Source organism: Peromyscus leucopus, chromosome 9 (assembly GCF_004664715.2).
Source record: "Peromyscus leucopus breed LL Stock chromosome 9, UCI_PerLeu_2.1, whole genome shotgun sequence".
Taxonomy (NCBI): Eukaryota; Metazoa; Chordata; class Mammalia; order Rodentia; family Cricetidae; genus Peromyscus; species Peromyscus leucopus.
The window spans coordinates 22,150,872-22,727,587 of NC_051070.1; the positions used below are offsets into that span (position 1 = coordinate 22,150,872).

General features: G+C 40.3%; 4 protein-coding genes across 20 annotated transcripts; 2 read left to right on the forward strand and 2 right to left on the reverse strand.

The window, feature by feature from the left end:
* Positions 1 to 225,649: 225,649 nt before the first annotated feature.
* On the forward strand, positions 225,650 to 225,889 carry LOC114690213 (60S ribosomal protein L39-like). The gene has a single exon (XM_037208806.1). It carries the CDS (start codon positions 225,734 to 225,736, stop codon positions 225,887 to 225,889), a length of 156 nt encoding a protein of 51 aa, XP_037064701.1. The 5' UTR covers positions 225,650 to 225,733.
* Positions 225,890 to 239,866: 13,977 nt separating this feature from the next.
* Lmo7 (LIM domain 7) lies at positions 239,867 to 459,497 on the reverse strand. 15 transcript variants are annotated; one of them, XM_028864783.2, is made up of 32 exons: positions 459,224 to 459,497; positions 387,312 to 387,382; positions 372,872 to 372,941; positions 338,754 to 338,860; positions 300,447 to 300,477; positions 298,880 to 298,993; positions 294,574 to 294,772; positions 291,430 to 291,682; positions 290,259 to 290,540; positions 289,525 to 289,725; positions 287,952 to 288,671; positions 286,999 to 287,028; positions 279,113 to 279,230; positions 277,004 to 277,146; positions 275,241 to 275,805; positions 272,762 to 273,067; positions 264,542 to 264,656; positions 263,254 to 263,415; positions 262,114 to 262,301; positions 261,131 to 261,191; positions 259,298 to 259,339; positions 257,380 to 257,405; positions 257,011 to 257,115; positions 256,351 to 256,443; positions 255,486 to 255,949; positions 254,598 to 254,663; positions 251,867 to 251,919; positions 249,131 to 249,344; positions 245,650 to 245,943; positions 243,240 to 243,348; positions 241,884 to 241,992; positions 239,867 to 240,627 (listed from the first exon to the last, which is right to left on the reverse strand). In XM_028864783.2, the coding sequence occupies exons 1-32, from the start codon at positions 459,290 to 459,292 to the stop codon at positions 240,605 to 240,607; spliced, it is 5,403 nt and encodes a 1,800-aa protein (XP_028720616.1). In that variant the 5' UTR covers positions 459,293 to 459,497; the 3' UTR covers positions 239,867 to 240,604. The 15 variants fall into 15 exon arrangements, with proteins under 15 accessions (XP_028720616.1, XP_037064241.1, XP_028720619.1 ...); XM_037208346.1 differs by lacking the exon at positions 259,298 to 259,339 and adding an exon at positions 259,485 to 259,541 and having other exon boundaries at positions 289,525 to 289,722; positions 459,224 to 459,496; XM_028864786.2 differs by lacking the exon at positions 259,298 to 259,339 and adding an exon at positions 259,485 to 259,541 and having other exon boundaries at positions 262,114 to 262,220; positions 459,224 to 459,496.
* Positions 459,498 to 484,560: 25,063 nt separating this feature from the next.
* Uchl3 (ubiquitin C-terminal hydrolase L3) lies at positions 484,561 to 532,977 on the reverse strand. 2 transcript variants are annotated; one of them, XM_028864775.2, is made up of 10 exons: positions 532,842 to 532,955; positions 532,726 to 532,737; positions 519,891 to 520,019; positions 515,621 to 515,777; positions 515,217 to 515,302; positions 513,661 to 513,708; positions 494,446 to 494,637; positions 489,821 to 489,896; positions 485,697 to 485,755; positions 484,561 to 484,784 (listed from the first exon to the last, which is right to left on the reverse strand). In XM_028864775.2, exons 1-10 carry the CDS (start codon positions 532,881 to 532,883, stop codon positions 484,701 to 484,703), a joined length of 885 nt encoding a protein of 294 aa, XP_028720608.1. In that variant the 5' UTR covers positions 532,884 to 532,955; the 3' UTR covers positions 484,561 to 484,700. The 2 variants fall into 2 exon arrangements, with proteins under 2 accessions (XP_028720608.1, XP_028720610.1); XM_028864777.2 differs by lacking the exon at positions 494,446 to 494,637 and having other exon boundaries at positions 532,842 to 532,977.
* Positions 532,978 to 545,234: 12,257 nt separating this feature from the next.
* On the forward strand, positions 545,235 to 552,689 carry Commd6 (COMM domain containing 6). 2 transcript variants are annotated; one of them, XM_028864773.2, is made up of 4 exons: positions 545,235 to 545,343; positions 545,427 to 545,438; positions 549,086 to 549,238; positions 551,984 to 552,689. In XM_028864773.2, exons 1-4 carry the CDS (start codon positions 545,296 to 545,298, stop codon positions 552,032 to 552,034), a joined length of 264 nt encoding a protein of 87 aa, XP_028720606.1. In that variant the 5' UTR covers positions 545,235 to 545,295; the 3' UTR covers positions 552,035 to 552,689. The 2 variants fall into 2 exon arrangements, with proteins under 2 accessions (XP_028720606.1, XP_028720607.1); XM_028864774.2 differs by lacking the exons at positions 545,235 to 545,343; positions 545,427 to 545,438 and adding an exon at positions 545,463 to 545,629.
* The last annotated feature ends 24,027 nt before the right edge of the window (positions 552,690 to 576,716 follow it).

Consider the following 576,716-nt stretch of genomic DNA (forward strand, 5'->3'; position numbering starts at 1 on the left):
TCGTGTATAAGACTGGATAATGGTTAGGAGAGCATTATGGAGGAACCATTCAGGGAGAGAGAGTAGACAATGGCCAGAAAGAATACTCTGCTGACTTGTGTATGGAAGGAGGTTTCATGGAATTTCCCAGTTTCTGGGATAGCTTTTTGAGGGGGTGCTTTTACTGTTGAGGTGATTGACAGGGTTATTATTAACACGGTAAAAGGATTAATTCTTAAGGAAGGTGATAATAGTTCTAATAACTTACTTACTTACTTACTTACTTACTTACTTATCTTAATTCTTTACCAGAAAGCCTCCTGGTAGATGCTACTCTTATAGTTTTCCTATTGTCTTCCTGGCAGTTCAGAAGAGTTGGAGGCCAGCCTCAGCTATACAGCCAGCCAGCTCAAGACTAGCCTGGGACACAGGAGACTCTGTCTCAAGAAATGAAGCCTCAACTACCTGTGTAGTGGTGTTGTTTGAGCTATTAAATGGTTTTCTTTGCTCTAACCCTCTCCTTCCCCTTGGACTTCCCCCTTATAAACAGCCTCTGCTATGCTTTGACCTAGGACTTTTCTCAATTCCTTGTTTGAGGACACATGAACCTACCCGCCCTCTGGAGGTGCCCCCAAACCAGCAGAACCATATAAACAGCTAAAGGATGAAATAAAAAATATATATATTTAACAAAAACTCTTAGCAGTAAATAAAAAACCTATGAGCATGCAGAAGAATGGTGCCCTACAAATGCCAGTTTGCTATTATGTCATTGTTTTTCAGTTTTAGTGTCTTTATGAGGATTTTTGTGCCCCCCTTTCTCTCTGCTATCTCAGCATCTTTTTCCTATCATTTCAAAAATCTTCCATCTTTTTATGAAGGTTTATTCATTCAGGATCTTCTGATAAGTATAAGCTAAGTTGAGGCAGGTGTATATTTTATCGTATTAGACTGATTTGTAAGAACGAATGCGTTAGAAGTTTTACTCAGCCATGAGAAGGAATAAAATATTGATGCATGCTATAGCATAGATGAAACTTGAATGCAATATACTAAATGAGAAAAGACAAAACAGCCGTATACTGTATGCTTCTGTTTATACAAAACTGTAAGAACAGAGAATGCAGAGAAGGTAGGTTAGTAGTTGTCAAAGGTTGGGTGACAGGAGTAGCTGAGACTGAAGTCATAATAGGCTCACAGATTTAATTTTGAATGACAAAAAATGTTTTGAAACTAGATAAAGGTGATGGTTACACAGCGTCATGAATGCCCTATGCTCCTGAATCTAAAACAATTTTATATTGGGTGATTGGCATGTGTTTCATACTCTTTCATAAATTCCATTCCCAATGTTACTAAAATGTATATGTTAGCCTAAAATCAAATCTCATGATGTTTCTTTGTTATTCATCGACATGCACAGAGTGACGAAATTTTTTTATCATATTTCTTTATTTATTTTACAATACTATTCAGTTCTACATAATAGCCACAGATTCCCTTGTTCTCTCCCTTCCTGCCCCCTCCCCTTCCCCCCAGCCCACCCCCCCAGCCCCACCTCCTCCAGATCAAGGTCTCCCCTGAGGACTGGGATCAACCTGATAGACTCAGTCCAGGCAGGAGTGACGAAATTTTTGAATTGCCTAATACACACATTCTGAGCTATGGAAAAACAAGGTGGCTCTGCCTCTTATCCAGGCTTCCACTGGAAATAAATGTCCTTGCCTTGAACTAATTTTTCACCATACCTTTTACATTTCTGTGCTTTTTATGATCTCACTCTTTTAAAAGATTCCCGAACCAGGGTTATGGCTCAGGAGGTAAAGGAACTTGCTGCCAAGCCTAGCAGCTCCCTAAATCCATGCCGTGAAAGAGAGAACCACCTCAGGAAAGTTGTTCTCTAGCTCCATGTGAGCACTATCATTCATGAACACACATATGTACACACACACACACACATTAATTAATTAATTAATCATGAAGAGAGCACCATTGTTCTAGGTAAGTTCTCTTCAGGTGTGAGTTGTACTCCTATGGGCAGTGAGTACAATGTTAAGGAGCCACTAGTAATTAGAAACTGCCACAAAAGAATCTTGGGCACCTAACTCTGTAACATTTTCCCTGTTTCTGTTATATTTCTGTAACATCAGCTGGAATAATGAATTAGTAACCATTATTTGCTAATTCATTATTCTAGCTGATGTTACAGAATATAACATCATGATTGATGAAAATCAATTGTACGTAAAGACAAATATATCAATGTCTGTAAATATTGGCACATAGTAAAAATAAAACTATTTTCATGTAAATCAAAACTCCTATAAAAGTTCCTATAAAAACAGGTGCTGTATTTTAGTAAGAAGTCACAAAATGAATTAATGTCTATGTAGAGAACCATGAAGATGCATGTAAGCTAATGCCTCACTAAAAGGTGATACTAAGTATATAAATTAATAAAGATGAAGGATTTCTGGTTTGTGAAACAAAAGCAAGTATTTCATATTTTTGATGTGCCAAACAAAAATTAATTTCAATATATACTGCCATTTCAGTAAAATATCACTATAAAATAGGAAAGGAAAGAAAAATGTAAAAATGCGTCTATCGTTAAGTGTTTATCGTACTCTTGTACTGTACAGCTCCATATTCCAGCATTTCTGATGGATCCCATTGGTTCTTTTCATTGCCTGCATCCACTGTATTAAAAGACTAAACTATCACTATTTGAACAATACAGCCCATTCCCTGCTAGCAATGGTATTATTCTGTACACCCTGTGTCTTGTTTTACAACATATCATAAGATTTTATCTCATTCACAGAGATGTGGCTTCTTCCCTGTTGTTGATGTCATATAAAACTTTTGAAGTCTTTTTATCACCAATTTTATGACTTCATCTAAATTTTTCAAAAAGCTTAGTAAAGAGGTGACTACAGTTTGATGCTGATTGTAATGGGTTCTAGAATCATATTCCCCGAGATGATCTGAGACTCGATGAACACATTCAGTCGCATAAGCCTCACACAGGTCTTGGATCAAGACTGGTAACTGTTAGCTATACTTGTTCTCTCCTGCACATATGTTAGGTTAGATTTATATAATTCTAGCATATGCTTGTGCTTTAGAGGACCACTTGTTGAAAAGTAGCAAAGGAAAGAAGCTGATTCTCATGTTGCCAGCCCTGTTTTGCTCACAGCCTTAACCTGGAAATGGCCAGGTTCTTTACTAAACCCCATGGGAAGTTTCCCATCCTTGTGACTTGTGCTGGTTGGTCTTATGACAACTTGACACAAATTAGAATTATCTGAAAGGAGGGAACTTCAACTGACAATATGCTCCCATAAGATCAGCCTGCAAGGCATTTTCTTAACTAGCGATTGATGGGGGAGAGCCTAGCCCATGGTGGGTAATGCCATCCCTGGCCTGGTCCTCATGAGTACTGTAAGAAAGCAGGCTGACAAACTAGTGGAAACACATGAATGGTGGACCAATAGCTGAGGAGCCCCCCATGGTACTGGACTAGGCCCTCTGGATAGGCGAGACAGTTGTTTAGCTTCAACTGTTTAGAAGGCCCCCAGGCAGTGGGATTGGAACCCATCCATGGTGCATGCACCGGTTTTTTGGATCCCAGTGCCTATGATGGACACTTTGTCCAGCCTTGGTGCAGGGAGGAGGGGCTTGGACCTGCCTCAACTGAATGTGCCAGGCTCTGCTGACTCCCCAGGGGAGACCTTGCCTTGGAGGAGGTGGGAATGAGGGGTGGGTTAGGGAATAAGGCTGGGTGGTAGGAGGAGGTAAGAGAGGGGAATCTGTGGTTGGTATGTAAAATGAATAGAAAAATCTCTTAATAATAATTAAAAATAAAAATAAAAAAGAAAGAAAGCTGAGCAAGCCATGGGAAGCAAGCCAGTCAGCAGCACCCATTCCATGGCCTCTGCATCAATTTCTGCTTTCAGATTCGAGAACTGTTTGAGTTCCTGTACTGACTTCCTTCAGTGATGGACTACTGTGTGGAAGTGTAAGCCAAGTAGGCCCTTTCCTCCCCAACTTGCCCTTGGGTCATATTCCATTACAGCAATAGTAGCCGTAACTAAGACTTGGTCACTTCAATAGTTCCTACAGGGTGATCACAAATGACATAAGCAACATCTTTCAGCTCTTCTTTTCACCATGTCTTTCACATTTCTCATTATTGCAGACATGTTAAACAGTTCTGTCATGCAGGCCTCTTATTGACCTTACCTGAACCTGGAGTTTAGACTGTGTTTCTGTGGTTTTCGTGCGACAACTGATGGTCTTACATTTAAATAAGAAGAATAAGGAAATGGCAGGGTATAATACCTATCACCCTTTCAACCAGCCATTCCTGACTTTCCATGGTGACCAAAAAGATACGATAAATTGGTATTGTTTTCTTTAAATGTTCTTATTGCGAAGGTAAAATGGTTCAGTTTGTAAAGTCTCTTGCTGCCCAGCCTGAAAACCAGAATTAAATCCTGGAATTCAGTTGGTAGATGGAGAGAACCAACTCCTACAAGTTGTCCTCCACCTTCCACAAGTGTACCATGGCACATGTTCACACACTAGGAAGTGACATTGATGGGAGAATTTCTCTGTATGCTATGAATGTGTTGCTCTGATTGGTTGATTTAAAAAAATGCTGATTGGTCAGTAGCCAGGCAGGAAGGATAGGCAGGATAAGCAGACAAGGAGAATTCTGGGAAGAGTGAGGCTGAAGAGAGATGCCTGTGAGCGGCACAAGGAGCAACATGTAATGAGACGCAGGTAAAACCACAGAACATGTGGTGATACATAGATGAATAGTTATGGGCTAATTTAAGATATAAGAACTAGCTAGCAAAAAGCTTGAGCCATGGCCATGCAGTTATAATTAATATAAGCTTCTGTGTGACTCCCAGCAGGCCAGGACACAGGAAATCTTCCAACTATATGACATTGCTACTATAGAGGAATATTTTTGATGCTCCCAGTTGAACTTTATATTATAAAAATAGCACAAGATATATTTTGTTGTTTCAAGAGTAATAAGTTTGTGTTAGTGTACTGTTTAAAATTAGAATGCAAGCTACTTATGAAGGTTGTGGTGGAAAAAAGTATTATAGTGGTATTTTGAACTGATATAGGCTGTGCAAGCAAGAGATAATTCCATGGCATCATGATCCAGTTTTTATTTTTTTTATCTTGTGTTCAGCCAGTGGCACTCCCAAGTGAAGTAAGAAAAAATATTCACTGTTGTTCTGTATGTTTCCTCTTTACTGTATATTATAAAAGCTTACAAGCACAGGTTCTTAAGAGAGCTTAATGAAAATTGCTGATTTTAGGCCCAAACGCTGGTATTTATTTGTAAATGCACTAAATGATTAGACAAGATAATGAGACTGAATATTGCAGCTGAGACTCAGTTTTTTAACATGTATTATTTTGCCTTGGGTACTGTTTATACAAGGTATGATCTACTAGATAATGGCATGTTAAATTAAGCTTTGGGCTTGACTCTATCAACTTACGATTGTTTCATTTCTCTTCCAAATTTCAATTTTAAACTGCCCTGTCCTTGGACAGACAATCTTTCTTAAATGAGATCTTTTATCTGTGAAATGGAGGTGATAATGCCATGAATCTAGGAGTTACTGTGAGATTAAATAAACAGTTTACTCATAGAAGTTTTTAAATCTTGCAGCTCTTAGTAAATAATAAAATGAATACTCAAGCTGGACTAGAAACTACCTCATCTAATTCCCAGAACCTGAGCTCTCCACTCAGCATAATGCTTTAGAACAGCATGCTAGGTTGATCCTTGGGGAACTATGGGTGTCTCTGTCCCTTGTGGACCAAATTGGTCCTTCATCAATGATAAGCAGAAGAAACATCTGAAAGAGCAGCAGTCATAGCTTTTGTTTGTCTCACTACAATTTTTTCTGTCAATGAATTCCCAAAGGTTCCCAATAAGCTAGAGGCAGTTCTCCTGTAGTTTGTGATTAGTGGAAGAGAGATAAGGAATAGATTGATAATGTCACCATGACAACCAATAAAATTAGATCATTCTCATCTACTTTTTTCAAAGTCTGTGGTTGTGAAAACACTGTCCTGAGAATGTTCATGAAGTGAAAATTTTGAAATATGAATTCTACATGATGTGTGTGCATATGTATGTGTGTAAATGTGGATAGAGGACAGTGGCCATGCATGCCACAGGATGAATTAAGATCAGAGGATGACTTTGTGGAATAGATTCCATCCTTCTACCTTTATGTGGGCTTCAGAGATTAACCTTAGGTTGTAAGGCTTGTGCCACAAGTATCTGTAGCCACAAGGCCATCTTGACAACTGAGTTCTACTCTATTCTTGAACCATATTTCATTTTATTATCTGTCAGTTTTATTTTTTACAATTAAAAATTGTGTCAGAATTTACAAGATTTTCATAACTCAACAAATTTTTAAACAATACAATCAAATAGGATAAAATTATTTTTAACGTAATTATGGAGCACAAAATGTTGTCTTCTTGCCCAAATCAGGGCATTGCTTTTTCACTAATCAGTGGTTCCATAAGGGTTGTTCCAGAATTTGATTTTTAGTAATGATATAAACCATCCACATTTTTTAATGTCCGTTCTATCTGTATATGTGCATATACATTCTTTAATTATTCCCCTGCTTATTTCTGTCAGAAACCTTAACAAAAGCAAGATTTCTAAGGATAAATGATATGTACAGATGTTTAAATAGTAAATTAACAGATTTTTTCCAAAATGTGAAACAATGTTCCTAGTAAAAGTATATGAATAGGGAAAAAGTTGAAGAACAAGAGAGAGGGTTAAACTGAACTGGTGATGTGTGGGTAGAGGCCTCTTGAGAGTTCCCTGGAGTCCAGGCTCACTTAGTCATTCTTCATTCTGGTGAGCCCACAATGTTCCTACTTTTCATTGAGCTAATCTAAACATAGGTTTGGCACTTGCAGCTGACATGGTTATAACCAAGAATAGCCAATGAGATATAATGAAACCAAGCCTGTGGTCCCAGGAAACTGTAAATGACCTACTATTTTTCCTCATTTTTGTTCCTGCCATTTTCTTAGTATAACCCTGAAAGTTAGGTGAAATCCAGATTTCTCGTGGTGGAAACTGCTTTGGTGTGTTGTCACTGCATATGCTGGCACTGAAATTAGAAAAGCTTCCTTCTAGTAAGAGCACACTAGCTTTCACAGTGGTTCACAAAACACCCTTTGCACTTTTCACAAGGATTATATACAACAACCACCCCTACAGTGCCCACTCATAATCCCTCCAATCCCAGGGAACCTAGACCCAACTATAGATAAGTCTTGCTGGAGGATCCATCACTGATTGGCACAGAATTCTGCCCTTCAAAACATATTACTCTCTCAGAATGCCTTTCTGTGGTGATATTTTGAACAAATAAAATTTGTTTGTAGATCAGAGAACAGATCAAGCCACTAGATTAAAATATAGAAGTTGGGCAATAGTAGAATATATCTTTAATTCCAGTATTTTGGATCATATACCTCTAATCTCAGCATTAGGAAGGTTGATACAGGAAGTAATATGGCTGGGCAGAGAAAGGAATATAAGGTGGGAGGAGACAGGAACTTGGTTTCTTTCAGGGTGAGGAATTGGTGAGGTAAGAGGTGGTAGCTGTAAGAAGGTAAGAAGCTTGCTCTGCTTCTCTGACCTTTAAGTTTTCATCCTGATATCTACCTTCAGGTTTTTATAAGACCATTTAGGACTCATGTCCCATCTGGCATCCAATTTTGGGGGCACAATAAGATAAAAGATAAATTATTGAATCTACTTTGAAAAGAAAATAAGGATGATATAGATATTATACAATAAAAAGGTAGATTATTGAATCTACTTTAAAAAAGCAACTACTAGTTTTAAATATTTTACATTGATATGAATCTTTGTATATTGATACAAAGTTGAGATTATTTTTATTAGAACATTCTGAACATACATTTCTAATCTTGCTCAAGGTATTGTACCTATATATTTCACTTAACAATGTAATGCAAATTGCTAGATCTTGAAAGTTATTATTGCAAACTAGTTAGGATATAAAGAAATGCAAGTTAGTAGCTAGTCATTACAATCAAACTTATAGTCATATTAGGTATGTTTTCAAGGTCAAGCAGAGATACATTTTAGATAGACAGGTCATCTTCAAACACTTCAGAGATGTGTAAAATATGGCACTTAAGATGTTTTGACAACATATATTCTTTTTTCTTTATGACAATGAGACATGTCTGCTCCTGGCAGCCCCAATCTACTTCAGAGAAGATGATGAACATTGAAGAAAATTCTATATTGAGCTTACTTTCTTTGTGGCAAAAATTAGCCACTGGCCAAGAAAATGCCCTTGCCTCAACTTCTGACAGTATGCTAAAAAATGGACAAGCAGGACACAAAGAAAGGACTGCTGAACTTTGCCAAGACAAAGTAGGAAGGCCCTTCAGAATATCCTACTTCACAGAAAAGTCTGTCAGATATCCTAGGCCTGTAGGCCAAAGATAGATGCCCCAATGTTACAGAGGAACCTTGGGTGACTGTTGAGGCAGCCAGCTGTTTCTGTCATTTCTCACATTATTTGGAAGTTGCTTGCATGCACTTCCAGTTTACTTAGGTAATATTATTTCCTTCTTGGGTCTCTGAGGGAGTTGAAGACTAGATAGTTATAGTTTTCCTTGGTAACAAATTCAGAAAAGAAACTCACTAAAGCGGTGTAAAGTGTATAAGTTTAAAAGACATCAAAAGATAGTTTGGGGTTGGTAATACAAGTTAAGATAGAAAAATGAATTAGATACAATACTTTGAACTCACAAAAATAGGACAAATAATAGAGTATTTTCTCTGAATTTGTCAAATGTTAATGAAATGGACATTGTTAATATAATTCTTGGCTGTATATGTTATATATAGTTATTGTACTTATTGTATATAGTTTTTCTTATATTAATTATAACTTTCTTTTATTATTTTAGACAAAAAAGGGGAAATATGGTGATATTTTAAACAAATAAAAGTTGTCTGAAGATGAGAGGACAGAACAAGCCACTAGATTAAACATAGAAGTCAGGCAGTGGTACCATACACCTTTAATTCCAGCACTTTATATCACACACTTTTAATTTGAGCACTAGGAAGGTTGAGACAGAAACCAATATGGCTGGGCAGAGAAAGGAATATAAAGAAGGAGGAAATAGGTACTTGGTCTCTTTCAGGTTGAAGAGTTGGTGAGGTAAGAGGTGGTGGCTGTGGTTTGTTCTGCTTCTCTGATCTTTCAGCTTTCACCCAGATATCTGGCTCTGAGTTTTCATTGTAAGACCATTTAGGATTCATGCAACACCCTTCTTTTCTATATCCCCCTTTTCCTGTTTTCAATGATTTTTCCATTCTCATAGCAGTCAAGGGGGATCAATGTGTGCATCACTTTGAAATTGTCATTACTATAATAAATATCACTAAATATATTTCTTCAGAGGTGACCTTCAAAAGGAATAAATCCCATAAATCCATTATGTGTCATCCTCTAAAGTGAGACAGTGACATTTACCTAACAACATAAACTTTGGAGACAGATATTCTGTCATCACGAGCACAAATATACCTTAAGTATGTGTATTGACTTCAACTGGCAATGGCATGGTCATGAGTAAGAAACATAAGGTCACAAAACAGTCACTGTGGTAAATATGTATAAAGGATACTTCTATTTTAAAAGGTGACTCTGACATTTAAGTAAGTTTAATGATTACTCACTTTGTATATTTGGCATGTTCTCAAAATAATGAGTGTACATCTCCTGCTTATGATACATGCTGCTCAAAGCTTACCTCACCATTATGTTCATTTCTCCAATTTAGTTTTATCCAACGTAAACAGAAAAATTGAAGATATTTATGAAGTTGTACAAGTCATAATTATCTACAATTCCTTCACTATAAAATATGGGTGAGACAATTGCTGACCACATTTCTTTTTTTTTTTTTTTTTTTTTTTTTTTTTTTTTGGTTTTTTCGAGACAGGGTTTCTCTGTGTAGCTTTGCGCCTTTCCTGGAGCTCAATATCAAATTTTCAGGCAAAAATAACTAAATTATTCTTAAGAAATATACAATTAACTACAGTGGTGATGAGGAATGTAGTATTTTCCTGGATACAGTCTGTGTCTATCTTTTGTCTTATATATATGTTTGGTTGAATTACCAATAATCACAAATAAAATAGAATGTCAAATATTTGGTAAGTCTCTTGATATAGTACAGTATAAGAAGGTAAATCTGAGAGGGTACAGAATAATTGCCATAGAACAGCTTTTAAATTTAACTTATTTTGGAAGAGAAATTGTGGAGGCCCACAAAGGTTTCCTAGTAAGTTCTGAGCTTGCTTTACCCAGTAGGGCTGCATTAGAGGATTGCTTCACCACATGTGTGGTTACCAGGTGATTGATTGAAAAGGGTATGCACTTGGCTATGTTGGGGGAGGTCTTTTGCTCCACCCCTTGGCATTCCTATAAATAGCCCTTTAGAAGAGATGGGGGCCAGTGGATAAGGATCTAGGCCCTCCCGAGGCTCTCCTGTGTTTCCATCTGTTTCTCTCCCCTCCATCCTTCTATGTAATATCTCTTATTCCTCTCTCCTCAAGAGTACCCTGTTGTGAAATGTGAGAACCGGTCTCCCAGCTGGGCTCCCACAAGAAATATAGACTAATATAGAGAAGCCACTGCTTACTGCAGGATGGCCAACAGAAAACGTTTAACCTTTAAAAAATTAGACATTATAAAACAAGTAGGTTTTTTTTTTTTGAAGAAGAAGAAGAAGAAATACTTAAAATAGTAACTAGAGAAAAATCAAAGTAATCTATTTCAAGAAAAATGTGGGAACATTAGTTATTCCTTGTGTCCTAAAACCCTTTGCCAAGCTCATGTAGAAAAATAAATTTTTTTAAAAATTCTAAGAAACGACTGCTAAAAAGACAAATGTTTCATCTGGGAATGATCTGTTAAATGTATCTAGAATGATGTATATGTAAAACAATTAAAAGAAGCTGACCCATTTTAACATTAAGATAGAAAATTTATCAATGATACCTGTACTCATCTCAGATATACACCTAACATTATAAATGTTCTCACACTAATGTTCATAGAGAAAAACCCAAGAATGAGAATATAAGAACAAAATTCTATCTAGGCCATACTCTTCTAGCAGAAGCAGACCAATTTACAGTAAATAAACCCTTACAGCAAGAAAATAGGGAGAGAGATAAAACATTAAAGTCACCTGCTTGAAGGAATTGGAGGCTATGATGTTGACAGTCAGCACTTAAATAACCCAGATGGAAACAGAAACTCACTGAGTGAAAACAATGTGCCATATTATTTTTCTTCTCACCTTAGGGGAAGCAGTTGAGAAAATAAATAGCTAGTGAAACTATAAGGAGTGTCACAGATGGTAGAAGAAAATATTGGCAAATAGGGTCTAATAAATTATAATAACCTAAGTAAATAATCTAGCCATGAGTTGAAACTCATGGAGGAAAGTGTCATAAAGGTCCTACAGATACCAGTCATGATCCGATCAGCTCAAGCCAGGACAGATCACAGTAATCCACTGATTCCTCATCTATCGAAGCACAAAGGAAATCATCTGCAGAAACAGAACCATCCAAATCCTATACATGCTTTATGTAATTAACTGGTGTACTGAGAGTTGAACTGCTGATTAGGGTCCCCCACTTCCTTCTGTGATGAGGTCACATCCAGGCACAACAGATGCAAATTGGTATTGCAGAGGAATTTGAGAAAGACTCTAACATAAGCCAGTATAAGAGTCCCATCAGAAACTCTCAGGGCCAGACAGAATCTAATAGCATAGCAGACTTGGAGAGCTGAATTTATACTGAAACTACTACCTAGAGGACATGCACTATGAAGGAACCAAGTAGTTTTCCTAGTAAAGCATAATACATGCACACCCAACCCTCCCCCTTTCCCTTCCTCCCTCTCTCCCTCTCTTCAACACTACTCAAAATGATACACAGATTCAATACAATACAGTGCCTATAAAAGTTTCAATGACATGTTGCATCAAAATAGAAAATAATATTGAAATGCATATGGCAATACAAAATGTAAATAACTAAAACAATCTTAAACAAACAATTCTGGAGGTATCATATTTCCTATTGCCAAATTCAAAACACCATGGTATTGACATAAAAAGAAAAAAAATTCCATAGATGAACAAAACAGAAAATAGAGCCTAGATATAAAACCATATATGCACAATTTATTCTCAACTATGATGATGCATGATGCATTATTTCCTTTATGTTAATGTGATAAAATACCACAACCAAGGTAGCTTACAGAGGAGGAGTTTCTTTTTCTCACAGCCCCAGAGGGATGAAAGTCCATCATAGTGAGGAGCACAGCAGCGGACCGCAGGTATGATGGAAGAGGCAGGGATCTCATATGAGAGATCACAGCTCAGCCACAAGTACAAAACAAGGAGACCAAGCTGGAAGTGGGGCAGGGTTTTTAATTCTCAAAGCTTGCCCCCAGTGACACATGTCTTCCCGCAAGGTGGTGCCTCCCCATAGCATCTTCAAATAGCACCACCTACTGGTGACCAAGTATTCAAATGTCTGAGCCAAAGGACCACACTTGTCCTTCAAACCACCACAGATACCAATACTATACAATAGAGAAAAAAATTAACTGTATCTTCAGTGACCGGTATTGGGAAAAACTAGACATCCACATGTAAGAGAAGGAAATCATACTTTTTATCTTACACAATGACCAAAAGCAAACTCAAAATGGGTTTAAAAGCTTTAAGAAAATAGTTGAACTACATATAAAAACAAGAACTTCCTTGTAGAATAAAAAAAAAATAATGAGCATGCTTCTTGACATTGGATTTGGAAGTAGTTTTCTCATATGACAACAAAAGAACCAGAAACAAGAGTAAAAACAAGTGAAATCTGTGACATTTAAATGTTTTTTCCATAGTAAGGTAAACAACAAGATTAAAAAGCAGCCTACAGAATGAAGGAAACAATTTCAAACCATTTGCTTGATGAGGGATTATCTTAGTTAGGCTTTCCATTGCTGTGATAAAACACCATGACCAAAACCAACTTAGGGAAGAAATGGTTTATTTCAGCTTACAGTGCCATAGCTCAATCCATCATTGAGAAAAGTCAGGGCAGGAACTTGGGAGCGGGAATGGCTGGCTCTCCATGTCTTGCTCAATTTGCTTTTTCTTTCTTTCTTTCTTTCTTTTTCTTTCTTTTTTTGGTTTTTTTGCGACAGGGCTTTTCTGTGTAGCTTTGCGCCTTTCCTGGAACTCGCTCTGTAGGCCACGCTAGCCTCGAACTCACAGAGATCCACCTGCCTCTGCCTCCCGAGTGCTGGGATTAATGGCATGCGCCACCAGCACCGGGCTCAGTTTGCTTTCTTATACAGCTCGGAAGCAACTATCGAGGAGTGACACTACCCCAGTGAGCTGAGCCCATCCACATCAATCAACAAAGAAAATGTGCTGCAGACTTGCCAATGGGAAAATCTCATGGAGACATTTTTTCAACTGAGAACTCTCTTCTCACATGACTCTAAGTTGTGTCAAGTTGAGAAAAAAAGCTAGCCAGGGCAGAGATTAATGTCTAAAATACACAAAAACTTTATACAGTGAAATATCGAAACATGAAACAACTCAAATAAGAAATGAGCAAAGGGCTCTAAAGCATCTGAAGGCAAAGGTCAGCCTTTTATATTCTGAGGAAGTGGTGGTTGGAATGAGAATGTTCCCCATAGGTTCATGTAATTCAATACTTGGTCCCCAGTTGGTGAAACTGTTTGGGGAGGATTAGTGGGTGTGGCCTTGTTGGTGAATGTTTGTGTTTTTGAGGGAAGGCTTTGAGGACTCAAAATTTCCAGTTAATCCTCTCTTTCTGGAGTCTGTAGAACACATATAAGTTCTCAGCTACTGCTCCATCCTGCATGCCTGTTGCCATGCTCTCATCCATGATGGTCATGGACTCTAATCCTCTGACATGGTAAGCTCCAAGTTAAGAGTTCTCTTTAAAAAGTTGCCTTGGCCATGTTGTTTTGTTGTGGCAATAGAAAAGTAAGAAAAAGACTTTTTTAATGTATTATAATTTTGCTATAAGACCATTATAATAGGTAACTTTAAAAACAAGTATAAATGTAAAAACAATAAACAATCATTTATTTTCTCTTTCAAGAATGGTGCCTTACTGACTACCAAATAAGCCAATGTTTTCCCTCTTTAAAGCACATACAGGTTAACTGGCAGACTTACTAAAGTGTAGGTCATTATCCAGTAGGTCTGTGGTATGGCCTGAAATTCTCCATTTCTCACAAATGCTTGGTATTGATGATTATGCTGGTCCTTGAATCATAATACAGTAATTATATACTTTATTTATTTATTTATGTTTATTTATGTATATGGGTGTTTTGTTTGTATGTGCCATGTGAGTGCCTGGTGACTATAGAAGCCAGAAGGTGGCACTAGATCACCAGGGTCTAGAGTTACAGATTGTTGTGAGCTGCCATGTGGGAGCTGGGAATCAAACTCTGATTATTTGCAAGAGTAGTAAGTGATCTTAATTGCTAAGCCATGTCTCCAGCCCTAATTATATTTTTAAAAATCTAGAATTTGAAAATGTAAGTAGGAAATATTGATAGACATGTGATTACAGGGCACTTCTCAATAACCCAAGAACTTTTTCCTTAAAGAATTTTATAAGGACTGGAGAGACGGCAAGTGGTTAAGACTACACATTGTTCTAAAGAGGATCCAAGTCAGTTTCCATCAGGTATGTCAGACAGGTCACAATCTCCTGTAACTCCAGGTCCTAGGGACCTGATGCCTCTGGTTTCAGAGGACACTTATACTCACATGCACATACCCACACACAGACACATACTTACACATAATTTGAAAATAAACATTTTAAAATTTATAACATTTTAATAATCCAACAATTATTGATAGTTATTGACTCCAACAGATGTGACTGAGGAATTATGACTGAAAATTAAATATTCAAAATCTTTTAGGGTGAGAAGTTATATGTGACTGCTATCCAAGATGATTTCTGCTTCCCTTTAATACATTTAAATCAATTGATCAGTTAAATCAATTACAATCCTAATTGTATATATAATATATATTATATATCATACATATATCAATGTACCAAACAACTTGGATAATGTTTTGTATTAAAATATAAGATTCTAAAGTAAAAATGAATTATGAATACTATAAGCACAGCTGTTACAAGTTTCTTTTCTTTAATGCTACAGTATAATTTTATGGATTTTTTTTATAGCAAATGGTGAAATTTAAAGCAAAGAGGTATCAAAATACCTTCAGTGTCTTAAAACTTAAAAGCCAGTAACAGAACTCAATGTGGATGTTTTAGATTATGCTAATATATCTCTAAATATCTCATAAGGAAAAAGTTATTAGAAAACTAGAAGAGAATCATGAATGTTTTAACAAAGTGGGAAGTGTTTACAGCTCTACCACCACAAAGATAAAAAGGGTTGCGAGTTAACCACCCATTAAAATTCAGACATCACATCGCCAAGGGCCAGTGAGTCTGAGGCTCCCCTGCCCACCATCTGCACAGTACTGTGTTCTAAAACTACAGCACAAATGAAGAGGGGGATCATCAGCAAGAAGCACAAAAGCTAAACCCCTTTGTAACTTAAAACAAAAGTTTTCTGGATGGTGTGCTGCCTGAGGTCATGCAGCCATGACTAAACTGCGACATTTAAAATAAGCTATCATAGAGAAAGGATAAATGTTAAAGTACACAAAAAGTTCTTTCAACTTCTAGAATTTTCAATAACAATTTAAAGCTGTCAAAAATATATCAAAAAGGTTTTTTGTTTCCAAATATTTTACAAAGTAATTAATTATACATTTACATGTAATGAGTTTGTATAGTAATAATATTATGGGCTACTTATAAGTATAATTCTTGGGACAGAAGAAAAGTGTACTACTAAAATTTTCACCAAATTATCCTTACTGGTGGAAAACATGTATATAAAACTTGTATTTATGATGCAACAAAATTCTAGTTGGCAAGTAATAATTATTATAATTATCTCAGTATATAGTTATCATCACATTTCTACCCATGTGTGTGGTATATTATTTAATTTATCCATATTTCTCTAAAGATTTGCTTATATGCATAATTCTGCCACTAGTTTAGTAAATACATTAAAGCCTTGGATTATGATATTTTTTCTTTACACTTTCTCTAACATCTGGGCTTTCACTGAAGTTAAATGAACATGTGATTGATCAGAGCTCTGCTTTCTTTCCTTCTTAATATTCTGATATCCATTAAAATGAATTTAAAATTTAGGATAGATGTCAGTGAAGGTGTGAGCATCAACGAACCAGCCACTGGCTTCTAAACTCAGAGTTTACAGAGATCTCTGTCCTCCTTGGCCACAAATGTAAATAAATTCTCACAATGTAAGGCCCACTGAATCTCTAGTCAGGGAAATAATGCAGTTGTCTCTTCATGTAGCCAGGAACCTCTCACCTGCTGCTAGTTTATAATGAAAAAAACACTTGGATCATTCAGCAAAAAATCATATTCAGTGTTTACACTGGGTAATATGAGTTAGCAGAGACATCCACTTGGCATTTCCCGGCTGAGAAAGGTATTAACTAAATGTCAAACATTCTATGTATAAATGTGCTAGAGAAGTATTTGGAGGTGTTGCTTGGCTTTACTGGCAGTTTTCCTCTCTTACTAATTATATATCACTTATGATTGCTCATTGTTGGTTGCATCAACAACTATGCCATGTTTAACTACAGCTGGAATCCAACCCTTATCATTATTGAAGTTCTCAAACTATACACAATAATAATCCTGCAGCTTGTAATGGTGATAACCCAAACTTGATTTGTGTGAGTATCTACAACTCATGCTGTCCTATCCATTAAAATTAAATAAAATTGAAATAAATTTGATGTTTAATGTTTATAGCTATTTGAATGGCTTGATCACCCTATTCAAGTCTCTCTTTCTGGTGAATTATTCATTTTGGTCTTACCTCCCTCCTACAATTCTTACTTATTTAGACACCTAAACCCACAGTAACCCAATTTCCTTTTTTTCCATAATAAGAAGAAAGTACTGGGGAGATGGCTTAGTGACCAAGAGCACCTGATGCTCTTGTATAGGAACAAGACTCCATTTCCCAAACCCATGTGCCAGCTTACATTCATCCCAAAACTCCTGTTACAGGGGATCCAACATTGTCTTCGGACCTCTGCAGGCATTAATCATTCATGCAGTATATCCTTGTGGAGGTAAAACACTTGCAAACACACACAAAAAAAATATTTTTAAAAAAATAAAGGCAAGCAACACTTAGAGGAACTGGCATGCAATTGGCTTTCAAGGAGATTAGAGAGAAAAGGACGTGAAGAGGAATTTGACAACTAACAATGGAGAAGGAAATTTTACATCCCTGGTTTTAGAGGTTCTCGTTCGATTCAGTCTTAGTATTGTGAAAGCAGGAGGTCAAGTTTTTGTTTGAAAAGCTGCCTTCAGTTTTGCATGGCATGTGCCTGGAAGTGTAATTTTGGGGCTACATGGTAACTCTACATTTAACCTACTGTACGACCTATCTCTGACTTGTGACTCATCTTCCTGAGATTCCAGGACAGATTTCTCCCTCCTTCAACTTCAATTGTTACCATCATCTTTTGAGATATTTTGAAGATCTCCTTCAAACAATGAACTAATCTCATTTTTATAAACCCAAGTTTCCCAAACAATGATTGGCTAAAAATAAGATGCTTGTTTCTTGAAACAAAGAAAACTTCAGAAGTATGTTTTCTGATACAGTCATTAACAATTACTTACATGGGCAGTGCATTTGTGTGTATACTTTTATGCATGTGTATGTGGGTTCACATGGGGGCTACAGACATGGTCTCAGGCTAAATCTGGCACTCCTAGATTGTTAGTGTGTGTGTGTGTGTGTGTGTGTGTGTGTGTGTGTGTGTGTGTGTGTGTGTGACATGTGGATGTGGGGGTTCATGTGCCATGGTAAACATATGGGGGTCAGAGGACAACTCTGTGGAGTCAGTCCTCTCCTTCCACCTTTACATTGGCTCTGTAGATTGGACTCAGATTATGAGCATTGTGCAGAACATACATTTATGGACTTTCCCGAACTCCTCCTTTGACAGGATCTTCACCTTATTCCCCCTCCAAGACCCACCCAAGTAGCCCTTATTATTCAATTCTGTTTCTTGCTAAACTCTACAATGCCTTCTCAAGTACCACAGAAGAACCTAGGTTCAGTTTCTCTCTAGTGAGATTTTGAGTTCTCCACCATCAGTCCCTACTAATGGCCTCTATGTTTTCTGAACTCAGTTATTCATTAAAATGACACATTTTTTCTATTATTGAAGCATTTTGTCTAATGTTTCTGTGAATTCTCAGGACTGTTTAGAAATATTAATCTATCTGGCCCTGCTTGAACCACTACCACTATTGTTTCCTATATTCTTCATTGTAAGATGTCTGTGTCTAAAAGAATCTGTTGAGAATATATGCTTTTTTTTTTTTTACTCTGTTGGGATTAGAACAGGATGTTCTTTTAGAGAATTCCACCAACACCTTCTTAGGCAAAGCAATCGAATACAGTGAGAATCACAAATGAGAGCAGATTAAAAAATACTTGCTTTGTAATTCTGCCCACACCATCTCTCCAGTGTTACAAGAAAATGTGTTGCAAGCTTACATTCCCTTAGAAAACCCAAAGGCCCCTGGGTTCTGTATGACCAGCTGGAGCCCAGCCTCTTATTCTACTGGGACCTCTCCCCTATAGCCAGGTCTTGAGGCATTTTTGTTTTGTTTCCTACTACTTTGCTTTATCACTGTTTGTTTCTCATTTCTACCTCTTGTCTCTCACTCAGTGACTAGAAGAGCATGCATGGCAGCCTCTTTAAGCAGAGACCTCTTCAGTTTTGACAGTTGTAATCTGATAGCAGATTGTCCCTTGAGCACAACAACAACATGATGTGACTTGATCACTACTTCCTCCACACCACCTGGGATGCATGACACATGCATCCAATGTCCAATAATAGCTTGTTCATTGATTTATCGGATAATTGTTCAACTGGCATCAATTCTCAAAAACCTTCCATATGTCAATTCCTCCAGTTAACTAACATGCTACTTGTATTTTAGAAAAATGAAGTCAAGTATGGCTAAATCTGTATACTTGCACAGTGGTGACTGCAGTAGTTTGAATGTAATTACTCCCCATAAGCTCATATGGAGTAGCATTATTAGGAGGTATGACTTTGTTGGAGTAGGTATGGCCTTGTTAAAGGAAGCGTGTCACTGTGGGGGTGGACTTGGAGGCCTCATATATGCCTAAGCCATGCCCAGTGCTTCAGTCCACTTCCTGTTGCCTTCTGATTAAGATGTAGCCAGCACCATGTCTGCCTGCATGCCACATGCTCCCTGCCATGATGATAATGGACTGAACCTCTGAAACTGTAGGTGAGCCACCCCAATAAAAATGTTTTCCTTATGCGTTGCTGTGGTCATGGTGCCTCTTCACAGCAATAGAAACCCTAAAATAGTGATAAACCAATATTTGCTATTTTAGTGTTCTCCTGAGAAAGTTCTATATCATGCAGCCCTTTGAATTTGCGGCTTTACAAATTCTATAACCTTTTCTTTGTATTTGAATTATTGATGATTCCATTTAGGGAAATGATCGTGTGTTCTTTGGCTTTTAAAATATAATAAACATGTCTTACATTTAGAAACTGTCAAACCAAAACTAAAAAGGATTAAAGGACTTTTTGTAGAAATCTTATTTTACTCAGGAAATAGGAAAGTCTTTAGCTTCTATGACATTTTGAAATATATTCCTTTGCTACTGACTTGTATAGACATTCAATATATCAATATTGTTGGAGATTTCTGGTGCCATCTAGAAAAGGGCATTAGAATTTTTCTATCATTAAAATGAAAAAATCAGTGACCATTCATCCAGGAATTATCCCCTGTGTACCTGAATATCTAGGATCAGGTAGCCAGACAGGGGGAACTACTGAGTAGCAATCATAGATGCTACCAAGTTCCTGAGAGATCTGCAGAACAGTAATGATGGTGAGGGAGAGAGAGAAGAGCAGAGACCACTAAGGCCAAGGATTGACAGCTGTAATCAAGGAGATGATAGAAAACTAATGAAGTAAATGCTTCAAAATCACACTAGTCTAAGATTAATTAAGGCACAAAAATAAAATGTAGAAAATACAAGACACAGAGCATCAGCCTCTTATACATATTTCATACATTATGTATACAATAATGTCTTTGAGTACAGACTACCCAATATAACAGGGTTAATATTTAGCTTTGGAAGCACATAAAACATGGTAAGGTTTTTCACCACCTCACAAGTATTTAGTGTGCATAAGGATGTTCTCACTGAGTCTCAAATCAACATACCAGCCCTGGATTCCAAGTCTAATGAATGAGTAAGTGTCATAGTTCACATTCCAAAGTAACTTATTCAAGGCTATTGCATTTCCACTGCTTTGCACCAAGAAACAATTTTGCTGTGTTAAAAGATTCAACCTCAAAAGCTTAGAAAAGATAAAGATTATTGAAATATATTACAGTAATATTTTTCTGTTTCTAACACTGAGGAAAACTCCAGCATCATTGTGAAAATTTCAACAGCCCAATATTTCTTAAGACATGCAGCTTTATTTTATACATTTATTTACTTAGTTGCAGTGTCCGTGTGGGGGGTGTACATGTATGTGAAAGACTACAAGACACAGTATACTTGTGGAAGTCAGAGGAAAAGATTAGACTGAGGTCATCAGGCATGGTGGCAAATGATTTTTCACACTGAGCCATATCACCAGGTCCAACTTTATTTCTTTCAAGCATTATATAAGAACTGGTGTAGAGTGGGGTTAAAATAAGCTAATATGTTGGTGCTTCAAGAACACATGTAAAATAATCCCTGTTGTATATAATTTTTAAAGCATAAAATCCTTTTAACATAAAGTAATTCATGGCTTGATAGAGAACCTTAGGGCATGCTGAAAGGATATTTCTTGAGCTCTGTTTTCATTCTGAATTATCCCTCCATAAAAGAGACAAGAAAAATAACTCTAAGGCTGTATTTACAATGATTATCTATCATCCCCTAAGCATCATGTACCGTGAGCAGCAGCATGGAAATGCCAAGGCTACACATGGCTGTGTTAGTGCTTCAGACGGACAAGGTTTGTCATGCTGATCCATTTAAGATGACTTTCCTTTAGCCTAGCTCTTCATTTTTAGAACTTCTATTTGTTTTTACATCTGAGTTACTCAGGACTGAGCATATATGACAGAAAGATAGCTCAAACCTGATACTACTGTTCTCAAAAGCAGTGCTACAAATGGCTAAACACTCAAGTTGTTCAATATCCTTAGCTATCAGGAAAATGCATGTTAAAACTACTTGAAGATTCCATTTCATGCTGGTCAGAATGATCATGATCTGCAACAAATGGCAGGTGCCATGGATGTGAGGAAAAGAGAATGCTTCTATACTGCTGATGTGAATAACTAGTGCAGCCACTTTGGAAATCAGTCTGGTAGTTTCTCAAAAAAAAAAAAACAAACAAACAAAAAAAAAACTGGAAGCCCATCTATGCTATGATCCATCTACACAACTCCTGGCCATATACACAAATAAATTTATATCCTACTATCAAGAATCTTATATGTTCATGTTCACTAATGATCTATTCACAAGAGGCAGGAAATGAAATTAATATAGACACCCATCAAGTGATGATAAAGAAAATGTGGTACATATCCACAATGGAGTCTTACTTCACTGCAAAGAAAAATGAGACCATTGGATTTTCAGGTAGATGTATGGAAATGGAAAATATTATACAGAGTGAGGTGATGCAAGCCCCAAAAGACAAATTTTGCTTGTTTCCTCTTATATATGGGACCTGGATCCATTTTTTTTGTTTTGTATGTTTAATTTTGGGTGCATGTATAAGCCAGAAGTCTAGGAATAGACGGTAGGGAGGCATGAACTAATGAAGGATAATAGTAGAATATTGGGTAAATGAAAATGGAGATGATGAATAGAGGGGTCAGAAAAGTTCAAACAGGCAGAGGAATGATAGTCTGGGAAAATGAAGGAGCAGGTGAATTGTTAAGCAAAGTGAACTATGCATAAAAAAGCTACATGGGAACCTATAGTCTTGCAAACCAAGTAATACATAAATCAAACTTGAACTAACAAAGAAATCATCTTCTTGTTGGCTAGCTTTCAAAGTGATGGAATGTGCTATAAAGATATTACTCAATGAGAAAAGACATTAACATCAATGATCCCGTATGCTACATTATCAGCCTAGCAAGCAAGATGTGCCCTACTGGTGTTAACAGTGGCAAAATTGTTGGTGGAGTAACCAAAACTCTCTTGATTGGATTTGAGGCCTGATTTTCACAGGAGGTAATTGATGCCTAGTGCTATAAAGATGGTCAAAACCCAAGGCTGGGGAATTTATAGGCCCAAGGAGAGAACCTATTGATGTTGTTTTGCTAAATGTTCATGTCATTAAACTGCTTCTCAGATGTATAGGTTTTATAGTCGTAGATTTGTGTTGCTCTCACCCTTGTTCTGGGAATCTTCTTATTGTAGTGGGTAATTAATACAGAGACTCATAATTGTTCAATGTTCTAAGAATAAATAATGATGAATGCTCAGCTGTAGATGGGATACTCATACCAACTCTTCCCAACCTCAACTCTCAGGGAACATGAGGAAGAGGAAGCAGGAAAAAAATCTTTAAGGGGCAGAAGATAGGAAGAAGTGTTGTGAAATGCCTTCCTCTGGATAGAATGTGGCTGTTGTATATGTGAACTCGCAATAGCTGTGGTTACCTACTCAGTATCTGCCCAAGATCAAGCCAGTTATAAACTCCAACATTGAGAGGATAGGGCCCTATCGGAGGAGCTATTGATGGGTGATGGCTGCTGGGGAACGAAAATCACTTTTCCTGTGGGGGTGGCTACTGGTAGACTTCCTGTGCTCCCTGGGATAAACCCATAGTCATGCACATATGGGTAGCACTTAGAATCAGTGAGTTATCAAAACAAAAAATAAAAGCACATGAAATTGGGAAGGAAATGTGTTGGGAGATGGGAAATGAGTTGGAGACAGGGAGTAGGGTGTTGCTTGAGATATATCGTATACAAGTGTGAAAATTTCAAAGAACTAAAATGAAAGATGAACACACAAACTGACATGACTTAGAGTCAGATCTAGAGTTAGAGGTCATATGACCAAACGGGCTGACTCAGTTTCCTCAATTACTTTTCCAGAGTTGTGTATCAGATCATTTTCTTCCATACATGGTAAGTTTATTAAAAGCCAGAATTTTGATTGAGGGACTGATATAGATATGATAGGATGAAAGGGTAGATTAGTAAATCTACTTTTAAAGAGCAACTTGTTAAAATGTTTTACATTGCTATGGATTTCAGTTCATTGATACAAGTTTAAACTTAATTTTGTTATTTTATATATATATATATATATATATATATATATATATATATATATATTCTGTTTGAGGTATTAGGTTTATGTAACTCATTCAGATTGTAATGGATAATTAAAAAATACAGATTAATAATTAGTCTTCTATGATAGTCAAACTTACAGTCATATTGTTTTCTAGGTATACATAGATATAATTCAATTAGGTAGGGAATCTTCAAACACTTCAAAGACCTACAAAATATGGTATTTAAAATGTTTTAAAAATTTAGACCTTCTGGACAGTAAGACATGTCTACTCTTGGCAGCACCAGATTTACTTCAGAGAGGAGGATGGGCATTGAAGACACTCTGTATAGAGTTTATCTCCTTCTTGGCAAAAATAACCATTTGGGCAAGAAACTGTTCTTGCCTAGACTGCTTGATTGACTGGACATGCAGGACCCATAGGAAGGTGACCACTGAACTTTGATTGGCAAAATGGTCCTTCAGGTTCCTGCTTTGCAGAGGAAACTGCCAGACATTCTACAGGATGCAGAAAAGTGACTTAGAGACTCCAAACCTGTGGGCTGAAGACAGATGCCCCAACTTTACAAAGGAACTTTGGATTACTGTCCAGGCTGCTATCTGTCTCTGTCTACTCTTGCAAGACTCCCGAAAGTTGCTTGCATCTGTCTCCCATTTCTCAGGTAATATTATATCCTTCTGAGGTCTTTGATGTAGTTGAAGACTAGATACTTATAATTTTCCTTAGTTATGATAAAAGATAAGTTAGATATAAAACCTTAGACTCACAAATATAGGATAGATTTCTTCTTTAATTTTGCCAAATACAAATAGACTAAATATTATAAATAGACTAGATATTTTAACTGTAATTCTTGCTTGATAATTGTTTTTGTTATATGTAATTTTACTATGTAAAAGTTAAAACCTCCCCTTTTGAAAAAAAAAGAAAAGGGGAAGTGCTGTGGATATCTCTCTGTATAAATAAAATGCTGATTGGCCAGTAGCCAGGCAGGAAGTATAGGCAGGACAAGCAGAGAAGAGAATTCTGGGAACAGGAAGGCTGAGTCAGGAGATGCTACTAGCTGCCACCATGAGTACCAACATGCAAGATACTGGTAAGCCATGAGCCATGTGGCAAGGTATAGATTTATAGAAATTAGTTAATTTAAGATGTAAGAACTAGATATCTATAAGCCTAAGCCATTAGGCCAAATAGTTTAAACAATATGTCTGTGTGTTTATTTTATAAGTGGGCTGCAGGAATGCCGGGGCTTGGCGGGAACCGGAGAGAAAACTCCAGCTACAAGAGACCATTCAGCTAATTTGAGTCTCTGGATAAGCTCTCTGATAGGCAGTTACCAAATTAGTCAGTACCAGATTGGTACTGGGCTACTCCCAAACAAGACTTTCAGCTTTTTGAACCACTCTTTGTCAAAGCATGGGTCTATAGTGATATTTTATTTGTACTGAAATGTGATTTGTATGTTAATAAATAAAGTTGCCCCGAGGTCAGAGCTATTAGCAAGTCATAGTGAAAGCTGGGCGGTGGTGGTTCACGCCTTTAATCTCAGCACTTGATAGGCAGAGCTAGGTAGATCTCTCTGTGTTTTCAAGGATACAGCCAGCATGGAGACACACACCTTTAATCTCAATACCAACCATAGAAGACCTGGAGGTGTGTACAGACAGGCAGTGACTAGGAGGTCATGTGGTTGGGTTTACAACCAATGAGAAGGCAGAAAAGAAACTCTATAAAAAAGACAGACACAGGAAGTAGGTCTCTTTCAGAGAGGTACAGCAACAGTTAAGGGTAAGGTTTTTAGCTCTTAGCTGTTGCTCTGACCTCTTGGCTTTCATCTCTGTATTAGCTCTGTGTTTATTATTTAATAAGACAGTTACACCTACACAGGTCTATTATCTGGATCTTCATGTCCTCACTAAATTCATACATTGAAACCCAACTCCCATAACAATAGTATTAACAGATGGAGTTTGAGGCAGGTGATTCAGTCATGAGCTGTCATGAATGGGATTCTTGCCTTTTATAAAAGAGGACTCAGAAAGATCCCTACCTCTTCTACCATGACAAATGGAAACGAGCTATCTGTGGACTTGGATGTAGACCTTGAGTAGACACAGAATGCGTAGGTGTCCTGTTCTGGGATTTCCCAACCTCTGCGACCACGAGAAGTAAATTCTGTTATTAATTAGCTTCCCAGGTTGTGGTAATTTTTAAAATGGCCTGAATAGATTGTGCCATTTGTACTGCAAAGATGGAAGCCTCTAAGAACACCAGGTACAGGTCCTTTCTTCTTGATGGTCCCTGGACTCTAGTTTCTGGCAGAGCTCAGTTTCTGACCATTGTAGTAACACCTTTGAGACAGGCAGGTACTGTGAGGAAAGTGGCGCGAAAAGTCAGTTTCATTTGACCTTTTCTCCTCAATGGAGCCCCTGATTCTCAAGCCTTCATGGCTTTCTAATCTTTTATTTGGGTGGGGCCTAGTAGGGGTTGGGTTCTTTCTTCACTGTATGTAGATTTTTCTAGGCAGTTTCCTGCAAAGAATTGGTCTATTAAAAAAAAATACTAGTCCTTTTCTGCAATTTGAATATCCTGAAATAAACCTCTTTGATCTTGTGTCACTCGGATTTTTACAGCCCTCTATTTTTATTTGTAACTTCACAAACCTTAACACCTAAAATTCAGGTCACCATGATGGCTCAGCAGGTAGGGACCCTTGATACCCACCTTAATGACTTGAACCAGCACAATAGAAGAAAGTATTGCAACTTGTCCTCTGTCCTCCACGCATGCATCAGCACCAGATCACACATGCTCAAGCAAATACAACCACACACGAAACAAATAAATGTAAATATATATGTATATATGTATGTAAATGTATAAACATATATGTATATGTGTTTGTGTGTATCACCTAAATAAGCTTTTTGTCTGCTTTTAAATATAAGTTGTTTATCTTCTCTATATTTATGATAATAAATTTGAAAGTAAGAATCAAAATCACAAGCTTCTTACCCATCTCATATGTTGCCTGAAATGTTAAATGCCAACACACTAATATTGCTGCCTCAAAATACAGAAGGAGGGAAATAGCCACTGGAAATATTCATTTTTGTTTTCAAACTAGCAAACCCTTCCACACTTTGTTCTATCTCCAGTCTTAGAAATGCACATCATGAAAATATCTGAATGAAGACACATGTGGTATCTAATCCCCTGCTGTGGCCCTACAATACTAATTTTTCTGATATTATTTGCCACAGAAGTAATGTTACTTATAGATAACATGTAAATGTGTGTACATGTATGTGTTCCAATCCTTTACAGTAAAAGCAAAAAAAAAAAAAAAATCTGTGTCAATGAACATAAATTTGGTTCCACCAGGCCTTGAGTTCTCAGCCAATGAAAACTGACTAGAATCCCAGCCAAATTATAAACGCCTCATATTAGACTGCTGTCTCCTCCATGACCTCCACATGAGGTCATCGTGCAACAGGGTTGTTTACTCAGCTGTGGCTTCTTTTTCTGCCATTTACTTTGTGTCTGGAGAACAATGCTGACACTATTGGACATCAAAAGTATTCAAGTGGTAATGTTGGATCTATTTCAAAGAGAAACAGAAAAAGCATTATGCTGGATGTTAGGAGGCAAGATTTATCATTTCCTTCTGGGAAATGAAAAGAACCTTGGAAAGTAAATACCAACAGATGATCTGGGATCTGTGGCCATCCTCTGACAAATGAGGAGCATCATAAAACTCACTGTAGCTGGGATGATTGGCCAAATATGTTACAGACAGTGCTGGAAGAAACAAGTGAGGAAGACAGGTAATGGTTTGGGAGGATGTGAGAAGAAAGGGATAACAGTTGCCAAGCACAGAAGCAGAAATACATCTCCATAGAGACGGCTTCTCCACTTCTTCAGCTGTCCAGGGCATCAATTCCATTTGTGATTCCATTTTGATTTATGTGTTCACACATCACAAATCCTCAGAAGGACCATGAAAGGTTCTATTTCAGAAAGAGAAGGCTTAAATGACAGCAGTAATCTCTAAAGATGAAAACTATCAGGTAAATGTGCACTAGCAACTATCATCAGCATATGTTTTAAGTAATACAATTTTCAGAAAAACTACAATATAATCTCATGCTTTAAAAAAAAACCTGTAATACAGTGGTAAGTGTGCATGTATGTATACTTATGACAAGAAGGCCTTCTAGAAGGATATCCTCTTATAGTGTTATGTTGTGTTATCTTCGTGTTACTCTGCCCAGTCCTAAAAAGAAAGAGGAGGCAATTGTGACCTGAGGATGAAGCCCCCATGAATGGAGTCAACCCCTTAGAGACTTCAAAGAGCTCTCTCATTCCCTGTCTTCTATGGGAGACTAGAATAAGAAAACAGTGTTCTGAATCCTGGAAGGTTCAAACATGTAAGCATCCCATTATCCCTGTGGAAGGCTCAGTACATGAGCCTTCAGAACTGCGAGAAGGAAATGGTTGTTGTTTAAGCTTCCTAATTTATGGTGCTTTGGTATAGCAGCCCAAAGTGGTGAAGACACATGTTACACATTACTAGTGACTATGTCAGAGAAGACAGCAGACAAAGAATAATCAGACTAAATTTTTAGTTTGTATGCATACTTTATTCAGTATGTTTGTATTTAAATATAGAATTGGACAGAATAAAAAGTTACACTATTTTGACTGATGTGTGTCTTATGAAGCATCAAATACTAATTCAGGTTTGACTTTACTAATAATCTGTCATCATCTTCAAGATTCAAAAGAAGTAAGTAATAATTGTTGTATCATTGTATTTGCTACCAAAAGATTGACAACATACTGAAAGGGTCTAATTTATATTGAATATCAAGGATGCATTGCTGTAACTTGGTGACATGGACTTAGCTACTTTTATTGAAATCTATTCTCCTGGTTCAGTTTTTGAAGAACAAGAGAAATTTTCACTAGAAGGAAGTGAGATAGGGAAGAAGGAAGGGAGGGAAAGAGGGAAGAAATTCCCAGGAAAATGAGGCTCTATTAAAGAAAATGCTAGATTATTTTTAAAATGTACATTTTATATTAGAAAACTACTTAGAAACATTATTAATACACTATCAAAATTTTATAGAAATATTCAATGCAATATTAGCTAATGAAGAACGTTTGTATGCTCATTTTCTTCTTATTTATTTCTTATATTAACTCTAACAAATAAAATTACTTCCCACTCCTCCAAACATGACATGTAATAATAAATATATTCTCTCTCTCTCTGTTTCTTTCTCTCTGACATAGGAAAATGCCATTTCCTGAAATAACAAAAGAAGACAGAGACTATGTGTTTTCTAAAACACAGGATAAGAACACTGGCAACACTCAATCATCCAACAGCAAGAAAATTATGTCCCAGTGGCATTATTACAAATATTATTTCAAAAGATAGTTTGGTTGTATCAAGTCATAATAAACTAATCATAACATCATTAATACAAATATATATATATATATATATATATATATATAGAGAGAGAGAGAGAGAGAGAGAGATAAATATTTTAGACTTATTTTAAATATCTCCTAATGTATTAAAAGATATTCTCCCAGACTTGATACTAGACTTTCAACTAAAATTATCCAGACTTTGGAGTTCTCTATTTCCATCATTCAATCCTTTATCCCCACTAATGTAGTTATTTAGTGGTTAAAAGGCTTAAGTTGGAGTTTAAAGTTGACAGACAAGATTCTTCAAACACTGGATTTAAAATTATATTTATTTCTTTTTATTTGCATTCATTTAACAGAAGGCTTCAGGTTTTTATCTAACTAAACTGAATTCTGCCTCTCAGTGTTGTTCTGGACAAGGTGCTTAGTCTCTGGTCCTCAGTTTCTCACATGTAAAATGGACATGTTGACAGTATCTACATCACAGGGCCATTATGTAGATTCACTCAGTTGGCATATCTGGAGTTTCAAGTGATACCTGTCATAAGAAGCACACAATGGGTGTTGTATTGTCATTATTTTCATAAAGATCTAAAGGAACCAATTTCATAAGTTTCTCCCATTTATCAATATATCCACTGTAAAATATTAGCTGGATTTGCCTGGTATCTCTCTCTTAACTAGAGAAAAAAATGTCAATCCATAGATTTCTCAATTACAGTCTGAAATAGCCAAGTTGAACAGATTCCTTAGCTACATCCATTCACCAGGTGACATGGATTTCCAAAACCAGCATAATCTGAAATGGAAAATTCACAGGATAGAAATTGCCATGCAGTTTCTACAAAACTATCTTTAATACCTTCAAACTCCATGTTCTGAAACAAGTTTTAAAGGTGTGTTTTCACAGTGTTACTTGTGTGTCCCCTTTCAAGTCACTGAGACACATTGTATGGAACAGAGAGAAGCCATCTGTGTGTCCACATGATAGGTGAGATTCTGACCTGGGCTCCCTTAGACTATCTTCCCACAGAATTTGACTTTTTCCTTTTGAGTTTCTATGCAAAACCAACTGTCACTTCTTAGCTAAGTGTTCTTCCAATCCCCATTACCGTCTGAGTTCTAAAAGAAACAGAATGTACATAGACATGAACTTCTTGTTGAAATTGCTTATTGAAAAACAAAAGCATAAAATAGATAAGTGTATGTTTTGTGATATTTTAAGATACCACTGATTCTTGTGGTGAAGTTTTTTTTTGGAAGATGTGTTTTACTGAAAGTACTATGTATAATAACCATCTAGTCACAGAATAAGATGAAACGCAGAATTATTTCCAATCCATAAAATCATCTCTATAGCAATTCTTCAGATGGCTGGTTGGAATAACTGGATACACATAAAGTGAAGGCTATTATAAATGGCATTGATAAAACATGTAACTTACTGACACAAAAAAGGTGAAGGCTGAGACGACACACCTGAGCTGCTTTGTGTGTGGAGAAAAGAAAAAGTGAACAGAAATTATTTATATTAGGAGTACCATGGATTTTTTAAAAGGTAAATATGCTTAAGGATCTTAATTTTTTTAAATTACTACAAAATAGGTTTGTAGGTAAGTACAATAAATGACAAAGGGAAAATAGAAGAGCAATTTATGCATCACAAACTGATTCAGCTTCTTTGGATAACAGAACACTCTAAAACTACATTATTAAAAAATAATGGCAAATATTAAAATCATAGGAAAGTGATTTCTGAAAAGCTTTGAGTTTTTCCATCATAGTGTTATTGTATCAAAATATTATTTTAAATCAAGCAATTTTAAGTATAAAATTATTAAGTTACTGTCATTAAAAAAGTGAGGGGCTGGAGAGATGGCTCAGTGGTTAAGAGCACCAGTTCAATTCCCAGGAACCACATCATAGCTCACAACCATCTATAATATGATATGATGCCCTCTTCTGGCATGCAAAATACTCATACATAAAATATAGATAAGTTTTTTTTAAAAAATGGGCTGCCCTAGTTGCTGGCCAGCAGGGAAGATTCCTCCAGGCAGGCTTCTCTACCAATACCTCTCATCTGACCCTGCAATCTATAAGACCCACTCCCTACCCCAAACCCACCCATCCCCCTGCAGCCTCAGCAGCTTCCTGAGACACAGAATCTGCTGGCTCTGATTGGACCAAGAGCAGCTCCCTCAAGCACAGACACCTCTTGAACCTATTGGAGGAAGAGATGGGTAGATGTCAGTGCAAAAGTACATATAACATGCCGGGCGGTGGTGGCGCACGCCTTTAATCCCAGCACTCGGGAGGCAGAGCCAGGCGGATCTCTGTGAGTTCAAGGCCAGCCTGGGCTACCAAGTGAGTTCCAGGAAAGGCACAAAGCTACACATAGAAACCCTGTCTCGAAAAACCAAAAAAAAAAAAAAAAAGTACATATAACAACATAAAGAATGATATGGCACCACCAGAACCTAGTGGTTTTACAACAGTAAGACCTGAACATCACAATGTAGAAGAAGCAGAAGAAAGTGACCTTAAAAATAACTTTGTGAAGATAATAGAAGTCTTTAAAGAGGAAACAAAAAAATCTCTTAAAGAAATTGAGGAAAAGACAAACAAAAAATTGGAAGAAATCAATAAAATTTCTTAAAGAATGCCAAGAAAACCAAGAAAAAGCAATTAAACAGGTGAAGGAAACAGTTCAAGGCCTGAAAATTAAAATAGAAACAATGAAGAAGACACAAACTGAGGAATGCTGGACAGGAAACACAGATGCAAGCATAACTGTGGTGATATTTTATTTGTGCTCTGATAAATAGGAAAAAGCCAGCCACTATAATAAACATCGATGTCAGGCAATGGTAAGCACATGACCTTAATCCTAGCATTTGGAAGGCAGAGATTCATCCAGATCTCTGTGAGTTTAAGGCCACACTGGGAACAGAGCCAGGAATGGTGGCACATGCCTTTAATTCCCAGCACTAGTTAATCATAGAGGTCTGGAGGTCTGTCCAGACAGACAGGAAGTGATAGAGCTGAGCGGAAAGAGGAAGTGATATAGCTGGGCAGAAAGAGGAAGTAAGAGGGCAGGGACAGAAAGGCATATAGGCGTGGGTATACAGGAAGTAGCTTTCTCTGGAGGCTGAGGAGTTGGTAAGGTGAGGTTGGCTGTGGTTTGTCCTATTCCTCTGATCTTTCAGTTTTCATCCCAGTATCTGGATCTGGTTTTTTTTTTTTTTTTTTTTTTTGATTAATAAGACCATTTAGCAATTCATCTTACACATAACTTACAGAATATAAGAGACAGAAGAGATAATCTCTGTCATGGATGATACAATAGAGGAAATAGATTCATCAGTCAAAGAAAACAGTAAAGACAAATGAGTCATAAAACAAAATGTCCAGGAAATCTGGGACATCATGAAAAGACCAAACCTAAAAATAATAGGAGTAGAAGAAGAAGAATATCAACTCAAAGGCACAGAAAATATACTCAACAAAATCATAGAAGAAAACTTTCCCAACCTAAAGAATGAAATACCTATGAAGATACAAGATGCTTATAGAACACCAAATAGAGTAGATCCCCCCAAAAGAGTCCCCTTGCCACATAATAATTCAACAACTAAACATACAGAAGAAAGAAAGAATATTAAGAGCAGCAAAGGAAAAAGGACAAGTGACTTATAAAGGCAGACCCATCAGAGTAACACCTGACTTCTCAATGGAAATCTGAAAGCCAGGAGGTTCTGGACAGACATTATGCAGACACTAACAGACCACGAATGCCAGCCCAGACTACTATACCCAGCAAAACGTTTAGTCACCACAGACAGAGTTCACAAGACATTCCAAGACAAAACCTGATTTAAATAATACCTATCCACAAATCCAGCCCTACAGAAAGCAATAGAAGGAAAACTCCAACCTAAGAAATTTAGATGCACCCATGAAAACACAGGCAATATATAAGCCCACAGCAGCAAATTCCAAAGAAGGGAAACACACACACACATACACACACACACACACACACACACACACACACACACACACACACTACCACCAAAAGATAACAGAAAAACATCCCTTAATATCAATGGTCTCAATTCACCTATTAAAAAAAAAAAAAACAGGCTAACAGAATGGATATGAAAACAGGATTCATCCATCTGCTGCATATAAGAAACACATCTCAACTTCAAAGACAGACATTACCTCATTCCCTAGGGCTTCTCACCCCAATGACATTGGCTGAACAGATCAAATTCCCACAATATTTAACTATGTAAAGATATGTTGCAGTTTTACCTTGCATACCTAAAGCACCTGATTGGTCTAATGAAAAACTAAATTGGCCAATAGCAAGGGGGGAAGTATAGGTAGAACTTCTGGGCAAGGAGAGTATGTATAAGGAGGAATTTAGGTTCAGGAAAGAAAGAAAAGAGACACCAGACAGACATGGAGGAAGCAGGAAAATAGGACATACAGAATGAAAGAAAGGTAAAAAGCCCTAAAGAAAAATGTATATTAATAGCAACAGGTTTAATTAAGTTAAAAGAGCTAGTGGAACAACTCTATGCTAAGGCCAAGCATTCATAATTAATAATAAGTCTCTGTATCTTTATTTGGGAAATGGTTGGCAGCCCAAAGATAATTTCAAGTACAGTTGGTGCCCAGCATGGTGCCAAAATTTCCATATAGGGCCTGAGAAAGCAAAAAACAAAAACAAAAACAAAACAGAAAAACAAAAAAAAAAAAAAACAGACATGGCTCCTTTAAGATGTGCTGTTGCTCAACAGAGTACTTGAGCAGCCTATATGCTAAGTAGAAACAGCAGCTAAGTAAAACTACCTGCCACAGTGAGGGCACCAACTTCCTAGAGCTGGAGCAGTTAAATGCAGCTCTTGGTCAGGCCCCTGTGCTTACCGACCCAAGGAGGGTGTGAAGCCAACTGCCAGAGCCACGTGGCAGAGGTACTTGCTGCCACTTAGCATCTTAAGGTTTGGCTCACACATTAAGAGAATGCCACAGGTGCATAGTAAAGCAGGTTCAGACTGAAAAAAAAACCCTCTAAACAGGTTACACTGTGTTTAAAGATGTGCAAAAGAAAATGGGTATAGACAGTCATGGGGAAAACTAAATAGTTTAAAAATAATTAAGATAGTTAAAGAAAGAGCAAAGTAATAATAAAAAAAAAGCCATGTGGCAAAGCTAGCCATTTCGCCAAGAAATTGCCCTTGCCTCAACTGCTGACAATGTGCTGTATAAACTGGACAAGCAAGACACAAAGGAAAAAGATTGTCAAACTTTGCCAAGACAAGGTGGGACAGTCCTTCAAAATTATTGCTTCACATAAAAGGCTGTCAAATATTCCAGGCCTGTAGGCCAAAGATGGATGTTCCAATGTTGCAGAGGAACTTTATGTGACTGTCTACGCAGCCAAATATATCTGTCATTTCTGGAGTATTGGAAGTTGCTTGGATGGCACTTCCTATATACTCAGGTAATATTATATCCTTTTCAGGGCTCTGATAGAGTTGAAGACAAGATAGTTGTAGTTAGAGTTTTCCTTGCTACTAAATTCAAAAAAGAAACTCCCAAAAGAGGTATAAGGTACAGAGACATAAAAGCATAAGTTGTTTATATAAAAAATTTTAAGGTTTAAAAAGATAGCTTGGAATTGGTAATAAAAGTTATAATAGAAATAAATTAGGTACAAAATTTTGGATTCACCAAGATAGGATAGATAATGGAGAGTTTTCTCTGAATTTGCCAAATGCAACTGGACATAGAGGAGGTAGGAAAGTAGCGCATACAGGATGAAAGAAAAGTTAAAAAGCCCTGAGGCAAAACGTAGATGAATAGAAACAGGTTTGATTAAGTTAAAAGAGCTAGTGGAAGCCGGGCGGTGGTGGCGCATGCCTTTAATCCCAGCACTCGGGAGGCAGAGCCAGGAGGATCTCTGTGAGTTCGAGGCCAGCCTGGGCTACCAAGTGAGTTCCAGGAAAGACGCAAAGCTACACAGAGAAACCCTGTCTCGAAAAACCCAAAAAAAAAAAAAAAACCATAAAAGAGCTAGTGGAACAAGCCTAAGCTAAGACCAAGCATTCATAATTAATAATAGGTGTCTGTGTCTATTTGGGAGCTGGTTGGAGGCCCCCAAACAATTCCAACTTCAATCATTGTATTCATTGAAAAACTTAGCCTTCATCTGTGGCCTCTGTATGAGAAAAAAAAAAGATTCCTCAGCAGACCAATGGAACCAAATATATGCTATTAAAATTGATCTCTGCATTTTAAACTCTTGCAAATCAAAAATTAGATTCTAAAATATATTATGTAACAGACATCAAGCCGGGAAGTGGTAGCTCATGCCTTTAATCCCAGCACTCGGAAGGCAGAGGCAGGCGGATCTCTGTGACTTTGAGGCCAGCCTGGGCTACAGAGTGAGTTCCAGAAAGGGTGCAAAGCTACACAGAAAAACCCTGTCTCAAAACACACACACACACACACACACACACACACACACACACACACACACACACACACACACACACACACCACATGAGCAGAGATTTGTAAGTAAAATGTTTGCCCAAGAGTATACAGACAAATTAATTCACAGAGATGGAGGGAGGGGTGTTTCCTGGGCCTTTTCTGAAAAAAATATATCAGTTGCACTAAATCTTGAAATTTCAGAGCTCTGGGTCTATAGACTTCTTCTTTTGGGGTCATTCTAAAGTAGAAAAACAATGGATAATGCAATACCAAAATTTTACTTAAGAATTTTTGGGGCTGGAGAGATGGTTCAGCAGTTTAAAGCACTGACTGCTCTTCTAGAGGGTCAACTTTCAGTTGCCAGTGCCCACCTGGCAACTGAATTGTTTGTGACTCCAGTTCTAGGGGATCCAATGCCTTTTTCTGGTTTCCACCAGAACCACATAAACATGTAATGAATAGTCATATATGCATACAAGTCATTCATACATATAAAATATAAATTAAAAATATTTTAAGAGAATTTTAAAAATCAAATATAAAGCAAACAAACTGTTTATTATTAGGGAAATGTCTAAAAATAGAACATATGTACTATGAAACATTGCTGGAGATGTCTTTCTGTATGCTGTGAATGTGTTGCTCAGATTGATTGATAAATAAAACACTGATTGGCCAGTAGCTAGGCAGAAAGTATAGTATGGGCAGGATAAGCAGAGAAGAGAATTCTGGCAAGTGGAAGGCTGAGTGAGGAGACATGGCCAGCCGCTGCCACCATGAGAAGCAAGATGTGAAGGCAGAACTGGGAAAAGGTACGGTACCAAGCCACATGGCTAAATATAAATAAGAATTATGGGTTAACTTAAGTGTAAGATCTAGCTATCAAGAAGCCTGTGCCATTAGACCAAACAGTTTTAATTAATATAAGCGTCTGTGTGTTTATTTGGGTCTCAGTGGCAGCAAGCTGGGTGGGACCAGGAAAACTTCTGGGTACAAATCATCTGATCATTACACATTAGTCTCAAATACGTTAATATGAGGAGAAATGCTAATATATATTGTGAAATAATTTCAGATAGCTTACATATGCATGTACATGATGCATGAGTATTTCACACAGAGCCTCATATCAGCAGTAAACACATGTGCATATGTGTACACACACATCTTCAACTCCCCCAATATGTAGTACCTTGTCCATGTTCACTATATGTCCTTAATAACTTAATGGGTACATCTAATATGTAGCGATTAAGGCTTTAAGGATGAAATTAAATTTACCAAAAACTTAAAAATTGTGTGATTCTGAACTTTTTTCCCATTACAAGTACTTATCCCATAAAATATTTTTTAAAAGTATCAATTACTAACAGAAAAGATGCACTTCATAGCCATTTTTAAAAATAGAGGAAATTTGAGCAAGTTCTGTTTGCTGTGATGTGCGGATAAACTTTACATGCCCAAAGGTTTACAAATTGATTTTTTTAAAGTGTTTTTGTACAGAAAGCAAAAAAGGTTGTATGTTCCATTGTGTTTGGGTAGCTTCAGTTGCAGTCCTTTATATTATAGTAAGAAAAACAGAAGAGGAAAGAAGTAATAAAGAAAAAAGAAAAGGAAAGAAAGAAATAATAATGAAGAAAATCCTGGTGGATAAAAAGGTCACAAAAGGCATCAATCTAACATATATGACAGAAGAGATAATCCTAAGATAGAACCCAAGGCTCACTCATTCCCAACCATGAACTTGTGGTTCAAGTGACTTGTGTTGGAAGAATAATTTAATCTGAGAGCAATCTCATGTTCCTTTCCCATTCCCTGTGAACTGTGGGAAAGACACAGCCTGTAACTGGGACTTAGTCCAGAGCTAAAAGAATTAAAACTTATGAAACACGGTCTAGCTACTTTATGGATTCTCCTGAGTGGGAACTACTCAGTTCCTTAACAATTTATCAGGCCCCAGAGCTGACATCTTAGCTGCATCTACTGTGTTAAAGTCTCGGTATTAAAAAGCCTCCCAATAGGTTCAAATGATAGAAGCTGATACATATTCCATGGTTGGTGTTATGTGTTGCTTTTGTATTAATATTACTTTAATGAGAACTTCTGCTTGTTACAGATTGGCTAATCCATTTTTTATTTCTTATAGTTTGGGTCAGGCCTATTAGTAATTGGCCTCAAGGCAATTTCACATAAAATGCAATTTTTTATGGAGATCTAGCTGATGCTTGTTATTAAACAGTCTGCTTGTGATGGAAATTTTCTAACCTGATATCTATGTCAGATATATACATGCTGGAGGGTTTGCCATCTGGTTCATGAATGTTTAACAGTTTCAAGATTATATTAGTGTAGTTCAAATCTACAATGGTCTTTGTTTTATTTAGTCCATGGAGATATATATATATATATATATATATATATATATATATATATATATATATATACAGTAAAACAAGAATTAGTAACTCTGTGTGATTCAAAAGGTATAAAGTCACTACAGAAATCTCTGGACAGCATATGTAGTTCAGTGGCAGAGAGCTTACTGAGGTTTCCATTTTTTTCTCCAGCTCCATAAAGAATGCTGTATTTCAAATGCAAGTTTAATTAGCAATCACTACAAATGACAAAAGTTTTACTTTTAATGCCTAAAATTCATTATATAAATATAAGAAATATAAGAAAGATTAAATACTTATTTTTTTAAGAAATAAAATAAAACATTGACAGGCTCAAAGTAATTTTTTTTGTTGTTCTTACAAAGGAACCATATGAGAGAACATTGAACTCCCCTAGCAAGTGTGCCAAACATCTTTTGCTGCTTTCATGATTAAAGAACATCCCAAAACAGCTTGGAGAATTAATGCTGCTAATGAGGTTAGTTCTCACAATGTGGCCAGAAAGGGTGGCCTTGATTGCTAAGGTAGATGCCTCATTTCTCTTCTACCTTTGATAGCTATTAGAGGGAATTCTGCTGCTCTAGATGCCTCATGGACAAGGGAAACTTGAACCCTCTGCAACTCCCAAGTTGCCAAGAGAGACAACCTAGACCTCCCCTCAAAAGGACCAAAGATTTTTTAAAATGATTTTTCCATTTCTTTTCCGAGTAGACATATCAATTTTTATGTACATTTTGAATTTATTTCTCATGCTACCTTTCCTTAACTGTGGTAATTCATAGTGATAAATTTCAGTTTGTGTCAGCTCACCGTGAAATTGGAAAAGCACCTGACAAAATATTGAAGACTCTTCTCCCTAAGGAGGAGACCCATGACAGGTTATCCCAAGCAGTCAGCCTTAAACATGTACACATAAAAGCAACTGGGCTCAGTAGGTATACATGTGATATACATACATATACATGTGTGTGCTGAGGGATGGTCTGTATGTCAAATCTGTTGCTCTGATTGGTCAATAAATAAAACACTGATTGGCCAGTGGCTAGGCAGGAAGTATAGGCAGGACTAACGGAGAGGAGAAAAGAAAGAACAGGAAGGCGGAGGGAGTCACGGCCAGTCGCCACCATGACAAGAAGCATGTGAAGACGCCGGTAAGCCAAGAGCCACATGGCAAGGTATAGGTTTATGGAAATGGATTAATTTAAACTATAAGAACAGTTAGCAAGAAGCCTGCCACAGTCATACAGTTTGTAAGCAATATAAGTCTCTGTGTTTACTTGGTTGGGTCTGAGTGGCTGTAGGACTGGCGGGTGACAAAGATTTGTCCTGACTGTGGGCAAGGCAGGAAAACTCTAGCTACATGTGTGTGTGCTTGGGTGTATGCTACATGTGTGGGAGTGCCCATGAAGACCAAAAGAGGATGTAAGATCCTGGGGAGCTGGAGTTACAAGTGGTTGTGAGCCTCCTGACATGAGCACTGAGAATCTAACAGGGCAAGTGCTCTTAGGCACTGAGCCATCTCTCCAGCTGCTTGTACAAGAATTCTGTTTATACTTTGACTGGTTCTGTAAATCCAATCCCGGCCTTGTCAGCAATATCACAGCCATCTGAAAGAGCATCTGAAATGTTAGTGAAAAATGCTGCTGATTATTAATTGCTAATGCACTGACTGCCAGGGAGTTCCAGTCCATTCCCCCAAGAATGTTCATATATATTTCTTCTTCAGTAATTTTTTTGACGTACCCATTTCTCAGGTTCTGAAAAGTTGGATTTTTCACATGTGTCTTTCCTCTCTGTGACTATCTGCAGCTCTTTCAGTACTGCTTAGATGTGGGGAGAGCAAGTATGGTGTCTGTGATGTATTAAACGTGAAGGAAGAGCAGAGAAATGCTTCATATTACCTTCTGTTCACAGCGCAAAGCATTCTGTGTGCTCACACTACAGGATTCCCATGATAAGGTTTCAAATCAGATGTGTTGGGTGCAAAGGAAGAGAAACAAAAGTGGCATCGGAAGCATCAGAAACAAAAATGAGAAAGTCACAAAACAGTATAGGGCATACTGTCCTAATTTTATCACTGGAGTGTGAGCTTTCATCTCAGTACAATTTAAGTACAGTTATTCACCTGCCTAATACATAAATTTATGTTCATTTTCAGTAGATTCAATGATGAAATATATTATATGTTACAAATGATATTTCATGCCTTTGGTAGTAGTACAGTCATTAGACCATGTAATACACAAACATTTCTTAAACTTTGAAGCAGTAGTAAACAATGAATTTCAGAAATTCATTCCTCAGCTTTTTGAAGTAAAAAATACATAAATAAAAACCCTCATTTGATACATAGGTTTATTCCTATAGACTGGCATATCCCTGAGTCTATATCATAATTCTTTATTGATTCTTTGGGAGTTTCACATCATGCACCCCAATCCTGCTCTCCTCCAAGTTCTTCCATATCTGCCCTCACCCCTGCAGTGTCCCTGCAAAAGAAATCCCCCAAAGCAATTAAATACAAAACAAAGCAAACAAAAAAATCACCTCACTCCTCAATCTTTCCAGTCTCTCCAACATCTCTTCATTCATCCTACTGGCACTGAGAGCTGTGGTATGTCACATGGTATATACTTTTGTCCTATCAGCCCCACCTGCAAACGTTCATTGCAATGAGTCATTGGTCTGGTTCAAGGCCTCTAGCTTCTGGTACACCATCATCAAGGGGCCCTCACCAAAACTCCCCTTGGATATCCTGCTTTTGTCCCAAGTCATGGGGACCCCGTGTCTATCAATCAATAGAACCAGTCCCTTCACTCACACAGCAGGTCATGGATGGGATAGATGTTAGAGTGATCCAACCCAAGACCCGGGATGTGGGTCTGGGTGGTAGATGAGCTGGTCAGTCTGGCCACAGGGACCATCCCCCTCATATGAGGTACACAGCCAGCTTTCCTGCTGCCCTGGCCAGCTGTGGGCAGGGCCAGCTATCCCAGGGCCAGTGAAGGGGAAGGACAGCTCAGCAGGGCCCTCAAATTTCATCACACATGGTTCCTAAGGCCCCCTGTGGTAACCCAGGCCATAGATGTCAGCACAGACCCCAGCTGCAACAGGACCATGGACCCAGATCTGGCCCTCAGCAGTAGCAAAGGCCTAGACATCACCATGGCCCAGGTAGCAGCACAGGTCACCCAGATCAGTATGGCCTTGGCACCAACATGGCCCTCAGACACCATCATAGTCTCAGGCAGATGACTAGACCCCAGATATCTACAAAGCCCTCAGTGGTAACATGATCCATGGAGATCAACTCAGACCCTGGCTACTGGAGGGCCACAGACCCAGACATGGCCCTAGACAGCAGCTCAGGCCTGGATGTCACCACGGTACCTTGTGGCAGTGCAGACTACTTTGATCTATATGTCCTGGGCTGCTGCATGACCCTCAGACATCTACCTGGCCTCGGGCAATGGTCCAGACTGTGGATATTTGAATGGCCTTCAGCACTAACAGGAGCCATGGATATCAACAAAAACCCTGGCTGTGGTAGGGCCGTGGAACACAACATGCTCCTATGCCACAGCCTGGCCCGAGAGTGGCAGCCCAGGCCACTTATTTCAGCATGCCCCCAGCAGCAACATGGATCTTGGAGACTAACATGGACACAAGTGGCTGACCAGACACAGGGCATCCACATGGCCTTCGGTGTTTACTGAACATAAACATCGACATAAACACATTCATTTAAACAAAAACACAGATCATGGCTGCTGTAGGGCAATAGACCCAGACAGATCAGGTTCAGAGGTCATCAAGGCCCCAGGTGGCAATAAAGGCTGCTCAGATCAGCATGGCCCCAGAGGAAGCACAGGCCTCTGACACCAACACAGCCACAGGTGATGACCCAGAACCAAGGCATCCTTGTGGCCTTTGGGGGCATCCTGGGTCATGGGTGTCAACACAGACGCCAGCTATATTAGGACCATGAATGCAAACATGACCCTCGGCAGCAGCCCAAACCCAGACATCATCCAGGCCCTGGGTGGTAAGCAGGACACCTACATACATACTGTAGAATATCATTTTAAGGTGTGTTACTTTTGTCTATGTTGCATTTGTTTAACTCTGTGAGGCTGTGTTACTGTGGCTGTCCAAAACACCTGATGGTCCAATAAGGAACTGAACAGTCAATGGCAAAGCAGGAGAAAGGATAGGCTGGGGTGGCAGGCAGAGAGAATAGATAGAAGGAGAAGTGTGGGAAGAAAGAGAAAGATCTAGTAGCCAGAGAAGAAGGACTCCAGGGGCCAGCCACCCAGCTACACAACCAGCAAGCTACAGAGTAAGAGTAAGATTTGCGAAAGTAAGAGAATGGGAAAAGCCCAGAGGCCAAAGATAGACGGGATAATCTAAGATAAGGAAAGCTGGCAAGAAAGAAGCCAAGCTAAGACCGGACATTGGTAATTAAGAATAGGCCTCCGTGTGTGATTTATCTGGGAGCTGGGTGGTGGGTTCTCAAAAGAGCAAAGAGTAAAACCCCCCCCCCAACAACACATCTACCTCTTCCTCGCCATCTTCCCTTCTTCAGTTCTGCCTCTTTCCACAGCACATGACTCATTCTCCTTCTTGTTCTCTCCCGTTACTTCTCGATATGTTTGCTTATCAGAATGGCACCTACCCACTGGGTGGCTGTGTGGTTGGCTTCAGCTAGCCCAGACTGTGAGGACTCAGGATGGCCAATGTCTGTCTTTGATCAGCTTGAGCTGAGTGGTACCAGGTGGGCCTGTGGATATTTCCCTCAAGCCCATTATTTGAGGGCCTGTGCTGGCCAGTGGGCACATTTGATGTGTTTGAGCCACATGCCATCAAGTGGGCCTGAGAATGACTTTAGCCAGCCTGTACTGTGAGGACCCAGGCTGGCCAGGGTCTTTCTTTGACCTGCTTGAGCTGAGTGTCACCAGGCAGGCACTTAGATGCATTTTGATGCCGTCTGTGAGGACCCAGGCTAGCCAGTGTCTGTATTTGACCAGCTTTAGCTGAGTAGCACCATGGGAGTCTGTGCCTTTAGCAAGCCTAGACTTAGAGAACCCATGCTGGTCTCTGAGGATATTTTAACTTGTTTGAGCTAAGTGGCAGGCCTATGGATGCTTTCAGCCAGCCCAGCCTGTGAAGACCTTGGGTGGCCATGTGGGTATTTTTCATCCTGCTGAGATGAGTGGCATCACGCAAGACTGGATTTTTTCATCCTGCTAAGGCTTTGAGGACCCAAGCCTGCACATGGGTGTATTTTACCCACCTGAGCCAAGTGGCACCAGACTGGCCTGTGGATGCTTTTAGCTAGCCCAGGCTGTGAGGACCCAGGGTGGACCATCAGTGTCTTTCACCCACTTGTGCCAAGTGGTACCAGGCAGGCCTGAAGATGCCTTCATCTCACCCAGAGTATGAGGACTTAGGCTGGACCATGGGTGTCTTTCATATATTTGAGCTGAGTGGAACCAGCTGGCCCTATGGATGCCTTCAGCCACCCCAGACTTCTGGGACCCAGGTTGGTCCATGGGTACTTTTCACCCATCTGATCTAAGACTAAGTGTCACCAGGCAGGCCTGTTGATGTCTTCAGCCAATTGGAAGAGAGAGTCCTCAGGCTGACAGTGAGTGTCTTTGGCATGTGGACGAGTTCAGCCAGCCCAGAGTGAGGATCCAGGCTGGCCAGTGTCTATCTTTGACCAGCTTAAGCTAAGTGGGACCAGGCAGGCCTATGGATGCTTTCAGGCAGCATAGACTGTGAGGAACCAGGCAGGTCCATGGGTGTCTTTCACACACTTGAGCTGAGACTTAGTGTCACCAGGTGGGCCTGGAGATGTCTTTAGCAAGTCTGGACCAATGCTTGGTAGTGGGTATGTTTCACGTGTTTGAACCATGCACCATCAGGAGGACCTAAGGATGCCTTCAGCCAGCCCAGACTGCAAGAACACAGGTTGGCCCATGAATGTCTTTCACCTACTTGCACTGAGTGGCACTAGGCAGGCCTCTGGATGCCTTTAGTTAGCCTGGACTGTAGCATCTCTGTGTCTTAATCAGGGAACTACCTTTTAGCATCTGTGGAGAGCCAGAGCAGAGGCTCTCAACTCCTAAAAAAGCTGAGAACAAGGGAATGCTGGATGCTCAGCCCTGACTGGGATATCTATATATCTCAACTCCATAGAGAGACCAAATCTCAGAAGAGGGCTTAGGATGACTGTACGAGCCAAAGGGTGAGGAGGAATGCTGTAACACTATATCATGCTGTCCTCTGGATATAACATCATCATTGCCATCAGGAACAAGGAGCAGAAAGCTGTGTGGCCACCGCACAACACACACACACACACACACACACACACACACACACACACACACACACACACACACGACACCTAAGGATAAGAAGAAACAATTTGGAAGCAAAGGAGGCCAGCAGGAGTGGAAAAGGGTTAAGAGAAGATAATGGGAATGGGAATATGACCACAATACATTGCATACAAGTAACAATTTGCTAACTTTTTTTTTTAAAAGAAAAAGAAAGGAAGAGTAAGAAGAAGCCAGACCCAGGAAGAGCCTAGAATTAGGAATGCACAGTTTTCTTTTATAGATGAAGAAATGAAGGTAGTTAGTGCTAAAACAATTACTGTTAGAGGTAACATTGATTCGTATCTGGAAAGACAGAATTTCTAGATGTTTTTGATACTGTGCCTTTAGCTCATCCCAGAGGAGTACCTGGTAGGTTTGTGGTAGGGAGCAAGGAATGCTGCAAATGTTCAAGTTGGAGACAGTATCAGGTTGATTTTTTATCCCTTCCTTCATTGGAGTGCAAGCTGTAATTAATGTGCTGGGAGATTCTAGTCAATTCTGTTCTGACCTTAAGATCGGCCCTTATTCAAGGCCAACTCACTAAACCAGAAGGCAGCATGGCAAAAACTAATTTGAACAGGACTCTGCCAAAACAAGGAATAATACAAAGTTGATTAACAAGATTTGAGTAAAGTCCCAGTGAATTTTCAATTCTAACATGCTGGCATTTAAAGAAGAGCACTTAATAGCATAAGACAAAGTTATAATTGTATCACAGAGGAATGAGCAAGTGTTTGCACTAGGAATCCACCTGGTGTTTGAACATAGTCATTTCTACTATGTATTGCAAGTCCAGTCATTTGGATGAATGTGTGCAAAGAATTCTAGGCTGAGAATGATCACTTGACTGTGTCTTTTATATGTGCAGAGGAAGAAATCAATTACCAAATATATGTAGCATCTCTACACCATCTCTATTAAAAGAGGCATGAATGAAATGGTGCTTATGGGCATAAAAAAATCTGAAGGCTGAATAGTTTCCCTACTTTGTGGTCCAATGGGCTTAATTATCTATAAGCCTTGTCCTTGACCTATTCAAGAAAACTTAAGGAAAAATAAGCCAATGAGAATTCCTTCACATGAATATGGGATTTAATGTTAAATATCTTTTAAAAGAAGTAAAATTTCTATCAAATTTCATTTTTTCCCTTAGCAGATTAATGTCAAAACTGCCTTAAAACACATGACTCACGAACCTCCACAGTTCATATTGAGCCTAGATGGCATGAGAAGTCATCACAGATATAATTACATCCCTTGATCCATTTTCCTTAGCAGAAATGTTAATGGTTGCAGTAAGAAAGTGTTCAATGAAATGAAAATATAACCCCAGAATAACAGTTATATCTCTCAAGAAAAATGAATGTAATACAAATATAACCTTGAAATAACTTTCACATTTCTCAAGCTAAAGTAATTCGTATTTATTAAAACATGTAATTTACCTACAGCTCCTATAATCACAGCAATTCTCACATTAGCATAGGGCGCATGCTCCTCACTTTGTAGTCTGACAGCTAATTAAACCAACATTTTCTTGCTGTTGCTGTTTCAATCTTGATTTTAGCATTTAAAAATCCTAAAAGAAGATGAGGAAATAAATTGAGGTTGATTCTTTTAAAAGAAAAATCTTCGTTTTCTACTCACGTATCCCTTTTGAGGTGGACTCAAAATATTAGTATTTATAGCATTTCAAGATTCATATCAGACCCATGGAAAAAAATGATTCACTATGATGCTTGTGAAAAGACTCCTGAATCCATTCACCCAGCTCTTCACTTCAAATTTTAAAGTGCACATTTTTAACCTTCTAGTAGACATCTGCTTTAATATCACCATTCTTGTTTTTAATTATAATATTAGCAACCAATTTTAACCAAGAAACTCTCCTGATTTTCATTTTCCCTTTCTCATCCATCCTGTATGCAACAAATCACCAAGTCTTTTTCATAGCATTATTATTCGCATTATTTCTTTCATTTCAGTATCCCAACTTAACTACCTTGTCAAAACTCAAATCAAGATATTGAATACAACTACAAGCCCTGAGTATACTTTATACCTACAAGAAACACACAGTGGATATATGGAACCCAAAGCCTAGTGGGTTCAATTAGCACTTCTGTTTAAAGACCTCCCATGCCAGCCGGGCGGTGGTGGCGCACGCCTTTAATCCCAGCACTCGGGAGGCAGAGCCAGGCGGATCTCTGTGAGTTCGAGGCCAGCCTGGGCTACCAAGTGAGCTCCAGGAAAGGCGCAAAGCTATACAGAGAAACCCTGTTTCGAAAAAACCAAAAAAAAAAAAAAAAAAAAAAAAAAAAAAAAAAAAAAAGACCTCCCATGCCAATATTATCTCACAAAGCGGCACACATCATATATTATAGTACCTGTGAACATGCAAAGCTTCAAGGTCAGCAGCAGAAGCAAATAGCAATGATTTCAAAGTTATTGCCCTTCTACTGGTCTCATTTATAAACATCTATGAAAAAAATTTCAATAGCAAAATATTTATTCCTGATGAAACATCTTCGGAAAATCTTTAAAGCATACATATTACAGGGATACATCCCATGGCCAACCTCAGCTCTGAACAAAGGTGTTAGAAGACAATGCCAAACTGGAGAGCTTAAAAAAGGGGTCCTCTTTCTCAGACTCACAGTTTAGAGGTGCTATTTGTAACATATTGAGTTTAGATCTTGTGAGGTGTAATGGTTCTCTGATAAAAGAAACCAATATTCCATGGAGAACCACCTGCTTCCAAGAGTGGGACATTACGAAAAATGAGACATGAACACCTAGTAATGTCAGCGAGTGAGGAGGTGCTGGAAAAAGTTGTATTGATCAAGTCATGTCAGTGAGATACAAGAGAATTTCAAACGCATTGATATCAGAGATGATATCAGATGTACAGATCCAAAAGACAAGGTCAAGAGCATACACAGATCCACGTGTACATTGTTAGGATATGAGATTTCAACTCGGAGTGATGGCAGAGGCAAACTGGGATTCTTGATTTACCTCACTGAAGCTATGTGTTGTAGGATACATTTGGTTTCCTGTTTTTGATAATCATTATAGAAAAAGATCCAACAATGTTTCAGGTAAGCTATAGAAAAAAAAAGTAAAAAGGTCCTTTCTATAACTTTAAGTTGGGGAGTTAAAGAGCAAGCTTTGCCCTACCCAGTAGCTAGAAGGCACCAGCAAATAGTGGATCAAGGACTTATTCATATTTATAAAATACACACCCTTCCATGAGATTCTTTGGTGCTAACCTCAGGGGCATATTCCTTCACATATTCTGCCTGTGACTTTGTTTTATTATTCAGAATATATTTCTCATCTACTTATAAAAGAAAAGATACTGACTAATAAAACACAAAATAGTTTTTTTTCAATATGCAAGAGATCTAAAATCACAGAGTAGCTTTGCAGTGGGAATAATATTCTCAGTTGGCCATATGTATAGAGCAAGTTCTTATTTCAAACCACTGTTACTACATCTAAATTAGCATAAGCAGGATACACCCTGTCAGGCACCAGTGGTGTTTACAATCCTAGATGCTATTATAAAATATGAATGGCTATCATGTGTGTTCATCAGAGTTTGCTCTTGTTCTCTCATTATTTATTCATTCAACAAACATTCATTGAGCACCTACTTTAAACAAGTTCCCTGATTTGGAACTTATATTCTGTAAAAAGGCATCTCTGTATAAAAGCCAAGCCCCACAAGATTTTTTTCCTGGTAGGCTCCTCTTTCAGGCAAGTAGTTGTTTTGCTTTGTAGTTCACTTATCTGAAAATGGAAATTGTCAAATGTACAAGATTGACAAACTGCAGTCATTTCTATTTTATTGACAGTGAACAATGCAAAGAAAACAATGCAAGCTTTAAAATTAGCTTAGGAGTGGAACAAGCACAAGTGACCAAAATAAAAGAAGCACAGCCAATATTTGACCTAGAAATCTAGTTTTGAGAGGGGTGATATAAAAAAAAGAAGAACGGTCACTGTATAAAGCATCAAAAGTGTGAAAAGGAGATGAAAATATTAACCCAGTCAGCTGTAAATAAGAAGGTGTCAACTCACCTTACTCAGCATCACAGAGTACTCCACAAAGTCTCCAAACACAGAGGGAGAAATGAAGTAAGTGCATGAAGACTTCTGCCTGCCAAGACATCACTATTCCTCAGACAGCTGTTAGGCAGGTCGTCACCAGTGACCTGCACAGTGAATTGACTCCCAAGTCTCCATTCTCCATTGTCTTGCTTATTCAACTTTGGAGCAGGATGGCCTCAGTTACCTGGTAGGGTAAGAAGTACACACTTCAGGATAGGCATGCTTTCTGAAATGCAGGTGCAAACCCGAAAGTATTGTTCCTCAAACAGAATATTAAAATTGAAATACTTCTAAAGAAAATATGCATTTTATTTTTAAAACACTAATGCAAATCCTATAGCTGTGAAAGCAAAAGCCATTCAGATATGCTGTGTTAGGGTTGTCAAAGACATTCTGCTTTGCCAAGAGAAAGAACTAGAAGGAGTTTTTGAAAGAGCTGGGTTAGCATGAATCTCCAAAACAATCCATGAAGAAAGGAAGGAGAAGGCAGCATCTCAGGGAAAGCTCTACAGTCAAAGAAAGATGCCACAAGTCAGTGAAAATTATGCAGCCTGATTATTTGCTCAGAAAAGGGGAAAAGCTTCAATAGATTTCTTTTTTTTTTTCCTCTTTTGGTTGTAACTCATGCTTAGCTTTTTATTCAGAGTCTACTCTTGCTCTGAAGGACCAAATACATTTAGGTTTAAATGGCTAAACTTAATATAAAATTAGTTAGTGTGAAATTCACAAAAAGACATGCTGATAATTGTAACTGAAACTACAAAGTTCCTTAGCACTCCTTCCATATTGAAAAAGAAAGTTTATTTCTTCTTAGGTTATCATTTTTTTTCAAACTGCTTTAAGACTTTTTAGAGATTTGTGAAGAATTTTCACAAGCAAAACTTGGTTTCAAATAGGTTTGTGAAGTTTGGTATTTGCCAGAGGGTGTATTTCTGGCCAGTTCTGTTTTATTTTTCTGCCTCTAAATTACTTTTGCATCCACATTATGACACCTGAGTTCTCCCAATGCAAGTGATGGGAACCACTTGTTCAGTAACTACTAAATATAGCTTGTGGTCAACATAATGTCTGGCAAATAGTCTGTGCTCGATAATAAGCCATCAAATTTACATTAAGTATGTGTCTACAGTGAGGGCACCTAATACTCCTTTTGGTATTGCACACAAAGTATGTGTAATACAAAAATCTGCCTATAAATAGCATCAAGGAACCAGTAGTGAACTTGTATATAAAAGTCTTGGTGGAGACTGGGAAGAGGGCTTAGTCATCAGAAAAGTACTTGTCTCACAAGCATAACGACATAAGATAGATTTCTAGAACCTACTTGAAGTGTCTGGCATAGTGATGGCATTGATCTGAGCAGAACTGCAAAATCAGAGACAGAGGAATTCCTGAGATTTGCTTGCCAGCTCGTCTTACCTAATTGTTGCACTCCAGGCCAATGAAAGACCAATCTCAGAAGGAATAGATGGCATTCTGAGAATGATAGCCAAGGTTGTCCTCTGATCGCCACAAACACTGACACATGCATAGGCATGTACCCCACACATACAAACATGCACATACATATACAGACACATCACTGAAATTCAGAACATGAAGAGTACTGTTTGTTGGGAGTTTCTGAGAATTATTTCTGGTTAAGAATCTCTTACCTTACATTTAGTTTTGTGGAAAAACAGGACTGACTTCATTGTGGGCTGAAGGAATGGGCAAATGTGTAAGTACAGAGCGGTGAAGCATGTGTGGTATTATTTCAGTCTCCTGCTGCAGACAGGGAATTTGCCATCAAGACCGCAAGAAAGAATAGCAAAAAAAAGCATGACAGAAATGTATCAACATGAGAGTCGATTTAATACGGTTCTTTTCTTCTACTGTGTGTTTTAAATACCCATAAGTTCTAATAACTAGTTATATAAAGACCAGTTGCTGTGGATATCACTCTATATAAATAAAACACTGATGGCCAGTGACCAGACAGGAAGTATAGGCAGGACAAGGAGAGAGGAGAATTGGGGAAACAGAAAGAAGGAGAGGGAGACACTGCAGCCACTGCCAGGACAAGCAACATGTAAAGACGCCCACCGGTAAGCCACAAGCAACGTGGCAAGATATAGATTTATAGAAAAGGGTTAATTTAAGATATAAGAACAGTTAGCAAGAAGCCTGCCACAGCCATACAGTTTATAAGTAATATAAGCGTCTGAGTGATTATTTTATACATGGATTGTGGGACTGCGGGGCATGGTGGGACCTGGAGAGAAGCCCTCCAGCAACAACCAGTTAATTAGAAAATTTTCTCTTGAGTGTCTCAAAACGTAGCAATACCATCCAGCATGTGACTCCATGTTCTCAATGTAAATGCTATGATAATGGCTGACAAAATGAAGTGGCATCTGATTATATCTAGGGTGTAATGTTAAGAAAAGCTTCATAAGAAGGCAAAGGAAACTTGGCCCTGAAAATGAACAAAATGAATGTTAGGTGGTGTGGATCAAAGAGCCTTTTAGACTTGGGCAAGGAGTTGCCTGTGCAAGCACAGATGTGAGATTTATTATCATTATATTTCCACACACTGCAACATGGGTTATTTCTATCAGCCTATTTAAAATTAGCATTTGATTTATAAAAACAATTATTCACTCAACAATGTCTATATAGCCACTGTTTGCCACTTTAGAAGCAGTGGAACCTAGAAGAATAGAGCTGATAAATGAAGCAGACTAAAGTCTCATCAATAGCTAACTCTATTCAGAGCATTAGACTGTTTATACCCTGAGCATTAGAATAATCACCTGAGTAAGGTGTACAATCACAAGGAGAAGCAGTATGTGGCAAAAGCATGGTTTTCCATAAACAAATAACAATAGCCAAATGTAATGAATTATCTGAAGTAAACTTACTCATATAGTCTATACCCAGGAGGGACATGAAAGCATAATTCAAGAACAATTCTATGTATTTTAAGAAACTGGGGTCACATGACTGTTGTCTTGGTTTCTTGGAGTTTTCTCAAAACTACTCAGAAGTCTCCTCACATGACTCCATTTTTGGACTGTGTTCTGACATGTCCCCCTTTTTTATTTTTTAAATGCAGGATATCCAGAGAGGTTTTGATTTGAAATGTTAGATAAATCGAATTGACATTTGATGCAAAAGTATCCTATAAGCAAGCAAATTATAAACATAGCAAAAAAGGTTAAATCAGTGAAAACATTGTATTTAATACTCTGCCAACAAGAACAGTGATCTGTAGCAGGAATCTTAAAAGTTCTTATTAATAAAATCAAACCTGAGCCAGGTATTGGGTTGAACTGGAAGATCAGAGAACCAGAACAAGCCACAGCTACCTCACCTCTTTGGATCCTCAGCTGGTCTTGTTTCCTCAGAATGGAGGCCCCTGAGTCCTCATCCAGAATGGGTCTCAGCTGAACTGCTACTCGAAAGCCTAAATGCTTAGCCAACCAAATGCTTCTAGTTTCTGGTCTTCACACCTTGTATATCTTTTCTTTCTACCATCACTCCCTGGTATTAAAGGCATGAGTCACCATGCTTGGCTGTATCCTTGAACAGATGGATTTCTGCCTCTGGAATGCTAGGATTAAAGGCTTGAGTGCCAACATTTTCTAGCCTAAGTATCTAGTGACTTTTCTGTTCTCTGACCCCAGATAAGTTTATTAGGATACACAGTATTTTGGGGAACACAATATCACCACAGCTAGCACTACTGGTTACATTATTATATTGATAAGATAAATCTAGAGAATAGCTTGAAAAGAAACGCATATGACTGGTAGTTCTGGTTTCTTGTAGAACATAAGCTCATATTTGCCCTTTTATAGGAACACAACTGTTATCCTATGCAAACAGAAATTATTCAAATCCCAAGGAAAAATTAAATGCAGTCCCTTCTTCAGATGAATGAATGAGTCTATTACAGTCCCAAGGCCCAATAATAAATAGAGTCATTAGTAATGATGAAAGAAGCTGGATCCATCTAATCTACAAGTTGAAGCAAAAGAGACTAAGGAAATAGGACCAATATATGTGTTCAGATATACACTGAGCTCACTGCAGATGCACAAGTCAAAGCAGCTAGCATCTCCAGAAGAAGATTCTCAGGTGACATAGGGCTCTGTGTGTTTCACAGACCAATTTCTCCTTTGGTGTACAGGGCCTTAAAACGGCCCCACATGAGTAGACTTGACTCTGGTGATGTGGACACTATCTCCTTTGGTCCTTTAGCTGGAGTTTGCTACCTTTTTGATGACTTTCAGTGTCTCCTATCCCTTTGCCATTATCCTGGATGGCCTGGGACCAGAAGGACTAAAGAGGAATCCACAATGTTTCAGTGGATTCATCTGCAATGACAGACACATACCCCTTCCACCTGACAAACATTTTGATTTTGCTGCAATTGCACTGGAAATACTAAGCACAGCTCATGAGGCCAAGGAGGAATTGGGAAATGGATCTCATTTCCCTGCTGTGTCCTAGCTTGCCTAGGATGCAAACTTAGCATTTTCATAAGCTTTTCTAAATCTTCACCAGAAAATGTAGGGAATGTATCATTAGATTGATTATCAAATTCTTCACCCCATGCTTCAGGGTCATCTTCAGGCAATGGAGGCTATGCATTAAAAGGAGGCTCCAGTAAGGAGGCTGAGGCAAAGCCCTTTTCAATATTCTTTCAGACTCTCTCCCATACTTCTTCACTTAAAGTTTCATCTTCTGGAAAACAGGGATTATAATCACAAACAACTTGTAAGCCATCTAATAGTGGTGATTCTGAAACTTGTGTTCCTCCTCTCTTTAAAACGTAATGCACAAGCCCATGAGGTGAAGTCTTCTCTTGCTTCTGCTCACTCACCCATTCTCTGAGGGTCCCACTCTCTGATTTCATAGCCAAGTTCAGGTCCCTGATTTATAGGACCACTTGTTTACTGCTCTAGAGGTGGTAGGACCTGGGAGAATGGAGACAATAAATGAGACAGACTCATGCAATAGCCAACTTTATTCAGAGCATCAGACAATTTATACTCTAAGGGTTAAGAAAAATCAAATGAGTAAGTGTGCAATCACAAGAACAAGCTGCACATGACAGAGGAGCTGCACATGATGGGCAAGCCACATTTGGCAAAAACTTGGTTTTCTATGGAGGCAAACTAAATAGATAACAGTAGCCAGTTTAATGGGTAATCTGAAGTAAACACACTCCTATCTGCTACATCTGGGAACAGCACAGAAGCATAATCCAAGAACCATTCCATATTTTTTGAAGAAACTGAGATCAGAAGACTCTTATCTTAGTTTCTTGGAGTTTTCTCATAGGAACTCAGAAATCTCCTCACATGAGTCCATTCTTGGACCATGTTCCAACAGCCACATTTGTTCACATTGAGTTTTCTGATTCTTTGTTTCTTCCTTGGATATTCTCATGTATTTTTCTCTGTCTGTAATTCAAATGGTAAGGCCATAGCTTTCAACTCCACTCACAGAACTTCATCCATCATGGCCCATCTATTGCAAAACCACCAAGGATAATACCACTGCTGCTGGTATCTAAACAAAATCTTAGCTTGTCTTATGCGCATGGAGTACATTTTTTGTACTCCTTTCTCAGGTACTACTATTTTTTGGTGTTTTTTGGTTTTTGTTTGTTTGTTTGTTTGTTTGTTTTGGTAGTGATGGGGATCAAACCCAGATCCTTGCACATAATAGTAAAATACCCTACTTACCTCTGAGATATGTTCCAGCCCAAATGCTGTTTTGTTATTATTTTTATTATATGCAAGACTAGAGCAATGTTTTATGTCACCAACATTTGCTGAAATGAGTTGACAAGATCATTCTGAGGATAAATCAAATGCATGTATGAGTCAATATTGTCTCAGTTTACATTGAGTATATGTGTTGTGTTTATATAATTACTGAAAAGACATTTTCAGTATACAAATACCAAAAAGAAAGACAATATTGTGTGGTCCTAGATGTGCTGATTAATTTTATGGTGGAAATTATATCAAAATGTATTTCTGAATCAAATAGTCACATTGTATATGCTGAGTGCATGAAATTTCTATTTGTTAAATGTACTTCAATGAAGCTCAGCAAACAATAAAAAAATAGCAAATCCAGGCACACTGATACCTACTCATATTCACAGAGGAGAAATAGGAGGAGTTCATAGCCAGCCTGGAAAATGTAATCAGATATAATCTTTTTTTTTTTTTTTTTTTGGTTTTTCAAGACAGGGTTTCTCTGTGTAGCTTTGTGCCTTTCCTGGATCTTGCTCTGTAGATTAGGCTGGCCTTGAACTCACAAAGATCTGCCTGCCTCTGCCTCCTGAGTGCTGGGATTAAAGGCGTGCGCCGCCGCCGCCGCCGCCGCCGCCGCCGCCGCCGCCGCCGCCGCCGCCGCCGCCACCACCACCACCACAACCACCGCCTGGCTCAGATATAATCTTTTAAAAAGAAAAAAAACAACAAAAAGTAAGCTGCCAAGCATGGCTGATTTAACAAAAATCATTTTTTGTCAAGCCTAATGGCCCAGTCCATCCCTGGGATTCATACAGTGGGAGGAAATAGCATGCTAACACAAATTTTCCTCTGACCACCACATATGTCAAGGTACACACAGACACCCCCCCCCCCCACACACACACACACACATACACACTCAGATACATTTCAGTAAAAATATAACAAGCTTTAATAGTACTATCAACTAATTTGACATAATGGGCACTGTAGTGGGTAGCCATTTCAGCTTGGATCTGGAAGTTCCAACCCCCATTGAGACTCTGGCAACTGTCACACCTACGAGGCGGTGCCAGGGGAGGAGCCTGGAGACCAGAGACCTGAGTGGGCGAGTGCTCTCTGTTCCGGTACCCTGAAAGGTGGAGGTGGACCGAGCAGAGCTCCAGAGAACACCGCTGGACTTCGATACACCTTTTCCAGACCCCACAACCTACCTTTCCCTTTTTTGTAAGTTACCCACTAAATAAATCTTCCTTTTAACTACGTGGAATGGCCATCATAATTTCACCAATAGGGCACATATAGATTACTCCTACAAATAGGTAGATGACACAAGTTATCAATATTAAGAATGAGAAAAGTCATCATAACAGACCTTATGGACATCAAAAGAATAACGAGAAAGCAATTGTGAAAACACTTTGTCACAAAATGCCTACTTAACTTCTTTAGAAGCCACAACTTGCCAGAGAAATGAGAAAGAGAGAGAGAAAGAGATTCAGGAATTAAGGAAACTAAAATAGTTTGAAGAAAAGGTGACTGCCCTTTATAATAATATTTTTATGTTGAAGAATAAACGGCACCAATTCTTTATAAAGATGTGTTAAAATGGAGCAATACAGGCCAACTCCTTTTATAGAGTCATTAATAACTTGATATAAAAACACAAATACTGAGGAAAAACAAGACAAAAGACCAGAATTCATCAGAAAATGACATATATACAATATTTAACAAATTATTTTTAAAATCCAGTCAATATATAAATGAAAGTATGATGCATTTTGGTCAAATGCAGGTTTTGCTGATAATGCAAGTTGAATTTCACATATGAAAATCAATTCACTCAATATAATTTATTAAAGAATAAAGTTAAGAGCAGTATGGCAACTTTAATAATGTATTTCATCAAAATTTTGCTAAACTAAGCATTTTATTAGGGGGAATTTTTTTTTCCTTTGCTATTTTTCTTTTTTTTCTTTTGTTTGTTATTTTTGAGATAGGATTTCATGTAGTCTAGACTGACTTCAAAGTCCCTATTTCACTGAAGGTGACCTTGAATTACTGATTCCCTCTGCCTTTACCTCCTACGTGCTGGGGTTACAGGCATACAATACAATGTCTTGTTCATTCACTACAGAGACTATTAGAGAAGACACAGCTCAGTAGAAACTACCTACAAAACAGACACATGATAGAAGGACTTGTGTCCAGAATATAAAAACAGACACTCAATAAAAACCAGCAAATGATTTGAACATTCAATACATGCACACACATGTGCGTGTGTGTGCACGCGCACACACACACACACACACACACACACAGACAGAGAGAGAGACAGAGAGAGAGAGATGGCTAAAATGCATATGAAGAGATATCAATATCACCGATGATTAAAGAAATGCAGTTTAAATCCACAATAAACTATCACTAAGCATCAATTAGAATGACTAACATGACAAAAACTGGCAATATCAGTTGTTAATAAAAAGTATGATAACAGAAATTCTTATTAACTGATGCTAGAAATGCAAATTGCATATTCATTTAGAAATATTTAACAGTTCCTTCAAATGTTAAACACAGATCTACCATATGCCCCGGCAATTCCACTCATAGATATCCACACAAGAAAAAAATAAAATCTTTTATACAAAGGCTTTTACACAGATGTTTACAGCAACAATATTGCTAATTAAGAAAAATGTAAACAGCCCATCTGATAAACAGATAAAGTGTAAAATACTCTTAAACAATGAAAGAAAAGTTACTACTACACATAATATTGAATGTCAACAGCACTGTACTAACCAAAAGAAAGAAAATGCAAAAATAACATGATTCTAATTATATGATGTTCAAGAAAAGGTAAAGTTAGAGTAAAAATTAAGTGACCCAGAATGTTCCACAACTTGTGAGGGGTGTCATCTTGGCCATAAGAAATATGGGACTAGTTTTGACAAGTGGTTCATGTGTTATAAAATATTAATGCAGTAGTAGTTTAATGGTTTAAATATTTACCAAAACTCAATGACTTTTTAATTCAAACAGATGTGTTTGACAGCTTTCAAGTTAAATGTCAATAAGGTTCCAAAACATACATTAGCTATAATTTAAAAAACAAAACTCAACTGTAAACCCCAAATACCTTATTACGTATACTTCTTTTGGCAAAACAATAATGAATTATATTTTAACAAGAATATCAGTTAATTTTTTACATTATGTAGGAGTTCTATCATAAAACTTTAAAAAAAATGTAATCACATTAGAAGTTGCATAATATTTGTCAATTATGTTAAATAATCCATATTCACAACACAAAATTCAAGCATCATTTAAGGGGAGATTGTGGAAAGGGTTGACAGTCTTCCCAACATCCACATGTCAGGAATTAAGTACCAAACAAAAAGATTGGGGTGGGGAGGATTATACACCAACAAAGCATTAATGATCCAGAAGATCATTGATCTAGTGGCCAAGCAAGGAGAATATTGATCATTAGAATTTAAATTACCCTCACATTGGTTTTGATTCTGGTTTCCTGCATAACGATAAAAGAACACACATCTAAAGGAATATATGGACAGGATTAATAATGGGAACAGGATTAAGAGCATTAGAACTCAAAGTATGCAAGGGAAGGAAGCACTGGGCTCTCTGCTGTGAAGGTCAGATATTTCATATGGATATTCTAATAGTAGTCTCCGGGTAAATCCTGTTTCAAATCTCATTATAAAAGAGCTCTCTAGTGCAGTCAGACTGTTGTTCAGAAACATTATTTTATTCCTCACTAGAACCTAGAAAGCAAAGTCCTGTCTAGTTCCTTTGGAGCCTGATGTGAATTTAGAAGTAGACAAAAGTTCTCCAGAATCAGCTATCCACTTTCAAAGAGCTACTAAGTACATGTCATTCTTTCTTTAGTGTGAGTCTTCATGCGTTCTCTCTCTCTCTCTCTCTCTCTCTCTCTCTCTCTCTCTCTCTCTCTCTCTCTCTCTCTCTGTCTTCCTCTCTCTCTCTCTGTCTTCTCTCTCTCTCTCTCTCTCTCTCTCTCTCTCTCTCTCTCTCTCTCTCTCTCTTCCTCTTTGTGTGTGTATGTTGGAAGATTGATAAGAGGGTAAAATAACAGCTAATAATAGCTATGGGATAACAGGGACTGTTAATTAATTGCCACACACTTAACCACTACTATATATAATTTATGATAGTTTGTGAGTTTATAACGGTGGATAAGGGCATAAAAGCACATTTGTATAGTGAAAGTGTAAAATCCAATGTAAAGCTCTACAGCTTCAGAACGGCTATTCTTACTATGTAAAAGTTCACTGAGCTCTGCAGACTTCGGGTCTGGTTAATTTAGGTTCACGATGCTTGCTTCACTTGCACATTTCATCTATAATCATGTTTAAAAACTTTAAAAGCAAAAGTCAGTTGTTGGCCAGCATTTCGGCAAGGGGATCCTGCCCTCCTATCACTGCTTATCCACACCCCTGTTCCATTCTGTGACCTCCTTCAGAAAATGTTATAACTTAGCTCTTTTCTTCATGTGAAATTTCATTAATCATATTTTATTGATTTTGGTTTAGCTGGCTTCTATCAGGTGTAAGAAAAAATCACAGATAAAGGAAATGAAGGCTCACTCTGTAGAAGAAAAAAACCTTGGACTTGAAGTCGCAGCCTTGGTTCAGATTTTTAATTGTTTATAGAAAACATAACGGAGATATTTCCCAGGCCCCTTGTTCATGGAGGTAGCATAGTTTTAAATTAATGTAATAATCGTATTTTTTATCTTTTCTTCCTGCCCCCAAAATTGAAGTTCTTTAAAGGCAGTGGCTATGTTATCACTGAATCCTCTCTACCCAGGAGAGGGTTTGGCATGGTTGCTACAATAAATGAGAGTAAACAAGCCACGGCGTTTTCCTAGCTGGAGACCTTAAAAGGTAGCAAATGCGTTTCCAGGTTATTGTAAGCTCTAAATGATATGTGCAAATACAATTAACCGCTCATCATTAGGTAGAAAGTTACACAACTCGTTATTACATGCATTCATCCAACAGGTTAAAAGATGACTTGCTCCATAGCACAAAGGTTCATGTTACAGCAAGCACTGCTAACATCATTGTCTATGTCCAGGAAGTGAACTTTAAAAGCTCTAGCTGACAATCTACTCATCATAGTAATGGGTAAATACATAAATTAGAAACAAAATAGGCTTTGGAAAATCTTTTCAAATTTGTATTAAGGGAAATTGCCAGGGAGCTAGATACAAAGTGGGAAGTTGTCATTTATTTGAAGTCCCCTGCTTTAGTCCCCTGAGGACCAAAAGGCCAGTTATATAGTAAATGGCTCAAAACAAACTGTCATGTTCTGTCCTAACATGTCAGTTATCTTACAGTGGATTGTAGGTGAAAGCAGACATCAATGTACCCAGCTCTCCTTCCGTCTGTTCCATTCTTTAACACCACCAAGCATGCATTCAATAAATAAAGCATCCTAGAATCATGTTCTGAGTTTCTACAAGGGAGCAAGATAACAGTGGGGAAAATATGACAAATAAGACGTTAGGCTATGCCTTCAAGGAGCTCACAAACATCATGGGGAAAATAATTCATAAACTTACATGCTCAAAAGCAACACTGTTTATTCCAGTGGATTGTGATATATACACTCATGTATACTGAAGTAAGGAATTTTTAATGTCTATTTCTGTGTCTTATATACAAGTAAAGAGTTCTGTTCTAACCTAATCACAAGGATTCTTATCACAAATTTCCAATATTGTTTTATAAATGGCTATATTGAGAGATATTTCCAGTGAAAAGCATATGCCTGAAAGGGTCTTTATCCATTCACTAAGCTATTAGTCAAATAAAGTTAAAATAGTAGTAAGTATATTTTGGTGTGTCAGCGGGGAATAAAATATTTCTCCTTTATTAGGGATATTAGGTGACTGGATCCATCACATTAGAGTAAATGATCACATCTTATGTGACAACAGAGTAAGCCTTAGAACTAACCAGGAATTTGGCAGTGCAGACTGAGTGGTTAATACAGAAATGTAGGTGGAGTGATAGAAATGTGATTCTCAGCAGAATGGAATAAAGACAGGAAATGGGTGAGTTTGAGGTGTTGAAGTGTTAATCCCAAAGATGGGAGGAGAAAGACCACCAACCCAAATCATCATGGCCGAATTAATTAAAGCAAACAATTAATTAAAGCAAGCTTTTTCATTCATGTACATGGGCCGCCTCCCCCTAAGACGTGGCTTTGAGAGGTCAGCATTGGATGTGAGGAAGACAAGGCTTTTATAGCTCAGGGGTAGAGAGTCTTGAAATGGGGATTTGGCTGGTAAAATATGTGGGGTTATAGAAGCAGAACATAAACATAACAAGTTAGTCCTAATGACCTCCTGAAACAAAGACATGGTTGCAAAGTGGGTACAGCAAGACAGTCATAACAAGGTGGTCATCTAACCTTTTGAAACAAAGGTATGGATACAAGATGGTTATAAATAACTTTCTGAAACAAAGACATGATGGCCATTCCTGGAACAGGCAGTACAGAACTATTTGCAGTTAAGGTTACAGGTGGGGCATAGCCAATTCTTGAGAAACAGGTTTAATCATAAACAGGAATGTTCCTAGCTTGTCTTTACTATATATATGATGGCTTTTAAGCCTACGGTGGAGGCAGGCTGTTTCTTCAGAAGCTACATAGATCTTTTGAGGATTTTTTCCATAAAGGAAAACATAAAAAATGAAGCATTGGATAAAAAGGAAGAGGAGGAGACATCGTTTTTGATGATGGGAAACAGCATTTTAAAACACATAGAATATGTCATTAGTGAGGAAGAAATTGGTGCAAGACACATGAATAAAAACTATAGTATATGAGACTCTCTATCCGGTAATTCAGTGGTCAGGCTGGCCTGGGAACCACAAAGGTGGTCTTCACTCTGCTTCCTGTCCTCCATTGCAAATCCCCAGTTTCCTCCACAGTCTTGTAGCAGACCGCCTGCAGGGGGCTGTCCATCACTCTGGTTCCATTCCCAGCAGACTCTACAAATAGGAGACCCAAATTTCCTCCTTCTTGAGGACCTCTCAGCCCCCACCCCTGCTTCTTGTCCATTCATATTCCTTTGTGTCATCCACCAATACCTAGAGGCACTGTCTACCTGGGAACCAGCTGGCCACTACAACCTGGAAATGAAACAGGTGATCTGCTCTCCTTCTTATCCTCCACTGCAAATTTCTGTCTCATTCCCATCCCCATAGCATACCACTTGCAAAGACCTATTCTCCAACTCTCCCTCCAATCCCTGGGGACTCCACCAAATCTTGCAGTGGACCTAACTTTCCTCCTTCCTGAGGACCCTGTCATAGGGTTTCTATTGCTATGGCAAACCACCATGACCAAACCCCAAGTTGGGGAGGAAAGGGTTTATTTGGCTTCCATTACAGTATTGCTGTTCATCACTGAAGGAAGTCAGGATAGGAACTCAAACAGGGCAGAATCCTGGAGACAGTGGCTAATGCAGAGGCCATGGAGAGGAGCTGCTTACTGACTTGTTTCCCCTGGTTTGGTCAGCCCACCTTCTTATAGTAGCCAGGACCAGCAGCCCAGGGAAGGCACCACCCATCATGGGTGGGGCTGTTCCCCATTGATCACTAAATGTGAAAATGCCTTACAGCTGGATCTCAAGAAGGCATTGTCTCAGCTGAGGCACCTTACTCTGATGACTCTAAGCTTGTGTCAAGTTGATACACAAAACCACCCAGTGCAGACCTCAGTCCCCACTTCCAGCCCACTCCCATTTGTGTGTGTGTGTGTGTGTGTGTGTGTGTGTGTGTGTGTGCTTGTGTGAATCTCTGATGCCTAGAAACAATCTCTAACTAGAATCCCCAGTAGCCACACTAAGCTGGACTCTGGAAGGTGATTCCTATTCTCTTTCTTGTCCTCCAGTAGTCTCTCTAGTCTCATTTGCCAGTCCTGTAGAAGACTGATTACAGGGGTCTGTCTCCCCACACTACCTCCAATCCCTGGGAATTCAACCAAACCTTAGGACAAACCCAGGGTCTTTCTTCCTAAGGACCCTCTCAGTCTTCCTACTAACACATCCCCATTCCTTCTTGTCAACCTCCAAAACCTAGAAACACTTCTATCCTGGACCCCCAGTGGCCACACCTGGCCCTCCCAGGCAACCCTTTAGCTACCACACTTTCCTAAAATACAGGGAGGGCAAAGGGAACCAGAAAATGGAACATCCACCCAACAAAGACAAGACTAGATATTAGCACCTAGAATTACAATTATCCCCAAACCAGATGCTCAGACACCTGGGCAAAAACATAATCATTAACCTACAAGATAATATTTCCCCATTAGAATTCAACAAGCCTTCCACAGTCGGTCCTGAAAATGCAATATAGATGAAATACGAGACAGGAACTTCAAAATAGCATCCAGTAAATCTAGGACATGATGAAAATATCAAATCCACAAGTAATAGGAATAGAGGAAAGAGAAGAAACTCAAGCCAATGACACAGGAAATATTTTCAACAAAATTGTAGAAGAAAATTTCCCTAACCTAAAGAGGAGGTTCCTATCAAGGTACAAGAAGCAAACATAACACCAAATAAACTAGACCAGAAAAAGAAATTCCCCTCATTAATAAAACACTAACGTCACATAACAAAGAAAGAATATTAAAAGCAGTAAAGGAAAAAGACCAAGTAACATACAAAGGCAGGACCATTAAAATAACACCTGATTTAGGAACATAGATGCAAAAATTGTCATAAAATACTTGCAAACACATCAAAAAGATTATCCACTAAGTGATCAAATAGGCTTCATCTCAGAGATGCAGGGGTGGTTCAACATATGTAAATTAGTAAACATAATCTACCACATAAACAGGTTGAAAGATAAAAGCTACATGATCATCTGATTCAATGCAGAGAAGGCCTTTGGAAAAAATAACACCACTTCATGGGGAAATTATGGATACAAGTGATGTATCTCAATATAATAAGGGCCAATTACAGCAAGCCCATAGGCAACATCAACCTAAAATGGAGGTAAACTCAAAACATGTTCAGTAAAACAGGAACAAGACAAGGTGGTCCACTATCTCCATTCCTAAATATAGTACTTGAAGTCTTAGAACAATAGAAGGAGACCAGTGGAACACAAATAGGAAGAAATGTCAATGTACCCTTATTTGCAGATGATATGATAGTATATATAAGTGACCCTAAAAATAGCACCAGGAAACTTCCATAGCTGATAAACACTTTCAGCAAAGTAGCTGGATACAAAATTAACTCACAAAAAACAGTAGCACTCCTATACACAAATGATAGACTGAGAAACAAATCACGGAAATAAAACCTTTAACAAAATATAATATATATCTTGGGAAACTCTAACCAAGTGAAAAACTTATGTAATTAAAAGACATTGAAGAAAGAAATTTAAGAAGAATATGGAAAGATTTCCCATGCTCATAGATGGGTTGGATTAACATAGTAAAAATGGCCATTCTATGAAAAGCAAACTACAAATTCAATGCAATTCTCATTAAAATTCCAACACGATTCTTCACATAACTAGAAAGGACAATTTTCAGCCTCTCGATTTCATATAGAGACTAGTCAATAGTGGTAATGTTGTGTTTTTATGGGATTTCTGTGTGTGTAGATATGTGTGTCTGTGTCTGTATGTGTTTCTTAGGGTTTTTCTTTGGCACCTCTTTTCTGTTTTTTGTTTGTTTGTTATCTTATTCTGGTTTGTCTGGTTGGGGTTTTTTTTTTTTGTCTGTTTTCTTTTTTTTCTCTTTTTATTTTATTTTATTATATTTTACATTACAATTCAGTTCTATGTATCAGCTACGGATTCCCTTGTTCTCCCCCTTCCTGCCCCTCTCCCCTTCCCCCCAGCCAACCCCCCATTTCCACCTCCTCCAGGGCAAAACCTCCCCCTAGAACTGAGATCAACCTGGTAGACTCAGTCCAGACAGGTCCTGTCCCCTCCTCCCAGGTTGAGCCAAACGACCCTGCATAAGCCCCAGGTTTCAAACAGCCAACTCATGCAATTAGCACAGGACCCGGTCCCACTGCCTGGATGCCTCCCAAACAGATCAAGCCAATCAACTGTCTCACCCATTCAGAGGGCCTGATCCAGTTGGGGGCCCCTCAGCCATTGGTTCATAGTTCATGTGCTTCGTTTGGCTATTTGTCCCTGTGCTTTATCCAACCTTGGTTTCAACAATTCTCGCTCATATAAACCCTCCTCTTTCTCTCTAATTAGACTCCCGGAGCTCCACCCAGGGCCTGGCCATGGATCTCTGCATCCAGATCCCTCAGTCGTTGGATGGGGTTTCTAGCACAACAATTAGGGCGTTTGGCCAGAGTAGGTCACTTCGGGCTGTCTCTCGACCATTGCCAGCAGTCTATTGTGGGGGTATCTTTGTGGATTTCTGTGGGCCTCTCTAGCACTTTGCTTCTTCCTATTCTCATGTGGTTTTCATTTACCATGGTCTCTTATTCCTTATTCTCCCTGTCTGTTCTTGATCCAGCTGGGATCTCCCGCTCCCCCAAGCTCTCTTTCCCTCGACCCTCGCCCTTCATTACCCCGACTCATGTCCAGGCTGTTCATGTAGATCTCATCCATTTCTCCGTCATTGGGCAATCAATCCCTGTGTCTTTCTTGGGGTCCTGTTTTCCAGGTAGCCTCCCTGGTGATGTGAGTAGCAGTCCAGTCATCTTAGTTCCACATCTAGTATCTTTCTATGAATTAGTACATACCATGTTTGTCTTTCTGAGTCTCGGTTACCTCACTCAGGATGATTTTTTTCTAGATCCATCCATTTGCCTGCAAACTTCATGATGTCATTGAATGGGTGTCATTGAATGATGTCATTGAATGATGTCATTAAATGGATAAATAAAATGTGGTACATTTTATTGTGGTATATGTACCACATTTTATTTATCCATTCTTCAGTTGAAGGGCATCTAGGTTGTTTCCAGGTTTTGGCTATTACAAACAATGCTGATATGAACATAGCTGAGCAAGTGCTCTTGTGGTATGATTGAGTATTCCTTGGGTATATGCCCAAGAGTGGTATAGCTGGGTCTTGAGGGAGATTGATTCCCAATTTTCTAAGAAAGCACCATATTGATTTCCAAAGTTGTTGTACAAGCTTGCATTCCCACCAGCAGTGGAGGAGAGTTCCCCTAGCTCCACATCCTCTCCAGCATAAGGTGTCTTCAGTGTTTTTGATCTTAGCCATTCTGACATTTGTAAGGTAGTATCTCAGAGTTGTTTTGATTTGCATTTCCTTGATGATTAGGGATGTTGATCAATTCCTTAAATGTCTTTCAGCCATTTGAGTTTCCTCTGTTGAGAATTCTCTGTTTAGTTCTAACGCCCATTTCTTAATTGGACTGTTGGGCATTTTGATGTCTAATTTCTTGTTTTTGTCTGTTTTCTGTTGAGTGAAAGAAAGGGTATGGATTTGATGGGAAGGGAAAGATCTGGGAAGAATAGCAGGGGAGCATAACTATAATCAGAATATATTATATTAAAATCTGTTTTCAATAAAAATTAAAATTATAAAAAATGTCGTATTCAAATAAGCAAAGAAACAATAAAAATTGAATGTATCTGAGGATCATGTGGTTTGAACCAGAAGCATAAAAGTCTAGCACGTGTGCTTTTGAGTCACATTCCCACTTTATATAATGGGCTATTTACCTTATTGATGCTGGGGTCAACTTTTCTTTTTGTGGTTGCCTAGCTGAATCTTATGTGCATATAAATAAGGCTTTCCACAGATTTGGAAATTACAAACCTAAAGCCAGTGCCTGGCTCACATTCTCCAAACTTACAGAGATCCTTGGGGAATCACCTGTCAAAAATAGAGTCCTTCAAATTGATCACTCCAAAAAAGCATGTATACAAAAAAAGTCACACACCGCTCATGCTTCCCTAGTCAGAGTTACCTGCAATGAATTAAAATTTGATGCGATATCTGGTATTTGGAACTAGAGCAGATATTCCAATTAGTAAAAATGGAAGTGTCATTGAGCACTTAAATCCTAGATAGGGTCAACTTGAAAAAAAAGAGTTTAATTTTTATCTTGAAAATTCTTAATTTTTCACATACAACTGCTATATAAAGTCCTATAGTAATTTGACTTGAAATGTATTTTTCATTTTTCCAATTTCTCCTATTCCTCCCTCCATTCCTTGAATGGGTTATACATATGCAAATGAAACTGCTAGAGTTTTGCATAAATAACACAGGTTATTTCTAGAATGCAAGCTTTTTTGCTTTCACTATTATGCAGAAATAGTCTAAGTCTTTTTAACAGTCTGTATAGAAGTAAACTGGAAAATTACTAAGTGCTATAATACCTAATATAAAACCATAAAGAAAAAATTAGATTTGGTAATTAATTTATACTGCATTACTTTGAATGTTTAGGCCATTTGAGATTTTATTTTAAAGTCAAAAGCTTAAGAGTTGAAAATAATGATGGATAATTTAACTACTACCAATTATTTTCCTTGGAATTGTTAAAGTTTCATTTAAAAAGCTCCAGATGCTTCTTTCTTTATATCTCATACTCTAGCCAAGTCGGGAAGTAGCAAAAGTACGGTAATTTCAAATATTCTTATCACAAATGTGCCCTGCCATTTGTACTAGTCAGCCTGGGCAACCATAGTAGATACACAGACTGAGTGGCTTGCACAAGACTTTCTTTCTTGTATTTCTGGCGGTTGAATTATAAGATTGGCATAGAAGCAAAGTTGGTTCAGGTTCAGGAGAACTCTCTTCCTGGCTTGTGGACACATTCTTATTTGATGGAGAGAGAAACCCTTGGAGTTTCCTCTTCTCATAAGGTCACTAATCTCACACATGTCAATGGTAGTTCCCACTCAAATGCACATCACATTAGGATTTGCACCTTCACATGAGAAATTTAGAGAATCAAAAAATTCTTCAGTGCTAAATACCCATTGTCTCATTGCAGAACTAAATAATTTGGCATTGATAACACGTGTGAGGTGCCAGACACTCCTTTGTCTCCTTCCTTGACACTATACCGATTTCTCTAATCTTCTGTCCAAAGGCCAAGCTAAGCACTGCATACACAGGCCCCACCCCAAGCAAAGTAGAAAGCTGCCTTGTAACAATTACTGTTCTCACTTCTAGCCCAAGCATTTAAACTAAGGCCTGATACTTCAGTACACACTTAAGGAAATGTTTCTTATGTGAGTGTTGTGATCACAACAGTGAGTATTGTGATCACAACAGTGCTTCAAAAGGCTCCTACTCCCTGGAAATGAGTTCTGTGGGTTTTTCCTTCCCCCACCCTGTTCAGATTGGAAGGAAACAAGCCAAGTGACTACACATCATTTAGCAGGTTGAAGCATATTCTCTGTCCCTCCCTCCCTCCCTCCCTCCCTCCCTCCCTCCATCTCTCTCTCTCTCTCTCTCTCTCTCTCTCTCTCTCTCTCTCTCTCTCTCTCTCTCTCTCTCTCTCTCTTCCCTGTACAGGAAAGAAAAGATGCTTCTATGTAGAAATGTAAGAAATGGTTTATCATCATAAGAAATAGATTTTCACCTATCATGGCTGGCTTTTCTTGTCAACCTTTAAAGATGCTTCCTTGCCTTGGGAATCCAAGGCACAGTTTCACTTTGCACCTCATTTTCCACAGGTCCAATGTCTCCAGATTACATGGACGTGAAGGGAAGTAGACTTTAAATATTAATCACTCTGTGCACTGTCCAAGCAGAACAAATAACTGACAGGCAATTTCCAGCCTTCGTGCATTGCTCTTGGAAAGGCTCCACGAGCAGCAGCAAAGTGGGGACCACCTCTCCGTGACATGCATTGCTATTTTCTCCAGGTATATTGAGATGAACAATTGAAAAACACCACTCATGCTTTTACTTTAGTCATAAAAAACATCATAAACGTATGCAAAAGGACCCTCATTCATCTAGGCAGATAGCAGAGCAGGTCTTTTTCTCCTTGAGGATGGAGATGAAAGATACAAAAAGGAGCAGAGAGGAAGAACAGAATGAGGGTAGGAGATTAGATTAAATTGTAACCGGTACACCAATTGGACCTAAAGTTATTTCCACATACGGTCACACCAAATCACATCTCTATTCATCTCCTTGTCACTCCCTCTGAGTTGACAAATCAGCCCTGACTGACATTATTAACCCTGGAATGTCTGAGCATTATTGAACTAGGTGCCAAGAAGGAAAGAATCTGCAGATAAGCAGAGCTGTGTGTATAGCTGAAAATTAAAAGAACTTAGCTTGTCAATGGACTTCTGCCAGGAATAGGAATGTTATGTCCAGTGAATACATACACAGGGAAAGGTAAAATCACAGATCTAAGCATTCAAACAAGTTTGTGTAGAAACTCCGAGCAGACAGGCAAACTGTCCAGAGTGGAATGGGAGAACACAAGAAAGCTCCTTATGATCCCTCTTTGAATCTTAATATTTCCTGATTTCCTTTAAATTAAAGTTTCAAGTTTCTTAAGGAGTTTTCCTTAAGACATTTCCTCTAACACTGAGGACTTTGGTCTTGAATAGTACTGAAGATAGCATGAAGAAACTTTCCTGGGAAGACCAGGTCATGAGCAGAGCTGCAAAGAAATTCAGAGAAGCCAAATGAAGATGGTCATTGAGGAAAATGTGGTGCCACCCTGAGGAAGTGACAAGTAGACTGACTACCAGAATGTTCTCAGTTGTTCAAAATACCAGTATCTTAACTGAGCCAGGCCCTCAAAGTGGGAGTTGCCATGCCTACCTGTGGAAGTTTCTGAATATCAGGGTGATTCTACAGAAAGGGAGCTGGGAAATGATCATATGAAAACTCCTTCTCTGGAGAGTTCTAAGAAGAAAGGATGCCTGACCCAGAAAGCACTTGCTTCTGCTCCATAACAGCAGAAGATTGGACCACATTATTCTCCAAGGTCTTTCTCCTATGGCCTATAAACACATGGTTTTTAATTCACGTAAAGATCTACATCTGAGTCAGATGGATGAAGAGTTCTTCTCTACTCTTCCCCATTGAATGAAGCTATTCACAACTAGAACAGATATTTAGGAACAAAACAAAACCAGAAAAAGTGGATCTGGAACGAACATAAGAGGAAAAGACAAGGATGGAGCAAGTGACAACAAGCAAAGCACAAAGACAGAAACATGTGAGAACATCACAATTAAATCTGTTATTTTATAATAATTTTAAAGAGGTATTTAAAACCCATTGGTAAGCTTGTCTAATTTTCCTTTTCTCCTTTTGTCTCAAAAGATTTCCTGAATTGGATGAATAAGGTAAAAGAACAATTGCTCCATCTTCCTCACCTTTTTCATCCTCATCCTCCTCTTCCCCTCACGCCCTCTCTCCTCATGTTGTTCTTCATTCTCTTCCTCTCCTTTTTCAAACCTTTTGTTTTTGTTTGGACAGTGTTCTTTAGAGGTAGTTTGTATCTCTTCAGAGGATATTGTATCACTTCAGGTTTTTATTCCTGGGCTTTACAGATAAGAATGCCCAAAGCCATTTTCAGTTGTTGCCCAGTTGATGGCAGGGAATGAATCCACAGGTTGAGCACTGACTCTGAGAATCAGACAAATTGCATTGCAAATGATGGCTCTGCTACCCTGAGTTTCCAGGACAAATGTTTAGTTTCCTGAGATGACTTCTTCATTAACACTGTGAGAAGACAATGTTGCAATGTGGATCTGCCTACCACACCTCTGCACTGACGGAAGTTGCTTCCCAGGAATAGTCAATGTTCCTGAGTTTTCATATAAAGTAGAATGTGACTTCTTTTAGAACTTCCTAATTTAGTCTATCAGTTATGCCAGCATTTCAGTCAAATTTCACAGACTAAAAATTTCAGGAAAATGTACAGATTAACTGTCTCCCATGTTACTCTAAGCTTAACTCTCCTGTTTCCTTTCCCATAAGAAAATAAGAGAAAAAATTCTCTGCCTGTACCTGGTATTCAGACTGACCTAGACAGTTTAGTCTTCCTCAAAACTGTTATATGAAATTAGTTAAAATCCTAAAATCTTGTTATCTTCTCTTTGATAAAAGATACTAAACTTTTCCTTCATGATGTCTAAATAGAACTATTGCCCCCAATGGCACATTGAAGATTAAGCTTAAATGATTCTTAATGTCCTTTCCTGCTCTGATGTTCTGTGATTTATAAGATTTTCAAAATAAAGAAATATTGAAGTTCCTTCATCTCCAGCAAACCTTAACTTGATTATTAAATTCTGTTTCAAGGACAGCTGAAGAACAGATGTGCACAAGGATGAGACAAGTTTTATCAATATCAGATCTTCTATTTTCTGAGAGCAAAGACCACATCTCCCATTCCTTTTCTGCCTTCCATGGCAGATACAACATAACTGTATTTTCATATAATCCCAGTAAGTTCCAACTCCCAGATGACATGGCCTGGGCATGCTGCAGGTAATACCAGGCTAGACATGTCACAGATGACCCATCCTGCACATGGGACATATGACAAGGCCTAGGCATGCTACAGATGCTGGAGCTTGAACTTGCTACTGATGACATGGTCTGAACATGCTGCAGATGACAAAACTTGGACGTGGTACAAATGACCCTGCCTGGGCATGCCACATATAAAACGGCCTGTACAGGCTATATATGACAGGAACCTGGACATACTATAGATGATGAGGCCTGGACAGGCTGCAGATAACACAGACTGGACATGGTACCTGTGACATGGTATAGACATGCTGCAGATGGCACAGCATGGACATGCTGCATGCCAGGGGGAAGAGGGTTAAAACTCATTGTATAGCTCTACGGACTTTCAGAATGGTTTACATGATACTAGACATTACATAAATGCTTACTTCTTAAGCCATATGGAAACCTAATACCTTATAAGCTTTCTAAGTACACACATACACACAGAAACACACACACACACACACACACACACCACAGAGAGAGCATAATTGATAGTCTGCAAAGACAACCACATTAATGGTGATGCCATCTGCATGCAAACTGTCTATGAACTTTACCAATCTTGCTATCCTTATTCACTGAACTGAATGCAAAGGGTTAGGAGAATAGATTATCAGAGTGCTCTTCATCTATTCATCTAAGTCATCTTGAGATGCTAAGACTATTCAGTGTGAAGATTTCTTTGTGATTGTTATTAAGGAAGTGCATTGTGGAAAGATGAAATAGAAATCACAGATGTTTTCTTTTTGAAAAGAATTCACTTGAAAAGTGGTAAAATTGAATCAATTCTTATATATTTTTCCTGACTGGATACTTCTCTCAGTATGTGTTTCAAATGATGGAACTCTATAATCATTTTTTGAGATTCCCAAAAAAAGTTGATAGGATGGACTAAAGAGTTGAAAATAACTGTGTGAGAAGAAAAATGAAAAAAAAAAAAACAATTGATTAAGGTATTTGCTTCTAACTAATGTTTTCTATTGGCTGAACAGAAGTCTTATTATTTTGTCATTCAACACTTCACCTGTCTTTCTGTAAACTTCTTTTGAGTAAGTCCAGAGAACAAAGGAACTTTCAAAAATGTATTTTTATTAAATCATGAATACACTGTATTTTGATCATTTTTCACCAATAACTCTTCCCAGACATATATATCCCCTCTCTCACCCTCTCAACATCATATCCTCTTTTTCTTTTTTTTTTCAAAATGACACACTTAGTTCAATATATATTGTTCAAAATACTCATGAATGTAGGACCACCCACTGGAGGATTGTGGTTGGCCTACAAGGGACCATACTTTTAAAGAAGTGAGATGTTCCCTATTCCTGAAACTAACTGGTCATAGCTCCTCAGTTAGGGGTAGAGGTTCACGAAACCTTCTCCACTCTATTTTAGAATGTTGACTGGATTGATCTTGTGTAACTCTTGGGCAAGCATCAAAGCTGCTGTAAATTCATGATTACAGCAGTCCTGTCATACTCAGAAGACATGGGTTTGCTCCTGCCCTTCCTAACCTCTGGCTCTTAAGATCTTTCAACCACCATTTCTACAATGGTCCTTGAGCCTTGGGGAGTGGGTGTGATGTAAAGTCCCATTTGTGGCTGAGCACACCATAGAAATAATGATCATTGCATTTTGCAAAGTTGGGAGTGTCTGCATTAATGATAGCTTGCTGCATAAAATAAACTCTCATGAGGTCTGGCAGCTGCTCTAATGTAGGGTATAGACATGAATTTTTAGGGCAGCTCGTTGCTCTGTCAGTTCGCAAAATAAAAGTAATGGAATTAATCAACCATGTGTTCTTGACCAGGTTTATAGTACCAGCCATGTGTTTCCTCTTAAAGAGTGGCCCTTAAGTCCAATCCAAAAGCAGTGGTCTAAGTAGTCACAGCATGCAGAGATAACCTTTTCAAATATTTCATGTACACAGAAAACTAGCATGATTAGAAATTTTCTATTTTTCTTTTAGACAGCTATGAAGGAAGGTTAGCTTGCTTTCTTAAGAACTTAACTTTTAGCTGGGCAGTGGTGGCATATGCCTTTAATCCCAGCACTCGGGAGGCAGAGGCAGGCAGATCTCTGTGAGTTCAAGACCCGCCTGGGTTATAAGAGTGAGTTTCAGGAAAGGCTCAAAGAGCTACACAGAGAAACTCTGTCTTGAAAAGACAAACAAATAATAAAATAAACAAACAAAAAAAGAACTTAATTTTTATAAGTTTAATCAAGTTCTAATTCAAATGGTTGGGTTTACTCCTTGTGGACACAGGCAAATGTTTATAAAACTGTTCTTTCAATAGTTGTTGAGCATTTCTCATCAGTAAACAAAAGGCAATGTTTTAGTCAGGATTCTCAGAACTTACAGTACGGGATTGATGGGAATGGCTTACAGGCTGTCATCCAGCTAGTCCAGCAATGGCAGTCTACCAGTGGAAGTTCCAGGAATCTAGTAGCTGTTCAGTCCATGAGGCAAGATGTCTCAGCTGGTCTTCAATATACACCAGAATCCCAAAGAAGTAGGCTCTAATGCCAATGAAGGAATGGACTTGCCAGGGAGAGCAAGAGCAAGCAGATGAAGAGAGAGCTATTGTAGTGATATACTGTGTATCATAATAAACTTGCCTGAGGTTCAGTGGACAGAGCCAGACACTAGATTAGACATAGACACCTGGAGGCAGAGATCCATCTGGGCAAGATTGATCCAGTCTAGGAGAGAAACAGAGCCCGGCAGTGCTGGCACACACCTTTAATCCAAGCACTTGAGATCTCATGCCTTTGCTTGGGAAGCACATGTGCCTTTAATCCCAGGAAGTAATATGGCAGGGAATATAAGGTGTGAGGAAAAAGGAACTCACTCTTGCTGTGGGATGTTCTGTATGTCCTGTGGGAGCCCTTCTTGGGTTCCTTGTGGCGTTACCCAGCAGGTCCGTATAGAGGATGATTAGGACCATGGGCCTGAGTGCAGGTGTTTGAGATGGTCTGCACTTGGCTGTGCTGGGGGATGGTCTGTATGTCAAGTTGTTCTGATTGGTTAATAAATAAAACCTGATCGGCTGTGGCTAGGCAGGAAAGACAGGCGGGACTAACAGAGAGGAGAAATAAAAGGACAGAAAGGCAGAAGGAGACGCTGCAGCCGCCGCCATGACCAGAGACACTGCAGCCGCCGCCATGACCAGCAGCATGTGAAGACGCCGATAAGCCACCAGCCACGTGGCGAGGTATAGATTTGTAGAAATGTGTTACTTTAAGATATAAGAATAGTTAACAAGAAGCCTGCCACGGCCATACAGTTTGTAAGCAATATAAGTCTCTGTGTTTACTTGGTTGGGTCTGAGCGGCTGTGGGACTGGCGGGTGACAGAGATTTGTCCTGACTGTGGGCAAGGCAGAAAAATTCAAGCTACACACTCTCTTTAGGCTGAGGATTTCATAAAGGTAAGAACTAGTGGCTGGCTGTTCTGCTTCCCTGATTTTTCAGCTTTCACCCTGATATCTGGTTGTGGATTTTTTTTATTAAAAGACTATCTAAGATTTGAACAACAAGCTATCTTCCTTCTTCCATGCCCTTCATATAGCCTGCTAGCAGAAAGTGTGGCCTAGATGAAAGGCAGATTTTCCCACCTCAAAATGTCTGGATTAGAAATGTGTCTTCCCATTTTACATTATTTAATTAAGAAAAAGTTCCCTCACAGGTGTGTCCAGACATCTGGGTTTCAGCTAATTCTAGATGCAGTCAAGTCGACAACCAATAATAGCCATCTTCTAATGTTCTTGATGTTGTACACTGTTATTTTAACCAAGGATACTCGTGCACTCTTATAGACTTTTAAACAAGTCAAGAAACTTGAAAGATAGCATAGAGAAGTCATGGATGGCGTCCATAATTGTCCCATAATTGTTATTTTTCATCAGCTTAGTGGCTGTACCTGAATCTACTGATATTTTAATATTTTAATCTTATTTAACAGTAGTTTAATATTTTAAATTTAAATTTAATATTTTAATCTACTGCGTGCAGTCTATCAGCCCACCACTCAGGCCATTAATTAAATCTTGTAGATATACAACTGAGAGTGGTTGGCAATAATTTGAGATATGCAGATATATTAAATTAAAATGTTCTACAAGAACATAAGGGAAATGTCAAAATTCAAAGCAATCTATCACCTGACAGCTCTATGCACTAGAACAAAGAAAAAGAATTTTATGACTTATATTTTAGCAAATATTTCTCCTTTCTAAGAGGAGAAGATTATCCTTTTAGGAATGGTACAACCCATTACTTATAGTTACCATTTAGGCTTTTAATATATCTTATTGTTATTGTTTTTAGAATATTTTTGTGTCCCATTGTTTATATGGATTATGGAGTAGCTAAAAGATGTTAGCTCTTCTACCTACTCAGCTCCTATGACATCCTGTAGGTTAAGTTCTACATTCATCCAAAAGATCATAAACTCACATGGGAGATGAGCATGTAAAACATGGGAGCCCAGCTCCAGAAGACATTCCACATTGTTTCACCAATGAAGAGTAAGGCTCTAATAAAAACTGGACATATACCCCAAATAGTAAAGGGATAGTAGAAATGTCTATGTCAAAAAGAATCATGATATAATGATGAGGAACTGAGAAACAAGCGACTTCACATTCAGGGCCCTACATATAGTCAACACTAACTCAGCTACATTTCCTCCAAAGTACTTCTGCACTTCTGCAATAACATCTGCATGGTTCAAGAAATTACTCAAGTTTGTTGTGTCTGCTTTTTGAAGGCTCCTATCATTATGGGCACTCTTGACCCGAACTCAGAATCAGCAAAACCACATGCTCAACTGAAGGACAATATAAGACTGCTCAGGGCATGCTGTTCTTCATTTCATTACACTTATCCTATACAACTAAAGAGAACAAATGTTTAGTGTGCACTTAGTGCTCAGGTATCCTAGTTAGAAACACAGACATATTCCAGCTCAGTAGTTTGACAATAAAATACTTGTAATCATATTGAGTTAAAAGCATAGTCAACTTATATAGCTACAAAGTGAAAAGTCATATGAAGAAAAGCCAAAGTATAGTTGGAATACATGTGTGCATGCACGTGTGTGTGTGTGTGTGTGTGTGTGTGTGTGTGTGTGTGTGTGTGTAGCTCCTCCTCAGTGTGTATTTGAGACTATAAGGAAGTTCAAGTGACTTATACTAAATGGTATAGAATTTTCAGATGCTTAAATAGCATGCACATATATATATTGTATATATACATATATATTCTCCCATGTATTCCTTATGTCACTTTTATATTACTCATAATATAGAATATAGAATGTGATCTCCGTGAATATATCTTATACTCTGTTGCTTAGGAAACAATGGCAAAAACAATTCCATACAGATATAATCTTTTCCATTCCCTGGTTAGTTGAATCCACAGCAGTGCAAGCTACAGATACAGAACAATTGTTATACAGATAAGCAAATAGCTGAATTACAGTTGATGAAAAGTCTCTAAGGAAGAGATCCACTTAACTGATAAAAGGGGGTGGTATTCCAGATAATACCATGGGAAAAGTGAGAGAGCAATGTAGCTGGAGCTAAGAATTTTGAGACCATATTGTTCAGTGTGGATGGACGTGAGCCAGAAGTAGAACAGGTCACTCCGCTGATCACATTAACTTTTTTTGATGGCCTAAGAAAGGACCAAGAAAATCAAGTAAAGGAATTGCAACATCTTAACTGCTCTACTATAGACCTTGTTCACTATGGGTGCAACATGGAGAATGAACAGTGGAGGGAACAAGAGTACAAACCAGGAAGCCAGTTAAGATGCTATGGAGCCTGGCATGGTGGCACACACTGGGAGGGAGGCAGATCCACATAGACTTTTGTGAGTTTAAAGACAATTGGATCTGCATAGTGAGTTTCAAGCCACCCAGGGCTATGTAGCGAGACCTTGTTGAAAGAGAGAGAGAGAGAGAGAGAGAGAGAGAGAGAGAGAGAGAGAGAGAGAGAGAGAAAGAAAGAAAGAAAGAAAGAAAGAAAGAAAGAAAGAAAGAAAGAAAGAAAGAAAGAAAGAAAGAAAGAAAGAGGGAGAGAAAGAAAGAGGGAGCGAAGAAAGAAAAATAAATTATGATATTAGACAGGCTCAAGGGAAAGATTTTGTGACGACCATGCAGATGACAGGAATGGTAAAGGGGAGAGACAGTCAAGCTGACACTGGATCTTGAGGTTCATATTTGCAGCACATGCAATAGAAAACATCTCACTGAATCATTGGTGCATTGTACAAATATCCATGCAACTGCCATCACTGTGACTCATAGTATCAGGACTTAAGGTTGAATATTGGTCTATGTGATCATGAGCAAGATTCTGAATTGTGAGGAACATAGACACTATGTAAGACTACTAAGATTTCTCAGATTATCTAGGATTTCTGAGATGAAAATGGAATACACATCTCTAAGAAAATCCTGCTCCCTGGATCTGATCTTACAACAATGAATATTCAAAATGAATTCAAATCTTATTTTTGAAAAATAATGATTTTTTCTATTAATAGGGTCACCAAATTACACTGATATCTGAGGGTAAAACAGTATTGCAGAAATAACATTTGGGTGAGTGTGGTAGTTTGAATATAATTGGCCTCCATAATTTCATAAGGAGTCACACTGTTAGGAGGTATAGCTTTGCTGGAGTGGGTATGGCCTTGGAGGAAATGTGTCACTGTGGTCGTAGGATTTGAAGTTTCCTATGCTCAGGATTCCTCCCAGTGTCTCAGTTGACTTCCTGTTGCCTGCAAGATGTAGTGCTCTCAGCTAGTCCTCCAGTGCCATGTCTGTCTGCATGCTGCCATGGACTGAACCTTTGAAACTGTAGATGACACCAAAATTAAATGTTTTCCTTGTAAGAGTTACTGTGATCATGGTGTCTCTTCACAGAAATAGAAACCTTAACTAAGACAGTGGAGAAAACGACATTCACAGCACCCCTCAACGACTGATCTGCAGAAGAAAGCATCATCCTGTCATGGTTTGTATACTTGTTTGTCCATGAATTAATAGGTGCATTGGCGTAGATTAAGGATAGGAATTCTAACATTCCAATGTCATCGCTGCATAGATGGCAGCCACTTAGCTACAGGGTCAGAACTGCAAAGTGTTATAGGAACACTACGGTCAGTTAGAAAGAATGCGCCTGGCTTTATCAGGCCAGTAGATACTGCCAGCCCCTATTACTCATATGTCCAGTTTTGTTTTGTTTTTCTTAATCTAGAAATCAGGACTTTTTTTGAAACTCTCATTATACTTAAATGTTGGATCCATTTTTAAAATAAAGTTCTATGTGGGTCATATACAACTCATTTGTAAGCCACGTGGACCTTCTAGCCTCCAGTGTGAAACTTCTGGTTTGCAGGAACAGAGCATGTCTTAGGGTGGGGAGGTAGACACATAACAGGAAAAGAATGAGCAGGAGGAAAATAAGATGAGAGTGGAGGAGTGTGATGTGCACCACACCTCTGTCTTCTCACCGGAAGAGTGACGCTCTAATCACATGAACTGTCATAGAACAGCAATGAAGGAAAAGGAATGGCCATGTGAAACTAAGACACTCCAAGAGTAGTTTTGCACATGTATGAAGTACAGGCTGATGTTTTGATTCAAGCATACACTGGGTAACGATCAAATCAGAGTAATTACCTCATCCATCACCCTGCATGTTCATCATCTCTTTACAGCGGATACAGTCAAATTCCTCTCTTCTATTCTATCATTAATTACATCTGCTCTCTTCTGTGTCGAGAGCACCAGAACCTATTCCTCCTGTCTAGTTATACAACGTTGTACTCATTAATCAAGCACATTTCTTTATAATTAATTACAAATTTCTAAAGAGGAAGGCTTATGCCTCTTGTGTACATGCTGAACATATCTAACACAATTTATGTGTGTCAGACTGGAAATCAATTAATTTCATTCCTTTGATATGAAGAATGGAACTCTTTGTAAAAAATGAAATTAATTTTCTCACACACTAAAAATATACTCTCAACAATGGTTCTTCTATTTAGTTTAGAGGAGGAGCATGTTCCTCTGGGTAAAAATAACTGTCAATACTATATCACCATCTAAAGGTTTTAAGGTGGAGCTAGCAACTTCTCTTTATTCAGATTACCTCACCTTTTAATAAAAATGTTCATCTTGTGTGTTTGTGGTATAAAGATGAAACCCACAGGATAATATCACCATATGCATGAGTGAGTGTAGAAAGGTTTAAAGTCTATGTTGGGATTAAGATTCAGAACATACAATGCATATGTGGCAACTAAATCATATTCTTGTTTCTAGTACTGAGAGTCTTTTAAGCCAATGAAATGAAAAAGAGACATTAGGAAGGAAGTATGAACCCATGTGACAGCGAGGATGTAAGAAGACTGAAAAATAGGGGGATATTTGGAAAGGGGTTTTAAACAACTCCTGAAGAGGACTTTCTCATATGAGGAGTCTTTGGATTGCAGAGCTGAATCAGAATGATAGTGTCCACAACACAGCTTAGACACAGCATGTCCACATACTCTGTCCTATAACAACTGTATCATGGACCCTCATGATATGACAGGCCGGCTTCAAGACCAGGAGCACACTTACCACAATGGTGGCACCCAGAGCTCTTCTGTCCTATCTCAAAACAAGAAACCAAGGGCTCAACCAGGGGGCTTTAACTTCTAATTTGGGGAACCAATTTCACTTTATATACATGGAATTTTGTTTTAAATAATACACCTAGATGTTCCTGCTTTTCATCCCAAGTCCTAAAACGATTAAACAGTTTATAGACAGTCAAAGATTCTACCTAATTTGTTTTCCCTGTTAAAGATCAAACCTAGGGCCTTGTACATGTTAAACAAGTCTTCTCCAGCTGAGCTATACACTCATATTTTCTCTTAAAAAGTTAACAGTAAATTAAAACCTACAGTCTTTTTAGCACCTGAAATAATATAGGAAACCAACATCGCTCAAATAACAAAAACAAGCAAACAAAAACTTGTCTTCTGTCATTATCTTAGGACACTTAGCAATTCTTTGGCAGAGTACCATGGAGCTAGCAATTTATTAAGCATATAAAGTTATTTCCATACAGCTCTGGAGGCCAGAAGGTCTGAAATCAAGACTCCATTATCTGATATGGCTTATTGCTTTGTCCTCACAGGATATAGGGTAAAGGGCAGGAGGGAGAATCCACACCCCTGAGCCATTTCTATAGTTTTGGTAACCTGCCTACAACAGAATCAAAAGGTTCCTCCTCTCAAAATTGCACAAAAGCAACAGTTTCTGGAAACCAAAAGCTATTAGTTACAAATAACAAAATAAGAAAATCACCAAGTAAAAATTACAAATTAAGAAATGCTACAAAAAGAAAACTATATCAACACACTTATTCATACTAGCTTGAAAATGATGGATGGGGTGGGGGTGGGGTTTGAGGATGCCTCTCTGCGCATCTGGAAAGAGATGAGGACACTTCCCTTATGGGGAGAGTGCTGCATTTCAAAATAGTCACACTAAAGTATGACGAGAAGCTGGAGGTATTTTCTCAAATTCTGACTTCCTCTGCTTTATAATTTTGCACAAGGACTTCCCAGCTTGCCTTGCACCAGAGTGACAAGCAGATGTTCCCTCCTGAGGTCCTAATTGCATAAGACTGCGCACAGGTGGAGCAGAGAGGGTGCGAAATAAGCATGGACAGCTCATTTTCAGATACAGTTTGCATTTCACCTGTAAGAGAATGCTTCAAACTGCTTCCAGAAAGTCTTGCTTCTCAAAAAAGTAAAAGGTTTTTTTTTTCCTTACAACTATTGAAAATGAAACTCAGTACATAACGACTATCTTTATTTTCATTTACATTTTATGGGTTGTTTTGCTTATTTTAATCCTCTCTGCACAAAACCAAGAAGGGCAATGATTAATTTTTAACTTTGCTTCTATTTTATGTTATTCTACATCCCTGAAAAACTCTTCAAATCTATGAAATCATATTTTCTCAACCAACAGATGTAATGGTTGCTTCTGTCCCCACATGTATTGACCTAGTCTGAGGCTGAGGACTACAGTGGTATTAGCTAGCAGAGCCTGGGGTACCTGAAAGTTGTCATTCCAATGGCATTCTTCCAATGCTTCCTTTATCCAAATTACCTTTTCTGGTCCAGGCAAGCTTTAGCAACCAGAATTTCTCATGAAATGGTCCAGTAGGTCATTACAACTGCCACAGTGTTTCCCTTATAACTTCACTTTGATGTACCCCAGAAAGGACAGAAACACAAGGAACACACCAAACTCAAGTACCACAAAGTTTTGTGAACTCCACTACCCACGCTAAGATTTGGGAAAATGCTCCACCCTGTGAGGCTTATCTTACTTCTGAGCATCTTCCAGCTTCTTCAGACAGAGGTTAAACTACACATTAAGGTGATATGTCACATGATCAGTTTGAGCTCAAGTTTTATCCAGCAAACACAAGTTAAAATACTTCTGAGTTCCTCCTACAATTCATGTGAAGGCTGAATGTGGTTTGGTTTAAGTGGAATTCACAAAACAAAATAACAGACAGTTGGTCATTGGTTATAACCCAATATTGTGGGTAGGAGTCTTGGCTTACGAGTATCCAGTTAGCATTGTTTCAGGGACATGGCTCTGTCTGCTTTAAGTCCTTTTTATAAGTAACTGGAAGGCATGTTGTTTTTCGTATGAATAAAGTGTCTGAATTTTCCAAGTGTTACTTGAAAGAAATCATCTCAGCTTTCCTAGATATCAAAATTTCATTTTCTTGAATAAAAACTGTTCTATTGTTTCATCCTTCAGTAATTAAATCAGCAATAACAGCTGTTGACAGTGGGTGTGAATGGCAGGAATCACATCAGAGCCCTACACAGGCACTAACTCTGTTATTCAGGAGCCACCAAGCCACTCAGAGATTCCTCGAGTGCTCACATAAATACATTCACATATATAACACACCTTGCTGCTGATGGTTTATCCCCAACTGATCTTACTCAAACCACTTACTTTGTAGATGAAATTAGAAATGCATATTTGAATTAATTGGTATGGTGAGTTAAGTAAGCTTGGGATCTAATCCTCCTGGGTTCATCTTTTTTCTTAGTCAACAGGTTCTTCATGCTATGATATAATAACCTTTTATCATAAAGAATAAGATTAGTCTATCAGACTCCTTAAATATTTTAAATAGTAATTTCAAATGACTTCTAGATCTTGGGAGATGGATTGGTCTGTAAAAGTTTTGCCAGGCAACAGTGAAGACCTGAATTTGTATGCTCAAAGTCCACTGAGAGCCAAATGTGGTAGCATGAACATGGAATTATGTACATGGGAATTAAGTACATGGGAATATATATATATATATTCTATCAGTCTGTTCCCTTAGAGAACCTTAAGTAGTACAAATATCTCTAAGAATCATTTTCCTCCATCTTTTTCCTAATCTTTCTCTTATAAGTATTAAAAATGAAACCCAGTACACAGGGGTTATCTTTTGTTTTTATTTTTGTAAGATTTTTGTTTGTTTGTTTGTTTGAATCCTTTCCACACAAAGCCCAGGAATAATGATTTCTTTTTAACTTTGCTTCCATTTGTTTTTCTACCAGATAGATGTTATTGGCCAGGTAACAATTGAACTCAAACTGAACATGTGATATATCACCTCAATGAATGTTTTAACCTCTATCTGAAGAAGAAGCTGGAAGATGCTTAGAAATAAGATAAGCCTCACAGGGTAGAATCTTTCCCCCAATCTTAGCATGGGTAGTGGAGTTCACAGAGCTTTCTGGCACCTGAGATTGGTGTGTTCTTTGTGTTTCTGTCCTTTGGGGGGCACATCAAACTGAAGTGATAAAGAAAGTACTGTGGAAATAAAAATACCTATCAAAGGTTTTTTGAGAACTATAGTATTATTTATCCTAACTGTGCTTTCTGTAATTTACTATCAAATTATAATTTTTAATTATAAGAAAGAAGGAAAATGCCCACATTATGCTAATATTACTTAAATTCATGCACATAATCACTATGTTCTGAGACTAAACTAAAACTTCATTAACTTAGTCAGGTTATTTACTTGCTACAAATAAGAACTGGGAATCCTTTAATCTCATGCATAAACTGTAAAATTAGTGTTAATCTGTCTCAATAACTAAAAGGTAGAGGCATGAGGAACTCGTAAAAATGATAAACCTTATACCCTGATTTTACATTAATAGTGACATAAAGTGACTTACATTCACAAACCACTTTCTAGGAAATACAAACTTTAGTTTACACTATTTTATGAAAGTTAAGTCAGTGGGAAAGCAACATGCAAGTATAAAAGTATTAAAACTAAAAATGAAAACCACACTGTTTACATGTATAAACTTCCTAAAAACTAAATAATATAATTTTGATTTCCCAATGATATTAAGCTATTAAAGAAGAATTTGAGCAACTCTATGCTTTATGGGAGTCTGGATTGCATGATCTATGCTCCCTCCATCTCTAAAATCCCTTGAATTGAAGGAAAATTGACAAATAATTAAAAGAGGTACAAAAGCTGTTGGCCAAGATTGTTTATTTAAGCACAGCATTTGATACTTGGGGAGTGAAATTGGTCAGATACAGTCTTTGCAAATATATTCTTCTGGAACTTCACAGCTTTTGTCAAGACTCAGCATGAACATTATAGAAGACAGAGTTCTAACTAACGTTAAAACAACACATCAAAAATGCAACTTTAGGTCAAGTGGTGGCAGTGGCACATGCCTTGAATCCTAGCACTCCAGAGGCAGAGGCAGAAGGATCTCTGAGTCTGAGGCCAGCCTGGTATATAGAGTGAGTTCCAGGACAGCCAGTGGTACCCAGAAACGCTATCTCAGAAAAACCAATAAATAAAAATAAATACAGTAAATGCAACTTCTTTAAAATCTTTCAGCAAACAAAGATGGTCAGCCTACCCTGTTGTTAGAATGATGTTACAGCAGTGGCTACATGCCTAAAAACCCACATGTCTCTTTAAAAGCAGAACCACCTTCAACCATTATCCCAGCTTGGGGCAGGACAACCCTGCCCTATCAGGAATCTAGGAAATCATAAGGTCCTAAGAACACACACAGGAGGACAGTGGACAGGGATTTTTCTTTTAGCAGAATATGCACCCAAGTGTCTGTATCAGAAGACATGAAACAGAAAGTCAGAAGATTGACAGAAATGGGATCAATTTTCGTCACAGTGGAAAATCTCAAAGGCTTTTGCACTGACATAGGAACCAGAAAATAATGAGATTGTGAAGACCCCAGGAGTTTAAAAACTGCTTCAAGTGTCTGTCATAATTACAAAAAACAAGTTTTGATTTCTGAGGCACCACAACTAAAACTTCATTCAACTCTCGGTCATCTCTCTCCAAGCCAAAGGTTTTTAATAAGGTCACTGAAATTGATGCTAAGAACAGATATCAAGGTTTTACCACCGTTCTTTTACTATTTTTGTCTGTTGAGCTATTTCCCCATCTAGCCCTATTTGAACTGGAAATGGTTTTCAGTCTCTCTGAGAACATTTCTATTTACTCGATTCAGTTTGAGATTCACAGTTTATATTCATAATCAGAGCTACAGCTACCGAAGACAGAGAATTTTAAGGACAGACACCTTGGCAGTTTAGGGGAAAAAAAATCTGTCTTAATACAAATAAGTTCCCTCATTTTTAATCATTAGTTGTATTTTCCCAGAAAGTATAAATAGATTTTTCTTTGCTTTTTTTTGTTTATTAAAGAAACGTTATATAACTCCAGTATAGTAAGCATTGTGATCAAGGCAAAGCCACCTGCATGGGTAAAAATAAGTAAAATATTGCTCACCTACTCAGAGACTTTCTGAGAGCAAATCTGTGTTTTCTGTCCAGCCTGATATCAAACTCCTGGGCACAGATGATGGGAGCAGTGATTTCAGGGACACGCCTCTGCAGTTAGCAAGAGTAATTCTTCAGCTGCAGACACAGACTTGAACACGTTCATTTTAAGACAACATAAGGGAGATTAGGGCTTTAGCACAGCAATAGAGGCCTTGCTTCGCGTGCACAAGGCCCAGTGTTCAATCCCTAGGACCCGGAGGGAAGAGGGAGGGTCAAGCAAATGTCAGAGAGAAGAGGGAAGGAAGAAAAGAAAGTCAAAGATAGGAAGGAGGGAGAGAGGGAGAGGGGGAAGGAGGCAGGGAGGGGACAAGAGAAGAAGGAAAGAAGTGTTAGAGCTCAAACCTGGGACAAATGGCTGAGTGAGATGCCTATTAACATATCAAAGCAGATGCTACCCACCAAGTTCTCCCAGAATCCCTCAGGCCCTACCTGTTACAGGGTCCTCCTGGCTGGCATACTCCACCTCCTACCCTGAACTCCAGCACAGAGACTGGGCTGAGTTGCCCTTCCCCCAGCTGTTTTTTCCTATATAACCCAGCCATTTTGGCTACACCCCTCCAGGCTCCCCTCTCTCACAGTTCTTACCCCTTTCCTCACACGGCCCGGTTCAATCTGGCCATGTTCTCTGGATCCTTGCAAATGTCTCTGCCTCTAGCTCTTTTCTTACTCATATCTACAATAAATGTTTTCCTCTACTCCCAGGAGCAATCTTGTCCTTTTTTTTTTACACCTTTTTTTATTCATTCATTCAGGAAGGAAGGAAGGAAGGGAAGAAGGAGGGAACAAAGAAAGGAAAGGAAACACGCAAAGTGCTCAGATATAATAAAGGAGAAAGCAATCTGCACATCCTGTTCACTGTATTCAGTGTCTGTAAGTAAATCACTGAGAAACATTTTCATACCAAATCTAAAGTGTCATTCCTCATATTGTACTCTTTGCAGAAAATAAGAGGCAGAACAATCATTTCTAATGAAATTCTATCCTGTGGATTTCACTTGCCATGAATAAAACAGTTTTGTGTTCCCAATAAATACAGAGCATTCTAGAAGAAAGAAAAAAGAGAGTACCCTGTCTCCTGCAGACAAGCTAATAAAAATTTGCACTGGAGGATGAACAAGCATTCCGTAAAAACAAAACAAAACAAAAATTAGACATCATTCTATGACATTAACATTGAAATAAAAATTTTAGATATAATGGGAGCAAAGTAATCTGAAAATACATGTTAGGATACCATATCATGAAACAAATAAGTTTATACTAGCATGTGAAAGTTTGGTTAATTACCTGAAAGTCTTTTGATAAATTTTGTGAAATTGCTAACGGGTTATCTCAACTATTGCAATGATGTATTCTAACTTTGTATGTGTGTGTGTTGTATTTGACAACTGTTTTACATGTATCACTTTGAATTTTGATGGTGATGCTATGAAGTGTTTATTATATATATTATATATAATTATGTAATATATATGTAGAGAAAGAAACTAAAACTTATAAACATTAAATAATACATAGACCGTCATATAGATGATGAATTTTAGAGTAAAAATTTAACACAGATTGAACTTCAAATCCTGTGTGCTTCCTACTAACCTATCACTCATTTGTACACATAGTTCTCATAGTAAACATGAAAGCTCTGAACAACACTAACTAACATATAAAACACATCACCAGCAATAAACAAAAAAGATAGCAGTGTAGCAGGATATTTGATCACATTGAGAACTCAGAGATTGCATTATGTACTGGAAAAACCTGTTTCTAGTTGTAGTGTGGCTCAGCCCTAGCACACACCTTTAATCCAAGAGTTTTCTGATTATTGCAAAAATGATTAAATAAAGTCAATCATTGGTTAAGTGGCAGAGCTAGGAACCAATTAACAGGAAGTGAAGAGGGAAAACAAAAAACAGAGAGTAAGAGGGAGTCAGGAAGACAGACAGAGAGATGCACAGGAAGGAGAAGGGAGGGACATTGAGATTGAAGAGACTTTTTTGAGATGGCAAGAGAGAGGAGGCTTCTGGGATGTTGGCAGAAAAGGAAGGTCTGCTAGGTGCTTTCTCTGCCTCTCTGAGCGAGCAGGCTTTCACCCAGCATCTGGCTCCTGAGTCTTTACTGGTAAAATTGAACTATTGAGATTTTGTTAAAAACAACATTTGGCACCCCAACATGTGGCACAATCACACAGACAGAGAAATTATGCCAGCTGCAGACAAACTGAGATGCCACCAGATTTGGTAAGACACCTGGGAAGTCCTCAAGGAGAGAGTTAGGTATTATTAAAGGAAAAAACTTTACTCTTTTAAGGATGATAAATACCATAATAAAGGTCATTATGACCCTATATATTTATACTTCAGATGGCTTGAAAATAGAAGAAGAAAATGAAAATGTAAACGATTTAACTGAGATTGGCATAATACCAATTATAATTATATAATGTATATAAAGTTATAATTATATAATACCAATTATAATTAGCAGTCTGATAATTCATATTTTATCCTTAATAACCATAGTGGCTTTTGTACCAAATATGAAAAATGGTTTGATAATTTTACCAAATATAAAAAATAGATTGATAAGATACAAGCCTTAGAAAGACTTATAAGTGAAAATAAGAAAAATACTAAGACATAGACAGTGGAATTTAGACAAGAACATACCACACCACAATATGATGAAAATGAGGAAGGGCAGCCCAAGGTTGTGAGAAAACCAATTTTAGTTTAACCAGTTACTATACAAGAACTACCAACAGATGATGGGCACCCCCAAGGTTGTCAAGAAGTTAAATGGAATTCCATAGAAATATTAAATTTGAGGATATTTAAAGGAAGCAGTCATTTCATATGGTATACATTAGCATTATGTGAAACAGATATTAAGTTCATGGGCAACACAGAACAGAATTATTCCCCAAGAGATAAAAGATTTGGCTACAGCAATATTGGAAGATGGTCCTTAGTTACGATAGTGAACATGGTGGAAAGAGGAAGCTAGGGCCAGAGAACAACAAAATAGGGCTAGAGGTATTAATATGTCCCAAGATCAGTTTCTAGGTGAAGGTCAATGTGCTGAGTTACAACTGGAATTTCATGATCACACCTTGGCACCATGTCATTTAGAAGCTTCAAATACTTGGAACAAAGTTGAAGAATCAGGAAAGAGGTCTGAGTCATTTGCTAAAATTATTCAAGCCCCAAAAGAAACATTCACTGACTTTTTTGCAAAGATTGCCTTTAGCTGTAAATAGAATAGTATCAGATGCAGAAGTCAGACAATTATTAATCAACTCTTTGTCTTTTGAAAATGCTAATTCAGAATGCAGAATCAGGCCTTTAAAGGCAAGATCAGAACCAATAGATGAATGGATTAGAAATACAGCTGATATTGGATTTCACAGTCATGTGCTACTCTGATAGGAGAAGTAATTTCTAAAAGTTTTAAGAAAAAATCAAAATGTCAGATGTTTTAATTGTGGTAAGAAACGTCATTTTAAAAGGGACTGTAGGCAATGCATTGCTAGAAACAATACAATGTTTTTTTCTAGAGATAATCCAAATAGGTCTCAGTCTTCTAGAGAATTCAGAAGGTGTAGCAAAGGCCAGTATTGGACTAATGGACGCAGATCAAAATGGGACAGGCAAGGCAACCCTTTGCCACTGAGAAATACCCTAAGGTGCCTCCTTTAGGCCAAGAAATCCAATTTGATTTGATCATTCTCTGTCAGCATTGGAGAAACTTGTCCACAGAGCAATTAAAAGACTTAATACCTGTTATTAAAAACTATACTGCTCTAGATATGATCAAGAAAAGACTCAAAATATAAAACAAAAAATTTAGGGGAGACCAGAAAACAAATATTTTGGCAAATGATGAGAGACCAAAGCTATAAATACAAATAAATGGCCCTTAAATTGATGGTTTAATAGACAAAGAAGCAGATGAAATAATAATTTTACCAAAATCGTGACAATCTGAAGATTGGTCTCTTCAGGAGGTAAATATTCAGCTATTAGGGATTGGAACTATATCTCAGGTAAAACAAAGTGCAAGATGGATTGAGGGCCAGAAGGACAAATAAGAAAAATAAAGTCATGTGAGGCTAATGTAGCCTTGAAATTTGGGGGATGTGATTTATTGCAGCTACGGAAAACACAGATTTATGTTGTGGGATGTTTTGTATGTCAGATGTGTTGTTTTGATTGGTTAATAAATAAAACACTGATTGGCCAGTAGCCAGACAGGAGGAAGTATAGGCAGGACAACAAGGAGAAAAATTGTAAAAATAAAAGGCTGGGTCAGAGAGACACTGCCAGCCGCCAACATGACAAACAACATGTAAAGATGCCGGTAAGCCATGAGCCATGTGACAAGATATAGATTAATAAAAATGGGTTAGTTTAAGATATAAGAACAGTTAACAAAAAGCCTTCCACGGCCATACAGTTTATAAACAATATGAGTCTCTGTGTTTAATTGGTTGGGCCTGAGCAGCTGTGGGACTGGTGGGTAAAAGAGATTTGTTCTGACTGTAAGCCAGACAAGACTAAAAAACTCTAGCTACAAATGGCGCCCAATGGGTTGCAAGATAAAAGGGTAGATTAATAAACCTACTTTTAAAGAATAACTTGTTTAAAAATGTTTTACATTGTTATGGATTTTAGTTTATTAATACAAATTTAAAGTTAATTTTGTTATACTGTGTGTATATTTCTACTCTTATTTAAGGAATTATGTTTGTACAGCTCATTTAAAATTGTAATAGATAATTAAAAAATAGATTAATAATTAGTCATCTAAGATAATCATACTTGTAGCCACGTTAATTAAATCTTCTAGGTATGCATAGATACATTTCAAAGAGATAGATAATCTTCAAATACTTCAAAGACCTACAAAATATGACATTTAAAATGTTTTAAAAATTTAGACTTTCTAGACAGTGAGACATGTCTGCTCCTGGCAGCACCAGATTTACTTCAGAGAGGAAGATAGGCATCAAAGACACTCTATGGCAAAAATATCTATCTTCTTCTTGGCAAAAATAGCCATTTGGGCAAGAAACTGTTCTTACATGAACTGCTTGATCAACTAGACATGTGACCCATAAGAAGGTGACCACTGAACTTTGCTTGACAAAATGGCCAGGTTCCTGCTTCACAGAAAAAACTGCCAGAAATTCTACAGGACACAGAGAGAAATGACTGAGAGATTCTAGGCCTGTGGGCTAACGACAGATGCCCCAACTTTACAAAGGAACATTAGGTGACTCTCCAGTCTTCCAGCTGTCTCTGTCTACCCTGCAAGACTCCCAAAAGTTGATTGCATCCTTCTCCCATTTCTCAGGTAATAGTATATCCTTCTGGAGTCTTTGATGTGGTTAAAGACTATATAGTTATAATTTTCCTTAGTTGCCATGGACTGGCCCATCAAGGGCACCACAACCATAGGAGAACCAGGGCTTGGGTAGTTAGGAAGGCAAGGATTTGGTGAATGACAGATAACACACTCAGAAGTGGTTTGAAGCTGTTGCAATTTTACTTCTGCAAATCAGTAGTTTATATACAGAAAAGAAAACTATCAAGTCATACAAGGAACAACAGAGCTTGGCAATAATTTAATTACATCATCTTTTAAAAAACAGCAAGCACGCAATTATTAATCAGTGCTAGACATATCCCTTCGCCCACAAGAACTTTATGACCCAAAGAGCAGTCTGTGGTTTTTAAACTTAGTACTGTCCCTAGACTTGTGTAGATTTTTGCGGTTGTAGCTGTGTCCCTTATCTTATCTCAGCAGTTTTTTAGTTTATTACACATTTTTACTTTTTTGGTTCTCATGGCCTACTTAGCCAATTTGGATGTTGCAGACCCTCTCTAAGTCTTTTTTATTTTAGTATTTATCATATATCTCTTTTAATATAAAACCTTTTTACCTTTTGGAATATGGACTCTTGTACTCTTATGCCTGTAAGGAGAAGGGGTTCTGCTATAGTCCTTAAGTTTTTCATGCTGAACTTCTTCAATGGAGGGGTTCACCATCTGTCTCCTATGAGATAACATCTTCTGTCATACATCACAGTTGGGATTCCCAAAGGATTTATAGTGGGTGTTTATTCCCTAGAAATGCCTGAACCTTTATACTTTCTTTATCTAGTGGCTTGGGATCTTTAAGAAATAGCTCATTCTGCTATATCTGATTAAGATCCATGTCCAGCTTCCCCTTTCCTCCATAGTTCACAACCCAAGCATTTATTAAATTTGGCTGTGCTTCATAGATTAATTAGAACATTATCAGAAAAGCAGTTATACAGTACCCATAGCCCAGGGAGCTCATGATCTGTGAAGTACATCTTCTTTGAGAAGGAAGATAACACGGGCACTCAGCCAGGGCCTCCAGGGAGCTTAGTCCCATGGTACACATATCTCCCATCCATTATTATTGACATAATTGTTCATGTCACACAGATGACACTGGAGTTGGTGTGGCATTTCCTGATTTTTTTGTTTTTAAGATGCAGCTCCAGCAGATCATGCCTCACTGTGTGTAGAAAACATAAAATAATTTTTAAAAGATAAGGAAATAATAGCACAACCAAGATAAAAATAAGAATTAATATTCCAATAAATGTAAAGTATTATGTCCAATCTAGAGGATTAAGAGAGTGGACATCTGACTCAAGATCACGACCTAAGACATCTAAAGAGCCACTCTCTCCAAATGAGTTTTGTTCATAGCCGCAATAGTTTTTTGTAAAGCTTTCATGTTATGAGTAGTACTTGAATTTTTTTAGACTCCTTGTAGATAATTCTTTACCTTTTTCCAACTTGGACTAGCGTTATAAGGCAAAGGAGTGACATAAATCCATTTAAATTATAAATAACAGGAAACAATTAATCTAACCTTAGTATTTTAAATTTGATTACCCATACTTAGTTATGATAAAAGATAAATTAGATATAAAACCTTAGACTAACAAATATAAGATAGATAAGATATCTTGTAATTCTTGCTTGATAATTGTTTTGTTATATGTAATTTTACCATGTTAAGGTTAAAACCTTCCTTTTAAAAAAAAAAAAGAAAAGGGGAAGTGCTGTGGGATGTTCTGTATGTCAGATGAGTTGCTCTGATTGGTTAATAAATAAAACACTGATTGGCCAGTAGCCAGACAGGAGGAAGTATAGGCAGGACAAGGAAGAGAAAAATTATAAAAAATAAAAGGCTGAGTCAGAGAGACACTGCCAGCCGCCGATATGACAAACAACATGTAAAGATGCCGATAAGCCATGAGCCTTGTAACAAGATATAGATTAAGAAAAATGGGTTAATTTAAGATATAAGAACAGTTAACAAAAAGCCTGCCATGGCCATACAGTTTATAAACAATATGAGTCTCTATATTTACTTGATTGGGTCGGAGCGGCTGTGGGACTGGCAGGTAACAGAGATTTGTTCTGACTGTGGGCCAAACAAAACTAAAAAACTCTAGCTACAAATTTACATTACTCCAATCTCAGAAACAAATTATAAAATAAATAATGCTTCTGAGAAAAATATTAAATGGTATTATCAAGAACAGTCACCAACAATTCAGGTTGTACATAAGCAGGATAAAACAGTTGTTGATCTTTCAAAGATACCAACTATTCTAACTTCAAAATGGTTACCCAATGGGTCTGTGTGGGTGGGAAAATGGCCTTTGACATTAGAATCATTTCAGGTACTAGAACAGCCGGTACAGAAGCAGCTAAATATTCATCATACTGAAGAATTTACCAGTCCTTGGAATTCTCATGTATTTGTTATTTTAAAAAAATTCTAGAAAATAGAGAGTGTTAACAGATTGAAAAGTCATAAATAAGGTGATTCAGCTCATGGGCTCTTTATAGCCTGGGCTTCCCTTGCCTTCTTTATTTTCTAAAGGATGATGTATTATAGTGATTGATTGAAATGGCTGTTTTTCACTATATCTTTAAAAGAACCAAAAAGAGAAAAATTTGCCTTGACGGTGCCTACTTATAATAATTCTCAACCTGGTAAAAGGTATCAGTGGAAAGTTCTTCCACAAAGAATGTTAAATAACACCACCTGGAGTCCATATTTTGTACAACAGCCACTATAAATAATTCATAAACAGTTTCATCAGTCTAAAATTTATCATCATATGGGTGATATCTTACTGGATGATTCAGATGCAGATAATTTAGAAAAAAAAGTGCTTGATGAAATAAAGCAAATTTTGCCTTGCTGGGAATTATAAATTGCTCCTGAAAAGATACAAAGAGGAGAATCTATCAATTACCTAGGAAAAAAGATAGGTTTACAGAAAATTCAACCACAGAAACCACAAATATGGAAAGATCAATTACAAACTCTTAAAGATTTTCAAAAATTGCTGGGTTATATTAACTGGCTATGGCCCACAATTGGGTTAACTACTTGAGAGCTAAGTAATTTATTTCAAACCTTACAAAGTGATAAAGACTTAAATTATCTAAGATAATTATCAGCTGAGGCTGAGAGATAATTGATGCTGGTAGAAAAGAAATTACAGGATGCACATGTGGATCACTTGGATCCAGAGCTTTATTGTATTTTAGTTATATTCCCTTCTACTCATTTTCCCACAGGAATTCTTGTGCAGAGAGGAGATAATGTCTTAGAATGGATATTTTTAGCACACTAACAAAGTAAAAATTAAAGACCTATTTAGAAAAAGTTTCTGAATTGATTCTGAAAGAAAAATAAAACTTTATCCATTAGCTGGAATAGATCTAGCAGAAAGTGATTTACCTTTTACTAATGCTGAAATTACCTCATTATGGGCAGAAAATGAACATTGGCAAAGAGCTTGCAATAATTTTTGGGGGGCCAAATTAACAACAAATATCCCCAAAGCAAGAGATTTCAGCTTATAAAAAAAAAAAAAAAAAAAAAAAACTAATTGAATTCTCCCTCATATAGTAAAAGGGACACCAATTTCTGGAGTCCCTACAGTATATGCTGGTGCAAATAAATCAGGAAAGGCAGGCTATAAGTCAGGAAAAATAAGCAAAGTGGCACAAAGTCCTTATGATTTAGTTTAAAAAATCAGAAGTATATGCCATTCTTATGGTATTAGTAGATTTCCCTGCATACAGTTAATGATGCTCAATATGCAGAAAGAATTGTTTTACATATTGAAACCACTAAACTTATTCCCAATGATTTAGAATTAACTTTGCTATTTATTCAACTACAACAAGTAATCAGAAATAAAAATTATCCATTGTATATAACATAGATCAGATCCCGCAGGGGTCTACCAGGCTCTCTAGCACAAGGTAATAATGAAATTGATCAGTTATTAATAGGAAATATGCTGGAAGCCTCAGAATTTCACAAGAAATACCAAGTTAATAGCAAAGGTTTGGAGAAAGATGTTTTTCTATCACTTGGCAACAAGTCAAAGGAATGTCCTACATGTTCTTTGAATAACCAAACTTCATTACCTTCAGGAAGTATCCAAAAAATGAAATTTGGTATGGATGCCACAGTGACCCAGTTTCCCACAGGGACTCAGTTTGTATCTGAAGTCCATTCTGACCCAAAAGAGTTCAAAGCTTGCTTGCCCTAATCTCTTCAGAAGCTGTGAGAAAGTTCTGATCAGGCTCCTGGGAAAAGTGCAGGGGGCTGTGAGAAAGTCCTGATTAGCTTGTGGGAAAGAACTAATTATTTAGCAAATGCCCAATTCTAGGTAGGCTGCTGATGTCAGCAGATGGCACATTTTTGAGATAACAAAACTGCCTGTTCCTTGAATCAAAGACAGGCTAGACTGCTTTGCTGTGCTTTGTTCTACTTTAGCCTTTCAATTTGTATATAAGATGACTGTGAAATAAACTCAGGGCTTACTTGGTATTGCCCAGAAGCCCTTCCAACACTGATTTCCTGTCTCCATCTATTCTTCTGCCTCTGTTTTATCCTCAGCCTCACTCCCTATACAGCTGCTCTGGTCAACTCATCAGCTGGCTCCAACAATTGGCAAATGGGTGTGTTTCATTTTGCAGAATTTAGAAAATTAAAATATGTGCTCCATACCATAGATACATATTCAGGATTTCAATGGGGGAACTGCTTTGAGTTCTGAAAAGGCTGATTATGTAATTACACATTTATTAGGAGGTATGGCTATTAAGGGGATACCTGTACAAATTAAAACTGACAATGTTCCAGCATATATCTCTAATAAAATGAAACTTTTTACATATTACCACATAAAGCATATTACAGGTATACCACACAATCCTACAGGACACACAGATATAGAAAGATTTAATCACACTTTTAAAAAGATGTTTAATAAACACAAGGTGGTAATATATAGCCCCAGAGATAGATTTCACAGTAATTTCTTAACTTTTAATTTTTTAAATGCTAATGAGAAAGGAATAAGACCTGTGGAGAGACATTGGGTAGTTTAAAAAAAAAAAAAAAAACTACTGAATTAAATCAGTCTGTATATTTTAAAGATGTGTTGACCTCCGAATGGAGACTTGGATATGTATTATGTTCAGGAAGAGGTTCTGCCTTTGTTTCCACAAGAGAAGAAAAGTTGTGAATACCATCAAGATTGATAAAGATTAGATTCGATGAGGTGGTATTGTGTTCCCTGAAATATTGTGCACCCTAATAAACTTCTCTGGGGTCAGAGACAGAACAGCCACAATATTAAACATAGAGGATAGGCAGTGGTAGCACACGTCTTTAATCCTAGCATTCCAGAGGCAGAAATCCATCTGTTCAAAAATTCAGCCAAGCATGGTGACTCACGCCTTTAATCCCAGAAAGCGAGTCTTTAATCCCAGGGATTGATGGTAGAAAGGAACGATATATAAGGCGTGAAGACCAGAAACTAGAAGCATTTGGCTGATTAAGCATTTGGCTGGTTAAGCTTTTAGGTTTTGAGCAGCACAGTTCAGCTGAGAGCCATTCAGATATGAGGACACAGAGGCTTCCAGTCTGAGGAAACAAGATCAACTGAGAAGTTGACCAAGTGAGGTTAGCTGTGGCTTGTTCTGTCTCTCTAATCTTCTGGTGTTCACTCCAATAACTGGCCTCGGGTTTGATTTTATTAATAAGAACTTTTAAGATTCATGCTACAATTCAAATAAAAGAGATCCCCTGAAACAGGAGAGGTAATAGTTCATCAGATATAAGATAGCTTGTTCATTCAGTCCAAACTTGCTTGTAAAGACTAACAAATGTCTTTCATTTAATTAGGCATAAAAAAATAAAAAAAAATATTTTTGAATGATAGTTTATCAAAGGCACACTTACTTTAGGCATGAAATAAAAAATGGGTTTTCTTAAACCATGTGTCTTAATTCCATGTTAGAAAATTAGACTGTAAATTGCCATGTGGCCCATGCCATTTGGACATCAGCTTTTGAGATTTCTTCTTAAATAAAATAGATATTTTTGTTGTTTGATATTAAAAACACAGTTAAGAGATTTAAAATATTTTAAATTAATTCAAAGGTTTACTATTAGTTCAAACTTATTTTCCAAATCTCTAAGGGCTTCAGTGATTTGGAGCTAAGATAAAATATTTAAGCAGGGTGGTGGTAGCCCATGCCTTTAAACCCAGTAGAGTCAGGCAGATCTCTGTAAGTTAGTTGTTTCCTAAATTGTAGAGTTACAGTGAGCAAGGCAGTGGTGCATGCCTTTAATCCCACCACCAAGGGACAAAATGCAGATACAGCTCCTAATCAGTGTGCTTGCACACTAGGGAAATCACATATTTACATATTATTATGAAAACCCTCTACAGGGTTACTAGAAAGGCAGCTAATTTCCAATGGGGACAGGAACAAAGAGCAGCTTTTGCAACCACCAAAGCTCTTCTCTCTGTATGCAGCTCTGCCCAGGATTGAACCAGACAATATCTTAATTATGGAAATCATATTTCTTGGTAAATTGGCAGCTGGGCACTCTTCATAAAGCAAAAAGTCTACTAACATCTGCCTGGTGGCTTCTATTGCAAATGATTTCCATATAAGTAGAATAAATATTCTCTCTTTGAGAAAAATATTTGGCCATTTTACAAGGCACAAAGAACCTTACTCAGTCTTTGACAACCACTTTCTGGTGATAAGGGTGCCCTTTACAGTGATGGAATTGATTCATTCAAAGCAAAGTCCTTCACAGGCCTAGCCATGGAAGGAAAGGTATTACAGTGGAACCGGTACTTATCTGAATTCTTTTGTGACCGGGATGTGGTAGCAAAGGTTTTGTGCCTTCCTGCACTGAGGAAATAGCTCAGTTGACTATAATCCTCTATCTCAAAACTGCTCACCCCTCCCCCAAAGAGGCACCTATTGGGCCGTGGAGACCAATGGAATTGTCACAACATTTGCTCTGATTGGTCAATAAATAAAACACTGATTGGCCAGTGGCTAGGCAGGAAGTATAGGTGGGACTAACAGAGAGGAGAAAAGAAAGAACAGGAAGGCAGGAGAGGTCACTGCCAGCCGCCACCATGACAAACAGCGTGTGAAGACACAGGTAAGCCACAAGCCATGTGGCAAGGTATAGATTTATGGGAATGGATTAATTTAAGCTATAAGAGCAGTTAGCAAGAAGCCTGCCACGGCCATATAGTTTGTAAGCAATATAAGTCTCTGTGTTTACTTGGTTGTGTCTGAGCGGCTGTGGGACTGGCGGGTGACAAAGATTTGTCCTGACTGTGGGCAAGGCAAGAAAACTCAAGCTATAGCACATGGTTTACTGATGGCTCATCGATCAATGATGGAACCAAAACTAAATGAAAAGTCACAGCCTATAGACCAGGAGATGATGGAATGTCTAATACTGAAGAAAGAACCACAAAATCAGTGCAGCACTATTGGCTATAAGACAAACAGCTGGGAAAGCACAAGGAAAATCTCTATCTTCTCCAATTCATGATGCGTGTGCAATGGCATCTCTATATGGTCATAAAAATGGAAAACCACTAACTGGCAGGTAAATGGCAAAGATATCTGGTCATGGGAGGCATGAATGGAAATGGAATAACCCTGCAAAACTTAGCAAAGACATCAAATTTTATGTAGCTCATAGAGCCAAGACAGACAAAACATCTGAAAATAATGAAATAATGGACAAATTGGCACCATGTTTAATTAAGACTATAATATTAAAGTTTGCTAGGGAACAAATTCAGAAAAAATTAGTAAGAATGATAGATTACACATTCAAAAAAATTGAAAGTTTACCCCAACACTAAAAAATAAGCAGAAATGGAGAACCAAATTAAACCAGTGCAGTAGAATAGTTTAAGATGTGTTACTTTGGTTCACGTTGCATTTGTTTAACTCTGTGAAACTGTGTTACTGTGTCTATGTAAAACACCTGGTGATCTAATAAAGAACTGGCCAATAGCAAGGCAGGAGAAAGGGTAGGCAGGATTGGCAGGCCGAGAGTGTAAATAGAAGGAGAAATCTGGGAAGAGAGATTGGAGATTGAGAAGGAACCAGAGAAGGAGAAGAGACCAGGCGCCAGCTACCCAGCTACATAACCAGCAAGCCACAGAGTAAGAGTAAGATTTATGGGAGTAAAAGAACAAGGAATGTCCAGAGGCAAAAGGTAGATGGGATAAATTAAGGGAAGCTGGCTAGAAACTAAGCCAAACAAAGACCAGGCATTCATACTTGAGAATAAGTATGTGTGTGATTTATTTGGGAGCTGGGTGGCAGGCCCCCAAAAGGCCAAAGACCAACCAACAACAATAAACCAGGACAACTCTATGAGAATAACTATTATAAGGAATCCATAGCCAAGCAGTGGGTCACACCTTTAATCCCAGCACTTGGGAGGCACATGCCTTTAATCCCAACATTTAGGAGGCAGAGACAGACACATAAATTACAATGATTTAAATTTAAAAGTCACTTTCTAAAGGCAGGCTGAGATTCAAAGTGAGTGTCCTTTGTGATCTAAAAATAAAAACACTTAAACCTTGAATTTATATATAAAGAGAAAGGGCAAAATAGATATATGTATCTAGGCATACTAAGGTAGATTTAGTTTCAAAATTTCAAAAGAATTATTTTAATTGAAAGATAATACTTTTTCTGTTGCCAAAAAACATTTTCCCCTAGGAAAGATATAACCTGACATAAAAGGAACCCCCCCCCCCAGAGTTAGGGTTGGGACAGGGTTTTGCTTTGATAGTTCCAGGAGAATAAAAACAATCAACTAAGGAATCCAGAGACCACTGGACAAGGGAAACATTTGAGAAAAGGGATGAATCATGAAGAGAAAATGTCCCCAAGAGTAAATTGGCCAAGTGGTATTGCCCACCTCCAGCTCACTGGCCTGAAATCCCAGCTCAGAGCCCCAGACTAGTGCCAACACACATGCCAGCATCCTGCCCTAGTGGCTACCCCTTCCCACAAGACAACCACCTAATTGGGGGGGGGGGCAGCCAAAGTAGCTGTTCCCTTCTTTCTTCATGCCCTGCAGCTGGCCCGCCCATGAGGCCTCCCAAATGCTTGTCTCTGCTGCCCTCTTCAGACAAAAGTAGCAACAAGCCTTTATCTGGTGCCATTTCAATTAAAAATTAAAGCTGGCTTTGAGGTTGGAGCGTCACTATCTCCTTCTCTAAATCTACACATGCTTGTTAAAGGAAAATCCAAAATCTCTGTCTCAAATCTGAAGAATCACCTGGTATGGAATAGAGGGGGTGGAAAAAGGACTATTGCCACTAATCTCATAATCTTTTAGTTTTTGACTCTCTAAAATCTTTCCTTTGTATTTAGACAAAAAGGGGGAGATGTTGCAGGATATTTGATCACACTATGAACCCTGAGACTGCATTATTTACTTGAAAAACCTGTTTGTAGATGTGTAGATCAGCCCTAGCTCATATATTTAGTCTAAGAGCTTTCTGCTCATTGTAAATAGAATTAAATAGAGTCAATTTCAGGTCAAAAGGCAGAGCAAGCAACCAGTTGGCAGGAAGTGAACAAGAAAAAACAAACCATAGAGAGTAAGAGAGAGTCAGGAGGATGGACAGAGAGACACACAGGAAGGAGAAGGGAAGGACTTTGAGACTGAAGAGACTTGTTTGAGACAGTAGGAGAGAGGAGGCTTCTGGGACATCAGTGGAGGAAAAGAATCATCTGGGTGCTGTCTCTGCCTCTCTGAGCTACCAGGCTTTCACCCCAGTATCTGGATCCTGAGTCTTTATTGGTAAAATCAAAGGACTGAGATTTTGTTAAAAACAACAGAGCAACTTCACACAAATGCCACGTATCTTAGGAGTTCCACTTCTTGCTTTACTGTTTTGTTTTATTATATTTTCAAAGTCTGATCATTTATTTGTTCCTCTTAAAGACTTATTTTTTTAATTGTACTCAGACTCAGAAGTAGAAGCACTTATTAAAGGCAGCCTACATCTGTCAGCAATCTGCTCCTTCCATTTTTTTTTTTTTTTTTTTTTTTTGGCTTCCTTCATTCGCTTAGCCAAAAGTTTGTCATATTCTAAAGCCTCATCCTTTTCTCTAGTTCTTTGCTTATTCAGAGGAATATATCAGCATTTGTGTTGCAGGACCTGTGGCATAATAAGATGCTGAATCAGATGCTTTGGTCCTGGGCATCATACCTTCTTTGTTGAAGGGCTTTCTGACAACATATTGGTGCATACTGGCTTCTTTAGAGAGACTGAAGAGCTTGTGAATTCTACCAGCTCTATTAGGCCCAGCTACCAAGCACCATAGTATCTGTCAATCAAGGAATCTTCTCCTCTCCTTTTTAAAAAATTAACCAAGTTGAGAACACTCAGATTGGCATCCACAGTGCATCTCAATAAACTTGTATTTCCTCTCTCCGCTTCCCCTTAGTCTGGAACTAGGATGCCCCTTACTAAACAGCAGGTGCATTCTGCCTTGGGTCAAGACATTTTCCTTCATGGAAAACATGGTTTTTCACTCATTCTACTTATCTGGACCACAAGACCTTTCCACTCTTCACCCTTAGCATCTGCAACAACTTCCATGGCCATGCACTTCTCATAGAGAGCATGAAGCTCGTATAATTATCTACTTCAATGACTTTCTGGTGACCAGTGGCTGAGAGGAAGATATTCAGCTTCGTGTTGATGCAACCCACTGCTGTGGAAGTCCCAGAAAATGACCTTTGCTTTTACTTTTTGTCAAATGTAAATTCGATTTAAAACTTACTGGCTTCGATGAAATTCACCTAGATGTTTATTTACCATGTTGTCAATTTATTTCCTTTTCTATTCTCCATAGGACTCAATTTGCATCTAGTGTCATTTCAATCAACATCTGTCCTAGCTTCCTTTCTGTTGCTGTGACAAATGCTCTGACCAAATGCAACTCAAGCAGAGAAAGGGTTTACTTGCCTTAAACTTACAGGTCACAGTCTATCACTGAGGAAAGTCAAAGCAGAAACTCAAAAGGAAGTAAAGCAGAAATCATAGAGGAATTCTTACTGGCTCAATCTGGCTTGTGCTTAGCTTGCTTTCCTACCCAGCCCAGGACCACTTGCCTATGGATGAAGCCATCCATAGTGGGGTGGGCCTTCCTACATCAGTTAGCAATTGAGAAAACGTCCACCTACATGCCTCCAGGCCACTGTAAAGAAGCAATACTGCCATTGAGGTTCGTTCTTCCTGGCTGAATCTAGGTTGTGTCAAGTTGACAATAAAACTAATCACAACATCTAAGAATCCATGGAATAAAGTTTAAGTTTCAGGCACCAGATAGCACTTCCCATGAATTTCCTTTAGGAAAAAAATATATTCAAATCGGAGAAACAAAAGCAGAAGAGCCTACCATTGTCTCTCTCCACGTGGGTAAACTCATCTCTCAGTAACACCTACTCAGCAGCATAGCAAATGACAATGTGTACAGACTATATTCAGAGGTTTCCGTGGTAAGTTTTAGCCAAAATCACAGCTTGCTTCTTTTCATTTAATGTACCATTCTACAAGCCTGATTGGGCACACCAAAAATCGAGAGGTAGAAATGAATTGCCTTTAACCAGCAGAAAGCAGCACTGTGTGATTTAAAGGAAATATCAGAGGTTAACTAGGGTCAATGATTTTGTTGCATCTCACAAGAGTCAGCTACACAAAGAGCTGTCAACATCACAAGGAGCTAAAATTCTTCCCAATTGATAGGACTATCAAAAGGTCAAGTATAATCAAGAGTGAAATGTAATCCTTTCACACACACTGTAGATTTTGACTATATAATGAATATCCCTTGTTATAGTCTAAATATAATAGGGCTATTCAGGCTCAAAAGATTATGTGTATTTATTTTTAATGACATTAAAAAGAAAATATCTGTGCAGTCACTGTTTTTAAGGGAAAATAAATTCTTTTCCAGTACAAGTATGTTAAACATCACATTTAAAAATACTTTTTAACAAAGTTGAGTTATTCAAAGGTTTTAATAGTTTTCTTTTATTCAATAAATAAAAACAAATTTGGCTGTCTAGGCCATTAATAGTAATTATGGGTCTTGTTAGCACCTAGCAATGTATAGCTATCCTGAGAATAAATTTAGCTAAGCTCAGCCTGTCAAATTAGAGCAATGAATCTGATATGTAGCTCTCCTATTCTCACAGCTCAACAACTTCTCTGCTGTTCTTTGTTTTGCAATGCAGTGATTACAGAAATTGTAAATTATTTGGAGAGCTATTCTATTTTTGTAAAAGTGTTCATGGGTTCAAATGGGCATCCACTTCCACGCCTAGAAAAATGATAAGATCTTACATAAAACAATTTTGCATTTTAAAGGAACTTCAGAAAACTATAGAAAATGAGTATTTATGTGCAACATCATTTTATCACTGCTCAGTGTCTCAGAGAGTAATTACAACAACCATAAATACCTCTTACAGTGCAGTAGCATCACCATCTTCATAGTCAAATTTTTCTTTGCATACCAAACACTACTTGACTGTCTTAGATGAATTCCTGCACGAAAACCAGATCCTTAGACAAGGATGGAGTGTGGGGAATTTACTATATAGTTGTTGTAGATGCAACAAATAAGGCAAAGTACATGTGGTTTTAATGTGTCAACTCACATGGACCAAAGGATATCCAGATATTGGTATTAAGGTATTCTTTATATTTTTGTGAGGTTATTATAGAGGAGATTAATGTTTAAATTGGAAGATTAAATAGGAGAGGATGCCCTCCCCATTATAGGTAGGTCTCACCTGGTTAGGTAAACCTTCCCTCAAGTAAGGGAGAATCTCTCCTGCCTGGCTGTTCTCAAATTAGAATACTGCCTTTTTCCTGTCATTGAGTGATAACTAAAGCATCAATTCTTCTAGGGTTCTTGCTCTCTAGTCTTCAGGATGTCATTGGTTTTCTTGGATCTCCAGCTGGGTTGACTCAATCTGTAGATCATGAGATTTGTTATTTATTTGCCAGTGTAGGTAACTCAGTTCTGAGTTATCTACTGTGTCTGGTGAGTTCACAGATCCTCCCATTCCATTGGTCTATAGAAATACTCTGTGGAAAGGAAAAAAAAGACCATCAAAGGACAGCATTAAGATGAAGGTGACCTAGCTTACATAGAGCTATTTGTTGGAACCAAAGGTAAGGTTGAAAGCATGTGGTCAATGAGAAAGAAAAAATCCAACACAAAATAGGCTTTGAGTCATTTAGACCAATTCAATTCTTTCATTTAGTCCATTGATCACTAAGACCTCAAAAACACAGCCAGTTATAGTATATTCAAAAATGTAATGCAGAAAGGTTAGAAAACAGAATGGATATCAGTCTTCTGAACATCACAGTAATTAAGTATAAAATGAAATTTAAAACTGGATATTCACTGTTGTAAAATCTATAACCAATCTAGGAATTTTAACAAAAATCCATTAAGCAAGAATGATGGCTCATAACTATCCCAGCCTACAGGAGGCTGAGTCAGGAGGACTGCCAAGAATACAAGGACAATCTGAGACACAAACCAAGTTCTGGGCCAGCGCAGAATACAGAGTAAAAAGAAAAAGAAAAACCTGTGCAAAAGGAACCTATCTAATATCTGTTGTAATCTGAATGCTTGCATCATACTGTCTTAATTTCTCTCCCTATCACAGTGATAACCCACACACACACACACCAAATAAACTTAAGAAGGAAAGGTTTACTTTTAGCCACAGTTTGAGGCTATATTCCATCTTTGTGAAGAAGCCACAACAGCAGTGGGAGCTTGATGAAGTTGGTCATATTGTGTCTAGAGTCAAAAAGCAGAAAGCAACAACCATAAACAAATTGTAAGTGGAATTTTTAAAAAGCCTATGAAATGCACTTCACATTTTATTCAGAAAAGTAATTGAATGACTATTTATTTTAAGACAATACAGTTTTGGTGCAGAAACACATGAATAAACTACTGGAATAAAATGTAAACTAGGCATAAAGAGAGCATATGGAAGAGGAACGACATGTAGTAGAAGAAGAGACTATTTGATGGGTAGGAAAACTGGCCCTTGTTTGAAAAGAAAAAAACTGCACAAAACCATATATAATATATGAAAGTCAACTCCAGCTCAAATAAAGTCATTTCGACACACCTTTGTAAAAATGTACTAGTTGTATTTTATCCATTTTAGAGGAGACTGAAGAAGAGTGCCATATTTAAATTTCAACGACATAACCAGAAATAGAAAATACAATTATTGATTTTTTTTTTATATTTAGCTTAAATATGTTTGGCTGAAGCTTGGAAAGGTGTACGACAAACCAGTTACAGAAGTGGAAACGACCTACAAATCCACTCCTGTGAAGTACACATGAACAGGGACACAAAGTACAAGTGTGGCTGCCAGGGGCTTGGGTGGCCAGTGATACCAAGCCTGCTGGTCCCCAGCTTTGCTTGGCAGCTCCTCTTGAAGCAGGTGGGAAGTGGTGATTCTGCATGACTGCATCTCTCAGAGGAAGTGGACACAACATACATGCCACAAGAAGTCCACCCGTCAACTTGGTTGACAATATCACTACAGTTTTGTGTAAGAATGAGGCATGGGGCATGCAAAAGTTTACCATGTGGATGGCACATTCACTTCTAGTAGTTAAAAAGTAATAAAATATACTGAAAGCTTTTGAAATACATTCAAACATTGAGTAAAATTAGATTGCTTCTAAAAATAATTTTTTTTTAATCCTAGTAAATGGCTCAGAGATTTAAATACTAAAGAAATCATACATATAGCACAACTTTCTTTTGAGTATGTATACATTAAATTTAAATATGTAGCAACCTAAGTTTCTTTTAACCAATCTAGCTGTGTAAGGATGACAGGAGAAGCCAGCAGAATGATTGAGATGTGATCGTTGCCGTTCCAATACTGCTAGAAAGTGTGGACAGAAATGGGAAAGTTTACAAAGGGAGGGGAGCATTTTCTCCTTTCTTCCAAGCCTCAAATCTCTTTCTGTCCAGAAGGCACAGGGGGACCACTGATGGTTTATGTGTAACAAGAATATGGAATAGACTTTTCCTTACCAGGAGGGTGGGGAGAACTATGTCCCTAGGTAGCTCCTTACTTTTTTCTTAAAAATGAAGTACTAAAACTTATGTGGCAAAACCTCCACTATCTTATAAAGTAAACCTTAGCTGCACTTTCTGTATTTCTCTTTATGCTTCTTAGCATTACTTCCCTAGTGTCACTTTCCCAACATTACTCCTTAAAAGGAAAATAAATTTAAAGATCAGTGTTGGATTGTCAAGATGGCTCAACGTGTAAAGGTACTTGCAGTGAAAGTCTGGTGGACCCAGTTCAGTCTCTGGATTTCTCCCAAATCCCATCCTAACTCTTTGATGTTATCTTCTCACCTCCACTTGTGCCCATACTCACATATACATACACAGACACACAGACACACACACAAAGACAGAGAGACATGCACACACCTATTTGTACACACACACACACACATACACATTCATACAAAATAAAACATTTTGAAAGGTCAATGTCCCTCATGAAGACAAAATTTTTTACCAAAATTTACTGGTTCCAAATAGTGATATCCAGAATTGCAAAACATCAAAACCCAGTATGATTTCATTTACTATTTTAAATTAATAAGTATGATTTAACACATTAATAAAACACAAAAAAGGCCTAAAATTAAATTCTAGTTATTAATAAATAATACTTCACAAAATAAAATGATTATTGATAATAAAATGCTATGCAAACGTCATGTGTGATGGAAGGCATCCTCCAGGAGATTCAAAATGAATCGAATAAATATACCATCACCACTTCTATTCAGCATTGTAATAGAAGTCCTCACCAATATAGTAAGGCAAAAATGGAATAGAAAATTTTTAAAAATTTAGTAAGAGAAAATGAAAACTATCACTTTTACAAATGATGTAAATAAAAAATTCAACAGATCTAAATTTTTTCCAAAAAAATTGGATTTAGTAAGTTCAGTAGATCTGATGACTTATGGGTTTCAATATGCTATCAACAAAATAGAAAATGCAGATATGTAGTTTGAGACAGAGTTTGCAACCAAATATTCCTGAGATTCTAGCAAGCATGTGTCGGGGCAACAATGCATGTTATGGTTCCTGCAGTCTATGCCAGTTATCTTCTGTGGATTGAATAGTATTCAACTCAGTGATCATATTTAACCTACTGAGAACATTTAAGCAATATGTGCAGATAGTTGGAAATATTCAGCATTGTTGAATTACTAGACATTCCAGACAAAAAGGATATGCATAAACATGATTAAGAATGAATCATTTAAATCAACCTAGCAACCAAGAATGTATATTTGAGTTTTTACAGGATGCCTGAATTTTCACTTATTGATTGGTAATGCCCACCATCATTAGATATATACTTACAAGAAATAGAAAATAATCTTCCACCTCTAGATGTATCATAGAACAAAAAGTATGAGCATTAAGTTTGATGCTAAAATGGGAGCAAAATTTTACCTTGGCTCTGCTACTTGGTGTGAGCACATTCTTGGGTGAGCATGAGTCAAGTTCCTTATTTACAACAGGTTAATGACCATAGTTGTTATCTCCTAAGACTGTTGCAGGGTGGTTGAGATATGGCAGGCACAACTTTACATCATGTTTTCATTACATGTGCATTATAATATATGCATACATAATCAATTAATTTAGTAATGATACTGGCAGTATTTCAACCCAGTAACCTATGCCAGAGTACATACAACTAACTACCGAATAAAAAATGAATATTTATTCATTTTTTAAATTTAACTAATACTTAACTACTGCCAAGCATGGGGCACTGTTTTAGATACTGGAATACTTGAAAGAACTAAAGAAATATTCCTACTCTCTTTTAGTAATATATTTATAATTTAAGGAATATAACTTCTATCCAATAGAAAGAGACAATAGATAATATCTGTAAGTGATGAACATATAATGAAATAGCATTTTAAAAGAAAAAATGTTAAAAGTAGATTTAGTTTAACATCATGCTTTAGTGAATGCTTAAAATTACAATAACATCGAAAATCATTAGGAATTAATAAAACAAAATTTTTCTTTTCTTTTTTTTGTTTTTTTGTTTTCTTGAGGCAATGTCTCCCTAAATAGCCCTGGTTGTCCTAGAACTCATGTGTAGACTGGGCTGGCCTATAACTCACAGAGATCTGCCTGCCTCTGCCTCCTGAACGCTGTGATTAAAGGCATATGTCACCACATCTGGCCAAAATTTTTATCAAGAAAATTGTAAGACATGTATGGAGGCTCACACCTGTAATTTCAGTACTCAGGATGCCAAGACAGGAGAATTGTCTTGAGGTTGAGGCTGATCTGTGCTGTATAGTGAGATCAAGATCAGCCTGGGCTACAGAGTGAGACCTTGTTCCAAAAACAAAAGGCTAGGGATATGGCTCAGTGATAAAGCAGTTGAAACACATGCAAGAGGTCCTGAGTTCTGATTCCCAGAGCCCATTGGAAACCAGATGTGGTAGCTAGTGAGTCAGTACCTATGGCAAAATGTGAGGCAGAGACAGGAAAATCCCTGAAGCTCATAGGCCAGCGACACTTTCTCAAATGAGGTGGAAGTCAAGGAGCAACATTGATGGAGGTTGTCCCCTGACCTTCACTAGCATACCATGGTGTGTATATGTTCTCATCCACACAAATGCACACACATATACACATCATATAGACACACAAATAAATGAAAATTATAGCTAACAATCAAATACACACTAGAAAAATTAAAAAATATGCATTGCTCTAAAGACCTAATTTCATAATGAGGTCAATTTTTCCAAATTGTTCTACTGATACTATTCAATACCAATAAATTTTTAAAACTGTTGGTGGAAATTGGTACACAAGTTCTAAAATTTCTGTAGAAATGCAATGAGCCAGTAAGAGCCAAGACTGTTGTACAGAAGGGAGAATAAGAAGGACAGAAAGGAAAAATGAGAAGAGAAAATATAAGGGAAGAAAGGAGAATTGGAAGCAAATTCAACTGACATTACAAACTAATGAGGCTTGTAAAAAAAAAAAGTAGCAATAATTAAAATAGTATGCTACCTATGCAAAGAGAGACAGGTAACTGCAAAAATCTGCATTTATACCATCATCTGACAGTGTGCAAGGAAAGGAGGATCTTAAAACACAAAGAAAGAAGCAAAAAGAAAAACAAATGACAAGCTCAGCTATACCTCTAACACAAGACTAGGGTCTAGGATGAAGAAGGAACTAAAAATCCAAGCACCAATTAAACCAATTACTCTATTTGAAAGGAGACTCTGGAACTGGAGAAAAAGTCCTCAGAAAAATAAATAAATAATGGCTAAGATGTGTTTTTTAAAGTGTTCACTACCCTTAGCTCTCATTGAAATGCAAATTAAAACTATTTTGAGATTTCTTCCTACCTTAGTAAGAACCACTAAGGTGAAAAATAAAAAAAAAAAATAAAAAGTGCTGGTAGAATGCTCAAGCACTGTTGGTGGGAGTGCAAACTGGCACAGCCACTGTAGAAATCAGTGCAAGGGTTCCACAGAAAACTAGAGATAGATTTACCATATGACTCAGCCATACCACCTTAGGGCATATATCCAAAGAAATATATTTCCTACGACAGAGACACATACTCATCCATGTTCACAGCTGCTCTAGTTACAATAGCAGATCATGGGAACAGATGAGATGCCCATCAAGTGATGAATGGATAATTAAAGTGTGGTGCCTGTATACAATGAAATTCCATCCAGCTGTAAAGAAAAATGAAATTTGCAAGTAAACGGATGGACCTAGAAAACATTATACTGAGTGAGGTAACCCAGACCCAGAGAGGCAAATATCACATGTTCTCACTCATAGGTAGATCTTAGCAATGAATCTTTAGATTTGTGTTTAATTTGGAATACTCATAGAATCCAAGACACTAGATAGGGACCATTGGTGGGGAGGGGAGAGAAAGCTCTTTGGGGAGGAGAAGGGATTGTAGAACACAGGTGATGTGATGGTGTAAGGGAATGGTTAGGAGGGAAGTTTAAGTGGCGAGAGTGATGGGAGGGTAGGAACTGTTGCAGTGGGGGATAACTAACACAAACGATGTTTGAAAATCCATATGGAAACCTAATAGTTTATAAACTTTCTGCGTGTGTGTGTGTGTGTGTGTGTGTGTGTGTGTGTGTGTGTGTGTGTTGGTCCTAATGGACAGTCTTCTTAACATTCAATTAAATATACATGTATTTTCCCATGAAAGAGTTTAACTGGAATTACCTTAGACAAGGGATTGTGTACATCCCAGATGAGCACAATATACTTTTAATATTTGCATATTACAGTAAGCACATTAATTATCAATTTTTAAAAATATCTGCCCAGTGGTGGTGATGCACACCTTTAATCACAGCACTTGGGAGGCAGAGGCAGGCCAATCTCTGAGTTTGAGGCCCACATTGTCTGCAGAGTGAGTTCTGGGACAACCAAAGCTATACAAAGAAACCCTGTCTCAAAACACCTCCCTCCCCCAAATTCATACTTCTATATTAAAATTCAAGCATGCAAACTCCATGAATATTTTTGATAAAAGTATGAAGAATTAAGACTCAGAGCAAGCATGACTTTCTCTGTAGCTAGAGTCAAAATCAGAAATTTTATTTTTAAGATTGGAAGCCAATTTGACACCCTAAGCAACCACATTATAAACCCTCCCCTCCCTGGCTGTTTTTGAGTCAGTGTTTTGTCACAGTATCCGAAAGAAACTAGGACAGTGGTGGTGTTCAACTGGCTCAGTAATAAATTGGCCCATGGCTGTGGATATAGCAAAGTGGTAGGTAAGGTGCCTGCTTCACAAGCAGGAGGACCTGTTTGACTCCCAGAACCCATGCAGAAATGGTGAGCATGGGGCCATGGACTTGTAATCGCAGTGCTGGGCAACAGAGATGGGAAAAGCCCTTATTCTCACTCATCAATCAATTTAGCCCAAATGGCGAGCTCTAGACAAATAAGAGGTATTGTCTCAGAGGAGGTGGGCAGCATTTTTGAGGCAGACACCTGAAGTTGCCCTCTGGTTTCCACATGCACATGTGCACATACACACACATGCATCCTCACATACAGATATGCATGCATGCATACATACACAAGCATTAAAAGAGAATAAATAAATAAATAAATAAATAGATAAATAAATAAATAAACAAATTGGCCCTACTATCCTATAATCACAAACTAGTAATTCACACATACACGCATACACACACACACATACACACACACACACACCCCTCCATAGGCAGTAATATTGATAGATACAGCCAAGGCTTCCTAAGAATGATTGCTTCTAGAAGTAGGGCTAGGAGTAGGAGGAAGTTCCAAATCACCCTGGAACACTGGACATGTGTCCATCTCTCACCTTTCTTTATTAAGTCCAATCTTCCTGCCTTGCCTCCTTTTTCTGTTGCCAACACACTTAGGTCTAGATAACTTCCTTTGAGCCCTGTGTCTTTCCCAGTCCCAATGCCAGAAGTGATGCTACAGGAAACCTGATGGAGATTTTCACTCTCATTACACTTCTGGTCCGAACTGTCTGTTACTTACTCACACTTCCCCTCTGCAGTATTCCTTGATTGTGTGTGTATCTTGGAGTTTCATGAGCTCTACGTCTGGATTCACTTCCTTTCACTGCAAAGAACTTTGTAAGAACATAGAGTTTCTTACTTCACCTCATTTGAAAGCAGTTGATTTATTCTGAATGAACTATCAGTAAAAAGATAAGGAGGAAACCACCACTCCAGGCACTGGCTGTACTGCTTCCCATTCCTCCCCCTCAGAAGCAACATTCTCAGCTCCTAGCTATTCCTGCTGGTGGTACCGCCATATTTATTAATGATATACTCACTGTTGCCACTTGAGTTATTACATTTATATGATAGCCAATATGTTGTACTGTGGTAGGTGAGGAATTGGGTTTTTTTTTTAATCTGCCTTCTCCACTTCTCCCCTCCCATGATACATAAGTACTGTGTAGGGGTTAGGGGTTATGAGTGTGGTCAAAGTAGCAGTTGGTGTTTCTGTCATGTCCCATGCTCACTCCTGTGTCTCTCTATGCTCTCAGCAGTAATTACTTCATATCATCTCCTTCCTTTGGTTTCTGATCCACTTTATACCTAATAAAGAAATATCAATTAATTAGGTTTTTAATTTTAAAATGTTATAAGTAAAGTTAATTTGACATTAGTGGTTTTAAAAAAAGCCAAAATTTCCAACAGTCATATATATTTAAATGCCACTTCATAGAATACATTCATAAAGTACGTATATTGCCTAATGTGTTAATGTGAATACAATAATTTTATTTGCAAAATTAAGGTTATAGCATTTCAAGTATCTTCCTAGAATTCTAATTAACACTAGCTAACAAATTGAGCACAAGAGTCAAGGACACCATTAGAGAAAGCTAATGAAAGGCCAACAGAATGTAATTATCCTTCAAAACAAGAACAATCAAGAGGACCAATGCAACTTTGAAGCATATGACTCTGTGGCACAGGACACAGAGATGACTACTTCATCCATTTGAAATGGTAGTACTAAATGAAAGCTTTCTGAGAGCAGAGGTACTTACCATGTGTCCCTATGTGTTCCCCCATGTGCTTTGAACAGCAGCTGGCATTAGTATATGCTCAATGTATAAGTTTCTTAATTTGTGAATAAAAAGCTAATATTATCATATTTTATTAATAGAGAATTCATACAAATAACTAGAGTATTTCTATTCTAGAAAACCACCAAAACTGATGACAGCCTTATTTGTCTAGACCGGGATACAGCTCTAAAGTGTTTACTCATGGAGAGCAAACTGTCCTTCCCATTATATGTCATCGGTGCATGCCGAGTACAGTTTTTCAATGCTTTTATCAGCAGCTAAACAATGTTTTGGTTACCGTTCTATTGTTGTGAAGAGACACTGTGACCATGGCAACTCTTATAAAGGAAAACATTTAATTGGGGTAGTTCACTTACGGTTCAGAGTTTCAGTCCATCAACATCATGTGGGACATAGCGGTTTGCAGGCAGACATGGTGTTGGAGAAGCAATTGAGAGTCCAACATCTTGCAGGCAACAGGAAATGACACCAGGCAGTATCTTGAGAATAGGAAACTTCAAAGCTCACCCTCACAGTGACACACTTCCTCCAAGTCCATACCTACTCCAACAAAGACACACCTTTTAATAGTGCCACTCCCTGTGAGCTTAGGGGAACCAGTTACATTGAAACCATCAGATCTGGCTTACAGGTTTCAAAGATTTAGTCTAATGTTATCATGCCTGGAAGCACATGGGCAGACATGGTGCTGGAGAAGTAGTGAAGAGTTCCACATCCAGATCTACAGGCCCCAGAAAGAGAAAGACATTGGTCAAGACATGGGCATTTGAAACTTCAAATCCTGCTCCCCCAGTGACACACTTCTTCCAACAAAGCTACATCTCTTAAACCTTTCAAATAGTACTGCTCCCTGGTGACTAAGCATTCAAATTTTGAGCACATGGGGCCTTTTCTTATTCAAACCACCACACCTAGGCAGATCAAGATAATGAATCTTGACAATTTTTTCTCAAACATTTAATTTTGCAATTGTTTGAAACAGGTCACAATTTTGTGTCCCTTAAGCTATACACAATTACATATATTTTGTTATGTCTTTAAAGTACCAATATTTGCACTCAGTAAAACTCAAAGCAATTGTCAAAATTTATAAACCAAGCCAATTTTATTTGGACATAGAAATTTAGAACTATGAATTCTGTTGGAAAAGAGTAAAATATACCACACTCCCATATTTCCAAGGCACTGACTATAAAGAGAGCACACGCTCTATGTTTGCTGTGCTTCCCAACACACTCTTTTCTCCTCCCAAGCTGATGGTATTTAGAATACTGCTGGAGCATTTGTTCTTCAGAGTCAAATTAAGAAGAGAATGAAATCCTTCACCGTGTGCCCTTCACTTTTTAATGTTACCCATTCCAGTTTTAAGTCTTGGTCTGAGAGGTAAACTACTTCACCTTCAACATGGCATTTCATCATCTGAACCAAATGAACATTTTCTTTCTTATTTCCCCCAAGAATCTCCAAGCAATTTATTTTACACTAAGCTCACTCCCCTGTGGGGCCATCAGCATCCATTCCATCCAGGCTTTGCAATGTCTCCTTCCTCTGGTTAAAACATGCTTGACCCTTCCCCTGCCACTGAAATGCTGCTAATTTTTCAAATGCTGTGTTCTCTTCTCTGTGAAGTAACAAATGTACAATTCCCATGTGGCAAGCACCTCACTAGATTCTCTAGGACACAAGTAAGTAGGGGATGCACACTGTCACGACTTCTATTCTAAGAAATATAGCAGAAAAGAATAATTGCAGGTCTAGGGAACAGCTCAGTAGTAGACATCATGCCTAGTATGTACAAGGACTTGTGTTTGATTCTTGTCACTGGAAAAATATATGTTTCAAAGAATAATTATAATATATTGTGCCAATTACATAGAAATGAATGTGTGAGTTCTGTACAGGAGAATCTATACCATACCATGGAAGCACAAGACAGAAAGAGGTGACAGCCTCAGGAGTCAGGTAGACTTCCCCCAAAAGGTAACAACACAGTGAAAGAGGAGAACATGTTATAAGATGGAACTCAGTATGCTTTTCTCCCTGAGGCAAAACAACGAATCTGACCTCTGTCCATTTCTCTGAGCTCTGGTAACAAATGCTTTGGTGGCTTGAGAGAAAATGATCACTAAAGGGAGTGGCACTGTTAGGAGGTATAGCCTTGTTGGAGGAAGTGTGTCATTATAGGGGTGGGCTTTAAGGTCTCTTTTGCTCAAGCTTCCTTCAGTGTGGCTATCAGTTGACTTCCTATTGTCTGTAGGATGTAGCACTCTCAGCTCCAGCACCATGTCTCTCTGCATGCTCCCCATCATGATGTTAATGGAATTAACCTCTGAAACTGTAAGCTGCCATGCCAACTAAATGCTTTCTTTATACAAATTGCTGTGGTCATGGTGTGTTTTCACAGCAATAAAAACCTTAACTAAGAAAGTGCCCACAGACTTGCTGGTTTACAAATCGTAGAAATGCAGCATGGTTCTGAGTGTGAGAACTGTTAAATCAAGTTTTCAGCAGAGTAGACTCCTTCTGTAAACCCTGAAGGAGTGTCCTTCATACCTCTCTCCAAGCTCCCTATGGGTGCCCGCTACCCAGGCCCTCCTTCTCTTATAAATGCTTCTATTTGATCCAGTCTGCCTACATCTTCATAGCATGCCCTCCTTTCTGTGGCTTCTCCACCCTCTTCTTGAGAAGAGTTGTCCTTGAGTTTATGGACCATATGAGGATGGTTTCATATTGATATTGATAACTACTTTTGTCAAAACATTTTTTTACATAGAAGTCATATTTGCAGGTTGTCAGTGAACTTATATTTTGGGGGGTTGGCAGTACACATTCTGGAACTACAGGAAAGAAATATATCTAAAGTACATCTGGGCATGGAACAGGAGTCTCATGAAGAGGAATACAGGCTCAGATCACAGAAGGTCTCATCCAATTTGAAGCAGTTCTCAATATTTAATCAAAAATGGCTAAAACTTTAATACATAAATTACATTAATTATTTTTGAAAAATAACTCTGCTTCATATATATTAAAAGGACTATATTCTAAACCCAATGCATTCCACCATGATTAAATGAAGGATGAGAGGTGTCTGCACCAAGAGGAAGTGAACTGATAAGAAGAATTGTAATTCTATGTTCCCCATTCCAAAATAAATCCAAATGCTACAGTGTTTTGTGTCCTAAGTATTCTGGTGAGATGGAGTGTTGATGTAACCAACCATCTTATTAAAATAAGAAACACAGAACCAATGTAAAAGAGAAAGCCAAGAGGTCAGAGCTCAGAGCTAAAATCTTACCTCCTGCGGTGCTCCTACCTCTCTGAAAGAGAGCTACTTCCTGTGTGTATGTCTTTAAATAGTCTTTCTGTTCTGCCTTCTCATTGGTTGTAAACCCAAACACATGAGTGCCTCATCACTGCCTGGAAGTACAGCCCCCCAGGTCTTAAAGGCATATGTCTCCAATGCTGGCTGTATCCCTGAACACACAGAGATCTATGGGATTAAAGGTGTGTGACACCACCACCACACTCTTTCTATGGCTCTAATAGCTCTGACCCCTGGGCAACTTATTTATTTATTATTAATAAATAAACTTGTTTATTTATTAACATACAATTAAAATCACATTTCAGTACAAATAGAATACCACCATAATGGAGAGAGGCAGATAAGAAAGTAATATTTTGTATCTCACAGTGATTATTGTGCTGCTAACCAAGCTCTGTGGGGTTTGGTACAAATAGAAGAAATTAACCACATAATCCAAGACTAAAGTTCTGAAGTTCAGAGAATGGCATATGTAACATCACCCTGCTTGATGCAGTCTCAAATCCCTTTGGATCCACCAGGGAAGGGAACACCTCAGTGCCTCCCCCATCCCCACTTTCCCTCACTCAGCAATTCTGTTTTCTTGAACTTACCAAGACCTGTACTCAAGCTGCTTGAAATATCACCCATCAGACTAAATCATTCAATGCCACTATCACACATGGCATGTCTATCACTGAAGTACAGAGCCCTCTCCAGACAACCCTATCCAAGTGGAATTTCTCATTGCCTTTCATCATTTTGACCTGCTTGCCTCTTTTAATCAGTAAGTATGTACTTGTCGGTTCATTCTAAATGTTTCGTTGTTTATGTCAGAAAACAAAAGACACTGTCTAAGTTTTACTTGATACGTTTATCAAATCAAGAATGAGCATTACAATATTATCTAGTTAATAACTGTCATTCTAATTTACCAGTCTCGGTACTAAAATCAGCAAGTGAGAGTTTGATGTCAAATAGGATATTTACATAGACTCAGTGTATTCTCTACAAAATACACAAAGAAAAATAGCAATTTTGCGATAGAACAATCTAGCAAGTAACACTTTATCAAGAAAATGAACAACATCATCTGTAGTGAAACCAATTAACATCATGCACCTGCTAAATTGCTTAGCAAGACTGCTAAGCTGCTGTACTGTCCCTTCCCAACCCCCAGAAAAAAATGTATAACTGAAATCTAATCCCAAAGACATATTGGACAGACCTGATTTGAGGTGCATCCTGCAAAATAATTTATCTGTAATGGCTTAAAATTTCAAGATCGTTTTTAGAAAAGATTAAGGAACTGTTGTAAATGATGGAGACTGAAGGAACAAGATTACAAAAGGCAGTAACTGATCTTGAATTGGACCCTGGACCAGAACTTTTCTCAGATTACTCACTTGCCCTCTTTTTCCTTGCCTTGCCACTAATGAGTGGTCTGCTAAGGGTGATGAGCACACAAAACAACTAAAGAGTTTTCTATTAAAGTGCCATATGGTGAGTGTTTGGAAAGATCCCTCACAGACACTTTTCTGGGAAAATATGCATTGAAAACATGGAAGGAAATTGAAATTTAGATGAGAGGGTGAATGGCAGGTGAATAAAATAATCTTGAAATAGCAGCCTAAAGACTGACAGAAGATTAAAAACTGTCACTGTAGCCACCTGTCAATGACTCATCTCTAGATTAGAATGTGAAAGTATTAGGCAAAAAAAAATAGAGGTATAGAGGTTATGTTTTTGCTGAATCCACTAAGATTTCAGCCAACAGGTTTATATGGATCCTTCATTCTTCCTCCCTTCCTTCCTTCCTTCCTTCCTCCCTTCCTTCCTTCTTCCCACCCTCCCTCTCTTTTTTCTTTCTTTCCTTATTTCATTTTTTTGAGAAAACAGACATTGCTATTTATAAAAATTTGGGTAATTGGAAAATGAAGAAGACAGATGTCAAAAGTCTAACCTAGTCTTAGACAGCTGTGAAATCTGGACCTGTACCCAGACACATAACCCTTACTCCAATTCAGCAACCTCCTCCACTCTTCATTCTGCTGACAAGGCTGGAATCTTCATTTCTCATTCCAAGTTGTCAAAAAACAGAGAAGAGTAGGATGCATGATTCAGATATTCTGGTGATGCCTTCAAATGGTGCCTTATTCCTCTTGGGAGTCTCCCAATCCTAATGTTTTCAACCTGTCATTTTCAACCTGTCAAAAAGTTGAAGGTGGAGAATTTAAAATTCATGGATAAACAAGAGAAGGTAAGCTGAGAGGTATTTCCTGGATATCCCCAGGATGCCCTTTCTCACATTTCCTCCAGATGAAGACATTTAGAATCCCATAAATTGTGTCGCTTTGCTTCTAAAGGGACAACAGAGTATGTGCTAAGGAGAACTGAATTACGTGTATTGAATGTGGTTTTAAATGAAGACCCAAGTAACAGCATTGGCTTCATAAGGAGTTGTCAGTAGCCGCACTGGTACTCACAGGACAGCAACACAGAAACAGTTAACAGCAAGAAGAGGCACAGAAGGAAGCCCAGGGCTGGGAAGAGCAGAGACTTTGAACAATGCTGACTCTGGTCTGGAGTGCTCTGCTTAGGTACCTACAATACAGATGCATACATGCCATCAAATATAAGCAAATTCATGTATTAACAGATTTCTTAGCATCATGTAGTAACATTAATTTATTAATACAAGAAAATCATACGTTGATATATTAATACATGCATGTGTTTATAGTTGAAAATGTTTACATGTATATATAATTTTAAGAGAAAAACATCTAAAAAGAATCCTTACAACACTGTTTTTTTAAAATGTATTTTTCATGGGAAATAACTTTTTTTCATACAATAGATTCCATTCACAGTTTCCCCTCCCTTAACTCCTCCCATATCCTCCCCATGCACCCTACTCCATGCCCTTTCTTATTTTCTCTCTTTATAGAACAAGCAGGCAAGAAAACCAAAAGAAAAAAAGAATAAAAAGATTTGGGAAAAAAGAAGAATAAAGTGTAAAACATACATGACCCATAAAAATACAAATAAAGAAAATTCCCTAAAACTAAACATGTCTAAAGAAAAACAGCTCTTTGCTTGCTTAAATTAAGCATATACATGGGGACAACTGACTTACAATCCTTCTTGCTATTTTAGTCAGCTTTTGCACTGTGGTTACAAAAGACAAAAGGAAATGGTCAGAAACCTGAGGCAGAACACATCTCACTCTAGACTAGTTGGGATTGATCAAGACCAATGCAGCCAAATTGAACTGAGCCTAATTGATCTGAGCTAGCACCTCCAGTGGTTAAGTAATGTGTCAACCGTTGCACACAGGAGAAAGCATGAAAAAGGAGATGAAATGAGACAGGGCTACAGGGCTACAGAAAGAGAATATCCATTACATCAGACTTTACAGGGATGTGAGCTCACTGCTCTGTGGGGCAAATTTTACAAAAGTACAATGGTTAGAGATGGGACAAGTGACCAGAAAAGGGCAAAAGCTTTTGTAATTTTAGAACATATTTTAGAAAATGACTTTTAAAGTGAAAGTCTCCATCATAGAATCTCTACTAATATGTGTTCCTTTCTCCTAAATAAGTCTTAGAAAAATAAACATGTATAATAATTGCCAGTTCATCTATGGAGCTTTCTGGCTAAATGAGAAATTAGACATTCTTACGTAGCTGGAGTTTTCCTGTGTCCCACCCAGTCTGCAGCTGCTCAGGCCCAAGTAAACACACAGAGGCTTATATATCCCACCTATTCTTCCTGCCTGGCTACTGGCCAATCAACATTTTATTAAACCAGTGTACAAAAGCATTATTCCAGAGCATTCTTATACCTTAATACTTCAGCTATTTTGAGACTATTTAGATAAACTGATGCATTTTTATAAGAAAGTAGAGTCAGAATCTCTACTTATTCAGCTCTGCTGTCAGAAAATGAATATTCCATTTTCTTAATAAATGGTACTTGGACTTCAAGATGAACTGGAAGCTACTTAACAATGCCTAGAGAAGCTAATGGCAACATAACAGACCTTACTATCAAAAATCAACTATGAATTCAAATTCCATCCAATGCATGTGAGTAATTTGTCTCTACAAGCCCATTTTACAAATGAAATTTTGTAGTCTTGGTATTAAAAATAGTTTTATTCTATTAATATTTTATCAAGGTATTTGATTGTTGCTTATTTAAAAAAAACCTTTTTCTGTTTTCATTTTAATTGGATAATGTAAGCTCATAAGTTACATTAAAATACAGAAAAGTATTTTTATGAGCACTGAATTTCATTTATGAGTTTACACACACACACACACACACACACACATGAGTTAGAGAAACAGAGATAGAAGGAGAGAGGATATAAAAACTTGGACAATGGTTATTCTAAAATGGACATTTGAGCTAATATGTAGAACTACATTGATAGGATGGAATGATGGTGTCTGTTAATAGAATCTTAACAACACCTGAAAAATTCCATATGAAGTGTAGGAAGTATCACTGTCTAAATCCTTCCCTATTGTTCCTTTAATATCATCTTGAACTTTATCCTCAGCCTGTAGCTCTAACATTAACTAAATAGATGCCTCCAAATGCTTGCTTAATATGAAAATGTTGCCACTCGAGGGCTGAAATGAATAGTCAAGATCTATCTCGGCATTTAGTCAAACTATTGATCCAAAAGACTGATGCAGACTATTTTGAGGCTCACCGGGAGACAGTAGGTAATAATGTTTCACTTCTGCATAAAAAGACCAAACTACCCAAGAAGTCAACAGAAATCATTAAATCAAATTAAATTTATTATGCATTACATTTGAACTATAACTGGGGCCGAAGATCCAAGTAGAACATGATACTATGGTATTTAGTCATTTCAGAAGCAATGAATGAAATGTAAAGTTAATTTTATCCAGATATGACAGTAATCCTAATTTGAGAGGCCCCATATGAAGAGTTAGATCTTTGCCTTGGCTTCTGCCGCAGCACACTGCACATGGTATGCCCTTACATAAATTTGTTGGGTTAAATTTAACCTACTCAGAACAGGGTTATGAGGGGAGATTCTACAAAACATTTCTCAGGACTGTTAATTACACTAGTTTTTCCCCAATTCATTTAGATTTTAATCTAGTTAGCATCTAAATTAAAAATAAACATAAAAGCATTCTCCATTTGCAAACTTCATCTCTCTCACAAACATGTACAAACAAATACACTTACACATAAATGTACTACTCTTGGAGTTTTATTATTGATCAAAATGAAACATGTCAAATTTCAAGTGGACTAAATGGATCTGAAATGTGAGTATAAATGACAGAAAAGAGTTGGGCCCCTCCTATATGACTAGCATGCACACCTAGGGACCTACTACAACATTCTCTATGGGGTTGTGATGAAATTCTCTGTGGAGGACCAAATGAGAAGTTAGTGTGCATCTATTCTTTTGTAACCATCATGGGTTTCAGAGCATCCAAGAACAATGTAAAATCTACTTTTATTAGCAATTACTGGTAAGAACAAAACTCTCAATGTTTTCCTGAACCTGGACACACAGATGGCCCCCTATGAACTCAGGGGATCATAAAACCGAACCAACAGACATGAATGTAAGGGAGATTGGCAGGAATGGACAGGATGGTGGGGATATGGGAGAGAGTGAGAAGTGAGAGTGGTCAGTATGCATTGTGTACATTCATTAAAATGCCTAAGAAACGATTTATTTAATATTAAAAGAGTAAAGAAAAGTGTCCTCAGAGCCTGAATCAGCCATCTTCTGTAAGGCAAGGCCTCAAGTGGAGGGACTGAGACACCATACCAGCCACAAGACCTTCTTCCTGTGTCTTATCCTGCCTGTAGAGTTCTCTGGGACCAGAGCCTAGCAGAATTGTCATCAGAGAGACCAGAGAGACTTTATCTAGCAACTGATGGGAGCAGATGCAGAGTCTCACAGTCAAACATTAGGCAGAACTCAAGGAGTCCTGCGAAGGAGGGGAAGGAAGGACCAGAGGAACCAGACAGGACAGCGACACCACAAGAGCAGGGCCCACAGGATCAATTGACTGGGACCCATGGGGGGCTTGCAGAGATCAGGGAGCCTGTGGGAGTCTGACCTAGGTCCTCTGCATACATGTTATGGCTGAGTGGGTTGGTGTTTTTATGGGATCCCTAAGGGTGAGAGTGAGGGCTGTCTCTGACTCTTTTGCCTACCTGTATGACCTTTCTCTTCTTACTGCGTTGCCTTATCCAGCCTTGGTGTGATGGTATATGCCTGGTCCTATTGTAGCATGTTATGCAGTGTTTGGTGGATGTCTCTGGGAGACCTTCTCTTTTCTGAGGGGAGGCAGAGGTAGGTGGATCTGGGAGAGAGGGGAGGTGGGAGGTGGAACTAGGGGGAGAGGAAGAAGGAAAAATGTGGTCAGGATGTAAAATATGTGAGAAGAATTTTTTTTTAAAAAAAGAAAAGAAAAACATTGTCCAAACTATTAGTATAAAAACTCAAGCAAGAGAATTTCTATGCTTAAAAAAACAGATGAAGTAAATCATGATTTTTATTTTCAGTGTTGGTAGCATTTGCAGAATTTTCAATCTGATCATATAAATTAAAAATATTAATATGCAATCTTCAGTATTCTCTTTTCTCCCTCCTATTCCCCAAGGGATAAGAAGTGGGGTGGGGCAGTGGGGCAGGAGGAGTCATATCATGTTTCCCCTCAGTCTCCTTGTCTTCCTCATGTGTTCAAGCCCCTCTCCAGGCTTACTTGGTTGCACAGTCCAGCCTAGGTAGCTGTGCGTCAAAACGATACACTGACTTAGTCAAGTGTCGAACTGAGAAAACAGCAACAAAATGGCAGATCATGAAGCTAAACTAACTTGCTGTTCTTCCTGGGTTTTGTTGTTGTTGTTTCTTACTCTGCTTTTTTATTTATTTTAATTTGACTTTTTCCAAAAACCAAAGTAGCACGTAGAAAGAGTAAATATTTCTGAAAGAAATGTGTTACAATGCTGATGCAAGAAACAGAATGGCGCTAAGTTCCAAGAACGCCCCTCCTTGCCTAGCATAATATGAAGTTCAAAGCCACCCAGTGTCTGCAAGCCATGCCCAGCCCACGAGCTGCAAGACAACCACAGTGTGAAGTGTTAGGCCATAACTGGGGAAATTAAAAAGGGAAAAGGCTGAGCCATTATTTCCGTGGTAATTGACATACAAACTGCCCAATTTCAGTACTAATTTAGTTGATTATTTTGAGGTTTTTAGTCAAACTTGGATATTCTCCAAAACAAAACTGATCCTAAAATAATTTTTTGCTTAGGTTGGCACAAACCCTAGATAACCCTCCAAACTGATTCACAGTATTGTCTGCAATTCCTAGCTCTTATAAGGATTCAAATATATGAAATCTAAGAGTGTTTCTTCTGTATTCTCTGTTAGAAATGAGACGAAATGCATGGTGCTTATGGATGCACCCAAGAAAGCCTCCATATTTTCCCAAAAAAAAACACTGCTTCTCTTAACTACACATGGGTGTCATCTTGTCTGACTTACACTAAGCATTTAATGTTGACCTTGGTAAGTCCTACAGAGATTTTTTCTTTCTTTGTTCAGAATTGTTTGGTTATTACAGATACAAACATTCTAGGTATTCTTATTTTATATTGCAAATAATCCTTTGAAAGGCTTAAACAGTAATAGAATATTACACACACACACACACACACACACACACACACACACACACCATGAAGAAACAAACATAGTGTGTTTATTTAAATAGGAGTCTAATCCCTTAACATGGAACTCTTTTAATAATGAAGATTAGTAGGTGCTAGAGCTGTAATTCAGTTCCTAAAGTGTTTGTCTCACATGCCCAGTACCCTGGGTTTCATCCTCAAGACCACATAAAACTAGACATGGTAGCGCATAATATCACCTTGGTTTGTAGAGCAGGAATATCAGAAATTGAAAATAATCCTTAGCCACATAGTAAGAATGGGGCCAAAGTAGGCTACTTGAGACCCTGGCATTAACATATAACAAAAATAATTCACCTATGTGTGGATTGATCATTAAGCAGTACAGTCTAACTGGAAATAAAATGAAATTACTAAATAAACATGAGCAAACTTTACTTAGTGTTGTAGTTTTCTCCCTCTGCAAGACATATTGGAATTTTACTGCTATTGTGGTGTTGGTAAGAGGTGTGGAATTTATATGAATCTTCACATGAATAGTATTCTCAGTCATTTTAAAGAACTACTTAGAAGAGTAACCAACCAGATTTCTATGACTGATATTTTACATGAGCCACTTTGAGTAGCATGTGTCCAAGAAAATACTTGGCATGAATAAATAAATATAAATAAATAAAGCTGCTGCTACAAAGAGACTTCAGCATTTTCACTTATATGTTTAAAAAAACACCTGTGGACTAAGAAATGGATAAATATTGATGCACTGCTATTGCTATGGTAAACTTATATAGTGTTTAAATGATACATGTAAGACTGCATGCAAAATGTTGGAGAATCCAGAGAGATGTCAATCAAAACAGAAATTACTGGATGCTGATTATATTTGTGCAAAAACTCAGATCTCTACAGTGAAAGGAATCAGAAGACATATAATTGCAGGTTTATATTTTATTTATTCAGTAAAATACTTATGTATACAATAAAAATAAAAGATTAAAAACAAAAGAAATAGCTAGTGCATTAATTAACACTTTTCTTGGAGTTCTTGATTTCACGTAACTGGCTTAGCTATCTTGAGAGTGAGTTATGGGAACTGGAAACCTTGCTCAGTTAGCATAGCCATATTGGGCAGCTCACTATTGCAACTCAAGCTGCACAAAATCTAGCACTCTCTTCTTGACTCTTTGGGAACCTGTACTCACACAGCATATATTTACACAGACATCTACACAGACATATAAGTAAAAAACAAAAATTAATTTTTTATTAAGAAACTTTTTATTCATTTTACATACCAATTACAGATCCTTTTCTTCCTCCTCCCCAACCTTTAGCCTCCCCTCCCCAACCCATCCCCCATTCCCTCCTACAGGAAGGTAAGGCCTCCCATGGGAAGTCAGCAGAGCCTAGTTCATTCAGTAGAGAGCAGGTCCAAGCCCACCCACCACCTCCGCACCTCAAGGCTGTGTGAGGTGTCCCACCATAGGTAATGGACTCCAAAAAACCTGCACATGCACCAGGGATGGATCCTTATCCTACTGCCTGGGGGCCCCTTAAGCAGATCAAGCTACACAACTGTCTCATTTATGTAGAGGGCCTAGTCCAGTCTCATGGAGACTCCACAGGTGTTGGTCTAAATTTCATAAGTTCTCATTAGTTTGGTTTGGTTGTCTCTGTAGGTTTCCCCATCATGACCTTGATGCCCCTTGCTCATAGAATCTCTCTTCTCTCTCTTTGACTGAACTAGAACCTGGAAACAACCTAGATGCCCCTCGACTGAAGAATGGATTAAGAAAATGTGGTATATATACACAATGGAGTACTACTCAACAGTAAAAAACAATGACATCATGAATTTTGCAGGCAAGTGCATGGAAGTAGAAAATAGCATCCTGAGTGAGGTAACCCAGACTCAGAAGGACAGACATGGTATGTACTCACTCATAAGCAGATATTAGATGTAAAGCAAAGGATCAGTGATTTCAATACCCCAGTCTTACTAATAAACAGATCATACAGACAAACGCTAAACAGAGACATTCTGGAGTTAAAAGCACTTTACAAATCAAATAGACCTAACATACATCTAAATCCATGCAAAACACTGAAGAATATGCTTCCTTCTCAGCAGCTCATGGAACTTTCTCCAAATTGACCAATAACTGTAATTGATTGGTTGCCAGTGTAAAACAGCCCTGAAAATAAGTAACATTACGCAGACATAACAGCTTATACTTAGAAATATATATGTATATAAGACATACATGCAATAATATAGTGAAAAAAGAAAATATGAACTCATTTGAGAGTGGGCAAGAGTATATAGAAGGGCTTGGAGGGAAGAAAGGGAAGAGAGAAATACTGTAATTGTATTATAATCTGAAATAAAGTTTTTTTAAGTGTGCAGTGCCTGAGGAATGGTTTCCAAAGTTATCTGTAGAGGTCTTGATTGTTAGCTCTGGAGCCTTACAAATAAAGATTAAAATTCCATCACCGTTATTAATTGTTCTGTGACCTACATGACCTTGAACAAGACATTTACTCTGTATAATGCCCTATCCCAGATATCTATTGAAACACATTTTCCTATAACCATGGTATAACAACAACATAGCCAACAGCAGAATGTGAGTGAGTTTCAATATATGCAACAGAAATCAGCCCCAAGCAAACAGTTAGCACACCACTATGAACTTCCAAGGCAGACACCCACACCTTCTCTGACTCTGCAGAGCGTGAAGCTGTGCCTATTCTTCTCCACATGACAAGTTAAATCAGAGTCTTGTGGTGTGCAAAGAAACACAGCCACTAATCAAGCAGGCAAACTGGAGACCACCAGTTCCTCTGTGTCAGAGGACATCACTGTGTTTGTCAGATGGAAACAGGCTCCTGTGAAAGAGAGGCACATTTGCCTGAAATGGCCACTTCATCATCCTCAAGTACCAATGACTCTTCGCAGCAGCTTGTGCTCCTGGGGAATCTGGCATAGAACCAATTGAATGGTTACAGTGGCCAATGACATTACCTAGTTCTAAGAAATTGCTCCTTTGACTTGAAAAGACACACAGGTCACAGGATAAGACATTTGATATAAGTCCTTAATTTAAGAATTAATGAGAATAAATCTTCAAAATACCAAAGTGCATTGGAGAGGCACTGGTCATCCCATCATCTGTCTGCTTTTCCTAGGGTACTAATAAAGCATCTTTGGTTATTGTTAACAGAAAGCACACCAGTTCTGGTCATATGATGCATGAGTGAGTCCTCTGGAAGAGTGATTTCGCTTCTCAAGATGTTTCAGAAAGAACTGCACAAAAGAGGATTCAAGAAAGAAAATAATTAAAGAGTCTCTGAGAATCTCAGGGCAGGATTTCAGAGGCATGTTTATGGCTCACTAACATGACCCAGCTCTGAAGAATTATAGTTACTAGTCTCATCATTTTCATATTTAAATTTTCTTTGAAGCAGTACTGGAGATTGAACCTAAGATGTTACACATGTGAGATGAGTACTCTTGAGCTACACCCTCAATATTACATTTCAGTCTTTTAAGAGATTATATGGCCCAGTTTGTACCAAGGTGACTAAGTGTGGCCAAAAGTCAGGTCACATGAAACCATGCCCACATAAAGGAGAAGGAGCTGTGAACTACAGAATATTTCCTGTAACTAAGATTTACAACATTCACACCGATTACAGTTTTTAACATCTTATAGGAGTTTTTAACATCTTATCTTAACATCCATAGCCCTATGGAAAAGAAAAACTACATCACTTGAGTTACAATTAACACAAATCAATAAACAAAAGAGAAAGGGGAACTATCTTTCTTGGTACTAATAAAGTGTGAAAGCACTAAAACACAGAAATGATTTGAAAATAAACATTTTTTAACACAGAGCATTTTATATCCAACAGGAAAAAAAAAGTCTCAATGTGGTTGATTCATTAGTCTTCATTTCTATACAACGGTGTATAGATGGATAGCTATCAAAAAATTCCCTGCCCTTCTACTTTGTGGAGTTGTTTGTAAGAAAGTACCTGTGAAACCAAAGACTATATTTCCCAGAAGCACTTTCAATCCTTAGCTCACAGTTCCAGGCTACATTCCATCATCATGGAAAAGTCAACGCAAAGGGGATTTGAAGTAATCACAGCTATAGTCAAAAACAAGAGAATGAATGCAAGTTTGCCTTTCTCAACTTGAATCCCCCACTTTTAAACAGTTCAGGATCCCCTGCCTAGAGAATGGTGTCACCCACAGTGGATGGGTTGTCCAGCTCATAGAAATGCATGTTATTGTTTTCACAGACTTTTGATAAGCTAATGAACTATTTTCATGAGCTCCTCCCTTCTTCTGGACAACTGTAGGGATGAGCACCATCAATAGAAAGAATCATAATCCAGAAACTCCTCAGGGATAAAAAAAAAATTATCACCCAGCAATAATTACAAAAACAAACTTCAACTTGCATTAAACTGGTAATGGTGGAGGCTCACTTATTACAGTAAATAGCATTAACAAACTTAGAAGATTTAAGGGGAGCTTGCAATGCTTAGATTCTCCACTGAAAAATAATTGTTGAGTTTGTTAAAATATTACAAGAGAGGATAACTTAAAACAAGAATTGACTAGTCTAAGAGGCAGAAGAATATATATATATTCGCCTCCAGTTCTAAACAGGCAAAAAATAAACTCTGAAAAGTCTTTGGGCAACAAAAGCCTATTAAGTCATTTCAACTAAACAGAATTTAGCCCTATGGAAAAGAAATATTCAAGAATGTTGCCTTCTCAGTCAAAACTATTATTTCAGACAGCTTCAGGGTAGCCACAGCTACAGTAAGAAAAACTGTAAGGTCTAAAAATCAAAGAAACAATTCAGACTGAAGAACTACAGTGAAGTATCTGGGAGGTAGGAAAGGAGAATTGATGACAATGGAATACATTGGAAATAAAACAAAGGATTCATCCAAGAAGCCACAAACAAGTAGAGTCTCCTAAAAAAGCCTTTGACATGGAGCCCTCAGGTATTTCAAGAGGACTTCTTTTGGGCAAAATGAAAGTGGCCAGGAAAGCTGGACAAAGCAAAGTATGGTCGTTCAACAATACCCACTTCAGGTATGCCCATGAAAGATGGTGGACAAGAAACTGGTTCTGACAGTCAAACAGAAAAATGAACAAGAAAGCCCCTCCACAAGTTAAGATGTAGTGCCTAAATAAGTTCTTCTTTTATATGAGTCTCACTCACCAAGATTCCATCATTGTTCCAGATAAGTAATTACTGTATTTATCAATTTACTCTTTTCCAAATTACTCAACCATTGTATTTTGTCTATGTGAGTGCACAGAGGGGTGTTGAGAGACAAGGTACCTTGTTTTCTGGTACCCATATCTAGACCTAGCCTACATCTAGATCTGTTAATAGTGAATGACACTACCCAGCAATACTGTATTTAGAAGTGGACATAAGGATAAAGTCATAAGTGTAAGTTACTCCCCAAAAGTGGAAAGTGAGTCCCCTCTATACAGAGAAATAAGGTGTGATAGATAGCTTTAATTATTAGCTTGACACAATGTGGAATTACCTGGGAAGAGAGTTTCACTGAGACACTGTCATCTATATCAAGTTAGCCTTTGAGCAAGTCTGTGGAGAATTGTCTTTTTTTTTTTGGTTTTTCGAGACAGGGTTTCTCTTGTGTAGCTTTGCGCCTTTCCTGGAACTCACTTGGTAGCCCAGGCTGGCCTCGAACTCACAGAGATTCGCCTGGCTCTGCCTCCTGAGTGCTGGGATTAAAGGCATGCGCCACCACCGCCCGGCGAGAATTGTCTTGATTACATCAATTGGTGGGAGGACTCATCCACTGTGGGTGGCACCATTCCCTAGAAAGGGGATCCTGGCCTGTATAAAAGTGGAAAATGAAAGTTGGGAATAGACAGGTATGCATTCGTTTTTTTGCTTTTGACTATAGATGGAACTAATTGCTCCAAGTTCCTGCTGCCTTGAATTCCCTACAATGATGGAGTGTAACCTGGAATTATGAGCTGAACTAAACCTGTCTCACCTAAGTTACTTTTGTCAGGGTATTTTATCACAGCAACTAGGACTAAAACTAAGAAGGATACAAATGGATGTTTGAGAGCTAGGAGAATCCTGACAGAGACAGTTATCTGGAAAGCAAAATACTGTGTCCTGCCATCTGCCACCAGCTCCCTTCAGTCCTTATGAATGGGATGGAAAAAAAAATAGTATTTCCTACTTCTGACAAGATCCTGAATGATCAGAAACCCATTCTTAATATATTGCTTTGCTTCAGCCAGCTTTAAGCAAAAGACACAGATTCTTCAAGTGTATATGACACCACTGTGTCTCTGGATTATCACATAAATCAAAGATATACAATAACCATAAAACCCCACTTGGGTAAATACATTGAAGAAAAATCAGCTTCCATTGTGCTTGTTATCTGAAGGAAGAAGAAGTTGTTCTATCATCTATAATTTAGTAATTATAATCTATGCTTTACCATGAAAGCAAAGACATAAATTTACTCTGCTGCCTAGGGAAAAAAATCACTGCTAAAATTATATAAAGGAGGAAAATAAACATAAATACCAAAGATCATCAAACACGATGGAAACAAAGTAGTAATATTTGGAAAATTATAAAATATCTGACTTAGGAAAGTCTGTGAATTAGCAAAAATGTCATGCTATAAAAACATTAGGGGGCTGAGGTCATGGTTAGGTTAGTAAAGTAGTGGTCATGTAATCATGAGAATGTGAGTTTGGTTTCCAATGTTGGAGGTGGAATCAGACAAATCGTCAGGGCTTACTAGACTGCAAGCCTATCCTAATAAGAAAGCCCTTGGTACGAGTGAAATGCCCTGTCCCAAATAGGGTGGATGGCTTCTGAGTAACAATCCCTGAGGTTGACCTCTGACATTGGAACACACAAGTACACATGTGTGCATGTACGCTCAAACACAAACATGCATAGACATATGTATACAGAAGCAGCATTACATGTATTTACGAATAAGGGACTCTTCGGTGTCTGAAGATACACGTGGAAGAGATCAGAAACAGGGAACCTTTGTGAAATGTATAGAAAGAACAATTGAATCACTAGCAGTAACACAATTGAGCCAGTTGTCTCATTTCAGCAGAGACAAGGGTCAACTCTAGGCACAACAGAGACTGAGAGCTGAAACTCATTCTTAAAAATAAAATTGAACAGTAAGACCCTCTCCTGCCACTCCAGCCTCCTTCCTGTGGTTGAAGGTACAGGACAGCCAAGCTTGCCTACATGTTCTCTGGTCCCCAAACTAATCAACAATTAGAGAGATGCTTCCCTAAGGAGCCAGTAGCTAGCAAAGGAATTGTGTCCATATACACTAAATAGTTACACAGCTCTGAGTAAATGCCAAGGTTGCAAGCAGACACAAACCAACCTTGATAAATTCTACTAGTATACAAAAAATTGAAATCTGTCTTTAGAGACTGTATCTTAAACATGAGTAAATTCTCTGGCTAATTGTGATTGGTATCCAAGATGAATAAAAAAGATTATGGCAGACACATGGCTACAAGAAACTGAAAAGAAAAGAGAACACCAAAGGAAAAAGAAAATCAAATAAACAAAGAAATCAAGATCTATTAGTTACTTCTCATGTAGGTGTGACAAGATATCTGAGAGAAACCACTCAATGGAGACATTTGTTTTGGCTCATGGTTTCAGAGCGTTGTTCAATGCCAAAGTGCTAGGGGAAGACTTGGTGAAGTTCTTCCAATGAGAACGTATACTGGAGACTCCTCACATAGTTGAGGCAAGTGGATATAACCTTCAAATACCCAAAGTAGTCACCCACTTCTACCAATAGGTCCCCACCTCCTAAAAGCCCCACAACCTCCCAAGAAGTCACAAACCAAGGACCAGTGTTCAAAACATTAACCTATAGAGAACATTCCTGATTCAAACTGTGACAGAAGATTTTTTTAAAATACATAGTGTTCAGGGGAACCAAATATGGGGTCATCTGGAAGAGGTTTTTTTCAAGAAACTAAATTGAGCTCTTGGGTGTGAAGAACATAATGACAGAAATCAAGAATACAATGGCAAAATTAGAAAGTAAAGTTGAGAGAGAGAGAGAGAGAGAGAGAGAGAGAGAGAGAGAGAGAGAGAGAGAGAGAGAGAGAGAAAGAAAGAGAGACTAGAGAACAGAGGTTTGAAACAGGAGACAAAGACAGAAAATTCACAGAATCGTTCCAGTAGGGCAGGCCCTGACTGGAACCTATTCCAGGAAAAAAGAATAAAGAGAAAAATGGGGATAAAGCTATGAGCGCCATAATGAAGGCTTCTATGGGCTAAAAAGAACAGGTACAAAATAACTAAACAAATAAACTTCAAAAATACGTTCTTTACTGTATCTCCAACTCTCTTTAAGATAAAGAGATCTTAAAACTTCAGAGAGGAAAAATCTTACACAGAGATGAAAGAATTAGTACAATAACTCAGGAACCATAAGACCAAAGAGAAGTACTTAAAAATTCACAGGACAAATGAATGCATTCTAACCTACATATGAATTAATCGGTCACTTAGGAATGATGGCATAGTATGTGCAGTAGGTTAATCTCTGTCTCCATGTGGTTGGTTGGCTTGCTTTTTTATTAGATGGACAGCTCAGAGATTATATCCTAGCAAAACCAGAAACCAGAAACAAGAAAAAGAAGGAAAATAATGACATAAACATAAGAGAAAGTAGAAGCTCCTGTATCAAAAGATAAGATAATGAATGAATGGTGCTGGAAAACAGCCAACCTGTAAAAGATTATTACACTGGTCTCTCTAAATCTGGTGCATAAATGTTGGAAATCAGAGCTGGAAAGGACTCTAGAAAACTTGGATTTTTTATATTGCAGGAATGACAGAGCTGAGATTCACTTTCTTCCTTGACTGATCAACTAGGTTTGCTTCTCCTCAGAAGCCACTGTGGAAAGGGCTGGGTCAGCATAACAAGGAAGCAGTGGGTCTGCAGTCTGCAGGCAGGGAGTGGGGAGTGACTGACAGGAAAGGAGCCTGGGATAGGGACAAGACACACAACACCAGAGGACCGAGTTCTTACAGCACCTCTTCCCCGCCTTTCTCCGTTGCTTCAGTTTGGCTCTGGGCCCAAACCCGTTCCCATTGTCACAGCATTTCTGTCTCTGATCTGACATGGGATGGTCTGTTTTTAGCTGGTCTACTGTATCATCACATTGCTTTTATTGTGAAGATTTGCAGCCAGAGCTGTAAACTTAGTGCAAATTTCCGTTGTCCTTTCAAAAATAATAATTGGCTTCTCTCAGTTTACAATGCATTCTATTTTCGTCCTGGTGAATATTATCCCCATAACATGCAGGCAGATTTAGAGAGAATGGAAAGATTTGTTGCAGACCAATAGATCCTTTCATTCTCCTTTTGTTTGGGATTCTTAAATATGTACTGCTGAAATATGCTTCTTCAGGAGAGCCATAATTTAAGTATTTTAATTTTAAATCCGATGTTTTCTTCATTCTCGAGTTCTATGTGACTACAGCCTTTGTAAATCTTCCCCTTCAAGAAAGTACTGATGTTTAAGACTCTGCCAGCCCTTTTCTGTACACAGGATACCATCTATATACTTCCAGCTGAGTATATTATCTTTTGTTAATAACCTAATCCTGTATTCTGCTCCCCACCAAAAGACCTATTCAAAAAGCATGCAATGTAGTTCTAAACAGCCTGCTGCTTCATTTTTTTAAGATTAAAACTTCTGTTTAACTTTTACTGTTTGTCTTTTTCCAACATGAGCATGCTAAGAATGCATATAAGAAGATTATACAGTGAATTAGTCTCTTATTTTTAATCTCTTACTAATCTTTATAAGATAAACATATGATTTATTAGCATCCCATAACTTTTTTCCAACTGGGAAAAAGACATGTTCGAATTATTACTTGTTTTCTTTTTTAACAATAACTTGTGGCATTCAAAAAGAAGAATCAGATGATGCTAAAAACATAGGATGCAATCTTCAGGGAGAAGCAGAAATATTATGAACCTAAGTTACCGTGAGCCCCCATGTTTCTGTCATTATTTCTAGATGGTTCCAGTATGTCACAATCACTGCTCTTCACAGCTACCCTATTGCATGGGTAGAAGAGACATGGGACTGCCAAGGCAAAACTGAACCTTGAGTTACTGAGATCAGCTGCAGTCACAAAAATGGGCTTCCCTACCAAATTGCCTGGTCATTCTTCAGTCGGATACTAGGTCTCTGAGTGTGCTTCTCAGTATTTTCCTGGCTGTGACAAATTTTATGGAAACAGCCTGGGGGAAGATTCATTTTAGCATGTGGTTTTCAGAGGATTCTGTCTGTGTTCAGCCGGCTTTGCTGTGTCTAGTAGTAGTGATACAGATGTCACGGCAAACTGTGGAGAAGCAAACTGTTCGTGTCACATAGCTAGGGGAGAGAGAGGAGAAGGAGCCAGCACCCTGTGCCCTTAGAAGGCAAACTTCCAGCGTGTTGCTTCCTCCAACTAGGTGCCACCTCCGAAAATCTCTTCTATCCTTCAGTGATGCCATGAGCGGGGACCAAGTCTCCCAAACATGAGCTTTCACTGTACATTCCAGACTCAAACAAATAATAGTGGGATAAAACAAATTTCTTGATACAGCAATCCATAGGACTTCACTTATTTAAAAACAAAAGCATAATAAAATCTTTGTAAATCTAGATAAGAAATTGTTAACTGTGTTACTGTTGGACATAAGCAGATGCCTTGGAAGAAGAGCTACATAAAGGGATACATCTGTTTTCTAGAACAGAGATGACACCTAATTAGATTTCTAACATAGTTTCCTCTTATGAATATGAAAATATGTCAAAACATTGTATAACATTTTAATTTAAAAAGTTAAGTACCTCTCTTCATTCTGGCTTAGCACAATGGGTCTTATTTTTGCAAATTTTAGTTTTGACTTGCCCACTTCCATAAATAGTTTAGATTTTTTTTATTTTAGTGAATGTATTCTTGCATGTTTTACTTAATATTATATTAAGCACAGTTTCCATGATACTATTCTGAAAAACATTATAATTACCATGCTTATATACAGCCTTTTCCTTTTATTTAAAAAAAAAGGACAAAGATGGCAAAAAAAAAATATTTAAACTTATGATACAATTTTGCTTCTCAGGAAAGGTTATAATATTTACAAGCTCAGTAATAACATGAGATCTCACTTCTACCAGCAGATGCTCATGATTTTAACTCCTCAGGCCACCAATTCTAGCGTTCTTGACCCCTCTCTTTGTCTCATCAGCAGATTCTATTGTGTCTCTCTTTAAGATGTATCCTGAATTGAACTCCTACTCGATACTCATCGGGTACCCCTACTTAAATTCTTGCAGCTCTCAAATATATCATCTTGCCTGTTATCCATGATGAGATACATCAATGAGTGTGAGTTCTGTGTTCATGTTGAAGTCATTTGCCTTCTGTGAATCATTCTCTCTGTCATCTACAAAGCCCATCTCCCCATCTCACTAAACTTTTCAAGAACTTAGTGAAGCGATGCCTCCAGCCCAAAGTGCTTGTTTTGTACATGCTAACTGGGGGTTTCTCTGAGACTTGAATACAGTGTTTTATACTATAAGAATATATGATGTTCACCTTTAAATCATTATGCCAGATGAAATAATACAGACACTAAAGTACAATTCTGGCATGACTCTACTGTGCATGGGACCCAGCATGATCAAATGTGTGAGAATGTAAGTAGAATGCAAGTCAGTGGGGTGGAAAGCAAGAGGGTAGCAGAATGAGACTCATTTGATGAGTATCAAGTTTGTGTTTGGGGAATGAGTGCTGATGATTGAAAAGTGCTCTCAATGCATTTAATATACTGAAATCTACAGTTGGACATGATTGAAATGGAAATTAACAAATAATTAAAAACTGAAAAAAATTACAAGTACGTTTTTGAGAATTACCAATAACCGATTTTTTTTTCTTGACTGTAGCAATGACAAGATGAGTGATGATGGTGGCCACAGCTTAAGGTGATAATGAGGAATTAGATTTCTGGTCAAAAGTACAGAAGTAAGGTGGGAATAAAAAGGCTGTGCTAAAGATAGGGATTTTGGAGTTGGTAACATAGAGAGAGTACGTAAATTATGAGATTAGATGAAGTCTGAGCAAGTGAGTATCAATAAAGAAGAGACTTGTGATGTAAACTTCAGGAACCCCTATTATTAGCCAAGGGGAAGAGTGTGGAAATTGGCAAATAATCCTGAGAGGGAGCTACCATGAAGAAAAGAAATCCAGTGAGTGTGGTAACCTGGAAACCAGGCAAAGAAGGAAATGATACACATGTTGTTGCCATGAAGCTGAGATGTGAACAGTGGATTTAATAATATGACCTTAAGACCTTGACAAGAGCGATTTTAAGTGCCGTAGCCAACAGAAATAGCCCTAACTAAAATCATTGCAAGAGAGATTGTAAAGCAGAATGTGTAACCAATGAATAGAGAAAATATTTTTACATAATCATATTACAAAGTAGTGTAAAGAAATGGATTGGAAAGGGAAGACATTGGTATTTTTTGTTGTGTGTTGTGTGTGTGAGAGAGAGAGAGACTTTGGATTTTTAATTATTTCTTTCATTTTAGGGATTATAATACAATTATCATTTCCTGCTTCTCTTTCCCTCCAAGTCCTTCCATGTACCCTCCTGGCTCTCTTTAAATAAAGCTCATGGTCCTTTTTTTTTATCATTAATTGTTGTTACATACAAGAAAGAGAGAAAGAAAGCATATGGAGTTAGATGGGTAGCTTCTTAGTTATGGTTACAATTGCTGTGAGGAAACACCATGACCAAAAGCAACTTAGGGAGGAAAGGGTTTATTTCCCTCAAATTTCCATATAACCCTTCATCCTCCAAAGCAGTGAGGGCAGGAACTTAATTAAGCAGGCAGGAACGTGGAGATCTGATGCAGAAGGGTGCTGATGACTGGCTTGCTCATTATGGTTTATTCAGCCTGCTTTCTTATTTAACTCAGGTATGTCACCATTCACAATGGGCTGGGCCCTCCCCCATCAATCATTAATTAAGAAAATCCCTACAACCAGGTCTGATGGAGGCATTTTCTCAGTTGATATTCCATCCTTTCAGATAACTCTAGCTTGTGTCAAGTTGACATAAAATTAACCAACACAGGTGGGGATGTGGGGAGGATCTGTGAGTAGAAATGGTGATGAGAATATATTGTGTAAAATATTTTCAATTAAGTATCTAGAAGATAGATAGATAGATAGATAGATAGATAGATAGATAGATAGATAGATAGAGATAAAGAAAGAATGGATCCAGCATACAGTTTGGAGAGATGGGCTTTAACTGGAACATTAAAATTTATCTCTGGCTACAGGCAAGAAAGCTCAGAATGCTTTGTTAAATACTAATTTATATCTGTAAAAGTCTGTGGAGGGTCACTTCTAATTCTCTAATTATTTTAATTAGAATAAAAACAAGGCTCTAACAGAAAGAAGAAAATATGCTGCAGGTATAAACAAAAAATGTAATAAATCATACAGAATAGGAAGGTAAATAATTACTTTTAGGCATATCATGGTCTGGTGATATTAAAAGTACATTTAAGTTTTGTTTTTATTACAGAAAACAATTGCATGAGCGTGTACATTTTCCTCCATGAACATTAGTTGCATGTCAGCAGATGTGGAATATGGAAGTCAGACTGAATGAAAGTTACTAACAGCTACAAAGAAAAAAGAATGACAAGAGACTTTTAGTCAAGAGAGAGACTATAGCTGGCAGTGGTGGCCATGACCTTTAATGCTAGTACTCCAGAGGCAGAGGGGGGCAAGTCTCTTGAGTTTGAGGCCAGCCTGGTCTGCCTAGTGAATTCCAGGACATCCAGAGCTGCACAATGAGACCCTGTCTGAACTCCCCACTCCCACCCCACCTATCCACACAAAAAACAGTGACCATAATGTTCATTAAGATTTCACTGCCTAGACTAGGCTGAGACTCAGATCAGAGCATCAATCCACCCTACTCAGAGAAACTTCTTCTTACAGCAGATGGAAACTAATACAGAGACCTACAGCTGGACAATGTAAACAGAGTAAGCAACTCTGGAGCGCTCAATTCTAAAAGGGATGTGAAGTGTGACCCTAATTAGTCTTTACAATAAAAACCCAGAGTCAGATACTAGAGTGAAAGCTGAAAGAAAGGTCAGAAAGCAGAACAGCAGCCGCTGTCACTTCTTACCTGTACAGATCCTCTGACCTAATCTGTGGGGTTCCTGTCTCTACAAATCCTCAGACTGAATGGGCCCGAGATCCTGTCTCCACTCAGCTTATAGTCCTGTCTCCACTCTCCTAATGCTGGAATTAAAGGTGTGAGCCACGACCACCATCTGGCTCTCTTTTAGACTGGTTCAGTCTTGTGTTGCCCAGGGTGGCCTTGAACTCTTGGTCTTCCTGCTTCCTCCTCTCAAGAGCTGGATTTAAAGGTGTATGCCACCACTGCCTGGCTTCTATGGTTAACTAGTGCCTAGTTCTTCCCTCTGATCTCCAGGCAAGCTTTGTCAGAACACAAAATATCACACAACAGGGAGGTCTACTTCAAATTGCTCCCCGTAAGGCTCAAGAGTCTATGCAGAAGAGGAGGCAGAAAGATTGTAAGGGTCAGAGGTGGTGGATGTCTTCAAGACACAACAGGGCTGATACACATATGAACTCACAGACTGTGGCAGACCTGTACAGATCCAAGCCAGCTGTGGACCTAGCAAGGAGAAGGAGATGGATACACAAAACCCCATTCCTAACCAAGGAGCTATTTTCAACTGAGAGCTACTGGCAAAGGGAAACCAGTTTTTCTCAATGGACTGTCAGTCACAGTCCAGTGCAGGATGCATGCCCAGGAGTCATTGGTCAACACGAAATGGACTCCATGCTGTTTGTTGTTGTTTTTTGTTTATTTGCTTTGGTTTGGTAGTTTTATATCACTGGGGTATTTGGGGTTTATTTGTTTTTCCTTTTTGTTTGTTTAGAGGGTGTCGGTTTTTATTTTTTGTAAGAGAGAGAGAGAAGTCGAGTGGGTAGTGAGGTAGTGAGGATTTGGGAGAAGTTTGGGGAGGAGAAAGAATATGATCAAACTATATAGCATAAAAAATTTAATAAAGAGAAAAGTATTCACTGCCTTCCAAAGAATGCAAAGGACTAATAAGAGGAAAGAAGCAAGATCAATGACTAGCAAATCCTGGGTAGAGCACAGAATCATTGAAGTTGAGGTTCTTGATGAAATAAACTGCAGACATAATATGCATGAAGTAGAGAGTGGGGCACATGAAGCTGTGTCTGTGAAAGAGCTGTAGTTGTTTGTCAATAATGGGATGTGGAGGCTTGCAAGATGGCCCAACAGTTAGGAGTGCTTGCTCTTCTTCCAGAGGCCCTGAGTTTGGTTTCCAGAACCCAGGTAGATGACTCACCACTGCCTGTAACTCCAGCTCCAGGGATTCTATCCCCCTCTTCAGACCTCCACAGACACTCAGATATATGTGGCACAAACACAGGCACAGGCATACGAATAAATAAAAATAAAACTGTTTACTTTTAAAGAGGCCTAGATCACATCTAGCAATTGGTCAAGTGGTTTGCCTTTGCAAAGCAATCCAAAGTTGGAGCTTTCAGGACCTGTGCTCACCATGACTCTGTTTGCTCTGCATCTTATCTTACTACCTTTTCAACCTCATCCCATTCCAGATGCTCCGATCCTGTGAAGACCTACCTTAGGTCTAGATGCTATTTGTTCACCCAGATTCTTCATGCTTCCTTCCCTCACCAGCTTCAAAATTTTTGCTCAGCTGGCACAGTTTCAATAATATCTTACTGACAATCCCAGTTAAATGTATGATACACTGAGGTCCCCAACTTCCCTTTTTCTTTTTCTTCCATATCACGTACTGTCTTCTAATCATACAATATACTCATTTCACTTACTCATCCTCTTTCTCCCATTGTAATATAAATTCCACAAAGTGAGAATTGTCTGCTTCAATGACAGCTGTTTCCTCAGAACCTATCTCATAGTGCTAACATAATCAGTATATACTGTGAATGAATCCCCTTTATTCACGTTTTCTATTTAAGCCCTGGCCTCTTAACAGGTAGAGATGCTATTATCTTACTTTAATTTGTGACACATTTTTTAATAACTTTCTGCATTTTCATTGGCTTTGCAAAAACTGCCATTTTGAAAAAAAAACAGGTGCAATAGTATGTACTTTTAGTCTCAACAGGAGGCCCATCATGGAGTTAAGACCATCTTGTATAAGACCCCAGTGGGAGAAAGAATTGGTCTCAGTTGTTATAAGTTATACAAACAAATTTTAGGAAGATACCACAAAATACAGATATAGAGATATAATAAAGATTTCCATAGATATAGATTATTATCCACTATTTTGAAACCCTACAAAGAGATGAATTCTATCCAAAGGGGTTATTGAAGAAAAATTAAAGTCATCTTGATTTATAAATTCTATAATCAGAAACTAAAATGTCTGTGGATGGGATGAGCTTCCTGTTCACATTTAGTATGGTGCTCTAAAACTTCACAGAAATATTTGTTTTTGAGGTGGTACTGGGGAGCAGGGAGGATCAAGAAGTAATACCAAAATGGATGCTTTCAATTATAAAGTAAGTAAACTTTAGTGAACTTTTTCCTCTCAGAATACAAGTATCTTTATTATCTGCAGACAGTTTGCACATTGCTGCATACCAGTGATAACCTATACCTCCAAAAATCCATTCAAGTGAAAATGACCTCACTCCAGCTGATTCAGAGGAAGGGCATCTTGAAAACTAAATTTGAGGAGAAATAAATATATTATCAAAACAAACCTATATCCAAAGACAAAACACAAAAAAAAAAGATAAAGAAAACCTGTGCACAGTTTCTCCAACCTAGTTAGTAACTGTGTTTCTCACAGAGGCGAGGGTTAGCATTACTAAATCACCTTCTATATAAACTAGCATTGATCAAATAAATTAACACAGTGCCAAGCAGGGATCCACACTCTTTACTGTCAGGGAAGGAAATTCCAAAGATGTTCAAGGACTGAGTTGGAGTAAGAGGTATCAAAATAAAGTTATGGATTTCAAGACTTAAACATATATATAAAAATTGATACAGATGCATGTCATATAAACACATACTTGTTCCTGATAATACATAAACATTTTCTAGTTTCGTTTACTGAAAGGGCTTAGAAACAATGGTGCCCTAGCAGCCACGATCATTTTGGTTTCTAAACACCGTTTTCCACTTAAGATACCTTAAATAAGTGATTAATTCCTAGGCTGGGACAGGGATGCCATAATATGAGCCTAAACACAGGAAGCAACCACAATGACCTCTTAATGGCCAGAACAAGAAAACCAGAAAAACAAAATAAACAATAACATTGAACTAAAACCTGTAATAAAGCCCTCCAGTACCATCTCTTCTGTCACTGTCTACTCTTCCTCCTTGAGAGTGCTCCACTTGACTCTGTAATAAACTCGATCTGGCTTCTATACCAAATATAACAATAACAAAATTTAAAAACCATAGAATAAAATAAATACTCATCAGTCTGTGCTAATATAAAACACAGTAAAAACATAAATGCAGGGAAGGACTCTTCCCCAGTTCACATCCAGTCTCCTACTTTCTTGAGACAGCATTCAACAGCTTAAACTGCTCTCTGCACCACTAGTACCACACCTCACACCTAGCATCTCCTAGCATTCTTTCACAGAATGCTAGAGAGCAAACAGAAAAACCCAGTGTGGCTCAGTCTCTGTCCTTGGTACTGGGTCTTCCCTCCTTGAGTCTGTGTACTCTGCTTCCCTGGTTGTGTCGGACCTCCAGAGACAAAGAAGGGGCTTTCATTCTTTCTTGCCCAGCAGCAGGAGGGGCATACAGGAAACCATTTGTGCTGCCCCTAGGATGGGACTCATCAAAGAAAAAGAAAAGAAGTACACAAACCCATTGCTAACTGTTCTCACACCACCACTCTGTTTGTGCTATTGTTTACCTTCCAAGACCAGAAAATTGCTTCAACCTCCATTTGATTTTCTCGTAAGTGTCATCAGAACAACGCGTGCCTCAGACTGCACAGCGGCCATGGCACACAATTTACCAGAACAGACACAGAAAACAACAACTGCATGATGTCCAGTGAGTGAGTTAATGGTACAAAGACAGATGGCTGCAAACTGACTAATGAGCCGGAGGAAGCTCAGAGAATGTGAGCTATGGGCCCCAAACTGCAGCAGGAGTCAAGGGCGGGAAAGGGGTCCTTTTAGCTTGGGCTGCAAAGAGTGCCAAGACCATCACTGGAAACAGAAAACCACCACTCCATAAAAATAGCTATTTCAGTGAGCATCTGAATGGCTGCCATTAACTAACCCGGGAGCAGCAGCCAGCAAAAACAGATTGTCTCGATGGGCAGCCAAGACTCCCAGCCAAAGTCAAGAATCAGAGAGGTTCATTTCTCATAACTTTTCTAATTGAACAGCATATTAAAATAATTCTACAAGCTCATCTTAGAAGAATATAATCATTGATATTAATTCCAACACACTCAGGGCTCCATCAAGCATTGCAGAACTCTTCTGCCCTGGGAGGAAACACTTCAGTACATTTTCCAGTTCCCTATGCAAGTTAAATGCATTGCGCACAGTTACTGAACACACCATACACAAAAGTAGAAGTAATTTAGTTCCCTCTTGAGTTTCTAATTCATTGCATTGTTTAAACTAAGTTCACTATTTCCTAAGAAAAGAAAAAACAAGCTTATTCCAAATATATATCATTTTTAAAGAGCTAGCCTTAGCTAGAGTAAGATACCAGATATATTTTGCATGTCCCAAAGAATCATGTTTTCCTTAGTTCCTTCATGAAAATCACTAAATTTAAAAAAAAAAAAAAAAAAAAAAAGCTCCATGCTGGATTTTCGTGGTGAAATGCTCAATTGCAATAGTGTTTTAGATTCCTGACAGCTAGGTCTATTGCCTATTGCCTAATATCAACCTCCTGGCCAGGAACTGGGGAGCGTTTCACCCCACCTATCAGTCATGTCGTAAGGCATCTGGTCTTAGGGGTATAAAGGGATTTGGGTCTTCATTTTATGCTTCTGCAACCGTGTTGTACAGTGGTAGGCAGATGGCCTTTTACAGCAAAATGACCACATATCTATATGGTATCTTCTGTTATCAGGCATTCTATCCCATGTTTCAGGATGAGAGTCATAAAAAGTGTCCCAGATGGGTGCTCTCATGCTTCTAATATATGGTCAGATCAGGATTGAATTGGTTTTGGACCAACTTCCAAATCAAAGAACAGATAACCTACAAATTTCAAAATGGTATGTAGTTAAATTGTGTTTCCAAGCATGAAGATGGCATTCCCAGGCTGATGGTGGTTTTGGTTTCATCAGAAAAATCCAGCCCCACAGCAGTGCATTGAAGTTGGCTGCAAAATGACTTACATTCCACATGCTGCTTCAGTGGAGATGTGGTGTCCTGTTCTGTGATGTGAGGCCTCATTCATTTGTACAAATACTTGTTTGTGAACATGTTTTTTGATAAGCTTTTTGAAAATAAAAAAAAAAAAAACTACTGTACTTAAAAGTATAGTTACCTCAAGGGTGGATAATGTAAAATGCCTTCAACATTACACCTTATCTGCTGGAGGGAAATGTTATTCTCCCATCATGCATTTTGAGACCAGTTCCCTTCACTGGGGGTCATTTCTGACCTCTGCCAACTTTTGAGAAATTCTCCCACTCTAGGTGCCTCTTGGTCAGGGTCTTCAGGTTCTTTGTCTTCGTTGCTATGATCTTGCTCCCTAGACACTAGTTACCTGCAAGAAGTAAATGTATGCAGATTCTTTCTTGGTTTTAAAAATCCACCAAAATGTTCTGATATTCTATCCCTGATAGATAGCTAATAAACTTCACACTTTTTTATCATCCAAATATATCTTCATAACACTTCTTGCTCCTTGTTCCCTGTAGACATTCTTCTTTATTGCTTAGAAGATAAATTTTAAGGAAGTCTCAATGTTCATTATAGTAATTATCTGCTATTGTTGTATTATTATTATTATATTGATTAATATGTACTGTAGAATAAGCCATGCACATTGGATATATTACTTAATAGTTAAGTAAACATGCTAATCTCATTTGAATTTTTCAAATCAGAGAACTATGGACCTAAGGCTTACAGAATTGAAATGATTCACAAAAGAATACAGCCAGTACCAAGTATGCAGCGTTTCCCAGCTCTAAGACACGCAACTCCAGAGTCCTATGGGATACCCACTATCCTTATTTCTATTACTTCCTCAGCTTGTTGCTCCCAGAACCCTGGGTATCATATCCCAGGGAGCTAGTCATTATTACTTCTAGTTTCTATCCTCAGCTCAGCCTCCTAAGTCTTATTATACCATTGCCTGAATTTTTATCTCTATACTGAGATACTGTAAGTTTCAGGTACATATTTTTACTATTCTGATTTATCAGCATTAATGCACAGCTTGATGTGTAAGAAATTTCCAGTTTTATCTATGAGTTGACTGTGTTTATATAATAGTATTGATGAGTATTTCTTTACTTCACTGATTACACAAATAGGATTTGAGGTCAAATATGGGACACAGAAAACCAACTGTTTATTTCCACATACCACATACCAAAGAGAATATTTTCTAGATGATTGTCAATCCCCAGACACTGCAGATGAGCCATTGTAGTGGCTTCTGATCATTCGTAATTTCATACCTACCAAGGGAAAGAGAATGAATATATAAGCATGTGTACTATTTCTCATCCAAAGGACTCCACAAACTCATAAAGTTTGTTTTCCAAATATATGCTCTACTAAGAACAAATAGCATCTGAATCCTGGAAAAAATATTTATCCTTGAAAAGACAATGGCATCATTTCCTCTACTAAACAGTAGTTCATAGAAAATGAAGAAGTTATTATTGAAAGGCATATCAAATTCATAGTGAATTGTCATATTCAATGTACTTGCTGGAAGTAAAAAAAATATAATGGCTGAAGTATATTTTCAAGACAAGGCCCTATGTTTCAATATTCCCCTATGCTACAGAGAGTTCAGGTTTCTCAGGTCAGGATTTGCCAGTGTTATGAATCACCACTTATTTGGCTTACCAAGACACACAGGTTTTGCCACAGATTATACACCTCCATCATCAAATGTTCTCATGAATGCTTATGTATATAACATGGATGATCTCTAAATTCAGTCTGATCAAAGCTCTCCACGAAGATCCTAAATAAATAACTTTGAAATCTAATCTAGGAAACTTCATCCTTCAAGTAACCAGGATTTATTATAAGCCACAGTCATCCTAGGCTCCCCCATGATATTTATATAGCCTCCATGGTTCTGTGGGTTGTAGTCTGATTGTTCTTTATTTTATATCAAGAATCCACTTATGAGTGAGTACATACCATGTTTGTCCTTCTGGGTTTGGGTTACCTCACTCGGGATGATTTTTTCTAGTTCCATCCATTTGCCTGCAGATTTCATGCTTTCATTGTTTTTCTCTGCTGAGTAGTACCCCATTGTGTATATGTACCACATTTTCTTAATCCATTCTTCAGTTGACAGGCATCTAGGTTGTTTCCAGGTTCTGGCTATTACAAATAGTGCTGCTATGAACATAGCTGAGCATGTATCTTTGTGGTATGAATCAGCATTCCTTGGGTATATGCCCAAGAGTGGTATGGCTGAGTCTTGGGGTAGTTCGATTCCTAATTTTCTGAGAAACCGCCATACTGATTTCCACAGTGGTTGTATAAGCTTGCATTCCCACAAACAATGGAGGAGTGTTCCCTTTGCTCCACATCCTCTCCAACATTGATTGTCATTAGTGTTTTTGATCATAGCCATTCTGACAGGTATAAGGTGGTATCTCAGAGTCGTTTTGATTTGCAATTCTCTGATGATTAAGGATGTTGAGCATTTCTTTAAATGTCTTTCAGCCATATGTTATTCTTGTTTTGTGAATTCTCTGTTTAGCTCTTTAGCCCATTTTTTAATTGGATTATTTAGTATTTTGATGTCTGGTTTCTGGAGTTCTTTATATACTGTGGAGATCAATCCTCTGTCAGATGTGGGGTTAGTGAAGATCTTTTCCCATTCTGTTGGCTGTCTTTTTGTCTTACTGACCGTGTCTTTTGCCCTGCAAAAGCTTCTCAGTTTCAAGAGGTCCCATTTATTAATTGTGCTCAGGGTCTGTGCTGTTGGTGTTATATTTAGGAAGTGGTCTCCGGTGCCAATCCATTCAAGAGTACTTCCTACTTTCTCTTCTATTAAGTTTAGTGTAACTGGATTTGTGTTGAGGTCTTTGATCCACTTGGACTTGAGTTTTGTGCATGGTGACAGATATGGATCTATTTGTAATCTTTTACATATTGACATCCAGTTATGCCAGCACCATTTGTTGAAGATACTTTCTTTTTTCCCTTGTATTGTTTGGGCTTCTTTGCCAAAAATCAGGTGTTCATATGTGCATGGATTAATGTCAGGGTCTTAAATTTGATTCCATTGGTCTGTATGTCAGTTTTTATACCAGTACCAAGCTGTTTTTATTACTATAGCTCTATAGTAGAGCTTGAGGTCAGGGATGGTGATGCCTCCAAGGGTTGCTTTATCATATAGGATTCTTTTAGCTATCCTGGGTCTTTTGTTTTTCCATATGAAGTTGAGTATTATTTTTCCAAGTCTGTGAAGAATTGTGTTGGGATTTTGATGGGGATTGCATTGAATCTGTAGATTGCTTTTGGTAAGATTGCCATTTTTACTATGTTAATCCTACCTATCTATGAGCATGGGAGATCCTTCCATTTTATGATATCTTCTTCAATTTCTTTCTTTAGAGATTTAAAGTTCTTATCAAAAAGGTCCTTCACTTGTTTAGTTAGTGTTATCCCAAGGTATTTTATATTATTTGTGGCTATTGTAAAGGGTGATGTTTCTCTGACTTCTTTCTCAGCCCTTTTATCATTTGTGTATAGGAGGGCTACTGATTTTTTTGAGTTGATCTTGTATCCTGCCACTTTATTGAAGGAGCTTATCAGCTGTAGGAGTTCCCTGGTAGAACTTTGGGGGTCACTTATGTATACTATCATAACATCTGCAAATAGTGAAAGTTTGACTTCTTCCTTTCCAATTTGTATCCCCTTTGATCCCCTTTTGTTGTCTTATTGCTCTAGCTAGAACTTCTAGTACTATATTGAATAAATATGGGGAGAGTGGACAGCCTTGTCTTGTTCCTGATTTTAGTGGTAACACTTTGAGTTTCTCTCCATTTAATTTGATGTTGGCTGTTGGCTTGCTGTAAATTGCCTTTATTATGTTTAGGAATGTTCCCTGTATTCCTGATCTCTCTAAGACCTTTATCATGAAGGGGTGTTGAATAAGTTTTGGGTTTACTTAATTACTGAGCAAGCCTCAATGAAATATTTCACTATTAAGATAAGAATACATGCTGTATCAAGCTGATAATAGAATAATTAGTTAATTAATTAATTAATTTTAAAAAATAAATAAAAAATAAAAGAAAAATTTGAACTATTAAAAACAAACAAACAAACATATTTTACTAAAGTAAAAAAAGGGGGAACTAGGGACCCATCATTCCTCTCCACATTCTATTCTTTCCCTTGTTTTATATATTTTAAATTTTTTATCGGTGGATTCTGCTGGAGTATCCACTGCAGATAAGCACTGGAGGGCTCCTGCTGCAAATCATCCTCTGGAGCGATGGAAGGCTCTTTCTACTGGGCACTTGGAGGAAACCCAATCTGGTGTTGGTGTGGGCCCAGGGTTCTGTTTATGTCTTTCTTCAGGACAATGAAGTTCCTCTTTGGATTCCTGAGTGCTGTGTGCACCCTGTGGCTGCTGCTGAAGCCCAACATGACAGAGACCTATTGGGACTTCATGAAAAATTCTCCCCTTCTGATGCCAATGGAGATTGAGAGCCAATATGGCCCGCTTTGGCAAGCATTAACGTAAGCCTAGGAAATGTAGCCATTCAGTTGGATTCTCTAGAAGGTAATGTATGGTAACTTCTTTTTCAAGTATGTTTGAGAACATGTCACCCAGACACCTTTGAGATTAAGGCTAACCCTGAAGGTCACTGACCTCCATTTGTTAACAGTAACATGCCATGCCAGCTTAGCCTTTTCATTTTCACAATCCTCTTCAAGCTGGTATAGTACCTACTTTTCAGGAGTGGCTCTGTGCAACATTTATTGACCTCCTGAAATTCATTTAGCCCCCCTTTGAAGATACCTTAAAATTTATGAGCCTGAATGTAGCCATTATAAGACCATTAGTTCTGTTCCTTGTGAGCTGCCTGTTTTTTCTTTATGGTTCTTAGTTGTTCTTTTGCAGAGCTGCCAGCTTAAGTCGTGCTGGGATCAAGAAAAATGGGCCTTGGCAGTTCATGTTCCTGGAGTTGTATCCATGCCAGTGGATGTCCACACACTCCAGAAGAGAATTTAACATTGCTGCTGCTGTTGTTGCTGTTATAGCAGTGGCGGCCACTGCTGCTACTGTTTCTGGGATTACCATTTCATAATTGCTTACTACAGCTAGCACAGTGGAGACCCTCTCAGCAAAAGTAGCTACCACAGTTAGTTAATCTTTCATTCTATTGGGCACGATAAATTTAATTCAATAGTTATATACATTTCAATTAGCTTTGAAAATTATAAATTTATAAACTCAAGTTCCATTTGCTTTTGGGATACCATCTTACAAGGTCCAATTTTCAGTAAGGCTCGTTAAGAAAGGGAATGGCTCAGTTGCCTTTAATCTACTGGCTATGGGTGGGATAGGACCTCTGTTGGTCTTTTCTGTGTCAAACACACAGATTGCAAGCCCAGTGCCACTTTGAGATCTTTGGCAGCAGTTAACTCTGCAGCTTACACACGACTGAGCCTGTATGATAATGAGTATTCAGAGATGGGTAATGCCTGGGGGGGGGGTGCTCACCAACCTAAGACAGAGCGCCTGTGTGGCCTGGGCAGGCATCTCCATCATGGGTAAGGTCACTGCTGACGTCCATGCAACCTAAGTCAGAAGCTCATTTTTTTAGTAAAAGGGGGACCTGTAGGGCCCTGGCCCCTGTTTTGAGTAACTGTTGCCTTGCTTGCTGACCTTGACCTTGATATCCTCCATATGCTAATTTCCTGCCAGGTTCTACCCTCCTGAATGCTCAAAGGAAGTTCCTTGTCTGTGTATCCTGCAAAATGGGCATTAACAGCTTAGATGCAAGATTGTAAAACATCGGTAGCGAACTTCTGCGGGGTTCTCCCATTGTGCTGTAAGCCTGTATTTAAGACCTCTTCCCTAAATAAATAAATAAATAAATAAATAAATAAAATAAAACAGAACATAATAAAGCAAAGAAAGAAACAAAGAAACAAAGAAACAAAGAAAGAAAAGAAATATCCCTTATACACTAACATGGCAGTTATTTCATGGCCATGACAAAAAAAAAAAAATCTGTTTCTACTTATCTTTCCTTAGATATTTTCCAAAAACACAACCAGTATTATTCATAATTCTTTAAAATCAATAAAATATTGGCCCAGTACTTCATCACTAAGATTGCATGCAAAAAAAACCCCAAAAAACAAAAAAAAGTAATCAGGATTTTCATGACCTCCTTCTGAGAGTCCTTAGAAGGTTAAAAAGTGGTACCTCACATAGAATGTAAGACAATGACATCAACCCTATGATTCCTCTTTGCTGGCTGAGACTCACGCTGTATTTTCTGCTCCATTGTCCAGCCATCATTCTTCTTATCTCAGCCACTGTGCAATGTCCAACAACTAAAACAGTAAGCCTGAGTCACAAACTTTATCAATACAAAGAAAAGCCCATTTGGAAACAGTTGTGAAACTATAGTTAGTCAAAGAGGAAAAATTTTTTTCTTTTCTTTTCTTTTGGTTTTTCGAGACAGGGTTTCTCTATAGCTTTGGAATCTGTCCTGGAATTTGTTCTGTAGACCAGGCTGGCCTGGAATGCCTGTCTCTGCCTCTCAAATGCTGGGATTAGAGGTGTGCATCACCATTTCCTGGCAAAGAATTCCAATTCCTTCTATATACACCTCTTTCTCCCTCTCAAAATTCTAGCCTATGAATTTGAAGAGCAAGGAGGGTTTAGAGAGAGAGAGAGAGCAGGAAAGGAAAGGAGGAAATGATATAATTATATTTTAATCCTACAAAAATAAAAGAAAAAATCATGGCCTCTTTGTTATTGTTTTTGTTCAATTGTCATTGTTATACAGACACATACACACACATACAGAGAGAGAGAGAGAGAGAAAGAGAGAGAGAGAAAGAGAGAGAGAGAGAGAGAGAGAGAGAGAGAGAGAGAGAAGGAGAGAGAGCTGGGTATATAAATACAACTTTCTCAATCTGCTTAGTGTTTCTTATATACATATGATTTCATGGTTGACCACTTGATATTAGATGACCAATTAGGGTGTCTCACCCCTAAGGAAAACTGTTTATGCCATTCTCAGTACTTCTTAGGTGACCATAGTTCCTTGTCTATGAGTGTGGCCCTGTGAGATTTCCCAACTTTGGTGTTAGCATGTCTGTTGGTCTTCTTTAGTCAGTCATGTTGTTGAGGTATAATGCGTGAAGCTTCCCTGTTATTTCTAAAAGCAAAATTTCAGATGTCCTAGTCCTCCGGCTTTTCTTTTGTCCTCCTTGTCTTAGTTAGGTTTTTATCGCTGTGAGGAGACACCATGACCATGGCAACTCTTATAAAGAAAACACTTAATTGAGGTGGTGGCCCACTTACAGTTTCAGAGGTGCAGTTCATTATCATCATGGTGGGAAACATGGCAGCATGCAGGCAGACGTGATGCTGGCTACATCTTGATCCGAAGGCGGCAGGAAGTTGACTGACTGTCACACTGAGTGAAGCTTGAGAAAAAGACCTCAAAGCCCACACCCAGAGTGACACACTTCCTCCCACAAGGCCACACCTCCTAATATTGACACTCCATTTGGGGGCCATGTTCTTTCAAACCACCTCAGCCCTCTTCTAAGCTATTCCCTGAGCCTTAGGTGCAGGAGCAGTCTTGAGGCTGGATCCCCCAGGGTCACTTATGCTCTGCACTTCTGCCAGTTGTGGTTTTCTGTAATGGTCTTGTCTGTTGCAAAAAGAACTTTCTTTGATGAAGGGTGGTAGCTACACTTATTTATGGATGTAAGGACAAATTTAGAGTGCAGTTAGGAATTACGCTGGTTTAGTAATGTGGCAGTTCTCCCAAAGAGAAAATTGTAAGAGCAGTCACAAGAAGAAAAAGTTGACATAGTTCATTAAAAGGAGCAACAGTTCAGACCTGAGAGTTGACTTCCAAGCAAAACAACAAAATAGCTCTAAAAGAAAAGACACAAAGTAATGGAAACTGAATTATAAAAAATTTCTTCAGACAAATAAAGCCTAAGAGGATTTATCAGTAGCGGGTGATTCTGCGGAATATTATTAATGAAATACGTTTTTCAGAAAGCATATTGCAGGGGTGTGGGACTGCAGCTAGAAATACACCAATTAGGAGAAAATTGCAAGATTCTCAGTACAACATGGGAAAAACCCTCAGCAAGGGGGTCTAATTTGTTTCGAGTTCTTTTTAAAATATAATATAAAAGCATACAACTCTGCCTTGTGATACATAAGCACTAGGAGATGACAGCAGGACTCCAGAACAAAGCGTTAACCAGGAGGAGTTGAAGTTCCCTCAACATCCACCACCAGGCTTTCAGTCCTGCCTTCAGTAAAAACTTCCACTAGATCAATACAATCCTCCAATTTAATACATAATACTGCTCTGCAGAGACATTCAGAACTTGAAGTTCATAGAAATGCTAATAATTAGCCTGGCTCAAATGATACTTTCTGTATGCATATTTCTATACTTTATGCATATTTTCACAATTCCATAGAAACAAGAGCTTCTATTTCAAGCTCACTGATGAGCCCCAGTCCAACTTGTCAAACCCTACAGAAGCTGCTGGCCACTCACAATAAACAGAATGTGATCCAGAGACAAGATGCAGAGCCAAAAAGAACTATTTGGGAAGTCATCCAAAATTAGTGCCACCATCTGCCTCTCCTTCTAATAATGCCATACTACCCTCCTGCTTTTTTAAAAATTGGAAAAATATCATAAGACTGTTGAAAGACATCCTATGTTGTTATATTTATATGCTTCTTGTCCAGATGATGCCATTATTGACTGTTCCTTGATTTCTGACAATACATACTAGAAAGCCATGAACTCGAACTCCATAACAGAAAGTCATTTACTTAGTCTAGAAATAAAAGGCAGTTTCCTAAGACACAACACCTACTTTCAACAGGACTTAAACTTTGAGTCACCTGGAACTTCAGTTTCTTTCTCTTTCTCCTCCCGTTTTAACAGCTTTTGCCTGTCTTGATCACTGTGCCTTATTTTCCTGACTTCCTGCTGACCCCTCCCCTTACATTATTACATTATTAGTAAAATAATGTTCAATATAGCAGAGGCCCAAGAGAACAAATCCTAGTCCTATTTAGTTTGGCAATTGTGAATAAGAAAGCTACTATTTTTTGTGGGTCTCTATGAGGAACTCTATCTTTAAAATATAAAAACAAAACAAATAAAAAACAACCGCTTGTCTTTTTAGAAATAAAACACAGTAATCTGCAAAATAAGACTGGTGTGACTTTGTTTTTGCCCAGAGAAGATAGAAAACTAAAATATGGCTATTGGCTGAGAGTATCCAGTTTCATGGAGTTAGCTGATGGCATTTGTCTGAAAGAGTAGAGGAGAAAAGTGAATTGATGTTTTAAGTAGAAGATGACTTCAGTTTCTAAAAGTGACACACATGAGAACTTTTGAATGACTATGAGAAAAGCATCAAAGCAGAGCACTTGGATCAACGATGACATCTACTCCAGTTGCTGGGTCACTGCTATAGGGAAGCATGGATGACTACAGTAGAGGATAATAGTTAGCTTCATAACAGAAAAGGAAAAATTGTTGTCATGAATAAGACAATCCAATAATGTTACAGACTTTAACTAGATCACATAAACTGTTAGGACAAATGTCTTAAGGGTTTTTTTAGAAGGAACCTTTTTTAGAGAAAAGACAAAATGTGAGATTTGGCATAAGCATGTGGCTGATGAATTTCACCTTTGAATAAGTCTACTGAAATTGACTCCATAACTTCATTAATTTGCATAAAGAAAAACTAGAACAAAGGTCAAGGTAAGTCTGCAGGTGTGATAGGTCTTAAAGAAGACAGGAGGAGATGAACATAAGCTCCACTGTCCAGAAGATGGCATAAAAGATTATGCCAGGAAGCCTGGGGGAAAGCACCATATCAATAATGCCTACACCAGGGACACTTTAAGTCAATGATTTAACATGGCTATAAATGGGGGCACCTTGAGTTTAAGTGTAAATATAAATATGCCAAACATTAAATTTCTACATAAATATAAAAGTGACCAAGCTAAAGTATATCATCTCCAAAGGCATTTCCCATGAGATCTCTTTGTTAGGTGAAGCTAAACAAGATAATAATACAAGGAAGCGATCCTTTACAAGTACTCACTGCTGGACATCATGCATAGGGCTTTCTCAGATACGTTCTTTTACGGATGCTTGAAACTTAGGAGGTCACCAATTATCAATGAGTGAACAAGGCACTGATGGGTTACATGAGACATAGAGCAGAGAATAGAGAATAAGGCAAATGCTACCCAAAGCCTGTGCGGCTAAGCATTCTACCATCTCACCTCCAGTGTGTAGACGCTCAGTGTCCTGTGACATCAAGAGCAATGGTGAAAAAGGCAAGACTAGTGCAAAGGCACAAGGAAGAGCGTTAGTTGTGTTCACATTTGACTCACATAGTAGAGAACACAAGCTGATGATTTTTTAAAAATTAATGCAAGTTGGTTTTATCTCATGAGAAAGAAATGCAGTTCTTGGCAGTTCTGGCTCGAGCATCAGTCTCATGTTGGTTGGCAAGCACTCTCCTGTCTTTCTGGTCCACCAGCTTTACTGTGTGTCCTGTGTTTGGGCTCTAGCCAGGAACTAGTAGTAGAAGAGACCAAAAAAAAAGCAAATGGTAAGTGGCACCCGGAATGATTTCTAGGAAGCTTCCCAGTTGTTGGTGGGAAAAAAAGACAAAAACATCTAGCTGTGCGGTAATGCAGAGAAATGTCATTATCTGCACGACCATGAATCTTAGGAAACAGAAGAAAATGGATTTGGAGGTGGTAAATGCAGACTCGTGGCTCTGTTTTGAGGATTTAAAATGTGACAGGAGAACTGAAGAGGCTTTTAATATTCGGATTCTTGTTGATTGATAGGAGGGTGTTTAATATCATTAGCAGTAATGGGAGAGAAGGCAAGAGGAGAAGCACACTAAGGGAAGAGCATAGAGGGAAACGAATGCGGCTATGGAATCTTTGTACAGCAGTTGGACTGTGAGTATAAATTAAACAAACCATTACAATAATGGTATTTTAAAGTCATTGTTACTGAAGAAATATGAGAATAATTCTGAACTCCTTTAAATCATGCAAAAATTAGACATGAAATATTCAAATGAATTTAAGTATTTCTCCACAGGAGTATACTCTGAAAATATAAGTTACTCAAAGCAACAATAAACACTCCAACCATTATTCTTTGGGCTTTAATGGTGACTGCACTTAAAATAATATTTTAATTCTTTCCAGATATTGAGAAAAACAAGTTGGGAAAAGAAATAGAATGACCATGAGTATCTAGAGCAGCCGGGCCCTAGAATAAGTAACATTCTTATTACTGAGCCACAGGAGTAAGTAAAACAGCCTGAAAGTCAGTTGTAGAGTCAAGGTAAAGATCTTTTCCAAAGAGCAGGAGGGGTCAGATGGGCACAGAGTGAATCATCTGCCTGAGTGATTTGTTCCTGGAGAGTCCATGTGTTTCCTCCCAGTCACACCAGGATGGAGAACCAGCCGAGGAGAGTCTGACCTTTGCCAGATGTACAAATCTCATCATCTGTTGCAAGAAATAGAAAGATGCTGAGTTGGATCTTTTGACACCTTAGTCAAGATTTTCAGAGGAGGGCCTGTACTCTCAGGTCCCTTTCCTGGCTGTGTGCCTTATCAGCTGTCACAGCGCGGTTCCTCTCTCTCCAGAATGTTCTGCTCCTGTCACAAGTGTACACCTACTTAAGAAACCAAAGAGCATTGCATCAGCGTTTGTATTTCCTGACTGAAACGGAAAAGGATGGAGCTTTCCCCCCACCCATACTGCCCATTCAGACACACCCACCATCTCCACACTGAAGCCCTGCAGCCTCCGTCCATCTTTTCATCTTCTAATGCCTGAGGTTTCAGGCAACTTTAGGTCTTGTAAGGCATTCTCTGATTTGGTAATTCCAACACTTGATGGCACACAGCTTGTGCAGGATGTTGTGAAAAGACATGAGGTTTTTGAGGTAGACATTGTTCATAAATTGTTAGGTATATTTGTAAAACATAATACTTTCAGGTATAAGTAGTGCCCTTTATTAACCCAATGTATGCACGTGATTCCCCATACAAAAATATACAGGTACCGTGTACTTATTACTGCTGTATTTTGCCACATACACATATGTAAGTATATATACATAGATTTCACTGTGTATCTGTTATATAACTGAAATAATTCCCTCAATAAACATTTATATTGTTTCCACTTGAATGACTCATAAGTAAGCCTGAAATTAACCAGTTACATACAGACATATCTTTGTGTGGACTGCAATGCTGGGCAACAAATAAGCCACATTTTAAATATTTATAATTTTGTCCAATTTCATGCCAATACCTAATGCACATCTCTGTTCCATTCACTAGTATGTTCTGCACACTTCTCCACGTTCTTAAACTCGGAGGTAGAAAATGGTATTTCAATGTTATTTTCATCCACATGTCTTTAATTAGCACAATTGAGCAATAGCTCAGATATTGAGTGTCCTGATCTGTTTGGTCTTCCAGAACAATTTACCATAGGGTGAGTAGCTCAAGAACAGTAAAAACTGATTCCTCAGACTTGCAGTTGTCAGAAGCTCAGAGATCCAGCAGGATCACTCTGGGGGGGAGGGGCTCATTCTCTGCTTCATAGATGTCATGAAAGGAAATTTTGAGTTACTGAAGTAAAATTAACACTGCTGAGATATTCTGTTTATCAGTGGACGTCTGTGCTTTAATGAGGGACTGCTGATTTACCAAATTTTAAGTCTCCTAGGGGTCTTTTTTTTCAGTTTCACAGAATTTCTAAAACCTCCTTAGCTGCTGACTTGTGATTTTCCATGATCTTGCATGCTACCCAGTTCATACACTCTGGGTCTCCAACATCCAAGGTACTGAGTGTTTGAAGTTAGCACTGTCAGCATGAATTTTTTTATTATGGATTAACATTTTTATTACACTTTCTAACAAGTAGTTTCTGGATAAGAGAAATCTTAAAATTGGTTCTTAGGTGAACACAAAATTCTCTTTTTTAAAAAAAAAGATTATTGAGTTAACAATGGTTCCAGAATTGATATGAGCATGTCCTAATGATGTACTGGGTAGAGAAACAGAAAGAAATTCATGACCATGTTTTGTTATTTTATTTCATTTATTGGAAATAAGGTTGCTTTCATACAACATATTGTGATTACTGTTGTTCTTGCCTCATTTCCTCCCAGATCCTCCTTACCTCCCTACCCTTTCAACTCCACACATTCTTGTTCTTTCTCTTAAGAAAACAAATAGAAAAACAAAAGGCAAACAAGGATAAAATAAAATGAACAAACAAAAAATAAGAAAGAGCATGAGAGATGCATACACACAGAGACACAAAACACATAAAAACTCAGAATTGGAAACCATAATATACAAATAAAAGACCAATAAAATATAAAAGGAAAGAAGGAAGGAAGGAAAGAAGGAAGAAGGAATGGAAGCACCCAAGCAAAGTAATATGAGAAAAATGTATATACCCAAAAATAGATTTGAGTTTATTTTGTGTTGGCCATCTACTGCTGGTCATGGAGCCTGCACTTAAGTATGGTTTGCATAACCAGTGATAGTGCCTCAGGGGAACTAATTTTCCCTTTAAGAGTGTTCATTAATTGACAATAGCTTTTTGGTTGGGGACAGGAACTCATATCTACTTCCCCGTCTCAATGCAGGGACCCCATTTGGTTTGGATCAGCGTAGTCTCTATGCATGCTACCACAGGCTCTGTAAGTTCATATGTGAGTCGGCCCTGTTGTGTATGGAAGACACTGTTTTCCTGATATCCTCCAGCCCCTCTGGCTCTCACAATCTTCTGCCTCCTCTTCTCTGTAGTTCCCTGAGTTCTAAAAGGAGGGATTTGAGGGAGATATCACATTGAAGGCTGAGTGTCCCAATACCTCTCACTCTCTGACATTGTCCAGTTGTTGGACTCTGTATTCTTTCCCATCAACTGCAGGAGGAAGCTTCTCTCGTCATGGCTGAGCAAGACACTGATCTATGGGTAAAGCAAAATGTCCTTAGGAGTCATTTTACTGCAATATTTCTTTAGCAAAACAATAGCATTTGATTTTCCCCCAGGTCCATGGCCTATCTAGTCTCAGGTTCTTGGCCCTCCAAGCAGTTTAAGGCATGGGTTCCATCTCATGGAGTGGGCCTTAAGTCCAATCAGACAGTGGTTGGTGAGTCTATAACATTTGTGCCTCTACTACACCAGTACATCATGAAGGCAGGTCACCGTTGTAGATTTGCAGGGTTTGTAAGTGGGTTGATGTTTACCTTTCTCCTCTGATAGTCTGCAGAGTACCTTCCAGTACCATGAACGTTAATCAGTGTGAAGGCTTTAGGAGGGCACCAGCTCAACTTCCCTATGCTCAATTAGATATTTACGTGTTTTCTTGGCCATGCTTTGAACAGAGAAATATTTAATGATAAAGAGGTAAACTCTAGGGAATGTTACTCATCAATGCAGGTACAATGCAGCCCCACAAAAATGTTTCTATAGTGATGTCCTAGTTTTTCTTTCTTTGTTTGTTTTTTTTTTTAATTCATTTATTTATTTTATATCCTGGCCACAGCCTCCCCCGCCATTCTCTCCTCCCAGTCCTTTCTCCATCCCACCCCCTTTCATCCCCCCATTCCTACCGGCCAAGCTCCTACTTTTTTGTCTCTGTCCAGGAAAGGGCAGATTTCCCATGAGTATTAATAAAACATGACATATCAAGTTGCAGTAAGACTAAGCACTTCTCCATGTATTAGTACTGGGCAAGTTGACCCAGTATGAGGAGCAGGGGCCCAAAAGCCTATAAACGAGTCAGAGATAGCCCCTGTTTGCACTGTTAGGAGTCCTGTGGGGTGTCTCTGAACCTAAGTCTCTATAAAGGGCACCATCTGTGGGAGGCCAGCTCCCACCTTTTAAAGGTTTCCTATGAGGAGTAGAGAAGGATAAGAAAATATTAGATTGAAAGATAGCGAAGAGGAGAAAGACAGAAACACGGGAAAGCTTCGGGAGGACCTGGCTCAATACCCAATGGCCCTTTCTGTTTATTCAAAAGGGCTTTTTATAACAATACCAAGGGACAGGGCAAAAGACCTCCCTCTTGCCAGATCAAAGCACACCACACAGACAAGTGTAGCCCTTCCAAATACCTGGTAACCAAGCCCATGGTCAAATTACCCCCTTATGCAGCCCTGCTGGGTAAAGCAAACTCAGATTCTCTGGCCCTGAGTAATTTGAGCCTCCACAGAGTCCCACAAAGGACCAAGCTATGCAACTGTAACATATATACAGAGTGCCTAGATCAGTCTCATGCAGGCTTCCTGGTTACCCATTCAGTCTCTCGGAGCCCCTGTGACCCCAGGTTAATTGATCCTGTGAGCCTTCCTGTGGTGTCCTTTACCCCTCTGCCTCCTACAACTACTTTCTTCTTCTCCTCCACAGGATTCCCAAACTAGCCTAATCTGGTTTCCTTTCAATTGCATGATAAACACCAAGACCAAAAGAAACTTGGAGAAAGAATTTATTTGGTAAATGTGTCCTGTTGACCACTGAGTGAAAACAAGGTAGGAATTCCATAGTAACAGAGAAAAGAGCTGTGTAGGAAAGATACTTACTGGCTTGCTTCTCATGAATTTCTAAGCTAGCTTTCTTTTAGAGCCCAGGGTTACCTGCCCAAGGGTGGTACCACACACAGTGGGCACTCCCACATAAATCATTAATCCAATGCTACACCAAATACATGCTCTCAGAACAATGTAGTGAAGGCAATTCTTCAATTAAGGTTCTCTTTTTCAAAGTAACTCTTGTTTGTGCCAAGTTGACAGAAAATAACCATCACAAGTGTTTTCAGTTCCTCTCCCTTAATTTTTGTACCTACCATAATGCTAACACCATCCATCAGGTTATCAACTTCTAAGTTTCCTAGAGTTGGTTTCAGTACGGACTCACTAAGAACATAGCATAAATGTTTATGTAGTTCAATAGCTTCCCTAGTATTTTATTTGAGAACTGTCATACTTCATTGAGATTTAAAACTTGAAAGATTCTTGAAAAAAAAAAATCTCAGAATGGATCCATTAATTGTCAATTTACATCATTTTCCTTCATATTATAACTATCATTGTTGAGTCTCATGGAATATTATTCTTGGTATCTTAGTATTTGATACTAACTTGTCTTATCCATTTTAGTATTTATTAATACACTATGTATGTGTTTCATATATAATGAGATTACAATCTCACTAAGCCTTTTCTTCTCTAGACTTAAATCTGTGGTGGCTTGGACTTAAAAAGTCCTCAAATGTGTGTTGAAGGTTTGGTCCCTAAATGCTGGCACTATTGGGAGATGATTAAAACATGACTCTATCTCATCAACGAATAGTTGAACGAGCTGTTGGTAGGTGTATTAATCAGTTACTTGGCAGGTGTAATTAATTAATGTAATACGTTGGTTAATTAGATGTATTTATTAATTATTCCTGTGATAAAACACGCTGACAAAAGCAACTTTATGAAGAAAGGGTTTATTTTGGCTTATAAATATTATATATATTTATTTTGGTTCCAGAAGGATTATATTAGTCTTCATAATAAAAACCCAGAGTCAGATATCATGGTAAAAGCTGAGAGATGAGAGAAGCAGAGCAGCCAGCCATTAGAAGGACTTCTTATTGGTGAAATTATTAAGGCCACTCCACGTAGTTAAAAGGGAGATTTATTTAGTGGCATAACTTATAAATGAAGGTAGGTCGCAGGGTCTGGGAAAGACGCAGCGTAGTCTGGCGGTGTTCTCTGGAGGACTCTGCTCAGTCCACCTCCAGTGTCCAGAGTCCAGGAAACAAGAGAAGGCGGTGCATCGGGATCTTGGGTCTTCAGGGTCCTCTCTTGGCCCTGCCTTGTAGGCGTGATAGTTACCAAAGCCTCAATGGGGGTTGGAACTTCCAGATCAAAGCTGGAATGACTACCCACTACAATTTCTTACTTCTAGGAATCCTCAGAACAAAAGGGCTGAGATCCTTTCTCCACCCTACCTTATCACTTCCTCTCTCCGCCCAGCAATATCCCTTCCTGTCTGTTGGCTATACAGACCTCCAGACCTCTATGGTTAGCTAATGGATAGCTCCACCCTCTGATCATCAGGCAAGCTTTATTTATTAGAGAACAAACAAACTATCACTACATTTGTGGCTTGCTCCTTTGTCTCTCCGATCTTTCAGCATTTACCCCTTTATGTGACTCCGGGTTTTTATTATGAAGACCAATTAGGATTCCTGCTACATGTGGAGCCCAAACATTCGGCAAGAATTTCCACATAAAACCTGAGAGAGCTTAAAAAAATGATTCTAAGCACACACAAAAACGGAATCAAATGCAGCTTGTTGGTAACCGTCTTTTCTGCAGATAGGCTCTTTTGGCTGGCAGTGAGCAGAGGTCTGGCTGCTTTAAGAGATGGCTTCCTGGCTCAGCATTAGCAGCAAAAACCACATGGCTCTTTTAAGAGGCCCTGCTACCAAACACTTAAAAGGAGTTCATGAGAAGCGGGTGGCAAACTATTCAGTGGCAGCGTGAACCCCGAAAACTTCTCAGAGTTGGAGCAGAGACATAGCTTTCAGAGTTGGCAGTAAACATGCCTCTGCCTTAAGTCTAGCTTCCCAAGGAATCAAGAAGGGGGCGGAGCCAGCCTCAGCTTTAGTCCTAGCCACATTCACTTAGCAGCTTAAATGTTCATGAGGCCAGAAAAAGACAGAGATATTTGGTAAAAAAAAAAAAAAAAAAAAAAAAAAAAAAAGCTCTAATCAGGTTTCAGTGTGTTTAAAAATACACATAAGCTTGGGAGAGTAAAGAGAAGGTACAGATAGTCATAAAAAAGAAACATAGTTTTAAAATAATAAAGTCCTTAAAAAGGCAGTAAAGTAATATTTTTTAAAAAGCCACGTAAAGAAAGAAAATACATTGAGTCTATATGTATGTTATTTGTTATTGTGTTGTCTTTGAATTGTCTGACAGCTGAGGAAGAGCAACAGCTGCTAGGAGACATTTCATTATAAATGCTGATGGATTAATCCAACCTATATATTTTGAAAATGCCTGGACTTCAAAATTTAAGTCAAATGCTTTTACTTTGGAACAGAGGTTACACTTTTATTTCCACAGAAAATGAGAGGCTATGGATTAATTCTGTGTTAAGAAAAATCAGATTTGATTTGGGAAGACCCGCTGAAAAATCTCCAATGTGAACAGATGGCCGAGATGATCCAACATTTCAGAGTGCCTCTGTTGCAGTTTTCTCTGAGTTCTGCATCCAGAAAGGCTTCAAGGCCGCTGGCTGAGATGATCCAGCCTCACTGACTACTCCATTCAGGACTTAACCCTAATCTTAAATTTTCTCAGGGTCCCCATAAGATTAATAGCAACCCCAATCAACAGGAAGTAACCTAGAAAACTGCCTACATTCCCAAAATATGAGTTAAGGATATTTGTCATTGTTAGGGTGGTTAGTTACAAGTTGTTATTGCTAATGGTCAGGGAAAAAAGCTAAACAAAGGAGATTAGATTCAGAGTTCTTGTTTTGAAAAGAAAAGGGGGGAATATAGAAATGATAGGATTAAAGGGGTAGATTATTGACTCTACTCTTAAAATAAAAAAAGGAGAATATAGATAGGATGGGATAAAAGGGTAGATTATTGAATCTACCCTTTAAGAAGCAACTACTTGTTTAAAATATTTTACATTAATATGGATCTTTGTATATTGATATAAAGTTGAGATTCTTTTTGTTAGAACATACCGTACATACCTCTTTAATCTTGTTCAAGTTATTGTACCTATACATCTCATTTAACAATGTAATACAAATCTCTAGTCCTTGAAAAAGCATGATCACAGTCAACAAAAAGCTACCTAACACATGCTTGCTCCTAGGTCTTTTCTGAGGTGATAGCACTATGCCACAGGGAAGAGCCAGCACTGAGGTACTCAGACAGTTAAAGGACAACCCATCAGAAAGGGGGAAAAGTGTAACAGGAAGAAAGGGTGGGACTGAAAGGATTAGGGAAAACAATTTTTAAATGAAAGAAAAATATTTTCCTGCTAGTTTCTTAGTCATGTGGATGCTTTTTATTTCTCCCTAGGGAAAAAAAAAGTGCTGTTCTCATGTGTGCAGTCCCCTAATTACCCTCCTTCAATATTGATGGCAAACGAGTGAAATTACTCACACATTGCTCAGAAGCCCTGAAGGCTTAACTTCTCTGGGGGAAGGTTCCTTTCCAACATGCCTTGCACCAACTTTTCTGAATGTGGTCCTGTTCTTGACATCCCTTGCCAGCACACAAAAGGGCATTTTTGGCTATTTGACTAATGTATATTTGGACGCTGAGTACTCCTGCCAGAAGTGCATTTGATAAAGTAACCCTCTCAGTTCATTACAGCCTGTCACTGGAAATGGATTGCCTCGCTGCTGTGAAATTCATGTCCAAGGCATCAGCCCCGGAGTAACATCAGCAGTGCTATAGAACCATCAGAGAAGTATGAGAAAACATGACAGGGGATGGCTGGCTGAGGAATGACCTGCAAGCAAGACACCTGTCACAAGGCACATGATTCTGGAAAGCCTGATAAGAGATGGTTTCAGGGCCTTCTGAAACAGTCTGACACTCTACTCATTCTCATTTCAAATCACGTGCATAACCACCACCTATTGTGCCTCACGTCCTGACATCCAACATGAAGAGAGCCAGTTACTTACCATCCTTAACAGCAATTGTCTTTCTCCTTCTGAATACCAAGGTGCTGATTCTTTAACATCCTAAAATGTGGTAGTCTCTTAAAAACTATTTGTGTAGGGTTGAGGTCTTGTGGGCTTTTTCTTACCCATGTTAGCAAGTCTATTGGTGCCATCCCTGTTCATCTCATGTTTGGGTAGTCATATTGGTGAGACTTTGTGGGTGTAGCTTCTGACATGCCTGAGAAACCCAATCTCACAGCAAACGTCTTGATCCTCTGACTGTTGTCTTTTACTCCTGTTCCACCCTGTTTCCTGAGCCTTGGGTGTGGGAATGTTCTGTAGGCCTATATACTAGGACTAGGCTCTACACCTCTACATTATGATTGGTTATGGTTTTCTGTAATGGTACCCAACTGTTGCAAAAAGAGTGTGGTGTGTGGTCAGGATGTAAAAACAAAATAATAAATAAACACACACACACACACACACACACACACACAAAAGAGTTGCATGGCCATGGTGCCTCTTCACAGCAACAGAAACCCTAACTAAGGCAGAGAGAATTCCTCACTGAAGGTATAGGCCACTAAAGAATGCTGAGAACAGGAGAAATGGTCTTCTCCAGGGAGGAGCACAGCAATTGGTTCTCCAATACCAAATAGTCAGCTTTGAAAACATACATATAATAACATTATACAGACTGAGCTGTTGTTGTGTTTAAGAGTATTATGCAAATACATACATGTGTGTAACAGCAATTAATGTAAAAAGAGGCCATGAATTTTAAAAAGAGATAAGAGAGGTATATGTAAGGGAGGAAAAAGAAGGAAAGGAAGGAAATTTTGTAATTATATTATAATCTCAAAAAGAAAAAAAAAGAAAAAGAAAAAATTCTCTTCTCCCAAGCTTTAGCTTTTTTGGGATTCAACTTGCTTATAATAATATCTAGTTACAATAAAATAAGTAAGTTCTTGAATGATTGAAATATTTATGTTATTTTAATGAATGATGCTGGATATATACATATATAAATGCACATATCCAATTTTTAATTAATTTATTCAAAGAAAAAAGAGATTAAGCTAGGTACATTGAGGCACACCTATAAAGCCAATACTCAGGAAGCTGAGGGAGAAGAATTATGAATTGGAAGCTACAATGGACTACTATATAACAAAACTATGTCATTTATATGCATATATATGTAAATATTATGCAAATAAATTTAGGCTGCTATACAGATGTGGGTAAAGTGAAAATAATTTGTCAATGACTCAAATTTTAGAAGTGTCTCTATCTCAGAAATTCTACTAGGAAGATCTCAGAAATGTTATGTAGCTTCCATGCCCTTCGGTGCCCTTGCCATTTAAAGGAGAAATTGATCTTTACAGTCTTCCAGTCCTTAACAATAGCCACCATTATATGAACACTTGTCTGGGCCAACTTTGTGTTGAATGTGTGACATAAGAGCTCCCCTAGGTTAATGGTGACAGAGAAAGCAGTATCACTCTCATTTTACGGATCAGGAAAAACAGATGTGAAGAAATGAAGTAACATCCCCAAGACTGCCCAATTTGTTGGTCAAACACTTTTCCGACTTTAAGCTATTTTCCCAGTGTCCTGAGTAACTCATATCACAGACCCTTTTGCAGTATTAAAAATAACTGTTATCCTGTAAAAACCTGTGTTACTCAATGGACAGATCAGAGAGGCTTCATTATCAAGAAGCAAAATCACAAAAGGCCACATGTTTTTTAGTTTTTGTTTTTGTTTGTTTGTTTTTTGTTTTTGTTTTGTGTGTGTGTGTGTGTGTGTGTGTGTGTGTGTGTGGTCTACACATATGTGCATGTGTGTGCAGGTAAACTTGTATGTGCAGACATGGGAGAAAGCCACAAGTTGACATCAGAATGCCTTCAATCATTCCTTGGCTCTATATTTTTTTAGGCATAGCATCTCACTAAACCAGGACCTCAAAGTTGAAAAACTAAGCTAGCTGACCAGAAAGCTGACAGAATCCACCTATCCCCATTCAATCAACTTTAGCTGGAGGTACAGATGGGTACCACCATGCCCAGGTTTTTATGTGGGTGAAAGATCTAAAGTCACATACCCATGCTTGTGCAGCTGCACTGAACTCCCTGGGCCATTTATCCAACCCACTGTACAACGTATTTTTAAAAGAATATTTTTAGTATTGAAGATATAACAAATATTTATTGTGAAAAGTATAAAAATGTAAGCACATAACAAAATCACTATTAGATAGATGATAGATAGATAGATAGATAGATAGATAGACAGACAGACAGATACATGTTTGATAGACAGACAGACAGACAGAGATTCAAACACCTAACAGTCCATGAAGCAGCAGGTCCTCAATTTAATTTTATAACAACAGTCTATTCTCCCTTTCTGCCACTTTAGAGATAACTAGTATTTTTATTATTATAATTATCCCCATCTTATAAATGAGAAGGCTGAATCTTGAAAGGCTACCTGCCCGAGTGCACATACCTAGCACACAAGCTCAGATCAGCACCATAATTAAGGTGAATCTGGAGTCACTGATCAACACTGTTGACCTAAGGCTGGAGATCTGGCTCCATGGTTGAAAACATGAACTATTTTTGCCCAGGACAGAGTTCTGTTTCCAGTATCCATGTCAATTTCTGGTAACTCCTCCTCCAGGGAATCGGATGCCTCTGACATCTGAGGATCCCCTCAGTTACATGACCAGACACACACACATACCAGGCACCAATTCAGATTGTTGTAAGCACTCATAAAACTTAAGACAAAGCCCTGTACTGCAAATACTCTGAAATTCTACAAATTCAGTGCCTTGACTAAAGTAGCAACTTATTTTTATCCTAATCCTTGCTAGAGAATTCTAAGATCCTCATATAAACTGTATCCAAAATAATGCTGGAAAACCAGAGACTTTCATATTAGATATAGAAGCCAAATGCAAAATGTGATCTAAAATTGTTTTACAGAAGAAAAACTGAAATAAATTTATGAAGATGAAAAAACAACTAGAAAAAAATATGCTTCAGAAGAAGCCTCAAGGAAATATCAGGATATGGCTTCTGTCCTGATATCATGAACTAATGGCAGCATTTTAAATAATTTTTACTTTTTTCAACTGTAGATTATCACGGGGGGGGGGGGGGGTGCCTGTTCATGTAAATTGACCCTCCATCTTCAAGTAGCCCAAGTCAAAACACAGACATGAATAAGCCCTTCTGTGCAGTGACAGCTGATAAATTCCTTAGTGCTAAGAGCTGCTGTAGCACAGCATCTGATTATACTGAAGTCACTCCCAGGAACAATGGATTAGATAAGTATTCAATCAATCCAGCTTATGTAGGAATCAGGTTGCTAAGACAACTCATATAAAACATCAAATATCCTAAAAGCATGCATTTTATTATGAAGGTTTAAAAAATTGCATGTATCTCCTCAACATTAGTCTTCATAACTACATTGTTTTATGTAGTACAAATTAGCCTAATCGCTTATTCAATATTGAATTTATAGAGGTCTTAATATATGTTGAAACTGGCAAGAAAAAAAAGGATTTTGGTAATATCCTAGGCAGTAGTTTAGGACTTATTTGTTCCTATAATTGAATAAATTATTCAAAGTTGTTCTGAATATTTCATTCTATGATACAAGTGAAGGTAAACACAATTCAGACACATTAAAGCTTGAGCACAAATAATTCTCAGTGAGTGGCTGTCTTTTCTTGATCCAAACAAAGCCCCTCAATACATTAGAGGATTTAAGTAGATTTTGTAGCCATTCAGTAAATGATTTTCAGCAAGTCTTCCAACATCTTCCCATCTCAAAATGATACAGAAATGTCAAGTAATCAAAGGTGTGTGTTACAATTAGTGTTACCTGTCAATTTGAAAGAACCTGGAATCACCTGGGAAGAGGGCGATATGCCCTGACTACTTCAACCAAGGTGAAAAGACCTGTAGACAAATTTCTAAATGGTCTTAATAAATAAAAAAAAAAAAAAAAAAAAAAAAAAAAAAACATGAAGCCAGAAATTTGGGTTAAAGCCTAAGAGAAAGATCAGAGGAATAGGACAAACCACAAGCTAACCTCACCTCACCAACTCTACAGCTTCCAAAGAGAGACCTTCTTCCTGTATACTCATGTTTATAGGCCTTTTCTGTTCTGTTCTCTCATTGCCTCTCTTAGCCCAGCTATATCACTTCCTCTCCTTGCACAGCTCTGTCACTTTCTGTCTGTACAGACCTCCAGACCTCTATGGTTAACTAGTGTTGGAATTAAGGTGTGTGCCACCACACCTGGCTCTGTTTCCATTGTGGCCTTGAACACACAGAGATCCTGCCTGTTAAGTGATAGGATTAAGGGCACGTGCTACCGCTGCCTGACTTCTTTGTTTAGGCTGGTCTTTTCCTTCTGATCTCCAGGCAAGCTTTATTTATTAAAGCACAAATAAAATATCACCACATGGACCTATGGTGATATTTTATTTGTACTGAAATGTGATTTTATTTGTATGTTAGTAAATAAAGTTGTTTGGGGGTCAGAGCTAATATCAAGCCATAGCAGAGCTGGGTGTTCATGGCGCACGCCTTTAATCCCAGCACTTGGTAGAAGATCTAGGTAGATCTCTGTGTGTTCAAGGATACAGCCAGCATTGGAGACACACACCTTTAATCTCAATACCATAGAAGACGTGGAGGGCTGTACAAACAGGCAGTGATGAGGCAGTCATGTGTTTGGGTTTACAACCAATGAGAAGGCAGAACAGAAAGACTATATAATGACAAACACACAGGAAGTAGGTCTCTTTTTTTCGGAGAGGTCTCTTGGCTAGCTGCAGCAGGTGGGTAAGGCTCTTAGCTCTGATCTCTTGGCTTTCTTCTTTGCATTGATTCTGTGTTTCTTATTTAATAAGGTGGTTGGTTACATCTACATGGACCCATCTTAATGACAGCTGGACGATTCCGTGGGCAGGGGATCCTGACTATATAAAATACAGAACCCTCACGTTGAGTACCAGAAACCACACATTTATCCCCCTCTGTTTCATGACTGTGGGTTCAAGGTGACCAGCTGCTTCAAGTTCCTGCTTCTTTTCTTTCATGATGTACCTTAAACTGAACAAAATTCAACCCATTCTCCCTTAATTTGCTTTTGCCAGTGTTTTATCACAGCAACAAGGAAAGAGGCTAAGGCAGTGTGAAAAGATTTTCTGGTACAAGAATATCTTTTAAATTATAGGTGTCTAATAGTTTTTTATAAAGATGATCCCCAAAGAACTTAATATAAAAAAAAACCTTCAGATAATGGCCCTAACCCAGTCTCACCCCCCTAAAAAGGAAAAACATTCCTCTATAAAAGCTAATTGTGAAAAACTATGGCCCATACATATAACAATAAAGAATGAAAACTAGCCATCTGGTTTTCTTTCAAACTTCTTCATTACATCTCATTGTGACTTGAAGATGGTTTTTAATGTCCCAAGGGTCTGATTCCTGCTGTTCCAGTGGGATTGTCTGTCACGCAGCACAGAGACATCATCACTCAAGGACTTTAATCTTCAAGTCCCATCAGGTTTCAAAAGCAAATGTCAAGATAGGAAGGCAGCTTAAGAGCTCACGTTCTAAGAAGTCAAGTAAATTCTGTGAATGCTTAATCAGACCACAGATGATTTAAATGCTTTAGTCTAGGAACTAAAAGAATATCGAAGTGTTAGTGTGAAAAAAGTAAAGGTCAGCCAGAGAGATAGCTCAGCCAGTTTAGTGCTTGCTGTATAACACAGATCCTGGTTTTGATCCCCAGAACCTATGTGTTTTGTTTTGTTTTGTTTTGTTTTGTTTTGTTTTGTTTTTTTAACCCTGAGTATAGTAGCACACACTTTTAATCCCGGTACTGAAGAAGCAAAAAAAAAAAGAAAGAAAGAAAGAAGAAGGCATGTGTGAGTCACTTGCCAGCTAGCCAGGCTTGACTAATCAGCTAATTCCAGGTCAAGTGGGAGACTCTCACAACAAATAAACAACAAAATCAAAACCAAGAGACAGCTGGCCAGAGACAACAGGGCTGGCCTGCCACCAGGAGCCACGACAATGAGCAAGTGTGTGGTGGAGAGATGGGAGAGAAGTGGAATGGTTTGTGCACTGTGAAGAGAATGCAACTGGAGACTCGACGACAGTGAGGAACAGGTTGATGTGAGCGGCCTGCGCTGTGTTCATGCCCTGTCACCACCAAAAGCCAAGCAAACGCCTGTGGTTTGGGCTGCCACCTGAGACTATGCTGATGTCAGAGGGCCATGATACCTCTCGGGCCACCTAAGGCCCTGGTGACATCTGGGCTGTGTTGTAGCCAAGAGGCATGTCTGTGTCTAAAGCCCTACTGCAGCCAATGTGGCCTATGTTACCACCAAAGGCCATGTGGATGCCTGTGGTCTGGACTGGCACCTGAGGCCATGTTGATGTCTGAGAGCTATGCTGAGCTAGCCCTGTCCCTCTTTGGCCCTGGGAGAGCTGGCCCCACCCCTCGCTGCTGCCAAAGTGGGAGAGCTGGACCCAGTGGTATGGGTGGGTATGGGAGAGCTGGCACTACCGCTCATACTGGGGAGTCCCAGTGGAGACCTGGGCTTACCAACTCAGCTACCATCCAAGCCTATACCCAGGGCTTTGAGTTGTCCCGCCTCAATTCTACCCCATCTATGACCTGCTAGAGTATGTGAAGGGACCAGTCCTGTGGATCCATAGCCACCAGATCTCTATGACTCAGGACAATAGCAGGATAGTTGGGAAAAGTTTTGGTGAGGACACAGTATTGATGGTGTAGTGTTGTAGAATATTAGTTAAAAGTGTGTTACATTTGTGTATGCTGTAGAATATTTGTTGAGTGATACAAAGATGTGTTGCCTTCTTTTATGTTGTATTTATTTAACTCTGTGAGGCTGTGTTACTTTGCCTTTCTAAAACACTTGATGGTCTAATAAAGAGTTGAATGGCCAAGAGCAAGGCAGGAGAAAGGATAGGCCTGCTGACAGGCAGAGAGAATTAAAAAAAAAAGAAGAAATCTGGAAAGAAAGAGGAAGAGAACAGAAGGAGGAGAACATCAGGGGCCAGCCACCCAGCCACCCCACTACAAGCCACAGAGTGAGAGTGAAAGCAAGAATACAGAAGAAAAAGAAAATGCCAAGAGGCAAAAGGTAGATGGGATAATTTAAATAAAAAAAAAAGCTGGCAAGAAACAAGCCAAGCTAAGGCCAGGCATTTGTAATTAAGAATAAATCTTCGTGTGTGATTTAGTTGGGAGCTTGGTGGCAGACCACCCCCCCAAGAGCAAAAACAACCAACAACACCAAGCTAGCAGGCAGAGAAAATAAATAGGAGGATAAATCTGGGAGGAAATTAAGGAGCAAGAAAAGAAGGGGCCAGCCACATAGCCAGACAAAGAATAACACAGAAAGAAAAGATATACAGAAATAGAGAAAGGAAAAAGCTCAGAGGCAAAAAGTAGATGGGGTAATTTAAGTTAAGAAAAGTTGGCAAGAAACAAGCCAAGCTAAGGCTGAGCATTCATAAGTAATAATAAGTATCCATGTGTATTTATTTGGGAGCTGGGTGACAGGCCCCCCAAAGAGTAAAGAGTAAAAAAAAACCAACTGCGGTGTAGCAAAAGCCAGAGACCTTGAACCAGACTAAGGACTCATTGCAATGAACATTTACAAGTAAAGCCATTTGGGCACAAGGGTATGTCATGTGACACACCGCAGCTCCCAATGTCACTACAACAAATAAATAAATGATGGAGAGGTGGGAAAGATGGAGAAGTGTAGCATGAATCTTAAAAGGTCTTATTAATGAAAACAAACCCAGAGCCAGGTATTGGAGTGAATGCTGAAAGATCAGAGAAACAGAACAAGCCACATCCAACCTCACCTTGCCAATTCCTCAGCTGATCTTGTTTCCTTAAACTGGAAGCCTCTGTGTCCTCATCCGAATGGATCTCAGCTAAACTGCTGCTAAAAGATAAAAGCTTAAAAAGACTTAGTTCCTGGCCCTCAAGCCTTATGTGCCTTTCTGCTTCCTGCCATTACTTCCTGGGATTAAAGGCGTGTGTCACCATGCCTGGCTGTTTCCAGTGTGGCTTTGAACTCACAGAGATCCTGATGGATCTCTGCCTGCTGAATACTATGATTAAAGTTGTGTGCTACCATTGCCTAAACCTATGTTCCGTTCTCTGACCCCCAGATAAGTTTATTGGGGTACACAATATATCAACCACAGAGAAGTGAGGTTATTTTTTTTTTTCATTTTCTTTTGGTAGGGAGACTACAGGGTGGAAGGCAGACATGGAAGAACTGGGGAATGAGTGGGATTGGGTGTCATGATGGCAATTTCCAAAAAAAAATTTTTTAAATAAAAACCATAAAAAGAGGTGTATGGCACTGAGAAATAAAACCTAAAATTTACCACTGATCAGAGTTAACAGGATCTCAGGAGAGGAGAGATCCTGCTTCAAAGTACAAGTTGAAGAGTGGTTAAAAAAAAAAAAAAACACTTGCTGGCCCCCTATGGCCTTCACACACATGGACATGGACACACACACACATACACACACACACACACACACACACACACACACACACACACACACGGGAGGTTTCTAAACCATATGTTCCCATGATGAGAATACTTACAAGGACTCCCCAAAGGATACTTATCCCATATACCTATGAACAAATGTCAGCAAATACTTTTACAAAGGTAACACAAGATGAACATGAACAAAGTGGCCTTGACCACACTTTTTGTGCTTGTGATTCCCCATAGCACACACACCCTAGGTTGTTTTGTTGTTGTTGTTATTGTTGTTGTTTGGAGTTTTTGTTTTGTTTTGTTTTGTTTTGTTTTGTTTTGTTTTGTTTTGTTTTGTTTTTGGTCAAAGTTCTATTGCTGTGAAGAAACACCATTACCACAGTAGCTCTTATAAAGGAACACATTTAATTGAGGCTATAGTTTCAGAGGTTTGCTACACTGAGAAGGAGCTGAGAGTTTTACATCAGGATCCACAGACAGCAGGAAGAGAAAGACCCTGAGATTGGCTTGAACATGAAACACCAAAGTCTATCACCAGTAACAAACCTCCTCCAACAAGGCCACACCTACTCCTACACTTCCCAACAGTGACACTCCCTGAGCATCTGGGTGCCATTTTCATCCAAACCACCATAGTTGTGATCCTCTGCCACAAACTGTTATTCAGAGACTCTTTCTGTTATTTAGAATGAAAACACTTATAAAGGAATCACAAAGATACCATACTTTTCCTATAAAGGAAAAAAATTAAACTAAACTTTCTTCATATCTTAATGTAAAGACCTATACTATAGTACAGGACAGTACAAGTTTTTAATTTAATTCTTAATTTTCCACTACTAATGTTTTGGAATCTTATGCATTTTCTGCTCACAAGCAAAAAGTTTCTTGTGTAAAAATAGATGATAAACTATTGTTTTTAACAAAATCCTAATCATTCAATTTTACCAATAAAGACTCAGGAGCCAGATGCTAGGGTGAAAGCCTAGTAGATCAGTGAGGCAGAGAAAGCACCCAGCCGACCTTCCTCTTCCACCAACCCAGAAAATTAGCCTTCTTCTATGCCATCTCAAACAAAACTTCTCAAACTGAATGTCGCTCCCTTCTACTTCCTGTGCATCTCTCTATCGGTCCTGATTCCCTCTTACTCTCTTTGGTTTTATCTGTCAGCTGGCTGCTTGCTCCACCTCTTAACCTATGATTGACTTTATTTAATCCTTTTTACAATTTTGAAGCAGAAAGTTTCTCTATTAAAGACGTGTACTAGGGCTGAGCCACACCACAGACAGCAATGGGTTTTTCCAGTAAATAATGCAATCTCAGAATTCAGAGAATGGTCAAATATCCTGCAACATGTCCCCCTTTTTGTCTAAATAAAAAGGAAAGGTTTTAATTCTAAGACAGTAAAACTATTTACAGTAATGAAACTATTTCTGCCAAGCTTTCCACAATGTCCAGGTTGGTTGTATTTGGCAGTCTTAAGATTAAGTAGTTGTGAATTTAAAGTTCTATAAAATGTTTGTGTCAGTCTCATATAAACTCAGGAATTTGAATGTTCTCAGCAGTTTGTAGTCCAAAGCTGACTGCAGGCTGTCAGCAACAGGTGGGGGATATTACTTAGCCAACTTACTCTTTTCCTTGGGACATTTCCTTCTCGTAGTCTGTCCTTTTTCCTCAGATGTTTCATTTGTCCAGTGGTCTCTGAATTCCTTAGTTAGATGCTTTTATTCTCCTGGAAAAATAAAAGTTAAAATCCTGCACCAACCCTAATGCTGGGGTTTCCATTTTGGGCAGGTTATATCTTTCCTTAGGGAAGCTAGTTTGGGCAACAGAAAAAGTATTATCTTTCAATTAAAATAATTCTTTTGGAACTAAATATACCTTAGTATGTGTGGACAAATATGCATAGATCATTACCCTTTCTCTTTATATATAAATTCAAGTTTAAGTGTATTTATTTTTAGATTACAAAGGATGTATATATAATTTCAAGGTTTAAGAGTATTTATTTTTGGATCAAAAAGGACGCTCACTTTGAATTTTAGCCTGCCTTTTGTAAGTGGCTTATAAATCTAAATCACTGTAATTCTTATGTGCCTGCCTCTACCTTCCAAGTGTTGGGATTAAAGGCAGGTGACTCCCAAGTGCTGGGACTGAAGGTGTGAACCACCACCTGGCTATGGATTCCTTATAATAGTCATTCTCATAGAATTTTCCTGGTTTAATTTGATTCTCCATTTCCCCTTATTTTTTAGTATTGGGGTAAACTTTCAAGTTTTTTTTTTTTTTTTTTTTGAATGTGTAATCTAGCTTTCTTGCTGACTATTCTAAATTTCTTTCCTGGCAAATTTTAATATTTCAATCTTAATTAAACATGATGTCAATTTGTCCACTATTTCATTATTTTCAGAAGTTTTGTCTGTCTTGCTCATAAGAGCTACATAAAATTTGATGTCTTTGCTAAGTTCTGCCATTTCCGTTCATGCCTCCCATGACCAGATATCTTTGACATTTATCTGCCAGTTAGTGGTTTTCTATTTTGATGATCATATAGCTGTACCATTGTACATGCACCATGAATTGGAGAAGATAGAGATTTTCCTTTTGCTTTCCTATGCTGATTTAATGGTTCCTTCCTCAGTCTATAGGCTGCCACTTTCCATTAGTTTTGGTTCCATCAGTGGTGGATGAACCATCAGTAAACCTTGTGTTAGCCAAATGTTGTGACCAATTCTGTTGGTCCCCACAGTTCAATAGGTGCCTCTTTTGGGGGAGGAGTGAGTGGTTTAGGGATGGGGGGTTATGGGCAACTGAGCTACTTCCTCAGTGTGGGAAGGCATTGACCCTTTGCTACCACATCCTGGTCATGAAGGAATTCAGATAGGTACCGGTTCCACTGTAATACCTTTCCTTCCATGGCTGAGCCTGAGAAGGACTCTGCCCTCGAAAGAATCCATTCCATCATTGTAAAGGGCACCCTTATGACCACAGAATGGTTGGCAATGAGTGAGTATAAGGTTCTCCATGCCTTATAAAATACCCAGATTTGTTTCTCAAAGAGAGACTATTTGCTCTTATATATGGAAAGTCTTTGCAATAGAAACCACCAGGCAAATGTTGGTGCACTCCTTATTGCTTTATGAAGAGTCCCCAGCTGCAAATTCACCAATAAAAATGATATCCATAATTAGAGTATCATTTGATTCAGTATTGGTCAGGGTTGAATGCCAGAGAAGAGCTTACTGGAAGCAGCAAAAGCTACTCTTTGTTCCTGTCCCCATTGGAAATTAGCTGCATTTCTAGTAATTCTGTAGAGGATTTTTTTAATGATAATATGTAAACATGGTATGTGATTTCTCTAGTGTGCAAGTATCAAATAGGAGCTGTACCTGGTGTCGTCCCTGGGTGGCAGGAATAAAGGCGTGTGCCACCACCTTGTTCACTACACCTCTAGAAATTAGAAAATAACTAACTTACAGACGTCCACCTGTCTCTTCTGATATTAAAGGTGTGGGCTACCACCACTCTGCTCAAGGATTTTATCTTAGTTCCAAATTTCTCCAATCTTAAAGATTAAGAAAAAAAAATGAACTGTAGTAACCCTTTGAATTTACTTTAAACATCTTCAATCTCTTAACTGTGTTTTTAATACCAAACAACAAAAATATCCTTTTTATTTAAGAAGAAAACTCAAAAGCTGATGTCCGAGTGGTATGGGCACTGTGGCAACCTATAGTCTAACATTCTATCATGGAATAAAGACATGTGATTTAAGAAAACCCATTTTTCACTTCATGCCACTAAGGCAAGTGTACCTTTGGTAAGTTATTGTGGGAGTCCGTTTTCAGGTTCCTCATGGCTTTACCTAGCAGGTGCATATAGAGAGGATGATTAGGACCATGGGCCTGAGTGCAGGTGTCTGAGATGGTCTACACTTGGCTGTGCTGGGGGGGTGAGGTCTTTTGCTCCACCCCTTGGTGTCTCTATAAATACCCTGGGGCAGAGACAGTCAGGGCTCATTGGAATAGGTTCCAGGCCCTCTCGAGGCTATCCTTTATTTTCTATCTGTTTATCTCCACAATCTAAATCCTTATATCTAATATTTCCTGCTGCTCGCACTCAAGAAAACTCTGGCGAGCTGTGGGGTTGGTGGATAAACACCCCGCAAGTTATCATTTGAAAATATTATTTTTTACTTTCATTATTTCATGCCTGATCAAATGAAAGGCATTTGTTAGTTTTTATAAGTAAGTTTGGATTGAATGAGCAAGCTATCCAGTGAACTGGTACCTCTCCTATTTCAGGAGGTATCTCTTGTTCAAATATAATCTTTCTCAAACTTGATGGTATGCACATGTCCTTGCTCATGTGTGGATCTCAGCTTCTAGTGAATTTTTGCATGGAGGTTGGGGGTGGAAATATGATTAAAGGCTTGGAAACTAGAAAAGGGGTCTATCATCTTTGACAAATGAGGAGACTTGAACAGAGGAGTGTGGAGGATAACAAAACCAAGTGGAAGGGAGGGCACTGGGATGTAACAATGGAAATGGAGAGGACAGGATAATGTGGGAAGATCGGGGAGAATTAACAAAGATGAAATATGTGGGAAATCCTAAAATGAAACTTGTTTTATGTAAGGTATTTTTATTAAAGTTTCTACATATTTCTAGTTTTTTTCTCAATGATCACAGTAAATGACTATTTTTAAAGTTCTGCTTTTGGAAGGGTAGAATTTGTCCTTATGTGCTTGGGTTACTTCATACAATATCTTCAGTTCTATCCATTTTCCTGAAATTTTTAATTTTTCCTTACTGCTGAATAAAATCCCATTGTACACCACATTTTCATACATCATTTGTTTAACATTCATGTAGTAGGGTGCCATCACTGTATGAAACAGTGTCATTTAGCTGAGGACATTTAAATATGTATGTGTTTTTGTAAATATGTGTGTATATATACTTATTTTTTCTGATTTTTATGATCTTTGACAGAAAAAACATTGGAGAAGGGAAGTAATTTTCTCAAATTGCTACTATGAACATCCTTCTTTGTCCCACTTCAGAACTCAGCAGACTTCCATAATGCTGTAGATAACAGGGTTAACTGTGTCATCCTATGGCTAGTCTCATCCAAACTGATCAGTTATTTTGTACAACCAAATTTATGTTATTGTTTCTTAAGGGTTTGAAAAAAATGTGAACTCAATGTATTCATGCTATTTGAAAGAGGTCTTAAAATGAATTTTACTTAGGAAATGTTAAGCATTCATCTTTGTTTGGAAAACTAAAGTATGTGCACGATACCATAGATGCATATTCTGGACTTCAATGGGCAGCAGCTGCTTAAAGTTCTGAAAAGGTTGATTCTGTAATTACACACTTATTAGAATTTATGCCTATTATTGTGGTACCTGTACAAATTAAAACTAGCAGCTAGCAGCTTTAGGGGAGGAAGCTACAGTAGCCTCCAAGAATGGGGAACTGGGCTTTTGGTACCTTACATTTGTTGGAAGACTCTCTCAGTGGGTGTGGGGTTTTGAGAGAGAAACAGGAGTGAGGCTTTCTGGATAGTGCAGTGGCGAGGCTGGAGATCCAGCTGAACTGTGTAGGAAGGGGTTTATTACTCTCTGCTCCTAACTGAGCCACGTAAGTTTTTAATGAAGTAAAAGCAAAGTAAGAGTCAAAAAGAAAGAAAAAAGGAATCATTAGTACTTGAAGTTCAGCATTTGTCACCCTGAAAATCTCTCTCATACCATATTAACTGCTGGGCTTTTTGAAGGATTTAAGTGGGATGTCTCCTTTGTATTTCTGAATGATTTGATGTATCCTGCAGCATAGGATTTTATAACTGCCAGAATCTGATGCATTTTAATTCTCAGTCTTTTACATTCAGCCTCTTTTACTGCCAAGGAAGAATTATTATTTTATCCCCATCATTGGTGCTGAGAATCCCAGTTGAGCTCCTTGGCAGATCTTCCTTTTAAGTGATTATTATAAATACCTGTGTGGGCCCTTTTGGGCCTTCCTGGAGCTCAGAATTGGCCTTCTGCTATGACCATTCCCTTTACTTCCTCTACTCCCTTTTCCTGGGTCTCTCGGCTTAGCACGTTACACTTCTTAAATTCATTCTCATGGGTGTTTTATCTTTCTTTTTTTTCTTGATGTTCTGCTGTCTGTTAGGTTGGTTTGACCTACATTCTAACCCCTCTGGATTTTCTATTTTAATTTTCAAATTTCCTTACTTTGAAGTGAGTTGTTCATTGTCTTATTTATAACAATTGTAGTCTCCTGTCTTCGGGAGTTGGTGTTGCTTGTCATTGCTCCTGTTTTCTTTTGATTCTCCTGGATCTCTGGTTCATGCTTGTTTTTCTCCATTTACTTAGCTCTACGTTGTACTCTGAGTATTTTCCACATATATCAGGATCATAGGTTGTCTGTGGATTGAAACTCTGTGCAGTTGAGCAGGGCTTCATTTTAGGAGAATAAGATAGGGCGGAGTGCTGGCTATTTTCATAATGCATCTCTCCTCATGGGATTCTACAAAGATTTTTTTTCTCTTGAAAGCTTTGCATTTATGGAGAGGAACTCTCTAGTCTTCTACGTGTATGACGTGGTGTAGGAGGAAGTGGTATCAGGTGCTGATAATGATTTCCAGTCTAAAAAGTACATGTTTGTGATTTAGAAAAAGGCCTATCTCCCTCAGAGATACTTACTTTACATCCATCTGTTGGAAAATTATCATAATGACCTGATTTGGTAAAATAAGGCATTTTACAACAATTTACTGAAAGTTGTGGCAAGTATGCGGCACTGTGCTTCTTGTACCCAACAGTGTACACTGGATCAACACATATGGCTGCCTTGCTGTTCTCACACCCAGTGATTCCTCTGAAAAATCTCCACGTCCTGCACATTGGCAATCCAGATTTCCTAGGACAGTAATTTTGCTCTCCTAATTAGAGAGGAGAAACCTGAGCTGCTCTTCTAATTGCTCAGGGAAGGAGGGGGAGTAAAGGCAGATCAGGGCTTTACTTTCTGGTTTTCAGCAAGGTCCTGTTTTCATCCATGCTCTTCACAGCTTCTAAGCCCCAAGATTATTTATTTATTTATTTATTTATTTATTTATTTATTTATTTTACAATACTATTCAGTTCTACTTAATAGCCACAGATTCCCTTGTTCTCTCCCTTCCTGCCTCCCTCCCCTTCCCCCCCAGCACACCCCCCATTCCCACCTCCACCAGATCAAGGTCTCCCCCGAGGACTGGGATCGACCTGATAGACTCAGTCCAGGCAGGTCCAGTCCCCTCCTCCCAGACTGAGTCAAGCATCCCTGCATAAGTCCCAGGTTTCAAACAGCTAACTCATGCAACGAGCCCAGGACCTGGTACCAACTGCCTAGATGTCTCCCAAACAGATCAAGCCAATCAACTGTCTCACCTATTCAGAGGGCCTGATCCAGTTGGGGGCCCCTCAACCTTTGGTTCATAGTTCATGTGTTTCCATTCATTTAGTTATTTGTCCCTGTGCTTTATCCAACCTTGGTTTCAACAAGGTTCATATAAACCCTCCTCTTTCTCACTAATTAGACTCACAGCGCTCCACCAGGGGCCTAGCCGTGGACATCTGCATCCAGATTCCTCAGTCCTTGGATGGGGTTTATGGCACAACTATTAGGGTGTTTGGCCATCCCATCACCAGAGTAGGTCAGTCCCGGCTGTCTCTCGACCATTGCCAGCAGTCTTTTGTGGGAATATCTTTGTGGATTTCTGTGGGCCTCTTTAGCTCTTTGTTTCTTCCTTTTCTCATGCGGTCTTCATTTGCCATTGTCTCCTATTCCTTGTTCTCCCTCTCTTTTCTTGATCCAGCTAGGATCTCCCGCTCTTTCCCTCGACCCTCGCCCTTCATTGCTCCCACTCATGTCCAGGCTGTTCATGTAGATCTCATCCATTTCTCCGTGTCTTTCTTGGGGTCCTGTTTTCCAGGTAGCCTCACTGGTGATGTGAGTAGCAGTCCAGTCATCCTTGTTCCACATCTAGCATCTTCCTATGAGTGAGTACATACCATATTTGTCTTTCTGAGTCTGGGTTACCTCACTCAGGATGATTTTTTCTAGATCCATCCATTTGCCTGCAAACCTCATGATGTCATTGTTTTTCTCTGCTGAGTAGTATTCCATTGTGTATATGTGCCATAATTTATTTATCCATTCTTCAGTTGAAGAGCATCTAGGTTGTTTCCAGGTTTTGGCTATTACAAACAATGCTGATATGAACATAGCTGAGCAAGTGCTCTTATGGTATGATTGAGTATTCCTTGGGTATATGCCCAGGAGTGGTATAGCTGGATCTTGGGGGAGATTGATTCCCAATTTTCTAAGAAAGCGCCATATTGATTTCCAAAGTGGTTGTACAAGCTTGCATTCCCACCAGCAGTGGAGGAGAGTTCCCCTAGTTCCACATCCTCTCCAGCATAAAGTGTCTTCAGTGTTTTTGATCTTAGCCATTCTGACAGGCGTAAGGTGGTATCTCAGAGTTGTTTTGATTTGCATTTCCCTGATGATTAGGGATGTTGAGCAATTCCTTAAATGTCTTTCAGCCATTTGAGTTTCCTCTGCTGAGAATTCTCTGTTTAGTTCTAAAGTCCATTTCTCAACTGGACTGTTTGTCGTTTTGATGTCCAATTTCTTGAGTTCCTTATATATTCTGGATATCAGTCCTCTGTCACATGTGGGGTTGGTGAAGATCTTTTCCCATTCTGTAGGCTGTCGTCTAAGCCCCAAGATTCTTACTCGTAAAATGAGCAAAACAATTTGATGTCCTTAAATAGAGTTTGAAGCCACCTTGGTACGCATAGTGAATTCTGGGCCAGTAGGCCTACATAGTGAGAACCTGTCTCAGTAAACAAACAAGAGATAAATAAATCAACAAATAAATATGTCTGCATAATGCCTTTTCTCCTGTTCTATTTCTTTTTATTCTTTTGAGTTTGTATTTTTTCTCTTCCTATCATATAAGTGAAAGAGGAAAAAAGAGATACACATGATCAATCTACCTTCTTAAGCCACAATTATCCATAACTTTTATAAGATCAACTAATACCCAGCATGGTGGCACATGCCTTTAATCTGCACTTAGGAGTCAGAGACACTGTGAGTTTGAAGTCAGCCTCATATACATAGAGTGTTGCAGGTCAGCCAAGGCAACACAGAGAGACCCTGTCTCAAAAAAAAAATGAAAAGAGAGAGAGATAAAAACAATAACAAGCATTTATTTGAGGTTTATATTTTTAGATAGTAAGGCCATGATCATCCTGGCGGGGACCATGGCAATAAGCAGACAAGCAGGCATGAAACTGAAGAAGTAGATGAACACTCATATCTTGATCCACAAGCAAAAGGCAAACAGAGCTAACTGGGACTGGTATGAGATATTGGGACCTCAAAGCTTACACACACACACACACACATACACACACACACACACACACACACACACACACACACACACTGTGACATACCTCCTCTATAAGGTCACTTCTAATCCTTCCCAAATGATTCTATCAACTGGGAAACAAGTATTCAAATATAAGAACCTATTAGAGCTGTTCTCATTCAAACCACCACACATACTAGTAAGTAGGGCTGCTCAAACAAGGACATGAGTTCAGTCTCCAGAATTCCCATAAAATAACTAGGAATGTCGGTTCCCACTGGGCCTCACTGGCCAGCAAGGATAGTCTAATCAATGGGCACTAGGATAGCAAAGACAACTTAAAGCATCTGAGGAAGAATTACCCCCGAAACTGTCTCTGGTCTCCATATACATGCACAAACATATGAGCTTGCACAAACACAAACATACAAACACAAACATAACCTACATATATACATACACAAAAATAAAAAACCCTAATAACATAAAATAAAATATCTCCTCAAAATCCAGATCACCTTCTTTTCTAAGTGAGTAAAATCAGGCTGAGTAATTTTCAAACAAAAAGTTAAAACACATGTTTTCAGTTTAAAGATTATGCTTGAGCAAACTCAGTTATCAAGAACACTTAACTAACTGAATGAAGACATACAGGATTAGCTGAAATTTTGTAGTTTGCAATTTTTTAAAAATATGATTGAACATTGAAGGAAAATTATTATAACTGACACAAAGTAAGAACAAGCAATTTGAGTTTTATTAATCATTTCATAAGGCTTCTTTAAAATGTTCACTCAATTCTAACACCAACGTGAAAAGTATCAAAATTTTCAATGTAATGATTCCTACTGTGACTAGCAGTATCATCAAATGATATAACAACCTGACTCTTTGCTGATCATTCTCAGTTTGTTTGTGAATACAGTAGTCTATTGTATCTTCTCATTTTTGAGAAGTTCATAAAGCAAAAAGCCTTATGAAAACCACACTAACATCTGGCCAGAACAATTCCCAAAACACAGCAGGTTCTCAATACATGTTTTGATGAATAATGGATTTCAGAACATCTAGTGCTTAGAGAATTAACCAATGTTTTTCAAAACTCCATAAATACCTAGATCTTCAACTCAATTCTTGTTTAATCTTAACAGATTTAGTGGAAATAACAAGACTCTAAACCAAGGAGAATAATAAAAGAGAAGACTTGAGAGAAATGCAATGCATGTTAGCACTTGTCCAAATGAGAAACTTTATCCTCTACCCAGAGGCAATTACATACACCTCCCACTACAAAAAGCAGAACTGCTTTCTTGCATGCTCACAAAGACAAGTCTAAGAGCAAAGGGAATCTAGGGGTCTAGTGCAGTTGTGGAGTGCTTGTTGATCTGATTCAACAGATCAACTCAATTCCTAGTACAAAAATGACAAACAAGTAAGCAAATACACAAAAGAAACCGTGACTACCAACCTTGGACCAAGTATTAGTTTTACACAGAATGCTTTTGCAGATGGCCTTCTTAGAAGTATACAGATAATGACACTAGAGCCTGATAGAGAAATCTGTCGCCTTACTTTCCCTACACATAAGGACACTGCAACGTAAAAGGTCATAACCCTGGCTCACAGAGCTAGTATGTGGTCTTGAATTCTGTTGCAGGAAGTCTCATTCCCACTACTCTAAAACTATCAGCTCTAGTGGCTAAAGTTCAAGTTATCCCAGAGCACAGTGAGAGATACATAAGAAACATATTTGGAATAAAATGAAAGTGGCTTTGACTTCAGTTTGTGACTAACTTCCCACAAGAGTGCTAGCTAGCTAATAGTGAAGTTTGAAACATATGGTAAACTGTATGACATACTGAGTCAATAGTTCAGTGCATCATTAAAAAGATGAATAAGACTATGCTTGATCAGTTGGGTCAAGCACAGTTTGTTTCCCTGAACTTTTGGAACCCTTGGCTTTTGACTATTTCCTACTAGGCCCCCATAAGCAGGTGACTGTGGTGTGAGACCTGAAAAAGCAAGCCTTTTATATGCTTAAAATGCATGCAGTGAAAAGATAGCACTGCTATCATTCTAACAAGAAAAATGTCAGCTAACACACTGTCATGAGTCCATTAGAGAATTAAGTGTTCTCTTAAGTGTTCTTCTGCTTGCACCAAGCAGAAGCAAGAAGCAGGACTGTTTCGCCTTTGGTAGTGCAGTGGTTAGTCTGCATTGTCAGGGTGACTGGGTTGAGGGTTGCCTAGTGAAATAGTAAAGCACATCTCTGGGAGTATCTGTGAGGAAAATACCTGAAAGGATTGATATGTCAGAGAGCAGCTGAGGGGTTAGCACCTGCCCTAAAAGTGGGTACCGCCTCCCCATAAGAGTTGGAGTCTGAATGGAATAAATGCACAAGAGAAAGCCACTCTCTGTAAGTTCCTTTCTTCCTGAGCAAGTATTGCTGCTGCCATCGCCAGCGGACACCAGCAGCTTTCGAGAGAATTCCTGAATCTTCGGCCCCAGACAGCACTGCACCATGAGCTCTTTCTACAAAGATCTCCAGCCTCTTGGACTTAGGGTTACCAAGTTCTCTGCCCCTCCAGCATGCAAATGGACACTGTTGAACTACTCAGCACCCAACTGTGTAAACTAATGCAATTAGTTTCTTTTTATAGCACACACACACTATACATATATATATATATTTACATACACACACACACACACACACACGGTAGAGAACCCTAAAACAAGCAGATCATGGGAGGAAGAGTCAGCAACCAAAAAAGCAGGTGAGCAAATCAACCCAAAAGGTAACAAGGTCTGAACGACTTTCCAGGAGTGAGCAGGAACCAGTTTAGAATCCCTAGCTACCTCACAATCAGGAAAATTAGCATCCATTCACAAAGTTCTTCTCTATAGGTCTCGCATAGCACTAAAACAAAGTTCAGGGCCTAGTAGAGGACCCGAAATAGTCATCTCTTCTTAAGAAACCTCTGCTTTCACTGACCTCACTCATTCAAGCTCAAGCTGGGAGGACATTGGACATTCTCACCCTCACTTCTTAGGCAAAATCGACTGTTTCTTAGAGGGAGAAATCTGAGAGATGCATGTGATTGTCTGAAGGAGGAAATGTGAAGGATCTATGGAGAGAAATGGTGTCAAGGCTTTAGTATGTTACTCAATGAAACCCATGGTGTTCTTCAAAGCTAAAGCATCAAAGCTAAGGAACCACCATCAGTCTTTTAAGAACTCCAAATGTCTGTACCCCATTATTTGGTATTTTGAGTTTCTTGAGTTCTTTATATATTTTGGAGATCAGCCATCTATCAGATGTGGGCTTGGTGAATATCTTTTCCCATTCTGTAGGCTGCCATTTTGTCTTATTTACCATGTCCTTTGCCTTACAGCAGCTTCTCAGTTTCAAGGGGTCCCATTTATTAATTGTTGCTCTCAGTGTCTGTGCTACTGGTGTTATATTTAGGAAGTGGTTTCCTGTGCCAATGTGTTCGAGGCTACTTCCCACTTTCTGTTCTATCAGGTTCAGTGTAACTGGACTTACGTTGAGATCTTTGATCTGTTTGGACTTAAGTTTTTTGCATGGCAATAGATATGGATCTATTTGCATTCTTCTACATGTTAACATCCAGTTATGCCAGCACCATTTGCTGGAGATGCTATCTTTTTTCCATTGTACAGTTTTGGCTTCTTTGTCAAATATCAGGTGTTTATAGATGTGTAGATTAATGTCAAGGTCGTCAATTCGATTCCATTGATTGACATGTCTGGTTTTATGCCAGTACTAACCTGTTTTTATCATTGTTGCTCTATAATAAAACTTGAAGTCAGAGATGGTGATGCTTCCTGAAGTTCCTTTTTTGTACAGGATTATTTTGGCTATCCTGGTTTTTTTGTTTTTTACCTATGAAGTTGAGTATTGTTTTTTCCAGGTCTGTGAAGAAATGTGTTGGAATTTTCGTGGGGATTGCATTGAATCTGTAGATTGCTCTTGATAGAATTACCATTTTTACTATGTTGAGATTACCTATCCAAGAGCATGGGAGATCTTTCCATTTTCTGATATCTTCTTCAATTTCTTTCTTCATACAGGTCTTTCACTTATTTGGTTAGAGTTACCCCAAGATATTTTATGTTATTTGTGGCTATTGTAAAGGGTGATGTTTATCTGATTTCTTTCTCAGCCCATTTATCATTTGTATATAGGAGGGCTACTGATGTTTTTTTTAGTTAATCTTGTATCCTGTCATATTACTGAAGGAGTTTATCAGTTGTATGAGTTCCCTGGTAGAATTTTTGGGGTTGCTTATGTATACTATCATATCATATGCAAATAGTGAAAATTTTGACTTCTTTCTTTCCAATTTGTATCCCCTTGATCTCCTTTTGTTGTCTTATTGCTCTAGCTAAAATTTCCAGTACTATATTGAGTAGATATGGAGAGGGTGGACAGCCTTGTCTTTTCCTGATTTTAGTAGGATTACTTTGAATCTCTCTCCACTATGGTGGGATACCTTGCTCAGCATTGATGCAGGAAGAAAGAGAGGGAGGTGGAAGGGGTGGTATGTAAATGAAACTAAATAAATAATTTTTAAAGAAGAACTCCAAATGTCTATGCCTTCTCTTGGACCTCACTTACTTGTGATTATTTGTCAAAGGACAGTAGGCAGAAATACAAATGGAAAGCATGCACTTCTTGACATGTAGACATAAACATGCTAAATAAATTTCAGTCTTCTGTGTATGATTTCTTTTCTTGTTAAAGAAGAGCTAAGCTATCAACCTTAAAAAATAGCCACAAAGAAATGGCATTCACTCACAGCAAGATAGTATTTAATCCAGCCCCCTTACTATGTGGTGCACCAAAGGTGGAACCTTGACCCTGCTTTTACTGACTTTAAGCCCAGCAAGTCTCATTGTGAAGGGGGAGCAACCATGATTTGCTTTGTCTTTGAAAATTCTAGGAACTTGAAGTTTCTCTTATAGGCATGTCTCCCAAAATATGGTTGTAGCCAAGAATAGTAACCCACACCTATAATTCCAGCCCCCAGGAGGCAGAGAAAAGAAGATCTTTAATTTCATGCCAGCTTTATCTGCATAGAAAGACACTTTTTCAAAACAAACAAAAATGATTGTAAGTATCAGGCTGATAAATTAGTATTTCATAAAAGTATACATTGTTATTCATAATGGGGACTCATATACAGAACAGCTCACAATGAATGCCAAAACATAAAAAAAAATTGATTAAATATAATTACATCATTTCTCCTTGCTCCCTTTAAAATGTATGACCTCCTTTTGTATTGTTACACATACATAAATATACACACATAGACATATAAATACAACTTTCCCAGTCTATTTAGTGTTACTTTTATTTATATGACTTCAGAGCTAACCACGTGGTATTAGATAAATAATGAGAGGGTTTTATCCCTAGAAAAGGCTACTTTTCCTGCTCTCAGTGATCCTTAGCTGTCTATAATTCACTATCTATGAGTGAGGACCAGTACAATTTCCCCTTCCCATGCTAGTATGTCTATTCAGTCCTTGTTTAGGCAACCATACTGTTGAGGTATCATTGGTCAAGTGCAGGAGGCCATGGGAGTGTACAACAGTGAGAACTAGTGTTTAACACATCAACCCACCAATTCATGATTCCCTGTTGGGGGCCCCATTTGGCAAAGCCGGGGAGTTATTGACTGTGAATGACTGGTTTTTTTCTGTCTGTAACTTTCTCAGGTGCCACTGCTATGCCTCACTAATAGGAACAGCTGCAAGGTTCTTTCCACAGCCCTTTGGTGGAATGTTTTTTTTTTCTTTTCATTTTTTTATTAAGAAATTTTCTACTCTTGTTGGGCACACATATTGCTGTGGATGTTAACGAAGATGATTTCTGACTATACTTTACATTACTCAGACTGACGGGATTCTCAGCCACAAAGACACCCTCTTATACAGACAGCTAACTTTAAACTTCAGAGCAGATTCAAAATGGGCTAGTTGTCCCCGGAGACAAACATCTGGTTGCCCCTAGAGACAAATACATGAGGTCAATTTCCCAGGTGTTGTTTGTTGCTGATTCAAGGTCAGGATAGAAGCAACTTTATTAGACATAACTTTCTCAGTAATTGACTTTTTGTACATAGTCTCAGTCTCAGGCTCAAGGGTCAGCCAATTGTTTACTGTCTGGGATTCCTCACCAACTTAGATCTACGTGCATGGGTCAACGTAACATTACTAGCCTAAGAGAAACTATGTGACTTATCTTGTGTTATGAGAATGGGTAGGGCCCTGAAAATGTAACTTATAATTGTCCAGAGTTTGGCTGTGAGAGCTCAGTGGTGATGTGGAGAGTGACAGCTGTGTAGAGTTTGTGAGAGCTGCTATAGAATGTGAGTGTAGTGTGTGTGTGTGTGTGTGTGTGTGTGTGTGTGTGTGTGTGTGTGTGTGCTGAGTGAGAGATGAAGAAGAAGCATAAGAGAAGTGTGAGGGAGTGAGTGGGTGTAAGAATGAGTGAGTAAAGAGTGAGTGAATAATGTAGAAGAATGTGTGTGAGAGAGCTGTGTGAAAGAGCTGCTGCTACCTAGAAGAGCTGTCTAGGCACTGTGTAAAGTGGTGTATGGTGAGAGAGCTTTGTAAATGAGATGTTCAGCTGTGGCTGGGTGGAGATTTGTAACTGTGTGGAGGCAAGGAAGATGAAGCTGTATAGAAAAGAGATGCAGAAGAGTAATGTATGTAAAAGAAAGCTGTATAGCCATGTGAAAATAGATGTAACTGTGTAGAGAGATGTATGGCTGTATTATGTAAAGAAATATATGTAGCTGTATGTATAGAATGTAGCAGTGTGAAGATATGTAGCGATGTGGAGACAGAAAGAGTCAGAGACCATTTTTAAGATGAAGTAAAAAGGAAAATTACCATTAGAAAGCATGTGTGTTTCCTTATTTTACCAGATAGATACTTATTTCTAAATACATTCAGATAAAATGTTTCCTGAGCCCTCAATATTCTGAGGCATTCTTTTTTTATTTATTTTGCCCTGGAGCAGATCTGGTAGCTGGCTTCCTACAGTCCACATTAGTCAAGCTTCCCTATAGTTTCTTCCCTGCCATCTCACAGGTTTCCTGGTCCTCCAGTTCTCATTGTCTTTCCTCCCCTCCTTCTGAGAAGATCCCTGAGTCTTGGGTGCAGGGATTGTGTTGCAGATTCATCAACTGTGCCCAGAATCCTGTGATCAGTTTTTCTCTTCATTTTGACCAACTGTGGTTCTCTGTGATGATCTCTGGCTATTGCAAGGGGAAGCAGAAACTAAGAAATTCTGAGAAATATAAAATGAGTCATGCTTGCTCCCAGTCTTCAGAATTAGGCAGTGCTCTCACTGTAAGTCAACACCTAATTCATTGAATGACCTGCAGCTAGCACCTGGTTAAGGACCCTTAATCACCAGGAAGCACTTAGAAAATATGAAGAGTTGTATGAATGTTAAGGGTGTTGTCGTCAAAAGCCTCTACAGTGCTTTTGTACGGTCAGGGCAAACAGCTCTCTGTTCCCATCTGCTTTGTATTTATTTTCTCCCACCATGAACAATTCATTCCCCCTTGTAATCTTATTTTATTTATTTTGCAACTCAGAACTAATCCTTTCTAGGGCCAGAGGAGGGGATGCTGTCTCTGCACTCTGCACTATAGGGAAGTATGCTGACAGCCTGCCAAGCCCTGAATTGTGCTTAGAAAAGGAATGCATAAAACAGACAATTCATTAGAGAGGGAGAGATTACCCATAAGTGGCATTTTCTGCCAAGCTGTAGTCAAGACTACCTTTGTCTCCTAGAGAAAACTATCAGAGAGGTCACATAAACAAGAAAAGAAAAAATGATCAGCCAGGCAAAACTAAGTTACAAAGTTTGAATACAAAATTCAGTATTTTAAATTACCCACCCCCCAAACACACCACCACCACCACCAAATTACATTGCTGTCTAAGGTAGCTTTCTGTCCTGTCTATCAATCTAAAGAAGGTGTTAGTAGCCCTCTCCCGTATCCTTCTTTGTTACTTCTGCTTTACCCAACAAGCACCCAAATGCAAAAAGCTATCGTTTCTGATTTTCTCAGAAGTATCCACCTTGTTGCCCTCAAAAAGAATTTGAGAGCTGTGACTTTCACCAGTGATTGTTCTACGGGGAAGACCAAGGGTAGAACCTGGAGACAGAGTCGGCAGAGCATAGGCAGCAACAAATTTAGAAACACATCGAGCTCATCTCTGCTCCCCAAATCCTCTCCATCTATATTGCTGCCCATCATCTCCATCCATCTTGAAAACCAAAATGTCCCTTCTTGCCATATATTTGCTGCTAAGAGACTCTTTCTACCTGAAAAATATCCACTGGGTCTCAGGCTCCATCCCAAGCTACTTACTCATTCCCTACCCCCCACCAAGAGATATAGAAATAAACCATTCCTGGCTTTTGGCTTTCTTTTACAAGTTGGCATAGGTTCCTAGGTTGTATCTAGGCTAAAGAGAAACTGAAAGACTGCACTGTAGTTTCTGCAACAGCTTCTGTTTCTGCTCTCCGTTCTCTCTCATTCTACTTCCCAATCAATGATATTTCCTAGTAGGATAGGGAAAGCAGCCACTGTGGAATAAAACCCAGAAGGCTTAGCTAAAGAGCAAGAGAAGCTAGGAGCTACTCCAAACTTCTGCCCTTGACTTTTCAAGAGTCTTATTTTAAGGACATGCTTTCCAGTTGTGATCTTACAAGAAGACTGCTGTAATGTTGGTTCCATAGAATCATTTTTGGAAGAACTACTCTCTAAAATAAGAGCTGGTATTATTATCAAATTGTCATTCAAGCATTCTGCTAGGCAGCATGAATTACTTTTATTTTGTAGTTATCAAAGTAGTTGATAAATTATCCATAAGTCCTTTATTTCCCCTTACACATTGCATCATTTCATTTAGCCTCTACAATGCATCCTCAATTAGCCCAAGGAACACACACACACACACACACACACACACGCACACGCACACGCACACGCACACGCATGCGCATGCGCACACACACACACACATACTCATTCATGCATATGTATGTTCAGAGAGACAGAGAAAACAAGACAGACAGGGAGAAACTAGTGTATGATATGTATCTATTACAAGCCCACAGCCAATTGGGTCTGCAGAATTTACCTTGCCTTCCTTCATTGCTCTGATGGTGTTCCTGTGCCCTTCCAAACCATAGGTCCAGCCATGAGCAAGTTTTTAAATTCTAGCCCCCACCAATTTTCTCACTCATGAAATATACATAGTGCTACTACATCCATAGAGTTGTATTAAAAAGTAGAGAATATATGTAAAAATAATGTATGAAACCTTCCTCTAAAAGGTGGTTACCTGGTAAATTTGTAATATTGCTGTGGTAGTTTGAATGAAAATGGCAACCATAGGCTCATCAGAAGTGGCATTATTTGAAAGAATTAGGATGTGTGATCTTGTTGGAGCAGGTGTGGCCTTATTGGAGGAAGTTTGTCACTGGGGATGGGCTTTTAGGTTTCAGAAGCACAAGCCAGGACCAATGGCTCACTCTCTTCCTTGCTGCCTGTGGATCCAGATGTAGAACTCTCGGCCACCTTGCCAGCACCATGTCTGCCTGTGTGCTGCCATGCTTCCTGCTGTGATGATAATGGATTAAATCTCTGAATTTTAAGCCAGCCCCAATTAAATGTTTTCCTTTATAAAAGTTGCCCTGGTCATGGTGTCTCTTCACAGCAATAAAACCCTAACTAAAGTAATTGTTAGTGCTATGGTTTATGAAAAATGATTCATCCCAGACCAAATTATAGCCTGAATGAGGCCATGGAAGAATCTGTTCCACAAACCTTCCCAAATCCACAGTACCATAAGAAAATCAGAGCCACCCTCCAAACCCTAGCTCCTACCCCACTGTCAATGGTAAAGACTGTAGACAAAGAACCAGTGAGAAAAATTGTGCTGTGTTAACACCTACCATCCAGTTTGAAACTAAATGGATAACACAAGATCCAGAAAGAGATACTATTTCCAGATAAATTTCTGTAAAATGCCCAGCTTGCCTAATTTAGACCACTCACTACACCGTGGGAGTCCATGAGACCTAGGTAACCATAGGTGACAAAACTAAGATAATTTGTGTTAACTCAAGCATTCTAAATGTTGGATCGACAATTCCTGAGTCCATATCTCTGATATGCACATTTTTCTGTTCATACTTATAAAGAACAAACTGCACAGAACATGAAGAAAATTTAGATCTTAGCTAATTATTTCTCCTTTCTATGAAACTGAAGATAACTCTCAGAAGACAATTGTTTAGCCTAATGCTGGCTGAATTCTCCCAAGCTTTTGTTGCTGAATCAGAATTGTTGTATAAGATAAACACTAAGTTTCCTTTTGATTTTTACATGTGGATATAACTAATTGTGACAGCAAGGTAAGTAGAGATATTGACTCAGCTCTGTTTACTAGCTCAAACCAATAAATGTTCAAATGTGGGGAGGTGAAGAAGCCCTGTGTGAATGAAGTCCTGAATGTATATATGCTATTGACCTGGGTATAGCCATGTCAATGACCCTAGGTTTAACCACATATAAGAATGGCAAAGCCTTTTTCCCACTCCTACCCCTAACCCCCAGTGAAGTTCAGAGAGATGGCAAAGCCTTCCTTTGGCCAATATCTAGATGCCAATAGTGTGTACAAAAAAATGTCCACCATAGCTTTCTCCTCCTGAATGTTTACAGACTGAAAAAGTGATCCCCTGGAGAGACTACTCCTACAGAGATTAGCTATACCTGTTTTCTTGATCCAACCTCATACTATAAAACCTGCCTCCTTGTTTATCTCTGCATAATAATTCTGTCTTCCTGTTCAACTCTGTGTAGTAAACACACTGAGCTTGTGAGGTGCTAAGGCTTCTCCATCTAAGAGCCCAGACCATCTAACACCAGATTATCTAGCCATTCGTCTGTGTATCTATTATTTCTCCTTTCCTTCATTGCCTGCGTCGTTTGTCTCTCCATACATGCCAGGATATGACACTCAAACTTCTCTTTATCAGGGAAAATGGCATTTACTGGGGTTCTTGTATCCCTGAGAATAGATTAACAATTCTGAGAAGTCTAGAAATTGCTCCATTTTTAAATAAGGAACAGGAAACCAAAAGTCTATGACTATTTCCTCTTCCTGACACAAAAGTAGTTTTGGTCCCTGGGGATTAATGAATCTTCATGGACAAGTGGATCTTTACATGCAGATAATCCCCTAACAATAAAGAGCAATCCACCAATCTATTCTTCAATAATGACTCATCCATGCCTCTTAGAAAAGCCATGGATCCCCTTAGATCCCTTTGTTGAGTGGGAAGCATTATTCCTATCCTCCTAGGAACAGGAATGGTAGCAAATCCAACCTACCCATAGAGCTGACCTCTGGTCTGTTCACCAAGAAGTAACTGAATGAACATTCCTAGGGAGAAGTCATGCTTGATCTCTTATATTCTCTCTGAATATTCCAGCACTTTTCTGAGTTGTTGTCGTTGGCTAATTTTAATTCATTTCTTCTTTTATTTGTAATTTTTAAAAAGTCACTGGCAAAATTCAGGACACATCTGTGTCACTGATCTTACGGCACAGTCACTGCATTCGCCAAAGAAATACTGTCAAATACAAAGAAACGTTGAAGGCTTCTAACCCCTGTGGGTGCCTATTAACTCCTCTTCTCAAGACTTTCTATTTCAACTGTTGCTTGGGGCTTATTCTGTCTCCAAGTTCAGGAATAACAGTGAAAGAGCAACCACATCTGCTTGGGGGATTGGCTGAAGTATGGAGGAGGCCAGTCTATCTACAGTCCCATGACCCACTCAGAATGTAATTTCATGCCTATGTGGCTTTAAATGCAGGATCTAATTTTATTCAAGCAGCCAACTGGCCCTGCTACATGGAATAGTGGTGTGAAGGGTATCTACAGTGAATTAGCAGTTCAGCCTGGGACTCTGGAAGCAACTACTCCAGTCACCTCTTCAGGGACATCCATGGGCCTGGGGAGAATGAGCAGTAGCTAGTGAAGGCAGTCAGCTCTGGAGCCACAGAGAGGCAGAGAGGCTGTCCTCCAAAAAAAAAAAAAAAAATCATAGTGAATTATCCAGTTCAGCTCATCACTATAGCATGACTGGAGATAACCATGTCTGGCCAAAGATATAACAACTGTGTTTACCAGGCAGGGACTCCATGGTGCTTCAGCAACATTAATAAGTGGCTTGGGGGACAAAATTCTAGAATCCTAACTGTAAAGAGCCTGGTAGTTTGACAGGAGATGTTGGCAGCAAATGAGGTGCTCTGAACAGCGCATCTCTTATAGTACAAGGAAAGAGCTTTATTTCCTGAGGAGCTTTGAAGACTTGGAACACAGAAAGGCCGAGGGCTTTGCTCTCTGCCCAGAGCCAGGTGGGATGTGTGCCAGCAGGCACCTGGGCCCCGACTGAGGCCAGGGAAGGAATTAAAGGCCTTCAGCTCTAAATCCAAAAATAACCTTTTGCATGTAAGGTACAAGGCATTGAACAACTGCCTTTTTTTCTGAACATTTGCTTTCCAGTTCATGTCAGTGCCTGTGATCTCAGCAGAATGCTTTGAAAGGTAAAATTTACACATGGAGTAAAGGGAACTCCAAGGAGGGGTATTGATGAGCAGAATCCAAGTCAATAAACTGCTGGGGGTTGAGACCTACAGTGGAAAGATGTGTGTGTGTGTGTGTGTGTATGTGTGTGTGTGTGTGTGTGTGTGTGTGCGTGCGCGCGCGTGTGTGAATGCGAGTTTATAGGCTTATTCCTTTTATTAAAGCAATGAACTGATAAAAATTTTTGCATGCAACATGGAAACAATTAACTCCCTTGATCGTAGATGAAACTATTTTTTAAGTCCTTTGGGTTTCCGAATAAGAAGTCCTAGAACCTGTCAGTATGTTCACTGCCCCTCAGTCTGCCTCAATGCCATCCTCAGCATCTTCTAATGACTTCTCTAAAAACTCCTCTTTTGAACTATTTCTCTGTTTGAAATAATTCTGCTGATGCTGGGGACATCTGCTCCAAACTCTTCACTTGTTATTACTAATCCCAAAACATGAACTTAGAATGTTCATGACCCATGCATCTCTTCACCTCCTTCTCATAGTGACTTGAAAGTCAATAGTTTACATCTCTACTGCTAGGTTTTGAAAGGCAAGACCAGTTCTTATCAGGAACAGTTTTATTCTCCCACAAGTAGTACTTGATAGTATTAATTGATAGCATACGTGATATCAAATCCCCAAACTCAGACAGACAAAATATTACAGAGATTAAGAAAGTAGGTTCAACATTCTTAATCATCAGGGAAATGAAAATCAAAACTACTTTGAGATTTCATGTGAAACTACACCTGTCAGAGTGACTAAGATCAATAATACAAGTGACAGCTCATGATGATGAGGATGTAGAGTAAGGGGAACACTTATCCATTGCTGGTGGGAATGCACACTTGTATAACCACTGTGAAAATCAGTGTTGCAGATGTTAGCAAACTGCAAATAGATCTACCCTAAGATCTATGTATATCTCTCCTGGACATATACCCAAAGGATTCTATATCCTTCTGCAGAGACACTTGCTCAACCATGCTCATTGCTGCTCTATTCCTAAGAGCCGGAAACTGAAAACAGCCTAGATGTCCATCAAATGGTAAATAGATAGTGAAAGTCAGGTGGAATATTAGTCAGCTGCTTAACAAAAAACAAAATCATGAAATTTGCAGGTAAATGGATGGAACAAGTAAAAAAATCATCCTGGGTGGATATTAGCTTTTAAGCCTTCAATAGCCATGCTACAATCCATGTAACTACAGAAGATAGAGTAAGGAACTAAGTAGAAGGGAATAACTCCTACAGTATAGGAAACAGAATCCATAGTTATTCAAAGACAGGGAGAGACTGGAACAAGAGGTGGGGGAATGATAGGGGTAAGGGAGGAAATGCAGAGGGATGGACAGCTAACACTGAGGGCTATGGTGATATTTTAATTGTACTGAAATGTGATTTTATTTGTATGTTAATAAATAAAGTTGCCTGGGAGTCAGAGCTAATAGCAAGCCATCACAGAACCTGGGTGGTGGTGGTGCACGCCTTTAATCCCAGCTCTTGGGAGGCAGAGCTAGGTGGATCTCTGTGTGTCCAAGGATACAGCCAGCATGGAGACACATGCCTTTAATCTCAATACCAACCACAGAAGACCTGGAGGTCTATACAGACAGGCAGTGATGAAGCAGTCATGTGGTTGGGTTTACAACCAATGAGAAGGCAGAACAGAAAGTCTTTACAAAGACAAACATACAGGAAGTAGTTCTCTTGTCGGAAGAGGATAGCTACAGAGTGAAGGGTAAGGCTCTTCGCTCTGACCTCGGCTTTCATCTCTGTATTGGCTCTGTGTTTCTTATTGCTTACATCTACAGAGGGTCATATGAAAACCTACTATAGTATGAGCTTCTTAAAATATATACATGTAGGAAAGGAATCTAAATGGAATCAACAAATAATGGGGTAGACAAAGCCCCAACTACACCTTTCTTGCCACCAGTTGAAACTGCCAATGCCAGGAATAGATTATATCTAATTGAGTTGTTGGCTAAACAAACCCCATCGACATCCCCAAACAACCCAGGCTATTTCCAAGGCTATTGGTGGCTCACTAAAAACTGATATTAAGGCCCTATGGCTGAATATAACACCTAAATATTTCATTGAATATGGAGAAGCTGAGGTGGAGCCTACCTAGAGCCTTCACTCCTACTGACTAGAGTGTTCGTGGTACTGGAAGGTACTTTCCATGTTACCAGACAACGGTAAACACCAGCCCACCTCCAAACCCTGATATCTACAATGATGACCCACTTACAATAAAGAGATGTGCTAGTGCAACCGTGGCACAAAAGTTATGAGAGTAATACACCACTACCTAATTGAATTTTTGGTCCATTTTGTGAGATAGAACTAACATTTCTTGGGTGGCCAAAAACCTGAAACTAGATAAGCCATGGACCAAGGAAAAAACCAAACCAGATACTATTGTTCTGCTAAAAGTAATGTAGCAATAAAATGACTCCTGAGGGTGGACATTCTGCTATACTCATAGATTAGTCTTGCTCATCCACCATCATAGAAGCTTCTTCCTGCTGTGAATGGGATGAAGAAATACAGAGACCTACAAACAAACTTTATCAAAGAGTGAGAGATCTTTGAACACTCAGTCCTAAGTGGGATTTCTTCATCAAATTGCTCCCCTTGGGACTGAGGGAACTATGTGGAAGAGGAGGTGGAAAGGTCATCAGATCCAGTGAGGATGGAAAACACTAAGGAAACAGTGTCTTCCAGACACAGGGACTGGTGGATATATGACTCCCAGAGACTGTGGCAGCATGCACAGGGCCAGCAAAGATTCAAGCCAGATGGGTTCCCAGCTCTGAGATGGGAATTGGACACAAGCTCCCATCTCTAACCCAAAACCTATCTCCAATGGACAACTTCTTGAAAAGGAAAAATTAGTTTTAGCCAATAGAGTCTCACTGGGTATACAAACTATACTTAAGGGAGACCCTACACCTAGCAGTAGATGGTCAACCCAAAACAAATTCAATGGTACTTGGGGAGAAGTTTTGTCTCACAATGCTTTGTTTGGGCATGTTTTACCTTATAGGTCTTTTGCTTATACACTATGGTTTCCAGTTTTGTTTTTATGGCGTGTGTGTGTGTGTGTGTGTGTGTGTGTTTCTCATAGCTTTTCTTGCTTTGTTTTTCCCTCTGTTTATCTGTTTGCTTTAATTCTGGGTTTTTGTTTATTTGTTTTATTGGCCTGTTTGTTTCTAAAGAGAAAGAAGGTATGGAGTTCAATGGGTGGGGAGGTGGCGAGGATCCTACAGGAGATGAGGAAGGAGAAACTAGTCAGAATATAGCATATGAAAAATTATTTTCAGTAAATGAACAAATATTTTCAAGCTAAATGTTAAAAGAAAGAAAAGGAAAAAAAGAAAAGAAGGAAGGAAGGAAGGGAAGAAGGAAGGAAGGAAGGAAAGAAGGAAGGAAGGAAGGAAGGAAGGAAGGAAGGAAGGAAGGAAGGAAGGAAGGAAGGAAGGAAGGAAGGAAGGAAGGCAGGCTAAGTAAATAGGTCCTAGGAGTTCATGATCCTAATTTTCCCTTTCTCTACTTGTATGGCTTAGAATACCTTATTTACAAACTGGCAATAATACAAGTACATGGACATTAGTGGGGTGGATTCTCGAGACACTTGTGGAAATTTGATGAGTTAATACGACAGAATGTACAATCATATAGCCAGGTACATAGAAGTGCTCGATATTGCTACCCTTCATTGTTGATAATGCCGGCTTTGAAACATGTGCATTGTTCCAGTCTTTAAAATGAAGAAGCAGAGCCTGGATATGAAGGCACATGAAAAGTAAATGACAAAGCTACACTTTAAACTCTGAAATGTCATTCTCCATAGCCTACATTCTTGCTATGACACATGCTGACTCACAGTTCAGCGACACAAGCATGCATTTGTTTTGAGCCTTGATCAACTCATGGGCATAATTCAAGCTGAGCGCACTGCAGGACCTTACATCTCTCCAAAAGAGAAATGAGTGTTTTGCTTCTGTGTGTAAGACATGGGAGGAAGGGGGAGAATATGAAGAAACACAAGCCAAGAAAAGACGAGATTGATACTTTACGGAAGTGGAAACTGCTGGTTTCCCCCAAAAGAAGTATCATGTGTGTTAGTTTTTATTTGTCTGTTTGTTATCACCACAATTTTTTTCTCTGTTTTGTTTTCTGTCTAAAATTTTCTGAAAATTTAGAGTGTTTTTCTGGTACTGACATGCATATCTGTAACTTTACATAATACTCTGATCCTTTTTTCCCAAGAAACATCTTTTTTTTTAATTAACCCAGACTATAAATCATTCCTTTATGGTTTGTGCTGAAGGCCTTTATTGTGTAATAAATCTTTGCCATATTCAAAGTTACACTGGAATATATAACACGAAATCTAATAGATTTTATAATAAAAACCTGGTGCCAGATATTGAGGTAAACACTGAAAGATCAGAGAGACAAAGGGACAAGCCACTCCCACGTCTTACCTCTAGGACTCATCAGCCTAAAAAGGCTCTACTTCCTGTCTCTTCATGCCTTTTATACCTTTTTCTGCCCAGCCATCACTTTCTTCTTAGTGTGGGGATTAAGGGCATGTGTGCTTCCCAAATACTGGGATTAAAGATGTGAAATCTCAAGTGCTGGGATTAAAGTGTGCCACCACTGCCTGGCTGTTTCTCTCTTCGACTGAGTCAATCTCATGTAGTCCAGGGTGGCTTTGAACTCACAGAGATCCAAACAGATCTCTGCCTCCCAATTGCTAGGATTAAAGGTGTGTGCCACCACTCCTTGGCACCTATGTTTAATCTAGTGGCTTGTCCTGTTCTCTGATCTTCAGGCAAATTTTGTTAGGGTACACAATATATCACTACAGGAATATTTTTAACTTATTCTTTTGTTTTAAGTATTTTGTGTTTTGTTTAAGTTCTTTTGTATTTTGTTTCCAGAGGCAAGGTCTCTCTAGGAGATTTAAGCTCACCCTGGAACTCTCAACATAGCCAGGTTAACTTCAAATTGCCTCAAATTTTTCACCCTAATGCCTCCATTTGCCCAGTGCTAGGATTACAGGTGGGTGCCACTATGCCCAACTTAAAATAACTTTTTTTTTTTTTTTTTTTGGTTTTTCGAGACAGGGTTTCTCTGTGGAGCTTTGCGCCTTTTCCTGGAACTCACTTGGTAGCCCAGGCTGGCCTTGAACTCAGAGAAATCCACCTGCCTCTGCCTTCTGAGTGCTGGGATTAAAGGCATGCGCCACCACCGCCCGGCAAAATAACTTTTTTAAAAGTGTCATTGAACTCTGTACAATGACCAAAGGGAAAATTAATGCATTGTCAATTTCTTCTTTGCTCCTTCACTCTGCTAGCCCATCTGTCTCATGAGCTTATCTCTAATGTTTGCTCTTGTCTCAGATGCTGTACCCTTTCTCACAGTATCATCACTGTGAAGCTGTGGGAAATGCCTCTGCCCCACACCAACGATAAGAAGGGCATTGCCACTTCACGGCAGTAAAGGCCACTTTCAGTCAGTCTGGCCATGAGCATGTGCCTGGGAATCAGCAGTGATATACTTCCTCAGAAGGGACGGTCACACCCACTGTCTCCTGTCATAGCATTCATGTTCATTCCATTTCTGAACATACCAATGCACAAAGTAAGGATTGAGGCACTGATGAATCATTTCCCTCTTCCTCTTCCCTCTTCCACGTGCTTCTCCAAGCTTATTCCACCAGCTTTGTATTCAACAGCCATCTTCATTTCATTTGCTTTTGGATAAATATGTCAAGTCTATCAGAAATAATTTTTCTATATTTTAACTCTGGTTTCCTGATTTGCTAGTTGAGTCTTTTCTAAGGTTTTCTTTTTAAAATATTTATTACATATATTTAATTAGCTCCATTAGATCTTTAGACTCGTCCAACCTACATATCTGATATTTCCATTTTGACCTTTCTTTATAAGTATTTTAAGACTAGATTGTATCAAAATTCCCTACTTTCTAACAGGTACAAAAATGTTGGCTTTTAAATAAGGAAACAACATTTTGTCTACATATGAAATTTTTAACTGCCAGCCTCCTGTTTCCTATAGAAAAGTCTGAGCTTAGACAATATTCTTTACTAGAATCTTTCTTGAAATGTGTTTGTATCATTCTTGTTCAAACTTACCTAGGAAAAGGCCCTTCAAGCCTATGCATTCCATTATACTCTTATGCACAAAGCATTCTAAATATCCCTCTGAGTCATTATCTCCGTATTCTTCTTTAGGCTATGCACTACATACCTCACCTTTCCTGCCTATTATTTAGTTCTCTGACTTTTTAAATATTTTGCTTTGAGTTTCTATTACCCCAATTTGTATTGTTTCTAGGCTTCCTATTAATGTCAAGTTTCTGTTTGCATAGACAAAGAGTTTATCCTTCAATTCTGTAGGTTTTTTTTATTATTTATTTCTCCTTTTCTGACCTCTGCCAAGTCACAATTTACCTCTTTTTCTTTAATACCTCTGCATATGCTCTTAGGGGTCCACTGTGTGATCTTAGCATATTAAAGTGATTCATTTTTTTAAAGAAGAAAGAAATAGCTCTTTACCATTTTTACCTGCAACATATAACTGGTACTTATTTTTTTCTATATATCCTTTTACTTTTATTATTTCTAGAAATGACTTGTGTGTGTGTGTGTGTTTGTCCTTGTTTTAAATTTCATCTGAAATTTTCATCCATAAATGAAGTCAATTTCATTGAATAAGTTGTGAGAGCCATGCACCAGTGAAGCCTGACCAGAAACCTGAATGTTGGGAATTTTCTGGGTGCTCCTAACTGTACCTCTGAGCTTCCTGAGGATTTCCTTTCCCCGGGCATGTTAGTCGATTTTAGGGATGTATTTATTAACAGAGAATCCTGAAGTTCCACTGCCACCTCAACATAGACAGTGGTTTGTGCAAACTGCATTGCCAATAAAGCCTTCCTCCAAATCATGAGAGTAAAAACCAGAGAAAAGGTCCATGACAAGCCAGTTTGCAAGCAAGGGCCTGGGTTTTGCTCCTCTAGGCAGTACCCCCCTAATTTAATTTTTGAGGCTTTCTTATATGCATGTTGTATTCATGTCATTACTGTGCCCTTCTCCTACTCCATCTCAAATTAGTGCCTACTGAGCCCATTTAGTGTTACTCTTAGGTATATGTGAGTGACATATTAGGACTGGATAGCCTATCATGGGGCTTATCCAATACAACTCTGGGACTTGAGGCTCTGGGAACATCACAGAGGAGGGGATGGAAAGACTCTGAAAGCTGGAGAATAGGATGCCTGCTGTAACGTAGTATCTTCTATGATAGAGAAACTACATTCATGAAATCTCAAAACCATGGTCACCTTAATGAGACCTCCATAATGACATCAGTTGACATGCAAATGTAGATGGGGTAGATCTCACAAGGCCCCACCCTTGAAGTATTCCTTAAGAGAAGAAAAACATCCCACTGTTTTCTGGAATGTGTATCTACATGAACGTATTTTTTCTAATTTGTCACTCTAGGTTTGACCGTCACCATAGTTATAGTGTTTTACCTGTGTTATTGCTCATACTTCACAATATCTCAACCCTTTGAAGACAAACATTACACTGTCATTCCTTATTTTTGTTGTTGTTGTTGCTGAGGAGTGAGTCAAAAGGAACAGTAGAATATGTCACATCTATTTACCATCTTCAAGATGGAACAGGATCCTCTACAGAAAAAATAATTTTGCAACTAAAATTGCATTTGGAGAGAAATTAAAAAGGAGGGGGCAAAAAAGAAAGAAATTCAGTTTCCCAACACTAAATCTGTTCTTACAAAGAAACTCAGTCCTCTATACTTTCTGGGATCTGCTTTGATTTTCACAATCACTGCCATTTCCATCAAGAAATTCAAGCCTACTCTCTTAGTTGACACAACTTGGTGTGAAGTACCTCTACTCCAATTCAGAATTCATTTCAATCCCATAAAATTATTTTTTGCAACAAGTGCTATAAATCAATAGCAATGAGCATAATTTTAAGTGGCCTTGTAATAACAGTGAGACAATGACTTGCTCTGCCCTATCATTTTTTTTAAATGAAGTTATAATGTGAGAATGCAGAACTGTTCAATAAAGGAAAAGAACAAACTTGCGTGAAAGTTGGCCATTTTTTTTTGTTTATAGGCAGCAGAAAGACTAGTAAGAAAAGAGAATCTTCACTGTTGAAAACATCACAAAATCTGCTGTCACATTTGACATTAAAGCTAATTGTGGACAAACTGAAGCTCCTGACAGATTCTCTGCAGTCAATAATTTAGTAAAAGTGCTCTGCTTTGAAAAATCAAGAATGTCAGCTAAAGGTCTTCTGCTAGGGCCTTAAAATGCCCCCTTTGTGTAACAGGATGTAAAAATCGGAAGATACTGAAAAATCAAATGATGGAACTAAGTGCATTCTGCAGTATGAAGGACAAGACATCTTCTGCAGAACTTACAAAGCAAGTGATAAGAATTCAGCCTTCCCAGTGTCTGTTTATTAGCCATTCTGAGGGTGTAGAAGGGTTAGAGTTAGAGGTCTGGAAGAGTAGCATGGCTGCAGAGCTATAGAGTGCTTTAATATTCCTCTCCCTGTGGTGGTTTGAATGAGAATGGCCACCACAGGCTCATATTTGAGGGTTTGGTCACTGGGTGCTGAGGATCCCAACTTTTTACCTGAGTGCTAGGTGGAACTGTTTATGAAGGATTAGGAGATACAACCTTGTTAGAGAAGATATGTCCCTGGGGAAGCACTTTGAAATTTCAAAAGCCCATACAATTTCTCTCTCTCTCTCTCTCTCTCTCTCTCTCTCTCTCTCTCTCTTTCTCTCTCTCTCTCTCTCTCTCTCTCTCTGCCTCCTACTTGGTAGTAAGAATATAAGCTCTCAGCTAATGTTGCAGTGCCAAGTCTGCTTGCCATGCCTGCCTGCCTGCTGTTGAGCTCCCCACAAGATGTTCATGAACTCACCCTCTGAAACTGTAGGCCCCAATAGGCTCTTTTTTTTCTATCAATTGCCTTGGTCATGGTGTCTCATTACAGCACGGGAAGAGTAACTAAGATACACCCCAACAGAGAAGGGAAGAGTAAACAAAGAAGCTTTGAGTAAACTGCTAAGAAAGCTTAACCTTGTCCACAGAACATATGTAGATCCAAGAAGGGCATCAGAACTGTATCTAGAATAGTGTTAGGCAAGAAGCTGAAGCTCGTTGCAAAACCAAACAACAACAAACCTCCATTTTAAAAATCTTTATTAACAGTGCACTCATCTTCACAGGACAAGGATCCATCATTGTCTCTGCTCATGAAAGTCTTCCATAGAGAAGAAAGTCAGCTGGGATCTGTGTTGGTAAGAGTGGTTTGCATAAGAGATCCTCCTGAGTGCTTCATAGAAACTTGAAGGTGAGAATCAGGGGTATGGGGAAGATGGATAAGTCAATAAAATGTTTGCTGTGTGAACATGAAGACCAAAGTTTGCATCCCCAGCACCCAGGTAAAAACTGGGCCTGGTGGCAAGCTCTTGTGATCCCAGCATGGGGGAAGTGGTGCTTGCTAAGCCATCTAGCCAAGTTGGTGAGCTCCAGGTTCAGTGAGAGACTCTGTCTCAAAAAGTCAGGTAGAGAACAACTGAGGAAGACATCCCACATTAACCTCTGGCCTCCACAAGGATGTGCACCCTAACCATACATATGCACACATAGAGAGAGAAAGAGGGAGGGGAGGGGAGGGAGGGAGGGAGGAAGGGAGGGAGGGCGGGAGGGAGGGAGATGGAGATAGAGAGGGAGAGAGAGCAGGATGTGATTAACATGAGATGTTTTGCCTGACATCCAGAGGCTGAGGATCAAGACAAGAGAACTATAATAAGACTCCAGACTTTGTAACAATCATCTAGAAAGGTTTGCACTGTGGATATTTGTCTTGCTTTGCAATTGCTTTTGCTGGCAGAATTAGCCAAGCATCCCTGTGGTGATTGTGAGGCCAGTGGATATTTCTTTACCTAAGAGTATGTGAGACACACCATGTCAGAAGCTAGCTGAGACTTCAGGCACAGAACTCTACTATCCACCATTGCTTCCTACTTGCATAGTTATATTTAATCTATTCAACAGGCCAGATATATCACTATTTTAGAAAAAATTGTCACAGTTGTAGCTCAAGAAAGAATGTTTGTGAGACCCTTTAGAAAGAGTGCAAATGTTAACTGGCAAAAACCCAGATTGTAAAGGAATGAAGTTATAATGAGTTGGTATGGGGAAGCCTTGGTGTACTAGCTACTTTTCTGTAGCTATGATAAAATACCATGGCGAGAAGCACCTGAATTCAGAAGATAATGCTTATCTAAGCTAACAATTCCAGAGGGATGAGGGTCCATGATATCAAGCATAGAGGCAGGGGCAGAAAGCTGAGAGATCACATCTTTGGCTGCAAGCATGTGGCAGAGACAGCAAACTGGAAATAGGGAAATGTTATAAAATCTCAAATCTACCTCCACTGACATACCTCCTTCACCAAGGCCACACCTCCTAAACCTCCCCAAACAGTGCCACCAACTGGGGACCAGCTATTCAAATACCTGAGCCCACGGGAACATATCTTACTCAAACCATCACTCTTGGGTTTGGATTCAGGATGACTCTGTTCCTTATCCGCATTATTGTACAAGTCATTTAATCTTTCAGTACCCGTGTCCACTACCAATACAGCTAGATTTTAACCTGAGTGCAAATCCTTTCCTCTCATGAACAGCAAATATAAAAGGGTTTGTAAACTCTATAAATGTCAGTTTTGTTCACATGAAATTGGCTTGGGAACCACATGATACAGAACAAAGGATGAATTGTGAGTATCAATATAGATTCCATTCCCAACCCTTCTTTAGTTCCTGTAATAAAAGTGGCAACCTCTATTCACTCATTGTCTGCTATATACTCAGAATTATGTGGGAGCATTCGCCTTATTCCAAAAAAAATATCTGAATTCCTAGGCATAAACTACCTGACCAAGCTCATACTCTTTGGTCTGTAAAATCTGCCTTTTTTGCATCACACCAACCATGGTCATCATGGGCAAGCACAATTTTTAGCAGCTTCAGAGTTTTTCTTTATAAATTAAAATTTCAAATCACATACTAATTATTATTAGTCCTTCTTACCCAAACATGAACAATTACAACATGTTCTCCTAATCTTAGTAAATTTTAAGCAAAGAGCAGCCTAATATAATTTTAAATCCAAGTAACTTGGAAATGTAATGTTCTACTAGTGTGTTTGGTCTGTTTTTCATTCCTATCAGTAAAACCTTCAACCTAGACTGTGGTTTTATTTTCCTCCTATTGGTCACATGGGCCTTGCTACTCATTTTCTCTTCCACACTCATCATCTACTCAGTGTGTTACTTTATCATCTGCATGGCTTGTTGGAGGCTTAGGAAGTGGGGTCTGTATTGTATGAGTCACCTGCTGATACTGAAGTGTCCCCTGTTCATGGAGATCATCTAAATAGCCTTATTGTGAATCTGGTTTTGCACAGAGCAGCTCAAATTGCAGGCATCTAAGCATTACTTTTCTTTGTTATAATCCAAGTCAATAATATCATCAGTTTGCTATTGTAGCTGTGATTGAAAAAAATGGGGAGGGGGTGAAAGAATACCTTTTATCTCCATGTCTTCACTGATGAAACTGGACGTGAAGACATGTGGAAAGAAGGAAACACAGTTGTGCCACACACACAGCCCTGTGCAGTAACAGAGAGGCCAGCCTTTGAAATACTAGCAGGTTACTCCACAAGCCTTGGTGGACAGAGGACATGATGGAATAAGCACATCAAAGGCATCATCTAAGGAACATTTCCTGACCATTATGGTCCCCAGTGGCAGATGGACCACAGCAAACTGCACTGCGTCTGTGAAAAGCACAGATGAGAAGAAATACAGAGTACCAAGGCCAGTGAGGTTAGTATTGGACAGGCTCTGGGAGAGCAGGGAGATGCTCTCACATATCCATGCTATCTTTAGAGACATGCAGAGGCACTAACTGGTTCCTTATAGCAGATGTTCCTCTCATACAATCTAGGGAGTCAATGGTACACCGAACTCCCAGGGTTTCCTGGCCCAAAGAGTTTTTGGCTAACTTGGTGGTAAGCACATCATTATTTCTCTCTTTGCATATCAGCCACAGGGCCCTAACACACCTAACAAGTTGGTATATCACTACTGGTCAGTTTCTCACCACCCCAGGAGACCTTAGGTGAGAAAAATCAAGGGCATTTTAAACCAGAAAATTATATGGCTAGAATGCAAGTTTTTAAGGCTGTCTGCCTCCTAGAGAAATTCAGCCAATCTCTATCTCAAAGCTGACCCCATTTTCAATCTTCTGAATTTAAAATTAATGCAGCATCACTCTTCACTGCATGATTGAAGATTGCAAACTCTGAAATGTAATCGTATGCAAAATGTTATAGGGCAAAAGATCAAGGGCGTGTGTAAGACAATTTGACACATTCTGAGGCCAAGTCAGAAAGGCCAAAGCAGAAAATAAATTGCAACCAGCAAGGGCAAGGAAGAGCAGCAGGGCCAGGCTTTATAAATGCATTAGCAAAGAGAGAACAGTGTAGACTACATCATTGTTGTAGTAAAAAGGGAAAGATAATAGGAAGGAACAGCAGAAGAATGAAGATATTAAATGTCTCTACCATTATGACATATAAATCAAGTGCTTGGAGAGGTTGGGTTAATTTCTAAGCAAATAAAAAGCAAAACAATGAATCAACGATCCAAAGCTGAATTCTGACTGTACTTGAAAGAGAAATGAAAGTCAATCTTATTAGAAAGAACTTTACCAACAGCCTACTGGGCATTGCTGGAGGTCTCAACGTTACAGCAAACTCAGTCCATGCAAAATTCATCATGTTTCTATCAAAAATAATCCTTCTCCCCCACCAAAAAAATAGGCTGTCATTGCCCATGACACTGACATTCATTTTCTCAGTTCTTCAAGCCTAGAAGCTGTGGAGTTGTCCTCACCTCATCTTCTTCTCATCCTTACTGTTTATTGTCACCGACTTGGGTTCTCTCTCTACCAGTCATTGAAATCCTATTCCTTTCTCTGCATCTATTGCCTCTTTCAATCTCTCATCTTACAGTTTAACTCCAGTGCCCTCAAAAGTTACTGCTCAAGACCAGTTCATATTTCCAGCCATATTTTTATTGTTGCAGTCCTTTTCCAAACTCAAAGTTCACAGTTTTCTGTCAACTCTTTGCCCACCATGATAGCAAACTATGTGATATCTGCCTTTAGTAACCCATCTTTTTGCTAATGGATGCCAGGCTCCCAAAATTCTCCATTCCCTCCTCTTTTAAAAACATAACTCTATCATCCAATACCCAGTCTTACATAAACACTGAATATGAGATGCTTGGATCCAGGCCCAGCACTTCTGACTCAGCTGTCAGTGCAGGTGTCTGAGTTCTGATTTGCATCTGCGTTTGAACACCTTGAATTCTGAGACCAAAATTAAAAGGAGAGAAACAGCATAGTACTGAACAGTATAGAACAGAACTGAGATTGGACCATTATTTTTCTTACAGGTTAAGTATCTTTTACTTATAGAACACAAACCTAGATTCTCATAATCTTAACAAAGATTTATTTCTCTCTCATGACATAGCCCTACATGAATCCTGGTGTGAAGGAAAGAGTAGGGAGTAGTAAGCATGTATGCTGTAACACCGAGGTCCTGAAACCCCTTGGATCTTGAAGTGCTACCTTTTGTCTTGTTTTGTTTATTTTTGAGATTGTAATCTAATTACAAAATTTCTCCCTTCCTTTTCCTCCCTTCAACCCTCCCCTGATATACCACTCCCCATTCTCCTTGAAATTCAGGACCTCTTTTTTCATTAATTGTTATTACATGCATATATGTATTTGTATATATTCCTAAATATAACATGCTGAGAACATACAATGTTACTTGTATCTTTGTTTTTCAGAGCTGACCATTTAAAAGGCACTAGATGGCCAAATGGTCTTCTCTTCCCTGGGGAGGACCATCTCTCCTGTTCCCAGATTTACTCAATTACCCTGTAGTTCTTTGGGTAGAGTTTGTGTAGGGGGTCCCTGCAGGTGTCACAGCAGGCAGGGAAACTAACAACGAAGAGGTGAGTCTGCAAGCTCAGTTCAGATTGACTTTGTCAACCTTGGTCAAATTTTGGGAGTCTGATGCCAGGCAGTTTATTGCCAGCATGTTTAAACACAGCACAATTTGGAGGAAATTCAACTCAAAGTGCATATCAATTCTTTCAAGAAGATGAGTTCTAGAGATAAGCTATTTGTATTAGCTTAAGGGCCTAAGGAAGGATCTGGCCTGGTCTTAGTAATACAGATAGGGTAGAGGTCATTTGGTCCATTAGCGACCTCCATTCCAAGTTGTGAGAGCATGATATGGCCTGGCCCAAAAATAACACAGATCATTAAGCTGTTAATCACCTCCAATTTCTAGCTTTCTGGATGGAAAAACAGGTTATACATCCTTCCCTTCAAAAGGACAATCCTGTGTGGCCAACATTCCTGGTTTCTCTGGTGATGTATGAGTACAAGAACCTCCCTGCTTTCAACAAGTTGAGGCCTTGTGGACTTTTCCTCATCCAGTCTGTCATGCTGATTAGTGTCCTTGTTCATCTCAGGTTTGGATGGTCATGTTGCTGTGACTTTACAAGTATAGTTTCTGATGTTACTAGGAGCCAAATCCAATGACCAGCATGGTACAATAACCCTACCATTGACAGGAACCAGCGGCTCTCTAATTGGGTTTAAGTCATGCTCCACAAGAGGGAAACCATGCCTGGTACTACAAACGTAGCCAACTGCTCAGTGCTAGTGAAACCATGGCTATTGGAGGAGGGTCTACTCATTTACTAAACCAGCATAATCCCTAACAACAATCTAAACATTTGTCCTTGGACCAACAGATGAGTACAGTCTTCACCCCTCATTAAACAAACAAACAAAAAACTCCTCTTTTCAACAGATGATGACCTCTACAGAAAACCACAACCAACCAAAATGTGGAGTTGTGACACCTTTTTTTAAAGTCAGTGCCGAGATGGAATCCAGGATCGCCCACATGCTGATCATGTGCTGTATCACTTGAACTACATCTGCAGCCTGAAAACATCAAACGCCCCTACTTCTACATAGACTTCAGAGTCTGCTGAAAACAGAGAGAAGAAATGAGAGTCAAGCACAGGAATTCCAAACTGGGTCAGGCTGAATGTGGGTTATATAATTTATATTCATAGTCAATGCACAGAACTCGGTCAATGGCCCCAACTAAACCCAACAGATCTAGGGAATGTAATTCGGCTATGTGCCTTGGAAAGAGAGGAAGAGCAAGGATATTTTTGAGGACATACATTCCTGCCCATTATCTAAATATTTATTCCTCCAGTTCTCTAGAACATATTCGGAGATCATCCTCATTTTATAGGTATTAATTCTTAATTTGAAATCACTAATTACTGTCAGGGAGCCAATCTCTTAAATTATTTGTTCTAATTCATCATGTTACAATATTCTGTCTTGTGGATTTTTTTCTCTGTTTGGTTTTAACTGGCTTAGTTTATTGGCATTTCTCAGCACTGTTGGCCAGTGGGTTCCACGCCTTCTCTCCCAACCACACACAATAGAGAAGAGGAGAGGAGGGGAGGGGAGGGGAGGAGAGGAGAGGAGAGGAGAGGAGAGGAGAGGAGAGGAGAGGAGAGGAGAGGAGAGGAGAGGAGAGGAGAGGAGAGGAGAGGAGAGGCTGATTTCTACATTTCAAAAGACTACTGCTTATTTTCACTAGTCTAATATCCACACTATACTGTATCTACACACCCATATACAGACTTTACCAGAATGATCTCTGGAATCTGATTTCACATCCTATAAGACCCCACTATGAGCTGTGTGCCTTTAACTTAGTGTCAACCTCCCGCAACTTCATCCTTTGGTCTCTAAGTAGTGATAACAGTATCTACTTTCAGAGTTGATGTAAGAAGTAAAACCTTTGCTAATCATAAAAATAATAGTCAGTTGAATGAGGAGGTCATTTGAGCACTATTAAACTAGGAACACAAAAGAAGGAAGGAATGGTATTATAACATTATTTTAGGATGATGGAGAAGATGTGTGTAGAAATTAGATAATAATCCAAGATGACACTGCTATGTCTTGCATACCTTGGCAGTATTTAACATCTTCCCCTTTATAACAGGGCATTAAAATGAGATTTTCTAGCTTTGTTTTAAATGAACCCAAAAAGAATGATAAAGTGGCAATTATTACCACACATCCTGATGCAGAGAGTTAGACTATTGTGAAGAGAATTTAGAACCACTTATATACCAGCCCCAAGTTACCAGTGACTAGAAAGAAAAAAAAAGGAGGAGGAAGAAGAATTATTCACTGAGGGTAGAGAAAAGAAATCAGAAAGACAGTTTGAGGGAAAGTCATTTTTAGAGGGTTATGTGTTTCCAAGCTTTTGATCCTGAGAGAAGAGGAATTGCTTGCCCCAACTGGAAGATATAAAACATTCCTTCTGTGTTGTTGGGTTTTTTTCCTTACTCTTTACTCTTTTGGCTCTTTGGAGGTCAGCCACCCATCTCCCAAATAAACACACAGAGGCTTATTCTTTCTTATGAATGCCTGGCCTTAACTTGGCTTGTTTCTTACCAGCTTTTCTTAAATTATCCCATCTAACTTTTGCCTCTGGGCTGTTATCTTTATCCTATATACCTTTCTTTACTTCCTACTTCATGTCTTGCTATATAGCTGGGTAGCTGGATCCTGGAGTCATCTTCCTTCTCTCTCTCTCCTAGATCTCTCTGATTTCCCAACCCCTCATTTTCTCCTTCAATTAATTCTCTCTGCCTGCCAGCCCCTCCTAATCTTTCTCCTGCCTTGCTATTGGCTATTCAGTTCTTTATTAGAGCAATCAGGTGTTTTAGACATAGTAACACAGCTTCACAGAGTTAAATAAATGCTGTGGTGATATTTTATTTTTGCTGAAATGTGTTGATATTTTATTTGTGCTTTAATAAATAAAGCTTGCCTGGAGATCAATGGAAAAGGCCAGCCATTTTAAGTAAACAATGAAGTCAGGTAGCACATGCCCTTAATCCCTTAGCAGGCAGGAACTTTGTGTGTTCAAGAACACAATAGCAAAAAGAGTCAAGCGTGGTGACACACCCCTTTAATCCCAGTACCAACCATAGAGACCTGGATGTCTGTACATGCAGACAGACAGTGACAGAGCTGTGGAAAAAGAGGAAGTGAGGTAGCTGGGCTAAGAGCCAATGAGAGGGCAGAAAAGCAAGGCATATAAGCCTGGGTAGACAGGAAATCACTCTCCTTGGAAGCTGCGGAGTTGGTGAGGTGAGGTTAGCTGGTGCCTTTCTGTATTTCCCTGATCTCTTTAAGGCTTTAACACAAATTTCTGACTCCATGTTTTTTATTTAATAAGACCATTTAGAAATTCATCTATAGAATATTTCAATCTATGCACCCAGAGGTAACAGATGGTGCTTTATGCCTAAACATCACTGAAGACTTTCCCATGGTCATTTTCTGTTGTGAGATGTCTTTCTGTATGCTGTGAATATGTGTTGCTCTGATTGGTTCATAAATAAAGCTGTTTGGCCAATGATGAAGCAGAATAAGGTTAGGTGGTACATTTCAACTGGAGAGAGAGGAAGAGGAAAAGAGAGGTAGAGGAAAAGCTGGGAGCCACCGCCAGGAGAAGCAAGATGTAAAAGTACTGGTAAGTCACAAAGTCGCATGGCAATGCATATATTAATAGAAATGGGTTAATTTAAGTTATAAGAGCTAGCTAGCAAAGATCCTGCCACAGGCCATGCAATTGGTCATTAATATTAAGCCTCTGAATGATTATTTTATAAGCATCTGTAGGACTTTGGGGACAGGTGAGACTGGAGAAACCTTCCAGCTACAAATTTCTTATGTGGTCCAATCTGAAGGGACAGAGCCAGGCTCTAGGGTATAGTGGCTAGAACACGAAGGGTAGAGGAGAGAAGGATTGACATGTTTCCTCTCCAACTACAGGCTTCCTAACCAGAAACAGGACTGACTTGTAAAGATGGTTTCACCCTGATTAAAGGCCCAATTTTAATGTGAGCAGTGCTGGGGATGTCTTTCTGCATGCTGTGAATGTGTTGCTCTGACTGACTGATTGATAAATAAAATGCTGATTGGCCAGTAGCCAGGCAGGAAGTATAGTATAGGCAGGATAAGCAGAGAGGAGAATGCTGGGAAGTGGAAGGCTGAGTCAGGAGATGCTGCCAGTCACTGCCACCATGAGAAGTAAGATGTAAAGTACCAGTAAGCCACAAGCCACGTGGAAACTTATAGATTAATAGAAATGGGTTAATTTAAGATATGAGAACTAGATAGCAAGAAGCCTGTCACGGCCATACAGTTTATAAGTAATATAAGTCTCTGTATGTTTACTTGGGTCTGAGTGGCTGCAGGCCCCAGAGGGACTGGAGAAATCTCCAGCTACAGTTAGCATCGCTGAAGAAAGCCTGGTGTTATGACAAATACATGTAAGAAATGTTATAGAACCTTCAATACAAGATAGAAAAGCCTAAGCCCAGAGAATGCACTTATAGAGCACTGGAAGAAAGATGATCCAGCATTACACTGGGTCTAGCCTGCTCTCTTCATCTGGCCATTTCTCCTATGCTCAGATCAATCAATACAGTAGCCAGGTATTCACCTATAAATTCAAACACTTGTAATTACAACACACATTCAGCAAATATCTATAGAGTGCTATATTAGTTAGTTGTCTTTTGCTGTGATCAAAAAAATACTCTGCAAAACAAGTGCTCTGTAAATGAGGGGGTCTTCTAACATCTTGGGATGGAGCCTGGCATCCTAAGACCACAGCTGTTGTTGCTTCTGTATGCTTTAGTGGCTAAATATGCTAAATCACTTTCCTAGGCAGGTGTTTTGGATCAAAGATCCTCTTCTACAAGAGTCTCAGTTCAGACTTTACTCTCCTGACAGATGCTGTATAGTATCAGCCTTTGTGGGGTAGAGGAATGCTAGAATACAAACAGATGGTAGATTGATGATGATGATATATGTTAGATAGATGATAGATAGATAGATAGATAGATAGATAGATAGATAGATAGATAGATAGATAGACAGATGAGAGATGATGATAGATGATAGCTATTTAGATAGATAGATAGATGATAGATAGATAGATAGATAGATAGATAGATAGATAGATAGATAGATAGACAGATATATGATGTAACTTCTGCTTAAACCTAAGCAATATAAGAATCATGAAAAGTGTCAGCAGGGGTCAAATTAAGTCCCTTAGAGTAGTCTGGTAAGCCTCTCAATGAGAGACAGTGTTTGGACAGATAGTTGAATGAAGCAGAAAGGCAAGCATGAGAAGATCTGAAGGGAAATTACTCTGACAAAGCAACTCCAAAGGCCAGGGTAGGGAACAAAAGCAAGCACTAGAGACAGAAAAGCAGATATGAACAGGCTGGGGAAGGAAACATTCGGATCAATGGGAAGAAAATTGACTGGCAAGAGGAGAAAGGGAAACAGGAAGCCTTGGTGTGCACTCTGGGCATGTAGTAGAGTTAAGAACTGCCCATAGTAAACGTATGTTTTCAAGTGAAGCTGACAGAATTTCAGATGGAATGGATGCGGATGTAAAGAAAAAGCACAAAAGAATCAGATTATGGGCATCTCCATCTTTAGGGGAATAAACCATTGGTTACAGCTTTAGGATACAACTTGGAACAGGCTCTAACACCCAGAAGAGTAAGGTTCTGCTTTAGACCGCCAGGCTGCCCATACACATGCGTTCACGCTCTTCCATGCTCCCTTAGCTCATTTGAGCAGCCTTGGCATCTTTGCTCAAGCCTGAGCAAGGCACCAGGAGGGCTCAATCCCATTCAGCTTTCTTCGCTCCAGTCCTCTTGTAAGAGTGACTGCTGGGGAGCATTTTATCCCTGCTGCTTTATCTCAGGAAACAAAAAATCAAGAATTGGACATATGCAAACAGACCTAGGCTTCCCTAATTCCTTTCAATTTCACCACAAAGTAGCATGAAAGTTGTTTCCCTTTTTTAGAAAGTGTGTGGATTTGCTTACATGTGCAGGGTTTTTGTTTTTGAAAATTTCAAAGATTCAATACTATCCCAGGAATTAAAGACAACAAATAGGAAATCCTTCCATTCCTGCCATCTACTTGACAAAATAATTAGAATTTCTTTCATATGAAGCACATGCATATATTAAACAGATTTTAAACAACTAAACTTTAACAGAGCCAACCAAAGCCAATTCTGTATCTTACATGTGTTGGATATTAATTAATAAAGTTAATTAAAGCAATTTAAAATCTCCCTTTCCTGATTTCATTAGCACTGGCTTTCCAGCTAATAAAGAACCCTTCTTTGGAATTATGAATTGATATGGAAATCACAAATTGCAGAGGCATTTATGGAGGAGAATAATTTATTCATTAATTACTAAAATTCACTGACCATAAATTTGTCACAGAAATAAAACTCTGGCACTTATGCCCAGATGCACTCATAAATAACTAAATAATTAAACTCACAGCCGAAGAACAAAAGCTGCTCAATGGGCACAATGGAATCCAAATAAGAGTACCACAGGACAAAAATAGAACATGTAATAGAAATTATGTTAATCCGTGTGTGACCCTATCAAAGCTTTTATGCTAGCAGTTTCTAGAAACTCTACTTTGTTCCTCAAAACTTAGTTCCTGATCAGTGTCCTTCAATAGTGACAAAATATTAGAAGCTTCCAAGGCAGAGCCTGTCCCTGTCAACATTATTGGTGGTGACTGTGGTCTTGTACTCCTCCAATTCAGGTTCCTCCAGCTTCCTGTGTCCTCAGCATGGGCCCCAGCTGTTCACAAGTCTAAAGATAGAAGGCTACAGAGAACCAGTTGACAATCAACACTTCAGTAATGGCCACACTCAAAACCTGCTTGAAATATATTCACTTACGTTTTAAGTTTTCTTTAGCTTCAAGAGATACAATTGATAGTCAAGGTTTTGACTACATTGCTCAAAGTCACCCAAGACCAGAAGTACATTTACTCATTCCTGACTCTGAAATTTATACTTTTGCCATGTGAGTTTGGCCTATGGATAGAAGCTTAAGTCTCTGCCTGGCTCCTATCCTCTGCAACATCCCACATAGAAATGATTTCAAACCAATCTGGTGGCTTCTGCCTGATTAGCTAGCCAGCCTCAAGGCAATGAGTAACACACTCTTCTACATCAACTATAGCTCAAAAACCTCTGTCTTTAGAAAAATCAATGTATTAAAGTCAATCTGGAAACCTCTGCTGTGTCAGATACCTGTTGACTCTGAGGGTTGACATTTACAGTACTCTTTAATTTTGCATGAACCCAGGAGGAAAATGAGTGGAGAACCCCATGGATGGTGAACTGGGTAGATGTTAGGAGAGTGAGAACTACCACAATCATGTACATTTCTGCTTCTCCTTGCTTCACCAATTTTTAAAATAAAAAATAATTAAAACTAAGGTTTTAGAACTTGAACTTCATGTATTTACCCTCCAATGTACTAGCAAAATCACCTCGGTCATGATTCCCACCCTACAGATCTCTTCATTTGTACAAGTGACAATAAGTTAATTTACGTAACTGAAGTCACTTGGTTGGAAGCTCAGACAAGGAAGTGTGTACCTGGAGAGAAGCCAACATGGAAAATATAGCCCTTCCCCTTATCAGCTGAGCAGATTTTTAAGATGGGAATTCAGCTTCAGAAGATAATGCATGTACCAGTCAGCAACAGTCCCACAAATCCTCCTGCCTTTTGACAAGCAGTTCCACCCGGTGGCACTGTGTGCCTGAACCCAGAGGCATTAAGCTTTTATCATTCATGTTTGAATGTAAGGATCATATAGATATTCTAAATAGTGTGCATTTCTTTAATGAAAAGAATCCTATCTTAACACCCTTAGATCCTGGTAGTATATGGCAGCATGTCATGCAGGTATTGAACTCTCATAGAAGTTGCTAGATGTGAAACCAAACTAATGGTGTGGCACTTTCCATAGAGTACCTCTCAGTTTGAGTAAACTGCAAAACACGGATCCCCAGGGCTCGAAACAGTAGATGCTCACCCCTTCACTTTCCGGAGAACACTCAGACTCTCTTAAGGAAGCCTCTTCGTGCCTGACCTGAATTGAGAATCCGCATTTGTATTCCACAGCAACGGCTCAGGTCACAGACGTTTTACAAGGAAATCAAATAAGTAAATCAATAGTACAGAACTGTTTGCCCTAGGGCCCATCTGCTACCCTGTGCTTCATTATGATACTTAATATTGCCATGATTCGAGTTCCTCTCTTGTGATTTCAAGGAATAAACAGTATTTTGAATGTATGAAAAGTCATTATATATTCATCTAAGAACCTTCCAAAGAATTCTTTACACGCCACTGAATATTGGATATTGCATGGCCCTGGGGTGCTCCGCCAGAATCCAAATCATGAGTTACAGGTCAGGCTAGCCATGGGAGAGAGAAAACAAGAGCTATTTCCCTCTCACTGTTCTACACATTCCCTCACAGGCTGGGTGCCCTTACTTCTATCCACTAGCAAAATAATCAAGTATATGTAAGAAAATTTCCTGGTTTAGATTTATTGTTAATTTATATAAATGAGAGAAACACAAGTCAGCATCAGTTATACTTGCTTGTCACAACTGGACAGTTTTCTCAAGAGGTTAAAATAATACCTTTCAGCCATGGCATTCAGATTCTCCCTTCATACTAGCCTCATGCTCTCTCTTCCTGTAAGCTAAATTAAAAAAAAGAAAGAAAGAAAAAAGCATGTGTTGTTTTTATGCCACAAACAAATGGAAACAAAGTAACTATCTCTAAATCCCAATCCCTGGTTGTGAAAACTGCTGGTTCCCTTGTGCGCTTCCCATAGTCTACATCGTTCTGTTGAGCTAAACAAGACCATGAACCCAGGTTAATAAGATGGGCTCTGTCATATGTAGCTGGTGTTTGGTACAGACATAAGAGAATATTGATGGCACATCATTAGGAGAGGTTAATAAATCATCCACTATTCTTGTTTGCATTCTATAAAGTGGTGATAGTCAATGTGAAGGCCATGAGCCCACTGGACATTAGGAGAGAATATTATAAAGAGGGACAGAAGAATCCATGTTTTAAATCATACCACCTCAAACACTATCAACAGTATAATGTCACACACACATAGCTATTCCTTCTTTTAATTTTATATAACTTACATAACTGCTCTGATTTATGAAATACCAATATGAAGTGCTATTAAACCCATTATGATTTTGTAATTATACACTATGCTATAATTATGTGATAAAAGATTAAATATCATTATGTAGGAGTTACTGGAAAATAACTAAAGTTTTGTGCATTTAAAAAGTCAAGAAATTAGGGCAAGTGAGTTGAATCTGTGGATAAAGGAACTTGCCTCCAAATCTGATTCATAGAACCCCCAGAATCATAGGATCCCCCCAGGTTATCTTCTGACCGCTGCACTCACACCATGACACATATATATGCCTGTAGACATGCATGCATACAAGAAATTAATCAAGTAGTTGATTAATTAATTAAAAATAGTAAGTCCAGAACAACTATCATAAAAAATACAATCAAGTCCATGTTGCAAAGCACAGTTGGCTTCATGGAACCCAGCTTCTTTCTGAATTATAAATATCTTTCTAGGAAATTTTGCAACCCTCTGATTCACTTACTGTGTCATTATTTCCCTTCATACTTTCATGTGTCCATTTTTTGAGAGTTTTTTTTTTTTCATTTTCAAAGCAACACAAATTAAGTACATTCTTATCTGGCCTTTAAAATAGGTAAAGTATGCCTCCTATTAGTATCTTTAACTCTGAGACTCAGGCTGGGGAGAAGGCTCTGTGAGTAAAATGCTGGCTACGCAAGTTGGAGGACCTGAGTTTGGATTATCAGAATCTATAAAAAACTAATAGCAGGGGGTCTAATCTGAATGTACCAGGCTCTACTGACTCCCCATGGGAGACCTTGCCTTGGAGGAGGTGGGAATGGGGGGTAGGTTGTGGGGGAAGGCTGGGGGTGGGAGGAGGGAGGACAGGGGAATCTGTGGTTGATATGTAAAATGAATAGAAAATCTCTTAATAAAAATAAATATATAAAAATAAATAAATAAATACGAAATTAAAAAAACTAATAGCAGTATGATGTGTCTGTAATTCCAGTTTCAACTCTACTCTCCACCCCTCCTATAACATACAACAATAAAATAAGGCAGGACTCCACCGAAATTCACTCTAGGGAACAAATGAGTTCTTTGGCCTTACTTACATGGGAGAAGTGTTACTAGCAGGAACATGGGTGACTAAAAAGTCTTTACCCAGGGTAGCTGATGGCTTCCCCACAGCTAGATAGATGGAGTCCTTTCCAACCCTTCAGTCAACCTTCCCTGGCCAATATACTCTAACACCTCCCCAGACACAAGACTCCTGGAGATCATGTATATAAAAGGCTGGCATATGCAGTGGTGAACACCAGACCTTGTCTCAAGGTGGAAAGCAAGGACTAACACCTGAGGCTGCCCTCTGACTTCTGCAGAAGTGCCATGGCACACACAGGTACCTGCACTCATGAACAAGAACAGGCATGCACATGTGTGTGCACATCAACATGCACACACACACAATTATTTAGATAAATGGCCTTTTTAACCAAGGAAACAATACTAGATTCCAAACAGAAAATGGAAGAGAGACATTCCACAAGAGGAACAATTATAAAATGTTCCCACAAGTGGTTGAAGCCTCTAAATAATTATCCAGACCACATGCACAGTTATGTAACGCAACTTCGCATCCCCCTGGGCCTAAAGATTCCTTTGGTCTTCAGCAGCCTAGGAAGTGTACATTTTAATTCAAAGACAGTGTGCTGGGCTCTGCTGACTCCCCATGGGATACCTTAACTTGGGGGATGTGGGGATGTGGGGTAGCTAGGAAGGGAGGGCTGGAGGGTGGGAAGAGGGAGGAGGGGGATCTGTGGGTGGTATGTAGAGTGAGTAGAAAATTTCTTAATGAAAAAATTCTTGTATCCTGCCACTTCAGTAAAGGTGTTTATCAGCTGTAGGAGTTCACTGGTAGAATGTTTGAGGTCACTTATGTATACTATCATCTCATCTGCAAATAGTGATACTTGGACTTCTTCCTTTCAAATTTGTATCTCCTTGGTCTCCTTTAGTTGTCTTACTGCTACAGCTAGAAATTCAAGTACTATATTAAATAGACATGGAGAGGGTGGACAACCATGTCTTGTTCCTGATTTTAGTGTAATTGCTGTGAGTTTCTCTCCATTTAATTTGATGTTGGCTATCAGCTTGCTGTATATTGCTTTTATTATGTTTAACATCTTCAACAAATGATACTGGTATAACTGAATGTTTCCATGTAGAAGAATGCAAATGGATCCATACATATCATCCTACACAAAACTCAGGTCCAAGTGGATCAAAGGCCTCAACAAAAATCCAGATACACTGAATCTGATATAAGAGAAAATGGGAAATAGCCTTGAATGTGTTGGCACTGGAGACAACTTCCTGAATAGACAACCAATTGCTCAGACACTAAGATTAACAACTAATAAATGGGACCTCATGAAACTGAAAGGCTTCTGTAAGGAAAAGAACACCATCAAAAGGACAAATCGGCAGCCTGCAGAATGGGAAAAGATCTTCCCTAACCCCACATCTGACAAAGGGCTAATTTACACACACACACACACACACACACACACACACACACACACATACACACACACACACATATATATATATGACATCATATATATATATATATATATATGACATCAAAAAACTGAATAACCCATTTTAAAATGGGGTACAGATCTAAACAGAAAATTCTCAACAGAAGACTCACAGATGGCTGAGAAACACTGAAAGAAATGTTCAACATCCTTAGCCATCAGGGAAAGGCAAATCAAAATGACTCTAAGATTCCATCTTACACCTTTCAGAATAGCTAAGATCAAAACCACAAGTGACAGCTGCTGGTAGAGAGGATGTGGAGCAAAGGGAGCACTCCTCCATTGCTGGTGGGAGTGCAAACTTGTACAGCCACTTTGGAAATCAATATGGCAGTTCTCAGAAAATTGGGAATCGATCTACCTCAAGAACCAGCTACACCACTCTTGGGTATATATCCAAAGGATGCTCAATCTTATCACAAAGATACTTGCTTAATTATGCTCATAGCAGCTTTATTTATAATAACCAGAACCTGAAAACAACCTAGATGTTCCTCAACCGAAGAACGGATAAAGAAAATGTGGTACATTTACACAATGGAATCAACTGTTAAAAACAATGACATCATAAATTTTGCAGGCAAATCGATGGAACTAGAAATAATCATCCTGAGTAAAGTAACCCAGACCCAGAAAGGCAAACATGGTATACACTCACTTATATGTGGATATTAGCTGTAAGGTAAAGGATAACTATGCCACAATCCACAGACCCAGAGAGGCTAGGAGGCTAGAAGCTAGGAGAGCTCAAGAGGGGATGCTGTGACCATTTTGGCAAGGGGAAATAGAAGAGATTTCATGAGTGGACTGAGGGTGGGTGGTGATAGGAACATGAGGGCTTCGACTGGGGAGAGGGAGGGAAGAGGACTGAAAAGGATGACTGGAAAGAGGTGGGGCAGCTCAGGGTCAGGTAGAAACCTGGTGCAAGGAAATCTACAAGGATGACCCCAGCTGAGAATCCAAGCAGCAGTGAATACATAACCTGAAGTGGCCATCTCCTGTGACCTGGCAAGACTTTCAGTGGAGGGACTGGAACACCAACCCAGCCACATAACCTTCGACCTACAGTCTGTCCTGCCTATGGGATGGGCTGGAGTAAGGGTGGCAAAAAGATTGAGGGAGTGACCAACCAATGACTGCTCCCAGCCTGAGACCCATCCCTTGAGAATAAGCCCACTGCTGACACTGCCTGGAGTGCCAGGACCCAGAGTCTGGATGGTCCAGAGACCTAGGATAGAAACAAACACAACTGGAGAAAAAAAATGTTAATGTAATACCTAACTATATTCTGCTATCCTCATAGACTGGTGCCTAGCCCAGGTGTCATCAGAGAGGCTTTATCCAGCACCTGATGCAAACAGATGCAGACCCACAGCCAAACATTAGGCTGAGCTCAGGGAATCCTGCTGAAGAGAGGGAGGAAGGATTGTAGGAGTCAGAGGAGTCAAGGACATCACAAGAAAACCTACAGAATCAACTAACCTGGGCTCATGGGAGCTCAAAGAGTCTGAACCAACAACCAGGGAGTCTGCATAAGACTGACCTATACATTCTGCATATGTGTTACAGTTGTGTAGCTTTGTCCCCTTACGGGACTCCTAACAGTGAAAACAGGGGCTGTGACTCTTTTACTGCCTTTGGGATCCTATTTCTCATACGGGATTGCATAGTCCAGCCTTAATAATACAAGGGGAGGTGCTTAGTCTTACTGCAAAAACAAAACCAATGTCCACCTGCTTCCTGATTCCCCCTGCCTGTCATGTTCCTTTTTCCACACCTGCCCTCTGAATTCTCAAGGTCAAACAGGACCTAAGGCTGGAAATATGGTGATGGGTAAAGGCAAGAACTCTGGGGTTGCCCTCCCTAGACTCAAATCCATGTCATTAGGTTCTTAATTTGCTACTTGGGAATAACAACAATATGTTCTCCCCTCTCCAGCAGGTTTTAGAAGAACAATACAAAACTACACAGGAAAATAGCAAAGCACAGAATTTGAAGCATTAGAGCTGACACAGATGTCACCCAAGGATCACTTCATGTTTGACTCTATCAAGATATAAAATGATGCATCAGATCTTCCTGTTTTTAAGGCTCTAAACTGGAATCTAGCCCCATGGGTATATGAACACGCAACAACCAAGAAAAAATCAAATTCCAACGACTTTAGGGGTTGTATATAATAGTCTATTTAGTAATCAACCCATCATGATCATGTAAAACAAAGAATCTGGGGTGCAATGTATGAGGTAATTGAACCAATAAAATAGAAAATATAAATTAAGTAAAGTCATGTCTAGGTTGGCTCATTGTTTTCAAGAAAAGATTGGAAAGACATTTTGAATTTGAAGTTAGAAAAGTGAGAAGTCAGGACTGGAGAGATGGCTCAGCAGTTAAAAGTACATACTGATCCAAAAAGCCATTTCATGCACCCGAGATAAGTCCTGGTCCCACTGCCAGGGGTCCCCCAAACAGATCTATCCACATAATTGTCACATTCAGAGAGCCTAGTTTGGTCCCATGCATGGTTTCCCAGCTGACAGCCCAGAGTCCATGAGCTCCCACAAGCTTGGGTCAGCTGTCTCTGTGGTTTTCTCCATCATGATCTTGACCTCACTTGCTCCTGTGATCCCTCTTCCATCTCTTCAACTGAAATCTAGGAGCTTAGCCCAGTGCTTAGTTATGGATCACTGCATCTGCTTCCATCAGTTACTGGATATAGATTCTATGATGACAATTAGGGTAGTCACTAATCTGATTATAGGGGAAGTTAAGTTCAGGCACCCTCTCCATTATTGCTAGGAGTCTTAGTTGGTGTCATCCTTGTGGATTCCTGGGGATTTCTCTAGCACCAGGTTTCTCCTTAGCCCCCTGATGGTTCCCTCTACCAAGATATCTGTTTTATTGCTCTCCCTCTCTGTCCCTCCCCCTTTTTGGAACACATTCCCTAGTGTGGGATACCTTGCTTAGCCTTGACCCAGGCGAGAGTCCTGACTCAACTTAGTATGCCAGACTTTGTTGACTCCCCAAGGGAGGCCTTACCCTCTCTGAGGAGTGGATGGAGGATGGGGTGGGGGAACATTGGTGGGGTGGGAGAAGGGGAGGGAGGGAGAACTGTGACTGGTATGTAAAATGAAAAAAAAACTATTTAAAAATAAATAAATAAACATCAGTTTTTCAAAAGAAAAAAAAAGAGTACATACTGAAATTGCAAAGGACCCAAGCTCAGTTCCTAATACCCATAGAGGAAGGCTCATAACCTCCTATTACTCTAGTTCCAGGGGATATGATGCTATCTTCTGGACTTCACAAATACTTGCATATATGTGCACAGACACACACATACAGAGAACTGAAATTTTATTTTTCAATCTTAAAAAATAATAAGAAATAATTAAACAGGCACTCATGAAACCAACAGGTTTCTGTACAACAAAAGACTCCATCATTCAAGTAAAGAAGCAGCCTACAAGATGAAAAAATATCTTTACCAGCTAGACAGGGGATTGGTGTCTAGAATACACAAGGAACTCAAACCACTAAACACAAACAAAAACACCCCAATTAAACATTTGGGCATGGAATTAAACAGAGTTCTCAAAAGAAAGAATAAAAATCTCTGAGAAAAAAAAATGTTAATGGTCAGCATCCTTAAGCCATCAAGGACACATAAACTAAAACTACTGATATGTTATCTTACCCTAGTCAGAATGGCTAAGACCAAAGAAGCCAATGACAACAAATGCTGGTGTGGATATGGAGAAAGGGAAATACTTACTCACTGTTGATGGGATTACAAACTTGTGCAGCCACTGTGTAAATTAGTGAAGTGGTTTCTCTAAAAGCTAGAATAGACCTACCATATGATCTTGCCATACTGCTCCTGTGCACATTCTCAAAGGATTTGGTATCTTGTCACAAAGATAATAATTTATCATGTTCATTGCTGCTCTCTTCACAATAGCAGGGAAATAGGAACAGCTTAGATATCCATCACTGATGAATAGATAATGAAAATGTGGTACCTATACACAACAGACTACTGTCTACCTGTAATGAAAAATTATATTACTAAACTCACAGTTAAATGGGTGGAGTGGGTGGAGCTGGAAATAATCATTTCTGAGTGCGATTAACTCAGATCCAGGAAGAAAAATGCCACATGTTCTCTAACATATTTGAATGCTGGATTTGAATCTTCAGAGGTGCATGGTTAAATTGGCATACCTATAGATGGTAGAAAACTATTAATGGTCATGGGGGATGATCTCAATGGACAAGGGACTAAAGAAACAGAAAGAGTTAAATGGGGTGGAGTGGGAGGTAAGCAGAGAGAAGTGAGTATGAGGGGTAACACTGAAGACCTCTGAAAATTCCCTATGAATTCCTATGAATTATATATACATGTACATATATATGGGGTTTAACATAGAATTATTCCATAACAGAGGGATAATGCCTCCCCAGACACCACAGGCTATCAAATAAAAAGCTCAGTGCTAAGTATGGATTACTTTTTTTTGAGTTGTTGACCAATGATATTCCCAAAGATGTTCAAACATTATAGACTATTGCCAATGCTCTTGATTACCCTCCATGACTCGAAAATAAGACCCTATTCCTGAAGGTACCACAAACTCGAGTCATAGGACATGGAGAAAACACATTGGTATCAAGCTGGAAACTTGATCCCTGCCAGGCAGCTTACATAAGGCTGGAAGTTGCTGCGCACACTACCAATAAAGAAAAATGACCAACTGTCTTATCAAACTGTGGACCCCATTAACTGACTTGGCAAGATATGCCCACTGGTACAACAGTGGTATAGATGTTATGGGAATAACCCACCATTTCCTGACTTAGTTTGTAACCTGCCTGCTCCACAAGACAGAGTTCATGTCTGGTACTGTTAACTGGGCAAAAAAAAAATTGTGACTGACTAGTTCACTGGTCTTAAGGGAGAACCCAATACCATTATTCTGCTAAATGGACATAGTAATGAACTGCATCTCTCAAAGTTCATCAAAGATACTTTTTATAGCCAAAGGCAGCTAATATAGACTCACACAACTGTCCAATGTGCAGAGAATAAGAGATGATAAAGTACTCAGATCAGAATGGGACAGCTGTATCACATCCCTGCTTCCAAGGCACAGGGACCATGGAAGAGAGCATGGAAAGATGTTAAGAACCAGGGGTAGTTGATAAAGACAATGAAGCTGTTTTCCAGACACCAGGCAGATGTATACTGAGTTCATAATGATTGTGACTGTACCACTAAGACATGCACAGGACCAAGCCAGCAAAAACCCCATCATGAATGGGAAAGGAGTCCGGGAAGTTCCTTCCCTATCTGGGGAGCTATTGGTTGTTGGTGTCTACTGGAGGAGGGATAATCAGTTTTCTAATGGCTATAGCCTCTGAGATGCTGTCCATTCTCCAATGTATGGTCCTAGAACTATGCACATAGAAACAACACTAAGTTAACTCAATGGCTTTAAAAGTAATGAGCACATGAAATAGGGAGGGGAAGGTGGTGATATGAATTAGGAGGAAATGAAAAGGAGAAAAAGGTGGATTTGATCAAAATGCTTTCGATGCATGTGTGAAATTATCAAAAATTGAAAACAGTAGTAGCTGTTAAATGGTAAGAAAGAAAGGTCTTTCAAATAAAGGATGACTTTAGGAAATATGTTGATACAACTGCTTTAAGGGAGATTCATGCCAAGCCCTCGCTATGATGAGATTGGGAAAGGACATATGATAGGAGATGGAAGGCAAGTGGGAGGGCCCATGTGAGTTTCACAGCATCTGCAGCAACACAGGGAACAGGCAAGGGCAGGAGGTACTCAGAAGGGCAGTGCATGACTACGGGATAAAGTACATGTGCATCTTAGCTGGGGTGGTAGGCTATGGTTAGAACAAGTGAATCCAATGTTATGCCCCAAATAATTTCATGGTTTAATTTTAATATTTAATATAATCAAGATTTCCAACATTTTATGAAATTGGAATCACTCGTGCACAGAGTGAAACATTTCCATGACATTGCCTTCCTTCCGTGACTACAGTGATGGAAAGACCATGTGTGCAGTCCCAGCGGTGAGAGGGTTCCACGGTGGCTATGGAAACTAGCAAGGAAGGACTGCAGGGCCCTGAGTAAAGGCAATCAGATCTATGCTCCAGTCCCAGCTCTGTCGATTGCTAGCTAGGTAACCTTGACTTAACCTCAGCCTCAGGATCTCTCTAGGTAAGCTCGGACAATACCCAGTGTGCAGAGTTCAATGTAGGTATCAAAGGTAATGTGTAGCACCATGCCTTTGTACACAGTAAGCACTCCATAAATGCTAAGCATTTTAGTAGTATGTAATATAATCAATGAAACACAATCACAGATTCTATCAGAAACATTAATACAACTTTTAGATTTTGTAATATAATTTTTCATTGTTTCTGGTGTATGAAGCATAAATACTTCAGGGATTGTATTTGCCTGCCCCCTAGTGGTGGGATGTGCCCTATTCAGCATAGGGTGGGCGAATTTAAATGGCTCATTTAATGATTAGAAATGGAAAGCCTGGCTTCTCACCATGTCTTCTCACAAGACTTTCAGAATCAAGCGATTCCTGACCAAGAAACAAAAGAAAAACCGTCCTATCCCTCAGTGGATTCATATGAAAACCGGTAACAAAATAAGGTACAACTCCAAGAGAAGACACTGGAAGAGAACAAAGCCGGGTCTGTAAGGATTTAGACAATAGCAAGACAGAGTTTATACTGAATTGTGGGTCATCAAGCAATCCTACCACATGGAGTTCAACATTTTAACCTGAAGGCTTGGTCGTGTTTTAAGTTGGGGGAGTAGTTTGTCCAGTAATAAAATATAGAACCCCCTCCCCTCCGCAAAAAAAAAAAAAAAGAAAGAAATGGAAAGCCTGGGGAGCTAAAGTGAAGGCCATAGCATCTAAAGGGCAGGGCTGGAGCCCCAGTCTCAGAATTCTTCCCTTCTTCATGTTTTCCCCCAACCAGCACAAGGATATATGGAGAAGAAAATTGAAACATAACCTTTACTGGATAGAAAATCGTGCTTCTTGCATTTCACCTCTTTTCAGCAGTGAAGCCATTATCTCTTTGCCATGGAGAGCTGTAAACGATCTGAGCTTCCCAGCACTTGGCAGAGCCAGGACAATACTGATGCTGAGATGCAAAGGTAAGCCTGTGATCAGAGGGTGCTGAACTCTACCAGCAGAAAGCCAAGTTGACACTTACTGATGGGGCCTCGAGACGAGGCTCAGTGGTTAAGGACACTTCCTGCTCTTCCATAAGACCCGAGTCTGAATCCCAGCACCCACATCAGGTGGCTCGCAACTGCCTGGAATATAGCTCAATCTCCAGCCTTCAGGGGCACACATGTACTATACAGTCAACACAGATACACAAACATGCATAGAAATAAATAAATATTTTTAGAGAGAACAGAAGGAGGGAAAGAAGGAAGGAAGGAAGGAAAGAAGGAAGGAAGGAAGGAAGGAAGGAAGGAAGGAAGGAAGGAAGGAAGGAAGGACAGACAGAAGGAAGTCCTGATTCAAGTGTCAAATGCACACACACAGGAGAGCTTTGTATACTGCTACTATACTTTGCGTGTTGAATGTTAGCAACAAAGGCTCATGTGTTGAAGACCTGGTACCCAGGGTAGTGCTGTTGGGAGTACGAAACCAAGAGGCAGAGCCTAGTGGGAGGGTTTACATCACTGGGACATGTCTTTGAAGGAGACAGCAGGCCATGGGCAGAAGCAGCAAGGGGAGGGGAGTAAAGAAGGAAGAGAAATGCTGGTCAAAGCCGTCATGACTCACCACAGTGTGGTGATTACAGTAAATACTACTCATTTGTTTAGAAAAATTTTAATGTTTTAATCAGAAAACAGTAGGTCTTGGAGATGAATTTATTAATGAACCTGATTTAACCATGCTGCATTGGACATGGGCAGAAAAACATTGCATTGCACTATGTGTATACATACAAGTGTAATCTAAAAAAAATTAAAAATAATAATAATAAACATATAATGGTTAAAAATAGTTTGGAAAAACTAAAGCAGCGAGCACACATTCAATATCATTTGCCATGGGCTGTTGATCCAAAACTTCAGTCACTGTTTAAAACCACTGCCTGAGCTGTATTCTAATGACTTTTTTAAAGGGAGAGAAATGCTTTGTTAGGCTGCTTCTCATGATATAAACAGATCACGTAAATAACTCCAGGTAAAGGAAACCAATCAGCTCTAATGCTGCTGGGGGTAGCACACTGATAGCAAATGGGTCAAAAGCTGTTATAGGATGGACCCTTCCATGTGTTAGCTAAACTTCTGACTGAGGGAGCTGTTGGTGCATTAGGCTACTTTAGGGAAATCACCACTGCCTTTTCTTCCTAGGTGAATTACTGTGATTTCCATGAAGCTTTAGGTTCATGGCCCTTTCTAAAGCAGCAATGATGATGTGACCATAAGATTTTGTAACTTCCTCCAGGCTAGAGAGATGGCTCCGCAGTTAAGAGCACTTGCTACTCTTGCAGAGGACCAAGGTTTGATTCCCAGCATAGACTCACAACCATCTGTAACTCCAGTTTCAGGGACTCTCATGCCCTCTTCTGGCCTCCTCAGGCATTGCATGGGCATGACGCACAAACACATATATGCAAGCAAAACACCCAGACATATAACATTTTTTAAAAGATTCTGTGATTGTTTAAAATGTCTTAACAATAGTCAGACATTTATTTCTATCCATTTTCCATCTATTTTTTATCTAAAGATAACAGAGTGATTATGGGCACTTGGGGGACCTGGCTAATGAAGATTTGCTCTTTTTGAAATGTCAGGCAGCTTTGTAGTGAATTCAGCATACTGTTAGCTTTCTTTGTACAGAAATGACTTCCAGGAAATGCCTCTCCTCCAAGCTGCTCTACCCACAATATTATCTGGTAAAAAGATGAAGGCAGACGCAAATGAAAAAGGAATGTGGTACCCAGCTTTAAAAGAGTTTAACTATAGGAGAAAACAAAGACTCAACATGAGCAGAACCATAAGCAAGACAGTGGGGGAATTCTCACAGCCTCCCAGGGAAGCAAAAGCAAGTGCAGAGATACTTTCCCGATATTGCAACACTTAGACATTTGCAGGGCATAACCCAAGTGTGTGAAACTGAAAGAAACGTATCAAGCATCAACATTTTGTTCAGCCATGCTAAAAGGAAAAGCTAAATTACCTGTTGTCTCTTATAATGTACTGCATCACCAGAGCTGTAGAAAGGAATGATCAGAGGGTTTGAAGCCAAAGTATGGGGACAACTGCCCTACAGATGTGTCAGAATGTTCGCGCTGGCTTTAACGCTGGCACAGTTCCACAGCAGTTTTTAAATGTGTAATTTCTTGAGGTTTGAGACCTTTCCCTCTATGAGGAGGGGATGGAGGTGGGATGAGGGGCGAAAGAGAAGATGAGGGATAGGGGACAGGGTTTGGTATGTAAAATGAAAGAATTTTTTAAATAAAAAATTATAAAATAAAAAAAAAGAAATACTATCTTCCTAAGTTTACATTCTCTTTTTAAGAAGCCAGCGAATCTCTGCAAGCATCAGGCTCTGTCAGTCTGCCTCTGCCTGTCTGTTTTCTTACTGGACCTCCTTACTGGAGGTCTTCAAAGCAAGTAGATGCTTCCCTCCACTTTGTACACTCTTCCCTGCTCTCCCTCGGCACGACATTCCCACCGAAATGTACAGTCCTCACTAAATCTCATGAAGGTATCTGCTTAGACATCACTGCAACTCAGGAATCCTTCCAAGAAAATTGCTGTATAGACTAGAATCTCATACTCCACAGCACTAAGATGACATTTGTGTGGGTCTCCCTCACCATAGTCTATGCTCCATTAGGACACTTCTGTTTGTCTGCATCATTGAGAGCAAGGCCTGGCACATAGTGGGTCTTCAATACTCATAGGTTAAATGAGAAAGAAATTCCCCTGTAATGGACGTTTCGCTTTGTCTGGTTTCACTACCCATGGTCAACAATGATCCTATAGCATTAAATGGAAATTTCAAGAAATGAACAATGCCCGGGTTGTAAATTGTTCCCAGGGGCATGATGAAATCTCCCAAGGCCCTGAATCATCCCTTTGATATACAGAACACATATGCGCTCATCCATACTATATGGAGTAAGCCATCTTAGTAATGCAGCCATCTGTCTGAGTAGCATAGTGCCCAGCCCATAGACAGGGCTAAGGGCTCTTTATCATTTCAGTCTTCCACTTAGATATCCAGAGAAAGACTATCATGTGCCCTACACATACGTAAATACACACTTATATGAAGGTGTTTATATATCTAGCTTGTTTGTGCCCAAATGCACTGTAGGGTTAATGATCTGCCTAAGAGGGATTGTCCAGATTTGAGGGGAGGGGAATTCTAATAAGGTGTTTGTTTTAAACTTGGGCAATGTTTTAGAGCCAAGAGCCACGGTCCTTACAAATGTTGCCTCTCCCACAAAGAAAATCAGAAAAAGAAAAAGAAAAAAAAATGACTGCAGCCACATCCCACCCGCAAAGTACTGTGCTCATTAGCTTGGAGGGCGTTGTGATTCCTGAGACAGCAGCCTCCATCCAAGCAGGCAAGCTCTCCTGACCATAGACAGCCCTGCTTTCTAAAGCAGAACCCCTGAAGCTCAGGGCTCGCAGCTAGAGGAAGCTGTTGCTGCGTCCCAGATACTGATCATTTAAGTATCACCGTTAATCCTTTGGCCAGTGTCCTGTAGGAATCAGCATGGGGTGCCTGGGCTTCTAACATGGATGAATTGACCGCAAAACCTGACTTAAAAGTTACAGGCCCTTGAAAGAGACAGCGAAGGAGGGAGAGAGCCCTGGATCTCCTTCCTGTGTTCACACTGCCACCTAGTGTTCAAAATGCAGAAAGGAAAAATGGAAGCATTCCCCAAGAAAGGACCTAAATTCTATCAGTCCTCTCTCAACAGCTGAATGTTTTACAAACTGGATTTCTTCTTTCAAAACTGCGATCACCATCCATAGACTTTCAACAATGAATTCACCACCCTCCAGCAACAAGCGGTTCAGGTGGAGAGGTGCTACTACTCATTTAATTTAGTTTTACAAGTAAGAGAAGTGAGGCACATAGAGGGAAACTAAGTCAGAGAGAGCCTCTAAGTCTCACACAGGGCAACTCAAGACCCCAGACTTAGTTCCCAGCTTGACGTCATTCTGCATGTGATTTTCCTTGCAAAGGTGCATGGGACACTCAAGGATTTGTGGGACAGAGAGTGTCCCTCGTGGGGGAAAATAATAAAATTGTGGCAAGTCTACTTTGTCTAGTTGCCAGGAGCTTTTCACAGGGAGGCTAGTGTGTCTGCGCTCAAGACTCAGCACCAGGGCTTAGCATAAATAACTAAGCACCGAGTCCACACCATCTAACAGTCCAGTTCACCAACACATGTGAACGCGCCACAGTGCAGTTCCCTAAGTGGAGTCATCAAAGTGCCTCACATTAAAAAGACGCCAGGCATTTAGCCCGTGCCTATAACTCCACCACTATTGTGGCTTAGGCAAGAGAAGCTGAATTCCAGGCAACCTGAATGACAATGGGGATCCTCTCTTCAAGGGGTGGGGGAGAAAACTGTAAGAGGGCAAGTCCACAAAATGGGATGAAGAGATGTAAGGCACCTGAGATGACTTCGCCAGTTCACTTTACTGTCTGTGTTTTGCTAGAAGCGCTTCTAAGTTCCCGTTTTTAATAACGCGTTTCGGTTGTTTAGGGAGGGAAAAAAGCATATAGCTTCCAATATGCACATTTAATGTATTCATTGCAATGAACATTTTCTAAATCTGTGTATGTGTGAGAGTGTGGTAGAGAAACGTGCGTGACACTGTGCACTCGGGGAGCTCACACGCGTGTGGGTCGTCACCGTGCACTTAGTTTGAAACAGGGTCACTTTTGCCGTTGGCAAGCATACACCGAGTTACATGGCTCACAAGCTTCCTGGGATTCTCCGGTCCCCGCCTGTCTTCCCGCCATAGAAGGGCTAAGAACAGGCAGAGAGGCACCACCACATGCCGCTCTTACATGGGCTCTGGGATCCAAACTCAGGCCTGCACAACCAGTAAAAATCGGTGTTTTCAGCCCTGCTAGAGCTATAGACGTTGAAAATATTTTTCGTTTGTTTTTTGTTGTTGTTGTTTTGTTTTGTTTTGTTTTTCGAGACAGGGTTTCTCTCTGTAGCTTTGGAGCCTGTCCTGGAACTCGCTCTGTAGACCAGGCTGGCCTCGAACTCACAGAGATTCTTCTGTCTCTGCCTCGGGAGTGCTGGGATTAAAAGCATGCGCCACCAACCGCCCGGCGAAAAATATTTTCAAAGGTATTAGTTGCAGATGAGAATTGTTACCTGTGAAACATTTAGTTTCCTCTCAAAAAAAAAATCTTAACATTGGAAACTTTTTAACCACAAAGTTTAAAAGGACCTACCCTTTTTCTCAAAGAGGAATTATTTTCCACTCATTTTTAAGTTGGTCTATACCTTACAAAGAAATAAGTTGTTAGGCGGTGGGGTGGCACACGCCTTTAATCCCAGCACTTGGGAGACAGAGGTAGGAGGATCTCTGTGAGTTTGAGGCCAGCCTGGTCTACAAAGTGAGTTCCAGGAAAGGCACCAAAACTACACAGAGAAACCCTGTCTCGAAAAACCAAAAAAAAAAAAAAAGAAAAGAAAAGAAAGAAAGAAAGAAAAGAAATGTTTACTTACCTTTCAGTTTATGCTAAAAAACATAGACCAGCCGGCTCATCTGGGAGCTGGATCGATAGATTTAAAATGCTGTTTGTAACAGAGAAGACTGCGCAGCATGAAAACGGCCATCAAACACGTTAAGATGAAGCACGGCCATTTCACATCTCCCTACAAGGTGTTATTCTACTCGAGGAGGATCAGGCTTTCCTAAAACCAACCAGCTTTGGGGATTTCTGGCTTAACTTCATTGATGATAAAACCTGCTGTAAGTGAAATAAAGTTAGTCCAAGGTAACTTTATTGTGGGAAAATCTTATCCCAAAATAATGATTCCATCAGAAGATAAGCATACATGGTTTTATTGTAAATTGTTTTTAATAGGGGAATAATCCACTGCTGTTTATCTGGCCTTCTCAAATGTTTTCCTTTTGATTGGCTCATAAGAAAGTCATTTTTCTGTCCATCACTGGAACATAATTTGGCAAATTCTACAAACTCCGAAGTGGATGGAGACACCCACACTGTGGAGCAAACCTCCCACACTGAATGATTAGTTTTCACGTTTGTTTCCTGGGCAAGATTTTCTGTGCCTCTTCCAGTCATTTTTGCTGACAAAGGACTGGCCATGTTCTTTTCAGCATATGACTGCAGCTATTTACATCTCCATAGATATATCAAAGACCCTTGCCTATCATTTGCTACTACATAATGAAACCTTAGGAGAGACTACCACAAAACTGCCCTTCTACGTACTATATTATAGCCCCTCCTGAGAGGATTACGTTGTAGACTTTGAATGCACCGTAAAAACAGAAATTTGTCTTGGTTTTCTTCGTGTGCTTCAGTGTTTTCCCAGCAAGGTGATGCTACGAGCAGAATGCAGGACATAGCAATGTACTCGAAGCTAAAGACCAAATGAAGACACCACTAGCCCTGCACACTGGGTCATTCCCACTCAGGCATTGACATGCCTCATGGTGTCTCTGCACAGGTGAAAAGTGAGACTAAAAAAGGGTATTGTGTTAGTCAGCCCTCTGTAAGCTATTGGGGAAATCTTTTCTTATTTTCATTTTTTTTTTCCAAGACAGGGATTTTCTATGTAGCTCTGGCTGTCCCGGATCTCGCTCTGTATACCAGGCTGGCCTCGATCTCATAAAGATCCTGCCTGCCTCTGCCTCCTGAGTGCTGGAAGTAAAAGCATGCAACACCACTGCCAGGCAGGAAAATCTTTCACTTTCATTTCAAACATTAAAATACATGTAAATCAGTGTTTTAATATTCAAACAAGTGTTCTATCTTCCTGAAAACAGAACATCTCACACCTCATTTTGTATTCCAATAGCAGAGCAGGTGAGTTATGTTCCAGCAAAACAGGCATCAGGGGTCAGGGAAAGAACCACTGTCAACTGAAAATTAAGTCTGCTGAGATTACAAGTGCTGTTTTATTATCTTTTGGAGATGAGCAAATATTTATAAATATGACTCCATAAACACTAGTATTTATAGTTGGATTCACACTAATCTATTCCCCTTAAAGAAACAGCCATGAGGGAAATATATTAATTCATTATTTTAGCTGGCAAACACCAAAGTAGTTACAGTATGCTGAATAATATCCCCCAAAGATGTCATCCTCCTAAGCTGTGGAGTCGATAAATATGCTACTCCATATAGTCAAGGGATTCTGCAGGTACGACTAAGGAGCTAGGCAGAGAGACGTGTTCCAGCTTACAGAGTAGGGCTATTGACACAAGAGTTATAGGATAGGACCAAGGGGTGGAAGCTGAAGCGGACAGTGGCTAGACTATATCCACACCCCTGCCATCCATGCTTCTAATGGGACATGCAGCCCCTATGGAGGGCATCGTGAAGAGTGCATCAGGTAAAGAGACCAGTAGGACACTTGGAGCTGCTGGGACCCCATCCCAGAAGTCACTGCAGGACCATGTGAACATATCCAGTGCCCAGGGGCTCCCCATAGTTAAGAAGAGCTGAGATCCTTTTGTGCGTGATTTTAATCTGAAGAACTTGCAAACAATAGACAAAATTATATTTGAAAACCTCTCCTTCAGAGAAAATGGCGAGTCCAATGGATACCAAGTTCAACCACAGAGGGAAGTTAAATGTTCACAGCTGTACTTAATAATGTAAAAAATGCCATGCAGAGTTATATTTTGAACAGCCGTGGCATTTATAGAGTCCTCAACACTCCCTGATGTGAGCCTACTTTCCTCTACATTCCTGAGACAAGGACTCGGGCATTGTGGGCATTCTAAACACTACTGCTAATCTGAATTTCAGACGGCTGCAGCTAAGACATCCAAAGTTGGGTTGGAAGTAAGAAGAGCTTTACATGACTCAGGGGCTTGAAGTGGAAATCCCTCAGACCAACTCTGATGGATTTTTCCCAGCTGCTGTGCAGCAAGTTGAAGAAGCAAATGAGCTTTTAAAAAATGTAAGGGTAACTCTGTTTGAAATGGAGACAGGCAGATTAATCAGTGTCCCACGGGCAAACTGCTAACACAGAAATCTTTTAGAGCTAATAAAGAACTTCACCTTTAAAAAAAAAAAAAAAAAAGATCGCACAAAAATATATCATTGTGTGATCTCAATAGGCCTCTACTGTGGAATTTTTAGTAAATTCTATTTCTAGTCTAATCTAATAGAAAGGAGTTGGGATAATCCTCTGCAGAAGTAAGTTGTGAGAAATGAACAACTATCCACAAAGTACTCTAAGGATCTTCTTAAAGTATCGCAGAGCTCCATCGAGTTGCAGAACAGAATAAGACTCACCAGATCACCAAGCCTTATGAGTTTAGAATTGAATTTTAAAAGATGAGTATTCAATCCATATTCTGCGGTCCTGAAATTTGTGTAAAAAACCTAAAGAGGAAATGGTCTTTCACGTGTTTTAGACCAAGTATTTGCAAAGTACCCAGCATACTAGTTTTCATCTCACCATCACCACAGGCCAGCCTTTCTAACTGCTAGAATAGATCATTTTTGACTAACAGCACCTCCACACATGATCTTTGTCCAGTCTCCTTTTCTCTCTAGATTGGTTCTTAAGAAGGCCCTGAAACCAAGATAAGGTATCTTGAGAATTCATGAGTGCTGACTATAATAACCAGTGTGGTTGACTCCCCAACATTCATTCCCTCAAAACCTCCTGATTAATAGTATGGTTGCAGACTGTTCTGACAGGCTGCGAGGGAAGGAATCCTGATGGACGTGAATATAAGATCACGCTTGGCTCAAAATAAGCCAATGACTCAAGCTCTAACCATAACTAGGGTATTTTGATGAAGACTTCTGGGAAGTCCTCCTACACAATGGAGAGAATTTTAAAAAATCAGTCTCTTTTTCAATAGGCAAGAAAGTCCAAAGCTTATCAGCATCCACAGTATCAATTAGTCAGGATCAGCCAACATTGTGGATAGCCAAAGAGCCTGAAATGAATGAGAAGTTCCCCTAACATTATTGAACTGTTAGATAAATCAAACTTCTTGATTACCTGTTGGGTCAGGAAATTAATTTCTTTATATTCATGTAGACTTGAAAATATAAATATAACACATATAATGAATATCACTTCTGCCTGTTGCTTAAGCCCAATCATTTATTCCAGCTAACTCTAACTATGTCTACATATTTGTCTTGCTATAGTACATTCTGTCCCAAACAGAACTCGTCTCCCCTCTCAATAAGAACTGCTCTCTAAACTACCTTATCTCTGGGTCTGTGGGTCCCAGGTGGGCTGTGTTCTCTCGTCATCTCCCTACCTGTTCCAACACCATTTTTCTTGTATTCCTTGTTTATTGTCTACCTACTATGGTAGTATTCTTTCTTTTGTTTTGTGTTTTGTTTTTTGACACAGGATTTCTCTTTGTAGCTCTGGCCGTCCACTCCATAGACCAGGCTAGTCTTGAACTCACAGATCCACCTGCCTCTGCCTCCCAAGTATTGGAATTAAAGGTGTACACCACCCTGTCACCTGTACCATTATTCTAAACACTAGTGGTACAATCAAAACCAGACAATCCCATGGCCCCATAAAACTTGCATTGTTCTAAAGTCCAAAAAGAATTAGTAAATGAGACCAAAAATACAGAGTAATTACAGGCTGAAAAGTACCCTAAAGTCTTAAAGCTGCCTCAGAGAATGACCACTGCTGGTCACCAAAAATCCTCTGAGATGCCATTTGACCAAAAAAAAAAAAAAAAACCTAAAGTGAGGATAAGGCAGTTGAGCTGTTCCCTTCCCTGGAAAGTGCTTCTGGAAATCATGCTGTCCCATGACATCTTTAATCTGTAGAACCATAAGACAATATTTCTCAAAGTATTTTTAGTGAACATATGGCAATTATACAGATTTATTGGATACAGTTATAACTAAACACACACACACACACACACACACACACACACCCAATGCATAGTGAACTGTGATAATTTTTATCTCCTTGAAACATCACTTCTTTGGGTTAGGACTCTTCAGACTCCTCTTTTTTTGTTCTCTATGAAAGATGAACTAAAATTGTTTTATACTACAGTATCCTACTGTCCTGGAGAATACTGGAAATTGCTCCTTCTCTCTCTTTTGGCACCATGTCAAATAGTCAACACTTCCTGATACATTATCACACAGAGCAGAGCTACTGACAATCCCTCTGCAGCACAGGCCAAGCTATGCATGTAAGCTTTCGGTGAAGATACAAAAGAGAGAGATCCACGGGAGGCGGACTCAGAAATGCATTCATTGTTTTTCAAACACCTGATCTGTTAAAATCGTATGTTCTCTGAACAATGTCAAATAACACCTCTGCCACAAGGACGTCTCTACTCCTTTAGTGACCACAGCTCTCAACATCTCACACATTATACTCCTCTTGCAGCCCAGGTCTCCTTTACCATGGACTGAAATGAGTAGATATGTGCTTCAAAACTCAGTTTTGTTTTTTTTTAAATAATCTGAAAGTTGCTTTCTTGTCTCCACACATACATCTGTGCACAAATTAGTTTTTAATTTTGTACTCACTGGCAGGAACTTGGGCTTGTGTGAGCATGTCTTTTAATCCCTCTTCCAGATTGCAAGGAAGGATATAAAAGTGCTATTAACAAAGTAAAATAAAATCCCAACAATAATACACCCTATTAGACATGTCTCTCAACTGTAACTAACCATCAAGAGGTAGTTATTATGCTGTCACCCACTGAAATTCAGACAGTTCCACCTTTGGCGTTGGGAATTCACTCTGATACTGAGGAATATTTCAAGGAAAATACTAAGATTAAATTCTTAAACAGAAAAAAAAAAAACTCGTTTTCATGCTACTTTCCTTCCTTAATTTAGTACCAAAGAAGGCTCATGCTTTAACATGTATATCAAGTAAAAGCTTCTTTTACAACTCACTATGTTCATGCAGACTCTCAAATGAAAACACCTTCTTAGTAATGTGGGACCAAGAAATCAACTATTCTTGCCCGCTTCTGCTCTTAGATGGAGGCATAGAAAGTGCTAGTTTCTTTAGAACAGACTGGATGTTAGGAAATGCCCCTCACACATGCTCTGTATGATTCTTGACGATTCTGCAACCTAATCTTTGGGAGTCTCTTGTCCACAGTCTACATGCAGTCTTCTCAGGAAGATGTTATTGAGAATGTGGGTGAAAGGGAGTCACCATGCACTTCTGTACTGTAAGTAGGAATGTAAATTAGTCGGTCACTATGACAACCGGCATAGAGGTTCCTCAGATAACTGAAAATTGAACTACCATAGGACTCAACTACACAACTCTTGAGTTTACACCCAAAGGACCCTCTAAGAAGATACTTGCACTTCAGTTCTTATTGTAACTGTGTTCAAATGGCCAAGTTACAGAATCGGCCTCGGTGTCCACCAACCAATGAATGCACTCAAATGTGGCAAACATATACAATGCGGTTTTATTTGGCCATAAAGAAAAATAAACTAACATCATTTTCAGAAAATGAAAACTTAAATAGCAAAAATGCTTGCTACCAAACCTGATGATCTGAGTTTGATTCTGAGAGCCTACATGGCGGAAGGGGAGAACCAGCTCCTGCAAGTTGTCCTCTGACCACACTGTGGCTGGCTGGCTGGCTGGCTGGCTGGCTGGCTCTCTCTCTCTCTCTCTCTCTCTCTCTCTCTCTCTCTCTCTCTCTCTCTCCACACACACACACACAATGTAAAAAAAAAGAAAGATAGCTATAAATGGAAGCCAAAGTAAAGTAACTCAAGACAAACACATTTTATCTCATTTGTAGACACTACATTTTATATACAAACAAAATCATTTTTATATATGACATGAAAGTAGAGGTTCTCCTGTCTGGGGAAAGGAGAAGATGATATTGGAGGGTTATTACAATCAAAGTATGTAATGCACCCAGATAAAAGTATTGTCATGAAACCCATGGCTATATGGGTTTCAAACACCATATAAACACCAATAAAAAAAGAAAAGAAAATGAAACAGAGCCCGAGGGGGTGTGGTTTATGGTATGAAGAAAAGGAGAGGAGAGAAGAAATGACTTTAAGAACATGGGAAACACGTAGTATTAGCTAAGAATGCAGGGTAAATGTCTGCTTGCAGAATGAGTTCGAGGACTGTAGCTAGAGTTTTTTTCTCTGGGTCCTGACAAGGATCAGCAGTCTGACAGCCAATTATAAAATAAACACACAGACACTTATACTATTTAAACTGTTTGGCCTAATGGCTTAGGCTTCTTGTTAATTGTTCTTATATCTTAAATTAACCCATTTCTATTAATCTATACTTTGCCACATGGCTCATGGCTTACTGGTACCTTGCATCTTCGTTGTCATGGCAGTGGCTGGCTGTGTCTCTCTGCCTCAGCCTTCCACTTCCCAGAATTCTTCTCCTCCTTGTCCCATCTATATTTCCTCTTGCCTGGCTACTGGCCAACCAGTGTTTTATTTATTAACCATTCAGAGCAACACATTTGACATACAGAACATCCCACAGCAAAGGACTGCTGCTTTTCATTGGGGTTTGGGCCAGCAAGCTACATTCTAAATGGTCTGGGGCATTTGGCAAATTTTCCTGAATAAGTACATATTACTTTAATAACTGGAAATAAAAATAGTTGCTCAGCAACAAAAAACTCTGGAACTAATTTTTATTTTTCTCACATATTAACACTTAACTACATATTTTAAGCCTCTCACTCACTCTATTTACATTTTTATAAAGAATTCAAATGTCCTTATATTTTTATTCAAAGTACACTAAAGTTTTATATCACTTATTTTTGATCCAGATTTCTTTTAAAAACTACTACTTTTGCTCTATTTTCCAGACTCCCTAGAGGACAAAATAACAGATTTTAAAAACTAATCCAACAGTTCACAACATACATCATCATAAAAAGTATTCAAAATCATAACATTATGTGAATTAAAATTTATTATTAAAATAAGTTTTTTCTGCAGAACCATTATGATTGTGGCAGTAGTTGAACATAAATTCACATACCAAAATTTGTCAAGCTATACACACTAAATATAAATACTGCAGTTTACGATATATCTACTATACCTTAGTAAAGACACATAAAATATAGTCTCAAGAAGGTACACATACTGAAATACTAGAGAGTCAGTACAGGAGGTAAGAGCACTTGTTTCTCTTTAAGGACCTGAATTCAGGACCCAGGACCCATGCTAGATATCTCACACCCTCCTCTGCACACCCTCCTCTGGCCTCCACAGACACCCAAACGCCTGTGATAAACACACATACACATACATACATACACACACACACACACACACACACACACACACACACACACACCACATACTTTTTACTTTTAAAAAAAGGACTGCAAGAGACACAAACTCATTAAATGAGTAAATTAATAACAACAAATAATTTTTTAAAAAAAGAACCACTCCTTAAATGCATCACCAATTTTATTTACAAAGGCAACTGAACAGAAAATCTCACTAGTTTCTGGAGAAAATTCCTGGTGTACAAACCATGGTTATTTTTTATTATTGAAAATAAGCAGCTTTCTACTGATATTTGCTTAGCAACAACAGTCCTTGTAAAGAAAATAGAATGCCCTCCTCAAGCAAATAAAATATTACATAAGCAAAATTATTTTTCAGTTGGATTATTTCTGTGTAAAGAAAACCACAAAAAAGCAAATTTATGGGTGGATTTAAATGAAATTTTTCATATGGTTCCACATTAACTTAGAATACATTACAGTAAACAGTAAACACAATTACATATTTATATTAACTATTTCAAATAAATGTTTAAGAACTTAAAAAAAATAAAATAAAATACCCTCTTCAAAACACCACTAAAGGGTCAAACTAGATCATCATCAGTCTCCAAAGTATTTTTTTAAGTTCTTGGGGTTTTTCTGCTTGTGCTTTTAGGATGCCGAATTCAAAAGGCAAGTACGGCACTTCCCCACACACATAATTACCTTATAAATAAACAACAAAAATACAGGTCCTACCAGCACTACAGTGTTCCTATGTCATCTAATGAGGCAAAGGTTGTTCTTTTTTTTTAAAAAAAAAGGGGGGGGACATACAAGACATATTTATAGTTCTGCATCAGCAGCCACCGCCTCCTCCTCTTCTATCTGCAACAGTGCTTTCGAATGGAGGCTTACATCACATGGCGGTTGGCCGTCCAGCTGATCAGGCAAGGAGAGAAGAGAGAAAAGTGCTCAGATTCAAAAGCATGTGGACATCATCACGTGGAGATATATAGCAGTCATCACTCAGAGTGGCCCAGTGAGGTAGAAAGAGTTGCCTGTCACACAGTCTTAGGATAAAGGCAGGCAAATCGAAGCCTCTGGGGTCTAGAATTCTTTATTTGTAAAACAGAGTAAAACTTAACTGCTGAATCAAAAAAAAAAAATATCTTCAACTCTCTATTATTTGTACTGAGGGAGAGAAAAGGCATGGGCAATGATTCCAAAAATCAATTATATTTGGCTTTGGATTTAAAAGAGAAAAGTGCACACACATACACACTCCCCCCAACCGGACCCCATGCCCAGCCTTGACATTCTCCCAACTTCAGGGTCAATATCCAAGGGAGGCCTGGATAACCCAGAGAGAAGGCTCAGAAGCCATTGACAGATAAAAGAGAGTTGACCAGTTCAAATCATTTCCAAACACGCTTCATATAAGGGGCCACATAAATACCTCTGAGTTCAAAAGCAATAGGTTTGTAGATACCACTTGTAACACCCTTTCACAACAAGGAAGAAACATGTTACCAGCGTCAAGGTTCAAAATGATATACAGCAATTAACTGTTGTCTTGCTGAGGCTATAAACAACACACAACGGAGTAATGCTACCCTATCCTTCACAAAACTCAAACACATGCTTAGTAAAAGGAAGCACTTAATTTTTTTTTTTTTAATTCAATGACACTGAAACACCATATAAACAAAATCAAGGCTCTCTTTTTCAAAAATACATGTATGGACACATGGCTACGTATTAACATAAAGCAGAAAGTGACACTCTCAGGGTCAGTCATTGCAGAGTTGATTACATTCTAAGTCACATAATAAGAACTCATCATTAGATAATAGAAATGAGCTGATGAGAGATGGAGCCTTAATCAGAAAGCAGACTTGTCTTAACCTCTATTCTGTGCCCAGGAGTCATTAGAAGTTTCTCCTGGATCTTTACAAACCAGTCAATGTCCTGATTTCTGGGTATAGCCCCCCTTCAGTTCCTCCACCCCATAACCCCCTCTAGGTGGCTAGGATTCGGTAGACAGCCTCTTTGAAGGAGACAGACTGTGACCCCCAAAACCCAGGATCCTATGGTAGTGAACCTGAGGAGGAGGTGGCTACAGGCTCAGGGAAAGGCATAGGAACCCGTGGTCTCCTCAAAAGACAAGAAATTTTCTCTCTGATTTGCTCTCTTACATTTGAATCGGAGATAGCAGTCATTGCAGTACAGTTGGTGGTTTCGGATTCTGACTTCGGCTCCTGAGGAGGAGGAGGGGCCTCCGAGGTCACATTCACAGGAGACACACTGACAGACCAAAGAGAGCAAACAGTTAGACGATTCCAGAGAGTCCGGAGCACTCTCAGGAGGCAGACGCAGGGGGTGAAGGGATTTGCAGGCGTGGGCTGGAAGGATTTTAGAGTGCAGCTCCTAAACTCTTGGGTACATTACAGCAGAGCAAAGGGTAGAGAAGACCAAAAGACAATTAGTGGATTGAAACCAAGCCTGCCAGATTCGACACTAAGAATTCATAAAGCAAAATTTAAAAACCAAAACAAGAGGACCATTCTAAATATACTTGGGCTGGAGAAATACAAAAAACAATTTGCTAATTGGCTTAAAGAAATTTAGTCTTCATTGCTCCAAGGAAATAACAGCTGACATCACATGTAAGAACAGGAGGAAAACAGAATTTGGGTTTCTGGCATTCTAGACTAGAGTGGGCCTCTCCCAGTGTCCCCAGAGAATTAGATGAGCCAGTGTTCATGGGGTGCCTTATGTCAAGGCTGGGGACTTTGGCATTCTCTGTCTCTGTCTCTTCCTCGTGTGTGTGTGTGTGTGTGTGTGTGTGTGTGTGTGTGTGTGTGTGTGTGTCTGTGTGTGTGTGTGTGTGTGTGTGTGTGTTCAAACACTGTTTTGACTCATTCTGCTCTACATGGATTTATACATACAAATTTATATGATTATATGATTAGCAAGCTGCTAACTTTGGAACTCCGGAATCAAAAACGGGGAGACTTTCTACTGGAACAGTGAAATTTCAAGAATTAAACTGATGTGTTCATAGACAGATACTGGAAAGCAAAGAGTTACAGCCTGGACCCTTCCCTGTATACAAAAACACTATCAGGGATAAGCAGGCTGTGCAACTGTAAAGATATTTACAGTGGTTTTCCTTCCAGACACTATTAAAAACTATCCATTAGACACTGATAACTGCATGTCTCTGTGCTGCTAATAATGCTGGTGAATTAAATTTTAAGTCTACCCGTGGCAGCATGCTAGAGAACACACTATGCACCATAAATTTTATTTATAGGATCCTAGCAGATTAGAGCTACAAAAAGCATAGAGCTTCCAGACTGATTTTCAGAAGGCGACTCCAGATTTGAGAACCAAGTAGCAGCAAGCAATTTGTGACTCCAGCACAGCACAGACTGACAAATAACAGCGCCAAGCTTGTTAGTGGCACATCCACAACCCAGCGGCTCACAGAAGCCATGCGCTCTCCAAGCAAAGCATAGCGGCCGGCAAGCTCTTTGTCTCAGGCTCACCTTAAAACAATGTAAATGATAACAAAGACCCAGGGACTCGATGATCATAGCAGCTCCTTTGCCCAGAATGTTATTACAGTAGGAGCACACACGCTTCCCACTCACTGACCTAGATGTGGAACAAGAAGGGAATGGAGGCTTTCACCTATGCTGTGCAAGGTTGGCATTCAAAGTCACACTGTCATTGGCAGAAATGATCATAACTGAAGAAAGGCTCTTTGTATCTGTGGGAGAAAAACTCTCAGCAGCCAACTAAATCAGATCATTAAAGCCTCGACAGAGGCTCTAGGGAACCTTGATGCCTGTTCACCTAAAAGAACGATTTCAATGTGATTGGTCCATTTGGGACTTTGATTCCATTCCCCTGAGATCACATATGGACTCATCAGTATCCCTGATCTGTTACATCTTCTTGCTAGTTCAGTTGACTTATCTACAAAACTCCACTCACAGCATCCCATTCTCAGGTCCACCGGATTCTCTGTGATTTGCCTTCTCACCTTTACTTGTTACCCCTTCTTTTTCAATTTTCTGGTTAGAAATAGGAATGCTTTCGTGACTGCACTTCTGTTGGGAATGATGTCATCACAGCCCAAGAGCTGCCAATGAGTCAGGGATGGGGATTCCCACTTTACTTTCAGATCTCGGGCTGGTCTCTCCTAGTGCTAAAGAGACATCACCTACCTCGTTACTTTCTCATCCCTGCAGAAGGAACACAGCACCACTGGGGGTGCAGGGAGTGCGTGGCTATTGAGAGTCAGGTGTGAAGAGAGCAGTCTGCCAGACAAAGACCTTCCCTGGGCTCTCTCACCGCCCTCCTCTCACATATGGGGCCACAGTGGGAGGAGAAGTGAATGGTGGTTCCTCTCCTCTGCAAATTCCATCTACCCCTAAATCCTGACCATAAGGCCTCCTGACCCCTTTTCCTTTAATTCAACTCTAACGTATTTTGTAGATCTTGCTAATTGTAACATTATTTTGAATATATCTTCATATGCATATATATTCTTATCTAAGTCTATTAATTAATAGCTTAAAATATCCAAATATCAATGGATTTCTACCTTTAATAATCACATTTGTGATGGAAACTAGAATTCCTTTGGGATGAAAACAGAAGGCTGACTCCTGGGGAAGCTGTGGAGACCTGAAAATACAGCCCACATTGACATCAGGGCATCACTCCATGGCCCGGGGCAAGGGGCCATTCCAGACTCTACCTAACTTTTTTTTTTCTTTTGAATTTTTGAGACAGGGTTTCTCGAAAACTTTTCTATGTAGCTTTGGTGCCTGTCCTGAATTGTGCTCTGTTGTTAATAAATAAAGTTGCCCGGGGATCAGAGCTATTAGAGCCATAGCAAGAGTGTGGCGGTGGTGGCACACGCCTTTGATCCCATAGATATCTGTGTGTTCAGGGATACAGCCAGCATTGGAGACATATGCCTTTAAGACCTAGGGGGCTGTACATTCAGACAGTGACGAGGCAGTCACGTGTTTGGGTTTACAACCAATGAGAAGGCAGAACAAAATACTTTAAATAGACGAACAGACAGGAATAGAGCCCTCTTTCGGGAAGCTGGGACACCGCAGGCGGAAGGGTGAGATTTTAGCTCTGAGCTCTGACCTCTCGGCTTTCTCTTTTGCATTGTTTCTGTGTTTCTTATTTAATAAGACGGTTGGTTACATCAATACTCTGTAGACCAGGCTGGCCTCGAACTCACAGAGATCTGCCTGGCTCTGCCTCCCAAGTGCTGGGATTGAAGGTGTGGGCCACCACTGCCTGGCTGACTCTACCTAATTTTTACACCCTCCCCGGAACATATGGACTGCAGAAGTCAGGTGATAAAGACTGAGCAAACTGGTGGCAGACTGGGTAACAGATGAAGCAACCCAAGACTCCGAAAGCAAGATCAAACCGACAAGATGATTTTCTTTTTTAATCCAGCTTGTTAAAACTGCCCAGGCTCTGAAGCATATTTATCATGCTTTTCTCCACACTCCATTCCAATGAGTTTCTAGTAGAGTGCCATTAAAAGTCAGACACTTGTAACACTGCTCTTACTTATCAATATGAATGCATTTGTGAGCCACTCTGTCCTTGGTTGATGCCACATGGTGATCTACTCAGAGAAAACTTCCAGCTGAGACACTGACCAAAAGCACAGGCAACAGAGAGCCTGGCAACATGCAGACGTGTTGAGTCTCGAGTGCCTTTCCCATACATCTGTAGACACTAGGCAGGCAGCAGACAAAGGCAGAAGAAAGCCTTCTCAATTGCTCTGATACAAGAACACCAAATTTCATGCACTCAAAAGGACTTGTTTTTCTTCTTTACTGGGTAACTTGGGCATCGTTTTAATGAAGAAACACACCTGAAATTAAGACAAGGGGACGACAAAAGGGGCCTCACCTGTTACGGAGCTGGGAGCCTGACTGTGACATTGAAGGGGAATGGCTGCGTGGAGTGGGAGACCCTGGGGGGGCAGGGCCTGGGATGACGGCCTTCACTGGGCCCGCTGGAGGCGGTACAGCAGAGGATGGGTTCCGCATGTAGGCACGGTTTGATGTGGACAACAGCTGTGGAGGCGGGCGGCTGAAGTCTTGGACAGAGGAGGAGGCATAGACCCCTGCAGGCTGGTTGTGCCATGGGGACTGCCTCCAAGAACTGGGCCGCTGGGAGTCCAGATTGTCCAGAGACTCCCCTCTGAAACACGGGAAGAAGTCACAGGAGTAAGATGAGCCACTCAACTGGAGATGATCCTTTGGATGCAATGTATCATTGGGGCCAATATAAGACCCATTTTATGTATATCCTAGGCTGTAATAAATCTGAATCCAGTTACACAATTACTTTTAATAATGAAATTGTTCTGTACCAGAGATATTGTGACATGTCATACTTCAATAACCTTCTTTAGCGTGGTGCTTAGACCAAAGACTAACTGTCAAAGTGGGAAGAAAACTTTTTTTTTTTTTTTGAGATAGGGTTTCTCTGTGTAGCTTTGCACCTTTCCTGGAACTCACTCTGTAGCCCAGGCTGGCCTCAAACTCACAGAGATCCACCTGGCTCTGCCTCCCAAGTGCTGGGATTAAAGGCGTGCGCCTGAAAACTATTTTTTAAATAAAAGCAAATACTAGAAAGGCAGTCACCCATCCCTTAAATCTTAAACAGTTTAGACGTACAAGCCTCAGTCCTTCCAAATTCAACCAGAAAATAAATTTTAAGCACATAATAGCATTGAGCTAGACGTTTCCAGACATACGTAACTTACTCTTTATAGCACTCTGCAAGGTTGTCTCTAATCTCATAGACGTGTCTTTAACCAAACCAGGAGTGCGGGAGTAAGGCTCTGACTTCAAACCAAAGTCCCCCTTGACTCCACTGCAACCCAAGCCTGCCTCCCAGACGTTCTCACCACCCCAAGTCCTGTGCATCAACAATTGTTCAATGTCCACACGACTGGAAACAGTCAATAGCCTCAGACTGAAGACATGCTGAAAACAGGATTTACCTATTCTACTCGCTCTGAATTGCGAGCAACATTCTAGGTGATTTTGTTAGTGCTTTTAAAACTTTCTTCCTATCAGAAGCTTAAACAATACAGCTATTTTTAGCTTAACATCACATGTTATCACAATATATTACAGAGAATGAGTCAAGCAACATGAAAGGGGCTTCTAAGGGTGGGCAAGGGGTTCCTCATTCCCTCACTTTCTATACCTTCCCTAATCCCCAAAAGTAACCACCTTTGTGAGTTCTTACAGATTTTTCTCAGAGATACAAGGAAATATTTACACATACAAATTTGTATATGTAAGTTAATACATGCATATATAGAGATGCACTCAGTATATAGCATTCTTCAGCAAATGGGAACAATGTGGTTTTTATTCTTTTACAACAGTTTAAAATAACTTGTTTGCCATATAATATATATGATCCTGAATCAGGTTAATGCTTCTTCATATGATAGACTATACATCAATGGTTCCCCGAGAAACATGCCTTTTGTATCTGCTCTCCTTTCTAGCCCCTTTCACTGACTCTGGGTTTGGCCATGTGGCTACTTTCAAGGGTGGGACATCAGCAAACATGATACTCATGGAGAGTGATAAGCATTTCCATGTCAGGAACTGTCATTGTGAGAAAGGACCCTCTGAATGTGAGTACCATACCACGAGGCAGCTCCAGCAGCTCCATGGGAAGAAGATTACAAAACAAGACCCCTGACTGAGCCCCATGAGGGATCTCAAGAAAGTTCAGCAAAGTGCAATCCATTGCCAAGACATGCAGAGCTCATGGGCATTTGACATGCTCAGGGTCATTAAAGAAAATGAATACATGACTGAGACCTATGGGGGCTGCCAAACCATTACTACTATCTCCTTCATTTAAAAGAAAAAAAAATCTTGCTAACTCCAGAGCTATAGCTGCTCAAGTGCCAAAGTCAATGCCAGGCAAAGAACAAACCAGGCAACCCTCACACCTGGAAGAATTATTATTTTAAATTAAGTATGTTTAAATAAAGAAAGAACACACAAAATTTACTCCATGCCTAAATCCCAAGAGTACTAGAGCCCTTAACTTTCTAACTTCTAAGGTGGTGATTGCACACAGTACATCTTGCACTTCATAATGCTTGCACAGTATTCTTACTGGTCTAGCAATATTAACTTAACTAGGCACCCTGTTGAGAGTAATAATTGTGCCGGATGGTGGTGGAGAAAGGAAGGAAGGAAGGAAGGAAGGAAGGAAGGAAGGAAGGAAGGAAGGAAGGAAGGAAGGAAGGAAGGAAGGAAGGAAGGAGAGCAATTTGGTGGGAGTGGATAGGTTTGTTTTTTTTAAGATATCTAATATTATGTATCCTTATCTTTATCTTTGTGTGTTTATTCAACAATACCCAGAAGATAGAACCCTAGTGAGGAAATGTACACCTTTTCTTGATTTACTGTGAAAAAATTATTGAATCCATTGGAAAAAAAGAATTCTTATTTTCTTATGCATTGCCAGTACCAGTTTAATCAATCTCATAATGCTCTGAAAATGTCATAAGCAAAGGATCTATCATTGTCCCTTGAGGAGTGGTATTGATTTTTATATATTTACTGATTGTTTCCTATGAAATACCTACTCATGCCACTTGTCTAGTTTAGATGATACAGACAGACATAAATACACATGCAGATAAAGTTCTTAGGATTTACTTTTGGGTTTTAAAACAGCTATTTGTATATTGAAATAATCAGTTCTTTATCTGAAACATGTTACAAATAAATTTCCCTAGCTCAGCTGTCGACAGAACACTGACAGAGTAGCTGCAGTATTATTTGCCAAGATAGATCTCTTAAAATGTCCACCCACTCACTGCTACTTGTATGTACATATTTACCATCTTACAAGTTGCAAAATTAGGTTTTTCAGTTTTTGTGATCCCAATTATCATGATTCCAACCTAGCCATTTATCTGATTATGAACATAAGTAGGTTTCCTTCACTTTAAGCTTAACACAGAAGAAAGGGTGAAATTCATATTTAATTATCTGAATCCCATTTCAGAAGTTCATATCCAGATTTAGAAGCTATTCCTGATGTGATCTTGTCCAGCTGGCTTCCCTGCCTCAACTCGTTTCTTCATACAAAAAAACAGAGTAACTGAGCCTACTTCAAAACACTGTCCCCCGGGTTAAATGAGATGGTTCAGACACAACTGATGGCCTCGGACACTCAGTAACTTTCCTTCCTTCCCCATCTCATTAAATCCTGAGTACGCAGAAGTTATGATGATAGCTCACTGAGACAAACAAAAAAAAAAAAAAAAAAAAAAAAAAAAAGCCTAGACTGAGACATGTGCCTCTCAGCAAAGAGGAAGTGACCATGAACTGTCTCGTACCTTCTCATGATCCCAGGCAGGCAGATGGGCTCTTTGTTTACACTGGCACTGCGCTGTCGGATCCAGCTGTTGTCATTATGCAGAGATGTTCTCTTCCTCATTTCCTGAAGGATTTGCTGTCTCTCCAACTCTGCTTCTGAGGGGGCCTGATCCTTCTTGGAGCTCCTTTGTGAAAAGCTAGTAGTCCCAATTCGGTCCGAATACTTGCTGCTTCCTAAATTTAAAACAAACCAAAAGCTTCAATGTAAGTACACAAGAAATGTTAGTGGATGGGCCTCCAAGACAGCGCAACTTCCAACCCAACACTACACATCTGTGCTGACACCATCCATCTCCAGCAGGGAGACCTCTGTGGGAGAACAGACAGCAGCTAGCTGCCTCCTCTTCCTGGAAATTCCAGTTCCACGCGCAGAAGCACCCATGGGGTGTGCGTGCAAACATTCAATCTCAATCTATCTCCCCTCTCTCTCCCCCCTCTCTCCCTTCTCTCTTCTCCCCTCTCTCTTCTCTGCTCTGCTCTTCTTCTCCTCTCTCTCTCTCTCTCTCTCTCTCTCTCTCTCTCTCTCTCTCTCTCTCTCTCTCTCTCTCTCTCTCTCTTTCTCTCTCTGGATCCCAGAAATGTTCAGTTACAAAATGTTCATCTAATTTCTCCTTCTTTCCATCAAGTGCACTCATTGAAGGCTTGCTACAAAGACTCTGTGGGGAATCAGGGAATTTTCCTTTACATATATTCTCTGTCCCACCCCAGGGTGGGAAAAGACCACACAAATGCACACATCTCTAATGGACAGGGGCTAAGTGTCCATAGTATAAGTCACAGACTAAGTCATGACCATACTGTAGGACTGTTCAGTCACTGACATAGCCCTGGTGAACAAGAGAAGATGATTGTCCATAATATTATCAAATCTGCTTGTGCTCTAAGAAATTTATAAACTGTAATATAATTATTAGGTTTATTAGTGGCAATTGAGTCAGCTTGCATCCCCAGGGTTTGCTGACTAATTTCCTATTTATGTAAAACACATACAACCTAGAGACATCATCCTTGCTTTTGTTTGGATTACAAAATTTTAACTAAGGATTTTTTTCTTCCCTAAATTCATTGTTATCACCCACTTTCAGAATATTTAGCTTGTCTAGGTACCCCTTCAAGGAAGCAATGAGCCAGGCCCCAGAAGTTTGTCATTATTTTTTAGTACACAGCTACACTTAGTATATTAATAACAACATCAATGTGCTAGCTTTAAATAAAACATTCTTCATTTTAAAACTCGGTTGATGGCATGGCCAAGTCATCCCATCAAATATGTAATAATTTCCTAGTGTATGCTAATTCAAGGACATGCGGCTGGCCCAGGGGAGAAGGCACACAGGACCAACTCTCCAAGTGAGACATAAAACAGACAAACGAGCAGCTGTTTCAGATGGCAGAGGCGCGCCCTGACAGCCAGGTTTCACTTGGGGCAGAGTACAAACACCACAGGCTAAAAGCATGTCACGCAAGGCAAGTGCACTTAATCTATGACGTTAACAACAGCCAGGGGCAAGTTCAAGGGAGAAGGGCTGCAAAGTCCAAATAGGAATGATCCAGAGATTAAAGGGACCACATTAGAAGTATCTGCTTAGCCGGGCGGTGGTGGCGCACGCCTTTAATCCCAGCACTCTGGAGAGAGAGCCAGGCGGATCTCTGTGAGTGCGAGGCCAGCCTGGGCTACCAAGTGAGTTCCGGGAAAGGCGCAAAGCTACACAGAGAAACCCTGTCTCAAAAAACCAAAAAAAAAAAAAAAAAAAAAAAAGAAGTATCTGCTGAGTGAAGACATAAGAGAGGATGATTGTTTAGAGCTGTGTTTCCTAAAGGGAAAGGTGGATCCAAAATGCTAGGATGTCAAATAGGGCAGAGATAAGCGAAGATCCTATTTACCTGATGACGCTGCCACCTATCCTAATGAAAACTTAATTCTATGAGCTTTGACCAGCATATCAGCTGCCACCAGACCCCAGGCCAATGGGGAAAAAAATGATTTTCTTATAATGAGTTTTAAATGTTTAAAAATTTCTTCTCAGTAGTTTAAAAACAGAAATAGCTGGCATCACAGATATGAATTCCCTTAGAGGTCACTGACGGAGCCAAGGTTTGTCTGTCTGCTCAATCCCCACCTGAACCTTTCTACATGGGCATAACAGACCAATAATTTGCTTATGCAAACCTGTACATATGATGCTTATTGCTTAGGGCTTTTTCTTTATTTATATAATTTCAGTTATGTGGGGTTAACCAGAACTATATTTTATATCAAGCTCCAAGTTCCAAATGATTTTCATGAAGTGAAAAATCCCTATCACTAAATTTTCAGACCTTTTGCCATTTACATGAATGACTTCAAATTTGTACATATTTTTAAGTCCTCTGCATTATTTCCTGTCCTCATTCCTTAGCTGCAAGATAAAATCTACTATGCAAAACCGGGTCAACATTATCTTTGCAAATTTTCCACATATTTCTTGGTTATTCAAATACCCCAGTGCAGTACACTTTCCATTATAAAAAAAAAGCTAAACACAAGACAGTTGTTTTGTTAAAGATACTCAAAATAGCATGTTAACCATCTAATATTTAAGAATCTAAAGTTTCCTGCACTTAAAAATATATACTAATCATAGTATATAATCACTCAAATATGTAACTGTGCTTTTTAAAAAAAAAAAAACTTTGAATACAAAAATCACACATACCATTCTTCTCTGTAGGGGCATTGTTCAGTTCCGTAGTGGATCTTGATTTACTCCTAAAATAGAATAAATTAAATATGCCGTATTAACATTTTTATTTTGTTCCAGAAAAGATGGTTTGGTTTGGTTTTTTGTTTGCTTGTTTTTTCAAGACAGGGTTTTTCTGTGTAGCCCTTGCTGTCCTGGAACTCACTCTGTAGACCAGACTAGCCTCAAACACAGAATCCACCTGCCTCTGCCACCTAAGTGCTGGGATTAAAGGCTTGCGCCACTATACTTGGCAAAGATTTTTTTTTTAAGTAGATATTGATTTTCTATGTCTTTTGGGAGCTGTGTTTATTTTTAAACCCAGGAATTTTTCATATTATGTATACTAGCAGAAAACAGAAGAAATGCTGGAAATACACAAAATGTGGGACCCTCTTTCCTTCCTAAGATGATCGGAGACTGTTCTTCCCATGCTGGCTCTTGCACCAGCTACCAGCTCGTTCAGAGTCAGTCTGTGCTGCCTCCTCCACACTGCCTGGTATCAAGGTATGGGCACCTAAGGCATCGGAAGGCCACATGTCATTCATCCATTTGCCAAATGCTACCCTGGCATTCCAAACAGGTAGTGTGGCATGTCAACTGTGCAAGTTACTATGAAGATGCTATTTTCAGGTCTATGGAAGGGAAAACTCATTTCCTCATTCTACTAAATTAGCTGAACTTCAGAAGTAGTAACAATACCATACACAGATGTGCATATATAGTGTATATCTGCGTCCTGTGTAATAACCTATAATGCATGATAATGTGCTAGAACTGGCAGACAGCTACATCTGTCAGATCATCCCTGTGTTTACAAAGAAAACACTTGTCACCAGATGTTAGGCTGTACTCCCCACTGCCTATAAAGTATATTATATATATATATATATATATATATATATATATATATATATATATCACTATTTATAGTATTCTATATTATATAGTATAGTATAATATATAGTATATAGTGTATGTTCCCTGATTATATAAATCCCGTCATAGGTCTAAAAGATAGATGTGGAGTAAGCTGATCTTGAACTCACAGAGATACCTTGCCTCTGCCTCCCAAGTGCTGGAATCAAAATTCTGACCTTCTGTTTAGTTTCTTTCTTAGTTATTTTTTTTTTACTATCTGCATTCTAGGCAGATGAGCAATGCATGAAGGTTTAAACTCTGAAAGTTGATAAGCTGGTGATTCCTAGCTTTTCTCATCTCAGGGCTCTTGGCCAACCGTCAACCTATGTAAGTTTCTGTTTCATTATATATTTAAAAAAATAGGAATAAATATACCTTCTCGTGGAGTTGTGCTGAGAAATAATGTAATGTGAATAAAATGATGAGTGAGGGGAGGGGACATTTTAATGATCTCTAGTTTCTTGGAGGGTTCACCATAATCAGGTCATTTATCAGGAGACTTTTCTCTAGCTACTTTATGTCATTCCTACCTAGTTATTCCTGCTCTGCCTCCTTTCTCCTCAGCCCTGGTTGCCAGTAAATGTGCCTCTTTCCCTATATCTAATGAAGAAGGTGAGTATCCTACAGGATGCATGCCAGCTCTGCAAGCAAAGGCTAATGAGCCTACTTATAGACGGGATACTTATAGATGGGCTATTCAAAGTCCTTAGTGTTTTCAAAACAGCAAAGTGGTTTTTTTAATTACTTGAAAATATTAAAGCTTAATGCTTTCGGAAACTTTAAACACATGTACCTTGTATCTTTTCTGATAGCTGAAATCCTATTTTCCTTTCTAAACCTGATGAGTGGTTCCAATCATAATGTCTAAGAGAAAGGTCACGATTCTCATCAGATTCCCTGGAAACGATCACTTTTAGGCAATCTTGAGCTACTCTTCTTGCCTTTTGAAAGCAAACGATCTCCTGGATAAGGTGACACACATCTGTAGTCCCAACAGGTGGGAAGGATGCTAGCCAGGGCTACATAGTGAGCACCAGGCAACCTGGAGTGCCTATTGAGACCCTGTCCCAAAATTTAATGTAAACATTGTTCTGCGTGACCAAAAAGGTCTACTTGTCTTCTAAAGTGACTCCTCCCACAGGCAGGAGAGCTGCACAGCTTTTGTTTCTCTGATTTGTTTGTTGTTGTCATTGTTTGTTTGTTTTTTGAGACAAGGTTTTGCTTTGTAGCCTAGGCTGGCCTTGAGCTCATTATGTTGTTTAGGCTAGCTTTGAACTCACATCAATCCTTCTGTCTCAGCCACCTGAGTGCTTAGATCACAAACATCACCTAAAGATAACTCTAGTTTAAACAATAACTTAGATCTCAGTTGTCTTGGAGACTATCTTTCATCATTTCTATTTCTTCTTTGCCCATCCACCATGCATATATGATTCCACTGGCTTATAGTCATTCTCATTTCCCCAAACACTTCCACCAACTCCCCAAAGCAGAGCTTTCTGGATAACTAACAGCAGATATGTGACTAAGCCCAAACAACCAAAATTTCCAAATGAACTCGGCACAAAACGCTGGGCCATAAAATCATAAGCTAAGTTTAAAGGTAATTGTTACACAGCAAAAACTAACTAATACAAAGAACAATCTTTAAGTTGTTTTTTGTTTGTTTGTTTGTATTCCACAAGACAAAAGGCTACAGTAGCTCTACAGATCACCTAGGTGAACTGAGGAACATTCGTCTGAAGCCAACTAGTATCAACCAAGTAAAAGGCAATAGTCCACACACCTGTCACTAGGAAGCAGCCCTGAAGAGTCCTCTTCTCTCTTGGGTATATCATAGGAATCAATAGGCCTATAAGTAAGAAAAAATTTTTTATTACAATACCAAATTTTAAGACATTTCCTGACTTTAGGGATATCAATATAGTATGCAAATTGTCTATAGCTTAAGAGCTAGGCACACATTTCAATCAGTTGCTACAGAAAACAGACTTACAGGCATTTGCTAATTACATGTCCAGTCACCCATTTACTGTATAAGTATACCCTGGGGTGGGTGGGAGCTCCATGTTCTGGCAATGATTTAGGGCTACAGAAATTATTTTTTCAAGTTGTTGCTTTATAACAAATCTTCTTAGGGTAGGCAGGCCAAGAAGAAAATAATGCAAGCTAGTGCGGTATAGAAAGAAATGGTGGGAAGGCAGAACTGGGTATTCTGGAAAGGCTAAGGTGGTAATGTCAGGGTAGACATTTAAATCAAATGAGTGGGCCATACATATGTGAGGGAAGTCACTTTCAGAGGTAACAGAAAACCCTGAAGTCCAAGGCAGCGCCTGCTGGCATTTTCACAGAAGGAAGGGAGACAGTAACCAGGGAAGAGCCTAAATGCTAAGGGCTAAAAGCTCTTAGCCACGCTCTTAGGCCAAGACAAAGCTCACATGAGCTTTGTAGCTTTGGCAAGGAGTTTTGATGGCGTTGTAACATGTCAGGAACCCATGCAAGAGCTGTGGGAATTAAAGGGGCACACTGCTGTTTGTGGTTTAAAGGCTCCTGGGAACTGGTTGCTTCCCTTGTGTGAAGCAAGAATGGCAGAGGGGGGAAGACAAAACAGGGTGCACCAAACAAGGCCACTGCTATTGAAACTCCTCTGTGCCCTTCAGCTATGGGGACGGACCTCCGGTACTGGTAGATCTTCACCGAAGTTTCTCTCTCCCTCTCTGCCTGGTGCTTCTGTGTTTCAGCTCGTCTTTCTGCCTGAGCCTCGGCCTGGGCCTGGGCCACTGCGCGGGCCTTAGCTTCTGCCTCAGCCTGGGCCTGGGCCTCTGCGCGGGCCTTAGCTTCTGCCTCGGCCTGGGCCTGGGCCTGAGCCTCAGCCTCCCGCTGCTTCCGAAGTTCTTCTTCCTGAGCTTCTTGTTCCTTCCGTTTCTTCTCCTGCTCAAGCGTGAGCTGTTCCTGCAGCTTCCGACGTTGGTCCTCATAAACAGCATCCTCTTCCAGCTGTCCCCTCTCCTCCTCTCCTGCTCGGGTTCCTTCCCTGTCCGAAGACTTGGACCCTTCACTCCAAGTGGGTTCCCAGGTGGAAGCCACAGGCTCCCGTGTGCTCAGAGAAATGCTGTTGGAGTTTAGAACCATCAGCTCCTAGGTAGCCAGTAAAAAAAAAAAGAAAAAAGAAAGAAAGACGTCACCATCTGTGTCTCTGTCATTTCACACAGATTCAGCTCTGGATGAGAACAATGGCAAGCATCTCAGAATTCCAAGAAGATAGTTACAGCTCAAAAAAAAAAGGCTATGTGAATAACTGAAGTCTAAGAGCAGAAAGACCACTCAAGTTCTAGGTAATGACTACTTGATGATACATTAGAAAAACTACTAGAGAAGTTAAAATGCCAAAGCAAGTTTCTAACACACGAGACTTCAATATATATTCCAAATTGCTGCAGAGGGGCGAGTGTGTCCAGGGAACTGGGGTGTGGTGCTCCTTGCCTAGGTCCTGCAGCAGGGGACAGAGAAGGAAGGAAACAAGGCATGCTTCATGCTACCTCATCCAAGTACTTGGAATTCTCTCTCTCCGCCTCCTGCTGGGCCCTCCGCCACTCTTCCCTCAGCTTCTCTTGCTCACGCTGGTATTTTTCCTATGGGGAAATATGGCATAATAATTAATCACGGTTGCCTTCTCATGGGAGGCAGAATAGTTTCCATTAACAATTTTGCTATCTCCAAACCTCCAATAAAACTGTCATGTGACCAATCAGAGTTCAGTCCCTGAAGGGAAAAAAAGAGGTCTTGCATTAAGCTAAAATGCAGCTGTCCAGATGTCGGGGGGAAAAGTAGGCACATGGAAAGAGACCTCTGCCCAAGCTTTACTGCTGATGTAACTCATCAAGACCGGCAAGCTAGGATAAGGGAGACTGATGGCAAAACAGACCTCCTCCGCTGACAGGGACAAGTCCTCACAGGCTGAGCCTCTCACAGACCGAGCCCCTCATGTCTCCAAAGTGTCCACAGGGGTTCATGATAGTTTATACAATCATCAAAATGGGAAAGTAAGGGTGTAATGCAAAATACGCACACAATATGCAAAAGGGTTTGCCAGTGCTGAGGATGCTGGCTTGCGTCTGCTTTTTCCCAGCTGGCTCCTCAACCCTGGTGGGCACTGACCAGAGAGCTAAGGTCCCCATGCCCCCAGGTGGGTGTGGTACCTGAAGTAGGCGGTCCTGTTCTTTCTGCCACCTCTCCTGCCGTTTCCTCTCCTCCTCTTGATCCCATGCCCAGCGACTCGGGGCACTGAGGGTTGGAACCGGAAGCTAGTCCGTTTGCGGCACAAGAGATGTAAACACAGAGCGACATCTGTGAGTCATCGACTGAAACTCTTCCACGCTCATCAATTATTCATCTGTGCTGGCTTAAACCATACCAGAGAAGACATGGTCTCGCATTTCCACGTCAGTCTTTTTAGCGTAGAATAGTACAACCCGATCGACATTTATGTATCTTAAAACAATGCATATATAATCCCATCCCGCCAAATGTCCCTCCCATATTCCCAACTACAAAAGTCTAATACTCACATCAGGAGCCACAGAATCGGCGCTCCCTGCATCGCAGCACGTGGGCAAGGAAAGAAGAAAAGCACAATGTGAGTTGCCATTTCTACAAGCTAATTCTTTCCAGGGCGTTCGATCACTCGCTGTCTCTGCCGGTATGCCAAGTGACATCAGTTTTCTTTGTAACTCAGTCACCCATGCAGCCTTTCCATTCAGCTCCACCTGTACTCCTCTCCCAAACTCAAATTCAGTAAGAGCGGAAACCGCTGGGGCCCCAAACTCTAGGGAACTCTGGGGCCCCAAACTCTAGGGAACAGCACTAACTTGGTGAGCCTTTCCTAAGAGGCTTTGCTGATACTAAAATGTCTCATAGTTTGGGGGAAAGAACACAAACATTACTACATCTCCCAAGCCCAATTATTGCAAAAATTCATCAAAAATATGACAGCAGCCATTCTCATTTTCTAGGTCTCCTTGCTAATGAGATGCTTTCTAATTGATATGATGGCAAAATACAAGTTCAAGACACCTTTCATCTTCTACTATTTGAAATACAGGTATTCAAGGACGATGTGTAAACTATCAGGCATTATTAATTATTAATTAATTAATTATTAATAATTATTAATTATTATTATTATCATCATTATATCATGCTGCTGTTTTCTGAGACCAGGTCTGACCTCAAGCCAACACTGACTCTGAACTTTTAGCCTTCCTGCCTCCATCATCCATGTGCTCGGATTACAGGTGTGGACCACCCTGCCTGGCTAATTTTTTTTATTACTATTTTGAGACATTCCTTAGTTCAGGCTGGCCTTGAACATTTAATCTTCCTGCCTACTCTTTGTATTAGAGCTGTGTATGACTACACTGGGCTAACATCATCAAGGAGCTTATAGTAATGTGTGTCAACACATTATACAATTATAGAAAAGTGAATTTTCAGAAAATATGCTATTATGCAGTATTTAGAAAGTTTCCTGAATTCTCAGCTGTCACATAAACTGTTCACTTACATAACTATTTAAAGAAAATTGCTTTAAGAGTTCTTCTCTAAAATAACTCATTGAAGAAAAGAGAAAACTAAAAGAAATTATTTTGTTTTAGCCAGTTTTAGCCACTTGAATCACAAGTGTGTTATCACTTCAATTGACTAGCCAGAGAAAATAGTGAATATAGTGAAAACCTATGAATCAAAAGCACCAAAGACAGCTGATAAACTCTATTTATGGTCTGAGAGGAAACGTAATCTTCCTTAGGAAGAATATTAGTCAATAAACACAACAGACACAAATCCAGTAGGTATCATAAAGTGAATTTTGAAATGTTTCATTAATCTTTAAAGGAACAGTAACATTTTTAGATAGCAACAGTAAATCTTCTGTGATGCTGCATCTAAAATGTTAGCTATTACTTTTAAGTTCTTCATAGCAAAACAGAGTTGGAACCACACTCAGGAGACAGAGCGTTAGACAAATGTGAGGATGAAGAAAAGCCACATGCACCACACCTCACAAGGCAGCCATGCACAGCTACACCAACATAGACGGTCTCACAACGCTCCTGTGCTCAGATGCAACCGAATTTTCTTTATGTTGAATTTCCTTTGACATCAACAGAGCCATCGTTATCAGCCCTCCACCGTCATATTCCAACAGCAACAGGTAACTCTGTCCTTCATCAACAGTATCCCCCCACGACCAAAAACAGGGTTTTGTTTTTCGGTAAGTTGACCAAACATATGTTGGTGTAATTTAACACTGTGCGAATGATAGGAAGCAGTAAGACATAAATGAAATTCCTCATTTCTTACGGTGACCCAGTGGAAAAACACGTGTGTTTAATAGCATCTAACTGCTTTGAATATTTTGTTTTTTCACGAGGTTAAAAGAGAGAAACACCTGGAGAGCTAGACAAAGGACACGCAAAGACCCATTACCACAGAGGTAGACCCATGAGCTGTAAGAAAAGCCTGGTGACCCTGGGGAAAGAACGGAAATGGGTTACATTGCTTGGTCACAACAGCAGCAAGATGGAAGGAGCTCGGTGCCCAGAGCCACAGACTACGAGGAGGGGTGGAGAGACGAGATCACGAGAGCCCACCAAGAGGTCGCTTTACAGTTTACCTTGTTCAAAAAACTGTGATCGCCTTTTTAAATTTCTCAAAGAAATGGATTCTGATGCTAGTTGAAAAACAAGAAAATAAATACCATCATTCACTTTAATGTCTTACCACTGGTAAATTCGATGACACTTGATATTGATATACCTTTCCAACCTGTAGCAATGTTATTTTTTTAAAATAACAAAATTGGTAGCCACTGAAGATAGAGATTATTTCAGGGCAGACACACATATTTTAGTAGACTGCACTACATTAAAATTAGTAAAAGGAACAAATACTTTTATTAATTGTGTTTAGTAAATAGCATTGGACTTCCACAGCGAGGAGAGCCATACTATCATGTTAGAGCACAGGGCATCTGAGAAATGAAAACACGTTTTGCTTAGGTCAATCAACCTAAAATGATCTCTACCAAAGCATTTTTACAACATGATGAAGAGAAATTTAAAAGTATCTGGAGAAGAAGACATCAAAAGCAATACAACCTAAAGAATGAGCAAATGAAAACAAATGCTAAAACTAATATACCTTTGATTAGAATATCTTGGGGTAGTATTTAAGAATGTACAGATGCTAGCTTACTGGAGGTTAGTCAGAAAGAAAAAGAAAACACAATCTGACTTCTCCTACAGACAAGTCCCCAAACCATGGTGCAAACTGTAGATATCACCTGATAGTGGTCGATGCTTACTATCTAAACAATCCTGAAGTAGCTAGCTAGCCCTGCATAGAGTCACACGGTCACCATGTAGGTAAGGTGTCTTATCAACTGGCCATTAGAAGAACAGAACTGGGATTCCTTAGATTTTAGTATCATGAAGAAAAATAAGCAACATTTATTTTAAAAGTCTGTTGATAGCTTCTAGTTATTAGAAATGAACATCAAAGATAATAATCATAGAGAAGAGGAAAATTCATAAAGTTTAGTCAGCTTTGTTCAGCATATTTACAAACTACCCAACTGTGTCTAAAGTCACCAAAGCAAGCACAGCCCCACTACAGGAGGCCTGGCCTCATGGTGTAAAACCTGCAGCCTCTTCTGACCTCTTTTCTGCCTATATGGACCTGAAAGATCTGATATCTCTACGGAATAACACACAGCATTCAGTAGCTAAATTATTTCTGAATGGTCAAGGCAGAGAGGAGAGTGAGAACTCTAACCACGCCCTGGATACTTCCACTGCTTTCTTTTTCAAGACAAACAAAGGTGACCCTCTCTACTGTCACTGTCCTGTCGTTGGTGATTCTCTGCCAGGATCAGCTCCCTGCACATTTGTCCTTTTCAGAATAACGAAGAGAGAAAGGAAACCTCATCATTTTGTGTCTAATGAAGATCCTTCTGCCAACACTCCAGAGCCAGGAAGCTGCTGGCTCTAGGAAAACCTGTTCTTCTTATTTGGCTTAGGCTCACAGGGACCCAGAGCTCCAGAGCCTGCTGCCAAATTTGCATTTGTAGCTCCTGAACTGTTCCACGCTGGAACTGACTCCCTCCCACCTGGTGGCAACCGGATCTATGTGCTAATCTTGGTTTCAGCTTGCTCTGCATCCAGCTTTCTTTCACTCACATATATTAATTTTTATAGCAGAACTGGAGAGCTAGAACTCACCCTGTGGAACAGACGGAAGTAATTTAGGGATAATCTTTACCTTTTGAATCAAAGGTGTTGCTTTCCTCATGAATTCCATTGATTTCTTTGGATTCAGTATACTGGAAAGGGTAAAAATGTTAATTAACATTCTCTCCAATTGGACTTTGGCCTTAAATAATACATCTCTCATTAGGGAAAAATATCTTTAAACAAGATGGGGTTTTCAGGATATTGATTCATTACTCACAGCTTCTTGTGTGTACTAAAAGCAATTTTTTTCATTACTTTCCAATACTTGTGAAAGGATTAATGACTAGCTATAGGCAAGAATGACCATAAGTTTAATCAGTCATTAATATTCTAAGAGGCATGATAGATAAAATATTCATACATTTGGCTTATATTTATGAATTTATGAGTATTTGGCTTATATTTATGTGTAATAAAACAGCCATTTATGATTCTTTAACATTTAAATCCATCCTTTAAAAATGTAATATTTCCTTTTAGATAAGCTTATTCAGTTCAAAGTTTAAATTATCAATTAAAATGAATTCTGATTAGAAATAGAAACCAGTTTTTTAAAACTATATGAAAAAATATTGCTTTAAAATTTTGAAATTTCCTGCATTTTACTTTATAAATCAATTCATGAAACTGATTATGTCTTAATCACACATATAATCCAATTAAAATGCTTCATGAGGTTTCATGGTGTACAGAGTGACTATATTTTACCAATAGACTACAGAACACAATTTACAGCATATAATTTTTCACAATTGCTAGTTCTCATTCACACTGATCAGAGGGGATGGTTGTAATGACAAAAGACTGATGAGAAATACCTGCAGAGCAACACTATGGAATGACATTACCATTACATAACTCAATAGTAAAAGGCCGCTAATAAAAATGTCCAGTATTTTCAAGACTATACTTTAGTCTATTTATTAAGTATAACCTAACTATATTTTATATAATTTCAAAACTGGTTGCTTTCCCCACATACAGCTTCTGCTGTTACTTTGTTCTACTTACAGGACTCTGAAGGCTTTCAGAGAAATCAGTTGTTACCGACAGACTTGAAGACTTGTCCGTGTTGTAAATCCCTGAAGTCGTATCAGTCCACTTGGTTTCAGGTGAACCTATAATTTTGGTAGCCACACTGGTAAGATTGAGGGTTTTATGCCGTATAGATGGCAGGGGAGGTTGGTCTCTGCCCCAGTCTGATTGGCACATGAAGATCAAGTAATGAATGCACATCGATGTTGAAGTGGAAAGAATAAAGTTACTGAATGCACAGATACAAAATGTACAGACGACAGACAGACGTACAGTCAGACAGATGAATCAGGTAGTGTGTCAATGACATGGAGGCTTGGGGCTTTTACCAGCAGACCACCTTCCCAAAACCCAAAGGTTAAAAGTCATGGTAGTCACAAGAGAACTAGCAAATGTGCTGATTCTTTCCCTAGACTGGAACTCATGTTATGTGCCAACATCAAAAATTTGTGGGTCTGAAGCCTTAATGCCCCTTCCCATCTAGCTATCACTTATGACACAGAAACACAAAGATGTAAAAAGCAGATTAAAATGCTATGAGAGGAATATGTCCTACTGTGCGCCTGGTGACAGCAGTACAGTTAAATACGACAAAGTCACATCGCAGGGCCATTCTGTTTTCCTTTTTCTTTTGGGAAGGGGGGTGGTGTTTGGTTTTTGAGACAGGGTTTCTCTGTGTAGCCCCAGAAATCCTGGAACTCACTCTGTAGACCAGGCTGGGCTCAGAACTGAGATCCACCTGCCTTCGCATCCCAAGTGCTGGGATTAAAGGTATGTGTCACCACTGCCTACCTCAAAGTGCCATTCTTAATGCTCAGCTTTGTGACTCCTGGGAACAGATATATTTGCTTTTAATTGGCACTTGCTTTCAGCCAGTTCAGTTACGTGTCTGGTCAAACGGTGTCGAATTCAGTAGATTTGCTAGTGAAGCATTTTCAGGAGGAATATTCAGAGGTAGTGTTCATGATTTGTCCCAATACAATGACAAAACAATTGCAAGCACAAAGCTAAGTAAAATGGGGTAAGGAGGAGGATTAATAAAGCCAACTGTTACAACCACCCGCCAAAGTCAGGTTTCCTATTGAGCAAGCCAGACACAGAGGGAACCTAACTCACCAGACTTTCCATAGCGCCTGACATCCATCACCAAGTTTCCAGTTTCTTGGGCATTTGCCATGGTTTCCTCCCACTTTTTCGTGTCCTTATATGAAAACTTGGTGTTGTTGATGGCAAGAATTTCATCATCTACCTGCAGCTGAGAAAATTCTGCTGGGCTACCTAAGCAATGTAAAGACAAGTTAAAAATCAAATGAAAAGGAACCCGCACGATCTGCTCCCTGTTGTTTCTTTACGTTAAGGAAAATGACTCTTTCATCTCAACTAGCTCTTTTTGTTTCCAGTAGAGAAGCAGCACTGGTCTTTTTACGTTATCTAATAGCCGAGTCCCTACACCACAAGAAGTACCAGGGGCATTATTCATTTCAGTGTCTGCATCTTCATTTACAAGGAGAAATGGTAAGTTCAGCCAATGGGAAAAAAAAAATTAACTCTTCTAAGGACAAAGAAAAATATAATTTTTTTAAACTAAAAATGTGAAATATATTATACTTTAATTAATCATCAATTAGCACTCTGGGGTGGGGGATATAGAAGGAAAGAGTCCCTTCAAACTGCATAAAATTACCACTGGTTATACCAATCTTGAAGTTTAAAAGAAAGAGCCAATGTCAACACACAATTCCGTATGATAAAAATATGTAAACAGGGACCTCCTCTCAATTAGGATAGATCTCATAGTAGTTTTCAACCTTGAGCGCAAACTGAGCAGTTGCTGGGTTTGCCTTGGTATAACCCTGGCTCTGGGAGGAGTAAACATCCCATAGACATCCCAAAGCACCCTGAACATATAATAAATAACAGATAAGACACTAACAATGCTTAGAAAACATCATTCCTGTTAAGGAGTGACCAGGGACAGAGGACCCAGCATGTATGACAGACACACTTGGGTTTAAGTTACTACAAACAACAATACCCCCCCCCCCGTGTTAATCTATTATAGGCCTGTATATATCTGCCACAAAACACAATTATCCTTGGAAATTTTACACTAAGTGTTCAGATAAGTACTACTTGTTAACATTTCTAGAAACTGGGTTTAAAAAAAAATTTCTCTAAGGTCACAAAATAGAGACTCTTCAAAATGAAAATGAATTAGGAAGGGAGAATAAACAATATGTAATGTGTAATTCCAACTACTAGTCTTGTAGGCAAGACTATACCACTTTTCTCAACTGAAATGTATCTTTTCCATGTGCCCCCCACCATACACATACCAAATTGCTTCTAATTCCCACACACACCGCAGCCAAGGTAGTTCAATATAGTTAGGCATGTGATTTACCTTTTTCAACTGATGCTACGAAGATCCCAGAAAAATCCCATTTTATTGTAAAGCCAAAGTCAGGTTTGTTCCCAGGCGTCTGGTTTATGCTGATTCTCATGTCGCTGAACTGATCCTGAAAGTAAACATGAAACGCTGGTATCAGGTGTCCCTGGCACCCACATGGAGGAAAACCTATCCATGAAAGACGGGAAGCCACACCAAGATACACCTGAGTCAGTTCAAGACAAAACAGCAGCTTCCCATTTTCTTCCTTGGTTTTAATATAACTTTCCTTTATATGTATATGAGTACAACTTTCTGCTAAAATAAGGTAAGGACAAGTCTATTGTCAACCAATGTTTTCCTTCATTTCAATATAATCCTACAAACAAGCTGGTCATTAATGAAGTCAAGGTTTTTCCATTGCTTTTCCTATAGCCATGGTCTGTTCATTTCTCTCCATCTTCTTCCTCACCATATGTAAGGGAGCAGAATTAAATGCTTAGATTATTTAAATAAGTAAATAACTGAATAAAGTCTAGGCTTTTGTTCACCATACAAGCAAGTCTAATTTACAAACCACTTATTCACTGCCTAAGAACAAAAACAGAATAATTTAAATTATCTGTTTTCAATGACAGATTTTACAGCAGCAGATTAAAGCAATCTACCTCCAACATTAAGCATTTGTAGCTGAATTGGGCAAATGGCCTGCAGATGTATAATCAGCTATCTGTAGGAGTAATTCATCTGAAATTGACCAGTTCTGTCTCCCTGTATGTATCTGTTGGTTCAACTGGTTCATGGGAATGCAGAGACAAATGCCTTGCTGATGCTCATGCTATAAAATACAGAATTCTGTTCTCTCATCTGAGAGAAACTGTAAACAAAGCCATCCAGAGGGACAAACTATGGCTCCTTTGAAGATACAAGCAGGTGCTAAGTTTTATGAACACATGGAAGAACAATATATGCTTCAGTTATTCACTGAGCAACATCCACTTACTGTGCTTGGACTCAGTAAAGCATGGCACTTAGCACTTTATAAAAGAAAGATGAAGGAGGCTTGATCCTTGTTCCTAAGAATAATTGTATTCCAGGGTAGTTCTGAGGGCCTTCTAAAGCAAGAAGAGAGTATAGCTAATAACACGAAGTTTCCACCGGGAAGCCTTTTGAAAGAGCATGTAAATAGAGGCATCCAGATGTCCTCATGATGTGTGTTATTAATGAGACTGCTGAATGTCAATCCAAAAGTAATAAAACTTGGCTGAGAATAGACTAGAGAAAGTTACCAGTTGGTTCTACTCCTTAGCCAAAACCACTACACACTTAAATTAGAGGGACTCGGGACTCGGTGAAAAAAGTGGTCATCTTTACCAGGCTTGCACACACAAAGACCTGAGTTAAAGACCATGCAAGGATAGAATCTATTGTTATATGAAGACAGAAAGACAAATGAGAAGTTAGGTAATCCAACCACTAATTGGGGTTTAATAGTTGGAGAATAAAAGATGAGATGGCATTTTAATAAACAGTCTCAAACTACATTTTAAAAATGTTCTGTGAGAGACTGCAAGTGAGCATTATCCTTTTCTTCCTAATAAAAGATGAAGGAGAATGGGCTTCAACATAGAGAGAAGAGCTTCACAACTACAGTAAATCAGTGGAACTGTCCCCAAAAGGCTATTCTGAGCTTGAAAATTAAGAAATCTCTGAACACACTAAATAAAAGAGCAGGTACCCACCTCTCTGAACCTGCTAACAGGGAAGAGGGCTTTGCTATGGCTACATGCTGGCTGGCCGTCCTGTCCATCCTTGGGACAACACACAGGCAGAAAAGAGGAACATATGGATAATTAAGGTGAATCACTGTCAATATCCAAGTTACCTCATGCATGGCATTGAATGGAATAGACCTTTCTCTCTCTGACACTGACTTTCAAGCTTTTCATGAAGAACCTTATTTTCACATGACAATTTTATGTACACAGCATCCTACCCAAAACAGATAGATTCATATGTGTACATGATACACAAACATGCACTCATGAATGCATGCATACAATATTAAAGTGTGTGATGGTGTGTTGAGGATGAGGGTTGTTGGTCACAGACTCCCAGGTGTATTATCTCTGCCTTGTGGAATACTTTAGGGCAATCCTGTGAAGCGTTGGATTCATGGATTACTAGATTATAGTCAAGACTTCTTACATGCAAACATAGCTATGACTGTATTCATCCATGAACTATTCAATGATGATTTCAGACAGGATGTCTAAGTTTTAACTGTCTCTATGAAATTTCAGCCAAAAGAGTGTTGTACAAAGGATCTGAGCTACAGAAGAAAATTGGGGAGTTACCTTTTTGAACTAGATGGAACAAAAATATAAATTATCAAGGGAAACCTAGAATTTCGGTGACTAAGAAATTAACTATCCAAGTAGTTTCAGTTGTCCATGCCAGAAAAGAGAAAATTATAGTCATCCATCAACAGTTCAGCATTTAAGCTAAAAGCAATTTCCCTCAGACTGGCTACAATTTGAACAGAGGCACCCACTGAAAGTAGACTGCCCTGCTCACTGCCAAACTGATGAGCCACAAGGCGATTCTGTCTAAAGACAAGGGTGACCTGGTATCACAAGAGTACGAATTATTTCTCCTAGAGTTGATGAATTAAGATTTCCATGTCACTGCAGATGGGAATTAATGAAAACCAGAGTCAATCCTATGCACTAACAAAAGTGTTTCCTCCCAATGTTTCCAACTAGACAAATGTGTTGACTTAAGGAAAGCCTCCTCATTTGATTTAAAAAAATGACACTAAAAGCAGGTTTGGGTGACACAAGCCAGAATAATGGAGAAAATAATCTTTAAATTTTTGTCCATATAGTTTCTTAGTGCATTCCAGGGTCTCCTTGGGATGAGAACCAGGAGGAAGTGGCCTTTAAACCAAGGCCCTGCTCTGGTACTGGAGCCATCTTCACTCCCCAAAGATCTACCTAAGTCTTTCTCCACCCTCGTAGATTTACCACTACAGAGAATCAGGTGGCCTTCCTACCCACCTCTACCAGCTTACACAAGCCTCCCAAGCTTCTCTTCTATCTACAAAATCCAACTAAAGTGTGTGTATCCTACCAGGCACATCCAGTGATTCCCCCAAATTGGGGAACATTCTTCTAAGTCACCTATTTTCCCACTCTACCTTCCTGGCTGCCCTCAGTCTCTGTAGTCACATCTTAATCTTGTCAATGTGTCCTTTTTTTTTTCACCTTGTAGTTCCTCAGTCATTCCTAACCTTTCTGGCCATGTGTTTTCCTAAGTCACATGTACTCATCAACGAGTCTTCAACTACTAGGTCCAACTGTTCCACAATTAAAACATCTTCTCCCAGACGTGCTCTGCTTCCTCCTGCTTTTCACATCTAGGTTGCATGCCTCACTACCCTGCTGGCTGTGAGACCTAGAAACGCCTCCCTCCACTTTCCCCCTCTTGCCCTACTCACACTTTTGATAATGTGCTCTCACGTTCACAGATGATGACAATGAATGACCTCATCTCTCCATCCTTCTACAAGTCCCCATCATGGTTCAGAGGCACATTTGCCTCTCTCCCCTTACCACCTCTTTGTCTCTTGTCTCTCCAGCCTTCCTTTCCCACAGCTGCCAGAACTCTACTTATAGAACATGCTGATTACACCACAACCCACTTTTACATTGCCAATAGCTCCCTAGTACCTGTTTGGTAGAATTCAAATTCTACATTTCTGAAATAAGTTCAGTTCAGGTGACTTTCTATAAATATATGCCACCTTTCCTCAAAATGATTTTAAGGATAATTTCATTGTCAAGTATGGGGGTGAGGTAAGAGAGCTGAGTTTGAGGCCAGTTTGTGATAACTTTCTCTCTGCAGGTCAGAAGATACTTTGATCTCTATTGGTTATAAAATTCTAAAACCATTGCAATGATAAAAATAAGTCAGCAGCGGCTGAGATTGTTTGATGGGAAAGAGTGCTTGCTATTCTTCTGGAGGACTCAAGTTCGGTTCCCAACACTCATATCAGGTATCTTACAATCACCTATAACTCAGCTCTGGTAGATTCAACACCCTCTCCTCTTCTGGCTTCTGTGGACACCTGCACACACGTGACATGTGTACACACACAGACAGATACACACATACAAATAATTTAAAAAAAAAGTCAATACCAATGTCTTAATTATATAAGGCAATCCTCAACTTTGAGCATGCCATAATGGAGGAGGAGGGATTGATCATGATTAATGGTTAGCGTATGAGAACCTGGAGTGAGGACTATGTATTTCACCAGCCTGGGGCAAGTCACATGACTGAGCTTTCAAGTATATCACCAGTAACTCTAGAGACAATAGCACCTGCTTTCAAGGTACTAAGAAGATTAAAGGAAATATTTAAAAGGTGCCAATACCTGAGGCTGATGCTCCAGACTTTTCTTTGTTTTCCATAGAAATAACATTAAACATAATATACATGCTAATTAAGCAGCTTCCAGATGAATTAAATAAAATCCTATTTAACTCGTATAAACTTAGTTTGCAAGCCCAGAGGACACAGTCACATTCAGGTCCTGTGGTAACGGGAGAAAGACAGTGTTGCTTCCCACCTTCACAGTAAGCTAGCTCTAGTCAGAGGTATAGCATAAAAGGCATGGTATTAAACTAGAATAAGGAACACCCCTGCTGTTTAACGGGGTTCTTTGTCAGCACTGGAGGGATTGAACTTAAATCCTCACAGTGGACAAATGCTCTATGACTGAGCCATATCCAGTATATAAATGGAAAGAAAATCATGTAAGAAGCCTCCTCCTTTAAAATGTACTATTATTCACCTCCCGTGAATTGCTTTAAAAGGCTGGGACAGAGATTTGTGTGGCATTTTCAAGCAGGCAGCTCTAAACAGGCAGAAAACAGAAACTTGTAAGCAAAACAAGCATGGAGAGGGAATCTTGAAAGCCATATCTGCAAGATAAGGCTTGGGAGGGGTGAGGAAGGACCCACAGTGAAATCTCTTTCCCTTCCCTTAGGTCTCCTGGCAACCCGGATTGAGCAGGGAGGCAGGGAAAATGGCAACATCCCCAAGAGAAGAGGGAGGGGAAGACAGGTGGTGGGAGACCACCAGCTCAGTAACAGAAGGAACAGGAAATTGCGTGGGCAGAGATGGATGCAGTCATGTCAAGGTCTTTCCTTCACCGTGCCTTCCCAGCTTTATAACAGAAACCACCCTGTCAGCGCAGTTCTGTGATCGGCTCCTGCCTATCCTCGGCCTTGCATACTTGCTTCCTTAAAATACTGCTCTGTAACATCACAGAGCTTGCATTTCAAAAACACCCCTCAACTCTAAAGTTCCCACACTCAAGAACCAAACAGAATTTGAAATTGCCTCCTAGATCAAGTTCATCTTTTAGTCTGGTAACCAAGGCCTTGAATGTAGCTTGAGTCAACATTGATGTAGGTCCAGTCAGCATTATCTGACAACTGTATGTGGACTAAAAGGTACAATTAATCTATGAAGGAGGAAGACATGGATATTTGCAACAGGGAAGAAGTTGGTGAGTGAAACTTGCAAGAATCAATTCAGCTCCATGAAAGAAGTAGTTTTACCTGGCTTTGAATGACTTGAAAGACATTAAACAGAGAGATAAGTAAACAACTCCAAATGGAAGAATAATAACAAACATATGTTATGTGTGCAAACTAGCTTTCTTAAAAAGCTCAGGCACCTTTCTTTCCCTTGGTGTAGTAAGAGGTAGGCAGTATTGAGTAAAACTTCCTGAGTTTAGATCCTAACTCCATCACTTAGTGCCCTGGGTGGTCTTGGAAAAGCAGTGTGACCATCTATGCATTCAGTTATCTGTGTATAAGAATGATGATGATGGTGAGGATCTCACAGGGCTGCGCTAAGTGTTTACTCACACAATAACCCTGTGAAGTTTGTCTAGCTCACGGTATGCACTCCCTGAACAGCAGTTTGTACTGAAGTACGATAAAGGGAGTCTGAACTCATTCATGAAGAATATCAGCACTCCACAGAGTGTCCTGAACTTCAATCAAAGGACAAAATGCTTTAGGAGACTCTAGAAAACACAGAAATGAATGAGTCTCATGTAGAACAAACACCTACGGCCACTCCGAGCCATTTACATTGACAGAAAAATGACCTGGATTACAATACTGGCAACAGAGATTAAAAAGGGTAACGGTGTGGGAGATCCTGAAGGCAGAAATGCAAGGCCATTAGCAGCAAAAGCCCAGGGCAGTAACAAGAAAGACCAGAAGACAATCATTTTACAAAGCTACCAAAGCACTAGATGTTCAGCCACTCACTGTTTGTGTTCTATGACTACCTAGAGTTACAGAGCTTGAGCAAGAATGTGAAGACATACAAGGACCCTGTATGTCTCACGCATCAACTGTTACGTATTCACAGCCTCTCTGCTCCATAAACTACTCATCTGGTAGCATGGACATGGATAGTCCAAATAGAAACAGACAAGTCATCATGTGAAATACAACAGTGCCCAAGAATTCCACTAGCTTCAATGGTTAAATGAAGCCAAATCTTCCCTGGTAGAATAAGGCTTCAAACTCGAAGAAAACAGCATAAATCTACTATGATGAAACCTGAAACAAGGCCAGGTTAATTTGGGCTTCTCGAAATTGCCAGAGTGTAGGACACACCCACACTCCACACATGGCCTCTTTTTCTTAATCCTGTTTGGCAGCTGCCACCCTGAAGGAGGGCCCCATCATCTAGCAGGCAGCACATTCATCAAGCTGTTTTGTGAAGTCTGCTCTCTGGAAGGGTGTAGGCAACATAAAAATCCATAGAACAGAAGACAACTTGCCTCTGCTGTTGTTATTCACCGATGGAAACCTTACATTCCCCAAGTATAGTACAGAAGTACTGTCTCATCCACTGAGACCTGTAATGCTGACCATATAGACCTAATTCTTAAAAAAAAAAAAGTATCAATAATTTATAACTGATGATTTTTGCAAGCTGAAAAAGTTGTCTTAGAGATTCATTTGTAAATATGTGTAGGAAAAAAAACTTTTCTAAAACAGAAAAACAACAAGAACTAGGAACACCACCATCAAATAAAAATAAAACTTAAAGTTAACTAGGTGCTAACAATGGTTATTTCTAAATTATATATTTATATTTCTCAAGGATCTTTTTCTTATATTTCTCAGGTACAAAGTAAGTGTCTTACAGCCTGGAAGGGAGGGTTGAAATTTTTTTTAATTTTCTTATACAATTAAAAATAAAAGTAAATAAATATGCAATGCCAAACTATTTCACATAAATCTATTTTATTCATATAATTCAAGAGAATATCATATATCCATATATTTTATCTTTTGCCTTGGAAAACAACTATGCGCCAAGAAGACAACATGGAATTACGGACCGAGCCAAAGGACAAAATGCCTTCATGCGAAGGGGCTTATACACTAGCAAGCTGCCTAACCACACTGTTGTTGGCTTGTGTTTTTTTGTTTTTTTTTTTAAAGAAGCTTTGTTAGCTTGACAAAGATTTTTAGTGGGTTTAACATGTAGACTGAAAGAAAGTATATCACCTAATAATTCTCTTGAAAGCCATCTGTTAGGGTTTTAAACGGGAAAAATGACAAACACTCTCATTTTTAATCTGCTGGCGGATTTTATTTGGAGTCCAACTGTTCAGAAGCACAGTTGTCAAACTGTAACTAAGCCTCATCATCCACACTAAGAGACAAGGAATAATGGCAAATGTGACCATTCTAAAGTCAAATTAGTATGGAAAGCCACAGGAAGATTAAGAGATAACAAAATGATGTGTCCCTAGAGACAAGCGTCCACTAAATGGGACCGTTTCTTTCTGCAGCTGGTTAATTTCCACAGAGACAGGCTTTTGGGCTTTTGCTTACTCGCACATACATTAGATCTGCAGCAGAAACTGGAGAACTGTGGAGTAATAAAAACTACAGGCAAACTTTCCAGGAGAACCAAGTCTCCAGAGACAGCTCATGAAAGATGTCTGAGATCTACAAACTAAGAGTTGGAAAGATCTGCTTCCTCCACAATCTGTTAAAAATAGACCAATGTGTTTTTGCATAGTATAAATAGCAGCCTGTACTGTAAAGCTAGAGGCTAGAGCAGTTTCCAGATTCAGATCTTTAAGTGTCTAAGCCAGATGACTAAGAACCCTCCTAAACTTACCTGGGTCCTTGAAACCTCCCTCAGTGGTGAGCTTCTCCCTTCTCCAGAGTCAGACACTGAATCCAGGCCAGACGTTGAAGAGAGTGTGGCTTTTGAAGTAGCTACCTGGTCTTGGGATGGAGATGAAGAAGTGGGTATGGGGGAGGACATGCTTGCCACATCTTCTCCTGTGGCTGCCTCCCTTTCACTGGATGAGCCCCAAACAAACTGGATGGAGTCAAGCTTCGGGGCACTGGCTTTGACCGAATTCTGTTGAGGTCCCTTGACAACTTCAGCATCTCCATTGTACTTCCAGCCAGCATCCATCTAGATAGGAAACATCATGTTAAACCCGATACCGTGCTAGCCTTGGGTTCACTTTTTTTTTCCTTTATTAAGAAAATTTTTTTATTCATTTTACATACCAACCACAGACTCCCCCTCTCTTCCCTCTTCCCGCCCACCCAAGTCTCCCCCACCCACCCACCCACCCACACCCAGCCCCCATTCCCTCCTCTGAGAAGGCAAGGCCTCCCATGGGGAGTCAGCAGAGCCTGGCACAGTCAGTTGAGGCAGGTCCACGCCCCTCCCCCTGCATTAAGGCTATGGAGGTGTCCCACCATAGGTAATTTGCCTCCAAAGAGTCAGCTCATGCACCAAGGATGAGTCCTGATCCTACTGTCAGCCGGCCCTTTAAGCAGATCAAGCTACACAACTGTCTTGATTATGCAGAGGGCCTAGTCCCGTCTGGCGGAGGCTCCACAGCTGTTGGTCTAAAGTGCATGAGGCCCCACTAGCTTGGTTCAGTTGTCTCTGTAGGTTCTCCATCATGATCTTTTCAAAGCATCACTATTGGTATTTGAAAGCCACTAAAGTAAGATACACCCGCCACAGAAAAGTAGCTATTGCCAAAGCCTGGAGTGCATTCCTTCACACTAACAAACATGCACCAGCATAGAAACTTGTTCTAATAAAAGCATTATTATATATAGTTTTCTAAAACCTGTTTTGTTTGTATCACTCCAGGTCAATGGATACAACTCCAGACTAGGTCTTTCAATGGCTGGAAACCTCACAGTGTGGCTATCAATCATTTATTCATTTGATAGATAATTAAATTGTTATAAGCTATCCATCATTCCCCAAAAACACTACAGTCAATTCCAGCATCCCTTTATAAATGGAGCTTTTATTTTAGAGCCCAGATGTTGCGGAAACTCACTGGCTCAAATATATGAAGTATCTGTCATTTCTACAGAGAAAACAGCAGCCCTGTACTCGTGGGTAGAAGGACGCCTGTAACAGCCTCCTCAAGGCTTAAATTTCAGCATTTAAAATATTTGTCAGTCAGAGGGGTGGAAAGTTGTTTACTTAATTCTCAGGCTAACGAGGCTAAACATTGCCTCTCTGTTTTTTCATTGCATTCCTCCACACTAAATTGGCCGGCTCATGTGTTAAGCCCATTTCTAGTGTTTATCATTCTCTTATCAAATTATAAAAGTACTTCAGCCAGGCGGTGGTAGGGCACGCCCTTAATCCCAGCACTCGGGAGGCAGAGGCAGGCGGATCTCTGAGTTCAAGGCCAGCCTAGGCTACAGAGTGAGTTCCAGGAAAGGCGCCAAAGCTACACAGAAAAACCCTGTCTCGAAAAAAACTAAATAAATAATTAATAAAAGTACTTTACATCTTAGAATTGTCAACCCTTTGTCTGCAGTGCAGTTTAATAATAACTGTGACTCAAATCACCCCATGTCAATAGTGCCTGCCATGCAAGTTTAACTTTTTTGTTATCAAATAGGTCTACATTTTCCTTAACAGGGTGGTCAGGGATTTCCTGGCTGATTTAGGTAGGCTTCTTTTACCTCAAATACAATTTCTTAAGCCATAATTCTCATTTTTGTCAAGATTTTAAGCTCTTAAGGTTTATCTAGGTGGGCAGAACTAACAGGAACATGAATATTAAATATTCAGACCACATTGCTTCATTTACATAAGTCAGTCTAATATGTCCCACAGGTGCTGAATCCCATTAGAGATACAAATAGACATATTTCAACAAAAGTATACTCAAGCATCAAGTTCTGAGGTAGGAAGGAAGGATAGGACAAAACCTTACGTATACAACCCTGAAAACATTTAAGGTGAGCCTTAAAAAACTGCTATATCGTAGGTTTAACAAAAAGAGCTGACTGCTGGCAATTTCATACTGTTCAACCTAAAATTTTAGAAGAGCTACAGGCAAAGATATACAAGAAAAAAAATAAATGTTCTGTCTTAAAATGTATCTTATTTGTTCTTTAAAGTTTAATCAACCCTGTTTTTATTAGATCTAAATTGTCATGGAAGTTGTACACACACACACACACACACACACACACACACACACACACACAACATTTTACACATACACATCCTGTATCTATGTCCAACTCAGCTTCTGCTCAAGCTCCCCGACTCATTGCTCTTGGGAACAGACTAAATGAACCTGAGGCCTTTTTACCGTGTAGGATCTGGGCAGTGATGAGATTCCCCTTGACTGCGTGCCAAAAGGTCTCGCTGTGACCACAGATGTTAACCTGGCTGTATCGGCTTTCTGGTAACTTCTAGGGAGAGAAGCTGAAATCCGAGTCGACTCTGCTCTTGTACTCGGCGACTGCTGTAAAGAGAGCGAGACTGGACGCTGTGCTACTGAAGATAAGGAGACCTGGTGTGGTTCTGCAGAAGGCAAGGATGCCTGGTGCAGTTCTGCAGAAGGCAAGGATGCCTGGTGTGGTTCTGCAGAAGACAAGGGGGTCTGGTGTGGTTCTGCCGCAGATAAAGTGGCCGGCAGCTGCTCTTCAGGAATATGAGAAGGAAGTTGAATCTCAGCGGCTACACTGTCCTGTCTATTTGCAAAAGTTGTGGAATCTTCTTTGGGCGTCTCGGCAGGATAAATTGTTGCCTTGACTTCCAGTCTCTCGGTCTGGTAGCTGGTTTCTGAGAGAGTCGCTGTAGGAGTGAGCACTTCATCCAGGGCGTCATCAGAGGAATACATCCTCCTTGTAGAATTCTGATTTCGAGATTCCCTTAAGCAAAGAAAAATGCGTCATTACGACAGAGTTATGCATTTGATCCCAGAAGGGATAAGACAATAATATGTAAGTGGTTATTCACTGAACACAATAATCAGTACAACACTTACAGGTGATTATGCATCATTTTTAAGTATCAGCTAAGAGACTGACCTGACCATTTGTTAAAGAGGTTCTCAAATGGAAAATTTTAATTATAAAAGACTTTAATAACAAAATAACAAAAACATGAGATTGTTCTCAGGTTTTTAGCCACAAACTTATGTTTTCCAAGATCAAAATGCTTTAAATGGCTGGCCACCAATCTGAATCTGCCAAGTTCGTTATATAAAATGTATAATATATTGGTAAAAATAATAGTACAAAAGACTCGGGCTTTTATAGAGAGCCAGTCAGTTCATGGAGCTTGACAGAATCCCCATGGGCAATTATAATAGATTCAAGGTTATTATCCACCCTTACAGAGCTGAGGAACCAGTTCGTGGGGAGTCCCTACCGCCCTAGCTAACTGCTGTATTGAAGTGAATGAAACTCTTCAGCATTGGCATTTCGGACACAAAGGAGCTTTGTTTAACTTCACCTGCCAGCATATTTCCTTTGCGACATTATTTTTAAAGCAATATTTGCTTTCTCTCTGATCTCTCCATCTCCTCCAGGTCCACAGTTCAGTACTCACATGAAAGTTTAAATTTCACTTTTATCCTGCTATTTCAACTCAAAGAATAAACCCACAGATCCATGCTTACATAGACTTCCTTTAAGTATAATTTATTCTCTACCACTAAAATTTAACAAAGATCTGTTATAGTTCATAAAATTCATTTAAAGGTAAAAGTTGATTTTATTTCACTACTCTATGCTCTACTCTACTAAACTCTCTTTAAAAGGAGAAAAAACAGTGGGTTTTTGTTTGTTTTGGTATCACATACAGTGAATAACCCCTCCTCCTACAGAAGAGCATACAGTGTGAGACAAAGAAAGAATACCAATAATAAGTAATAGTTTCTTTGTTAATCCAGATATCCAGATCTCTAGCTCAGCAATATTTTTTTAATGCTTCAGAACAAAACCCTGGCTGTAGCGGTACATACGTGTTTACAGTTTAAAAGTGGTGACCACATATCCCACCGCATGCAGAGCCTCCATTTCTGACATGGGGATCTCCAAACGCGAGGAGGGTCCAGTCCCTTACCTGTCCTGCAGCATTTCCCTAAATGTCTTGGAGCTTCGGTCAGACCTCTCGAGTGCCTGCTTTTCAATCTCTTCCCTCTCCTCCTTTTTCTTCTGCAGATCTGAAGTGTAACTCTTCCGACGACTTTTCCATTTTGCAAGGTCCTGACAAGAAATCACACCAGCCCGGTCATACCTGAATTTCTACACACCCTTTCCTCACGGCGGCGAGAGCATGCTGGAGTATCCTGTTACACCACTGCAAACCCTCACTCCCACTTGTGCCAAGATGCCCTAATTTTGCTTTTTATAGCAGTGTTTCTGCACCAAGCTTTTATCTCATGTGCCTGCCAGAAAACCCTGACCTAATAAGAGATCCCACTTTTGTTATCCACGAAAGTGTCACATCAATGTCCATTTCCCAAAGAATGCTAAATGATTGCAATTAAGTACTAGATCAGATTGATCGGGAAGTATCTCAAACTCAGTTTCATAGCACTCTAAACCCGATTCACATGCTTGCTATGATGAGAGGGACAGAAATGTCCCTGTAACAGTCCAGTTCAAGTAAATGGTCTATCTTATTAATGTGTAGTTTAATCCCCAGAAACACACAAAGGCCTAAGATGTGCTTCCCCTCAACAAGGTAGACTATGCATAGAGGTCAATGCCTAGTGGATAGGTCTACCGAGAAGAATGAGGGTCCTAAAGGAAAGTCAGTTCTACCTACAGAAGAGAAGATCACAAATCACATTGGACTGCCCATGATTTCAGAGAATATAGTCTACCTGGGAGAGAACAGGGAACACCCTATAGGCACAAGCCCATACTTGTTTCCCACATCTCCAGAAACGTGTTCTAAATCAGCCTGGACAATCTATCTAATGCAGGTATTACCTAGTTACATAAGCCAGTTGTGACATTGGAGGTTTGAAGCATCTTGAATACTACAAATATTTCTCCATTTCCAAATCAGAGAAATATTTGGATTCCAAGGATCCAAGAGAAATCTCAGTCCAAAAAGAAGTATACCAAAGGTCTCAGAACAAACCATACCTCATACCCAGGGCTTAGAAAGCAAGTTTGCCTACTAAACTTTGGGGACAGATAGGGCCAACCCTGCTTTTCAAACTACCTGAAACCAATGGGAACTATTTTCCCCCAAAAGAAATAGTGCCCAAAATACTCATTTGCTGTCACCTAATGGGTAGCCCACCTTGATAATCATTTTCTTATCAAAAAACTCATTGTGTGTTTCGGCAAAGTAATACTTAATTCTTTACTGGTTTTTGCAGGGATTGGGGTTGAAGTTAGAGCATCACACACGTGTTCTGACACCGAGCCACATGCTGAGCCCTACCTGTTGTTTCTTGATCATTCAATCAAGTTTCATACAAGAGGGCACTGAAGTTTAGCAATGTAATAGCTTTGGTCATTAAGATTGGCTTTCTCCGGTGCTTTTGTTCACGCTGTCACTCAGCTCTCTCACCATGAAGCTGTGCTCCAACTTCTATGGACTTAGGACTGTGGTTTGTCTATTACAGTTCCTTACACTCCTACAGCTTATAATAATCGCTATAGTCAACTAAAAGGCTTATACTTCCTTCTTTAAGATTCGGGATAAAGGTTAAGTCTATAAACACTTGGGTAAGCCAGCTCTCCTGAAACAGTTAATTTTGAATCACATTAGATACTGACTTCAGCCAAAATATTACTCTGAGTTGTATTTCATCCCAATCTCCAGATAGCAAGCTTGAGAACTGTTTACCTCTCCCCACTCATGCCAAGATCTGAGTGATCCTGTTCCCTTAAGATCTCAATCTTGATCAATGTTGTTTTTCTAGCAGAGGCATAATTAGTAGTCAGACCCCACTCTCCCACATAATCAAGTGTACTATCCTGCTAGACAGGAACTTCCCACTCTTTGAGAACTCATGGTCTCTTAGGAGATAAGCATGCTTCTATATTTTTACAATGCTCTGTAAAACATATAACAGTACTTTGGGTACATTTTCTATTGTACTGAATGCTAAAAACACCAAGGAAAATTGTCTCTTAAGTACGTCGACTTCCTTAAGAGAAGCAAGAAGGGCACCATGCTCCCTCTCTCTCTCAGCTCTAGAATACTCACATCCTGCCACTTCTGATCTTGTTCTTTCAGTTGGGATTTTATTTTCTGCATCTCCTCGTACTGCAGCTGACGCAGGTTCTGAGCATCCTCCGCGCTGACATCGCTCATGGACTTGCTCCTGTCAGAAAAACGCCTACAATCACAAGGGTTCTCGTGGCTGGCCTGAGGGTTCACATGAAGACTGGGCTTGTATTTAGAAATTCCACCTAAATATCTACTGCCCTACCCAGATGCTTTAGTGATAGTGTCCCTGAAATAGCACGACACAGATAAATGGTGTTTTTCCAAAGCACAGAAACGAGAGCCCGGCATTCAACTCAGGTGTGAGATGCTTTTTTTTTTTTTCCTATAAAATGGTCAAAGTAACCTTGAACGGTTCTAAAAATAATAATGCAGTGCTTGTATTTAGAGGAGTCAACTCTAAGATTATCTTGGAGGAGGGGACCATCAGTCACTAACACCACCTATCTGAATTTGTCTATGTTCCCTCAAAGATAACCTAGTAAAGTTTGGCTGTTTTTGCTCAGCATTTGCTAAATAATTTAGTGACTACCTGATATTTTCTCCTCAGGTTCAACACCATGAAAAGATGTGCTGTGTCTTCTCAACGATTCTCTAAGATCTACTGTACCACTGTGCGGCTGGATCGACTCTCAGGCAACCACAGGTAGTTTCCCACAGCCTGTCAGAACCACTTCAGGTACCTTCACCTTCCTTAAGGCAGTGCTCATAGCCTAATTTGCACCCCTGTACATGAACATGTGCAATCAGGAAATAAAGCCAGAGTGGGGTTTCAAAACCCTTTTTTCCCCATTACTGTTACATATTTTAAAGGCCATTGTAAAAACTATTATCTTCTAATAGGCTTCAAACTCTCAAAGAGTTTAAAGTTGCTTCTCAGCAGGAAAGAGATTCATTCACTTGGGCTAGTGACTGAGTTGGGATATGGCTACTACCTCTATGCAGTGATGAAAAAGACCTCCCAGAAAGGCAGGGGTCGGGTCAGCACTGAAAGCAGTAAGACAGTGAGAGAGACAGAGTTTTAGAGGTGGGCTAGATGAAATGCTCTTTCCTGTTGTACTTCTGAGTTCACTGCATTGTAATTAACCATATTTTACATTATATTAATATATCCCTGGGCACCTAAGTTTTGCATTCTCTCCAGTCCTGCTATCACATTTCTCTTTCTCTCTCTCTCTCTCTCTCTCTCTCTCTCTCTCTCTCTCTCTCTCTCTCTCTTTTCTCTCTCTCTCTCTCGGTTGGTTCAGGAATGCAATTGTAAGTACCATACAAATGACTCTGGAGGCTACAGCCTAGGACATGCCCCTCTTTGACTCATTTCCAATTCCCTGTGAATAGGCATTTATTCTTGAATATACCCCTAGGTACCTCAACTGAAAGGGGACCTGCTGAAATGCTATCTGAAAAGGGAGTTTTTTAAACTGCACCTCACTAAACATGATGTTATTGTTGGGGTAGCCAATCTCAAGCCTGCTTTTCCTCTGTGGGGGTTAATGGTGGTACCTGCCCTCAATCATCCGCATCTGAAACCTAAGAACCACTTTTCGCTTTTGTTTCTGCTCCTCACTTCACTTTCAATTAGATGTCTTCTCATTTAATGCTGCTTTCTTTCCATCCCAATTGCCATCAGTCTAGATCAAGGCATAGGCAACCCTCCTCTGGATTTCCAAAAGAGCTGCTCAAATTATCATCAAAGAAGGCTTTCCTCAAATGCTCCCTCCAACTCAAGAGTCCTTTGCCGGTGCCTCCCTGCCTTTTAAAATACCACTCAAAATCATGGCTAGGCTCACTCCACAGTTACCTGCTCACCATCTGTCTTCTTCAATTCAGGGAAGGTCAATGCCATCCTTCCACAGTTGGGATCCAAAAGCTTGGAGTAACCTCGGTTCCCCTTTCTCTTGAAACACTTATTCCATCCATAATTCCTCTGCTATTTCTAGGATCCAACCATTTCTCACCTCTTCCTCATCATTGTACTGATCTATACCATCACATCATCCACTTGGAGATTCCCAAAGATCTCCCTGCTTCTACATGCTCCCCGCTCAACATGCTCAATGGAGCAGCTGGAGAGACAGTGTCAGCTTGGTCACAACACACCCAACCCCACACTTGAGCTTCTTCCCATCAAAATTCTAAGTAGACTCTTCAAAGACCTACATGGTCTGGCACCATCTAGTCCCTTCTTGCCTCTCCTCACTCATTTGTAGCACCGTGTCCTGGTCTCACTCTCCTTCTGCCAAGTGGCTGCCTTGCGCATGCTCACACCTCTTCCTTCTGCCCTTGCTCTTCAAGCTGCCATAATACTTCTCATCCAGCTAGACAGCCATGTGACTTCACTTCCAAGTATCTACTTAAATGTTATTCAGTGTCTCCTTCTCTTTGCATCCTACAAGAGCCTGCAAATCTCTCTCCAGGCTGATCCCACCCTAACCCTCTCTCCTTGAACAATTATTGGCATCTAAGACATTCTTACGTCCCTATTGCCTGCTGAGTTCTGTAAGATGACCAGGAATTACCTATGCTTGCTGATATATGGCTAGGCTTAAAACAAAAACCAGTGCATAGTGAGTACCCCATAAATACATCTAATCAATGATCTACATAGTGTTCTACCACTTGCATACAGTCTTTGTGGCTCTTCCATGTGAAAAGTAAACTTCCCCTTCTCTCACCTGCTCTCTTACATTGGCTACAATATTCTTCATGATGCTAATCCTTGGCTCCATCTTACATAGTGTGCACAAGCATACCTAGATCATCTCTCTCACAAACCATATGCTATTTGGAAAGAAAACATTAGCACAGTACTGTGCCTACAGATACACTCACTTAGTATCTGTGCTAAGAATGAGGTTAGCTGGAGCATCGTAATCAAACATGAAAACTCTGAGTTGACTCTGAGGGAAAGCATAACTGCTCTCCAAAGTTTTATAGCATAGGTTTAGTATGGAATTAGTTACATATAAAATTATAACTATAGAAAAATATATGAACCTACACATGTATCATATACCTCTCACTATGTATAACTACATACAAAATTAGATCATATGGACTTGAGAATATAAACTGACTGATGTCATGCCTACCAGGAAAGAGGCTTTTTGAGTTCAAAAACATATTCGGTAAGAAATGGGAAGGAAATGTACACATCCAAGGAATGAGGGGAGATTGGACATCCAACCCACGAAGCTACACAAACTGTAAAGCAAAAATAAAATACTAATTCATACTCCACTAATCATTTTGTGGGAAGAAAGCTGAATCACTTGTACTAATCCAGAACCTTCTGTGGCTTCTGGTCTTAAACTCTTCCTCCTGGACTGGGAAGCATCACTGTGTGCTTTCCCACATAAGGTTCCAGTCAAAGGTAAGATAGCCTCTCTCACTCTAGTGCCTGAGTGCTGAGCTAAGCCTAGGAGCTCAGAGGCACACAGCATGAACAAAGTGAGCTGAACATGGGCTAGAGTAGAAAAGTCATTTTATAATCAAGGATGTGAGTACAGTTTGCCCCTGGGGTGTGTAAAGTTACCCCCGTTAAAGCAGGGAGTACATGCCATAGTAGTCTGCAAGAGACAAGAAGTGAGGGCGCCAGACCTAGCTGCAACATAGGCTTTCACCCACTGGACACATACCAGTTTCCGTCTCACACCCTTGGCTCCTCAGTCACGAAGTTATGTTAACTAAGCAAGGCTGTTCTGGTACACTTCTTAAATCTGGTGCCATCGACTCCTTCTTATTAAGGCAGATGGAACCGAGTGGAACCTCGTCAATACTAACTCTATCAACTGCTTTCAAGTTAGAAAGGTTGCCCCAGACCACACAGATAAAATCTAGAACTTCTAGAGTACAAAGATGAAGTCTGTCTTTCTTCATCAGCATTAACCACACGACATTCAAGTCCCAGGAGTTCCTTGAGCAGCACAGCACTGGCAGCAGTCTCCGAGAGTTGCCTCATGAGGCACAGCCCCGGTCTGGTTCTGCTACTTGAAAGCCTCCATCCTTGGGAAAGCTACAATCTCTGTCTACGGAATGCAGATAACACCCACCTGTCTGCCTCACAGAACTGAGATAAGCCCCGAAGAAAGCATCCAGGAAATTGTGAAGGACATGCCCAGCATGGACAATGCACAGGTAAGTCACGTCATTCTCTTAGAACTGCCTGCTACAATTGGTTATATTTCCTTATTCTGAAGGCTCTAAATCACAACTTCATTTGTATTTGCATCCCGAAAATGCAGGTAGAACAAGCATATTGTCTTTTCAATTAATTTAATAGTATTGGGGAAGTATGACAGGAAGAAGTTTAAGAAGGAATCGCTTATAAATCACTAAACAAAATTTCCTTGTACTCTTCCTTTCCTTGTCCATACGATGCATCTGATGCTTTCAGCTGGAAATAAGGTTTATCCTAAAATCCAGCTTCAGTAAACTCACAGATGAGTGTCTACAGCAGTGGTTCTCAACCTTCCTAGTGCTGCAGCCCTTTCATACAGGTCCTCATGCTGTGGTGACTCCCAACCATAAAATTATCTTTGATGCTACTTCATAACTGCAATTTTGCTACTGTTATGAACTGTAATGTTAATATCTATGTTTGCTGAAAGTCCTAGGTGAGCCCTGTGAAAATGTCATTCAACCCCCAAAGGAGTCACAACCCACAGTTGAGAACCACTGGTCTATAGCAGAAAGAGTCCAGAGCCAATATAAGATACATTTCCTAAACATAAATGGAAATTCAAAAACAGTAAGGTAAGGATCTCTGCCTTTGAAAGCAATATAAATATGCTAATTTATCTAATTGTATATATTTTTTCATTAGACATTTTAGGATTTTGTGAACAATAACAGTGTTAAAACCTGTGTTGAGACACTTTGAAATTCCCATCAAGTAAAATAACAGAACATAGGAAACAATTTTCATTTATAGATTTACCTACTTATTTGGGTTTCTCAACACCAAGACTATTAGCATTTCTGCCAGAAAATCATTTGCTATAGAGAGCTATTCTGGGTGTTATAGGACACACACAAAGCACTAAATGTAAATAGCACACACACTTGGCTGTAATAATGAGAAGTATTTTAGATATAACTAGATGCCACCTGGAGTGAAAAAGAAAATCTGCAAAAATTAGCCCAGGTCAACTTGTCTCCTATCCTTCTTGCCTGCCTTGATATGGCCTGATAACCCTGCACAATCACTTGGTCGAGCCCTATGAGAAAAATATAGCTGCCTTCAGTTGTCTTTGACTGCCAATTCACATGTAACTGGCATTTATTTCCTTGTGATACGATAGAGGTTTCGCTGGTTATCACATTGCAAGATTGTTTATATTCTTGCAAACTTTGTCAGTTCCAAGCTTATATCAGACATGACCAATTCCCAGACTTCATAGCACCACACAAATGGAAGTTCATGCAACACAAAGGTACACACATGAGAACTGGCAGCCGCACAGAAAGCTTCTTAATTGACACTATGTGTTACATGCCAACTAAAGCCTAGTAAAACACTTCCATAGCATGCGCAAGCACCAAAACCCACATAAAATGCAAGCCAGAATTTCATAGGCAAAGAACTGCAACAAAATGCTACACATTTCTCTTCAAAAAGAAACAGTCACATGATGGGCAGTTAGTTTCTAATTACAAGATATCAAACAGTACTGCTTTTCCACTGTATTATTTTTGGAGAAAGCTCACCCAGCATAAATGTGAAATTAGTCGTACATTAAACTCCTATAAGTAATTCAATTTTAATTTGTATTTTAATCTGTAGGAAGTCAATGTAAGGAATCACAGGTAATTATAAAACATAGAATAAAAGGGGGAAAATAAATAAATCTACAACTGCTCATAAACAGAGCGGCATTTTCTAAGACACATTAAGTCCCATTATCTGACAAGTCATGTATTATTCATTAGTCTCAACTAACAGATTATCTTGCTTTATTCCTGTAGTTACCTTAGCACTACATTGCATGAAGATTTTTTTTTTTAAATAGCCTTTTAAAGCAAACACTGTGTTATCCAGATAACCAAACAACTACTTGGAATTGTCCAGTGGAAGACTTTGCTGCTGACTGTTGTGGATTAGGAAAATTCCTCAGCATTTTGAGGTTGAATATTTAAGTTTTCTTTTTTTTAATTGGTGTTTGTGGTTAGGGTGGTCCAGAGTATTGGGGAATGAGCCTACAGCCACAGGCAAGCTAGGCCCGAATTCAATCATTGAGCCCATTCTTGCCAGGGGTAATTCAAGTCACATAACAATCCCACACTAAGGAAAAACAGGAAGGGTCACATCAGAGAGGGAGGTAGTTATATGTTTACATGCCCCAAGTACTTAAGACTCTTGGTACCTGTACCCCTTTTAGGAAAACTGTTCCAGAAATGTGTTTATGCTACAAAGTATGTCAAATGTGATTCCAAATGAAAAGTCCTCATGAAAGTTGTTCAGAATGCTTGAAGCCTCAAAGAGATTTTAAATCAGGTTAAAACAGCTTTCCTATGACAAGTTGATGAACAGACATTGAAGTGTTATACCAAAGACTGACTTCTTCACCCTCACAGATGAGACCCTTGTGAGCACACGAGGCTGTGGTGTGAGGAAGAGACAATGTGCCGTCACATGCCACACTGGAAGGAGTAATTATAATGGCTGCCCATCACTCAATCACATCTTTGGTATCTAGAGTTGTTATAGTGAATTTCGGCATAATCTTGATAGCTTCTAAAATTTCTAAACTACTGAAATTATTAAAAAAAAAACTCTTAGCCGGGCGTGGTGGCGCACGCCTTTAATCCCAGCACTCGGGAGGCAGAGGCAGGCGGATCTTTGTGAGTTCGAGGCCAGCCTGGGCTACCAAGTGAGCTCCAGGAAAGGCGCAAAGCTACACAGAGAAACCCTGTCTCGAAAAAAACCAAAAAAAAAAAAAAAAAAAAAAAAACTCTTAAAATTAGAGATTCTGAGAGATGAGATAAACCATGGTAAAGGGAAGATACTCAACTCCTGAGGCTGATTAAAATATTGGGTATTTTCAACTTTTCTCAAAAACTATTACCAATAAATTTCACAGTTACTAAAAGCCTAGTGATGCTGCATTGAAAATGAATGACTTAGTTTAAAATAGTCTAGAACTGACTGGAAAAAATTTGAGAAAGTCAGTTTTATATTACATAGTCATGTTTACCTAAGGAATATTAAATACTCATAGACAAAAACTGAGAAATAATTTAAATATAGTTCTTGTAACAACATCGGAAACTACTAAGATTATTTTTTATAACTGGAAGCCTGGTTTGCTCTTTATAGGCCGTCATGTTACCATTAACTTTCCACCCTAGTCAAGAACCTTGAAAATATTTCCCAAAATTATTAACCATCCCCACTCACAAAGCTCCTCCTAAGCTAATACGTGAATTATGCAAGCTACATGAATTCTTACATTAAGCAAGCAGTGATGTCCTTTCCTATCACAGACTTTCTAAGATGCAGTTTGTGGGGGAAAGACCTTCAACAGCTAAAAAACAGAAGCTTAGTGTATTTTAGGAATCAAATACCAAAATGAACATCCTCTTAGGCTCTTGTTACTTTCAATCATTAAATGAAAAGGAAAAAAAGGGGGGGTGGAGTTAAATTTTAATACAGCAAAAACTATTGCTTTATGGAACAGTTCATGCATTGGTCATTTAGATACAGAAATATTGCCATGAGGTTGCAATGTTAATAAAAAGTAAATAAAAATCCCATGCACTGCACACAGCACCCGTTTAGTGACATGCCAGGACACAGTGCAGTAAGTTACGGAAGAGACAAACAAATACGTGCATTCATTTTTAATGTGAACCATAAGACTTACCCATTCTCACCATAAATCTTTTGAAAGAGTCTAAGAAACCAAAAAACCAAAGATTAAAAAGGGTCACTCTCTCCAGCTGTGGTAGTTTCTAAACATTCCACATCTCTAACTTGAGTCTAACTGGAAATGGGCGAATCTGAACAAGTTGGTCCTTACCCACTTTCTAATATTTCAAATTTTAGTCTCCTAAACTCGGGTAAATAATATCGACATTTTCTTGATTTATTCTGAGCCAACAAATTCATAAAGCAAGGTCTCCCCTTGCCAGGAATTGAGTTAGATTTGGGGCCACTCACTGTATTCAGCCTAGTCAAATTCGCCCATTCCCAACTTAGAGTGAACGGAACAGCTGTCGGAACGCAGCATGGCTCATGTTACCGAAATGGTCACAACTACAAACAGTCTGACAGACTCATGCATTTTGATGGTGCTTGCACTGAACATTATAAATAAAAATGCTACAAATTGATAGATCGGGAAGCCTAGATTGACAACAAAAATAAAGTTAAATGAAATCTGCAATGATATATTTTAGGAAAATATTTAGGTCAATAAAAGACACTGCAAACCATGATAAGCACAGAAAGCCAAACCACAAGTAAGACTACTACAAAAATACTCAACACGAGGATCAAAACCTGCAAACAAAATTAGAAAATATTTGTATCCAGTTTTACATTTAAATATAACGAAGGACACTTCCAAGCCAGAGGCAAGCTTTGCATATACCTTCTCAAATCACCCTAAGATGAGTAAATATGGAATTGCACTTCTTCCATGAAATGACTAAAAGTTTCTCAAAGCCAAGTAATATTTTTTACAGGATGCTTCAGAATGGCACACAACATGCAGAGCTGAGTAAAAACCAATGCGGCTTTTTTTTTTTTTTTCATAAGGATATTTACACAAGACCATCCATCACAAGCCAAATCCTTGCAGAAACACACTCTGACCTCTCAACCATCAGCCGCTTCCTGTGCCTAAGTCTGCTGGCCTCCCGGATGGCCTCCCACTTCTGCAGGTCGGCCTCGCTGCAGGGGCCAGGCTTGAAGCTGATGGGAGGCACAGCGGTCCCCAGCTTCCAAGACTGGATCTTGCGAGCCAACATGTCATCTCTCTTCTGTCGATAGGAAGGAGCTAAGACTCTACAGCCGCTGCTTTTTTCTTTGGGTGGGCGTGTCCTTTCGAGCACACACAGAAATTTCGCTTGGATTTCTGGAGGTAGGGTCCAGGGTTCAGGGAAAGGGACTGGCTGATATCTATCAGGGGCCCCAGACAGGGGCACTTCTTTCTTCTGTGCTGGGATCCGGCGAACAATCATATCATCTTTTTCTAAATCTGGAAGTACAAGTTCGCCTTCCCGACACTGCAAAATTATATCTCGCTCAACAGCATCGTCTGGCTCAGAGAACCTTCGAAGGTCTTGGAAGGCTCGGAGAACACATGGATTTGCATGGAAAGCCCCAGTTTTTCTGACAAAGAAATCATCATTTTCTAAGTCAGGATCCAGAGCTGGCAGCTCAAGGTCATCCGCTCGATAGCCTGGTGTGTGAGAGGGATTTTTTCTGCGAGTTATGAGCCTTGGGCCAGAGGTGGGATCGATTTTGACGCTTGTTTCTGAAGACAAGATGTCATCAGAGTATGTTTGAAGAGCCTGAAGCAATAAAAACTGACTGAAGCACAGAAAGAAAAAAGGAAGGGAGAATCGGATTAAGTAAGAGGAGAGTGGTAATTAGGCAGCAGTTTACAAAGCGGGACTCATCAGGGGTGAATGATTAGGCGCCATGGGAAGGGGTATAACAAACGAGACAAATACTCCATGCCATTCTCTGGGACTTTCCCGGGTGTCATCTAAAGAAACAACAGGTTATGCTTCCAAGGGAATGTGAAGACTGCCAGGGACAAGGGATGTATCTATAACTCTGGTCAAGTGTACCTCCCTGGCATGGTCACAGGTACCACTCCTTGTACCAACTTCCTAACTCTGTTCTCCATGGTGCCCTCATCCTCCCTCCAGAGAAGGACGCATGATCTTAGAAAGCGCTGAGTCGGCCATCATATCCTGTACACCATAGTGTACGTCATGGTAAGTAGAAGTAACAAAGTGGTCTAGAGTTGTAAAAAAGACCCTGAGGTGTTTTTTGTTTGTTTGTTTGTTTTGTTTTTTGGTTTGGATTCTCTAGACTTGCCCTTTCCAGTGTCCATCTAGAAGGATTTCCTTTCTCCACTCACAACAGTAAATTTAGATATTTTTAAAAACCTTTTTTGGAGTGGATTTTCAAAAGAATTCGTGCATGCAGATATGAACCACCTTGCACATTATTGTGTTAATAGCATGTTGATTCCTATAGAGTTGGTGACAACACTCTCATGCAGAAGGCAGTGCGTTACACACTGTGCCTTTATCCCGTGTCGTGAAGCTTCCATGAGTCAGTAGCCAGGGCCTAGGTTAATGTAGCAGCAGAAGCAGTCAGACAAGGTGTCTGAGGTCAGCCACAAGCAGGTAACTCATACAGAGAGGTGCACCTGGACTCCTCCAAAGGACCACTGGTCCGCCTGGCTGCAGGGGTGTCCCGTGACCTCATGGCATGTTTGGTAGCTAGCTCCAGCAAGAGTGAAGGTCTTTGGTAGCTGCTGGCTAACCTATGCTCTGCCTTTTCTAGCCTACTAAAAATCGTGGCGCTTCTGAGAGAGCCTGAGTCCTCGTCCTCAGAGTCAGAATTCCTTCTGCCAGGAAGTGACATGGAAAAAAAAGGGGGGAGAGAGAAGCAGACAAAGAAATGGGGAAGAGCGTAAGTTCTGAAATCTATGCCAAGCTTGATATGAAAGGGGGGTTCTTAGAGTCTAGAGGCTGAAGGTTTTCTCATGCTGTTGTCAATGTTGTGTTTTACTAATAAAAACACAAGCCACAGGCAGTTTATTAAGTAAACATAAAAAGTGACCCCAGGGGTGGCAGTCAAAATGTCTTTTTTTTTTTTTTTTTTTTTTTGCTTTCAGAGATAGGGTCCTATTTTGAAGCCTAGGCTTTTTTCAAACTTTTAATCCTCCTGCCTCAGCATCCAGAGTGCTAGGGTTTGAGGCATGTACCCCGTGTCCACCCTCGGGATTAAATTTAATCGTTTTGTTTTACTTTGAAAGTTCTACAGATGTTAGAGGGAAAATAAACCTTTCTCTGTCCCTAATTGAGAAAACAGGACATAGGATGTACCAGACTGGGGCAGAGAACAAACACCGGACCAGGAGCATGCACAAAGACAAACCTGAATCCCTGGAATTCCTTATACCATGGCTTATAAGTCTCTCTCTTTATTTTTTTCCAGTTCATATCTTCTGGGGTCCAGCATTTGGGAAGAAACTGATCAAAAGAGCCCCCTGGGCTTGGCATGACAGGGCTGAGCTTTCGCACATAGAGATCATCCTTCACAAGGTTGGGGATGCGCGTTATCTTTTCTTCCTCCTCTTCCAGATAACAAGAGGAGGTTGAAGTTTCTTGGATTGTGTGCCAGCGCTCCATCTTGGGACCCCAAGTCCTCCTCTGGTTACTGTTCAAAATATCCAACCACGTTAAGGTACTATGTGAGCAGTTTGTGGCACAGAACCCAAAGGGCATGCATTTCACCTTACAATATCTGTACCCCTGTGAATAAAGCAAATTAACTTCCGGTCTCGACACCACAGCTCCTAGGACCAAATTAAGAAGTTACAGCAGCACCTCACTTTTAGTTAGAGAAAAGCTAGATATGCAAGGCTATGTTAAGAGAAAGACAAATTCCAAAAGGATTGGGCGTTGCTTTCTCAATCCAATCAGCAGCATGATTGGTACCAGACCTGGGACAAATATATTTCTGACCTCATCAGGGTGTGCAGCCCAGAGGTTAACATACCAGGAGAAAATGCTTGAAGACAAGAGCTGAAAGCAGTGGTTTGAGAGATGAAACCCCCAGGTCTCCTTTTCACATGGAATCTACAGTCGGCTAAGTCAGCCAAAAATCACAGCAGGCAAACCTTCCCTCATCAACAGGGTCAGAACTGCTTACAGAACCACACAGCATACAGAAAGATGGATTTGAAAAACCATCCTTTGCTCTGCTAATTTGATGGGAAATTAAGGGTTTCTTTTCATGTCCACTACTCTCAAGAAAAGAGAAAACTAATGGAAGGAAACACAGCAGGGCTCACGATGGACCACATCAGCCATCCAGTAAGCTGAAGGCATGCGTCTAAAAGGTGGCCTAGTCATCAGATGCTGGTGTCCTGAAACAGAACAACTGTCTTCAGCATACACATGACTGAAAAGAGAGGCAGGAAAAGGAAGCCCCATTAGTGACATGTGTTGACTACATGTTAGGAGCCATTCTCTTAACCATGTTAAAATAGTCGCACAAATTCAGAAAGCATTCTGAACTCCAAAACCATATCACACGACATTACCTTGAAAATGTTCCATCTGTTTCTGTGTAGACCGGGCTGGCCCAGCTTCTTCTGTTATCCTCATTTTTGTCTGGTCTTTTCTTCCTCAGAGGTGCTGGCACATAGGATGGCTGTTTACTTTTGTTAGGCAAGAAGCGGTTGAATGGTAGAGCAGACTTTGGTTCAATAGCTGAAATCCTTCGATAGGACATATCATCTTTGTTATAATCCTGCATTTTGAATGTAAATTCCCAATCTGTGTCACTTTCAAAACCTATAAAGGCACAAGAAAGTTGCTTTACTCTCTGGTGAATTCCTGCTGGGCTCCCCTCCCCCAGCATGTCCTCTTCTCCCTTGGAAACCTAGTGCTGCTGCTAAAAGGCAGGAATATTTTTAGAACTTTGTCCAGAAGTTGTGATAAGGCCCATGAGGAGGCACTTGCTTTCCATACTGGAGGCACACACAGTTCATTCTTCCGCTGTCATACATGATAAACAGATAAGTCCCCAGTCCCCGGCTCAGTCCCTTCCCAACCCTCTTTGCCTCCAGGATGCCTCATAAATTCACTGAAATATAACACATGAGATAAAATCCAGCAATTGAGTGAGATAGCATGATTCTATGGAAGCTCAGCAATGTAAGAAAAGGCAGGAGGCCCTCGGATTTACAGGAAGTGGCAGGCAATCATAGAAAGCAAAGGAAGACTGCACAGGATTCAACAGTGACACATGTCCCCTGTAAGGTCACTCATTCGGACAAGGACCTCACACCACAGAAGACAGACTAGATGACATCTGAAGTCCTAACAAATTAAAGTGTATGCCCACACGAGAGCACAGTACTAAAAATGTTCCTTCTGACAAGTGAAGGATATAGAATGGGAATCAGGAATTGTGATTACAAATGTACTTACAAGCAAACTTAACCACCACAAAAGAGCCTTTTTTGATAAATCCCAATGTCAGACAGATATTCAAATAACAATATATTCTCTAGCTGAAAAACTAACAAGCCCAGATGTTTTAAAACACAGTCATGGAGAGAGTAACCGTCTAAATCCAAATGGAGATGTCTCTCCTGCCCTGCCTCAAGTGCATTTATGAAACACAGGTAGCCGGCCAGTGTCGCTTGCTTCCTCCCAGCTGCAGAAGGCAACTCCACTCACAGCTTCCGGCTTTCCGCACACCTTCCAGGTTAACCTGACCTAAAGGCAGCTTGCCTCCGTCACCTGCCAGGCAGGAATGTACAGTAAACAATGCCAATATGGTTCAAAGGAAGTGATCTGGCACAGCTGGGTCACAAGAATGGGTAGAAAGACAGTCTGGGCAGAAAGGGAGAACAGGTTGGTAGCCATGGTCAGGAAGAACAGAAGTCGATAAGCTACTTCTGCTTTCTTTTGCTTTTTGTTTTTAACACTTCCTAAAAAAGAGGGAGAAAGAAAAAGAGAGAGAGATCCTTTCCTTACCAAAACCTACTTATGAAATTTGAAAATCACAGACTAGTTGGCTTTTGAAATTTTAAACTTAAAATTCTTATTTTTTTTTAGCTAATACAATTTTTATTTGTACAAATATCACTCCTGATATGTTTTCATACAAAACTCATGAGATGCACCATCTTCTAATCCTAAAAATATTATCATAATTGTGGTTACCACCCACTATAGTTGTGTGGGCAGCAGAAGTTTAATAATCACAGAAGCGCATCATTCTTCTGGAACACATCTCCCTCCTACTACCCTATTTACAATTGCCCAGACCTCTACAGTCCTTAAACAAGGTCCCCCTGCAACGTGACCCTGGGTCCCTCTGCTTTGCATCACACACACCAGGCATGGGCCCATATGTCAAAGGAGACTCAGATCTTGCACCGCTGCATCTCTGTGTTTTGGTGATAGATCCACGCATGACACAAACCCACAACCATCCCACTGTTAGTCTTTGACAGGCAGATAGAAGTTCAAACATAGCATGCCATAGGTTCCTCAGTCAGGAAAAAGGAACCTAGTGTGTTGAGATTTTTAGTCTCAGTTTACAGCTTTAATTACTCGGATGAGTTCCAAACTTAGATTTATTTCCTTACAGCAGATATGATCGTTTTCCTCTGTGCTCTGAAAAACTCATACCATGGTATGAAACAGCCAACAAAAACAGTGGCAGTTACAAAGGTTAATAGTAAAGCCATTCACATATTTCTACAATGACTGCTCTAAAAGTTAAAGAATTTAGTTGTGTTAGCATGCTTCACTGACTTTTAGGACACAAACTTATTATTTGTGATGTTTGAGATTTTGCATAATAAAAGTCTTGGGTAAAATATTTATGTCCTCAATAAAGAAACTGAAAATCCTCAAAGGTGGAGCACAAGTTCACAGTCAGAGCTTGCATTTCTTTCCTGATGATGATGTTTAAAGTGCAGAAATACTTTAAAAGAAAAAAAACTGGTCTTGGAAGTGCTGGGGTTTAAACTTGAGAGTCTTATGGATTTGGGCCACATGCTCTATCACTGACCTATAGCCTCAGTATTTGAAATGTTCTCTGTGGTTTCTACTTAGACAAAATTCAGACTACCTGTTTAGTCAGAAACTATTAATACCATCTAGGAGCCATAGGAATAAGACATGCATTTCTTTTTTTTTAATTTACTTATTATTACTGGTTTTGTGAGAATGTGTGTATGCTCAGTCTTGCCATGACAGGCCGTTAAAAAACTTTTCCTCTTTTATACTTAAGTCTTTCTGATAAAATTAAGACAAGAAAGAAAAATACTTGGGAAGTAGAATAGACGTTTTACAGATTCTAATGTGCTTTGTCTTTAGATATATGAGTTAACAGGCCTTATTAAATACCTACTGCTAAGCCTCTACCTGAAGAGTTTCTCACTGACAAAAATCCAGTCTCAGTGAACCAGTGAGCCATCTCCTCACAAGTGCTGTCCAAATACAGAAGTTAAAAAAAAAAAAAGGAAACCGGCATTCCTATGAGGTATGAGGAAGGGAAAAGTTGAAAACAAAACAAAAATTAAAAACCACCTAATCCCATGGATTTAATAAAATCTACATCTTAATGAAATCTTTGAACAGTTTTCATCCTCTACTTTCTCCCCTGCATTTCCTCTTCACATACAAACAAATAACATAAACCTACATCCCAAGACATGGCTCACCTTCCTTCCCACCTCTAAGTGTGAGATCTGAAGAGCAGCTGGTCAGTGACCTAGACCCCAAGGAGTCCAAGCTTTCAAAGGAATCCTCCCTCCTATGGCGACCTGGAGGGGCAAGAAATTCTCCTCTGTCAGGACACCAGATATCACCGTAGCCACTGTCTCGGCCACTTCTTTTCAGACAGCTGGAATCTTCAAGTGCCTGAAGGAAATATTGTACAAAGATCAGTGAGTGAACATGAACTTTCAGAACTGCGAAAGCTCTGATTCATTAGAGAGGCAAGTTGACAGGATTTCCCTGTTCAACAAAAGGGGGGGGGAGTTAAAAGCATGTTTTTCCCCACAATCTATATGATAGGGGGTATTCCACATACTAGGAAGGTACCTGAAATTATTTAATCAAGTTATATAATCAATATATAAGATGAAAACACTAATAAAAACAGCCTTGAAATGCTGGTCAATGGTTTATATTTTTTGTCTAGTAGAAAAAAATGAAAGAAATCAAAGAGAAAAAAATCCTAATGTAGACACTCAAAAGGGAGGCACATCTTTAAGATGTCTCATTCTCTCTCCAGAAAATATCTGAAGTGGTCTATGCTAAACATAAGACCAGAGTGACTTTCTGTAACACTATCTGACTTCATAAAAAAAAAAATCTATTATTTTAAAAAGCAGTGAGTATGTACATCTCGGAATTTGTTTACTTTCACTGATTATGCAACCGAGATGGAGATGCTGACAGCAGGCTGCCTTTCTTAGTGAGTCAAGGGCAGCATGCATGCTTGCTGGCATATAAAACTTACCTTCCTTAGAGGGAAATAAAATAGGTCTTTGGCTCTTATATGAGTAAGAGATACATAGAAATAGTGCAAAAGATATTACATCTAGGTTTATAACTTACATAGAACTTTCCCAAAACAAGCCATTTTCATTAATACACCTCTGAAATTTAATGGCAAAACCTAACTGACCTTTTAAAAATTAAGACATAAATGAAAACCAACAAAGTTAATCTCAGGTGACAAGTTAAAGAACATAAGAATTAAAAACAAAATATAACATACAAACTTTGATTAAATCATGATTTAACTTTTAAAAACTATGAAAAATACTCCAAAGCTACAGAGAAAACCTTTCTCGAAAAACCCAAAGGGGGGAAAAAAATAACTATGAAAAATAGTTGGGAGACCACAGGAAATAGATTCAATAATAAATGATGATGAAAGTTGATGAGATTTCTTAAGTGTATATTATAGGTACACAGAAAAAGATTCTTACTCTTAAGAGATGGATTCTGAGAATACAGAAGTGAGGTACGGTATCTGAATTCAAATGGTTAAGTAAAATATTGACAGATGGGCAGACACTATTAAATAAAGCCAAAATGGAAACACTACATCCTGTAATAATGATGTGACATTTGCAAGGGTTATTGTCTTACCATTTTATCATGAATACTTTAAACATATGAAGAAAGGCTGGCAAGTGCTCGTGACAAGTATTTAGCAGCTGTTTCAAGCAGACTTCTACTAAGTCAGATCCATCAACTCGTGAGTCAATTGTCTGACAAGTGTTTGAAATGCCAAGAACGGCTAGTACAGAGATTTCATACTAGCATTAAACTTGACATTCTGGCATGAAAACACCAGGGTCTACCTTTCACATGCCACTTCCAAGCAGATGGGGAAGCCAAGCTTAATGCCAACAGGCTATGTCTCAAAATACAAGATTAACATCTTAAAGTAAATCTTTTGCTCTGCCAGGTTTCTTGAACACATACTTTTTGAAACCTCAGAGTTCACACAATATGACTTCTGATATTATCAATGCTAACATGACTGACAATGAGCCATGTGACCTGTTATAAATAACCCAAGTCTGGCCCTGCAGTCTGGTTTTTGAAGACTTCACCCTGACAAGTCCCCCAAAGTGAGTCACCCCCGACTTATAATCTGACTCAAATACAGCAGCTTCCACTGAGTATTGGTCCACTGCTACTTCCGATTGGCATTATCATTGCAAGTGAACTGGGAAAGTACACTTGATACAAAGCCTTTCCTTTTAAAAGAACTGATACAAAAAGAAATAGTATGTTCACAAGCCCCTTATGTCCCCACCAGGTAATGGAAGAACAGGACCACAACCACAGTCTTATCTACACAAAGAAGTCTTTTGACCATGCTGACGGTGACATCGATGACTGTGAACAGCCTTTAAAGAGGCATGCCTAGCACAAACTCTGCACTGAGATGAGTCATCCTGAGTCATTGCCATAAAAAGCAGGAAAGGCTATAAAGAGCACTATTCTACAAGCCCGGGTCCCCTGTAGCTTCTCACTGCAGGGCTCCTTAGTTCAAACAGCTGCAAGCCGGGGTTTCCCTTGTACCTACAACTCGCTGCAATTCTCCCACCAGAGGCAGGGACGGCTCTGCTTTACATTCTCAGGCAACCGTGCTTGCTGGTGGATGCATCAGTCATTCTCTACCCTCTAGCACACGATGGATGTGTGGCACTATCTCAACTACAGTCTCAATTAATTCATCCACGAAGTGTGCATACAGAACTACCAACTCTTTTCTGAGCCTTCATGTACACATACACTGCACATGCACGCATGCATATATATGTGTGTTCATGCACATGCAGGCACGTGTGTAGAGGTCAAAGGTCCATCTCCAGGGTTGTTTTTCAAGAGACATCCACCTTGTGTTGCTTCTGTTGTTTTGTTTCTTGAAGCTGAGACAGGGTATCTTATTCGCTTAAAGTTTGCCCAGCAGACTACACTGCCTTGCCAGGGAGCCCCAGGAATCCTGTCCTTGCCTCCTCAGTGCTGGGATTCTGTGTGTGTCACCATACTCCGCTTTACTGTGTGGACTCGGGGTCAGAGCTGTGTTCTCGTGCTTGCCCATCGAGCTTTTACCGACTGAGCTATCTCCCCACCCCTAAAGAGCTATCGGTTCCTTCCAATTAAAGAAAAAATGTGTAATCCCATCCATGGCTAGATGCAGGCCAAGTATTTTTAAAGACATGGATAGATATAGGCAAAGGCAATTATTTTTATCATGTCCAAATATTCCTCTGTTCTAATCATAACTAACATTCATTTCATCCCACAATGTGTCAGAAACATTAAATATTTTTCTCATTTAATTGGAAAAATCTCACAAAGCAAGTACTACTATACTATGGTATAGTAGATGGTGTTTTACCATTTTGATCGTCTATTTTCTTCCAATCCTTATAAATGCCCTAGATGAAGAGTTACACAGAGAAATTGGTTTTCCATTAGGGCCCTGTCAATGAATTTTTTTGTTTGTTTGTTTGTTTTGGCAAAACAAAATCACTATGGTTTGGACTCAGCACTTGGTCCTTCTCAAATATGTTGTAATGATCCCAGGATACGAAAAAGCAAAACATAGGTAAAAACAGGGGCTCTGGGCTTGGCAGTGAAGAGCACTTGCTGCCCTAGTTCAGTTCTCAGCACCCACACCAGGCAGCTCACAACTGCTGTAACTCTACCCCCAGGGCACCTGATGCTGTCTTCTGGCCACGAGGGTCGCCAGAACTCTCATATATATTCCCGTGTGTGTGTGTGTGTGTGTGTGTGTGTGTGTGTGTGTAATTACAAATAAAAAACTAAAAGTGAAAAAGAACAATAATGATTCTAACTTCAAAATCTCCTCAGCAGTCAATCATAACTCATGCCTTCCATCCCAGCAGTTGAGAAGTAGAGGAAGATCAGGAGTTCAAAGTCACCCTGACTACATAGCAAGTCTGGGATAGCCTAGGTTAGTTGAAACTGTCTTAAAATGAGCACAACTTTATCAAGTTTCACTTAATATTTATTACTCTTCAATGAACACTAGCAGCATGGTAATATTGGAATATGGTCACTAGATAATTACTCTTGACAAGAACAGATTAATATAAAGAAACTGAATAACTCCTATAAATGTTAATAGCCCTAAAAATGTCTTTTTACTGCTGATTGAGTTCATATAATGAGTATAGAAACAGCTAAGTTATATAGTGTATAGAAAGCAAATGTGTGTGTCATCAAATTACCTAAAATTAAGGGCATAAAATTCTACACCTTGGAACCTACTCTGCATTAGATAACTCACTCCGTGAAAGAAGCACATGAAGCCAGAAAACAAGTAAGCAACCTGCCTACTTCTCCATGTCTAGAAAGGAGCACAGGCAACCTCCAGGTCTGCTGCGGAGGAGCATGGGAAGCAGAAGGGAAGAGCACGCTCAAGTGGGAGCACTTGTCACAGGAGTCATTTCGCACAGGTGGAGTCCTTACCTTAGTCAACGCTTGTCCTAACAGAGTCTCAAAAGCTTTCAGATTGAGATGGGGACCATTATAGTAGGGGCTGTTTTGTGCTTTTCTTCCCAGCCAGTACAAAGTTATCAAAACCTAAATGAAAAGAGCAAGATCAGTGGATTGGTAACCAAGAGCCCAGTTCAAATGCAGGTAGAGGAATCGTAATACTGTACAGTTGAAAAGCAGACTCTTCAATGTATGGTAAGGAATGCAGTCATTAAAAGTCATAATTATTCTTGATATATTTTATTGTTTCAAAACAGGTTCTCAGATCAAAAGATACAGAACTTAATAGATAGTCATGCACTCTACCCTTGAGAAGCAGAAAAAAAAGAGAGAAAAACATGAGGGTTGGTGACATAGAGCAGTCGGTAGATTGCTTTCTTGGCATGCAAGAAGTCCTGGATGAAACTGAGCCCGTACCCCTGTCACATGGAAGATAAAGGCAAAAGGATCAGAAGTTCAAAGGTCATGTGTGTACAAGGAAACTATGAGAACAGACTGGACTACATGAGAAGTTGTCTCAAAAAACAGGGAAGTATAAATAAAGTACAGGAGAAACTCTCTCTGTCTCTCTCTGTGTGTGTGTGTGTGTGTGTGTGTGTGTGTGTGTGTGTGTGTGTGTGTGTGTTGTAGGGGGAGAGGCGGAAAGGAGGGAGGGGAAACAGAGAGAGAGAGAGAGAGAGAGAGAGAGAGAGAGAGAGAGAGAGAGAGAGAGAGAGAGAGAGAGAAACAGAATTCATGCAGGTTCACAAGTATAGATGCCTCCCAGAAGTTGAGTCTCACTTTCTACATTTGTTTTGAGGCACAGCCTTCTCTAGTTCCTTGATGTTCCACTATGTATGCATGGCCACGAGTTTCTGGGTAATTCTCCCATCTCTGACCCCCATCTCACCCTAAGAGTGCTGCAAATACATGCGCACTACTGTATCCAGGTTGTTACAAAAATTCCAGGGATGTAAACTTAGAACCCCAGGCTTACACATCGAGCTCTTCTACCCACTGAGGCACCCTGCTGGTCCACAAGTGACACTTTTTACGTCAGGATTTTTCCAGTAAAACTACATAATAAACCCCTAAAGACAGCAATTCTCAGCTTGCTTGACAAAAAATTTTTAAATAAAGCTGTTACTTTCAGATATTCTTCTGTAATTGTCCAATATTAAGGACATGTTATTAGCCTAAACTGAATAATTACCTAGAGTTCTTAAGCAATCATATCTTCCCTTAATGTCTAATTTGATAGTCTCCTGCTTGCTCCCCTAACACTTTTAAATTGAGTTTGATGTTTACAAACTAGAAACAGAACAACCAGTCCCTGAAACCTAATCTCTCTTATGCCCAAGTCAGGTCTACACAAAGCAAAGTCTAATGATGGATTGTTATATGTACACTTGTCCTGTAACAACACTTAAGACTCTAACCAGTTGGTTTCTAGGTAAATTTTAATTAGAAAAGATGACACAGAGCATATTCTTAGATCCATTATGATTTTACAGAACATAAAGGAAAAACTATTTATAACACACCATTAAATACAGCTTACATTTTTCAGTCTCCTGTCAGTCTCTTCTTGCCTGTAAAGAAAAAGAACGTATTGATTAAATAATATCCATGGGCCTTAAATTATTAACTGTAACTAAAATTCATTTTCATTATAAAGTTCCATCAGTGTTAAAAATACCTTGGACATTCAGAAATCTTAGAGCACATAGCGCACGAATTTTCCCATAGCCATTGATTTAAATATTACAGTGAGTTGTCGAAAATAATAATAATAAATCATTTGCTCTGTTTCTTATTTTATCCATGATAGTTTGATGAGTTCTTCAATTTTCTATAAGTAGTGCTTAAATCCAATCTGAAGGTTTTTAAGCAAAAATCATAGTGTGCACATGACAGGAAAATTGGAAAATACACACAAGACAAATAAGAAAAGGAAACAAACAACTTTCCACTGAGTTTTCCCCACCACTGTCCACAGGTTTCTCACCCAAGAAAATCCTCTGCAAACTGCTTAGAAAACCTGACCCTGCAGAAGTTGAAAATTACAGTTTTATAAATGGGTCATGAAGCATGGGTGGGATATGATGGCTTCAACCCCATTACTGGGGAGGCAGAGGTAGGCAGATCTCTGGGAGTTCAAAGCCACTAGATCTAGTGAATCCCACCAGGGCTAGCTAATGATACCCTATCTCAAAAAAAAAAAAAAAAAAAGGCAGCTGTGAACTTTGACCTGAAATGTCTGAATTCTATTACAGGCATGTCAGACATTTTTGTTGGCCTGTAAAAAAAAAGCATGACGCTTATGAGAAAGTCAAAAGGAAACAGATACCACCTCAGTTTTGAAGAGACTTATTAGTGTGTAACAGACAGATGGGCCTCCCTCAAGTACTGATGTATTTTCCATCATTATCAACATAGGGCATCATTAAGAATCACACTGCAGAAGCCTGAGCTAGATGGCATCCATGATAGCTTTTCAGCATAACTGTAAGTAGTAAAAGAAAAAATGTGCACATGCATACACTGTCAGCATATATATGGAATATATTCCATACATCAAGCCGGTAACATGTCTAGCACCTATTCACTCATACAGAGAAAAAGAATAATGAGGTGAGAGTGAATACAGACACAGGCTGAATTCAGCTTTCCCAATATCTACAACAATTCCCTTTCACAGAACAAACATGAAACAAAATGAACTTATGCATCTCCAACCCCTAAAAAAAAATCAACAGGAATGCTCATAAGCCCTCATATTGCTGGTAGAAACGTTTGGTGCATTAATACTCTGATCCTACTTGGTAGCATCTATCTAAACAAAATATGCCTATAGCCCAAAACCCAGTAACTCAATTTCCAGGTTAACACTCAAGAACAGTGTGTTCATTTGTTTAGCCAAAGTCATACACAGGAGACTTTCTGTGGCCTTATATTATGGAGTGTGTACACAGTGAAGCACTAGATGGCAATGGGATTGAGCAGCTGCAACTTCATTCTACCGTATGGTTCAGTATCACAAGCAATGGGAGAAGAAGAGCACAGATAGCATGGGTAGATGAATATAAAAGTACGAAAACAAGCAAAAGAAAAATCTGGACTAGACTCAAGACAGTGATTGGTACCCTTGGGATAGAGAAGGGGAGAGGCGGTGGCAGAGAGTAAGGCTTCTGAGATGCTGGGAATTTAAATTTTGGTCTGGACACTGGTTACTTGTGTTTTTGGTTTTTTTTTTTCCCAAGGAATCTTTGACCTGTAAATTTATTGTTTATGAATTTTGGGGTTTGTTGTTGTCGTTGTTGTTTTCTTTTAACATGCATTTTGGATTCGAATACAAGTCTTCCTGTGTGTAGGGCAAGCAGTTTAACAACTGGGCTATCTCGTGAGCCCTTGGGAGTTATACAATACATGTATTTTTCGGTATGTGTACTATACTTAAAAAAAAAAAAGTAATCTGGAGAAATTCCATAGCTGAAGTGCTCAAATTATAATTTATGTCTTCAATTAAGAGAAAATTATCTTGTAAAGGCCTTCTGTTTTGGAAATCAAAGTGGGAATATCACTAGAAGCTATGTGAATTCATAACCCTTTGTTCTAATGATGACCAGCATATCACTTCAAATAGTAAATTATCCAACGTACAAAAGTACCATGTACTCTTAAAGATGTGTGGGTCTCAAAGTGATCCCACTTTTATCATAAGCACACTTGAGCATCAGGTACCACAGAGCCCTCCTTGAAGATCTACCTCCTTTCAATAGTTTACAATAAATGTTTCCAGTCCATCTGACTGTGACTTTTTATAATGATAAGCAATCTGTGGAAATGCAAGGCAAGGCTATTCTGTGTCGGATCCAATTGCAGTGACCTTGCATTTCTGCCCTTCACTTTACATTCCTTTCTAAGTATGCGCGTTTACAACGTGCCCCGGAACACAAAGACCCACAGGCCAGCCAAATTAGCTTCCTATCTCTGGAACACGTAATGCCAGGAATTCACATGGCCCTAGATTGCTAGAGTAGAGTTCACACTGACACACACACCCTAGTGGGTGGCCACCAGGCACACCCCTAAGACCTTTTAAATTAACGAGTAGAGAGAGGAAGCTCAAGGTAACAAGCCAAGGAACTACACAAGCCAGAACTGAAAGTAAAGTCTGCCTTAGATGAGTGACTCCACCAGAGCAAGGGTGTCCACAGTGGGCATGGCACGACACCATGTTGGAGGAGGGAGCATTTTAGTGAAAGATGTGGGTCCCATGGGCTGGCTCTATTTAAATTTGGACCATTTACTTTCAAAGTCTCTATTTCCAATTGATAAACTGGAGATAATACCCCCTGATTCAACAGATAGGGGGAAATATACAAAGTACGAACATTAGCCTCCTCAAGACTAGTCCTTACACTGTGGCCTTCTTCTCTCTACTCTTTCCACAAAAGCCTCCTAGTGGAGTCCTGTGCTGGCCTCTGACATTTAACTTGCAATTGGCCTAACACAATACCCACAGACGTCATCTTACCCCTTCCTTGTCTTATATTTACAACCATCTTCAGCCTGCATGTGTGTGTGTATGTTTGTTATTGTGGTGCTGAGAATCGAACCTGGGGTTTCATGCTAGGTAAGCACTCTACCATTGAGTATACTTGTTAGTCCTGCATTTTTAAAAATCTTTTTGCCCAATATGAGAGAATGAAGACTTTTGTGTGGTTTTGCTCACTGCTACCTCTAGTACAGGAATAAAGGGTCTACCTGCTTGGGAATTGCATAAAAATATTTCATATGATCAGCATAATGCAAGATACACAAATGTTCCCATTCATTGAATGCTTTTTTCTGACTTTGGAAAGGCAAGTTGACAAGCACCACCCAGGACAGTGGTTCTCAACCTTCCTAGTGCTTCAACCCTTTAATAATAGTTTCTCATGTTGTGGTGACCCTTCAACCATAAAATTATTTTTGTTGCTACTTCATAACTGTAATTTTGCTACTGTTATGAACTGCAATGTAAATATTTGTGTTCTCCAATGGTCTTAGGTGACCCCTGTGAAAGGGTCAGTCAGCCACCAAAGGGGTTGTGACCTACAAGTTGAGAACCACTAAACTAGGAGATTTTTAACATTCATATGATGCTGAAAACAAAATTAAACTGCATTAGCTTACTTTTAACATCCATCCAATTTGACTCAGATTCCACTGCTACTCACAATTAGGGTGGGGGAGGGGGGGCATACACCCATATACACCCATTTGAAGGCCAGAGGACACTGGGCATCTTCTGCTATAACTCTCCACCTCATTGTCTTAAGACAGGGTCTCTCACTGAACCAAAATCTCACTATTTAGGTGAGTAGCTTGCCAGTAAACTCTTGAGACCCATACCTCCCGACTCCAATGCCAGGGTTACAGGTACAAGCAGCCATGCTCAGGTTTCCAGCTGGGTGCTGGGAATTCAAACTCAGGTCCCCATGCTCGCAGAGCTACACTGAACCACCTCCCCAGCCTCCAGGTTTCCCCTGACACTGCAGTAAAATGCAACTCTGCAAAACCAAGTATCAATAACCAAACCAGAGACACACAAAAACATAAAAGCAGGCCAAATCTTGCATGGCAATATCTGAAAATAAAAAAGAGTCAAAGACTTTTAAAAAGGATAAAATGGTAGTGTTCAGATAACATTCAAAACTGGCTATCTTGAATATACTGGCTATCTTGCCCTTATTTAATCCTCAGACCATGCCCTAACTTTAAATACAACATCTCGTATTCACAAAATAGCAAGCACGGCTAACTATTCCATGGTGTTAATTGAACAATACTGGAAATTCCTTTGCTACCTGACCAAGGAGTGGCAAACCTACCTGTGTCCATCATGGACCACCAAACTGTGCCAGCTGTGAGCTCACATAGCTGTCATCACCTGGCCCTAAGAGCTACAGAGTATCTGTAGAACTTGGAAGCCGTAGCATTGGTCCTTTCTTTACTACTCAAAGATTTTTAAACATTGGTGTGAATCAATAAAGAAGTAAATTTTAATCAGAGAACCAGGAAAATAAAAGTCCACGCAGACCTCTGACTCTGCTGAAGAGCTGTGATGTGAGGTCCTCCTATGAGGAGCCAACTTGGCTCAGAAGGTACTTCTTGGGGTCCCCTCTGTATCCTTGCTCCCCTTTAATTGCCTGGGAGAAATTGGTCTTGTGACCTCACTGCTCCAAATCCCTCCAAATGCTTGCCTGTAAAACGGGAGCCTAGACTCAATGGCAATCAATGAGATTCAAACTTCTTAACCCAGGCCAAGCAAAGAAATGAGCCATTTCAAGACTGTCCCTAACTGTCATTATCTACTACAACTGGCCTGTTGGACTAGGGGCAGTAGCTGGAGCCAGTCACCATTTCCCTTACACAGAAACTTGTTCCCCCAAAGAGACACATTTGATGAGACATAATTTTCAATACTCTGTCATTGTATACTTTCTCTGACCTCTTAATATGGATAGCTTTAAATGAGAATCAGAAAATACTTATAGAAGAATGTGAAAACAAAAGGTGAGGCACCCTGGTACAATCATCATCCACGTGTCGTCACTGGCACCAAGCCACCCTCTCCACCCATCCTTGGGTTACCAGAGCCTGCTGTGACTAAATGTTCTTTAAGTTTTCCAAAACCTCATCACTGGAGGGGAGAAATATCTATACAGCTGAAAAATCCACTTCCATCATATCTGATAGCAGTCGGAGAACAAAATGTTAATGGAAGGATCATAATTTGCCAGTGTGCGCGAGCCAACGATGTTCTACTGCTCTACCCAAAGTAGCTCTGAAAGACGTTCAAAGAGCTAACTCTGGGCCCACACACTGCACCCACCACAGCCTTGCCTGCTCGCTTCAGGGACCGGAAAACTGGAGCCATCCCAACACGTGGCTTATCAGAGAACTACTCATGGGGCTGGCAAAGACAGCATCTGAGTGTTTGTGTCTCCTCCACTCACAGAGCCAGCCTGGCTGATCAAGGGCCAAGAGACAGGAGGAAATTACCTCACAAGAAGTCAGTCTTCACAGCATTTGACACAGAATCCCACTTTTTTTCTGATTTCCTCCATGACTCAGAACTCCTTTTTCCCTCAGGATACTACCCATTCTCACACGCTCCAGAAAGGCCCAATCCCCCACTTTGACCCAACATCATAATTCCCTAAGAGATGATTCCTCCTCCAGAACCATTTCTTTTCCCCAATTCTCAACCTTCTTTTTCAAGGTCAATCTCAGTTATAATGTAATCTCAAATGTAGCTCTGACTATACCATTCCACAGGGAAACATGCAACCAAAGACTCATGCTGGAATTCCTCAGGTAAAGTAGGAAAAAATTCATCTCAGGTACCCTGAAGCAGAAACTTAACACAGTGAGAAGTCTGGCTTAGGACCAGGGAGAGAGCTCAGCAGGTAACAGCTCTCACTGCCCAGACTGATGAACTGAATTCCATCCCTGGAACGCACATGGTGGAAGAGAACCAATTCCCACTAGTTTTCCTCCAACCTCCCTAAACTCAACATGGTACATAAAGGCCTTTCCCCACCTACATAAATAAAGAAATAAATATTTTTTTTTTAATTCTGGTCCCACCTACCACCACTCAAAGCCTCCAATCCAGGCCTCTTCTGTCAAAACAAAAAGTAAATCTGAATTCTTGACGTTCTCCCAGGAACTCTACGCAGTCACGCACCGGGTTCAGTCTCCTCCCCGCGACCAGGATAAGTTCCCTTGGCTCCCTCTGCTAGAAGAATCACTGCAGCAGATCAAATGATTATATCCCCAGGGTACTTCCCAGAGCAAAGCCAGGAAGCTTCCTGGAGACCCAGCCCAGCCTGGCCCTGCCCTGCCCTGGGTGGCACCAGCTGACCTGGGTGTTGCCTTTTGGGAAACTATGTTGACATCAGAGAAGCTGACCTCCCTAGATACTTGGTCCCTCTCCAAACCACCGAGTAATCTCTACTTTCCAACTGTTGCTTCCAACACTGGACACCTGTTCACAACTTTTAAAAGAGAAATTAATAAAAAGGAAAAAAAGAAAGGAGGACCTGAATGCCGATTTCCACGGGCATCGAAAAGAAGAAAGAGAGTGCAGACAGTGTCTGGCTTACATACACTAGATACGTGCGGGGTAAGGTGGAGGCAGGTGTGTGGTGGGGGGCGGGGGCAGCAGGGACAACTCAGAGCACATGGGATAGTTATGCCTCCGCCTGTTTGGTGTTGCTAGGACAGAACGCAGACTGGCTCAATTGTAAGTATATTTCTTACTGTCTTGGAGGTCTGGAATTCTAAGGTAAAGAGAGCCAGATCTAGTGAGATGGAAAGTGAGAAGGAATGGTGGAGAAAAAGAAGAGAAGGGGACCAAACAAATCCTTTCATCAGGAACTAACCCACCCCCAGTAGCTGCATTAACCCACCCACTTAGGAGAGCAGAGCCATGTCACCTGAGAATCCTACCACCAACACAAGTGCACTCAAGTTCCCAACACTTTGGGAGACACATTCAAGCCACAGTAAGTAACATCACTTTTGCTTGTATGTCTGTGCGTGTATATGTGTGCATATACATATGTGTGTATGTCTGTGCTGTGGGTGGGTGGGTGGGTGTGGTATGTGTGTTGGTGTGGGTATTTACATGTGGATTTGTATGATATGCATATGCATGTGTATATGTGTGCATGCATGTAAGTATATGTGTACATGTATATTTGTGTATATGTATTATGCATATATTGTGTTTGTTTATATACGTATGCTATATGTATGTGTTATATGTGTTTGAATGTGTATATGTGTTGTATGTTATCTATATGGGTTATATGTACTACATGTATGCTATATATGTGTATTAAAATGTGTATGTACATGTGTATGTTATATGTATACTGTGTGTATGATATGTGTAAGTGGTATATGCTTATAAATTCAGGAGCATATGGGGCCTAGAGCAAGACCCCAGGTGTCTTCAATAGCTCTGCCTCGTTGCCTTGGGATAAGAGCTCTGTTTTAGTTTTGGTTTCTATTGCTGTGAAGAGACACCATGACCAAGGCAACATTTAATGAGGTGGTTTATTGTTTCAGAGGTTTAGTCCATTATCCTCATGGTGGGACAAGACAGCATGCAGGCAGACATGGTGCTGAGAAGCTGAGAATCCTACATCTTGATCCATGGGCAACAGGTAGTGAACTGAGATACTGGGCATGGTGGCTTGAACCTCAAAGCCCAGCCCCACAGTGACACACTTCCTCCAACAAAGCCACACCTCCTAATAGGACCATTCCCAATGAGCTGCTGGGGGCCAATTACATTCAAACTACCAGTCTCTCACTGAGCCCAAAGCTCCCCTTTTCATTTAGGCTGGCCGGCCAGAGGGCTCTCAGAACCCGCTTGCCCCTGCCCATCAATCAGTACTGGGGCTAAAGGCATGTGCAACCATGCCCGGATTTGTACCTGGGCGCTAAGGCTTCTAACTCAAGTCCTGATGCTTAGAGCACCAATGCTCTCACCAACTGAGTTATCTCCCCAGCCAAAACATTAACGTTGCACACACCACAAGTCAGTCTGTCTTCAAAGGGAGGAAAATCTGGGGGCTCTGATCAACTCTGGGACACTAAAGAACTCTTTAAGAGACACAAGCAAGAAAATTCCCAACACTACTACCTCAAAAGAAAGGATCATTCCCATTCAAAATGCCAGAATCCAATTAGGGACCTAGGAATCTCTCAGGTTGCAGCTCCTTTTCTATTAATGGAAGCTCTATTAATGGAAGCCTATCCATCCCATCATTGAAAATAGAACAAACACTAGCACCTTCCACTGCGTCAAATGGAAGTGAGAACAAAAGAAGTTGGAGATGAATTCTTAGAACATTTCACTCGTCCTTTCCTTCTCTCAAAAAAGCAAACCGCACTGAAGGAAAGCAGCTCAAATTCTCCTTCCTTCCCTCCCACCTTCAAACTATAAATGGAGCTGCCTTCCCCTTGACAACTTCCCAGTGAAGTTGGAGATCTGTGACTCACGGGTTTAGACCTGCCATCTCTACAGAGCACAGCTCTATCTGCCTAGTGGGAATCACAAGATCAACACCAGGAAAATACCACCACCCCTGGAGATAGTGAGCACAAACACATATAAGTCTAATATCAATACTTACCTATGTGGGGAAAAAACTGGAAATTCAATAGTTTTGCCCTAGCAACATAATACTTATTCCAATCGTGTATGACTAAGTACCTTCTTTTAAAAATAACTTATTAAAGTTCACATCCCTCCCACATAGCATAAAACAGTTTTATTTAAAGGGGAAGGGGGGAAAAAGCAAGCAATCAAAGACCCTAGCACACACTGTCTTTTAACATAAATGAAGAGTGCCATTGCCGGAACTATGAAGTGGGTTTTAGTTCCAATTTCTCTGAACCAAACATGAAGTACCTCTTCTCTTCTACTTTATGTTATCAGCTTGTTATGACATAAAGCCAGCTTTACAATTGAGACTAAATACCATCAAATGACAAATAGAAAAAGGACACAATATAACTATTGAACACAGACTGAGCGCGATTGTGTATGATCTGGTTATTAAACAGAGTTAGGACACTCAACTGTATAAACTGTACAGAGAGAACAGAAAACCTCCTAGCCACATCTTTTCTCCTGTACCCAACAACACATGGTAGCTACATCAAGAGAGATGATGGGTTTGAGGTCAAATTATTTATCAGGTAAAGCCAAAACACTGTAGGTCACAGGTAACACAGTTAAGTAAGATGCTCAAGGCAGAAATCTACAGCAGGGGCTTCATTTGGAGAGGAGCCAGCATCCAGAGGGAAATGTAAGTTCTATGACTAGATGGCACCACCTGAAAAGTAAGTATTCACAGAGGAGAGGATCTAGGGCTGAGCCCTAAAAAAACAGCACGGAAGGGTTTAGAAGCAAGAGAAACAGGCCAAGGGACCTAGGGAGGACCACCCAGAGTGACAGTAGTGCCCCCTGCAGCAAGGGCAAACGGGGAGGGGCAGAGCCTGTCCTTAATGGTCCTGCGAGAGTTAGATGAGGAACTCTGAGGACTCCCTGATCCATTATTATCCTTCATCTCTTACCCACGCATTCCAAACACAGTTACTAAATCGCTAATAGCATCTCTCAGCAAAGGGAAATGTGCAGGGCCAAATACTGACACCAATGGAAACCACATCAGAGACACTCATGGTTGTAAGATGCAGCTAATTAAAACATTCAACCAAAGCTCGCTCTGTGCCTCTCTAGACTTGAGCCCAAGCTCCAAGTCAAACTGATAACACAGTTGGAATTCAACCATAAGACTATAAATTCAAGACTTCTACTTAGAAGGCTTATGGTGGTTTAACAGCAATCGGTTGCCAACTGACACACTTTCACTCAATAGTTATGTGTCATGGAACAAGCATCACCATAACAGGACTTCAGAGGGAAAAGAAAGAAATTAGAAAAGTACTATGTGCCTGGCTGTCTTCATATATGTGTACAAAATTAAAATTTTGAGAAACTCTCAAAATTTCTATTTCCCTCATACTTTGAATTTTTCACAACTTTTTGGCATCTTTAAGGCTATTACTTTTAATGAATCATTTTCCAGCTGTGCTCTCTTGAAATACCACCTTATACTCAACTGCTCAACGCATGGAATCAGAACGATGCCTCTATTAACCACTTTCAAATTGTTCTGTGTTGCTATCTCATTTAATCCACTATTAAATGAGCTAATGATTTAGAAATTAGGAAATATACTCCAAAAAAAATTCCAAGTTTGAACAACTATTAAGTTGTGATGTGATGAGAATGGGGGTGGGCTGGGGGGAAGGTGGGGGGGGGGTAGGAGGGGGGAGAACAAGGGAATCCGTGGCTGATATGTAAAATTATATTATATTATAAAATAAAAAAAAAGTTGTGATGTTATTCTAAAGTGGTCTCAAGACCCTGCCTCGTAGTCACAAATGCTTTCTACTATCGCTTTTAAAAAATTATTTTAAAAAAACCTCTTACTTCTTAATCCTGAAAGGACTCTCCCAAAATATGGCTGTCTATACTTTCTCAAAACATTGGGTTCAAAATCTGCCACAAAAGACAGAGGCTCCCTAAGAGATGTGTTCCTCCACTCTGGATATGGAGCTCATCCAAGGTTTCCACTGATGGAAAGTTCCCGAAGGTCTTCTCAAAAGACTCAGAGTAAATGAAATAGCATGGTAATAATTATCCAAGAGAAAATGCATCAGCAAACCATTTCCTGCCCCCTACTGCTGCCAGGCCCTAAGTGTAGACTCTGAGTAAGAGAGAGTGGACAACTGTTAAAAAAGAAAGAGAAGTCGGGCCGTAGCTCTATGCTGTGGTGCTTGGTGAACATGTATGAAGCAATTCATCCTCAGTATCTCAAAGAAGCAAACTAAGATTATAAAAGGATACAAGGGTATGGCAGCACCACTTAGCTTCTAAAGATAACTTTTTTTTTTCAGACTGGAGAGCTGGTTCAGTGGCTTAGAGCATGGGTTGCTCTTCCAGGGGGCCTGAGTTCAAGTCTATGAACCCTTGTGGCAGCTAACAACCATTTGGAACTCCAGTTCCAAGGGATTCCAGTTTCTGAGGACAATTCATACAGATGGTACACAGACATAGAGTAGATGAAACACCCAGACACAAATGTGTATGTGTGTTTATGTATGTATATATATTTAACAACAAAAAAAAAGATACTTCTTTTTTTAGTCTTAAATGGTGAGAGACTGAGGGTGTGGCTCTGTAGGGGAAAAGTTGCCTATCATATGGAAGTTCTTAGGTGGAAAAAGAAAAAAATGAAGAAGGGAGGGAGACAGAGGAGGGAAGGAAGGGAAGGAGAGGAGCTAATTCCTTTAGGTTGAGAATATTAAAAAATTACTTGAAGTGCTTGCCACGTAAATGAGTATTTCCTTGCTAATGTACACAGAAGCTCTCAATAAAGCAGTGGTTCTCAACCTTCCTAATGCTGTGACCCTTTAATGCAGTTCCTCACATTGTGGTGACCCCCAACCATAAAATTATTCTGTTGCTACTCCATAACTGTAACTTTGCTACTGTTATGAATCATGATGTAAATATCTAATATGCAAGGTATCTGATATGCAACCCCCAAAGGGCTCACAACCCACAGGCTGAGAACCACTGCTACAAAGCATAAGATGATGTAAATTGTTTTCCGTAAACTATTATAACATTGCACTAATTCCTTAGCTGTAATTTAAGTGTGTTAAATATGTTCTATGCAACACAAACCTCATATAATCAAAATAACACATACCAAACCACTCCTGTAATATATTCTGAACTCTCTGTATTACCAATAAATTATTCTTCCTTGCCTACAAGCAAGACTTGCTTGAAAATTTGGCATCTAGGCCAAGGAGATGGCTCAGCGGATAAATGTGCTTGCCATGCAAGACTGATGACCTGAGTCTCAGCCCCAGACTCCACATAAAGAGCAAGATACAGTGGCACACATCAATAATCTCTTCGCTCCTACTGTGCAACAGAAGGCTTGCACAGCAGCTTACCAGCATCCAGCCTAGAGTGCACAGCAGAGCTGCAGGATAGAGACCCAGCCATAACACAATTGAGGGCGAGAACTGATCTCTGACCCCTACAAATAGATAAATGAAAATCTCCAGTCTCCCCTAAAAGATTCTCTAGTCTTCAAGTTTTATGTATTAAGTCTTTCTGTCCTGTGTGCCTATTCTTTGCAAGCTTCTCTTTAATGTTTACAGGAATAAGCCCTGGACAGAAAGCAAAATAAGCAAAAACTATACTTTCCATAATTTTATTTGTGCCAAGGGTTAATCAGCATAACAATTTTAGACTAACACTGGTTTCTTGGCCTCAGCAATGCTAACATTATGAATCTCTTCATAATAGTTGTCTGTAACACAGAAAATATTCTGTCCACTGTAGGATATGAAGCATCATTCCCGCCTCCATACCTTGGGTAAGAGTTCCTCACTTCTGGGTCATCAGAAACATGTCCAGATAGTAGTACCAAATGTTCCCTGGGGCCAAAGTTATCCATGGACTTTTGGTTTACATAATTGAATTCAACTTATTCCTGTAGTCAAAAGCAACATACTGGGGGTAGAGACAGGGCTTTCTAAGGACTGAAATTAACTGAAGGGTCATTTAATGACTGAAACTTGGAAATTACATTAAATGCATGAACAAGGCAAATAGTCAAGTAGGAATACACAACGGAAAACTCAATGAAAACATGTTGTGAGATGGAAGGACAAGACCCAGGGCCTGGAAGGATTGGTCAGTAGTTAAGAGTGGTTACTATTCTTGCAGAGGGACCAGAGTTCAGTTCCCAGGACCCACACTGGGCAGCTCACTACCATCTGTAACTGCAGTTATGGGTGTCCAATGATTTCTGGCCTCTGCAGGCACCTGCATGCATGTGCACACATAAATTCACCTAGGCTCACATACACACATATAAATGAAAATAAAATTTTAGGAGGGAGGGAGGGAGATATAAGATCCCATTGAGTGCCTAGATCTCAACAGATACCTCCTAAATACATTACACAGTAAAGCTGAATTACAAGTCCACAGAGCTAGACACTCAGCACTAAAAAAAAAAAACAGAGAAAAATCTCATTAACGCTTACCTGTCTCACATTGAAAGTGGTAGGAAATGATGTGTCTGATCTTCCATTTCTCAACTATACTGATATTGTGATACATTCCTAGAAAGTCTAACTAATCTACATACAAAACCAATTAAGCCTAGTGCCTGGTGCACACATTCTAGGTCCTATTTAGCGTGTGCTACCCAATGGTAGTATACTTACTGTCAAATACACCTATACAGAAAGTATATACTACATCTGAATAATCCATACTACCACCACAAACACTTCCTTCTTAGAAAAGAGACTCCATTATAACTATTTGTTCCTCATTCACAATTTAAAACCTTGATAACTGATAGAGTAACGTGTTTGAGTAAGTAATGGAACCTCTCCCATTTTATTACCCAGTGCTCCCAATGGATTCCAAGCTCTTAGACTCCTGGGATAGGGCTCTTCCAGATTGATCTGTTTTCCATTTGCCCCACCCCTCACCCTGCCCTCTGACTCTAAGAAGCAGTACCTATCTCTGTCTCAACACACTCCGGTCGCACCCCCCACTCCCACACACACAATTTCCTTTCCTAATCAGAGGATAACTACATTCCCTTTCCTCTTATAATTCTTCCTCAACACAAGTTCCCACGGAGAATCCAGCTCATCTTCATCTCCTTTTCATTACACAAAGCAGGGACATCGTGTATGCTTCTATAGCAAGGAGGCATACCATTTCGAGCAGAGCGAAAGACAGCCATGTCAGGAGGCCCTGTGCAGAAACTCCGCCCTTGGACAGCTCGGCTTCAGCTCTTGGTCTTGCCATCAAAACATGAACCATGTCATTGCTCTTCCCAAACCCCTTGGTTTTGCTGCATCCTTCCAAGTGTCATAGGAACCTTTCCCAGTGGGGACATAAACAAACCTCTACCCATTCCAACAACAAACTGAAATACGATCCCTCATACAACTTAAAGAACCGATGAGTTTATGAGACTTACAGAGCACAGGTGGGGTTTCTTTCAGGGGTGTGGGTAGCCCCAAATGCTGCACCATTAAGACATCTCTCCCAAACGCTGATGGAGACTTCCCAACAGTTAACAGTCTGTGTACTCAAGCAGCTCCTGAGACCATGAGGCTATGTGCAATTAAGACAGAATTGTAGGCCGGGTGGTAGTGGTGCACGCCTTTTATCCCAGCACTAGGGAGGCAGAGCCAGGCGGATCTCTGTGAGTTCGAGGCCAGCCTGGGCTACCAAGTGAGTTCCAGGAAAGGCGCCAAAGCTACACAGAGAAACCCTGTCTCGAAAAACCAAAAAAAAAAAAAAGACAGAATTGTATGCAGATGTCTGGGAAGGAGAGGGCAGGAGAGGTGAAGGTCCAATGTCCTCCCCAAGCCTCCTTCTGCGGGAACATCAAAAATCAACATGCTGGATCTCACGGCGATCCTAGTCAAGCCGACAGCTGTTGTGCTCAGGGGATAGAGTTCTACAGCACTGTCTTACATAGTCAAAGTGTAAACCCAAATGTATCTGACCTAAACACTTATTCACAGTGTATGAACACCAAACAGTAGAAAACCAAGACACCTAGTCCTAGTCTCCATTTTTCCCTCATCCACAGCCAACCTCTACCAGCAGCAGCGGCTATATTTATTTCAGTGAAACTCAACTCAAAACTGTATAGTTACATTTTCATAAAAAACTATTCCACCTAGATTAGGAAAAAAACATTTTTAATTGAAGACAATATTTCCCATAGCAAATTACACACACACACACACACACACACACACAGAGCGTGTGCATGCACTGAAGACAGAATAAGAAATGTGTCTTTCATAAAGATGTTTTTAAGTTTTCCAAATTTAAACTATCTCAAAAATAGAAAGAAGTGAAGTAATTGACTACCTGTCAAAGAAAAAAAATGATTTAATATTTTATTTTAACTTAATACTTTGTTTCTGGTAATTCCTGTAAAGCAGTTTTCTTTAAATGTCTACAATATCTATGTTAAATATGTGTCATCTTTAATTTTGTGTGTACATGTACAAATGTGAACCTCCATTCCCTACCTGAGCTTCCCTCTGACACTAGGAATCTCAGGACAGGCTGAGAGCATTATCAAGTCTCCCATATACACCACTGAAATGAGTAAATATGCCATACTTTAATACTATAACTGGCTTTCACATGCACGTTAATATAGCCCTGCAAGTCCATCAACTTTCAAATTCAATATACATTGAGCTGGATGCCTTTTAAATTGACTTATATTTGCTGCAATCAATTTTAATTTTCTCATTTTGTTTATTTATTTCTGTGGTTTGGTTTCAGGAGTAGTTGTTTTGTTTTTGAGCCAGACCTTATGTGCTAACAACTCTGGGTGCTGGGATTACAAGGATGAGCCACCAATTCTCATTTTCAAAACCTCCCCAGGTTCATGAATGAAATGATTTCCCCAGCCCTCTCGTTCCCATTCACTATATCCGATCCTGACCCATTTCCACTGATGCTTCCCAGGAAACTTTTCTTAGTCTTATACTTTATAGTCTTACCGTCATTATCCCTGCCCATAATTGACAACTTAGGTTCTTAAGTGGCTGGACCATCTAATCCCCAAGAACCTTCATCTTTTCACTTGTGCAGCCCTGGTGAGGGGCCCCAAGATGACTTCGTTTCTTTTCATTCCAATTTTCCCATTCCTGAAGCTCGTGAATTCTTTCACCTAAATATCGCATGACCACCTGTGTTCTTTCACAGACGCAATATGATGTCTGTCTACACTGCCTCCTCTTCCCACAAGGGCCTTTGCAAGGCAATCCTCTCTGGGATTAGAGGTCTAGTAAAATAACTTGATGAATCATCTGGATGATTCATATGCAAGCTAAAAAGGTCAGAAGATTGAAAGCTGGGCTGGTGAGATGGCCCAGTGGCTAAAGGTGCTTGCTACAAAAGCCTGATGCTCTCCTGAGTTTGAGTCTCAGAACCCATGTAAAAATAGAAGGAGAGAATTGCCTCCACAAAACTGTCCATCTTCTGACCTCCTGACACGTGCCATAGTGGACCCACACACATACATCATACACACACATGGTAATGAGAATTGTACAATACTAAAAGCCAGTGCCCTGGAAACACAGCAAATTAAAGTTGCACCTGAATTCAAATGACAGTTTCACCAAGTTTGGCTACTTTTCTGAAAAAGGAAATTAAACTGAAACATAATTCACCTAGCCTTCCCCAACCTGAGTTTAAAAATAAACAATAAAAAGCACAAGGAACCTCAACGCTAGTGCAAAGCCTGGAGCCACGGCCAAGGATTTTCAAGTGTTGACTAAGAAATAAAAGAACACTCAATACCGTTCACTGTGCTTAGGCATGCTTCAGAAAGCACCACACAAAGCTAGCTCTCACGGTGCTCTGGACAGGGAGCTGAAGGTCAGCGAAGGTCACTGAGTTGATTACTTAACACTCCATAAGCACCTACACCCTACGGTTTCCAGGGGAGAACACCTCAGCCCAAAAAGGAAAAGAAAAGAAAAGTGTATCTTGAACCACAAAATATTTCAAGTACAAAATGTTTCAAGCAGGGCTGAGGAAATTTCCGTCATATAATTTCTGAAAGGCCAGTCCCCGCCAGCCTTTACAATGCTGCTCATAGGCATCAGGCACTGCCTGTCATATGTCCTAACTTCCTAATACCTCGCATTCCTATATTACGTGCCTGAAGACCAGTGAGAAGCATCCAGACATAGCCTTTATATTATCTAAACCCTAATTCACTTTATTCATTTATGAGACTCTGAACTAAAAAATATCAGAATAATACATATAATGTAATGAAAAATAAAATAAGCACAAAGACATGGACACTTTACTGGAAATTCGACACAATTACAATATCTGTGTGGTTTGAATAAACAGAATTACTTATAAATGGAGTCATAAGGCATCAGACATAAAGGAAAAGAAACCACCTTTTTAAAAATAAATACAAAGCATGGATGAAGAAACACGGACACTGGCTGCACAAAGAATTAAATTGCCATCGTGGAAGGGCAGATATGTGGCCTTTATATTAAAAACACATATCTTCCCTTCAATGTAAGCAAGACGTACGAGGTTCAAGGCTCTGGGTTCAAATTCCAACACACCTCCAAAGAAGAGAGAGACACAAGGGAGTCAACTTTAACAAGCCATAAATTAACAATTGTTTAGGGACTAGAGAGATGGCTCAGAGGTTAGGAGCACATACAGCTTTTCCTAAAGGACCCAATTTTAGTTCCTAGGACTCATACCAGGTGGCTAACAACCACCTAAACGTACAACTCCAGGGGATCTGATACCCATTCTGGAGTCCACTGAAAACACACGCAGAAACCTACACAAGAAAACACAAATGTACACGTAATTGAAAATAAAATTATATTTAAATTGTTTACTAATTATAATCCATGCTATGGTCATTGACAGCAGAAAAATAATTATTATTAAAGTCATTCCGTAACAGTAATTCTAATATGTAATTTTTTCCTAAAGTAAGCTTTCAGGGTAGCTAGAATGGTGGCTCAAAGGTTAAGAGTACTTGCTGCTCTTCCAAAGGACCAGAGTTCAGTTCCAGGCACCCACATGATGGCCCACAATTAATTTCAGTTCTAGAGGATCCAATACCCTCTTCTTGCCTCCACAGTCACCAGGCAGGCACACACAATGGTAAGAACATCCATGCAGATAAAAGCAATCATACACATAAAAATAAGTAATTTAAGAAACTCTTAATTAATGTAACCCCAAATTTCTCCTTAATGTTCCAGCAGATCTTAAGAAAGGTATCAAACTTCAGACTAAGAGATTTACTTCAGAGTGGTTAGGAAGTATCACAAATAATACACCAGTATGGCAAGATATTCCTAAAGGTACAATAGTAGCACTTACCATTTGATGGTAATCAACAGCTGTCTAAATATCCCTTGGCAGAAGGAAAATCATGCCTAATACTGTTGTGCTGATTTGAATAAAAATGGTCCCCAGAGGCTCATATATTTGAATACTCAATCACCATGGAGTGGAACTGTCTGAAAGGATTAAAAGGATTAGGAGGTATGGCCTTATTAGAGGAGGTGTGGCCTTGTTGGAGGAAATGTGTCACTGGGGGTGAGCTTTGAGATTTCAAAAGCCCACACCAAACCAAGCCCATGTGCTCTTGCGCTCGCTCGCGCTTGCTCTCTCTCTCTCTCTCTCTCTCTCTCTCTCTCTCTCTCTCTCTCTCTCTCTCTCCCTCCCTCCCTCCCTCCCTCTCTCTCAACCTCTCTCTCTCTCCCTCCCTCCCTCCAGATCAGGATGTAGCTCTCAGCTACTGCTCCAGCACCTGCCTGCATGCCACCATGCTCCCCACCATGACAATAATGAAGTAAGCCTCTGAAACTGGAAGCAAGCCTCGATTAAATGCTTTCTTTTAAAAAAAAATTGCCACAGTCATGGTACCTCTTCACTGCAATAGAACAGTGACAAAGACAAGGGTTAACCTAGGCAACTACCCAGGGCTAGTAAGGTCATGGGCCTTAGAGGAAAACCTAACACTCATACTTGTCTAAACCAGAATAGTTCCTAAATATGCGTCTTTTTCTTTTTTCTTTTTTTGACAAAATCTCTCTACATGGCCCTGACTATCCTGGAATTCACTCTATAGATCAAGTTGGCCTCAAACTTACAGCAATCCACCTGCCTCTGCCTCTCAAGTGCTGGGATTAAAGGCATGTGTCACCATGCCCAGTGCCTAAATATGTATCCTTATACCTACAAATAAATATAGCTCTTACTCAAAGAAGCTTCTTTTTCCAGCAGACAGAAACCATTACAGAAAGCCACAACTACTGAAAATGCAGAGAACAAGAAACCATGAGGTTGACGAGCTCCAATGCATACATCTACAACACATCCCTATGCCTAATTCCCAAAGAACATCACAGAAGAGGGGGTAGAAAGATTCTAGGAGCCAGAGGACCAGGAAGTTTAACATAAGGTTTTGTCTTATATAAATATTAAGAAAAAAAAGATACACCGATGAAATCTCAACATATGGCTTCATAAACAGGACCTGAAAAATGACAATACCACGCCAACATGGATAGGGGAAATTTCGTGGGGCCTCACCCCTAGATGAAGAACTATAGGTGCTTAAAGACCGCCAAGACAGGGCAAACTACTCTTCCCTAGGAATGAGTCCCATATTTGGCTAGTCAATATCAAGTAGTCAGCCCTGAAAACATATACATATGAGCAACACTAAACGGACTCAGAAGATTGTATTTATATATTTATATCTCTGTTTGTGGGGGTGGAAGGAGGAAGGGAGAAAGAGAGAAATTACTAATTAAAGAAAAAAGATTATAAATGTAGGGGGACATGGGAAGGTTTGGAGGGAGGGAAGGGAGAGAGAAATAATGTCATTACAGTGTGTGTGTGTGTGTGTGTGTGTGTGTATGTGTGTGTGTATGTATATGTGTGTGTGTGTGTATGTGTGTGTGTGTGTGTGTGTGTGTGAAATTTTTAAAAATAAATTTAATCAAAAAATATAACTTACAAGTTTGCCAGGGCAAGAGCTATAGCTCGATGTAAGAGCTCTTATCTAGCATCCCCAAAACCCCGAACACATCCCCCTCCCCTACACCAAAGGAAAGACCAGTGAGGACTCTTCTATAAGAAAGGCCTTCCTGCTTCCATCAGTTTCACCCTCATCTGAAGTAATTTCTAAAGGAATTAGCCTTTAGAGATAATTACTCACTTCTAACTTCTTAATGATACCCTTTCTATGTTTATTATCTAAAATTAGAGGATACAACACCCATATGTAAACTAGTCTTTGAGGAAATAGTAAAAGCAATAGTCCCAAAATAATGAGCTAAATGAGAATCATTGTGTTCTAGTCTATAATTTTATGTCTTTTTTTAAATTTTATTTCGTGGTGCTAGGGATTGAACCCAGGACCTCAAGCATTCTAGACAAGTGTTCTACCACTTTATGATATTCAAGTCCTAATTTTAATTTTGTTTAGATTTAACATAAGGAAATAAAATTATTTCACTTTGATATTTCATCCTAAGAACACTGTTAAATACTGTTATTCATAAAATAAATCCAAATGTTTATGGTTTCTCATAATATCAAAATGGCCAAAGATTAAACGGAAAACGTGAGTTTTCTCTAAATTTGTGGTTTCCATGCCTTGTAATTTACATATATTGACACAAAACTCTAGTTTACTCTCAGTAGCAAATAAGGGTAAGGAAAACTCTCCTAAGAGTATTTAGAGGTCCCTGTGGCCTTCTCTGTGTTGACAAGTGAAGTCCACAGGCTGGTCATCTGGTTTTGTCACCTTCCCTGACAAAGAGAGTAGCTGGTTTGAGTCCAGTGGCTACCTGCTTCCTTCCTCCACACCTCCCTCCCCCCTGAAACATTTATCCTTCATTTTCCTCTACCTATTTCTTTCTAGGAATAAAATCATATCACCATCTAAAGTGATGTGCACTCTTACAATCCTCTTAAGACCACTACACTTCCAACCACAAAGCCATGAGTTCCTCTTCATAGAAAACTGAGAAAACTGTCATGTACACTGTACATTGTACTGGAGTTCTGGAAATAGAAGAGAATAAATTTTTATAAGACATATTAGTAAAACTCAAGGCATTTTTCTGAATATTTGTGTCTTGTCCAACATTGAGGCTCTTTGCCTATAGAAACTCATTTAATACTCAGTGGTCCTTCTGCAGTAGGGTCCAGTGTTGCATCTTTTATGTTTTATAACAATGAGGATAGAGAAGTAGTATATTGGGGTTCTCCAGAGTAACAGAACTTATAGAATGAATCTCTCTTTATATATATGGATATATACTATATATTATATATATTACTATATAGGATACCATATACTACTATATAGGATATATAGACTATATACTACTGTATAGGATATAGTCTATATATCCTATATGCTATATACTATATATATATATATATATATATATATATATATATATATATTAGTAGAACTTGTAGAAGGAATCTTTCTTTTTCCATATATAAGAATTTATTAGAATGACTACAGGCTATGGTCCAGCTAATCTGACAATGGCTGGCTATGAACAGAAAGTCCAATAATCCAGTAGTTTTCCAGTCCATGAGGCTAGTCTTCAATATATACTAGAATCCAGAAGTAGGCCCTAATGCTAGCAAAGGAATGTATTTGTTAGCAAGGCAAGAGCAAAAGTTCCTTCTTCCATATATAGGCTTTCTTATATAGGCTTGTCCCAGAAGGCATAGCCTGGGTTAGAGGTGGGTTTTCCTGGTCTAAAGATCTGGATTAAAGGTGTGTCTTCCTACCTCAAAGATCTGGATTAGAAGTGGATCTTCCTACTTCAAATTAAGCAAAAGTCCCTCACAGCTGTGTCCTCCATTTTTGGTTTTTAGTTAATTTCAGATGGAGTCAAGTTGACAATCAAGAACCAATCATCATAGATGGAAAGAAGTTGTAAGTCCAATGATGGTGACTGAGCTATGACTATTAATTAGTCTATGGCTTCCTTTCCTAGATAGCTTTGTGAATGAGACCAGATGGAGCCTAATCCCCAAAATAGTTGTCTACCCCACCCATTTGCTTTGTAGATTTTCCTGTGGCGTGAGGAAAAGTTGGATGCCACACAAACAGTTGTAGTTACAATGTAAACTTCCCAAGGCTACAGCATATAATGGTGTTTGTACTCTCTTACCTGAGTTTTGGTATCCAACTAGATTTAGAAGAAAGCCCACTCTCTTACAGATGTAGCATTGTCCTTGAAAGAGTAATGTTCCCACTGCCAATCACTCCAGACTAAAATAGTTCCTAAGATATGATATCAGAACACATCCAGAAAACATACTGAGGAGTGAATCTTTGTCTATGTTTTGAAGGGAGGAGGGGGAGGCCAACTTACACTCACATTTCAACAGTACACCAAAGAATGGCAAAATAAGTACACTTTTTTCTGTGTATAGTGGCACACTTTTAATACTAGGACATAGGAGGCAGAGACAGGCAGATCTCTAAGTTCAATGTCAGCCTGGTCTACATAGTGAATTCTAGGCCAACCAGGGATACATAGTGAGATCCTATCTTTAAAATGTGAGAGATTCTCCCTCATCAGCTACAGAACTCAGGAAAGTGGACCCTACATCTCACCTGGGCAGCACAGTGACAATAAACCTGTTGGCAGAAGCACAGGTGAGCTGGTCCTGAGGGTGTGAGAGTGGAATACCTGACTACACCACCCTTGTGTGCCATGTCATGGTGAGGGCTGTTGTAGAACAAGATGTGTTGCTCTCATTGGTTTGCTAAAGAGCTAACTGGCCAATAGTTAGGCAGGAAAAGGTTAGGTAGGACTTGTGGACAGGGAGCGAGAACTCTGGGAAGAAGGGTGGAGTCATCAGCAAGACAGGGAGCAAGACATTCAAGAGAACAGATAAATGTCACAAAGTCATATGGCAACATGTAGATTGATAAAAATGGGTAATTTAAGTTGTAAGAGCTAGTTAGTAACAAGCCTAAGCTATCGGCTGATCTTTTCTAATTAATAATAAGTCTCTGTGTGGTTATTTGGGAGTTGGCTGGCTGGACAGAGAAGTCTACCTACAGAGGGTGAGGGAAAGATGCCCTCCCTCCACTTGCTCTGTCACCTGTGGTGGGTGAGTGAGCTGACCCTGCCCCTCACCAGCTGTAGCACTCAGGAAAGAGGGCCCTGCACCTCACCTGGGCAGCACAGCAGAGCTGACCCTGTTGATGGGGGTACAAGTGAACTGCCCCAAGAACGTCAGCATGGGAGATCTGGCCCTGCCCCTCATCTGCCTTATGGTGGTGTGGGCGGGGAGAGATGCCTTTTCCCCTCCCTGCCCCTTGTTGCCTGGGGTGGGAGAGATGGCCCTGAGGTCTTAAGAGCAGGAGAGCTGCCCCTACCTGTAGCAGGGATCTTAGAAGGTCTTATTAATAAAATCAAGCCTGAGGCCAGTTATTGGGGTGCATGCTGGAAGATCAGAGAGACAGAACAGGACACAGCTACCTCACCTCGCTGGATCCTCAGCTGGTCCTGTTTCCTCAGACTGGAAGCCTCTGAGTCCTCATCCAGAATGAATCTCAGATGAACTGCTGCTAGAAGCCTAAAAGCTTAACCAGCCAAATGCTGCTAATTTCTGGTCTTCATGCCTTATATACTTTTCTGCTATCTGCCATCACTCCCTGGAATTAAAGGCTCACTTTCTGGTGTGAGTCACCAAGCTTGGCTGTATCCTTGAACACATGGATTTCTGCCTCTGGAATGCTAGGATTAAAGGTGTGTGCTACCACTGCCTATTCTCTATATTTAATATTGTGGCTGTTCTGTCTCTGACCCCAGATAAGTTTATTAGCATGCACAATATTTCAGGGAACACAATACCACCTTCACCACGTGAAGCACTCAGGAGAGTGGACCCTGCACCTCACCTGGGCAGCACAGTAGAGCTGGGCCTGATGGTCCAGGTGTGGGAGAGCCGACACTGAGGGCATAAGAACTGGCCTCACCCCTTGCTCATTGCTGCAAGGGGTAAACTAGCAGGGGGCAATGCTGGAGAGCTCAGCCTAGTGGTGAGGACAAGGGAGAGCTGGTGGGCTGATCTACCCTGCAACGACCCAGGCCCAGAACCAGAGTTATGAGTTGGCCCACCCCAACATCCATCCTATCCCTGATCTTCTGGAGCACATGAAGGGGCTGATCCAGCAGACCCAAAGCTGCAGGATTTCCACAAGACAGGGCAACAACAAAATATCTAAAAGGAGTCCCAGTGAGGGCCCAGCATCCATAGTGTAGCAGAAACCAGAGAATTTGCACCAGATCAATGACTCTTTGCAATGAACACTTGGAAGTAAACATATAGAGACAAAAGGATTTACTGTGTGACTCACTGTGTCATGCTATAGCTTCCATGACAAGATTTTTCCCCTTTCCTTTTTTTTTTCTTTTCTCTTAAATTCTGTTCTATTGGGGGGGGGTAGCAAGAGCAGAGGGAGCATACAAAAGGACAGGGAAATGAACAGGATCGAGATGCGTGATGTGAAAGACACAAAGAATAAATAAAAAATAGGTTAACAAAAATTGGGAGGTAGTTATTCATGGCCTATGTACTAATGAGAGTAAGGTATTGAAGTCATCCACTGTAGTCAAAAGCATGTAATCATGCATCTAGGGAGGGAATCTGACCACCAAGAGGCATGTGGTATGGGGGCCCACAGAGGCTCCCTAGTAAGGTCTTACTCAGGGTCAGAGAATCTGAGCTTGCTTTACCTAGCAGGGCTGCATAATGGAATAATTGGGCCAGAGGCAATGTCACCAGATGTTTTGAAGAGTCTACACTTGATTGTACGTTGTGCTTTGATCTTGAAAGGGGGAGATCTTTTGCTTCTCCCCTTGGTAGTGTATAAAAATTCCATTAGAATAAAACTCTGGACAGCTAGGTATTGACCCCGGACCCTCCCAAAGCTATCCTGTGTCTCTATCTTTTTTCTCTGCCTACATTTCTATCTAATACTTCATTCCTCTCTCCTCCTGACGAAAACCCTTTGATAAGTCAGAGCTGGATACTGACAATGGGGTAATTTTTTAGGGTCTTCCATCTGGACCATGGTAATTATAACACAATTGTATTCAATTACCAAAATTAAATTGTTTACACAAATGGGATGAATTTGATTATAAGTAAATCATACCACAATAAGGCTGTGAAATTCAGACATATGATGATGAAGAGCCTTCTAGAGAAGAAAACAGCACAGAGCTTCAGCTTGGATTTGAAGTTAATGTCACCATTTGAACAAGCAGGAAAGTACAGGTGTGAAAAAGAGACTACTATGAGGAAGTCTTTGTTTAACAAAAGGAGTGAAGGAATATTTCCTTCCCAACACCTTCCTTAAACCTCACTTTAGTGTGTGATACACCCTTCCTACTGAAAGTGTGGTTTGCCAAGCCCTGCTAAAAGTACAGAGTTTCAGCCCCCACCCCTCCCCGCCAAGGGCAGCTCCATAACAAATTCCCATGTAATATATGCACATTGAAGCCTGAGAAATGCTTGCGCAAAGCACTCACTCTAGGTAAAGTTGGACCCATAATTTCTTACCTGTAGCTATCAAAACATACAAATGCCTCCTTTATCTCCAGAACATCTATTCTGCCCAACCGAATTCTGGGAGCTCATGCCTGACAGATACACATTAACAGACTAGAAAATCCCTTCATTTAATCCTCCTATCTCTCACCTGAACACCGATAGAACCAGAATTTGATAATGCAAAGTGCACCTGAGTTTGGAGTCATCATGAAGGCTTCCAGTTGTACCATTTACTAAGAATATGACTTTCAGCACCTGTCATTGGCCCTCAGCACAATCTCATATCTATCAACTAGAGAAACTAACCTATCAGGCTCTGAGATTCCACACAGCATAAAGCAAAATGTCACTGTTTCAATTCTATGCACCTACAGTATTTTTCCCCTTCCTTTGTACATGTATTAGTAAAAACTATAAAGTTCAGACAATTTTATTATCACATCTCAACCATCCAACAGCTATTTGAAGAAATCTTTATATTTTTATTTTTCTGCTATATTCTCACCTTGGGCGACTATTAGCTTTGTGACTTTGTGACTTTGTTAATATGATACTACATTGACAAAGGGAAAGTTCCTTAAAGATTTCTCTCCTGCTAGTGAGGGTCATTCACACAGAACTTAGAAATAGTTTCTAAGGGCTTGGCGAGCAAAGAGGAGCTCCCTGTAAGGAATTCAGAGCTTGACTCATTCCCTGGACTTTGCTCTTCTGAGTCACTGTCTGACCCCGCCCCCACCCTCCTTACCTCCCCCCTCCCCCCAACCACAGAAGAGTTTCATCTTACTGGAATTACACAGTGCTATTTATTGTTACACTTGATGCGCTGTGCAGACCACCTGTTTCAAATTTCAGTGGCTACAGGAATAACAGGACTTAGGGGCAGCATATTATAGTCATTATTTTCTTCTTTAATCCCGTAAAATAGATAATATAACTAACTTATCTTTTCCTCAGAATTTGAGTTTTAGAATAGTTTTAATTTAGTAATCATTAAAGCTTTGTAGAAATTTTCATAGACATATGTGGTGATAAAAATAATATCTTGTGTTATATTTCCTTACTTAACTTGAAGCTAAGGATGAAAGCGATTGCAACTTGTTGTTTTTCAAAGACTAAGCAAAACAGAGCGTGAGGAACTGGTAAACAAGGAACTATCTAAATAAAAGGCATTTATTAATATCTATTTTTAGAAGTTCCATGCCAGTCTACAAAGGTCAAAGTGTGGTAGCGTGATCCCTAGCAATTTAGATTAGCCGAGTTTTTATAATCCTCCCCTTTTAACAGGTCTGCTCCATTATCACGACAAATATGACTGATCAATGATCTTGGATTGATGGCATATTTCAATATACCAACTCAAGAAAGTTAAAAATAAAGATGGAAGCGACTCTAAAGATCAGAACACACAGGAATGTGCTAGGCATGCAATGTAGCAGTGTCAATTGTGAAGGCAAATTCACTTTAGGGTAACACTGGCCTAGTATAAATAGACTTTTGACAATGTCAGGCACACAGCACAAGAAAAAGAGAGAGAAGTTCGTTTTCCAATGCTATTATGTCTGTTTAGGCAACATGGCAAAAGGAGACATCCCTTGGCTGAAAACCTAAACTTTGATTATTTGCCCAAGGTCACCCAGCCAAGGAAGTTTGCCTTCTCTCTGCTTCATTTCACTCCAGGCATCTGAAGCAAAGGGAAAATGCCTGGCTGGGCTGTTTCTAATTTAGAAGTGAGTTCAGTAAGACACTTGACTGAGTCTGATAACCTTTAGCCAATATGTCTAAACCTGAGTAAGCGATAGGAATATTTCCGAGGTGCTCTGGGTCCTCTAACACAGTGATTTCCTAATCTCCTTGCTACACCTCACTCCAACTGGTGTTGCCTTAGAGTCGACAACTATGAATCATTATAATGCTCCTGAACACCCAAAACCAAAAATTAATTAGGCTTTTCCTCTTCTTTGCCCGAGGTGGAAGGTGGGCGAGTCTCGGTTCCTTTATCTATTCACAGGTTTGGCGTCTATATGTGACGAATATTAACGATTCATTGGACACTGCTTCAAAGGTGCCGGACAAAAGGTCCACAAGTGAGGAAATCTCAGTCAGTACCCCTACCTGGGTCTCACCACAAACCTACCCTGGCCCAGCAGCCCATTAAAACTGCTACTTTTATCTACCCTGGAAATAGTTATGTCCAAACCTGACTGGCCTACAGCTTAAGCCAATGGTGTCAATCTTTTAAAGTAAGTAACCCTCTCCACCATTTCTGATTAGTCACACAAAACCAAAGAGGGGCATCGAATTTTATTTCTCAATAATCTAGGCTACCATCCCGCATACTGTCACTACCTACAGAAAATAATGTCACTCATACTGTCTGTGACACTTTGAATGAGATTGGCACCCATTAACATTCAAATGGCCGCCATTTGAATGCTTGACAGGTCACCAGGAAATGGCACTATTTGAAAGGAGGTGTGGCCTTATTGGAGGGAAGTGAATCACTGGAGGTAGGCTTTAAGGTTATCGAAAGCCCAGACCAAGCCCAGTGGCTCTCTTCATGCTACCTGGGGATCTGGATGTAGAACTCTCAGCTTCTTCTCCAATACCATGTCTGCCATGCTTCCCTCCATGTTGATAATGGACTAAATCTCTGAACTTTTAAGCAAGTCGCAACTAAATACTCTCTTTTATAAGAGTGGCCATATTCATGGTTTCTCCTCACAGCAATAGAACACTAAGAAAGACTGTCCCTCCCCGACACAGACCACGCCCCTTTGGAAAAGGAAATTTACCTACAATTATTATCTGTAGCTCCACTCTTCAAAGACACAGAAATCTGTGGTGTGAGCTATTTGGTGGCATGTTACAGGTAAAGACACTTTTTAGCAATTTTTCCCTCCAAGAATGAAGCAAAAGAGGCCTAGTAACGAACAGGTCAGCCAAATGGCTTAACCCCACACACGGAACACTGAAGGAATCCTTGGAAGGCACTTTCCCCGTCTCAGCAAACTGAAGAGAAAAAACACGAAGCAGAAGCAATCGGGGCTGGCAGCTGGCGATATCGTTGCGATGAAATGAAACAGCAGGAACTCTGACACTTGATATTTTGTTTGGGGACCGTCTCCCCCACACTGTTCTGAGTCCACAGAGCAAACTCTTGGTAAACCAACCATTTAAACTGTGTTAATGCAAACAGCACTTAATTCAAAGCAGGCGCTTCTCTCAGGCTCACTAAACCCTCCCTTCTTTCCTGTAAAGCTTGAGAAGCGTGGGCTATCTGAACTGTGCTGGTTCAAAGTATGGCTTTAGTCTGCTCTTTAGATGATAGCATTATAAAAATCATACGGATCACATTTAAGAATATTAGTGTGCACTTGGATTTATAAGGATAGGTTGACGTTCTCCGTCCGCGTCTCTCCAGTGGCACTGGCGCTGTTTGCCTGGGTTACTATGCCTGTTTGCTCGCTGGTTTCTGAGGCAACAACACTAAGCTTGTTAGAAGACCGAGTGATGACTTTAAATCTTCCACCAGGTTTAGGAGAGGCTTGAAAAAGGCAGATGTGCCTGAGAAATGAAGGCTGAAGTCTTCAATCACTATTCTCACTCAGAACTGGGGCTCAGAATGCCAGAAATTATACCAGGCAATTTCCCATGAACTTTGACTGTTTCATTAGCCTAAACTTTCCAGAAGCAAACAAACAATAACCAATAAACAATTTCTATGTTTGTTCTTTTAAATACTTGATAGCCAGGTTCTACTTTTAAAAAAGAAAAAAAAAAAAGCAAGAAAAAAACTCTCATCGATAGAAAACTACATTTCCTACGTTTGTTCAGTTTTGCTTTTTTTTATTTTCTCATCGTATGCAGGTAAAATTGGAAAGAGTAGGCATCATACTTCAGTTAATATAATCGAGCTTTTTCTACTTTGATGAGACAAAGTGGCGTGGCCCAGAGGAGAATTCAGCCGGTTCTCAGTGGACAACATGGCTTGCAATTCACACTTGAGCTCAGTCAAGATCACGAACTCATTCCATGAGGAAAGAGAACATAAGTCCTCCCAAATCCTTTCCCATACCAGCTTCTGACCTCATCTGCCATCTCTCTGTGACTGAAATGACACTTCACAAAACTGGGAGGGAAGGGGGCAATGCTAAAAATAAGCCACTAAGTAATGCAAAGGCTTGGGTTTGAATGTGCTGCTAATGGCGTCATCTGAATTTGTGAAATATTTCTTCCTTAAAATGGGGGAAGTTAAGCTGTTTAGAGAAATCAATTAAAATTAAAATCTTGACATTTTCAGGAAATACAGTGAAAAAATGAATTTCTTCAAAGTTGACTTAAAAAAAAAAACTCCCATGTAACATGGTGGAAGCAAACAGCAATCCTCTCATTCTAGCTTTGGTATTTTAACAAAATTAAGTCTATCAAGCCAATTGAACATAAATTATTTGTTGATTATTTATTTAAGGGGGTGGGAGAGAATATGCGCTGTTCTTATAAAGCATCAAAATCCAGTTCTTAGCACCCACACATGGCTCATGACCACCTGAAGTGCAGCTCTAAGAAGACTGACTCCACACCTTGGCTTCTGTGGGCATCCACACTAACATGCACATACCTACACCTGTACACAGAATTAAAAATAAAAATATTTTTAAAAACATGCATCTAGTCAAGATCTATTCCCAGTAAAAAGAAGGGCCAAGTCCCAAATGCCCTACATTCGGAAAAATAAAGACTTGCAGCTGATAAGCACAATCTAAGTAGCCAGAAGTGACTTTCTCCCTCAAAGTCACATGCAGGACAAAAAAAGGTGGCTAAATCATTTGAATGCTCACAATCACATATTAGCGTTTATTGAGCATGTACTAAATGCCAGTCCCTGCACGCTTACCTGCTGATTTCCTCTAACCGGCCAACACTCTCAGGAGGGAGGGTGCCTCCCCTGCTGTAGCACTTTCTAGATTTCAGGCGAACAACAGTTACCTGGGTCATCGTGGTCCAGTTCCAGAGTTTAGCACACAACATGATGCAGAGCAAGCCAAGAATTACCATTTGCCATGGCATTAAAAGCTTATAGGGACTCCAATCCATCAGAAGGAAGAAACGCGACCTGGATGAGGTCATTTGCCACCAAAATACAGAGAGCAGGAATTAGCCCAATTCAGAAGACACCAAAATCATCCAAGATGCTTGGTCCACAGCAAGCCACATTCCTCGCTCGAAATTTTTTTGCTGGCTCCCAGAGAAAAGAGACCTAAACTCAACCAGAGGTTTGGTGGAAACAGTTCAAATAAACATCTAGGGAATGGTCAGTTCTCTTAGTGTTCACAGTCTCCAAAATTCTGTCACAGTCAGCACAATGGGGAGAGGGGACACCTGGTCTTCAATGTGGCAGATTGGCAGATGGACCCAGAGAGGTAGCTTCCTTACCAATATGCTAGCAGCTTTGAAATGAGGCTTCCTGTAATTGTTGGTAAAGTGTTTTCTTAAAGTAACCCTAGTGACTTATCATAAGAAATTACCGTCACCACGAGTGTCTGCTTTTCAAACTCTATCTCCTTGCCTTTAAGTTTTACAGGGAAGTTCACATCCCACAGTCTGGGATGTGACCCCAATCTTCCACCCCAAAACTCTTTAGTGTATATTTTAGATTTCGCAAGATAGAGAACGGTGCATAATGATAATATAAACACATAGAAATGTTTCTAATGTTTCATGTAAATACACAAATGCAAATATGTAATTGTATACAAATATGTAATTGTATATGTAGTTGTAAATATGTATTATTTATACAACTATCGAAGAATTTACTGAAACTTCCACCAACTACTTTGAAAGACTCATGGTCCAAAGTTCCCACTTTGCTTTGTTTCCTCTTTGTGAGTGAGTGATAAACGCACCCCTTTTTGATGCTGTACAGGTTTCAAAAAGTGTTGAATAGAGCATATCCTTATCCTGCGGTGATAGGTCACAGGCAATTGAGACCAGAAGTTCAATGACTGCTTTGCCAGATCAGCCTTGAGTGTGTGGTGAGAACAAAGAGAGGAAGACAGGACAATGGAGAAACGAGCTTCTCCCCACCTTCAGAGCATGACTTTGAAGTACCCAGGAAGTGACTGTAATTAAAATCCAATTTCCAAATCAATGTTTACACTAGGTTCCAGAAGATAAAAGGAATAATATATGCTCCTTGTTTTAAATAGTTTTGTGATTTGGCCAAAGTTTATATGTAGATGAATAAGAACTTCGAAAACCCAAATGGAAAAATCTGTGTCCCCTCCAGTTAGAAGAGTTCTTTGATTAAAAAGCTCAAGTGATTGTGCGTTCTTATCTTTTCTCTCTTTGCCAGGTGTCAGGAGGGCAGGGTCTCAGCTCAGGCTAGCCTTGTTCTCACTGTGTAGCTGAAGATGATCTTAAATTTCTGATCCTTCTACCTCTACCTTCCACATACTGGGATTTCAGATACACCCAGTACATCCTCTGTCTTTACCTGCCTGAAATTATAGGCATACACGATCACACTCAGTTTATGGAGATTCGAACTTAGAATTTTGTGATTGTTCAACAAGCACTCTACGCACTGACTTACATCCCAGCCTCCCATGGGTTTATCTTGACACATTGTATTCCAACTATAAATTCATGGGACTATCTGTCAAATTGTCAAGCCAATCCCACCGAATTTGTGGATTGTAGGTACCTGTCAGTAAATCCTGTATCAATCTTTTGCTATAATAAACAAGTAAATTACTCTTCTAAAACAAAACATACTTTTGCCCTCACACAGATGATTGGTTAAAACAGGCCAGAACATAACAAGCAACTCAGAGGAAAACAAGACTTAATGCTGGTAGCTCACACTGTCAAAATCAGCAGAGGGACTGGAGCGTCGGCTCAACACTTGTTGCTCTTGCAGACAACCTGGATTTGGTTGCTAACACTCACAAGGTAAGTTCACAGCCATCTATAATTCCAATTTCAGGGGTTCCAGGACCTCCTTCTGAACTCCATGGGCACCAGGCACATGTGGTTCAGAGACATACATGCAAGCAAAACATTCATTCACACAAAGTAAATCTAAAAGAAATGGATATCTAAACAAACAGCTGGGAGACTACAGATGTGCTTGGGCATGTAATTTTTAAAGAGGGACTCATTGAGAAGAGGTGGCCATACAGATAATGATTTGAGATGCAGATGAATGTTTTTCAGAGAGATACCCGTCTCCTTGGGCCTTGTTTTGAAACGCCCGCTATCTGATGGGGGAAGCAATGAACTGTGGGACTCCCAGGGGCTGACTCATGTCAGCCACTAATCAGCTCAGCCACAGAGGGAAACGCTTTGAAGCATGAACACAGGTGAGGCTGCTTGTGAAGATAAAGACCCTGGCCAGACTGGAGTGTGAAATCGCAGCCAGCAGGCCAAAGCAGAATCAGGCAGAATCATTTTTAGATCTGAAGTAGAGAAAGCTAAGGAAGAGCTGACACCCAGAAGCCTTTGATTCTGGGAAGTAGATTAAGAACTAGAAATGGTGAAAAACAGAGATAAATAAAAGCTGCATTCTGCTCGGACTTAACCTCAGACCTGCCTCATGTTCCCCAACCATTGGCAGAGGCAAGGACTCTTAGATGCTCAGACTTTGCAAGGGAAGACCATGCACCAGCTTCACCTGCTGGACTCCATCGGGGCCTCAGAACCCCCAGAGGAACTAATGTCCCCCTCCCAGGAAGTTCCTGTCCCCAAAGAATGGTGCAAGGAGACGCAGATGAACACAGCACAAGTAACTTCCTTTCTGCCCTCTCTTCAGAGAATCAATAGGAAGAGGACATTTAAAATAGTAACACAGTGACAGGTGGAAGTCACCACGCTCAAGTGACAGATCCAAGTTTGGGGAGTGCTAAGCTTACTTTAAATAAATAAATAAATAAAGATGAAGATGGTGAGATGCTCATTTAAAAGACAAACTCGCAATAAAAGATCTGAAACCAGGCTTACATTAAAAAAAAATAATAATAGTAAGGGCTGGATAAATGGCTCAATGATTAAAATCACTCACTGCTCCCCCAGAGGACTCAAGCTCGGTTCCCAGCACTCATGTGAGAAGGCTCACAACCAGCTGCCTCTAACTCCAGCTCTAGGGTATGTGTCCAACACCCTCATCTGGGTTCTGAGAGCACCCACACACTTGGCATATACTCAGAGACATAAACACTTAAAAAAAAAAACAAGCATAATAATAATCTTAATATAGAAAGTACTCAAAATAAATTCTTTTTACCTACATGAAAAAAACTACAGATAAACACATACACAACTCAGATAAGCACAAACACACTCAGGCTCCATTTGACAGACGACTTCCAAACACAGTCCCAGCCGGGAACCTGAATGACTTCACAGTGCCGTGACAAAAATCAAGCTGGCTTCTGAAGCCAGAGACCCGCGCACCTGAAATGTCATTTTGAGCTTTCCATTATTTTCACAATGGAACAATATTAACACTAATTTTACTTCTAATCATTCTTCCTTTGGCAGCTAGCAAATGCTTAAAAGTGTGTGTGTGGGGGGAAACCTTGATTTCTGTACCCTTAAAGTAATACATAAGAAAAACCCAGAGAACAGCATTATTTAAAGTTATATTTTATACTTTACTGTTACTAGTGTTACTAACCTAAGAAATGCTGCACTAAGCCCATAGTAGAAAATAATTTCTTTTCGTGACAGAAATATTGTGTTCAAAAGCACTGTCCTTCTGTAATTATGTTATGAACAGAATGCATCTGAAGAAGTGTTAAAATCTCGATTGGAATGCGGAGGGGGTGGAGGGAACAAACATGTTTACAGTCTGTTCAAATCTGCAGCTTCAAATGTTTGAGAGAAATTGTTTGGAATGGGCTGGGGAGACGGCTCAGTAGGCAAATCGTGAGGACCTGAGCTAGGATCCCGAGCATGCCCTCAGGAGCCAGGCGCAGGGCCCGAGTTACAATCCCGAGCATGCCCTCAGGAGCCAGGCGAGGGCCTGAGTTACAATCCCGAGCATGCCCTCAGGAGCCAGGCGAGGGCCTGAGTTACAATCCCGAGCATGCCCTCAGAAGCCCGGTGTAGGACCCGAGTTAGGATCCCGAGCATGCCCTCAGAAGCCCGGTGTAGGACCTGAGTTAGGATCCCGAGCATGCCCTTAGAAGCCCGGTGTAGGACCCGAGTTAGGATCCCGAGCATGCCCTCAGAAGCCCGGTGGAGGACCCGAGTTAGGATCCCGAGCATGCCCTCAGGAGCCCGGCACAGGGCCACATGCCTGTAACTGAAGCACTCGGTGTGGAGATGGGCAGAGGCTGGGGCCTTGATGGCCACCCAGACTAACCTACTTGGCAAGTTTCAGGGCAGTAGAAGACCCTGTCTCAAAAACGCAAGTGAGAACCGATAGAATACACCAATATCAACCTCTGGGCTCCACATGTGCACACATGGGTGAGTGTACCTGCGTACACACAGGCATACACTACACTACTCACACACACACACACACACACACACACACACACAGCACACATAGACACATGCACTCACACAAAGAAAAAGTTGTTTTAAGCAATGTTTTAAATATGCTTTAGCTTATAAATCAGAAATTGTTAAACATATACTGTTAAAACTTTTAAATGTTCAGCCCGACCTTGCCACCAACTCCAAGTCCTGTAAGAAAAATCTAGGACTCTTCTCTGATGAGTTCATTTCTAATAGACTCAGTCACTCTGTGCCTCTTTTTCTGACCAGATATCATCACAAAGACCTTGGCCCTTGCTGTGGGGAGTTCCCAGTGTGCTGTAGTATGCCTCTGTGGTCACTGGGTAGGGGTGCCCCATCACTCATTCCCCATGGATTATGTATGTTCAGTTCAGTGTGGATACTCAGTAAACTGGTTAAAATGTTAAAATGATATGAGTTAAGTTTCATGGTCACATATTGGGTTAGTTCTCCACCTGTCATTCATGGAGACTGAATCCTAAGTTTATTTATTAACCCTTTCGAAGAAAAACTATAAATGGATCCTGCTGATTTATAAATAAGACCCAATACCAAAATGAATAGAATCATCCAAATGTACTTGAAAAACTTCAAACTTGTTCTCCCTTCCCTGCAAAGCAAAATACCCGAAGAAACTAGATCATATGTGACAGTGTACAATTACGGAGGCAGAAAGAGTACTCTAGTTCTGTTTCATTGGTGGACATTTATGGCAAATTGAATTTGAAGTCACAAATTAGTAGAAACAGTGGACCAGGATGTGGATTCCTGCAGTCAGTCACTGCCACCAGCTCTTTAACTGCTTCTGTTCTCTCTGCTCACTTTCAAACACTCAATTCTCCCACACTCAATGTGCCCAGTGTACGTGTCTCCTCCACCCACCAACAAAAATGCCTCCTGCTCCACAACACAGAGTATATTAACTGCTCCTCTTTTCTCTTGGTATACCATGGCTACCTTGCATGAGAAAGCCAACGTAGGTCTGTAAGCAATTAGATGTGGCCTGACTGGTTCAATAATGGCAGCACACTTTAAATAATCAAATGGCTTTACTACAGTTTTGCTAAATTGAATGTCTACAGATGAGCACAACAATCTCAAGAGTACTACGCACATTCACACTCTCAGACAAATCACAATGAGCCTTGCCATTGAAATAAACATACTATCACAGAAATGCAGTTATTCAATGACAGTAAACATGAAGTGACATCATAGTAGTGTCACAAGTCTGTCCGGTCAGAGTCTTTCATTTCCCTGTGGCTATTTTGCTGGCAAAGAGGGACTTCTAGGTCTACATCGGAATTTTTGAACCCCAGCAGTATTCCTGCTGGAATAGAACCCCCCCCCCACTGAGTCTGTCCTATGGGCTACAGGGCACTGAGTATCACCGTGGCCTACTCAATAGATGCCTGTAGCACCCCACACCAACTATGACAATCAAAAATGTCTCCACACATTGCCAAATGTCCCCAGGGGGGGATAATTGCCTCCACAAGAGAACCACTGATCTAATCAATGCCAAGTCCTTTAATCTACAATAATGATAGGACAAGAGTTGACCTACAGGAATCTGCACGTTACATAACAACCAAAACTAACAACCACACTTCTCTTTATTTGCCTTTCTTTAAACCTGCTTCCTTTAAAGAAAAGTTCCTTCTCAAAGCACAAGGGAAGTCATTTGCCAGTGATCTTCAATCTTTTCCGGGAGGGCCTGAGCCTCCCACTACAGTAGACCCAGAGCTCACCCTTGATGGCCCAGCAAGACACAAGCACGGAAAGTTCTCCAGCAGATTCAGAGCTGCGGCTAGAGCTCTCGCCCTGACCGAGGCACACCTTGCGATGACAGGCTTGTGGTTTCCACTCCAACAGGTTTTCTGCCAGCCTCGCACAAGCCCAGTTTCACTTTGTCAGTAAGTAAATTTCACTGAAGGCTGAGCCCAGAAACTAATTTCTTGTCAACCTTTTAGACCCAACCACTCCTGAAAGCGGCTCTGGGCAAGCCCTACATGCAACACCCTCGAAATTAGGGGCCAACCAACATGTTTCGCCTAGTTCTCACGCATAGGCTGCCGAGGTTCAAAGCCATATGATTGTAGAGGGGAATTCGCTTGGCCTTAATACGCATCACCAGCTTAAGGGAAAGAACAGTTTGAAGGCTAAAGTTTCTTTGCCCAGATAGGTCTTAGGAAAGGAAATTAAACAAATGCACTTTTGAATGGAAGTTAAAAGGACCTTGTATATGGCAGAAATAAGCATTTTCAGTAGCAAAACTTGGGATTTGAGCTTTGTTTCAATTCAACAGAAATGGACAGACTCCCCTTCCAGGTACATATCACTGCTGTGGAGTTGGGAAAACATGCTAGAGAGAGGTGAGTCGGTGTGGGACAGTTTGTTCCTCTGAAATATTTGCTGTCCGATTTTAAAGCATCCCCTGCTGCTTGGGATTTTAGGTTAGACTGCTAGGAGACAATGCGGACTATTGGAAATACCTGTGGCATTGTTTTTCTTCATGAAACAATGGCCCTGTTTAAGATTCGATAGTTGATTTTACTAATGACTAAAGCTTCAATACTGAGCATTAAGTGCATAATCTTTATCTAAAGCATAGCCGCAGTTTTCCATTTTCACTATTTCTACAGATAGAACAAAAGCATTTCCTCACTTGGAAAAATGTTTTAAGTTCAAGAGCCGGATAAGGAGGTAAGCATTATTTCAAAATTATATAACTTCCATGTCACATTCTCCGGGTGTCACAATTGTATTAGTGATTTCCTTGATGCAGATTAGACGTGTAGGAAAAAAATATATCTTGTCACAGCTTAAAACCACGTTCCTGAAACCATTCACTCACACATGAGCACTACTGCCCACATAAACTCCAACAGAGTAGCCGCAGATGTGTGTTCACATCCACTTTTACCTTCTCATCCAAAGTATTAAAACAGTGGGAAAAGGTTCATTATTTTAAAAGCAACCACAATCAGTGAGGTCTTTGGTCCTAGGCAGGTAGTCCTTCCAAATATTGACAAGTGGCTTTTACCGGTTGTTTCTTGACATTTTTCTGTTAACAATCACGTCCTGTTTCCAACTACCTAAAAACTACTTCAAACTGATTATTTTTTTTACCTTAAATTATAGTAATAGCTTCTAAATTCACCTCATAATTATAATGAATATCCTCACCATTAGTGACCAAACACGATCATGCTGGAAAATATTACAATACAAACCGCCACTCTGGTCAGTACAGAGATTTATAACAAGATCACGACACAGTATCAGTTACAGCTGGCTTCACACTCTCAGTCCCCAAGCCATTTTTTAAAGAGTCTATTTTGGAATGAGACAGAGAGAGGAAAGATCGTTCTGTAATCGCAAAAATCTCTCAGCAATTATTTTCAATTAAGCTGCAAGCCTTCAGTTTTAAAATATATACCTATTTATCACATTTATCTGTGGCATATTATACACGTAAAACACACTAGTGAAACTTACTTGACAGTGACTCGATTTGATAAATCCTGTAGATCCCCGGGATGAAAAAGCTGGGCTTCTTTCAATCCAATCTGTTCACAAGCTTTCAAAAAAACATTTATATTATCCTGTGAAAAGAATTGGAAAGTGATTGTTTAGCTGAGCTTGCTCGCAGACAAAGGTTACCAATTTTTATGATACAACTTCCCAGCTTCAAAGTCCAATTATAGTCAGCCAAAGAGGCGGTGGCAAGAACAGCACATAAGTGTATTTGAGAGGAAAAAAAAAAGTCCGTGGACACGTATAGCCTTTCAGTCTTCCAGAGCATAAAAAGTGGTGTGTCTCATGGCCGAGCATACACTGTTTCTGTGATCTTTGTGACTGGCACGTTAAACATTACCTGTTATAGGACAAGCGCCTAGCCAGTGAGCAGTAATCTACACTTTGATGTCAGCTCGGCTCTGCAAACAAACGCCCTCTTCCCAGCTTCGCACGGCAAGCTTCACCTCTTTAAAAATAACTCCAGCTACTGACATTCACCCACCCAGAAACTGTTGGCAGGGAAGAACTAAGAGGAGGAACGTTCTGTTTCTATGATTACAAATTACAGAACGGCTGTGGAATACCACACCTGGAATCTGGGTTTGGTTGCTGAGCCAGCTCGTGACAGGCACAGAGACCATGCTATAGGGCCCAGGAGAAGCCTGGTGCTTATTGGCTGAACCGTACCATTGGGGAGTGGCATATTACTCATTCCCTGCACCTGTCTGAAGAGCTGCCTCAAAAAAAACTGAAAACCTATCCCCCACCTCCAAGCCTGCTCTCCTCTCTAATTTCAAAACCCCAATCCCTGGTTCACAAACCAATGCTTGCCATTATGCTAAGCTGCTGCGAGACCACGATATATTCTATTTTCAGAGCTCCGCATCGCAACCACACATACTGGTTACTAGGATTAGCTTTGGCATCACCCTTTACTGCTCTTGAAAGAGAAAAGTACTTTGTGTGGCTGAGTTCCTGGTGACTCCATGTGGACTCTTTACTTTTGCTTTGCTGGGGTTGTGGGCAGGGGAATGTCTCGCTTGCATGCTAGCACACGCTTGTCCACTTAGGTTGACTGGTAACACCACCTCTGTGGTGTGGGCCTCCCTGCAGCCACACCCACCTCCCTCCCTCCACAGACCAGAAGACAATCTGCCGCTTGGAGAAGGCAGGACTTCCTAGGCACAGGCAGCAAAGCCGGGATAATTGAGAAGATCAGGGGGAAAAAAAAAGAGGAGAGCAGGCCACTTCAGCCACTTAGGTTCCTCGGACAGTAAGGGGACTTCAGAAAAGTGCAAGAGAAAGTGTGACCAGAGAAAGGCAGCGCTGCCTGCCAAGGAGGGGAGGGACACCAACAATCAACAACAACAACAAACCGTTTGTGGATGTGGGAGGTTGTTCCAGGATGTCTCAGCAAAAGGCAGTGTGACTAGGATGACTAGGAACTGAAATGTTTGTATCATTTGAAATAAGTTGGCCCTAAAGATTTCAGAAATTTCTAAGTAAAAAAAAAAAAAAAAAAAATGAGCCACCTAACCAGATCACTTAATTTTAAATTCACTTTATGTAGGAAAGGGGGTAATAGAATGGAGTGAAACTGAGGAAGACACCCAAAATTGACCCCTGACCTCCATATACATGTGTTCACATATATACACATACATGCATACATGAACGTGTACAACCATGTACACACACCAAAATTCTAGTAGGAACACAATGATAATTTCACTGTTAAGCTTACAGTTTCTAACTGCTATACTATCTGTAATTATTTGAAAACACAAGCTGACCATTTTAATAATGCCTGCTCTCAGAAGAGCAGACAACAAAAATGAATCATTAGGCCAACATCCCACACCCGACAGGAAGCAAATCTCACATAAAAGGGGGAAAACAAACTATTAAGCATCTTGATTTCTGCCTAACTTGGCTCTGAATGCTTAAAGCCACGTGAACTATCAGCTGAGAATATAGGGCAGTAGAAGAAACGCTTGCCTAGCAGACACAAGGCCCCAGCAGGGTGCCTGGAACCACAGATAGATAAATTAATAAAGTACTGAAACGAAATCAAACATAGAATAATCTTAAGGAACTGAGGATAAAAACATCCAGCATATTTTACAAAAACATAATAGTACTCACCTGGTGAACAAAATGCACAAGCAGGTAAGGGAGAGGCCACAGATTCCTCAAAACCCATCTAAGTATTTAGAGAGAAACCACTTCAAAACGAAAGTGGCCATACTCCATCAGGAACAAAGTTCAAGGAAAAACCCAAGTGTTGCGATTACATCCTACTCTTGAGTAAAAGCCTTTTTACCAGCCACAAAGCAGAATGCCGTTTTAAAAAGCTTAGTGGTGCTCGGTTTTAAAGCAGGAAAACCTTCTATATAAATTCACACGTGGCCTATGTACTGGGAATGGGTCCTACTCCAATCAGAATTGTAACCTACATCATCGCATCTTGGACCGGAGCCCACTGGTAATTTATTTCCTGCAGTTTCAAAGGATCCAGGCAGAGCATTGCCTCAGGGGATATACAAAATTATAAAATAAAATTTTCATGTCTGTTCCAACATCAAGCAGCCACACCCAGCTCAGCATAATAAAAAGAAAGCATTTAGCCTTCACTGGATGGAATTATTTTCACTTGAAACTACCAAAAAAGGAGGGGGGGGGGCGGAATAAAACAATAATAACAACAAAGCACAAATGGAAATCAACATCATCTAATTGGCCTGGGAGCCAGGACTGGCTTTAGAAAGATTAGTTATGCTTTCTGGCCCCATGTTTCTTATCCATGCAGTGAGTGGCATACAGATCTGCAACCCATTACAAAGGGCAGGCAATTCTCTCCACAGGAAGAGCGGTGCCCAAACCCCCAATCTCTCAAATATTCCATAGTCCAATCGTTAGAAAAGACTTCCTGTCAAAATGAGCCTGCTTTAAACATACACCAATGATGATCCATACATCTTCAGTGCCAGCGGTAACTTCTCAAAACAAACCAAAATAATAATAATAATAATAATAATAATAATAATAATAATAATAATAAATAATGATAAGCTCTAATATATCTAAGTAGCTCCTTCTCATTTACAGTGTTTGTATGAGGACGAAGGAAGGAAAACACTACAAAAAAAGTCATCTTGAGATTTTCATACTCTCTCCAGCCCCCTCTCCACCTCTGATTAATCATTAGGAAAAGTGGTACTAAGACGCTAGGATAAAAATGCCAGAAAGAGCTACAAAAGTTCTCCAGTTTGTATCAGTTGATTGCAGGACTTCTAATAGTTATACAATGCTGTGAAATAAAAGATCCTAAGACAGTGGCTTCTGGTAATTTTGTAGAGCCTGGAATGTGGGATAGCCTGGACTAGGTGGTTCTGACATGGAGGACCCCTCCTCCAGCTATAACTGAGAAGTCAGCCCAGTCTGCAGTCATCTAAAAACGCTTTCCTGGTTTTTGGCTGTTCACAAGATGACTCATTCATGTGGTGGGCAAATAGATGATTCCATAGGACTGCCCGATAGAGCAGTGATGTGAGAGGAGCAAGCGGAAGCTGCACTTCCTGGCTTTAAAGTCTTGTCCTATCATTTCTGTAAGATTCAACAGTTACAGACACCAGCCCTGTTCAGTCAAGACTACACAAGGACATCAATAACATATGAGGATCATCAGGCCACGCTAGAACATTGGTTCTAATACTTCATTGTCTGGACATTAGTGAGTTACACTACACTCATGTGAAAAAATTCACACTCTCTCCCAAGGCCTCAGAAATTCTGTTTATTAACGTATTTGTTTAGTATATGTATTTGTGTGTGTGTGTGTGCGTGCATGCGTGCGTGTGTGCGTGCGTGCGTGCGTGTGTGTGATGTTTATATGCTAGTATGGATGCACGCATGCCACAGCACACATGTAGAGGCCAGAGAACAACTTTCAGGGGGCGAAATTCTCATTCTACCATGGGTTCTAAGAACCGAACTCAGGTTGCCAGCTTTGTGTGGCAGATGCCTTTACCCACTGTCTTAAGTTAGAGTTGCTATTGCTGTGATGAAACTCTATGACCACAGAAAGTCGGGGAGGGAGGAATTTGTTTGGCTTACATTCCCATGTTGTAGTCCATCGCTGAAGGAAGTCAGGACAGGAAGTCAAACAAGGTGGGAACCTGGAGGCAGCGACTGAAGCAGAGGCCTTGGGGGGGGGGGGGGCGGGCTCTGCTTATTGGCTTGCTCCTCATGGCTTGCTCAGCCTGCTTTCTTATTAGACCCAGGGTTGACACCACCCACAGTGGGTTACCCCACCACTATCAACACCATCAATCACTAAGAAAATTTCCACAGGCTTTCTTTCCTATAACCCAATTTTATGGAGGCACCTTCTTAATCGAGGTTCCCTCCTCTCAGATGACTTTAGCTTGTGTCTAGTTAACTTAAAACTATCCAGCACACACACTGAGCCATCTCACTGGACCGTAACCCCCAAATTCTTATCGCTTATCAAAGTGAGATCAAAACGTGGAATATCATCCAAGTCAGCTCCAGGTATGCATGAGGTTGGGCAAGTTCCATCCTGAAGTGGAGCCGTTGAACACGGCTCCTCTCACCCCAACTGCCTCTGAATGAAAAGGAAGTTACCGCTCTTCTTGTCCTGAAAGCCTGCTTTAAATACATGTAATACCTACACTTTCAGGGCCAAAGGTGACATCTCAAAAACAAACAAGAAAAAAAAATGATAACCCCTAATGGTATCTAGATAGCTCCTTTTTGTTTACAGTGTTGCTATGGGGATAAATAAAGGCAAACACAACAGAAGAGTAGGAGGCTTGAGTTGATGGGGAAACACAGGAACCACAAGCACTCTCCAGGTCAAAGTGTGGAGAAAGTAAAGGCACAGAAGAGCCACCTGTCCCCAGAAATGCGGGATGTTTCTCTATTAGGACCCAAAGTCAGGAACCGTCCTCACAGTTTCTGGCTCCTGCCCTCTGGAGTCTTCCCATCACCTTAAACATTGTCTTCCTTTTTCCTTGCAAAGCAGCCTATTGGGAGCAGCTGTGTAGGTCCCTCAGTCTGTTTCCCATATTGCCTGTAGACATTTGGGGGTAATTAAAGAGCTTTTCGTGAAGGCTGGCCATGCTTCCATAAACACCCTTCTCTCACAGGTAAGGCAGTGCTGCTTCGAAGCTGACTAGGCTTCGCTGCCTTTGCAGACAGCCACTCCCATGGACGTCAAGAGAAGCCTTCTCTACTTCAGTCTCCTCAGAGGACCGAGGGATGATACCCTGCAGCACCTTAGACACCCAGCTGCTGGCCTGGACAGTTCTAGGCACTGTCTTACACCTTTCTAGGAACTCAAAGGATTTTATAGCCACACCCTCAACTTCATCATTAGCCCTGTTTTCCTGCCAATGATCTGAATTTAAACTAGGCCTGCAAACTATTTCTCAATTGTAGCAACATTGACTGACTCAAGATTCTGGACTGTTGTCAACACCAGTGATGCCTGTGTGCATGGTGTTTCTAACTCCATTCTTCCCCTTCTCTCTCCTGAGGTTTTGCTCTAATCAGAAAGCAGATTCTAGACTGGACTTCAGCACTCCGGAATCCTCACTACAAAAGTGAAAACTCTGTACTTGACCACTTAGCTGACTGTATAATTCCTCAGTACACTGGAGTGACTTATCGGAAGGGGAGAATCACCCTGGAAGCTGGCTATCATGATAGTTTCACAATAAGGGACATAGAATATCACTAATTTGGAACACAAAGATATATAGAGATACTGAACTTCAGATGACCTAGTCAGGATATCTAGCTAGTAATAAATCAATTTCAGAGCCCATGAGAAATAGTTGATCTCAAAGAATAATTTAAGGAGAGCTGGAGAGATGGCACAGAAGTTAAGAGCCCTAGCTGCTCTTTCAGAAGACCTGAGTATGGTTCTCAGAACCAACATGGCAGCTCACAACCATCTGTGACTCTAGTTTCAGTGGTCTGATGCCTACCTCTGACTTTCTGAGGGCATTGCACATAGAGCATGCATAAACACACATGCTAGCAAAATGCCTTTACACATAAAAAACAAATAAATATGAGAAATAAGAGCTGCTCAAAAAATATGGTTTAAGAAGTCAGGCACGTACTGGCAATAGTTCAACTCAATGTTGTAGATGAGCCTTCTTGGTAAAGGAAGACCACAAGCTGGAGATTAACCTGGGCTACACAGTGATATCCCGTCTCCAAGGGGAAAATGGAAAATGAAAGAACACTAGGGTGTATCTCAGTAGTAGAGCATTTGGACCGCACATGACCCTGCACTGGAGTTCCAGAACAGGAAATAAAAAAGGGAGGGAGGGAAGGAGGGAGGGAGGGGGAGAGGGAGGAAGGCAGGGAGGGAGGGAGGCAGGCAGGGAGAGAGGGAGGGGAAAGAAAATATAGATTCCCAATCAACTACAGTATCTTTAAAGGGCAGTTAAAGAAAGTCAAGAAAGAAAATCTAGCACCCAGAGAAACAAGATGAAAAGAAAGTATTATGAAACATGAGGAAAGAGAAGAAGTTTCCAGAAGGGAGAACAGGGAGCTACAGTGAGCAACAATCAGGAATGCAGGGTACTCCAAGAATTTGACAATGAAATACCTTTAGTGACCATAAAGTCTGGGGACCAAGAAGTAAATGAAGGACAAAGAGACTGTGCCTGACAAAGATTCCCCAAATCCGGAAGATCTTTCCCTCACCTGACGGCCTTCTGGTCAAGTCACCTGCCCCTCCTCCTAAAGCTACCGCTGTACCCCACCCCTTAGGATGCTCACTCTCTGGAAGTGGGGGGAGGGTGGGCAGGAAACAGCTCTTACATCCAGTTATATCCAAATACAAATTGTGTCCCACCGCATCCCATTAACGTCCAGTTTTAAACAAGCACATGTCTTAATCATCTGGGCTCTGACATCATTATAAATTCTGAACACAGAGTATGAGAGCAGCATAAAGCTGACAAACATTCAAACCCCAGGCCAGAGGTGAGGCAAGTCTTTGCTAAGGTCTCCCCTTTTGAGCCTGTCAAACCAGTTGCCTTCTAGAAACATTTAACGAGTAACATTCTTATATGACTTTAGCACATTTTCTTGTCCTTTTACCAGAGACAGACATCAATTGGGATGAATGTCAGGGCCCTAAATTAGCCACACCAGTTTTAGTAAGCTCTCATTCATCTACACAAGGACTCTCTCCTTGTGACTTCACTGTTTTCTTCCTCTGCCCAATGCCACACCCACCTCCATGCCTTCCCCTCTGGAGTATATCCCTGAGAACCAAGGAGATGCTCAGCCAAGTCTACAAGCATACACACTAATAGCCAAACTCTGAACAACACACAGATACAGACACAGTTCACATGTCCACTAACTGACCAGTGGGTGCAGAAGATGCAATGTCAGCATTCAAGATGGTTGCTCACCCATAAAAAAAAAAGCCACAGAATACAAATGTGCTCTACAGGTTAGGTGAACTTCCAAACCATAAAGCTAAGTGAGATAGGCCAGTACTCAAAGGTCATACACACGTGCCATTTAAATGAAGCATCCAAAATGGCTATACCCCTAGAGACAGAATGCAGGCTGGTAGTTGTCAGGGACTGAAGAAGGAGACAAGGAGAGACTACTTAATGACCAAGAGGTTTTACTTTGAAGTCCTGAAATGCTCGGTGATGACGAGTTACTATAAATACTACTAAATGATTAACTTGGAAATTTATGTTACATGAATCTCTTCTCAACAAATTATTTCTAAGATGTGCCCTCTCCAATGTGTTTAAAACTGTAATGTTCTTTCTAAAATGTTGTGTGTCTGGGGAAAAGCAACGTTGATAAAGTGCTCGCCATGTAAGTAGGAAGACCAAAGTCTGATCCCAAGGACCCACTTAACCATGCTAGACTTGGTGGTGCACACTGGTAGTTCAGCCACTGGAAAGCCTGGACCTTGATGACTGAGCAGTCCATCTGCTCAGGGAACAGAAGCCAATGAGAAAGCCTGTCTCAATAATCAAGGTAGACAGAGCCTGTGAGATGGTTCCCTGGCTACGGGCACTCGCCATGCAAGACTAGTGACCTGAGTTTGATTCTTCAAACCCACTAAAAGAGGTAGGAGAGAACTGACTTCACAAAGCTGTCCTCTGATATCCTCATGCATGCCACGGCATGTGCATACCCACACACATACATCATACAGGCACACATACAACTAATAATAAATTTTAAAGGTGAGTGGCTCCCAGGGGAACACTCAAGGTTGACCTCTGACCTGTACATGCACATGTATACATATAAATATTTATACAATTTAAAATGTTGCATATAGTCTAACTTACATGAATGATACTATGTTCCAGATTTATTTTCCATTACACATCAAATCATTCGTTATCAAAAGTCTATATCCTCATTAAAACTACACCACCTAGGCTTGTATTGGCTCCTAAATTATTTTCATTATTACTTGAAGGATCAAAAATAACAAATCTTCAGTGATAAATATTAACTGTGTTGACTTCCAAAGGGCAGAGAGAATACACACATCACAGAATTCTCCACATCCCAGTTCCTCCTGAGTATAAAACTAGACATGCAAACAAATGTCTGGTCATTGCAGTCCGCCACTTGGACCCCTTTCTGTCAATATTTCCTGAGTAGATAAGGTCAAGACATGTCTGTCTGAAATAAGAGTTTTTATAGAGACAGGGCTAATAAAGGGATTCATCACAGATGACTAAGCTCAAAGTCCCAAGCAATTCCGAAAGTGACTGAAGCTATGCTTAGGGATCTGCCTTAAGAGCAGCTCCTAGCAGCTCCAAAGCTCCTAGAAGATACGACCCAGAAGTCCCACTTCCCAATCAATCAAGACTCTTCTTGTGGCTTTAGAAGTAGCAGAAGGGGGCAAGCCTAACTGCAAACAAAACTTTTAAAATGCAGGAGAGTACATGACATGTATTACTTAGAGTATATCTCACTTAGGCCCAGTGATTTAGAAATCCCAATTTCTTTCTTATTTTGATGCAGCCTTGAAGTCTCAAAATGTTCACAGTGATGTAGAGGTAGGCATCCTTTGAAGCAGAGGCATCCAACTGAATTCATCTGTTGACCAGACACCAGTTGACTATTTGCAGATACCACTCACCAGCCGGTCCCATGCAAACACAGAGGAGCCATGCAGATGAAGTTGATACACAGTGAAGCAGAGAAACGGCAGCCTAGCTGCTTGCCATAAAGCAAGGTCACAAAACAGTGTCGCTGCCTATGCCCAGGAGCCTGGTAGACACACGGAAACTTGGGTTTCATTCCAGACTTTCTCAAGCACAGCCCATGTTAGAGGAATATTCCCCAGAAGTCTTCAGTCTTGGCAGGCAAAGAGAGAAAAGCAATATCAAATAGAACTCAGTGTTCTTCACTGTGCACTGAAATCCCAAGAGAGAGATGCTAGAGTCCATATTATACTATTCCCAAAAGTGTTGGAATTCTACTTTGATGGCATATAAACAGTGATCGAATTTCTTTTTAAGCAACCACTAAGTAGGGGGTGACTAAAATGTATTCAAATTTGTACTTTAACTATACAGATCCCATTAAGAAAGAAGTTGGGTAACAATGTGATCATCTGGTCCTAGCTGCTTTTGAGGAAATTTTGAAAGAGGATCTCACTTACCTCAAATTCACTAGACAGCCCAGGCTGGTCTTGAACTCACGTCAGTTCTCCTGCCTCAGCTTTGTAAGTGCATCATGTTCAGCTAATCTTAGCTTTTTAATTTATTATGAGGTAAAAGCATCCTCAACCTTATAGCTTATTTTGCTTAGATAATAACAAATATAGTAAATGCAGTTATCAACAAATACATTCACATTATAGGAACATCATGTATATGTAGATATTCATCAGTCCAGCTTTACATTTTACTTATGAGGAAAGAAAGCAGTTTGTCTTAACCCTTTTCTGTTAATCTGTTTGAGATAGGATCTCATTATATCGCCCAGCTAGGACTCAAATTTAAGATCCTCCTGCCTCAACTTCCTGAGGCCTGGGGTTACCGGTGTACATCACTATACCCTGCTTCGTTTTGTCTTTTAAGTTCCCTTGGTTCTCAAAGAAAAGAGCTTGGTCATTGCTCAGAGCCAAGGAGCTGAGGGCAAGGGCAGCAGTTAAGTTTTGTGCCACAAGAGAACAGGAACAGAGACCAACCAGAGGGAAGAGGAACTGCCAAGAGACACGGAGGGACCAGGAGATTATCCACGGCTGCAGTGCCAGCAGTGTGGCAACCGAGTTTATGCCAGCACTGCTTGGCAGAGCAGGAGCAAAAAACCACCACAGTAAGAGCGGCGGAGCTAAGAGCTGGCAATTCAGGGCAGCAGAAAGCCAGGGGGAAAGGACTGAGTGCTCTGGTGAAGGCTGTTTGCCCACCTGTTTAATTAACCTGGGAGACACTGGGCTACCCAAAAGCAGTAACAAGCTTTGTCCAATCACAGAACGAGAAAGGGGAGAGTTTTGCACACTATTCAAATCACACTTTACATCAAAAGTGATGTCATTCTAAAACTCACCTGCTTTTTAAAAAAAAAAGCTGAAATGCTAAAGGATTCTGTGCTCCACAGTACAGCATGTAGCTGCTTTCAAAAGTGCATCATAACAATGGGGGAAAAAAAAGAGCATTTTATGAAGCTAATTAAAGGAAGGGAAATTGCCTAGCAACACTTGAGAACCAGCTGGGCGGGAGCACTTCCTTGGGCTGGGACACTGCCCACCTCCACCCCATACACTCACAGAGCCCAGATCATCAGCCCTGACTCAAACTTTTCCAGTTCTGGGACTTACTGCTTCTCCAGGATCACTCCCTTTAGTCATTCCAAAGTCTCAGTGCTCCTAATGGTAAAACACTGCTCCAAAATCCACCTACTTAGTGCACGGTGAACCTTCTTTCTCCATTCCTAACGTACGTCTTAGCTAACTGAACGGCAGTCCATCCTCCAAGACCCCATAAGCTCTCCCCAAGATCACATTATCGCTTTAAATGTCCCTTGTCCCCTGAGTGGCATTTTCAGTTTTTATATTATCTTAACTGGCCCTTCAACTGGCAGCTTTCTTCCTCGTACTGAGTTTTTACTTTTTGTCAGGTAGCATACTAAAGCATTTTAAAAATATTATCCTACTCAAATACTCATAAAAAAAAAAAACTACAAAGTCTCATTGTCTGTATGTATACAGAGGGAAAGTAGGCATCCAAGGTCACCAGTCCCATCCAAGGTCCTAAATTACCCTGTGTGGCTGGTCAAGTATGGCAGTGTAATTCAGAGAGATACACTTCACCCCTGTAATAGCTTCCTAATGCTGCAATAAGATTCCTGCCACACAGCTCTATTACCTCAGGTCCACAAGCCATCCATCCAGGTCAGTGGTTCTCAACCTTCCTAATGCTGGAACCCTTTAATACAATTCCTCATTGTGTGGTGACCCCCAACCATAAAATTATTTTCCCAGCTTCTTCTTAACTGTAATTTTGCTACTGTTATGAATTATAATGTACATATTGGATAGGCAAGATATCTGATATGTGACCCCTGTGAAAGGTTCATTCAGCCCCTAGCGGGTCACAACTCACAGGTTGAGAATCACTGATCTAAGTTCTCACTGGGCTGAAATCCAGGTGTCCACCAGTTAAGTTTCTGCATTAAGAGAAACTTTACATTCCCTTCTTCTAATGGCTGCCGACATCTTGGCTCACTCTCCTGTCCTTCCATTTTCAAAATAAGTTGCCTCGCCAGGCAGTGGTGGCACACGCCTTTAATCCCAGCACTTGGGAGGCAGAGCCAGGTGGATCTTTGTGAGTTCAAGGCCAGCCTGGTCTACAGAGCAAGATCCAGAAAAGGCACAAAGCTACACAGAGAAAGCCTGTCTCAAAAAAAAAAAAAAAAAAAAAAAAAAAAAAAAAAACACAAGTTGCTTCAGATGAGTTATCAGTGTCTCCTCAGCCCTCTTCCTCTACACACAGGCTTGTGAATGCATTGGGCCCACCTCGACCCCCTATCTTAAAAACAGTAGATTAGCAACCTCAGTCCCATTCAAATGCTTCTTGGCCAGTTTCCATGGTTTATAATGCAAACCATTATTGAGTCTACAAACTACAGCAATGTCTAAGCCTCCTTTAAGGCAAGTCCTATGTGCTAGGTCCTCCCTTACTAGGATAAAAGCCTCCATAACACAAGGCTGGACTTCACAGTACTCAAGATTTGACAAAGACTAGTTAATAATGCTTACTCATAAAAGAAGGTCGGTGGGCTACTACTTAGAGCATAAGGAGAAAGGGGTTATAATGTGATTATATAATGTGCAGCACCTCAGCATATAATAAGTGGGCAGTGAAGGAAGTCACCTGAACCTCACCTGTTACAGGCTTAGCATTTTTCTTCTGTTGGCATTGGAAATACTGTTAACTGGCATCATATACTTTAGCAATACCCGGGGACCTTCATTCACATTTCATAAGAAAATGCATAAAATATGGCTGGTCAAATTTAGAAGGAAAATAAAGTAGATATAGGAAAATCTAAATTATAAATCTGACAGTGTCATAAAGTCTTAAAATATAAACTAAGCTCATAAACCAAATAAAATCATTCTTGGTTCCCATGACCTTTTTTTCCAACTAAAATATAGTTAACATTTATTCCTGTTTAACATCCTTTTGGAGCTGGGCCCATCTAGATCATTTTTATAAATGCGCATTTAATTAATTTGCATATAAGCTGTACTTTAAATAAACTGAATTATCATGATTCAGCCAAATACAAAACATTTTCTTACAAATACTGATGAACACTTAATGATCATAGTGCTGGACAGGGTGAGGGGGGTGGGAATCATCACTGACAAAGCACATTACAACAGAACCTTTCACACAACAGTTGACTTTTAGTAAGTAGAGTCTCCAAATTGCAAAAGCAAAAATGAACTTCATCATATATCTTTGCACTGTTTTACTTCCAATTCTTAAAGCTAGATAAATTCTATAGCCTAAAGGTATCCAAACACTTATGTCTAGATAGCCAGAGACATCCTGTCTGTAGAAAAGGAGGTTGCTGAAACCCATTGAGAATCAGGAAATTAGGCAAAGAAATATCACTACACAAAACAGTAAAACAGGATAGAACGAAGAGAGAGAGGGAAGAAGAAAGGAAGTCAGCTGAAGCTCACACTGAAATCCTAATGGGCCCCCTGACCACATCTTCACGCTTCATGGTTGTGGATTTGAGGGGCATGTGCTAGCTAGTTTCATGTCCACTTGACACAAGCTGTAGTCATCTGAGAGGAGGAAACCTCAATTGAGAAAAATGCCTTCATAAAAATCGGGCTGTAGGCAAGTGTGTAGGGCATTTTCTTAGTGACTGATGTGGGAGGGCCAAACCCATTGTGGGTGGTGCCATCCTTGGGTTGGTAGTCGTGGGTTCTATAAGAAAGCAGGCTGTGAGGAAGCCATGAGGAACAAGCCAATAAGAAGCATCCCTCTAAGGCCTCAGCATCAGCTCCAGCCTCTAGGTTCCTGCCCTGTTTGAGTTCCTGTCCTGACTTCCTTCAATGATGAACAGTGATATGGAAGTGTAAGGCAAAACCTTTCTTCCCCAAGTTGCTTTTGTCATGGTGTTTCATCACAGCAATAGTAACTCTAACTAAAATAGAGCACTAAAATACTAATAATCTTCCCAAGTACTTCCTAACCAAGATGGCCTCTGTCTTAGAGCTACTGCCATATTGAGAGAACTGTAGGTGTTTGCATATGCTAGGGTCTGAGTTCTTTCTGTCTGTCCAGTGGATATATGTCTGCTTCCTGCCATGACAATTGTAAAATAACCCTCTGAAACTGTAAACAATTCCCCCAATTAAATGCTTTCTTTTATAATTGTCTTGATCATGGTGTCTCTTCACAGCCAGAGAACAGTGGCTAAGACAGTCTGTGAAACCTATCACAACTGGGTCAGAGAAAACGTGGTTTGGGTCTTCTGTTTCATGCCCTGGAGCTTATTATCATCCTTCTCTGTTGTACTCTTGGCCATGGAAGTGCATTACTAAGATGAGGATTCTTCAGCAAGCAGATCCCTGGAGGAGGAGAGGCAGTCTGTGGGTGAGACACTTCAGCACATGGCATTTGTAGGACAGATAGATTTCCTCAGACCCATAAATCACAGGGTTTGTGAGGAGTGCCTAGCAGTGGTTCCCTAGCAAGGCAAACTTCTGTAACAAGCTAGAGCCACACTTCTTATTCAGGAGGAAGAGGGGAGAAAATCAAAGAGTAAAAAAGGAAAGAATTTGAAGTATAAAGATAGCAAGAAGCTAGAATATATTGCACTTCTTCCTAGCCACAGTAAGCAACAAGGACAATCCAGCCTACACCAACTTTTTAAATTGCATTAATTTTTTTATTCTCTCTCTCTCTCTCTCTCTCTCTCTCTCTCTCTCTCTCTGTCTCTGTCTCTCTCTCTGTCTCTCTCTGTCTCTCTCTCTGTCTCTCTCTGTGTGTGTGTGTGTGTGTACACTGCAGTATGCATGTCAGAGAATAACTTTCTGGGCCCCAGAAATCAAACTCAGGTCACCAGCCTTAGGGACAAGTGTCTTTACCCACTGAGCCGTCTTGTCAGCCCAAGCCCAGACCAGACCATTAATTCCTGATCCTGATGTCCAGCACACTTGCTACACCTTAGAGTCCTGACATCTATAAATTTGGTTTCCTATGTTTTTATCTCTTCTTTCTTTTTAAAATATGAGCAGGAAAAGTATAAAACTCTAAAGTAAATTACCAGTAATTTTGCTTAAAATTTCCATATATCCAAACATTCTCACTTCTTTACCAGCACCTTACCATTTAAGATTCAACTATAGACACTACCACAGAGCCTGTTTTTGTCCAATGTGGCTATTCTGAGGCCTTAGGACTATGTACCTTGCAAGAATTAAATCAAGGCAGATGAACCAAAGGGAAAGATTAGGAGTACAAATACATAAAATATTTATAAATAATGCCAGGCAGTGGTGGCATATGCCTTTAATCCCAGCACTAGGGAGGCAGAGCCAGGCAGATCGCTGTGATTTCGAGGCCAGCCTGGTCTATGAGATCTGGGACAGGCACCAAAACTACACAGAGAAACCCTGTCTTTAAAAAAAAAAAAAAAAAAAAAAAAAAAAACAACTCATAAATAAAACAGCACATTGCCTGAACAATGGCAAGCGATCACAGAAGCCAGAGACCCCATCCTGCCTGCAGGGCTCCACGTAAGGGTTGCCAATGGGGAAGTGGGCCCAATGTTGCTGTCTCTCAAAAGATGTCAGACTCAAAAGATCTCTAGTGGTCTGCCGCTCTCCCTAGGGGACCATGTGGTGGCAATTCCTTCATTTTTTTAAAGAAAAAAATATTATTTATTTAATCATTTCTTTCTGCAATGGTACCAGGGAACAATGGTTAGAGTTGATATTGCTTACTTTTTCATTTTTATTCATTTTTCTTTACTTACTGATATTAGCGAGTCCATGATCTTTGTGTCTGCCTTCCACCAACACTTCTATGGCCCATGTTTATTGTCTGCTTGTTTGAGACAGGATCTCATGAAGTCCAGGCTGGCCTCAAACTTGCCACACAACTAAAGATGTTCTTGTCCTCCTGCCTCTACCTCTTGAGTTCTGATATTACAGGGGTGTGCCACCAACCCCTGTTTCTGCTTCATATTTACCATCCCAATAAACAACAAAGACAAAAAGTCTGCAATATTCATATAATACAAGGAGCCCCTAAGCCCTCTCCTCCCAAAACCTATGGAAAGGTTCCCACTTCTCGTTTGCCCTGAAGGACATCATCTCTTCTTACCTGAAAGACTGCATCAGCCAGACTCTCCAGAGAAAGAGAATCAACAGGCTGGATATAAAAAGGACCTTCTTAGGTCAGCCACATGGCCCAGCAAGTAAAGGTGCTTGCTGCCAATCCTGACAGTTTAAGGGCAATCCCCACAACCCACCTGGAAAAGAAGAATCATCTCCTGAAAGTTGTCCAATAGTCTTCACAAATATACCTTGGTGCACACGCACATGCGCACACACACACACACACACACACACACACAGAGAGAGAGAGAGAGAGAGAGAGAGAGAGAGAGAGAGAGAGAGAGAGAGAGAGAGAGTAAAATGAAAGAAAAGAAAAGAAAAGTTGAATGTAAAGCAGGGGCTTATCATAAGAAACTATGGAGCCTGAAATGCCCCAAGCTGGAGATGCAGGAGAGTTGATGGCATAATGCCATTCCAAAGCCTGAAGACCTGAAGAACAGGAAAGTTGATAGAAGGATGTGAACAGTAGTCTTTGAGCCAGCAGTCAAGAACAACTGGTCCTTCAGTTCAAGCGGGGAGGGGGGGGACAGGATACCATATGACTGCTCTGGCAGGCTGAAGAGCTCCCTCTCACTAGGAAGCTCAGCCTACTTCCACAGGGCGGGCCTTCCACTGACTGATGGGTAAGGCCCACTCTGTCTGCTTTCCTTCATCTACTGATTCAAATGCTAATGTCATCTGAGCACACACATTCACAAACAATGCCCAGCGGCATCACAGTTGATCAAATATCTGGGCATCCCATATTACAACCAAGCTGATATAGAAAATAAACACTATTACTGAAATAGTCTGCTCTTCTAGAAGCAACACCGAACATGCTTTAGCAGTTTATTCAGATGTAACACACACCATACAATCCACCCATTTAAAAACACACACCACACTGCTTCTTACGTACTCACAGATAATGTCTACCCACAACCACAGCGACCTCTAACCTTAGAACAACAAATTACATTCTCTCTGAATATCCCCTAAGACTCCTAACTATGCTTCACACACCAGAACCCATGAGGCTTCCTCAAATCTGGCTTACCCACCACTCCTCACCTGAGTCAGACCCTACTCTCTTCCTTAGGTCTGGAAAACTCCCACGGGCTCCAGCCTTCCGAAGCTCACTCCTTACAGCCACTTCATTCAGGTCCCTCATTAGAATCCTTGCTGGTCCACTTCTATTACGTTCTCCCATACAATTGTTGGCAACGGAGGCAGGATTAGATTTTCTCCACTGGAGTTATTGGCACCTATCAAAACATCACTTACTTACAGGACCCCAGTCATGCTCTCACTTGACTGCAGGGAATGTCAGCTTGCAGAGAGAGGAACTTTCTCTACCTTCTTTTTAGCCTTGTCCCAAGTGTGAGAAAGTGGCATGACCTCATGGTAGACATTCAATAAATGTTTCCAGGAAGGGAGGGCCTTCCTGAGACTTATCAAGGGACTAGTGGCTCACACCAGTTCCAAACCTTCCATTCTAGTTCTTATCAACCTCATTTGCTCCTCAATTGGCAATTTCTACGTAACAAAAATGACCTTAAAAGGGGCTCTTCTGAGTTTATTGGAATGAAACTGTGAGATAATCCTACTCAAATACTGAATCAATTTTCCAGATTAATTATTTTTAACTCTGCAAGTTATAGTGTTGCCTTCAGCAATTTTAAATCGTTAATGTTATAAAAGAAAAAAGAAGTTGCCCTCAAGGCAGAAACTTGGCACATAAATGTTGATCTCAGACTGAAAAACAAGCAGGTTGGGGAGCTACAGGAAAGCACTCCTGAACTTGTGCCAGCACCATGATTAAGAGATTGGGGCTCGAAATAAAACAGGAGTTTCCTGCTTTACTGCACTACATCAACACCTGGGCACATCAGCAACAACCCGAGGGACCAGTGAGATCACTCAGGGGGTAAAGGTGCTGGTCCTGTAAGCCTGGTGACCTGAGTTCAAGCCCCAGAACCCAGGGGAAGGTAGGAGGAGACTGTCGACTCCACAGTTGTCTTCCGACCTCCACGCACGTGCCATCGCATGCGTCCTCCTCCAGCACACACACAAAATGAAACAACTCAAAGTTGATGAGGAGTTCTAAATTCCCAGTCTTTATGACACTTATTTTTTATTGAAAGGAGAGACGTGAGGAGATAAGAAGGCTTGAAGTCTCTTGAGAGTGCTTTGTAAACAGCAAAGCCACTGCTGCCTTCTTCATCTGCCTCCTCTATGGAAGTGCTCAGGCACTTAGCCTTTATAGCTAAGGTTTTCTTACCAACAAAATGGCCAACAAACATAACCTTGTCCAGTCAACAGATCTGATGCTGGATAATCCTGGGGCCATTTCAAAACACAGATGGTGAGCCACAGAAACCCCAAGGAAACATAAATTAATAAGTAAATAAATTATCATAAAACCATGGAAAGCGTTTTTGATTCTTAATGGGATCTTATTTTCAGTAGATGCTTAACTTTTACTTGGTAATTTCTTACATAAGTAAGCAATACAATAATATTAATGCTACGATATTGTTTATTCTTTACATAGAAGAAATAGTACTCAGTGCTTCTCTTAGTGGTACTTGGTTTAATGAAGAAAAAATGAGTCTCAGTACATAAGAGACTAATATTAGAAGACTGGATATTTGAGGCTAGCCTGAGCTACATCATGAGACTGTTTCAAAAGAAAATAATATTTTTTGAATGAGACTGACCATAGAGCCAGTTTAGCATTTGAGTCAAAGTTATACAACTTATAAATGTGGTTTGTAGTTTGCCAGGCAGTGGTGATGCAAGCCTTTAAGCCCAGTGCTCACTCGGAGGCAGAGGGATGTAGATCTCTAAGTTTGAGGTCAGTCTGGTCTACAGAGTGAGTTCCAGGACAGCCAGAGCCACATAGAGAAATGGTGTCTCAAAAAGCCAAAATAATAATAATAATAGTAATTTTAACTATTTAAATCAAGTTTATTAATATCTTCTAATATTCACTGTCTGTATTTGAAAATGGGGAGAGAAAGATTCATCTTCTAACTCAATGAAACATGAAGCTGAGATGGTAGCTATAAAATTGATCTGAGGAGGTGATTTGAGAGAAATAAAATTTAAGAGCATGAAAATTCATGGAAGCATAGGACTATCACTAATTATCAAATGTGGTGAAATGAAAATCCCAACAATGAAAGGAGAGTTAAACATGAGTAGACAGCCCATCGTAGGAAGGGCTTGCTGTCTCTATACCTTCCCATGCTTACTGATTTCCACCCCTCTGAAAATGGGGAACACAGCTATCAGAATCAGCTAGGCTTATTGGATGAGCAACCAAACAGACAAGTGTTGTGGGATGTCTTCCTGTATGCTGTGAATATGTGTTGCTCTGATTGGTTGATAAATAAAGCTGCATTGGTCTATGGCAGGGCAGGATGGAACCAGGTGGGAAAATCCAAGAGAGATAATGGGAGGAGAAAGGAGAGTGAAGCAGACGCTGCCAGGAGAAGCAAGATGAAAAGTACCGGCAAGCCACAAGCCACATGACAAGGTGTAGATTTACAGAAGTGGGCTAATTTAAGATGTAAGAGCTAGCTAGCAAGAAGCCTGCCATGGCCATAGTTTGAAAATAATATAAGCCTCTGTGTGTTTATTTGGGTCTGAGTAGCTACAGGACCAGGCAGGACACAGGAAAATTTCCAACAGACAAGGATGAATAACTCAAAGAGAACTCACTAGGTGGAAGCCTTCCCAGGTGTTCTGAGGTAGAAGAACACCTCAGAGTCACCTACAAAATCAGCAAAAATTCTCCAGAAGAGAGGACAGGTCCCTCTAACCTACATAGCTAATTATTTTCTTTTTTTTTTTTTTTTTTTTTTTCACATCTCAGTTAAAGTTCCCCCTCCCTCCTCTCCTCCCAGTTCCTTCCCCTACCTCCCCCACTCATCCACTCTTCTGTTTCTCTTCAAATATGGGCAGATGGGTCTCCTATGGATATCAGCCAGCCATGGTGTATCAAGTTGCTGTGAGACTAGGCACCTCCTCTTCTATTAAGGCTGAATGAGGCAATCCAGCAGGAGGAACAAGCCCCCAAAGCAGGCAACAGAGTCAGAGACAGCCCCTGCTCTGTTAAGAGTCTCATTTTCCTACTCATTTTCAGTATTCTGAAATTGGTTGGCTGGTTTTGTCTGTTTTTTTGGTTTTTTCAGGAACATATGGAACTAAGGGCCTTAGATATCCTTGGGAAACAGTAAGTTACACCTCCAGTTCCAATGTTTTCTATTCTTAAACACCCAAATATGTCCATAAATACATCTGCTAATTATTATTAAAGAGATAATTCCTCAGAGGCCCACGCAGGTCAGTGGTTAGCCAGAGAATGAGTTCCTTAAGAAGATAGTTGTTTGGATAAGTGGGCTGTGGTCAGGAGCATTAGTTTCCTTTGGCTCATTATATTTGTATGTCTTAAATTATTCCATTCTAGAAGAGAGAAAAGAAGAAACAAAATCGAGTGATTTTTTTTTTTTCCCTAAAGAATATTCTCTTGAGGTCTGTCTCCCACTTTGGATTTACTTGTAGAAAAAGAACAAAACACCATTGCCTACAAATTTTCACTTTCCTGAAAGGGGAAAAAACAGGGTGGGGTAGCAGTACATAGAGTCAGTCCACAAATGGTTTAAAGCACATCACAATAGCAAAGTAGTGTTATGTCAACCTGACAGCAGGTTCCCAGGTCAAGTTTCCACAGCTTCTGGGAAGGAGCACGCTGATGCAGAACAAGACTCCACCGGTCACATCCTCCTGCTGACCCCCGGTGCACAGAAGAGTGGAGGTTAGAGAGTGGACAATGTCACACAAGCACACATTAACTACTCCCCACCTGGAAAGCAGCGGTCAGAAATGACTGGGGTCTGACTCATTTCTGGAATAGCCATCACAAAGGTGAGAGACATTAACATACCCAGCAGTGTAAGCTAGCTGGGATGTTGGGATGTTCGCCCCACTCCCTGACTTTCCTGCATTCCAACGAAAAATCTGATAGACAGTTGAGGCTAGCCTGCACTCCAATGAGGAATCAGCTTCTATGTCCCACCGTGCACCTTCTACCCCTAAGAGTTAACTTCATTTTTTCTTGAGACACTATTGGGCTAGATAGCTAAGGCTAGCTTCCCACTCACTGTGCAGCCTAAGCAGGCCCTGACTGAACTCATGATCCTCCAGACTCAACCTCATGAGTGCTGGGATTACAGGTATGAACCCCATGCCAGGCAAGAGAATGAAAGTAATTCTTTACATCAAACATGTTCAATTCAGCCCCTATTTCCATACAAATTTGAACACACCAAGAATTTTTCCATGGAGCTCACTGATATTCAAGTCAATGAGTCCAACCACATTTTCTAAGCCACCACTGCTTTTCACAGGGAAATCACAATTGAAATGAAAATGTGAGAAGATGAAGCCTACCGGCTTCGGGCCAAATGATCCCTGTAGAAAGGCCTGGTGCATACTGCCTTGATTCTTCAGCTCACGGGTTCTCAATCGGGGATGGTTTTATTTCACAGGGGACACTGGCAATGCCAGAAGACATGTTTAATGGTCACAAATGACGGAAAAAAGAGGCGCTTTTGTCCTTTAGTGAGTCTCAGAGGCTGATGATTCCACTATAGTCTACAATGCTCAGGGCAGACCTCTCAAAGAAGTATCTGCCTCTGATGTCAACAGTGCTGAGGGTGTGAACAACAGTACTGAGGGTAAGAAGCCTTGCTTTACTTAAATACAAGGACACTGTCAGGCGTCCAAGATGGCCAAAGGGTTTATGGTTACTAACCTCCTTGCTGTTTTTACTCATATTGTATTTCACGAAGGCTATCGTATCCAATGATAAACATTATTCTGCTTCAACGGCTCTGTTCACCAGCAGGATAGCTTGCCTGTTCCTTGAGGTTTTACTTTGTTGTTGGACATTTTTTTATTCCCACATTGTTAGTTTTGAGTTTCAGTATGTTGAACATACCCATGTTTAGCACCAGATAATTTTGGAAGATATAAACTATCTCCTGGGTTAGTGTTTTGTTTTTTAATTTTTAAATGCAGTTTTATGATGAATAGAAAGCAAAGAAATGGGAAGAATGTAATTATTTATGAAATAAGATGATCAAGTAAGGGCCACTGAAATGGCCTGGCAAGTAATGGCATTTGTCCTCAAGCCTGGTAACCTGAGTTTGACCCCTGAGACCTACATGGTAGGAGAGAGCCAACTGGTACAATTTGTCCTCTGGAGTTCACACTCAAACCATGGAATACACACACACACACACACACACACACACACACACACACACACGCACACACACACGGAGGGAGAGGGGGGAGGGAGAGAGAAAGCTTATCACTAAAAATTACAAGACTTTCTAGAGAAAACAATTACAGAATGTTTCAAGAAAATCATGTAATATAAATCTCTCTTGCCACTTACCACACCTCAGAACATACTCCATGATTTTCACAATACATTGCTTTTGGTTTTAAAACATGTAATACGCAGCTCCCATCAGCTGAAAAACTATAGCTAAAAAATATTTAGGAAGGAGTCATGGAAGAAAGCACATGAAATACCCTAACTACTCAACTCACAGTTCCTCACAGAAGTTCTTTCAGTATTTGACACATTTAGTGCATCTACCCCCACACAAGCACCCTCCACAGAACCCACTTCAACCTTCAAACCTCTGCTGAATGATCCAAAGGAAACCAATGCTCATGGCAAGCCCATTTACCTAACAACTACCTTCTCCAAGAAGCTCATTCCCAGGCTTGCTGATAAGCAGAAAGAGAAAAAAGGCCTGGTGCATTCCAAATCCTCTTTTGAACCTCAGATAAGAGATGCCAAAGAAAGATTGCTGTTGGGAACGGCACAGGAATGAAGGAGCGAGCTGAGCTGGCATGTTTATGATTGTACACTGGCTTACCACAAGAGGCATCTGATATAGCATCAAAATAAACGATCTTCACCTGACTTGGCTTGAAAGCATCTCTAGGTTTCACTACTCAGCAAGGCATTGTGTGGATAGCTGGTGAAATGCAAGTAAATACTGAGGGAGACACCTGATGATGATCTCTCTCTCTCTCTCTCTCTCTCTCTCTCTCTCTGTGTGTGTGTGTGTGTGTGTGTGTGTGTGTGTGTGTGTGTGTGTCTTTGTCCCTGTCTCTCTCAGTCTCCCTCTCTCAGTCTCCCCCTCCCTCCCTCCCTCCCTCCCTCCCTCCCTCCCTCTCTCTCTCTCTCTCTCTCTCTCTCTCTCTCTCTCTCTCTCTCTCTCTCTCTCTCACACACACACACACACACACTTTGATTAAGAAGGCTTTTGAACTGTATCAACATCAGTTTCCTGGTCCAGACATTGTATGTGAGGAGGCTCACTGAGGGGAGTTAGGATGATACAGAGGGCCTCTTTGTATCTTCTGTATTTCTTTCAAAGTATAATGGTGGTCAGAAGCAGTTATTAACTAAAAACATTTACCTATGTGCATGAGTTCCCCAGGGCTACCACAACAAAATGAGAACACCTCATAGCTTAAACTAATAGAGATGTATTTATTTATTATCTCACAGTTCTGAGGCAGGAGTCCAAGATCAGTGTGTTGGTAAAGGTGTGCTTCCTGTGATATCTATGGGAATTTTCCTGGACTCTTGTTAGACTTGGGACGTTCATTAACAATCTTTGTTCTGTGGATTGTGGCTACATCACCTCAGCCTCATCCCCATATGATGTTCTACCTCTAAGCCTGTCTTCTCACAGTCATCATTTTTTAGGGACTCTACTCATACTAGATTAGGGATCCACTCTACCCCAGGATGATCTCATCTGAACCAACTACATCTGTAAAAATCATACACCTAAATAAGGTTACATTCTGAGGTACTGGGGCTTAGAACTTCCTTATGTCTTTGGGGAATAGGGATTGTCCATTCAAACTATAGGTCTAGTCTACCAAGAACTAAATTCTAGAACCTATTGCATTCTACATTGGAAACATGGCTCATTCCTTGCTTAACAAACTCTTATCTCCTGTATGCATCAGTCACTGTGTTGGGTGGTGTGAACATAAATGTTAGGACTACGGAAAAGTCTGGCCTAGATTATTCAGTATTCTTGCACAAACGTCAAAAACCCAGGTTTCTTTCCTACTCTTGAGGAAACTATTAGAACTCAATCTTTTGGGATGTCAGTCTAATGTACTCTTTAACACATTCCCTTTGTGGTACCTTCTTGCCCATTTGCTAATTGATTTGTGTGGTTCTCCCTCCCTGGTGTTGAAGTCAAAGTTCACACTCCTTTTGTCCTTTCTTACAACACTCCATATGCTAGAAAACTCCTCAACCCAACAGACCCTCAATGATTTGTCTAAAGAAAGAACACGCACACATTGAAGACTTGCACATCAAACTCTTCATTATCCCTTAATCCCCATGTCAACCCCTTTCCAGATGCATGCTGGAGCTCGAAGTCACACATTTTGTTATAGCCACTGTGACAAGTATCAGCAGTCAGATGAGGCCTGATGCTCACTTCAAACCAATTGAGCTTAGCCCATTCTGCAGCTAGAGTCACTCTTATACACCCATACCCTACAAAAATGCTCACTGCACTGCGCTTAGAGAAGCATTCTATTTAATGTACCGGAAATGCATTTCATTTTAGCTTCTAAAGATAAAAATCCAAACTGGAGAGAATTTCTGATGCTTGAAATAGAAATACTTGGAGAGGGTTTGGGGCTTAAAAATAAAATACATTTGTGCTTGCATCTAATCATACAATCATAAAGTTGAATAAACCCAACAGTAGCCAACAGCAACAAACACCACAATTCAAGCATTCCAGATTCTTGGGGTATATTTGAGATCAAAGGCTAATTTCATTTAAAATGCAGGTAATTGATCCAAGAAATGAAAGTTCAAAATCAAAAAATTAAACTATCTAAGAATAACTCAGGCCACTGGAAAAAGATAGTGTAACTTAATACAATTCAAACATTTATTTTTGTAGAGGTTGTTTTATAAGTCATTTTCATATAAAGCTTATTTATTTTATTAAACTGAATGTTTCCTCCTAGAAAGACTTCAGGGACACATTCATTTAATGTTATTCTTTGAATTACTAGAAGAATATGAAATAGAGAGAGTGAGAGTGAGTGTGTGTGTATGTGTGTATGCGCGCGCGCGCGCGCGCGCGCAATAGGCTTTTTACCTACTCAAATTTATGACCAATACAAATTACAGGTCAGCTACCTATTCATGACAGGTCTAGAATGGAGGCAACTTGATTGAAAGGAGTCAGTACTGGAACCAGTGGCTCTGAGAACTTTGTATGCATTCTAAATTTCAAAGAAACCTCAACACTTCATTCCTTCTCTCCCAGACAGATATTTTCCAATAATAAATCCTTGGCCAAACTCATCCCTGTCAGGTTTTGATGAGCTTTTGATGCCTCCTACAAACCCAGGAGCTGCAGCATGGCTATCTATGGCTACCCAGGCCATTTGCCACAGCTGTAAACTCATGAAAGGCCAGAAAGAAGTCTTTTAAATACATTATTATAAGAACATTGAATAACCCATAGATAATCAGTTTGACTTTACATTCCTATTATTAGTTATGCAGTGCTTTCCAAGATCTTTTAAACTGATTTCTGTCACCAGTATAGTTTTTTTATTTAAAGATTTATTTTTATAACTTGTAATTTAATTATGTGGTGGGCATATGTGTACATGAGTACAGGCACCCTCTGAGTCCAGATGAGGGTGTCAGATCCCTTGGAGTTACAGGTGAGTGTGAGCCACCTGATAAGGACATTGGAAGCTGAACTGAGGTCCCTTAACTCTTAAGAGACCCTGTGCCCTTAACTGCTGGACCATCTCTCCATCCCACCAGAATTGATTGATAAGGCTTATTAGGTCTTCTGGAAAATTCTTCATCAAATTTATTTAATTATAAATTATTTCCAGGTAGACGGGCCCAGCAGCAGCCCTCTGAGGTAAACGGGCCCGGCGGCAGCGGCCAACAGGGATATTCAGGCCCGGCGGCAGCCGGCAGAGACATTCAGGCCCAGCGGCGGCCCACAGAGGTAGACAGGCCCGGCGGCAGAGACAAGCAGACGCAGGTAGGCCTGCGGCGGGGGCCCGTGGAGGTAGACAGGCCCAGCGGTGGCAGCCGACAGGGATACTCAGACCCGGCGGCAGCCGGCAGAGACATTCAGGCCCAGCGGCAGCCCACAGAGGTAGACGGGCCCGGCGGCAGAGACAAGCAGACGCAGGTAGGCCTGCGGCGGCCCGTGGAGGTAGACGGGCCCAGCAGCAGCCCGCTGAGGTAAACGGGCCCGGCGGCAGCGGCCGACAGAGACATTCAGGCCCAGCGGCAGCCCACAGAGGTAGACAGGCCCGGCGGCAGAGACAAGCAGACGCAGGTAGGCCTGCGGCGGCCCGTGGAGGTAGACGGGCCCAGCAGCAGCCCTCTGAGGTAAACGGGCCCGGCGGCAGCGGCCGACAGGGATATTCAGGCCCGGCGGCAGCCGGCAGAGACATTCAGGCCCAGCGGCGGGCCACAGAGGTAGACAGGCCCGGCGGCAGAGACAAGCAGACGCAGGTAGGCCTGCGGCGGGGGCCCGTGGAGGTAGACGGGCCCAGCGGTGGCAGCCGACAGGGATACTCAGACCCGGCGGCAGCCGGCAGAGACATTCAGGCCCAGCGGCAGCCCACAGAGGTAGACGGGCCCAGCGGCGGCCTGCTGAGGTAAACGGACCCGGCGGCAGCGGCCGACAGGGACATTCAGGCCCGGCGGCAGCCAGCAGAGACATTCAGGCCCAGCGGTGGCCCACAGGGGTAGACAGGCCCGGTGGCAGAGACAAGCAGACGCAGGTAGGCCTGTGGTGGCGGCCTGTGGAGGTAGACGGGCCCAGCAGCGGCCCGCTGAGGTAAACGGGCCCAGCGGCAGCGGCCGACAGGGACATTCAGTCCCGGCTGCAGCCTGCAGAGACATTCAGGCCCGGTGGCGGCCTCCAGAGGCAGACAGGCCCAGCGGCAGCTGACAGGGACATACAGGCCCGGTGGCGGACTTCAGAGGTAAACAGGCCCAGGGACGGAGACAAGCAGACGCAGCTTGGAACAGGGACGCCCCTAACCCCAACATCTGGGGAAGAAGCTATCTCGGTGGGTCAGAACCAGAACGAATCTGAACACTCCGTCTGAGAACAACCCAGGGCCCAGCTGCTGATCCTGTGAAACCCAACAATTTGGAGGTGTTGGTGAGACTACCCTGCTCAGCTGAAACCCATCTGGGAGAGGATTCAGATGCCTACAGTTTAAAGTCTGAGGAATCAAGATCAGCTGAGGAGTTGACAAATGAACAAAACGTGACCTGGGAACACAGAAGAAGGCGCTACCCAGACACCAAACCAGATCACCAGAATCATAAGTGTATAATTCACCGATCGAAATCAGCTGCCCCTGAAGAAATAGCCCAATAGCACCAATTTAACCAAGAACCACTACTAAACCAAGACTAAAAATTAGAACAAGAGAGGCACTCTCAGACACAGACACCACCTGCACCTCACAGAGGAAGAGATGAGTAGACGCCAGTGCAAAAATACAGGCAACAACATAAAGACCTATATGGCAACATCAGAACCTAGTGATTCTACACCTGCAAGACCTAAACATACCATGACAGAAGAAACAGAAGAAATCAACCCTAAAAATGACATTAAGAAGATGATAGAGGCCCTTAAAGAAGAAATAAAACATTCCCTCAATGAGGAAATAAAAACTTTCCTTAAAGAGGAATTGAAAAACTACCTTAAAGAAGAAATAAAAACTTTCCTTAAAGAGGAAATAAAAAACTCCCTTAAAGAGGAAATAAAAACTTCCCTTAAAGAGGAAATGAAAAACTCCATTAAAGAGGAAATAAAAAACTCCCTTAAAGAAATGGAAGAAAAAACGAACAAAAAATGGGAAGAAATCAAATCAAGCCAAGAAAAAGCAATTAAACAGATGAAAGAAACATTCCAAGATCTGAAAAATGAATTTGAGACAATAAAGAAAACACATGCTGAGGGAATGCTGGAAATAGAAACCCTGACAAAACGAACAGGAACTACAGAAACAAGCATAACCAACCGATTGCAAGAAATGGAACAGAGAATCTCTGACGCTGAAGACATGATAGAGAAAATAGATTCGTCAGTCAAAGAAAACAATAAAGACAAAAAAGTCCTAACACAAAACGTCCAGGAAATTTGGGACACCATGAAAAGACCAAACCTAAGAATAATAGGGATAGAAGAAGGAGAAGAATACCAACTCAAAGGCACAGAAAATATATTCAACAAAATCATAGAAGAAAACTTTCCTAACCTAAAGAAAGAAATACCTATGAAGATACAAGAAGCTTACAGAACACCGAATAGACTGGATCCAAAAAAAAAAGTCCCCTCGCCACATAATAATCAAAACACTAAGCACACAGAATAAAGAAAAAATATTAAGAGCTGCAAAGGAAAAGGACCAAGTAACATATAAAGGCAAACCCATCAGAATAACACCAGACTACTCAATAGAGACTATGAAAGCTAGAAGATCATGGACAAACCTCATGCAGACACTAAGAGACCACGGATGCCAACCCAGACTATTATACCCAGCAAAACTCTCAATCACCATAGGCGGAGTAAACAAAATATTCCAGGATAAAACCAGATTTAATCAATACCTGTCCACAAACCCAGCCCTACAGAAAGCACTAGAAGGGAAAATTCAACCCAAAGAAGCTAAACACATCCATGAAAAATCAAGCAATAGATAATCCTACACCAACATACACCACAGAAGGACAACACAACACAACCAAAAAAATAACAGGAATTAACAATCACTGGTCATTAATATCCATCAATATCAATGGTCTCAACTCACCTATAAAAAGACACAGGCTAACAGAATGGATAAGAAAACAGGACCCATCCATATGCTGCATACAAGAAACACACCTTAACTCCAAAGACAGACACTACCTCCGAGTAAAGGGCTGGGAAAAGGTTTTCCAAGCAAATGGACCTAAGAAACAAGCTGGTGTAGCTATCCTAATATCTAATAAAATAGACTTCAAACTAAAATCAATCAAAAGAGACCAGGATGGACATTACATATTCATCACGGGAAAAATCCACCAAGATGAAGTCTCGATTCTAAACATTTATGCTCCAAATACAAAAGCACCCACATTCATAAAAGAAACACTACTAAAGTTTAAAACGCACATCAAACCCCACACATTAGTAGTGGGAGATTTTAACACACCACTCTCACCAAAAGATAGATCTACCAGACTGAAACTTAACAAAGAAATAAAGGACCTAACAGATGTTATGACTCAAATGGACCTAATAGATATCTACAGAATATTCCATCCTAACACAAAAGAATATACCTTCTTCTCAGCACCCCATGGAACCTTCTCAAAAATTGACCACATGCTTGGACACAAAACAAATCTCAACAGATACAAAAAAATTGGAATAACCTCCTGTATCTTATCAGACCACCATGCCTTAAAATTAGAACTCAATAACAACAAAAATTATAGAAAACCCACAAACTCATGGAAACTGAATAATGCCCACCTGAAACATCAATGGGTCAAGGAAGAAATAAAGACAGAAATTAAAGAGTTCCTAGAATTCAATGAAAATGAAAGTACAACATACCCAAACTTATGGGACACTATGAAAGCAGTGCTAAGAGGAAAATTCATAGCTCTAAATGCACACATAAAGAAGATGGAGCAATCCCATACCAAGGAATTAACAGCACAACTGAAAGCTCTAGAACAAAAAGAAACAAACTCACCCAGGAGAAATAGACGCCAGGAAATAATCAAATTGAGGGCTGAAATCAACGAAATAGAAAACAAGAGAACAATACAAAAAATCAATGAAACAAAGAGTTGGTTCTTTGAAAAAATCAACAAGATAGACAAACCACTAGCCAAATTAACCAAAAGGCAAAGAGAGAGCACCCAAATTCACAAAATCAGAAATGAAAAGGGAGACATAACAACAGACAATGAGGAAATCCAGAGAATCATCAGATCATACTTCAAAAACCTGTACTCCACAAAAATGGAAAACCAGGAAGAAATGGACAATTTTCTGGATAAATACCAAATACCAAAATTAAATCAAGACCAGATAAACCATTTAAATAGACCAATAACCCCTAAAGAAATAGAAACAGTCATCAAAAGTCTCCCAACTAAAAAAAGCCCAGGACCAGATGGTTTCAGTGCAGAATTCTACCAGACTTTCAAAGTAGAACTAATACCAATCCTCTTCAAAGTGTTCCACACAATAGAAACAGAAGGAACACTACCAAACTCTTTTTATGAGGCTACAATTACCCTGATACCCAAACCACACAAAGATGCAACAAAGAAAGAGAACTACAGACCAATCTCCCTCATGAACATTGATGCAAAAATACTCAACAAAATATTGGCAAACCGAATCCAAGAATACATCAAAACAATCATCCATCACGACCAAGTAGGATTCATCCCAGGGATGCAAGGATGGTTCAACATACGGAAATCAGTCAATGTAATACACCATATAAACAAACTGAAAGAAAAAAACCACATGATCATCTCCCTAGATGCTGAAAAAGCCTTTGACAAAATCCAACACCCCTTCATGATAAAGGTCTTAGAAAGAATAGGAATACAAGGAACATTTCTAAACATAATAAAAGCAATTTATAGCAAGCCAACAGCAAACATCAAATTAAATGGAGAGAAACTCAAAGCGATACCACTAAATTCAGGAACAAGACAAGGCTGTCCACTCTCCCCATATTTATTCAATATAGTACTAGAAGTTCTAGCTAGAGCAATAAGACAAGAAAAGGAGATCAAAGGGATACAAATTGGCAAGGAAGAAGTCAAACTTTCACTATTTGCAGATGATATGATAGTATACATAAGTGACCCCAAAAACTCTACCAGGGAACTTCTACAGCTGATAAACTCCTTCAGTAAAGTGGCAGGATACAAGATCAACTCAAAAAAATCAGTAGCCCTCCTATACACAAATGATAAAAGGGCTGAGAAAGAAGTCAGAGAAACATCACCCTTTACAATAGCCACAAATAATATAAAATACCTTGGGATAACACTAACTAAACAAGTGAAAGACCTTTTTGATAAGAACTTTAAATCTCTAAAGAAAGAAATTGAAGAAGATATTAGAAAATGGAAGGATCTCCCATGCTCATGGGTAGGTAGGATTAACATAGTAAAAATGGCAATCTTACCAAAAGCAATCTACAGATTCAATGCAATCCCCATCAAAATCCCAACACAATTCTTCACAGACTTGGAAAGAAAAATACTCAACTTTATATGGAAAAACAAAAGACCCAGGATAGCTAAAAGAATCCTATATGATAAAGCAACCCTTGGAGGCATCACCATCCCGGACCTCAAACTCTACTATAGAGCCATAGTAATAAAAACAGCTTGGTACTGGTATAAAAACAGACATACGGACCAATGGAATCGAATTGAAGACCCTGACATTAATCCATGCACATATGAACACCTGGTTTTTGACAAAGGAGCCAAAACTATACAATGGAACAAAGAAAGTATCTTCAACAAATGGTGCTGGCATAACTGGATGTCAATATGTAAAAGATTACAAATAGATCCATATCTGTCACCATGCACAAAACTCAAGTCCAAGTGGATCAAAGACCTAAACATAAATCCAGTTACACTAAACTTAATAGAAAAGAAAATAGGAAGCACTCTTGAACGCATTGGCACTGGAGACCATTTCCTAAATAAAACACCGACAGCACAGACCCTGAGCACAACCATTAATAAATGGGACCTCTCAAAACTGAGAAGCTTTTGCAGGGCAAAAGACACAGTCAATAAGACAAAAAGACAGCCAACAGATTGGGAAAAGATCTTCACCAATCCCACATCTGACAGAGGATTGATCTCCACAATATATAAAGAACTCAAGAAACTAGACATCAAAGCACTGAACAGTCCAATTAAAAAATGGGCTAAAGAGCTAAACAGAGAATTCACAAAACAAGAACTACAAATGGCTGAAAGACATTTAAAGAAATGCTCAACATCCTTATTCATCAGAGAAATGCAAATCAAAACGACTCTGAGATACCACCTTACACCTGTTAGAATGGCTAAGATCAAAAACACCAATGACAACCAATGTTGGAGAGGATGTGGAGCAAAGGGAACACTCCTCCACTGTTGGTGGGAATGTAAACTTGTACAACCACTGTGGAAATCAGTATGGCGGTTTCTCAGAAAATTAGGAATCGAACTACCTCAAGACCCAGCCATACCACTCTTGGGCATATACCCAAAGAATGCTGATACATACCATAAAGATACATGCTCATCTATGTTCATAGCAGCACTATTTGTAATAGCCAGAACCTGGAAACAGCCTAGATGCCCATCAACGGAAGAATGGATGAAAAAAATGTGGTACATATACACAATGGAGTACTACTCAGCAGAGAAAAACAATGAAAGCATGAAATTTGCAGGCAAATGGATGGAACTAGAAAAAATCATCCTGAGTGAGGTAACCCAAACCCAGAAAGACAGTTATGGTATGTACTCACTCATTGGTGGATTCTAGATATAAAATGAACAATCAGACCACAACCCATAGAACCATAAAGGCTATATATATATATAGCATGGAGGTCCCTAGGACGACTGTGGCTTATAATAAATTTCAGTTTTACTCAATTATTGAAAAAAAATAGCCAAATGAATAGAAACACATGAACTATGAACCAAAGACTGAGGGGCTCCCAGCTGGATCAGGCCCTCTGAATAGGTGAGACAGTTGATTGGCTTGATCAGTTTGGGAGGCATCTAGGCAGTGGGACCAAGTCCTGTGCTCAATGCATGAATTGGCTGTTTGAAACCAGGAACTTATGCAGGGACACTTGGCTTAGTCTGGGAGGAAGGGACTGGACCTCCCTGGACTGAGTCTACCAAGTTGATCACAGTCCTCGGGGGAGGACTTGTCCTGGAGGAGGTGGGAATGGAGGGTGGGCTGGGGTAAGGGGAGGGCGTGGGAGGGGGGAGAATAGGGGAACCCATGGCTGATATGTAGAATTGAATGGTATTGTAAAATAAAAAATATATATCACAAAAAAAAAACAAAAAAACAAAAAAAATAAATAAATAAATAAATTATTTCCAAAGGCATTGATTCATGTTATCATTAGTGTCCACAGTATCTTAAAAATCTAAATAACAACATGATGGATGAGACTGTGTAGTATTTCTTAATACTTAATCTTCAATTTGAAGACAGGAGGGCTGTGAATGTAGCTCAGTGATACAGTGTTTGGATAGAAGACATAAGGCCCTTGGTTCTATTTCCAGCACCACAAAAATATAATAGTAGCAGTAGTAACAAAGGTAGGAGGCATCTGAGAATCACTGGCCGTATCCTTACAAACCATGTGACCCTGACACAGTAAAAGACACAGTCGGTCAACAGGAAATGTAACGCACCGTTAGAGGGCTAGCTGGCCTTGATTATTCTGCAGATATACGTATGATCTGTGTGGTAAGTGAGCATAATATATAGTCTGAAGCAGCAGAAACGCACCAACCAGAAAACACCTGATACCTGAGTGCTGTGGCCGCCGAGAAAACAGCGCATGCGCGGCAGAGCTGCAGGAGGAACGAAAACAACTCACATGCTACTTGTAAAAGAAAGTCCAGAAAAGGGAGACCCAGACTTTGAAGCACCATAATAAAAACAAAATCAAACAAGTTAAAACAAAGGCCTCCAGACAGAAAGGAAGTAGTGAAAAGCTCTTCGAAAGGCGGCTGTCACTGTTTCTAAAGTGACAGTAATTGCAGATGAGGGAACCTGCCATGACCACTTCCTTATATTTCAAAGACAGAGACATAGTTCTCAAGTGAGAACATTCAAAGTCCTCTCTCCTAAGTGTTTTGAAATGTGTAACACATTATACCATATGACAATACCAGAGTGACATAACGGCACACAAAAATATGCACAATCGTTATATGTTGGTTAAAAAAAATGAAACAGAAGAAAACTAGTTTTGAAGGTAATTTATTACTTACCAAACCTGCTATTGGTGTAGACAGTCTATTAATCTTCTTTATGATGCCAGGTTTGAGCTTATTAATCAAACTGAAAGTAAATAAACAAATAACACATACAGTTACAAAAATGTCAATGTGATTCTAGTGCTCTTTGAAATGGTCTCAAAAATTTGCAGTAGCATAATTCGGGTTCCAGATTTGTTGTTCTGAGTCAGCAGCCCATAAGACAAACAATTAAATGTATTTTTTAAACACAAAACAAAGAACCTCCCTGTACAAAAGGGTGGAAAGGATCCCCGAGTCAGACTTCTATATCCTAAGCCCATGTCTTTAAAAATGGTTTCACACGCATTAAAGAAAGACAATCTGTTTCTGTTTCGACACACAGTAAGAGACTATCATCATAATTCCCTTCACTTGGCCCTAAGAATGCTTCTCCCTATAATGATCCTCAAAGGGATTTTATTTTTGCTTTGTTTTCTCATCTGGGTCCTTGTTTTTAAAGATCGCCTTCTACCCACATTGTTTCACATGTAAAGGGTGCAGAGGAACTCATCCAAATAATTGACTATTTCTTACTGCTAACTCATTCACACCCATGACTGATTGCTTTGTTACCAGAGCAGAATGACTGGGTGAAAATCAAATGTACCAGAACTCCTGCAAATTACCCTGGAATCTGAAAGTGAGTGCATTTCAGTTAATATGACACATATTGCAAAGATATCTGTGTCTCCATACACTAAAGCACGAGGAAAGAAGTGCATCTTTGACACCCGCACTAACGTACAGTTCTGCTTCTAAATCTTGATCAGTATGGATTCATTCTTTTTCTTCACTAATACAATGTCAGATCATGTAGTAACTTAATACTACAATGTTTTCCCATTAATGTGAACTTGGGGAAATAATCATTAATCACTGTCACAAAACAGTATCTTAAAATCGTGAATTTTTTTTCTGTTCAACAATTCATCCCCCAAACAAGCAATTCTTCATTCTGTAATAAGGTCCAACAGGAAAGCACAAAAAAAAAGGAGGAGAAGGAGGAAGAGGAGGAGGAGGAGGAGGAGGAAATAAAATCCTCTGATTCACTGGTCTCTCCTTCGCAATGGGCATTTGTGGGGTGTGTGGGAGGGTGTCCTATGGAATGGCACTCCTTCCTCATTCCAGAGATTTCTATATACATTTGAGTATGCTAGGAATAAAAAAAAAAAGACAAAAAAGTCTTCATTTAATAGCCTTCAGAATGTTGCTCAGCAGGATTCAAAATTACAAAACACTGGCTTATGAAGCTTTAGCCTGGCGAACAAAAGTTGCTTTTCTGTTTTTGTAGTTTGTTCACACAAAGATCTTTGGACAGCTTAATCACAGATAAACAGATAATACAACCATCCCCTTGGCTTTGAGGATGCACGGCTGAGAATGAACCCAGGGCCTCATGTGTGTGAAGCAAGTCCTTTGCTCTCAAGCTGGACTCCAGCCCCAGCCCTCGGTGGTGGCTCCCATGAGTCCTAAGTTCTGAACTGTACATTGCAAGTTGTTTAAAAAGCCTTTTCCCTTCTCTGTCCACATTGCTTCCCCTCAATCACCAGCTGAGGACCTAGAAAATAATTAAGTAGATTCATAAGAAATGGTAGCTTCACATTAACCTCTCTAGTTTTTCCCTCTGGACTGATGCTTCCAAAATTCTGGTATTTCTGCATATTTATTATGGCTGGCTCTTTGGCAATGCATAGAAGAACTAATAAGTGGGGCACTGTTTAACAACAACATAATCCTGACACAGTCTATCAGTCATTTCCAGTTATTCACCACCATCTTGCCAGTAGTATTTTCATAGAATACAACCTTCAGTGATATAAATTAGAGGCTAATATGAGCAGGAGTAACACATAATTATCTCAGGATGCCTGAGCACAGTTGTCCTTCCAGAGGAAAGGGTCATAAACTCCTGGCTCACCCACTGAGTCACTGGTGACTCTGACAAGGTCACTCTGTTTACCAGGTGACGTGACTTATCACTTTTGTAATATAGTGTCAGTAATGTCAAGTGCATTTTCTATTCCGTTTCCGGAATGAATAATAAAACAGATTACTCTCAGTGAAGTAAGGGCTGAGTAAGGAAACAACATAGACAGATACCTTCAGGTGGGTTAACCAATCCTCCCACATTGGCAAATTTGGCCAGAGACATTACTTAGAAGCAACTTCTACACAATGGATCAGCTTTCCTTTTCACATTTCAAACTTCCTGTACATCCACAAACACGGAAATAACTACAAGGAAAAAATAGCTCTCTGGAGAGTGCACACTCACCCTCGAAAAATCTGACTCACTAGAGGGAAATACTGTTTTATTTCATCCATCACAACACTCAGAGTTCTAAACAGTAGACTAAGGAGGAAATGTACACACAGTTTTGACAAATACTGAGCATGCAAATAACTTGATGAATTATAAATTATGACTCTTAAGGAAGAACTTTTAGGGTATTTCTTACAAGGATAAAAAATGTTTCATAGGATCTAAAAATAATTAGATGAAATTTAAACACACTTAATGGAATACAGGCAGGGTCTCAAGTTAAAGGAAATTCCAGTACTGTGTATGGAAACACTCTCTTTTACAAATAGAAATGCTTTGCATAGTAAGTCTTCTTGAATTTCACATGTAGACTTTCTGAGGGGACACTGACTTCAGGTCACTGGCTCTGAAGCAAGACTCAGATTACAGGATAAACTTCCAGATGCTCCCATGCCCTGTGTTCTTGGCCTGCAACCCTGTGTTCCATCCCTCCAGCCCTGAGTAGAATTATATCTTTATCCTTCTCTCAAGCTTTCCCTGTGTGAGGGAACAAACCTGAGAACAGCTTGCTTAGCCCAGCAGAGGTCTGTTCTTTTGGTAAGATTAAAAGTAGAACACAAGATAACTTAGGGTACTGTCACAGTGACCTCAATGACCTTCTCCTGGCTTCTTCTGAATGTTTGAGAACCTCCTAAAACTGCCATGATCAAATGTTAACCTCCCAAGTTATGGTATTAGAGGGCATGGCCCTTTGGGAGGTGGCAGCCTCATGACTGTGCACCTCCTGAACGGGATTAGTGCCCCGAGTCAACAGGCCTTCCACTATGGGAAGTTGTGGTGAGAAAGTTACACTGAGAAGATGTGTACGTATAAAAAAAATGGGCCCTTACCAGACATCCAATCTGTATCCACCTTCATCTTGAACTTCCCAGGCCCAGCATGGTGAGAAATAACTTCCTGCTATATACAGGCTACCCACATTTTCTTGTAGCTGTTATTGTAGCCAAAAGGGACTATGCTCTATTCTTAAGGTGTCCACTTTTCCTTCTTCCTCTCTCACCAGCAAGTTCATCGTCTATTCTCTACAAAAGGGCTGCATGGACCTGGGCTAGAACATTGGCTCCATTCACAGACCTTTCTATCAGTGGGTATGGCCTGACTTCCCAACTCAGGTGTGACACTCAGAAAGCCAGCTCAACGTGGCTCAGACGTGAACGTTTTTAAAGAGAACTTAAGTTTGACACTCTCCTGTGGGAGAATAATAAAAAAGCTATAAGTGACAATTCACATTCCCCTGTTATGAGAAAGTTTGTCAGCAAAAGTACAAAATTCAGGGCTACCTTTTTGCTGTCTCCAAAGATTTTCAAAATAAATGGAAAGACGTACACAGAAGACTATATTGATAGGCTCAAAGCACTTCATAACCTGTGGATGATCTTATTAGTCATCCACTCAGGCACATATCTGTTACCTGTTACTACATTTTACAAATGTGTGCCTTTCACATTATCAAATGTTTATGATTAACTTTAATTCTTTAATTGTTGTATTTATTTTGAGACAAGGTCCCATGTAACTCAGACTGGCCTCAGACTTGCTTATGCGCACCCAAAGGTGACCTTGCAGTTCCGATCCCCTGATCTGTCAGCCCACCTGGATTCTGCAGTGCAAGGGACTGGAGCTCAGAAGCTCATGCACACAAGACAGCACCAGGTCCATTGAACCACACCTCCATTCCACAGTGTTTCAAAAGGACACAGGAAGGCTGTCCCATCTTCCTAACAAATTGAAGCTAGCAATATCTTTTTATTGATTATGATTATTATTTTATTGATTACTATCTACAGGATATCAATTTATTTGTTGACTTTTATTCTAAATAGGAATTCTGCTCTTTGGACATTTGCTTGCTTACTAAAGAAAGCTCTGGGCAAGGCTCACCCACAGATAAGTACAACTGCTTGGAGCAAAGCCCTGAAATCCACCTTGATTTTTTTGGTTTGTGTAAAAATTTTCAAAATTTCTATCTTCTTTAAAGAAATAAATTTAGGGGAAAAATGCTTTGCTGCAATGAAATGCCATGATTTTTTTTAACCAACAATACCACTTCTCTATATTTTCTGTTCCAGGTGCATGAAATTTGATTGTTCTCTCCTAATTGCTAAAGTTGATTCAGAGAGTGAACTGTCAGATGAAGTCATCTGGACTGGTTATCTTCAGGAGATGTCAAGATTATAAGTCAATGGCTTCTAAGTTCATATTTTAAAATAGAAAGCAAATTTAATAGACAGTGACCATATTTTCATGAGTAAGATAACCAGTATTAGTCATTTAAAATGTATAAGTGTAAAAGCTTTTGGTACAAAAATTTATTACTGCATTAGTATGTTCAAGTATAAGTCATAAAAAAACTAATATGCTTTATGTAGATAAAACTTTAACGTAAATAAAAAACTTGACAATAAATGCTGAGATGGTAACCATGTGGAAGAATAATTAAGTCCAAACCAGGGCAACCGCTGTCATTTTCCTACAATGGCACTTGACTGAGCCCCATCAGTAGGCTTAAAACACATTAAAGTGCAGAACACAGTTATATAATGTGACTTGTATGTACATGTTTTCAGAGTTCACCATTTCGTACTAGATAACCAATGGGGGGAGGTCTTCCCAGGGAAACTATTTTTCATGCTCTCAGCATCCCTTAATTGCTTGTCATCCCTTGTCTACGGTTGAGGCCCTATGAGATTTCCCTCTGCATGTTAGCATGTCTGTTAGTGGCATCCCCATTTACAGCTTGTTTAGGCAGGCACATTGTTGAGATGTTATGGGTGTAGCCTTCCCAGCTTTTCTAGGAGATGTAATCTCACGGCACACTTCCTGTTCCTGTTAGGTTATATTTATCTGTTTAGGAATAGTTAAGAAACAGTATGACAACAATTAAAGAAGAAGAGGACGTGAATTTGAGAGAGATCAGGAAGTTCCTGGGAGTGGGTGGAGGGAGGAAAGGAGCAGGAAGAAATGACGTAATAATTTCAAGGTTTTTGACATGCGCGAAGCAAAGCCTGGGGGGGCTGACAGCAGAGTCTTCTGATTTGGAGCAATCCCAGTAATTACAGACTAATGGATTGAAAACCAGGAAATTTCCTTTACTGTATCAGAATGAACAGCATTTAGACACAGAGCTCACAGAGAAAACTCATAGATCACAGACCTTTTACTCCTAAGAGTCAACATAAAAGTGATGACATTTTTGATATGGCATCCAAGGCACAATCCATGTAAGAGACAATTGATGTGCTAGACTTCATTAAAATTCAAAATGTTTGTTATCCAAGAGATGCTGACAAGAGAGAGTGAAAAGACAAGCTATAGAATGAGAGAAAAAAATGTTCATGGGGCATACCTGACGGACTGCTATCCAATATAAAGAATTCTCAAAACTCATCAGACTTCAAAACAAAACCCTGATTTAAAAAGGAAACAAAGACTTTAACAGTTACCCCACCAACTAAGATATGCAGATGAGAAAATAAGCTACAAGAAAAAAACTCCATATGACAATGTCATCAGGGAAATGCAAAATGGAACAAAGCATTACCACCACACACCTATTAACCTCTAAGAAAGGCCACATCAGTAACTCTGACAACACCAAATGTTGGCAGGGACATGGAGCAACAGGAATGCCCGTTCACCGCTGGTGGGAGCAGGAAGCACGGCAATGCTTTGGAAGACAGTGTGCCAGATTCTTAGGGAACTAAATATATTCTTACCATAGGAGCCAGCGGTAATACTCCTCAGGGTTTACCACATAAGTTGAAAATGTATGGCCACATAAGCACTTGCACATGGATGTTTATAGAAGTCTTATTCATAATTGCAACAACTTAGAAACATTACTATGTCCTCACACATTAAGTAAATTGGGATAAATAACTTGGCTCACCCATAAAAATGAGGTATCATTTGGCCCAAAAATGAAATGAGCTATCAAGCCATGGAAAGATATGGAGCCAATTTAAATTAATATTATTAACTGAAAGAAGTCTAAAAAGGGTCCATATTGTATTATTATGATCCTACATAATAATGTTATATATTATAGAAATATTGTTATAGTATTAATATTATAGACATATAACACATAATATAACATTCAGGAGAAGGTAAAACTATAAAAAAAAAATCTATGGTTGTCAGATATGGGAGAGAAGGCTGATGAGGCAGAGCACAGGACTTTTGAGGTGGTGAAAGTACCCTAGAGATACTATAATACTGTCCTCTTACACATGTGATTAGGTGCTCCCCAATTTTTGCCACCATAAAAGTGGCAGTATAAATATTTGTTTAGCCTCCTTTTACCTTCTTCTATTTCTGAAAATGAAAGCATTGGTGTTAAACACCAATATATGTCAGGAAAGGAATTCAGTGATATCAATCAGTTCACATCCTCACTTCACCCCTGTACCTTGGTTCCCTCACACTTTCAACACCAGACACGTCCTGCCTCTGCCTGTCACTATCTGTTCTATAATCTTCCAGGGTGCCTCAAGCTCCTAGGAGATTAAAAATACTCATCAGACTGGGGGGTGTGGCTCCCTGATAACGTGCTTACCCGGCATGCATGACGCCCGGGTTCCTTCCTAAGCACTGGATTATCCAGGCATGGCGGTGCATGGCTATAAGCTTAGCACCCTGGAGGTGTAGGCAGGAGAATCAGAAATTAAAACTCATTCTCAGCTACATAGCAAGTTCAAAACTGGCCTGGTTTGAGAAGAAAAATAAGAACAATTTTTCAGCAATGTTTTCAGGTATTTGTTCTTAATATTTTCCATGATGAGAAGGCTTTAAAATGTTTCTCTTCCTCTACATGTAGTCAGACTCCCAAGAGAAGGATTGCTGGGAAATATTATCTAAGTCATAAATATATGTATTATGATCATAAAATAACCCATAGCTACTTGATAGGTATTGAAAAATTGTGTTTCTGAGACGTATATCAGTTTATATTCAAGTGTTCATTTTCAGATTATAGCTCATGATGCCATAATACAGAATCTTCTTGCCCTTTGGGGAGCTAGGGCTTGTTAACTCAAGTTCAAGAGCATGCTTCACCCCTGACCACTGCCTCCAAGATCCATCATTTTAAAAAGATTTCCCATTAGTTACTACTTTCCACAACGAAATATCACATGGCAGTCTAATTAATTCTTACTAATGAAGGTAAAGGCTTTACTGTTTATCAATACCATTTTCTTGTTTGTCAAGAATTTGGTCAGATTCTTGGCTCATCTGTTTACTGAAAATTTTAAACTGTGTTGTTTATCCTAGAGTAATAGCCGCAGATAATCTTTGACATGCTTTTTGTACTTTTCTATCTTCTCAAAGCTTAAAATTTTAAAGTACCTCAAAAGATTTCAAATGCTTTTTAGCCTTTTTTAAAATCAGTTCGCCATAGGGTATGTCCTAATAGATAAATAAGCTTTTTAAACTGACTTCCACAAACTGACTTCCCCATTTTCTCCCAGCTCTTTTAACATAAATTCTTATGCATGAGACTATATTGCTGAATGTTTTTTGTTTTTTGGGTTTTTTGGTTTGGTTTGGTTTGGTTTGATTTTGGTTTTGGTTTTGGTTTGGTTTGGTTTTTTTGAGACAGGATTTCTCTGTGTAGCTTTGCGCCTTTCCTGGAATTCACTTTGTAGACCAGGCTGGCCTCAAACTCACAGAGATCCACCTGGCTCTGCCTCCCTCCCAAGTGCTGGGATTAAAGGCGTGTGCCACCACCGCCCGGCTTGCTGGACGTTTTTTATTTTATTCATTTGCTATGCATCTTTTTAAAAGCCAGCCATACTTTTTGTCAGTTTTGTCACGTGTTCTAACATTAGGACAGGCAGTTTCAATAAATTTCATTGATAGAATTTTTCCCATTCTTGCCTGTGGATATTATTCCATGTGAGTGTTGAAAAGCTACAAGTATTGGAAAAGTCTGGTTAGATTTTGTAAAAGTGTTATAATTTGAATGGGAAATTATTTTCCTACAGGTTTATACTTTGGGCTTGCTGGCCTGCTAATGGGCTACAATAGGCAGTCACTGCAATCCTGAGGGCTTTCCTCTGGTCAGTGGATTAATCCCCCAGTGGATTCATAATCCGATGGCATTATCAGCAAGTGAAGCAGAGTAGGAGGCGTGGCCTAAGTGCAGGAAGAGATGCCCTATGTGTCTCCTGCTCCTTCTACCCTGTAGCACTCGGCCACCACCATGAACTGAACAGCTCTTTCCTCTTACTGCTCTGACACTATAGTCACTGGCCAACAATCTACTAACTGTGGATGGAAACCCCGAAGCATTGAGCCATGATAGGTAATTGTTTCTTTTCTGTTGCTTTTCTCAGGGACTTGTCACAACAATGAAAAGGCTAAACTATAAATGAATTGAACTTTATCAGCCTCTACAGAAAGTTGCTCATCATAGCATTATTTTAAGTTTTAGACCTCACAATTTCACCCATGAAATCTCACCTAATCCACACACTCACACTAGAATTCCTACACTTTTACAATTTAAGCCAACATGGTTTTCTATTCATTTGAGATTGCCCATTATATTAAAACCTACTTCCACAACTTCTTGCTGACCAACTTTAATATAAAGTGTGTAGACACAGACATTTAACACATACATTACACCCCTGTTCCTTTAATATACAAACATTGTCATCTACTTTAGTCCTATTCTTAGTGATTTCCATTTAGAGTAAGAAAACACTAGCAGTCTTACACTCAAAAGAGTGAAGCAAATAGTACTATGCCTTCTACCCTCAAACCTGAGGCCAAAATATTAAAAGAAAAAATGCAAAAGCTTGGAATGAGTCTATAGAGAATGGTTGCTATAGGAAATGTAAGCTGTAACATGTGCCAAGTAGATCTTCAGTCTGACATATTTTTTAAATGCCATTTCCCTGTACACAGATATCAGATTGATAAAATGGACGGGGATGTTTAGAAAGAGGACATACAGAGGCCAAGCAAAAAAACACACCCAAAAGGAGAAAGCAGTTGAAAACTTTTTAATTTTTGTTATGAACTTTAACCCTGGTACTTCTATTTACATATTGCTGGCTGGGCTGTGTGGTAATGTTGAAGACTATAAAGCTGATGTTCTTCACTATTTGAATTTCTAAAAGCTATAAACAATGGCTCCATGTCAGTAGGTAGTGTTGGCTTGTGGGGTCATTTGTGAGCCATTTTTCCTGCTTCAGAAAGTCAAGACCAGAAATAACTGCAAGAAAACTGCCTTTTCCTTCCACCAAAGCCTGTGGCCCTTCTGTGGCACACTGCATAGATGTCTCAGGGGATTCCCCAGTCCCCGGACTTTATGTACAAGTCCTCAACTCTAACAAAGTAAGGGTCTTCTCAAAACACCAATGACAAGTGGCATAGTCCTCTATGTTGTCCACTCTATTAAAAATTACCTGACTCTCTCACTGGGAAAATATAGTATTTATATAACTATCTGTTTTCTTATTCTATTGAATAAATATCTCAAGACTGAGCATTTTAAGCAATATGAAAATCACAGAGGAAATATAAACACAAATAGGCGCTCTCAGAGCACCAGGTGAACATCTTGCTCCAGGTCTTTGCAAGCAGCAAACAGGGGTGGGGGAATGACCTGGCGACACCACGAGAAGCTTCTGAGTGAATCGAAACATGTTCACCGAGGCGTAAAGTCAGTTTACGTGCATGGTCAATGGGAACAGAGCAGAAACTTGGGACCATTCCAAAGAGGGGAAATACAGACTGACTAAGCAGGGACACACCCAGTGAGACTATCTTTGAGCAAACCTTCACAGAGGAAGAAAGAATGTTTTCATCGAAAGACTTCCAAGGGTGCAACCACAGGATGAGTAACTGGGAGACTGCTAACTGATATCAGTAGCCAAATGATGTGGTCAGAGCATAGCAGGGCTATGGATATTCATGCAGTGACAACTATTTTACATTTTTAATATATATCATAACAGTCCATATGAATACTAACCAACACTAAAGAAATGAGACAGATCATGGATATGATTCATAAAACTCAAAGAGCTTAAATCACCTAAGAACTGGTCAATATATTCATTAATTTAGAAAAAAAATTTAAAGGGTAGGGTACTTCCCATCTCACTACTAATAAAGCCAAGAAGAGAATGTGTGTCAAAAATAAAAGTGTACGAACAGACAAGGAGGTGATTCAGCTGATAAATGCCTACCTACATGCAAGCATGAGGATCCGAGAGCAGATCCTTACCCCCAAATAAAAGCTGGGCATAGGAGCCTCGTAATCCCAGCATTTGGGAGGCAGAGGTAAGGGGATCCATGGATCTCATTGTGCAACCAGTCACCAAGTTAATCAACTCCAGATTCAGTGACACATCCCATTTCAACCAAATAAGGTGGAGAGTGATCCTGGAGGGCACCCAATGTTGATATCTTCTACATGTGTATAGACAAATGTACACAAACACACACACATGCATGCATACACACAGAGAGAAATATATACAAACCCATACACACAAATGTACACAACACACACATACATAAGCACACACAAATGTATATAACACACAAATATACACAACACACATACAAATGCACACAACACATAAATGCACATAACACACATACAAATGTACATAACACACACATACAGAGCAGTAATCTTCAGCTTTCAGCTCACTAGATACCAAAGTCAAACGTGCTAGAACAAAGATTATTACCACGAACACGCTCATTCCAATCATCCATCAACCTGACACAGAAATGCTCAGGGAAGTGCTTGTTACTCAGATGTGCACCCTGTCTGAAACGTCAGCACAGAGGTTGTCTGCAGTTTGGAGTCTGACATGCCAGTCTACTGTCAGCTGAGTGACAGCTGGAAGACGGTCCTCCAACTCCTGATGTGGATAGTTCAGAATGCCAGTTTAAAAAAAGAAAAGTGATATTGAAGGATAAAAGCTGCTGAAATTTGTAGATAAGACAGTAAGAATCTCATGAACGGTAAAAATTAATGAGGATGCTAAAAATGGAAATTTTATATATAGACTTGTATAGATATGTGCTTTATTAACAGCATAACCTATCACATATATGCATGTAGTTAAGTGCTTGTTGTCACTATTAGAGTAGAAGTTACATTTATTTTAATTTGCATTAGTTTGGAGCAATTCAGAATTTATTCCTATTCTAATTTGTCCTAGTTTGGGTCAACACAATATTTTCAATCAACTCTGGATATTCTTACTTGTAATGTATGGTGATATTTTATTTGTACTAAAATGTGATTTTATTCGTATGTTAATAAATAAAGTTGCCTGGGGGTCAGAGCTAATAGCAAGCCATAGCAAAAGTCTGGCAGTGGTAGCACACACCCTTAATCCCAATCACATGACAGGCAGATCTCTGTGTATTCAAGGATACCACCAGCATGGAGACATATGTCTTTAATCTCAATACCAACCATAGAAGACCTGGAATTCTGTACAGTGATGATCATGTGGTCATGTGGTTGGGTTTACAACCAATGAGAAGGCAAAACAGAAAGTCAATAAAAAGCACAAACACACAGGAAGTAGGTCTCTTTCGGAGAGGTAGGACAGCAGCAACAGTGAAGGGTAAGGTTTTAGCTCTTAGCTATTTCTCTGACCTCTTGGCTTTTAACTCTGCATTTGGCTCTGTGTTTCTTATTTAACAAGACAGTTACATCTACAGTAATAATATGCTCATCAATTGACCTGGGTATAGTTTTTAGGAATCATTTCAAATCACTCAGAGCCAGAGCTGTGCGTAAGCTACAGTTAAATCCAGAAGGGGTGTCACAATAAACAGAGATCTGCATCCAGTTCAGAGACTAAGAGACTTCGAAGTCTTGGCCCTAGATGAAACATCTATGTCATACCTCTTCCTCCCAGGGCTCTGGGGGCATCAAAGGGCCAGAAAGGTTGGACAAAGCACAAGTGGAAATGCAACAGAGCAGCTTCTCACATGGACTCACAACCGATGTGACAGCATGCACAGGACCTGTGCAGGAGGAAGCCAGACAAAATCCCAGCATGCAGTAGGGAAATGACCAGGAAGTCCCACCCCTCCTGAGGAACTAGTAGCAATTGGTGCTACTGGGAAAGGGAGAGTCAGTTTTCTTCAGGGATGCTGCACCTGAGAGGTTACCCATGCTCCACTAATCCTTTCACATCACATGCTGGCAGCACTAAGTGAATAAACTGTATTCAGTAATACATATATATATGAAACTGGGAGGGTATAATGGGGGTGAGGGAAGAGGACTTGGAGATGAGGAAATGGGGGGTAGACTTTCTCAAAACATAAATGCATCTATGGAACTCAAACACAAAAAAAGGAAGAGGTGCCACCATCAGACATGTTTAGCCACATACTCGGAGCAATAGCTAATTGTTAGAAATATGTAACCCACAAAGAGACCTCTTTAAATAGATCATCTACTTAGGCTACATACTCTCATACACTAAACAAAACTTTACATTTCATAGACAAATTTTTGTAAAATGTCATCTAATTCCTCAAGTTTGTGGAGCTTAGCATCATGGATAGCTACTTTTCTTCAAACTCTTATGTAGTCAGACTCAGAGCTAAGGTAGTTTTCAGCTCAGATGCTTCTCAAATAAAGGCATTTTCTCTCCTCTGTCTTCTGAATACATGAGTAAACACTTAAATCATACAGTTTTCAAATCGAGATAATTTCCCCTCTACCATCCTTGAATGGAACATGCAGCCCAATTACGTGAGTTTAAATGTTACTCAACAAGGACTATGAGCACACAGCTGAGGAGTCAAAATATCCTTTCAACTTCATGTATGGCCCTGGAGATGCTTTCCCTGGTATACATTAGGTAAAACTACATAACGTTGACATTTCTGTAAATCACAACTGGTTTAATGCCAGTACCCCTTGTATGGAGTGAATTAATGAATTATGATATTCTCAAACAACGGAGTTTGGATAGCTGCTAACAAGGCTGGTTTCCATGGCCATCTTTCTAACAATTTGTAGAATACCAAGTGCCATAGTTTATGCCAACCTAACCTGGTGTTGAGCACAGCAGCTCCATGAATCAGGCAGATTAAATGCCCTGATCTCTGCTGTGCAGGCGAGGAAAATAAGGCTCAAGCATTAAACCACTTGTAAATGTAAATAAAAATGTAAAAAAAAAGTCACTTGTGTGAACATCCCAAAGTAATGGGCAAAGGAATCCAACTCTTTCACTTGGAATCTTTATTGCAAATAGCATCCTTCAAAGAGAGAATCAAAAGCCTCTAAGGGCAGCTTGTAGACCAGCATGATGGTAGACACTGGGCTACCTTCACCAAAAAGAAAGAAAACATGTAGGTTCTAGTAGTCCACTCCCAGAGTTCACATGTGGGCAGATTCCATAAATATCTACGTGATAAGAGTCTAGATTGGAATTATCGAGTGCTTTCAAAAAATGTGGGTGGGTACTCAAGTACATTCTTTCAATTTATTTACCTACTTCTGCAACCCATACTTTCCTCCAGAATTTTACCCTTTCCCTCACAAGCCTTCTGTTATCCACAAAGGTCCCACATCTGGTTAACTGTACTATGCAGCCACTAGAGAGTCAAACACTTTACAAAGCCACCCAGGTAGACCCTACACCATCAATCAGGGCATTGAAGTTACCCTGGTAACTTCTGGTTACCACAGCCTGGAATGTAGCTAAATAAACAGTCAATGACTCAAATCGATTTAGGTAGTGAAATCACTCCACTTAAACCTAAAGAAAAACTTGCCACATGTCTTACTAATGAAAAGGACCTTTTATATTCATTTTAAAATAAGCCAATTATATATAGTGTGGGCTATAATCAGATATAATCACCTTCCTCCTCAACTATCTGCCCATAAAGCAATAACAGACCCTTGCTTATTTACTAATTAAAAATAATATATATTTTACCAACACTATCTTTAGATACCAAGACCGATAACCCCCTCTCTACTGTCTCATACTGTGGAGGTGTCAGCTTGCAGGGATCAAATCTCACTTTGGACCAAGGACACAAACCTGTGACTGTGGAGAGCATGCCTTAAATACTTACTCACACAACAGAACACCATTTTCTAGAGAGGCTCGAAAATCCTTTGTTTCAAAAGTCTTCTCAGTTACAGCCTGAAAGACAGATTTGGGTATTAAGTAAATAGGGACAAGGAACAAGGTAAATTCACAATTGTATTGACTAATAAGCATTTAATGTTTTATCTGAATGATTTGCATGTATCGCCAAAAGTCATTCCTTATAGGAAAGTGTGTACTATTCTGTGTTACAACCATGTTAGTGTGACTAAACACACAGAAACAACTAAATAAGCGTTTCCTGTAGTGTAATTGTTTTATTGGATGACAAAAGTTACAGAGGCCATGAATTTGAAAAAGAGCAAGTGTAAATGGGATGGCTTAAAAGAAGGAAAGGGAAGGAGGAGTGATGTAATTATACTATAATCTCAAAGGAAAAAAATATTTTTTAAAAACTAAATTTCCAATAAGTTTCCAAAGAGAAACTATGGATGATTCAGTAAGAGTAAATATACACAATTTAAGATATAAACTTGAAATAGCATTTACATCTGTACACCATTTATTTCGATTCCATCCTTAAATTCCTCATTTCATTCCGTAGCTAAATAGCAGAGGGATGATTCTCAAACTTATTCATGAAGACACCCAATTTGTTGTTGTAAGCACTAGTTATTTTCATTGTGTATGTGTGTGAGAGTGTGCATGTTGTGTGATGTGAGCATGGTGCATGTACACGATTGGGGGGTGGGGGGTGCCTGTACATGCACCTGCAGGCCAGGAGTTTCCTACTTCACCATGCTCTGCCTTCTTCCTTTGAGACAAGGTCTCTCACTGGGAGTGGAGCTGGGCTCATAGCCAGCAAGCCCCACGATCCTCTTGTTGCCTCCTGCCTCTGCCACCACAGTGCTAAGGTCACTTCCCACATGCAGCCACATCTAGCTTTTCACTTGGGTGCTAGGATCTGACCTCCCATCTTCCTGCTGAGAAGCAAGCACGGTTACCTGCTGAGCCATTTCCTCAGTCCCAGGAGCTGTCTACTGAAGCTCCCTAAGGAGATTTCTACACCCTTCACAGAAAGACAAGCTGAGGCAAAATGGCAAACGCTTGGAATGGACAATTCCCAGCAATGGTCTTAGGGAAGCATCTAGGAAAAAATAACAACTAGACTCAGTCTCTAGAGGAAGGACATGTCGGAGTGGGTGGGGAGCTCCACGGGGGAGATGTGAAAGGCAGAAAAGGGGGAGATAACAATGGAGGGAAGCAATCTCAAACGCAGCTCCTGTGCTCACATTCTCAGCCCCAGGCTTGTGACAGCAGCTACCGCCTCCCCAGATAAGGGTTTAGCACCTGGCAGCAGGAAACCTTGTCCTACCTGCCACTCTGGAGATAAATACATTGCTGGAATCAGGAATTTGAAAGCCGTGAATCTTGCACCCCAGGTTGGCTAAAGGGATCAGGCACATGATGCAATAATATTCATCATATTCCACCTAACCCACTGCCACTGCTGCTGTCTTTGCAATTCTCCTAGAACTCTTAATTCTAGAATGTTCCATAATGCCCAAGATGGTTACAGCCAGATAATAGGCCTGATAAGTTAGGTGATAAATTCACAGACACTTTTCTAATCGAAGTTAGAGCATGGTGATATGTGTCTATATTCCATAACACACACACACACACACACACACACACACACACACACACACACACACACACACGGGGTGGGTAGAAAAGAGAGAGATTGACTTAGTTTCTCAGAAGTTGGTTTTATAAGAGTCTGGCCAAGCTGTGATATCCTCAAACCCAGGAAGAAATAGAGGGTCCTTCTCCATCTACAGCAATCACCTGTGTAAACCACACAGCTGCATAAGTTGAACATCAGCCTGCTGCCTCTGTTCCTGCTGGAAACACAGAGCTGAAGATTAATAATAAAGAAGCAAGTAGCTCTTCTGTCTAGGAGCTCAGTCACAGAAGTAAAGACAGTATTTAAAAGCATAGTTTAAAAAAAAACTGTCTAGACAGAATGATGTACTCCTTGGAGAATTATCTTGAGTCGCCCACCCAAGGATAAGCTCAAATAACCTGTGCAACCAACTCCAGAATTTCCCCATGAACAAACTCAAAGTGAGGGTGGACCCAAGTATGGAAAACACAGAGACAGCTAATTCTTCAGGAATCTCCTATCCATAGTCAAAGAGCGAGACCCAGAAATACCCAACACAGTCAGAGTCACTATCTCTAATCTAAGCAAAGCCCTGGGGAGCACTCATAAAAGATAGCCATGACATTCTCAAGCCATCTAGATGAAAAAATGGTGATCTAGAAGAAAGGCTGTGATCTGAAGACACAAGAAGAGCAACGAAAAATGGCAGTCACCACAGTGCATGGCCAATCCAGAGAGCAGAGTGTAGCAAGTGACGGGAGGGGAGGGGCTTGAGTCACACAAAGCTAAACTCAAGCCCACTTTCACCACCTAAGAGCTATGAGATCTTAAACACATTAAATCACTTCAACCAAGTCTAGCAATCTAAAGCAGGGAAAAGAATCACATGATCATTCATATGGAAAGGCTACCAAAGAGTATCCACCTAATCCATGACATGAGTCAATCCTGAAGTTATCACTTGTACATACTCCGAAAGTTTAACACATAGCAAGGCTGAAATATGCCTAAAATCCTATTTATTAAAGTCCAGATGCTGAAACAGAGCTTTTCAGAAACCCCAACTACCCAGAAGACTTCATTTTAAAAGATTACAAGAAGGGGGCTGAAGAATGAGCTCAGTGGTTAAGAGCTGCTCTTCTAGAGGGAGGACCCAGATTCAATTCCTGCCACCCACGTGGTGGCTCACGACCATCTGTAACTCCAGTCCCAGGGGGGTCTAGCGCCCTCTTCTGGCCTCCTCAGGCACACACATGATGTATGTACGTGAACACTTAATTTTTTTAATGAAAATAAAAATTACAGAAAGATAAAATCCTAATATGATTCTAGACATTTTTCCTATGTCAAAATACTAACATACTCAATCTTCCATAAATTTAAATACTGGTAAGACCAGACTTTATACTGTACTTAGAAAAAAAATAGATTGAGTATACAAACTTGACTAAGATATTTTTATTTATATGTAAATGTTCATGTTTATGTGCATGCATATGTATGTGCAGGTGTCCACTCAGGCCAGAAGAGGATGTCAGATTCCTCTACAGTTAGAATTTCAGGTAGTGATGAGCTGACTGGTGTGGGTGTTGGGAATAGTATCAAGTGCTCTCAACTGTTGAGCCATCTCCCCATCCCCTAGACAAAGATTCTTAATAACAATCTGTGTGTATCGAGGACATGAAAATCTGTCAGGCTTGGTAACTATAGTAACTAAAGAAAGCCAGCATCTCAAAACCAATTTGTGCTGTGTATCAGAACTCTTAAGTCTGGGGCAAAACATTTATCTCAGTGAGTAAAGGTGATTGTGGCCAAGCATGATGGCTATTGTGTGATGCCACTATGGTAGAAAGAGGGAACCTACTCCTGCAAGGTGTCCTCTGTCCTTTCCATGCAGGCTGTGGTATAGTATGTATGCAACACACACACACACACACACACACACACACACACACACACAAAGTCTTAAGTCTGTATAGGCTAGGCTAGAATGACCAGGTCTAGGAATTTACACTAACACAAGACAACTACACAAGGACATACACAATTAGCTGCACAACATCACAGAATAGTTAACAGTTACAAACATCTTAAATTGCCCAGCAATAGGAAACTGCTTAGAATATATATGATACACCCAGAAAAGTAGACAAAATTTCAACTCATATCATGAAAGTAGATTTATCTGTTGTAAACAATCCTTAAAATATTAACTAAAAAGCAACTTACAAAACATAAAATTTTGGTCCCAATTTCTATAATTCTATAAGAAAGTGTCATACAAATACAGGCATAAGCAGACTAATAAAAATTATCCATAAGTGGTGGAATAAGAGCTATTTTAGGTTATATTCTTTATATTCTTTAACAATCACAGGTGTTGGTGCAATATATAGATTGATTTTGAAAGAGCAATAGTCAAAAGAACTCAGACTCCATCGGGCATAGGCAAATTCCTGTATTTCCTACATAAAAGAGAGAGAGAGAGAGAGAGAGAGAGAGAGAGAGAGAGAGAGAGAGAGAGAGAGAGAGAGAGAAAGGCACCAGGATTTTTTGTTTTGTTTTTCAAGACAGGGTTTCTTTGTGTAGTCCTGGCTGTCCTGAAACTCACTTTGTAGACCAGGCTGGCCTCAAACTCAGAGATCTGCCTGCCTCTGCCTCCAGAGTGCTGGGATTAAAGGCGTGCACCACCACCGCCTGGCAGGCACCAGTTTTTACAGTAGATAATTTCTCATTATCTATCCAACTCACACAGCAGTGAATTCAGTCCTTATTATTATTCTCATTTACCAGTAAGAAATATAAAGGTCAGAAGCTTAACTTTCCAGAAAACCATCCCACACAAGAGACTCTAAAACCTGCCAGCATTTCACGGCGCCCGGTGAGAGTGTGGCAACTGCATCAGATGACGGGGTAGGAAATAGACAAGTAAGTGAGTAATTCACTGTGTTCAAGCTACTTAGATTTGAGACATCCAAGTTAATGTACTTCACATCACATCTTCAAAATGAATTCTCAAGTCTGAGAGTTTAAATGGCAACTCAGATTTTTAAAGGTTCATTGTTTTTAATAGTCGGACTTAAAAGAAGTGCATTGTCTTAACGCATACGTGTGTGCGTACACATATGTGTTCATGTGTGTATGTAGGAGAATGAAAATAAAACTTTGATACTCTAAAATTTCATACAATGAAAATTCTTTTTGAATACTTTAAGCTTCTCTAGACAGTTTATGACTATTAGAAAAACATGTATACTGTGAATGGTGGTGGTGGTACATGCCTCTAATCCCAGCACTCAGGGGACAGAGGCAGGCAGATCTCTGAGTTCTAGGCCCTCCTGGTCTACAGAGTGAGTTCCAGGACAGCTAGAGGTACACAGGGAAACCCTGTCTCAAAAAAAAAAAAAAAAAAAAAAAAAAAAAAAAAAAAAAACTAGGAAGGGAGAGAGGAAGGGAAGCAGGGAGGGAGGGAGGAAGGGAGGGAGGGAGGAAGGGAAGACATGTGTACTATATATACTGGCTATCCCATCTCAGTAACTCAAAACTGATTAATTTTTGAGCAGCAATTTCTACATCCATATAAAAGTAAAGCCAGCTATAACCCTGCCTGAAGAACTAAAGGGAAATGATACAAAACTCTAAGATGTCTCAAGAAAGGACAGCATAAACTGCAGTAAGAATTGCTTTCAATCCAAGAGCCCACCTGAGCTGTGTTCCTGTAGGTCAGTCCCCAGCATCTCCAGTTGCCCAGGTAAGGCCAGGTCAGGATTCTGGTGCCTGTGGGCCTGCGTTTAACTCCTGCTCTGCCACTACCCACCAGTAACTGTGCACGCTGCTTCACCTGTTTGCATGCTCATCCGTGAAATGGAGACCAAAGCTATCTGTCTTGTGGAGTTAGGCTCAGAATTGAATGAGATGATACACATGAGCTCCTCGGTGCTTGCCTGGTTCAGAAGCAGTCACAAACTCTAGCTATTCCAGCAGTTACTATCCAGCCAGAGATCAACTGTTACCATCATTCTGCAGGAGAGAAAAATCCGTGTCCTCGAAAATGGGTGTCTAATTTACAAGGTATTAACATAATATTCTTTACTTAAAGTGACTCCAGATTATAAAAAGCTACTAAATCAATCCTGTATCTAAAAACATTGTAAAAATTATAACAATCTGTAAAACACCTCTTAACATGGTGAGGGCAGTTTGTTTTTAAAAATTAAATTATACTTTCGAATGAGATCCAATCATTACATTAGGGAGAATGAATATTTGAGAGAAATCAGTGATCTAAAAGAAGTTCCAGTTTTGAAGGAATGTATTTGGCAGTTTTAGTCGTTTGGGTCCTCAGTGATTGTGAGCCTTACTCATTAGTAAGCTATTTAAGGTGTGATACATTTTACGTAATGAGGCTGTGATTCATAGGATTAAGTAAATAGAGACCACAGGCTTTCCACTTAAGTTATCAAACAAACAGGTGTGATCACCTTATAGTCAGCCACACCTACCCTTCTGCACCATCCCCCCTCCCCGTCCTCCCTCCCTTTCCTCCTCCCTCCTCCTCCTTCCCCTCCTTCTTCCTCTCCCCTTTCCACATGGTCTGGTTAAATAAAAATCATCCTCGCTTTCAATAATTTAAGAACACACTCATATAAGGACAGGGTTTAAACAGATCTGTTTCACATCACACCTTGTGGTCCTGCTTAAGTCACAGCTGAGACCCCTCATGTCAAAAGGAGAGAACTATTTGCCCTCTCTCCTTCACAGTGCACAAAAGATACTTGAAAGCCCTTAGCCTGCTCTAGAACAAAAGGATACCCTGTGGCCCAGGCTCCTTCTCACAGGCATGTGTCCCCAGGTGCTGAGTGGTCAGCCTGCTGAAAGGAAGCCATGGAGTGACAGGACCAAGCTGGGGCTCCTGGCGGAGATGCCTGCTGGAAGTCATAATTAAGCTAATGGAGTAGAGGAGGGACCGAGCTGGCGCCAGGACACATTCTATGGAGCTCTGTCGCCAAACCTGTCTAGCCGCCTGCCTCCAAACATTAATAGGGAGTTTCTAAAGGGCAGAGCCTGTGGAAGACCTTAACAGCTAAGGACACCGGCAACAACTGTCAAGTTCACAAGTATTCAAAAACACCACTTATTTTGCTATGAAATAAATAAATGGAAATTACCTTTGGAACCCTTTGTCTGGTGGATGTTTTACTCTAATCCTTTCACTGGATAAGAATTCCACAAATACGAGCAACAACTCCCCCAAAACTCTGTAGCTAAGTTCTAACTCTGGCCATATGATCAGCATAACTTAAATCCAAACATTCTAGAAACTTCTCAAAGACCATTTCATGTCTGTCTGGTTATTAGCAAAACACCTACTAAATGGCAATCAGTAAGCTCTCAGCTTAAGATCTTTCACGTGGTCTAATGCAGCCACTGAAAGGTGTCTACAATCCTGAAGACTGAATCTGTCACATATTTGTGCAAGTCAAGATTACAGAAATACAGGGCCTTTGTGCATTTGTTTTAGAAGGAACAGGGCGGCGGGGGGCGGGGGGGTGTCATTTGCTGACCAACTCTAGGCTATGAGCTTCAGTTGCACCAACAGCTGATTCCAAACTGTCACCTCACAACTGACTTAGCAGCTACTAGATAATGGTACTTAAAATACATAAGCTTGAAGCTAGAGAGGTGGCTCAGCAGCTAAGAGCATTGGCTGTTCTTCCAGAGGACTCCAGCTCAATTCCCAGCACCCACATGGCAGTTCACACCTGACAGTAACTCCAGTTCAAGGGCTTCTGACACCCTCATACAGGTGATACATGGCAGGTAAAACATTTAACATGAAATAAAAATAAATTTTTAAAACAATATATTTGTTCATCCTGTCAATCACTTCAAATTCCAAGGAGCATTTAACATTAGAAGGCATAAGAACCACATTTCGAAAAGATTCACACAGCAGACAGATCTGCCTTCATTTCCCAGTTGGGTGATAACTAGATGTTCACATAACGAATGACTTCCTAATGAGATGAGTCCCTCCCTCAAGTAGAAGTTGCAGGCTTCCCGGCACAAAGGGAGCTGACAAGCTTTTCCGTCTCTAAAACTGGCAATGAGTTCAAACCTCTCTCTGGTTCATTTTGGAATCAACCACTGCATGAGTCCCATGACTCCACAAAGCAACACACTCTCCAGTGACAATCCACGAATCCTATCATTTTCTATAATGTGGTGATTTTTGACAGCTCTCTTTAGCTGCACACACCCAAAACTCACAAACACAAGGATTATGACTCACAGCATACATTAGACAAAGACATAACTCAAAAAGAACAAGTGTCTACCCCATACCTCTTTTCCTTTTTCAAAGCAAAATTACTGAAAAGGTTATTTTCGGTGCTAGCTAATTTTTCCCCAAAAGAGGGGTCTTACCTTGTAAATTATGCTCACACAGAGCACTCCTCCCTTCCAAAGAAGGATTAGGAGTCAGAAACTTAGATGGGAATCTAAAACTCCTTAAACAATGAAAATAAACCTCCTGATTTCTCCTGGTCTTGGTTCCCTCAGCTAAAAACCAAGCCAAATATGATGCCTGTCTATTCTCTCTGTGTGCTTTGGGACCCGTCACCCTTCCTGATTTTATGATTTGAATGTGAAATGTGTCCCATAGGCTCCTATGTTTGAACATGTGCTCCCTAGATGACGGTGTTGTTTGGGGAGGTCCTTAAAATTGGTAATATTTAGGAAGTGCAGCCTTGCCAGGAAAAGTGGGCTGATGGGTATCAGCTTTGTAGTTTATAGCTTGCCCTGCTTCGTATCAAGACTCTGCTTCCAGGTCCACGTAGGAACCAATCAGCAGCTCCTGCTTCCACAGCCTGGAGCAGCTCCCACCGACCTTTCCTGCTATGATGGATAAGACCCCCCTCAAACCATGAGTCAGAATAAATCCTTGTCCTATAAGTTCTTCCTTGTCAGGTATTGGGCTGTAATAAGCAGAAAAGTAACTAACACGCCCCAGTTTATATATAAAGAAATGTGAGCGACTTTTCTTTATCTATAAGAAAAGCTGAGACTCTCAGGTCAGCGAGTATTGAATATCAAATAAGAATGTCTGTGTAAGCACTTGGTGAACTCTCAAGTCCAGTGAGGAGCCTACCTCCTATGGCTCAGGCATCCCAGTCTGTACCACATGCTCTGTGTCACTCAACTCTTCTCACTGGCTAAAATGTAGCTGACCCCTGCATGCTCATTGCTCATGTGAAACCCAATGACTCCTCCTAGGAATAAGTATAAGAAGATAAAACTTCTGGTTCCATGACAAGTGGGTCTCCAGGGGCAAGAAAGCAGCCTTGATTCCTCAAGTCAACTTATTGACATGGCCATCTACTACACAGGTGTGAACAAAGCCTAGCTCCGCCAGCTGCTCGAGAATAAAAACAAAAGTCAGTAAAATCATGTTACTCTGGTATCCTGGCTAGTTGTATGTCAACTTGACATAAGCTAAAGTCATCTGAGAAAGTGGACCTCAACTGAGAAAATACCTCCAGAAGATCAGGCTACAGGTAGGCAAGCCTAGGAACAAAATTTTTTAATTAGTGATTGATGAGGGAGGGCCCAGCCCATTGTGGGTGAGAACATCCCTGGGCTAGTGGTCCTGTCCTGGGTTCTTTAAGAAAGCAAGCTGAGCAAGCCATGGAAGCAAGCCAGTATGCAGAACTCCTCCATGGCATCTGTATCAGCGCTGGCCTCCAGATCCTCCCCTGCTTCAGTACCTCCCCTGACTGTGATGGACTTTCCTTGAGGTGTAAGCAAAATAGACCCACTCCCCCATAACTTCCTTTTGGTCATGGTGTGTCATCAGAGCAATAGTAACCCTAAGGAATACACTCTAGTAATACACCCCTGTACATGGGAACAAGCCTTTAAACAAGAGCATATCACCGTGGTAGACCTGCTATTGGAAAGTGTTCCTGGGTTCAGACTAGAATTTAACTTTCCAGTTAAACTGTCTTCTAAATAAACAACTTATTTTGTCTATTTACTGAAAAGTTAAAAAAAATAATTATCTGTCTTTATTTCCCCTTTAAGAGTTTAACCTTGTTTGGAAATATGTGGTCAAAATGGCATTTTAAGGCTAGGCATCTCCATGAACTGTGGTTAACTCTGAATTGCAGTGTGTTCTTGGTGAATTGATATTGTATATTCAACAAATAACATGGCTTTGAGGGGCATAATTCTCCAGTCGCTAGCCTCTAGTAAGCTTTGGCATCGTACTACGTAACATTCTGGAATACACCAGAACTATTTTTGCCAATACTAATATCATTTGATAGCAAGACCAAAGCCAACTCACACATCTTCCAAGTTTGTGGTCATCAGAATTGCACAGATCACCAAATTCTAAACAGAATCCAAAGTTTCATGGTGGTCAAAAGTCTGAAATTTTTTCCTAGGCCACTGCCCTCCTTAAGACCTTCGTCTAAGAGTGGGTGGGATAATTACAGCTCCTGGTGCAGCCTCTTCAGGCCCACAGGTCTTCACACAGCCAAGTGGGAAGAGGGGGAAGGAAACAGCAAAATGGGAAAAGAGCCCACACACTTGAGGTTCTCTTTCAGTCATTACAAAGCCAAATGTCAACTACGCTCGCATTCTGTGGACAAAGGAAAAATGGACAATCGTTTCTAACACAGGACAAGTTACAGGCAAGAGCTACAACCAACTTTAATCTTAGAGTCGGAGGTTATCTCCCCAAGTGACCACAGTGACGGAGCCAAAAGAGGGACTGGAATGGGAAGAACGAAGTAAAATTAAGAAAGGAGATTTGCTCCAGTGCTGACGATGGAGGCACAGACTTGCGTGTGTCATGAAATCCAAGATCACACCAGCCCTGTTAGCCACCAGTCAAGGTCAAACCCCAAATATGCTCTTTTCACAGTTCCAACTTGCTAGCACCTACTACTTCTAAAGAATAAATTTTGTCTCTAAATACAGACCCACACTCCAATTTAAATTGTTACAAGTAGTGCAGAAAATATTCAAAGAAAAGGTCTCCACAAAGCCATGACAAGTGTATGAATTACTTTTTCCAGATCAAAGAGTTTTTAAATCGCTGGTATACAAATTGTAAGTGGACGTGAACATCCATTATCAAGATATTTTAAGTATAGTTAGAGTGCTTAATATAATCACGGGTTTTCAGGAGTGAAAAGATGGTGTTGTTTTGTGCAGAAATGTCTCATACACATGAGCAAGTCTCAACAATGACTAGATTACCTCCCCGTGAATTACCGTGAGAGTCATCACTGTGGGAAACATTCATTTTGAGAGGTCACGTGTCTACGTTACAGTGACAGGTGAGACTCACTGCTTATGTTCACATGAACTTCAAATTGAAAGCTCCATCCTTTGGTGTCTCTGACATAGTTCACTGTCTAGTGTAAGCATAGCACTGAGAGAGAATTTACATGCCTGTTACATAGAAATCCCACCCATACCCCCTGATGATTCTTCATGGATTTCTACTCTTAAGTTTTTCTGTAGCACTAGTCAACAATGATTTAGTTCTTCAGGAATCCATTTGTCAACCTTCCATCAATCAACTCAACAAGGAATTCCTAGGAAGCAAAGAGGTAGTTACAGTTCCATTCTTACCTATGTACACCAAGAAAACCATTTCTCCCCATGAAACATCAGACACAAATGTCTGTAACATTACATTAACCAAAAGAAGTCGGTATAACCCAAAAGTTTATCAACTGGCGTATGAATAAATTGACAATTAAAACCACATAGTGAAATGTCATTTAGTGTTTTTTAGTGGAGTACTAATTAATGGATAAATTGCCTACAATTAAAACCAGATAGTGAAATAATATTCAGTGATTTTTTTTTAAATGAAGTACTTATACATGATACAACATGGACAAACCTTGGAAACAGGCAGAGGGAAAGAAGCCAGACAAAAAAGGTCACTGTGTGTCTCCTTTGCATTAAGTATAACAATTCTACAGAATTAAGATCTCTTCGGTCCATTTATTGTTTTTTTCCCTCATAATTTACTTCATATGTTTTCCAAGTGAAAACAAATCCAAGTAGAACAAATGAGGCCACAGCACATGGGTATGCAAACTCCCATTAGGTATTATGAGTTAGCCACACTTCCGATAACTATAAAGAAATCCATCTTTCTCAAGCAACTTATGTGATAAGCAGTTCTCTTTAGTTGCTTTCTGTAGCCTTAACATATCTTACTGTCTCCCCCTAACCACAAAAGTTTAACTTACCAGTTTAAAATATCTGTGACCAAGGACTAATTTCATTTGTCCAAAAGTTAAAGAATAATTTTTTAAACACTATTTTGGAGCTTAAGGCACATTGTGTACCATAGGCACAAACCCAGAGACACCACCCACAGAAATGAATGAATTGGGTTTTCAAAAAAAAAAAAATACTGATGACCTTGAGAGTCCTCCTTTAGAAGTGCTCAAATCCCTCTGTTCTCTTACACCGTCTCAAGTCTGCCCATGACTTATTCTCTCACCAGGTGGAAGACATGTCCTCCCCAACTGACGTAAGCCCCTGAGGGAGATAGCACAGCCCACGCAGCAGACTCCAACCTATAGACATATTTTGTTTGGTAGTATATTGAGAAATAGAACTTCTCTTAAGAAAGAGAAAGAAAGAAAGAAAGAAAGAAAGAAAGAAAGAAAGAAAGAAAGAAAGAAAGGAAGGAAGGAAGGAAGGAAGGAAGGAAGGAAGGAAGGAAGGAAGGAAGGAAGGGAAGGAAGGAAGGAAGGAAGGAAGGAAAGGAAGGAAAGGAAGGAAAGGAAGGAAAGGAAGGAAAGGAAGGAAGGAAAGGAAGGAAAGGAAGGAAAGGAAGGAAAGGAAGGAAAGGAAGGAAAGGAAGGAAAGGAAGGAAAGGAAGGAAAGGAAGGAAAGGAAGGAAAGGAAGGAAAGGAAAGGAAGGAAAGGAAGGAAAGGAAGGAAAGGAAGGAAAGGAAGGAAGGAAGGAAGGAAGGAAGGAAGGAAGGAAGGAAGGAAGGAAGGAAGGAAGGAAGGAGAAGGGAAGGGAAGGGAAGGGAAGGGAAGGGAAGGGAAGGGAAGAGAAGGGAAGGGAAGGAAGAAAGGAAACAGTAGCTGGACAGCATTGCCTCACAGCCAAGAATGACTGACCCCAAGAAATGAGCAGCTGCATGTAGGGACGATCTCACTGGAGAAGCTGTCCCTCTGTCCCTTTGCCTGATGCTCACTTGCCTGGCTTGGGAACACCACCTCATAGCCTCATGATGCCGATTCCATAGAGAGGACTCACTGGTCCTCTCTATGGAATAGAGTATAGAGAATAGCCACCTGTGGAGCTAGTAAACTATAACCCTGGAAGATCCTAATTCAAAAGACTTGGGCTGATCTAGAAGTCCTCGACTGAAGTGTCTCACTGAGATCTGCCACTGGTTAGTACAGCTTGGATGGGAAGAACTTATGATATGCCATGATGGCTGGATTCTGCCAGTGTGCTTTTGATTTTTGAACAGGTACCTGGGGCTTCTTTATGAGAAAACAAATTTGCACCAAACTGTCACCTCATCCTACAACTCTAAATGCTTTGTTTGGTTCTTCCTTGGAGGTCCAAAGAGACAATGTCTGAAATCAGTTTCTGTTCTCTGCTGCCACCTTCTGACATATTCTCAGTACTTCAGGAGTCTAAAATGTTAAAGACTAGATCCAGGCACATTAAAGTCTTTCAACAAAACAGCTCATTTTGAGGTTTAAAACACAACAAAAAGTTCTATTTAAGTGAAGGGAGGGGAAAATCTCTTTAAAATCTGCCGACTTTATTAAATCTACAAGAGTTTCTAATGTGTTCCCACCAAATCATTGTTAGATTGCTCAGATTTCGACACTTTCTGTACAAGGGTTCGCATGTTAAAGTATATGATCGGTTTAATTGTAGATTTGGAATCCTCCAGGGAATAACTTTCTATGGTTGAAACAACTTCAAGCCTGAGCTGGGCACATAGCTCAGTGGTACAGCACTAGCCCAGCATGGATAAAGACCAGGGTTCAACTCTCAACACTACAAATGTATATACATTTTTACAGGGGGAAAAAAACCCTGACATAGTGTTCACATGCCAAACATGTCCTCCATCTTAAGACCTTTGAGAGTCTTCTCAGTCCTCGTAATGATTTCTCTCTTCTAGCAGGAGGCTTTCCTGAGCACGGGATCTGCTTCCTCGTGCCTGGAGCTGCCCTGGAGAGGGGAGTACAGAACCTCAATTGACAAAATATGCAAATTGGAGAGGGCCTGTAGCGGGCAGCGGCTGGGTGGGCAGCAGCTGGGTGGGCAGCAGGAGGGCATGGGTTAATCCTGCAGGTTCCAACAGGACATTTGCTTCACCTGGGCTGCAAATGACTCCCTCCTTCAAACTCGGGAGCTTGTCCGCTGGGGCCCTTCCTCTGACCTTACAAACTTTGCTCACAGGGGAAAATTGTAAGCGGGCCGTGTCAGACTCTTAGCTCAGGTGCTTCCTTGGACGCCATCCCTCTGCCTCAGCTTTACTCTCCCAGCTGAGTATGTCATCTGGAGCAATCCTGCCTCACCCCTCACCTCCGACCCGGCAGGGTAAACAGCCTCTAGAAGCCAACCACATCTCACTTTCCTGGTGAAATCCTGGGACTGACGTTTTCTGCACTGCCCAAACTCAAGCCTCAGAGGAAGCCTTCCTTGTTCCTCTAGATCCACATAATCATCCCCACTTGGGTTCTAGGCTGTACCTCGGGCAGATATGAACTCAGTCTCTATCCACAAATGGATGGTTCTGCTTTCATCTCCTTTGTCTCTGGGATACATTTTAATATCTCCCTTATGTTCCTTAAATATCGCCATCTTGCTTTAGAGCCTTCCAAACGTCTCCAGCCCATGACTTTGACCTTCCTTCAAGCTCTTCACCCTTCAGCTCCCATACACGGTACCTGACTCCAGCCAAACAGAACTAAATGTCCTCCATTTCCACAATTACAGCGGCATCTCTCCAATGCCTTCCCCAAACACTGGCATTCCAGAGTCAGTCCTCCTTCCCCAACGCTTTCTGTGACAGAGTTTCCCAGCCACCAAGGCAGGAATTATACCATTTAGCTTTAAGTCACCATTACTTAAGGCCCTTCTTTTCTGTCCTGGACCAAAAGTTTACTGAGGTCAAGAGTCACCATACAGGTGTCACGTGATCTTCAAGTACAGTAGAACGTGTGCAACAAGTGGTTGTGATTCACTTTTAAACCTTAAGTTATTAAAATTGGGGACAGGCAAACACACACACACACAGAGAGAGAGAGAGAGAGAGAGAGAGAGAGAGAACATGAGAGCTTGAAAAAGCGAGAGAAATCAGTCAGTACTCAAGGGATCCAGGCTTCAATTCAAGAAAAAAATGATTTTTTTTTTTTTTGCCTTAAGCAGGTGCTTGGGGGATAGGGATGAGTGGGAATGGGGTGGGAGTGTTTCAATGCACCAGAGGCAGAGGATGAAGCTGCCTGCCTGCCATGGAAAGAAGCCACAAAAGGAAAAGCAGGCTGAGAGGGAGAACCACCCATCTGCCTGGCCATACTTCTGAAACAATGGTCCCAGTTTGGACAGACAGAAACACCCTGAGAGCTCCTGGTAGGAAGGCCAAAACCTGGCAAAGGCCTGAGAAGAAACAAAGGTCTCCAGCAACGTTCACTAAGGGTTTCTTCCACCTCAGAAAATATTGACAATTATCCTACATCCCGGAACAGAGAACAGAGGCAAAACAAAATGAAAAGGCTGGAGAGACTGCAGAGCAGATTCAGTGAAGACAGGAGGACTGTGAGAGCCACATGAAATAATCATCACTCCAGCCCCAGGCAGAGCAGATGGCAGCCACAGACAATGGAGCCCCGTACAGGCAATATGAAATTTTGATGAATTCCCTAATAGCTGCATGATGAAAGCCTACAGTCCAGAAATAGCCTAAAAATAGAACAAATGTCAGGGCTGCACAAAGGCTTAAGAGTGCCCTTCATTATTTACTCATCTGTATTTGTCCAATATAGCCAATACAGCCGGTCTGAAGTTCTGTTGAGGAAGAGTTTGTAGGACATGAGAATCATAATGGTTCATATAATAAGTATGAATATGATATTGTTGGACCTTAAGGTGATGTCCTGGGACATTGTATTCCATTACAAAAAATAAAATCAGATGGTAAAGCCATCCATGCACCTGATCCATAACTCCAGTGTAGTAGGAATCTTAAAAGTTCTTATTAATAAAATCAAACTCGAGGCCAGTTATTTGGGTCCATGCTGGTAGATCAGAGAGACAGAATAAGCCACAGCTATCTCACCTTGCCGGATCCTCAGCTGGTCTTGCCTCCTCAGACTGGAGGCTTCTGTGTCCTCATCCCAATGGCTCTCAGCTGAACTGCTGCTCAAAAGCCTGAATGCTTAACCAGCCAAAATCTTAACCAGCCAAATGCTGCTAGTTTCTCACCCTCACGCCTTATATATCTTCCTGCTTTCTACCACCACTCCCTGGGATTAAAGGCTGGCTTTCTGGGATTAAAGGCGTGTCACCATGCTTGGCTATTTCCAATGTGGCCTTGAACTCACAGAGATCCAGAGGGATTTCTATCTCTGGGATGCTAGGATTAAAGGTGTGAGTGCCACCATTTTCTAGCCTTTGTATCTAGTGGCTGTCTGTTCTCTGACCCCAGATATTTTTATTAGAGTACACAATATTTTGGTGAACACAATACCACCACATCTCCTCTCTTTTTGTCTAAAATTAAAAAAAGCTTATAACTAATACAAGAAAAAACTATCCAATAAGTATATACAATATATACAGCCAAAAATTACATTAATGATGTCTAGTCCATTAACATTTGACAGATTCAGATAAAAACTCCATTATATATATTAACAATGTCCAGTCCAGTAATGTCTGATAAACTCAGACCAAAAAAATTTCATTACTTATCTTATTTAAAACAAGTAGTTCCTTTTTAAAAGTAGATTCCATAATCTCCCTTTTTATCTTATCATATCCATATTCTCTCTTTTTTCTTTTCATAACACATTCAGTAGTCTACCTTTTGTCATTTTTATATCTTCCCCTTTTTCTTCAGTGTAGATTCAATGATCCATCTATTTATCCTATTATTTCTTTATCTTTTTCTCAGAGTAGATTCGATGATCTATCTCATATCTATTTTCTCTTTTTCTTTTTGCTTTCTAGGGGTGAAGATATCTTTAGGGAATCTTGAAAAGAAAATTTTGGGGTTAATCATCAAGTCCTGTATCGTTTGTCCAGTCTCTGCATAATAGGAAAGTTCAGGGCTTGTTTCAAGTCCTTGTTTGAGTAGTCTGTCAGGCTAGATCTTCTCAACTAGTCCTCTCGAAATTGTTCTGATCAGTTTGTAGTCCAAAGTTGATTTTTCCATGGTGTTAATCAGCTTAATGGCTTTATCATAGTCCATGTGGAATCATCGTTGTAGAATCCTGTCATCTTTTTGAAGATTTCAAAGTCAAAGTCACTGTTAGGCATGGTCATGGTTTCCTGCAGACTTTTTTTTTTTTTTTTTTTTTTTTTTTTTTTTTTTTTTTTTTGCCTCCTCTGTGGTTTAGAGTAATCACAGTCTGATAAATGTCTGTCTCTCGGAACCATAAACATTCTTCCCTAGAACAGAAAATCTTCACAGCAATTTTTCCCCACCATTTGTCTTGCCAAACTTTTCCAAACTGACCTTTGCCAATGCTTTCTTGTAACACGATGGTCCTGGCAATTCTTCTCTGAACAAGCGGCAGTAAACCCTTCATCCCAGGTAGCAGCATCATCGCAATCACCAACACGATGAGAAGGAGCTGGCAATGTGGAGCAGTAGCCACTGCTTCCATGGTCCCACCACTGTTTGTGGCTCAGTCCGGGCCAAAGCTTCTCCCAAGCCTCCTAGGCCGGCCTCAAACTTGGGATCTTCCTGCCTCTGTCTCCTTCAGCAAATCTTACCGGTGTGTGCCACCACAACTGGCTGAGTGTAGCTCAGGCCTGAGCTGGGGCTCACAAGGCTACAGGCAAACAGCTTTTTCATGAATTCGTAACACAAACGTTGGGCGCCAGATGTAGTAGGAATCTTTAAAGTTCTTATTAATAAAATCAAACCCGAGGCCAGTTATTGGGGTCAATGCTGGTAGATCAGAGAGACAGACCAAGCCACAGCTTTCTCACCTCGCCAGATCCTCAGCTGGTCTTGTTTCCTCAGACTGGAAGCTTCTGTGTCCTCATCCCAATAGCTCTCAGCTGAACTGTGTTGCTCCAAAGCCTGAAAGCTTAACCAGCCGAATGCTTAACCAGCCAAATGCCTCTAGTTTTTGGTTCTCATGCCTTATATATCTTTCTACTTTCTACCACCACTCCCTGGGATTAAAGGCTGGCTTTCTGGGATTAAAGGCGTGTCACCATGCTTGGCTGTTTCCAATGTGGCCTTGAACTCACAGAGATCCAGAGGGATTTCTATCTCTGGAATGCTAGGATTAAAGGTGTGAGTGCCACCATTTTCTAGCCTTTGTATCTAGTGGCTGTCTGTTCTCTGACCCCAGATAAATTTATTAGAATACACAATATTTTGGGGGACACAATACCCCCACACTCCAGTCATCAAATGACACCTATACACGCTACTGCTTGGCATCTCGATGAGAAGAATTAGGCCAAGCTGCTATCACAGTGTACTAGCAATCTTCAAAATGAGCAGACTGATTTACACAAGAATATACACAGGGATGTATGTGGAGTGTAGCTTGCAAAAGCCAAACAAGACTGTGTTCATCATTGTCCCATCACTATAATGAAACACTCAAGATCAATTAATTTACAATGAGGAAGGGTTCATTTTGTCTTTCATTTGTGAAGGGTATAGCCCAATGGGCCCCAATTCTTTGGTGTATGGCAAGGCAACACATCGCATCATGGCAGGAGCCTGTAATGCAGTAACATTACCCCGCTCAGGGACATGAAGCAAAGGACATAAAGAAAGAGATTAGAGTCCTAAAATTGCCCTACAAAATGTGTCTCCAATAACCTCTGAATAGTTTCCAAATCCAAACACTAGAACTCTGATGACCACACCTTTAACACACAGGCCTTGGAGGTCATTCAAGAGCCAGTCTAAGCCAGCACAGTTATCCAAGCACCTGTAATCCAAGCACGTGGGAGGCTGAGGTAGGAAGGACTATGAGTTCAAAGCTAGCCTGGGCTAATTAGCAAGATCCTGTTTCCAAAACCCAAAGTGAAGATATGTATTAGAGTCTAAGGCTGGAGAAGAGTGCTACAGCATGGCACAGACATTTCTGGACATGACATGGCCATTGCACTCACAAAGTCATTGCAGCTGTGGTTATCTGCATAAGACCTGTACAAAACTGGGCCATCACCATTTCAGCATGCCTGAAGGAGAAGTTCATGAGGCCTGAGCCCTCACTGAGGGTTCAGGGGTTTAAAAAAAACACATCAGTATGTGCATGCAATAAATGGTCAAAAATAATCAAATGAATGCAAAATTGTTTGAATTGATTTTTTCAAATGATATCAGAAATACTTGGAGCTTTCCCAAGATGATTTAAGAGGACAATAAATCCATTAGAGGATACTCTCATGAAATAATCTTAATCCTAGCTTGTGCAGACCACAACATGGAAGGGAAAGAAGTAGACAAAATGCTGATGGAGAAAGAAACTAAAGACGTGTTAAGTGCAGGTAAAGATGAGGTTGTGGGTTAAGATGGCAGAACTACACAAATATTTAATGATACAAAAGCCTCTCCAGGATAGAACCACAGACAACAGGAAAACAGAAGGAAGTAGCTAGAGTAGAAGCAAGGTCATGGAAGTGGAAGCTCCCTGAACGTGACCGGCCCTCCAGATCTACACTGTCTTTACCTGGAGGAGAGCAGTCGGGTGCCCAAGACTTCCCCAAAGAGTAAGGAGAGGTCATCATGAAAGAGGAGTGGTGTGGTGGAGTTTAACCATGGGGTCATGTCCAGCTATTTCTGTGTGAATGTCAGACTAACTGAAATACCCCTTCCTGAGTACTGAGACTCCAGAGTGTGGGCAACAGCAAAGTCAGCTGGGAAGACTACGAGAGAAACAAAGGGCAGGGATTCTCTTAAGAGTATTTTAGCTGGGCGTGGTGGTGCATGCCTTAGACCCCGGCACTTGGGAGGCAGAGGATGGTGGAGCTCTATGAGTTTGAGGCCAGCCTGGGCTACAGAGTGAGCTACAGGACAGCCAGAGCTGCATAGTGAGACCCTGTCTTTAAAAAAGAAAGGAAAGGAAAAAATAAAGAATGAGATAAATGGAAGGCTTGCTGGAACAATTATTCTAGAATCCAGGGTGGCCAGGGCTGTGGGGGAAGCAAGGGAAGTGGTTGGTTCAGAAGCTTAAGTATCAAACATGTCAAACAATCCAACTAAAACTCTCCTGGGTAGTCACTAAGGCTCATACAAGCTAGCTTGCTGCAAGGACAGCACCACACAAGATTAAATACATGTAACAGTAAATAAGTTGGGACACTAAGTCAAGCCAAGACCACACAAATTCTGTGTATATAACAGTACATTGTTAAGCTAAACTGAACATTTTTTCCACACAATACACTGAAAGGGTTAGTGGGAGAACAATACTTCAAACATACAGCCCATGTGTATTGAATTATTTCAGCTATAGCCACATTATCTAAACCCAAACCAATTGCTCTTCTTGCTCTTCTGGGGTTTGAACTAAGAACCTCTACAATGTTATGTGCATATTCTACCACTAAGCTATCTCCTCTGTCCAAAATGGATATTTTAAAGCTTTGTTAAAATCCTTCTTCTCAGTAACTGACTTTTTAAACATCTTCTAGTTTTGGAAACAACCTAGTAGCCTCTCAACCAAAGAATGGATAAAGAAAATGTGGTACATTTACACAGTGGAGTATTACTCAGCAGTTAAAAACAATGACATCATGAAAATTGCAGGCAAATAGATGGAAGTAGAAAAAAAATCACCCTGAGTGAGGTAACCCAGACCCAGAAAGATAAACACCATATGTACACACTCGTAAGAGGATATTTTTTTTTTTTTTTTTTTTTTTTTTTTTTTGGTTTTTCGAGACAGGGTTTCTCTGTGTAGCTTTGCGCCTTTCCTGGAACTCACTTGGTAGCCCAGGTTGGCCTTGAACTCACAGAGATCCGCCTGCCTCTGCCTCCCAAGTGCTGGGATTAAAGGCGTGCGCCACCACCGCCCGGCTTCGTAAGAGGATATTAAACATAAAGCAAAAGATAACCAGACTACACCCCACAGCTCCAGAGAAGCTAGGTAACAAGGAGGGTCCTAAGAGGGATGCATAGATCACTCTGGAAAGGGGAAATAGATGAGATCTCTCAGGCAAACTGGGAGGTGTGGAAGGGGAGGCAAGAGAGGATAGGAACATGAGGAATCAGGATGGCCAAGTTGGGGGAGGGATGGAGAAGGAGAACAATAAAAGAGATGTCTTGACAGAAGAGGCCATTATGGGGTTAGAGAAAAACCTGGTGCCAAGGAAACTCCCAGGTATCCACAAGGATGACCCCAGCTAAGACTCCTAGCAATAGTGGTGAGGGTGCCTGAACTGGCCTTCACTGGTAATCAGATTGGTGACTCCCTAACTGTCATCATAGAACCTTCATCCAGTAGCTGATGGAAGCAGAGGCAGAGATCCACAGCCAAGCCCTGGGCTGAGCTCCAGGAGTCCAATTGAAGAGGAGGAGGAGGAGGGATTCAAGAGCATGATGGGAGAAGCCCACAGTGACAACTGACCAGAGTTCCTAGGAGCTAATGGACTCCAGCTACAGAGCCTGCAGGGGACCAACCTAGGCCCTCTGCATGTGAGTGACAGTTGTGTAGCTTGGTCTGTTTGTGGGGCCCCTAGCAATGGGACCAGGATCTGTCCCTGGCCCATGAGCTGGTTTTTTGGAACTTATTCCCTATGGTGGGATGCCTAGCTTAGTCAGGATGCAGGGGGAGGAGCTTTGCTTTGTTGCTTTGTTGACTCCCTGGAAGGCCTTACCCTTTCTGAATGGAGGAGGAGTAAATGGGGGGTGGGCAGGTAGAAGGGAAGTGGGGGGAGGAGGGAAGGGAAACTGGTTGGTATTTAAAATAAAAAATTTAATTAAAAAAAACTTCCAGTTTTGCTTGGAGTCCATTCAAAATAGAATTATTGAAACTTATGATACATGAAATCTAAGACGAAACCTCGGGCTTTACTTGCAGTTTAAAATAACTTAGAAATACATAAATAGTTTCTTACTGTTCTAGTTCGCTTTCCTGCTGCTGTGATAAACACCATGACCAAAGGCAACATGAGGAGGAAAGGGTTTATTTCAGCTCCTAGACTCCATCACTGAGGCAACATTGAGGAACTGGGGTCCCCTCAAGGTAAGAACGCTGCCTGACAGCTTGTTGGCTGGCTCAACTTCAACTGGCTTTCTTAGACAGCCCAGGACCCCTGCCAGAGGATGCTACAGCCCGTGACTCCTGGAAATGTCAGTAAGTTAGGATCCTACCCAGGCCTGAGTGCTTAGCCCTGTGCCCTGAGGTCATCTTCACACGGTACAGCTATAGTGCAGCTCTGGAGTTACAGGTGCTAATGAGTCACCCAACAAGGAATGGAACCCTGACCTGCAGGTCTCGCTGTCCCGCCCAGCAGATGAAGGCTATTATCTCCACTCTGGTTTCTCTCTGCCTTCCCACTAGCACAAAAGGGATGAAGCCAGAAAAGCAGAGTGGAACCTCCAAAACTGTGAGTCAAGTTTTCTTCCCTTGGGTTGTTTAACCCAGGCATTTTGCCACAACAATGAAAAGTGACTAACCCAAGGACCCTTTGGGAATTTCCTTAAGTATGGAGTACATCTCAAAAATTAAAAACAAAAAAAAAAAAAAAAAAAAAATGAAGAAGAAGCAAAAACGACTTCAAAATAAAATCCCAACCTCAAGCTTGGGGGGAAAGGATGAAATGGCTAGGAAAGATAAACTGCAGAATCAAGTGGTAGATCCTATAAGCAAAGACCAAAACAAGGAGCTTTATCCAAAGTCTTGAAGCCAGTGACAGGCTGAGGAAAACAGAGACAAGAACGGTATGTAAGACACTGAAGTAAAGACTACAGGCCGGGCTATGGGGAGGGGAAAACAAGAGGTTGAGCTGGAACAGCCCCATGCCATTCTTCCCTGCACAGAGAGAATTCCCAAAATGCAATGGGTCTTCAGCACACAAAGCAACTTCTGCAGGGGCTGAGGCAAAGGACTGATGAAATGCAAGAACAATACAACACGTCCATCTTGGCCAGTGTTCCTCAACACCACTTGTGGGTTCCAAAAGCTTGGTTTATTGAAAGAAAAAATCTGCTTGTGTTAAATACATCAAGAAGTAGAAAAATAAGCATAGAACTTGGGGCCTCATCAGTCTTTTCAGTCTTACGCTTATCCTAGTGAAGAGAATAAGACGGCACTTTTGCTGTTCATGTAAGACGGTATTTTTAAGGGATAGAGTCCTAAGTATAAAATTCATGTTTTCACCATTGGCAGCATATTTCGTGTTTTCACTTAGCTGAATGGTATTTATCTGGTCTCTTAGGAGTCCTGTTTGTTTGCGATGAGACACTGTCTTTACAAACAACTGCAACAAATGTTATAAAATCAATTATTAAATCTTTACTGGGAAGCAGTGGCGTTTATATTTTGCCAACACAGTGTAAAAACCACTGATTACTTCTTATACACCTTCAAATAAAATGTTTTGATCAAAAAATAAAATATATCAAGTGTTGTAAGGAAATATGTACTCAATCCTGCAACTCTGCTTGGCATAAGGAAAAAAAATAGCAAACCACCACCACATGCATACACATACCACACACAACACATACACCACATACATATACATTCCACATACTACATACACACAACACACACACGTTTCACAAATATACATATACACCACATTTTGCTGAAGTTAACCAAGTGAAGAAAAGGGAAGCAGGAAGATTATAAATCCCTTGCCACAACCTCTGGACTCTGGAGGTGGCCCTTCTTTCCCACAGATCTCAGTGGTATTCTCCACAAGAATACAATGAATAGAGGCTGGATGAATACTGCCCTCTGGTGGTAGGGAAGCTCTGCCCCGACTAGGGTCTTCTCCAAATCACCCAAAGTCTTTGTCTATGTTCCATAACTTTTCTAAATTCTTTTCCTTCAAAAGACTCTGTGTGTGTGTGTGTGTGTGTGTGTGTGTGTGTGTGTGTGTGTGTGTGTGTGTGGTTTTTCTCTCAATTTTTTTCTTCTGGGTCAGGAGATAGGGTGGTGTCAAAGAGGAAAGAGAGAAATCAATTAAAATAAATTTTATTTTAAACTATCATAACAAAACCAAATACTGTGGATGACACTGGGTGATAATTTTAACTATTTTTAATTCAAAACAAAACAAAACCCACTCATCCACTCTAGTCTCTCCTGTCCTCTTTCTGCCATGTCAGGACAGAGCCAAAAGGTACCATGTATGAATCAGGTGTCTGACTCTTTTCAAACAATAAATCTTCCAGTGTCTTAATCTTGGGCTTCCCAGCCTTCAGAACTACAAGAAATAGTTAAAAACATCCAAACCTCTGGCACTCTGTTACAACAGCCCAAATGGACTCAAACAAGAACTTCATGGTTACATGCCTTTGCCCCAGATTCTTCCAGGCCTTTCGCTGCAAGGACTGGCTTTCTGACATTTCTCCAAACACTGTCTAGACCCCTCTGTACATGTCCTTAGTCCATCATGTGCAGTCTATCAAATACATTCCCCGATGGCAATTTCAATGTATCTTGTGCCTCTTCGGGAATATAAAAGAGAGAATGAGAAACTTTAAACTGGCCAATCTTTATTTCCAGTTGAGCTGGTGTAGGAGTAATAATTTTTCTCCCTGTGTTTTGTTCTTCCCTTGTTTTATATACATAATTATAACTGATGGTGGGTGTCGATGCTGGAGCTCAGAAAGGACATGCCAAGATAGACTGAGGATCTCAAACTAAAAACAAGGTCTCAGAAGCGCTTCTATCTCCTGCCCTCTAGTTTCTCCTCCATCTTTCTCCCGTAAAAAGAAGAGAGGTGGGGGCCGATATCTGTGGTTAAAGCACTTGTTGCTCTTGCAAAGTGCCTGAATTCAGTTCTCAGCACCCATATTGGCTCACAGCCATTTGGAACTCCAGTCTCATCTTCTGACCTCTGGGGACACCCGGCATGGACATGGGGCACATACATACATGTAGGCAAGCACTCACACACATAAAAATAATAAAAAAGAAATGAAGAGATGGGGTTTTCTTTGAAATTCTCTTACTTACCCAAAGACAAATCCTCCAAATAGAAATTCAACTGTCATGGGTTTTGCCATAGTTTGGAACTGGAATATCTCAAGTCCAGTGTGCTCAAGTCCTGATCTTCAGCTGACCATTATTGGAAGTATGGCCCCCTTAAACTAACAAACTTGGGTCCTCCACAAGAGCAGCAAGCAACCTTAAGCAGAGATTGTTTCTTTAGTGTGATGGGGGTTGAATTTAGGACTTTGCACAGACTAGGCAACACTCTAATCACTACAACTCCAGCCCAATACTCGACACGTGAAAAGCTATTTCCTCCTTCTCTTGCTCTTCCATTTTCTTTCTGTCAGCCATATTGTATCAGAGGAGTAGGCATCAAGATTAACACATGAGCAGCTAAAGAGATGGCTCTCCACTTAAAGTCGCTTGCTGCTCTTGTGGAGAACCCAAGTTTGTTTCTTAGCACTCATCTGGAGCAGCTCACAATGCCAGCAACTCAAGCTCCAAGGAATCAGTGCCCTTTTCTGACACACACTCACACACACACACACACACACACACACACACACACACACACACACTTAAATACAAATAAATTAATTTTTAATAAACTCAAAGATCAACACATGAGAGAAGACAATTGTCATTAAGAAACCCCACCCACCCAGGACTGCTTACCACACAGCATGCCCAAGATCTCCACATGACCAAGAAGATGGGTGCTCTGTAAGTAACCTACAGTCACACTGTAGGTTAAAAAAAAAAAAAAAAAAAAAAAAGCCCACTTTCAATTCTCAGTACTGCCTTTCTATTTCTTCATAAATTGCCTCTATTTTTATCATTATCCTTATGTTCTTGCTCCAATTCCTTCTTCCAGGACACAAGTATGTGGAAGTCTCAGTAGGTGTCCCTCTCTACTGAGACCCACACCTATAGCTGACTTCTACAAGATGAGCATTCAAGATTAATTCTGAAAACAAAGTTTCATGTCAGTATGTTCTTCAGGAGTAATTTTGATACAAACAAGGAACAGCAGAGTATGGAGAAGGCGTCTATGAGGAAATCGGTGTAAATATGCCACGGGCTCCACTGCCCTTCTTGTTGACAATGTCTGGAGGCTACTACAACAGGCAGATGAGAAGATCAAAATGCCTCTTCCAGACTTTCATCTTCGAATTAGTCTCGTTCTACTGTATTCCTTTAGATGAAAATAGTGGAGGACAAGGCTTCACTTTCCTTTCACTATACACAAACATGAGTCAACTCTAGCTGGGGGAAATGCTCAATCATGTGGCATAGCAGCCTCCTTCCCAGAGGCCAGCAGGGTTCACAGAAACTGCAACCCGGGTTACTGCAAGTTCACGTCTGTCCTAGACAGGATGTTTACTGAATCACGGCAATACAAAATTAAATAAAGGAAAATTCCACAAAAATATAAATCAGAGGATGCTAGGGAGTTACTGTTACCTAACAAATTCTGGGGAAATTCCTGGCATGCTAGATGACTAGTAAGTTAAGGAAAACATTTTAAATTTCCAATATCACTACTTCTACATAATAATTTACAAATAACTGAAAGTAGGTGGAACTTACTGTGGTGACCCAACAATTCTCAATGTCAACCCAGAGCAAACCTTGAAGGGACCTCTGTAATTATCTAGTAGCTGATATTCAAAGCTCCTTGCAAAGGATAAATCACTGTACAAGGAAGACCACGAAGTCCCGTCATTTAAAGAGGCAGAAGACCATGGACAGCATTGGATGGTCTAAGATAACAAGCTCAAGACTTCCTCCTGATTTCTAGAGCTCTAGCCCAGCCTCTTGCCAGCTAGGGAGAGAACTGCTAAGCAGCTCACTATTTTATCCTTCCCACAAGAAGGCTGAACAAATCCCGCTTCTCTATAGTAAGACTTTGTGCCTTGCATAGTTAAAATTGTGTAAAGTGGAAAGAAAAGAGGAGAAAAAAGAGAAGGGGGAAAAGAGGAGGAGGAGATGAGCTTTTATTAAATTAAGAATAGTAATACAGAGTATAGTGACCCATGCCTGTAAATCCTAGCACTTGGAGATTAAGGCTAGTCTTTGCTATGTAGTAAGTACCAAGCCAGCCAGGGTTGTATAGCTGTAGCACAAATTGTTAGAAGGTTTTATCAATAAAAACAAACCCGGAGCCAGGTATTGGAGTGAATGCTGGAAGATCAGAGAAGCAGAACAAGTCACAGCTTCACAATTCCTCAGCTGATCCTGTTTCCTCAGACTGGAAGCCTCTGAGTCCTCATCCAAATGGATCTCAGCTGAACTGGTGTTCTAAAGCCTAAAAGCTTAACCAGCTCTAGTTCCTGGTTTTCACGACTTACATACCTTTCTGCTTTCTGCCATCACTTCCTGGGATCAAAGGTGTGAGTCACCATGCCTGGCTGTTTCCAGTGTGGCTTTGATGGATCTCTGCCTCCCAAGTGATAGGATTAAAGGCATGTGTGCCACCATTTCCTGGCCTCTATGTCTATCTAGTGGCTGTTCTGTCCTCTGATCCCAGATAAGTTTATTAGGATGCATAATATATTGGGGAACACAATATATCACCACATACAGCAGGACCATGTCTCAAAAAATAAATAACAAAGAGTAGCAATAATTGGTACTAGGATACAAGAGGGCATCTATATTCAAAACAGACAAACATAAACATCAACCCCTACTTTTCATCTTACAGGAATACAAGGTCAAAGGAATCTTTGACTTCATTGTAAAATCTGAATCTATGAAATTTCCAAAGAGGAACATTAGGGAAGTCCAGCATGCTGGTATACATTTTCATCCTAGGATTTGGAAGGCAGGAGCAGAAAGATGAATAGTTCAAGGTCATCCTCAACTACAAAGCAAACCTGAGGTGAGCCTGGGGTACATGTGACACTGTTTCAAATAACCAAAAGATTTTTTTCAGTATTAAAGATCTTTGTGGTTTTAGCTATAGAAAAAATATATTAGATATGAACTAAAGCCACAATGTAGAAAAGAGAAAAATACATATTTCTTCCAGATGAAAGATACTCTACTCTTTGAAAGCTATCAAGGAAAAAAATGAAAATTGAACCACTGGGAGAAATATTTGCAGAACATACCTGGTGAAGAACTAATCCAGAACATGGAACTCTCAAAAGTAATCCAATTTAAAAGATAGGCACATAAGACCAGCCAGGTGGCTCAGGAGGTAAAAGTGACTGTCACCAAGCCTTTTGGGTGGAGGAAGGGTATGAGCACAAGGCCTGTGTGGAGGTCAAAGGACAACTTGCAGGAGTTGGTTCTCTCCTTCCACCACGTGAGGCCCAGGGACCAAATTCAGGTGGTCGGAATCACCTGTGATAATAAACCCTGAACAATCCTATGTGCCTCACATCCTTTCTCCAGACAAACTCTGAACCCTCCAGATGAATTCTTTGCTAGTTGCCATGTAGTAAACATTATTTCATAGCCATTGGTATCTATCAGCTGTTTGTCCAGACTTCCAAACATTACTACAGCAGAGGGCTATTATCTAGAGTCCAGCAGAGAATGCAAGATGCTCAAAACAAATAATCATTAAGAAAATGCAGGTTAATGCCTCCCACTGTTACTACCACATGCTTTGAAGAATTGATGAGAACAGGAGATGGTGGCCAGGACCTCCTAAAGAAGGAAGACCTCCTGCCCTTGACAGCCAGTGCTGCCTTAGCTAGAAGCTGTTAATGATCTTGGTTTAATGGGCAGCTGTCTGGGCCAAAGGAAAGAAATACCAAAAATGTTTAGGTGCACTGGTTCATGTCTGGCTTCTTGTTATCTCGCTCTGCTTTGCCATAGCAGCAACCCTCTTGAGCACAGGAATCTGTGTGCAACTAGATACTTCCTTGGCACTTGAAGGAGTGTGCAAGAACCCCAGTCCAATAACCAGGCACATGAATACCTCGTGGTTAAGCCAAATGGCCAGACCAGCCCATCCAGCATGCCTCAACTTAGAAAAGTCTTACAAATTCTAGATAAAGGCTCGAGGTGGGAAGAATTTCTTGGGGGTCACTTCTGCCATACGGGAGTCCTGCTTGCTTGCTTGCTTTTAGGCACTCTTTTATAATAAAACTCCTTCCTAAAACTCACTCTTGCATTGTACCAGGCTTTTTCTTTTGGGCCACCAACCAGCTCCCAAATCATGACACGGAGACTTCTTATTAGTTAGGAATGTTTGGCCTTAGCTTATGCTTATTTCTGGCTAGCTTTTTTTCTTTAACTTAAATCAACCTGTTTCTCTTTATCTACATTTTGCCCCGGGACTTTTTACCTTTTATTTATGTATGTCCTACTCCATCTAGCTGGCTGGCAGCTACCTGGCTGGCTCCAGGCAATTCTCTCATCTCTTCTCTGGAGCCTAGAGTTCCCCTCCTATTTATTCTCTCTGCCTGCCAGCCACGCCTATTCTTTCTCTGTCTAGCTATTGACCACTCAGTTCTTTTCAGACCAATGAGGCAAGGTGAAACAGAAACACATCTTTTCATAATTAAACAAGTGCAGCATACACAAATGTAACACATCCTTACATCATTAAACAAATGCAGCATAAACAAACATAACACACCTTTACACACTTAAAGCAATATTCCGCAGCATAAACAAATGTAACACATCTTTACATAGTTAAAGTAATTTCCACACATTGCATTGTCTGTAAAATTCATTCTTCAAGAAAAGGGGGTTGGAATCCTCTAGCTGGGGTTCTCTGAGTGGCTGACTATTGACTGTCCAAGGCCCGAGCCTCAAAGTCATGCTCACCTAAGCTGAAAATGCCTCAGTCATACTCAGAGGCCCAAGTTCTTTCCCATTTTCAGAAGCTCGGCACAGTTTTAGCTCTAGCATCACTGAGCACCAGCAAGCACCAAAGTGTCTGTCCTTGGGGCTTCTGCTGCTGGTGGCAGTCTTTGAGGTTTGGGTGCTTCGGACTGAACTCAGAGCCTCCCAATATACTACTGAGCTACATCCCAACCCCTGAGCCATCTTTAAACACTTAAGATTTCCCATCTCTGCCTCTTTCTGTGGATCCAGGTTGTCGGGAATCTGTTCTCTCTGCTGACTATACTTTGGAGTCATTAGGAGCTCCCCTATGGCATAAGCTGACGAAAACAGCCTTTCACCGTGTGCCCACCTGTTTCAGTCCTTCCCGATGTCTAGAGCAGCTCCAGCCATATGGGTTGAAGCATGTGTATCTTTCGGAACTCCAGTTCCCACCCTGCTGTCTCTGGATGAGTGAGACACATGAAACAGGTCCGCTTGGGGATCATCATGTTAGCAAAGCACCTACAACGCACTAGTCAGGGAACTTGCAGATGAACGTATTTGTAACGTTGGACAACACAGATCCACCTGCTTTGTCGCTATAGCACAAGATACTTGATGGATCACAGACGGCCCCCTCCGTCTCTTTGTCATAACAATGCTTCATATAAAAGAAGTTAAGTGTATATTTTCTGAATGCAATTGCATGTGTGGTTTGTTACCAAAAGGACAGAGGAGGAAAAAATCAAACGCAATAGATAATGATCTCTAAAAGACAGAACATAGCATGCTTCTGAGACAGACAGCCCTGGGCCTGAGGGCAATGGGCTCTCTCAGTTAAGGGGTTGCTCACAAGAAATATGATAAAACGTCAGGTGGTGTCTAAGGTCCTTCCATACTGCCAATTCTAAAAGGTATAGATTTCAGATAATCATGTTTCATGCTGTGCACAATTTTACCAGGATAGGAAGACAAGAAATAAATTAATAATTGGACACAAATCAGCCTGAAAACAAATGGTAAACTATGGAACACTGAAACAATTTAAAACAGATTTCCAACAGAAAAAATTATAATTTCCAAGGTTCTAACAATCATAGTGATCAGCATTCCATTTGGAACCTACTTTAAAGGGCTTAACTTTGTATTGTATTTTTTTTTTTTTCAGAAGAGAGAGTGTGTTCTTACAAGTGCAAATGCTCCAATGTGGAAGTCAGTTCTTTCCTTTCATCACGTGGGTCCCAAGAGTTGAACTCAGGTCATCAGGCTGGGTGGGAAAAGCCTTTACCAGCTGAAGCACTGCACCAGGCCCCTATAGCACATTTAATTTTAAAGAAAGACTATAGCAAGCCAGGCATTGCAGCACATACCTTTAATCTCGACAGTAGGAAGCAGAGGCGTGCAGATCTGAGTTCCAGGCCAGCCGGTGCGATGGCTAACGTTATGTCTTCAGTGTAAATGCCTGTGCTTAAGAAACCTATACAACAAAAATGCCTCTACCCTCTAAGCCCCACGTGCCCAAGGACAGACAGCCTGCTGGAATGCTGGGGGCTGTTCTTGTAAGATAACAAGCCCAGTGTTTCACTTCTGGAAACGGGTGCCGTCAACTACACAAGATGTGTGCTTGATCATACCTAGGTCAAAAGTAAGCAGCCTCGTGCGTTTCCTCTTTATAAGCCACTGACTAATGTACTTCATGGCCACACTGTGGGAATCCCAGGTATGGCCCTGGCCAATGTCCATGGCCTGGCCAGTATTTAATATTTAATAAAGCCTCTCCTTATTAAAATGTATTCATCATCAGACTCATAACATCAGTACCTCATTGTAAGACCATGTCTCAAAAAAAGAGAGAGAGAGACAGATAGAGAAAGAAAGAAAAAAGATCAGGCAAATTCACATGTGCAAAATGAAAGCAGAGGTGACTGAGCTGCAGATGAGGGGGGTGGAGACAAGCAGGCAGGAGGTTCTTAGCATCATGGGAAAGCCCAGCCCCACCCTGTCTCCCCAAACTCCCCAAGGGAGAGCTCTGATCTGTACAACTCCATTTGAAAACATGACAGGGCTGGGGCAATGGCTCAGCAGGGAAGCGCATGCTCTGCACCCGCAGGAGGCAGCTCACAACCACCTACGGCTCCAGCTCAGGGGCATCTGATACGCCTAGCTGCTGTGGGCACCTGCACTTATGTGCACATAGACACATGAGCTAAAAATAATGAAAATAATTATTTTAAAATTGAGGGGGGGAAATAGTAACAGCACAAGGATAGACGTGCATGCTGGGGGATATTTTTCTGTACGGTGTGAATATATGCTGTTCCCATTGGTTAATAAATAAGCTGCTTTGGCCTATGGCAAGGCAGCTTAGAGGCAGGCAGGAAATCCAAGGGGAGAGACAGGAAAGAGGAGCAACATGCCAGCAGACCACAGGTAAGCCACTGAACATGTGACAAAACACAGATTAATAGAAATGGGTCAATTTAAGATATAAGAGCTAGCTAGCAAGGGGCCTGCCATAGACCATACAGCCTGTAAATAATATTAAGCCTCTGAGTGTGATTATTTTATAAGCGGCTGCGGGGACCGCAGGGCCGGGTGGGACTGGAGAAACCTTTCGATCACACATGCAGCTTTCAAGACTAGATGTCGCTCAATTCTACTACAGATTTTCAGCTCCTGAGTAAATTTGGATAGATTATTGATGATGACACAGTATAGAAACTGATCAAATAGAGCAGGAACCCAAAGCAGCAATTCCAAAAATGTGCTTGCTGGAGGCCAGAAACGACAGAGGAAGTTCCTGTCCACCTTTGTTATCACCTAAATGTTCATCTCAGCCTAGAGGAGACGTGACTACAGGAGTGAACTGAGAGGTATCTGAACCTCTTGGTTGGGCCAATTGAACTGAACAGTTCATCTCCTCCCCATACCTCACCCTGGTTTCTACCATAAATCCTTTAATAAGTCTCCAGACTTCATAGATTCATAGTAACCTTTTTCCTAAAATCTATATCTTCTATATAGGAGTTTTGGCGCTCTCTCTCTCTCTCTCTCTCTCTCTCTCTCTCTCTCTCTCTCTCTCTCCCTCCCTCCCTCCCTCTCTCTCTCCCCCCTTCTCTCTCTCTGCCACCTATGAATCATCTATAATAAACTTTCCTCTAAAACTCACCCTCTATAGTCCATTAATTTCATCCTTCTAACTTTTTAGACAAACCCCAAAAGCAAGTCAAGAAAGCTTAAGCAGTTAAGAAGAGTGCTGTTACTCTAACAAACAACCCAGGTTTTAGTTCCCAGTATCCACATCAGACAGCTCACAAATGCCTGTGAGTCCAGCTCCCTCATCTGGCCTCTGTAGGCATCAGCATATACATATACCCAGGCACACACATAGACACATAAAATAAATACATTTTCATTATTATTGTTATTATTGTTGTTGTTGTATTAAGCCCAAAAGTCATTAGTGTGGGATGGCTTTGGTGGCTATCAAGTTTCCAGGACCCCAGTTCTCCATGAAATTCTCAGTTGTTTTCAAAGACACTCCAGTATTCTCTTATCATTTCAAAATAATCTTAACAGTTGTAACTGGAAATTTCTCTGATCCTACCTTGCCTAGCAGTCAAATCTCTCCCACCAGTGATCCCATGGCTACTTATAAAATAATTACTCAGAGGCTTATATTAATTACAAGCCGTATGGCCTATGGCTTCAGCTTCTTGCTAGCTAGCTCTTTCATCTTAAATTAACCCATTCCTATTAATCTATACATTGCCATGTGGCTGTGTCATTACTGGTCTGCTGGCATCTTATTGTTCCTTCAGTGGTGGGCTGTGTCTCCTCGACCCCGCCCTTCTTCTCTATATTGCTCTTAGATTTTCCCACCTGGCTCCATCCTGCCCTGCCATAGGCCAATGCAGCTTTATTATTATCCAATGGGAGTCACACATATCCACAGCATACAGAAAGACATCCCACAGCAAACAGTCATTCTGCATGTCTGTATGATTTTTTTCACTCATATATCCAAATACACTGAAAAATAATGTATACTCAAGTATTTATTGAATGAGTGAATATTCTCAATATAATGCAGCTTATGATCATTTATTAAATTGTGACTTAAGATACTGGTCAAAATTGAATGGCAAAGGCCAACTTTGCCAGAAAATAATTACAATTTTAAAAGAATATTTAGTAAATGAAAATAGCTCATCAAGAGTGTTAAATTTTCATAGTAGACTTTCCACAGTCCACGTCTCCAGCCCACAACTATTACATCACTCCATATCTGCGGGTCTTTATTAGTGCTTCATGTCTGTACAGTGAGCTATGTCTTTTCTAAATTAAACAAGATTGTAGGGAATGAATGATGAGTTGGGCTCATGTCGTAGTGTCTGTAAGGTCCCAAAGCCTTTTCTAAAAAGAGAAAGGTAAGTTGTTATCTCAGGCACTGCACCACCACTATGTGATCCCAAAGTAAAGCTTCACAACTCTCACATTAAAAGTTTCAATTACAGGTGTAAAGTAGTAATCCTGAGCTAGGATTCCAAGCATTTGATAGGTTAAAAGCCCCATAAGAAAGCTCACAATCATCAGAGAATCACCCTCTTATTATAAAAGGTTTTCTTTTCCTTTTTTTTTTAAGGCAGGGGGTGGTTTAAAAAGGAATGTGGAGGCTATTCTCAACTTATTTACCTAGCACCCCTCTTAGTGGCTAAAAGCTCTTTTAATAATGCAATGCATTCTCATCTTTGTTAGCTACTGAAAGGAGGCTTGGATTTCACACTCACATTCAGGGGTAGCTGCTGTGGAATGCATTAAATAAGGAATGTTTTATCCAAAGCTGAACAACCCTAATCTTCAGGTGTGGACTGACACAAAGAGAGAGACATTCACAGAATTCAAGGGAACCAACATGTAAGAAACCTTTGCTCCTGCTGCCGTGTTACATTACCCGCCACTCCGTTTAAAGAGGTGCCTTTCCCCTGCACTCAAAGACAGACAGTATTCATACTCATGCAAAGAAGCCAACAGAGAGAATTTACTCAGTGTCTATTGTGGTCCAGGTAAGATGCTGAGGGCATCTTCAGGAGAAATATGGTGTGTCACTTACATATACACACTTGCATATGTATAGGTAATACATGTACACATACAGTTCTATTTGTGACTTGGTCTTATAGAAAGTCTTTTTCAATTGTGTGTGGTTTGTGGAAACATTTGCAAATTTTCCTCATGCATCGTAATTATTGTTTGGCTTCTTCTACATTCATATGGGGTAGGTAAGCTTATAAGTAGTATGTTAATTTTATGAGCTATTCTCCATGTCTACTAATATTATGTCTCATTGACTGACTTCTTCAAGTAACTTAGTAAGTAACCATCATTCTTTAAAATTTAGTTGACATTTAAATAGAGGACTCTCAGATGGTCCATCCACCACCTCAGAGCTTGTCTATAGCGACAAAGATGACTGAGGGTTTCCCTTCTTGGTTCAGCACTTTTACCAGTACTTTTGCCAGTTTCAGAGAGAAAATACCTCCCCCAACAGTGTGTCTGATTTCCTCTTGAAAGTAAAAACACATCGCAAAGATGAAGAAGGGGCCTTTCTATTGAGAAAAAGATCAATTTCCCAAGCAAGTTTATTTGGACATTATTCATGAAAACACTTGTTTTATAATAGTAATTTGCATGACAATATATTTTATAGCTGCAAGGAAATAGAGGATACAACTGTTTGAATATGTTTCTATAATAATTTAACATGAAGATAAAAATATAAACCAGGACAGGGAGTTGAGTGAATTCTGGAACAAGATGTTTCTTGCAAACTATTTGCTTTGGCTGGAAGATTTAATCCAATCACTTCAATAAGTGTACTTTCTATACAACAAAATCTCATTATTGAAAGATAGGATGCTACTATTCCATAACTTTCATCAGGATATTGTTCAAATGAGTATTTTCTAATTCCCTAGAGGTTTGCTCTCCCCTTCAAAAACCAGGCTAATATCAAATGAGAAGACCAAAACATTCGGCTTAAGGTGCCATCACATTTCAAGATCATTTTGTGGCTACCCCGACCCATGAGGAAATTTAGAAAAACTGGAAAAAACACACTAAAAGCAAAAACTAAGAATTCAGCCTTTCCCTTCAGTTACATCCTTGTAGTGTACCTTACCTTCTGCGTGGACTTTGCCAGCCAACATATATACAGAAGTACTCTGACCTCTGCTGCCAGGAATTGGAACTTTTCTCATGTTTTGACTTCAATTACACTTTTCAGTAAAATGCACAATACCCAGTAGTAACTATGACCCTGTAATCCATAGTTTCCTCCTGAACTCACAATCACAGATTTGATATCAATGCCATATGTTGGTTTGATGATAATCTTTCTAAAGTTTTTGCAAATTATCAAAGTAAACCAAGTCTTTAATGCTGTTGATGGGTAGGTATTTTACAGAATGAGCAGTTCTTAAACTGAGGTTTGTCATTATGCTCTTGGAGTCAGAAATACACACACACACACACACACACACACACACACACACACACACACCCTGCCCCTGGGCATTCTTAATTCTTAATGCAGATTCAAGTGTTTAAGAATTAAACAATGTGAGGTTTGTTATGGCCACTTCCCTCAATTGTTGCTTATTAAAGTTTTCAAAATAATATTTCAATGAAGCAGAAACACAAGGAAGCCATGCACTCAGATCTCAGATTTAGGAAGCTAATTTGATATTGAATGGCCCATTTTATAGGGAACTTTTTATCTCTGAAAAAAAATTCAAGTTAAAAGTTTAAAATCAATTAAGAATCAAAGAGGAAACCACCAATTCACAAGCTCCTTTTGACTTACCGATGAATTTAAGAAATAGGTTAACTAGAATGTCGTATAGTCAAGTATTAAATGACACATATGGGTTGTCAAGATGACTCCATGGGTAAAGGAGCCTGCTGCCTGACAATGCACACCGGATGACTTCATCTTGAGCCCCAGAACTTCTAAGCTCCACTTATGTATCCTGGTATGTGCACCTACACAGACACTTACATCATTCACACATACACACACATAATAATAATAATAATAATAATAATAATAATAATAATAATAAATAACAAACAACTTTTAAACTAAGACATATACAAGTATGGCTGTAGCTCAGTTGATAGAATGCTTGCCCAGCATGTAGGAAGCTCTGAGTTCAATCCCAGCACTACTCAGACTAAAGCTTGTCCTAGCACTTGGGAGCTAGAGGCAGAAGGATCAGATATTAAAGGTCACTCTCAGATACTCTGAGGCCAGCTTGGAACACATGAAACTCTGTCTCAAATTTTAAAAATAAACATATAATACAACATGGGTTATAAGTCACAAAAGTATGAGGAACTATGACTTTCTGTTTCCGTGTTCAGCACTTTCTGTGTTTTGTTCTATGGACATGTGTTCCCTTTATAATTATAAAATATTAGCTCTTAAATTCCAGCTCACACCAGAACTTATGTATATAACATCATACTAAAATATATAACATCATATATACATATATGTGTGTGTGGAGACAGAGAGAGAGAGACAAGAAAAAGAAAAATAGTTAGATGGAGCTTAAAAGACTGTGATCTATTTTGTTCCAAGGAGCTGGAAATCACAGCCATAAGCAACCCCAGATGCCCTGAGGACCTCAGATATTCTCTGTTCTTAGCATGCCAGCCTTTGAGAGTGTGAGCATCAGACTATGTACCTCAGAATCACAAGGTGGCCTCTGGCCATCTGCCTCCTTATGCTCTCATTCAAGTATGAAAAAAGGGAGACCAAAGGGGATGCCGATACTCTATCCCTCTTTCTAGCAAAGCAGTGGCTCTGCTAGAGGTCAGATCCATTAGTCTTTGTGACACGTAGCACCAAGGGTGTCTGTGACAATGATTTTAAAATCTGGATTGACTAGCAGTCTCATAAATATCAGGATCCAGACAGTTCAGAAGAGAGAATGGGCTTTGGGAGAATAGTGAATGATGTTTGCCATAGGTAAATCATGTGAAAAGGTAGGGTAGGTAGCCATGAGAGGGAAATAAAGTTAGAACATGCCTTCTACTTCAGTTAACATCAAGCATATCTCTGACTGACTCCAAAGCCAGGCACATGCCTTTATGGCAGGCTGCAAGGGAACTTACTACTTAAAGGAACTTACTACTTAACTCAAAATTCTTAGCAAAAAGTTTGAGAAGGGAAAACATCCAAAGTATCTTTATCACCAATTCTGCTAACTGTACATTCAGGATTTTATTTATTTGCTTGCTTTGGTTTGGGCTTGGTATTTTTACATGCTATCACTCTAAGCTGAAAAGCATGAGGAGAAGAACTGGGAAGACAATCCAGTTGGTAGAATAATCACAGCCCTGGGGAAGCAGAGCTGACTAGCCCATCCTAGCCAAATCCGTGAGCATCCCTAGATATGGCCTCTCCGCTTTGGGCCTTCCAGCCCCTAGAACTGTAAAATGACTTAACCTTCATTTTTTTTATTAGTTTCTCAGTCAACGGTATTCAGTTACAGCAACAGAAAATGGACTGGCAAATGATCTAATAAGACCACTTTCCTAGCAAGAAAACAGTCCCAAAAGGGAAGAAGGAAAGAGATTCTGTTGCTGCAAGAACTTCATACTACTTACTCTTGAACAAAGGCTTTAAGGCCAAGAATGGGGAAGCCTCAAGAAGCCAAACCATCAGTGCGCACAAACTGTGATCCCCCAGCACTACCCTCGAGGACGTTCAACTGTTCAGGCTGAGCTGCAGGAGAAACCTGGAGCCCAGAGATGTGTTCTCATCCTTGGCAGCAAGACCACTGTTTCCACCAGATCCTGTCCTATCCTGTGTCCTGCAGCCTGGGGCAGGGAGCCACAGTGAGCCTTTACAACATGAAAAGTGCCATAAAGAGAGAAGACCAACTATGCAGTCAGAAGTAAGCCCCATTCTTAGGGGGCTCATACCCTCTTTGCAATCAAAACCCCTGGATGAAGGTATGCCAGCCCACACAGGAAGCCTCTAGGGAATTCTCCTCCAACAGAGCAGCTTTCATGGGCCGCAAAGCTAAGGACAGAAGCACAAAGGGGATAGGATGGCAGTGGCTGCGACAGATGAGGCCGGGCGGGGCTTTGCCTCGCTCCTCTTAATCTTACTCCTCTCCTCGCTATCAAGCAATCTCCCTTCTCCTTATCAGCCAGACTTCCAGAAAGAGAACTCTATACTGCAGATCCTCACCTCCGCATCTCCGATTTACTTCTCAGCGAATTCCAATCCATCTTGCACCTCCACCCAAGAGCACTGACTAGCTACTGCTGAAATCCTAATCTGCAGATTCAGGATTTTTTTGTTCAGTTCCCTTTCTACCTCCTTTTGATACTATTTCTATGTTTAACCATTTGCAGACCACAAATCATTTTAGATATCTGATGAATGTTATGAGCCCTTCTTCGGAAAAGCCCCCACCCCAACCCCTTCTCTCTGCGCAGGGGCCAGAAACCTCACAAAACTTCATCTTGGACCAATCTAGTCAGCAGATCCCAGGCTAAAGGACAGCTGCCCACTCACCTGATCATAGTAACAACTTCCTTTTAAGAGAATATGTAGAATCGGTAGAAGGTTGGAGGAGGTCAAAATATTTATAATCTCCATCTTTCTAAAATATTCGAAGATTTATAGTTTTTTTAGACAGACTGAAAAACGTATTAAAAAATAAAACAGTCCTATAGTGAGTAAATAGCCTAAATAACATAATTTGGCTATGATTTAAGTGTACTCCCAAAGGTGTATGTGTTGGGAAATTTGATTCCCCCTACAGCTGTGGCATGGGGGTAGCATGGATCTTTAGGAAGTATGGCATCATAGAAAATGACTGGATCATTGGGCTGCTGTTCTTAAAGGGAAGAAAGATAGTTCTCAGGATCCTGGTTAGCTCTCCACAGAGGTTTTCTTATGAACAAGAAAGATTGGTCCCTCTCTGCTCCCTGACTTCCTGTATCACCACATAATCTCTCCTCACCACATATCATACTTATGTCATGATGCCTTTTGTCTTAGTTTGGGTTTCTATTGCTGCAACAAAGCATCATGACTAAAGCAACTTGGGGAGAAGGGCTTATCTGGCTTTCATTTTCATAGCACTGTTCATCCTCAAAGAAAGTCAGGATGGGAACTCAAACAGGGTAGGAACCTGAAGGCAGGAGCTGATGTAGAGGCCATGGATGAGTGCTGCTTCCTCCTCATGATTTCTTACAGAATCCAGGACCACCAGCCCAGGAATGGCCCCACCCACAATGTGCTGGGCCCCTCCACATCAATCATCAATTAAGAAAATACCCCACAGGCCTGCCTACAGCTGATCTTAGAAAGGCATTTTCTCAGTTGACGCTCCCTCCTCTCTGGTGACTTTAGCCAGGACAGCATTACTATAGTAAAATGCAGATATGGGGATCCCTGCCTGAGCCAGGACCATACATAGACCTTTTGGACTCCCATGGTGTGACATAAATAAATCTCATTTTTTTAATACTACAGAGCCTCAAGCACTTTGTGATAGCAGTGCAAAATAATTAGTAACTTTAGAAAGAGCCACATAACAAGCTTCTCTAAGCCAATTTGAATAAGAAAATTAAAATGATGGCATCTTTTTAGATTTAAAAAGCTACCTGAGAATTTCTTAACCAACTTCTTAATTTGGCTTTATCCTAAAATTCCATTTACAGATTTAAAACTTTTTTAAAGAAAAATTTGAAATACCACTGAAAAGCACAAAGAAAACATCACAAAAAAACACCATTGAAATAACAATCTTGGATCCACCTATATTCCCAGGAATAATAAGACAGAGGGAGGAGGATGGTGAGTCCAAGGCCCACCAGGGCTACACAGCAAGTTCTAAGCCAACCTGGGTCATATTGTAAATCCCTGTCTCATAAAACCAAGGAAGAAAAGAAAAAAGAATATTGACAAAGGGAAGAAATACAAACAAGAGAATTCCTAGAAAAGCTAGCCATAAGTAATGTCAAGAGTACACAAGAGATATGTTATCTTCAAAGTAGAAACAGATGGATTTCTGCTCAGTGGTATCTAATTGGAGAATTAAATTACCTTCAGATTTGCAAACTAATCTAATGACAACCATATAACTAAAGACAAAGATATAAATTCTTTTTCTATTTGAAGATAATATTTTTGTCACTGTCAGCCTCAATTAGAAAGCATAAACTTTTCAGATGGACTATAAGCAGAAATATGAATGTGAGTATACATGCTGTGGGATGTTCCGTATGTCTTGTGGGAGCCTGTTCTCGGGTTCCTCATGGCTTTACCCAGCAGGTCCGCATAGAGGATGATTAGGACCACGGGCCTGAGTGCAGGTGTCTGAGATGGTCTGCACTTGGCTGTGCTGTGGGATGGTCTGTATGTCAAGGTGCTCTGATTGGTCAATAAATAAAACACTAATTGGCCAGCGGCCAGGCAGAAAGTATAGGCGGGACTAACAGAGAGGAGAAATAAAAAAACAGGAAGGCAGAAGGAGTCACTGCCAGCCGCCACCCTGACAAGCAGCATGAAAATATGCCAGTAAGCCACGAGCCGCGTGGCAGGGTATAGATTTGTGGAAGTGGATTAATTTAAGCTATAAGAACAGTTAGTAAGAAGCCTGCCATGGCCATACAGTTTGTAAGCAATATAAGTCTCTGTGTTTACTTGGTTGGGTCTGAGCAGCTGTGGGACTGGCAGGTGAGAGAGATTTGTCCTGACTGTGGGCCAGGCAGGAAAACTCTAGCTACATATACACATGACTATTATTGCCTTTTAAGAGTGAGTAGAAATATCCCTTCAGTACAGATCTGAACAGAGAATTCTCAACAGAAGAATCTCAAATGGCTGAGACATATATGACATATACAACATCCTTAGCCATCAGGGAAATGCAAGTCAAAACAACTCTGAGAGTCCATTTTACATCTATCAGAATGGCTAAGATCAAAAACACTGATGACAGCCTGTGTTGGAGAGAATGCAGAGCAAGGGGAACACTCCTCCACTGTTGGTGGGAGTGCAAACTTGTACAGTCACTTTGGAAATCAATATGGTGTTTTCTCAGAAAACTGGGAATCAATCTACCTCAAGATCCTTCTATATCACTCTTGAGCATATACCAAAAGGAAGCACAATCATACTGCAAGGACACTTGCTCAACTATGTTCATAGCAGCTTTATTCATAATAGCCAGAACATGGAAACAACCTATATGTTCCTCAACTGAGGAATGGATAAAGAAAATGCGGTGCATTTACAAAATCGAGTATTACATAGATGTGAAAAAACAATGACATCAGGAAATTTGAAGGCAAAAGGATGGAACTAGAAAAAAAAACATACTGAGTGAGGTAACCCAGATCCAGAAAGACAAATATGATATGGTCTCACTCATAAGTGGATATTAACTGTAAAGGATAACCATGCTATAATCCACAACCCTAGAGGGACTAGGTAACAAGGAGGGCCCAAAAGGGGATGCATGGATCTCCCTGGGAAGAGAAAATAGACTAGATCTCCGGGGTAAACTGGGGGGAGGATGGAGATGGGAAGATGAGGAATCAGGTTAAGGGGTGGATGAATGGGGAGGGAGAGTAATGAAAGAGATGATTTGATGGGGGCATATTTTGGAGTTAGGTAGAAACCTGATGTAAGGGAAACTCTCACAAAACTACAAGGATGACCCCAGATAAGACTCCTAGCAATAGTGGATAGGTAGTCTGAACTGGCTATCTCCTGTAATCAGATTGGTAACTACCCCAATTGTCATTGGAGAGCCTTCGTCCAGTTACTGATGGAAACAGGTGCAGAGATCCACAGCCAAGCCCTGGGCCGAGCCTGGAAAATCCTGTTGAAGAGAGGGAGGAAGGATGGCTGTATGAATCAAGGGGCTCAGGGTCATCACAAGGGAACCCACAGAAGCAACTGGCCTGCTCATGGGAGCTCACGGACTATAGACCGATAGCTAGGGAGCCTGCATGGGACTGGCCTAAGCTGTCTGCATACGGTGATGGTTGTGTGGCTTGGTCTATTTGTGGGACTCCTGGCAGTGGGAGTGGGACCTGTCCCTAAGGCTTTGGCTGGCTTTTGGGAACCTGATCCTAGTGCTGGATTGCCTTGACTGACCTTAATACAAGGAGAGAAGCTTAGTCCTACATCAACTTTATAAGCCATGCTTTGTTGGCACCCATGGAAGGCCTGCACCTTTCTGAACAGAGGTGGAGGTAGGGTAGATTGAAGAGGGGGAGCAGAGGGGAGGGGAGGAAGGAATGGGAGGGGGAGGGAAAACTGTAGTCAGGATATAAAATAAATGAGAAAATTAATTAATTAAAAAAAAGAAATATCCCTTCAAGAATCAGAAACTGTCTATGTTATAAATACCTTGTTCTCGGCTTCAAACACATTGTGGAGAGTTAGAAGGATTTTTTTTTTCATGTGACAAATGTTTATTTTATAAACTATTTTTATTTGTGTGTATGTGTGTGTATCTGTGTGTGAGTACATGCAGGGACATGTGGGTGCAAAGAGAGGACAAAACAGGGTGTCATATTGCCTGGAACTGGAGTTTCAAGAAGTTGTGAATTGCTAGATGTGGTTGTTGGGAACCATGCTCCAGTCCTCTGGAAGAGCAGCCATCTCTCCAGCCCAGTTAACATTAATTTCTAAAGTGAAACATGTAGCTATTATTGTTAAATAAAATTTGTGTATCTATAAAACAAAATTTATAGAGGCTATTGGTTTCAACTGAATTCCTACTCTTAAGCCCAAAAGACCAAACAAAAATGAAGTTGCTGAGGCTAAAGTTATACATCACCTGCTCAAAATTAAGTTGTTCATCTGACATGAGTAATCTGCAGAGAGATAACAGCCAAGTGCTCAAACAAGCTAGTTTTTGTCAGCATGAGAATCCTCAGTTTTAGCCTTTACAAGAGAAATAATGGAAACAATCTACTTTGTGGTCTACCACACAGCTCTTTTCTGTCTTTAAAGCTATGTTCCAACATGGAGCTCAACCTAAACCCTTAACCTGTTTGTGGAAGGAGGAATAAGGAAATAATAAGAATGATGATGATAACAATAATGGAATAATGATGATGATGATGATGATGATGATGATGATAATGATAATGGAATACCCTTATTCTAGAATTGAAAATACTAAAGCCAATTAAGATCTTAAAAATAAATTGTGGTGGGTAGCTATTCCAGCATTGACCTTGAAGTACTGCCCCTAGTGAGGCAGCAGGTAACTGCCATGCCTGCCTATGACCTGCCCCTGGGGCATGGCTGAGACAGGACCCCTTAAGACCCAAGACGTGTATGTGTGAGCTCTCTTGGCACCTCATGATCCTGGATGCTGGATTGCAGACCAAGTTAGTTCTCCAGAGAACCACACTGGACTGCACCTCATCTCTCCCAGATTCTGTAACCAACCCCTTTACTGGTTGTAAGTTACCCCGAAATAAACCTCTTTTAACTATCAGATAAACTATGTGGTTTTGCCTCGTTAATTGCCATTTTACTAAATTAGTCATAATTCTGTCTTTTGATATCAGGCTACTTGAAAATTCTCTAGTATTTTTACATATGTGAATGTGGTATATGTGCATAGATGTATGCATGTTAGAATGTCCATGGGTACACCTGTGTGCACATGTATGTGGAGGCTAAAGGGAATCTTCCTAAAGTGTTTACTTGTGTTATCAGTGCATTCATGTGTGATGGGGTGGAGATGTGGAGGTCAGAAGGCAAATTTTTGGAGTTGGTTCTCTCTTTCCATCTTTACATAGGTTTCTGGGAATTGAACTCAAGTCACTAGGTTTGGCAGCAAGCTCCTGTGCCTGCTGAGCCATTTCTTTGGCCCCCATCTTATTCTTTTGAGGCCAGGTCTCTCAATCAAACCCAGAGCTGGAGATATGGCTAGTCTGGCTAGCTAGCTTGCTCCATGGATCCCCTGTCTCTGCCTTCTGAAGCTGGACTTACAAGCAGGCAGCTGTGTCCACCTGGTGTTCCCTGAGGTTATGGGGATCCTAACTATCTCTGGTCCTCATGCCTCAAGGCAAGTGCCTTCACCACGAGGCCATCTCCCTAGTCTCAAGCATTATTTTTCTTTAATTTTATTACAGTGTGTGTGTGTGTGTGTGTGTGTGTGTGTGTGTGTGTGCGCGCGCGCGCGCGCCACAGAGCACATATGGGGGTCAAAGGACAACTTTCAGAAGTCAGTTTTCTCACTGTCAGTTCTGGGGATTGAACTCAGATCTTAAGACTTGGTGGCAAGTGTGTTTACCAACTGATCCTGACCCTAATTTTAATAACCTCAATGGAAGCAGAAGTGGTAGTCTCCAATACGAACACTATTTAAAATTCACATTTTTTTATTATTATTTTATGTGTTTGGATGTTTTTCCTGACATACACATCTGTGTACTGCTTGTGTGCCCACAGAGGCCAGAAGAGGACATTGGACCCCCTGGAACTGGAGGTACAGACGGTGATGAGCTGCCATGTGGTTGTTGGGGATCAAACCCTGATCCTTTGGAAGAGCAGCAAGTGCTCTTAACTGCAGAGCCCCTAAATTCAACATTTTTTATAACATAATTCTTTATTGATTCTATGGGAATTTCCCATCATGCACCCTAATCCCACTCACCTCCAAGGTCCTCCATATCCACCCTTCACCCTGCTGCATCCTCCCAAAAAAAAAAAAACCCTCCAAATATTAATTTAAATAAAAAAATCACCTTGCTCCTCCATCTTTCCCACCTCTCCAACACCTCTTTATTTGCCCTAGTGACTAAAATCAACATTTAAGTTGATAATTTAAAATACACTGAAAATCTAAAATTTCAACGTCAAACCAAATTCTATTTGAACAATAAAATGGGTACTATAACAGAAATAAGAATCATGCCTGTTTTTTTAATATAGTAAGCAAATATTTCACAAATCTATTTTTAACTTAACATAAAGCTCAAAGAAAACTTTTGATACCTGCCCCACACCTAAAAGCCTGCACAGACATGATACACTCGCCATGATCAAGTAACCTGATAGATGTGTGCATCATAGAGCACAATTGAAGCTCACTTTGTTATCCCCCTCAGTATTTCAGTCATCTGGGTTGCCATCTGCATCAAACACAAACGAAAACTGTGGTATGTCAGCCACTTTCAAGATGTGATGTCGCCGAGCATGCGACAGCTCTCCTTTAAACTCTCAACATCAGTCAAACTCAGAAAACCTCCATGTGGAAAAGAACAGCCGTGGACTAATTAAAGGGAACTGTTAAAGGGTTCTCTTCCTTTGTAAACAGGTCACGGCTTGGCTTTAGTCCCCAAAGCCACTTGGTTTCTTCTTCATTGGGGTGCATTTTCCCCCTTTCTCCTAGACACATAACGGAAAATGATCAACAAATATGCAAAGTGGATTTTTAAAATGTATTATTTCATCTTAACTAAAATTTAGTAATTTTAATTAACAAATAGAATAACCTATGAGAAAATATGCTCGATCATTAAACAATCATTGTGCTAGCTGTTAAACATCTAGGAGTCCCCTATTAGATAAAATTGACAAACCCCACATGTATCCTTTGAAATGGTTGCTAAGATAAACATAACTCTATGGAGCTTGGGAGACAGCTCAGCAGTCAGGAGCCCACACTGCTCTAGTGAGGGAGCATGGTCCCTAACACCTACACTGGGCAGCTCACAACTGTGTGTAACTCCAGTCCCAAGGGAATCCGATGCCTCTGGCCCTTGTGGGCGTTTACACACATACATACCCACACACAGAAACATAATTAAAAATAAAAATCTTAAAAACATACCTCTGAATAACAATCCCGTGGTATTTAAACACACATACACACACTAAACTGCACTTAGCAAAACAGTAAAAATAGGCAATAAACTATGATCTTATATATACAATATCAGCTATTTTTATTTTTTGTTTGTTTGGATTTTTTGGTTGTTTTGGTTTTTGTTTGTTTGCTTTTTAGACAAAGCCTCGCTGTGTAGTCCTGGTTGTCTGGAATTTGCTATGTGAAGTAGGTTGGCCTGGAACTCACAGAGCTCCACCTGCCTCTACCTCTGGCATGCTTCAATTTTAAACTCCCACACCACTACACCTGACAGGACTATGGATTTGGGGCTATGTGTTTGTGTTGCTATACCCCCAAGATCCAAATAGTAATATGGCAAGCATTTAATAACCACTTTAAAATTAATTTACAGTCATTTAAAAGGAACATTCTAAACTAACATTTGAGAATCTAACTAAAATAGATGTTTCCAGAATCCTAATAAATGCACACAAATAAGCAAAAAGACACAAATGTAAGGCTTTATGCATATGATAGGACAAGAAGGAACAATATAACTCATCTTATGAGATTTGAGACATCTTAACTCTAAATCAACAATAGCACTCTCCCCAAAAGTACAGGGAAAATTTAGGAAATATGAATGACAAAAACATTAGAAAAATACCAATAAAGGCTAAGAGCATATGTCTAAAATTCATAATGACAAAGGGTATCCATAATGCCAAAGGTCAGTTTAACATAAAGGCCCCTGTCTGTATATGTTACTATGTTAACTGGTTAGAGAAAAATAATTCAAGCAATTTAATAAGCCAAATATTAGTGTGGTATATAGTTCAATATCTGATTGTGGTAAATAGTCTCAAAACCAAGAATATAAGAAAGTGCCCACACATTCATTTTTAAATACTATATAGCAAAACTATAACACAGCGTAGCAGGGTTAGAAAGAGAAACATTTGATTCGTCTGCATTGAGACAGAACCAAGTAAGAGACATTGCATAGTCTGGAGATCCCGGCAAGTGTATTAAGACAAGAAAAAATGATAAGCTAAGAGAAAAGCAACAAAATAATTATCTGGAGCAATATTGGTTATACAGAGAAAAAAGCAATTATTCTTAACTAGACTGATTAACTAATTAGAGGCTTGAGTTCCTGAATGGAAGATACATTGTCAATGGCATTTTTCTACACTGAAATGAAAGATATGCCACTCGGAGGAAAGCAAATGCTATGAAGTCTCTAGATTTTACCTGGTGAATTACAACTTTTGCCATTTTTTTAATGTTTAAAGAAGTGTTTTTAAAGACTTGAAAAATAAGGAAACATACCTTGTTCACAGATGTGATAAAACATTGTACGAATGGATGTCAATTCTCCCTAAATTGGTCTAGAAAGTCAAGTAATTTCAAACAGATACCAACAAGATTATCTGAAAAGCTTTACAAATGAATCATAAATCAGATGATGAAAAATCACAAATTTAAAGCCAGGCACACACCTATAATTTCAGGACATAGAGGCAGGAAGATCAGGAGTTTGAGGTCCATATGATCTACATAGTAATGCCTTGTCTTAAAAGAAGAGGGGTAACTAAAACAAAACAAAACAAAAAAAAGATGAATTAGAGCCAAGTTACATTACAGCACATATGTATGGAAATGCCACAGTGAAATCCAATACTTTGTATGCCAACCTAAAAGAGTAAGACTTCATTTAAAAATTCCTACTAGATGAGGCTAGAGATGGCTCAGTAGTTAAGAGCACTTGATGCTCTTTCAGAGGACCAGGATTCAGTTCCCAGCACCTACACGGAAGCTCACAACTGATCATACCACGGGTTCCAGGGGATCTGACCACCTCTTTATCTGTGTACACCACACACATATGTGGTGTGCATACATGCAGCCAAGATGTTCATACACATAAAATAAATAGATGTATTTAATCTATGTTACAGAATGAAGTATGGTAGGAAATAAAAAGCATATAGGTTGAAAAAGAAGTGATTAAAAAATACAAAATAGTGAAATCAATTTTGGAAAGCTGAAGATATTCATAGCATCTGATATTTGACATGCCTCCAAGTGAGCAACAGAGAGACAGAAACAGGACTGTGTTCATATGGACCAGGATATACTCCTTGGAGCAGCAAAGAAAGAAAGGATAGATTTGGTGCACAGTGCCAGGAAAACTGGAGAAACCAACAAACAACCTGACTTTCATATCACACGCAAACATAAAATGGAGTTTCCTCGCCTTAATATGAATATGAAATGTAAAGGTATCAAAAGGAAAATGTCTTTCTAGTTTAAAGAACCATGACATTGGTAACCATAAAAGATCAAAGGAATATGACATCAGAGTAAGGAATCACTGATCAAAAAAGAAACCAAATAGAATAATACAAATGAAGACCTTCAGAAGATATTTAAAACATCTAAGTATAGCAGATGATTATATTAAAAAGTACGGTACATGACAGCTGGGGGGGCCTGCATGGGACTGGACTAGGCTCTGCATATGGGAGACAGTTGTGTAGCTGGGTCTGTTTGAGGACAGCTGGGTCTGTTTGAGGACCGCTGGCAGTGAGATCAGGATCTATCCCTGGTGCATGAGCTGGCTTTCTGGATCCCATTACCTATGGTCGGACACCTTGCTCAGCTTTAATGCAGCGGGGAGGGGCTTGGTCCTGCCTCAACTGAACATACCAGGCTTTGCTGGCCACCCATGGGAGACCTTACCCGTTTAGAGGAGGGGGGGGGCTGCGGGGAGTGGGAGGAGGGATGAGAGGGGGATCTGTGGTTGGTATGTAAAATGAATTTTTAAAAAAATTCTTAAATTAAAAAAAAAAACAGGCATGATACAAAAGGGACTGCAGAGATGGGTCAGCCGCTGAGAGGACTGGATCCTCCAACAGGGTTCCCAGGGTTGGTTTCCAGCATCTATATGGTATCCACACCATCTGTAACTCCAGCTTCGGTGACTCTGACCCCATCTTTTGGTTTCCTCTGGCAACAGGCTCATATATGTTGCACATACACACATCCAAGCAAAATACTCATATACATTTAAATCTTTTTAAAAAGCATATGCTCCATAAGAAATCTAGTAGCCTGTGGGAAAAGGCAATGAGAAAGGGAAACAGCAAAGAGATACATGAAGAGATACTCAGCTATCTTTAGTTAGAGAAACGCACATTGGAACAGCATAAGAAGACCTGGAGAGGTACTGTGTCACTCCTGGGAGAGATCGGACTCACTGTGCGGGATGGTATTCTTCTCTTCTCTGCCTGGCAGGGATATGGACCATAAAATCTGAGTGAGTGAGTGTGTGTGTGTGTGTGTGTGTGTGTGTGTGTGTGTGTGTGTGTGTGTGTGTGTTTCAAACCCTGTAGGAATTTCAGAGCAACCAACGTCTTATGTTCCTTTGCCAGATCGCTAAATCAAGTGCTGATGTCACCCAAACACACAAGAATACACATTGGACACACATGCAGGAACTATTCCAGATCCACAGGATTAGCAAGAAAAAGTATCGTATCAGAAAATATGGCTGACCGTGAGTACACTGGTGGTCTAGGGCTGTTATAGCAGAACAAGTGAGTGACTTGGAGCTTTTTGCACTGAAATTTTTTTCACAGTTCTCAAGCCTAGAAGTCTAGATTCTATATGCCTGCAGGGCCATGTTCTCCTCTCTCTCTCTCTCTCTCTCTCTCTCTCTCTCTCTGCCTTTCTCCACCTTTCACCAGTTTACCAGCACTCTTGGCAATTATTGCTAGTAGATGCCTTGACCCACTTCCTTACCTCTACATGCCCAACTTCACTCTGCGGGGCCATCTTCACATCCAAAGTTAGTCTCTGCATTAGGAAATCAAGTGTCCACACTAGCAGCCTCACGTTCACTTGATTACTGCTAAAAAAAAGACTGTTTCCAAACCAGTCGCATTCTGAAGCACTGGAGATAAAAAGTTCCACACACCGTTTCAGAGGACACAGCGCTGTGACAGTGTTAGAGAGTGACCGTGGTTCATCAGTGGCTCGTGGACCCCCTCTGAGAGGGAGAGGAAAAGGAGGATCCTGAAGTCTGGCACTGGCACCGGGTCAGGCCCGCAAAGAGGCTGCTGCTGTGCCTGTCCTGAAACGAACCTTTTCACACCCAACAGGATTGACGTAACCTTTTCAAGAGACATATATTTTATAGGAAAATGGAACCTGGCTGCGATTTCTCCCCACTGGCTCTAACTATAAACCTTCTATAGTCTACTGACCACAGGCTAAACACGTCATCTCAGAAACCACAGCCATGACAACTCTTTAGCAACACAAGACAGGCATGCATTCATTCCAAAGCCATCATTCAAGAGAAAATGGTACAGTCCAACATTGTGAAATTTAAAAAAAAAAAATCTCTGTATATATTGAAAAATGCTAATTTTAAAAAAGATTTCAAGGTGAATAGCCAATCTAAATAGTTGGATAAAAAGTGGTCAAAAATAAGAGAATATATTCCTTCAATTTTACTATATTTCATTTACTTATTTGTGTGTGTATGCATATGTACACATGCACGCACATGTGCACATATACCATGATGCATGTGTGAAGGTCAGAGGGAAGCTCGTGGGAGGGCATCATGAGGGTCCTGGAGATTGAACTCAGGTCATCAAGCTTGGCAGCAAGTGTCTTTACCTGCTGACCCATCTCTCTGGTCCTCAGTCAATACAGCCCACCCACAAAAGTCCTGTGTGGGATCTCTAGCACAAAATAACAAACAAACAAGTGAGAAATAAATAAAAATTTGCAGAGGAAGGAAAGAAAGAATGGAGGCGGTGGCGGCCGGGGGGGGGGGATCTTTAAAGAAGGACAGCTCTAATATGTGCATAGGGAGGAGCAGGGGACCAACAAGGGACCGAAGGGGGCCATGGGAAGGCATTTGCTTGAATGGCTGAGTCTGGGAAAGGGGTGCTGTTACTGAAACTAGAAAAACAGATCTTGGCTCTGTTAGGTTGGGGTGTCTACAGCATTTTTCAGCACAATGAGATGTAGTGTGTTCAAACTTCCAGGCTGGGATGTATCTCAGTGGTAAAGCATTTGCTCAGCCATTCAAGCAAATGCCTTCCCATCGCCCCCTTCGGTCCCTTGTTGGTCCCCTGCTCCTCCCTATGCACATATTAGAGCTGTCCTTCTTTAAAGATCCCCCCCCCCCGGCCGCCACCGCCTCCATTCTTTCTTTCCTTCCTCTGCAAATTTTTATTTATTTCTCACTTGTTTGTTTGTTATTTTGTGCTAGAGATCCCACACAGGACTTCAGGCACACTAGGCAATCTCTCTACCACTGCGCTACACACACAGCCTCTAAAGTCATGCCATGTGACCTCAGGAATTGTGATAGTTCTCTCTAGACTCCTGGTATATTTCCTGTAGACATATTTTTTTAGGGGGCTGACAGCTCACAAAAAAAAAAAACAAAAAAAAAAAAAAAAAAAAAAAAAACATGGAGACTTATTATTAATTATGAAAGCCCAGCCTATAGCTTAAGCTTGTCCCACTAGCTCTTATAACTAAAATTAATCCATTTATATTAATATATGTTTAGTTCATGGCTTTTTACCTCTCGCCCATCTTGTACCTCCCAATCCCTCTCCATGTCCTCTGGCATCTCTCCCTTTTTCTCCGTTCTCTCCTCTCTTCTTCTCTCTTTCTTAGATTTCTCCTACTTATTCTCTCTGCCTACCAGCCCCATGGATCCCGCCCCTGCCTAGCTATTGGCTATTCAGCTTTTTGTGAGCCCAGTCAGGTGCCTTAGGCAGGGAAGGTGAAACAAATGCAACACGTCTTTACATCATTAAACAAATGCAGCATAAACAAATGTCACACCTTTACACAGTTAAAATAACATTCTGCAGCACAAACAAATGTAACACATCTTTACATAGTTAAAACAATGTTCCACAACAATTTCCCAAATTTCTTACTTGGTGAAGGAGTAGAGACAGTCTTATAATGATTAGAGTGAAAAATACATTTTTAATATGAAAAATTAAACCATTTTGTTGCTGCTTTATAATTCAACTTTGTTCTCTATCCAAGAACTAATAAAACAGTAATTTATTTTCTGCTTTTCTTTTATTTCTTTCTCTCTTTTTTTTGTTTTTTGTTTGTTTGGTTTTTTTGTTTTGTTTTGTTTTTTGTTTTTTGAGACATGGTTTCTCTGTGTGATATTGGCTCCTTGGCTGTCTTGGAATTTTCTCTGTAGACAAGGCTGGCTTAGAATTCAGAGATCCACCTGCCTCTGCCTCCCAAGTCAGGGACTAAAGGTGTGTGCACCATGCCTGGTGTGATTTCTTTTCTAACTCTAAGATAACTTATGCATTAAGAGATTAGGAATCTTAACTAAATTGATATTGACTGATGCAAGCAATTCTAATCTTCATAATGGCGAGTGAATTCCTGATCCATGGACTGTGGTACCAGAATTGAAGTCTAACTAGAATATCAGAAAACTAATTCTTGGACTGTTATCATGGACTCGGAGTTTATTCTGCTTAGCTAGAAAATGTGAAATCCATTACAGACTGCATCGCTTGTACAGATGGTTTTCCTTCACTTAGCATCTTTTCCTTCCAGAAGCAACATCTTTAAGTCTTTGAGTCTCCAGTCTCACTCAGTGAAAACTTAAGCATAAAGCCATTACAAAGCCGTGAGCTCCTCCAGTATCTGCTTTCCTGTTGGGAATGAGTCTCAAAGGCTCTGTGCTTGGCGCTAACTGATTTGGTACCTCCTTTTATGAAGCTTGAGGCAAAGAGGAATAATCGGTCGGTCATAGTAAGTGAAGGACCACACTGTTCTTGTTTAGGGAGAGTTACCATCTTTACCAACAAAAGCAGTTCAGATGCCGCAGGAAGTGTACCAGGCCTGAACCCAGCTCTGACACCAACCAAGGCTTGCTCTTCCTGAGACAGGTTGGGTCTGGCTCGAGGCTCCTCTGACTCTGCCCTCCTTCTTCCCAGCATTCTCTCTGCCCTGAAAATCCAGCCTAGCTATCAGCCAATCAGCTTTTTATTAACAATGAGAGCAACACATCTTCACAGTGTTTAGAAGGATTATCCCACAGCACTTTGGCTATACGATTGCCAGTTTTCTTAGCTACAGAATACAGTTGTTTGAAGCAGCCTGACTTAACGTTCAATATATGTAATGAATGTTAATTGCCTTCTTTTTCTTGAAGGAGCACTTTTTTCCCCAATGGTTTTACAAACCAGTGCCTTGGCTAAGGGTATGGCTCATCAGGACAGCATGTGCTGAGTTCAATCATCAACACATGCGTTCAAGTGCACGCACACACGCAGACACACATGCACAAACACATGCACAGTCACCTCCTTCCTCACAGATTATCTGTTAGGTTCTAGGCATGGGTCCCTTCTCTTTCTGCACTCTGCCCTCCAGGTGACTGAACTAGTACAGGTTAAAAATGGGCTGCTAAAGGTATAGATGGGGGAGATTCAGTCTCTGAAGTGACCAATACAAAGACTACACTATGGCCCATTAAAAGCAGTAGGGCATCTAGCGGGGGCTTTAACATTTATTTCTCTTAGCTTGACTTCCTGCTTGTCTTATTTTCACTATCCCGTCCACTTCACCTCATTATAGGGACTTGGATTCATAGTTGCTTTTTCAATGTAAGATTTCTAACATCGTTAATAGAGTGACATTTCAACCTTGCCTCAGCAACAACTGGAACCCTTATTCAGTCCATGTTTTTCTACTCTACTTTTTATAATATACTTCAAAGTGTACACACACACACACACACACACACACACACACACACACCTTCTTCTTTCAAACTATTTCTATCAACTACAATCACATTTGTCTTCATTGGTCCTCAAATCATACAAAATAAGACACAGGAATCTAAGACATTGACACACAAAGACAAAGAGACTCAGAAGAGAGAAAAACGTACCAAAGCTTCTAAAGCAGAGAAAGTGGTTGGGGCAAAAGGCCTAGAGCAACAGAATGGCGTTTGCACTGCAGGGCATGCATGAGGATCCTGCAGAGGCCGGGGATGCAGTTTCTCCCAGGAAAGACTAAAATACAGAGACAGAGTGGGGTGTTCTAGAGTGGGGTTATATGAAGAACATGGCTGGCCGCATGGGGACTAGACGGAAAGACAGCTGACAGAATCACCAGAAGCTTCAAAGAAGCTTGCAACTTAAAGAAGACCAAAGTTGAAAGGAAAAAAAAAAAAAAACTAAGTGAAACAGATAATACTGGAATGGCGGGGCTGGGGGGGGCGGTTATAAAAATCTCTGGAAACTAATACAGGAATGGCAATCATAAAAAAGGAAAAGGCTATAAAAAATGAAACACTGGAAAAGAAGCATGGTAGACACTCATTGTCTACCTCATATCGCCAACCTCCTAACAATGGAAGCTCCTTATGGAAAGCAGTAACACATCCAACCAGAAGCATTCCTGATTCCCTCATGAATCAAATGGGCTTCTGGGAAAGTTCTTTATGGTGCTGGCAAGATTTCCTCATGGTTCTTCATCTTGATGACTTTTCAAGCCTGGACATAGCCCAAGAGAGAGATCCTTGATGGCCTTTAGTTAGTTACAAGCCATGCCAAATGCTGAGACATCTTGTCTGTGCCCCGAACAGCCCACCTAAGTTGCAGTTTCCCCCAAAGTGCTTAGTTTTACAAAGTCTTTAACATCACACTGGACATCCCAAGCAGCAAGGGTTGCCTTGCCGTTAGTAAACTGGATATGGAAACCTGAATTTTAAGTGACTTGGCAATCATCAAGGAGGCAGAAAGTCATCTGGAAATTATTAAGCCAAGAGGAGTCATTTCCTTACATAAAAAGGATTACTGTAAATTGCAGTGTGGCTGTCAACCACATTCTTCTACCAGACCTAAGTCCAAATTTCAAAAGCATCAGCTACTTGGCAAGTCATACCTATCAGGTCTGACAAGCATTTTCCAAGTCTAAAAATGTTTGCAAATTGGCTTAAAAAACAGGCAGTTGTATAAACTTTATCCTTTGAATAAAGTACCTAAAAATGCTCTTCCCTTTTTTCATGAACTATAAAAGTATCTCTTTTCTAAAACAGCTCATTTTTAGAAGGGCATCGTAAAGTGTCCTTTTTGGAAAAGAACTGGCAATTGTCCTTTCCAGACTGAATACAGCAATACAGCAGAGGTAAATTAACCAGATGACTGCCTCAAACACACACACACACACACACACACACACACACACACACACACACACAGTAATTTAAAGGAAGAAAAATGCTTATTTAAAAAAAAAGAATAGCTTAGACAGACATGTAAATGCCTGTACAAAGACACTAAAAATAATTTATTTGGAAAAAAACCACATGACTCTATATTCCCAGTTCATCATAGTTGATGCCAGTTAAAAGGAAAGGAACACTAAGTAAGAAAATATAAAAGCATTTCCAGAGAGATAAGTGTAGAGTTGATTTCCTTCAGTGTAAATGTCTCCCATAAGTCAACTAGCCTTATGTTACTCGTTAATGGATGGATGTTATGGATCATATTTTTTGGGTTTTTTTTTTAAGACAGGGTTTCTCTGTGTAGCTTTGCGCCTTTCCTGGAACTCACTTGGTAGCCCAGGCTGGCCTCGAACTCACAGAGATCTGCCTGCCTCTGCCTCCCGAGTGCTGGGATTAAAGGCGTGCACCACCACCGCCCGGCATGGATCATATTTTTTAAAAAATTCAGATTTATTTATTTTTATTTTATGTTCATGGATGTTTGGCTACATGTATGTCTGTGCACCATGTGCCTATAGTGCCAAAGGAGGCTAGAAAAGGGCAAGAGATCTCTTAGGACTAGAGTTACCTTTGGTTATGAGCCACCATTTTGAGTGGGGAATCAAGCCCTAGTCTTCTGGGAGAGCAACCAGTGCTCTTAACTGCTGCACCATCCATCTCTCCAACGCTGCTATGGACCATCTTAATTCTCAACTTGACTAGATGTCAATCACCTTGAAAACACGTGTCTAGGTGTGTCCAGAAAGGTTTAAATAAAGAAGGAAGACCCACCCCTGAATGTAGGCAGTCCTATTCCATGGGGTCCCAAACTCTATAGAAGGAGAAAGTGAGCTGAGCACCAGCGTTCATCTTTCTCCGCTTCCTTGTTGAAGAAATGCAACCAGCCACCTCACATTCATAAGGCCCTGTTTTCCCACCGTGACAGACTCTACCCGGAAATGAGCAATTCCTTTAGTGGCTTTTGTCAGGTGTATGGTAACAGTAGCAAGAAGAGTAACTAACGCAAGAATGGACTAGTACCATACCAAGGCAAAATGAAGGCAGGGTAGGCAGGAAGAGGAAGATGTCAAAAGCAACATCCATAAGCAAGATGACTGCTCCTGAGGAGTTTGTCCTTTCTGACTTCAAGCCCTTAAGGGTAAATGGATATTTTATTGCAGCTGCAGGACAGTCAGGCAGTGATGGCATGCCTTTAATCCCAGTACTCAAGAGGGAGAGGCGGGCAGATCTCTGTGAGTTTGAGGTTAGCCTGGGCTACAGAGGAAGTTCTAGGAAAGCCAGAGCTACACAGAACAACCCTGTCTTGAAAGAAAGAAAGAAAGAAAGAAAGAAAGAAAGAAAGAAAGAAAGGAAGGAAGGAAGGAAGGAAGGAAGGAAGGAAGGAAGGAAGGAAGGAAGGAAGGAAGGAAAAGAGAGAGAGGGAGGGAGGAAGGAAGGAAGGAAGGAAGGAAGAAAGAAAGAAAGGAAGGAAGGAAGGAAGGAAGGAAGGAAGGAAGGAAGGAAGGAAGGAAGGAAGGAAGAAAGAAAGTTGGGCTGAGGAGATGTCAGTATATAAAATCTTTGCTATGAGAACTGGAATTTATATCCCCAGAACCCACATCAAAGTCAGGCAGGCATGGCAGCAAATTGTAATTCCAGCATTTGGAAGGCAGATCACAGGGCAAGCTGGCTAGTTGACCCGCCTGAATGGGTGGGCTCTGGGTTCAGCCTCATAAAGTAGAATGAGATAGAGGAAAACACTCAACATCAACTTAGCACCTCTGCACATATTTATGAACATGTGCATATATGCACATGCAAACAGACATATACACACACACATAAGAATGTATATGGTTCTTAATCATAACTCATATTTGTATAGACAGGTGTGGTATGTATGACATGCCTTTAATCCTCTGGAGGCAGAGGCAAGCAGATCTTTGCAAGTTAGAGGCTACCCTGGTTACATAGCAAGTTCCAGGCTGACCAGAATTACACATCAAGACTCCATCTCAAAGAAAGAAAAACAAAAACAACAATTAACAAGAATAAAACCCTCATCTTTATAACTCAAAGATCAAAATAAATATAAAGATATCTAAATGCACCATGGAACAAACACATAGAGATCCATCCATACACACTAGATAAATAGCCAGCCTAGGAAAGGAAATAATATCATTTAGTTATCTCATCTTCCTTATATAAGGAGTCAAGTAGAATGGCAATGATGATCCAAGTCATCGGTATGTGTTGAATATCTGTGCTATTCCATATTCATTTTTTTTCTCTTAACCTTGTCCCATTTGCAATTCTCATTTAGTATGTGTGAGAACTTATGCTCAGGAACATTTCATATCTCGCTCCTTACACCTTTTATCTGCAGTCTGTCATGTCTGAGCCACACCTGTGTAGTACTGCCCAGAACCTGCTCTTCTCACCCCTCCATGATGCTAGAAAAAAAAAAAAAAAAGTAGAAAACAACACACCTTCAGTCCCAAGCCAACTCTGTGGAAATATGTAGGTTAGAAAAGTTCGATCTAGTCATGAACTAAACTAGATTAATATGGTTTTAAGCTTTTAGAATCACTAAACCAAAACCACTCACATACAATGATTCTAAAATTTGAGTGAAAGTCTCTGAACACTTCTGCAAGTCCTTTTCCTACAACTCTTTCATGAAGCTAGAGCTCCCCTTGGCAGCTCTCTGGGTTTGTGGCCTATGGGTCCCCTGCCTTCTCTTGTTGTCTTAAGAGAGAGGACTCCTCAGAGCTCAGAACTCAGTCCTTATGCACTATGGGCAGTTACAATCTGAATTAAGAAATGTCATCCCTGTGGGCCCAGCGGTGGTGATACATGCCTTTCATTAATTCCAGCACTCAGGAGGCAGAGGCAGGCAGATTTCTGAGTTCGAGGCCAGCCTGGTCTACAGAGAGAGTTCCAGAACAGCCAGAAACCCTGTCTGGAGAAGGAGGAAGAAGAGGAGGAGAAGAAGAAGGACGAGGAGGGGGAGGGGGAGGAGAAATGTCCCTTTGGTTCATTGTTGAAGGCTCAGAGCCCAGCTGGTAGCACTATTTGGGGAGGTCTGGAAACTTTAGGGTCTTGACTGGAGGAGATGCATGGGGGGGCAGTCCCTTGAGGTGTATATCTTACAGGCTCCCCCATCCTGTCTACCACATGAGCTGTTTTGTTCTGCTACATGCTTCATGCCATGAAATTCCAATTCACCACAGACCCAAAAGTAACAGACCCAAAGACAACCTTGAACTTCTGATTCCCCTGCTTCCACCTCCCAACTGCTGAAATTCCAGGTACAGCAGCCCTCACTAAGCCCAGCTTATGTAGCTCCAGAGAACCAACCTAAAGGTCTCTTGAGCTAGGCAAGCATTTTACCAACTGAGCTCCATCTTCCTTCCCACCACCGAAGCATTTTTCCAATTTTAAATTTAGTTGCAGTTGTGAAATAAGAAGAGTAGGCAAGATAGTTTCACATAAAGGAACAGCTAATAACTTGCCAGGGGGTGTGCATGTCAACACAGCAGCTACAACTACCAGAGAAGCCACACAGCAGGTGGACTAGAAGAGAGGAAAAACAAAAGACAACCAATGACAGCCTTGAATTTTTCTAGGAGGCAAAGCTCAGGTCAACTACTGGTTCTACCAGCTGAGACCCCAGTTCTGCCAGTGCGAGCTGTGTGGTTTTGAAAAAAAAAAAAAAACTCAACATCTCCGAGTCTCTCTCTCTCCTCATTATTTTGAAAAGAAGTTATAATGATAGCAAGCATCCTTTAATTTATGGGACAGTTGGGAAGAATACTAAAGGGTAAGATGAGAGAAAGTCAGCGTGTACCGGGACAGACTTGGACGAGGATCTTTATTCAGACTTCCCTGTCCCCTCATTCTTGAACAAAGCTCCTTTGAAAGCTTCCATGCTTAACTGCATGTAGTCTTTCAGAACAATTCCTCTAAAAGTGCATGGAAAGTGTAGCACTACAAAAATACAGGGCGGGGCAGGGGACTAGTGTCTGTGTTGGAGAAGGAAGGAGAAAGTTTCCTGTTCTCAAATGTTCCATTGTTTTATTCCTTCCTTCTTTAAGCAGTGTCTTGAGATATGGCACAGGAGAGCATGGAACTTGCAATCTTTCTGTCTCTACTTCCCAGTTACTGGGATGGCAGGTATGCATCAGCAAATCAGGCTATTGTTTTCTTTTATCTCTGGACAGAGCAAAGGTATTTTCTGCTCCTCTACACAGTGGTTTGAAGTAGAATGGTCACCATAGGCCAATATATTTGAATACTTGGTCCACAGTGAGGGGAACTGTTTGGTAAGGATTAAAAGGTGTGGCCTTGGAGGAGGTGTGTCACTGGGGATGAGCTTTGACATTTCAAAAGTCCATGCCATTCCCAGTTAGCTTTCTCTGCTCTGCCTCCTACTGGTGGATAAGGATGTGAGCTCTCAGCTACTGCTCCAGCACCATGCTTGCCTGACTGCAGACATGCTTCTCACCATGGACTCACCCTCTAAACTATAAGCCCCGATAAACTCTTCGTGTTGGGCATGGTGTCTCACCACAGCAACAGAAAAGTAATGAAGAGAGACTGCAGTCACACAATCTGCAATCAGTGAGAGCTTTTGTGTAACTAGACTCCCACAGTCTCATGATGACGCCCTATCCACTGCAGAGCTCATCAGCTAAGAAGGCTCACCCCCACCCTTCAAGTTTCCTTGCATGGTTTCCTTACTGTACTTGTTTCTTTGGGGGCATGTTTAGAATTGATTGAGCAGAGTCCATTTCTCATGGTTGGAACTTGCTTTTTAACAACGGTGCCTACAACTTGCTCAATCTTGAGCTGAAAAGAAAAAAAACTAAATCCGAACATGACAAAATTAACTTCTCGTGTTGAGTGAAGCTGAGCCAGGAAAAGTCAGTTAGTTACATCATAGGCTAAAAAGATTGCAAGCATTAAACATTAAAAGACATGCACTCTTTAATCTATTTGCTTGCCCAGAAAAAATACTTATTGAGTACATCTTAAATAATCAGCACGAGTCAGAGCTTGAAAATGAAATGAGTCCTTACTCCACATACTAAGGTTCTAGTGAGATTAACAGACAAACAAACACAAATAAAGTACAAAAACAAGTGATGGTGAGTGTCACGAACTTAGAACGAAGGAGAGATGAGGACATCACATTCAACAAGAGAGGGGGTATTCTCCAGAAGAAACAGACCCTAAAATAAAGACCTTCTTTGCGCATGTAAATAAGAGTAGGAAGTGACTATGGAGGAGGTTGTAAGAAATGAGACAGGAAGAGGAGAATAGATCATGTGGGCCCTCTAGCCTGTGGTTTCAAATCTGGGATTCAGAGGTAGACTGTAGCAAGCACGGTAGGTAGGATGCTTGCCCAGCATGAATGAAGCCTGATGCTTTTCATAGATTGACAAGTTTCTCCCCAAATTGACCAAATACTAGTCAAAAGGTAAAGACAGCAGACTTAACTCTCTTGTTTTTATGAGATAAAAGTTTAAGCTCTCATGAGAAAGAATTACAAAGCCAAAGTTTATTATGAGGTTGGTAACAACTGTATAATTTGAAGCATGATCAACTACTGACATAGGATACATAAATGTAGGCTACATATCAACACTTTCCTGAGATGTCTTATCAAAATTATGACTTATATTATACCTTAGCTCAAAGGAGAACTCAATGTGACCATAGAAAAGTATTCCCAGGACTAAAGAGATAACTTAGCCATTAAGACTATTTCCTGCTCTCCAGAGGACCCAAGTTCAGTTTCCAGCACCCACATTACGAAGGTCAAAAACACCTGTAACTACAGTCTAAAAGATCTGCCAACCTCTTCTGACCTCCTCGGGTACCACACATGCAGATGCACAAACCCACACACAGACACACATGCATACATCATGTTTAAATGTTCCTTATAAAGGCTTGTGAGACCCCATGAAGGACTATTGGCAGTTAGTGGTTGATAGGAAAGGAAACGTTGCTTTCTTCAGTGGTGTGGCCACTGCTAAATTGCCTGTGTGCCAGTAAATAATCTCCCATTGTGCTTGTTCAAGAACCCATAATTAAATTCAGTGGATCTCTCTGTCTTTCTGTCTCTGTCTCTGTCTCTGTCCACTCTCTCTCTCTCTTTCTCTCTCTCTCTCTCACACACACATACACACTCTCTCTCTCTCTCTCTCTCTCTCTCTCTCTCTCTCTCTCTCTCTCTCTCTCTCTCTCTCACACACACACACACACACACACACACACACACACACACACAAATGCATACACATAAAGACAAAAAAGATTCTCAACAGGTAGAGCTGCCTGCCACTAAGCCTGACAACCTGAGCTCAGTCCCTAGAACTCACCCTGTCAAAGAAGAGAACTGACTCCTGAAAGCTGTTGTCTGGCCTCCACATGAAGACCATGGCCCCTGCACACACACATATACACAATCAATCAATCAATGTTTGTTTGTTTTTATAGAAGACATTAAAATAGATGGGTACTTGCTGGGAAGGAGCACTTCAGCGGCAGGAAAAGGATGAAAGGGTAAGGAGGGGTACAAATGACCAAAAGTCATTACACCCATGTATGAAACTGTCGAGAATAATAAATAAATGATTTGTTCAATGCTCCTCTTTTGGGCTGGAGAGATGGTTCTGAGGTTAAAAGTGAGTACCACTCTTCCAAAGGACCCAGTTCATCCATATGGTCTGCTCACAGCTCCCTGAGACTCCAGACCTTGTACCCTCTTCTGGCCTCCACTATCATCCACATTCATGTGCACAGCTCACACACACACATTATTAAAAGTATGGTTTATTGATCATTAAATAGTTCACTTAAATATATTTGAATATGTCAAAGTAAAGGCAGAAATTACTTGAGTGTCTATGGGCAATTCTGTAAGATGTGATATTTGATGGTCACATGTTTTCTAGGCACTAACATCACCAGACAGAACACATGCTGGGAACGGGGTTTGCAATAAACAATAAATGAGCTAGCAGTGTCCACTGCCATGACGAGTTAGAGCCCACTCCTTCCACTCTTCACCGTCATAACTGGCCAGTGCCACTCTCCGGAGCCAAAGAGGACAAGTCAAGAAAGTCCAACTGCCTTCGCTCCAGTTCCAGCCACCACATATTAGTTCCAGGGCTTTCTTAAATGAGTATTTTACCTCTCACTCCTTTCCTTCCTTGTCTGAGAAAAACACGCTTGGGCAATAACAGTCCCTCAGTATAAGGAGAGGTGGGGCAGTGCACTTACCAGGTGTCTTACATGACACAGAAACTCAAAATTACTAGCTGGTTTAATATCGTTATTCATGCTTCTTGGCAAAACCATCACTAACCATTTAGGTCAGCTCATTCTGGTGTAATTCACACTCACGACCCCTTCCCATCCTAGAGGTTTTTATGCTCCTCTGTGTATATACACACATAAAATAGGTATAAAAGTCAAACACTTACTGATAATAAAGCATACATAAATTGATGCTAAAATACTTCTTTGATATACATAGAATCTATCATTTATTACAGAAAACTAATTTATACACTAAAGAAGTAGGTATACTTTTTTATATAAAGAATTAAATGTGAGCCGACTAGTTGATATTCCAGGATAGTTGATATTTTGATTTTAGGATTGTTAATGCATTGAATACTGTTTCACATAACTATGGAGCTCAAAAAAGCAGAAGCATGTATTGGGCTGACCCAGGAATTCTTAGAAATTATGTTCTAATCACAAGCCAAAGTTCATTTAATGATTTTTGTTATTGTTGTTTTATGAAACTCAAGTCAGTGATCCAAACTGCAATTATTGAAACCAAACATCCCATTACAATAAAATTCAAAGCTATATTAATTTGATACTTATCATGCTAAGAAATGATGGTAGGAAGCTATTAAAAATCTTTTCTTTTCTGTAACTGTTATGTTTCTGTCAGTTATAACTTCCTCTGTATAGTAAGAACACTTCAGTTCATAATACATACTAGTCTCTAATGTAAGTGGAGGGATTCTTGCCAGTATCCATTAGCACTGCATGTTATGATGGCCCTCACTGTGACCAACAAACTCATAAATTCTTACCATTAATCCTAGACAGAGCTTTTCTAAACTCTCTTCTGCATGCCCTTCTTCCCTATGAAGCTTGAAGATGGAGACAATGTCCTGGCACTATGTACCATCATCAAGAGACACCTAAGCCCTGGGCTGAACACACTGTGCTCCAGGGATGAGAAGCAGTCTTCTAGAGTGCTGTCTATGGTGTTGTATAATCTTTGAAAAGGCTGTTGGTCTGGGCTGCTGTGATTCATATCTAGGCTTCCTATTAGCCTCATCTCTTTAGCAAAGGAGCTGATTGGCTAAGTAATTCCGGTCCAGTGTTGTGCAGATATGACAGCTATTATCCTTATTAAGCTTTCAGGACATCAAACATGTTTTTAAAGAAACACACCCAATAATTACCTTTGGAAACTGAAGAGTAAGCACAGCTATGTATAATTTATCATTTCTTTGGGCTCTGACACACTCTTGATAGGTAACAGGCTTAAGATCTAAAAACAACAATTAAATAAGCCAGCCTTCTGACTGGACACACACATTCATTCATCAAACATTTGAGATCTGTCTGTCCAGAACTTGTAGGGCAAGACAACAACACTGACATCTCAAGTCTAAACATGCACTTGGTATCTATCCAGGGAAGAGGGAACACAAGGAGTATCAAAGCTCACAGAGTCAATCCACACCCTCCCTGTCACACACACACTGGAAAGAACAATGCCTGACTTGGCTTAGGAGCAGACTCAAGGACATCTGTGCTTGCCAGTTACTGAAGAAACACCACCAGCTGTGACTCAGGTTAGTCTTCGGTGACTTCACTGAAATAAGGCAACCCTCTTTATCTTAAATTCACCGTTCTCACTGGTGAAAACCCAAGGAGTCATCTATGACATAAACGGTCAAGACAATCAATGCTCTGAGAAAAAGTACAAGAGCCATCACTCATCACTCATTGGAGGGGAGGAGGCCAACACTGATTTCTAACCTTAGCCAAAATATCAGAATCCTTGCTCTGCGTAGCAAATTCACTTCAAGCTGTCACTCATCACCTTTGACCTAGAGGGTCCACTCTCCAGCTGACCCAAGGATATTGTTGCATTGAAGGTGTAAGTAGTCCTTTCCATTACTTTATGAACACATCCATTTCTAGATTTTAGTCACCAGTAGGAGAATCCATGACAAATGTACTGGATCCTCCCAGTTCCTCAGGAAACTCTCTAAGTCAGCTGTTTAGGCTTCCTGGAACCAGGCTATTCTGGTAGCACCAGTGCCCTGGTTCCTATTTGTGAGAATCTGTTCCTTCCCAAAGGATTTTAGGAAATCCCTGGCTTCTCACCACCCCTCCCTTTCCTAGGAGCCTTTTTTATTTGCCAAACAGGCACTCTTTGTTGAAGAAAGAGTGAAACATCATATAACAAAGGAGGGGGAGGGGAAATACAATTAGGGCATTTCTTGGCTATCCAAACACGTGAGAGATCTATGCAGCTAAAAGTCAGAATAACAACTTATTTACAGAAGAGGTGGAACCCCCCGGGCACTTCTGGATGGGAACTTTCTTGAGTGAGAAACAGTCTATCCCTTGACTGATATACTGCAGATTGAATACACAGAACTCCAACAGGTGTGCCCTCAAAAATCTCTGTGTTTCTCTGCATATAAGGCATTCTCTCAGTAAGACCTCACTGCTATTGGCCACTCCTTGAAGTAATGTTGTAGGCAAAGCTCATGTGCTTGAAAGCTGCCACGTCCCAGCCCAATAGACAAGTATGTTAGTGTCTCAAAAGCTGCCCTGTCTGACTCCATAGGCAAGCCTACTTGGGCTGTCCCTCGGTGCCATCACATACTACACGAGTCGCCTTTACAGCAGTGATCTGGAGGTGCTGCCAGTTCACCAAATGGTGATGCTGGAGTCCTCGCCGAATGATGGCAACAGATTCTGTACAACTCTCAGCTGGAAGAAGAAATGTGTTCTGATCCTCAGGGTGCTACATTTTAAGTCTGTTAGAGTAGTAGCCTTAAGATGACGCCTGTGCTGAGCAAACACTGTCAGATACTGTGCCGAATACTCAAGGGAGGAACGCGACTCCTTGTCTCTGATGGAGAGATAAGTTTGTACTGGACAGTAAGGAAATAGGTGATCTTTATGAAAGAAAGGAAGACATGGCAGAAGTGGAGGTCTAAGAGTCCAGGGTAGACTTCACATAAGGGTGATTTAGCCTAAGTATGAAAAAGCAAAGAATTCCGGATTAACGGGGTGGTCCATACCTGCCAACATGGAGGGAAGAAAACTGCACTGTATGCACAGAGAGAAACAAGCAATTCTTAGGGAGCAAAACACTCTTCAGTCAACATTTCCTGAAACTGCACAAATACTGTGGGCTTGATAGGAGAAAACTACACAGGCAGTTATGAAGAAAGAGACCAAAAACATAAGATAAATAAATAGGACAGTACCAGATTACAAAGGGCAATGAATGACATGTTAGGGATTATGGACTTCAAAGTTTTTCATTAAAGACATTTACAAAAACGAAAATAAATAATTTTCATATGACTTCTCAAAACATAAGGAACCGACAAGATCAGTTTATACTTGGAGAAAGTTTCTATACAATAGTTGGTATAAGAACCGCCTATATGACTTTCTATTCTTTTTAACGTGTGTGTGTGTGTGTGTGTGTATGCATGTGTGAATGTGTGTGTGCATGTGTAAGAGAGAAAGAGAGAGAGAGAGAGAGATGCCCGTTGTCACACAGATACCCACAGAGGCCAGAAGAGGGTGTCGGATCCCCTAGAGCTAGCTAGAGCTACAGGTGGTTGTAATCTGGGACCTAAACTCACGTTCTCTGCAAGGGCAATGACAAATGAAGAGCTGTGGCTAAGTGGTTTTTATAGTAGCCATATAGACCAAAAGAAGTGGAGACTGCTCCACCCCACCACGGGCAGAAAAGGAAATACCATAAGAAATGGAAGTGAGGTACAGTTAGAGCCCATTGGTTACACCTGTTACTGGTCTTATTTGAGCATGACTTGAACAGTAGGTTGCTTGTGACAGACTGGCACACTGCTATTTGTTACAAGTATAGGTTATACTGTTTGTATATCACATCAATTTCACTATACCAAGAAACTTTACAATTCACCTCAGCAATTGAAATTACATATATTGCCATGGGAGGTGGCAATATACACCTTTAATCCCAGCACTCAGGAGGCAGGAGCAGGCAGATCTCTAAGTTCAAGGCCAGTCTGGTCTACAGAGTGAGTTCCAGAACACAGAGAAACCTTGTCTCAAAATGAAAAAAGAAAAGGAAAAGAAGGAAGGAAGGAAAGAAGGAAGGAAGGAAGGAAGGAAGGAAGGAAGGAAGGAAGGAAGGAAGGAAGGAAGGAAGGAAAGAAATTATATGTATTACCAAATATGCTTCTCCAAATCTAGAAAGAGTTTCAAAGGAATAATTGTCACACTATCTGCATTTGAAAAGCAATAGTACACATTCGTGAGACTTTCACTTGGCCTATAGACAGCACTGGTGTGTGGTGAGCATGCAGTTTCTTACAGACCTGAGGTGGACAATGGTTAGAAAGGACACAGTTTAGAGAGAAAGAGAGGTAGAATTTTGCTTATACCAATGGTGGACCCAGAAAGTACAATTTTTTTAAGCCAAGGAAGTCTTTAAGCTCTTAAAATTCTTTAGCAAGAGACAAACAGAACAACGGGAGTAGAGTGACAGGATGTCTTTGAGGGGTAAACCGTGGGACAGGTGGCGGAGCAGACCAGTGGGAAGTGAACCACGATCCAGGACTCTTGTTCTGGTGCCAGACTTGGCAAAGGGTGCTCAAGCTGGCACCCTTTGGTCGTTTTACAGGATGACAGTGATACTGAGGGACTCCAACCCAGAGATAAGAAGAAGGGCAGGCGAGCAGGAGGGGAGTGACTCAGGTGAAGCTGTCCTGTGCCAGCCACAGACACAGCAGTGTTTCCTCCTTACACCTCGATAGATAGCGACGAGAACTCTCAGACTGGAAACCAGTGATCAAGCAAGGCAGTGAACAGCACTCCTGGGTTTTAACCTCATCAGGGTTCTAGCTGCTTAAGTTAAGGGTTTGTCCCTAAGCAGACAGAGGCAACTATTAGGTATAGGAAATTAAAAGGTACAGCAGAAGCAAACTAAAATTAGCGAGTCTGGGCTGTGTTTTCCACCACTTCATCACCCACTCTATGACCTTGCTAGGAGAGCACTGACTGCAAACCATTGCCTAACTCAGTTTTTAACCAATGTTTAATCATAAACTAGCCCTGCTACATTATTAATATTCCAAACAACATTTCCACTTAGATAATCCATCTGATATCATTCTGTCGAATTATCTTAAAGGGCACCAGTCCTACATTTGTTTTTGCTGCAAAATTAATCCCCGAGTGGACAGACCTGTTTGTTTAAGTATACTCACTTTTTTTTTAAGAATCTAAATATAATTTAAAATGAAGCAAAAGAGAAATCAATAACATCACAATAGCCCTCACATCTCACTTGCTCCATAACTGGTCCCAAAATGAATTTTAATCATTTCAATCTTGGTTGTAAGAATAACACAGTATGTATTTGTACTCCCAGATAGAAAATGGAAACAGAAAGTCCATGCTGACATGGAGTCCAGTCGTCATTTAAAGTTTCACAAGGTGATTGGACTCTCTTGGCCCTGAGACAGTCAAAACTGCAGCTGACAGGGTGGGTAGCTCAGTGGAAAGGTGAGGCAGCTAGGCTCACTCCCCAGCACCAGCATGGCAGAAAGTACAGGTACATATAAAACTTTAGGGGAAGATAAAGACGGCAGGCTAGACTCTATACAATATTACACGTTATAGCACATGCACATACATGCATACATGACATGTATGAATCAGAAGTTTATGCAGAGAAAACCAACAGAAAGAACAAAACAGAGCAAGAATATTAACAAATGGGAACTTTATGCCAGTATCCCACTCATGTTCCAAAATGATTTAGAAATACTTTATCTTCAGACTAAGGTTTCTTGAAAGCAACAGGTTATAGCAATGAGAGTCAGACCTTGTGTGTCTTTGGGCAAAAGACTATTTTAAACACGTGCTTTAATTGTAAAGAAAACACTAACAAGAGAACCAACCAGCATCACTTCAAATTCCCAGCACACTCCTAAAAAATAGACATTTTAAGTAGTGTTGGGGTGGTGATGGTGCACACCTTTGATCCTAGCACTTGGGAGGCAGAGGAAGGGATCTCTGTGAGTTTGAGGCCAGCCTAGTCTACAAAGCAAATTCCAAGACAACCAGGGCTACACAGAGAAACCCTGTCTCAGAAAACAAACAAGAAAAAGAAAAATTTTAACGTAGGAATATGAGGACAAGCATAATGGTGCATGCCTTTAGTCCCAGCACTTTGGAGCCAGAATAGATGACCTACATGAGTTCAAAGCCAGCCCCTGGTCTACATAGAGAGTTCCAGGCCATCTACGGCTACATCATGAAACCTGGTCTCATATACATATATAAAATATTTAAATATTCTCAACAAACATTTAACAGTAGCTCAACTGGTGTGCAAGGAAAAAGCATTCAATTTTAATTTCTCTAAAAAAGGATCTGACAGTAGCTTTAGGAACATTGCACTCTTCAAGAATAAGGAATGTACCAAGCTGCCAAATTCCTGCTGCTAAGCCTTTCCATAGACTGGGATGGAGGGGAAGATGAGTGAGCACACACAATGATTACCTATTGTACAATAACACTTGCCAGGAGTTCACGGTATGCAAATTTTCCACAGAACTCTTACACAATTGTAAGCATGCCAGGACAACCAAGTAATACTGACTTTCCTAAGATCTAGAAACTAACCATCAGTGTGAAATGATCCACAGTTCTAGAAACAAGTATAAGGCATGCAAAGACAGACACCACCTGGGAGTTGTGAATGACCCAAAAGTGCCGATGTGCCACCCAGGAGCCATGTATGAGTTAGAACACCCCAGCATCCCTCCCATCCCCCTCCCTCCATCCTCTACACTCAAATGAAAAAAGAGAATGGTGAGTTTACCCTGCTTTCTGAAATTATGCAGAGCAAACACCACTAATGGAAAGTTACAGGTGAAGCCTTGACTTCTCCAGGTTTGTGAATGAGCAAAGTTATTTCTCTTAACTACATTGCTGGGATTTTTCCACTCTCATTTCAATTCTGAATGGTGTTTATAACTTCTCTCAGCCTCCCATGCCCCCCTTCACATCTTTCCAAGTCACCTTGAGACAGCTCAAAGTTTCAGCCCATAAAGGCACCAAAAGCTAATTTCTGAGACATCCTTGCCATCTAGAAAGCAATGTTACTCACATCTCATGTCCTTTTGCTGAAAAGTAGAAATGTAACATTTAACATTTATTATTTTTACTTTTTCCTGATAAATACATGCTGTTTTTATTGCCTCTCTCTCTCTCTCTCTCTCTCTCTCTCTCTCTCTCTCTCTGTGTGTGTGTGTGTGTGTGCGCGCGCGCGCGCGCATACACACACACAACTGAAAGTCAATATCAGGGGTTTTTTTTTCCCTCGATCTCTTCTTGGCCTTTTTTTTTTTTTTAATATACAGTATCTCCCACTGAAGCTAGAGCTCACCACTTTGACTAGGCTGGCTGGCCACTTGGCCAGCAAGTTGCATGGATCTTTCTGTCCACAGTCTTGTCTGTCCTGGGGTTGCAGTGGCTTTTTCCATGGGAGAAACTCGGATTCTCAAGCTAGTGAGACCTAGTGAGCCATATCCCCAGCCCTACATGGGTTTCTTTAAAGAAAATAAAATTACATATATGTACTATTTCTCTGACATTCTTGGTAGTACTGCTTTTCTCAGAAAATCTTTAAGCAGAATTTGAATTCTTAAATATATTGAGGGGCTGGGGTGTGATTAAGGAGTAGAGCTCTTGTCAAGGATTAATTAAATTAAATTCTGAATTAAATTCCTAGCTATTGGATACACCAGCATGTGACACCAATAACTCCAAAATTATTTCAATGCTGTTGTAGGAAACAATTTCATAACAAGTTATTGTGGTGCCCACGTTTGGAAGGACTCTTTTGACCTATCCTAGAAGACATCTCAGAGTGGAGGGTTGTAACTCAGCGCTAGAGTACAGATAAGGAGTTCAATCACTAACACAGGAATGCACACCACCACCAACCCCCAACTTGTCAAGCCCAGAATAGCCTTGTCCGAAGGCAACATGTAGGGACTATCTCTCCACAGGAATAAAAGGAACAGAAGACCTTGTCTGTGAGGCACGGCTGGAATTACAAGCCATCTGTAAATGAGCCTAGAGTATTTTAATTTTCCCACTCCAGAGAGGATGAAGGGTAGAGGAAAGGGTGGCATCTCCCACCTCCCTAAACTCACACAGACTACACTGGCTATCCAGGTGTCTGTCAGGCATCAGCATCCCAAAGAAATGCACTCCAGGACCCCAGCCTAGCTCTGTGTCCAGCTTTCTGGGAAGTGCCCTCACAGAGACATCTGAGGAAGCTGGACCTGGACTGATCCTCTGGGATGCGCGGTACCAAACCCTAGTGGGCAGGCGCTAGGAGATCTGCAAGAAAGTCCAAGAAAGGCTGGGCATCAGGGGATTGGAAAGGGAAAATTTGCACGGTCCCCCAAACTGCCTCCTCTTTACTAGGCTAGGTCACCGGACATAAACTCAGATGGCCTGGGAGCCCGGTCTACTAAAACCCCAGCCCAGCCGGGAGAGCGCTAATTCGTCTGCAAAGAGCTGTAAAAGACACTCACCTCCACCCATCTCTGAGCCTCTGCGAATGCAACGGAGCAATCGGCCTCGGCGTCCTCCATCCCTTCCATGACTAGGGCAAGAGAGGGAGAAACTGCGACGTGCAGTTTTAAGTTCAGGAACCTAGCAGAACTTGCAGGAGTTGCTTACTCGAAACTCCTGAAATGGGCTCAGATCCAGCGGGACTGGAGCAGAGGAGGGAGGTGAAGAAGCCGACTGGAATCGGTGCGCAGCGGGAGCCGGGACTCCTGGGAACTTCAAAAGTCGCAAGCTCTGTCGCCGCCCTCAGCCATGGCCCCGCCCCAGCCCACCCCCTACGGGCCGGTACCAGCTTCCGTCCGTGCTCCTCGCCGGGGTCCTTGCTGCCAGCTCTCTGGTCAGACTATCTGGGCGGGGAGATGCCACAGTCGGTGGGGCGGGAAGAGATGCGCCCCAGCCCGCATCCTTCCCGCCTCCGCCAGCCTTCCCTGTCCCAGGCCCTCGGGAGGCGGTGCCCCTACAGCCTGCGGCCTGACATACCAGGAATAGCTGCACACAATTGCACCTTTCCGGGCCAAGAAACTTCCCCCGCGGGGACGTGGGGACGCCTGGCCTCGCTGCCACTGTCCTCTGGCTCCACGGAGCCCGCTGACCGGTCCCAGATGCTTCGCAGTGCCCGCGACCTCCCGGGCTTCCGGCCGCAGGTGAGGGTAACGGCTTGGGCACTTGCGGCCGGTCCCCTAGCCTGGGTGGAGCGGATGACAGGTGGGTCCGGAGGAAGAGACCTGCCGCTTCATTTTCCCCTCCCGCCACAAGAGGTTCAGTGAACCGAAAGAACTTGGCTTTTCACCCGCCCCGACACCACCCCTGCCCCGCTTGGCTCAGTTCTGGACCTTGGACCGCCTTTACCCGGAGTTTAGTCCAAACTCTGACCCTCCCTGGAGTGTCACGGTGACAGCTTATTCAGTTTGAGCAGAGGGCCTGAGTAGGTGCGCTAGGCCGGACCCGCGAGATGCACAGGTGGTCCAAAGCCTGTGGGCCCTGGGGCTTCCCTTCCGGCTCCAGGAGCCCCAACCAGGCCACCTAGGACTTCACCCTGGGGGAAAGATGAGATTGGCCCTTCTTTTCTTGAAGAGAAGCAACCTTTCATTCTTATTTTCCCAAGGGGCTGTTGATTTTAGGGCAATTTAAAAAAGCTAAACATATGGCAGAGAAACTAGTCTAAGGAAACAGCCTAGCTTCTGTGCCTAATGATGGTTAGCACCTGGCCTTATCTCGCTTCATTTTCTCTGCTACAGAGAGTCTTAAAATCAGATACATTTCACCCCTAAATATTCCACTATACATCTCGAATTTAAAGAACATTCCCCTGCATTGTCAAAATATCACTTCACATATAACTAAATAAAGCCAATAAAACTGCTGTTTCATAACCAGCCCAGGCTCAGGTTTCCCTATCTAATCCCAAAACATCTTCTGCAGCTGACTTACCTAGACCAAGAGGCAATCAGGGAAACTGCATTCCATTTGATTGCAGAATTTTTACCCTAGAAGGGCCTCCTTCTTCCCCCTTCTTCCTTTTTTGGAATGGCATTGTATGTTGAAAAAACCAGGCTGCCTTCTGGATTTGTCTTATGGCTTTTTTGTGGTGTCCTCAACATATTTCTTTCTCAGTATTTCCTGCCTCCTGGAAGTTAGATCTAAAGGCTGGATGGGAACCCATTTGCTCTTATGAATGAAGACCATCTGGATTGGGGTGACTGACGGTTTCTGTTTATTCCGCAGGTTTATTTTGGTTCAATCCTTTTTTTTTTTTTTTTTTTTTTTTTTTTTATTGGCACCCGCTGTAATCAGTGGGTCTGTTCAGAAGAGCTGGCTGACAAGCTTCAGGGATACAATTGTTCCTGCTGTGGTGGGAGACCACTGACTAGACCATCTCTGTGTGCCGCCTACACTCTTATTAGGCCAAACCCAAGAAGAGGATGGAATGATTCAAGAAAACAGGAAGATATTTCTCTGCTTCTCTCTATCCCAGAAGTGCTCTGTATTTAGTAAACATGAAGCAAATACTTCGTGTGATGCTTAATGGGATGCTATCTGGGATTGTTGTTTTGAGACAAGCCCTCACTAGGTAGCCTAGAACGGTCTCAAATTCATGGCAATCCTCCTGCCTTGGCCACTTCAGTGCTGAAATTACAGGTGTGTGCTACCACACTGAGAAAAACACTAACTCTAATACTTAAACACTTAGCGACACCAGAGCATCTATATTAGCAGTGCAGTGGACAGAGGGCTCTTACAGTTACTATATAAGCACATCCTATCAGAAGCCTCTGCCATGGTGTTGGTTTGAATGAGCAATGCACGCCATAGAGTCAGGTATTTGAACACTCGGTCCCCAGCTGTCTGGGGCAATTGCAGAACCTTTAGGAGGCACAGCCTTGCTGGAGAAGTGTCCCTAGGAGCTGGCTCTGAGTGTTTACAGCTTCACCTCACTCCCACTCACTCACAAGCTGTTCTGGGTGTGGTTGGAGATGTGCTCTCTCAGCTACCTGCTCCAGATACCCACTGCCATTCCTCCCCAGCCATTATGGACTCCAATGCCCTGGAACTGTAAGGCAAAATAAACTTCCATCATTGTTTTAGTCATGGTGTTTTCTCACGGCAAAAAGAAGAAAAATTGGCTAACACATGCTGTGTAGCCTGACACTGTTCCTCAGAGACAGCTGCCGAGGATGTGACATGACAAGCCTGGGAACCTGAGCAACATATGTTACCAGTTACCAAAGCTTTGGTTTCCCCATCCAAAAAGTGCAGGACAGTAACGTCTCGAAAGAACTGTTTTATAATAATTAAATATGATGGTGAATGTAAAAGCTCAAGAGTATACTTACCATGGAGAAGACACTCTGTGAATTATGGTTGCTTCCCTTTGGGTGCTCTCCCTCCGTGTGTGTGTGTGTGTGTGTGTGTGTGTGTGTGTGTGTGTGTGTGTGTGTCTTTCACATATAGAATTATCCTACTGAAAGGAGATGGCCACTTATTTCTTCAAATGTGCATATGGCAGGGCTGTAAAATGTTGGAAACTCCGATTAAAGTCAACTCAGCCACCAGCCATGGCTCAGCCTCCAGCCATGGCTCAGCCTCCAGCCATGGCTCAGCCTCCAGCCATGGCTCAGCCACCAGCCATGACTCAGCCACCAGCCATGGCTCAGCCTCCAGCCATGGCTCAGCCTCCTTAAGGTTGCAGGTTCACAACTCAGAACACATAAGCATAATTCTTTGCTTCATTTTTTCAGATATTAAGCTATATTGTCTTTATGGAAGATGCATACAGATTTATAGAGAAAGATACTAACCTTAGGAGTTTAAGATGAAATTCACAACAATTAAATATCTGCAGCCAGTGTGGTGGCTCAGCAGATAAAGATGCTTGTCTCCAAGCCTGACTGCCTGAGTTCGATCCTGGAGGCCACATGGTACAAGGAGAAAACAGATTCCCATAAGTGGTCCTCTGACCTTCACACCTGTGCTGTCCAACAAGTACACTCGTATACACACATACACAAATAGACGTAATAAAAAATTTAAGCATGCTGCATGCATATAGCACACATACATAAACTTAGGCACACACACATATACACACAAAATAAATGTTTCAATATTTTTTTTAACATTAGGCATCAAAAACATTTATTGTCTAAGAGAAGTTAGGATACTTTTCAATATTTAGAAAACATAGACAAGGTCATGTATCCCATGCCTGTAGTCCTGGCACTCAGGAGGCTGTTGTAGGGGGCTAGGCAGGTCACAGCCAACCTGGGCTACAGAGTAAGTTCCTGTCTTGGGAAAAGAAAAATTAAATAAGAAAACAAGCAATAAAGGTATCATGTTTTCTATGCATTGGCAATGAAACAGTGTTCATTTCATTGGTGGGGAAGGGGCCATTGTTGTGGGATATTTGTACACTGTGTGAAGACATATTGTTGTGATTGGTTTAAAAAAAGAGTTGAATGGCCAGTAGCTGGGCAGGAGGTATAGGCAGGACTTCCGGGCAGAGAGAGAGGAGGTAAGAGATGAATTTAGACTCTTGAAGGATGCCATGGAGATGCAGAAGAGTTGTACACACAGAATGAGAGAGAGGTAAGAGCTATGTGGTAGAACATAGATTAATATATATGTATGTATATACATATATATATGTATATACATATATATATATAGGTTAATTAAAGTTATAAGAGCTAGTGGGACAAGCCTAAGCTAAGGCCAAGCTTTCATAATTAATGTCTTCATATTGTTATTCGGGGGCTGGTGGCCAAAAGAAAAATCCAACTACAGGCCACAATCTTTCTGGAAACTCATTTGACGATAAATATCAAATGTTGCTAAAATGCTCGTGGTCTATTCCAGCAATTCTATTCCTGGGAATTTCTCCTAAAGATAGGAGCAAAGATAGAAATAGAGACTGAACGAACATCTGCAGCGGATGCAGACACCCCACCCAAGCCTTCCTTTTTAGGAACACGGTCAGCCAAGCACTAGAGTGAGGTCAGCAGACACTCACAGCTGTCACACCTCCCAGGTTGGCCTCCGCGGCAGAAGGCAGCCTCATCTAAGGCCAAACCCTCTTACAGAATCTGCCTTCAATCATGACTTGAGATGGAAAGCCTCAGCTGTTCAAGTTTCTATCTCGTGAGAGGCGAGGCTAGCTGGCGTTCTCTGGCGGATGCTGGTGTTGGTTGACACGTCTATTTAGCTTCCCCTCTCCGCCCGTTCCACACACCCTCACTCTTCCCTTCACAGGTCTGATCCCTATTCCTGTCTTGCACCATAAAAACCACCAGTTGCTCTGCCCTCTGGATGACTCAAGCTTCTGAGAGCCTCAGTGTGATTGGTGACAAAATCAGAATCCCAAAGAAACCAAAGGCTCTCACAACAGAGAAGATAGAATGAGTAGAAGTTCCTCCCTGGAGTGAGATACCCAGCCATCATTAAAAAATGTAAAAGAATAGTCAACGATGCAGAAAGGGACTTAAAATAGACTGCAAAAAAGTCAGATATGGTGGCATGCCCCGGAGATTCACCTACTTGACGGAGTAGAGCAGGAGGATTACCGAAGCCCCGAAATTCCAGGCCAGTCTGGACAAAGTAGTAAGACCCTATTACAAATACATAAATTGATTAAATATATTTCCAAGTGGAAAAAAGTATTGTATACAGCACCTTAAATCAGAGATACATTTTTTTGAGACAGGATCTCATATACCCCAGGCTAATCTTAAACTTGCTGTGTAGCCAAGGCTGGACTTGAACTCCTGATTTTGTCTTGGTTTCTCAAGTTGCGGGGTTACAATCATCATGTACCATAATGCCCAGCTAACTCAGCTAATATTTTTAAAATTTATGAATTTGCCCTATAGTACAAATTGAGAAATTTTAACAATGGCTATTACTAAATGGGAAAAAAATGTTAACATCCTTTTTTGGTTTGGGTTTTGGTTTGGGTTTGTTTTTGAGACAGTGTTTCTCTGTGTAGCCCTGGCTATCCTAGAACTCACTTTGTACCTGCTTTTGCTGGCTGAGCTCTGGGATTAAAGCTACCATGTGCCACCATGCCTAGAATTTAAACATCTTTCTTTTCAAAATGTTTCATTTTGTTTTGTTGCAAAAGATGTATATTTCTTTTTAAAGTTAATTTTATTTATCTATTTTTTTTTAGCGTGTGGAGGGGTTCTAGATGGGGTTTCTCTGTGTAGCCCTAGCTGTCCTGGAACTTACTTTGTAGACCAGGATGGCCTCAAACTCAGAGATCTGACTGCTTCTGCCTCTGCCTCCCAAGTTCTAGGATTAAAGGCATGTACCACCATACCAAGCTTTTTTTCCCCCCCCCCCCCCCGTATTTCTTTTATAAATGAAAAACTTGCATGACACAAAGGTATGTCCAGACTTGACTTGCATCTCATGCCACAAGCTTTACTTTCCTCCTTCCTTCCCTATGATGGTAAATGGTATCGTGCTTACAATTTGGGGATCACGCTGAACTTCATCTCTTACCTCCAAGTCTATCCCATTCCAAGCTCCATTCATTCTCTTTTCCTTACTTTTCCAATGGACCTCGTTCTTTTCACCATTGCTACTTCTTCAGTGCAGGTCCTCCACATTCTGCTAGATTTCAGAAATAGCATAACTTTGCTACAATGTAGGTTTTATACGGTTCCAATCTTGCCTACCATCACCATTGATTAAATCTTCAAAAAAAATTTTTTTCTCTTTAAACTGTACTTTCTGTGTTTCTTTTTGCCCCACTTTCTCTTGTTCATTGTAGACCTGTGTAAGAGTGATTACTAATAATCACACAACAGTCAATATTAGGCTGTCTTGAAATCACCTTGGCCAAAGAAATTAGTCCATTACATTTTAATTTAGCCTTGGACACATTCTTAGGATGAGGGCAAAAAGCAGACACATTTTTTGCAAATATCACATGGTTAGCCACTAGCCTAGTTGGGCTGTTAAAACCTTTGCTTCCCACTAAAACCTCTTGAGCTGGACCTCCACAGTCTACATAGCTCTCAGCACTGTCCTCTAGGCTCTTACTAGGATGGTCCATCAAGCCCTGTTTCTAGCATTCAACTGCTTTTCTAGTCTAACATTCCAAGTCTTCCACTTAAAAACAAAAAACCCACTCCTGGTCAACGTCTGTCACAGAAATACCCACTCCTGATTCCAACTTCTATATTAGTTACTTTTCTATTGGTGCAATAAAGCACCATGACCAGTACAGTACAACTTATACAAGAAAGCATTTAATTGGGCTTACAGTTTCAGAGGGCTAAGTCCACGAAGGCAGAACAAAGGTATGGCAGGAGGAACAGCTGAGAGCTCACATGTCAAATGGTAAGCAGAAGGCAGAGAGCGTAATAGGAATAGCTCCAGTCCTTTGAAATCTCAAACTGGTCCTGAGTGACACACCTATTTCAACAAGGCCACACCTCCTAACCCTTCCCATTCAGTTCCACCAACTGGAGACCAAGTATTCAAACATATGAGCCCATGGGGAACGTTGTCATTCAAACCAGCACACTATGCTTCTCCCTTTTCTTGAAATGTGCCTCCTTACCTGCCCACTTTTTCCGGCATGTTCTTTCTTTATTCCCTTGCAGAAACCTTCAAAACATCTTGACAAATCCTGGCTAAGTTGGATCTATCTTCATTATACTAGCACAACTCCTTTCCAAAAACTTCATGTTGTTGATTTCCTCATTAAACCAGGCATCTGGATCAGTTCCCTACTTATAACTCAATATATAGAATAAAGTGTTGCTAGTGTAAGAATAAAAAACATCACTGATTATCCAGGTGCATACCTGTGATCCTAGCATTTAGGAGGTAGAGGCAAGAAGGTCAGAATTTCAAACTTATCCTTGGGTATGTAGTAAATTCAAGATGAGCCTGGGCTACCATAGACCCTGCTTTAAAAAAAAAAAGGAAGGAAAGAAATAAAACTACTGATTATTATTATTGCAACCAATACAAGAACTACTTTACTGCAGAAGTTCTCAGTAGAAGTACTAACAATTTGAACTGGATAATTCTTTCTTAGGTGTGACAGTCTCATGTGCTGTAGGTTATTTAGTAGTCTCCCTTTCCTATACCTAATTGATCCCAGTACTCTCCCTGTAGATGCACCAATCGAAAGTCTTCAGACATTTGTTGCTTAATTTCCTTCAGGGAAAATCACCCATATTAAAGGACTGTTATTTTGGGTCCTCAGAGGCAGATTGGCTTTGTTAGGAAATGCTCTGATACATCAAAAGTGAATCTTAGATCCATGTTTCTTGCAGCAAATGAATTGAGTATGGTTGAAAGGACTTCAAGTGAATTGGATAGAAAAACTTGTGAAGGAAACTGAATGGTGTGTGGGGCAAAGGAAAGAGGGATCTGGTACTGGGCAGAGTTGAAAGAGGCAGATACAGTGGGAATTATTCTAATAAAATCATTCAAAATTTCACCGAACTTGCTCATTGCTCATGAAAGTCTCTGTCTTTGTGGATTCACAGGTAACTAACATCTGGATTACATGAACTCTTCTTGTGCTTTCTAGCAGCATAATTAACAAGAAGAATCATTTCTAGAAGGTAGATAAAGATTATAATATACATAACAATAATTATAATTATCCCATCTCTAATTATTCCATGTCAACCCATAAAAATGCATCCTTCAGGGTTAGTGATGAGGGGATTGTGATGTTGACAGTACTCACATAATGGGATTCAGACAGGAAGGCTCAATTCTGTATTTGCACATGAAAACTAGAGATGGTGGAGAAAGAAGCCAGAATGTTATAGATGATGATTACAAAATGAACATAATGGCGGAAGTGCTGGTGTGCCAGGAGACACGTGAAGAACTTCACAAGAGACATTCCATGCATCATCACTCACCAACAGACAAAGAGGAGTTCTCCGGACAGCCGGAGGAGGAGTGCTTTGCCCAGAGGACTAGGGCGGGGTTCTGCAATTTATCTTCTGATTCTGTTGAATGGTTAACCAGACGAGAAGGGAGAGACAAGATGAGAAGCTCTTGTTTCTTATCGAGCTCCCTCCTGGATGTGCAGACATGTCATTAAGAGATCAACTGAGATGGTAACTTTCAAAACAGGGGGCCAAACCAGTAATTTAGAAAGCACTCGGTTCTTTTCTGCCAACAGTAAAGATCTTAAGATGTTTCTGAGTCTCTCTCTCTTTTTTTTTCTTTTTTAATATAAAGAACAGTTTTCCACCATCAAACTCAAATTATTAACATAAATTTAAGGCCTTTTTTTTTTCTCTATCAGGGTCTCTTGTTACAGCCAGAATTAGACATCCGTATTATAATTCTTTACGTGAGAGCGGTGAGATCAAAAGGACTTACCCTAGAATTAGCTTTAAAATAAACTATTGGGACTCCTGGGAAAGAAGGAATGAGCATGTGTTTACCAAACTCTTCCTGAAGCTCAGTGAAATGAACAAAATAAAGTCTGCATTTCCCTAGAAAGATATTTTTAGTAAGGATAATCAAAGCTGAAAATACCCAGTCTCACTTTCCCTACAACATATTTTTTTCTTTGTGTCTTTCTGTTTGAGCAGAGAATTTCTACGTATTCTCCCCCAACTGCATTCAATGGGAGAAATAACCTCCCATTGCCTCAGTTTGTTTTTCCAAAAAGATTAGGAAAAGATTAAGCATTATATAGCTGACAAACATTTGGGTAGACACCTGTAATTTCAATTGTTCAGGAGACTGAGGCAGGAGGATTACAGGCTTGAGGACAGCCTGGGCTATGTGGTAAAACCCTGGCTCAAAAGATCAAAACTAACAAAAAAATGAAAGAGATATAATGAAAACATTAAATTACAGAACTGACTGGTCCTCAAAACAAGGGGCTCAGATTGTACCCCTGTGTTTACCACCCGATCACAGTGATATCAAGTAAGCCATCACCTCTGCACAGTGAGAAGGACCTTTGCACACATCTTGAGCGGGACTTCCTGGCTCTTGGTTTGGTGTTCCATTGTGGCCTGGAGACTTGTCTCTAGGGAAACAGATCTGGTCCTCCCTCTCCAAAGGTAGAACAAGCTTGCCTTATAGCTCAACTATGGACCTCCTTGGTTCCTATTGACAAAAAATACCAGTCAGACCAAACTAGTCAGTCCATTGTAACTGAAGTTTAAAAGAAAAAATCCCTGAAACTTGGGCTTTCTGTGAATAAAGAAGACATCTATCTACTGCTTTATTTCTGTTAGTGAAACAATTAACTGGGGAGGAATCCCTGTCTAAGACTTTGATATGGATCACAGTCTCAAGTGCGTGTGTGAACACACACACACACACACACACACACACACACACACGTATACATGATCTTATGCTAGAGCTTTACAACATGAGTTGTTCTGAGCATGTTCTATACAATCAGAAGAATGCAAGAGGCAAAGCTTGAAACTATGTCGCTTTTATCACGAACAGGAAAAATTCTTTGCTAGATATGTTTGTTTTAGAGAAATGTTTCCTCTAACATGGAATGACAATCCTTAGCAATAATCATGGGAGATCTTGTGTGGTGTGTTTTATTGAAAAAGGATACTCAAAAAAAAAAAAGACAAAAGAAGTCAGGAAGGATAGAAAAGGTCCTATTTACTTCCCACTGGTCCAGAAACTTCAACATAGATTGCACTTGGAATGTCAACAACCATTTCATTCTACAGCTGTGGATACTCACCACCATCTCCACCACTTCCACCAAGCTCAAACTCTGAAGTCTGTACCCCTATATGGAGTCTTCTAAGTGCATCTAATGAGTCCCAGAGCAAAAACAACTCCTGTAGGTAGTAAGTAGAATATTTTCCAATTAAAGAACTAGGTCCTCTGAAACATTTATACAATTTTTCATGTGAAAAAACAAAGTAAAATCCAACAAGGTAAATCTCAGGGTAGAAGGTGGGACTGGGAAGCCACATAACTGCACCATCTAGCTTTTTGGCTTTATATTTTGACAATGGTTATGTTCAACATATCGGACTGATATAGGAGAAGGCACTGATATATTCTAATTCCTTCTCGGTTGTGGAAACTTTTTGTAAGGAATCTATATTAGCTCTTTGGTAGTGGTACATTGAGGAGTGACTAATGCCCAGCATGAGACCAAGTCCCACTAGGAAGAATCACTGCCTCTCACAGACGGGGAGACGTAAGCCCAAACTGTGAAGAATGGAGACACATGCTCTTGAGAATGCTTAGAGATGCTGTGGGAAGACCGGGGTGGTCAATTAGAAAAGGGCATGTGGTAGTACAGTTTATATCCCAGCACAGCACTTGGGAGGTCAGGGAAGGGCTGAATTTGAGTCAAACCTAAACTACATGTAAGATATCTAAGGGGAAATGAGAGAGATGGGGAAGGAAGGAAGGAGATGGAGGAAGAATAACTAACCTGTTGTAAACATCATAGTGAAAGACTAATTTCATAGTAGAAGTTTTGTTTTTTCTTTTGGGTTTTGTATGTATGTTAGCACTGGGATGTGCCTGTGTTCCTGTGTGCAGGTATTTGTGGAGGGTCAAAGGTCAACATCAGGCATCCTCCTCTATCATTCTCTACCTAATTGTTGAGACAGGGTCTCTCACTGAACCACTGAACCTGGAGCCAAATGATTTAGTTAACCTGACTGACCAGCAAAACCTAGGGAACCTTCTGTCTCCACCTCTCCAACACTGGGGGTACAGGCATGCACCACCATGCCCAGATTTTTATATGGGGATGGGGGGGGGGGTCAAATCAAGATCTCATGCATACACGGGAGGTCAATTCCCAATCCCTCATATTACAGTTTTTATTTTTTAAGTGATATAAATTTCTTCATCATTGTGCCTTTCTGTTTTTCTTTGATCAGGTTTGTGCATCCGGGCTGGCTAGGAACTCATTATTTGGTCATTCTATGCCAGCCTTTTAAGTAAAGGGGCCTCCGAGCATGAGCTGGCACATCCAGCTTTCAGAAAAATAATTTATAGTAATAACTCGTGCCACCAAAATTATATGCCAAAGAAATAGTTTAACCATAAAGCACTAGTACCCAGAAGGACGCTTGGGAGGTGCTATGTTTTAAAAGCATATTCAGGGAATAGGATGGAAGGAAAAGACTCTTCTAATGCATAGACAAATCACTCAGTCAGATATCGGGATTCTAGTTACTGCTGTATCTATTAAAAAGACTTAATACCAGGTTAGGACAGTGGTTGTAAATCAGTGTGATCCTGCCCTAAGTGTCATTTCTTGTTTGATCCCTTGAAAGGAGCTTGAGGCTTATACTTCTTAGGGGCTCTTAAAAAAGCATGATTAGAGTTAGGAGCATTTTAATTTGAAAGTGTGTTTACAGATAATTATAAGATTTAGAGAAAGAGGGCTGGAGAGATGGCTCAGAGGTTAAGAGCACTGGCTGTTCTTCCAGAGGTCATGAGTTCAATTCCCAGCAACCACATGGTGGCTCACAACCATCTGTAATGAGATCTGGTGCCCTCTTCTGACCTGCAAGTGTATATGCAGACAGAACACTGTATACATAATAAATAAATAAATCTTTAAAAAAAAAAAAAAAAAGATTTAGAGAAAGAATGAGAGAAAAAGTTTTCAAAGGAAAATCCAGCAGGATCCGCACACTAAATGGTACACAAACCTAGGCTCCCATGGCTTCTAGTGGCTTGGTCACCCAAGGGCATTTGTGCAAGTCCTTCTACCAGGAGCTGGAAAGCACCCGAGGAACTGCAGCTTGCCTTGTGTCATCATCTACCAGTGCCAGGGACAAAGAGTGATTACAAACTGGTAACAGAAGACTCAAACTTTGCAGTCTTGTGGTTACTTACTGACAATCAAAATTCAGGTTGAGGATGTCTGCAAAGTTGGCTTGATTTTATTTGGGTTGCCAAATTTAGTTCCTGCTTTCCTGGTAACTTCTTTTCTATCTACATGAGCTCCTAAAGAAAAGCCAAATAGAGTTACACTTCTTTCATTCTTTCAAAACAACAGTGTATGCAAAGAACTAGTCTTAGTTTCTCTGTTATGGAGATATAGGCAATCTACAGAGACACAGACCTTGGTCAGTGGCTTCCAACTTCCCAGGGCTCACAGTATAAGAAGTCCAACTGAAAAAAAGCAGGACTATCACATATTGTATTTGTCTTCAAAGCACTCATAATAAAAGTTAAAATAGGTTTACCCCACGCCCATATATTAACTAACTTGACCTTGTCCTGCTCCTCTAACACTGTATGAAATCCACCCAAATTTAAATATCCATAAAGGAAGCATAAATAGTAACAATAACTTGAAATGTTAAAATAATGGCTCAGCTGCCCCTGTCCCCCACCAGCTGCAACCCTCAGGAGAGCAGGCCCTGCACCTCACCTGGGCAGCACAATAGAGCCAATCTTGTTGGTGGAGGTGTGGTTGAGTCAGCCCCAAAGTTGTGAACATGGGAGAGCAGTCTGTATTACTCATCTGCCATGTGGCAGCATGGGCAGGGGAGAGATGCCCACCCCCAACACCCCGTGCCCATCAATGCCTGTGGCAGGTGAGAGAGCTGGTCCTGAGGTCATAAAAGTGGGAGAGCTATCCCTGCCCCTCATCAGCTGCAGCACTCAGGAGAGTGGACCCTACACCATGCCTGGGCAACACAGTAGAGCTGACCTTGAAGGTGTAGGTGTGGGAGAACAGACCCTGAGGATTGAGAAAGTAGGAGAACTGGCCCCGCCCCTTGCTCATTGCTGCAAGGGGTAAACTAGCCAGGGCAATGCAGGAGAGCACACCCTGGTGGTGAGGACACAGGAGAGCTGGTGGTCTGACCAACCCTGCAACTTCCCAGGCCCAGAACCAGGGTTATGAGTTGGCCCACCCCAATATCCACTCCATCTGTGATCTGCCAGATCACATGAAGGGACCAGTCCTGTAGATCCAAAGCTGCAGGATCTCCACAACACAGGGCAACAACAGGATATCCAAGAGGAGTCCCAGTGAGGGGACAGGATTGATGATAGTGTAGCAGAAACCAGAGGCATGGAACCAGACCAATGACTCCTTTCAATGAACACTTGCAAGTAAAGATACATGAATAAAAGGGTTTACTGTGTGGCTCACTAAATTACACTACAGTTTTCATGGAGAGGTTGATTTTTTTTTCCTTTTCATTTTTTTTCTTCTCTTAAATTTTATTTTATTTTATTTTGGGGGCATTGCAAGGGCAGAGGGCAGATACAAGGGGGTAGGGAAATTAATGGAATGAAGATGCCTGATGTGAAAGACATAAAGAATAAATAAAAAGAAGTTTAAAAAACTGGCTCAGGGTGATTCCAATACTATAAATGTAGCTACCAAAAAGAAATTCTTGGCCTATAAAAGTAAAAGATTGAGATAAAAATTCTTTCCTAATGAGCAGTATGCTTAGGTATAGTATTATTACAGGAAAGATCAAAATTCCAATCATCCTTGCTAAATTGCATGTCTGCTGCCTTCAGCTGTTTGGGCTTTTTTTTCTTTCTTTCTCTCTTGTGTTTTTTTTTTTTTTTTTTTTTTTTTTTTTGAGTTAAACCATTTCTAAAAACCAAAAGAAATGTGCAGGGCTCCTTTGTGCATGGGAATGAAAGGTGATCTATTCATTCCATCTCCTTATTAAATTCTCTTTTAAAAGGTAAATCTGATGATTCAGGAGATAAACTTTGAAACTCCTTTCAATGTAGTCTATTGTAGCATGTGTGAGAGGAATAATAATAAATGCCAGATAAATGCCAGCCTTTATGTACTTCATTTATATTTCTCTTACATAACCTGCATGAAAGTACTTTTGCTTAAGATATTGAATTATACCTAGAGTGCTCAGTTAGTGCCAAAAATGAGACAAGGTCTTTCACCGAAAATCTGAGCTCTGGGCTGGCGAGATGGTTCAGTGGGTAAAAGTCCCCAAGCCTTTAGTCCCTGTGGCCCACATGTGTGGTGATGTATTGTGTACCCCAATAAAGCTTGCCTGGGGATCAGAGGACAAAGCCCGTCACTATATTAAATGTAGAGGTCAGGCAGTGGTAGCACACGCCTTTAATCCTAGCATTCGGGAGGCAGAGACCCATCCAGATCTCAGTGAGTTCAAGGCCACACCAGGAACAGAGCCAGGCATGGTGGCACACGCCTTTAATCCCAGCACTAGGAAGGAAGGAAGATGGCAGGGCACAGAAAGGTACATAAGGCATGAGTAAACAGGAAGTATCTCTCTTGAGGCTGAGGATTTCACACAGGTAAGAATGTGGCTGGCTTGTTCTGTTTCTCTGATCTTTCAGCTTTCACCCCAATATCTGGCTCTAGGTTTTGTTTTGTTATTAATAAGATCATTTAGCAATTCGTGTTACACACATGGTTAAAAGAGACAACAGATTTCCGCACATTGTCTTCCGACCTTTGGTACACGTGTGCCCCTCACTGCACCCGGGGGAGAGAAAGGAAAAGGAAAGAAAGCTTGAGTTCTGTTTATGATAGGGAGGTTTTAGATCATTGTTGAAGATGCTAAAACTCTTTTCATAGACTCACACTTTGCACTATAACTTCAGTTTAGCACTGAGAACACTAAAATTCTGTTGACGAAGGGCAGAATTTTAGAGTGAAGAAGCTCCCAAAATGCTTAGGGGGCACTGTGGTTTGGATAGCGTTTCAGTGCTTCGGCCTGCCCCCGAAGCTTCATGTGTTGAAATTTAACTCCATTGTGAAATGTAAATCTGAATATCCTGTCCAGATGTGCAGCCTTTAGGAGGTGACTAGAATTAAAATCCTTAGTGTGCTGTCCCCATGACTGGACCCTGGTATCTGTATAAGCAAGAAAGAGAAGAGGAGACACTAGACACTCTCACTCAGTGTTGCTTGCCATGTGTGATGGCTATTCTTGGTTGTCAACTTGACTACATCTGGAATGAACTATAATCCAGAAACAGAGGGCACACCTGTAAGGGATTATTTTTGCTTAGGTGAATCCACTTCTAGTTCTGACCTTTGAAGTAGAAAGACACACACCTTTGATCTGGATCTTGAAGCTAGAAAACACACCTTTAATCTGGGCCACATCTGCTGCAGTAACACGGAAGGACATGGAAGAAGGAAACTTTTACTCTTTTCTTGCTTGATCTTAGCATTCTAGCAAGTCCATTCCTTCACTGGCATTAGAGCCTACTTTTTTGGAATTCCAGCACCCACTGAAGACATCCAGCCTTGTGGACTGGTCTAACTTCAGGATTCTTGAGCTTTCTGTTCATAGCCCACCACTGTTGGGTTACATGGACTATCACCTGTAAGTGATTCTCTCTATATGAGATTTTTTAGAATACTATATATATATATATGTATTATATAGAGTAGAATATATTATATCCTATAGAAATAGAATATATACAGTATTTTACATATATATATACATATATATATGTATATATATATATATATATATATAGAGAGAGAGAGAGAGAGAGAGAGATTGAGAGAGAGAGAGATTCATTCTATAAGGTCTACCACTCTAGAGAACCCTGACACCATGTCATTCTCTACACTGCCTAAAGACTCTACCAGCAAGAAGGCCATCACCAATTACTTAACCTTGCACTCCAGAGCCATGAACTGAAAAAAAAAAAAATCTCTTTCCTCAAAGTTTAAGCAGACCATGGTAATATGTTATTGACAATATAAGGCAGATTATTACAGTGAGAAATAGTCCTTATTGAGTATTAGGAAAACTTGTTTTCTCTCTTTAAAAGTCCATCATCTAGGATCTCCAAAGTCTATGGAAGAAAAAGCCCTTCTTGCTGGTTAAGGTTCAAGTCTTCAACTGGGCTCCAGAAAAACCACTACTCCAAGTGTGGTCCTGAGACCTACAGCCTTGTAATCATCAGAGTTCTGACTAAAATAGCATAGTCTCCAGCCCCTATCAGCTGAGTTAGAATTTGCATTTTTAACAAGATCTAGGATTTCATATGCTCACTGATGCTTAAAATGCTCAGCTGGATAATGTCCCTGCATACCCTGGGCCTCAGTTATCTCTCTTTCCCAAAGCACCGTCCAGTCCTTCTGGTGATCACCCCAGCTATGACTTCATTTTCTTCCTTCCTCAACTGTTATGCTTGAAAAGTCTCCGTACTCCCTGAAGCTAGTCTTCTTCTGTTCACCTCTCCACCTCTTGCAGAGAGGAGAATCTGGCTGTGACCACAGGTTAAGCACAACACCAAACTCTGAAGATGAAGTTGTGTGGTTCCTGTCCTCAGATGACCACTGAAACTGGTCTCTCTGAGATTGATGATGATATTCTAAATTCCCAAGTCCAATATATTTCATTATCAAATAGATGAATATAGTTGCCATCTTTAAGTGAGATAATAAAGATGTTGCATAAATAGAAAATAATGTCACTCTTGCAAAAGAAAAGCATTTTTATATAAAAAGGAGTGGGAGGTTGAATAAGAATGGGCTCCATGGGCTCATAGATTTGAATGCTTAGTTACCAGGAAATGGCACTGTTTTAGAAGGATTGGGAAGTATGGCCTTGTTGAAGTATTGAATGGTATTGATAAAGCCATGTGTGGTGGCAGATACCTTTAATCCCAGCACTTGGGAGGCAGAGACAGATGGATCTCTGGGAGTCTGAGGTCATCCTGGGCTACACTGGGAGTTTCTAGGCCAGCTAGGACTACAAACTGAGACTGTATCTTACAGTTTTCAAGGTCTTTATTTAATTGTCCCAGATGGAGAGAACTGTTGCCTAGAAGCCAGCTCCCTCACGCCTGTGCCATGGAGAAGATCACACCCATTTCAGCAGAGCAGGAGGGCTGGGAGCTGAGGAAGGGAAGCACGGCTGCCTGGGTGTCCTGCCGAGGCTGCCGACAAGCTCTTCCTCATGAAAGTTGATTGTCCCCACAAGTGCAGAAACATGGTCCTTCATAAGAACAACATAGACGGTCACTAAGACTTTAACAACTGTCTCACTCAGGTGGGAGACTGGCAGATGAGGACATCACACATTCTCCATTTAAGGCTCTGGCTGTGGGACTTTCTGAACACCCAGAGGTGAACTCCCACTGGATTCTCCTTACTAGAAACGGGCTCAGGAGGCACGGCACGAGGATGCCATCTGTTGGAAGCTTATTTCTTGTCTTGTGTGACTATCTTACAAAGCTCATTTATATAGGTCAGAGAATGGGTAATGGTGGCCTTTAAAGAGGACACCAGGACAGAAAGCTCCTGCACCATACAGGTGACACTCCAGGGAATACTTAAAACATGACCTTAGATTGGGGGGGGGGGCACATGCAGACTGACAAGAAAAGGGAAACAAGTTTCTTGATCCTACTCAACTCCCGTGTCTCAAATCCTTTCCTAGTTGTGGGTCCAGAAGGAAGCCGCTCTGCTTCAGACAGCAGTTCAATGAGGAAGTGGATGTTCTGCACACTCATGCCTCCTCGCTCGCTGGACTCAGAGTCCACAGGGTGCCACCACCAGTGTGTGAAGAACCCTGAGTCTTGCTCCCAAAGAATGAAGCTCCAGGGTACAAAGGTCCTGAGCAAGCTCCTTATGGCAATGGCAGTACAACTCACGTTTTTCCAAAACCCCATGAAATGAAATTTGGCGTTTAATTAAAAACATAATAGACACATTTAACAGAGAAGTAACACTCTTCTGATTATCAACTTGGAGATTCCAAGAATCCCCAAACACTGGAGACCCAGCTTACTCCTGAGACAGGGACCGTCACAGAGGGTTGCACTCTGAGATACTCACAATACATTGCAGAAAACAGAAACCAAGTGGTTTCCTCTATGGACTTCACAGAGACTGTTTTCCTCTTCGGGCTTCTACTCTGGAGTCTTCAATTAAGGTGCCAGGGCTGGTGACTCCAGGGATATTGGGCAGATGGCAAAGTGGGGTCTGTGCCATGGGAGAATTGCTATGGCCCGACAGAAACTTTTGATCATAAATAGTTCCTGTCCCTCCCGGGCAGGCATGTGCAGTAAGCCCGAGGTAGCTGTGCTGAGTTGCTGATGGCCACCATGCTTGGGATGGCGGGGCTCTGCCTGCTCTGGTGGCTGCTGCCAGCTGACCTGGCCCTGACTGGGACAGCCTAGTGGCTGTGTGCAGCCCGGGCCCGGGGGTCCTGCTCCTTGCCCTGTCAGAAGCAGCACTCGCCCCCCTCTAGCAGTGTAGTCCTGCCTAGCTGCTTACTGTGCCCAATCCTCCAGCCTCTGCCCACAGCCTCGCCGGCAGCAGTGTCTTACAGTGATAACCTTTGAAAAATTTTTAATAAGTTAATATTTTTAAAATCTTTTTCAACTCTGATATATACAGATCAACAGCTATTTGGCCCCCCCTTGATAATTTTTAACAGCGTCAGGGACTACTGAAACAACCCACACCCACACCACACGTATTTGCTGTGGTGGTATTGTGTTCCCCAAAATATTGTGCACCCTAATAAACTTATCTGGGTTCAGAGAACAGAACAGCCACTAGATACTTAGGATAGGCAGTGGTAGCACACGCCTTTAATCCTAGCATTCCAGAGGCAGAAATCCATCTGGGATCTCTGTGAGTTCAAGGCCACACTGGAAACAGCCAGGCATGGTGACTCACGCCTTTAATCTCAGGGAGTGAGCCTTTAATCTCAGGGAGTGATGGCAGAAGGCAAAAAGGTATATAAGGCGTGAGGACCAGGAACTAGAAGCACTTGGCTGGTTAAGCTTCAGGCTTTTGAGCAGCAGTTCAGCTGAGACCCATTCAGATGAGGACTCAGAGGCCTCCAGTCTGAGGAAACGGGACCAGCTGAGGAACTGGCGAGGTGAGGTAGCTGTGGCTTGCTCTGGTTCTCTGACCTTCCAGCGTTCACCCCAATAACTGGCTCAGGTTTGATTTTATTAATAAGACTCTCTAAGATTCCTGCTACAATTTGCATTCTATTTAAAGTCATGTTAATCCACATCTGAGACCCAGTAACACACAAGGCTGGGGCACGAGGACCAGGTCAGCTATACAACTTCAGTCAGTGTGGGTACAGTGACATCTTGTCAGGAAAAGATGGGGAGGGAGGGGAGGAGAGAGGAGGGAGGGAGCTGGGAGGGGAGGAGAGAGAGTGAGAGCACTGTGTATAGGGTTACTATTGCTGTGATAGAATAACGTGACCAAAGCAACTTGGGGGCAACAGGATTTGTTTGTATTAAACTTCCACATCACTGTTCATCATTAAAGGAAGTCAGGACAGGAACTCAAGCAGGGCTGGAACCTGGAGGCAGATGACGGACAGGCCACGGAGGGGTGCTGGTTCCTGGCTTGCTCCCCTTGGCTTACTCAGCTGCTTTCATACAAAATCCAGGGGTGGCCCACACCCCACCTCCCCACCAATCACTAATTAAGAAAATGTTCAACAAGCTTTCCTGCAGACTCTTCCGGAGGCATTTTCTCAGTTGAGGCCCTCCCTCTGCTTTAGCTTTTGTTAAGTGAGGTGAAACTAGCCTGGACAGAGAGGGGGAGGAAGGGAGGGAGGGAGAGGGGAGAGGGGAGAGGGAGAGGGAGAGGGAGAGGGAGAGGGAGAGGGAGAGGGAGAGGGAGAGGGAGAGAGAGAAGAAGAAGAAGAAGAAGAAGAAGAAGAAGAAGAAGAAGAAGAAGAAGAAGAAGAAGAAGAAGAAGAAGAAGAAGAAGAAGGAAGGAAGGAAGGGAGGAAGGGGGAGAGGGAGAGAGGAGGGAGAAAGAGTGAGAGAGAGAGAAGGTAGAGAGGGAGGGAGAGAAGGGAGGGAGAGAGAGAGAGAGAGAGAGAGAGAGAGAGAGAGAGAGAGAGAGAGAAGGGAGAGAGGGAGGGAGAGAGAGAGAAAGGGAGAGGAGAGGCAGATGGGAGAAAGGTGAGGGGGAGAGAGGAGAAAGTGATAGAAGGAGAGAAGGTGGAGAGAGGCAAGGAGAGTAGAAAAAGGGAAAGAGGGAGAGAATAGAGGGAGAAAGAGTAGAGCAGGAGAGAGGGAGAAAAGGAGGGAGAGGGGCAGGAAACAGAGGGGGAGGAGAGAGGGCTGGAGAGGGAGAAGAAAAGCAAACAGATATCATAGTTGTCCCAAGCACTGTGTCTCCTGTTTCTTTAGCTCTAGTCGCATTTCCCAGGCATTCCAGGCTAAGATCACGGGGCGGCCATTAGTCCGGTGAAAGAGAAAGCCTTCCCTGGGATCCCTGTGGTATCCGGAACACGCGCTCCATTCTGAAAGCAGCGTTGGGGAACAGGTCACACTCAGTGAGGTGAATAGCTGACCAGGCATTTCACATTCGTTTTGCTCACAAGCCATATCTTCAAAAGTTCTTAAAACTAAATCAACACTTACCTTGAAACCTTCAGACTGTGCTCCGTTATCAAGCCATACTGACAACAGCTGGCAGGAAACATTCTCTTCCTACTCAATGAAGGCGAATTGAGGGTGGTTTGCTTCTTAGTTGGGAAGATAAGCCAACTTCTCAAAAGGCGTCTTTTAAATTATACCCAAATCACAAAATACCATGTTTGCTCTTGATGGTTAAAAAACAAACAAAAAACCACACTAAAGCAAAACTGGAGAGCACAGCATCCATGTTCACTGTGCACACTATGACCAGAGTGTACAAGAGCGCAGTGTTGGGAGACCAGGTAGAAGCTTCCTCCCTAAACACTCAAGTGTTCAAGGACACTGAGAAGGATCCCTCCTAGAAAGCTACTTCCTACAGCTTTGTCCTAAAGCAAAATTGACATGCCATTGTTTGTCACCACACAAATCCTCAGTAAGCAAAATTTCATCAGTCTTACTACATTAAAAACAAAACAGAAATAAAACCACCAAAAAAAGCTGATTTTACAACATTCCTGTGTACTTCAAGTCCTTCATATTCAAGATACAAGTATCTTGAAAAAATTTCTTTTCACCTCTTAGGTGAATTGTAACACTGGGGACTTGTTTTTTGACAACTTAAAATAATTTATACTCACCCCTACTGGAGGACTTTTCTCATACTGTCACCTGACTAGAAGCCACTATAATCAGTGAAGGGCTTAATTTGGCTTACAGTTAGTTGAAAGGGATAGAGCTCACTATGGTTGGGAAGGCATGGTCACTGGTGTCTTAAGGCAGCTGGTATCCCTAGTGAGGAAGCCACTAATGATAGGAAGGACAGGATGTGGGTCTAGGTTATCAAACCTCAAGGCCCAGCCCCATTGACTCATCCCAGCAAGCCTCCAATTCTAAAGGTTCCACAACCTTCCAAAATGATGGCATCACCTGGGGACTTAAGTTCATGAGGGAAATTTCACATTCAAACCACATGTATTTTGTGTATCTAAAAATCTTTATTATAATTTTCTAGGTAATTTTAATTCATTTTATAAGTTTCCAATATAGGTTGTATGCAGTGAGGGGTTCCCAACTACAGTATCGGAACAATGGACAATGGCCTGCCTTCACTCTCTTGGTGGGCTCCTTTAGAGTATGTAGTTGTGGACTGTGGAAATGTCACACTGAGGACCTTCATCTAACATAAATAACAGGTTTAGAATTACCAAAAGACACAGATTTAAAGTAACTTTTATTTAAAAGAAAAAGCAAGTAAGAAAATATAAGAAATGAAGTCAAAATAGTTATGACCCACTGGCACAGCCTTCCCCCATGCCTTAACAGTATTCAATTATTGATATCACAGTATTTAATTGAAGGTTAAATTTTTGTATCAAAATAAAGGAAACGGTGATCCGTTTTCTGCTATTTGAACACAGCATATTCCATACTTGGGTTCTGGTAATAATTTTATGGAAGTACCAGGAACACAATCTTACCAGAAAATCTTAAAAGATAAAAACATCAAACTTTATGTGTAGAAAAGGCCCTCTAAACTGTCTTAGGGTTTCTACTGCTGTGAAGAGATACCATGACAACAACAACTCTTATAAAAGATAACATTTAATGGAGTGGCTTACAGTTTCAGAGGTTTAGTCCATTATCATTATCATGGTGCCACATGGTGCTGGAGAAGGAGCTGAGAATTCAGTATCTTGATCCAAAGGCAACAGGAAGTGAACTGAGACACTGGACCTGACTTGAGCCTATTATGAGACCTCAAAGACCACCCCCACAGTGAAACACTTCCTCCAAGGCCATACCTATTCCAACAAAACCAGACCTCTTAAAAATGCCACTCCCTATGAGCTTATGGGGGCCAATTACATTCAAACTACCACACTAGCTCTCAAAACATCTTACAATGATTAAAGACTTTTCAAGTGCTTTTCCTTAGCATCAGTCAAGGATTTATTTAATACAGAGAATCTAGACGTAAGTTACTGGACTTTTCCAAGTGTGAACATGTATGAAGGTGAGGGCATGCAAGCATCCTTCTCTGTGGACTGTCCTGGCCTCCATTCCAACACCACCTGACACCAAACTCCACGACATCCACAACCAAAAGTAACACAGCAGGTTCATATCATCTATATACACTCTTCAAGAAATCTCCAGATCACCAGGAAGACCTAGCAGTGTTAGGAGTTCAAAGCAAACAAATACTACTGATAAGATTATTAGTCAACTCTGAAAGCCCTTAATGAAAATACATTTATTCCCTATGTTAGGAACATGCCCTCTAGATTTATCATGGTAATTCACATTATACAGAAAAGGGCCACATGTTTCTTGGCCTTTGTCTCTACTTATTTCTACAGAAAACTATTCATCTGTCCTATAGGTGCCAAGTCTTAAGAACGTGACTGAGCACAGTACTGAAAGGCACAGAGCACAAGATGTGGCCAGTACTTAGAAAAAGGAAGCAAGGGAAAAATTTCAAGTTGGCTCATAAGGGATTGTTGAACATAGGAGGCCTTTTAGACTGAGCTCCTCCTGCCCTGAGCCCGAAAAGACCATGCCAAAAATGAAGTCACTTACACCAAATGTCACATAATCAAACAGAGCAAATAGATCCTCAGACAGATGAGTTTCCCCTGAAAACTAAAGGTTCCAGTGAAACACAGTAAGCAAATACCCTCTATTTTTGGCCCTTACACATTAAAAAGGAGAGAAACATGCCAACCAATTAGTTTTTTCCCTAGTGTTCTTCATAGTAAACTTGGAGGAAGAGTAATTCTGAAGAGTAATACTGTGCCATTACTTTAGAACTCAGTTACGCATAGTGGGGGAAATGCAGTGAGGCATGACATGTGTGTGAACACACACATGATGTTACAAGAACAGAGCACTCGGCTCCTTACTGGTACAGCAAAGGCATCATGCACGCAGGGAGCCACAGTGTAAGATGGATTTCAGATTAGTCCATCCCAATTGTCATGCACTTATCTAGACCCTCTTTGCAATGATGGAAACCTAGGAAAACTTAAATCCTGCAAGGTGGCCTTCCCAATTAGACCGTATTGTTTCCTAATCCAGAGATTCCCCAAATATTCATGAGTCACTTGGGGACCTAGTTTAAAATGCAAGTTGTGGGGCAGATTCTGAAACTCATCATTTTTAAGTTCCCAGGTACTGATGCAACTAAGACATTAAACTACAAAGATCCAATTCATTCTGCAAGCCACCACCACACTACATTTGCTAAAAGACACTTCTGCCACATAACTGCCTCAGGAATCCATACTAATTCAGTGAATCCTCTACAAATTTGGTCACTGATTAAGAATTTCAGGACAGGCTGGCCCTTCTCCAATTATATTCCAGTCCAAATCTGTTTTTGCTGTCTTGTATCTGAGATGAAATATACATACTGTGAAATATAGATTTGAAGTGTGGAATTCAATGAGCTTTGGTAAATGCAAACATCCAAGTAGCCCCTCCCCTGCAAACATCTAAACTATTTCATCTCAGTAACCCGAGGCCTTAATCCAACTCTGTAAACACTCTTCCACCTTTTCAGAGCCTTATACTTGTCTTTGAAAACTTCCTGGAGCCATTCCTTCCTCAAGCACACCCCAAATACACTCGTACACCTCTCACTGAACTACCACTGTGAGCTTCTTACAAGTCCTTTTGTCTCTATTTTGAAGCCGCTCTGTCCTAAATATTCATCTATAGTTATCAGAATGATCTTCCAAAGTTATAAATCAAATCAGCTCACCCTCTTCCACTCAAAACCCCCCATGACTTGACATCACAATGGCGATAAATCCAAATGCCCTTTCCTGCAGCACCAAGTCCTGCCTTCTCTGACCCCATTGTTTGCTACTTTCCTCACTTCCTATGTGCAGGTCATCAAACCCTTCTAGCAGGTCCTATCACAATTTTAAGATGCTGTGATGATTACTTCCTGTTCCTGCCCACCCACACTTTATAATTTTCTGTCACTCAGGTCTCAGCTTTGGTCAACTTTTCATAGAGGCCCCTCATCAAGAGGACCTAAAGAGCATTCAGTTACTCTCCAGCACAAACCCTACTCTAACTGTGGGGCCTCTATCACTGCTTGGCCTGTCCTTTATGTGCTTGCTACCACCTCTGACCACAAGAACAAGATCTTCGTGACATGGCATCAGTCAACAGCATACACAGCTGCTAAGTCCTGTGCCTAAAACAGTTACCATCTTGTTACAAGTAAATGCTCAACAATGGTTTTTCTACACAAATAAGGATACATATAAAACATAATGTACGTTCACACTAGAAGTGGGAAGTGTGCCTGCTGCCTAATACACGATCTTCTTGAAATATCAAAGGAGTAAGAAGGCTATTGCCAGTACTGCAACAAGATAAATCTATTACAGGGGAAAAGGAAACAAAGAATTGACCTTTAATTTGCAGCAAAAACAACAAGAAACACGGGTAATGTCAAAGTTTATTCACATAAAGTTTAATCCGTCAAGTTAATGAAAATATCAAAAATTTTGAGTTAGTTATGGCAGCAGAAATGTAACTTTTGTTGCAGATAATACAGTATTTGGTATTTCTGTCGGGAAGCTATGCTGCCGAGAGAGCAATGGCGTTAAATCTTAACTCATCAGGGTCACGCTCCATGAACTTCTTGCAAACTTCTATGGCATCCTATGGGAGGGAAAGTATACGTTTTCAGTTTATAAAGTCTGTGTCCTTCTAACTCATACTAATTTTATACTGAAGACTTCTTTTTCAACATGAGATGAAAACGAAAAATGTCAAAGAATAAACAGGTGGCAAACTAATTTGCTTAGCATAAAGTACAGCAAAGACTGCCACCCTTCGCCTGCCTGCTTCGAGGACCGGGGATCAAACCCGTGCCTGTGCCTGCTCCATCTTCAGAGTCTCACAAGTTGTTCAGGCTGATCTTAAACTCACTCTGTAGTCAGGCAGGTCAACTCCCATTCTCTTTTCTAATTTTTCCAAGTAGCTGTGGTTATTAATCTCTGCTATGAAACCCAGCTGATGAATACTCTTCCTTGAGGGGGTTTTCAAAACCTTTTAACCCATGAGGTGTGGCAATACAGCCTTTAATTTCAACCCTCAGTAGGTAGAATTCTTCAAATTCGAGGCCAGCCTAGTCCACACAGCCAGTTTCCAGGCCAGCTAGTGCTGTTTACATAACAAGACTTTGTATGAGAACTAACAAAATTTATAAAACAACTTTTAACCTGAAAATTACATAATCCCTTGATAATAAACCACACTTGTTCCCATTAAAAGATCTCTAAAATTAGGATCAAGTCACAACTAATGGTATCTTGGACTGAATGGAATATGACCTGAAAATGAGCAACTCATTTTTATCTTTTTCAAACTTAAGCTTGTTCACACAGAGTTCTGTAAGCCTCTTGCTTGCATAGTATTAAGACTAATTCAAAATTTTGGTTGGGGATTTTCTAAAAAGATCAAGGACCCAGAAGCATCCACAAAAGAAAAAACACTCAGTCATCTTTCAAGAAGTTTAAAGAGAATAAGAAGGTCAAGAAGGTTAAAATGGGCCAATTCTTTTACTGTTACCTCTAACAACGTCTCATCACTAGTTTTCCCATGGTTAATTGGAAATGGTTTCCGTCCATCTGTGGAAAACAGACAAATAGGTAAATTGTTCCTTGTTTTTACCAGAAAATGTATCTTACCTTCCATTTCCTCTCTTACAGTGAGTCAAGGAGAGTTAAGTAGTTTAAGCAATATATCTTAAAACAAGGACTTTCAAATATGTAACCTATGGTTTTAGTTTCCCCCAAATATCACAATTAGTATACTTACACTATTTACACTTAAAAGTATGAGTTTGGATTAACACCAACCCCAAGCAGAAGCTTCTGTTTCTGATTTCTTCATTTCAAATTCATTACACTGCTGCACTTTCTTTCCTTAATGCACTGGGGGAGGGGGGAGGCTTCTCTGGATTACTGCTGGATGGTCCCCGTATTTACAGTGCACATTTTAACTAGGCACGTCTATCTTCAAATAACAATTCCGGCTTTATGTATTGGTCCCTACAGAAGAGAATGCCCAATTGGCCCATAATTTAAAAAAAAAAAAAATTTTTTTTTTTTTTTGATTTTTTCAAGACAGAGTTTTTCTATGTAGCCTTGGCCATCCTTAAACTCAGTGATGTGTCTGCCTCTGCCTCCTGAGTGCTGGGATTAAAGGCATGTGCCTCCACTGCCCAGCAATCATTTTTACTCCTAAAAATACAAGCACTTTTTTAACTTTAAAAAGCTAAATCAGAAGATTTTATGTAAGAATGGCATAATTTTATTAATGAAAAAGACATACAACTGGGGCTTAATTGAATACTATCAATGAAAATAACACAAAGCAACAATTCCATCAACCTAGGACTATTTATGCAAATTCACAATCATCTTCAATAAGCTAGTACTTTTCAACATTATAAAAAAGTCCACAATGACAAAAGCCAATTCTAATTAAGTGAACTGATCTATATCCAAATCTATAACTTCCAGCATGGAGAGATCCTGTTTCAAAAACAAATAAACACAATAATGAAATAGTCTTATGACAGCTGCTCATTCCTCAATAGCCCCTCTGTCCCACTGCTGGAAGAACAGATTATATGCATTATAGTCTACCCCACACAACTGTATTGTTCACCTTTTAATTTTTATGTAAAAGCAAAACAATGCAGGTTTCCCCTCCATAACAGTAATAAATAATGTGTATATTTCCCAGGGTTCTATCATTTATATTCTGATATCTTATTAGGCTCTAGTGAAGCAATAAACTTTCCTGAATAATTTTCATTTACAGGCAGAAGCTTAAAATAATGTAGAATTTCAATCAACCTATTAAGAGTAAATATTAAATAATTGATCTTGAGATGTCAAAGAAAATGAGCACAACAAAACAATATACTATTTCATTCTAACATCAGTTTAGAGCAAAGATAACACAGGGGATGGACAGCCAACCTTCAGTTGAATTTTGCTACTGATGTTGTGAGGTAGGGGACTGACCCAAGTGCACCAAATATGTTAGAAAACACTCACTGAGCTCTATCCTTGATCCTTGTTAATGCGAGGTAGAAACTCACTACATTGAGCAGACTGGCCTTGAGCTCACTCTGCAACCCAGGTAAGACTTGAACTTACGATCGTCCTGCCTCAGCCTCCCTAGCACTAGGATCTCAGGCATGCACCGCCAGGCCTGGACTATTTTTATATATTTGTTAAGAATGGTAACCACTGGCCAGGCACAGTGACACACACCTTTAAACTCAAAACTTGGGAGGTAGAGGCAGGCATATCTCTGTGATTTTAAAGATAGCCAGGGCTATATAGTTACACCCTATCTAAAAAGAAGAGAAGGATAACAAAACATAGAATAATTACTAATTAGCATTGTAGTAGAAAAACCAGCCAGATATTAACTAAACCAAGTGACAAAAGTTAACATCATCAAAAATGACAGAAACGGGCAAATGGCCTTCTGACCCAACGCACTAGGCAGAGTGCAGCGTCACTCTTGTTATACTTGTGCCCCAAAACGCATAAATCATGAGGGCAGAGCAGACAACCCAGACTGAAGGAAAACCTAAAAGGACCTGTCCTATCGTCTTAAATAAATGTCAGTGACACGAAAGACAATAAAAGGTTGAAGAACTTTTGGGATTCAGGGAGACAAAGACACAGAACAGGGCCATAGTCCTGGGTTGACTTCAGAACCTCTAAATGGCATTACTATGATTAACACATAACCAGATCTTTAGGCACGAATGCATCAATGTTGATTTCATATGGCAGTCATACAGAAAAGTATCCACCTCTTTAAGGAAATACATAAAGAGCTATTAAAGGATACTACAGCATCATGTCTATAACACATTTTCCAATGTTTCAGAAACACTAACAGGATCTGACAAACCTAGGAGAAAAGTAAATGGAAGCTCTATATACTATACTTCTAATTTCCATAAATATCCAAAATTATTCCAAAATACAATTTTTCAAGCTTACTTTTAAAAGGCAGTAATACATCAGTTAGAATATTTTAAGTCTGCTTATTCTGTCTACTTGGAATTCACCACTGAACTCCAATCTGCTAATTTATCCAGAAGGAGTGATTCGTTTTTAAATATGCTAGGAACTTACTGAGGCCTCAAGGAAAAAAAAAATGATTATTAAAAACCAGAAAGAACTTGGTCCTTTTCATCAGTTAACCTCACAACTTAGTGAAGAGTAAGTAAGTAACATTGCCAAGCAACTGTCCTGTAGGAATCACCTGCATCAGATGGTCTTAAAAACAAGATTACACAGGATGGAGAGCACAGTGGCAGACTGCTTGCCTCGCATATATGAGGTCCTAGGTACAATCCCAAGAACCAATAGTGATTTTAAATAACTGTTTTCTTAAAACTTGTATTCTTATTCACAAATTCAGTATGAATTATTCAGCTTGCTCAACATTCTTTTTGAACTTATCGGGACCATTAATGTCATTCATATTGGGGTAATGTCAATTTCTGCTGAAGGAATCAGCAACTGTGCATATTTATTTGTTTTGCACCCACCTCAATTCTCTACAATGCTTCTAAGACTATGGCTTTCTTTACATTTCTTGATTTCTTTAAACTCACTTGAAAAACTCTAATCTCAATAGTCTCAAATACATATAGTTCTATATATTTTTAAAATGTTAATGTGTGTGTGTGTGTGTGTATGTGTGTGTGTGTGTGTGTGTGTGTGTGTGTGTATGCGTATGCACCTGTGCATGAACACGAGCATATAGAGACTGATGGAGGGTACAATATCCCTTGGAGCTGGAGTCATAGGAGGTTGTGAGTTGCCTGATATAGGTGCCGGGGACCTGAACTTAGGTTTTAAGCCAGAACAGTATGTCCTCTTAACCTCTGATCCACCTCCAGCCTAAGCTTACCTTTGATGTATATCTTTCCTTCTACCTTCCCCATTAGCCTTTAGGCTCAGAGAATAATCTGACCAACCAAATTGAGGGGTTTTGTTTTTGTTTTTTAATTTTGGTTTTTCGAAACAGGGTTTCTCTGTGTAGCTTTGGAGCCTGTCCTGGAACTCACTCTGTAGCCCAGGCTGGCCTTGAACTCACAGAGATCTGCCCACCTGCCTCTGCCTCCTGAGTGCTGGGATTAAAGGCGTGCACCACCACTGCTCAGTGAGGGATTTTGTTTTGATTATTACTTTGTTTTATATGTGAGTCTTTTGCCTACATATATGTCTGTGCACCATATGCATGCCTGGTGCCTGCAGAAGCCAGAAGAGGGTGTCGTGTCTGATCCCTTGGAATTGGAGTTACAGACCCTTTTGAGCCACCATGTAGTGATGGAAATTGGACCTGGGAGCTCTAGAAAGCAGCCAGCGCTCTTGACTGCTGAAGCTTCTCTCCAGCACTCCCCATCCCCATTGAGTTTTTACTACAACTCTTTCTTTCTCACTGTTGTTTTCAAACATCTTAGATGTTACTTACTGTCTTCTCTATCAATTCTCTCACTTTCAATGACAACATCACTTTTAAAATCGCTGATTATACAGTACATTTACTGTTTCTCTATCAATTTCAGTAAACAAAGTGGGAACAGTCCCATCTACAACAAATAAAGCCTGGTCATTTCTCTCCCCAGGATAAATTAAAATAGTTCTTACCTAATTCATAGAGATGCCCATCTACATGAACTAACGCAATAAAATGAAGATCTACTTTTTCATCTATACTTGGTGCCTAGAATAGGAGGAAAAAATATATTATGTACATTAGTAGCTAAACAAATCAATCAAGTACAAATAAGTGTACATAAATAATATCAACTGACAGAAGACAACATTTATCCAATATTGTTCAAAGCCAATTACTGATATGATTGATGCACAGTGACCATGTGTATGTTTGTGACACCATGTTCACCATCAACAAGGAAAACACATCTTTCAGTCTCACCTAATCTGGAAACTGAACATTTTGTTTAACTTGGAAACCTCACTGTCCAGCATAAGATGCTGTACATGTGCACAGCATATGCACAATGTACACCGTTTAGTGAAATGAATGACTGAACTGATTTAAAACTTCAAAATATGAATGTTAAGACATTTTAATTCTTGACATTAGGAACTCTTTTGAAGTTAAATTTAGGACACCAGAGTGGGCTATTGCTTGAACTTAAAAATCTCATGTTTTGAACAATGCAGTATAAACAATCATTCTAGATTCAAACAGCTTATAAATGAATAGATACAAGGAAATAGTCCTAATGATTATTAACTAGAGAAAAGAAAAAAATAAATACAATAAGCTGTAACCTATATTTCTTTCTTTTCTTTCACTTTTAATGAACAATTTACTATTTAAACTATACCTCCATTTTCCTAAGCTTATCAAACTCAATTTACACAAGCAATATTCACATTTCTTAGACATCTGAATCACTTAGGTAAAGTTAATACAGAAATTGGCATTTTATGATATATATTAAATGTGTTAGCTATTTACCAATTCTAAATAAACTGAAATGAAGCGCAATCACAGCTAAATACATACGGAAATTCAATTGTATGAAGCAAAAATTTCCAAGTAGCTGAAATCAAATTATGCTTTTTATTACCTAATATATTTTAAGTAACACAGTTATCTTAGAACTCAAAAGGTTTCACCTTCAAATAATTATATATTTTTCAATAGTTAAATGTGAATGTTTTGATGCAGAAATTAAAGTTACAGAATAACCATTACTTTTTATTCATTACTACTGTATTTTGTAAGGCATACAGAATGTCTCTAAATGTTTACTGACATAATGATTTATTTAATCTTATTCTTCTGAAATTATTTCCGTTGAGTTATGAGTGAAAGAAAGTCTTCACAAACTGATACGCAAACTAACTCTCATACATTTTAGCCTAGAACTAAAGAATTCCACAGTTGGTACGAATCAAAGTTACATAGTTTTCATCACTCTGTTACTGTACCCCTCTTTACTACAGGCCCCTCTAATGACAAGGAACTTCCAGGAAGCTTTGAGACAATCTATTCCACTAATTTGACAGTTTTGTAGAGTCATGTCTCTTATTGAGGCTAAAATATGCCTCATGTTTTCCATTATGCTGAACAAAAGCCTAGTCCTTCTTAAATCTAATAGTTCTTCGCATATTTAAAGGCAATGATAATGGATTTCTTTACTTCCCTGTCAAAAAAATACTTGTGATTTTTCAATCGTGTATCATTTTATCAGTGACTAGAAGAGAATCTGGTCTTATCAAGGCTGAGCCAAGGCAAATCATTATAAATTCATTACAAAACAGAAATGCTGCAAGGAATTCCTTAACTGAGAATCTTATTATACTGACAGTAAGACAGTTTTTAAAGAATATCAAGTATCTGAAGCCTTTGAGTTATTGTTTTCATAAATGATTTACCTGAACAATTTCCCTTAAGAACTAAACATCATATAGCTTCCATTTTTCATATTTGCCAGTAAAGTGCAAGGTCACTAGAGGTTAAAAAAACTTCAACTGGAGTTGGGGACTTGAATGTGGAACCCAATCCCTGGGAGCTTTGAGTTTCCTATCTGTTTTGAGGTTTAAATGAATATTAAGCTTATAACTGTAGTCAACTGCATCAGGAGTTTTATTTATCTATTTTCATTTGTTAACTTTATTTTTCTTTCACATGTCTGCATGTTTCTCCTGCATGCATGTCTGTGTACCACGTGCACACAGTGCCTGCAGAGGCCAGAAGGGAGTGTCTGATCCCCCAGCTGGATTTACAGAAGGTTGTAAACCACCATGCGGGTACTGGGAATTGAACCCTGGTCCTTTGAAAGAACAACCTGTGTTTTTAACCAGTGAGCCATTTCTCCAGCCCCACCCCCTTGAAGTTTAAATGAGATTGTGAAAATATCTGTCAACTGTTAAGCACTACATAAACCTTATATATTGTTATAATATTAATACATCATCACAAACAAAAGCAAGTATCAAATCTAATGTATCAATGTCCCTTTTAAGTAAAAGTGAACATTAAAATACAAATCTCAAGCCAGGTGTATTTGACTGTAATCGCAGCACTTGACAAGCTAAGGCTGGATGATAAAGACTTTGAGGCTAGCCTGAGCTGTACAGCGAGATCCTGTCTTAAAACAAAAAGCAGTATGAAAAGCCTTCTGACTTGTCATAAAAGGTAAATGTTTCAACTTTCCTCAAAACCTCATTATTTCTGGTCAGCTTTATCCTTTGACCAACTAACTCCATTAGTCTGAGAGTCTAACGTCTGCAATCATTCAACTGCCCAACAAGTATTCCAGGAAATCCAAGAGTAAGCAAGCAACAAGTTCCAGCATGTCTTCCTGTCCAAAAAGAGTCAGCAAACGACTACCACACACATGAAAAACAGAAGCTAGAGACCGGTAAGTTCTGCCTACAGTTTTCTACCTTTTGAATCCTCAATTTAGAAGGCTTCTCATTAATCCCAAAGAACTAAAAAGTGATATAAATAAATTACCAATGCACTCAATAATTACTACATATAAATTTCACATTAGAAAAAGGTTTAAGGTATAATTATAAGGCACTTAATCTATAGCAGGCATGAATGGAATGCTGTATTTGTATTGGCCAGTTGATCACATAAACCCAGTCAGGTAGCTTTATATGCTCATTTGCATCTTACACTTAAGAATACAGAGTAGGAAGGTGCCAAGTAACACATGTGATGACTAACAAGTGATGGCCCCTGGACTACAACTCATGCAGTGCAGCTCCAGTCCATGTTCTTAAGCACTAGGCTATGGAAATGTTTACAAAGTGATAAGGCAATGGAACTAATATGCAGCAACAAACAACAATACACAAAAACATAAAACTGGAAATGCCAAATAACATGCTCATTTATGTTTAGAATTTTAAAATACAGAAGAAATTATTCATGCTTAGAATTAAATGAATTGTCCCCTGATCAGAATGTATTAGATTGCACTCTGTTCTTCTAATTCACCTTTATTTCTCACTGTGTCAAATAGTACATAGCACAGCAGAGAAGCACAAATATCAAATGGATGGATGAATAAAAATGACAAATAAATGCTGCAATCTGGTGAGAGGAGAGAGAGAAGGAGAGAAAGGAGAGAGAGAGACTAATAAGCAGTCTGTTGATATTCAGCACAAATGGAAACTGTGTGATAACCATACTGATACTTGGTGGAAGCAAACGCTTAAAGGCAACTGTGGACTTGATAGTTTGAAGACAGCTTTAAAAGGGTAAATGAGGGGGAAGAGAGGATATTTGACATTTAACTGCTTTTAAATGTTAAAATGTACACATATTTAGACTTCTTGATTCAAGCTCTGTAATGATTTATAGAAATAACAGGTTCCTATGGATGTATGGCACACACCAAAGCTTTCAGTTACTGCTTTTCTAGATGGGCTCTGTCAAACCACAGTCATTGCCTTCAGTGGCTTAGAACATCACAAAGACAAGAGCATGGTTGCTTAATTCTGCAGTTTATTTTAATGTATGAGAACTATTGGAATTCTATCAACTTGGCTATTTCAGGCCATATGTATATGCATATTATAATAGTTGGCTGATACTTTTAGCTTACAAGAGAAATAAAATTTGTAGGACGCCTATATTAATATACAAGGAGCAACTCTCCGCCTCCTACTTGGAAAAGATCGTTAGAAACTGAATTGGCAGTAAAGATTGGATCAAGATTAAACCAAGTCCCTGAGCCACATCAAGGAATAAAATAGCTTAGATGCAACACACTACACCATGAAGGATTTAGATTGAGGACAGAGTAAGTAAAATGACCCAGAGCATGGCAAGAGACTAGTCATGCTCAGAAATATGAAAAAAATAATAATAAAGGAATAGATGGCAAAGAACTCAGGGTACATAGCATTTGTTGACCTAAGTTATCTAAGTGAAATCAGAAAGCTGAAGGGTAAGGAAACACACACTCACTTTAACAATTCATAGGAAGTAAGTGTTATCACAAATGCCAATCAGTATTCATCAACAGGCACATCTCCTTACATTCACAGGATATGGAGTGGAAAGACGGATGTTCACCAAGGCACGGGCAAAAGTCAAGCTAGACTGCAGAGCATGGAGGTATGCTTGCAATCTTATTGGGGTAGAAAAAGCTAATGGTTGAGTGAACCAAGAGAAAAGCACTTTAAAGACTGGAGGCATTTAAGGAAAACAAACACACAAACAAAAAGACTGCCCTTGTCACTGGGAGAAGAGATGGAAGGTTGACTACACTTACAACAGAATGGAGACCCAAAGATGGCAGGCGTAAGAAGGGTCGCCAGCGACGAAGACGGAGAGATGGACTGGTAGCCTTTGCAGGGCCTACATGGTTACGTTTGACCCAGGGCAGGGATGCATGGTGACACAATGATGAGGCCTTCGTTCTGCAGTGGCTAGAATGAGGCTGTGATGAGGATGGCGAGGAGGACTACATAATTAAAAGAGAGAATATTTTACTTAGACCACGTTACTGGGTGATCATTTATCCTTAAAGCAACGTATGGTCATACTTGCATTCATATGGTCAAGTACTTTTAATAATTGTATTCTAGTAAAAGATCACATATGAATGTTGCTTAAAATGGGTAAAGTGGGAATTTATAATCAAGCACAAGGTTATGTTACATAACTTTTTAAGTGCACATCTCAAAATTTACATATCCTCATTTCCATTGCACAGACTCATGAAACTAAAGATTTAAAAGCCACTAAAATATCACTATATATATATATATATATATCTGGCTTTAAAAATGTAACACACAAAATCCACATAACACAGACAAGTCACATAAAGAACAAAAGTGGAAAGAAAACCGAATCATAATAGGCATTGGTAAAAACAATTAGATAGTATAAACTCTGAAAGGGAGTATACCCTTAAAATTACAAATAAGCGCAAAACTAACCCCTCTGAAGGTGATGACCTGAATCAACTAATGATCCTTGTTATTGGCTGACAAGTTACAAGGAAAACATTATAGCCTCTTGTCCATCTTTTGAGTAAATAGCAACATTATACAAAATGTGTACCACTTACATCAGGTACTCTCTGAAGTGCTACGTATCTATCAGTTCATTAATCTCCCAGTAACTGGTGGGATCATTACAACTATATTCACATTTTACAAATCAGAGGAAGCAGAGCACAAATGGGTGAAGTGACAGAACCTAGGTCATGTTGGCAGCACATCGGAGAACTGCAGATAAACCCAAGAGATGAGGTTCTGGAGCTAAATGGTCCTAGTCACCAGCACAGAGCCTGTGTGGCCAAGGTTCTGGTGACAGCTTTTATTACACTAGGTTATACTTGTCTTCTATTATAAGACAGAGAGAGCCAAGTGTAATTGTCTTAAGGATAGATACTGGGGGATGACTTCCCAAATGCTGTGGTTCCACAAAATATACAGGATGTAAAACTAACTTATCAGTGGTAATCCAGTCATCTTATGACTGTCACTTTCAACAGACAGCAACAGTATAGAGGTTTATTTCTAGCCCAACAAAGCCACTACCAGTATAACTACAGTGAGAAGAAATAAAAAGACTAGTCATCAGTTCTTTGGTGATAGTACATTCCACTAGCTATAATATTAGGAAAGTGACTTTAGCTTGAAATGATCTCCAAAATTCTTCAGACCTTTAAAAGTCTATGATCCTTATTGGCACTCTTGATCTGTGTAAGTTAAACACTAGCCTAAAACAGAACTGTCATTTTCCCCCTTGGAGGTTTAAGTTCAGTGTGTTAGCCAGCATTCATAATATTAATCATCCATCAGAAACATATAAAGAAATCCTACCCTTGACTCCATTTGGGAATAAAGGTGAATATAACAGTGTTTGCTCTCACAGACTGGTGCATTCAGTCAGAGTTCACTCAAATGAGAGGCAAAGGGAAGAAGAGAAAAGATGAATGAATGAAAGAGGGAAAATGGAGTAGCGTGAGATAGGGGTAGAGACTAAAGAGTAGTGGAGAAACACGTGTTATTTTCCATGGGTGCTGGCAAAGCCGTGAGATTAGGTTAGATATAATTTTACTGTTCATAGCACAAGGAGGGTTGACAGTCTATGTGCAGGCACACAAGGATGTTGCTGCACATGCAGGAGACTGCGTGTCAGGAGAGGCTGTTAAGTTGGAGGAGGTCAGTGGTTTACAGCAGGCAGTAGGCAAACAGGCACTGTCCTGGAGGCCGACACGCTCATTCCTTTAAGTTGCTTACTAAATGCACACATTTAAGTATTTATGGTCTCATTCTTGGGTTTTGTAAAATAATTTTTAAAACTTTTGTTTTAGTAACTTCAAATTTACGAAGTTACAGAAACCACAAATGGTACAGGAAATATCCAGATATGTCCTTGATGCCCCATATGTTTGATCATTTGTACTTACACTGTCTTCCCTCATAACTTTTCTTCCTGAGACTATCTGAGGGTAAACAAAACCCACTTATTGGTAAGGTATCCAATATTTTCACCCAAAAGCACAAATGTCCCTTTATATTCATGAGAGAAAGCTCCAGAAATGCAGGTATACTCAAATCTCTTATATAAAATCTTGTAATAGTATTTCCATATAATCTGCATGCATCTTCCCATATACTCAGTCACCTCAATTAATTCTTACAACATCCAATACAGTATCAACCCATGAAAAGTTAATGTACTATATCATTTAGAAAATAATGACAAAAATGTCTGTAGATTTTTAGTACAGGCAATTTTTTTTCTTTTTTCTTTTTTCTTTTTTTGGTTTTTCAAGACAGGGTTTCACTGTATAGCCTTGGCTGTCCTGGAGCTCACTCTGTAGACCAGGCTGGTCTTAAACTCAGAGATCCACCTGCCTCTGCCTCCCAAGTGCTGGGATTAAAGGCATGTACCACCATCACCTGGCAACAGGCACACTTTATATATATATATGTATGTTTTTTAATTGTGTGTGTGACTGTGTGTGTGCACAAGCTCATGCACAAGAGTGCAGGTACCTTTGGAGGCCAGAAGGAGGCATCAGATCTCCTGGAACTGGAGTTAGACTTGGTTGTGAGATACCTGAAGTGGGTTCTGGAGACCAAACCTGGGTCCTCTGGAGGAGCAGTACACGCTCTTAACCCCTGAACCATCTCTTCAGCCCTGAGACACATTTTTAAAGAATATTTTTGACCCACGGTTGGTTGACTCTACAGATGCAAATATGATGAATACAGAAGGTCAACTAAGTATAAATCAAGGAAATCTCTCATAGTAACAGTAGTGCAATTATCATCTATGTTTTTATACTAGCACAATATCTAGATTGTCTAATCTCCAACCTATATGTTAATTTAGTCGGTTCATCCAGTCATCGTCTATGCACAATTGTCTTCCAAGGTCTGTAGGAGGCTGCACACAGTGGCACACACCTGTAGTTACAGTAAAGGAGGCTGATGCAGGAGGATCACTTGAGTTCAGAAGCTCTGGGAGTTAGTCTGCTACGCTGATAGGATATTCACACTAAATTTGGGATCAATATGGTGACTTCCCTACAGTAGAGTGCCGCCAGCTTCTCTAAGGAGGGTAAGGAAAGGAACATATCAGGGACTAACATAGACTTCATCATTTAGCCTGGTTCTTTAAAAATCATTTAATCTGGAATATTTCCAGGAGTCTTTGTCTTTACGACATGTTAACATTGTCTAAAAATATGTTGTAATTTTAAATTATGTGTGTCTGTATGTGAGTGTACATGGCATGTGTGAAATTTCCCAGAGCTGCCAGATGTTGAATACCTGGGAGTCAGAGGTGGGTACTAAGAATCAGACTTGAGTATTTTAAAAGAACAATAAGTGCTTGACCACGGGGCCATCATTTCTCCAGCCCCCCTTTCCTATATTTTAATTGTCATCTTTCTGTGAATTTTATTTAAAATGCTCTCTTGTAGATATCATAGTTGAGGCATGTTTTACAACTAAGTTGATAATTTTTCTTCCAACTTACATACCTACATTTAAATGTCTTACATTGTATTAATTGCATGTCATTTTTTTCCTATGGTTGGATTATAATCTATACTGTTAATTTTGTTTTCTCCATTCTTTGTTCCATTGTGTCTTTAAAAAGGTATTTTTGTGATTCTACTTATCTTTACTATAGGTATGTTTATACTTTTAAAAAAATCTATTTTAACAACTGTCTTAGGATTTATAGTTAAGTTTCTTTAATCCTGGTATTCTTTTTGCTGTTATTGTTGTTGTTTGGTTTTTCAAGATAGGGTTTCTCTGTGTAGTCCTGGCTGTCCTAAAACTTGCTCTGTAGACCAGGCTGGCCTCTAACTCAAGAGATTTACCTGCCTCTGCCTCCTGAGTACTAGGATTAAAGGCGTGTGCCACCACCACCCAGCTGCTGTGTTCTTCAAATAATAGCACACAACTTGATACATGGTATTAGAACCTCACAGCAGGATTATCAAAGTATTTCCTCCCATTCTTCATACTATCATCAAATATTTTTACATATGGTATAAACTTCCAATATGTGGTTACTGTTTACTTAGACAATTCAGGTTCCATTTTTGGTTTTGGAGATAAGGTCTATGAAGCCCAAGTTGGCTTCCCACTTGACATCCTCCTGTCTCACTCAGCCTCCATAGTACTGGGATACAGATGAGTGCCACTGTGCCCAGCTACACAATTATCTTTTAGTGCAATTAAAAGTAAGAAAAAATGTGGCTGGTATTCCCAGCACCCACATCAGACAGCTCACAACCACCGGCAATTCTAGCTCTAGTGGGACCCGATGCCCTGGCTTCTGTAGGTACTCACATGTGCACACACATACCCAGAGTTGAAAATACAAATAAATCTTTTAAAATGTGTTTTTAATTACCTTTACTTGTCCCATCTCCAGGACCCCAATTTCTGCATGGGTCCAAATTTCTTCCTGTTATCACAATGTTTCTGCATAGAGAAATTCTTTTATATTTCTTATAGTGGGAACAAAGTGGGAATGAGTTTTCTTCATTTTTGTGATACAGGTTCTAGCTCTCCATTTCAAAAAACTTTTTCTACTGAATTCTTTCAGTACTTTAAAAATAGTATCTTATTGTGCTCTACTTTGCATAATTTCTGATCAGAAATCTTGCCATAATTCTTTATTATCAGTACCTAATATACCTGTTTTTTCTGGGTCTTCTGAGTAGCTTGAACATTTTTTACTTATCTTTTGTTTTTCTAAGTACTTGATTATCTGGGAGGGTGTCTGATGACAGGAATATTTATTCTACAGTGTTTCTGAGGTTCTTGAAGATGTGGCCAGTTATTTTTGAAAAAACAGTTAACCATTGATTCTTCTGATGTTTTATATCCAAAGGCCCCCATCTCCCTATTCCCCCTCTTACCCTCTCTGCCTCTCTTTTTCCAGGATTCCACTTCTGTATACTAACTATTTGAGACTTTGAGACTGCCCACAGCGCCTAGATATTCCTCTGTCGTTTCTTGTCCAATAGACTTTTTATTTCTTTTTAATTACCTTTACTTGCTTTGTTGTAAAATTCACTAAACCTTTTTTAAATGTGCGTGAATTCACACGCATGCGCACATGGAGGACGGAAGACAACCTTGGTCACTGGTCCACATCTCTCACCTTGCTTGAGGCAGTCTCTTTTATTATTTTTCTGTTCCATACACCAGGCTAGGGGCTCATGAGCTTCCGGAGGTTCTCCTGTGTCTGCCTCCCATCTCACCATAGGAGTCCGGGGTTTATAGACACTCATGATGCAGAGCTCAGGCTTGCAGAGCAAACACTGAACTATCTCCCCAGCCCAAATACAATGAGGTGTTTTTTTTTCCCTCAGTTTTTCTGACTCTACTGGAAAGCTATTAAAGGCATTCTTCACCTCTGGTCCTGATTTTTGAGCCTAGTGTATCCATTTAATTCTGTCTTAGAATTTTCAACTCTGCTAGCTATCTCCCCCTGTTGATACATGTTGCCCATCTTGTCCACTTGAACCTTTAGTGCCATTATTACACATTCTTTGATAGTTCGTTCCAACATCGACATTGTATCTAAGCTTCATTCTGTTGACTGCTTTGTCTCCTGACAGAGTGCTGATGTACTTCTTCTTGCTATTTTTGATTAAAAGTCAGACACCTTATATAATACGACAGAGACAGAGATAAACAGTATCTACATTTAGGAATGGGCATGCCCCATAAAGATGTCAGTGCAGAGGAATGACTCTTCTAATCCATCCAGAGGTCGAGCTGTCTTGTTTTCTTTTTGCTAGAGTTACCTTCAGTACAACAGTGGGTGAAAATTCAGCATTCCCACCGGGCTGAGACTGAGTACTGGGTGACTGAAGTCTTTCGTTTTCAGTTCTTGCTCCTTGACAAGCTTTAGGCCTTTGCCCAGAGCCTGTGCCTGAGGTCTTTCTTCATGCTACACACTCACCCTCACCTCAGTACATAGGGTGCTTTCTTGACTAACAGTGGTGACGTAAATAAAGTATTTCTTTGTTCTTGTTCAATATCTGTCACTGGTAGTTCCTTAGTTACTGTACACCAAGCACAGGGCTTTTCCAAGGATTCTCTGAGTAGTAGAGGATCTCTCATAGAGATCCCAGAAGATTTTTTTTGTGTTTGGGGGTTTTTAAACTTTGTCCTCCAGAAAAGAAGAGCCCAGGTAAGTGCCTTCCACATTGGCCATTGTTCCCCTCCTCCACACCTTCACCTGAGGCTCTTTCCTGCCTTGTTGGCCTACAGTCAAACTCCTTTGTACTCAGTGAGATCTGTGGAAAGTGGGTGTGAATCCTCCCTTTGGGGCTGCTCCCAGGGACTCTACAGTCTCTTGACAGCCTGCAAAAGTTTGCCTGTCACAATTTGCTAAAATGTTTAGCTCTTTTGTTTTTACAAAAGGTAGATAAAGCTCTGTGTTTCCTTTTTCATCGGTCATATTTTAGATGCCTACTTATCTACCTCAGTATCTCCACAACATTCTCCAATGCAAAATATTAATCTTTAAAGAGCTTATCACAGAGATGATGCACCTTGAAGACATTGCACTTTTAGAATGTCCTTAGTTTTCTACAACTATAAACAATGTCCTAATGAACATACTCACACAAATCTCCCTATACACTGATCAGGTAACAGCAGCCACAGCTAACAATACCACATACCAGGTGTCCTAAGATACTAAGGCTATGGAGTCCCACAACAATCTCTCAAGATAGAAATTACAATCATTTCTAAACATGAAGATAGAGGCTTTTGCCCAAACATTGTCATAATATTTATGTGTGATTTTAGCTCTATTTCTGCACATCATATTTTTCAGTGTAAGCATATGTGGCAGAGGAAAGATTGGCGGCGGGGTCATAATGCCAGCTCAGTATGTTTCAAACATCAAGAATTCTGTTTGTATGTGTGACCAATGTTCTACAGTATTAAAATTTGTATAATATATTATTATACTGCCTTGTTTCCCATAATGTAACAACAGGTTAAATGGCCCTTATCCAAAAGTGTTTCCAATTTCAGAGCTTTTGGAATTGAAACTGTACCTGGTTAGCACCCCATTTCAGATTCTGAACTTGGATTAGGGATATTCAATGTGTATTTAAATGACTCCTACACAGTGAAGCTATTATTCCGGGAATTATTGCTTCTATGCCAGCCTTAAGGGTTTAATAAGTAAATTTTCTGTTTTCTTTTCTTTTATTTTTTGAGACAGAGTTTCTCTGTGTAGTCTCAACTGTCCTGGAACTTGCTATGTAGACCAGGCAGGCCTTGAACTCAGGAACCCTATCTCTGCCTCCAAAGTGCTGGGATTAAAAGTATGCATTATCATGCTTGGCTAATAAGTAAATATTTGAAATTTTAATACTGAAGCAGTAACTCTTAAATTTTCACCCCATTTATGAGCTTATAGCTCATAATGATAATCACTCTCTCATAATGGAATCCAAAGCGTTAACAATTATCAAATTAAAAGTACTAACAGTACCAATGTTTGCCAAGACATTAACAGAACTCTATGTCCCACTGGCAGACTACATTGGTATCTCGATGGTGTAATGAGACTTTACCTACACCACTCTACATAGAATATGCAAGGATAGTATGTAATTCAAGATTATAGTTTGATTCCAGATTACTGTAATAAAATGAAAATAGAAAGTCACACAATTTTTTATTGTTCACTACATGTAAAGTCATGTTTTTACTAGCTACAGTCTATTAAGTATACAAAAGCATTATGTCTAAAAGTATCATATACAGATCCTAATTAAAACATTTTATGGTGAAAATGCTAACAATAATCTGAACTGTTGAGAAATGATGCTGGAACCTTCAATTAGTTAAAAAAAAAAAAAAACAAACAGTAATGGGAGAGAAACAAAACAAGGTATAATCTGTAAACCTGTATCTTAATTCTAGTTCTTCACACAGATACTTTCTAGGAATCCAAAGACATTATAAAAATAAAATGTTCTACTTTTCCAACAGAATGGCATTAAAGACGTGGATTTAAAAATGTTTTAAATAAAAAACTAAACATTCTGATTCTTATTTAAACTCAAAATTATAGGGGGAAAAAAGAAGAAGAGGAGGAGAGTAATAGTGACTCTAATTACTCTAATTCTGGGTAATATAAAATCAATGATTTATCTGGAAGCAGAAACCATATAACTACGGCTCTTTAATCCCAAAATGGGATTTGTTAACACCTGGCTTCAATATCAATATTTTCCATAATATGGAGAGCTACCTCACTCCATCAATGTCAATAATTTAACTGACCCATAGATGCACCTATTATCATTTCTACCTGCATTTCCCAAATGTAATTCTAATTTCCTTTCTGGCTGTCAAATTTATAACTATTTGCAGGAAGGAGGTAAATAAAAGCATAAATCCCAGGTCCTTAAAGGGAAAATTTCCTTTCACAGATCATATGCACATACTCTATACATTTTTAAAAAATGTATTCTTCCAATAGTTTAACACCAAGCAATTAGAATTGCTATAAAAGCCAAAATGAAATTACCCAGAACTTTAAAAAGGGCGGCAGAGGACCTTCCTAAAAGTACTTCCCTGTTAAAAACCAAATGTCTGGTAGGGGACATCTATGCTACAAAAATAAGTATATTTTGGTTTATAGCCAAAGCATTTTCATTTAAATTTGTCATTATGTCTATAATTACATTATAACATGTAATTTCCTGAACATGAAAGATACTTAAACACTATTTTCCAAAACATATATAACATGACTACCAGAGGACTATGGTTAAGATTTCATGGGAAATTGGGGGGAAGGTGGAGCAAAGTTTGAGATCGGGTCTCACTACATTCCTAGGCTGGCCTCAAACTCTTCCTGTCTCAGTCTCCTGTGTGCTGAGGATTTGCTCCTGCAAAGGACTTGGGTGTGATTCCCAATACTCACATGGCAGCATGTAACCACCCATAACTCCAGTTCCAGGGGATCCAATGGCCTTTTCTGACCTCTACAGGTACCAAGTACACATGTGCTGAAATCTAGCCTAAAATTTGCAGGAATTCATTTAGAATTAAGTTATAATTTTGATTTTAAGGTTTAGAGGAAATTTAAAGTTGAATTTAAAATAGAAAAGTAAAAAAGTCAGATCCATGCAAAAGATAAAAACTTATCCCTGTTCAACTGGCAAAGCTGTCAAAATCAAGCACAAACTAGAATCAAAATACATAAACTAGCACGACAGACTCCACAGGCAATGTGCACCAGAGCACCTTTCTTCACCGTATGCAGCAGATGCCACAGCCTCCAGATACTCTTTCCTGACACACACCCCACTGCAAGTCTAACAACTGTGCTTGCACTTCAGTCGGTAATGTAGCATGAATCTTTAAAGTTCTTATTAATAAAAATAAACCCAGAGCCCAGATATAACACAAATTGTTAGAAGGTCTTATTGATAAAATCAAACCTGAGCCAGGTATTAGGGTGAACGTTGAATGACCAGAGAAGCAGAACAGGCCACAGCTACCTCATCTTGCCAATTCCTCGGCTGATCCTGTTTCCTCAGACTGGAAGCATCTGAGTCCTCATCCAAATGGATCTCAGCTGAACTGCTTCTTGAAAGCCTGAAAGCTTAACCGGGCCATAATTCCTCGTCCTCACACCTTAAATACCTTTCTGCCTCCTGCCATTACTTCCTGGGATTAAAGGTGTGAGTCACCATGCTTGGCTGTCTCCAGTATGGCCTTGAACTCACAGAAATCCAGGCAGATCTCTGCCTCTGGAATGCTAGGATTAAAGGCGTGTGCTACCACTGCCTAACCTCTATGTTTAATATTGTGGCTGTTCTGTTCTCTGACCCCAGATAAGTTTATTAGAGTGCACAATATTTTGGGGAACACAATACCACCACACTGTAAGTTTTAATGTTCAATGAAATTTGAACTTACTGTTGTCAAGCTACCTAAGCTAAGGTTCAGGAATTTCTTTCATATAATTTGAGAGTAGCCCCAAATACACTTCTCATTAAGTGCAAATTCTTCCATCCTAACAGTGCCCTGTGCACTGTAAAGTCAGAATACGAGGAGAAAAACCTTCTCATCTCCATGCATGCCAGTCTGTTTTTATACCTACGGCAGTTTCAGATGGAAGCAGCACATCTAGTTAGATCTGAAAGGAGGAACTGCTGAGGTCCGTCTAGATGTTTCCCTCAAAGAACAACTTAGTGCTCCCATTTCTCAGACGAGAACAGGAGAGAGAAGGAGGAGGTAGGAGGAGCGTAAGGCCTGCACTCAGTACCGCAGCGGAGAAGCAGCAGTGGAGAAGAGAGAGCAGGAGGATAGCATGAGGACACAGGAGGACACAGGAGGATAGCATGAGGACACAGGAGGACACAGGAGGACTCAGGCTGGGAGGCTGGGCTTCCCAGTGTGGAGAATCAATGAAATGGAACTGCTTCCCAAAACCTGACTCCAAGTCATGTCAAAATAAGGAAAACAGGTTGTGGAAAGTAAAGAAAAAACTAAAAATGAGCAGGAAATTAGTGTCAAACTTTAAAAAGAACTTATTTTGTTTTTAGCATGTGTACGTCCGTGTGGGGATGTGTGCATGTGAGTACGGGTACCGAAGAAGGCCAGCAGAGGGTTTTAGGTATGCTGCAGCTGGAGTTGCCCAGGGGTCATGAGCCACCTGACATGGGTGCTAGGAACCAAGCTCAGATGCTGAACCATGTCCCTAGTCTTTATAACCTCAATCTTATTGATAAAATTGGACTTACATACTTTAGCTACATTTTGCTGTTTCCATTTGTCTCTTCCAAGAGAATCAGGAATTTAAACTCTATATAGGAACTAAGCTCTTCCTAACAGCCTTTTCCTTCATAGCGAAGGAAAAAGACAAAAGCATCCTCAAATGAGAGTGAGCACTTAACCTTAGGCATGCAGGCGTGGTTGTGGCTGAATGGAAGGACTTCTGCTATGCTTCAGGGCAGGTGAGATGGCTCCAGAGGCAAAGGCTCCTGCCACCAAGCCTAGTGACCCAAGTCTGACTCCTGGGACCTCCAGGGTGGAAGGAAAATCGACTGCAGAAAGCTGGCCTCTGACCTCCATACACATGACATGGTATTTACTCACATGCATGCAGGAGTACACAAAATAAAGGTAATGAGATATTTTAAAACCATAAACATCTTCACTTCAGTTTGCAATGAAGCCATATACTATATCTACACAATAAAGATACAACTTTAAACTTGTCTCCTACATTGACAATATGCACTGGCTAAGTCAAAAGTCACCTAGATTCTAATTGGTTGGATCTGTCTGTCTCTCTCTCTCTCTCTCTCTCTCTCTCTCTCTCTCTCTCTCTCTCTCACACACACACACACACACACACAGCTATATTGCTATAAACTCGCCACCTGTTTTTTTTTTATTTTTTTTGTTTTTCGAGACAGGGTTTCTCTGTGTAGCTTTGTGCCTTTCCTGGAACTCACTCTGTAGCCCAGGCTGGCCTCGAACTCACAGAGATCCGTCTGCCTCTGCTTCCCAAGTTCTGGGATTAAAGGCGTGCGCCACCACCGCCTGGCTGCCATCTGTTGATTTAACCAATCAACAATTGAAAATTCTATTATATATTCTTTTCTTAGTAGTCCCTAACATCTAATATCTATTAATAAGTAACCTACAGATGATTTTAAGAACACAAGAGGATATGCATAGATTATATGCAAATACTAAACCATTCCACTCAAAGGACATATAAAATGAATAATGAATAAAAGTTAAATAAACATTTTACACAAGGAATCTGTTATCTATGAGTGTTCCTGGAGCCAATCTGTCCACTAGAAATACTGAGAGACACAACTGTGTGTGGTATATCCTTTATTATATATACACCTATCTGTCACTACATACTTGGAATCAAAACCTTACCCAATGATTAAACAGACCTGCTTTTAAAAGTCAGCAACACTAACCTGGCCCAACTACATTGTAATTTCATTAAGTATTAAATTTGATTTTGTGACTTAAATTGATTTCACAAATTTACTAAAGATCTTTGAAGGGTCATTAGAAATGAAACCTTATTTCCCTCTGTCAAAGCAAAAAAGACTTCTGAAGACAAAAACTATTTCTTATTCATATTCATCATGCACAGCCTCTGACACAGAGTCACCGGCTTAGTTTGCCAAGTGAAGGAAAGACAATTTACGCTATCTACTGAAAACCTTAAGAATGTCTATCCCTTTAGTCACACCTAGAAGAAACCTCTTTGGAAGAATCTGCAATGAACACTTGGGTAAAGAATGATATTTAATAAAGTCTATTTTTAAGTTGAAAAACTAAAAATATAAGTATCATATTAAGGAAATGGAAAGTAAATTCTGATTTACTTACCTGAAAGTATGCAAAGAACTAGTTTTGAGAAAGTTTTGAATGATAAAATATTCATATTAAAATATTAAGAAAATCTCCTTTTCCTCAGCTGTTTAGATTATGCTAACGACGTGAAAGTAGAGTTTGAAGGCGAAGTATACCAGAGTTTTTCTTTCTTGCCTTCATGGATGATTTGCAGACTTTTTCCATTATTGCACTGTGGACTGTTCATTAACAATTAAAAATACTCATGCTACCCAAATGTCTAAACAGAACCTTTTAATCTTTGTGGTAGATACCCAGACCATATCAACTTGGAACCACCTGCAGGTTCTAAACATTCTGAAAGGACTTAGATTGGATATTTAGAGTCCTCTTTAAATTAAGTAAACATGCTTATGCCTAATTATAGTCATTTCAAATCAGTAACTATTAAAATATTTAACTGCATTTAGCATTGGGCCACATATTACTGTAGTATACATGTAGAATAACATTTTTGTCAGTGGAAACTTAGCTTAATACAATCTCACTAATTTTTTTTTAACATGGCACTTTAAAGAAAAAAATCACAAAATCACTGGAGAAATGAAATTCAAGTACAACTAAAGACAATCAACTTATTGTTTCTCACTCAGTCCATTCCACCCAAGGTAGAATGATTATCACGTTAATCAAATCATAAAGTGGCTGCACAATCCGCCTACTGACGTTTTATTGTGCTGTGTGGCCTGGCAGGGGGGCACACACCTGCAATCCCAGCACTTGGCTGGCAGGACTAGAAGAGGACCACGAAGCGAGACTGCCCGAGTTCGAGTTCTGGCTAAGCCTTGGGGACAGTAGCTGAACCTCACTGTGCCGCAGCTGCTTCATCTGTAAGGGAGATAATACCTGTAATCCTAAAGCTCCTCTGAAGGAAACAGCACACACTCTGAACCGCTTCCATTGCATTGTTAAGGGGAAACCAACCTAACAACACTTTTATTCTTACTATCTAGAATCCAATACAAAATGGTGAAGTAGCAAATTAAAAGAAATCACAGGATAGAGCGACTCCTCCACTGAAAACTACTCATAGTCACTCTCCTGTTTATTTTTTAAGTTTAATTAAAAACAACAAAACAAAACAAAAACTATCTTTCACTAAGTAAACAAAACTAAGTGAAGTGGACCCACTGGCCAAACTTCTGGATTAGCCAATATCTGACAGACAGTAATGGTGAGGTAGTGAAAAACATCCAAGTAACAACTCCACTGTGGCCACAGCCAATCTTCTGAAAAGACCACTGAACACTAGTGACTCAACTTAAGACTTCTCATTTAGTTTGTAAATCTCAGCATGCAATAATCTTCCTGCCCCTCCATTCCTATCAAAATGTTCTGAGTGCAGAAATGATGCCATCACCATCTGTGATCAACTGCAGGGTATACTATTAACTACTGGCTCCTTTTCCTCTGCCCACTCCTTTGAATACCTAAGTAACCCTGGAATTTCTTTTTGCCCCATGGTTATTCTCCCCCGAGAGCTCACAAGCTTCTGCCCAAACAAAAAAGACTAAAGATATCTTCCATGACCTTTAGACTTCTATACATAAGCTCAATGCCTTTCACAGGTCAAAAACACTACATTACACTATGAAGTAAATAAATTTCATGATATGAACCCAATTCATAAACACAATTTGATAAACACTACACATAGCATCTATGGTAGCTCTAAAATGCCCAAGAAGTCCAAGTTTCCTTTTACCTGGCTTCATTCTCGTGACCATTCAAATTAGTTTTTCTCAATGCCTAATAAAATAGCATCACCATTTATATTTACTGACTGCCCATTAAATGCAAGGCACTATTTTAAAACAGCTTTTGAGATCAACTCACTAATCTTCATAGCAATCTCATAAGGTGGGCAATATTATCAGTAGTTTACACAAGGAAAATATCTTGCCCACACAAATAAGCAGAGGAGTCAGTGTAAAAACCTACATCCTATGTTTTAACCTTGATACTACATTATTTTTTACTGAATTCTATTTCAGCCAGCATCCATGGCAAACAAGGTGTGTTGTCATGGGACCCACATTTTAGTAAATGAGCAGAATGAAGAGATAAATGAAAGGGAGAAGCAACTCATTATAGACTATTTTAAAAGACCAGGAAGAAAATAGCATATTATAATAGAAAGACAGGTAGACGGTGAAAGAAGGCCTCCCTGAAAAAAAATGACTGAGATCTGAAAGATGAGAAAGGGGCCACACCATCTCTGTAGCAAGAAGAGGTAGCCCAGACGACTCTTGTGTTTACTAGGTTATGAAAAGTCCAAATGGCATTAGGCTGATCATCATACTAAAACCAAAGTTCTATTAAATCTCTATTATTTGATAGTGCCCTGATTAGGTTTTGGTTGGTTTATTTTTTCTGGGGTTGTTTGTTTGTTTTGTTTTGTTTTTGTCAAGTTTCCACAGCTAGAATTACGAATTGGGAAGAGGAACTTCAATTGAGAAAATGCCTCTATCTGCTGGGTTTGTAGTTAATCAAGTCTGTACATCATGTTCTTCACTAATGATTAATGTGTGAGGGCCCAGTCCACTGTGGGTGGTGCAATCACTGGGAAGGTGGTCCTGGGTTGTATAAGAAAGCAGACTGAGCAAGCCATGGGAAGCAAACTAGTAAACAGTATTACAATCTCTGTGTTAGTCCCCACCTCCGGATTCCCATTTCCTACTCTGACTTATCTTCATGATCAACTGTAAGCTGTAAGGGTAAAATAAACCCTTTCCTCCCAAGTTGCTTTTGTTCAGTGTCTTTATCATAGCAATGGAAAGTAAACTAAAACAAACAGGTCACAGGATGGTCCAACTAGAATCCTTAGAAGAAAAGAGACACCAAATACATTCATCTTCATTCTCAATCTTTCTTGCTCTCTCCTCCCCACATCCTTCAAATCTCCCACTCCCAAAATGCACACAGAAGTTTTCAGGAAGCCAGGAAGAGATGCCTGACAGCACCTTTATCTTAGACTTCTAGCATCCAAAACTGTGAGGGAAAACGTTTCTGTTGTTTAAGCCAATTATATTTTGAGGACAACCCAGGCAAACTGACTTGGGTGGGAAAGACCTAGGTCTTGTGTAGGAACTGACAGAACAGTTGGAATAGAGAGAATGTTTTAAGACTCTGAAGCCCACAGGCAGCAGGTGGCAAATAATTCTGAAATAAGATGAAGAAAGCAAACTGCTCCTGGTAGAGGTCGAAACTTGTTGTGAAATGGATTTGAGAATGTACAGTGTTAGATTTTTTTTCTTCAATGGCAAGAGGTCATTAACATATAATTACTAGGTGCTACTAGTAAGATCATCTTGTAATATACAAATCAACCTCACAAAACAAGGAACTGAATTCATATAAAATGTTAACTGTACTCTAGTGAAAATATTTACTGTAGAACTCCAAAAAACTAAGATTTTTGTCTTTTGGGTTTTGCTTCATTGTGTATCCCTAGTTAATCTAGAGCTTGCTATACAGATCTGGCTGTGTTAGAACTCTCAGAGATTCTCCAGCTTCTGCCTCCCCTACGTGCTGAGATTAAAGGTGTGTGTCTGACTGTATGTACGGCACCATAATGCATGTAGGTACCAACAGAGGGCAGAAGAGGGCATCAGATAACCTGTAACTATAGTAACAAGCAGCAGGAAGAACTGTTGTGGAAGAACAGTAAGTGCTCTTAACTACTGAGCCATACCCTAGCCCATGAGACTTTTTTTTTTAAAGTTTTTATACCACTAAAGACATTTCTAATCTAATACTGGAAATAGTAAATATGCAGTGAGCAAATGTGCAAAGAACAGTTCTGAATAATTTAAAATGTACAAATAAACCAAACACCAGTCCTAGACCTAAGAACCACACCAAAAGATAAAATTCCCTACCTTATAAGCTAAGGTATCTATTTATAGGAGGCATTTTATATACCACTAAGGGAGAAATAATGGCAAGTAAATTATGACAACAGTTCAAACAGGTCTTAATTCTAGAATTATTAAAATGTAGGGAAATGTATACCACTGTTTGTTTGTTTAGACAGGGTCTCACCATGCAGCCTAGGTGAGCCTGGAACTCAATGTGCACAACAGGTTATCTCAAATTGCTGATTCTCCTGCCTCAGCCGTCTCAGTGCTAAAATGTAAGCTTATATCACCACATTTTGCTTGAAAAAAAAATACATTTTAAATAGCTAAGAAAGAATATGAAAATAAATAAATGCAGAACATTGAAGTCACATGAAAGAGTGCATAGAATAGATCAAATATACACAGGTTATAAGAAGTACTTTATAGAGTGCCACATTGAAGCTAATTTGAAAGCTAAGTAGAAATCAGAAATGCAGATGCCGAGAGAAGGAATATTTTCATAAAGAGAAATTATAAGAAAAAATAGCAATAAAGTAAGATATTGGTAGAGAGAAATATTTTCAGAAAAATAGCCAGAGTAGTCAGGATTAAGAGAAGCTGTAAAGAGGCTGAAATTGACACAGAAACTTGAGGAATGGCCCCCAAACTATTTTTTTCAACCCAATGTGTCTTAAGAGTCATAATGGACATAAATGATATGGCTCTAACATGATTCTCAACTGTGAGATCATGGTAAAAGAGATTAACTCTACTGGGAGTAAGACCTGAAAAAGCCCTCTAAAAAATGGTACATTCCTTCCACTCCACCTTTGAGAATCACTGCAGTGGGAAAACAAAAGTCTGAGTCACCGACTGAATTACAATTCAAGAAACGTAATGGAGTTAAAACTATAGGAAGATGAAGGGCAGAAGAGAAGGCACAGATAACAACCTCAAGCAAGGACAGTGCATTCTAAAATGTCAGTAGGTCATTCCCATAACAGCCAACTGGCATCCACAATCACAAAGGATGACGAAGTTTCAGTCTGAACAAAAAGAGATGTGGCTATCATTCAGGTAGTAAAGCCATAACGTGGATGGAGATCCAGAATGGACATGAAAGAAAGTACCACAAAGGCAATTTTCTGGAGTTGAAATAAACTTATATTGATCTGCCTCATGACTAGTTTTTTTTTTTTTAAAGACTTATTTAATATGAATACAGAGTTCTGCCTGCATGTATGCCTGCAGGCCAGAAGGGGGCACCAGATCTCATTACAGATGGTTGTGAGGCACCATGTGGTTGCTGGGAATTGAACTCAAGACCTCTGGAAGAGCAGCCAATGCTCTTAACCTCTGAGCCATCTCTCCAGCCCTCATCACCAGTTTTAGTGAAATCACAACACTGCAACCCAAAGTTCCTTAGACCACAACAAGCATGCATACAGCAGGAGCACTGAATGAATTTCACAGCTGCCTACTGTGTGCATCTACTGTAAACGGAGTAAAAATCAAGTCTACAACTTGGAAAGAGAATGAGCAGCTTAGAAGAGACAATTACAAGGACACTTAGTGTTTCAATTAGTCAAACACCGACAGTCATACGGTTTGAAAGAAGAATAATTACGCTATATCATAGTATCAAAGTATTTTCACTTTAAAAAGGGTTTAATAATAATTTAAAATCAATTTCTTTTTTTTTTTTTTTTTTTTTTTGGTTTTTAGAGACAGGGTTTCTCTGTGTAACTTTGGAACTCACTCTGTAGCCCAGGCTAGCCTCGAACTCACAGAGATCCACCTGGCCCTGCCTCCCGAGTGCTGGGATTAAAGGCGTGCGCCACCACCGCCCGGCTAAAATCAATTTCTTAATTATATCATTTTTCCAAGTATTTTTAAAGCCAATAAGCAATATCATCCTATATGTGAGTGTGACTTTCCCCCGTTTTTATTAATATACATTTACTGTACAGAACATGAGTTTCGTTATGACACTTTCCTAACAGCACTTCATATAGCATACTCTATCACATTCTCCCTCATTGCCCTCTTTTGCCCCACACCTTCCCCTTCCACCGGTTCCCTTCTTCTCCCAAAATAATCAGCCCTCTGACAGTTGTGATTTTAAGTCACACAGGAAGAAATGCCCAGTTCTGACTGATATTTTCTGACAAAGTTCCTTCGAGAGTAAGGGCTTGAGAAGAGTAGAGAGAAGGGATGGATGAGAGAAATGAATAAAGTAAACAGAGAGGCAAGAGAAGGATCAGAAGTGACCCAGCAGAACTCACTGCAGCATAAACTTGGAGATCATCATAGTGGCCCAGAACAGTCCCTGAGCAACACGTTTTTTGTTTGTTTTTTTTTTCCCCTGGAAGCTAGGCACGATACTGGTGCCCAAAGACCATACAGGCTAAAAACTGGATGTATGTGGAAGTCACAGGAATCTGAGAGGGAAGAAACAGACCACCTGTTAAACAAAGCAAAGAATACACAATCTGCAACCTGTGAAAGGATCCGGCAAAGTAAATCAGTCATTCATGTAGCGTGTTAGCAGCCTGGACAAACATTTCTTCTGCTATCACTCTGACTGCTGCTGCTTCATAAGCAAATTCCAAGGAAAAAGAAAAAGAAAACCAAAGTAGTCAAATACTTTTCCAAAGCCACAGTATAAGGTCAAATTTACACACAGCAACATTTTTTAAAAGAAATGTGAAATACCTCAGTCTGACCTTCATGTGCACTGGTCTCATGAGTAACTCGAATAGCCTGTAATAAGAATATAAACTATTTACAAAAAAATAAAACAGCTATATCTACCTTTTAAATGAAAGTAGTAACAAAGCTCAATTTTTACCACCTAAAATCCTGTAATAAGGCGGGAAACTGGAAGAACTTTAGGAGCAGTTTAGCACTAAACCTTTCAGAATTATATCTGGATAGGCAAATGAGCCACTGTCCTTTCTACCCACAAATCTCTTAAGCGTTAGGAAACCGACTAGCTCACAGTTTCTAATTTGCAAAGTGCAAGGAAAGGGTCAAATAGCTTCCTTAACTGTTAGAGGCCACACTTAACACTTTATTCCCTTGAGATCTGGAATAAAGTGAGCAGCTCACAGACAGAAACTGAAGAAGCTTATCTCATCTGTCTCTCCAAGGTGCATGCTCCTGCAGCTCTGGCTGAATTTATGCTTACTCATGCATTTCAGTCGGCAATTTAAAAATGTGGTGCAAAAGGCATGCGTTTATGAGAAGCTAGGGAATTCAGTTATCTGAACTTAATGCTCTAATCATACCCACTATTATTAAAGATGCAGAGAAATGGACACACTAGGAAACCTGGGGTGAAAGTATAAATGTTATATATAGCAATTTGGTGGTAAGTATTAAAGCCATAAAGACATGCAAACTGATCAGCAATTTCTCTTCTAGGATAACTATGTTGATACATTTAATGTATGTGATTATATGAAATTAAGGATGGTTCTAAAACCTCAGACACAGTAATATACATTTTCAATAATTTTAAGTAGTGAAAAAGAGAGAGAAAACTCTTAGATTCCAAACACCCTTTTACTGGTTAAATATACTATACAATGGAAAGCTACTCAGCAATTAGAATAATAATGTTAAATATATACTTACTGGTGTTAATACGTTTGTGATAAGTGAAAAAAGCAAGTTATAAAACAGTATTACAGTGTGATCAAATTTTAAAAAAAATATTGTGTATATATATATATACATGTTCCCTATAAAAATATCAATGATAGCTACCTTTCACTGGTGGAATTATTGGCAACTGTCATGTTATTTTACTTTTATGCAAAATAAAGATTTCTTATGAAATTTCCAGGTTTTTAAAACTTAAAGCAACTAAAGTATTTTGGAACACTAAACACTATAATAAATGTATATCATATTGCTTTTCTAATTTCAAAGAACATCATCTATTGATAGTACTAAAAGACAAAAATCCTTCGGAAAAAAATAATTTCAAAACTAATAAATGCTTAGAACAATCATTTCAAACTGGATTAGAGAGTACAGTTATTAATTTGCAAACTATATATATTTGCTCATTCTGCCCTGGACACAGAACTGTCAACTGAACAACATTATAGATATTTCATGTATAGTTACCTGAAAAAAAACAAAAGCCCCTGTAATGGATATGATTTTTCCCCCAACTATAGTTTCAAGACAAACCACTAAGAGAACCTACAATCCTGTAATGCTGCCCAGGGATGAGGTCAAGACAGAAAGAAGGTACTGACATCATAGTTCTCCAGGTATTTGGCTCTTTCTTCAGGACTCATTGACACAGACTCCTCTAGGAATTTTTTCAATGTTGATCCAGATTCTGAGAATGTCAAAATGATTAAAATTTTAAGTTTAATTATAGAAAAAAACTAACAACAAGAAGTAGTACAGTATTTTCTTGGGTAAAAAATCTAAGACTCTTGGAATAAATAACAAAGTCAAATGTTCTTTTGATGAGCCTGTTCATCAACAATATGAGAAAATGGGAAGGATTAATATCCTTTTCTCCTGGCTTCATGTATATTCCCATAACAAAAGAAGAGATGCATTGCTTTATAGTTTGAGAGAGTTAGAGCACCCCCTACTGTTCAATCAAGTTAACACATCTGAAGGGAAAAGTGGACAGAGAATGACTTACCAAAGTGCATCTTGTCTTTGTTGTTTGCAATGGCGTGGATTAGTCCAATCGTCCCACAGGCATTGCTGATGGTTTGCTTCATGAAATACACTGATGACGTAACATCTTGTCCTCGAGATTTTATTTTTTCTTCCTCTTCTGTCCTGAACACTTCATACTATTGGGGGAAAAATCAATAGTCCACATGCAAAAACCACACACTAAAAAGAACACTCAAGTTTGTAAAGGATATGAAATGATGAGATTTGGATTAAATAAGAAAAGCTTTAAGGTAAGATCATAGCATTATCACCTACCAGGCTGACAAAAGACAATGGAAACTGTGTCAATAAAGACATGAGAAAAAGGACAGTCTTGAATTATTTACTTTGCTCATTGCTTGCTTTTAGACAAGGGTTTCCCTGTGTTGTCCAGGTTGGTCTGGAACTTCTGAGCTCAAATGATTCTTCTGCCTCAGCCTTTCAAGCATGGGCTGCAGGCATATTCGATGGCACTCAGCATCATATGCCATTGTTAAAAGCAGTCATTGGTACAACCATAGTAGAAGGCACATAGGAATCTGCATTAACACTTTCAATGTGCACACCATCTAACAAACAATTACCTTTGCAATAGCTTGGTTTAAAATATAATCTTCAAATGTACAACCAGCAATGGGAGTGTAAGTCCACGGTAGTGCTGGCCTAGCATGCATGAAGCCACAGGTTCAATCCCCAGCAACACGGACAAAGACACACAGACACACACACTGAATAAAACAAACAAGTATATCTACATATTTTATTTTAAAAACTGAGTGAGAAGGAGAAAGGAAAGCAGAAAGATGACTGCTTCTGTTAACTGAGCATCTACAATTTTGAGAGGCCAAGAGAACAGAGGTAAGCAGAGTGCAGAGCACACAGCTAAACCTGCCCACTCCTGTTTTCCTGAAGTAAAATTTTATTAATGTACTGATATGGCTATCTGTCTATAGTTGAGAAGTTAGAGACTTCGATGCCTACAGTAAAGCCAAAATTGTTATCATTCAGTCTTTTACAGAAGTCTTTCACAGGGTCTTTTTCTGATCTGCATAATAAAGGATACAAATGATATCTATAGAAAACCCAGAGTTTAAAAGTGATGCTGGGGCCATCTGGAGAGATGGCTCTGAAGTTAAGAGAACTTCCTGTTCTTCCAGAGTTCTGGGTTTAATTCAGAGAGCCCATAAGGGGGCTCCTAAGTGGCTCTAACTCCAGTTCCAGAAGTTCGAATGCCCTCTTCTGGCTTCCTTGGGCACTGCACATGCATGCATACAGGCAAAATACTTAACACACATAAAATAAAAATAATCTAAAAAATAGTAAGTACTTCTGAGAACAAATGTATCTATGCTTAAAAATAATTTATGAATGTATTTCTAAATCAAAGTTTTAAGCAATATCTTCGGGTGCCAACATTAATTCACTCATTTAAACTGATTCTTTAAAAAAGCTGAGTATATCAGGGTCTCAATGTTGAAGTGTTTATGTAGTTCTACCATTTAGTTTGCTATTTAATGCTAATGCTGACAAAGCAAAATAAGGCCTCATAACTTCTAAAGATTTAATATTAAGGGGGAAAGCCTAAAATGACACAAGGTAGAAGAGCAACAAAAACCACCAAGGAAAGGGGAAAAACACTAACAACCAAGTACAAAGACACAAATATCATATATATTAAACATATAACCTCTTTACCTATAATCCCCTGGCTGGTGAGTAAGAATAAGAACACACTTGAAACACCATTCCTGACTTTATAGAAATGTACTAAAGTACCCAGGACAGTTCCATTGGTGTTTGAGTAAGTATTTTCAACTCCATATTAAATTTCCAAATTCAGAGTCACAGACTGAAATACTTTGTATTTCCCAAACGTGACTCTGTACTAGACAACCTCTCAGTGTTTGTAATTTGTCACTTTTGATAAGAAACGTGATCTACCAAATTAGGAGAGATACCAAAAAGTGGTAAATGTCTCTTATATAAGTACACATCCATATTGATATAAATTACCTACTTTTATAAGTACAAACACTTTAAAACTGTGTGTGGAAGGGGTTTTTGTTTTGTTTTGTTTTTTGTTTTTGTTTTTCGAGACAGGGTTTCTCTGTGTAGCTTTGCGCCTTTCCTGGAACTCACTTGGTAGCCCAGGCTGGCCTCGAACTCACAAAGATCCACCTGCCTCTGCCTCCCGAGTGCTGGGATTAAAGGCGTGCGCCACCACCGCCCAGCCGGAAGGGGTTTTTGTTTGCTGCCTGTTTTTTCTTTCTTTTCCCGTTTTCATTTTGGTGGTGCTGGCAATGAAAACTGTGTTCTTGCTAGTAATAAGTCACTGGTGTTGATTAGGACTGCACGCTTTTTAAATGCAGATGACTCACTAAAGGAAGAAGACAGGAGCTAACTCTTTTTTGCCAAAAAAGTAGATCATAAAAATCACTAGTTTCAGAAATTCCGATTCAAACAACAGCTCATTCTGCCCCCACACGAGGTCAGTGCATTCTGACCTCACATAGCATCGCCTAAGAAAGCCCAACTATGTCAAGCATGCTGACACACGCCTATAATGTCAGCCTTTTGTGTCATGCACCACAGCACTGTATCAGGGCATGAAAAGACCCCAGAGAGAATTCTAGCATCAAGAAGCCAAGGCAGGATTACAAAATAGAGGCTAACCCGGGACTACATACTGGGATCCCGTTTGAAAATAACAACAACAAAAACCCTAAAATATAAGAAGCCACAGCTATAAACAAGTGACTTTTTTTTTTTTAATGGCTCATTACTCCTGGAGTCTGAGGATCGATCTCTACTGCTTCTTTAGTAATCAAAAAAGATGACAACACTGGGCTAATGCAGTGAGGTTTTGTCTTAACTCTCCCACCAGTTTCAGATTAAGCAAAACCCATCACTAAATTTGTTTGATTTAAAACTAGTAATTTAAGAAACTCCTACAGAGACCATGTATGCAGTACACACTTTAATCCCACCACTCTGGAGGCAGAAGCAGGGAATCTGTGAGCTCAAGGTCAGTCTGTTCTAAGTGAATTCTAAGTCAGTTAGGACTAAATAGTGAGACTGTTTCAAAAAGCAAAAGAAAAAAGAAAAAGAAAGAAAAATCCTGACTAAATTTCTATGACTGTTACAAGTATGGAGAAAACAGTTTATTGAGTAATTTGTTTTGTAGAGCCCTCACAGAGGAGGCAGAAGACTTTCAGTGTTATTTATCCTCAGGGCAACTATGGATTTGTGTCACCAAGCAGCAACTCACTGCATTTCGGTGACCTAGGCAGATCTCTCCTCAGAGCAGCATGACTTGAGCGTGCACCTGTCAATTCATCCACATCTCAGCTCTCCCACACTGCCACAAGCACGTCTCCATTTTCACAAGGCCCAAGTTCATCTTAGTGTTCCAAGGTTAAAGTCAGACTACAAGAATGTTCTAAACTGCACTTAACGTTCCAACTCCACTCCATGCACACTGAAATGCAGAGACTAGTATTTCAAAACAGACCTAAGGCAGTTATTTTTCATGCTCAGTATATTCTGTCAATTAAACTGTATCTAAGCTTAGCAATATTCCTCAAATTAAGTCTGTATTGAAAATAACAGGATCCACATCATCAGTTCCCCCTACTTCCTTAAAATAAACAAAGGAGGTCTGTTTTTTATAAACATAATCAAAATAGCTTATATGCTTTATAAGTTGAAAACCTGAATATTCTTTATTCATATGTTTTATAATAAATATCAACTTAAAATTTCAAAGAATAGGCCAGGCAGTGGTGGGGCATGCCTTTAACCCCAGCACTCGGGGGGGGGGGGGGGGGCAGAGGTGGGAGGATCTTTGTGAGTTCCAGGCCAGCCTGGTTGACAAAGTGAGTTTCAGGACAGCTAGAACTGTTACACAGAGAAACCCTGTCTTAAAAAAGCAACAAAACAAAACAAAAACAAAAACAAAAAAAAAACAAAGAATCTTCATGAGAATGTTATTAAATGCTACATTAAACCAAAGCCAAGGCAAAAAAAGCTGAAGGTAAAAGACCAACACAGAGCTTTATTGTCAATCTTTAATTTAAATCTTTTATTTTATTTAAATCTTCATTTATCTAAATCTTTCTATTTTAATAAGACCTTAAGATTTCCTTACTTCTTAGTTTGCTGATTATATACAAAAAAAAAGGCATTATTTGTTTTTAAAGACTATTTTTAACTCAGTATCAACAGAAACCATGTATCTGCTTTACAATTACCTTTTCTGTGATAGGGAAGAGGAGTAACACCGCACACACTGGTCTTGGTACCATGCTGAGGAGTTCAGGCTCCATCCCGTACACATCAACAAACTGCCAGTTAGGATGCAGGCCTAACTGTTTGAGGAACTAGGAAAAGGAAGGCAGCAGAAGTTAAGTGGTAAAGGAAACCCTGCAGAATGTTAACAGGAAATGATGACAAGTACGTGCAGCATCTACAGAAAGCATATGGAAAGGACTGTGATCAAATATTACTGATGTTCAATAAGAATGAAGATGGCACTGTCAAAACACAGCATGCACACCATAAATACACATAATCCTTATTGTCAGGTACACCACAGTCTGAGAGGTGAAAAAACACAGGAAAGCAAGTCTACAATGAATAGGGTAGGACAAGAGCAATTTATATCACATAATAGTTAAAACTCATAACGTATTAAACAAATCTGTTCTCAAAATCTATTACTTTGGTATTGAGTATGTTAGCCAGGACTTCACAAAGTACATACAAGTCACCTTAAGAACTTATTTCCAGCCTTTATTTTGCATCAATTAAATAATGAATTATTTTAGTGCATCAACAGTTTACCCTGATATCCAAAAATAACTCCTGGAGTTTAATGACAAAGAGCTAAGTATTTTATCAACAAGCAAAAAGTAACACAGACACACGTGCAGGCAAAATAAATAAATAAATAGATAGATAAATATATAAATAAATAAATAGAAATACAGATAAGAATCTCTCTAGGGAAAAAGTACATGGCAATTATTACATCACCTCTCCATCAAGCTGCAAGGTCTAGAACTACAGAGAAAGCAAGGGTCTCTCTACTATGTCCATTCTTCACCACATTACTAGTAATTTCAGGGTTAGTAACGTTCACAGGCATATTTGAAAATATTTCCCTTTCCCTTCTTCATTTCCTCTAAATGTACTGTTCTAGGCCATTCTTAATATTCAACTCTACCTAGAAACAAACAAACAAACAAACAAAAGATTAAAACAAAAGCCTAAGTGTTAAGGCAAGAAATTCTTATTTTTTCTCATTGCTAAGGACGTATACCTGGCCAAACCAGGTATTGCTTGAACTGAAATGAATACACTTTAATAGATAACTTTGCCATCTGTATGATTGCATGCTACTTAAGCTTGTTCATGCTGAACTGTGGTGATATTGTATTTGTATGTTAATAAATAAACTTTGCCTGGAGATCAGAGGATACAGCCAGCCATAAACAAAAGTCAGGTAGTGGTAGCACATGCCCTTAATCCGATCACATGGCAAGCAGAGTCTCTGTGTGTTCAAGGACACACTAGGGAACAACCAAGCATGGTGACACATGCCTTTAATCCCAGTACCAACTATAGAGACCTGGAGGCCTGTACAGACAGGCAGTGACAAGGAAGTGAGGTAGCTGGGCTAAGAGCCAATGAGAGGGCAGAACAGCAAGTCAATAAAAGCCTGGGTAGACAGGAAGCAGCTCTCTTGGGAAGCTACAGAGGTATAGTGAGTTAAGGTTGGCTGGTGTCTCTCACTATTTCCCTGATCTCTACGGCTTTCACTCCTATATTTGGCTCTGTGTTTCTTATTTAATAAGACCGTTTAGAAACTCATCTACACAGAACATTCAATGTATACTCCTTTTTCTGCCAGTTAAAGAAGACTGGGATATTTAGCTCCTTATCTACAATGTGATGTTCATTAAATCAACTCTGCATATTACCCTGACAGGACTCACATCTGTGAATCAGGCAGGCATGAGGAGTTCAGCAAACCTGGGACTCTACGTGGTGTGGGCTATCCATCCACCTCTCTTCTGATAAGAAACTTGACAGCCATTTGTGTACTATACAAATACCCCTTTCGGGCTGGAGAGATGGCTCAGCGGTTAAGAGAACTGGCTGCTCTTCTAGAGGACCTGGGTTCAATTCCCAGCACCCACATGGCAGCTCACAACTGCCTATAACTACAATTCCAGGGGATCTGACACCCTCACACAGCCATACATGCAGGCAAAACACCAATGCACATAAAAATAAATAAATTAAAAAAAAAAACCAAATACCCCTTTCTCTGAACAATGTACCTAGCAGCCTGTTAGCATGCACAGCTCACTCCAAAGAAAGGAAAGGACAATCCAGTCTGAACTACTTTTGGGTACATGTGCAGTAAAGCAAACTGTGTACTTAAAGTGAACTTTTAGGGAGATTCCTCTATTTACTCTTTTATGTCCATGCGTAACTGGGCATGCATATTATTAAAATCAGATGCATTATGGGAAAGGATGTATATAGTGCAGAAATTATCATAACTTAAAATCTGTCAATCAAAATAGAGAACCACCAAACTACACCCCTAGTAATTAAACTTCGCCTTCTCCTGAGCTTATAAAAGGAATTCACAAACAATTGGGACTCTGGAAGGACTTACTCACATGGCCTGCTGTTACCTCAACAGTGTCCCTCACCTATCCCATCGTTTTATTTTAAATAAAAGTATTCCTGCTGTCTTTGTAAATCCTTGTGCACTTATTTCAGTGCTTTGAAGAAGATGCCAAGAATCTGGAAAAACCAGGCTGTCCCCCAACTTGTAACATCTAATTGTAAGACCTAAAGAGGCTTAAATTTGTTAATTTTGATGCTCATAAAACCATACTAATATAAAGTTACACAACATGACACACATGACCCAGTAATTCCATGTGTGTAGTACAAAATAAAAAAACATTGTAACAAGAAAGCAACCTGGACAAAACTGCTCAGTTACTGTAAAGAGACTTCAATATAATCTTTATGTCAGCCAAAGCCAACAAAAACAAGCGCCAAGCAAGACTCAACATCCAAAGGCAGCAACTGTAGTAATCAGACTGATCAGGAACAAGCTACGAACACAACGAAGATTAAACAGCACACTAGCCTAAATCATAAAAATTATTAAATCTTAACAAGAGTGACAATTTACCTTCTCTTTACTCCTGTCACTAAATACTATAACATAAAGAAACTCACTTCAATTACTATCTATTAAGTAGATTAGTTATATATATATATCCTCTGGCTCCAGGATGCCAGGAGTCACTCACTGGAAACCATCACACAACACAAGGAATAAACAGTTTAAAAGTACTACAGCTGGGCATGGTGGCAGACAGCTGTCATGCCAGCGCTTGGGAGGCAGAGGCAGGCAGATCTCTGAGTTCAAGGCCAAGCTGTTCTACACAGTGAGTTTCAGGAAGCCATGGATACACAATGTGACCCTGTCTTAAAAAACAGCAACAAAGCAATTATGAAAATGTCCTGTTTCTATACAAAACAAACACCAAAGTTGTATTTAAAATAACATGAAAATTTCAAAAAGATAAATTTTGTAAAAGGTCAAGTACAATTAGTTGAACAGTGTACACAGACTTTTGCTTTTATTGTCTCTTTTTTTTTAATGTGTTAATTTACAATAGTCAAATGTAATCAGTAAGTTACAAAATCTATAGGACTAGAACATATTTTAACTTAAATCTCCAAAACTAAGAGGAAACTCAAAATAATAGTCTTAAGAAAGAAACTCAGGACTAGGGAGAGCTCAGGAGGAAAAGTGGTTGCTTCCCTGTCGTTTGAGGACTTGAGTTCCAGCCTTCAGAATCCACGTAAAAGCTGGGCATGGTGAACACTCTTGAATGCCTCCACACCAACAACAGGACAGGCTAAGACAGGTGAATGCCTAGGCCTTGCTGGCCAGTGTAACCAAATTAGTGAGCTCCAGGTTAAAAAAAAAAAAAGGAAAAGGAGTAAGACAAAAATTAACTGTGCCCATGAAACGTTTTCACAAAGTAACGACATAAGAAATTGCCTGTACGTGCATTTGTAGAACTATTACTGTTTGAATCGAGCAGGAATCAGATGTTTATAACTTCTAATACCAAACAGTCTTCTGTCTTTTCTAGTTTAAATACTGGACAATAAAGTAACAACAACAACAAAATTCTAACTGATTAGCTCACTGAAATTTCACAACTCTAAAATTTCGATCAAATTAAGAAATATAATTTATAAATTACAATATGCTGGAATAAAACAATTTTTAGTTTTAAGAGACTACCTGCTGGTAAAGGGAGATGCTATATAAGAAATCTAGGCAGTGTTGATACTATTTAAGTACATTATTATTGTTATGATATGATAATAAATTAGTAGACCTAAAAATAACTTTTAGTTAATATTCTTTATGCTCTATCACAAATTTGTCACCAGATAAGGAATAGTTAAATCCAGACACTGAGCACACAACTATAGTCCCAGCACTCAGGAGGCTGAGACAGGAGATCAACAATGCAGGGCCAGCTGACCTATACAGACTGACGCAGTCTCAAATAAATAAATAAAAACAAAGTAAAAATCCACGGAGAAGAATCGGTTTCCTTTCACCTTTGTCCTAAAACTGCTTTCTCAAGTCCCACCCCCGCGAGTCCTCGCCCACCCCACAACCCCCGCCCCTGACCTAGGGACAGTGGAGCTGCAGACAGCACAGGGAGGGCCTCAGCTTTTGAAGTGTGCAGCGACAAGCACGCTGTCTCTGCTGCAGAGAGAGATCTACTCGGGACAGCCTTTGCCCCTGCTTGTTACTAGTTGATTAATGAGTGGAATTATGACATAATTACACTTGTCTAGCAACTGCTTCATATCACCACCAGTAACCGAAGACTAGCAGTGATTGCTATGCATGGAGCTAGGGAAATAAGTTAAATAAGAAATCGCAGCTCAGGAACTCCCAAAATGAATTTTAACAGACTGACTAAAAATAAAACAAGATCAAATTTCCTCAACCCAAGAATAGGGAATCACTGAAAATATTTTATGTGAAAGTTAAAAGAAAAAAGAGATTTTTTTTCACTGCAGGCTCAATATGGCCTAAGTGAAAATTATCAAAGGGAGACACAATGCTGGTTTCCTCAGAAGCAGCATCATTCAGGACAATAAAGCAACAGCCCTCTGTACCAAGCCAAGATGATGCAGCATGGATTATGGAAGAGCCCTGAAGAGCATTCTCTTTCATAAAGGCTAATGATAAGAGAAGGACCCCAAATTCTACGACCAGAGACCCGAGGATTTGGAGAAACGTGCAAGTGGAAAATACGGTGTGATGGTTTCACTGAAAATGTCCCCACGGGCTCACGCATCTGAACACCTGGCCACAGTTGGTGGTGGTGGTTGGAAAGATGTAGGAGGTGCGGTCTTGCTCTAGGAAATAAACAACTGGAAGCGGGCTTTGACTGTTTACAGTCTTACCCTACTGTCTGCTCTGCTTTGTGCTGGAGGTTCAAGATGTGAGCTCTCAGATTGCTGTTCCGCCCTCATGCCTGGCATCTGCAGCTAACGCTCCCCACAGCCATGGACTCTTCTCCCTCTGGGACTGTAACTCTTCTTTAAGTTGTCTTGGTCAAGCCGTTTTATCACAGCAACAGAAAAGTAGTATATATGAGCATGTTCAGCTAGGACTTAAATTACTGAACCTTGGCCTCAGTTTTAGTGACATCAAGAAAGAACAATTACATTTGCTCTAGATGTTCTGAATGAAAGGACTGATGAACTATTAAAAGGTATAAGAAAGCAAATTTGCTCTAGTAAAAATAAGTATCACTTTACTAATAAAATGTTATTCTCACTGCTATAATAAAAAATACAATAAAACACCTTAGAAGAGAGAATTCTGCTCACTGAAATATCAGGAAAGGATCCATCAGCACACTAAATTCCAAGAACAGTTTTCCTTAGCAGGAAAGCAGCTTTCTAAGGGCTACCCACTCTCTGATAACTATGTGCTGACAGCTCCTTGAGGCCATGAGACACTCACAACATTTCAGCCATCTCTCTCCTCTCAAGGAACTTACATTTTAGTGGCAAAGAAAATAAACACATAGCTGGACATGGTGGCACACGCCTTTAATCCCAGCACTCAGGGGGCATTAGGAAGAAGATCTCCGAGTTCGAGGCCAGCCTGGTCTACAAAACGAGCTCCAGGACAGCTAGAATTACACAGAGAGACTCTGTCTCAAAAACAACAAAACAAAACAAAACAAAAAACAAAGAGGAAAGAAAATAAACAAGTAAGATAATTTCACATAGTAAAAAATTTTAAAGAAATTAATTGGGTATGGCGGTTCATGCTTACAATCTTAGCTGAAGCAAGAAGACTGAGAGTTCAAAGCCAGCCTCAGCTACATCACAAAACCCTATATAAAAAGAAAAACAGAAATGAGAAAAGAAGGGGTGGAGAAGAAGGAGGAAAGGAAAACAAGTATGTCACCAAAGAAAAACTGGTTCATCTTGAAATTGAGCCATAAATGACAAAAAAAAAAAAAAAAAAAAAAAGCTGCCATAAAATATCTCAAGTCAAACAACTCAAGAATAGGATAAACAAGGGAAGACTCCGAGTGGGAGGAGCCTCGGCATTTAAACACTGAAGTGAAGCCTGGGCAGAGATGGGGAGCACCTCCTTATGTGGCCTCAGGGAGGCGCTTGCATGGTATTCTAACAACAAGCAGTGAGGGCCGCTAGCGTCTGAAGCAGATCACAAGGGGGAGTGTGCATTCTTCTAAGACCAACCCAAAGTGGAGATGATAGCACGCGAAGAACAGGTCTTAGGGAAGAAAAATAAGCCCAAGTACTTAGACAGCCACAGCAGCCGACAAAGTCAAGGATGGCGGCTTGCACTGTGAAGACCATCTTCAAGATTAGAAGACTACAAAAGGCTTAGACAGCCATGGTCTCACACACATGTAGAAGAGATGTTAACTAAAGAATCAAAGCCACACAGTATGGCATCTTCCAAACAACATGGTCAGGCAGAAGAGTCACTAACATTGGCCTGAGCAAAGGATAGCTGGTGATGCCTTTGGAAGACAGAGGAGGAAACTAGTTTAGAGTAGTATGAGGATGGAAATTCACATTTTTCAGTTCTATTAAGTTTGAGGTATAAGCATCAGATGGGAATATCAAAGAAGTAATTAAATACACAAGAGCTGAGAGGGACACTGGGCCATCTATATGGTGACAAGGAGTATAAAAACAACATAACAGGAAGCATCACTAGAGGAAGACTGCGCATGGCCAAGACTGCTCATCTAGAGGGAACCGTATTAGTTCCTTCTCTTGACGCTGTGACCACACACCTGACAACGACTTACAGAAGGACAGGCGGGCTGGCTGGCTCACAGTTAGAGGTTATGGTCCATCGTGGTGGGGACGCATGGCAGCAGGGAGGGGACGCATGGCAGCAGGGACATGAAGCATCTGTCACTGTGACTCCTCAGGGAGCAGAGGGAAGACTGCTGCCATCAGCTCCTCCTCTTGTACTTGAAAACACGCCACAGCACCTCTGGAGGATAACTTCCCAGAGTTGGTGCTCCCTTTCTATCATGTGGGTCGCACAGATCGGTCGGTCTCAGGTCATCAGGCTTGGGAGCGAGCGCCTCTACCTGCCCAGCCACCTCACCCACCACTTTTCCTTCTCATTCAGTCCTAGACTCCAGACCATGAAATGATACCCACATTTTGGGTGGGTCTTCCCACCTCTCAAGTAAACCTAAAAAGTCCTCATCACAGATATACACACCAAGTTGACAATCAAGGTTAACCTCACAGAGCAATTCCTGAGGAACTCCATAGAAGGTAGAAGGGAGATGACCAAGACATAACTAGAGAATTAGAAAAGCCACAATTATCAGAAAAGTCAAAATGGAAGCATGATGTTTCAAGAAGAATAGGACAGGTTATTCTTCCAATGCCACTAAAAGGCCATGAGACACAATAACAGAGAAGCAGCCCATGGGTACGTCAGAAGTGTGATCACTAGTAAACTGATAAAAGAAGTTACTATGTGTGGTGGTTTGAAAGAAAATGGCCCCAAAGGGAGTGGCACTATTAGGAGGTGTGGCCTTGTTGGAAGAACCGTGTCACTGTGGAGACAGGTTCTGAGGTCTCATATATGCTCATATCATGCCTGTTGAGACAGTTTACTTCCTGTTGCCTTTGGATCCAGACGTAAGGCCTCTCAGCTCCAGCTCCATGTCTGCCTGCACGCTTCCTTGCTTTCCACCATGACGAAAATGGACTGAACCTCCGAACTGAGAGTGAGCCACCTCAATTAAATGTTTTCCTTCTAAGAGTTGCTGTGGTCATGATGTCTCTTTGGAGCACAGAAACCCTAATTGAGGTACTAGGAAATGGGGATGGAAGCGAGTTAGACAAGAGTGAAGACAGGACAGAGGTGAGGTGGTGGCTCCAGCAGGGACAGGTGACGCCTTGGGGAAGTGACAAAGCAGGAAACAGAAGGGAGGCAGGAGCTGTGGGAGACAGGGTCTCAAAGCCTGTTACCCAAAAGTGGGATCTACTTACAAGAGAACTACTCTATTACTGCTTGGTAATCATCCAGGAGATGACCTCCAACTCTGTTTCTACCTTTGAGCATTTACATTAAATAGCAAAACTATGTCAAAGTATTGCTTAAGTTTCCTTTAGATATGAAACCAGAAAATGTTACTTCCTCAATAACATCACAACTAAGAATAATTCTAGGGAGGTTCCCTATTTTTTAAAAAAAATGTAATTTTTCTAAATTACAACTTAGATGGATAGACAGACAGACAGCTAGGCAGACATGGATGGATGGATAGATACATAGATGATAGACAGACAGACCATACTCAAATCACACACACACAAAAAAATTACATGTCAAGTCTAGTATAATGGTTACCCAGGATATCAAACTATACTTCTTGTTGCCTTTGGATCTTTATTTTATTCTTTAAAAAGTTGTAATTCTTAATGCTCAGTTATCTGCAACTTTCCACCAGCTACTTTTACCTATTTAAATATATATATGTAAATAAGGTAGAGCTTAAATTCTTTTTTTAAATGATTTTATTTTAAGTCCAATCTGTAGCATGGCAAAATATCTTTAAAGGAATTGACAGGATACTAAAAAAAAAAGAAAGAAAGAATCACTGTCTGCCAGATCTGCTACGACAGAGGGATACTAGATGACACCTAGCAGTTAACATTAACCTTCATGCTGTAGACATACAATGAGTATCCTAATGTAGCACCAGGCATCACCACAGAATAAAACAGTACTTGCTCAAACTAAGAGTTAATAAGACCTATAACTGCCAGATGGTTAACACAGCGAAATCAAGATTAGGCTCCTCTTTGATCCCATTAGGCTAAAGAAATAAGAAAACCCAGGGAGGGCTGGGCAAGGTGTGGTGCTTGTAACCTACACGAGACGGGCAAAAGCAGGACCATGAATTCAAGGCCTGCTGGGATAAATCTCCAAATCACTAGTCAGTTAATCAAATTTCTACTCATTTTCCATCCTCAGTCCTGTGCAAAACATGGACACTAATGAAACAAAAAAATTCTGGTTAAAGCTAACTACTAAGATATTTGCCCATTTTCTAAATAAAAACACATTATCCAATAATGAAAAAAAAAATTGACACTGTCTCATCTTGTAAACCTGCCTCAGTCTCCCTGGTGTTAGCATTATACCTGCAAGCCACCATATGTGGCTTAAAAAAAAATTTAAACCAAAGCACAGCAAATACGGCATACAGTTATATCTCTGGTTAAGTCAGTTCAAAAGGGCCTCCTGTCTCTAGCCAACCTAAGTTCCAACCCCAACACCTTGTTAATTTTTTTTTCCTTTTTAGGTTTTTTGAGACGGGTTTCTCTGTGTAGTTTTGGTGCCTGTCCTGGAACTAGCTCTGTGGACTAGGCTGGCCTCGAACTCACAGAGATCCGCCTGCCTCTGCCTTCCAAGTGCTAGGATTAAAGGCTATTAATTTTTTTCATTGCACTTATAACAACTGCTAAAGATTTATTTTGTTTTACTTTCTGTCTTGCCATTGGATAGAAAAACAAGAATATTTTAATCACCAAAGCATAACTAGCACCTGTTCAGACAACCGGTCATGAGAAAGGTAACCTCAAAATATTGTTTAATTAATATGAGTAAATGCATTTTATAATTTATCCAAGTCATCTAGGAAGGCGGTTCTATACCAGGTGAATCATAGGCTTTAAATGTCCAGTTATATAAACTTATTTATTGGTTGCTTAAAACAACAAATAGTATCATTTTAAAGGTTTTTTAATCAATTGATAAGGCTAATCACACTGATTGATTTTGAATGGTAAATCAAATGGTAAATCACTCTTCAATATAAGAAAAAGCTGCTCTTGGTTATATACTTATGCTTTTCTATAGCTATTGTTGAAGGCTTTTAGAGCCATATTCACAAGACATATAAGTCCACAGTTTCTATTCTTATGGTTTGGGCACCAGAGTAATACTGGCCATATCGCTGCCCCTTTATCTTTTTATATAAAACTAGTCTTACTTCTTTCCATGATCAGCTGATGAAATGCAAAATCACTTGGGGAAATCAAACATTAATTCATAATAAAAAGCTTTCCAAATCAGGAAAGAGTGGGAACTTCTTTGGCCTGAGGAAGAGCCGCTACAAAATACCTAGAGCTGCCACGATTAGAGCGAAAGAGTAAATGCTTCCCCAGCTAAGATGAGAAACAAGCTGCCTCAGATTCATGTGTAAGGCATTTCCAAGTGCAATAAGACAAGAAAAGGAATAAAGCTGTTTAGAATGGGAATAAGCAGCTGACTGCAGAGAACACAACTATCTGGAAATCCTCAAAGAACCTGCAAAAAAGAGAGAGACACACTGCAACTAATACGTGGATTTAGCAAGGTAGAGGATATGGGCACATTTTTAAATTAGATTTCTATACATAGCAAAGAACTCAAAAATAAAACTTTAAGGTAATACTATTTACAAGAACACCCCAAGACCATCAAATCTGTAGGCATCTAACAAAATTTCTCCATGTGTTCAAACAATCAAACACTGACATAAGAAATCAAAAGCCTAAGTAATGAGATAGACACACTTCCTTCAGAGACTACAAGATCCAAGGCAATAAAGATACATTCCTTGAAACGTATCCATCCACTTGACACACTCACCATCAACTTCTGTAGAAACTGACAAGGCTTCTAAAATTTATCTGAGAGGTAAAGTAAATAGAAAAGCCTAAACAATTCTGAAAAGGGACAACGATGGATTCACACTGTTTGAGGACTTAGAAAGCTACAATAATTAGGATGGCAGTGGTAAAAAGACGGGCCAATGGAACAAAGATATTTACCTATCAGTAAAGTGTAAAAATGAGTCTGGATTACAACTGGAATAAACATCTCTTTCTAGGCACAGAAGTTGCAAATTCTGATTTCTTCAGACTTAAGATTTTTCTCTTGACAAAGAAAATAAAACGTGTTGGGAAAAGAGATGAGCAAATCTCAAAAGGGTGAGAAGCAAAGAATGTTGACATTCTCAGGAAAAGGTACTTTGAGCAGTAATACGAATGATAAGTGCTGCGTTTCAGTCACCTTACTAAGGAGGTAAGAACTAGACAGTAACAAGAACATACAATAAACTCAAATAAGATAAAGGGAGTTGGGCAATGAGTAAAGGCCCTTGCCAGCATCGAACATGAGGACCTGTGTTTCATCCCAAGGCCCCACCTGAGGGAAGGGGTGAACTATTGGCCTCTGAACCTCCACATGCACATCACCCATCCACACACAAAATAAATAAATGTAATAAAAATGTTTTGAAAAAAGACAAAGGATGCCACCTCTAACATAAAGCCTGCATGCTTTATATAAGGAATGTGCTTAAAAGCTTTGAAAACCAAAATCCATTTAAAAATACAACCAAACCAACAACTGGAGGCGAGGAGCAGGCTGGAGACCCAGTCTCAGTCCGGGCTGGAACTCAAAATTCTCCTACCTCGGCCTCCCACATGTTGATACTACAGGCATGGGCCACGATGTTTGGCCTCAAAAAAATTTTTTTTAAGTAGATGATAAATCTTTATCCTTTGGTGATGAGAAAGATGGGGGGGAAAAGAAGGAAAATTACATAACAAACTAAGAGCACGGTCAAAGGTGAACTAAATGTTGAAAGCAGAGAAAAACAGTATATTATACCTAAGACAATACATACCTGTGCAAATAAAAAAATTAAACTAATAGCTTTTTTTTTCTAATTTGGGAGCTGATAGGCCTCCCCACTTGCCATTCCCTGCCCCAATCTTCAGTACCCAAAACCAAGTTTCTTTTAAGAGTAGCAGGTGGCCAAGAACTGCATGACAACGATTAAACCGAGCTCTGTTATGGTACAAAAGGCAACGACATGGTTTTTAAAGACTGGAAGAGAAAGGGGGCGTGGCGGGGAAGAGAAGCAACTTGATGGTGCAAGAGATTACTGGAAGGTGATTTCATTGTACAGGTTGTTAGATGGAATTAGCCAGAAAACTGGGTGGGCAAGTTTACGAGGCCGGGAGTCGGGAAGTGTTGGCAAATTAGTCACCTAGAATGGACAGGGGCAGGGAACATGCAGGAACGCGACATCAAGGAGACAAACGAAGAGGGAAGAGGAACCGGGGGATACCATGGGAGAGTTCACCAAACCTCAGACCCCAAGGCCCCAGGCGGCGTTGGTGACCTGGGGTCCCGCGCGGTGGGGGACAGAGGTTCACGGCCATCTCCAGGAGCCAGGTGGTGGCCTGAAAGGGGCGGAGCCGCCCACGGCCGCAGGCCGGGGGGAGGGAGGGATGGAGGGAGGGGACCCTCCCGGGATGAGATCCCCGAATCCTCCGGGATGCAGAGGTGAAGGCCAGCAGCGAGGAGGCTGGCGGGGAAGGCAGAAAAGGACTCCGGGGTCCGTCCGGGGTGACAGACACCGCACTCACCTGGTTGGTGACCTGAAACGAGACAGAAGAGGGTTTTAGAGACGCGCGCACGCGACCCGGCGCCGGCCTCCCGACTCGCTCGGCCCCGGGCTGCGGCTCCCCCAGGCCGCGCTCACCTCGGGGTTGGCCTCCAGTGGCAGCCAGCGCTGACCCTCCATGGCTGCTCCGCCGCCGGCCGCTCTCCAGCTCTGACAGCCGCTGCTGCCGCCGCCGCCGCCGCCGCCGCCGCTTCCGCCCCCGCGCGCTCCGGCCGGCACCATCCACGCGCCGCCCCTCGGGGGGGGCGCAACGAAAAGAGTTCCACGACCCCCGCGCTCTTAGCCTCGTCCAACGGAGGCGCAATTCGGTGACTACTGTTTCAATGAAGAGATCGATTAAACGGGAGCAATAAGGTCTGTTTCCTATTTCACGAGAGAAACAAAGCCGGAATCAACAGGGAGAGCTCCCCTCACACTTGGACTCTCCCTACCTGAGCGAGCCCCCGAGTTTTACGCATGCGCCCCATGCCGGCCTGGGCCGCGTGCTTGCAGGCGCTCGCCTTCGTGCAATGCTAACCAGAAACTCTAGGGGGCGCGTCACGGATTCCCACTGTGAGAGTGGGACGGGTTTGCTAGCCTGAAGAAGGCAGCCAAGCCAGAGGTTGACTCCTTGGAATCATGGTCCTCTTGCTTCTTTGTGAGGATACTGAGATGATCTGTTGGCCTTATCTGCTATCGCAATGACAGAGATACAGGTAATAGGCAGGTGATCGATATAGGTGATAGGTAGATAGATACTCAGTTCTGCTTGAGAAACAATACAGAGCCAGTATGAAAGATGAGTCAGACAATGTACTAAGTGTTGGTACAGACGGAAGGACTTTAAGCAGGATTTTGAATGTCCCTTCTCCATTACACTAAATGTCAGGATGCAAGATGTAATAAAAATTTCACTTTCTTCACATTTTTAGGGTTTAACTCAATGGCCAGTGCATAGTAGATTCGCAAAGACTATTTGAGGAATGATGTTGGAGAGGTAGCTGAATGGTAGAGCACTTCTCTGTCGTGCACGAAGCCCTGGGTTCCATCTCAGGGTCACAAAAGGTAGGGGAATAGCATGATCGTGTATGCGGAAATATTATTTATCACTTATGTGGGAAATGCAGAAGAGAAAAGTTTACACAATTAAGGTAGCATTCATGGCGACAGAGAAGCAGATGCAGATTACAAAGATATTATTACAAGGAGCAATCCTTTTTGATATGTAGGAGTCGAAAATCATGACTCCAGAATTTTGACCTGACATACTGCTATTTTGTATTCAAGAGAGGGAATTCAGGGAGAGATTAGTTAAGAAGTGGGGGCAATGTTATTACACTAAGATTGCCTTTCTTGGGGAATTTCCAACTCTCCCACACATGTTCCGGCTATTATTTTTATACCTCGACGGCTTTTCCAATCCCTTGACTCCTTCCTCTCTTTCCAATGACTTGCTGCAGTATCTGCCCAACATCGTGACTTGGTAAATCTGGCAATGTCTGGCTCATGATCGGCAGTTACAGTTGTATGATCTCTTGTGGTGCTTGCTACATTCTCAGTCTCTGCTGGGGCTGGTTGGCATGCCAGGGCAATTTCCCGACAACTTGCCTTGCCCCAGACTCCTGAAATTCTACACTGTGTCGCTCCTTTTACTACTTGGCTAATGCTCCACGAAACATCCTTATCCACCTGCCGTGAGAATTTCTTCCTGGGTAGACATGAACCATGTTTGCCTCCTGATGAGATCCCAACAGCAAACCAAACACAATCCCACCAAAGTTTACCTTGGAAACCAAAGAGATGGCTGGGCTTAGCCACAGAGCAGAGAGGAGGAATTATAGGCAGGAGCATAGTGACCCCAAAGCACCCACACTGGAAAGTCTTCACCAAGTATGGATGGTGGCAACAATATGTCTTTCACCTTAGAGAAGTTGTCCTGGCACCCCATAGAACTGCACACCCCAAAAAGTCTTCCAAACATATCGGGCTTCTAATTTCTTAACGTCGAGTTCATCAGGCTAACTTCCAGCATTGGCATGGATGTACCTCCAGGTTTGAAGAGCCTTAGTCCTCAGACTTGACCAAACATATGGATATCTGAATTTGAAGCACAGATTTTGATTCACTAAGTATAAAAATGAGCCCCAAGATTTAGTACCATTGCCCCCAATATTTGAACTTCTCGTTATTTACATCCTTTGCCGTATGGCTTTGGAATATTTTTCTCCTAGAGGACAAAGTTCTGTTCACATGTCGTATTTATTGATTCCAGGTTTTGATTTTTTTTTTCTTCTCCCTAAGACTTATTTGCAAATACAACATTGACATTTGCAGGATTTTTGCAGTCGCTCATAGACATGCACAGACCTCCCCCACCCCCCGAAACAAGTTCCCACATGTGCATGGTGGTGCATGCCGGCAACCTTAGCACTTGAGAAGTCAAAATAGGAGAACCGTGGTAAAGGCTGTGAACTTGGGCACCTTCGTGAGTTCCAAGTTAGTCTTGGCTGTGTATGAGACACAGTCAAAGAGAGAGAGAGAGAAGTGAGAAACAGGGAAAAAGAGAAAGGTAGAAGAGAGAGAGAGAGGTGAGAAGGGAAGAAAAGACAGGGAGTAAGGAGAGAGGTTCATTTTCCTAGTAATCTATGTTACCCCAAAACCCACTCTACATACTTTTTTCCACCACCAACAATTCTGTGTTTTGCAAAGTAACAATATAATCTTTTATAAGACACTATAAGTGGCAATTAAATATAATACCTACAGAGTCTGTGATTCTCATAACTCAAATAATGTTGAAGAGCTATAAGCAAGTTCATGCTTGCTTCTGCAAAAACAACTGAGTCACGGTGCCACGTAGGTAACTGTCAGCAGAATTTATGGTGAGCAGGAACAATGTTTTTGAGATTTTAAATGTGGAACTAAAAACTTTTAATAATTGATTTAATATATCTGGGCACAGTGGCATGCTCCTATAACCCAGCTGAACAACATGCAAGATTCATTCTGCCTTGGAAGACAAAAAAAGAATGAATGAAAGTCAGCACTTTTTCAATACCTCATGTAAGTTCAGCATAACAGTTGTAATCAGCCCAGATTCAAGTCTTGCTCAATTGTCCCAAGGGGATCAGCATCTCCATTTAACTACATTGAACTACAGCCCATTCATGGCATACCACTTTGATTATTTATTATCTTATATTATTTTTCTTAATAAGAAAGTCTCAGTTGTCATTCTGATGCACGTGTAGTAGTATCCTGTCATCTGACTTAATCCTGGGCTGCACTGCCAAACTGTCAATTTAAACACAACCTTGCAAGTAAAAGCATGCCAGTGTTACACAATCTGACAACACCTGTGCTCAATGTGAAGTAATAATTCTCAGCACTCATCAGAGATCATGACCACAATAATATAGCTGTGTTTCCATAAGCCAGGCAATTCACCTCTGTATATCACACTTTTCAAAGAAACTGTAGCTAGGAAACTAGGAAAATAGCTAAGTGGGTACAGTGCTGCTGTGCAAGCCTGAGGACCAGAGTTCAAATGCCCAGCACTCAAGTTTATTTTAAAAAAAAAAATGGTGTGGGTCTGATGTGGTGGGTCACACCTTTAATTCTAGCACCTAAGATGAACAGGCCAGCCTGGTCTGCATATCCAGTTCCAGGTTAGCCTGGGCTATATAGTGAGACCTTGTCTCAAAACAAAAGAAAACAAAAAACAAAAGAGGTTGTGGTGGTGTGCTGGGGAGGCAGACATCGGACAGTCCTTGGAGCTTGCTGGCCAGCTAGTCTCACCAAAACATTTTCCTCTCTTTACAGACAGGAAAGCTAACACTCAGGAAATCTGACAAGTCACCCAGCAGAATGATGGAAAAGGGACCTGAGTTTGGGTTTAAGCAGCTGTGAAGACCCAGCATGTCAATAATGCATCACACTGTACTGATTTTCTACTGTTTGTAACCAATGTTTGTAGCTTTATGTTCATGTTCAGTGAGAGACCCTATCTCAAAAAAATTCCAGTGGAGAGCAATCGAGAAAGATACTCAACAATGACCTCTAGCCTACACACACACACACACACACACACACACACACACACACACACACACACACACAAATACTCATACCGAGCACATAACAAACACAAAACAAAGAAACGAACTGTAAGTTCCCTTACCCAAAGGTTAACAATTGTGATGATTAGTTTTAATTGTCAACTTGACAAAAATTTAGCCTCATCTGGGAGACAGACCTCTCGCTAAGTCTGGGGGAGATTATCTTAATTACCTTAATTAAGGCAGGAAGACCCAGCCACTGTGGGGGCCGTCTTTTGCTAGGCAGGGGTTTCTGGACTAGCATGCATGCATGATTCACTCTCTGCTGCTTGGCTGTGAGTGCAATGTGAGCAGCTGTTTTGGTCTCTGGACACTACCCTACTCCAGTGCGACTTGGAACTGTGAGCTAAAGTAAACCCTGTAACCTACGGTGCTTTTGTGTGAGTATTTACCACAGCAGCAGAGGTGAAATGATGCCAATTGGATGTTACCATCTTCAGGTGAATAGTTGAACTTGCCAGGTGAAATTTCTGTGTTTATAATATAGTTCATTTTGTGTTCTTCGCTGCTGTTTTAATATGTGGGTTGGTCAGATTTGGCTCAAAAGCTAAGAATTGTAAGCCTTTCTTTAAGCTACAGAAACCCTTATGATGCTGGGAATACTAATTGGGTTCGGCCAAAGGTGTCCATGTTTGTTTATGTTACCCACTGATTACACAATATGTACTTATAGTCCTGCATAGCCTGAAGCCTAACATTCAATCCACAGGAAGCACTGGAGGATTCTACAAGGCTCTCTGGGAGTTTGGAATCTCTCTGGAGGCCTCTGAGATTAGAGTGTCAACTGTAAATTAAGCCACACTACTGGAAGTTTTACTTGGGAGCTAACTGTTTAACACACCCAGACTTAAGTTTCCTTGTGTTTTAAAATGAAGAGGATGTATGTTTTAGACATCTGACTGACTTTGGAAGTTTGAGTACCTTGGTGGTAAGAACCTCTAGTGTTTATTTAGTACTGAGGCATGGAGGAACTTTGCTATGTGCTTACATACAGGATCTCATTTACACACTTGAATAAAAACATTGGGAGGAACATTTTTCTCTCTTTACAGACAGGAAAGCTAACACTCAGAAAATCTGACAAGTCACCCAGCAGAATGATGGAAAAGGGACCTGAGTTTGAGTTTAAGCAGCTGTGAAGACCCAGCATGTCAATAAGGCATCACACTGTACTGATTTTCTACTGTTTGTAACTAACGTTTGTAGCTTTAGAGTGGCTTTTTAAAAATATTTGTGTTTGTGTACAACCTTGTCTGTGCATGTGTTATAAAGGTCAGAGGTCAACTGGAGGTGATCATCAGATATCTGCCTCAGTTCTTTCTCTATTTTTTGAGACAGCATCTCTCACTGAGCCCAGCCCTCAGAGATTTGAGTAGACTGGCTCAGAGGGCAGTATGCTCCTCAAACCTCTGATCTCTGCCTCCCAGTGCTGGAATTACAGCTGTATCCTATGGTGTAGTAGGACAGGCCCATAGGACCCAGGAAATTGGCTCAAACCAGTTGCCAAGGCATGCACATATGGACTTCCTTATGAGCCAACCTGGAGTCTGCCTGAGGGCATAGCAACAGTCACTGTCAGAGTTCCTGATTGCTGTCAGAGGTTCTGATCATGCCCAGCCAATGAGGGATGACCACACAATGCCACCAGATTGGGACACAGCCTGGGTGCTGGGAGGAGGGTGTATAAGGCCTTCCCCATTATTGAATAAAGGAGTTTGCTGTTTGCCTTCAAGGGACTCTCGGGGTCTGTGCTGTTGACACTGCACCTTCTCATCCCTCCCAACCCTCATCCCCTCCCCCGAGGGAGCTCATAGGATCCAGCAACACTATGGTGCCTGCGTATCTTACATAGGTAGTGGGGATCCAAACTCGGATCAACTTTACCAATTGAGCCATCATTTCAGCCCATTGTTGGTTACGCTGTGGTGCTGCTCCTCGTGGCTGGAGGAGTGTGCTGATTAAAAGAATCATAGCTATGGTTACCTTTTTAGAGCTTTATTGGTGGGGGGGAGAGATGGAGAGACAGAGCGGGGAGGGAAAGACGGGGGGTAAGAGGGAGGGGGGCGACAGCCGACGGGAGGAAGGGGTGGAAAGAAGAGAGAACAGAGAGCGCACAGAGGGCCCACCCGCTTTTTAGGCTGGGACGCTGTGGAAGGTTGATCCTTACACCCATAACTTCAGTGGTTTAAACAGCAAGAATTTATTATTCTTCAGTCTGAAGGCCAAAATTCTGAAATAGATTTTACTGGACTGCAAGGTGTCCAGAGGACTGATTTCATGGACTCTATGTGGGAGAATCCATTTTCTTCCCTATTCTGGCTTCTGGAAGTTACCGGCATTCTTTGCCTCTTAGCCCCTTTTCTGTGTACAAAGCCAGCATATGAGGTGAGTCTCACATTGTTTTACTCTGACAAGCGGCCTGTGACTATAGCTCATCACCTCCATGTTCCCCAACAAAAGACACTCATCACCACATTGCTCTGACCTGAGTAACATCTGGTTAGCAGCAGCTGATGTGCAGTTTGAATTCCCAGGTGTGATGTCAGGTAACTTGTTCACAGACTGTGGATTAGGAAATAGACATCTTGGAGGATTTTGACTGCATACACTGATAGTGCAGAATAGTACAGTATGATACAATAAATATGTTTAGTGGACCTCTAGTTTTCTTGTTTGTTTGTTTCCCTAGCATCTTCCAATCTGAGTTGGGTTGGATTGTCCTTATCTCTCCTGCTGGTGATATCTTTCTTCTCTGGTACACTAGTGACTTTACCGATCACATAACTATACCCTTCATAGACACAACGGGCCCGCAGAGCAGACAAAAAGTAATGCATCTTCACCTAGTATGTGTCCAAGGAGTGGGTATGTGACCCAGTAGGTTCATCAGTCTTTCTTTCATAATTGGGATTCAAGACCAGCCTCTTCTTTCCCCTTGGAATATTAACCATATGGCTGTGACTCTGAAGGCAGTGTCATCCATATCTACATGTGCATCCTCCTCCCCCAGGAACAAGTGGGAAAGACAAAGGAAATGGAGCCAAAGAATGAGGAGGTCAAACCAGGGTCCAGTGTGAATATTCTGATCCCACCCCTTGGCGCCACCCTATACCCTGACATAGAAGCCTATTTTTAAGGGAAAACTCCACCCCTGCCCCTGTTTTCCCCTTCAGCTTTCCTCCCATGAGGTGAGCACCTCTTGAACCCCTCACCCCCCACCCCTCTCTACCCCCACCCCTCTCTCTCTGTCTCCCTCTTTCTGTCTCTCTGGCTCTTCATCTCTCTATTATAATAAACCATTTCCACTCAGATGCAGTGTCTGGGTTGGGTATCTCCACCTGCCGCCCCGCCACCATGCCCACATGGACTGGGCGCCCTCCAACCCGCCCCTGCATCTGAGGATCCCGCCGCATTCAATTCCTAACATGGAGAACCAAGAGACTGGGCTCTTTTGCTATGCAAGTCTCACAGTTCTCTTGGCACGTCAGTGTTTTCCACCCTGTGCTTCAGAGGCCACAGCTGGGAGATAATAGTTGCTGCTATTTTGCTCAGGCTAATTTAATTCAGATTTGTATTGCTGGGCATTTTAAAAAACTAAAAATAAATGCTTAAATAGAAAGAAATATCTTTTTTCTCCATTCCAATGTAACCTTCATGACACCAAAAGTTCATGATATATAGCACTGTAGACTTCCTTTTATTTGAGACTGAGGAGGGTTGTTGAAAGTGCTCCCAAAGTAGTTTCTGATTTATATATCCTCCTCAGATGTTGCTGGGTTAAAATACGCTTTTAAAAGTTATAACAAAGTGTATATAATTTTGACAATTCTCATAACTTCATAAAAATCTTGTATTTGTACATTTTAAATTTATGATTGTGTGTGTGTGTTTGTGTGTACGTGAACTAGTGCCATGAGGGTGTGTGTGTGTGTGGAGGTCAGAGGACAACTTGTAACAGTCGGTTCTCTTCTTCCTCTACGTGGGTGCCGAAGATCCAAGTCAAGTTGACAGGCTCAGTGGCAAGCTCTTTTACCAACTGAGTCGTGTCACGGGCCCAAATCTGTGTTTTATAAGTGGGAGTCTTATGTAAATTCTATTCTCTTCAACAGGTAGGCCTGGAAAATAGCAATTTGCCATGCGTTTATTATAACTTACAAAAGAAAGTGGATTTGTAGAAAGGAGACCTTCAGAAGGACTGTGTCAGGAGAGTTACAGGTTCATCATAGCCAGCCGCGATGAGGTCCTGAAGTAGGAAAGCATTCACATGCATGTCATCACGCCATAGGCATCATGGGGGCTTGAAGGAAGAGCCTTCATTTCCAGTAGGACAAAGAGCATGTCTTACAGGTTTTCAGGAACAGGGTGTGGGAGGGAAGGGGCAGAGGGAGTATAAACTGCAAACCATGTGACCAAGCCTGGCCCAGCCTTTGTACCAGGAGTCACAAGGCAGAAGGGCAACAGATAAAGTAAACTTGTAATTCAAGGTTGTCTTAAGCTTGCACACAGCTGCAAGGGGAGGAAGAGAACTTCAAGGCCAAACAGGATAGTTTTTTTTTAATCAGGTCTATGTGCCAGCAGAGAGCCTTTAGGGACATGTGGCCTGATTTCCCAAAAACAGTGAGAGAGCAAGGTAGAGGAGGGTCTGTGATGTAACAATATTTCTGGATTGACAGAGTATTTCTTAATGTCGACACAAAAAACCACAGCTCTCATTTTAAAGAGAATAAGAGATAGTTTATTCTGGAGCCATTTTGAGTCACCATATTCAGGAACACAGACTTAGCTTAACCCAAATTCCATGTTCCAACATGAAAGCAGTTTCATGAAGTTTTTATAGTGTTACAAAACAAAGACATAAATCAAAGCGAGTTTAAAATACATTGATGGACCGGGCAATGGTGGTTCATTCCATTATTCTCAGCACTTGAGAGGCAGAGGCAGAAGATCTCCGTGAGTTCAAGGCCAGCCTGGTCTCCAAAGCGAGTTCCAGGACAGCCAGGGAGAAACCCTGTCCTGAAAAACCAAAATAAGTAAATAAATAAATAAAAATAAAAAAGTAAATACATTCACGGGCACATCAGAGAGGCAGGTACATAGAGATGGGAGAAGCTTTTCTGAAGGCCTAAGATACTATCTGAGAACATTCTTAGCTTTTGGATTAGTGGAATCTAGTAGCCTGCTAAGTTAATAGATTCCAAAAGGTTTCTATCTATTAAGTCACAAGTTTTTAGTTCTGACTCAGAAGTGGGCAAGAAACGGCTGTTTGGTGAGGCTAGAACTGGTCCACGATACGGTAATTAGCCTCTGGACCTGCAGCATCCAATTTCTCCACAGTACTGAAATTCTAATCAGCCAACCACTTTCTAAAGACACGACTGCTTTTCAAAAGGTTCATTTGGGCTGGAGAGATGGCTCAGTGGTTAGGAGCACTGGCTGCTCCTCCAGAGGTCCTGAGTTCAATTCCCAGCAACCCCATGGTGGCTTACAACCATCCTTAATGAGGTCTGGTGCCCTCTTCTGGCCTGTGGGCATACATGCAGGCAAAACACTGTATACATAATAAATAAATAAATTTAAAAAAAAAAAAAAAGAGTTTCATTCACAGAATAACTGTTATTTAGCTGCGTTGTGTTCTTACCCTGCAAGGAAGTGTCACCAAACACGACAGAATCCGCTTATAAAAGTTTATTAGAGATAAAGGGATAGAGAGTGCTCAGGCCTGTGGGAGAGACACGTACGTGGAGAAGAGGGAGAGAGAGAGAGAGAGAACCAGGAATATGGCGCTCTGCTTTAAAAACCGGCTGGGGGCCAGGTCACGTCACTACTCCACATGTGTCCGTAGATCACATGGTCACGTTGCGCGCTTACGTAGCCATGTAACGTCACAGATCCTGGTTACGCGAGATGCCTCGACCCGGAAATGGCTATCTTGACCTGGAACTGGCTAGGCGGAGGTGTCCAGGTCCACCGGGTATCCTGGTTACGAGAGACGCCCTGACCCGGAAATGCCTATCCTGACTGGAATTGGCTAGGCGGAAGTGTCTGCCTGGTATGTGCGACTGTGGGGGCGTTTTGTGAACCCTTCAATAACAATCATCAAAAATTCATAGGCATGTGTGGTGGTGTATGAGGCAACCTGGTCTACAAAGTGAGTTATAGGACAGTCAGGCTTACAAAGTGAAACCCTGCCTCAAAAAATTAAGATCAAATTAAAAGAATTCATGCAAAATATAGCAAACTAACAAAAGTTAACTTTAATATGTTTGTCTTTTCTCCTTTTGGGAATATTTTTGTAAAATTCAGGTTGGGGTATATGTGTATCTATTTTCTCTCCATTTCCAGCAGTCAGGAGCTGAAGAGAAAAAGAAAATTAGCAGTGTGTGTACACACCTTCAGCTCCAGCACCCAAGAGGCAGAGGCAGAGGCAGAGGCAGGCAGATCTCTGTGAGTTAAAGACCAGCTTGGTCTACATAGTCCCAGGAAAGCCAGGGTTATGTAGCGAGATAATTAGAACAAATGTGTTGGTCAACTGGATGTACAATAGTGTTCTATCTTTTTCTCCTACTTCCTTGTGGGGTGGGCAGTGCTTTCGTTCACCCAGGGACTCTCTTCCCAAGCCAATTAGAACATTTAAGTACACCCAATAATAACTGGCCAGAGACTTTTTTGTACTTAGATTTCGATGACAGCATGCAGGGCACAGCTCTACATGTTTGTTGTATTTACATTACCTAGCACCTTTCAACAATCCTGTGAGAGCTGTTTCGTGATAGGTAGAACTCTAAAGATGTTCATCATGCAAAGATTCTCATCTCTATTCAGCAAAGCTGTAATCCAGGTACTACTCAGAAGATGTAATTTTAGCCATATACCTTAAAGCCTAGGGGAGTTAGTCTAGATTATTTGATTATGTCTCATTTAACCATTTGAGCTCTTAAAAATAGAAAATGTAGGTAAAAGAAAGCAGAGGAGAAACTGGTTAGTTAGATTACTAAACATTAGGGAGGTATGTTCTACTATTTGGAGGTAAGGACACAAAACAATGGGTGTGACTAGTCTTTAAAAGCAGAGAATCCCTAGAAAGCAGCAGAATGCAGAAACTGCATGAAACTGAGTTCTACCAACAACTTGAATGAGTTTAGAAGCAGATTCTGCCCCAGGCCCCTGAGGGAGCCTTACCTGTGGAGCTTTAGATTAGGGACTAAAGAGAATTGGAGCACTTGGTTGTATTCTGGTTGTGGGTGGGGTAGGTAATCAATGTTAGAATATTGTTGGAGCAAGATGGGTATGGTATCTGTCACCCCAGAATTCTGGTGGAGGCAGGACTGCTGAGCGATAGAATCCAGCATGGGCTGCATAATGAATGGATTACAGAAGGAGTCCATATTTCAAAAACAGCTAGGAAAGAATACATTGGTCTACTTTTCAACAAACAGACATTGTTTCCATTCAGTATTGTTTCCTGACTTGTGGTTAGACTTCTTAGGAGGTAAGTGCTCAAGTATTTAAAGAAGAAATACATCCATTATGTATGTAGTCAGCGTTAAAGCAAATGTGTAAAGTGAAGTAATGACCGTTGGTAAATGTGGATGACACCGTACGAATTGTATTATTTACAACTTGCCTGAAAATAGTTTCAAGTTTTTCTAAATAAAACGTTGGCAGAGGAATAAAAAAATCAGCGTAGGCATTCTATGCAGAATGCATCTGGAGTAAACAGGAGAGAAGAAGGGATGAGAAGGAGCTGCTGAAGTCGGGTTGAAATTTGGAGTAATAAAGACAGCAGAGAAGCCGGGCGGTGGTGGCTCACGCCTTTAATCCCAGCACTCGGGAGGCAGAGCCAGGTGGATCTCTGTGAGTTCGAGGCCAGCCTGGGCTACCAAGTGAGTTCCAGGAAAGGAGCAAAGCTACGCTGAGAAACCCTGTCTCGAAAAATCAAAAAAAAAAAAAAAAAGACAGCAGAGATTTTTTTTTTAAAGGCATTCCGCTCCACCCTCCTAAGGTCAGGTTGGGCCAGCGAACTCAGTCCTAGGGATGAGAAATCGCCGGACAATTGCAGTTAAGGTTACACACACAACACAATCCAGGCCGGGAGGTGTGGCCGCACCTCTGCAGGCCGAGTCGGTTGAGCTCGCTCCCGCCGGGAGCCCAGGCACTTTGCGCTTGCGCGGAGACGATCCCACTCCTTCCCCTGCAATGGGGGAGGCGACGTCCTGAAGGTCATTAGTCCTCCACTAGGCTTCCTCCGCGTCCTTGGCCTTTCTCTCCGACGAGCTTCCCCTCACCCCAGTGTATCATACAACTGATGTTTAATTGAGACAAATCCAGAATTGTATGAACATTGATCTTCCTCCCTCCACCCCACCCCGTGAGTGGGCTGGGCCGTGGGCCGGAAGCGGAAGTGCTGGCCAGTGTCTGCGGGTTCCGCTCTGGCTATGGAGGAGTCTCCGATCAGGGAACCGGTGCTGGACGCCAAATCAGAGGTAAATGCGGCCTGGGAGGGTCGGGGGCGGACGGTGGCGCCGGGAAGGCTTTTCTCTGACTTGTGTTTCTGCTTCTGTTCCAGGTCACCTGCCAGGTGAGTGACCGCCCCTCGCTGTCGCAGCTGCCGGCATGCCGTCCCCGCCCCCCTACGTGGGTCCTTCCCCAGGGTTGCATGTTCCCCTTGGACCTGAGGGGATAGCCGCTGCCGGTGTGATTTAGGCTGCTCTGCCCACAGAATGCAGACCAAGCCTTGTTCCGTCTTAATTAGTCAGCCTTTATGCCAAGGTAGGAATATGGTGTTTTAAAACGTGAGGGTTACGTGAGCAACTACTAATGTTTGCAGAGATAGCTCCTTTCCTCTTCTCTTCTTCTTTTAACTTTTTGATTATTTTGCTTTTGGTTGAGACAGGGTCTCGCTGAGTAGCCGTGGCTAGCCAGAAACTTTGCTAGGAACACCAGATTGGCCTTGGCCTCTCAGAGATCCACCTGCCTCTGCCTCAGAAGTGCTGGGATTAAAGGCGTGTGCCAAGCCCAGACATTTCTTTTTTTCTTTTTTCTTTTAATATTGGTGTTTTGTCTGCATGTGTGTCTGTGTGAGGATATCAGGTCCTCTGAAACTGGAGTTACAGACGGTTGTGAGCTGCCATGTGGTTGCTGGGAATTGAACCCCGGTCCTCTCGAAGAGCAGCCAGTGCTGTTAACCACTGAGTCATCTCTCCAGTCTATTTTTTTTTTTAAATAAATTTATTTTTATTTTATGTGCATTGGTGTTTTGTGTGCATGTATCTCCATGTGAGGGTGTCAGATCTTGGAGTTACAGACAGTTGTGAGCTGCCATGTGGATTCTGGGAATTGAACCTGGGTCCTCTGGAAGAGTATTCAGTGCTCTTAACCGCTAAGCTATCTTTCCACCCCCACCCAGCCATTTCTTTAAGGGAGTTGTTTTGAAGTTGAATGATAATTTTTCTAACCTTTTATATTTTACACTAGGAAGAAAAAGTTGGCTTTCTAAGTTAATAACATTTCTCCAAGAAAGTCAGAAAGCTGGAGTTTTAGACCAGGAGTTTCTGAAGCTCACATAAAATGTGAGAAAGTGGTGAAGTGAAAACATTGTAAGAATGAAGGGGCCAAGAAAAGTGTCTATTGACTGTTACTTGTCTCCAAATGATTTTTTTTTTTTCTTTTTAAGTTGAGTTAGGCTCTCCCTAAACTGTTGAGGCTGACTTTAAACTCAGCTTGTGGTCCACACTGGCTTCAAACTTGTGATTGTCTAACTCCAGCATCCCCCAAATAGCTGGATTTACATGCCTGGCACTTGATGGCTTATCTTGCTATTGCTTTTGAAGACTCTTGGGAGAGGACTAAACTCTGTGATACCAAGAAACCTACTTATCTTTGCATAACATTATAGGAGTTATTGGCGCTTAGTCGTTTTGTTTTTGTTTAGGTTTATTTTTATTTTATATGTCTATACAACACATGGGTCCCCGGAGGCCAGAAGAGGCCTTGGAGTCTCTGGAATTGGAATTATAGATGGTTGTGAGCTGCTGTGTAGGTGCTGGAAACAGAGCCTGGGTTCTATGCAAGAGCAGCAAGTGTTTTTAACCACCAAGACATCTCTTCAACCAGAGTTAATTCAGTTGGTATTATTATTATTCAGTCTCGTGAATTATTTTTTTCATTCTCTTTACATTATGTGTTCTGTTAAAGATGCCCTGAGACTGAACTCTACTGGGCTATAGTTTTTTACTTATTTATTTTATGGAAATTTTCTACCGTAAAGCAACACAAGTCTAGCCCTTCCACTTCTGGAGGTCAGAAGAATAAACCCAGTCTTCCCAAGGTGAAGGAGGGTTTGGGTATGGCTGAAGGGGAGGGTCTCCTGTTTGTCTTTTCCTATCCTTAGCTGCCTCCTTTCTTGGTTTGGGGCCTGTGCATGATCCCAACCCCTGCTTCTTCTGACTCAGACCCTCTTGCCTTCCTTCTACAAAGAATGATTACATGGGGATCACATCCAGGACAATGCAGCCCAAGATCTTAATTTTGCTACACCTTTAATGTCTGCTTTCTCACATGGAGAAAGCCCCTGTGATTAGGACATGGTCGTATCTGAGTGACCAGTGTAATCCCTTCCACACAGTGATTCATCAGTGATTGGTCATATGATTATGTATATTAAAAAAGCCAAAATAATTTACAAGACTATTAAATGAACTTGGGAATATGATTCAGTTTTGGGTGTTTGTGGGTTTTTTTTTTTTTTTTTTTTTTTTTGGCATGTTCAGACACAGAGCTGAAAAATATAGCTTTAAACAAGTTTCAAAACTTGAAAAAAGAATTATATAGTATGTTGCAAATAAACCTACCAAGCTAGGTTTGTATGCCTGTTTCAGCACCTGGGTGACCGAAGCAGGAAGGTCACCACAATTGTGAAGCCAGTCTGGGCTTTGCAGAAAAATTTGTCTCTTACCCCCCCCCCCAAAAAAAAAGAAAACAAATAACAACAGGAAAAACAAACAAACTCAAAACACTTCTAATGAGCTGTTTCACACCTTTATGAAGAAAATTACAGGACCATCTAGGTGGATCCCTGGGTGAAGGTGCTTACTGCCAAGCTTAATGACCTGAGTAAAAGCCCTGGAACACGTGGTGAAGCAGAAGACAAACTTATTTCAAGTTGTCCTTTGACCTCCACGTGCCCAAGTAAATACAAGTAAAAAAATTTTTTTAATTGTGAAAAACAAGGGGTGTAGCATGTAGGGACCTAAGAAGTTATTACTTGGTCCTAAGTAATTAGGAACTGAAAAGTCAGCAGCTCTTCTTGTGTCTGTCAGAGAAGTATATCACTAGGCATACATTAGTTTCACTGCAAAAGAAAATCAGTCAGCAAGTATATTTTGATTGCCAGCCACCCTCTCATGTTTGGAAGGAAGGTAGACAAATTCTTAGTGCCAATATCAAGAGCTGCGTTTATCCAGTTCTGTTTGATGCCCTGCAACCCCGAAGAAGCAGCAGCAGGAACCATTAAAAACACAGTAGTCGTTAAGCTTTTCCTCTTTACAGTCAGACAGGCATCGGTTTCTGTTCTGGGTTCTGAAATGTGTGACCTTGAGTCCATTACCTAAGCTCTCTGAAACTGGCTTTTGTCTTCTGCAAAATGGAAATAATAACTTATAAAACTGTGGTGATTCAGTGAGGCACTGAACAGGTACGTACCCGGCCTGGCATGTCACCTGTCATGTGTCCGTCACGAGGACTGATGAAATCCAAATGCTCATCATCACCACTCATTCTAATAGTAGGCTTGAGCTGGACAGTAACAACTGGGATGGGTTCCACATGCCTCAGGCAACGGTGAGGACCATGTCACCCATCTTCTGTTTTAGGACTTGGGTATGGAGCAAGAAAGGTTAAAAATGCTCCAAAGCATTTAGGGTGCCTGGAAGTGGAGAAGAAATTAAGCCTGTTACAAAAAGCCACTTTCCACATCTTCCGTTGTACATCTGGTGGACGTTTAGGTTCCTTTGTTTGACATTTTGCTTTACTCCGCTTGTTTTCTGATTCTGCTTATCCCCTTTGTTTTCTTCACTGCCATTTGGCCAGTTTTTGCCTACCAACAGAAATGAAGCCTTTTCCTTGTACTGTGACCGATACTGAAACAAATAGAAGACTGAAGACAGAAATTGACTATTTGTTCAAGGCAGTGGTTTCTCACGGGATATTTGTGCTGTTGTGTTAAAGCTTATAGATTTTCAGTGGAAACTGGGCATGGCTGTGAGCTCTGACAGCTGCAGATCCCTCAAGTATCCGTATGTGGCAGTGATGCTGAAAGTAGCCGATCATTCTGGCCAAGTGAAGAGCAAGGCCATCGAAATGACAATCCCACAGTTTCAGGTTGGTAGTTGAACTCACTGAAGTTAGTATCACTACTGTTTCAAAAGCTGTCTGTATTACACTCTTTCTCAAGGGAAAATGTGTATTTACTTGCAAATTGATTGTCTTTCCATCATACTAAAAAAAATCTATAAAGTTATTTTCTCTGGGAGTTTGTTAAATTTTTTTTCAGTAAGATTTATGTAGAGTGCCCTTTAATTACTATAACAGTTTTCGATGAATATATTTAGGAATATTTCATCATCTCTATGGGATATTTACTCTGTAATTAACCTCTTATTATTTTTCTTTAAGTTTAATAATAATTTTAAGCAAAAGTTATCTTTTGGGGGGATAACATTGACATAGGGTTTTTAGACTGTTTACAGGGTGCAGTTCTGAGCTAATAGGTATTGATGGGTCTTACTAGCTAGAGATTTAAGTAACTCAGTAGTTTATGCTTAAATTTAGGCATTCATATTATTATTTTACTTACCTTCTGTTCAAGGAAGAAAACAGAAGTGTCTTATTTAGGCTTTTCATCACTGAGAAGACACCATGACCATGGCAACTCTTAAAAAGAAAACATTTAATTGGGGTGACTTGCTTACAGTTTGAGATTCAGTCAGTTGTCATTGTGACGGGGAGCATGGTGGCATGCAGGCAGACGTGGTGGCTACATCTTGGCTTACAGACAACAGGAAGTTACTGTCACATTGAGAGAAGCTTAAGCAAAAAGAGACCTAAAAGCCTGCCCTACAGTGACACACACTTCCTCCAATAAGGCCACACCTCCTAATAGTGCCACCCCCTTTGAGCACCATTTTCTTTCAAACCACCACAGGGAATGAACGCTAAGTCCAGTTTCCTTTCGAATGGATATTATGGGAGATGCCTATCATTAGCTGATTTAACTAGCATGTACTGTTTTGGTTTGGTTTTCTATGACCCCTTCAGTAGCAGAAGCATATCTCAAAGTTGAGCACTCTAGAAAGCAATCATAGTGGATGAAATGGAAAGAAAAGTTAATCTTTTGAAAAAGATTAAAAATGCATTGGTTCTGGGCTTCCTTTATTGTTATTTGTTTCATTTGGGGTACATGGGTGTTTTGTCTGCTTGTGTATCTGTGTGCCTACCACATGCATGCAATATGCACTGAGGCCAGAAGAGGGCATCAGATCCCATGGGACTGGAGTGCCAGACTGTTGTAAATGGCCAGGTGATGCTGGCAGTCTAACCCAGGCTCTCTGGAAGAGCAGAGTGGAGCCATCTCTTCAGCCCTGGCTTCCTTTTTCATTTGTGTATGATGTGGGTGGGGATCACACCTACGCCTTGCTCATGCGAGGTAGGTGCTCTACCTCTAAGCCAAGGCTGTCCCTTCCCATCCTGGGCTTCTGGGAAGTCTTTCATACACCACTGTATGACCTTTGAGTTCCTCTTTATAAAGTGTATTTTAAGAGGCTCTTGATAGACAAGACTACACACATTTCTTCTTATTAATGTTGATGAGGGTTTGAAGGAATGAGGTGTGGGGAAAGGAAGTGTAGTGTGTAGTCATTGACTGAATGTGGAAAACCAGATTTGCCTCAGGCATTTCAGTCATGCCCATGTGCAGGCCCTTCCTTCTTCTGTGCGGTATACTTCTATAGGTTTTTTCTTTTGGGAATAAATAAATAAATTAGTAAACAGATCACCTTTCCCCTGAAGCATTGTTGAGGTGTAAGTGATAGATGAAAATTACATGTTTTCAGTGTGCACAGTGTGATTTGGTAAAAATATATGTTGTGCAGTGACTGTCCGTGAAGGTAATTATCATGTGCATTACCATACAGTGTATATAAATGTATGTGCACTGAGAACATTTAAAATCTACTCTCATATTCTCACAATACGCTATTATTACCCATACTCTGCATTCTATACATTAGATCCTCAGAACTTGTGTAGCTAAGTTAGTACACTTTAGCCAACATCGTTACTTTTTCCCCACCTCCAGCACCTGACACCACCTTTGAGTTCCTATATCTGTGAGTCCAACATTCTTAATATAAGTGAGGTCATATGGGGCTGGAGAGATGGCTCAGCAGTTAAGAGCACTGGCTGTTCTTCCCAAGGTCCTGAGTTCAATTCCCAGCAACCACATGGCGGCTCCCAATCATCCATAATGAGAGATGTTGCCCTCTTCTGGCCTGCAGGCAGAACACTGTATACATAATAAAACAAATCTTTTTTTTTTTTTTAAAGTGAGATCATACAGTGTCTCTCTTGCTGTGTCTTGTTTGTCTTTACCGTGGTCACTGGGTTGGAAATGGCAGGACTTTTTCTTTTATAGCTGACTGATTCCATTGTATGTACATGCCTGTGCATACAGTGTGATAAATAGTAACCACATATATGTAGATGCTACATGCAACTACCATGTATGCATGTAAGGAATTTGAACATCTGCAGATTTTGCTATCCATGGTCTGCCTTCTGAGCAGTACTCTGAGGATACTGAGACATGTACACAAGTTATGTACATGTGTAATGTTTTCTTCAGGAGACAGTACTTCCTGTTTGGTTTTTAGATATGGTCTTCCTGGGGTTTGCCTCAGATTTGCTGTGTATTCTCTGCCCTCTTATCTAGGAATGTTTGTTTCTCAGTAATCTTCACTGAGGATGTAACATTAAAATGCAGACTATATGTTTGGTGGTTATATATAATTAAAGGAACTATGTAATAGACTCTAAAAGCAAAATTAATATTTTCCCATTTTTCTCCAGAATTTCTACAGACAGTTCAAGGAAATTGCTGCTGTAATGGAAACTGTGTGAGAACTGACTTATGATTCTAAAGTAATGGACTCTATTTTCCAAAAAAAAACTGCATCTGGATCAAAGGATATTTATACACAAAAACTGCACTTCTGGGGCTGGAGAGATGGCTCAGAGGTTAAGAGAAATGGTTGCTTTGCCAGAGGATCCAGGTTTAATTCCCGGTACCCACGTGGCAACTCACAACTGTCTGTAACTCCAGTACCAGGGGACCCTACACCCTCCCACAGACATCTGTGCAGGTATAATTTTATACCAATGGTATAAAATAAAAAAATTAAAGAATTTCACTTCCTAATTTTTTCCCAATTGTTAAAAAAATCTGTTAAATTCAAATTATTTTAGTGGTGACCAAAGCTTTGCCTTTTTAATGAGCTAAAAGTGTCTGTGTTGAATACTAAAGTGTGTGTATGTAATTATATCTTTTTTTTGTAATTATATCTTAACAAATGAGTAAATAATATTCTTAAATGCAGCACAGCTTTGTATATCAGGAGAAAAATTTCAAATCTTATTGATACAGATCTAACTTTATGAATAAAATCTTGTCTGGAACTTACATGAAGTTAGGAAAGTTGTCATTGTTTTAAGCTGCTTTAAAAATTCAGTTTTATAATATTTTCTTTGAAATAATTAAAGGAATTACTTGAAAGAACTAGTGAGAAGAGTGAGATTTCATTCACACATTTGTAATCAGGTTAAGGTAAACCAGTCCTTGTATTAGCTTAGCATTCCACTGTTTCTGCTGCTGCTATTTGTAGACAATTCATCACCAGTAATCTGCTATGTGCAGCACAAACCAGAGCATCCCCCAGTAGGGTCTAGACCCATTTCTGCCTTCTTCCATGCCTACTGTGTTGTGGTGGTCTGAATGAGAATGGTCCCCAGAGGCTCATATATTTGAATACTTGGTCTCCAGTTAGTGGAACTGTTTGGGAAGAATTAGGAGGTGTGTCACTGAGGGTGGACTTTGAGAATTTCAAAAGCCCATGCCAGGTCCAGTGACTGCCTACACATCCACAGATCAAGATATAAGCTCCAGCCCCTGATACCCGTTTGCAAAGCTATTACCCTCATACTATATAGAAATTCCAACCCAGGAATATGCCTTCAGAAATAAGAGAAGGTACTTCACAAATTGCTTTAGTAGACCCATTGGGAGATCGTATTTCCCAGCCTCTTTTGCAGTTGGACTCCAGAGCCATATGACTGGGTGGAAGCCAGCAGGATCTGGCTAGAAACATCCTAAATATATTGAGACTTGGTTATAAATCACTCCTTAGCATTTTCCCAGCTCTCCCGTCTTTAGTGCTGAAATGAGTAACTCAGAAAGAACCAAAGGATGGACCCTACATCACTAGAGGCACTTCCTCCAAGTAGTAATAGCCTGACTTGCCTAAATAAAAGTCTCATAGTGTGAGAAAAAAACAAACATTGGGGGGCTGGAGAGATGGCTCAGGGGTTAAGAGCACTGGCTACTCTTCCAGAGGTCCTGAGTTCAATTCCCAGCACCCACACGGTGGCTCACAACCATCTGTAATGAGATCTAGTTCCCCCTTCCAGCGTGCAGGCACAACACTGTATGCATAATAAATAAATCTTTAAAAAGCCAAGCAGTGATGGTGCACACCTTTAATCCCAGCACTCAGGAGGCAGAGGCAGGCAGATCTCTGTGAGTTCAAGGCCAGCCTGGTCTACAGAGCGAGATCCAGGACAGCTAGGGCTGTTACACATAGAAACCCTGTCTCGAAAAACTAACCAAAACAAAAAAAAAAAAAAAAAAAGAAAGAAACTAAACAAACAAACATTGGAGGACAAGTAATTTTCCTTTGTTACAGTGAAGGTGCATGTAGAGGATAGTGAGTACAAGAGACTGGTGGATTGCTAAAGACATCCTAGAGTTTCTAGTCAACTGAATGGGGAAAATGAGAAACTATATAGTAAATATTCTTCAAATTACCAATGATAGCCATTTACAATATGCACCTCGAATATTTAAAATTCATTTTTAAAAATCCAAGGTACTTTGCAATGATCAACTTCATTTTCCTCTTTGGTTACTCTAAAATTACATAATAGTTGTACGACACATAGTAACATGGAACGCACATCTGAAAGATGGTTAATGAACATAAAATCAGAAAACTTGAAATTCTGCAAACCCACCTACATCAAAAAGATGTGTTTGTCAAAGGCTGCTGACCTAGGGCCTTGCTTTGTTACTTGCTCACCATCCTTGAAAATATTTCATGATATAAGTGATGCACCTTCCAAGTGTCATGCAAGCTTAGGAAAACGTACGAAAGAAATAAATGCCCCCCAAAGGGGATGGTAAATCAGTCTGCCCAAGGTGAAAAGTCCAGGCCCCCAGCTGTGAAATTCTTGGGAGTGGTATGCATGTGTACAGCGATGACCTGTGTTAGCCAACAGGCATGCCATAATGGAACCAGCGTTTCAAGCTGATCCAATAAATTCAACCAAGAGCCAAGTGAGAGAAGGTACTAGAAGGAGTGCTTTCCACCTCTTAGATGCTTGGTAGTCTGACTTCAGAAATGCAGTTCAGAAATGGAAGGCATTTGTGCATCTTGGCAGCCAAAGAAATACAAATTCAGTCAGATGGGCAGCCCCCACAGAAGGCAGAAGGTTCTGTGAGCCTCTGGGGACATTATTGCATCACTTGCATCCCTGAATTTGAAGTCCTTGACTTGAGAGAATCAACTGTCTTTTAAGTCTTAAAGCCCATGGCCCAATAACTGCAAATAGCACTTACAAAATATATTTTACTTATCCCAGTAGAGTTGCTGACAACTCAGGCAGTGACCAGGCCAAAAATGTCTATAATTAGTAAGAATTATAATTGTTTCCCAGATTAAATTTGCAATCACCCTTAAGTGAGATAGTAACCATCTTTTTTTTTCTGTCTCAGAAGATTTTAAAAGTGAGCACAAATATTTAGAAGAATCACTACTAGACTCCTGATAATTTTGTATTTAAATTATACATGTGTATAGTTTTACCTGTAATTTAATAATTTGTCAAAGGTTTAGCCTTCTAATCTATGCCACATAATTGAGTAATTGATCCAGATTTGAGTATCTAAGGTGAGACTTTGCTCAACTTCAATATAGTTATAAAAGAATTAATCTTTGAGTGGGGAAAAAAATTAGAACCAGTCACCAGGACTGTGACTCAGGACAGCAGCAATCAGGTAAAATTAAATCTCTACATGTAAAAAACTGGGGCAGTAATTAGAGCAAAGAGTTCTAGAGATTGAATGTTGGCTGTTGGGCATGCACTGTTGGTAACAAGCTCCTTTGCCGGCCGAGCCGTCTCTCTGATCCGTCACCCTATTTTTTAAATCTCTTATGTGTAGAGGAGTTGTTTAAGTACATGAAAGATTTTTGTTGATTAATTCAGATTAAATAAATGTACCACAAAACAAAGATAGAAAATTTAATTGTATCAAATATTAAGTGTTTGAAGGTTTCTAAATTTGGAAACAGGACTGAACATTATAATTCTGTCTTATGATATGAGTCATATAAATATAACACTTCTCCATCACATACTTATTTTTCTTAGTGGCATTGGGAGCTGTGGTGGGTCACACAACATACTATTGGCGAAAATTATAAAGGCCACTCCACGTAGTTAAAAGGAAGATTTATTTAGTGGATGACTTACAAATGAAGGAATGGATAGGTCGCGGGGGTCTGGGGAAAGTGTATCGCAATCCAGCGGTGTTCTCTGGAGCTCTGCACAATCAATCTCCACTATCCAGGGTCCAGGCGCAGAGAGCGAGCCCAGAGCGAGCGCTTGCCCATCCAGCTCTCAGGTTTCCAGCACCTCCCCTCGCCCCGCCTCGTAGGCGTGACAGTTGCCAGAGTCTCAATGGGGGTTGGAGCTTCCAGATCCAAGCTGGAATGGCTACCCACTACAACATACCCTTTTGCTCACACAGTTTTATTTGCAAATGTTCACTGCAATGCATCATTGGTCTGGTTTAGGGCCTCTGGCTTCTGCTTCCCCATCAATACTGGACCCTCACCCAGACTTCTGTCAGACATCCTGCTGTGGCCCAGAATCATTGAGATCCTGTGGCTGTGGCTCGGCAGGGCTGTCCCCTTCACATGCTCCAGCCGCTCATAGATGGAGTAGACGTTGGGGTGTGCCAATTCAAAGCCCTGGATCTGGGCCTGGGTGGTAGCTAGGTTGGTCAGCCAGGGTCTCTGTTGGGCTTCTGCTCCCCCCAGCAAAGGGCGGGGCCAAGTCTCCTGTGCCCACCTGGGACCTCCACTGTCACCACCACGCAAGAGCTCAGAGCTAGGAGCGGAGTGTTCCAAGTGTGATGGAACTGGAGCTTCAACAGCTGTGACTGGTGTGAGAGAAATGTGATCGATAGAGGAGCAGGTCGTGTCCAGAGGGGTCGGTGAGATTTCTTTTTTTTTTTTCTTTTCTTTTCTTTTTTTTATTTTCCAGGAGTAGTTACAAGGGTGGAAGGTGGACATGGAAGGACTGGGAAATGAGTGGGATTGGGGTGCATGATGTGAAATTCCCAAGGAATAAAAAAATATATATATGTTTTAAACAAAAAAGAAAAAATGTGATATAACTTGTAAGTTGATTTTAAAAGCTGAAGGTAGAAGTACAGATTTTGAATATGTTATATCTATCTATCTATATATCTATCTATATATCTATCTATATATGTATATATATATATATATTTAAATAACCTTTTTGTAAGTTTGTTTGAGGTATGTGTGGGGGGGAGGTAACTATGTAGCCCAGGCTAGCTTCAGTTTGTTATGTAGCCCAAGTTAGGACCTAATGCACAATCCTGCCTCCGCTAGCTGAGCTCTGTGATTGTAGGCATGTGCAACACATCTGGTCCTGAGAATGGAAATTGTCCTTAAGAGGAGGAATAACCCAATGTCAGAAGACACCAGGCTCATAAACAATTATCAGAAGAAAAAGCCAACCTATGAAAGAGAAAAGATAGTTAACGAATATACATTTTGATAGGAGTTAATACCAAAACAATAACAACAAAAAAAATCCATCAACTCCAAAGCAAAAGAACAAATAACCCAACTAACAGTGGGCAGTTGATTTGAGACATTTCTCTAAATAAAACACAACAACCAACAAGCATATAGAAATATGTTTGATGTGGTTAATCCCTAGGGGAATGCAGGTCAGAACCTCGGAGACATGGCTCAGCGTGTAAGAACACTGGCCATCTGGCCATTCTACCAGAGGACATGGGTTCAATTCCCAGCACCGAGATAGCAGCTCACAACAGTCTGAAACTCCATTTCCAGAGAATCTGAAAACCTGGCATTAAGAGCACCAGGCACACACATGGTACGAAGACACACATGTAGGCAAAACAGTCATGCATGTAAAGACATACATTTTAAAAAAAATTATAATAAAGTTATTTTTGTTCATCTTAACCTTAGTGATGATTACAAGTTTCCATTTTGCTTGGCTTTATTACTCTGTTCTGACTTAACCATCCCGTTGCTTCCCCTCACTGTAGCAATCAGTGGTGTTCTCTGTGATTCAGAATCCTGGGTCACTGGAATTCCTTCCTCCCTGCACTCAAAACAAACAAACAAAAAAAAAAATAAAAAAATAAATAAAACCATATGGGAAGGAATTAATAGAGAATTAAAAGAGACTGTTCACTGGTGGGAATGCATAGATCTTATTTAAATTCTAATTCAAACAGACTTAAAAGAAGTTATGCGACAAGATTTGTAACGACAAATTGCTATTTTGGTCTATGACGATTGTATTATGGCTTTAGGAAAATACTTATGATCGGCCAGGCATAGTGGTATACACCTTTATTCTCAGAACTTGGGAGGCAGAGGCAGGTGAATCTCTGAGTTTGAGGCTAGCCTGGTCTACATAGGCCAGCTCAGGCTATATAGTGAGGCCCTCTCTCAAAAATATATAAATGTCATTTCAGCTGCAATAGTTTGGTGAATGGCCATTGTTCAAAAGCCACTGGGGTGCAATAAAGGAGTTTGGAGGCCCAGGTGGTAAATCATCCCCTTTAACAACTGTCAACAGTTGGATAAGTTCACTGGGCTTACTATTGAGTTTTTGTTTATATGAAAATTTCCATAATAAAATGTGCTTACATTTTGGGACATTACCATGTCTTGTGAAAAATCTAAAGCATTTTTAGCTCTTATTTGTTCATATTTTAAGATGGTTTGTAGTTTTTACTCTTTAACTCTTTTGCTCTTTTGGGGGGCCCACCACCCAACTCCCAAATGAATACACACGGAGTCTTTTCCTTATGAATGCCTGGCCTTAGCTTAGCTTGTTTCTTGCCAGCTTTTCTTAACTTAAATTATCTCCATGTACCTCTTGCCTCTGGGCTTTTACCTTTCTCCATTTCTGTATACCTTTCATTACTTCCTACTCTGTGGCTTGCTGTGTAGCTGGGTGGCTGGCCCCCCGAAGTCCTCCTCCTTATCCTGCTCTTTAGTCTCTTCTCCCAGATTTCTCCTCCTATTTATCCTCTTTGCCTGCCAACCCCACTTTTCCTTTCTCCTGCCTTGCTATTGGCCGTTCAGCTCTATTAGACCAATCAGGTGTTTTAGACAGGCAAAGTAACACAGCTTGACAGACTTAAACAAATGCAACATAAAAGAATGCAACACATCTTTACATCATTAAACAAATGTTCCACAGCATAAACAAATGTAGCACATCATAAAATAATATTCTACAGCCCCCTGCAGCTCAATATGTGGCCAAGGAATACCACAAAAAATAACACCATGCAACAGACTTCACACAAGAGATTTATTGGGAAAGGGGGGACACAAACTGGCTGCCTCTGAGCCGGGGAGGAGGGAGGAGGGGTGGGAGGTGTGGAAACAGACAGTGGCAGACCAGGTCATGATGTGGGTGGTTTTTATAGGGGGTCTGGAGCATGCGCACAGAGAAATACTGTGAAGGTGGTGACAGTGAAGATGTGTTGCACTGGCCTTTTCTTTGGCACTGAGTCCTTGAAGGTGGGGTAGGGGAGCAGCCAGTTCAAGAGTGTGGGCGGTTCTTAGTTGACTATGAATCCCTTTTGTTATTATAAGAGGTAAGGAAAGAGGAAGGGGTAACTGGGGAGGTAGGAGAGACTGTAACAGGAATCTTAAAAGGTTTCATCTGGCCAATTCCTCAGCTGATCCTGTTTCCTCAAACTGGAAGCCAAATGGAAGCCTCATCCAAATGGATCTCAGCTGAACGGCTGCTAAAAGCCTAAAAGCTTAAAAAGCCTCTAGTTCCTGGTCCTCACATCTTATATACCTTTCTGCTTCTTGTCCTCACTTCCTGGGATTTAAAGGCATGTGTCAACATGGCTGGCTGTTTCCAGTGTGGTCTTGAACTCACAGAGATCCTTATGGATCTCTGCCTCTGGAATCCTAGGATTAAAGACGTGTGCTACCTCTGCCTAACCTCTGTGTTTAATATAGTGACTGTTCTGTTCTCTGACCCACAGATAAGTTTATTGGGGTGTATAATATATCAACTACAGTGCACTATACTCTTTAGATTGCTTCCTGTTTTCTGGAGGTGTTGACATTTTTGGTCCCCTGGAAAAGCAGCTACTGCTGAGCCATCTCTTCAGCCCCAATATGAAGTTGTTCTTGAAGTGGTAGATTGTTAGCTTGTTTTTGTTTTTCATCATAGGTTTCTCTGTATAATAGCCCTGGCTGTCCTGAACTCCCTTTGTAGACCAGGCTGGCCTTGAACTCATAGAGATCCACTTGCCTCTACCTCTAAAGGTGTGAGCCACCACATTTTGCTGCTATTTGCAGTCTTTAATTGATTGGACATCTGCTGGAACAGATATCTTTCTTTCTTTCTTTCTTTCTTTCTTTCTTTCTTTCTTTCTTTCTTTCTTTCTTTCTTTCTTTCTATCTATCTATCTATCTATCTATCTGGACAAAGGTAAAGTTAAGGAGTTTGAGGGATTTTTTTTTGTCTTGGGTGTACATTTGAAACTTCCAGGCCCATGGTCCTGGTAGTTGGGCAAGTGGAAGACCAAGGAAATGGGGAGAGACCCCACTCTCAGAAATAGGCAGATGGGGAAATTTAGGAGTACTTATCTAGAGTCTGTTTGACCTGTGAGAAGTGGATTCAAGTCAACTCCCTGTAGCTTGTAAGTTTTTTTTTTTTTTTCAAGACATGGTCACTCTGTGTAGCCCTGGCTGTCCTAGAACTCACTTTGTAGACCAGGCTGGCCTTGCTCAGAAAGATCCACCTACCTCTTCCTCCTGAGTATTGGGATTAAAGGCATGCACCATCACCGACTAGCAAGAATTTTTAAGTTTTCAAAAAGAGATAAACATTTTAGATATGTTACTGTCACCACTATAATCTGTCCTTAAATTCACATTGTAGAAAAGGCAGTAGACATAAGCCTATGAGTCATAGTAAAAGCTTTGGAACCCAAAAATGATTTTGGGTTAAAAGCATTTGTTACATATCCTTTCAGAGTCTGGTAGCAAGGTCAACTGTTTAATCTTCCTCCGCTGGAGACCCAGTAGCGTTAGGAAAGTGAGGTCTGAGGCCTGATTTTTAGAAGACAGCTCTAGCCTTGGGGGAGGAGTTGGAAAGCTTGCTGCTATTAAGGCTACACTTAGTCAATATCAGAGCTCTGAGAAGGATGAAATTATAGCAGGAGGTATAACCCAAATGGCCTATGTATCAAATAAAATGACAGAGACTTATCCACTACCTAGCATGGTTACCCTATGCTCCCATGGTCTCAATGACTTCACTGTGGGTAGAGGGAGTAAGTCTTTGGCTGTCATACACGACAGCATTTAATCTTCAGCTGCCTCACAGAGCAGCATTGGTCTTTGGCTGCTAGACCCAGGTCTGAGAGAGGTTTTTGTAGAGAAGGAACTTGGAGATTGACCTTACTTTGACCAAACAGAGTAGAGTGATCAACACAAAAGTGTCCACAATCTAGGCAGATCCCTGGTGGCAGGCAAGGCATGGGTTGTTTCGCCCAGTGGTTAGTGTTACCACAATTTAGGTGGAGTCATAGTGCCCCATCTGTCTTCTTTGGAGACCATAGGGTTCTCCCTAGGAAGGGGCATGTCTATTATGGGAAACTCATTAAATATTTCAAGGGCATATTCAGTATATCTCTGAAGAATTTGAGGACCAACTATTAAGTATATCTGATTTACTCGCTTTAGGCTTAACTTTGAAAACATTTCTTCATTTGAAAATATTTTATTTGCTTGAGAGTTTGGAAACAAGAGAGAGTTTATTTTCCAGACTAGCAAATTCTAACCCCTCTATGATTCTGTTTTCAAATAGGCCACTTAATCTCTGGATTCATCTGTTTTTTGAGGCATCTTATTGTATTCCAAACCCCTCTTACTTTTCTGTTCTTGTTTGAAACCAAAAGTGCATCGAGTGGCACTTGTCCTGCCTCATGAGGCACTGTATTTTTAAGTGCTTTTAGGAATTTTCTTCAGCCCCTTGCAGTGGGTTCCTTGCTATTTTTGGAGCCTCTACTGAAAATGTCCTTCTCATCTGCCACATGGTCCTGAAATCAGTAATCAGTGGCACACATTTCAGATTTTTGTTATGGCAACATTCTGCTTCTGTGAGGTATGCAACATATCTCTCTCTCTCTCTCTCTCTCTCTCTCTCTCTCTCTCTCTCTCTCTCTCTCTCTCCCCCTGACCCCTCCCCCTGTCTTGCTCCCTCCCCCCTTGCTTAAGTCCCTTCACAGGCAAGTGCCATGAGGATGGCAAGACTGTTCCAGTACATGGGACACAGTAGGTATTCAAGAAGTATTGCATGCCAAATAAAGTGATTCCCAAGGACCTGTCTGCCTCCACTGACTCAGCAACTGAATTACAAGCTCCGGAACCCCATGTGTGACCTTTTACATGGGTTCTATGGATCTGACTGAAGTCCTTCGGCTTGTGCAGCAAGGACTTTATGGACTGAGCTTTGCTCCAGCTCCCTACAATTTTCTCTATCTATCTATATAGATATAGATATAGATATAGATATAGATATATACGTACATAGATATACATACATTCACTCTAACATGTTTATTTTGAGGCATCTATTGCACATCAAGAAGGAATGCTACATGGCAACCCTTATAAAGAAAACATTTAATTGTGGTGGCTTGCTTACAGTTTTAGAGGTTCAGTTTATTATTGTCATAGTGAGGAACATGGTGGTGTGCAGGCTGATGTGGTGCTGGAGGAATTGCTGAGAGTCCTACATGTTGCAGGCAACAAACAGGAAGTCGACTGAAAGTCACACTGAGGGAAGCTTGAGCAAAAGAGACCTCAGAGCCCGCCCCCACAGTGACACACTTCCTCCAGCAAGGCCACATCTCCTAATTGTGCCATGCCCTTTGGGGGCCATTTTCCTTCAAACCACCACAGGGTGTGTATCTGTGGTGTGTGTGTGTGTGTGTGTGTGTGTGTGTGTGTGTGTGTGTGTGTGTTAGTTAAATCAGAAGACAACCCACTAAAGTTGGTTCGCTCCTATCATACGTATTCCAGGGATTTTGACCATGTGGGTTCCAGTGATCACATTGAGATCATCAGGCTTGGCTGCAAAGCACCATTACCCACTGAACCATCTTGCCCCTCAATGTCACTTTCTTTACACACTTAATGTGAACTTTGACCTTGTACATCTAAAAAAAAGTTGGCACATTTATAATTCTTCCTGTCATTTTTCTGTCAGAAGCATTAGGGAGCAGTGTGGGTTCTGGTCATTGGAAAGCTGGTCAGCAGTTAAGGGCACCCCAGTTTGGTCTGCAGCACCCACATCAGATGGTTCACAATCACCTATAACTGCAGCTCCAGAGAACCAAGTTTCCTACACACATACACACATACCAAAACAAAAAACAAAAAACAAAACAAAACAAAATCAAACCACCACCACCAACAACAACAACAAAAAAGGAATCTTAAAAACAGGAAACACTGTTTAGGGCAGGGTGGTGGCTCAGTGAGTGAAGACATTTGCTGCATGAGCAGAAGGACCTGAGACCTCTAGGGCCTTACTGTGGGGTAAAGAGTTCCACATCAGCCAAGTGTGGAGCATAAACCACAGTGTAAAAAGCATCTGTAATCCCAGCACTTCTATGGTGAGATGCCAAGACAAGGGAACCAGGTTCTGGGGCCAGCTAGCTTGGAGCAGTTAGTACAGAAGAAACAAGAAACTGCCCCAGCAAGAAGAAGGAGAAAACTAAACCACAAAAGTTGTTCTCTAACCTCTGTACGTGCATGCACACATATGGAACACACACACACACACACACACACACACACACACACACACGTACACACAAACTCCAAAACAATAGTATCTATATTTGGGTGAGGGCAGAAATGAACAATTATGTAAATTTTAGTCAAAGCATTATAAACGTTGCCAAAAGAAATTATATATACATATATTTAATCTTGTTCTAGAAACCAATACTGTGGTAGTATTGATGTGAAGGCGCTTAAAGCACAGGTTTGTTTGTTTGTTTTATCTTAGAGATTTCATGAGAGAGGTTTATTGGGAGAGAGGGGGATGAGAGGCCGCCTCTGAGTGAGGGAGGAAGGGAAAAAGAGCAGGGAGAGAAGGCACTCGCATTTTATAAGGGAATGTAGTGCATGCACATAGGGAGAATGCTCAACTCATGGCAACAGTGGGAATGTGTCACATCTTGGTGACTGATCATGACGTGTGCTGTTGTTCCTAGGTCCCTGAGGGCAGACCAGTGAAGTGCCTGGTTGCTAACAACCTGACATGGGACCAGAAACTAGCATGCTATCTTTTCCTGGCTTCCTTCCCTCAAAGTTAACAGCCAATTTGTTAACAAGTCCCGTGGTCTTCACATTCAAGGTATACACCAAATCCGCTTTTGTGCCAACCTCTCCCCACCTGAATGATTCTCCCTGCTGATTCTTAGGGAATGATTCTCCCAAATCCTCAGTGTCTAACCACAACTCAAAGATCAACTTTCAATTATTCTTTCATGTTAAGCAAAAATAAAAGTGTTTAGGCATACAAGGTTTCAAAAGTCTTCATCAGCCAAACATTGCCTTAAAAATAATTTCCGAGGGGCCAGAGAGACTGCTCCATGGTAAAGGCACTTTGCTTGTCAAGCTTAGGAACCTTAGTTGAACTCCAGAACTCTGACTTGCATTTGTGCACTGTGGAAAGTGCACATGCTGCCTTCCAATCACACACACCCGCACGCACACACATATAAATTTAGAAGATGCTTTTTTGAAGCACTTTAGTAGAATTAAGTAAGGTTAAGTAGAACTTGCATTGAGCTATTCTATTGAGAGCTTTTGATCAGATAAAAATAAGTGACTATACAGAGAATCTGAATAATAAAACATATTTAAGAAATGGAGTTAATCTTCTACCCTTCACGTTGGGGCTTTTCTTCCCCTACATCTGTAAGAGGAAGAAAAACCTCATTAAAATCAAAGCTAAGAGAAAACAACATTTTCAGGAGGAGGAAATCATTTCTGCAAAGTTCCTCTGGGGTTTGATGGTACAGGATAATCTGTAGGTGCTGTGGGGTGTCTTTCTGTGCTCTGTTTATATGTGTTGTTCTCATTGGTTGATAAATAAAGGTGTTTGGCCAATGGTGAGGCAGAATAAGGTTAGGTGGTACACTCAAACTGAAGATGGAGATGAAGAAGGGCAGAGTCAGAGAGACGCCAGCCAGCCACTGAGGAAGCAAGATGGGTAGAAAATGAGAGCAAGAGGATCAGACACCAGGGAAAATGATGGCCCAGATGATCCAGCATCCAAAACAGCTTCAAGGCCACTGACTAAGATGATACAGCCTCACAAAATACTACAGTCAAGACTTGACAATTATCCCCATTTTCTCAGGGTCCCCATAAGATTACCAGCATCCCCAATCCACAGGAAGTAGTCTAGAAAACTATGCCCAAATTCCCACCATATTGTTTGTGGTGGTATTGTTTTCCCCAAAATATTGTGCACCCTAATAAACTTACCTGGGGTCAGAGACAGAACAGCCACTAGATACAAAGGCTAGAAAATGGTGGCACTCACACCTTTAATCCTAGCATTCCAGAGGTAGAAATCCCTCTGGATCTCTGTGATCCACATTGGAAACAGCCAGGCATGGTGACACACGCCTTTAATCCCAAGAACTGAGCCTTTAATCCCAGGGAGTGATGGCAAAAACAGAAAGATATATAAGGCATGAAGACCAGAAACTAGAAGCTTTTGACTGGTTAAGCTTTTAGGTTTTGAGCAGCACAGTTCAGCTGAGAGCCATTTGGATATGAGGACACAGAGGCTTCCAGTCTGGGGAAACAAGATCAGCTGAGAAGTTGGCCAGGTAAGGTTAGCTGTGGCTTGTTCTGTCTCTCTGATCTTCCAGCCAATACTTGGCTCTGGGTTTGATTTATTAATAAGAACTTTTAAGATTCCTTCCTGCGACAATTGTTTATGAATGTTTGTTTTCATTTAAGGGAGGTTGGTTATAAATTGTTATTGGTCAGAGTCTATTTCTAAAGAAGAGAGGGGAATATTATTTAGAAATGATGGGGAAAGGGTAGATTATTATGAAAGAAAGGGTAGATTATTGAATTTACTTTAATCCGAAAAACAACTGTTTATCTCAAAATATTTTACATAGGTATGGATTTTAGTTTATTGATGTAAATTTAAAGTCAATTTTGTTATACTGTATGTATATTTCTATTCTTGTTTAAAGTATTATGTTTATTCAGCTCATTTAAAAATGGAATGTATAATTAAAAATACAGATTAATAGTTATCTACAGTAGTCAAGCTTATAGCCATATTAGTTAGGTTTTTCTAGGTATACTAAGATATATTTCAGTTAGGTAGATGATCTTCAAACACTTCAAAGACCTACAGAATATGACATTTAAAATATTTAAAGAACTTAGACTTTTCTCGACAGTGAGACACATCTGCTCTTGGCAGCATCAATTACTTCAAAGAGGATGATGGGCATTGAAGAAACTCCTTATGGAGTTTGCTTTCAATGTGTCAAGGCTAGCCATTTGGTCAAGAATCTGCTCTTGCCTGGACTGCTTGACAGTATGCTGTATAAACTAGGCACACAGGACCCATAGGAAAGTGACTGCTAAACTTTGCCAAAACAAGGAGGGATGGTCCTTCAGGTTCCTGATTCATAGAAGAAACTGCCAGACATTCTACAGGACACAGAGGAGGACAAACTTTGTTAATATAGGCAGGACGGTCCTTCAGATTTCTTGCTTCACTGAAACTCTGTCAGAGACTCTAAGCCTATAGGCTGAAGATGGATGCTCCAACATCACAGTAGAACTTAGGGTGATTGTCCAGGCAGTCAGATATCTTTGTCATTTCTAGAATTTTGAAAATTGCTTGTAAGTGAAATGCACTTCCTGTTTACTTAGGTAATATTATATCACTCTGGGGTCTTTGATGGAGTTGAAGACTAGATAGTTATAATTATAGTTTTCCTTAGTTATGATAAAGGCAAATTAAATATAAAACTTTACACTCACAAAGATAGGATAGATGATAGAGTATTGTCTTTAATTTTGTCAAATACAAATAGACTAGATATTGTAACTGTAATTCTTGCTTGAAAACTGTTTTGTTAACCTTCCTTTTTGAAAACCTTCCTTTTTGAAAACCTTCCTTTTTGATTAGACAGAAGGGGGAAATGCTGTGGGATGTCTTTCTGTATGCTGTGAATATGTGTTGCTCTGATTGGTTGATAAATGAAGCTGTTTGGCCAATGGAGAGGCAGAATAAGATCAGGCGGTACATTCACACTGAAGACGGAGATGAAGAAGGGTGAAGTCAGAGCAGACACTGTGAACTGCCCAAGAAGCATGATGTGAAAGAACTGGTAAGCCATAGGCCATGTGGCAATACAAAAATGAATAGAATTATAGGTTAGTTTAAGTTGTAAGGGCTAGGCAGTAATAAGCCTGATAACCCATTGGCCAAACATTTATAATTAATATAAGCTTCTGAGTGATTATTTAAAAGCAGCTGCAGGATGGTATGGGGCAGAGAAAAGCCTCTGTCTACAGGTAGATAAAACAGAGAGTGCTACACCACAGCTGCTTACCAATACGTCTGTGCATACTCATTAGTATCTGGGCTTATATAACAAGTTCATAATCTAACTTTTAGTAGAAAGAAGGCACTAGAGGAAAACGACACAATTTCTTGCAAAGGTCCCTGTTGTGACATAGCTAAAGAAGTCAGCATAGATAAAGCAGTATCTACCATAGGTGCTCATTTACTTTTTTAAGCCCTCTATTTCATTTAGAGTTCAGTCCTTAATCCCTAAGACGTGAGACATGCTAACTATTTCCTGAGTTAACATCTGCAAAAAAAATGATAAAATATTGTGCTGTTTCTTGACTGGTATTTCATATTACTAAGTCCTGTCAGGTGATGTGAATGAGAAATGTCCCCCATAGGCTCTAGAAATTGAACATTTGATTTCCATTTGGTGGTACTGTTCAGGGAGGTCTAGGACATGTGGTCTTGCTGGAGTACATTAGTGGGGTGGGCAAGAACTTTATCAATGAGCTACACCCATAGCTCTTGTATTTAAAATTTTTTTCATGTAATTATACTAGATACCCTTTTGTGTGAGTAAATACAATTTAATTCATTTACGATAAACTTTGTCTTATGAATTTCATACATAGATATATCAAACTTTGTTTAATTATCATTCCATTAATTGACTTTGGCATGTCTAATGTTTTGGGAAGTGTTGTGTGGTATTTTGATTGTGTTCTGACAAATAAAGCTTGCTTGGAGTCAGAGGGCAGAGCTAGCTACTAACTGACCATAGAGATTTGGAGGACTGTAGAGAGAGGAGACAGGAAGTGGCAAGGCAGGACTGAGAGGATCTTGGCCCTTTTGGTCAGAGGAACCAGAGAGGGAGGAAGTGATTCTGGCTGTTTCCCTGCTTCTCTGATCTTTCAGGTTCTTACCCCAATATTTGATTCCCAAGTTTTTATTGATAAGACTAATTAGATTAACGCTTCAGGGAAGTTTAAGCATTTCATTGCTAAGTATATTTGCCATACATTCCTAAGAGATAACTGTTATTCTTTTTGTTATTATCTAGGAGGAAAGATTTATTTTGGCACACAGTGTTAGAAACATGTGTATGGTCAGCTAGCTCCATTGCTGAGAGCCTGAGGTGAGACTGAACATCCTGGGATGGACTGGCTGGTTTTGTGTGGCAACTTGACACAAGCTAGAGTTACTCGAGAGGAAGGAGCCTCAGCTGAAGAAATGCCTCCATGAGATCCAGCTAAGGCATTTTCTCCCGTAGTGATCAATGGAGGAGGGTCCAGTCCATTGTGGATGGTGCCATCCCTGGGCTGGTGGTCTTGGGTTCTATAAGAAAGTGGGTTCCTCATTCTTTTGACCCTCCCTTGCTCTTCTAATCCTTCCCCCCTCTCTTCATCTCAACTCCAGAATCTTGGCCAAGTGCTTGGCTGTGGGTCTCTGCATCTGCTTCCATCGGTCACAGGATGTTGGTTCTGTGATGACAATTAGGGTAGACACCAATCTGAGTGCAGGGAATGGTAGTTCAAGCACCCTCTCCACTATTGTGATGAGTAGAATCATGATGGGGGAAACCACAGAAATAGCTGACCCAAGCTAATGGGAGTTCATGGACTCTGGACTGACAGCTGGGGAGCCTGGGTGTGACTGAACTAGGTCCTCTGAATGTGGATGAAAGTTGCATGGCTTGATGTGTTTGTGGGTCCCCCTGGCAATGGGACCAGGACTTACCCCAGGTACATGAACTGGCTTTTTAGAGCCAATTCCCTATGGTGTGATGCCTTACTCAGCCTTGATCTAGAGGGGAGGGGCTAGGTCCAGCCCCAACATGGTATGCCAGCCTGTGTTGACTACCCAAGGGATACCTTACCCTTTAAGAGGAGGGGATGAGGGTGGGATGAGGGTAAGTGGAGGGGTAGCTGGAGAAGGGGAGGGAGGGGAAGAAGGGTTGGTATATAAAAGGAAAGAAAATTTTTTAAAATAAAAAATTATTTAAAAAAAGAAAGTGAGCTCAACAGCCATGGGAAGCAAGCCAGTAAGTAACTCCCCTCCATGTCTTCTGCATCAGCACCTGCCTCTGGGTTCCTGCTTGAGTCCCTTGTCTGACTTCCTCCAATGATAGATTATAATCTTGACATGTGAGCTCAATAAACCTTTTCCTCCCCAGCCTGTTTTTTAATCACGGTGTTTTGTTGCAGCAGTAGAAACCCTAAGACATGGGAGGAGAGTGTGGTTGAGCAGACCAGCACCTCTTACTAAAAAAGAACAGAGAGAAGAAATGGTAGGGGACAGAGTACAACTTTATAGGGGATGCCCTCAATGACCTATTTCTTCCAACTCTGTCTTCAGTTATGTCTGTGCTGGATCGTTTTATGTCAACTCTTCAAACTAAAGTCATCTGAGAGAAGGAAACCTCAACTGAGAAAATGCCTCTCTATAAGATCAGCTTGTAGGCATACCTATGAAGCATTATCTTAATTAGTGACTACTGGAGGAGAGCCCACCACCATTATTGGTGGTGCCATCCCTGGGCTGGTGGTCTTGGGGTCTATGAGAAAGCAGACTGAGCAAGCTGGAGGAAGCAAGCTAGTAAGCAGCTCCCCTCCTTGGCCTCGGCACCAGCTCTTGCCTCCTGGTTCCTGCCTTGTTGCAATGTTAATTTCCTATTTTTACCACCCCATGATAGCATCACCATATTATTAATTCTTCAAAGATTAATCTACTGGTTAGGTCAGAGTCCTCAGGATCCACTTCTCCAAAACCCATCAGCTGGCAACCAAGCCTCCAGTAAGCGAACCTGTGAGGGATATTGCACATTGAAATCATAACAGTAACCTTTATCAAGGTGACAATGTTTTATTTCTAGCTAAATTAGTAGAATGAATTGAGAATAACAGTTACATTTTCACCAAATGCTTCCTTAGGTATTTGCCATGGTTGGGAAGCTTTATTCTTTTGACATTTTAATCTACTCGATCGCTTGCATATATATTTATTTTTGAAATTTGTTTAATTTTTTATTTTACGTCTATGGGTATTTTGCTTGCATGTGTGTCTGTGTGCCATATGTGTCAAGTGCCCATAGAGGCCAGAAGAGGGCACTGTCTGGAGCCATGTGGGTGCTGAGGATCAAGAATCCAGGTTCTCTGGAAGAGCAGTCAATCCTCTTACCTGCTAAGTCACCTGTCCAGCCCCATATTAATATATTTGGGAATTAAAATAATTGTATAGTATTTGGATAAATTTACAGGTATTTTATATAGTCATATGACACATGATGATCAGTGGTCAGTGAGGGACTGCGTGGGCTGACTAATAAGATTACATCCCTTAGGGATGTCATAGCTGTCTGAGTCCACATAAGTACATTACAGTTTTTTCCACACAATATATTTTGATCATATTCTTTCCCTTACCCAACCATGTAAGTATTTTATGTTTTCCAATGATGAAATTGTCTTTCTTACAATACAGTTTTCAGAACTATTTCTGTTGTAAAGCAGCGTATGGCTCTATAAAATCTGTTATCTGTAAACTTATTCTCCACTTATACAAATAGCTGCATTTAATTTGGATTTTATTATAGAAATATGTGTATATACTTGTACATAAAATTGGCTTACAATTTCTTTGTTTTCTTTTTTTTCTTTTATAATTTAATTATTTTACATATCAGCCACGGATTCCCTTGTTCTTCCCCCTCCCACCCCCCCTTACCCCCCAGCCCATCCCCATTCCGATCTCCTCCAGGGCAAAGACTCCCCTGAGGATTGAGTTCAACTAGGTAGATTCAGTCCAGGCAGGTCCAGTCCCCTCCTCCCAGATTGAGTCAAGCGTCCCAGCATAAGCCCCAGGTTTCAAACAGCCAACTCATGCAATGACCACAGGACCTGGTACCACTGCCTGGGGGCTTCCCAAACAGTTCAGTCTAATCAACTGTCTCACTTATCCAGAGGGCCTGATCCAGTTGGGGGCTCCTCAGCCATTGGTTCATAGTTCATGAGTTTCCATTAGTTTGGCTATTTGTCCTTGTGCTTTATCCAACCTTGGTCTCAACAATTCTCGCTCATGCAAACCCTCCTCTTTCTCACCAATTGGACTCCTGGAGCTCCACCTGGGGCCTGACCGTGGGTCTCTGTATCTGGTTCCCTCAGTCATTTGGATGGGCTTTGTTTTCTTTTTCCATGTTTTTTTTTTTTTAGGGTTGATTTTGGCTGTGATAATGACATGAATGACTGTTTTTTCCCCCACTGAAGAATATTTATTATGACAAAAGCAAGTTTGAAATTACCCCAGTGACATTTTCACAGGTGTTCAGACAATCGAGGATTGGCCATTCAGAGCACTAGATCCACCGCTGCTGTAACTACCTATGCAGCAACAGTCAGAGCCAAGTCTGAATAGTTTCCTGAGCAAGAGGGAAGTGCTCAATGTCCAGCTGTAAGGACATTGGATTCGAGCTGCTGCACCCTTTTGCCAACTCAGAGAGAAAGAAAAGAGCCTACTTGTGGCTGTACTAATACAAAAAAGAAAAAACGTGTTAAATGTGTCAGTTCCCAACTGTAGATCACCAAAATATCCTCTGATGGTAATAGGGTGATCTCCTGAGATTCTAGGATCCTGTGACACGATTCCTCATTAGAATAAACACTAACAGCTTTCAATTTAAGTCACACTTCTGGGAATTTGTCTCATTAGCCTTACACTGTGCCTTTGGTGGTTGAATGGTCCAAGGAAAAATAACATCAACCAATTTCCAGTTAATATTTGTATTAGGCAGGGCTCTCTTGAGGAGCAGAACCAACAGAATGCACCTCAGAAATGGGGATCCATTAGAACAGCTTACCCAGCAGGGGCCAGGTCATCTGCATGCCTGAGCGGCAGAGAACCTGGACAGTTGCTCAGCCCATGAAGTCGGATCCCTCAGCAGCCCCAGTCTGACACTGCAGACTTGGAAGACTCCTAGAGAGCACGTGCTCTTCAGTTCTCATTGGGATTAGGGAGGAGGCAGAGGAGGCGGCACAGAAAGAGGCAGAGCAGTGTCTGGGAATTAAAGTTTCTTGTTTTCATTGTCATTTGAAGCCTCTAGCCCATCTAGCATTTGTACTTGGTGTGGTTTGAATGAGAAATGTTCCCCTCAGTGTCGGTCATTTGAACCCTAGGTGCCCCGTTGTTGGTGCTGTTTGGGAATGTTTCGTTGGTAAAGCCTTGCTATAGAAAGCATGTAACTAGGGTGGGCTTTGAGATGAAAAGCCTCACGTCCCTTCCAGTTTTCTCTCTGCTTCCTGCACGAGTCTGAAGATGTGTGCTCTCAGCTTTCTGCTCCTGCTACCGTGGCTGCTATGCTTTTCTGTCATGATGGATTTTTATCCTTCCAGAACGATAAGCCCAAATAAACTCCCTTCCTTCTGAGTTGCCTTAGTCATGGTGTTGTATCACAGCAACATAAAGGTAACTAAGACAGAAGTTGGAAAAGAGAGTGGGTTGATGCGAAGGACCTGATTATGTTGTTTTTTGGGAGGAATGAGGAGGACTTTGAAACTTTGGACTAGGAAAACCTAGTTGAACTCTGTAAGCAGAGCTGAACAGGCCATTCTAGTATGAACATGGAATGTAGAAGTGCTGAGAACAGTGTGGACTATGGAGGTTGTTTTGAGTCTCAGAAGAGATTCTGGGCTTTTTAAACAATGTTGAGACCGAAAGATTATGGGGACTTCTGAAATTTCGCCAAATGCATTTCTGCATTATGATATGGCCTCAAGCCTATGGAGGTCAGGGAGTGGAATATGGTGGTTTGAAAGAGAAACATTGCCTATAGTTTGGTCATCTGAACAATAAACAAGGGGAGGTTTAGGTCATGTATCCTTGCTGGAGGAAGTATGTAACTGGGGCTGGTCATTGACATTGAAAGCCTCATATCACTTCCAGTTTACCCTCTCTGCATTGTGCATGTAGGTTAAGATGTGAGCTCTCAGCTTCCTGCTCCTGCTGCTGTGTCTCCCTGCCATGACGGATGCTTATCCCTCTGGAACTGTAACCCTTCTAAGTTGCTTTGGTCATGATGCTTTATCCCAGCAACAGGAAAGTAATTAATACACTATAATATTTGGGCTGGCTGTGTGTAGATGGGGATCAATCAAACCTATCATATGAACCAAGAATTCGGTTATATGATACATTCTGTGTCACTTTTCTCTCCCTTGCTGGAGCCTTTCTCCCTCCTTCCCTCCCTCCCTCCCTCCCTCCCTCCCTCCCTTCTTTTCTTCCTCCCATTCAGAAAGAAATGGGGGCATGGGGAGGAAGAATGTATGTCCTAGTAGGTGTAGCCAGGGCAGCAACTTACACAGTCCAGGAGTTGTCCTCCTCTTCCTCCTCCTCCTCCTCTTCCTCCTTCTCCTCTTCCTCTTCCACCCTCATCTTTCTCTTCTTCCTCCTCCTGGTGACAACAAGTCAGAATGGCTTGTCTCTGCACTCCACCCTGCATGAGAAAAGTTACATCTCCTCTGCCATGCTAGACAAATGGTTTGTTACACAGGCTATTTCCAGTTTTTTTTTTAATTTTATAATTTAATTTAATTTTACATATCAGCCACAGATTCCCTTGTCCCCTCCCCTTCTCCCCAGCCCACCCCCCATTCCCATCTCCTCCAGGGCAAATCTCCCCCGAGGATTGAGTTCAACCTGGTAGATTCAGTCCAGGCAGGTCCAGTCCCCTCCTCCCAGGCTGAGCTAAGCGTCCCTGCATAAGCCCCAGGTTTCAAACAGCCAACTCATGCAATGAGCCCAGGACCTGGTACCACTGCCTGGATGCCTCCCAAACAGATCAAGCCAATCAACTGTCTCACTTATCCAGAGGGCCTGATCCAGTTGGGGGCTCCTCAGCCATTGGTTCATAGTTCATGTGTTTCCATTAGTTTGGCTATTTGTCCTTGTGCTTTATCCAATTTTGGTCTCAACAATTCTTGCTCATACAAACCCTCCTCTTTCTCACCAATTGGACTCTTGGAGCTCCACCTGGGGCCTGGGCATGGATCTCTTCATCCGGTTCCCTCAGTCATTGGATGAGGTTTCTAGCACAACAATTAGGGTGTTTGGCCATTCAATCACCAGAGTAGGTCAGTTTGGGCTGTCTCTCAACCATTGCTAGTAGTCTATTGTGGGGTATCTTTGTGGATTTCTGTGGACCTCTCTAGCACTTTGTTTCTTCCTATTCTTATGTGGTCTTCATTTATCATGGTCTTTTATTCCTTGTTCTCCCTCTCTGTTCTTGATCCAGCTGGGATCTCCCGCTTTCCTAAGCTCTCTTTCCCTCGACCCTCGCCCTTCATTACCCCCACTCACGTCCATGTTGTTCATGTAGATCTCAGCCATTTCTCCGTCACTGGGCGATCCCCGTGTCTTTCTTGGGGTCCTGTTTTCTAGGTAGCCTCCCTGGAGTTGTGAGTAGCAGTCTAGTCATCTTTGTTTTACATCTAGTATCCTCCTATGAGTGAGTACATACCATGTTTATCTTTCTGAGTCTGGGTTACCTCACTCAGGATGATTTTTTTCTAGATCCTTCCATTTGCCTGCAAACCTCATGATGTCATTGTTTTTCTCTGCTGAGTAGTATTCCATTGTGCATATGTGCCACAATTTATTTATCCATTCTTCAATTGAAGGGCATCTAGGTTGTTTCCAGGTTCTGGCTATTACAAACAATGCTGATATGAACATAGCTGAGCAAGTGCCTTTGTGGCATGATTGAACATTCCTTGGGTATATGCCCAAGAGTGGTATAGCTGGATCTTGGGGTATTTCCAGTCTTCTCTCTGCCCCTTCCCTCCTGTGTCTTAGCTGGCTGGGAAAATGCATCTTTCTGTGCTTATCCCAGAGAAAGTCACAAGGCTTCTGCTTTGGGGGTCTACAGTTCCCCTTTACTAGCCCAACTGTGAGAGATAGAGAGATCGCCCCTCAGAAGACTCACAGAACTGAAACCCTCTTACCTTCTATCTCCATCTTCCACATTTGGATTTTTTTCTTTACTATCTGGAGCAAGAAAAAAAAAAAAAACAAAAAAAAAAACAAAAAAAACCCGTCCTTTTGGCCTTTGCCAGCCTCTGGCTTTTGAAGCATAAACGCTAAGAATGGGCTCTTTTGTTCTTTGCATTCTGCTGCGTCATCCTTTCCCTGAAGCCAGAACATAGGGTGACCCAGCTGCCTGGGCTGGGGCAAGGTCACGGGGAGTAGGGGAACTGATCATATTTCAAAACCCATCCAACCTCCAAGGCTTGTGCTAGCCCCAGTCGGAACTCCACCGTGCATTTGGAGAAGGCATTCTTTTATTTTCTAAGCTTTATAATTATCCAGTGGGTCTATTTGTTAATCAGAGATTATCTAATTAAGAATTTGGCATATCACCTCCGTGATAGTAAAACTCTCTCGTTTCTTAAATTCTAATTAGCTACTTATTCAACTCTTTTACTCATTCAATACTTATTAACTACCCAGTAATTATCAGCTGCTGAGCTGCTGTGGGAGGGAAATGTGAGAGGAATCAAACCCTTCTTTCGGGCTCCTGTCTTTGAGGGACTAAGAATTATACAGCTTGCTAGTAGGCAGCCATGGAAAGGGGGCCTAGGGTAAATAAATGTACCATCAGTTTTAGGATGGCCAACCTCTCTTCTTCCCCTTTCCTAGCCCTCCAAGTAGGAACTGTTCATCAGAACTTTCACATCAGCTGCCAGGATCCTTTGGCAGGAACCAATCAACTTCCCTGTCTTTGTTCACATTACTCAATCCCCCAACAATAGCCCAAGCCAGCCAATTCATGCTCCCAAACTTAGAAGGATCTCTATCATCTGGTCGGGGTTGGCTGCCAGTTCTGGTTCCCTTCAGTTCTGGGAGAGTTTCCTTATGTGCTGTGCTGTATACGTATTTGCACTTACAATAAAATTTGACTGATTGCAGTCTTTCTTGCCGTAGCAGTAGAGAGAATGAATTTAATTCCTGGACCTCCAAACGGCACCATCCTGGTGACATCGCTTCATTCATAGTCATTCAGTAATTATGAAAAATGTCATAAGAGCTACATTAGTGGGATACACCAGAAAGGGAGCAAAGAGGAGCAGCTACCAGCTGTGACCGGGCAGGTGTAGCTTCAGGAGATATGACTCTCCTATTGGATCTTGAATAATGAAAGGTGTTCAAGTCACGAAGGATGGAAGAGGCTCAGGTTGTGGGGTGATAGGAAGAGAAGGCAGTTGGAGAGGAAGAGGCTGGTAAAGCCTCATCAATGCATGAATATGAAATTATTTATCGTTACTACTTTTAATCTTTTTGGTGTGTATGTTGTGTGTGTACGCACTCCGCAGAACACGTTCAGAGGGCAGAAGACAACCGTGGTGTCAGTCCCTGCCTTCTACCTTGTTTGAAACAGGGTCTCTTTGCTGTTTGCCCCGACATCAGGTACGCTGGGCCACAAGCTTCTGGGAATACACGTTGTTATTGTGCCTGGCTTCATGTCGGTTCTGAGAATTTCACTTTCGAAGCAAGTGCTTTATTCAATGTGCCG

What these genes read in the sequence shown, in the direction of transcription:
- Uchl3 (XM_028864775.2), bottom strand. Translation starts at nt 532,883, where the DNA reads ATGGAGGGTCAGCGCTGGCTGCCACTGGAGGCCAACCCCGAG. An exon ending in TCTTCCCTATCACAGAAAAG is followed by an intron (nt 515,778 to 519,890) that starts GTAATTGTAAAG and finishes TTCCCCCAATAG; the next exon opens with TATGAAGTGTTCAGGACAGA. An exon ending in AATACCTGGAGAACTATGAT is followed by an intron (nt 513,709 to 515,216) that starts GTCAGTACCTTC and finishes TTCTTATTACAG; the next exon opens with GCTATTCGAGTTACTCATGA.
- Lmo7 (XM_028864782.2), bottom strand. Translation starts at nt 459,292, where the DNA reads ATGGAAGGGATGGAGGACGCCGAGGCCGATTGCTCCGTTGCATTCGCA. An exon ending in ACAGATGGAACATTTTCAAG is followed by an intron (nt 290,541 to 291,429) that starts GTAATGTCGTGT and finishes TATTTTGAACAG; the next exon opens with TAACCAGAGGAGGACTTGGG. An exon ending in AGGGAAATGCTGCAGGACAG is followed by an intron (nt 275,806 to 277,003) that starts GTAAGGGACTGG and finishes TCTTTGCTTAAG; the next exon opens with GGAATCTCGAAATCAGAATT.
- Commd6 (XM_028864773.2), top strand. Translation starts at nt 545,296, where the DNA reads ATGGAGGAGTCTCCGATCAGGGAACCGGTGCTGGACGCCAAATCAGAG. An exon ending in TGACAATCCCACAGTTTCAG is followed by an intron (nt 549,239 to 551,983) that starts GTTGGTAGTTGA and finishes ATTTTTCTCCAG; the next exon opens with AATTTCTACAGACAGTTCAA.
- LOC114690213 (XM_037208806.1), top strand. Translation starts at nt 225,734, where the DNA reads ATGTCTTCTCACAAGACTTTCAGAATCAAGCGATTCCTGACCAAGAAA.